This window comes from Falco punctatus, assembly GCF_963210335.1.
Source record: "Falco punctatus genome assembly, chromosome: 1".
Classification (NCBI taxonomy): Eukaryota; Metazoa; Chordata; class Aves; order Falconiformes; family Falconidae; genus Falco; species Falco punctatus.
In genome coordinates this window covers 105,202,004-105,657,671 of record NC_137580.1, presented here as the reverse complement: position 1 = coordinate 105,657,671, position 455,668 = coordinate 105,202,004, and the positions used below count along the sequence as shown (strand labels likewise).

The 455,668-nt window shown below is 46.5% G+C and overlaps 11 protein-coding genes and 3 long non-coding RNA genes across 32 annotated transcripts; 9 read left to right on the top strand and 5 right to left on the bottom strand.

The window, feature by feature from the left end:
* Positions 1-5,584: 5,584 nt before the first annotated feature.
* Positions 5,585-45,040, top strand: DTX2 (deltex E3 ubiquitin ligase 2). 2 transcript variants are annotated; one of them, XM_080367891.1, is made up of 11 exons: positions 5,585-5,697; positions 10,574-10,968; positions 15,646-16,231; positions 26,610-26,668; positions 33,731-33,862; positions 41,095-41,139; positions 42,121-42,191; positions 42,853-43,011; positions 43,099-43,260; positions 43,959-44,048; positions 44,684-45,040. In XM_080367891.1, the coding sequence occupies exons 2-11, from the start codon at positions 10,656-10,658 to the stop codon at positions 44,906-44,908; spliced, it is 1,842 nt and encodes a 613-aa protein (XP_080224017.1). In that variant the 5' UTR covers positions 5,585-5,697; positions 10,574-10,655; the 3' UTR covers positions 44,909-45,040. The 2 variants fall into 2 exon arrangements, with proteins under 2 accessions (XP_080224017.1, XP_080224018.1); XM_080367892.1 differs by lacking the exon at positions 41,095-41,139.
* Positions 45,041-45,171: 131 nt separating this feature from the next.
* On the top strand, positions 45,172-50,200 carry LOC308054788 (uroplakin-3b-like). Its single transcript, XM_080368129.1, has 6 exons — positions 45,172-47,419; positions 48,806-48,955; positions 49,052-49,271; positions 49,370-49,446; positions 49,653-49,773; positions 50,014-50,200. The coding sequence occupies exons 1-6, from the start codon at positions 47,218-47,220 to the stop codon at positions 50,195-50,197; spliced, it is 954 nt and encodes a 317-aa protein (XP_080224255.1). The 5' UTR covers positions 45,172-47,217; the 3' UTR covers positions 50,198-50,200.
* A 34-nt stretch (positions 50,201-50,234) lies between these two features.
* Positions 50,235-54,558, top strand: LOC308054847 (uroplakin-3b-like protein 1). Its single transcript, XM_080368224.1, has 7 exons — positions 50,235-50,756; positions 51,204-51,347; positions 51,455-51,686; positions 51,776-51,852; positions 52,357-52,483; positions 52,612-54,462; positions 54,540-54,558. The coding sequence occupies exons 1-6, from the start codon at positions 50,711-50,713 to the stop codon at positions 52,715-52,717; spliced, it is 732 nt and encodes a 243-aa protein (XP_080224350.1). The 5' UTR covers positions 50,235-50,710; the 3' UTR covers positions 52,718-54,462; positions 54,540-54,558.
* A 636-nt stretch (positions 54,559-55,194) lies between these two features.
* On the top strand, positions 55,195-65,220 carry LOC308054602 (ras GTPase-activating protein 4-like). 3 transcript variants are annotated; one of them, XM_080367693.1, is made up of 20 exons: positions 55,199-55,534; positions 59,504-59,560; positions 59,912-60,025; positions 60,374-60,435; positions 60,553-60,682; positions 60,979-61,060; positions 61,237-61,368; positions 61,449-61,540; positions 61,796-61,919; positions 62,017-62,170; positions 62,511-62,575; positions 62,909-63,021; positions 63,092-63,278; positions 63,563-63,700; positions 63,828-64,139; positions 64,223-64,360; positions 64,441-64,576; positions 64,658-64,778; positions 64,853-64,911; positions 65,037-65,220. In XM_080367693.1, exons 1-20 carry the CDS (start codon positions 55,413-55,415, stop codon positions 65,156-65,158), a joined length of 2,460 nt encoding a protein of 819 aa, XP_080223819.1. In that variant the 5' UTR covers positions 55,199-55,412; the 3' UTR covers positions 65,159-65,220. The 3 variants fall into 3 exon arrangements, 2 of the variants coding, with proteins under 2 accessions (XP_080223819.1, XP_080223820.1); XM_080367694.1 differs by lacking the exon at positions 55,199-55,534 and adding an exon at positions 55,565-58,853; XR_013924162.1 differs by lacking the exon at positions 65,037-65,220 and having other exon boundaries at positions 55,195-55,534; positions 64,223-64,325.
* A 662-nt stretch (positions 65,221-65,882) lies between these two features.
* Positions 65,883-68,526, top strand: LOC308054935 (DNA-directed RNA polymerase II subunit RPB11). The gene is made up of 4 exons (XM_080368407.1): positions 65,883-66,022; positions 66,218-66,307; positions 67,144-67,318; positions 68,002-68,526. The coding sequence occupies exons 1-4, from the start codon at positions 65,970-65,972 to the stop codon at positions 68,035-68,037; spliced, it is 354 nt and encodes a 117-aa protein (XP_080224533.1). The 5' UTR covers positions 65,883-65,969; the 3' UTR covers positions 68,038-68,526.
* On the bottom strand, positions 68,431-84,991 carry LRWD1 (leucine rich repeats and WD repeat domain containing 1). 2 transcript variants are annotated; one of them, XM_080367761.1, is made up of 16 exons: positions 84,854-84,991; positions 82,600-82,746; positions 80,254-80,488; positions 79,138-79,257; positions 77,796-77,948; positions 76,958-77,098; positions 76,047-76,388; positions 75,296-75,422; positions 74,939-75,048; positions 74,261-74,468; positions 72,595-72,667; positions 72,362-72,502; positions 71,562-71,659; positions 70,788-70,949; positions 69,669-69,793; positions 68,431-68,800 (listed from the first exon to the last, which is right to left on the bottom strand). In XM_080367761.1, the coding sequence occupies exons 2-16, from the start codon at positions 82,677-82,679 to the stop codon at positions 68,660-68,662; spliced, it is 2,256 nt and encodes a 751-aa protein (XP_080223887.1). In that variant the 5' UTR covers positions 82,680-82,746; positions 84,854-84,991; the 3' UTR covers positions 68,431-68,659. The 2 variants fall into 2 exon arrangements, with proteins under 2 accessions (XP_080223887.1, XP_080223888.1); XM_080367762.1 differs by lacking the exon at positions 84,854-84,991 and adding an exon at positions 84,318-84,603.
* LOC308054942 lies at positions 68,800-77,788 on the top strand. Of its 2 annotated transcripts, none has more exons than XR_013924314.1 (3): positions 68,800-69,259; positions 70,673-70,809; positions 77,633-77,788. It is a non-coding gene; the product is annotated as an uncharacterized lncRNA (long non-coding RNA). The 2 variants fall into 2 exon arrangements; XR_013924315.1 differs by lacking the exon at positions 77,633-77,788 and adding an exon at positions 71,113-71,555.
* ALKBH4 (alkB homolog 4, lysine demethylase) lies at positions 84,894-90,344 on the top strand. Its single transcript, XM_080368160.1, has 3 exons — positions 84,894-85,026; positions 85,856-86,053; positions 86,561-90,344. Exons 1-3 carry the CDS (start codon positions 84,925-84,927, stop codon positions 87,200-87,202), a joined length of 942 nt encoding a protein of 313 aa, XP_080224286.1. The 5' UTR covers positions 84,894-84,924; the 3' UTR covers positions 87,203-90,344.
* A 2,627-nt stretch (positions 90,345-92,971) lies between these two features.
* Positions 92,972-108,245, bottom strand: ORAI2 (ORAI calcium release-activated calcium modulator 2). Of its 6 annotated transcripts, XM_080368179.1 has the most exons (5): positions 106,050-108,245; positions 105,719-105,843; positions 103,386-103,431; positions 100,899-101,139; positions 93,770-95,483 (listed from the first exon to the last, which is right to left on the bottom strand). In XM_080368179.1, exons 4-5 carry the CDS (start codon positions 101,124-101,126, stop codon positions 94,938-94,940), a joined length of 774 nt encoding a protein of 257 aa, XP_080224305.1. In that variant the 5' UTR covers positions 101,127-101,139; positions 103,386-103,431; positions 105,719-105,843; positions 106,050-108,245; the 3' UTR covers positions 93,770-94,937. The 6 variants fall into 6 exon arrangements, with proteins under 6 accessions (XP_080224308.1, XP_080224305.1, XP_080224304.1 ...); XM_080368178.1 differs by lacking the exons at positions 105,719-105,843; positions 106,050-108,245 and adding an exon at positions 105,306-105,481; XM_080368180.1 differs by lacking the exons at positions 105,719-105,843; positions 106,050-108,245 and adding an exon at positions 103,812-104,774.
* A 127-nt stretch (positions 108,246-108,372) lies between these two features.
* On the bottom strand, positions 108,373-117,030 carry PRKRIP1 (PRKR interacting protein 1). Its single transcript, XM_080368257.1, has 6 exons — positions 116,872-117,030; positions 115,635-115,713; positions 114,132-114,232; positions 113,303-113,388; positions 111,573-111,640; positions 108,373-109,109 (listed from the first exon to the last, which is right to left on the bottom strand). The coding sequence occupies exons 1-6, from the start codon at positions 116,989-116,991 to the stop codon at positions 108,994-108,996; spliced, it is 570 nt and encodes a 189-aa protein (XP_080224383.1). The 5' UTR covers positions 116,992-117,030; the 3' UTR covers positions 108,373-108,993.
* Positions 117,031-120,590: 3,560 nt separating this feature from the next.
* Positions 120,591-146,617, bottom strand: SH2B2 (SH2B adaptor protein 2). Of its 3 annotated transcripts, XM_080367830.1 has the most exons (10): positions 146,489-146,617; positions 145,435-145,566; positions 134,887-135,774; positions 131,798-131,899; positions 127,788-127,879; positions 125,586-125,680; positions 124,863-125,045; positions 124,557-124,750; positions 123,663-123,834; positions 120,591-123,238 (listed from the first exon to the last, which is right to left on the bottom strand). In XM_080367830.1, exons 3-10 carry the CDS (start codon positions 135,745-135,747, stop codon positions 122,925-122,927), a joined length of 2,013 nt encoding a protein of 670 aa, XP_080223956.1. In that variant the 5' UTR covers positions 135,748-135,774; positions 145,435-145,566; positions 146,489-146,617; the 3' UTR covers positions 120,591-122,924. The 3 variants fall into 3 exon arrangements, with proteins under 3 accessions (XP_080223956.1, XP_080223957.1, XP_080223955.1); XM_080367831.1 differs by lacking the exons at positions 145,435-145,566; positions 146,489-146,617 and adding an exon at positions 142,627-144,486; XM_080367829.1 differs by lacking the exons at positions 145,435-145,566; positions 146,489-146,617 and adding an exon at positions 138,656-142,599.
* Positions 146,618-159,982: 13,365 nt separating this feature from the next.
* Positions 159,983-441,031, bottom strand: CUX1 (cut like homeobox 1). 7 transcript variants are annotated; one of them, XM_080393233.1, is made up of 24 exons: positions 440,874-441,031; positions 390,017-390,127; positions 329,489-329,536; positions 315,402-315,480; positions 301,506-301,643; positions 297,955-298,078; positions 295,914-295,990; positions 295,026-295,092; positions 262,603-262,651; positions 252,026-252,130; positions 249,079-249,267; positions 243,180-243,238; positions 237,315-237,363; positions 236,181-236,277; positions 234,371-235,042; positions 233,310-233,375; positions 231,847-231,948; positions 228,731-229,557; positions 227,078-227,243; positions 226,334-226,390; positions 208,522-208,824; positions 203,938-204,126; positions 198,852-199,116; positions 187,997-193,790 (listed from the first exon to the last, which is right to left on the bottom strand). In XM_080393233.1, exons 1-24 carry the CDS (start codon positions 440,934-440,936, stop codon positions 193,079-193,081), a joined length of 4,614 nt encoding a protein of 1,537 aa, XP_080249359.1. In that variant the 5' UTR covers positions 440,937-441,031; the 3' UTR covers positions 187,997-193,078. The 7 variants fall into 7 exon arrangements, with proteins under 7 accessions (XP_080249365.1, XP_080249359.1, XP_080249362.1 ...); XM_080393236.1 differs by having other exon boundaries at positions 234,371-234,736; positions 440,874-441,030; XM_080393239.1 differs by lacking the exons at positions 187,997-193,790; positions 198,852-199,116; positions 203,938-204,126; ... (5 more) ...; positions 233,310-233,375; positions 234,371-235,042 and adding exons at positions 159,983-161,787; positions 162,255-162,319; positions 164,159-164,239; ... (4 more) ...; positions 172,174-172,240; positions 172,728-172,864 and having other exon boundaries at positions 440,874-441,030.
* LOC308066257 lies at positions 347,815-385,002 on the top strand. Its single transcript, XR_013929089.1, has 2 exons — positions 347,815-359,436; positions 361,072-385,002. It is a non-coding gene; the product is annotated as an uncharacterized lncRNA (long non-coding RNA).
* Positions 409,620-429,282, top strand: LOC308066262. The gene is made up of 2 exons (XR_013929090.1): positions 409,620-415,551; positions 415,589-429,282. It is a non-coding gene; the product is annotated as an uncharacterized lncRNA (long non-coding RNA).
* Positions 441,032-455,668: the final 14,637 nt, after the last annotated feature.

Sequence of the window (455,668 nt, the reverse complement as noted above, 5' to 3'; positions counted from 1 at the left end):
TGAATCCCGAGCACTGCAGCAACCCCAGCACAGTTTGGGCAGCTTTCTGAGGGGCTGGGCTGTTCCCCAGAGCACGAGGCTAACCCTGGTAGCTTAACAGAGCCTCAGCCAACAGGTTTTATATACGTTAGTGTAGGTCCTTGAGTCCAAAACACGTGGGATGGAGCAGCCTCGGAGAAATTAATTCACCAGCCTTCCAGCCTCACTGCAAGAAAAGAAACGGGGAGAAAACAAATATTTGACTGGTTATGCTGCTTTGTGGATGGCTCAGGCAGAAGGTGATCCTGTGCTGGAGGACCTGCTGCTTTGCGGAGTGATTTGGAGAGCATGCAGAGAAGGTTGGTTCAGTGCATAAGTATGGGAAATAGGGGATCCAGCTGAAAAAAAGCATAAGGGATTGTGTTAAATCCTGTGGATTGTTAGCTTAAAAATCATATCAAATATTTTTGCAGGCAGTGAGGACTATGAGGTCTGCATCCCTATAAATAGTAAACAGGGTCCTTAGGGAGAGCTGGACACTGAGGTTCATGTTTCAAGCTCAGAGAGCATTGAGTATCTTTGCAGCCAAGGAAAGAGTTGAAGGAAATCCTGCAGCAGGGTCTGATGGGCTCAGCTGTTCGTCGTGCCCAGGATTCGTGTTGTATGTGGTGCCTTGGCTCTGCTAACCCCTTCCAGGGTTTTGGACCATCATGGCATACGGCTGTGGCTTTGACAAGTGAGGGAGAAGTATGAGAAAAGGGTGACTGAGGTCCAGCAAAGCACTTGTATCACTGAGATGAGAATCTGTGCCTCACAGAGCCTTCCGTGTACCCTGCTGCAAGATGTCCTACCAGATCAGCTCACGAATCCCTGCTCAAAAATAATTCATAAAATATGATAATAATAAGAAGAAGAAAAGAAATCCAACGCACTTCTCGACTCTTCCCACAGCTCAGCCACCACCTGGCTGGTGTTATCCCCATCGCACAGCCCTTACATCCTACAGAGGTTACACACAGTGCACCTCTGCTCTCCCATAACACAGCAGACTCCCTGCAGCCCTTACCTGTAACACCCTTCACACCCTGGAGCATCGTTCAAAGCCCTCGCCCAGCTTCCCTCATCAGCCAGGACTCCCTGCTCCTCACTTGCAGCGTCTCTTCATCTTCCAGCCATGCTGTGTAGTTCTGCCAGGCTCAATATAATCTATTCTTCACCATCCTCCATCCTCCCTGAAACCTTTTTCTATTTAGGATCAGAGGATATTTGATGCCTATCCACCTGTGCAAGCACATGGATCAGAATCTGCTCCCCCCACAGCTTTATAAAGCATAGCTATCTATTTTTCAGGCTTGTGTATATCGAGGTTGAAATGAAAAAAAACCTTTGCATTTCTGTTTGGTTCCTAATTACAGCCACAGGACAGGAATTCTAAGCACTGGAGCTGCAGAGCACGAATCTCCAGGCACTGGCCAGTTTTGCAGGAGCTGTGCCACTGGTAACAGTCCACAAAGGCCCCGTCCTCCTCCCAGGGAGCATCTCTGAAATTGAGATGTGTTTTGGGAGGCTTCCAGCGAGCACAGGGAGGCTGGAGCAGCCCTCACCCACCTGGTTCCCATCAGGGCTCCAGGCACCAAGCCTCGGAGCTAACTCTGCATCCCTCCTGTGAGCAGGGGAGCAGGGTGGGAAGTGGTATTTGCGGCAAAACTAGGGACCAGTTGGGATTTGACTCCTGGCAGCGGTTTTGTGCCAGCGAGAGCGGCGGTGGCTGGGGGTGGCCATGCCCTGGCATCTGAGCCGGGCTGGGCTGTCCATCCACAGAGCAGCCCCGCAGCCCCCCAGCACGGTGATGCTGCTGGGGCCATTGCAAAGCAAATCCCTGCCTGGAGCTGGCGGGCGATGCTCCACGGCTGCCTGCTTGGGGCTGCTGTCGGGGCTCTGGCCATGGGGCTCCGTGCCCCAGCCTGGCTCGTGGCCAGCGGGGTCCTTGCAGCAGCGGCAGGGTGGGTGTCGGGGGGCTTCGCACTCTGGCTGGTCCCCGGGGGCAGCCAAATGGAATCTGAAAGTCGCAGCCCCGTGGCTGGCGCTTCCCCTTTCTGCGGTTTCCTTGCCTTCTCCAGCTCAGCGAATCTGGGCGATCCGGACATAATTTCCCCGGTATGATGCGCTTATTTTCTTTCCTTGAAACCCTGCCCCTGCCCAGCGGCCAGGGATAAAAGGAGGGCATGGCCAGAGGGGCCAAGCATCATGCAGAGAAGAGCCCCGCAGCCCCCCAGCTCCAGCCCCGCTCGTGGCTCCCTCGGTCCCCGCAGCACCATGAAGGTCCCCGCAGCCACCCTGGTCGCCCTCCTCCTCGTGGCCACCTGCTCCCCGTCCCAGGCGCATCTCGGTGAGTCCGGCGTGGCCGCATCTCCCCGGGGCTGGGCCAGCCATTGCTCGGGGACCCCCGTGGGACTCAGGCATGGGGCCAGGGGTCTCTGGGGGTGCCACCGCCAGGGAATATGACACAAGGGGGGAGATGGGAGATGGCAAATCCTTGGGGAGCCTCAAGTGCTGGTGGGGCCAGAGCCTGTACTGCAGCCCGGGGTCTCACCATGGTGTCCCCACCACCTGCTGCTGCTACTGGTGATGCAGACAGAGGTGATGAGGCTCCACAGGACGGGTCATTGCTGGTAGATGAAGCTGGGGGTGATGTGAGCACCCACTGCTGAGGGGAGCTCGGGCGGCGGTGACAAGGGCAGTGCCCCAAGGGGGGTTGGGGACAAGGCTGGGGACACCCAGGTTGCTGCCAGCACGATCCGTTCCACTTATTTCAGTTAAATATTTATTGCTAAGAAAAAGGAAAATACAAAACTATTTTAAACTATATCCATATAATAATCAAAACCAAAAATAATTTCAGGTTGTTATATATATCTGGGCAGGGACTGGGAGAGCAGTTGGGTGTTGAGTTGCCCTTGGAGGATCTCAGCCTCTTCTTCCTCAGCCAAAGTACCCAGAGTCCTGCTCAAGGGTCCCTGCGCCAGGGGGGCTGGGGGCTGGGTCAGCTGCCACATCGAACACCGCAAGGAGCAGGGAGGTGATGAGCACAACAAGCCCATGCCACGCTCCCTCCCTCTGTGCATCACAGCACCTGTCCCCAGGGCCCCAATGGCTGTGCCTGTCCCCTGGGCTCCCTGTCCCCCCATTCACCCCTTGCCACTGCCCGTGCTGCTGTGGTTGCTGCACCCCCAGGACTCAGCACTGTTTGCCAGGATGGAGCAGCACTGGTGGGTCCCACGGGAGTTGTAAATGCGAAAATTATTGCTTAGACAGACACATTACAGGCAGGCTATCCATCACATTTGGCAATGATTAGTACTTTGTGAGTATTCTGAACTCAAGTATATGGCCGTTTCATCCTCCTGGAAGAGAATAATCCATAGGCATTTGCATACGAGGCTGAACTGTGGGGAGATGCAGCTCCAGAGGGTTTGTACTGCAGCTGCAATGGTTATGTGCTCAGCACCAGGCATTTTCTGTAAGCAGAAAACTGACCCTGTATCAGCTCTGTAAGGATGAGTCCTGTGTATTTAACCCAGGAAGCAGAGTTTTAGAATATCCCTCCACGCCCATGGCCTAAGGTGGTTATATACAGTATTTTTGCTATAATTATTCAGTCCAAGCATAATGTACTTTATTTTTGTAAGCCTTTTGGAGCACCTCCGGAGCAGGTGTATTGTGGCATGTTGCAGGTGAACCTGTGCTGCTGGGTGTAAAGTCCAGGGAAGTTTAAAAAGTCATTTGATAAGGACTGGTGAATGCTTCCTCATTCTGAAAGGTGTTGCAAGTGGTTTTGGCTTCTGCTGCTGAAGTACCCATGCAGGGAAGGACCCAGGTGGGGTCCGACCCACCTCTAACACAGTAGGAAGAGGAAATCCACCTGCCTGCAAGGTGTTCCAGAATTCATGCAATCTCTAAATAAACACGTAGGTCTTGCAAGGGGTCTGGCCAAGGTGAAGCAGGCAGCTAGAAGGGAGCTGCGCTCTATCGCCAGAGGTATCTGCCACACGCGTGTTTTATTTAATGATTCTCATCCTGTGCTCAAACATGGCAGTAATCTCCAGGGGGTTGTTTTTGATTTACGTGAGTGTAAGTGAAACCAAAAATAACTGTCCTCAAGGCTGTAGCTGAGCAGCTGATCAATCCCCGGGCGAATCCAGTTTGGGGGGTCGCAGCCCCCCAGCAGTCACACATCACCTCCACCAGGATGAGTCAGGGTGTAGAAAGCAGCTCCCCCAGACGACATCCAGAGGTGTTAAGCTTCATTAGAGGCTGCACCTCTAACGAGACGTAGGTGTCACAAGCCCTGATGAACCACGGGGATAGAAGTAACAATGCCGGGAGTGTACCTGTGTCCAATGTTTTTCGAAAAGGACCAAATTCTGTATCCTGGAGCCAAGATAGTGCAGAGCTGCAGGAGCAGACCCCAGTGCCACAGGTCCCAGGGAAACTCAGAGCCTGTGTTCCACGCTGGAGCGGGATACACGCTGCTCCCTGCTCTGCTCTGCCTTGCTGCACGCAAAAATCCAAAAGTCGCAGTGGAGCAGTGGTGTGAGAGAGAAACCCATGGGGGAGAGGGCATGGGGGAGAGAAGGGGCTGGGTGTCAAGCGCTGACCATCGGCACCAACACCTCCCTCGTTGTGTGAGCGATGTTTTAACAAAAGGCATCAAAATAAATCTGCAAAGCTGCAAAGGCAAGGAAGGGCAAGGCCACGCCAGCTCCTGCTCTTTGCTTCTAACCATGTACCGTCGCTGCCAAGCGCACGGCTTACATTGCCGGTATTTTCGGTGGAGACATGGCAGCCTCCCGGCGCTCGGCTCCGTTTGCAGACCTCTGGAAGCCAGAAAGCTCCTTCTCTCTTCATTTATCTCCTTGACAGTAAAAATAGATTTTAAAAAGTCCTTTAATCCAGCAGGCGATCTTCTTCTTCCGTGGCTTATCCCAGCCCTGCCCGGCCACCCGCGGGCATCGCCTCTGCAGCCAGGCTTCCCTGCTGGGCCCGGGGGGTGCCCGGGCTTTGTGGGGCTGAAGGGGGACACGGCAGCGATGGGCACCCGCGTGTCCCCCAGGTGCCTGGGTGACGGACTCCACGCCTGGCATGGCCCCAGGGTGGTGGGTGCCTGTGCTGCACAAGGGGTGACGCTGCCTCCAGGTGCCAGCAGCACCCTGGGACGTGGGGGAGCGCAGGGGGCATGGCTCTGCCCCCCACGCCGGGGGAAGCCTGGGGGGGACTCCAGGGGGGCACACGCAGCTCCGTGCCATCTCACACACTGGCTGCACACACTTAGAAGCGCGCACACACAGTCACACACACACACCACCACCCCGATGCCCCCTCCCCGGCACACTACAGTGGCGGTGTCCCCCGGTGCCCACCCCCTGGCACCCCACAGTGACGGTGCCCCCCCCCCGGCATCCCACAGTGACGGTCCTTCCCCCCCCAGGCACCCCACAGTGACGGTGTCCCCCCCCCGGCACACCACAGTGGCGGTGTCCCCCCCCGGCACCCCCCAGGGGCGGTGCCCCGCCCCCGCCCCGCGCAGCCGAGGCCCCGCCCCCGGCGCCGCCCGCCCCGCCCCCGCACTACATCCCCCAGGCGGCCGCGCGGGCGCACGCGCAGGGCCTCCCGCCGCCGCGGGCCGGGGAGCGGCAGCGCCGCCGCCGCCGGATTCGGGTGAGGGGCGCGCTGGGGCGGGGGGCGCGGGGCCGGGCTGGGCCGGGCCCCTTCCCTGTGGGGCGCGGGGCCCGGGCCGGCCGGCAGGGACCTTTCCCGGCTACGAGCGGCCGGTACCGACGCACGGCCGCCGGGCGCAGCCCGCCCTGCCCGGGCCGCTCCAGTCCGCTCGGGGCAGCGGACGAGGCGCGGGGGGCGCGGGCCGGCCCTTCCCTGCGGGCCGGGGGGGGCCGGTGCCGCCCGGACGAACCCCCCGGTGCCTGCAGAGCCCGTGGTGGCCCCGGGGAGGGCGCTGAAGGTGGGAGGGGGACGGCGGGGGGGACCTGGTGGGGCTGCGGGGCGCTCCGGGGCCGGGCTGACCCCCGCGGCCGGGTGGCCCCGGGCTTTGCCCTTCCCTCAGCCCGGCTGCAGGCGCGGGGGGCCCTCCTGGGGCGAGGCGAAGCCCTGGGGAGCCCCCCGGCCAGCCCCCCTCTAGCAAGGGGGCTTCTCGCAGCGCCCGGCCTGCGGCGGGGCCGGGGGCCTGGCCCGGGGGCGCCGCGGGCCGCTGGGGGGTCCCCTCCCCCCGCGCTGTGCTCTGCACCCGTGCCGGCCCCCAGCCCCTCCGCGGAGCTCCACCGGGCGCTTTGTTCCGCCTCGGCTGCCGCCCGGGCTGTCCCCTCCGAGGGGGTCCCACCCGAAGGCCGTCGCGGGTGGCAGGAGGCCGGGTTTGCAGCGCCTGGGCTTTATTTCTGCTTTTCTTTTGGCCGTCGAGGCAGCGTAGCCAGGGTGAGCAAAGGCTGGGAGAAGGCAGGAGTCTTCCCAGGGCAGATGGATCAGTGGGGTTGGGAGTTACTGCTGCCGCCTCTGTACTGCCCGGCTCTATCCTCCTCCCCACCCCCCCAGGTTGTTGCAGCCCCCGGTGCTGGGGGCTGGTGGACAGCACGATGCCTTTAGGTGCGAGTTACCTGGCCAGAGCATCGAACCCTGTTGCATCGCTGTGTTTGCAGCTGGGGTTGAGCTTGGCCCAGAGCTGCAGAGCAGATGATGATGATGGGGGGAGGGCCCTGGCTGGGTGGTTTGGGGTCAGGGTGGCACTGGGCACCTGTAATGCTGCTCCACTCGCATACCCTGCGTGGGGTCACAGGCTCGCTGTAGCCCCACCACCTCCCCGTGCTCTGTGTGCTCCCCTAATCCTGTGTAATCTTGTCTCCTGGGCTCTTTGCAGCCCTCCCTGTCCAGTCTCTCATGTGGTGTTAGTGGTGCTTAACAGATCCCTCCTGGGCACCTTCTTTTCTGAGCAACTTGCTAAAAAGACTTTGTTTTACCAGTTTAGTGACTTCTAATTTTTTTTAATGCAGCCCGGCTCAAGGGTTCCTGAGGCCTTTTCTTTTCCAGGTACAAGCTAGCATACCACATAAACTTCTATCAGCACTGGCAATTTCAGTTTAGAAACTTAAACAGGAACTTGGCATTTTTAGAAATCATCTCAGACCCATGAATTTTAAGATCCTGCATTTAAAGTGAAAGAAAATTCTGCTTTCTGAAAGTAGAACAGGTTTGAGAATTAAACATGTCTTTCAAATGCTTTAATTCCCACTTGCCCCTCCCCAGCTTTCTCACCATCGCTTGCTGGAGCTTGAGGAGCAGGGAGTGAATCTACTGGGAAACACAGCTGAAATGCACCCAGTTCTTTTCCTGCCCAAGTCCCCGATTAAAGCCACGTGAGCAAATGTTTGAGAGGTTCTGCTGAGGCATAAAGATCCAACCAAACAAATCCAAATTCAAGATCAGAGCCCGTGTTACAAATTTCCAGCCAACCACCCTCCACTTAGGAGGTATATTTCAGTTTGTACCTCAAGTAGTCAGGGTTTTGTTTTCATTTGGGGCAAGATGGCCCATAGGATTTCTAATTGGAGCCAGGACTGTTTGCTGAATAAACCTAACTTTTTAGGGCTTGGTATGACTTTTTAGCTTTTCAAGGCATTTTTAAAGCTCAAGGTGAAGTCCATGGGATTTTAGCAAAGACGTGTAGCCGCTCCTTCTGGTCTGCCAATCCTTTCAGGACAGAGCCAGTGTGAAGGAGCTAGTGCAGCTGAACTGCTGCTGCTAGCATCCAAAATGTAGTGCTGGAGAAGTGGGCTGTGTAAGGCAGCCCAAGCCGCAGCCAGCCCTCTCTATACAGCTCTGCTAGCTGCATTCCCAAACCCTTATTGCCTTGATGTAACACACACAGCAGCCCAAGGAGGGTAAGGCTGAAAACTGTATGAGCGGCTCTGCTATTGAATGTCTCAGCTTTTAATATTTGTGTGCTGTTGAATTCCTGGAGAGGGACTACAACTTCAGGCTTTTTCTTTCTCTTGTTTGCCTTAACTTGGGGGATTCGTGTAATTTTGGCTTACTGAAGCTCTCCTGCATTCCTCGCTTCCCAGTCCGTGCAAGCAGCTGCTGGCTCAAGCAGCGTTCAACAGCGAGAACTGGCAGGAGGCTGAAATACGCCCCTTGCTCCTCCTTTGGACTAGCAGTCCCAGCACAGGAAATATTTTTCCATTCTGATGGGGAAGTGAATGTTGGAGCACGCGACGCTCGCGTGCAGCCAGGCTGGGTACCTATGCGTGTGGTCCAGGACTCAAAGCATCGCTGCCATCCGAGGGGGTGAGCGATAGGCTTTGGTCACGCAGCTGTTCTAAGACACCATCCCAGTGCGTGCAAAGTGATATGTGAGGGAGGTGGCTTTTCCACTGGGATGTGCTTTTTTTTTTCCCATTTCCTGCTGCCGTGTTTCAAAAAGGAAGGAAAACAAATGCTAACTCCCTCCAGCAGCCTCCCTCTGCTCTGCTTATGGCTGTAGGATGTACAGATGAATATTTGGCAACAGCAGCTTTGGGGGGGAAAGGTGTTGGTTCTCTCTTTGGGGTTCAGGGCACCTTGTGCAGGTGGGTAGGACAGAAAACCCTGCAGCCCTGCTTTGACTCATGCTAGCCTGAGCTGAGCATGGTCATGCTGGTGGTCCCTGAGGTGTTGGTGTGAAATCTGCCATAAAAAGAACTGGCAGAGGCAGGTGTTGAGTTTGTCACCTCAGGTTTTAATTCACTGGTTTGAGCAGTAAAATAACTGTCCTTGGTGCGTCAGGGGAGAGAGAAGTGGGTGGAAAAGATTGGTTGCAGAGACCAGGGTCTTAGTGATCTGGAGCAGTTTGGCACCAACACTGGTTGATCTGGGGGTGTTCTGTAAAAATCTCAGAGCAGCTCATAAACTAATTTACAATGAATTCCTGGAGAAAGTGTTGCTTTCCTCTTATAAATGCAGACGTGTGGGCGTGTCTGTTCTTCGCTCGCTCTTTTTCTTTTTTTAAGCTAGCAAGCCACGCAAGCATGATGGATGGGATGCTCCATGGAGCGTGGGATCTTCCCCCATCCGGCAGGGATGTCATTCTCCGTCCAGATGGCATCCTCCAGTGGAAGCCGCCCACTGCTGCTCTGCCTCTTGGGAGACCTGAACTTTTCCATTTGATGGGAAGGAAGCTCATAGCTCCCTGCTGAGTGCTGGGAGTTAAGCGAGCAATCAATGATGCGAGACCTTAGGAAGGAGAAGGCAACTTTATTTTAAAACAAAATGAATTTCACTTGTTCACAGTCATACCCGCTTCTCTCATGAGCACCAACACGGGGATCTCCAAGTGGTTGTCCAGCATTCGGGCACCGAGGCACATGCGTCCAGATGGTCTGGACAGGTTTCCTTTAAATGACACAGCAGTGAAAGAATGCCAAATATCAGGCCTTTGGTGTCTTTGGGACAGCTTGGTGGCCACTTGATGGCTTTGGGTCTGCTTTTTGACATCCCTTGGGGGCTAAGAGTGGTGGCCTTTTGTCTCTGCATCCTGTCTCTGTGAGTAGTTAGGATTAAATTCACTGGCCTTTTTGTCTTTATGTGTATGTCTTAAGGCTCCTACCCCGTTCTCTGCTCTTCCCCAAATCATCTTTTAATGGCTTGAGTCTTTCTTGATGCAGATTATCCCTTGTTTCAAGATGTTCCTTGTTTTCCCACTTGAAAATATGCAGCTAGGTGTGCTGGGATCTTGAGGACCTGATAAATCGCTGCCCTTAGCACAGGCTGTTTATTCCACTCTGTGTTCCTCCTAGTGCTTCTGTACTCCTCATCCATTCTTCACTCAGACCACACTCAACGTCTGTATTACTGTGATGTGCAGACTGCCTAAAGAATTGTCTTTTGGCTTTGTGTGCATATATAACACTTCACAGGAGTCAAGGGACTGATCCTGGATCAAAACTGAATGGTCAGAAGCCTGAATGAAGCTGATAATGTAGCCCTGGAGCTCAGATCAGGGAGGAGTTCGGGACCCACATGTGTATGAAGTAATTTGTACAAGTGCTTGAGGAGCTCCAGCTCACAAGCTGGCAGCTCATAATGCTGCCAGGAGTGGCACTGAGTGTGGGTGGGGAGGGCTGCAGAGTGGCTGCTTGCCCTGGCACACTCCTGGCTAGTGAGCATCAGAACTCGGGTCAGGGCTTACTGATCTGCCTGGCGCAGATCAGCAGTGGCTCTGGCCTGGTTTTGTGTGGATCTGCAGCAACTCATGTGGTATTTGGTGCTGCAGACCATAGGAAGCAGAGTCTCTCAAAAGCATTTTTGCTCTAATTTAGCAAGAAAAGTTGCTAGCATTGGGAGGGAGTGGGTGGTGGTACCTCATTTGCCCTTGACCAGAGGGTTTTGAGGCCAGTCCACTTCTCTGTAGTCTCCTAAATGCATAGCAAGCATCTTCTGTGAAAGGCTGAGCTTGTTTCCCCCTCTTAAATGGCTCGTGTGATAGCGATGCAGGGTGGGGTGGATGTGGGGCATCGTTCTCAGCTCTGTATGCTCTCTTTGTTTCTTGCTGCAGGTCCCCCAGAAGAAAATGGTTTAAGGCCAGCCAGCGCAGCTGCTGCTTCCCATCGCGGCGTGCCCAGACCTCAGGGAGGAACATGGCAGCAGCTCAGGGAGCAGGAAGCAGTTCAGCTGGGCCATCCGGACTTCCCAGTTCTGCCCCAGGGCACAGCAGCAATTCCACTTCCACGGCAGTGGCAGTGTGGGAATGGCAGGATGAATTTGGCAGGTGGAGGCCATACCGAGGGAATGTCTGCAGCTACATTGAACAGGTTTTTCAGGCCTCTCAGCAGAAGGGCCGACGTTCGGGGTCGGGACTTGTCAGTAGCATCCCTTTGGGACATGCAGACCCTGTCTTGGCCCCCTACGTCATCGACATCCCAAGTTTGACACAGTTCCGGCAGGATACAGGTAAGGGAGCTTCCCTACCCGTGCTGGGGTTTTGATGGGGCTGCTTGTGTGCTTGGAGATAAGTGGGGCATTGTGCTGTGTCGGAGAGCTCTAGAAAGCTCTGTTGTCTGCTGCCACTGCTGGGCAGTTTTCTGAGGGGTGGCGTGTCTGCTTCTCTCCCAGGGCTGTCTGCTGCCCAGCATGTTGGCACGTGAGAAAATCTATGTTGGCTGGCGTGAATCTGTGGGGCTGGGTGCAGACGTGCGGCCGTGATCTCTTAGGAAGCCACATCGTAGGACCCCTGGAGCTCAGAGCTTGTGAGCCACAGCCCTCAGATCTGGGAAACTTTCTTCCTGCCCCCACCCACATCCATTCAAGACCATTCACGTAAAAAGGCCTTTTTACAATTTAAACCCTCCCGTTTGAATCCCTTGTTCCCTCTGCAACTGGAGTGCCAGCTGCTTTACCTTGGCATGCCGCCCTGCGCAAGCTGCTTTGCGAAAGCCTGCAGCCCCCACACAACGCCATAATGCTGCAGCAGAATATTCCCTGCACTTGTGCTATACAAGGCTGGCTTGCTTCCTCCCAGGGAGGAAGGGCGGGCTGGGTTTGATAGCAGGATTGAAACCCAATTTTCATTCTCATCTTGTCTCTCTTGGGGTCACTGAGGCTAGTAGCTCAGAATTTGCCGAGGTGACTCCTACCCTCTTTTACTCCAGATGTGCTCAGCAGCTGTAGCTAGAAAGGGGGCAAGAGTGGAATGCATGCTTTTATCCTCTGGAAAATCCAGGGAGATCCCAGTTACACACCCTGAATGAATAGCTGCTTTGGACAATTCGCCATGCATCTGTTTCTCCTTCAGCAACATCTCTCCCATCACCCCAGGACGCAGTCAAGCATCACCCCAAGCTTTAGAGATGGGCAGTGTGCTGGTTCTTGACAATCGAAGCAATAAGTGAGCAATATCTTGAATCAGCTGCAGGGTTGGGCAGTTCCTACAGGAAAAGAGAAGTGGTTGGAGCAAAAGCCAGTGGTCATCACAGCTGCATCCATGTTTTTATTCTGATTCAGTGACTTCAGGGTTAGTTTTTCTAGTGGTGTCCTGGCTGAGGAGCTTTCTTAGCCGAGTGCCTTGTCAGGTCTGCTCAGCATAACCTGTTTGAGCATCTGGAAGCCTTGCTGAGGTTGTGGCTTTGAGCAATACAGCATGGACCACCAGAGCTGGCACCAGTGGCCATTTTTTTCCTGTTTTCTTCACACCAAACTTCTAAAGGAGCCTTCCAGCCTCTTGCCTTGTGCTCCAACACATGGGCAGCAGCCCCAGGCTGTTCCTTCTCAGAAAATGACCCGATTTGGTGAGGGTGAGCAAAGTGCTTGTGGGAGGGTGAAAGATGTGTCCTAGTGTGAATGGGACATCCTCCTTCATGAGTGGAGCACCTCCCTTTGGAGGTCCTGTATCTCTTGTGAAAGATCTCAAAACACCTAGCTAATACAGTCCATCGCAGGGTGGTTCGGAGTGGGTTGTGTCTGGAGGACAGTCTGATACAATTTTGGAAAAGGTGTTGGCTGGCGTGATCTTATCTTCCCTTGGGTGAGATCTGTGGTTGAGTTGTCAATAACAAAAAGGCTGATTCCACTTCACAGCGCTCCTGCAGTGTTTCCCACTGATCCGGAGGGATGCTGATCACAGTGGCCAGGTCTGAACACCTCTCTCCACAAGTACCTGCGTGCTCTGCAACGTGACTATTGGAAACGCTCTCATATCCCCTTTTAATGGCCCAGTTCGAAGCAAAGCTTTTCCTCTCTGCAGGACTTTCCCTTGAATGTGAGCCTTTCTGAGCAAGCAGCCAGCTGACCTTTGTCATGTGCTAGAGAAAAGAATCTCTGCAGGAAACATCCCCATGAAAAATCTTTAAACAGAGCAAAAAATAGGCTGTTGTATTCTGCTCATTAGCTATTAGACAGACAAATAGGCTCTTCAAAGGAAGCCAGGGAGAATAACAGGAAGCCAGTGTTAACGGGACCAGTATCCCCACCAACGGGAATGACAGCTGTGCAGGGGAATTGTGGGGGCAGGATTAGCTGTGAGCTTCAGCTGCTGGTTCAAGCAGATTAGCTGCGAGTGAATGCAAGGGAGCAGCAGGAGCTGTCCTCTCACCACAGCTGTTTGCCCACCCTGGAGAGGAATGCCAGTTTCCCTGCCAGCCTGGGGGAATGGGGATGTTTTCCAAGTGCATGGCTTTGGTCTTGTTATTGACTTCTAAAAGCTCTTCTCCCTGCTGCTGTTTGGGGGTGTTAATGCTGTCTTTAAAAGACAGGTTGCTTGCAAACTGCTCAAGTCCTCTCTGTGCTGCTTGTAGCTTCTGACCTGCTGACGGAGCAGGGGCAGGCTTGCTCATCTCCCCTGAGACGTGTTCCGCTGGGTTTCATGACACCTTGCTTTAGCCGTGTGTTCCCTGTGTTCTTCTCTAAGTGTAGCGCATTTCTCACCATCTCACTTCCAGCTCAGTCTCGTACCTGCTCATCTGCTCAGGGGGTTACCCCTGATGTTGTCCACCTGCTGAGGCCATAGGTTTGTGTTTCTAAAACTTAGCAGGCACTGGATAGGAGCAGTCCATCACTAGAGTTTGCTTTTGGCTGTTTCATCTGCTTTCCCATGTAAGGTGTCGATTCCTGGCTGGGGAAGGTTGCTTTGGTTCTGCGGATACCTTCTGCCCTGACTTCTGCCAGAGGAAGGTCTTGTCCCACAGGAATCCCTGGGTTTTGTTGTTGAGTTTTCAGGGTTCAACCCCAGTTCTTAGAGGGGAGGTTGCTGTGTTTCCCTGGCTGCTAGTAGCTTCTTAGGTGTGCTGATGAGATGTCTGTTGGGTGGTGTCACTGGAGAGTGCCGCTCTGCAATAGGCAGACACTTACTTGGTGCTGCTCTGGCTGCTGGAGCAGCAGGTTGGGAGCAAATGCTGGACCTTTCCTGGCTGTTCATCCCCTGCAGATGAACAGTCCCTAGCAGAAACACAAGTCGTACCATTCCTGCCTTTGAGAGAGCCTCAGCCTTTGTCTGCTCCAGAGCTCAGGTCTGTCTTTACTGATGTAGTTTCTGCAGTGACACGCAGGATGTGTCTGCACCCCAGCACAGGGTCTCGTTATGGTCTGACCACCGAAGCGCTGTGCAGAAACTACCAGCACCATTTACAAAGAAAGAAGCCTGAGAGTGTGATAGGAGCGGAGATGTGACTTCTGTGCTGTCAAGCACTGAGGTGGCAGTTAATGCCCTTATGGTTTGAGTCAAGTCCTGGTAGTTTCTGCAAGCCCAGCGCTGAGGGCTAGAGATAACGGCAGTGTGAGGCAGAGCTACTTGAGCCAGCATTCAGCCAGCCAGAGCCTGAGCACAGGTAGCACAGCAATTGGGTTTTGGCAGCGTGGAGTCCCACGTGGGCTGTCCTCCCTCTACCTTGGTGTGTGCTTGTTGGTCATAAAGCTTGCTTGGATTGCCTGCCCCCCACGGAACCAACAGCAATATCCTGGGGAACTTCCCTGCAGGCTTTAGGTGTGGATACTTCTAAACACATGTGTTTTCACCTGGGGTCCTGGAGCATAGTGTCATAACTCTCATGACCTCTTTAGAGGCTTTGTTTTATCTTTTTCCTCCTGGTGCTGATCTTCTCTGAACAGCTCTGGTGTCATAATGACTTGCTGCACTCCTGTTCATCCCCACCTGCCTGCATCCCCAGACTTGTTTGCCCGGCAGCGTTTCCTCACTTCTCTTTCTCGGTGCAGAGTGAGTGTTGCTGAGGATTTTCCCAGCAGCAGCAGTTTTGAGCCTGCTGCAGGAACCTGTTTTTGCAGAGGCTGCACAGCTTCTGTCCTGTTGAGTGGCTTACCTCCCTCTCATTAGACTTTTTCTTTTTTAAAGAAAGGAATAAAGTAACCAGGAGCGAAGTCATCCTGGAGCGCCAGGCTTCCAGGGGGTTCTGAGCTCCTGCTGTTGAGTGGCCGTGCAGGAGTAAGTGTCTGCTTTCATGTCTCTTCCTTTGCCTGAACGGCCGCTCTCTCCAGTTTCCAAATTACTTTGTTGTCTTCTCCTCTCTAGTCAGTATTACTATGTCTCCCAGCAGTCAGGAGCCTGGAGAAGCTGGCCCTGTCTTGTCCCCTCTCCAAAGTCAAGTCACCTGGTCCTCCTAGAGCAAAATTGCCCAGCCCTTTGTGTAGCCAAGTGCATGTTCAACCCCTTAAGCTCTATGGCAAAGCGCTTCCCGATGGTGTCCTGTCTCTATAGTTACTCTTGTTGTCAAGGCTGTGGGAGTGGTGGGGTTTTTTTTACTTTTTTTTTTTTTTGTCAGGAAGGCATATGTGATTGCTGTGCCTTTGTGCTTGGGTGTGTCTGTCTCTGCATCTTCTCTCCTTCCCTCCTTTCCCACCCTTCCTCCCAGCAGCTTTTGAACCTGCTGCCAGCCCACAATCAGATTTGGCAGAGGGACAGGGATCTAGGGGGTATTGCATTTCTCTAAGCTTCATGAGCAAACCCAGCCCTGTCAGGAAGAGAAAGTCTGGTGGTGCCCCTGTTGAGGGAGAAGTGAGGAAGGCCACCCTGATGTAGACACGCCGTGTATCTGTGCAGAAACATGTCCCTGAGACAATGTGCCCCTCAATTCTTTGCTCACAAAATGATTTTATTTATTTCCCCTCCCTCTCCCCACATAGGGACGATGCGGGCTGTCCGCAGGCACCTCTTCCCCGGGGACTCTGCTGCCGGGCAGGGCATCATCTGGGAGTGGCAGAACGATGAAGGCGGGTGGTCCCCCTATGAGATGAACGTCTGCGTGTTCCTGGAGCAAGCCCGTGCCACGAATCACCAGCGAGTAGATCTCGGACCCTTGGGCTACAACTACGAAGTTGACTTCGTGGCTCAAGTCCAGACCAACAAGACCACGAGGTTCCGCCGCAGCGTTCAGAGGCGCTTGGACGCCCCGTACCCGGTGACGGCCTCCCCGGCACCCCTTCACACGGGGGTAGCTTGTTCTTGCCAGCAGTGCTGGCTAAACAGTGGGACTGGTCCCATCACCACACGCTACCGCCACTCCATGATAAACTTTCCCAACTCTTCCACTACTCACCAGGTTTCCAGTAGGACAGCGTCAGTCAGTTCTTCCAGCGTTGGCTTTGTGCCCTATAACAAACCGACTTTGTCTGGAGCAAGGTCAACACCGAGACTCAATGCACAGAGCACCTGGGCTTTGCCTCAAGCTGGGGGTGCCAGCACAGGACTGTCTGCATCTAATGGAGTCAGGTACAGACCCTAATTCATCTTTAATTACTATACATGTGTCCAAGAGACCTGCTGTGCTCAGGTCTTCATTATCTAGGAGCTTCTCTGTCCTGGAGGACTTCACAAGAGTCTTTTCTAGAAGGAGAGAGAAGCTTGTGCCTCTGTGTCCAGTACAGTGGATGAAAAGGCTTCTCCTCTGCTTCCCCTTCTTTGCTCCCACTTGAAATATAGTCCCTGTCTACTAGTCTCCCTGAACTACTGGAGAAAGGAATCAGGTTGAGATTTTGCAGGTCTGAGAAAATCAATAGTGATTGCTTTTATTTCAAGTTACACTTAAAACCAGCTTTGAGGGGGACCGAGTGAATGAAAAGGGGACTTAAGAACACCCTTATGTACTTCGAAGTATGCAGTAAACAGGGGAAAGCTGCTCTGTGTCAGAGCTCTTCCAGTTCAAGGAAGCACCACAGGACTCTGCTGCATGTGGCTGAGACCTCGTGAATTCTCTGACAAAGTCAGGAAGTCTATGATGGACGTTTTTAAGGTCAACGAGCAGAAAAAAATGCCGAAACCCAAAGATGTAGATCAAGGGTTTTTTAAATCCATTTTGAAGATGTTTAGAAAACCAAATCAGTAACTTACTTTTCCCTTCCTTTGATTCCTTCAACCATATTGATCCCTTTCTCTCTGAGATCAGTGGGGTGACACTGGCAATTTGAGTAGCGTCTAGACTATTTGTCAGGCTAAATGCTGGTGCAGAGTTGAGATGCCACTGGATAATCACGGAAGAGGTTCATTTTGCACATCCCGTGGGGCTTCGCAGTTGTGATGCTGGGGAACTGCAAGCATAAGTAGGACTGTAAGTGACAAGCCTTGCCTTGTGAGGGTTTTGCTATATCCTTTCCCTTAATCTTTTTTCAGTGACCTTCTCCTGAGCAGGTGCTCGGGCTGGGCTCTGGCTCTCTGCAGGGAGCTAGTTACTTTGAAGGAAGGACTGGCAGTTTTTGTGGTGCTAGCTGAGGTCTAGTGTTCCTCAGTTTTTTGAGCTGTCACCCTTCATGTGCTCCAGCTTGTATAGGTGGATCACCTGTGCTGGCTGCTGATTTGTTTTCACCGTGGCCCTTCTCCGACAGGGCTGAAACTGGGGTGCATCTTGCAGCCTAGGATTTCAGCTCTTGTCCGTGAGCGGCTGGAGATGGAGGGCTCTGTTTGCACCTTACTGGTGTGGGAGGAAGGCCTTCACTTCTCTTCAGGCCTCTTGGCTATTGCCAGCTAAATGAAAAGCAGAGACTTGTGGTCTGACAGCTCGGCTCCTCTGGGTGGTGTGAGCTGCTGGGCCAAGCAGTCATCCCCTGTGGGCTGGAGTAGGGGTTTGGGGGCTGGAGGAGGTCAGTGCAAAGTGGGGCACTCCCTTCTGCATCGCTGTGGGATGGCTTCTGTGAAGCCTGGACACCCAAACCAAGCCAGATAGCTCCCAATGGACTTTCAGGGTCTTAGCTCCTTCCGTGTGCAAGCCTTTGCTAGCCGAGGTCTTTGTGACCTGTCCGTAGTAATACTTGCACTGAGTATCTGCTGGCATTAAACTGAGGGCCAGGCAAGGGGGGGTCTGACTGCTCCTTCTGTTTCTAAACAGCTGGAAGTGTACAAAGCAGTATGCACATTTATAAACACATAAATAATATATATATAAAAAAAACCCAAAATGCTGAACCACTGTGTGAGCACCTGAGAAGCTGAAGGGGAACTTGCCAGCGTGGATTTACCTGTCCAAGATACCCTGAGTAACAACAGAGATAAGAAATACAGAAGGGTGTTGAAAGCACATTCTGCTAATTACATGAGGCACAGGGGTTTGAGGCTGATTTTAAATCTCGTTTGTATTTTAAACGAGATGGTAAATCTTGAGATATTTTCCTTAGTGTCATATCAGGACTTTCCCTCTTGAGAGTCATCTGAGTGAAATGACTTCTTGCATCCTGTTCTTCGTTCTCACAGTCTTTTTCTGGTGCTTTCTTTGCACCTGGTGATTTTTCATGGCATTTTAAGTATCTGCAGTACTTGGCTGTTCCAGTTGCCTTCTAATAGGGCTGCAAATCAGAGCTCAGTACTACCTGCAGGAGCCCCAAGTAAGGCTCTTGCTGTCTCTTGAAGAAGCTGCCAAATTCCCCCTCTCACAGGAGCTGCTGCTGGTCAGTGTGTGGGGCTGGCAGGCTGCCTCAAGCTCTTGTCCTTCCCTAGAGCCTCAGCGTGATTTGCAAAGTGACTCTCGGGGTGGGAAAACTTAAAAACAAAGAGCCAAATGCTGCAGCAGTTGCCCTCCAAGCCTGTCTGGGGCTGATCAGGATGTCGTAGGCTACTTTTGGGGGGGACAGGCTGTCCTGAGACAATAGGAGAGATGTTCAGGGAGGGGTGGCACAGGCTCCTTACTGTGAAATGAGCCCACAGCCCAGGTGATGCTGACTGGGAGGAGAGGGACAGCCAGGAGGAGACCTGGAGATGCCTAGCCAGGGTGCTGGGGAGGACATTGCTGTGGCAACGGCTGGGCTGGGTCCCAGGGGTGCCAGGACAGCTGTCTGCAGCTGGTTAACCCCTCCAACAGGCGAGTGCTGGCAGAGCTTGTGCTGGGTTAATGCAACAGCCCTCCGGGACTGGCATATGTCCCCACACTCCCCGCTCAGCTGCTCCAGCTCTGTCCCTTCTGGAGTACTGCTGAAGGTGTCTTTCGTGGCAGGAACATCTGGGCCCCTCCATGACAGCCAGCCTGGGGACGGCAGCAGAGGGCAGAGCCCCCCCGGAGCACCGGGACTGCTGCGGTACCGGTGGCAGCGTTGGCTGTGGATGAGCAATGCCATGGCTGGTCGAGGTCTGGCTGTTGCAACCTGTTTTGCAGCTGTTGGTGGTGTGCAAGGGGTGAGTGAGGTGGCTGGTATCTTGGCAATAATCCCTGGCTAAGCCAGCTTTTTTTTGGGGAGGATGCAAAAGGATCGTACGGTTAAATCTTTGCTGGGGACAGCAGAACATGCCACTTGGGGAAGGTGGCAGCTCTTGGGGCACTTGGAAATGAGTGTGCAAGTGCCGGCAGACTTGTGTGACAGACACACCCTCTGTGCAAACCCTGCCCCCCCCCCCTGTTGTGAGCCTTGCTCCTCAGTCTCCTGGCTCTGTCCTTGCTGGGGTGTAAGTGTGCCCGGAGCATGGGTACGCTGCCCGGGTTTGCCATGGTGAGTGTGATATGAACCCTTGGTGGAGCCCAAGCTTGGCCCAGATGGGGGGATGCTGCTGTGCAATTGCCTGGCTACAGGCTCGTTGGGGAGGTGATTTTGCAGGCAGGATGTTAGGAGCCATCTTCATCTCTACAACCCGCTTTCTGTTCATTAACACCAGTGTTTTCTACTAGATGTATCTGTCTGTCTCCCATACCCACCGCAGGAGCGTGCGCGGGTGGCAGATCCAGCCTGTGGCTGTGTGCTGAGCCCCGAGGGTGGCAGCAGCTGGGGGCTCACCCAAACGGACAAAGATGTGCATTGGTGGCTCTTCGGGGATGACGGACAATGTCTGGGTCTCCAGTCCTTTGGGATTAATTTTGCCAGGGGTGTTCTCCTTCCTCCCTGCCAGACAGACAAATGCATGTAATGGGGCAATCTGTCTCCCAGTACAGTGCTGGGACTTTTTCAGCACCAGCTGACAGCTTGAGATGGCTTTTCCCCTGTCACCCCTGTGCTGGGTTTGAGTCGGAAATGCCGCTGGGTTGGTGTAATTGCTCCTGGCTGGGGTTACAGTTTCAGCCTCGTGAAACCCATGTTCCAGCAGAAAATACTCTAATTTCTGTGAATTAGGGGAAACCTGAGTAGAAAACTCTAACAATGTGTTTCATTTAATTCCTAAGCCCAGAACATTCCTGCGTTATTTTACTCCCTAGGTTCCCCATCTTCCCCCTTAGCTGGACTTGGCATGGCATGGTGGTTCGTTCCCCTTCCCTTGCAGTCACTGCCCTCTCCCCTCCTGCATCTCCTCCTGCATCATCAAATAGTGTGGCTTTTGTGGAGATAAAGATGAAGCGCTAATTATCCTGCACTAATTATCCCACCAAGGGTTTCTGTCTGTGTCCAGCGGCCAGTATTGCTCGTTCATCTTAGCTGTGATATGCAATTCCTGTGCTGGCCCATGCTCAGAGACCAAAGGGAAGGGAGCAGTGGGCCACGGTGGATCCTCTGGTGTCTAATAAAGGTTGTGTTGTGTTCAACCCGCAGCCTTTGGCCCCAGAGCAGCCCTGGCAGATTACTTGCTTTTACAAAACTGCTTATCTTCACAAAGCTTGCAGGGATGGCCTGGTTCCGGCTGAGCTACAACTCAGAAGGGCTCAGAAGCTATTAGGGAGAGACTGAGAGACAGTGCCATTGCGTACACCCAGTTTCTTCAGGAAACACAGCTAAAAATGGCAGCACTGAAGCAAACGTCTCTCCTGCAGGGCTGAGAAAGAGGTGTAGTTCATCTGGGAAAGCTGCTGAGCTCCCTGTTGGGGTTGTGACGGTTATTTCTAATAGGCAGGCAGGAGTAGCCCCCAGTACAGGCTGTTGGTAGCACAGGCATGCCTGAGCTTTTGTGGCATTGGCGGTGATTAAAAACATTTCCTGCTTGCTGGAGGGTGGATGTTGGTGTGAGAGAGGGTGGAGCACTTCAAAATGCAGGATTAATTTCCCCATGCTCTAAAGAGGGTCAAAGTCGCTGGAAAACTCAGTGAGGAGCGCCAAGGCTTAAGCAGATGCTAATATCCTTGGCTGTGCTGCTAATGTATTAAATAGATGTGGGCAAGTTATTTTGCTGCTTCATGCATTAGCTTCCTCCCGTGTATTAAATGCAATTAATGAATCTGGCCTCTCACAGACAGCACTGAATTCTGCAGATGGAGCATGTCACATCAAGGGTTGTGTGCTTCTATCAGCGCTGTTAACTGGATCAGTGAGGCAGGGGTCAGCTCCCCAGACTCCCAGCCACCTCCTGGCATGATCCTCCCCACTCTGTATGGGAAAGCATCCATCCCTGGGGCAAGAGCTACCCCATTGTTCTGCTCCCCCCCCCCCCCCCCCCCTCCAGTGCTGGCTAATTACATAGAAGGACACTCCTAAAACACTGTAAGGAGTGCCCTGTTTGTAATATGAGCAAGTAAAGCTGCAGGAAGCAATCTTCTGGGGGATATATTAATTAGTGCCCCAGCCAGACAAATCCCTGCTGTACTATGCTGGCTCCTCTGAGCTTGTGCAGCTTTGGGTGCTGGTCTAGGTCGTGCTTACAACTAAGGCAGGCAGCTTGGGGAGGGGGGGAAGGATTTTGTTTAAAAGCATGGGGAGCGGGTCTTGGGAACTGAGGAAGGATGCTTACAGTATTGTGTTCCTAAGAAGGGTCTGGTGCTGCACCCCCATATCTCCCATGGGGAATGACCCGGTCAGTGCTTTGTAAGACCAGGAGGTATAACTGAGGGACCAGAACCTGTGTCACTGAAATCAGGAATAAGTGACACCTGGGCAGGCCCTTTCCTTTTTCTCTTGCCTCCTTTGCATCTTTCAGCTTTTGCCATAGATAGGCATACTCATGAGCTCCTTGGGGGGTGAGGAGGGGCACTGCTCTGTGCTGGTTCTGCTGGGCCCATTGTGACTTGTCCCACAGCCCTGTTAGCTGGCGTGGTTCTGCTGCTGGGCAATCTTCCTGAGTGGGAAGGAGGGAATCTCTTATGCTTGGTGCCAGGAGCAGAACCACAGATCCACGTGGCTGTGTGTGGTGCACCAGAAGATCCTCCTTTAGAGGGACTTGGTCTGGGTTTCGGCATCTTCTTGAGAAGAAAGGTAGGGAAGGAGCTGCTGTGTAGTCATTAGTGTCATTGTAAGCCCTGGGAGGGAGGTTAGACCTTTAGGTGTTGTGGTAGCACTTGGTGTTAATGTGAGGCAGGGCTGGATGCAGCCCTGATGTGGGAGGAGAAGCGTTGGCTATGGTCCAGAGGGCTACGAAGATGCCACAGTACAGGAGTATGTGGCCTGCTGGCTGGTGTACCGGGAGAGAGGAAGGAAGAAAGGGCTGTATCAGGTGGAAGGGGTGACTTGTTACAGAATTCCCCACTTCTGCTCCATTGGAATATTTTGTACGTGTGGTTTAGGTGATGTTCAGCTCAAACATGGCTGCCCAGTGTTTGGAGTGGCAGCAGCCGTGGATGCCATGCTTCCTCTCTGGTCTTGTGCTTTGCTGTCTCACTGGTGTTGCAGTATCATGAAATTCTGGAGAAGCAAGTGGTTCTGTCATGCTGAAATATCAGTCTGCCCTGTCTGCCCCCCCGTAGCAGATTGCCGGGAAGCTGGTGATGGGAAATCTTATCAGAATCTTCTTGCTGAATCTTTGAGGATAGCATCTTATTTTGTGTCCCTTTCGTCACAACCTGGTGAATGCTGTTGCACTCTGCAGCGTACAGAGCAGCGGGAGAGCAGGAGCTGCAGCAAATGGCAGGACAAAACTGGAACAGGGAGGAGAAACTGATACCAGGAAATGTTCAGAGAGTTTGGGCATTGACTTTCAGGTGTTGCAAGTGCAGCCTGAAAGTTTGGCTAGGAGTCAAAGGCACTGACTGGTTAGAAATTTTGTCTGTGGGCAGCAGGAGCAGTTGTCTCTGTGAATCCCTCTCATCTCTCTGCACTGCAGTGCTTGCTCTTGCACTGATGCTCTCCAGATCTCCCTTACTTGAGAGCCCCCACCCCCCGACCAGCCTGCCTGCATCAAGTTTTCTCCTAACTGAGCCCAGCTTGTGTAAATCCGCAGGACCTCACTCGCGCCTGGCTCCATGTCTCCCAAGAAGCCAGCACTGGTACGGCGACACTGGAGTAGTTTGAGTCTGAGCTGATGGACTAAATATGTCTGTTCATGCTGCTGGTGAGCCTGTGCTCGGAGTCGAGACACAGCCTGTGTTATACCACAACAGCAACATCCTTCCTTTTTACCTCTTCCCCTTCCTCCTCCAAAAAAAAAAAACCCTCTTCAGGCCCAGGGTAGGCTCTTGAGTAGTGTTTCTGCACCTTTTTTAGTGTGGCAACACTTCCTCCCATGCCCTGTGACTGCAAATCTACCCAGGCAGTGTGGTGGCAGAGGTACCTCAGAGCAGTGTGGATTTCCCTTGATTTCATCCGCCTTAGGTCTGGGCTTTCTGCAGATGTAAAAGGGATTGCATCTGTGCCGGTACACTCACGTGGTGTTGAGCGGATGGGTCAGCACATCCTACGACATTGTTAGCTGAAATGCTGCTAACTGAATGTGCGTGTGTGTAGCCCGTGTGAAATAAGAAATATTTGGTTTCTCCATCATCACATCAGTTGGCTTAAAGCCTCCAGCAGTCAAAGCTGACACACTTTGCCTTTACACCAGGAGTGCAGCTGATCAGTGACTGTTTCCTGGCTGATGGGTAGTAATTTATCTGCAGTGCACTCACAGCTTCCAAAACTTGATTGCTTGCAAGTGCCTCAATTGCTTATTCATTTTCCTCTGCAGATCTCAAGGGCTCTTCTCACTTCTGTCGTGGTTTAACCTGCCAGGCAGCTCGCCCTCCTCCCCTGCAGTGGGCTGGGGGAGAGAACTGGATGGAAAAAAAGTAAAATTTGTGGGTTGAGATAAAGACAGTTCAATAGGACAGAAAAGGGAAGGAAAATAATAAAAAATGAAATATACAAAACAAGCGATGCATAATGCAATTGCTGACCACCAGCTGACCAATGCCCAGCCAAGTTCCCAAGCAGCATTCTTCCTAGCTTATGTGCTGAGCATGATGTCATATGGTATGGAACATCCCTTGGGTCATTTGGGGTCAGCTGTCCCGGCTGTGTCCCCTCCCAGCTCCTTGTGTACCCCAGCCTGCTCGCTGGCGGGGTGCCGTGAGAAGCTGAAAAGTCCCTGATTTAGTGTAAACACTGCTTAGCAACAACTAAAACATCAGTGTGTTATCAACACTGTTCTCACCCTAAATCCAAAACGCAGCACTGCACCAACTACTGGGAAGAAAATTAAATCTATCCCAGTCAAAACCAGGACAACTTCGTAGAAGCTGTAGCTCTGGGGTGACTTGAACCTTGCAATGCAGAAGAGTGAAGAATTTCTCTGCTGGTCTTCTCAAAGCGTGGTTACCAATGATCCCCTTCCCAGGGCAGCTCCGAGTTTGGTTTCTTCAGCCTCAGGTTGTGACCCTGTGCTTGGCCTTTTGGAGGGATCCCCTGCTGCCCGTCTGTTTTCCTGGCAGAGCAGAAGGTTCAGCTTTTGTGCTTTGGTGTTCTTTTACCTTCCACAGGTACCCAAAGTAACAGCTGTGCTTCATGGTGTGATGAAGTCTCAGACACGTGCAGGGTCACAGACTGGGGTGGAAGGGGTGCCCAGGCACCCTGTTGTCTTGGCTGCTCAGTTGGAGGAGGTTGGGAGATGAGGTCCGATGCCTCTGAATTTTGGGAGCAGGTCTCTCCAGTTCCTTTTCATTATCTGGTCCTCAAATACCCTCCTTGTCTGCAGCTGGACAGGGAGCAGCCCCACTACTAGCCATCATCTGGAGAGGCTTGTAGGAGCAGATATGAAACAAAGGCATGAGATAGAGGAGGAGGGAAATACCTGAGGAAGAGCTGGTGACAAAGAGGCTAAATCAGGAAAGAGGAAAAGTCATAAAGAGGAGTCACTGCATCTGATTCAAAGCCTTTTGAAACGGAGAGGATTTCCACTGTATTTGGTGGGCTTGAATTGGGCTGTAGCGAGAACAAGCCGTTGCATCATTTGAAGACATTGCAAAATTGGGGGCAGCAGAGGGGAAAATACAGTCTTTGAAAGAGACAGAAGGGAAATCTCTGTGGTCTGGAGAGCTTTTTAAGTGCCTGGGAGAGCTGGTCTCACTTGGCCAGGCTGTCAGCACCACACCAAGGCCTGGGTTCTGCCCAGGGTGTTCTTCAGGGAGCTCAGCACCCATGTGGGAACCTATCTCAAACCACAGCAGGTAGGAGAGTAGGGAGGTGGGGATGCATCCCTGTTGTGAGGGTGGCAGATGGCCATGTGTCACTCTTTTTAGCTCTGGTCATTGTCATGGAAATGTGGACAAAGATTTTAGCAAGGCTGAAAGGAGGGACCTGTGTGTTGCTTTGTTTGGCACTTACCACCTTAGTCTCTGTGAATTCCTAAGAAGGTGGAGAGGTTTGATGTAATTTTGGAGAGCCCTTGGAGATGGTTGTCTGAATGCACTGTGTATTAACTGCAGCTGGTGTGCATGAGCCCGCATCCATCCCAGGCACGTGTGCCACCTGAGACGGAGTCTGTGGGTGGCTTCTCAGTGCCAGCATGTTGGATTTCAGATGTTCCTGTTCTGCTTGTGTGGATCCAGCTTGCTTTCCCTTCATTGGCTTTCATGCTGCCGCTCGCCCTTTCCATCCTAACTCCTTCCGTCAGCTAATTGCATGACCTAGGCTGCCCACGTATCCCAAACCAGCTTGAGGTGCAGCTCCCAGTGCTGGAAAACACTGCCAAAACAAGTAGGTTAGGAACCCAAAGGGGATGTTTGGTGTCCAAATCCTTTTGACTTGCAAAGGAAGGTGGGTGCTAAACTCTTCTAAGCCTCCCTCAGTCTTTCCTTCCTTGTTCCCACATCTTGCAGTAACTCCTTGGAGGCACAGGGAAAGTCAAGGCTTGATTCTGTTCAACCCAGGCCTGCAGGTGCTCGGGCGCTTTTCTCTGCCTCAGTGTCCCCATCTGGAAAGCAGCAGGGGATTGATAACGCTTGTTTCCTTCAATCCGTACAGCTGCAACTTCTCATCCAGCATGGGGGGGCTCACACCATTGTCAGTGGTGTTTTTCTGGCTGGAGGTGAAGTCACCTGGGATGTTTAAGATTAACTTTGCTGTATCCTGGCAGCTGCTGGCTCTGTGCTCATTGCCACAGACCTGCTGGTGCAACAGCATGTTGTAGCGTGGGTTGGAAGCTCTGCAGTAGAGGAGCTAGAGCACAGATGCATCACAGGGTCAGAGCAGGGGACTGGCAGCAGGGTCCAGCAACAGACCCCAACAAGGGGAAACAAATGAGCCAGACCCAGTATCCAGCTAGGAGGAGATGAGACTGGAGACAGCTACCTACAACATAGGTCTGAGGTCCACCTTGGAGATAAGTAAACCTACTAGATAGCTCTGGCAAGGACTGGACTCCTTAAATGTAGCTGCTGGAGCGGTGGGCAAAGGCTGCACAGGTGGGGGTCCCAGATGGGGCTTATCTGAGCAATTAATCCCTGTTAATGTATCCAGGGCCTTGGCACTCAGTAGGGAATAGCACACTCCTGAGTTGTCTCTCATTAATCAAAGTTAATGATTGATCTGTGCTGTTAAATGTGTCCCTTTCTCTTTTCTCTTCCCAGTGCCCCAAACGTGCCTGTAAAGATGCCCAAACCCAGCAAGGTGAACCAGGCCCTGGCAGGTAAGGATCCTGCTCTGCTGTACTGGCTCTGTCTCTAGGATTACGTGAGCAAGCCGTTCACCTTCCTGTGGCACTTAACGTTCCTTTGTTAGTTTTTAGGAAAAGTCTGAAATGATGCTGGCGTTTAGGGGTTTAGGCCCAAAGACTTTTCAGAAAGGTAAAGAGGACAAATGTGGGGGAGAATGGGGATGGTCAAACCCTGGTGACTGTTTTGCTCGTCAGCGCTGGTCCTAAGGCTCCCCAAATGAGTGGGTGTATTTGGGGGCTGGGTATTCATCTTCTGTAGACCTGGATGAGCAAGTAGCAAGGAGGGGTGCACACAGATCAAGCTCAGTGCCAGCTGTTACTTGCTGCTTTTTTTTTTTTTTTTATAAAGTCAAGGGCAAAGAGTGGTGTGGTAGTGTGAGGTGGTGTTTAATGTGGATTTTTTAAAATGTGGTTTTATTACAAAAGCTCAGGTGGTCTTTAGCTTAAAAAATGATTGTGATGCCTTGTCTTGGGGAAAGGAGGGGGCAGAAGTCAAATCAAACCTTGTCTCCTGTGGCAGCAGAATACAGGTTTGCTTGTTATAATCCAAACCTGTGAATACAATACTAAATATACCCGAGGAGTGTGTCTGGGAGGGATGAAAGTGCCAGTTTTCAATGCTGCTTTTCAAAGTAGATTTGCCTGTTAAATGTGAAATGGCGTTGCCTTGAAAACAACAACTCGTGCTTGCAGCTTTCAGTGGAAGCGTTTCCATGCCAAAACCCACCGCGTTTCCATGCCAGAAACCATCGGCGCGTTTACTCTGTTTCAGCTCAGCCAGCACCAAACTGTGGGACCCTGGTGTGGTGGTGCCTGGGGGTGCGGGGGTTCTGCTGAGAGCAGATGTCTTCTCTATGCCAAAATCGTATCGTAACATGGTAACCCAGGGGTAGAGAAGTGGAAAAAAATTGATGTATGATATTTTCTGGGGGTTTCTGTATCCATTGGAGACACTACAGAATATCTGTTAACCCTTTCCCTTCCTCTGGCTCTTGTCCATGCGTGGTCTGTTGAGGTTATTAGCTCCCTGGGTGCCAAACTTTGCTCCTGAGCAAGTGCAGACAGTTACATTCTCGTTCTTAAATAAAATGGTTACTGCTTTATTCCAGGAAAGGTGATGGGGATTGATCTCTACTTGAGTGTCAGGCTTTACCCTGCCTAAAAATGGTCCCCAGGATTGATGTTTCCAGTCATTTAATGTTAGCACCATCATGAAAACTGCCTTGCATGTCTCAGTGGCCAAGCGGGCACTGCATAGACTAATACTGGGTGTCGTTCGACAGCATGCAGCCCACCTGTCTCCCAGTTAGCAGATCTGTTGTTGTGGAAATTAGGTGTAAAGTCAAGCTCACACCTTGTCCAGGTGGGTGACTCAAGCAGAACTCCTTTTGCTTACAAAACCTCAGAATTTCATCCCCTTGCTATTAGCATTGCCTATGTAATTAGGTACTTAATCACATAAAGGTAAACACAGCAAAGAACTGAAGAGCCCTGGTGAATCCAGGCCGTGTTAATGTTGTTAATTGTGATCTCTGTCTATGTATAGAGGTCATCCACTGTTAATTTGGAAGAGGTGAATGTGTGTGGTCCATCTAAGCCTTGTGGTGCCACATTTAGATATAAAAGGCTGCAGGGGAGCTCAGGAGAATAAGCCGTTTACCGCCATTTAATAAAATAAAATGGTTAAGCTTGTAATTGATATCTCTGTTGTTGGAGGCTGGGGGTGCAAAAGAGGGAATAATTATTCATTTTGATAACCTTTAGCTCTCCGCAAGGCAGCTGGCAAGAGGCACGCTGAGTTGCAAGGGGAGTGCAGCTCTGCACGGGCTGGGCTGCATCTTCTTCAGGTCCAGCTTTGATCGATGCTGTGCTGCCTTCTGCCCAGTGTGACAGACCTCAGAGGGGCAAGGGAGGAGGAAAGGCTGAATTGGAGTCTGTCCTTAAAATCATGCAGAAGCAGAGGAAAGATCTGGACAAGTTAATTAGCAAGTGAAAGGAAAATAAATTTCTGGGAACATTTCTTGTAAAAAGCAAGCAGCGGAATTCTGGTAAAAAGGCCAAATTTTATTGAAACGGTAATTGGCTGCGTCTTTAGGGACACCTTCTTCCCCTCTAAGCTCTGCTCTCTGTTTCTAGAACCTCTTCTGGGAAGTGATATTTTGTTCATATTTAAAATCCTGCAGATGGTGTTTGAGTTACTTATTATTCAGGTTCTTCTCTAACACAGAGGCTGGGCCCCTTTGGTTCCTCTGGTCCCCACCGCACGACTGCTTCCTTCAGCATCGGTGGTGGAAGGGCTTTGTGATGGCATGAGGGCGAGGGCAGTCTGGGATGTGACCTGAAGGTGGCTTTATCCTGGGAAGCTTGTCCAGAAGTCTCGCAACCCTTGGTCTCCACCCAAGGAGCCTCTTGGCAGCTTTGGCTCTGGTCTGAAGCAGCAGAGACAAAATCCCTGAACTTTGTGGGTGATCTCAAGAAATGCTGCAGGTGCATCTCTTGGGTGCAGAGGGATCTTCTGGTGGATAAACAGGAGGTGGGGGGTCCTGGCGTCTGAATGAGAAGCTGGGTTTTGTTTGTGTGATGAGCACCTGGGGATCTGACAGGGATTGGTAACACTGTCAACCCCACGTCTTCTAAACACACCACTTGGGATCCCAGAAATCGTGAAGCTGACTTCAAAACCATGTTTTGCAGAAGAAAAATAAAGTAATTTATTCTTCCTCGATTTCTGCTACAAGGTGCATGTGGAAACATGTCTGTTAAGCTTTATCTTTCCCCAGGAGTATTTGGTTAGTATGGTGAAGTGCCAGGACAGAGGTCTAAGCAAACTGTTGGCACAGTGTTCATGTTTAAGGTTCAGCTGGACTAACATCCCGTGGCGATAATGGAGTTTCGCTGGTGTGCCTTGGGGCTGGGGGGTGGGCTAGGTTATATGAAGGCCCTTCTAATACTATTTTTAAGATGAAGACTGGAAATGAGCTTTTTGTTAAACGAAACCGAGTGTTTCTCACTTGCGTGATTCCTAGAGCTGGGGCATTTGGGGACATACTAACCATAATAATTTTGCTGGTGGATATAATCGTACAAATGAGCGATGCTTTTTCTGAGTTCTCATGTTATTTGAAGGTAGGCGCTGCCCTTTTCCCTCTACATGCTGAAATCCAGGACTGGAACCAAAGGCATACCAGTCTGAGGTCTGTGCAAATACAAATCAGCAGCCAGAGCCGGTGGCCAGAGGGGGATGCTGGGCTGGGTATGTGAGCAAGTGTGTGGTCAATGCTCATTACATTATGTAAGGGTGTTTTTTCCCATGCTCAGCTTCTGCGCAGGATATTATGAAAGTCCCTTATTTACACAGCAAACTGAGAAAAGCTGGTGGATGTTGTCCTAGCTCCAGTGAAAATAATTTTACCCCGAGGAGTCAGTAACGTACTTCTGGCCAAATAGATGCTTTGAGCAAGAGAAAAAAGGCGGTTCTCGGAGTGTGGTTGTTGCACTCATTCATACGATCAGATCAGGTGCCAAAGGATGCTTTGCAAGGCTTTTGGTATCTTCCCTCCTGCAGTCCTTGCAGGGAAGAAACCCAGTGGAAAGTGTGAATATTACTAATAATATTTTTCTAGCTCCTGGGGTAGCTAGTGAGAGGCAGGAACTCTTGCCGGAATGCCTGGGGGTCCAAAGCAGTCTTAATGTGGGCAAGTTTATCTTGTTTGAGCTTTCGTCTTGTGTGTTCAGGTGAGAATTTATTCAGGTCAAAGGCCACATCTGCTCCTGACATAACTCCGCAGATGCCTACAAGTTCTGATTTGAAATTGTGTCCCACAGGTCAGAATTGGAGAATCGATCTGCAGATGTGATGTGTGTCTGTGTATTGTTTTGGCATTTTGTATGAACACACACTCCCACGTAAGGCTTGGATCAGAGGAGATCCCTTACTGGGGACTCTTGTCGCCAAACCTGTGGGAGGATTGTTAGATGCTGAGATTTCCAGTATTGTATTAGAACTTTAAAGGAGGCATTGCTGCTGGGGTTTGAGATGAGCCAGAAGAGCAATGTAACACTAGAACACCGCATTTTTGAATGCTCTCTTGATTTGAATCTGCAGAAGATTATTCATTGTGTGTCTTTCCGAAGGCAGCAGAAGGTAAAAGTGGAAAATTACCTTTTCTTGGCTAGTTTTTGTCCGTGGGGGAACATTTGGTTGGGGTAATTCTCCTGGTCCCACGTTTGCCCTGCGCGGTGTGTGTCTGGGTGGAGTTGTAGATGCGTTTGCAGCTTGTGAAACGAAAGAGAAAGTTCCTGGAATAAATGTTTATTTTCTTTGTGATGATTCACGATGCTGGCAGGCAGTTTCGGACATGTTATTCCAGGTATGAGAGGGGCTGTGCTAGAGGGTGGCTGAGGTTCTGTGGCTCATGCTCTTCACTTGGTCTGATTATTGAAGGCAACATTTTGTCCTCTGACATTAAGAGTCTGAAGTCGATGCTTCAGCCTCTGCTTCTGTCATGTTCTTTTTTTAAAATGGGCTCTGCATGTTAATGCTAGCAAGGCAGTATTGATCTCTTCAGAAGAAAGCATTAATTTTGCATTTGCCTATCAGTCAGCTGTGCGTAGGTGGTGATAATCCCTGTTAGTCTTTGGACTTGCTTTTCAAATGTCAGTCTCTGCAGTCAGTGCTGTCGCGCTGCTTAGGAGCAGGGTTTTTTTGGAGACAACTTTACCGTTCCCTTTTCTGCACCAATCCTGGGGAATTGCATTTTTCAGCCTCAGTGGGTCAGGCTGTCTTAGATGATCTCCCCCAGCCGTGGGGAGGTCCAGCTTCTTGCCTGTTTCTCAAGAATATTGTTCCTCAAGGCTCTCTAATCGGTGTGAGTTGGTACTGCTCTTCTGGGGATACCTTTAACCTGCTGAGAGGGGAAAGTACCTGCCTGGTGCCCCTGCAAGTGGCAGCTTTGGTGCTGTCGCTGTGCTTCAGGTGTTCAGTTGTTGTGCTCATTCAAAAAACAAGTAGCTTTTGTTAGGGGAACGTTTAAACTCTTCCTTAAGGCTCCTTGGGAGTAGTGAAGGACTGCTGGCTTAGACCTGGGTTGAGAGCACGCAATAGTCTTGCGGTCTTTAGTTCAAGACTTAAAGGAAGTTATTTTGATTGTGAAATTTCTGGCTCCGATGTTCAGTTAGAGGGCTGCTGGCTTGTACCGACGTCAGGGACTCTCAGCTGTACCTGCTGGGAACAGCATGGTGCTGCTGGTAGGGTCGGGGGTACTAACTCAGTGTTTATCTGCTTTGAAGTCCTCTTTTGGCCCTGCACCTCCTGGGAATTGGGGGGCTACATCCCCGATCTAGATCAGCGATGATTGTACCTAACGAAGGTGATCCACGGCTGCCTGGTTTGGTGTTAACCTATTCCTATTTGGAAGCACGTGGCTTCACCACGCCTTGGGCAGCCTGCTCTTCTGACCAGCCCACCTCTGCCAAAGGTTCCTGGGTAACCCTGGGGAAAGTCCTTCACTCATCTGTGCCCCTCTCCCCATCCTGCAAAACCCCTTCTGTCTGTCTTTTGGTCCTTAGATGACAAAGTTTTACGAAAAGCATCCAACTTTGTGTATCAGGAAGGGACTTGAACAGGTTCTGGAATATCTGTTGTACTTGGACCTTACACGAAGGAGAAGCAGAATATGGTCGGCGCTGCATAGGGGTAGTTCTGCTTGTGGGGCATCGACACAAGCTTTGTGCAGGGGATTTCTAGTCATAAGGCGCAGGTTCTTGACTGGTTGAATATTTGAAGCAGAAAATAGTCTTGCCACTTGCACACAAATTTGGCTAATGCTTCCCGTCATAACTCGATTTTCAGTCATGTGTGGGCAAAGTACCTCATTTTTGTCCTGAACAAATGTGCTTTTATATCTTCCTTTCCCAACCCAGCTGAACAGAGGCTTCAAAAAAGAAAATCCTTAGAAATCTTAGCTTTGGCCATGTATTACTGTGCAGGATGCTGGCAAGAAATTCTATAGCATTAGGATGTGGTTTTACATAATCTACTGACAGAGGTAACTTTTGGGGAAACACTGGCTTTTAGGTTATCTGCTGTTGCTTTGCAACCATAAGTATTTCTTTTTTAGTTGTGGTGATGGCTGTTGCAGGTGGGAAATCACTTTTTGAGAAAGCAAAGGCAGGTGTTTTCTTGACTCTAAGTTTAAGAGCAATACACTACCTTGGAAATGTTATGACTTGTAACTGGCCTGTATTTCACAGGCAAACATCACATTAGATCAGCATGATCAGTCCTGTAGCTCTCTGTGTGCCAATTTTACCTTCAGGGAATGGCTGTCCTTTTTAATGATTCATTAGCTTTAACAAACTGCATCCCATGATTGCAGCTGGCTGGGTTGGGGGAGGGTGAGAATTGCATTGTAGCTGGGGGGGGTAGGGAAAACTGGAGTGCCAGGGAGGAGGTGGGGTGGGGTGAGCGGGGGGCTGCCACCGTGGGGCTCATGGGGCAGCTCCAGCCCGTGGTCAGCCCTGCACTGCTGTGATGTTTGAAGGCAGTTCAGCTGCACTCTGGGCATCAGTAGAAACATGTAGCTTTAGGGATGAGTAGCTGAGCAGGACCTCTAGCTAGGGGTTACAGGTGATGCCCCTCATCCTTCAGGCCCCCAGAGTCAGGGCTGCTCCCAGGGGTCTGGTGAGCAGCAGGTCTTTGCACCACAGCAGGCTTGTGCCTGAGAAGCCTTAAAGCCAAGGCAGAGAGGAAAGTCCTGTTCACACAGCAGCGCAGAGGGTCACGGGCGAGACTTGTGCCCATATTTCCCTGCTTTAATTTGCTGCCTGGGCTCCTCCCCCTGAAAGCCTCTGGATCTTCTCCTTGTGCTGACTCCAACCCCATTGCCTCTCAGATGTTTCATGTCCTCTGAATCAAGGGCTTGGGTTTTGCTTTATTTTATCTTTTTAAATTTTCTTTGAAAAGTTAAAGTTTTTTTTAATGAATGTATTTCCCCATTGTTTCCTTCCTGCATGTTGATCTCGTACCCACTGTAGGCATGACGGCTATTCTGATGTCAGCCGCTGGACTCCCCGTGCACCTCACCTGTGTGCCGCAAGCTGCCAGCACCCATAAAGGCACTAAAAAACACAGCTCAGTTAAGGAGGGGAGGAAAGTGTCCAAGAAAGGTAGTTCCTGCTCAAACTCTGATATTTGCTTCCATCTCCTTCTCTTTATCTCTCTGCACTTGTTCTGCCTCCCTCCTTTCCCTTTGTCTCTCCCCCTACCCTCCTGGCTCTTTTGATTTGACTAATGATGTGTGTCCCACCAAGGGCAGAAGCAGGACGCGTCTCCTCCGGCCTGCATGGTCTCTGACAGGTGGTCAAATAAGAAGATAAAGTAGACCCGGTCCTGTGGTAGCTCTCCTTGTTTCCATCCATCATTAAAGCTGGAGGAGCCCAGTTGTTCTCTGTGCATGTCAGACTCCTGCAGCCTCCCCTGTGGTCCCGCTACACCCTCTGGGGAGCCCTGGGCATCCACATACCAGGACCTTCTCTGACTCATTGGTGGGACAAGTCTGGGAGCTGAGGGACCGTCAAGCGTTTAATCCGTACGTGCTCTTAAGAGAAGGTTTGCTTGTGAGCTGTCACAGTTGAGTCATGGGATGAGAAGGATCTTCCAGACAAGCAGGTCCCTGAGTCATACAGGGCTTTCGAGGTCAAATCGCAGAGGATTTGTTCTCCCCGCTTCTGTCTGGGGTGGGAGTGGCGTGGAGCTCTCTCAGGTGGACATGCCCTGGCAGGAAAGGGCCAGGTTACCCCAGCTCTGCTGCTGAGCTGAGCCACCTCCAGGGTAGGGCCTTCATTTCATTTCTCCTCTTCATATCTCACTGGCGTCCCTCACCCTCGCAGAGTCAGTGGGCTCCGGGTTTAGAGCCTGGGTCCCATCTGCTTGTTAGCAGCCCTGGGACTCTGCGGGGGTAGGTGTGGATCCAGCCTGGTGTAGCCGTAGAGGTGGTTTGCCAACCCTGGCACAGGTGTCCTAGGGTGGTCAACCACCACCAAACCCAAGGTGCTTCCCCCTTCAGATAAGCAAAGGGTGGACTAGAGGTGGGGGTGTATTCAACATCGAGATGCTTGCGTTTAAGAAAGAGGGAAGATCCCTGAGGTGGAGGGAAAGAGGCACCTGGCTGTCTGGGGAGTTTATTGGTGCCAGTCTCTCTCCTTGGAGTCTGTGCTTGATGGGAAAATGAGGTCCAAACCCATCCGAAGGAGGCAGGAAGAGTGGTAGAAGGAAAATAGAAATTAAAAGTGGAGGGAGGTGTCTTGCGGAAACACATTATGGAGGGCACTGGGAGGAGGAGATGCAAGTGGAGAGAGGGAGGGAGAGAGCACATGTGGAGTAGGATGTGTGATAGAGGGGGAGGAGAAAGCAGGGGCTGCAGGAGAAGCAGCGAAGAACAGGAGGAGCAAAGGAAAATGGGAGGTGAAGGAGAGGAGCTGAGCGGAGGTGGATGGTGGAGGGGCTGGATGAGGATCTCGCTCGGCAGAGCCAGCTGGCAAGGCAGCAGGGTAATGCGGCTCCTGGCGCTTCGCTCCCGGCACGGGCAGCATCCGTGCAGCCCTCCGCAGGCAGGGATGAGGGCTGGGCCGTGGGCATGCCCTGCAAACAGTGCCGAAACTGAGCCGGGCAGAGGCCAGGCCCTTCTAAAGAGGCATTGCCTTGTCCCTGTGGCTGCTGGAGCCCGAAAAACAGAGGTGTTGGTCACTTGCTGCTGGTTAATGGCATGAAATTAGCTGTATTAGGGCAAGATATGGCCACAAACACACAGCCCTGCTCCTCTGCAGTCCCCCTACCCCGCAGTGTGGCTTCTCCTCCGTGGGGTCTGTCGGTACCGGGCTCTGCACCGCTCACAGCATCCAACCCCTCCCTGGCGCGGAGGAGATGTGGGTGCAAGCAACCCGGGTGCTTGCAAGGGTGTGATGTTAATAGGAGGGTACGTCTCGCGACTTCTGAGCAGGGTGGGCAGGGCAGTGATGCTGAGCATCAAACAGGGCAGGTGGGGAGGATGGGGCATGGGCTGGGGCGTGAGAGTAACACACACCGCATTAGGTACCTGCCAGGGGAGCAGAGGGGTGGGTGTAGCTGTGCCAGGTGCTGTGCACCCCGTCAGCAATGCTTCTTCCTCCGTGAGATGCTGGTTCCTCGGTGCTTGCTGCAGCACCTGGGGGCCCACACGTGTCGCCAGCCGGGGCTGCGGAGCTGCATGCACCTTGGCCACGGGCTGGGTGTGCTGGGGCAGCACTGGCACCAGCCTCGGCCCTGGGGGTGTCCAGGCAGCTGGCTCAGCCCCAGGGCTGTGCCCTCCCCCAGTCCCAGGGCCAGGCTGCCACCTCCCTGCCAGCGCACCAATGCCACCTGCTGGGGCCAGGACGCCTCTGCTCTAAGGGAGCGGGGAGGGGACACCAGCAGGAGCATGGGACACTGTCTAGGGAAGGGGCGCAGGCAGCTCCTTCTTCCATCTGGCATGGCAGGATTTGTCCCGGCCATCCTCGTCTGGCTCAGGATGTGCCAGCACTGCCCTTGTCCCTGCTGGCCCATGAGGAGTGCCTTTCTACATTTTACATTGCTGAAATCCCCCCCTCTCGTTTCAGAAAGCTGGATCCCCTTTGCTGGGGGCAGGGATGCCAGTCCTGCAGAGTGCGTGACGCCCGGCATGAAGAGGGTGCTCAGTCCCTCCTAGGAACAAGCTGTGTTCGTAATAACACCCCTCCAGGCTTGCAAACATTGTTCCGCAGCGAAAGTACTGAGCCTGGCTCTTGGCCAGACTCTTCTCTTTCCCTTTACAGACCCTGAAGCTGCCAACAGGCAGAGATGGGCCCCACTTTGTGCCCTGAATTTCTGCATCGCGTGCCCTTTCCCCTCCCACATCCCTCTAGGATTTTCCATCGTGGAGAGCACTAGTGAGAGCTGTGCATCCAGCAGCAGGCCCATCAGTGTGCTGACTACATCAGCTGGTGCCAAAACAGGGGGTGGTGGGTGCAGCGTACCCCGGCTGAGCCCCTTCTTGCTCCCTCCTGCTGCTGCAAACCCTGGTCCCACATGGGTTGAGGCAGCATTGATGGGAATTGCAGCCAGCGTGGTGAATAGCTGGGTTATGTTAAACAAAGGCGCTAATTAGTCAGGATTCGTTAACGTTGTTGCCGTTCTGGCAGCCGTGTCTCTGGCGCAGATGAGTGCTGCGCTGTGGGTGCTGCAGGTCTCGGGGAAGCCGTCGTCTCTGGGCAGGCACTGCCCTGCCAGTGCTGGCACACAGCCTGGCAGCGTCTGCCATCCTGATGGATCAGCGCTGCCTTCCCGCCGGCTGGCACGGTGCTGTGCTTCCCCGGGCTGGCGCAGCCGCTGACGGCGCTTGGGGCTGGCTGTCCAGGAGGGAGGCGAGCAGCTTGTCTGGCTCTCCAAGTACTGTGTGCTGCTCGGGCACGGAGCTGGCCATCCCGGGGCTCCCCTGCCTGCCCAGGGCCGTTGGGACCAAAGGGAGAAGACGTTGGTGTGGGTCGGGTGTGCTGATGGCTTGGAGGTTTCCGTGCGCATCCTCCCTGGGGTGGGCAGTCGCACGTGGAGTGCTGCGGTACGGAGGGAGAGGAGAGGGGCACGCTCGTCCTTCCCTGCCCAGCAGGACAGGATCTGGCTAGGTGAGGGGAGTAATTCCAGCTGACTTGGCATCCCCAGATGTCTGTCCATCTGCAGATCATGCCAGTGCCTATGGGATAGGGGGGACTGGGGGAGTCCCTCGGAGTCGGGGCAGCTCACTGGTCCCAGGGGGGTCCATCTGCTGAAGGAGACAGGCTACAGTAACAGGAATGCTCTGTGTCACGGCCAGAGCAGCCTGGTCGCTTAGTTATCCTGCTGAAATGCTAAATGTGGAGAAACCTATTTTTAACACCAAATTTCCTCTCGCCTTCCTGATCTCTGGACAGCCCTGTTGGGGGCTGAGGCCAGTAGGTCCAGCCTTTACAAGTCCAGGGCTGGGGGGGGCGCAGAGGTGATGAGATTTGGGTGACTGTCCGTGATGATAACTAGAAACAACCTGTGTCTGGCCTGCATGGGGTATCGAAAAGAGAGTCTGCTGCTAACCATATGGCTCCTTTTGGGATACAGAAGGAGGCATGTTACTGTTGCAACCATTTGGTTGCCGAGCAAGGATTCAAAACACATCTGTTAAATGTTGCCCACGGAAAGCCCTTGCTTCAGCAAGCAACTTATTATCTACAGGGAGGAAGGGGAAGCATTAAAAAAAAAAAATGTTATTCCTTTCTTTGTAAATGAAAGAATGGTAAACATTCCTTCACGTCCCAGATAAATCAATAGCACAGCATTAGGACAGCTGGTGATAAACAGCATCGGTCGATTCTGCTATTGCATTTTCAATCTGCTATTGAATCCAGAATACTCTGGGGACTGAACGGGCTTTGATGATCCCAAGGGATGCTAGAACAAAGATTTGGAGGCAAACACTTCTGGAGCAAATGGTCCAGTAAGGAAGCAATTCATGCACTGAAGCATATGTGGCGGGTGCTGTGCCTCCCAGCCTTCTTCTAGCTCCCCGGTGTGCTGCTGGGATGTGACCTGCCAGATGTGCTGGTCTGCCAAAGGAAGAGCCTCTCTTCTGAGGCAAGGGAAGCTGTGTGGGTTTCGCTGCCCTTGTTGAAACCAGGTTCTTGGCATCAGAAGGCTTCTTTGGAACTGGACGTTCAAATACTTGCAGCTGGGGACAGATTTTTCTAAAGCATCTGGGCTCCCCAGCCCTTTGTCTCTCTCTCCAGGCAACCTTGGTGGATCTAAATGCATCAGAGCATTATCCCAGCAAAGTGACAGGAACAGATCAGAGATACCACAATACAAACCCATCGGGCGTGGGTTTCCTAAGGACGGCTAAGGGCTACATCCCCCTCTTCTGCCTCTCTGGTTACCCCCAGCTCCATCCTAATGCCAGCTGGTGAGGTGGTGTAATGCTGTTTGCTTTGCCTGAAATCCCTGCTGTACCCCGCAGACTCTGCAAGAGCTTTCTTCTCACTCACTCACCCGGCTCTGCAGCAGGATTTTTGTCTCTTTTCATTGGTTTTATCTGAATGAGCCTGGCCAGTTCCTGAGCAAGTCATTCCTTCATTTCTCATGAGTTGCTACAGAGGAAGGAAAGTCAACAGCAGGAGAAATGTGCAGCAGGGGCTGCAGGAAAGGAGCATCCTCCGCCATCCTGAACATGAGGTGAATTGCTCTAAAGCTGGTCAGATCTGCTGTGCAGGTGGGAGCAGGTGAGCTGGGGCGTTCTGCCAAGTACTGGGCAGGCGTTGCTGCTGGTGTAACACACCCTTTGCTCACTTCCATCGCTGTCTTCACCGCCTTGTTTGTGCATCTTTTTGGCATTGCTTTTTCCAGCCTGTAGCCAGAGGAGACAAGAAGGTCACTTCAGAAGGAGCCGCCTGGAGAAAACACGGTTCAGGTGGACAAGGGCTTGGTGGTCAGTCTGGCAGGCAGCACGGGATCCTCAGGAATGAGAGCATAGTGGTCATCGTGATACGGTGCTCATGGAAGCAGATGGAGTTACAGTGGGTAGCATCTAGCCCTGCTTACACAGTCCTTTCCAAAACCTGCAGAGCAGAAGAAGCTGAAGCCTCCATCTCCCACGTGACCATGAAGGTCTCTTGCAGTTGCAAACCAGAGCAAGGTTCCAGCAGCCACATGTGGGAAGTGTCACCCTGTGTTTTCCAGCCAGGAGCAGGGACATCACAGAACAGTCGGCTGGGAGGACTACAGGCGCATAAGCGCCGAGCTGAGCTCTGACGGGAGCTCAGACAGTTCAGAGTGATTGCATCCCCTGGCTGGCAGCTCTTGATCTGCTGTGTGCCAGCAAGGTTCCAGCAAAGAGGATTCCTGGGCCCATATCTCTCCTTTGGAAAAGACTGGACAAGGAGCTGCATCCCCTGTGAGATCTGGTGATGAGGCCCTGAAGCAGCTCCTGGCACTGCTGAGCTCTTGGCCTGTGAGCTGGAAGGCTGAGGCTTGCCCAGAATCCTGTTTGTTTCCTTGTGACAGTTCTTGGAAATGCTTTTCCAGGGGATTTTGGCATGTCCCTGAAGTGGAAAACACCTGCTTCCGTGTTGCTCTTCGGCTTAATGCTTATTTTATCCTATTACCACCTTCCTGGCTAAGGGTCTCCAGAGGGTGATCCGCACAGGTCTGCGCTGCCTGAGATGTCAGGCATCACTCCTCCTGCCGGGCACTCGGAGGGAGCATCCCTTCACCTCCTGGGCTCCTTTTCTTGCTCTGTGTGCTCAGTCATCCCTTCCTCCTGCTACTTCTGCCATAAATCATGGGTTTTGAGATGGTCAGGAATCCCCTTCCGAAAATAACTCATCTTAATGACTGTGTTTTCGTTCAGGAGAGTCCAGCTCCCAGTTCATCAGTCTTCCTTAGCTAAATGTTTTTTCCACCCACGTTAGTGCTCTGCCTTGCTCTCCTCTGTCGCCCTGACCTAGCTTGTCTGCAGTGAAAAGTCATCTTTTCCCTGGTTGCACCTCACCCAGCTGTCTGTGCTGCAGGGTGACCTTGTGCTGTCTGTCGAGGTGCTCCCATAGCCCTAGCCACTTGCAGAGCTGGCATTCAAGGGAACGAGGGGCCCCTACGTGATGGGGGGGGTGTGCCATCCGCGTCCTTGCCTCTTTAATGACACCTGTAGCATGTGAGCAGTCCTTCCCTCCTGCTTCACCGTGTTTGCCTCTGTCATGACAAGTGGTTATCCAGAAAATAGCACCCACCCCTTTGTGCTGGTGACAGATGTTGCTTTCTTGGGGTGGCAGAGCAGCGCAGTGCTGGCTTCAGTGTGGCTGTCCCTTGTTGCACAGCTTTTTCAATCGCGGAGGCAATGCTTGTGAACCCTCCATCTTCCTTGAAAACACCAAAGTGGATGGGGAGAGCTGAAGACGCGTGCCATGCAGGTACACCCACAGCTCTGGTGCCTGGCTGTTGCACGTGGCAATGCAGTTCGGAGAAGCAGTGCTGTCTGTGCTAAAGCACAGGCTGTGTCCTACAGTGGCTTAGAAACAAGCTCGAGAGCCAAGCAGCTTGGGGCAGTGCTGGAGTACAGCTCCCTCGTGGGGCCATGGGGTGTCAGGCACAGATGCTTGTGGCCTGTCTGGCTGCTGATAGTGTTTTCTTTGCTGCCCGCTCTCCATCCCGGCTAGGATGGAGAACAGAGAAGGAAGAGCTGCACCTTTGCTAGCCTGTTCAGCACAGCATTGCTTTCCTGCAGTCTCCCCCAGAAGCAGATTCAGGAAGGAAGGGTAAAGTGACAGGTCTGTCTTTTGCCTCCTGCCAGGTGGAGTCATGATGTCACTTGTGTAAATGTTTCCTTTCCTAGGCTGGTGGAAGAGCCTGGCAGCCTCTGTGACGGGCCTGACGACCGGTAAGGAGCTCATCTCCTCTCGGCCAGGGCTGGGTGCCACGTGGAGGCATGCGATGCTCACTGGCTTAAGCCAAGCCTCACTGGGCAGCTCCAAAAGGATGGGCTAGGAGCTGAGGTGACTGCTGATACTCTCAGCAATAACTTGCTCCTGGTGTTGTGTTATGCCTGTGGCTTAATCCTGTAACGCCTCTGAGGGCACCAGGATGCTGGTGCTGGTGGGCTGCTCGGGTGCCCGTGCCTGGGTGGATGGGAACCAGGGACTATATTTAGGAAAAAACGAAGGTACCGGTGTCACGTGCTGCAAACAGGCAGTTCTACTGTTGGAAAGCTAATTTTTTTTTCTATACCCTATGACTTGCACTGTGTCTTGCTGGCTATGGGTATGTGGAAGCTCGAGAGAAAGGCCACTGGTTTGTGTTAAAGATGTGAGGCTTGTTCTGCCACACTTGGAACAGGACCTGAAGCTTAGTGTATTGCTGCGTCTCCCTGTCAGGTGCCATCTGGGGCAAAGTGGGAATGCCTTTTCCCCTTTAACCACGCAGATGATGTAATCCTCTGTCCCACTGAGACCGTAGCATCCTTGGGTTGAGTTTGACGCTAACTGGCCTCTGGTGTGCACAAGGAAAGTCCAGCTGGGACCTGGCTGGCATCGCTTGGGGTACGGGGGGAGAACTGGAGCACAACAGCTACAGGCAGACCCCTGGGTGTACGGCCCAGGGCACCAACATCTGCCAGTGGGTTCTCCCATGGGTAGCACTCACAGTCCTAGTGGTAGCCCTTTCTGATAGCAAAGCCTTTGCAGGGCTTGTAGGGACCAGCTGGAGCAGCCTCTTCTCCCCCTCTAACCCCAACCTTCCTCCTTGGCATCCTGGCCAGTGACTTGCTTGTGTCCCTTCTCTCTAGCTCACCCTGCACGTGCTTGTCATATCCCATGGCGTGTCTGATTTCTTCTCTCTTTTTCTCATCTCTCTCCTTGTGCAGCAACACCAACCGAGCCAGAAGCAGTGGTGAGGAAGTACCTGGAAGAGCTGAAGGGCGCTCCTGCCGATGAGGTGAGGACGACGAAGCAACTCCAGCTTGCCCAGTGGCCCATTCAGCGGAGTGCTGTGAAAACCACAGCGATGCCTGAGGACCATCCTTCCTTGGGTATCCTGCATGGTAGATCCTGCTGCTTGCAGTGGCACCGTTGGTGCTAGAGGGAGAGGCCTCAGCACTGCCCGAAGCCCACACGTGGTAACTGGTGACTTGTCCTTGTCAGAGGACGGAGAGTGTGACAGGGAAAACGTGGTGGGGGTTGAATAGCTAAACTGGTCAATGCTTCCCCGTTTCCCTTGGAGCTGGCTGCAGGGCCTGGGGTGGAGGAGGGAGTTTGGCTTTGGCCTCCTCCCAGTGCTCACAGAGGTCAAAACTACGGAGATCAAAACCCTTCACGGGAGCTGCTCTGTAGAGGAGCAAGACGCAACCATACTCAGTTCCCACTCATCCCCTCTGACTGATGGCAGCTCTCTTCTGTGCTGTCCAGGAGGTGGTGGAGTGATACCAGCCAGATAAGGCAACCTGTCTCTGTGTCCTTAAACCTCAAAGGGATGGATTAAAGTTGAAGGCAAATCTTCCTGAAGCATCTCCTTGATCGTTTCCTTGGTGGGTCAGTCCTTATGATCAGCCTGTGCTCGCCCTACATGGTGGTTTTCTCCTTGCTGTCTTGGCCTGCAGGACTGTATCATCTGCATGGAGAAGCTGTCCTCCCCCTCAGGTTACAGCGACACGTGCGAGTGCAGCACCATCAAGCCAGAGGCAGTCGGTCGTCTGACAAACTGCCAGCACTCCTTCCACATGCTCTGCATGCTGGCCATGTACTCCAACGGGAACAAGGTACCGAGCTGGCCCATTGCCACCAGATCCCCCGTGCCCAGGTGACTCGGCTGCGGAGCTCTGATGCCTGCTTCTCTCTCCTCACAGGATGGAAGTTTGCAGTGTCCCTCTTGTAAAACCATCTATGGAGAGAAAACCGGTACGCAGCCCAAAGGGAAGATGGAGGTCTCCACTTTCCCCCAGTCTCTCCCTGGCCACAGGGACTGCGGGACAATCCAGATTGTGTATCACATCAGCAGAGGCATTCAGGTGAGTGCCCAGCACACTCGCAGGAACGGCTGCTGAGGTGGTACGAGCTGTGAGAGCCTCCCAGGAAAGTGTTGGGATCCAGTACAGTAGCTGCTGGCAGCCCATCGCTGAGCAGCCTGAGGTGCCTGGAGCCAGAAGCTGCACTGACTGGTCCTCAATGTGCAGGTGACTTGGGTCCCCTCTGTGAGAGATCTTTTCTCGCTTTGAGTGGCTCCAGGGGCTACAACAGCCTTTCACCTGCAGTAAAGGCTCGTGTCTGTGTGAAGCAGGGAGGAGGCTTGGCCCATGCTCACAAGGTGGGAGAGATCCCGACATCTGGTTTCACAGCCCTTGCCTGAGGTGTCGGTGGTCGCAGTGAGCTTGCAGAGGTTTGGGCTGGGTGATCTTTTTAGGGTGTCATCAGACCACATGGAAAAAGCTGTGGTTTGGGGCTGTCTCCCATCAATAAGTAACTTGGTGGGATTTTTAAGTAATCTGAAGAGCTGACTTTTTGTATCCCAGTGTGAAGCCACTCTCTGGGGACCCGTAATACTCCCATGTCCCGTAACAAGTCAGGTACCTCATTATCAGCAATCCCTTGCTCCTTTTACATGGAGAGCTGGTTTGCCATGGGCCTACGTCAAATCCCGCTGCTGAGAGATTGTCCAACTCCTGTGAAGATGGACACATCCATGCCAAATACATCTTATCTGTTGCAGGGTCCTGAGCACCCCAACCCTGGGATGCCGTACACAGCAAGAGGCTTTCCTCGCTATTGTTATCTCCCAGACAACGAGAAGGGCAGGAAGGTAAGGTACCAGACCCTGATAACGTCACCCTTCTCAGGTTGTCTCTTGGCCCTGTGTTGGTGGATCGGCACAACAGGCTGGCTTTTGGGAGCTGTCCCCACGACACTAACCAGCTCTTCTTGGCAGTTGTCCGTGCTGTTTCTTCCTTACGTGGATCTGTAATCACTCTGCCCGTGAGGATCTTTGCTGCTGCTTCGCAGCTTTGACTGTGAAGACTTGTTCATCCCTTTACTAAACAAAATCCCGTCTGATCTTTTGGGAAGGCGCTCCTGGCCTGTGTTGGGCTATGCAGTTACAAGGGTTGGCACTGAGAACTGCCAAGCTCGGGAAGTCTGGCTGCTTGACCCTTCCCATCCCCATTTCCTGCGGGTGGGTGTGTTTGTCACAACTTGGACCGGGATTTTTCCAGGGATTTTTCAAGTCCTGGAAGACCAGTGTGTGTAGGGAATTGTCCTTCCCATCAGGGCCACCACATGGGTAACTAGGAGGGGAGGGAGATCCCTTCTGATGCTGGGATCTTATGTTTCCTCCTGCTACAGCAGGGATTTAGGTTGTCAAGCTTCTGGCAAACTGCTTTCATGGCTCAAGTCTCCTAGCTGCTGAAGGCCAGCTTTGTTGTTTTTTTCCTTCTCTAGGTTCTGGAGCTTTTGAGGGTGGCATGGAAGAGACGCCTGATTTTCACAGTGGGCACCTCCAGCACTACCGGCGAAAGCAACACGGTGGTGTGGAATGAGATCCACCACAAGACGGAGATGGACACAAATGTGAGTGGCCACGGCTACCCCGACCCCAACTACCTGGACAATGTGCTGGCGGAGCTGGCCGCGCAGGGCGTCACCGAGGACTGCCTGAGACAATGAGCTGGGGTGGGGGCCCGGCTGTGCCGTGCACGCGCTGGGGGGCCCACCTAGTGCACTTATTCCTGTTGCCTTAAGTTCCTGTGTCTGACCACCTGTCACACTGAGCAATAACACTGTACCGCGGGAGCCCTGCCTGCTCTTCACAGCCTCTTTTTTTTTTTTTTTGGGGGGGGGGGAGGGGTGTTCTTGTAGGAACTTGCGCTGGTGTCTCTGGGTGGGGTTGATGGTCACAGCCAGGACCGGCTGGGACAGTAGTCCTGTGGGGACAGATCCCCTTGTGAAGGCAAGACCTGGCCCTGGTAATGCTTGGGGATGGGATGGGGAGTGGGTCTCGCTCCCGCTAGACCCCCCTGGAAAGCAAGCCAGGGCCTCGCTCCAGCACACTGCAGCTCCCTGTCTCCGAGGCACCTCTTGCAGCACAGCCCCCTCCCTCCTGCCCCTCTGTCTCTGCTTGGTTGTGATCAACACTGCATTCCCACAGCAGGTCGCTGCTTTGCCTTCAAGCTGCCTGATGGCTTGGGGTGCCTCCCTGCTCGGTGGCCCTCTCCGGGGGACCAGCCTGCTCCAGGAGCTGGGGACACTCGATCCAGCCAGGAGAAGGAAGGGAAAGCTCAGCTCTGCCGGAGGAACACAAATCTCTGCAGGGGCAGGACGTGGGGCACTGGTCCTAGGGGTCAGGGGTTGCAGCCTGTCGGTGCTTTGCCTGCCAGAGCCTGGTGGTCTGCAGCCACAGTGCTGGCAGAGGTGACCCAGCAGTGTCCGTCCTGGGGGCAGTCACAGCCCTCTGCTCTTGCTGTGAGCTGCCATCCCTGCTCCTATCGTCCTGGAGCACTTCTAGCAAGACCTGCTCCTCTTCCCCCCTCCCTGGGTGAAATGGCAGCAGTTTGAGGCCATTTGTGCCTGATAAAGCCTCTGCGAGGAGGAGACTCTTGTATTTGTGCTGCTGGTGCTGCCCGGCGGTCAGCCGCCACCGTCCCCCCTGGCTTGCTGCCGGCTGGCCAGTGGTGGCCACCATGCAAGGTTGCTGGCAGAGCTCCTTGCGCCGTGAGCTCTGCTCATTAAAGTGCTAGCTCCTTGCAAAAGCCATGTTTCCCCAGTCCTGGTGGCCTTCCTGTGTGTTGTCACCTGGTAGCTGAAGCCTTTCTAAGAGCTGTTTCTAGCTGTTCCCCTCCCCGTGGCCACTGGCCCCCGCTGCAAGTCCCTGGAGCCCTGCCTGCTTCAAATCCCTTGGGCACAGCAGAGGCCCTGGTGCTATCTGCCATTTCACATCCTTCCCAGGAGATCCGGACGGGATGTGGCCGTGCTTCCCGGTAGCTCTGTCTTGGCATCCTCCTGGGATCAGCATGTCCTGGGCCAGCAGAGGGGCAATTATTCTCTTTCTGTCATGCCAATATAAAAATGAAGGGGTTTTTTGAGCTGTCAAGGGCTGGAGCTTTCCCAATATCCATCTTGTGTTTGCAGCCTCCTGGTTACCCTTTGCTGCATGCTTTAGGGAGAAAACCCTCAAACATCCAGCAAAATTTGGGGATGCTGCAAGAGTGGAAGCTGCTTGGGTGCGGTAGGTGTGTGTCTGTGTGTTGTTGAGCCCTATGCAGGTGGGCTGTGCCTGCTCCTCTCCTGCCCTAGTTACAAAAGGGAGAGGTTTCACGTTTAAGCTTCAGTTTTGTATGCACAGCTCATGTTCTTTCAGCAGTGAAAATAATGAATTGAAGCAAAAATTGAGCAGAGGTCACCCAACCCTGTACAAAGCAAGAATTTCCTGCTGAGCGTGGCCCAAGGCTCTTGTATGTGAATTGGCTGGAGCCTTCCCATGTCTGGGCTGGGCCGGGGCCAGCGTACTGAGGTGTGAGCTGGCCAGGCTCAGTGGCTCATCCCAGGCTGTCTCGTCTTCTGCCACGAGGACACAAAGCATCTCCTAAAATCCTTGCCACATCTGTGCAGGGCCTGAGACTGCTTGGCCCCCACGGTGGGGGGATGCAGGCAGCAAGGGGGCGGAAAGCAGCAGAGCTGGGCGCTCAGGCACCGCTGCGCAGGGAGACGCTTCGACGCCCGGGGCAGGGGTAGCAGCCAGCGGAGGGGGGAAGCTCCAGGGGTGAATCCGTGACCGCAGTGCTGTGGCTGGTTGGGGCCGGGAGGGGACAGAGCCCAAAATAAGTGCTTATAATGCTACCAGACAGGTCTGACCAAAAGACCTGGGTCCCCCTGGCCTGGGCTGGAGACCCCGGGGGGGAGGTTTCTCCCTTCCCCCTGCGGTGCTGGCTCATTTGCAGCAGGGTGGTTATTATTAGCCAAGCCTTGACCCTGCAGGTATGCTGGCCTCACGTCCCCATGTCCCCATAGCGGCAGCTGAAACTGTGACTCACTGTCCCCCTGCGTCAACCTGCCTCCCTCGCCCTGCCGCTGGCACCCTGCGGGGAGGCATGACGAAGGGGTCTGTGCTGGCAGATGGGGGGCTGGCATGTCCCCATGGGCAGCTGTTGCTGGTGGGGACCCCGAGGCAGCTATTGCTGGGTAGGAGCAGGGGGATAAGGGAGCAGCTGGAAGAGGGAGGAGGGATGGAGGCTGCAGCTGTGCCTGCTTTTTCCTTCCGCAGCCGGACTGTAATCTTTGAATGCCCCATTTCCACTTAATCTGGGGGCGCGGTCCCAGCCCTTCAGGAGGGGGGGCCGGAAAATCCCTTCCCACGCAGGAGTGAGCAGCCACTGCCCTTGACAAACAGCGCAGAAGGAGCACTCAAACCCCTCCGCGTGGAGAGCCACCCGGGGGGGGCGGTGGTGATGGGCTCCCGGGCTGTGGGGGAGCTCCCGTGCCAGGGTCACTGTGCCCATCCCCATCCCAAGGGCTCGGGGTGCCTCTCCCCAGGGAGGGGGGCCATGGCCCAGCCTTGCTGCCAGCGAGGAGGAGGGATGCTAGGGGCAGTGTCACCGTGGGGTGGCCCCACGGTTCAGGTGCTTCCACACCCCGGTGCTGGGTGGGACCGTTCACCTAGAACGCGTGGGGTTTGGATGAGGCCAGGGTGTGATGGCTCCGGAGCGCTTTCCTGCCCCCGGGGTGAGGCTGGCTGCACCCAAAACCAGCCCGGCCTCACCCCTCGCACTGGCTGGGGGGGCGGGTGGTACCAGGCACCCACAGGGAGCCACAGGTCTCGGTGGGGCAACTGGGCTGGTGGGACCACTTGCCCAGCTGCCCCCATAGCGCCAACAAAGGCTTTGACCTCTGCCAGCCTGTCTTGAACGCGGCTCCGGTGCCGCCTCTGTGCCTCAGTTTCCCCTTTCACATCGCAGGCTGGTGCCCTGCATCCTCGCAGCTCCCTCGGGTGCCTTGGCTTGGGGTCCCGCGGGAGGGCTCCCCGGGGGGGCTGGGACCAGCGGGTGACCTGGGAGGCGCAGCCGGCCCCCTTTGCCCGCAGGGTCTCACCGGGCCGGCAGAGCCGGTGCAGGAATGTGGGACTGGGAGGGTCTGGCCAGGCCAGGCCGTCCCCACTGCAGGGGCTCGTGGGGCGGTTTGTCCCCTCAGCAGTGGGACGGGGTGAGCGGAGCAGGGCGGCACATCCAGCCCCACCGGGACGACGCCATGGAGCTGCTGCGGGTGCTGCTGGTGCTGGCTGGGACGGGCGCAGCCACGGGCCTGGGTGACTCCCACGGGGGGACAGGGCAGAGGGGGACGGGGGCTTGGAGGGGCTGCAGTGTGTTTGTGCCCGGGAGGGTGTTATGGGGCCAGGCGTGGCTGGGGGGGCCCCACACCAGTGCTGTCCCTCTGGTGCTGGTGCCTGTGAGCCCTTGCTGTGCCAGCACCGGCGTTTGTGGACCCCGACGCGGATGGGGGCTGGGGTCAGGCATTTATTTGCTGAGCGGTGCAGAGCATGGGGTCCCCCCCGCTCACTGCCCACTTCCCCAGCCCTCCTGCCCTACGTGCCCCGCGTGCCCCCCGCGGCACTGCCAGGGAAGCTCACCGCCACCACCTTCGCTCTGGAGAGACCCTGCTGCGTCTTTGACCGTCACACCAACGCCTCCGATGCCGTTTGGCTGGTGGTGGCTTTTGCCAACGGTGAGCACCCGCTGCTCCAGCATATGCTCCCTGCTGTGGCAAGGGGACGTGGGGGACCCCCGTCGCAGCCGCTCACCCCCGGGCTGTGCCACGCAGCATCGGCCGCCTTCAGAAACCCCCCGTCGCAGGCTGATGTGCCCCTGTACGAGCAGCTGCCCACCGCCCACTCCTACATGACGCTGGAGACGGCAGCATCCACGTATGCCTGCTCAGCTCCGGGCTGGGCCCTCCTGCGGGTTGGGGGCGACACGGCGTGTGGGGGCCAGGGCAGCCAGGACCCCTGCAATGGCCCCCTGCCCTCCCCGGGGCCCTACAGGTGAGGCTGGCAGGATGGAACCCCCCAGATGCCAGCTGGGGTAATTCCCCATCCTGGCCATGCTCACCCCCCGTGTCACCTCCGTGCCAACCCTGCAGGGTGAAGTTCCTGGTGATGAGCTGCCATGGCCCCAAAGCTGAGACGAGGTGGTCTGAGCCCATCCTCCTGCCGAGAGGTACCGGTGGCACTGCCGTCCTGCGGGTCCCCACACCTGCCCCGCTGGGGTGCTGGCATGCGGCATGGCATCAGCCTTATGCCATCACCCCAAAACCCAGAGGGGAAAAGCGATCCCCAAACTCCCCTGGCCGCCCTCCCCTTTCCATCGCACCATCCCTGAACCCCCCGTGCCCCCCCCACATCCCTCATCCCACCTCCTTCCAGCCAGCCACCCCAGCACCATCGACCCCGCACCCACACGCCGTGGCAGCGACGTAGTCATCATCGCCTGCATCCTCACCAGCCTGGGGGCCGTGCTGGCCACCGCAGTGCTTGGCGCCGTGGGGTACGTGGGGTACATGGGCTGGGCTTGGGGGAGGGGGGTGCATCCACGGGGGCCCCGGGAGAACACCCCTTCCTCAGCAAAGGGATTAAGCAAAGATTTTTCTATGATTTAAAAAGCGTTTTTTTCCTTAAACTGGTGGTTTGACAAAGAGAAAGGGCCTCTTGGCGGTGGCCAGCACGAGGAGGGGCTGAGGGACCCCCACGGACCCCACTTGACGCCTCTGCTTCTCTCTCCCTGCAGCGCCGAGGTGTGGGGGTCCCTGCGCCGCTGGGATTCGGGGACCAGCGCCTTCGCCCACAGGTCCTACAGGACCCACCACATACCCCCGGCCCTGCCTGAGCCCCGGCCCCCTGGCTGCAGGTGTAGCCCCCCGGGGCTGGGCTGCTTTGCCCCCCCACCTCCCGGTCTGTGTCCTGCTAAGTAAATTCTCACTTGACATCTGCAGATGCCTCCTCCTTGCCCGGCCATGGGATGTTGCCCCCTGTGCCGGCCACCCGGCTCGCACGGCACCCAGCTTGGTGCCACCTTCACCAGGCCGTTGGCCATGTGGGGCTGTGGAGGATGGGGGCACCAGGCCCCCCCCAAACCACCCAGAGGCTCGGTTGTGTGGCACTTGGTGTTGGAGGGGGGCACATGGTGGCAGCGGTGGGGTGTGCAGGGAGCCACAGGTGGGCATCCCCTGGGGTGGCACTCTGTGCCCCATTGCCTGGGCGGGGGCTGCAGCCCACTCATGCGATGAGCGTGGCGGTTCTCAGCACGCCTCAGCGGTGGGCACTCGGACGTGACAAATGCTCCTCGGGGAAACGAGCTGGACCTGTTTGTGACGGGGCTGCGGCCAGCGCAGGAATGTGGGCGGTTGGCAGCCGCAGGTGGGTCCCATGGGGACGCAGAGCCCGGCTCTCTGCACTCCCACCCCAGGCACCCAGGCGCCCACACGATGCTCCCGCTGCTCCTCCTGCTCCTGGCAACAGCCCACGGCCTGGGTGAGTCCGCCAACACCATCGGGCTGAGCTGGGGGTCCCTGCCGTCCCCTGTTTGCAGGGGTCCCCTGTGCATGGGCATCAGGACCCTCCCTGGAGCCTGAGGTCTAGGGCAGCTGATGCCCCCCCTATGCTGGGTGCCACCCCTCCTGTCCCTGGTGTCACCTACCTGAGTCTGCCGGCACAGCGCGGGGTCCTCTGGGGGTCTCGCAGGGGTGTCCCTCCCCAGGTGGTGGCACGGGATTTCTTTGCTTTCCTCTTCATGTATCACGTGTCTGAGCCCAAAACCAAAAAACAGGAGGGGAGTGGGGGTCTCCAGGGCCAGCTCCCCCCTCTCCCTATCCCCACGCCGAGCCCCCAGCACCGGTGCAGCCGGTCAGAGCCACCGGTCAAGGGCTGCAGGGCGGGGGTCTGTGCCCTCCACTGCACCCCCTTGGTTTCTCACCGCAGAGACACTCGAGTACAGTCCGACCCTGGCCACACTGCCTCTGGGGGGCCTGAAGACCACCTCCACCTTCGTGCTGGAGCAGCCCCGCTGCGTCTTCAATGTGCGAGACGATGCCGTCATCTGGCTGGTGGTGGCCGTCCCCAAGGGTAGGTGGGCTGCAGCGAGGCCCCGGAGGAGCAGCCCAGGGCAGGGCTGTGCGCAGGGCTCCCCGCGCCCCCCTGCTCCCTCCTCACCCCCATCCCCATCCCTGCAGCCGTACCCGACTTCAACAACAGCGTGGAGCCAGGGACCCCCGAGAGGGCATTCCAGGGCTTCCCCACCACCGCCCCCGCCTACATGACCCTCAACAGCACCCTCCTGCACTACCCCTGCCCCAAAAGACCCGGGGACATCACGGTGCTGCGTGTGGGCAGCGAGACCAGCTGCACCAGGGCTGAGACCAGACCCACCTGCAACGGCCCCCTGCCCGGCCCTGGGCCATACCGGTGAGCCTGCTTATGGGGACGTGCCCCCCCCGGCCTGCTGGCAGCCCCCCAGCTTGCGGGACCATGGCCAACCTCCCTTCCCCTCCCAGGGTGAAGTTCCTCGCCCTGGAGGGCTCCGAGCCCGTGGCGGAGACAGCCTGGTCGGAACCCATCACCCTGAGGACAGGTATCGCTGCCAGGGGGCTCATCCTGCCCCTTGCCCCCATCCCACAGCCCCCAAGTGTGGACAGGGTGTGGGGTGGTCCCGGGGGGCTGCGCACCGAGCACCAGCGGCTGGGGGTGCAGCGCTCCTGTTGAGCGGCTGGGGAAACTGAGGCAGGGCACTGCTGCGGGTCCTGCCGGGGTGCGGTGGCACCGTGCGATGGCTCATGCTGTTTGCACAGTGCAATTGCACATGGCGTTCACACCGAGCTTTTGCACGGCGTGTTTGCACGCTACCACTGCATATGGCATTTGCACGGTGCAGTTGCACGGTGCAGTTGCACACTGGATTTGCACCATCCGTTTGAACGGTGGGGTTGCCCACAGTGTTTGCACGGTGCGATTGCACGCTGCATTTGCACGGTGCGATTGCACACTGCAATTGCACACAGACACCCCATGACCTGGCCGAGCCCCCTGCACTGCCCCCAGGTGCGTCCCACTTGCTCCCCTCCCGCTCTCTCCCCAGCCCAGTCACCCAGCAGCATCCCCACCACGGGCAGCGGGCACAGCGCCAGCATGATCGCCATCACCTCTATCCTCTCCATCCTCTTTGCCATCCTGCTGGCCAGCCTGCTGGCCATGCTGGTCTTGGGGTGAGTGCCGCCCCTGTGTCCCGCCGCACCTCCCAGGATGGGTGCTGGGCATATGGGACCGGTGTCAAAGGGTGACACCGGCACCCTGGGCCCCCACCCTCGCCCCTCACCCCCCCTTCCCTCCCCAGCTCAGACACCTGTGGCGGCAGCAGCACCTTCAGCAAGCCGGAGGCAGTGACGGTGCAGCGGTACAACACCCACCACGTCTACGACCAGCCGGCTGCACGGCTCTGAGCCCCCCCATGGCCCCCAATGTCCCCCCGCAGCCCCCCACCCCACCTCCCCACCTGCTCCCACCATCCCATGTGCCCTTGGGTGCCCTCGGGATGGCACCACCGGAGCGGGTGGCACAGTGCCCACCGCAGGGGCACCACCAGCACGTCCCTGAGGAGGGGGGGCCCTGGGGAGCTGCGAAGGAGCGGATTAAAGGCCTTTCCATGTGCTTTGTGCCCAGCCTCTGCCTCCCCTTGGTGACCCCCCCAGGAATGGCACCCACCGAAACCTTGCTGCCTTCCCAGCCCCTGGGAAAAGCCCCGTGGCCCCGTCCCTGTGCCCCCACACAGGGCTGTGAGCCCCGTCCCTGGGTGGGGGGTGGCTGCCTCCCGGGGTGGGATGCAGCCAGGGATGCTCTGGAGTGGGGGAAGCATTTTCCCCCCCAGCTGGGAGCTTGCGGTGCCACCTGTGCCCACTGTGAACAGAGGAAGGTCCCCTGGGGTGCCAGGCAGTGAGGGGAGCCAGACCCCCCAACAGCCCCAGGCCACAGAAATGCCCCCAGCAGGGGGCAGGGGGGGTCGGGGGAGTATAGGGGGGTGTTTCTCCCTGTTCCCCTTCACCCCACAGCAATTCCTCCCTGCCCCAAACCCAGAGGAGGGTCCCCCCCAGCCAGAGCTGGCCTGATCCTTCCCGGGTGCTGCTGATGTTCCCCCAATACCCACGAGATGGCAAGGGGGGACCGGCAGCCCAGGGCCTGATCCTGCACCGGAGGGGGGTCCCTGATCCTGTCTGGTGGGGAGTGGGCTGTGGTGGGCCTGATCCTGTGCCAGGGGCTGGGGCGGGGGGGCTGATACAGCATTCCCGATCCTGCACAGGGGTCGTGGTGCCCTGATCCCACAGCCTGGGCAGGATGAGACCCTGCTGGTGCCGAGAGCGCTGCAGGGTGGCCGTGCCCCCCTTTGGGTGGAGTCAGGGCAGTATGTATATACGTATATATGTCAGGGCAGTATGTATATACATATATGTCATAGGCATGTACATACATCAACACCCCCCCCCACCCCCCCGGTATTTTTCCGTGGGCGCTGTGCAAAGGGCAGCATCACATTTATACCGATCCCCGGTCACAGCGCCCTCACTGCAGCGTCCTTGTGCTGCTGGGGGCAGGGGGGGGGGGGGGGGATGAGTGGGTGGGAGTGGGGGGTAGCAACCTGCCCCCCCAGCTGCCCTGCCAGGAGCTGCCTCCCTGGAGCCCAGCCAAGGAAAACGGAGCAAATCCAGCCACCGATCCCTGCGGAGACCTGCTGGGGCCCAGCCAAGGGTCAGTTTCATCCATCCCACCCGTGTCCCCCCAGTGTCCCACCCCCCGTCCCCCAGAATGAAACACCCATCTCACCCCCAAAGTGGCTTCCAGCGGCCGGGGGGGCTTGTCCCCATCACATGGGTGCTGCTGGAGGTGGGACACGTGGCACCCCCAGCGTGCAGGGCAGGAGCTGCCACACGACGGTGACAGGGGACTGCGCCTTGTCCCCCTGTGCGGGGCAGGTGGAGAGGCAGCGTGTCCCCATGGGGTCCCCAGTGTGTCCCCAGCGTGTCCCTGTAGTGTCCCCAAGCATGTCCACAGGGTCCCCACAGGGTCCCCAGTGTGACTCCAGCATGTACCCAGTGTGTCACCACAGTGTCTCCATGGTGTCCCCAGCATGTCCGATAGTGTCCCCAAGCATGTACCCACAGTGCCCCCAATGTGTCCCCAGCGTGTCCCTAGTGTGTCCCTGCAGTGTTTCCAGTGTGTCCTCAAGCATGTCCCCACAGTGTCCCTCCAGGGTCCCCAGCGTGACCCAAGCTGTCCCCAGTGTGTCCCTGTAGTGTCCCCAAGCGTGTACCCACAGCGTCCCCAATGTGTCCCCATGGGGTCCCCAGCATGTCCCCAGTGTGTCCCTGCAGTGTCCCCAAACATGTCCCCAGCGTGACCCCAGCATGTCCCCAGTGTGTTGCCACAGTGTCCCCAGGGTGTCCCCGTGGCAGCCGGGCGCAAATGCCAAGGCCTGGGTTCCTGCTGGCACGGCCCTGAGCCCCAGCTCTGCGTGCTGGGGGAGTGCTCGGGCCGGGGGAGGTCCCGCAGGAGGGGGCGTCGTCCCCCCCATGTCTGTCCTCCTCCCCGTATTTACGGCCCAAGACCCCCAGAAATGCCACCGGTCCCTCCGGGGGTGCTGCAGCCGCGGGGTGCAGGGCTTTAAAACAAAAAATAATACGGGGTTAAAAAGCCAGAAAGGGGCTCCGGGGGCGCGGGGCGGGGGCAGCGCCCCCCAGGGTCGTGGGGGACAGCGAGGACCCACTGTGGGTCCGGTCCTTAACGGCCACCGCAGGCGGGGCGCCGGGCCGACCCCCGCCGGGGCTGCACCGCCCTGGGGCCGCGGCCAGTCCCCGGGGGCTGGGGGAGGCCCGGAGCGGAGGGGGGGGGGGGGGGGGCCGGCGGGACCCCCGGCAGCGTGGCGAGTCCCCGGCCCCACGGGACCCCGCCCCCGCCGTCTTAGCCACGCCTACTCCCACCCTACCCACGCCCATTGCCGCCTTAGCCACGCCCATTGCCACACAGGCTCCACCCCTTGGCAGGCAGCTGAATCTAATCACCCAATCACCACCGGAGAATGGCTTCTGGTCACGCCCCTTGCTCCGCCCCTAGCGCTGATTGGCGGCTGGCGGCGCCGGCCCGCACATGGGCGCGGAGCTGGGTGACGGCGGGTTCGAGGCTCGGCTCGGCCGCCCGCCCGCCATGGCCCGGCGGAGCGCGCTCTCCATCCGCATCGTGGAGGGCAGGAACCTGCCCGCCAAGGACATGTGAGTGCCCCCGGGGGGTCGGGAGGGGGTTGGGGGGGGCAGCTTCCGGAGGGAGCCCCCCTGCCCCGGGAGCGCTGCCAGAGGGACCCCCAACAGGTCCCTGTGCTTTGAGGACACCACCTCTGGGTTGGCTTGGGGGTGTCCCCCCAGCTCTGGGGGCTTGCCTGGAATGGCTTGGGGTTCTCCCACCAGTGCCTGTGCTTTGGGGGCTCCCCCCAGGATGGCTCTGGGGGGATCCCCCTTGCTTTGGGGTCCCCCTTGCTTTGAGGGTTCCCCCCCAGGATGGCTTTGGGTGGCTCCCTCAGGAGCTGTCGTATCCCCCCTGATCTGGGGACACCCTCTGGGATGGCTCTGAGGTTCCCAACCTGTGCTGTGTGGTGCCCCCAGCAGCGCTTTAGGGTACCCCAAGCAGTGTTCCCGTGTTGGGGGGCTCCCCCTGTGCTGCCCCCACCATGCACCGCACCCCACCTGGAGCTGGGTCCTTTGCAGGGACCCCTGGACACGAAGCAGGACCCCCGGTACAGCCATCCCGCAAAAGGAGCAGGGATGATCCCTGGGCTCTGACCCCTGGCCACCACTCCGTTCCCAGCACCTCCCTCAAGCCCACCCTGCTGTGGTCCGGGGGGCTCTGCTGGCAGCCCCCTGGGTCGGGCTTTCCCTCCTTGGCAGCTCCCTAAGGGCTGCCTGTGTGTCCCGGCGTTATCCCGGTCGCTCTGATCCTGGGGGGTGGGATGTGGGACAGTGTCGGGGTGGGACAGGAGGGCAGCATCGGGGTGGTCCCCAGCTCCTAGGGCACTGGGAGGCTGTTGAGGAGCACTCAGCAGCCAGGCAGGGTCAGGGCTGCCGGAAAACCGGTAAAACTCCCTGCAGCCATCATGGAAAAAGAGGATAAACAAGGAAAGAAACATGACTTTTTTTTTTTTTTTTTTTTTTTTTCCTTCTTCTTCTTTTTTTTAAATCCCATGTGTCAGGGCCTGATTTTTAAATCCCTTGGCATAACTCCATGCTGGGAGCTTGACCCAGTGCAGGCAGGCTCTGGATTTTCGGAAGCTCTGGTTTTCGGGCTCGGCCATGCGGTAACACCTTTTGCGGAGCTTTCCAGCCCGGTGGCTTTGGGACACGGTGGCTTTGGGCAGGGAGAGTGGCTGCCCCGGCAGGGAGGGAAACCCGAGCGCTGGATCCCGCTCCGCCGCCTGACCTTGGCCGTGGATGGCCGCCGTCCCCCTCTCTGGGGACAGGGGCTGCTGAGATCCCGTTCCCCTGTCTGCCCTGGCACAGCCTTTGGGATCGCTGCTGGTTTCCCTAAGGGAAATCCCTCTGTGGGGTGTCAGCGGTGGCCCTGGCTGTGTTTGTGGGTCAGATCCTGCTTGCAGCACCCATAGGCGATGTGGCACCCCCAAACCCCCGTGGGGTCCCCCAGCCCCTGCAGGATTCAGCACAGGGGGTTGCAGGAGCAGGATTTGGCCAATGTCACTGTGGTTTGGGACCCCTGGCGCTGCTGCTGGGCCACCGACAGCCCCCTCCTCTGCCCCGGCTGTAGCCCTGTGATATCGGTGGGGTTCAGGCTCGGTGCCAGGCTCCCGGCTCGCTGTGCCCACGGGATTCCCACCTCCTCCCGCTGCCGAAGAGCGGCTCTTTGCTTTTGCCTTCCAAGCCAGCGCCCGCCTAGCGCAGGGCTTGGCACAGTGCAGCCGTGCAATGCCCATAAAGAGGCAGGAAACCCGCTGCAGGTTTTCCCGGCCAGCACGTCACTGCCCAGCTCCGGGGCCAAAACACTGGGACTGCGGCAGCCGCTCCAGCTCAGCCCTGGGTGGGCTTCTGTCCCCCAGCCCAGGACACAGTGGGAACACGAACACCTTCCTAGCTGAGCGCTGCAAAATCCTCCCCTGCAGGAGGATTTCATTGCAGGAAAGCAAGGAAAATTATATACTTTATTTTATTTTATTGCTCCCACCCCCTGAGGGCTGGGCAAAGCGGTGCCACTCTCTATACCAGTTTTTAATTGCAAACTCCATGCCTCAGCCCACCCGGATGGGTGCCTGCAGCGAGTGCATGTTTATTCCCCGTCGTCCCCCCACCCCCACCCCCACCCCCGCCTAGTTTATACAACACTATCAATCTTTAAAGTTTCAGTCTTCATTTCCTCTTTTTAAAGCCTGACCTTCCCCTTTCTTAGCTCCTTCCCCGTGCCAGCCCCCCCGCCTTGCCTCCTGCAGTGGCCCGTGCCAGTGCGGGGGGGCCGGGGCAGGTGGCCAAAGCCAGCCGTGCTCTGCGGAGGCGTCAGCAGGATGCCCAGCGCCTGCCAAGAGCCTGCAAACCTCATCAGTCTCTTCCCCTGACATCTCCTGGGCACTGGTGAGCCTGCAGGGATGTCAACGCCAGGCAGACCGTGTCACCCAGTGAAACTTCCCTTTGGAGTGGGGGGTTCATCCCATGGGATGCGGATCGGGGGCTTCCTGCAGCCCGTGGACAGTTTTTGGCAGCCCTGCGCTTTAATCCCTGTGATACCCAGATACTGCAGGGCAGCTTTGGGGTACCCTGTGCCCCAGGGGACGTGAAGCAGCACGTGTGCTCAAAATGGGCCCATGTTGGGGACAAGGTTTTCCTGCTGGTGTGGAAGCAGCTCCCATCTGACGCCTGCCCCACGTTGCTGGGCACGGCTCGGGCAGGCAGATGTTCCCTTTCTGCCTGCCTGCTCCCTGCCCGCTTGATGGTTTGCATAAGGTAGGAAATGTCAGCAGCAGGCTCGTTAATGGTCCTTCATCCACTGCTCTCGTAAAAACCTCTCCAGAGTGTGGCTGGAGACGGGAGCAGGCAGGTAGAGAGCTGCTCTTAGCAACCCTCCTGCTGCCAGCACCACCTGTGGCCCAGAATGTGGCCCCCATCCTGCGCCTGGGGATGGGGATGCTAGCGCAGTGCCCGGGATGCACAGCCTGGAGAAACCCCCCACAGCCATGCTTTCCAGGGCAGGGGGGCACCCCAGACCCTTTGAATCCCCCCAGTGTCTGGCTCTCAGCCTCCCTGGTGCTGGGGTGGGGAAGTCACTCGGTGTTTGGGGTCCCCAGATCCCCACCTGTGTGCTCCCCCCTGCCCCGGGATGCTCGTGGCTGGCTGGGGGATGATGCCGGGGTGGTGTTGATGAGTAACCGTGCTCAGCGTGGGCTGCCCAGTGCCGGTTGCCTGCAGGACGGGAGCCACAACCTTTCCACCCTCTTGGCCAGCACCCGGGTCTTGCTGGCTCCTCTGCCTCCGGCCGGAGCCCCCACCCACTCCTGCCTGCAGCCGAGTCACCTCGTTTCTGATGAACTGGGGCAATAAGGTATAAAATGGTGATTTGGTTTTGGTTTGGTTTGGCGGCCGCAAGCAGGAGCCATCACTTGGGTCGTGTCTGGGGAGGAAGCGGGGGTCAGAGCATCGTGGGGGCTGCCTGCCCTTCACACCCTCTGCATCACTGGGGGTGTCTCCAGGGATGTCCCCGTCCCTATGGAGGTGTCGGGGCGCTGGGTGCACCCTGGGGCTGGAGGAAGCTGCTGTGGCCTCGTTGCTAGTGTGTGTGACAGGGCTGTCAGTGCCTGGAGCCACTTCGGGGAAAGGGTGGGTTTTGTTTGTTCTTCACCTTCCGATTTGGAAGAGGAAAGCCACTTGCAGCTGCCAGCGGGATGTGGTGGCCGGACACAGTCAGGGATGTGTTTCCCTGGGCTGGGAGCAAAGCTGGGGTCACCACGTGCCTGCAGCCTTGGCCAAATCCATCTGCTGAAGGCTCTGGCTTCTGGGGATGCCTCTGGACCCCAGCACCCCATAGCCTTGGTGTGTGTCCCACAAGGGGCACCTGCGAGGTCCCCCCTCTCCAGTGGGGCTCGCCAGGGCTGACGGCTTTGGCTGCCCACAACCACGCGAGCCCCCAGGGCTGGGGTAGGGGGCCAGGGCTGTGGCTGCTGGTGGTGACAGAGCTGTGCCGTGTCCTTCTAGCACGGGGAGCAGCGACCCGTACTGCATCGTGAAGATCGACGATGAGGCCATCATCAGGTGAGTGGCTCCATGTCCCTGGCTGGTCCCCAAACCTGCACACCTGGCTCCTGGCAGGTCCCTCCATCTACCCTGCAGCAGGTACAATATTATTTTTATTATTTATTATTATTCCCTGCTTTGGGCTGAGCCACTCCTCCAGATACAGGCTGTGATGTCTAACATCTTGTGGCCACCTCCAACATCTTGCCAGCCCAGAGCTACAAGACAGGGATGGAGACCCATCGCCTGCCCCAGCTGATGGTTCAAAACTGTAGCTGCTGCTCCAGCTGTGTGTCACAAAAAGCTGGGAAGCTCACAGGGCTGGGGAGTGCCCCATGTCCCCCATCACCGGTGCTCTCTGCCCCACAGGACTGCCACGGTGTGGAAAACGCTGTCCCCGTTCTGGGGGGAGGAATACGAGGTGCACCTCCAGCCCACCTTTCACAGCATCTCCATCTACGTCATGGACGAGGATGCGCTCAGGTACGGGCATGTCAGCTGTGGGGCGGTGGGGGCTCGGGGTGGGGAACTGGAGGCTGGTGGCTTTGGCTGCCTGCATGCTCAACCCCACTGTAGGCACCACAGAATCCACACCTGGCCGTGCTGGCTTGGGGTTTTGGGACACAAATGGGTGAAACTATTTCTTGAGGTTATTCTCCATCTGGCAGCAAAGGGTGGCTGATGCGCTCCATGGGGACAGACACACCGTGGTGGCCCCAGCCCAGGACACCCGGGCACCCTTTCTGCCCCCGACACGTGTCCTGCTGGGCCTGGCGCAGCAGGTGGGCTGCCATCCCACACCATGTCCTGCTCCCGGTTTTTGTTTTCCAGCCGCGATGATGTTATTGGGAAGGTCTGCATCACCCGGGACATGCTGGCGGAGCACCCCAAGGGTAGGGGGATGGGTGGCTGCGGGGATCCCGGTGGGGACCTGTCTCCCAGCCCATGAGGAGCCGGTCCCAAGGGCTCCCCCAGCGACCCCCCCATGAGGGTGTCCCCTTTTCCTACAGGCTACAGTGGCTGGGTGAGCCTCAGTGAGGTGGACCCTGACGAGGAGGTGCAGGGGGAGATCCACCTGCGGGTGGAGGTCCTGGGGAGCCAGGGCAGCCGGCGGCTGCGCTGCACTGTGCTGGAGGCCAGGTGAGGAGGGGACACGGGGCGTCACAGGGGTCTGCGTGTGCAGCTGGGACACCTATGGTGAGTCCTGGCTGCTCCGTGACTCAGTTTCCCCACTGTATCGGTTTTCTTAGCTATCCTCCCTTGGGGGCAGAGCATCCTCCCCGCCACCCAGCAGCTGACGGGGGTCCTGAGACAGGTTCCACCTCACCTGCCGGTCCTTAGGGCGTGAATCTCGACGTGCTGGGGAACCGATGAGGGGAGCAGGTGCCTGCAGGTATATTGGGAGGTTGCTGGCAAATTCCCCCTCCTCTTGGCAGGGATTTGGCCAGGAAGGACCGGAACGGCGCCTCCGACCCCTTCGTCCGCCTGCGCTACAACGGGAAGGCGCAGGAGAGCACCGTGAGTGTGACTTCAGTTTATCCTGATCCCCCAACGTGCTGCAAGTGAAATCATCCTCCTGGCAAGCCCAGACCTCGGCCAGGAGCCATCCCTGTCCCCCGGCGTGCCCAGCTTGGTGTCCCCAGGGGGGTGTCGGATCCACCCAGCGCGGGGGAATGAAGCCGTTGCCTTTGCAGGTGGTTAAGAAATCCTGCTACCCCCGCTGGAACGAGACCTTCGAGTTCGAGCTGGCGGAGCCCACCGGGGAGAAGCTGTGCGTGGAGGTGTGGGACTGGGACCTCGTCGGCAGGAATGACTTCCTGGGCAAGGTGAGCCCCCAGACCCCGCCGGCGCTGCCAGGGAGCCTGCCTGGCTGCCCACCCAGCACCCTCCTGCCTTCCCCTCCCAGGTGGTGTTCAGCATCCAGGGGCTGGAGGCGGCCGGGCAGGAGGAGGGCTGGTTCCGACTGCGGCCGGACAAGTCCAAGCCGAGGGAGGACGAGTGAGTGTCGGCACAGGGGTGTTGGGATGTGCCAGGGGTGGTCCCGGTGCCCACAGGGGCATTGGGGAGGGGGGTTATTCCCAGGAAGCATCTTCCCTTTGGAGGGGCAGCTCCTGGAAATGCCCTTGTCTGGGAGGAAGGGGCAAGTGCAGGGCTGCCCCACCTGCCTGCTCCGGCTTTCCCGGGCTGCTGGGCCACCTCCAGCTTGGTGAAGTATTTCTCCATCCCTCTCCCACCCGCGCTGTGCTCCTGCAGGGGCCGAGGCAGCCTGGGCTCGCTGCAGCTGCAGGTACGGCTGCGGGACGAGACGGTGCTGCCCTCCCACTGCTACCAGCCCCTGGTCCAGCTCCTGTGCCAGGAGGTGAAGTCGGGGCGCCAGGTGAGGGGTCCATGCTGGGGCACCCGCCTCCCTCTGGCTCTCTGCTGGGGCGTGGGTCTCCCTCGAGCCGTCACATCGCGGTGCCTTTCCCCACCAGGATGGCCAAGTGCACCTGGTCACTCTCCTGGATGAAACCACCACGGCCGAGTGCCGGCAGGAGGTCGCCGTCAACTTGGTCAAACTCTTCCTGGGCCAAGGGCTGGTCAAGGAGTTCCTGGACCTGCTCTTCGAGCTGGAGCTGGCCAAGCCCTGTAAGGCTGGAGCGGGATCAGAGCCAGAGGCTTCCAACCATCTCCTGGGGCTGCGAAACCTCCGAGACCTTGCGTGGTGATTTTTTTGGGGGGTGACAGTTCAGGTTCAACCATCATGCTGTGTTCCATGTGGGAATCTGTCGGGTTCACCCCAAGCAACTGGTGGGCTGATGCTGGCTGTGGTTGGTGGGGGAGCCAGTGCTTTGAGGTTAGGAAATCCCACGGAAATGGCTGGGATGGAGGGCGCAGCCCCTGTGAACGACCCCCACGACTGCAGCTGCCCCATGGGTGGGTGACCTGTGACTGTCCCCCAGGCCACAGACCCCCTCCTGTTTTGCAGGCGAGCCCAACACTTTGTTCCGGAGCAACTCACTGGCCTCAAAGTCAATGGAGTCCTTCCTCAAGGTGCCACACTGCCCGAAACCTGCTCTTCCCAGGTCACCCTCTCTCCGGGCTGTCCCTATGGGGTCCAGTTCCCAAGGGGACTACTGGGAGGGCTGGTGGGTCTGTATCTTCCTCTGGGGCTGATAGGTTGGAGAAAGTCACAGAAGGGTTTGGGTTGGAAGGGACCTTCAAGATCGTCTAGTTCTGACCCTCTGCCACAGGCAGGGACCCCTTCCACCAGCCCAGGCTGCTCAGAGTTCCTTGGGTGACCCCTGTCAGGGATTCCACGGGTGTCGGGGTGCCAAACCTGTGGCTGTGCCCCCCGTCACTGTTCCCTGCGCACTGCCTCGGCAGGTGACAGGGATGCCGTACCTGCACGCTGTCCTGGGACCCACCATCACCCGCGTGTTCGAGGAGAAGAAGCATGTGGAGCTCGACCCTGGCAAGGTGGAGATCAAAGACACCGGGTAAGGGGCACGCGGGGCGGTGGGGCACCGGGGTCCCCGGCCATGCGGCTGACGGTGCCGGTGCCCGCAGGTGCTCAGGGCTGCACCGGGTGCAGACGGAGGGGGAGGTGATCGAGCAGGGCCGCCAGCACCTCCAGTCCTACCTGGGTGAGCTGCTGGACGCCATCGACAAGTCGGTGCCGGCGTGTCCCCCTGTCATCCGTGCCGCTTTCCGGCAGCTCTTCCAGCGCGTCGAGGAGCGCTTCCCCCAGCACCAGGTTGGGATGCGACAGGGGATGGAGCGGGTGGGTCAAACTGGGATGTCCCCAGGGGACACTGGGTGCAGTCCCCAGTGTTGGTTGGTGGAGTCTCCTGTTGGGCATGGGGGCAGCCCCCCAGGGATGGGTCACAGGGGGACAGCGGGGCTGTGCTGCGCCCACACGGCAACGCTGGTGCTGGAAGCCAGCCCCCACGTCCCTGGCGCATCGATGTAGTGGTGCCCCGGGATGTCCCTTGTCGGGACAGACTCTCACGTGTCTCCCACCACCTCGGCTGGCCACAGCACACCAAGTTTGTGGCAGTCACCAGCTTCCTCTGCCTCCGCTTCTTCTCGCCGGCCATCATGACCCCCAAGCTCTTCCACCTGCGGGAGACACACGCCGACGCACGCACCAGCCGCACGCTGCTGCTGCTGGCCAAGGTGGGACAGGAGGGGGACACCAAGGGGGGTGCTGTCACCCAAGTGTGGTGTTCGAGGTGCCTGGCTGCTTCCCACTGGGGAGGGCTGGGTCTGCCGCCGGTGACACCACCATGCTGGGGGTCTCCAGGCCATCCAGATGGTGGGCAACATGGAGCCAGCGGCCGGGCGGGCCAAGGAGGTCTGGCTGGCCCCGCTGCTGCCCGCCCTGCAGCAGGGCATTGCCCAGATGAAGGACTTCATCACCCGGCTGGTGGAGATGGAGGAAGAGGAGGAAGGTGAGGGGCGGCCGCTGGACCCCCCCCGCACGGTGGTGAAGGAGGGGCCGCTCTTTGTCCACAAGACGCGGGGCAAGGGGCCACTGCTGCCCACTGCTGCCAAGAAGCTCCACTTCTGCCTCACCGGGGAGGCCCTCAGCTTTGGCAAGAGCCCCGGCGCGGAGGTAGGAGGGTGCTGAGGGGCTGGGTAGGGGGGCGAAGGGACGTCACTGACCCCCCTGTGTCATCCATCTCCCCCCCCCATTAGCGCAGCGGCACCATCGCCCTGGCCGACATCCTGGCGGCTGAGAAGGTGGAGGAGAAGAGCTTCGGGAGCTCCCACGTCATGCAGGTGGTCTACACGGGTGCAGGTGGGCAGCAGGAGACAGCCTACCTCCAGTGCAAGGTGGGACGGGGATGTGGGGGCACGCTGAGGGGACTCACAGCCCGGGACCCCCCCTCACCACACACCCCACACCACCCCAGTGCGTCAACGAGCTGAACCAGTGGCTGTCAGCCCTGCGCAAGGTGTGCGTCAACAACCCCCGTGTGCTCCGCGCCTACCACCCCGGCGTCTTCCGTGGGGACAAGTGGAGCTGCTGCCACCAGAAGGAGAGGACAGGTATGGGGTGGGGGTCTCGGGACCCCACAGGGGTGCTGGGGGTGTCTCCTCATGGCGTCAGCCTGCTGCCCCCCGCCCCAGGGCTGGGGTGCGACCGGACCCGGCATGGTGTCACCCTGCATGACTGGAGTGACCCCCTGGACCCCGCGGCTGAGGCGCAGCGGCTCTTCCATCATCTCCAGGGCCTCCAAGGGACCCTCAGGTGAGCCCCCCACACACCGGGGAGACCCCCTGCACCCCTCCCCAGCCAAAAGCCCACCCCTCTCCTCTCGCCAGGGAAAAGTACTGGGAGCTGCTGGAGCTGGAGGACGCCCAAAATGGCCCCCGGGATGAAGGTAGGTTTGGGGTGGGGGGCGTTTTGGGGACCCCCTGGGGGATGCTGTGGTTGGGACGGGTCCCCAGAACTGGCTGGGGGGGCTGCGGTGGTTGGGGGTCTCACTGGTGCTCCCTCCCACTGCAGACACCCCCCTGCCCGAGGGGCTGCGCCGGCTCTTCGGGGTGCTGGGGGACCTGGAGGGCTGTCACCGCCGGGCGCAGCCCCCCGCGCCCCCCGCACCCGCCCTGCTGCAGCTGCAGACATGAGGGGTCGGGGTCCCCACGCCTCGGGCGCCGCCACGGTGGCAATAAAGGCACTTTGTACCCTGCAGCCCTGTCCTGTCCCTCTCTGGGGGGGACGCTGGTGGCCACAGGGATGGGCACTGGTGGCTCGGGGCGGGTGGCACTGGGGGACAGGCCAAAGCACTGCTGGTGGCATCAGTGGCAGCACTGGTAGTGCTACTGGTGGTGACACTGGTGACAGCGCTGATGGCTCTGTGGGTGCCATTTCTGGTGACCGTGCTGGTGGTGGGTGGAATCACTGGTGGCTCTGCGGGCACCATTTCTGGTGGCTGTGCTGGTGGCAGTGGTGGCATCACTGGTGGCTCTGGGCACCATTTCTGGTGCCCTACCGGTGGCTCTGCAGGTGCCATTTCTGATGTCCTGCTGGTGGCAGTGGTGGCATCAATGGTGGCTCTGCAGGTGGCAGTGCTGGTGGTGGCAATGGTGGCATCACTAGTGGTGCTACTGGTTGTGGTACTGGGGACATCACTGACAGTCCTGCGGGTGCCATTTCTGGTGGCCGTGCTGGTGGTGGGTGGAATCACTGGTGGCCCTGTGGGTGCCGTTTCTGGTGTCCTGCTGGGGGCATCACTGGCGGTGGTGCTCCTCGTGGCGTCACCGCTGACCCCTCTCTGCTGTCACCCACGGTGACGTCACCCGGGGGGGCTGGGGCGGGGCCCTCCCGGCCGCCTGGTGGCGCTGCGGCCGCCGCGAGAGGGTGACGTAAAGCGGAAGTGACATAAGGCGGAAGTGACGTGGCGGGCGCCGTGGCAACGGCGGGGCGAGCGGCGGCGGGATGAACGCGCCTCCGGCCTTCGAGTCCTTCTTGCTCTTCGAGGGCGAGAAGAAGTGAGCGGCTGGGGGGGCGGCCTCGGGGGAGGGGGCCCAGCCGTCACCGGGAAGGAGGGGGGCGCACCCGGGGGCGGGGGGCGGCCCTCGGGGGGGGCGGCGGGGCCTGCCCGTCCCGGGCACCAGCCATTACCGGGAGGGGGGGGCGCGCCCGGTGGCGCTCCCCGCGTTACCGGCCCGTCTGTGGCCCCCCAGGATCACCATCAACAAGGACACGAAGGTGCCCAACGCCTGCCTGTTCACCATCAACAAGGAGGACCACACGCTGGGGAACATCATCAAGTCGTGAGTGAAGGCTGGGGGGGGCGTTGGGGGGTGTGTGTGTCTGTCTGCCTCTGTGTGTTGTGTCAGTGGGTAAATTTTGAGGGGACCAGCACTTTTCACCTGTTGAACAGCCTCCTGGACATTATCTCAGATCAAAATGCAATTACACACCCATTGGTTCTGTGTTACTTTGGAAAACTTTAGGTACATTCTCTCCTAAAAAGCCAGAATTGTCGTGCTGCAGTACATTAACAATTGGTTTAGACTGTCGAGTATCATAGAAATCTGAGAAAAGAGGTTTTAATCTTAATTAATTGGCTCTTAAAAGAATTTTGGTTGCTATGCTGGTATTACTAACATAAAAGACAAACTTTAATGGTCTTCATGGTGATCACATGTAGTAGCAGGACAAGGGGTGATGGCTTTAAGCTGAAAGAGGGGAGATTTAGATTAGATATCAGCAGGAAATTCTTCACTGTGTGGTGGCGAGGCGCTGGCCCAGGCTGCCCAGAGCAGCTGTGGGTGCCCCATCCCTGGCAGTGCCCAAGGCCAGGCTGGACGGGGCTGGGAGCAGCCTGGGCTGGTGGAAGGGGCCCCTGCCTGTGGCAGGGGGTGGCACTAGGTGGTCTTTAAGGTCCCTTCCAACCCAAACCCTTCCATGATTCTGTGTTGTCAGGTCTGTGCAAAGCAATTCTGCCTTTAAAGGGGAGGGAACAGCCTCCACAAACACATTTATATTGCCCTGTTTGAAAGTGCGTTGGGAAAGCTGATCAGAAATGTGACTTTTTAATCATTTTTTTATTGTAAAAATTATTTGTGTTTGTGCTGTGTTGTTCACTGCTGCTTTTCCATTCTAGGCAGTTACTGAAAGACCCCCAGGTGTTATTTGCAGGGTACAAGGTCCCGCACCCACTGGAACACAAAATTATCATCCGCGTCCAAACCACCCCTGATTACAGCCCCCAGGAAGCTTTCACCAATGCCATCACGGATTTGATCAGTGAGCTCTCCCTCCTGGAGGAGAGGTTCAGGGTAGGTTTGTTTCTTTGTTTTTTAAAGTATTTGAGCTTCTTGCAATTTAAAGTTACACTCCCCCACCCTTTGTTTATCTTAGGGCTGCTATTTTAGGTCAGTAAAGCCAGCGAAGCTGTGCAGCACCGCGCTACTCTGCTCTTGTCAAAGGATGCTGGAGCTTGGCTGCTCTTACAGGCTATTTGCATGCCCGACAAGGGTTCTGTGGCTGCTCTCTGATTCCATAGGTGGCTGGTACTGGTTTTCTTACAGCCTTATTAGTGTAGAAAATAATTTTCTGTTCTTCCAAGTGGTTTTCTTTTTTTTACATCTGCCAAAACTCAAGACAGGTGTTTGGTTTTGGACTGTTTCTCATTGCTTCTGCTCTTCTGTGCAACTGTATTTAGCCCCCAATTTTTGAGGCCTAAGCTGCCCAAAAGGTTATTCACACAGAACCAAGGAGGCTAGGAATAGGATACTGTCTGCGTGTAGTGCTGGTAAAAGGTAACAGTGCACCAATTTTGTAAATATGTTTTGATTTTCATTTTTCATGAAAAATGATTTCATTTATTTTTCTGGATGGTGTAGATTTCCACTGACTGTGGCTCTTACTGTGTTTCACAAACTTGTTATGTTGACCTAACCTCCTCCGGTCCAGGAACAGTTCTCATCCTAGTGTATGTATTTTTGTTTGTGTTTTACAGGTTGCCATTAAAGACAAACAAGAAGGAATTGAGTAAAATCACCCCATTTAGAGCAAACTGTACTTCTGAGGCAGTGATGTATCTCTCAGTTGAATGCTACATTTAAACCTTTCTTCATGGCAAATTATTTTCCCCCTTGTCCCACTTTATGTTTAATTTCTGACAGCAGCAGTGATACTTCGAGGTTTGGTTTTGTGGGGGTTTTTTATGCCAGACAGGCACTTTGCCAAGAGGATGTATGTCTTGTTTGACTTGATGGATAAGTCATTAAAATGATTTCTACTTTTCTAATTGGAGCCTTAAGGTGAACATTTGTACTGGGCTGCTGGTGAGTTTATTGTGAGTGTTCTTCCAGAATAAGAAGGTACTGAGTGATAGCAGTAGATGAACTTTCTGCTTTTCCTTTTCAAAAAGTCTAGGCACTGCCAATGGAACTGGTATTTTGTTTTATTATGTGTCATTTCTATAAAACAAATGCACACATTGTGAAAACTTACAGTAAAAGAAACCAGATGTTTACAATGATGTGGTGAGTTTAACAAACTTTTTTTTCCCCTTTTGCATGTGATAGCTGGTCTAGAAAACTTCATGGTTACATGGGTAACAGTCACTAATACTGCACTATTTCAAAGCACGGGAATGAAACTGTTACAAGAAACTATGACTTCTTCCAAATTGCTGTTATGTTCACACTAGTTAGAACAACAAGGTAAGTAAAAGTAGGATCTGATACCACATTGTTTATTAGGACTTCGTTCAGCTGCTCCCCATTCACTTGAAGCTCTGGCCACTTGAGAATCTACGAGAACACAGAGTTTGGGTAGGAAAGGAGCGGCGGTGGTGGGAGGTGCATTCCTTACTGCAAGGCCTGGTTTGGCACGTGGGGCTCTGAGGAATCTGCTTTGCTATGGCCTTGGGAAGTCTGAATAAAAGGCTCTTCCTCTTTCCCCATATAGGTGCACCTTTATGGTATTCCTCCTAAAGGACCAGGGTTTAGTGCCGAAGGACTTCATCAGAGGAAAAAGTGAAAGCAGCTGCCCCTTGGTCCTGGAGGAACTGACTGTTGGCTTGGGCAATACACTTCCCAAAAGTTTACAGAACACTGCGCCCCTTCATACCTAGATACAATGTAGCTCACGAGCAGGCTCTGCAGCGAGAACCTTTGAGCATGTGTGTGATTGTCCTTTCAGAGACTTCATCATGCAAGTGAACTGCAGTTGCCCAGAAAAGAACTCTCTGGAGGCCAAGGAAGTAACAGGTAGAAGGGTGCGTGAGCCTACAGGAGGAGCAAGCCCTTTCCTGCGTGCAGTTCTAGGGAACAGCCGCTCACCGTCAGGGAAATGGTGCCTGCGCACTTTGTGTTGTCAGGCTCTGCAGTTTAACCACCTATTTTTTTAGAGGGGGCCCCTCTGCTAGGGAAGTTGCCAAGCTGCAGGATGCAGGAGCAAACGAACTTGCTGTACAGCTCCCAAGTCCTGTCACAGTTGTGTTTGTGTGAGATTTGAAAGATGGCCTTGGTCATGCTCTGGAGATCGATTTAACTGCTTGTGAGGGTTAGGTATAGAACACACTAAGTGTGTTCTGGTGAAAATCTGCTCAGCAGACTCGGGTCAGCTGCAGCGGGGCAGAAGGGAGGCCCACAGCCTCGGAGGGTAAATGAGACTTACCTGTGTGGGAGGGATCCTCTTGTCTGAGTGCTTTCCCTTTGCAGAGCTCCACGCTGTGGTGTAGTTTGAGAGGTTGTACATCCATACATTCCCTCTCTCGTCACCGCAGAACACATAGTCTTTTGCTGTGAGACCAAAAGAAGAAGCTGGAAAACAAGTGTGGAACCAAGAGGCCACTGTGCTATAAAGCCAGAGCTCAAGACACTGCTGTAGGATCCCAGCAGAGGATGTCCTATTTCAGCAAAATTCTCTTGGCAGCACAAATACATTGATTTACCTTGCTCTGAAAAAAATAATTTCATTCAAAGATAAATTGGCTATAGAGAAAAACTAGTGATAAACATTTTGGGATTTCTTTTGTCTTTTTTTTAGACTTTTTGGTTTGGGAAAGTGACCAGCTCATATTAGTCTATTCCAGGGGTCCTCAAACATTTTAAACAGGGGGCTGGCACATGAATTAAGTGGCAGGAAGTCATCTGCGGCTGCTTGGTTTCCCCCCCCCAACCCCTGGCAGGGGGGGTGAGGGGTCTGTAAATACTGGGGGCTGGATTGAGGACCCTGGAGGACCATATCCAGCCCGCAGGCTGTAGTTTGAGGACCCCTGCTCTATTCCTTGTTAGTCTTAAAAGCCAGCTGCCCCTTGTGTGGCATTCCGACACCTCACTTTACACGTGCCAAGCATTAAAATGGCTCCAGAAAAGCTACAGGACCACATCCATCAGCTCTGCGTGCTCTGAAGACCTGCCCAAGGAAGACTGTGTTGATAATGAAAGGGGTCCACATAATGCTGTAAAGCCTCAGCTGTTCCCCCTTGTTTGGCAGATGGTATAGCTGTAATTATTTATTATATTATTCATATACAGCTGGTGGTGGCTGTTGCTGCACAGTGCTGGAGCTGCAGTGCAGTGAGGTGAGGGCTCTTGCTGCTTGCAGAGGGGAGACCAGACTCTCTCTGGTGAGGAAAAATCCAGGCCTCTGCCTCTAACTACGGGCTCTTCTGGCAGGTGGAAGCGGAGGCGCATGCAGCTCTGCAGATTAAACCTTGACCTGTGTGGCCATTTCTGCTACAGGGGGACTGGTACCGCCTCGCTGCTTGCCCCAAGGAAGGGCGCTGCCTACCTGGGCAGGTGCTGAGCATCAGGTAGGACAGGTCTGTCGTGGACCACTCGAGCTCAGCTAGAATAACTGCGGAGACGGTTCGCTGGCTCCCTTTCCCCTTTGTGTCAAAAGATCGACTCCAGCTCCACAAGTATATGCATCCTGGTTTAGAGCTCTTGGAAACTAGGGAAGAAAGAGGGGAGAGGTTGTGTCAGTGCCTGAGAAGCAAAATACCCAAAGACAATGGCTGGTGTGTGGTGAAGGTGGCCCACCCAGAACGTGGCTTTTAAGATGTGGGGCCTGATACCAGTAGTGACTCTTTCCACCTCCTTTACCTTAATTTCAGGATAAGTGGAGGCTGCAGAGGGATTTTTCAGTTCCTGAATTGTAGAGCAAGCATAAGCTATTCAGAAAGATCCAGCCGCTGCTTTAAGCGCTCTCCCAGATGTGGGAACCCCCAACTGCCCTGCAAAAAACCCTGCTGCCACCAGCCCTTGAGCAGGAAGCTCTCCTCCCTTTGCTTCGGCACTGCTGGGCCAAGTGTGCTCTCAAGGATGGGTCCATCTGATTTCCAGACCTGCTAACACATGGGTCTACACCTCTAGCCCACATTTTGGGGAAAGATAAAGCGATTCTGGGAGACATCTCCATCCTGTGTAGCCCCCAAAAATCTAAAGAAGAGGTAGAGGTAGTCACACCTCATGCAGTCCCTCTGCTCATCGTGCTGGCTTCAGCCTGCCACATGCTGAGATACCTGACTGTTGGTCTGGATTGGGCCATTGTGTTTATACTCACCAACAACATCATCATTCAGAAAAGCCAAACCGTCAACCCTGTGAGATGTTGTCATGTTTCCAACCTCATCAGGAAACTGGAATACGGCTTCAAAAGGCCTGGAGAAGGGGGAAAGAGTGAAACGAGTAAGTCCTGAATGGGCAGCAGTGGAAGAGCACTTGGGTACAAACCCAGGAGGAAAAACGTGGGAGGAAATTCACGTGCTACCGAGTCTTTTGCCAACCTCAAGATGAATTCCCACTTGAACTTACACTTTTAGCCACCTGGGTTTCTTAATATAGCAGAAGCCCATTTGCTTACGAAACTGCTGTTTTATTTCATCTGGTTTTGGAGGCATCTGGGTTAGTGTATGTCAGCAGGGCATGACTTCACTTACTTCTTTTTTGTAATTTTTCCTGTGCTCCCAGAAAGTGCCAGTCTCCAGGGTAACCCCGTGTTCCAGAAGCAGGGTAGGCCTTGCTGCAAGGCTGGAACTCGATCCAAGAATTTACACTCCATTACACTAGTTCAAAACAATACACCCTTAAGCTTTAGGGTGTTGGATTACACTCATGTCAGCTTTCCTGCTTTGAAAGCTAGATGGGAGCATCAACACAAGCTCAGGGCTGCTAGCTTTGAACATTCCTTTAACATTATGCTAGTATTTTTTCTTGCTGCTACGGGAAGGGGAGTTTCTTTTAAGTGTGGTAGGACATGCTGCTTTTCTTGCTCAGACGTCCTCGGTTAGAAATAAAGCCTTTGCCAGGGCTGCCTTTTCTTGTTACATAAAGCAAATGCATGCCCCAATTTTTGGTTCTCACCTGCTTTTTTGTTCCTTATCCAGTTTTATATTCCAGGCAAAGCAGCTGCCTTCACAGCCAGCCAGCAGGTACTGATCTGGGCAGGTGGGGACAAGGGCAATCCGTAAGGGAATAGAGAGTGCTTCCAGCACCAGCAGTTGGCTAAAAAGAAAAGAAAAAAAAAAGCAGTTAAGGTGGTGCTGTGATGTGATAAAGGTTCCTGGACTGGCCGCACCTGTTTTTTGAACCTTTACCTTGCTTTGAAATTGTAGTCACAGTCTGGAATCCCAATATCCCAGAGTGCAATTCGCTTGTCATAGGATGCAGCTGTGGGATACAGAAGAGAAGCAGGTAGTGACATAGCTGCTCATCTGCCTCTTCTCATGCTAGCTGGCAATTCTACCTGTGTCACAGGCTCTAACACTCTTAAGCCTGTGGCATCAGAGAGCTCATTAAAGGACAGCAGCAAGCACTGAGGCTCCTGGCTCAACACCACTTCACAGACAATGTCAAACATGCACGGTCAATAATCTGCATTCTTATCCTGTGCTCTAAGAAGAGCAGATAAACCAAAGTTTGTTTCCTGGTGTCCATTACTAAGCTGTGGCTTCACAACATCGTTAATTAGTGCCCCTTTGAGCTCATGTTTCTGGTCGTGGCTTCTAGTGAAATCTAAAATAGGAGCTCCAACCTCTACTCTGAGGCAGATGCCACTTTATTCCACATATCCACAGCTTACTGTGTTCACATCCACAGCAGCTCCCACCGGGAAAGTTAAGGCACTGACCTGAAGTGTGAGACACTTCATGGCTGTCTTTGTCACCAAGCTAATATACTGCTAGCGGAAACAATCCCAACAGATTACTCAGAGAAATCTGGATGCTAATCAGAAATCTCAGGCATCCCTCAGACTCAAAAGTTAATGGGTTAGTGTCCTGTCCCCAAACAGGCATACAAAGACTCTCACTTTATTACTAAAAATTCTTCTATGCAATAGAACGAGCCTTGCTGTCCACGCCACTGTTCGGCTATCAACCACCTTATCCCTCTACCTGGATCTCTGTACTCTTGAGCTTCTTCTTGAGAAGTATCCACTACAGATACCTGTGTTTGAAAAAAATTTTTCCACTTTTTAATGGTTCAGGGACCACTCTAACCACTCCAGGATGTGGGTAACTGTAGGCAAGAGAAACAATGTGCTGCAGGGTGCAGGTGTGGCCTGAATGGCTCTGTAACAGCTCACTTTACAGGCCTGACAATGCAGCTGCAATTTGTGCTGTGATGCTGGTTCATTGCCTACCAGCCTCTAAGCCTCCGTCTCTGCGGGCCTACTGTGGCAATACTCTCTTCTACACCTGAATAACATGAATAAAAATTTCTGATGAGGTGCACAACTCAAAAAAAAAACAACCAACACCAACCTTTCCATTTATGCAAAAGCAATTAAGCACATGGTTTTGCTGGTTGGAAAATATGAAAACCAACAGGCCATTATACGCTGCATTGCCACTGTTGCCATGCTCAATGAGAGCCCTGCCAGCTGACCGTTCGCTGCCTGGCCCCCAGCAGGCTGCCTTGGCTATTATTCTTCTTACTCATCCCTGTGGAACGGATCCACTGCTGGGCTTGTTTGTGGCTAATGTGTGCGTGACAGCCGTCCTGAGGGCTACTGAGAGAAACGGGAGCTGCTGCACCTCAGCTAAAGGGCCAGGCTCTGTGGCTGAACCCATCTGTGCCTTCTGTAGATTACTGCCATACGAGACTAACAATACTCTCTCCACAACATCTGTCCGTGCTTTTTGCATGTGTGTGCGGTCCCTACCCACACCTGCTTGCACTGGTGACAATTCCCCTTGTTAAGGAACCCTAGCCTTTTCTGCATTAGGTACTAAAGCTAGAGATTCTCAACCAGAGGCTTACTGAAAAGGTGAGTTTCTCGAGTTGGGCTGAAGCAGACAGTAGCAATAGGCTTTTTATGAGCCTTTATCTCTCCGTAGCAGAAGTCAGCCGCCACATGAATCAGCTTGACAATCCCTCTCCTCCCAGCAACCGCCAAGATATTATGAGATTTTTTGCAACTGTCGCTGATTACCATTGTGAGGGTTGTCCATGCAACACTGAAAAACTCCTAGGACAGAAAGAAACCAAGAACAGTATGAAAGAGAACAGCCAGCAGGATAGCTGTTAGCTCATAGATAAGACAACTATCATGAGAGCTATTCAGCTGAAATGACACGACTATTCAAGCCAGAGCGTTGAATTCCAAAACAACCCTCAGAAGAACACAAACTATCAAACCAGGATGTTTATTCCTCTGTGCTGTCAAGCAGTCTGAGCAGCCTGGACACACATCTGCATGCTTGTGCGAGAAGAGAGGCAGACTAATCTTTTGAACTAATAAAAACCTAAACCCAAACCAGGCTAAAAGGATAAGCAAGAAATGCTTGCTATCTATCTTCATCCTTTTAAGACCTGTCCATGCTAATGCCTGAAACCCTTTCAGAACTCTTTGTAATATATATTATGTATACATGTATGTATACACATATAGATTATGGTATTTCCATTCAATGCTTACTCCTCCCACTTGCAACCTACCTCTGTAGCCACCTTATACTTTTTTAGCACCGTCCCCGTCTCACAATCAATCAGACAGACAGATTCCCCTCCACATGTTGCCACGGTTCTGGAGGAGCTCACAATGGGATCTGAAAGATGAAAAGAACAGGTGAGAAGTTCCCAGGTTCATGGATAACGCATCAAAGACTGCAGCTTATCACTGCCTGGTGCTCTCCCAGTCTCCTGTTTCCAAAATCAAAGGAGAAGTATGTAAGCAAGTCTCTTCCTGACAATGGAGACTACAGCTTGAAGGAGCAGGGGTCTAATGCACGGAGTCCACTGGGATTCCAGAGCCGGGTGGTTCTGGGAATCCTGCAAACCTCTTTAAGAGCTCACCTTTCCTGGCTCCACAGTCTAGCAATGGCTCGAAGACACAGGACCACAGCTGCGTTTTAAAATCCTCACGGCTGTTGCCTTTACTGTGACACTGAAGAAAATGCAATGGCTCTGCACTGACATCCTCCTACAATAAACCATCCACATTTAGAAAATTCATTCCCCTGACAGCGGTTTGCCTGTGATTGCCTTGACAGAACCTTCTACTGAACACAGCAATCGGAGAAACTGAAGTGTTTTTCAGCCCTTCTGTGTTACAGAGAACAGGAGAGACTGAGGTACCACCAGTGCTCAAGACTGCCAAACCAGCAGGCAACTTTAGAAAGATGTGCCCGGCAGACCCCAGCTGTGAACCCTATTTTCTGCTGCAGAGAAATGTGAAAAACCCTTTAGATCCCCCCACTGGTCTGAGCTGAGGGGGAAACACCTTTCCCCGCGCAGCCATCAGTTTGACCCGAGAGCAAGATATGCCAGTCCCATTTCTAAGAACAGGCTTTCAGTGCACCACTTCAGAGCGCTGGTCCATCCATCCCCTGCGGGGGATTCACTGTCTCCAGGGGGGGGGCCTTCCCTGACGCCTCTGAGAGATTTAAAACAAAAAAAACAACACCCAAACCAAAATCCATAACTCACAATGTATCTGGCCAATTATGAGCTCCAAGCTGTGTAGAGCTCTGACGAAATCTGAATGCAGCTCCTCCCGCTAAACCAAGAGGCGGAAAGCCAGTCTCAAGCGGGCTGATGAACGTACCTTGCCCTTGGAGTTCTTCACCGGGATCAAGCTAATAACTCCGTTGTCCTGCTCCTGGCTTTTCTGTTCCCCTGTCAACTGGCTGGATCTTCTGTTGCTTTGCCCCTTTGGCAATGGCTCTTCATTCTTTCGTGTCCCTTCAGCTCCCTGCTCAGGGGCTGCCTCTCTGGCTGGCTGGTTCGATGTTCTTGGTTGATCAGGCGCTGGGTCATCCTGCACAGGACTGGACTTCCTGGTAGTAACTACAGCCTCCTCCTTGGTGTTTGCCCGGGACTTGGACCTCTTGTTTCCAGAGCCTTGTTTTGAATTGCTTCTTTTCCTCTTGCTGGGCATTACCGTGACCTACATAAGACATGTTGTCAGTTTCTGCAGAAGGTTTCTAACTTCCCCGAGATGTGCAGAGCATTTGTAAGTCAGAGACATTAATTATTCAAGTGCAAGTACCCTCCCACGGTTACAGACTGGGTTCCAAGAATCAGACAGCCCAGAGCTGCAGAGCACCTAGAGGCAGAAGCTAAGGAAAAATCACACAGCCAGCCTCATTTTCATCTCCCTTCCCTTGTCCTAGTTACTTGTGATTTACAGATGATGTGGAAAAACAAATCTGGTCCATGGAACGAGAGGTTCAGTCTGCAGCCATTTCAAGGGAGTCAGTAGGACTATACTCATGAAAATCTTTTGGGTCTCCTATGAGAATGGAAGCTCCCTCCTCTTGGAGAGCAACTCAGCCTTCACATGGCTGGGAAAGCTTCAATCTGGCCGAAAAGAACAAGTCTTGGCTGTTGAATACAGGCTGGAGCCTGAGACTGCCCCTATGGTTACCAAAGCGTAAAAAATGTAAACTGACAAGTGCTACTGAATTTGTAAGAAACAAAAAGGACATTGTTGATGTCGCTGGAGAGATCACCTACCTGACCCATGTCCTCTGCAGCTTCCCTGGGTTTTTCTGTACTTTCTTCCTCATTCTCATCCATATCTTCCTCTGATTCAGTATCTGTGTTTATCTCCAGACCCAGTGTGTATGCCAGAAACTCTTCTGCAATCATTTTCACCTTAGAAGTAAATATGTAGATATGTTAAAAAAAGACAAAAGCAACAGCAGTCAAACCCTGATGTGTAATGACAAGAGCTGTTTTGCTGAGTTTTCTATGTGAATTTCACAAGTGATGGAGGAATCCTTGGCTGACAGCCTGGTGGGTCAAGTCCTCCACTGACATTACATGACCAAAGAACTTCACTTTGTCACGTGCACCCAGGGTACACATTTGCAAAAACTACAGCACAGCAATGAGACAAGACAAAGGAGAGACAGAAGCCTCAATCACATGTGTGCACATATAATTAATATATGTTACAAACTAAATGGTATCTTTCCTGGGATGGGAGTAACTACAGTTCTGTCATTGTCTTTTATCCTTTCATATAGCTTCCACCAAGACTGAAGGTTGCTGTTACAGTTATTTGCAAATAATTAACTACTAAGGATACTGCAGTCTTGTTAATTAGTACAAGTATCATTATTGCTTATGAATTAGAAAACAACATTTAATGACAGTCATTGCAACTTTGTGCACATTTATTCCTAGTGCTTCAGTAAAACAGTGAAGAAAACCAGAAAGTGATACCACTTGTCTGCAAAAGCCCTGATACCCTGAACCCAAAGCCATAGAACATTTTAATCCAATCCTTCAGAATCAGGCTGCGGAGTCCTTGCCTGAAGAACAGAAGGCTAAGTGAAATGTAACCTACCCGCCAGCGGGTGAATTCACTGAGTGAGCTGGGTCCGTATACTACATTGGTCTGTACTGACTTCAGGAACTTTTTCTTGATGAACTTCACTTGCTCAGCTGTGTGTTTCTCAGGAAGTTGGTCACGGAAGAATTTTTCCCAGTGAGCAGTAACCTAGGCAGAAAGACTGAGTTTATTCAATGAAATACTACAGAAAACCAGAGCGGCAAAGCACATACTTGTGAAAGCATTCAAGAAGTTCCCAACCCTGAGGCTCTGCTAGCTACATGATGGCACTGCTTCCATTTATTTTATCAGTGTTCAAACTTCTGAACTATGGGGCACAATCATGCAGCTGCTCACCTATCAGCAGTTTCTGAGCTGAGAGTTTCTGGTGCATAATAATAACGCACCCATAAGCATTTGGACCCAACTGACATTTTACATTTAGACACAGCAGTAAGAACTGGGCAGCCAGGACCAAAGCAACACCATCAGGAGAAGGTATCTGGGGCACAGGTAACGGCGCAAAATGAACAGCATGGGGGGGGGGGGGGGGGGGGCATTTGGGGGTCTCATTAAACAGCCCACCATGCCCAGTTGCTTGCAGGATAAGAGGCTGAGCAGTGCTCACCAAGATCCTTTGAGGTACAAGGTATTACGCAGATAATACTTAGCATAATAAGCCACCCCAGTCTTCAGCATTTGATCTGTCCACCACTGCTACACAAAAGGAATTAACAAGATCAAGTAACCAGGATACAAATGGTAAGAGCAGCACTGCACAAAAAAAAAAAGCCCCTTTTTCTTAATAGAACAATAACTTTGCTCAAGATCACAACATGCTTGGCGAGGACAATCTGTCAGGAGCTAAACTGGGTATGTAAATGAGCAAAAACACAGTTCCAAACATGCACAGCTGAGGAAGAAAGAACAAATCCTTATTCCTGGTGTATGCTGGAAAAAGCAAGATTATCCTGAGCTTCCCTTTGTGCTTCCCATTCCTGGGGTCAGGACAGTAACGTAAATTAGATGGAGAGGTGTATGCAACTGTTATGTCAACACCAGGCTTCTCCCATTTTTGAAAGGTGATCAGAGTGACCTGAAAAACTAGCGGATCACACACAGACCTTGTTGACCCTGATCTGTGCTTCAAACTGAAGGCAGAAGTTGGCTACACAGAACAGGTAGAGCAAATGCAAGCAGCGGCCAAAGAAAGCAGCAGTAAGACATTTACTAGGCGGGCTGCACTCAGATCATACCAGAATTACTGTTAACCACTAGGTGTTTGCAACTCTGTCATTAAACTGCATTTGGTTACTTCTCAGGTGTTTAGAGATTAAGAAAATATCACACATCCTACCTTGCTGGTGAGCTTACGACTATTGACACGCCTCACATGATTAGCCAGTTTGGTTATATCCTTGCCATTGAGTAGCCGAAGATTTTGCAAAAGAAACATAACTTTATAGTCATCGTTGAGCTAGAAAGAGAAGACATCAGAATTAAAAAATTGTACACATAGTTTTTAGCTTTAGTCTTTTATTAAAATACAGCTAAGGACGAGAATAACATATTTAGTCAGGAAAAGCCATTTCATAAAATCTTCTCAGCACTTCCGACTTGAATATCACCTTTTTGTCATAAATTAAAGTTCTCCTGTTAGCTGGGATTTCCAACTGCAGACAAAAGACCTGCCTAGACTTATGCAGTACTAATATCCTACACAAGGTGGTGGCGGTGTAAACAGGCTCGTCTGCTCCTGTCCGAGTGCAATGCAGGGTATTCTGTTCACATCCTTCAACTCTGAGCATCTAGCAGAGGAAGCCCTGCCCTGCCTAAAGTAAACGAACACCAGCAGGGTGCCTTTGGGTCAGGTGCGTTTTAGGTCAGACCAGTTCCCCAGTCCGTTTTACCATACAGCCACACATACTTCTGCCAGCATGCAACAGCAAATAAGCATCTGGGGACAGGGATGGTGGCTGATGCCAGTTTACGCCAGAAACAGAATTACAGTTTTGGATACTTAAACTGTATAGTCAGCAGAGCCTCTTCGAGGAAGTCAAAAAACCTAAACTAGACGAATCACCAAGTTTAACCCCTCATCAGTGGGCCAAGTTTGTTCTTCCGGAGTACAAGGGGCACTAAAACTAACGTATAAGAAGGACATTTCTTCACAGTCATTACTGTATTTTGCACAAGCATGAGCATAAGATATCCTGCCTGATAAAGTGCCTAAGATGGAACTCTGGTCTGGAGAATCAGTTCAGGATACCCAGATTTTAATATCTGAGTAGTTTTGGGCAAGTCACCACTTCTGCAGATTGGAAAACAGTGGCAAACTGGTGAAGGGGTGCAAAAAGACTGACTGCTTTCTCAGATGCCCTAACACTTGCTAAGAACAGTATATAAGAACTAGGCATAAACCCCTCTTTGTTTCCCCCCTCTATTTAATGTGTAAGGATAGGAGGTAACTCACTGTCAAGTACACATTGTTCTCATAGGTTAGCTCCTCGAGCAGAGGGAACTGTTTCAGAGCAGTTACATCTTCCAGTTTGTTGTTGTTGCAGTTTAGGACACGCAGATCAGGCAGGGTTAGACTGTTGGGAAATTTGTCCAGTAAATTATCAGAGAGATCTAGTTTCTGCAGATGCCTCAGACGGGAAAACAAACGTGGGTCTAAGTCTCCAGTCTTTAACTGCAGCTTGGACAGGCTGAAAACAAAAGAGAACATGAACAATCTGCGGTTCTTTGGAAAAACAAGTGCTGACTTTGCCAGGATACAAGGTCCCACCTGGTGGCATCCCTCAGTCTGGCACAATTCACTGGGTAAATCTGACTAAACCTTTTTCTTGCCCACAGCATCCTGGATTGCAAGCACACAAACGTGGAAAAGATGCTCTGTCTGAGCTAACAGACACCACCAGAGACTCAAGTCTACCAAAGTATTTGCAGTACAATTAACCTGCAATCCAGATAAACCTCCTAAGGGTAACAGAGCTGGCTGTGAGTCACAAATCACCAGAAAAGTTCTTGTTCATAGAAAAATTACTACACCTCTAATAATTTTGGTATTTCTTTGCAATGTAAATTCAACAAAAAAAGCTGTGGCAATACAAGACACACCACCATAAATCTACCCTGTCCACAGAATTCACTAGATTCATTATTTCACTCATTTTTTAGAAAGCACCATCTCAAAACTGGTGTGAGTAATGTAAGACTATGGCGATTCCAAAAGGCTAGTCCTGCCCTCCTCCTCACTTCACACTGGCACTTGCACTCACACAACAATGTGTGGTAAATTATACCAGTTTACTGATCTGACTCAACTTCTTACACAGAGAAGAAAAGTTTTAAGCTCAGGTCAAGTGCAGAGTAGGTCCCCAAATCATTTGGCTGTTTTCAGAGAACTACCTTCATTAAAAAAGTAATTTTTCCATTTCTTTTACAGTGAATTTCGCTGCAAAAACTTCCAATGGCAAATACGCAAATCCACCTAACAATCCCAAGGCTGCCATCAAAACACAGGCATTCTGTCCTGAAAGAAGAAGTGGTAAATATTTGTGAGGGGGGAAAAAATACCCCTTCTCTGTAAGAAAATTAAACCTGCATATTATAAGAAGGGTCATTTAGATTTGATTAGATTGTTTAGCTGAGCTCCAAAGGGAGCTTCTAGTCCTGACAGCCAACATCTCTTGAGGACGCAAGCCTGAGTTCCTTTAACAAACACACACAATCTCCATCCCTAATCATCAGTAAAAAAAGGCCTTCTAAATATAAATGAAGCATGAATAAATGAGGTGAATAAAACTAGGAAGCAAGACCACTTCTTCCCTTGCCATCTCAGAAGCCTTACCAGCCAGTCCAAGCACCTAAGAAAGGCTGAACAGAATTCAGCTGGTTGCAAAGCTGAGTGTGACTCCTGTGTCATTTTGGGGAGAAACACAACAGTGTTCCCCAAATGGACTTTCTGAAATATAACCCTTCAAAATCATGGTATGAAGTTGCACGGAAGAAGCTACGCTCTAGAAATTCATTGCTTCACTGCAGCCTATACTCTTCGGATAAACTTTTGAATTTTTCTCTAAAAACAATTATTTTAGCACAAGACAAACTAAAATAAGTAACTTTAAAGAGTACATATGTAACCCAAACCTTTTATATCAGTAACAAAAACAACAAAGGCACCAGCCAGGAATTGCCCAGCTGAGTCACTTGGATTGACTAGCTCTGGAAATTCCACTGTATTAAACATTTGGAAAGACATGTATTTTCAATGACCTCTGTTAAGGATCTGAGCAACAGAACTGTTTTTAGTGGTTTCTAAGTGTGTCAGAGTTTCTCCTCCCTCTCCACAACATTTGAGGTACTAACCTAACTGGATTTAGAGGAGATGCAAAGTGACAGAGGGAGTGGAAAAAATGCCAAAACCATTTTTAAAACCCTCTAAAATCCAGGACAGAAGGGATTCTCTTATTCATATTAAGCAATTTCTAGCAAAGACAGAAGTGTTGTCGGGGGGTAGAGAGTATATCTTAGGGTTAGGAAATCAAGATCTAGCCTTAAGCAGTTTTAGAGAAAGAAGGTGGCTGCATATATACAATATAAATGGTGAAAAGAGGTGGTAACTGCTGATAACCTATGTAGTGAATGCAGTTCCACTAGTGCTCACTGATCGCGCATCAAGAATGCCACCTCCCGTTCTGTGCTTTGTAACTGTAACTATCTTTTTCCACTGAAAATGCTTTGGGGAAGAAAGACAAAAAAAAGATTGCCCAGGCTGAATTCAGCTGGAATTTTCCATGGGCCTGTCTGCACTTACTTCAGCGTCTCAATCTTTCGAAGCCTCGTAGATCTTGGAACCGCTCTTTCCAAAAGAAGTTCTGTAGTAATTTTTGACATTTTTAATCTCCACCCCTCTGCTGGAATCACTAATCAGTCCACTGTAGGATCTCTTCTCGTAACCTTCCTGGTAAAACAAACAGGAGTAAGAGGAAGACTTTTCAACTGATTCCAAAAGGGGGGAAAATAACGTTATGATGTTAGATGCTGATTTTGCTGCTGTGTTTGAAGTCGCCTTTTTTTACACAGTTGAAATGAAAATACCAGGGATTGTTATTACGCTGGGCACATGCTCCCAACACACTGACCCAACCCATCTCCAAAGCAACAGCGACACCTCCCTTGGCTATTAAAGCAACAGACCCTGTCGATGAAAGCTGTCCGTGGGGTGATGGCACTCGGGACCAGGACAATCTCACTGTTACCTGTCTGTACCCCTCCTGAGCAACAGGGCTCTCCTTCAAAAACTCCAACACGCTTTTGAACAAACAATAATAAATACATCTGTTGTGAATGTGCTCCTCCCAAGGAAGGCTCACTGGCCTGAAAAGATGGACAGACTCTTGGTTGATGACTTCTAAATTCCCTAAATATTTGAAAAACTAAATTAATTACCAGAAATTTGCCAATTTATTTGCCAATCAATAACATCATTTCCTCTTCAAGGAAAAAAATCAGCAGTATTCTCTATATTTTTGGTAGTTAACAGCTGTTTTCATGCATCCCAGTGGATAGGATAGTGCGCATACACACATGGATACACCGGTATTCAGAATAACAACACCGATAGGGCCAAAGCAACTTCACAAAATTACTGGTTTGTGGCTTACCACTCTTCCTGACACAGATTCCAAGTGGGAAATAAAAGAGAAAAGTGCTTCAAGGCCAGGCTCGCTACTGTCTTTTTGCATTAGCCTCACTGTTGCCTGAATGCCACTCCAGTAATCGTGAGGAACACGCGAGGCACTAAGCTGTCCTTAGGCTTGACTTCAGCACCGTAACATGCCTACAGCACCTGGACCATTGGGTTTGATGAGCAACAGTGCACTGCTTTGTTAACAACTGTAAGTAAGAACAATCCTTCCTGTACGGAATATTCTCTACCGACATGAAGAGCACTGAGCCTGAAAACCAGTTTGAACAGCAGCTGGGCAGGGCTCGATCCTTCCAGTGCCAGAGCTGTCACTAAAAACCAACCCACTGGATCAGGCCCTTACCTGCTGAGCCTAATAACCCTCCCAAAGCTCGGGTAGCTGTAAGAAAGATTTGACACCTCTGACTGGGGGTGTTCCCCTCACCCTCTTTTTGGCCACACTGACGCCTCAGACACAGCCGCATCACCTGTGACACTATGGAAAGGCCGCAACGTATCACAGCCCCAGCAACAAAACACGGGCAACACTGCGAAAGGCACGTTCAGTTACCCGGGGCCTGGAGAGCCCCGCAACCCACCCCCAGCCCGGTGAGCCCCAGAACCAGAGCCCGGTGAGCCCCAGAACCGGAGCCCGGTGAGCCCCACAACCTGCCCAGGGCCTGGCAAGCCCTGTAACCTGCCCAACCAGGAGCCGCCACCAGAAGCTGCCACCGACCCCCACCCGCCCCAGGGAAGCGCCCCTAGGCCCCCCTACGGTGGGGTGTCGGTTCAGGGCTGACAACAGCCTGAAATGAAGAAATTAAAATGAATTTAGTTATAACTACCAGGCCAGTGCTTCAGCCACGCCGTGGAGGGCCTGGCGTGACTGGCAGATGCCAGCAGCAGCGGTGCCTGCCCGGCCAGGGGTGGCTCCGGCGGTGCGAGGCGGCCCCTCAGGCCGCGGCAGCCGCGGGGGACCGTGCCCGGGCCGCGGGGTACCGGCTGCCGGGCGCAGGCCGCGGCGCCGCCCGCGGGCAAGGAGAGCGGCCCTGGCTTGGCGCCGAGGTGCGGTTGAGGGCCGCGGCCGCCGCCTCACGCCGCCCCGAGCCCGCGGTGAGGGCCGGCTGCGGCCCGCGGCCTGAGGCGCCCCCGCGGGGGGGTGGGGGTGTCTGTGTGCGCACACGTTGGGTGGCGGGACTGCAACTCCCAGCAGCCCCCGCGGCGCGGCCGGGCCCCGCACTGCTGTTCGGCGCCGCGGGGGCTGCTGGGAGAGCGAGTCCGCGCCCCCCCCCGGTGGCCACCGCTCACCCACCGCCCGGCCTGTACCGAGCCCGCCCGCCCCGCCTCGGCCCCGGCCCCGGCCCCTCCCCGCTCCCCTCACCTGGCAGCGGGCCGGGCCGCGGGAGGGGAGAGCGGAGCGGGGGCACCGTATCCTTGGCGCAGCCGGCAGGGATGGAGGCGGCAGGCGGCGGCGGAGGGCCGGGCTGCGGCTGCAAGGGGATCCGCTCCTGCCTGCTTTGCGAGGGGCCCGCGCAGGCCGCTCCGCCCCCGCAGGTACCGGGGAGGGGGCTGCGGGGCGGGACCGGCGGCGGGGCGGGGCCGGCGGCGGGAGCGGGGGCCGTGTGCCCCTCGGGGCGGGCCCGGGGGGCGAGGGCCGAGCCGGGGCGGGGATGTCACACTTGGGCCGCGTTCCCCTCAGGGCCGGGCCCGGGGTGGGGGCGACACACGGGCCGCGTTCCCCTCAGGGCCGGGCCCGGCCGGGCTCCCCCGTGGCGGCAGGGCCCGGGGGGTGCTGGGCCCCAGGGGGGTGCAGGCTGGGGACAAAGCGCAGTCCTCCGGCGGCCCCCCCGGGGGTATCTGTGGGGTGAGCCCCTGTAGTCGCCAAGCGCAGCGCTGCAGGCCCGCCCCCCCCCCCCCCCGCCTGCAGACCCCAGCAGACCCCACCTGGGGTTCGTACTTTAGGAGGAGGCGGGTTTGCCACAGCCGAGGCCTCTGGCCTGGGTGATTTTTAATCAACTCTCCTCATTCAACATTTATTAATATGACAAACCATATCTCTACAGCTGGTCTGAGAAATACCAACACTGATCTCCTTACACACTGGGTACCAGGGCTCATCTGTTCTTCCCCTGGCTTTTCAGGATAAAGACATCACTAGGAAAGAAAAGCGGCTTCAAGCAAGCAGCACTGTAATGCTGCAGCTGTAAAAAAAAAAAAAAAAAAAGCGGGGAAGAGTTGTTCCCCAAAAGCAGCTGAAAAATTTCTCATGTCTACAAGAATCCTGCACAGACAGTTTCCATCTGTAACTCCAAGGTTGCAGGAGTAAATCATTGTGATAAGTTTCTACCCAGTGCTTTTTTCTTCTCCATTGTTGTTTCCACAGGGAGAAGATAATTTCACTTACTGTCCAGCAACAGGCCTAGCTAAAGGAAATGAGTGCTCAGAATTTGCTGGCTGGGCATTTCCATTTCCAGGGGTGTTTCTGATGGAGGAGTTCATTAGCGAAAATGAAGAATCTGAGATAGTTGGACTGATGGATCAAGATGACTGGAAACCATCACAGTCTGGACGAAAGAAACAGGTTAGAAGTACATTTGATCTTAGATCCCTCTGGAAAAGGAAAGCTGTTTTCAGTTAAACCCGAAAATATTTAGATGCTTTATTAAGCTTTATTTTCCTTTAAAAGCTTTTCCTGAAATCAATTGCAAGAATTCCTTGTAATTAAACTCAGCTTCTTGCAAAAATACATGATAGTTGCAACAAACAGTATTTTATGGTGCATGTTCAGGCATTAAACTTCACACAATCTCCACGTGAAAGCAGTGGCAGTTTTGGCTTATTTTTACTTTACAAGTGAGAAATCTGATTGCATAGTGATTAACTTTACAGGTGAGAAATCTAATTCCATAGTGATTAATGTAGCTTCACTGGGTCCTTTTGCAACCTGCTGACCAGGTCACTGGAAGAGATGAGAACAGAACTCTCATGGCTTGACCGTGAGCCCTGGTAGGGATCACAGCCTCTCCAAAAAGCCCTCTCTGGGGTTTTTCCTTAACATTAGCTTTTTCCCCCTCTTCTTTTCCAACAGGACTATGGACCCAAAGTGAACTTCAAGAAACAGAGGCTGAAAGCTGGCAGCTTTACCGGTTTGCCAAGTTTTAGTGAAAAGATTGTGGCACAAATGAAAGCCTGCTCTGTACTAGGTGGTTTCTTACCTGTTGAGCAATGTAATCTGGACTACATGCCAGAAAGAGGTTCTGCCATCGACCCACATTTTGATGACTGGTGGCTTTGGGGAGAGCGTCTGGTTAGCTTAAACTTGCTCTCAAAAACCGTGCTATCCATGTCTTGTGATTCAGTGGACGATATCCAATTATTTCCCACTTTTAGTAAAGAAAATGGGGAATTAAGTCCCTCTGGATCTTTTTCACGGACATCAGCATGCAAAAATTCAGGCGAAGAGGGAATCGATTGCATTTTATCCCCAAGGCTTGTTCCAAGTAAAGAGGTGACTGTTGCCATTCACTTACCCCAAAGGTCTCTGGTGGTGCTGTACGGTGACGCACGGTACAAGTGGAAACACGCGATTTACCGCAAGCATATAGAGCATCGCCGAATCTGTGTCACATTCAGGGAGCTGTCTGCAGAGTTCAGCACTGGAGGAAGGCATGAGGAACTGGGTAAAGAACTGCTAGAAATAGCTCTTTCATTTCAAGGAAGACCAGTGTGATCAGCAAGAGGAAGCCAGAACTGCATTTTGTTAGGAAATTTGAAAAATAAGGTACAAGATTTGTAGAACTCTGTTTATTTCTGAAGTGTGTGTGAGAAACCAGGTGTGTATAGAGATAAGCTCAATCAAATGCAGATTTGACAAACAGAAATAAGAGAGTGCAAGGAAGGGGTGGGCTGCTGGTTTCTCCAAAGACTTGCCTGGGCAATGGGAGCTTTTAGGTGAAAGTCAGAAATGAGCCGTTGTATTCATTAGCCGTATTGTAACAAAATGCAAAAAGCAAATAGCTCGTTCTTAAACACTTACATTAAACCAAGAAAGAAACTTGGAATCATTAAACCGAATATCAAAAAGCCCTTGGCACAGATTCAGCCCAAGCCCTGCAGCAGATTTTTTATGGGCCTTTCCTGGCCCATACTGGATTCTGCCGAACTGCTTTTAGTGTTGCACTGTGCTGTAGGGACACAACTGGCTTCTCACCTGCTTCAGATAGGTCCTTTAGAGATCAGCTCTCCAGGGGAGGAGGGTAAGCAAGCACCTCTCCACAGATAGTACAACACGCTGAGAACTAATTAAAGTAATTATCTTTTGCTGAAGATTCGTGCTCTAACAGTGAGGATTAATCATAAATACCATTGGTCCCATAAGATACAGGTTACACAAAAGCAGCATTTGCAGAGGGCCGATGCCGACTGTTCTGCAGAGACAGCTTGGACAGAGTTCAGACCAAAGACTTGCACAGACTGTATTATTTTCTGATCGTTTGTCATCTCTGAATCCCGCTGTCAGTTCTCAGTAGCAAGAGTCTGATTTTGGGAATAAGCTGGGCAACAGACTGCAACATTGGCGGCTATCATTTTTTTTCTTGGCACCTCCAGCAGTCAGGTTTGAATCATGCTTCGTACCTAAGATTCAAGTAGTCGTTTGCAGCAGAAGCTGATCTGAGGCCATCTGTCTGCTCTGAACAAAACTTCTGTGCTCTTGAAAATGAAGTTGTGCCGTGGAAGAAGTGTGATCCTTTAATAAACACAGCTGTGTCATCAAAACCATTCAGCACAGTCATACCTACAGCAGTAAATCGACACTTTACAGTGCTGCCTGGGTTTAGTTGGTAAGGAAAGGGGACATATTTGTACATGGGATCTCAGCGTCCCTGCGCGGCTGTGTTCTGCCCTTGAAGTACTTCCTTGGCACAGTGCACAGGTTTTACTGGATAGTAATGCACTTGTGCTGCTGACGCTGCCCTCCACATCAGGCACTAAAGCTTTCCAGCCAACAAAACGATTACTAAAAATCAGTTGGGTGAATCGGGGTATTTTTTTATCAGTTTAAGCTAGCAGATAAAACTACAGTCCTTCGCAGCTGCAATGAAAGAGTTTCAGTTTAGCCCAGTATTTAAACAATTGTGGACACTGGCTAAGCGATAGTTCCAACAGAGATTCAGAGCAGGGCTCTCACGGGCAGTCCTAAACCCCAAACCTCCACTCAGACCAGCTGGCAAGCATCACCTATGTGCTCCAGCAGCAGTTTCAGCAGTCACGGCGTAGCCTGACAGAAACCCACCACTCCAAAGGCAGCCAGCCAACATGCAACAGGCGGGCCATGCTTGCCTACAGCGAAATTTTACCCCAGGAAATTTCTCGCAGGCTGCAACTTCTCCAGCTCACTCCCTAAAGCAGGGACTTGTGCTCTCCAAACAGTGGTTCCTAACCTTTTTCCAGCAGGCTGGTGTGATCAGCATCCTGCCGCTGGCATCCACAGGGCTCAGCAGCTGTAGAGAGCACTATGTCCCCAGGCCAGCACCTGGAGCTGCTGTCGGAGCAGAGGAAGCAGAGGACCTTTGGCCAAGCAGGAGGACAGGGCTGGCAGCCTGCTGGAGCTCAGCACAAAGCCACGCTACAGGAGGAAACCCAGGGCAGACACTCACAGATAAAGCAAGCGTTGAGCCCGTATCCTCACCCTTTCAGTACCGAGCCTCTGCAGCAATCTGCAGCAATCAAGTATTGCCATTAATGTTTGGCCCTCATTACCAATGCTCCCTTTTAGATTCATATTGTGCTCTCAGCCTGTTAAATACTCTCTGTGTGCATACCTGCTGTTCCATTCTCTCCACAGTGAAAGCAGATGATGGCTTCTGATGAATCAGAGTGCTACAATAACAAGATACATTAATATTCGATCATTTTGTGCTCTGCATTTGTTGGCTGGATTTTTCTGCCTCGATTGAGCTATACAGGAAGCTGCCGTTCTTGCCAGAAAATTCCAGCTCTTCCTAGCTGATACCTTAAATTTGAAGAAATGCAAATAATTAAACACCGAGCCAAAACCTGAGGGCTTTTGTCTAGATGTTTTTGAAGTCCAAAACTTACCTAATCACTACACATTCATTGCCATTACTATCTTCTGACATTTTTCATCTGTTGAACAGCCTCCTGGACATTATCTCAGATCAAAATGCAATTACACACCCATTGGTTCTGTGTTACTTTGGAAAACTTTAGGTACATTCTCTCCTAAAAAGCCAGAATTGTCGTGCTGCAGTACATTAACAATTGGTTTAGACTGTCGAGTATCATAGAAATCTGAGAAAAGAGGTTTTAATCTTAATTAATTGGCTCTTAAAAGAATTTTGGTTGCTGTGCTAGTATTATTAACATAAAAAACTTTAATGGTCTTCATGATGATCACATGTAGTGGCAGGACAAGTGGCTTTAAGCTGAAAGAGGGGAGATTTAGATTAGATATCAGCAGGAAATTCTTCACTGTGTGGTGGTGAGGCACTGGCCCAGGCTGCCCGGAGCAGCTGTGGGTGCCCCATCCCTGGCAGTGCCCAAGGCCAGGCTGGACGGGGCTGGGAGCAGCCTGGGCTGGTGGAAGGGGTCCCTGCCTGTGGCAGGGGGTGGCACTAGGTGGTCTTTAAGGTCCCTTCCAACCCAAACCACTTGGGTTCTATGTTACAGGAATTCCTAATCACAGCTGTTTATCTCCTTAACCAAGGTTAGCACTTGTAAAACACATAAAAAGACCCAGACCCTCATTAAAATAAAGTGCATCTAATGATTGTCTACTTTTGTATTTTAAAAGGAGAAGGATAGTATCTGACCAAGGTTATTTAAAAAAAAAAAAAAAAAAAAAAAAGAAAAAGGCAACCCCTAAGTTAACCCATAGAGGATGCTGGAGGACTTGAGCTGCCTTTCAAAAAATCAGTCTGAAATCAGCAAGAAGTGTAAAACTTAGCAAGTTTATCTGGTTTCTCTCACGCACCTGGACAATAACTGATACATATATTGTTCTACATTAAATATGGTTCATGCAGAGATAAAGAACAGGCAAAGCTAAAATACAGAGGGTTTGCTGGTTTGTTTTTTTTTTCTTCTAGCACTTGGCACTCGTTGTTGTTACAACCCTGGGCAGAAGGCAAGCTCCCAGTCGTACACACAGGTATTCATGGGAATGCTTTCCAAATTCAGCCGGTCAGTAATTACTGAAACCACTTTGAAAAGGATAAAAGGAGACAGCCTACAAGAAATTAATCATAACATAACCACACTGGCCCAGTTGTGCTGGGATCTGAATTTGAGGGTGCAGCTTGGGGGAGTTACTGAGGAATCTGTCTTAAAAGTGGATGCCACAAGATGTAGAAGGTAAAGCTATAGCAGCAGAGAAACTTGAAAGCTCTTTGTTTGTTTGTTTGAAGGCAGGGAAAGAAGAGAAAGGACATTATAAAATCCCACATAAAGCCATGGAAAGGCAAGAGGAGAATGTAAAGTGTGAGCAACCGGTCTGGCAGCCAGCTGGGCACCCAGCACTTCCATCCCTGAGTCCAGCACAGCCATTCCCAAGTCCCAGTGTCAGGGAACCGAAGGATGTTCACTCTGCAGCTGCACCTACCCCACCAGCTCTCTATAAGCACTTCCACATATCTGAGTGCTTCCCGCAGCGCGTGCTCCACCCTGGGGCTCTTGCACAGTATCATTTTCATCCATCAACTGAGTCAGGCCCAGACAGTCAAATCCAACATCTACTCCATCTCCTCTGGTCATAAAGCCTCCCAGAGAGTCACATATCCACCGAAACTACGGCAGCAGCTACCAGAGCCAGGCCTGCCCCAGGGCAATGTTAAAAATAGGGAGCTCCCAGAGGAATTGCTGCCACTAGGCACAGCAAAGGGAGAACCTGATACTGCTCTGGCTCCAACAGCTCCCTCCAGCCCGCATGCATGCCTGGTCTTGACTCCTTCTAATGACCGAAGGAGAGAGCTGAGCCACTCAACCAAGGCAGGTGCCTGGAACAAGACGAAGCAGGGCTGTACCCCTGTCCTTGACAGCTCCCTCCCCGCTTTAGGGTGGGCAGTCAGGGTCCCTCCAGCACTGGAAGTGTTCTTCTGCCAGGCAAAAAGTGTCCAAAAAAATCTGAAGGATGACTGGGGGACTCTGGAGTGCAATCGTGGCTGTCCCCTGCAGCAAGCCCCACTGCAGAAATTGCCCAAACAAAGCAATAACTGGTTCAGAAAGTCACAGCCCAAGGGAGCTGAGAATCAGGGCAACAGCCACGCCAACCTGCAGTGCCCCAGGGCCCGAGGCTGGTACAGACAGCTAACACGTCAGGGGAGATCCTCAGCGCACAGTCAGGGGAGATCCTCAGCACACAGCCCCAGCCCCAGCGTGGGACCCTTGGGAGAAGCATCTCTGTGCAGGCATTGCAGGGATGGAGCCACACAAAACCTGGGACACCCCAGGACCGACAGAGGTGACAGCACGAGACAGACATGGCCAGGCGCTGGCAGGCAAACCTGGATGTGACACAGCGTGCTGCCAGCCTGGCTGGGACACCAGTGATGGCGTGGAAAGGCAGGCATCTCCATGCTTGACACACAGGAATCCTGCCGACAGCCACGGGGGCAGCAGCAAAAGCAAGGAGGATTTTCTGGTGCTTTAGCATTGAAACACTTGTCTGGACAAGTACAACATCCCTACTCCTTTACGGATGAACTGCCGTGGCTGGTACCACAAGCAACCTTTCTGCAGCACGAGTCTGGATCCAGCAAAAAGTGTAAACAAGTTGGAGGAAGAGAGGCAGGAGCAAGAAAAGCAGATGATGTTGGGAAAGGAGTTACAGCCTGAAGGTGATGGGTAATGTAGAGAGAGGTCTTAGGCACCAGAGTCACAGACCAAAAGTACTCCCGTGGGCTTCTCACAGAAGGGAGAACTCAGTGCCCAGAGAAATACAAGAAACAAAGCTGCAAGCAGAGATGGGAAAGCACATTATTATTCTGTTTTAAGTGCATCCACCCTTGGGACATCATCTCAAACCGCACCTCTGACTCCCCGCTGGAGTAAGGTGATCCCACTCCAGTCACAGATGTGCTGCCTTGAGATTTACCTTCAATCCAGTCCCACCAAAGCCTCACCAAGTTATTCCACAAATTCAAAGCACGGTTTCTGCTGCATTTCTCCATTTGCTGAAGTGTATTATATTTGCAAAGAAGTGAATGATTTGGCTGTTTCCAAATGAGCTACATTGCTTTCACAGCACTGTATGCACACTGTGAAACTTTCTTTTTTTTTAATTGCAAAAATGGCTGAATGCTTTCGTCAACACCTCTCAAGCTCCACAGCACACAGAGCCCTATTATTACTGATATTAAAGGACAGTGCAAAGTACAGATTAGAGATTCATCCTATCTGGTCTGGCTCTGGGCTCACAATAGAAATTTTGTTGGTAGAAGAACCTACACGTGTAATACTTGGCTGAAAACTCAACTCTTGATTTTGTTGTATAAACCTTTAATTTTTATTATGGGTAAAAGAGAAGGGAGAGAGGGCAGACTCCTGGGGAGATTGTATGAATTTCACTATCACCCACTTCCTGGAGGACACTCCTTATTTTTTGCATACGCGCATAGGAACAGACTAGTCATTTAGCACACAAAGTCTATTTTCTTTGCTGCACATCAGCCAACACAGTACACGCCAACTGCGGCAAGAACAACAGATGAAAGCCACAGACACAGTGCTAAGCAACTTGTTCAGCAATGCTCAAACTCGCATGTAAACAAGAGAGATTATGGGTTCCCAAGGCCCTCGCCAGAGAGGAATACAGGGATAGTTTCACCCTGCTGCACTGGGATTTGCATATACTCTCCATTCTGAGAAGCTGACATGTAATACACTGCCATTAGATTTCTCAAATCCCTGTGGAATAAAGGACCAGGGTTAAATAGAACATTGCAAACATCCTTAATGATTTCAGAAACCTGTAAGGCCTAGGAGACTCTGAAACTGCAATTTCTGAGTGCAGAGCAGGAAATCAGCACAGGATCAGGGCCAAGAAAACATGCTTATGCTTCTTTCAGCCCTGTGTGGCAGAAAGCCTTACTTTCCCTTAGAAGAGCTAATGATTGCAAAATACTCTGTTCCTCTGTCTGTTATGTCCATAACTCATAAAATCATTTTTACAGAAGTTTTCACCCAAAAGGATGCTACAGAATTTGCAAGCTTCCCTTGCTAAGCAATACAGACGTGCAAGTGTCCTTTGCTGCTGAAAACAAAAAAAAGTCAGCTCAAATGAAATGTGATAGCTCTTTAATGGCACAGAGCTCTCCCGCTGGATCCAGCTCCAACAGACTCGCCAGTACAGCTCCAGGTTCCATCAGAGGAGTTGCCTGCTTTGGTGGAGGGAGAAGGAAGCATTCATTTTTGACAGACAAATGCTACAGCTGACAAAAAAAAGCCAAAACCAAAACAAACTACTGATGAAATACATAGGACTGGGGCTTGTTCTCTCTGGCAAACCAGGCAAAAAAACATCGCAACAATACATAAATGAAGGCAACATAGTGACAGATTTCTACAATATGCTATATGCTGTCACTTCTTAACTCCTTGAAACTTGCTTTTCTAGTCCTTCAAAGTTTTGTCTCATTAACTTCCCTGTCACTGTTCTGATTTAAGAATGTCCTTGTTAAAACTAAGACACCTGTAAGCCTTCCCTGGGCACTCTTGCCTCTTACTGGGAAAAACCACGTGATCTTGGCATTCATTCCATATAAAGTGACAGATGCTGCTGAAGAAAGTATGACAAAACTTCCCATCCTCCTGCAATTCAAAATTCCATCTCCCCAGCTGTAAAAATATAGTTAGGAATAGCAAGAAAAGAACACAAAAGCTAAGGCTGATTTCTTTCAGGTTATGTATTTATGGAATACTTGCTTTGGAACCGAGGTGATCACTGCTCACAGTTTCTATTGTGCTTTCCTGGATATCCTCAAGTCAGCTGCAGATACCACATTAACCAGCTCGGCTCTAGAAATGAGCTGCCAGTTAACTGCTGCTGCACTGACAGCCAGGGAGTTCTGACACATAAGACAGGTCCTACACACACAGGCTTTTTGGACAGCTGATGCAGTTTTACTTTTGGTAACAGAATATTGCGTTTGTAAAAAAATACAGATTTTTGGCTACCTGAACCAATGTTAAGGTAGATAAAGTTTTGATCTTTAACTCCACGGCAGTGTCAACTTAAGTATGCAAGTGTGTAGGACCAGAAACAGGCCAGAGACTCCAGCATCTGAAACAGCACTAGAACCCACAGCTATATATGGCAGGCAATTAGCATTTACATAGTTAAGCCTCAAGACAATCCATGGCTGGTGCGTCTCACCAACTAGCAAAACAGGTATTTTGCTCTTAGCCTTAGCTGAGCGGATTTGCTGGAAGCAACCTCTGCCTCTCTGTCACACTACCTGCATGCCTCTGTCATGCCCGTCTAACTGCACTTTCAGTTTGTGAAGCTCTTCGATCTCCCGGTTGTGGCGCTCTGTTTTGTGCCGCACCAAAGAGCGGTAGAAGTGAATGGTGAAGACAACAAAAATCAGACCCACTGGGACCATGATGATGGTGGAGACCAGTGCTGACTGCCAACCCGCGTGGCCGCTGGGCTTCTCGACGTTGGTGGTCTCATTTTTCAGGATGGAGCCCACAGGCAGGAATTTTATCCAGCACAGAAGCACGACTTCTGCAAGGAAAAGGAGGATCCCCAAGACGGTGGAGAAGCCCCACGCCAGCTCAATGTAGGGATGCATGCGCTCATGTGGGGACTCACTGATGGAGTTCAGGTTGTGGATGTTGCTCACTGCTTCCACGTTAGGCAGGATGCAGGTGCTGATGAGAAGGGCAAAGAGATGAACTGCAACCAGCACTGTTGTGCAGGCACTGAAAGCAATCAGCAGCATCTGGGGGTACTTGTACTGCACCTCCAGCTGCACCTCCACCATGGCAACCTGGGGAGAAAGGAACAAAAAGCTTGTCACCAGCTGTTAGTTCTCCTCTTTTCAAGGCTTTCATCCAGGAAAGCATCTTTATTCAGGAAGAGCACCTAAGGTCAAGTATACACTCAAGTGCTTTTTGGAATGGCAGCCTACATGGATCATTTCTGTTTCCCATGAAGCCGTACACGCAGTCTGCAGCTTGGCCTTCCTGAAGGCTCACGTGCATGGTTCTGCGCTGTAGTTTTCTGAAATAACGTATCTCTCCTTCCAACCATGAGCCATATGAACTGCATCAAACCAAACACACAACAGAAGGAACTCATTAGACAACAAATGGAGCTTGGAGGCAGCTGACAGCCTGCTAGCCCTCCTGCCCATCACACATTCTCCTTCCGCTCATTACTTGCAGCTGCGGTGCAGGAAGTTTCAACTTCAGGCGCATAAAGAAAAGCAAAAGCAAGCAGCTCTTCTGGCCAGCAGCCAGCAAGGTTTCACTACCCCTCCATGGGAAGCATGCAAGCTACTTCACAATTTAAGTTAGTCCATAGTTAAAACAGCTGCCTTCTATTCTCAGAACACTGTATGTTTGTTTTTATTACAAATATGCCCAGATACAAGTTATTTATATCCTCAAATTTCTCCCTTGAGAGCTAATAACCTACTGATACGCTCAGCAGAAGTGGACAGCTACTGACTTACGGGTTTGCTCAACAACTCAGATAGGAGTCTTTTCTCAAAACAAGATCTATTATAGAGTAAGTCTCTAAAGCTGTCTATTTCTTATTTAATCAAATAAAGCTTAACAAGCAGAGTAAGTGCAAGAGAGCAGGGAAGTCTTCTGAGATCAGAACTGGAGTCCTACTACAGGGCTGTTAACTGGTTTTGCAGTTAACTTGACCTACCTTGAAGTAAAATAGTATCTGCGTGTGGTGGCATCCCTGAAAGGACCGCAAAAACCTTTTGGTAAGAGAAGCCACAAAAAGAGCTGTCAAGACTATCAAACATTCCTCTCTAGCAGCTTGCTTGGCTCTGCAGCTGCACTTCACGATTTGCACAAATACTACCTTGCCTGGCAGATGGCAAAACCTCTGGTGATCCCAGACGACCGCCGCTCAGCTTGCCGAGGACGTGTTAAGGAGAGAAGCCGATGCCTGGACACCTGCCTCAGGGCAGTGCCTCTCAAGACCATCATGAGAAGGGCAAAGTCTGAACAAGTAGCTCGTTTCTAGGGGGCAGATGGATTTTGCAGAACAGACTCACGATTACTTTATCCAGACTTTGCATGAGACCACCACTAGGCAGCCGTTTCAGGTTCTATAATAATCTGCACCATTCACTCTGGTATTATTTGTTATTAATATTATTTAGGCACTGGAAGATCAGGGGTACGCTCATGCTGTCCCTTGGTGGTAGCCCTGAAAAGGATTAAAGGGGATGGAAACAAGTGCCTACGTTGGCATGACTGCTGCCTTACCTGCATTTACTTTGAAACCATCAGCAGCCTGAACAAGGGGATCACAGTCAAGCCTGAACACATTTAGCAGCAACCAAGATGTAATGCATGTGTTTGTGGTGGCATGTGGTCAACCTCTACAAATCCAGATTTTACACCTACCTCCCCTATTTAGGATACCACTATTTAGCAAAAATATTGTGACAGCCCCTGGATGTTCCCAGCCTTTTGTTCCTATTATGAACATGTGGGGTTCTTTTTTGTTTGTTTGTTTTTTAAAGGTTTCTGTTCGCAGTTTGCAGTAGTTCTTGTATAGCAGAGAAAATAACAATGCAGGAGTGGCTATCTATTGCAAGGTCAATTTAATTAAAGCACAATACACATTGCCTTGTATACGTTCTTTTTGCAATTCCTCTTATATTGATTCCAGGAGATCAGAATTATTCTCTGCTGCCCTTCTCTGTACAACAAATTTGTACAGTGCTGTGATTGTCAGTCACACCCTATCAGCCAGGAAAAGCTGCAGCTATATTGTTCATTATTGGGTGCTGTAACACCCAGAGACATAGTATTCAGCAAGCCGAATCGGAATTGTACCTGCATGTTCAATTTATAGCTTTATATTAAAGCTGAGAGCCTGGCTGATGTCAACATATCAATTTCTACTTGTTATTCTTCGCATGAGCAGCACTTTTCAGCTAATTGGATGTTTCCTCGCAGACTAACCTACTCCCTAGGGCTAGCTTCAGCTGTGCAATGTGATGAATTTTTAACACTGACTGATGGCTCAGTAAGAGGTATTTCAGGGAAAAACATCAACAATCCAGACAGGGAAGCAAGGCAGAAAAACAGTTCATTTAACCCGAACAAGTACTGGAAAGGTGAGTGAGCTGTTATCGTTTACCCTGTACACACTGTCATGTCATTCTCTGACCGGGATAAGAGAAAGAGGACAAGCTGACATAACCCATTTAAAAATCATTAAATATGCTGCTTAGTCTGTAAAACTATTAATATGTCATGTGTGATACAATTATACTTTTCCATGACACAGCCCCCTTTATCTTAACCTCTTCCAGAACCAAGGTGTCAAGGGCTTGGCTTTGCATGGCACTGAGCACTCTGCCAAGCCGCAGAGTATTCCAGCACAGGCTTAATTTTAAGCTTGAGAACCACTCTGTTGAACTCCACACTCACAGGTTTGCTAAAGGCCCAAGTACTCAGAAAATTTTAGAATTAAATTGCAATTAAATGACATGCAATTATGGCTTGGAGTTTTTTTAGACCAGTATAGCCCAGATTATCCACAACAAATGTGATGCTCATCTTGAGGAATTTAGACCAGGGTAGATGGTATCGGGCAAAAGGATGACAAATGGCTTAACCATGTTAAATTCACACAGATGGTTTGGCAGCCTGTAAAAACAATCACTCCAGTAGATCTGTTAGGCAGGGTTCTTATTTTTGGTTTGGTTTTGTTTTGTAAATCAAATACATATCCTACAGCAATTAGATGAGTATTGAGAAGACTTATCAGCGGTAATAGCTCTTACTTCCATCAGGAAAATTATTAAGGAGGTTTCCTAAGCTCCCTCAGTCTCCTTCACCTGCAGCCTCCCTGGGGCAAACGCAGTACCCCTACAGCCCACCTCCAAAGAGACCTGGCACTGGAAAGGACCCACATTCTCCTGATCTGCCCAATGCTCTGCCAGAAATACCAGAGACAGCACTGAGTAACGAGGAAGGTTCACATTATTCTGCAGCCTGTCCAGAAGGAGCTGGATCAAAGCCACTGCCTGTTGATTAAATATCCATCAGCTTGTAATAACCTTCAGCCAATCTGGAACTGGCTTGAATCAAACATACTGACAGGGAAGTAAATAAAGCAATAGCCAAGCGCTGTATGTCATTTGTTTATGTAGCGAAATCCACCCAGGGCTTCAGGGGAACTATTTAAGTAACTTCTCTACTTTCATCAATAGCCAAATAGATGCTCTTATTAGAGAGCAAACATCCATGTAACAAATCTCTGCGTGCCAAATTACCAGCAGAGAAATAACACAGTAGGAATAGATACCTCAGCTTTCACTGGAAGGTCCAGTACGATCAGCTGAGAAAAGCTTGCTATAAAAGAGAATTCTTTATTGCAAAAATTTCAGTTCCAACAACTACTGATTTATTATGTTAAGCTGCTGATTACAATTAACATTACTCATACCTATGTTTTTGCATTTTAAACGGTCTAAAGAGAATAGAAGTAAAATGGTTAATTTTGTGTGTTCACGAAGGACTTCCAGCAACTTTCTGTTGTGTGAGTTGAGAAGGCAGGCTTTGTTTTCAGATATGTGGTTCAGCCCTGCAGTGTGGGTGGGCCACAAGTGCCCCCTCCCCTCCACAGCCCCAAGTCCCAGTGGTGCCAGCAACAGCACACCCCGGCATGGGCACCTGCTTGTGTAACCACGCTGCCTGGGTGGATCAGTTCAGAGCAATACAAAATGTTAATTTAATATTCATGTTGAAGAGAACGGTCACAAATGCCTAACACAGGACTAAGGCAACCCAGAGGCACAAAGGGCAAGCACACGAGCAGCTTTTAGAGTAAGAAAGCTTCTGAGTGAAAGAAGTCTACAGGAGAGCAATCAATTTTCTCAAAATGAGGAGGTACCTTCTGCCATTTCAGCACACAAGCTTGGTTATAAACCAACATATGCTGTGTGAAAAGTCTGTACAAGCATCGCTTGCATGCAGTCAGCAAGCGGAGAGGAACTGCAAAGCGACCAAGCACCCTCTCTCCCCTGCAGCCTGCTCCCACTTAACTCCCCACTTGCATTTTTCCAGCTTCACTTTGGGTGACCAATTTTGTCATCCCAGACTGTTGTAATGTTACAGATGATTCATGTTCTTGGGGATTGGGGGAGGAAAAAGCAGTGGAAGAAGCTAAACCAAGGAAAGCTATCTGAAAAGTTCTTGAGATCTGTCTCCCCCCCAGTTTCTGAGCTGCAGGATGCAACATCACAACACATCACACTCACTCAGGTGCTGCCCTCTGCATTCAGCTGACAGACCTCAGGAACAACCAGACCTGCCCATTTCCCGAGCAGAAAACCCCCCAAACAGGTTTCAGTTCTCCATCCCAAAAAGCAAGAACTGGAGGGAAGATGAAGACACTCACACTGACACAGCACTGCCGTGTTTTGCGAACACCACAGCTCACACCAGACCACTGATTGCCTCTGTTTTGTTTATTTGCTCGCTCCCTGACATGGTTTTGACCTGTGCAAATAGCTTCCAGATAACACCCAAACGCTGCATAGAGGAAACCAGGTACTGGGGATTATGCCCAACAGGCAGCACTGACAAAAATATGCCAAGTTTGGCTCCCTACAGTCCTCTGACAGCAGCTCCAAGGCTGCAGGGCCTCTTCTCGCACCTCAGTGTATAACACTATCTCCCCAATCACGCTATGCAAACTTTGCTCTGGCAGACCGTGACCCAAACTCCACCTTATTTTAGACAGCATGACCTGAAAAAAACCCCACACAGGAATTAAGACAGTGTTCAGGACCACAGCAACCACAAGGGCCCAGAGGAGCTCCACGCCCAAGTGCAACCTCACACGATCACAGCCAGCAACAACGGCCTCGGAGAGCCCGGATCCTGTATTGTTTAGTACTGCTTACTCGTTGAGCAGTTAGGATCACTTGCAGGTAGGGGATTAGTATTTTTAAAGAGCTGACTTGGAAGTGTGCAGCTTGACTGCCAGGCAGCTCATGTATCCTTGCTGCCTTGAGAGAGCCAGCCTCAAACTTAGCAGCAGCAGCCAAAGAGAAGCCCCCAGGCAGATGCCTCCTGCCTCTTCAGAAAACAACAGTACATCCTGCTTCTCCTCTGGAGGAAAACACCAGTTAATAGATGATTTTTTAGAGAAACAAAACATTCATGATCCAGAAAGGGTTGCTACAAAATACACATACCATTGCAAATCCAGAGAGCAGAGCAGACGTTCTGCTGGAAGCTTTCAGTTTGGCTCGGCTCAGGTACAGTTTTCTCCATGAAAGGGCTTGAACAGAGTGGTGGTTTGACGTGACCAGCTCCAGATAGCTGCGCCGCACCCAGTCCCGATAATCCATGCCTTTTGTGCCAGGTTCAGAGCAGCAAGCAGGAGTGGAAGGATCCACCGGAACGTTTAATTCAGAACTCATGATGAGAGAAATGCTGAGGGAACAAAACAGTCACGTTGAAAAGGAGGCAGCAGGCAGGACAAGCATCAACCACTGCAAATGTTATGTTTAAACTAAGTTGCCTTCGGTCAGTAGAAAAATGATGGACCAAATACCATCACACTTGCAAGGCAAAGAACAGAGAAAGACCATCCGTAATTGCTAAAAATGACCATGAGAACTAGAAAAGATTACACAAGTAAACCCAGGAGCTACTCCAGCAGGAATACAGGAAGGCTGCACAGCATCTGGCTTTTCATTTCGAAGCTGGCATCTTAACTTTCCCCTCTAATTCCTCCTTGCTAATAAAAAATTTTACATAGACACTTTGGCAATAGGGCCCACATCTTACCTTTTGTTTTAAGCTGACAGTTAATTTCACAGCACATCATGGATTGGCTACAAATGCATCCCCTTAGAGCACTGAAGTAATGCCAGCTAGCATGTTCAGGGAGTCACTTTTTGCTTTTTCTTTGCAATTCTTTTTTTTTTTTTCCCAGTTAAACCATTGCTCATGATAGCTCAGTTTGGACGGGCACAGTTCTTCCCCAATAGTCAGAGCTGAATGCTGTACAGGGTTAACAAATTAACTTCCCAAGCTTCTGCAGTGGGAAGCTGAATTTCCTGAACCGATCACACTCCACTTATCAGCCACATCAGCCTGAGAATCCTGTTCCCTTGCTTCCACTGGTGGCTCTTAGCATGAGGAAAGGAAAAGACAATTCCAAGCGGAAAAGCAAGCTGCCTTCCAGGAAGTTTCAGCATCCTCAGATTCAAAAGATTACACTGAAAGATGTAAGAAAGCAGCAAGACTATTTCAGGTGGTGAGTGTCCCAGCCACCAGCAGAGGCAAATGCAAGGTTTGAACCTTACACCACAACGTAGCCAGGCTGCTGCCAAACAGCTCCAGTGATCTCCATGCCATCCACAGACACAGAACAGAATTCACCAAATGTTTTGAGCCAAAACTTCTCAACACTGACAAACACCTGAAACTAGATGTTTAAGTCAGCCTTCCAAAGAACAGAAGTCATGATTCTCTGATTAATCCCCACACTCACAATTCTGCCACCGACCACCACGACAGTGGCAGGTAGCAACACCAGAGCTGCACCACACAAGACCCTTCTGGCTCTAAGTACTTACCAGTTCCTAGGAGGAAATGCATGCCCAGAATCACACATGGTGTAGTACTAATTAGTCCCAGTGCCACACCTCAAGGTCACAAGCACCTTGCTGTTCGCTTGAAAGGAGCCCCAGCCCTGCCTGCATCCCCCCCCCAGCTCTCCACGTATGTGGACCACACAGTGACAGCTAATAAACCCACGTTCGCTGTGAGATTTGACAAAGTGGCAAAGATAAAAAGGACACCAGCTGCCCACAACACCACACGCTATTGCTAAAAAGGAACAAAGCTGCTGGGGGCACAGGAACAAAGATTAGAGTGCAGCAGCAAATAAAGCATTCCAGGTTGTCCATCCCTCCAGAGCATGGTGGGGTTTCAGAGCCCAGCCCCATCAGATATAATAAGAATGGCAGCAAGGGCACAACATGGTGACTTCTGGGCAGCTTTTGATCAGGCCACTAGTACAGCCCCTGAAGGGCTTCAGGATGGCTCCCAAATTGTTCTGGAGTTTTCAAATTATTAAAAAGAAAAGGAAATGAAAGCATAAAAGAACTGCCATGCAATCATAAAACCAAAACCAGAATAACAGGGACAAACCTACCTGCTTGCTCTGTGTTTCCAGCAAAGCCAAGAATCACCTACTTTACAGAAGAAAAAAATAATAAATCTCCCCAAGTCTCCTGGGAGGACTGGAGGCAGAAGCATTCTGTGAGCAGCAAAATTTCAAAGCTGTTTCCTGTGACAACATCCTGTGTGGATTCTGCAATGTATAGTGTGGGGTGAACTTACTAGCTTTGTCCTTAGCTGGGACACCAACAGCCTCTACCATGCTATTTATTTTCACAAAATACGTAGGAACTTTGGATGTAGGAAACTTGAACCCCTGGGACAAATTCCATTGAAAAGACAAATGAATTCAGAGGTTACAGAGGGAGAGCAAGAGTACCCAATCACATCTGCTTCTTTCCTTAGAAAAATAAGCTAAAAATACCACAAGGATGAATTTTCACTCTGGAGCTGCTTAAGAGATGTTCCCAAATAAGTAAACTACTTCAGAATAAAACCCATAAACACAAACACAGCCCAAACAGGCAGTAACAAGACAGCAAACTCACCTTGCTGGCTACAGACATGGAGGGACTGGGTGGAGGGCTCTGAGGGCTGAAACACAAGACCAAAAAAAGCATCATTTTACATGCACTGGATCTTCAGCAGTTTTACTCTGGAAATACTTTTCAGCCAGTTATCTGCATCAGGGGAAGAGTTATTCTGGCAATCTCATGTTCCTGCCTTGCAACGATAAAGGTTTAGGATGCTTGCTCTTAAAGAAGTAACTATCCTACAGGGTTTTACCACACAGAGCTGTTGAGTTTTGGATGGAGAGCCAAGACTTTCCCAGGAGACCTCTTCCTTAGCCTAACAGCCAGCTCTGGCGGAGTCCATCCCAGCTGTGTCTTTACTCACTTCCGTTGCAGCACCGATGCATTTGACCCTGCTTGGTTTCACACCGCTAAAGACAGAAAGCTCTCTGCCATTACTACCTCATATTGATCTGGTTAATCTGTCCAGTGCTGTCCTTTAGAGCAGCCAGCGTAGCAGGGAAAGCCTTCAGCGCGCCTTACATCTCAGCTGCCCCCGTGCAGTTGCAAGCACACGTGCGGGGATTTCTTCACAGCAAGGGAAGAAGCAGAAGCCGCCAGGGCTGAGATATGCAGATCCCCCCTCCCACTGCCGGCGTGCTCTGAAAATCGCCTGCAGAGCGCTGCCTCAGCAACACTGCCAGCTTCTCTGCCTGGCTTCAGGATGCCACCCCCCCACCCCCTCAGACCCAGGTTTCTGCTCCACACCCTGAGACTGACCTGTAGACCACGGCTAAGCTTAACCCCAGGCCCTACTACTCCCCCTTCTTCTGCCATTCTGGGCCCCCCAGGCTCATGCCCTCTTTGTTACGGGGAACCCCTTCCCATGTTGCAGCACCCCTGGGATGTCACACCACCCAGTCAGGATGTGAACGGCCCACGGCTGTGACCACCCTCATGGCAGCACACTGCAAGCAGGGCATCCCCTCCTGAGCAGGATGTGACCCCCTTGGCCCACCACCACCACAGCTAGGATCCCACTCACAGGGCACTGCCTGAACAGGGGGTTTCTCCTCCTGCTTCCCAGCTGCCCCCAGCACACCCCGGGCAGGATGGGACCCGACATAGCAAGGATCTCCCCTCCAACAGCACCCTCAGACAGGGTGTCAGTCCCTCAGGCCAGGATGAGACCCTCCCCTCCAAAGGCACCCTGAATAGAGGATCCTTCCTAGGCAGGATGTGACCTTTTACCACCGGATCCCTGTGCGGCAATCCCAAGGATCTGCCGCATCTCCTCAGGCAGGACGCGACCCACTCCCTCCCCACAGCTTGGATCCCCCCTTGCCACGGCACCCTGGGTCAGGGACTTCCCCACACCATAAACTGGAGAAGTCTCCCCTACAGCACCCCCAGCGAGAGGATCCCTTTGTCAGTGAGCTCCAAACCACTGCCAGGCAGGATGGGACCCCCCTTCTCCGCCCACAGCAGACCCTTCCCGCTCACCCCACCACCCCCAAAAGGGGACTACCCCCAGCTAGGCAGGATGGGGGTGCCTACCCCTACCCCATCCCCAGCAGGGATTCCCGCAAACTGGGCAAGATGAGGCACGTACCCCCCACCACCACCCCGGGCAGGGGAAGCCCCATCCAGGCAGGGTAAAACCAACTCTATCCCCCGCCCGCAGCACCCCGGGCACGGGATGCCTCTAGTTGGGCAGGATGAGACCCCTCTCCCCCCGGAGCACCCCAGGCAAGAGATGCTCCTATCTATGCAGGACGAGCCCCCCACCCCAGACACCGTGGGCCGGACGAAGCCCGCTACCCCAGAGCGCGGGAGCCGCCACCCCGGGCAGGATGAGACACCCCCACACACACACCTCCCAGCCCCCGGGGTAGGGCCCCCCCACCCGGGCAGGATGCGGCACCCCCGGGGCCGCGGGGGCGGGCCCTGGCTCACCGCGCTGGCTGGCCAGGGGCCGGGCCGGGTCGGGCGCGGCGCCCCGGGAGCGCCCGCCGCCGGCTGCCGAGTGCCGGAGCCGCCTCCGCCGCTGCCACGGCAACGCCGGGCCCCCGCCACGTGACCCGCAGGAAATGGGGGGGCGGGCCGCCGCCCCGCCCGCCGCACGTGACCGCCGCCTCATTGGGCCGTGGCGACGCCAAGCTCCGCCCCTTCGGCAGCGGGGCGGGGCCTGCGGGGGGGCACGGAGGGGGCCGGCTCCCCCGCCGCCTCCCGCTGCGGAGCGCCGGGCACTGGGGGGCCGGGGCTGCCCGCCCCCGGCCGGCCCCGCTGGGGGGAGCCGCGGCCTCCGCTCGCCCCCGCACCCCCGGAGGCGGTGGGGGGGCGGTGTGTTGCTACCCGGGGGAATGTACCTAGCGGTTACAGAGGAAGGACATCCCGAGCTGTCCCCAGCGCCTCCGGGGCCGCGGAGCCGTTCCAGCAGCGGGCTGGGATCCTGGGGGCCGCAGCCCTCGGAGCTCCCTCTGTGAACATGCATCTGTAGGAAAAAAAATCACGTCTGCGGCTCCCTAAATTCATGGTCGGGGTGACACCCCCCACCCCCCCCCTTTTCCGCTGGTAAAAACGTTACTCGGTCAGGACCTTGCATCTCTAAATCTTTCCACACAGAAGGTATTGGTGCCGTGGGATGTAAACGTGCTTTTATTACAGGCATTAATTATACAGCAAAAAGTCGCGACTTACATAAGTCAAAAGGCAGTGCCGACTTTGGCCTCCGCCGCCGAGCCGCAGCATCCTCTGGCTGAAGCACAGACAGGGCTCCCTGCGTAAAGGAGGGCGGTGGAAGCCAGACTGCCATCTCCCTGCATTCCTCCTCTATTGACTCAGCAGGAAATCCTGTATAAACCCATCAAAAGAGCAAGGATAGGGACAGACTTAAGTAAGGAGGAGGGAGTTCCTTCCCTGAAAATGAGATAAAGAAAATGCTGAAAGGCAGTACAACGGGTCAGCTTTATCACACAGTAAGCTTTATCACACGGTAATCCCATCTTCCTGAATTCCCTTCTGCCTGGGGGAGGGAAAAGACAGAGGAAAAGAATTCCTAAAAACTTATTAAAGAGACAAATACATTCGTTATCCCGAGTGTGCTTTTCACCTTCAAGATTATGAATACCTCTGCTTGGTTTCAGCACTAACGCTGCTGTGTTTCGGGCTCCCACACTTGCATGAACACATGTAGAAATGGAACAACAGCAAACTTTAGCCCCTGAAAGATTAGTCTCCATCAGAGAAAGGAGAGGGACTCCTCTAGAAAAGAATCTAGAGCAAGAATTTAAAATTTAACGTAAGCAGGTCAAACTCATTAGCAGTTTCAAGCCTCGTAAGTTATTACTGCTTTTTCAGTGCCATATTTGGAGCAGGAAGCAATTGTAGAGTTGTTCCTCATTTTACTACACATGGGAGCACATCTCTTTTGTTTTACTCCGTGGATGACGTGTTCCCCGTTTTGAGGTCACAGAGTGCTCGCATTTTGTCTTAACAAAGCAATATCCCTTTAAATGCTCACTCTGAAGTGCCTTTATATTCTCCAGACATAGCACCGACACAAACCACCACAACATGGCATAGTATTTTTCACAATTCATAGCAACACCTACCAAATACAGCTCCTACTGCTACATTCAGCCACCCCAACAAGAAAGACCGTAAGGCAGATACCACCTTCAGCAACACAGTCTCTTTGCTTTTTCTGGATTTCACCTACAAACTTAGCATTCCTAGAAAATGAAGAGTATAAATAATTCAGCATGCGTAACGATGGCGTCTTAAGGAGGCAGGATGAGGCCACACAACCTGAATTTGCTTAGTTCACCAAGATAAACTCAAGCCCATCATCCTCAAGACAGAGAATTGTGTCCTCATGCAGCAACATCTGCTCTACTTAATGCAAAACAGCACTTATTTATTCAGCTCAAAAGCCTGACAAGCTCAGAGGCAGAACAGTCTTTGTTTATTTGTGAGACTCTCACTTTTTGTCCGTCCACAAAAGTCAAGAAACATCACAATCTTTTTCTGGCTCACCCTACCACACAGACATATCAACAGGATTTACCTGCCCTAAGGGGCATTCAAGTGAAGCAATCCTCATAACTCACCTCTCCACAGGGAAAATGCCAACAACTGCAGAACATCCACTCTGCATCTTCAGCGGCAGAGAATGAAACACCCTCACAACGTACTCTTTAGACCAGCCTCCATGGAGATTAAGCAGAAAAATTCCATGCAGATCACCAATCTGGGGAGGGGGATACTGACCTTACAGCCCAGAAGTTATCCAGCTCTAAAGTCTTTGGGTATGTACAGGGTAACTAAACACAAATGTCACTTGCACTTGATCACATCTGCTTCCCTGCCGCCACGATAATACCACTGAGAAGCCATTACACAAAGCCAGCTCAGATAAAATGCAGGATTTCTGGCAGCACTGTTCAACAAAGGCTAAATCTAAAAAGAGATTCTCCCTTTTTATTGTTTTTGCTTTAAATAATTTGGCATAAACAAAGGCTTGAGAAAAAGTAGCACCGCGTTCTGGATGCCGAGGTCCTGGGATGAGCATGTCTGAATGATAGCAGGCACTTCTAATAAAGATACACTGAAAAGACAACAACCTAATTTACAAATTAAACAGCCACTGCATATGCTTTTCATTTAAGCACCAGTAAGTATATATACGGATGTTATGATTCCCACCAGGGAACCTGCAGTTCAAAGCAGAGAGCTCAAGCAGAGAGAAAGGCAGGTGTCATTACATGAAGCTGAACACAAGCAAAACCATTCCATTCCAAGCTTTTCTGCCACAGGATTTGGAGGCTTAACAGCCGTGGTCTTTTGGAAAAGATATTGTTCCAATCCAAAAGCAAAAATTAAATGAAATGCAGCTACCACCTTTCTCCATATTTGCATGTGTGCCACATCACTTGGTCTTTCTGTCCCTTCCTGCAGCACTGCAAGCATCTCTTTATTTGACTGAAATTCTCTTAAAAAAAAAAAAAGGAAGACAGAACAATCCAACACATCCCATTTATTAATTTAAAAAACATGGAAGAAAAGTAATAGGGAAAATTTTAGCAATAAAAAAGGGATCCTGCTTAAAAATCTATAGAACTTGTCTAGCAACATAAACTGATTCTTTGGGTTAGAGATGACCCCGTACAAAACCCCAAATTCAGAACACTCACAGTGCAGGAGAATCTGGCTACAGACCACTTTTCAACTTTAGGTTAAACTCTTCCCCTAAATTCATATATCCCACTGCTACCAGCTTTGACATAAGTAGAATATGTAGCCCTCACAGTAATATTTGCCTTAAATGGTAATGGATATATTTTAGCTTTCAGACAGAAAAACACTCTGGGCCATGTTAGAAAGAACTCTAGGGTCACAGAGACTTATGGCTGACTCTTTAGAGCAAACTTAGAGCAGACTGCACAGCAGTTATACAAGCAATTAAGAAAAAATCTCTTATTTGGCATTTCTCTATCACTATCTCTTGGGCCTGTGACGCGAAGGTCATTCACCGTTAAGCAGATACAACATACGCCAATGGGTTCTGCTTGGCTGAGATGAAGACTTTCATGCTCTTGAATATAAAGCAATGAACAGTGTTTCCAGCTGTCCCTGAAAGGCCTCATCCTCTTCCCATGACAAAACTTGGCTCTTCAGCATCATCTTCCTTCTCTTCCTCCTCCTTGCTATCCTCTTCATCATCTTCGCTGCTGACTTGCTCTTGAGATTGATCAGGTTCTAAAAATACAAACAGGATGAACAGATAACATACTCCCATATGTCTTCCTTGTTAAGTATTTCACAAGAAAACAGTCTCAGGTGCTAAGCAAATGTGTAGTAGGTGACACTAATTAGTACGGATGGGTAACATATTCCCATGTGTTTGCCTTGTTAAGTATCTCACAACAAAGCAGTCCCTACTAAGGAAACATGTATCAGGTTATATTAATTCTACCGAGCGATGTAGAGCTCAGAATATCAAGTTCTCCCTAGAAGGAATATTTCCTTACCTGCACCATTACCACTGTGACAAGACAATCGTTAAGCAACTCCACCTCCTATAGAACATTATTTCAGAGGTAGTAAAATGCTGAGGCAATAGGTTATCTCATTCCCAGTCTCACCTCTGCAAGTCAGCATGAACTTTCAAGTATCACAGAGTACTGTCAAAGAATGCAGGCACTGGGAAGCCATGGGCAAGACTCAGTTTATTTCTACACCTACCCAAGTTTACAGAAACTCCACAAGGCACCATGAACTTTTACAGACTGGTATACTGCAAGTACAGGAACTCTTAAGATACGTGTAAGATTAACAAGGGTCACAGAAAACTCATGAAGCTTGCTAGAAGACCAGAAAACACCTATTAGAAATTAAGTAACAGATAATGAAAATAGGTATGGCATAAAGCATGACCTAGCCATTCTTCTGCTCCCAGTGGCTCCTGCACCTTTGCTGTTTCTCAGGCCAAGTTCTGACCAGTGAGATGTAGGATTCAGCATCAGTGGTCTGATGCCACCACGTGGTTAAGTTCTGTACTTTCATTTTTTATTAGGGCTCTGAATAATAATGCACCTTCAACAGCTGACCTTACTCAGTGCCAACCTTTATTCTTAATGTTTTTACTACAACAAAGGTGAAAGCTGGCAACTCAGAGCTTTTATTTATTGATTCAAAAAGGAAGATAAATGCTTTCCTACCATATCCAACAAATACACTTCAATTACTTTCCAAAAACCTTCAGATCTCAATGCCAGGACACACAAACCTAGAAGACAAGCCTGTTCTCAGTAGACTAAAGATGGCTAGCAGGAGGCTTCTATCTCCACCATCCATGCAGGCCTTCTGGCATTTTTGCCTGACTTTGTCTTTGTTGGGATGCCTCGCTCCTGAGCATGGAGGAGGTGATCCTTGAATATTAACCAGCTTTCTTGGGCCCCTCTTCCCTCCAGGGCTTTATTCCCTACTACTTTACCAAGCAGATCCCTGAAGGCTGATTTTTTTTACTTTTATTATTTTAAATACAGAACCACAAACTGTAAAGAGCTAAGAACTGTTCTAAAGACAGGGGAGTTTGAATTCTAGCTTCCAGAAGATGACTTAGTTGTGCCAAACAAAACCACTCCAGCCCAGCAACGGTATATGGCAGTCCCATATCCAGCTACCCCTCTCCCTGTCACTCCCCTAAAGGGATGGGTGTTCTGTTTTGTTCACTCAAAATTAATAAAATTGTGTCAACGCATACTTAAAATTCTACTTCCAGTCACAATTTGTAAATGAGTAGCTTTAAAAAAATCAGAAACAAAACAGAACACCAAAAAAATCCACTCTACTACATTCACTTGCTGTCACAAGTAAAATTAACCTAATGATTAATTTGTCCTCCCATGTTTCTATGGGAGGCTGGCAATGGTTCAGTTGAAACAAATCCAGTTCTGAAAAAGCAAAGCAGAAATAAGGTAGAACTGTCAGACAAGTCACTCTTGCAGCAGAATTATCAGAAACTGCTGTAACTTTAAGAATTACTACAGAGTCAGTGTGCTAATCCACTATTTGAAAGACTAAGCTAAGATACACTCAGTGAAAGGAAGCAACGGGTATTCAAAAGTTTGAGCAGTTACGCTGACATTGCTGAACATTAATTTTCAAGACTGCAGGAGAACAGAGGCAGTCATGTTTTCCAAGTTTATTTCTATGCAAAATAAAATAGTTGTGTGGAACAGACGGCACAGAGATGGCTCAATTTTTTTTTTTACACACAGTCATAAATCAGTTTCTTGCTGTTCAAGCTGTGTGTTTTTTCCACCTGTTTTCCCATACACACTCAAAATATACTTGAAAAAAGAACAGCCTTTAACAATACTGCCTTTTTAAGCAGATGTTCTAAATCTGTAGTTTGTCAGAATAGCTGGGGCAAAATATCCACAATCAACAAACTCCGATTCCAATGTTTGCTGTCCAAAATTTCCCCTAATAAAGGGAAAATATTCACAAACAGCCAAGTTATTTGTAAGATTAAATCTCAACATAAATGGCTTTCAAAGAGGACTTTTGAAACATTAGCTAAAATAACAAGCTTAAGGCTCAGCCTTCCTTTCCATGTATTGAGAACACTTGGGGTGGGGGGTGGAACAAACCCTTCTAGGCTTCAATAAGCAAACAGAACTAAGGCTTGAGAAAAGAAGACTAAATTTCACTGACCTTTTTCCTGCTTCTTTTGTTCAAGTTTATTTTTCTTAGCTTGCAGTTTCTTCTCTTTTAACTTCTGGCTATAAAGAAAAGAAAAAAAGACTTCTGAAAATCCAACATCGTAAAGCTTCTGCATATTCATACACTGATAAGAACATATTGCAGACATCTTGGAAAAGCAGACTTCAGAAGAGAAGTTCAATTTAAATTTGGCCTCAACTGAAAACTCAGCGAGAGCAAACTTAGACATGGGATGAGCAGAAACTTTTCTATGCTGTTTCTAGTCTAATGGAATTTTTTTTTTTTTTTTAGAAGTCTTCCATGACGCCACTGCAACCAAAACCATATGATACGCAAGAATCTCCAAGAACACAGAAGGAACAAAAATAAAACTGCCCCTACATTTTAGCTACCTAGCCTAATAAAAAAGACAAAATAGTGTTGAAACCCAGACTGCTGGAAGTGAACACTGGGGAAAAAAAATAATTAAATCATCACCAGGAATACAGACTTTAACTGAAAAAAAAATAATGCCGTATGGTTTGACCTTTATTTTTGGCTGTACTTCATCAATATGTTAGGCCCTAGGTCAGGATGAAGAGAAAGGGTGGGGGGGGAATTTAGAGGGGCTCCTACAGGGCAAAGCCACTTGGTAACCTACACCACTAGACTATATAGACGGGGGACAAGGAGGTGTTAGTGTTTAGGCAGCGTCTGCTGTTTGAACAGCTGCTCTCCGTCTCAGCCAGGGAAAAGGCAACAGGCCAGATCTGACTTGCTGGCCATCTGTTGGACCACACTAAATTGAAGTAAAATGGCAACAGTGTTTGTGTTGTGCACTTCTGTGCTAATATGGCAGTGAGTCACTTTGCACAGACTCTTCAGCAGCAACTCTCAGCTACAAGATGTAAACTCCTCAAAGAAGCAAGAGAGAGGCTGCTCAGGGTCAGACCCTCTGAAAGAGCCAAGCCATGATACCCTGCTACTTCTGAAATGTATGGTGGACACAGACTGTGAAATTTAACTTCTTGTATCACTGCACTACAATGCTCAGTCTATTTCTTGAAAGTATCAACCTTGTAACCATTTCACTTCCTTCTAAAACTTAAGAGAAGGATGGATCTAATATTTTTTAATTTTTCCATCTAACTTACTAGACTTGACCTACCAGACATTTCAATGAGGTAGGTAGAAGCAGCTACTGATTTTAACAATACTGCACCCATCAGTGGCCTTTTCAGTAGTCACAGACTGAATCAGACTAGTCACACTGACAGTGTATGGAGGACAGCATCAGGCCCCACAACGCTCTGCTAGTCCGAATCCATATGTGTACCCATTAAGCAGCATCCGGTTTTGCACTTAAGCTGCTCGGTGTCAGCTGTTTCAGGTATTTATTTAATCCAGATGTACACACAGACCATTCCTGACATTGTTATAACAAATAATGCAGTAAGTCATGCTGCGGTCAACATCACAGGTCAGCAAAAGCTGCTCAACCAGTCAAAAGTTATCCTGCTAGTGATGACATGGAAAATTAACCATGCCAGCAAAGCCTGTCACATTTACAGCTACTTTTCGCAACCAAACAATGACATTGAAGTTAATTTCCACAGCCAGACTTCTCAGCTGATAGGTGTAGACACAGAATGATAGCATTTATCCAAAGCATGCAGCTACAGATGAGGCACGGGGCATGAGGGTTTTCCATGTCAAGCCTCCTGGGAACAATCTGCCCTTACCGCTTCCTTCTGCGTTTTGCTGTTTGTTCTTCTGCAATCATCTTATTCCTCTCCAGTTTCTTCTGGAATTCCTCATCTAGTCTTTGCTGTAATTGATCACAGGTCATACTTGGGTCACAATCTAAATTAAAATATTTCTTTTTAAAGTCATGTCCTTTTAGGGAGAAGTCTTTTAGCAAAATACAGAAGGGAGCTTTCCCAGATTTTGTCCGGCTTCTTTATACAAAAGTCATATTCTGTACAGACAGCATTTTTAACCTGCAGCCTGAGCCAAACATTGAAGCTTTTAGAGGGAGAAATCCTCACCAAAACAGATGAGGGAGGTTGGGCTTCTATCCTACAGAATGTTTCAGTAAAAACAAGAGAATAATTTGAGACACAAGCATTAATCAAAGGACTCACCTTGGCCAAGAGAGAGTATAACAATAATGCTCTCTGAAAGAGGTGCTATTTGACTCAGCCAAGACTTCAAAGGAATAGATCGAGCACAGGCACTTGCTTTGATTCTATCTGTGCAAGACCGTGATATTAGAGATTTCTAGTTTTTAAAGCATTTTCAAACCAATCTGAGAACACACACATTCACATGCGGTCTTACTGTGTGGTAGGACCCCAGTGAACAGAGAAGATGGAGCACGTCTGACACAAAGCACCAAATGTTTCAATACTGACAACACCACCACATATCACATACTCCTACAGTTTTCCTCTGATAAGGGGTGTTTCAGAACTGAATTATTCATACATGACTTTAAAAGAAAAACAAAGATTTGCAATGAACACCACATGGTTGAGGACGGGGAGGGGCATTACAGAGAGTCCTGCTGACCTTCTCAGCCATGGCATCCATGAAATCTTGCCTCTGGTACTCTCGCCGACGGAGATGCCGGTACACATGAAACTCCCCACTCCCAGCTCCAGCACTGGAACCTACAACAAAGAAGAATTAGTATACTAGAAAATAACATATACCAGGTGCTCACAAATGACTACAGCTAGATACTGAGGGACAGGACACGTGAAAGCTGAAAATCCAACTAACAGAGAGAGTGCCACCATTCTATGTAAGCTCAAATCACTCACAATCAAAAGCCAAAGCAAACTGCGAAACCATACACTTATGGGTCACAGTAGTTTCTACTGGTCAATTATTCCCCTAGGGAGAATCCAGTCTTAGCTGGACATTGAGGCAGTAAAAGAACTAGAGATCAAATGCACATCCCATTCTCTTATAGGCAGAGAGAGGTAAGCTAAAACATCCTACTGAGGCTGCTTCTGACTTTCAGCATCTCATACAAAAACCCAAAAGTCATCAGAAAGGTGCTAAACCCCATCATATTATACTTTCCCATGCAAGACAGATTTTGACTGGTTCTTCATAAATGAAATCCCTACAGCTCTCTCTTCCTGGCATCAGTCTGCGTATGGAAGTCTCACAGGAGCTTTCAACATCGCACTCCATTCTCTTCCCCTGTCTCCTGAGCCATTTTTCAATGCAAAGCACACAAATACATGCCTCAAAGAAGACACCTAGTAATTAAAACATGGCAGCTGGGACTGCAATAGGGGTGCTTTTGATACCAACAGAATCCCAGCACGTCAGGCGCTTCCAGAAAAACAAGACAGTTCAACACAAGCACACAGCAAAACTATTTGAAAAAGCCATGAGGGAATTACAATAAGCAGAACAGTTTATTCAGAAGCATATAAAAGCTTTAGTCCAAGATCAATTGTTCTGAAAAACAAGAACAAGTCTGCCTCTGGAAAGCATCATTAATAATGATGAAGGTCCCAAAGAAAGACAGAACTTCTACATGCAGATACAATTTATACCACAACTGCTACATTTAATCCCTGCAGGTGAAAGTAACATCTGGTTCGGGTTCCTTGCAGAGCTGCCAGCTTACCCGACCACGTACAGTCATAGCCACTGCTGCTTCTCACTGCCCAAGGTTCAGACTCAAAGCAGTCAAAAGAGGGACTTCATAATTATAAGCTTCCAGAGCACTCTCAGACCCGTGGAAAGGACAGATTTACTTATCATCTTTTACCATTTACTTGTCATCACCAGAGCAGAAGCTTATTTCATTGCATGCGGTCCACGTGCCAGAGTGCCACAGGCATTGTTCACTTTGCATTCTGACAACAAGCAGAAAGGTAGAACCCAAGAACCAAACAAAACTTGAAAAAGCGGCTCTCGAAGCACATTTCATACCTCTTTTCTCCAGCAAAATGAGCAACAACAGAAAACCGTCTCTGGCCTTCTCTGTTAAACACTTTTCTAAGTTTAATGTAGCTGACCCTAGAGTTATCTGAAGAATAATATCTTTACCCATCACATCTCTAACGAACTCCGGAGGAGGTCGTGGTGCCCATTCATTCAGTTTTTCAGGAATTGGTACAGTCTTTTCCTGCAAGAACAAACCAACCAGTCATCAGTATCTTCTAGGAGCAAAGTCTGCAATTTTAACACATTGTTGAAAGGTGGTATATGTCTGACAACAGCCTCTTCCATCAGCTGACAGATCTCAGAAGGAGCACAGCTGTAGTCATTTCTTCATGCATAGGGATCAGAAGCAGACAGAAAAGGAGGCTCAGAAGGTATCCTCTCTTTCCCTCACATTCAGGCCTGCAGGTCAACAAACCCCAGGAGGATTAGGAGTGTCTGTGCTTCTTTTCAGTATGCAAACTAGAAGGAAGCAAGTCAGCGCCTCCAAGCACTTGCAGAAACTGAGTATACTCCCATTACCAGTAGCCTGGGAAGTGATGAAAGGCATTTGTGCACCTTCCATGCCAGATCTACGGAGGACAGGGAAGAGGAGGGAAGGGAGAACACATGGTGCAAGGTCAGAGGAAGAGCACAGTGCAGGGACATCTCAGCCTCCTCCAGCGAACATGAAGGGTGAGACTCCACCTGGCAAACACCTCCTCCTCAGGGCAAGGATCAAAGCACCCAGTGAGAGGAACCAGGGTCATGCTCCCCCCCTTAAAAACAGCGGCCAGAGCACTGAGGGGCCAGCGCCCACCCTGCACCCCCAGAGAAGGATCTCTCTCCTCATGGACACCCAGGGCAGGGGGGAGCCGCCTCTGTCCCCTCACAGACCCAGGGAGGAGGGGGGGGGGGGGTGTCGGCCCCTCTCCCCTCCCGGACCCGGGAAGGAGAGGGATGGAGGTGGGTCCCTCTCCCCTCACAGAGCCCGCGGGTTTCGCTCCCTCTGCCCTCCAGGAGAGATGTCGGCCCTCTCCCCTCAAGGACCCGCGAAGGAGAAGGGGGGTCTGCCCCTCTCTCCTCACAGACCCCGCCGGAGGGGGTGTCGGTCCCTCTCCCCTCACGGACGCGGGGGGAGGGGGAAGGGGGTGCCGTGCCGGTCCCTCGCCCCTCAAGCACCCGGGGGAGGAGGAGGAAGCAGAAGGTCCGTCCATCTTCCCCACAGAACCGGAGGCGGGGGGTGTCGGCCCCGCTGCCCTCACGGAGCCCGCGGCGGGGGTGCGTCGGGGGGTGGGGTACCGCTCTCCCCTCGCGGACCCTCCGCCCCGCGCAGGGGCAGGGGCCCGGCGGGTGCCCTCACCGGGTTCCTCATGAGCCGCTCGAGGCGGAGGCGCTGCTCCTCGGCGGCGCTGCGCGGGATGACGAGCGGCTGCGGCTCCTTGCGGGGCCGGGGCGGCCGCGGGGCCGAGGGTGCCGCCATGCTCCAGCCGCCGCCGCGCCCCGCCCCGCCGCTACGTCACGGCGCGCGACGCGCCCGGCCTGCGGGGCTGCCGCGGCCTGTCATGGCGGCGGGGCCTGCCCGCGGGGGCCGGGCCCGGGCCGGGGCAGCGCCGCTGCGTGCCGGGCTCCGGCGGGGACGCGGCCCCCCGGAGCTGTGCTGCCTGGAGCTTCGGCATCCCCCGACCCCTCAGGCGCGTCCTCCAGCCCACAGCGAGTGCAGCCCGTTCCCCAGGCAGCTGTGGCTTCTGCCGCGCTCAGGGCCCAGCCCCTGACAGCAGGGCCCCGAGGAGGGCGAAAATGCTGCGCGTTCCGCCCTGGCACCTTCAGCCCTTCCAAATCCCTTCGCCGTGACGGTGAAATCGATATGAGACTTCCTAGTGCCTCCCCGGCAGGCTGCCTGCGCCATCTGTTCGTGTCACTTCGGTGATTAACCAGCGCTGCCCGTAGGCTTTGTCTGTTGACGGTGATGTACGGCAGCGCCATTCCCCACGGCACGGCCTTGCCAGGCGCTGGGAGGGGTGGGCAGGTGTCCAGGGGACACACCGCGCTCTCTGCGTTTGTATTCACAGCTGGGTTTTGCAGGAACGGGGCCTGGACCAGCTGAGGGCTTCTACACCCAGATCCATGCTTGCCTGATGGGGCCAGAGGAAGCCACGAGTGGGGAAGAGGAGCTGGAGCTGGCTGCGGTACAGGCTTCTTCTGCAAGCCAAATGTCTCGTCAAGCCGCTGTGGCCCCACAGAAATGGCATGGCATATGCTGAGGCTGCGCGTGCATCAGAGAATTAGCTAGTAAAGGTCAGCTGCAATGGAAGAGGGGCATAAGCCTTTGTGTAGTTTATGGAGATAAGCCGGAGCGGTGAAGTAGGGCTCTGGGTTGTAGACAGCTTCGTGCTATGCATGTGGAGAGGGTGACAGAAAGGGGAATGGAGAGGTTGGGAATTGCTCCTTCTGAGATTTATGGGGCATTTGTATGAATTTATTAAGCCCCTATGCTCTTCCCCCTTCCGTGAAGAAAATCAGAGCTGATCCTCAGGTTCAGCCCTGTGTTTACAAAAGACTTTTCAACCTCTATGGTTGCTATGGAAATCACACTAGTTTATGCCTCGTGTTTGTCTTACCAACCTGATTTGTAAAAGAATGGTGTGAATTTAGTGTTGGCTGAGTTCCCAGCTGGCTGTGCTGGCCCTGAAAGACATCCTTGCAGTTGCAGCCCTGGCTGGAGCAATGCAAACAGCTTCTTCCCCCATGCTGTCTGCCAGCTCACAAGCTCCTGTGCCCATGGCTCTCGCAGCCTTGGGTCCTTTTCAGCCCAACACGACAGAAACCAGGCAGTGCCAGCCTGCGCTCAGCTCCATTTGCAGGGGCTGGGGGGGCAGGTACATGCCCCTGTCTCCTCTCAGTGACTGCAAAACGGGTTTGAGAAGCAGAGCTGCTGTAGATCAGTTGAGTTTCCTCTCCCTTCTGCTCTGCCGAGTGCTGAGCACAACACAGACCAGTTTAGCTCCCTAGTTACCCCGTTTCTTCCTCCTTGCTGTCACGGCCACCTCTCCAAAACACAGCTTCCAAACATGGGGGTGTGAGTGATGAGCTGTCAGGTTTCAGCCCTCTCATGCCAGTCCCCACAGGAGGAAAGCAGAATAGCAGCCGTGCCTGCAGACATTGTGACAGCCCGAGGGCTGCAGGGAGCAGCTGGGCAGCTTGATTCTCTTGCTTGAAGTGTGGCTTGCGCCAGAGACAACTCACAGCCCTGGGAAACAGCAGGCAGTTGCCTGTTATTCAACAAAGCCCACGCAAACACCATGGGGAAAGAGACCTGGGAGCATTTCATTCTCAAACTACATTGGTGCAGACTCTTGATGTATTATGCACGTTATTACTTTTAAAACATACCTATCTTAGAGGACGGGGGACATGGATGGACAAGACTGTTACTTGGGTCATATAAAAATAGAAAGTATTTAATCACGCCGTTTAAAAACACAAAGCCCATGAAATCAGAGTGCTGGCCTGGGAACTGGGCTTACTGGGGACAAGGGATTTGCATTAGAACAGGAAAGTGTTTTCATAGTTCAGTGCAAACCAAAAATTCAGCTCCCTGATCCGTACCAAAGCAGCTCATTTGTGTTTCAGAGCAAAGGCAGCCTGAGCAGTTTTCCTAGCAAAGGGATCCTTCTGGAAGCACCGTAAGCCTTTGCTGAGAAAGACGCTGCATGTCAAGCAGAAGCAGCCACGGACAGCTCAAACATCAGCCAGTGTGAAACGTGGGAGGCTGTGCTGCTGAAATCCCTTTGCATTTTTGCCCTTTTCATACTATTTGCCAGGGTGCAGCTCAGAGCCAGCATCCTCACAGGCCAGTCCTGCTCTGTCCCCAAGGCAGAGGGCATCGCTGGCACGCGATCCAGCCCAGCCCACATGCTGAGGCTGCTTTCCCCTTGTTTCACTACTAGATCTCTGTGTTTGATGCAACGAGCTGTTGCATCCTGCCTCTGCCCTCCCAGGAACCCTGTGAAAGGAAAAGAAAGCATGTTTTCCAGCAAGACTAATGCTGTAATTAGTCGATTTGTTAATACGCTGAGGTGTGAACAGCTTATGGTGAGGCAGGAGGAGCGGCTGTCCTGCAGGCACAGCCCTCAGTGTCTGCCTTGCGGGCAACGAAGGAGGCCATACGGAGGGGCTGTCGCCTCCCCAGCTCCTGATGGATGAGCTCTCCAGGACCAGTGAACAGGCTCTGGAGACTTTTGGGGAGGGAATGTTTTTTGTGAATGGATCGTAACACAACCGTGGCCTGATTACAGAGCTGAGCAGCTTCCTCCACCCCCCCACCCCCCAAGCCATGTGTTAGCTGTGTCTGGAAGCCGTGTCTGTCACGCTGCTTAGCTGTGACAGTACAGTCTGGGACAACATACCGGTTTTCCCGGGGGATCCTCAGCAGAAGAGAAAACACTAGAAAGATACACAACAGGAGTGTGAGGCACCACCTCCCAGGAGAAATGAAGGCATAGGAGGGGGGAATGACATGCTACAGGGAACTAACTCGGCTGCTGGGAGATGCTAGCACAGGCCTTTGGCAAGAGAGGTCCATCTTCACACCCCAGGGCTGCCAATTCATTATTATCAGCGCTGCTTCAAGGATGGAGGCATTCCGACTTGCGCCACTGACAAACCAGACAAAGAAAATAGACCAGGAGGAGAAGAAACCCTGCCCTGCACAGCCTGGACCCATCATCCACCCCCCTCTGCTCAGCAGTGAGAAAAATACCCACTCCTCCATCCTCAGCACACTCCATGGGGCAGAGGCAGTTTGAGCCCAGCCCCAGCTGCCTCGAGAGAGCCATGAGGTCTACACCCATGCAACAGGACAGCATCTTCATTCTCTCCTTTTTCTTTCCACGCCCCCTGCCATGTTGTAAATCCACCAAAGCCCCAAGTTCATGTGCTTTCTTTTGCAAGTGATTTTATTTTAAAATTGTAACTCGAGTTCTCCATTTGTTTAACAAGTCCCTCCCCCTTTTAAATAAAATTAATTTATTCTACAGAACAGTAAACTCTTCCAGACTCTTCCCTATTTACAAATTAACATTTTTGCTTGCAGATCATTGCTTCCCCCTCCTTTTCCTATCCTGTGACACAGAAGGTGAAAAATCAGCCAACATCTGAAGGTTTGTAAGGCAGTGCTCCCATCCACAACCACCCGGCTTGCTGGGACCTCAGTGAAGAACAAGAGTGACGATGTCTGTGCTGCAACCAGAGGTACACCACCCCCCGCAAGCCCCCGCATTCATGAGTGTGAAGGCAGCGGGTCCATGTTCAGCACATCCAAGAGCATCTGGCCTCTCCCTGTTGCATGGGCTCCTCCATGTGCTGAACACAGCTCCTCCTGTGCTGAACAAGGAGAAATACTCCTGCCAGAGCAAACTGCTCCTCCTGCCCTCTGATGGGCCATGCATTTAGGGATAAGGCAGCATTTGCTGCAGGAATGAGATCCACCAGCCCTTGTCTCATGCACCCACGGGGCAGAAAGGCAGCTTTCACACAGCAGGAAGAGGCAAGGAGCCTTGGAGACACTTTCCCTGCCCTCTTGAAGTAGGAGAGACAAGTGACTCCAGCACTGGGGACATGCTTTGCTAGCTCAGGAAAGAAGGCACCCCCCAAAAAAGGAAAATAATAATTTGACTCAACTCAAAACTCCAGGCAAATTCAAGGGGTTTTGAGCTAGGTGGTAGCTTGGCTCATACCTCTCTGCACTAAGTGGTAACTTTTAGCTGGGTACCATAGAGTCTTCTCTACCTGGAGACCTATCCAGACACTTCAAAGCCACCTCACTCAGGTCCTGCTAGCACTCTCACCCAGGCCTGGCAGGCACCTGAGGAGCCAGAAGTCCTGGTGATGGGTAAGACAAGCTGCAACAAGGCGAACCAAGAGAGATGTGCAAGCACTCTGCAAGCAAAGCTGCCCCTTCAGGTCTCCAGCCGCACACGAGGCACACAACCCTGTAAGCAGCCTGGCCTGTAAAACCACCCTAAGGGCTTCAGTGACCTGGAGGAAAAGCATCGACAACATAGTGCGTACTTGGCCAACAGTGGGGTTCTGCTCTGTGCTCCCTTCCAGGGCTCACCTCCACCAGGGGAATCCTCTTTTCCTGCTATAGGTGCAGGTGGCTGCATCAGTCTGTCAGAAAGCCACCAAAGAGCAGTGACCACTGCCTGGTCCTTCCTGGCAGCAGTGCTGCTGCAGCCCTTGCTGGCAGGGTTCTGCATCTGCCGGGGGGGGGGGGGGGGAATTTCAGCCATCGGCAAGGGCACTCCTGCCTGCCTGCCCCTCCGCGGAGGCTGGCTGTTCACCTACCTGGCAGCAGCCCCGTTCCCTTTGCTCTGCCTGGGCATTTCTATTTCTCAAAGTAAAAAAAACCACCACCACCTTCAATAGCATCTACTGAAGATGCAGTGCTTTCATTCCCAGGAACCCAGCTGAGCACCTGCAGGGCAAGGCTGCCCCTCACCTCCAGACACAGCCCTTGGCCTCTACCTGACCCCCCACCCCCATCCCAATGACTAACGAACAACTGGTGCAAAGTGGGGGTGTTTTCATCTTTTTTTCAAGGTTTGCCTTGAGCAATGGAAAATATTGCCTAGGTGCAGCAGAGAGAAGGCAGAAGGCTGAGCAGATGCCCTTGCAGAGAGCTTAGGTTTTGAAGAAGCAAGGAAGAGAGGGAGGAAGAAAGGGGTTATTCAGGTACTCTCTAGGTACAGCAAGGAGAGAAAGAACAAAGGAACAGAAAAGGCAGGACAGTAGGAAAAAAAAACTTTCCTTAAATGCAATTCATTAAGCTTTGGAAAAAGCCTTCTCCTGGCAGAGGGTGGGAAATGCATGCCCCGAAGGGAGCCTGAAAAAAAGCCTCTGCACAGGGATCTGCTAGTTCCATGGTCATCCTGAAATGCCAGAGCCCCTCAGCAGCTGGTTTGTGGGGCAATGGTGCCAGAAGGGACGTTGGCCATGCTGGGCTCTAACCCCAGAGGGGACGTGCTGAGCTGCTTTGGCTGGAGGACGGAGCCTGTCACAGCTTCAGGCTGCCATCCCACAAGGGGCATCCCTGGGGAGGAGATGCAGGGAGCCTCGCTTGGCCCCCGGACAGATCCTGGTCCAGGAGGGAAGGAGAAGAGGCTGCAAGCTCCAAAATGGCACTGACGCTTTCAGCCTCCCAACCCCCCAGCAATGCCCCAGCCGTGGGGCTGGTGCTGGGTCCAGCTGGGACATCACCCGCTGCTGACACGGCTCCCAGAAGCAGCAGGGAATGAGAAGCACATCCCGGCTGGGTTGCTGGTGGTGGCAGGAGGAGGTGGCGAGGCTGGTGCAGTGGTGAGAGGCACAGGTGGCCTGCATACCCCCACCACCCAGCCCTCGGGCATGGGGGGCTCAGTAGAAAGAGTATTGGTTTTCCACCGCCCGGGTCCGGCTCCGGGCACTGTCAGCCTCATGGTAATCCTCGGCACTGGTGGCGGGGGGCTCCGGCCGGCGCTCGGCACTGTCGCTGCGGCTCCGGGGGCCCAGGGCACCCTCCAGGCGGTGGTAGGGTGCGGGGACGGTGACAGCAGGGGCCATGGCCACCCCCTCAGTGGGCGGCGGGGCTGGTGGACCGGTGGGTGCTGTGCTGCAGAAGTAGTGTGGAGGTGGCAGGTCAACCCGGCAGCCTGGTGGCTGGGACACAAGGGCTGGCGGGGGGCTGGCATCTGCAAGGGAGACAGAAGCTTGACTCCTCCAATGTTGCCGGGGGGCTTAGCCCCTGCCCCTCCCTTGCCAGCACCTTTCCGTGCCCACCCTCTCCATCCCTGACTGTGTCCTCCCGCAGTGCCCCTTGCCCACCCTCTCCCAGCAAACCAAGATGCTCCGAGCCCTGCAGACCCCTCTGCTCCTCTCCTGCCCAAGCCAGGGGGCTGACACCCACAGCCAGGGACATATGGGTCACCCCAGCACAGCCCTGCTGCTGCGTGGTCCTTCCCGCCCATCTCCAGCGGGGATAATGCCCACTTTGGTGGGTCTCCAGAGCCATGCACATTGGCACAGGCACAGCTTTAAGGGAGGGGGGATCCCAGGAATCAGTCCCTTTTAGGTCCACTCAAGATCCCTGCCCATCCCAACCCAACCTCCACCTACCAGGCAGCGGGCTCTGGGCCACCACGTAGCTGCGGAGGGTGATGTCGGCCGCGCCGCCCGACTCCAGGGGGATGGGGTGTGTGTGGAAATGGCGCAGCATGTCGAAGATGGTCTGGAACCAGAGGTGCTGCACATGGCACTGCCCGCTCTCGTTCAGTGACAGGCGGAGGTGCTGCAAATGCAGGGGGGCAGCAGGTGAGCTGGGGACTGCAAGGGTCACTCTTGCAATCAGCAGAAGGAGCCACCTCCGTCAGTCCAGGGAGGTTTGCTCCTAATGTAGGACTTTTTTTCCCCCTGCCTGGATGGGAGGGTTTCCTGCAAAATCCCACTCGCTGCAGCCCCAGAAGTTTGTCCCCTCCTGGTGAGGCACATCACAGACAAGAAGGGTGGGTGCAGCCCCCAATCCTGGTGACACACAGCCTAGGGAAGCCCACAGCCCACCTGAACTGCATCTTGCAGAACAGGTGCCAAGACCAGGCAGTTACATCTCAACCCCTCGCAGCATGTGCCCTCTGGTAGAAAAGGGACCAGCAGAAAACTACATATAGGTTGGGGTTTTTTTATAGTGCATCTACATACATCAGGACATGGAGCAGATACGAAGAGGGCAGGGGATGAAGTACCAGGCTACACTGGGCTTCTGTGGGGTATTGCCCAGAGGGCAAGCGCTGATCCAGCTAGGGAAGTGCTGGAGGGGCTGGGCAGGGTACCAAGGGCTCTTGGGAGACAGGGGTAGGTGGTCCCAAGGGATGCCCTGCCAGCGTGCAGCTCCCCACAGAGCTTTGGGGTCACTGCATGGTGCCTGCTTGCTCAGAGCCCCAGCTGGGCAGGAATGAGCCCGGGGTGCGGGGCAGGGTTGGCACTGATATTCAGGGAGAAGCAGAGGACACCCACCTTGGCTTTCCCCTGGAAGTTGAAGGTCAGCACATACTCCCCTGGCCGTGTTTCGCTCTGCCGGATGACGAACAAGCCGTGGCTCCGGGCACCCCCAAAGAGAACCAGCTGAGCCGCCTTGATCCGTGAGAGAGTCCCATGGAACCAGGGGAAGTCTGAGAGGTTGATCTCTGCCTCGGCCTCGCTGTCCTCCCCTGTCCGCAGGGACAGCAGGTTTTTAGGGAGCACCCGGACACTGCCCTCTCCCACCCCTTCCTCCTCTCCCTCCGTGCACCCCAAGAGCGAGCGCATCCTGCATCCCAGTACCTGCGAGGTGCCCGCCAGCAGTGGGGGAGGACTCCAGCGTCTGCAGGAAGCTCTCCAGCGGGACATGGGTGAGGAGCTCCCCCAGGGAGTCCCTGCCCCGGCCGTGGGGCGCAGGGATGGTGGTGGCCGTGCTGGTGTTGTGAGCACTGGGCAGGGCACATCTGTCTGGCAGCCTGGGCACATCTGGAAGGGAATTTGCAGAGGAATGGGCTCCTGGCTCAAGATCACACCCCATTGCTGGACAAGGCTGGGGCTGTCCTGCTCTGAAGGTGACAGCGTTGGAGCACCCTGGCTCTTGGGAGACATCTCAGGGCTAGGTTATGGCTCTGCCTACAGCTTGGGGGACTCCCTTTCAGCCTCTGCTGGGTTTCCTTCCCCTGGTGCAACCGGGATGGGAGGCACAGATGTGTCTTGGTTGTGCACAGAGGTGAGGGTGGGGCTGTGCAGGCAGAGGCTGCTTGCTGGGACCCACAGACCTCAGTACCTGCAGACAGGGACTTGATTTTCTGCACATACCAGGACGGACAGAAGCCACCTCCCTGGGGCCAGGGCAAGCAATGAGGAAGAGGAAGGCGATGGACAGAGGAAGATCCATCCCCACAGCACCTGCTCCAGGCTCCTTCCCTTTATCGCTGGCAGGATGTGGCCCCCTCCAAACCAGAGCTGGCACTCAGAGGCACCTACCCTCCCCGGTGGGTGTTTTTACCAGACTTTGGTCCTTACCATCAGCCAGGAACTCGCAGCTGCAGGAGGACACCCTGCCTGGCAGACAGGCTCCCTGCGTGCAGGACGCCAGCTCGATGTCATCCCCGCTGTCCCTGGGGGGTAGAGCGCAGAGCAGACTGTCACGCACCAGCTGCCACACTGCAGACACGTATGTGTGGCACTTCTGCTCACGGGCATGCAATGGGGACATAACCAAATGGAATTCCAGCTGCGAGCCAGCAGCCCACCCTGATGCTTCTCTCGGAGGGGCTGCCACTGACAGAAGCATCTGCAGCATCAGGAGGCAGCGTGGCTGGCAAGATAACATGGCTTTTGGGGCATGAGAAACCAGTGTGTGGGGGATTAAATCCTCAAAAGCCCTCACTACGTGGGTCATGCCGGTCGGTCCTAGCTGCAGTATTTTGCTGCAACCTTGCTGGTTTGGATGGAAATCTGTTACCTTGACTTTCAGTGCTTTGCAAGACATCTGTCTACACACACACTCCCACCACCGACCTTCACCCAAAAGCGCTTTTGCTTTTACCCTTTCCAAAGGAAATTACCAACCCACAGAAATTACATCCCTAAAAAGACACCAAAACCCCAAGCTGGGAAGCCCAGAACGTGACAGCGAGCGGGAACAGAGCAAGGGGGAGGCGCAGCAGTGCAGCCCCCACAGAGAGCATCCCTGCTGCCCAATGCCTGCTTGTGCACTTCAGCATCCTTCTTGCACAAGCCCCCTGACTTGCTCCACAGCCTATTTTTATCCAGGCTGCCTGGCACTGCCGGAGCTACCCCACATCACTCTGCTACTCTTGCTTAACGGCAGCCACGTGCACGCAGGCAGCGAGGAAGCGGCTGCGTTAGCGCTAAGGGCTCACGAGGGAGCTGCTGAATTATTTAGTGGCCAGTAAGTGAATCAGCCATTGGGAGTCATTCAGCTGCAGCCAGTTACAAACAAGAAGGGAGGAAGGAAACCAAAACCAACAGCGCTTTGCAGAAAAGCCGACAACGGGCGCTTGTACAGCGTCTCCAGCACGCAGCCCTTGGCAAAAGCATCGGGAGCTGATTGAAAATTCGTTCTTGGCACCAAGCGTGTGTGTCGGTGTATTAAACAGCTCATTATTATTTGCTTTACAGTCACATCCGGAGGCCAAAGCGGGGCTGTGCTGGGTGCTAAGCAAACATAAAAAGCTGGGAGGCTGCCAGTGGCAGAGCAAGGGGCTGACGGTGGCTTCTGCAGCGGCTTGAGGCGAGCATGGCTGCGGTGCTTGGCTCTGGCTGGAAAACCAGTACTGAAACATGCAGTGGGGAAAAAAAAGGGCCGTTTCCCAGCCTTGCCTCCATCAGCAGCCCAGCCTCAGCATCGCTTCTTGAATTATGCATTTAAAAACACACACGCCAGTGAAAGCACCACGGATCTGGAGTGCATTAGCGCATCCTCCCTGCGAGATGCAGCCTCCACGGTGACTGACCCTGCAGCACCCAAACTGTATCTCCAGCAGAAGGGGGCAAAGGCAGCCCAGGGGCAGCTGCAGCCTCTTTAAGCCCCTGTTCCAGGTTTGCTGGAGGCTTTCACCTCTGCAAGCTCGGGCACCTTGTTTTTCCAAAACTATGCCAAGAAGGGCAGTGCCAGGGTTTCCCCGGAGCCCCTGGGCTGAGCCTGCCTCAGCCAGCTGAATGGTGGCAGCACCAGGCACACGAACCTCCCTAACACATGATCTCCTGCACAGATCGATGAAAAAGGAGATGAGGAATTTTGGCCAAGTTGTTGTCACTCCAATGACAGAGATAATACCACCGTAATAGAAACATAAATAAATCTATTTAGCCAGCAGAATCTTAAATATACCACAGATGCTGGACCGGAGGAAACCAAGAAAAATAGTTCAAATATAAAGTATAAAAGCTTCAGAAGGTGAGTGTTAGGAGCTTCCCACACGGAGGGCTGCATTCCCTGGTCGCCTGCCTCTGCTGGGCTGTGGTGACGTGGAGCAGGAAAGGGTGAGGAAGCAGCCAGTGCTCCACGAGGCTGTACCTCTGACACACACAGGCTGCTAACTTTGCTTCCAGACTTCTGCTGGCGTGAGTCAGGGGCTTTCTGTAGCAATCCAGCTAGCAAAAATTGCATCAGGGGTAAAAACCCGTGCTCGGTGGCGAGGGCACCACAGCAGCAGCGAGCTCGGTTCCCACACAGCACCTTCCTCCAGCAAGCCTTACCCGGGGTCAATGCAGTCCTGGATATCTGCCACCCAGGAGTGCTTCTGCAGGGAGTCGATGGTCTCCAGGATGTACTCGGCCCCGTTCTCTACCTGCAGGCAATTTGGGACAGTGTCAGGCTGTGCCGGGGTCGTGCCACCCACCCCAAGGCAAAGCACACCCCATAACCCAGCCGGACCCCCACATTCACCTGCTGCTACTAAACAGCCCCTTGGCTGAGCAGGAGACAAGCGCCCCATCGCCTGCCAGTAAAGGGCTGCCGAGGGGTGACCTGGAGAGATGCTTTGGTACATCCAAGGGTGACCCCTGACCGAAGCTGGGGCTTGCAGGAAAACCCCCACCCTACCATTACCAACAAGCGTAGCACAAGGTTTTTACAGCCTCCGTCACAAACCGACACCTGGCTGGGGGCGTCAGGAGTGCATGGCACCAGCACAGACAGCATCCCCCGCTTCTGGGGTGCCTCAGTGTCTCCCAGAAACTAGTTCTGCACAGGCGGAGCAGAAGCCATGCTGCTCTCCGCCCCAAGATCCTGCCAGACCCCTAAGCCCAGGAGTTCAAAACATCTGTTATCTTTTCTGCCTACCGGTCCGTGAGGTTTCTGATCTCTTGATTGCAACAGGGTGGATGAGAAAGCCACTCCAAAAATATTAAAGAAAAAAAAAAAAAGAAAGAAAAAAAAAAATCAGGATGCAAAAAAGCCTCCAAAGTTGCAAGCCCAAAGGGGCTGGGCCTTTCTGGGGCCAGAGAGAGCCCAGAAGCCCCGTAACACCAACAGAGCAGTGGGTCTCAGAAGCCACACCGCGTGATGCTGTGTGCCTCTGGCACGTTTCCCTGCATCCCTCACGGACCCCTTACACATCATGTTCCCAAGCTGGCGAAGCAGCCCTGACTCTGGGAGGGTATCACATTGCCAGCTGAGACAACCTCCCAGCAAATTAAATTAATCACAAACAACTGAATCACTGTCCTGAAAATAAGTCGGGCATGCAGGGAGCTGGGGCTGAGCAGCAGCCTGCTCCCCTGCTGCAGCCCAGGGCTGTGCATGGGTGATCCTGCCCCGAGCAGAGGTGGAGGGGAGCAAAGACACCCCCTGGTTTTGTTTAACCAGAGCAAAGGAGCCTTTCTGGCTTTCTGAGGGCAATGCACATAGCCGGCGTGGGAGACGGGGCTGCTCTCTCATGCAGAGCATGACAGCAAGCGAAGCATGTGCAGGGCTTGGGTATTTTGCAAGTGCCTGCTTGTGCAATGGAAAAATTGTCTGTACTTTGTGTCTGATGGGCAGTGGGGATGTTCTGCCTGCTAATTTTTAGGCAATGTGGCAGAAACTGTTCCAGCATAGCCTCCCTGAACACGGCAGGGGCTTTTCCACCCATCGTAACCTGTCAGAGTGCAGCATGTCGCGTGTGAAGGTTGTGATCGGGCTCCACATCAGCCCTTTATGCAGGAAGGCAGCAGAGAAACCGTGGCACCCAGCTCCCTTTCTTACTCCTAATCTGTAACTCCAGCATCGAGGGGTGCTTCACCCCCTCTGCGAGCGCAGCCAGCAAAGGGGCAGTGGAAGAGAGCGGCAAGATGTCCTGGAAAGAAGGGCCAGGGCAGAAAATGAGCTACAAATAATAAAGGGTGTTGGTGACAGAGCAAAAGCATCCTGTGCTGACAGCTGGGAGGGGAGGGTTAAGGCTGGCTGGAGCAGCAGGAGAGGGGCTCACGTTTGCTGCCCCCACTCACTGAAGGATCGATTGCAATCAATTAACCCTGCAGCAGGGCAAGCGCCCTGGGCAGAACGGGGCAGGAGCAGGAGGGTACCTGGTAAATCAGGCATTTTCAGACCATCAGGGTTTGGAACATTCCCTGGGGTAATTAAAGAAACGGCTGAAGCAATCACAGAGTGGTGGGAGTGGAGAGAGCACATCTGACTCCAGAAGATGGGAAGAGGGCAAGCCCAGAGTCCTACTCCGGCAGCCGGAGAAGCCAACCCTCCACAGGCACCCAGGAAGAACCCTGGAGCCAACCCCCCCAGCAGGGATCTGCCATGACCAAACCCTGTCAAACCCCTCTGCTCATGTTCCTGACAGCCCCAGGGATGGGGAGCAGCAGTGTCACAGCCTTGGTGTTAGCCATGCTTCGGACACAGCTGTCACACTCCAGCAAGCAGGGCAGCAAGACACAGATGAGATGAGACTTGCAAGGGGATCTAGAAAACACGATCAGAAGTAGCTGACGAGCCATATTGGAGGAGCAGTTATCGATGGTTAATGGGTTATCGATGGCTCACTGTCAAAGCCCAGGGATATGCTCAGAAGAAGCTCCTTCACGTCAAAGCCTCTCCGTGAGTGCTGCTCTTCAGTGATGCCTGGGACAAAAGCAAAGTGAGGATGCCTAATCGAGCCATGGATGACACCACGGCACAAGTGTGTTGGAGGATGAGGCCAGAATTCAAATGAACTTGTTGAAGCTGAGAAATGCTCGGTGGGAGAACAAGCCAAGAGCAGCCTCCAGCTGAAGGGCACACGGGTGAGCTCTGGGCTCACACCGATCGCCGTGGGCGGGTGGGCTGGGGAACTGCGACTCTGGAGCAGTTCTGCAAACAGCAACAAGGGGTTACACCAGCCCACAAGCTGTGTATGAGTCAACATCACCATCGGGGTACGCAGCGAGCAACTGGATCAACTTGGGCTGGATAAAGAGGAAGAAGAAAGGAGAAGCAATCAAAGGAGAAGCAATCCTTCCCATCCACTCCTGGCCATGGCACCACATACGCTTTGGGGCATTCTCTCTCCAGAGCCCGCAAGGAAAGCAAGGAGGACCTTGGGCAAGTCAGTCTGGAGAAGGTGCATGAGGCTGGCCTTTGAGGCACAGAAGACAGCAGCTGCATTAGCCTCCATGTCCATGGTGGCCACCAGCAGCAGCTGAGGTTGAGGCTGAACGGCAGGAAGCCCTTGGGGCAGGGACGAAGCCCCAGAGGAGGCTGCCAGGAGAAGGTGTGAGACCTTTACAAGTAGCTTAGTTAGGTGGGAAGCGATTCCCCATGGGAACACGTGCCAGGGCCCAGCAGGCTACCAGGCGTGGGGGCTTTCGTGAAGCCAGGCTCCATTTTCCATTCTCCTCTGCTTTCACAGTTTTCTAAGCTTTTAAGCAGGCTCATTCAGCTGGGAAGCCCGGCCTCCCCATTCTGCCTTTGCCACACACTTTTAGGGAGAAGCATCAGGGAGAGAGGTGTTTTTTTAATAGAGGCAGAACACAGAATTCCTCAGAACGCTGGTGTTCCCCTACGTCCGCGTGCTACCCCCCAGCCAGGCACGTCCAACAGCCCTGATGGAAAGCACGAGTCCACCAGCACAAACGGAGAGGCACAGCCTCATTAGCTGGAGGGAAATGCCATCTCCAACATGCCCATCATCATGGTGGCATGTCGTGCCCAGAGCTAGCACCCTGCGAAATTCAGCCCCAGAGCCACAACAGGCTACTGCCTTCCAGCCCAGCAGGAGAGAGCCTTAAGCTAATTAATTGCATGATATGGAAAATTCTTTCTAGAGAGAAGCTTTCACTCTTTGCTCAGGCCCCCAGACTCGCATGGGGCGGCTGATGCCCAGGGCCTCGGTGGCCCTGCATAGCCATTCCCATCGCCCCATGGCAATGAAACGGCCACCACGTGCCACCGATCCAGGGCAGCAGCAGCCACAAAACCAAGGGCAGCCTTGAAAGTGCAAATGAGAATACTAATTTGACCCATCTCCTGGTGACACGGAGAAGCAAAACCCCAAGCCTGGCAAACAGCTTGATCCCAAAATACCTGGGCATCAGGTGGAGATGGTGTCGTTTTGGATGGGGAGCAGAACCAGGGAGGGGAGGCAGGGATCCTGGGGGGAGCATTAGTACTGTCAGCACAGCAGCTCCGAAAGCCAAGGCAACGGTCCCCTGGGGGACTGAGCATCCCTGCAGCGGGGCTGGATGCGGGTGCAGATGGGATTCCATTGGGATACACGCTGCTGCCTCCCTGCTCTCACCTTTAGGACGAAGGTGTTGTCTTTGTCGGGCATCTCCAACGGCATGGTGGTGCGGACCTCGATGATGGCTGACAGCGGGATGCTCACCTTGGGTTTGGAAGCCTGGGAGAAGAAGAAAAAAAAATGATTAAAAGAAATCGATAAATAAAAAAAGCCACTCAATTGAATCAAACTCTCCCGGGGGACGATGCAGCGTGGCTCTCAGAGGCAAGATCACAGCTCAGCCTGCATGGTTGTTACAGAGGGGGGAAAAAAAAGCAGCATTGATTTCCTTCATGTGCCTGATAACCCCACACTCTTCAAATTAAAGCAAGAGGTGGCCCGGTGGAAGATAGGGAGGTTAGTGCATTTAACTGCCAAACCTCTTCCTTGCTCCAGCGCAGGCTGATACGCCAGCTCTGCCAAAACCACTTATTTCTCTCCTTTTTAAACCCTCTCCCGATGTAGATACGCTGTGAGAGAATCGTGCTGTCTGACAGGGGATGCTGCCTCTGTGGAAAGCAGCCCAGGAAAACGCCCCGTTTATCCAGCGCAGGAGCAGCTTTTCAACCAAGAAGCTACAACACAGCCGCCTTAGCCATGCAGGGAATTTTAATTACATTAAAATAAAGAAAAACGAATTTCTCCCGGGGCCCCTGGCACCGCCAGAGCCTTGATGGGGGAGCAGGACCCGGTGCCTCCCACTCAAAATCTCTGCTGAGCAACAAATTCCCGAGATATTTGTTTTAATTGCGACAAATCCCCCCAAAGGAGCCTTCGGAGCTGCTTGCCAGAGCTGGTCCCCTCCAGGGCTCCAGGATTCGGAGCATCACAGCTGTGGGAAGCAGAGATGCGTTTTAGTCACCGTGTGCCTGGAGTGCATGGGGTGGTGATGAGTACTGGGCTGCAGGTTACCAATAACCGGTTCAGTTCCCATTTTGGAAAAAAAAATAAATAATAGAGCCAAGACAGAACAGAACTGCTTTTTTCCCTCCAGGATGGTTCAACCCCAGGCCCCAGCACTGCCTCCAGGCGCATCTTAGCCCTGCCCTGGGGAATTTTTCCATCTTGGTGTTTGCACAGGGGAAGGTCAGAAAGGAGGAGGCAGCTGCTTCAGAAGGAAAGAAGGTGAGCCAGAGAAGGGTCTTCTCCAGGAAGGCTCTGCCCTTTTACAGATACGACCACAGTTTTTGTAGGGCCCAGGCGAAAACAAAGCTGCGGGCTGCTGAAGCAAAATGCCGTTTTCCTCCAGCTGTGCCAGACTGGTGCCGCTTTTACAGCTGAATCATTTGCCAGATGGAAAGCAAGATGAGATGAGGGGAGAAAAATGTAAACCAAAGCAGGGTGTGATTATAACAGAAGAGCAGACAATGTCCGTAAAAGTTGCCATAAAATAATTTCAAAATGGATTTTGAGAGGCAAATCAAGATACAATAAAAAAAATATCCCTCCATGAGCACTCTCTTAAATGTTTTAAGAGCAGCAGTTGTTCCATTTTAACCTGAGTTTATTGCCCCTTTGGTGCAGCCTGCATGCACCGGGTTCACCGGAGCCTCCATGCAGCATGCCACGGACACGGTGTTCCTTCCAGCCGGGTCCTGAGCGCTCCCTGGGCCGAGGAAGCCCCCCAGGCCAGCTACCAGCGACACACACCATCCATACCAGCGCCGAGCCGCTCTCCACGGAGCGGTGCTGGAGTTTCAACTCATACTTTATATTTTTATCAGGAAAGATGCGACTGTTAGGTGAGAGGCACGGGCTAACACCAACAGTGTCGAGGCTCATTTTGGCCTCAGAAAAATAGAAAATGCTGTTTAAAAATATGAACTATCCTGCTGTCCCTAAGTATGGATCCATCCCTCTACAAAACTGAGGGTTTGCGTTGGCCCAGCTTTGCTACCAGGGACTGAAACACAAGCGGGAAGATCTTGGAGAAGATAAAGTAAATGAGATTTTTCTTCCCTAGGTATTTAAATAACTGGAGATTTCATTGCCAGCACATACAGCTAGTAAAGCCCCAGGGAACGGATTATTATTTGCCCTGTGCTCTTCGGAGAGATGCACGACCACGGCATTAGCACAGGTGAGGGTTTGGCAGTGCCACACATCCCTTTGCTCAGCCCAGGAGCGAAGGTGGTCCTGCAGTGAAAAGGGTACCGAAGGTCTCATAATCCAAATTTCTTGATCAAACCCCTCCACCACTCAGCTCTCCCCCAGGAAAACAGGGACAACACTTCCCTGCATCACAAGGAAGGGGGATGAGTGTGAGAAGGGGAGGGAGGACGTGCTGAGGACATGCCGCAATGAAAACCAGCTCCTGCTTTTGAAGCTTTCGCTGAAGTTGCAGAAGAACAGATACAGGCAAGGAAAAGTAATATTGTGGGTAATAATAATAATAATGATAATCAGCACTGTTCCTCTGCCTAGGAGGGTACGTAGCTGGGGCTGTCTAGGAGGAGAGCTACAAACCCCACCCTTGGTAGTGATGCTCCAGCCCTGGAGGGCATCACTGGTGTCTTCTGCCCCCGTCGCCAAAAGCTGCATTGGCAGGGGACAGGGCTTGCAGGTGCAAAATTATTCCAAATTAATTATATTAAAAATAAAAAAACCAAACAAACCCAAGCCTGCTTTCAGAAAGTGAACCAGCAAGCAACCCTCTGAGGTCTAAAGCACAAAGCCCAGGCAGCAATCCCAGACATACTGCTGCTGCACCAGTCAGCCACGTGTCTGCAGCACACTGGGAAGAGAAAAAACCCTCTGGATAGCCTGGACATTCCATGTCTTGGTGGAGGAATGACCTTTTCAACCAAGATTGCTGATACTTGTGGGCCAAAGGACCAGCAGAAGTTTCAGCATCTCTCTCAGGGGCTGTGGGGAAGGAGGGAGCTAAGCTCTGGTGAAGAGCAGCAGTTGGGGCTGGTACCTTGGATGGATTTTAACCATACTGTCCCATCCATTTGCATCTCAGCCACACGGCACCAACCCCCCCTCCAGACCAGAGATGGATTTCATCCCAGCTCAGCAGCAAAAATAAGAAAAACCTCAAGCAAAGCCCAACTGCTCCTTGAATTGCTCAGAAAAACAACAGCAGAAAAAAAGCCAGGACTTACCTTTGGAGGGACGTAAAACTCAAGGAGGAACCTCTCCCCTTCCACTTTCACCGCTTTCCGGAGCAGGAGGCGGCACTTCTGCCACTGTGAGCTCCCCACACAGTTTGTGTCATCGGCCACCATGTAGCGCAGCGTCCCCTCCCTCTGGATGTCCACCAGCTCCACCTTGGAGGAGGGCACCTTGGACAGGCGCAGCTTGTGGGTCCATTTCTCCCGTGGGTCGCCAGGCTCCTTGCCCCCAGCTGGCCACGGCTCCCTCTCACCTCTCCGGCCACCCGGAGCAGCCTCAGCACCCGGCTCTGGAGAGGACTTACGATGCCACATCTCCTTCATACCGTCCACCACACACAAGCTCATGTTCCTCAGGGAGAAGCCTTTCTTGAACTTGGGCTTGGTGGCAGCATGGATGGAGACGTCCTCTGAGCTGCGGGACTGGCCGTAGGAGGACACCTTGCGTGCCTGTACCTGCTGTGCCGGGCTCAGGTACCGTCCAGCACCCAACGGGGTGTCCATGCTGTCCAGGGACTCAGTGGATGTCTCCTCCTTCCTTGGGGTGACCTCCCGCCCGTAGGGGACGTGGCAGTTCTGCAGCCCCACGAAGGGCACGATGTTGTACTTGGTGGGGGAGTCCGACACGAACACCCGGCTGACCTCCAGGCTGAAGATGTCCAAGAAATTGGCAGCAAAATGGTGGGAGAAGGAGGTCTCTGCCCCGGGGGTGTCGTAGTGTGGGTTCTCCTTCAGGAACTGGCAGAACTTCTGGGCAAAGTCAACGGCGGCTGCCTGGGCGTGCAGCTCGCAGAACTCCCTCCAGTCAGGGAGCGGGGAGGAGGGCTCCTGGCACAGGGCATCGCCGTTCATGGCTGCCCCATTCCACCTGCCGGCGGGCTGCAGGGCAAGGGGACAGCATCAGCACGGGCACGAACAAGGACAAGGACACAGGCAACCCATCCTGTGTGGCTGTGCCCCCCACAAGGATGTAGGAGCAGGTTTACAGCCCCAGTGCAAAGAAAAAACACTGTGGGAAAGGGGTTTTGTGTCGTTTCCTCTCCACCTGGTACGCTGGGAAAAAAAAAAAAAATCTTGGCCCCGGCAGCAGCCATAAATTGTACTTATTTTACGATTATGACCATGCAAAAGCATTATTGATTTCTCATAAAACCGCTAAGGAGTCCCCAACCAGAGGAGCCCGGGGGGATTTGCCTCCAGGATTTCTCTCGCCTGTGCGTTCTGCCTGGGCATGGCAGCAGCTCTCCTGTGGGCGAGGGAGCACTGGGCATCCCAGCAGCGGTCCTCCCCTCATCCTCCATCCCAGAGGAGCATGGGCACATAGGGAAGCACACAGCAGCTGGTCCTCTCCTCCTCTTCCATCCATATTTCTGCCCTGATCCTTTGCCACATTTTTTTTTTTTTTTTTGTTTGTTGTTGTTGTTAAAGAGACTCATTAGAAGAGACACAGATCTTGCTCCTTGGGTTGGCTCTGCCGGAGCTGCTCATTCCCAGGCTTTATAGCCCAGACCCTCCTCGGCCAGGTGACATCTCAGCTGGGGTGGGCACTGCTCTTGTGTGTCCCTGCCATGGCCGAGCCCTCCCTGTCTGTTCACATCTCTGTCACTGTCAGGCCAAGCCGAGCTGCCTGGGAGCTCAGCCCCTGCCGCTCGCCCTCCCCACTGACCATCGGGCACCCAGGTGTGATGGTAATCCCGGGACAGGTCCTCAGCACAGGCCCACGAGTAGGTAGGGCACAAGGGAAAAAAAAAAAGCCAGAAGCTAAACCCAGGAGCCCACCAGAAGCTGAAGGGAGGTGAAGACCAGACCCGCACACCCATGGGAGAAGCGCCACTCTGCCCATCCTCCACACCGGTCCCTCTCCCAGCAGCCGGGGGACTCACAGCATGTGTACATCTCCAGCTTTGTGCTTACGCTCAAGTTTCTTTTCAAAAAATGTTTTCATTTTACTGGAAAAAACATTTCCCAAACCTCTACCTAGCTTTGGGCAGCATGAACCACCTCCCTGGGGAGGCCCGAGCAGCGATCGCATCTCAAAAATCATCTCCCAGCGCCGAGACTGCTTGTGCCTGCTGGTGATGGTGAGCCTTGTCCAGTGAGCAACTGGGGCACGGCTCAGCCCACGGCCCCAAACACTCAGTCTGTGTGTGCAGACACCCCCCCTTCCCCGAGGGCAGCAGTTTGGCTAATCCACCACAGCTGGCTTAAATACAGAGCCCAAGGGGTCTGCGGCTGCCATGCTCCAGGTGGGGACCATGCCTGGGGACCGTTCCCCTGGATTTTGCTGTTCCCCATTCACAGAGCAGCTCTTTTGCTGGTGAGGGATTACTCCTGCTAATAAATCACGCGCAGTAACCCGCCAGCAGCTTACATAGCCAATAATTAATTACCGCTTGGATGAACTGCACAAGCCACGGGATCGGGGCGGGCACTGGGGACTGGGTTAACCTGATCCTCGTCCTCCAGACCCCAGCCATGTCGGTCAGCAGACCCCGGTGGGACCGAGCCCTGAAGGCTGTGATCCAGAGCAGCAGCAGTGGCCAGGAGCCAGCTGCCATTTCCCCAGCACATCCCTATGGAGACGAGCCACTGCCAGACCCACCAGCATGAAACATCCGAGCTCTCAGGGGCACCTCCACCCTGGAAGTGGCTCTCAAACCCCTCACACAGGGAGAAACACACACAAGCAACAACAGTGCTTGATGGAAAGAGAAACCCCGAGCTGCTCAAGAGCCAGAAACGGGGGAGCTTAGCTTCTCCACCGTCTCATAAGGACCACACAGCTTTCCCCTCAGCAGCATCTCTGCCTTCCACATGTGGCATCTTCCCATCTTTGAGACAGGGAGACTGCTCAGCACCCCTGGCTGTGCCAGGGAGGCAGCCTGGACAGGGCACATACATCACATCAGGGACCTCCACTGGCCCCCCTCATCCCACAGTGCTGTCACCAGCCCCCAGCAGAGCTCTGGTCCCTGCAGAAATCCCTGGCGAGGCTCTCCCCAGCATGGCAGGGCTTTCCCCGAGACCTCAGTGGTCCTGCTCGCAAGGATCCAAGCCAGCTGGGAAAAAAACCCATCCCTGCAGTTTAGAAGCAGCGTCTAAATTTCCCCAAGGACAGTAGGAAAGCAACAGAAAATGCAAAGCTGTTTGTTACTCACCCAGCAAATGCAATTCCTACATACCCATTCATCACCAAGCAGAGTATTTAAAGACTCAGCTTGTGGCAGCAGTTACTGCCCTTTAGCTTTAAAATTCACAGCGCCAGCTCTGCACCTCCACCCCAGGAGCTGCCCGGCACCAAGCCACAGGCCAGGAACATTTGGGCTCAGGGAGAAAAGGGAGATGAAAAGGGGTCTCCTGCTGCCAATCCAAGCGGGCACGGCAAGAGCAAGGGATGGGAAAGGGTGCCAAGGGAAGACAGCAGAAAGGGGCTTAGAGGGGAAAGAGAAAGCCCCACTGCGGTGGCTTTAATTGCATCTGCCAGAAGGCAGCAGCTCAGCTCTGCCCTGCGTGTTGAGCCCCAGGGCTTTGCTGATGTCCCCCCCACCATGGATGGGGGGTGAATGCTTCTCCCTCTCCATGTCTCCAGGAGGGATTGGTGCCATGGAGCAGGGCCTGCCCAAAACTAAAGGGATGGCAAGCCCAGATGCAATGGGGCTCTAAGAGATCAAGGAACAAAACAAGACAAACAAAAAAAAAAAAAAAAAAGAAAAAAAAAGGCACTTCAAAAAGAGATAAAGCCCCAAACAAAAAGCCTCACCATCCAGGCACTGCAGCCAGGCTCTGGCTCGGAGACACGCACACAGAGGCATCACAGCATCTTCCTTTCATCTGCATGGGGATGACAGACTTTAAGAGGCCAATTTATAAAAATGAAGGCTAAAGGAGAGACATCTGGCAGGTCTGAGGCGGTGGCGGCGGGGATTACTACCCTCTGCGCTGTGTCTCCAGCCCTCCTGCCTGGAGTGGGGCGGCCACAAGCCCCCCAGCCAGAACCCATGAGCAGAGGTTGGGAGTAGGTGGATTGTCTGGGGGCAGCCCCTGGGACCACAGAGCCACCGCAGCCCTGGCACCCACCCTGGCACGTATGCACACACCCAATTTCTGTGGGAAGCAGGCTCCCAATTATCTGTGTAGATCTACCTTTAATCACAGTGCCTCTACTCCCCTCCATACCAACAGCACTGCCCCACTTCTTGAAATAACTTATCATGCCACAGACAGCATCCCTGAGCAGAGCGGTGGAAGGGAAGACGAAAATAAGCTCAAGATGAAAATAAGCAGCAAATCTGCAATTGGTTTTTGGAAAGCAAGGGCTGTCTGCTTCCAGCCCAGCTTACCGAGGGTTGCAGCATGCTCCCGGGCACCTTCCGAAGGGGCCAGATCCTTCTGCAGGTGCTGCCTGCCGACTCTGGAGCTGGCGCAGGAGCCACAGCCTCCAGTCCCTGGCCTGGGTTACACGAGCAGACGGACATACAAATATATAAAATGAGGAGGTTTGTCATCAAAGGGAAGCCACAAAGTGGCAACCAAGACATCAGGCTGGTGATGGGCTCCAAACCCACCTGCACAAGTTGCCAAACACCTCCCAGGGCAAAGCTGTGCCCTGCCGCCGCCGTCACTTGACAGAGCAAGCCAAGGTTTAAAAAGGAAGGAAAAAAATGAAGGATTTCTGGGGATCAGCCAAGGGGAAACCCAGGTTGCAGGCGGGAGCCAGCTGCTGGCAGTGACGTTAGGGCAGCCTCTTCCAGTAAGGAGCACGGATGCAGCCCCTGCACTGGGGATGCATGTCAGCACACACGAGTAGGAAGATCTGAAAGTTGAAGTAAGCTACTGACCTCAAGAAGAAATGAAATTTAAACTGTCAGCAGAAGTGCAAGACACCATAAAAAAAAAATATTCTGGTGAAGCGGGAGTCAGGGAGCAATGACAAAGCTGCTGGGATTTGTTGAACCAGAGACACGAGGCGGACCCGACATCTAATGAGGTGTTAATAACCCGAACGCGCAACACTGGTCATGGGACAGCCAGAACAGCCAGCCCAGCGCTGGCTCCGAGGGCTTTATTTAAGGAAACAACCTAACAGAGATGTTCCTCTTCCACCCGCTGCAGCACCGCCAGGGCCAAAGCGATCCAAAATTCAACAGGAAAAAAACCTGCCTGAAGCCTGCATCCCTCCATCCCTGCCTGCACAGGAGAGTTCCTGGGGCCAGGCCAGGGAAAAGTGGGAGAGGAAGGAAGAGCCCACACGGAGGGGTCTGCAGCAAAGCTCTGGCTCGTGGGGAAGGTGGTCCCCAGCTCGGTCCCAGCTGCCCCAGTCCAGCGGGCGGCTCGGTTTCCAGCAAGATCGATGCCATTCTAAGCCCCGGCTGGTGATCCCACAGGAACGGCGTGAGGAAATCCAGGCACCTGCTGCCCCAGAAAAGCACCTGACCTAAGCGTGCTGGGCCAGGGGAGATCCCCGAGTCACAAGCGGGTCCAAGAGCAAGGTGACACCTCCCCGGCCCCCCGGCAGCAGGCTGCGAGGTGACGCTCCTGGCAGGCAGGACGCTCCTGGCAAGCGGGCAGCCCCTCTGGCAGCCCACCAGGGAGCCTGACACTTGCCTGCCTGCCCCCAGGGCTCCGCCTGCCCCTGGCAGATAGGAAAATAGCGAAAACGGGGATGGGGGCTGCCCTGGGGGACCGCGGGGCAGTGAGCAGCACAGGGGGCTCAGAGCTGATGGCAGAAGGCAGGCAAGCACATCGTCTTTGCTCTCACTGTGCAAGCCCAAAAGGGATGCGGGATGCATCGGTCACAGAGCCGACACCCCCCACCCCCTTCCACAGCAGGCACCTGAAGCATGCAAAGACCAAGCGACCTCCTCCTAGGGGCTTCCTTTGCCACCTCTGGGAAGGAACCCAGCCCTCAAGACCCATCAGAGCTTTAACCACACGCAGAAGTTGAGCTAAGGAAGAGAAAGCCGTAGGCAAAAAAGTGAAAGTTATCTACCCATTACACATCCCTCCAGGCCTGCTTAGCACCCCCACTGCAGCCCTGGGGTGGGACAAGTTGACTGCTCTCTGCCTTCCTCGTGGCTCCATATACTATTTATACCCTATAGATCTTAAATCGGACCAGCTGTTTGAACCTGATAGAAATGGAAACAATCTTTGTTCCTCTTGTTTACTGTCCATCCCACTAAAATATTAATTGAACAGCATTTTTTCCCCTCAAATTTCATGGTCAAACCACCTTCCTTGAAGTGATGCCCCATTAAATGCACGCTTTGACTCCCTGCCCAGACGCACTACAGGGTCCTCCTGTCACCTGCAGCCTAGAAAACATTTCTCCGGAGTGAGAAGGCTTCTTGGATTTTTTTCCGCTGGAGGGATTCCTCCCACCGTGCTGTTAGCCAGACCAGCTCTGAAAACAGAGGCCCCAAAAGCACCCAGCAGCACGGGATGGCCATTTTCCAGGGCAGGCTTTTGGGGCACAGGTGTTGAAGGGGGACATCTTCAAAAGAGAAAACTGGCAAGACATGACCCTTTTTACCCCCTCTCGCACATAGGCCAGTCTCCCCACAGCCCTGCATGCAATCCCCCAGTTCTGCATCCCGACGCCAATCCCGCAGGAACAAATGCTCCTGCAAATAAACCAGGTTTTGGGGGCTGCAGCCCCAGCACAGCTCCAGCCCTGCCACCGACTTGCTGAGCAAGACCCCAGCCTGTGGCACTGCTCACCCTGTGCCAGGGGACCCGCTCCCAGCCGGGACCCCCGGGTGCTGGCACGGGGACAGAGACACCCTTCTTTCCCACGTGCAGCCAGTCTGCTAAATCCAGCTGGGCAGAGCTCAGGCCCACGACATTCCCCCAGCAAAACCTGAGACTTTCTCCATTTCCCACTCTTCTGACCACCTATATATCACAGGGTTGTTTCCCTCCCCCTCGAAAATCACCCCCAGTGCATATTTTACCTCCCCTGCTGACAGCTGCTGGAAAACAAAGACAAGTTAATAGACAATATCCACTGGATCTTAGATAATCTCTTCCTTGAGTAACTCCATCCAGCTTGCAGGGAGCCATGCTGCCAGCCCATGTGCGTGGCTGGAGCATCACCCAAGCCACTCAGCACACCGCTGATCCGGCTACGCCGGCGTGGGACCCGAGGGGTACCAAACTCACCCACAGGGAGGAGGTCCCCAGGGCACAGGGTTGTGATGCTGTGCAAACCATCGCTACAGCTAGGCATCACAAATGCAGCCTGGGGCTTAGAGGCAGCGTGCTGTGTCTGGAAATAAAGCAAAGATACCCCCCTCAAATGCCCCAAAAGAAATGCTATTTCTTTAGAAAAAAAAAATTATATATAAAAAAATAAAAATAGAGCTTTTGGTAAAGGAGATGGGAGGCTGTTGTCCCTTCCCAGGCACTTGGGTATCACCTCACCTGCCTGTCTCCGGCCGGCGAGCTTCCACAGAAAAGTAACCAGTCCAAAGTCTATTTTTAACCACCACAATAGCAGAGCCTCCCACCAGGAGCAGCCGAAGCCCTGTCCCCCACCAAGCAATCTCACATTTCCCTTGCTAAGCCGAGATTTCCTTCCGCCCCTTGGCCCACAACAAAACCCCCCTCCTCCTCTGCTTCCCACCCTTGTAAAACTATTTGCACATCCACCTCCAGGCTGGACGGCTGCTGGTGCCACACGGCCGCGGGCTGCACCGTGCCATGCACACACGTTATATATTAACTACTGACCTGGTACCTCGGGCAGACCCTTCCCAGACTCAGATGTGCCAAATTACAGGAGATTTAGCTGCTCACTGGCCACCCTTGGATGTACCTGAAATTCAGGCGATTTAAAGGAACACCCTGGCAACAGAAACCCAACGGCAGTTCCCAAAACAAGTGCAGACTCTTCTAAAGAGATTACTCTGCCCTTTAGATCACTCTGTCATGAAGTGACTCCTTGGGTGGTTTGGGGGATGGAGCTGTGTGGGTCAGCAGTGCAGGATGCCCAGCAAAGCGCATCCCGATGCGGTACCGCTGTCGCTGTGTGCCTCTGCCCTGGCTCACTGCTGGGGATCCCCCCTTCAGGAGGGTACACAATAAACATGGGATAAAGTTACATAGGTCTGTATGAAATTTTCTTATGTTTTTTTTTTTTATTATTTTGCAGATCTAATTCCCCAAACACATCACTGTCTCATACCCGCCTGCAAACAGCATTAAACTGCTGCCTAATGGTATCTGAGCTTAAGAAATTCAATTCTACCCAGCGCCTTACCCAGGACTGCGACAATCACTGCTAATTGCTTAAGTGGTGTATTAAGCAAAACACCTCATAAAAATTCCAGTGGGCTTTGAACCCCCCGCCCTCCCCCCCTCAACCAGATGATGCCAAAACACCCCGTTACGGATGCCATCCCTGGTTGGAGATTCAACCTCAAACATCCCTTCATGGTGCAGGGGAGCTCCTGGGCCGGCAGCGCTTCGTACCCAGTGTGGCAGCCACGACCACGCAGGAGGGATTTACAGGCTGTGTCCAGCTTCTCTGCTAGCCCCCCTTCCCTGGGGTCCCAGCCAGGGCACTGCCATCCCAGCCCTCTCCTGCCCTAGGGTCTAGTGCGCTGAACGCCGCCAGGACGTGGGGTAGCAGGGCACAAACCTGCTTCCACCTTCCCGGTGGGACCCTGGAGTGGAGATGCACACTGTTCCCCCCTCCAAAGCACAGCAAACATCTGAGGGCAGTGATGGATGCAGGATGCCAGCCGAGCCTTGCTCCAAGCCCAGACCCTGCTCCCCAGCCAGAAGATTCTCCAAGCCCTTCTGGGTTTTCCCTTTAACAGAAGTCAGGCCTGGGATGCAGTTTTCCCTTTAGGGATAACCTCTCCTCCTCTCTGCTGCGATAGAGCCAGCTGGGATTCAAACCTGTAATGCCTGGGACAGGGAGCACACCAGGCGCTTCCCCGCAGTGGCAGGATTCCCAGTTTCCCTCTGCCGGCCTCCACTCTCCACTCGCATGAGGAAGCGGAGCGCCGAGCCTGGCACAAGTCTCCAACCCTTATCCCACCACCTCGCTGGCATCCATGGGACGGGAAACCAGCCGAGGGCAAGCCAGGGCACCAACACGTGGGTGCGCCAGGAGGGGAGCGATGCCAGGAGCGGCTCCGCTGGCCTTTGGGCTGGAGAAGAGCAGGGAAGGCAACACTGCCCCGGGGCATCCCAGCCAGCCTGATTCAGCAAGACCAGCAGATGTGCAACCATCATCAGGTTTCTCTGCCTGCCCCAGGAAGAAGAAGGAGAAGAGGAGGAGGAGGAAGAGGAAGGGCATTAGCCAGCAACATCCTCATCTTGAAGAGATGGGTGATTTCTCTCCAAGGAGGAAGGATAAGTGGAGGTTGGACAAGATCACCCAGCCATGAGGGTGCATGAGGTGTGCTCACACCAGTCCAGGAGAAGAGGGGACAGACCTGACAGTCAGGAGGAGCAGCCAGAAGGGGTAACCCCACAGTCAAGGAACCACAGCACCCCTGTGCCAGCTGAGGGGCTCGCACGCAAGGAAGGAGGCAATTTGAACCCCAAAGCCTTCCCCTTCAGCAGGATGGGGGGGGGGCTCCATCCTGCAGACCCCAGGACTGACTTGTCCCACTCGATGGCACAAGGCGGATGGTCACCTTGTGCTGGGGAAACACCTGACACCAGCAGGCAAACCCCGCACCCTTCTCAAACGTGTGTCAACAGGCTGGAGCACCTCTGCAAGAATTACGCAACTTTCTTTAGAAATAAGTTATTCAACGGCCACCCTGGGCTGCACTGCAGTGTTACAGCAATGGAGAGACACTGTGAAGCAACGCTGAGACATGCAAGAGGGGAGGTCCAAGAACACTCGTGATCCCATCTAAGCACATCTGGCAGCACACAACCACCTGTCTGGCCAAGGGCCCCAGCGCTGAGCATCTCGGAGGAGCCTGGGTGTCCCTATTGAGAAGGGCAGCCCCAGATGCCCAGCATTGCAACCACAGTCCTTCCCCACACCCCTCCCAACAAACCAAGCCCAAAATCCCCATGACGGGGAGGTTTGAGTAACCATAGAATTGTTTAGGTTGGAAAAGACCTTTAAGATCATCCAGTCCAACCGTTAACCCAGCACTGCCAAACCGACCACTAAACCATGTCCATAAGCGCCACATCTACCCATCTTTTAAACACCTTCCAGGATGGTGACTCAACCACGTCCCTGGGCGGCCTGTTCCAGTGCTTGACAACCCTTTCGGTGAAGACATTTTTCCTAACATCCAGTCTAAACCTCTCCTGCTGCAATTGGAGGCCATTCCCTCTTGTTCTATCTTGGGAATGAGCTTATTACTTGGGAGAAGAGACCAACCCCCACCTCGCTACAACCTCCTTCCAGGTAGTTGTAGAGCCATAAGGTCCCCCCTGAACCTCCTTTTCTCCAGGTTAAACCACCCCAGCACCCTCAGCCTCCCCCATCCCCTCAAGGAAAGAGTGGCAGGACCCCCCAGGGACCCTGGGCAGGGTGCTGGGCAGGCAGAGCTGTCTTACCTCCTCTCCCGTTCCAGTTCACAGGGTTCCCGAGGTGCCAGCAGCGCGGTTCTTCTAGGTCAAGTGCATAACTTCTGGGGAAACTGATGGATTTCTACACCAGAACGAGGGACCAGACCAACTCGGAGGGGCCTGGAAAGCAAAGTTTGACACCGTCAAGCCCTGGAGCGAGCGCAACCGGCCGCAGACACTGTCATCCACCCCTGAGCTCCGGCTCTGTCGCACTTCAGCCTGACTGGCCGCTCAGCACAAGCTCGAAATAAGCCCTGCTGGGCCATAGAGAAAGTCCCTCTGCTTTCCAAAGGCCTTCACGTGATGGAAGCCGGCCCCGGCAGGGCTGGGGGAAGGCCAGGAGCCGCAGTTGCCCCACGGGTGTCCCCAGAGCCCCGTGGGACTCTGAGGCACCAGGCAGGACGGTGCTGCTCTGCCCCGGCCAGGGCCAGGCTGGCAGCGGGGGAAGCCCTCGCAAAGCCCCCCAGGCAGCCTGCAACCCTCACGGCAAAGCCCGAGCAAACAATAATAAAAATAAAAATAAATAAAGGGGGGGAAGGGGGAAGAGCATCCAGGCAGGGTCCTGCGCGCTGCCCGTGCCCCCGCCGGAGCATCCACCCCGGCAGCCAGCATCTGCCCCCGGAGCCGGGCCGGCCCCAGCACCGCCCCCCGCCGCCCCCCGGGGCTCGGGCCGGCCGGGGGAGCGGCGATGCTCCCCGGGAGGGGCAGGGAACCAGCCGGGGAGGCAGGCGGGGGGACGCGGCGGCAGCCCCCGGCCCGCCCGTGCACAGCCCCGGCCCGGCGGCCAGGGGAGGGGGCGGCCCGGGGCAGCCCCCCCAGCTCCGCCGCGGTGACACCCCCCCTCCCGGGGCGGGGGGAGGGCGGGGGCTCCGCGCTCCCGCTGCAAGCGGGGACCCTCCCCCGGGCCCGGAGGAGGGGGGGGGGGAGGTCCGCTCCTAAACGGAGCGGGGTGGGGGGGAGGGAATAACCAGGAAAACAAGAGACCTCCCCCCGCCCCGCCGCTAAGCACGGGGCCCCCCCGGCGCCGGGGGGATGCGCTCACCCGGCCGCGTCTCGGCGCTCCCGGCGCGGCTCCCGGCGCAGCTCCCGGCGGGCCAGCACTGCCCGGCCGCCCCCCGCGCCGCCCGGCGACGCCGCCTCCCGCCCCTCCCACCGCCCGCCGCTTTAAAGGGCCCCGCCCGGGCCCGCTGCCCCCCCCACCGCCCCCTCCCCCCCGCCCCCCCCGCCTCCCCCGCCCCCCGTCCCCTCCCCGCTGCCCCCCCCCCCCGGGCGGGCAGCCCGCGTCGTGGGGTCACCCATCCCCGGCGACCCCAGCGCTGGTGCTGGGGTGGGGTGTCTGCCAGGGCGCCCCAAATCCCCCGGGGGTACCCCGGATCGCCGGGGGGGCACACCGAGCCCCCCCCGAGTAAGCCCCGGGAGGACACCCCCACAGCCATAGGGAGAGCAGCCTGTTCTCGCCCCATCTATGAGCCCCAAAGCTCACCCCAGCGCTGTGAAGGAGATGGCGTTTGGGGTGACACGCCCCCCCCTCACCCCGGGGGGTTCTCAGGGCAGCGCTGCGTGGCCGGAGGGGGCTCGGGGTGCAGGTCTGGGGGTCACCCCCCGCACCCCCCTGCCTTGTCCTGCTGACATATGTATGGGGCCCATCTCCAAGCCCCTTCCTCTGCCAATGGGGGGCAGGACAAGCCACAGGGGAACTGAACCCCACAGGGGTGGAAGGGATTTATTCAGGGGTCACTTTATGGCCGGCTGCCCCCAGGACCCCACACGGCCCCCCCCGGACCCCACAGAGCCCCCCCACCCTCCCCACAGCATGTCCACCGGTGGATAAGGATGACTCACCAAAAAAAAAAAAAAAAAAAAAAAAAAAAAGAAAAAAAAAAGGATTTGCAGGAGGAACAAATCCTTTTTACTTCTGCAAAGCACCTGTAGGATTAAGACAATGCTGGTTATGTAAGGGGTGGAGGGGGGGGTGGTTTTTTATTACTATTGTTATTTATTTATTGTGCCTCCTTGCCATCCTCTTACCCTGCTAGGTGTAACCTGGGGAGATTTGGGAAGCGGCTGGTTTGGGGGTGCCCTGAGGGTGCGGGAAGGAGGAGGGAGGTGGGTTGCGGGGTTGTTGATGCACCATTTGCTTTTCCTTCCCCCAAACCACCGAGGCAGAGGAGCGCAGCATCTTCCTCAGCCGCTCCGTTAGCGTCGTAGGCATCAGCGTGGGACTGGGCAGGGGGATCTGCAGAAGCGGTGACAGGGAGGCACGGCCAGGTCATGGACTCTTGGCTTCACTCCTTGGTTCCATCATTGTTGGTTTTGTTGTGGTTTTGCTTTGCATGCCCACCCTCCTGCTTCTGGCTGCTCACGTTTTCCCTTCCCCGGGGTGTTTTGAGGATGAATTAACGCTCCCCGAGAGGCTGGAGCCCGCTGCTCCATGCAGGTTACCCTGGGCAGGTCACATCTACCCATCTCCTGCAGCGACTGATGGTTTCCTCTCACCCCTCTCCTTCCCCGGCCTCCCCTCCAAAAAGCCTCTTTCCCATTCATATACATTTTTAAAGAAAATACACAATCAATAGTCTCTTAGGCGGGAATTTCATTAAGGGTTTCATTGCATTCGCTATCGATCGCCGGCAGGGCTGGGAGCCGCATGGCGTGGCTCCGGTAGCCCTGGCCGATGCCCTGCCCGTGCCATGGAACCATCCAGAGCATCCTCTGCGGGAAGAGGCAGCGATGGCAAGGACAACCCCAGCTTTCACGCCCTCATTGCCGGCCAGGCGGAGGGTCCAGCTGGGTGGGCAAAGGGGCTGCAGGGTGCTGGGGCAGAGGCAGGGTGCTGGGCGCAGGGAGCCTGGCGGGGTGCCCTGTGCTCCCCCAGCTGATGGCAGCCACTTGCTTCAGACCCCGCTCTTCACCCCTCCTGGGTTCCAAGTGCCGTGCGAGCAGCAGAAAGCCCGGCATCCCAGATGATCCCCAACATCGCTCGAGAGCAAAACATGCCAGCGGCCCAGGGAAGGGCTGGAACGCTGGGTTTTCTCCCATGATCCAGGAAAAAAAGTTTTGTGATGGCAAAGACTTTGGTACGTAACAGGCCTTCTTCTGCCTTCCCTCTGTGGGTTGCTGCTTGTTTCAGGATGTGTAAAACAAGGTTGGAAAGCCCGGCCTTGCTTGCGATGAAACACCGGGTAACCTTGCAAGGCTGCAATTAAAAAAAACCCCAGGGATCCGTGTGGAAGTGCACAGTTTGCGCTGCTGCTGGTCAGTCACTTGAAAAATCCCAACCTTCAAAAGGATTTGAGGGCTAATTTTAGGTCTGTGCCTTGCCCAAAGAGACATACAATAATTGCCGAGGTGAAAAGTTTAACTTCTCTCGCGACTTTTCTCAGCAATCCCTGAGGAACTGTGTTCCGCTGTGCAAAAGAGCATCCCCGGTCCAGCTCCCCAAATTATCTTTTTAAGGCTTTATTTTTAAACTGGAGCCACAGGCTGCCTTCAATGGATGTAAATTCTTCACGAGTCCCAGCCTGCAGCCGGTGGGAGCTCCTGTAGATGCAGACGAGCTTCGGCTCAAATCCTTGGCCCCAGTTTCTGGTCCCGCTGTCCCTGTCCCTTCACCAGAGCACCGCTGGAGCTGGCCGGCACCGCTCCCCCCGCAGACACCACTGTCCCCATTCATCACTAAGCCCTTTTAATAGGAACCGCGATGCAAGCAAAGCAGAACATATTGCTTTGTAGGAACACGGCCTTTCTGCTATGCTCAATGATTTAAAACTGGTGGTGAATAAACCTAATATCTGCTCGCTTCTGCCAATTCTCATTATGCCGGGACTCCCTCGGAGCTATTAGCTGCCTTAAAAAATTGCTGGAAGGAGGCAAGAGAGCGGCACAGCCAGCACTGGGGAGGGCTGCTGGCAGCCGCCCGGCTGGAGCGTGACGTGCCCTTGAAATCCTGTGCCTGGAGGCATCCGGCAGCCCGGCCGTGCCAGCTCCGGCAGCGCACTCTCCGCCACCCGCACCTCCCGGCGAAGCCAGTTATTTTTAATTTCATCGCCTCCATCCTCGCCGCATCCTGGGGCAGGCAGGGGGTTATCCGGGGACCGTAATGCTCTTGCGGCTTTTTCTCGCAAAACCCTAATGCTGTGGGTTTGCAGAGCTGCAAAACCGTGGTGGGGACGGAGGAGAGGGCTGGGGGGAGGAAAGCAGGGGTGGGAGGTGAAGTGTTTGGTCCAGCATCCCAGGAACACCCTGGAAAGGAAGGTAGGAGACATCCATGGCCGTGGCATGGGGCAGCGCAGCCGTGAAACCATTTGGTGGTGCAGGCACAGCAAAAAGCCGGGTGCGTATGTGAGTTGTCAGCCAGGCAGACAGGCCCCAGGCAGCTCCTGGGTTGTCACAGCTGCAAATTGTCCAGGAACAGTCTCTAATGAGATGTAAGGGAAGGATTTACTGGAGGAAGATGTCACAGGGATGAAAGGAGAAAAGAGAAGAAACCAGGAGAAACAGCGGTTTGGTTTTATATTTATTTGTGCGGGAGAAGTTGCTTTAAAATGTCCTTTGGTGTGTTAGAGAAGGCAAACAGTCCATGACAGTCGGCCGCAGGGCTGGAGGCGCTTTCTCCGGGGGATCGTGCTGATGTGAAGACCTTGACGTGCAAATTCCCTTCTCCTCCTTACACCCTGACTCGGGACTTACCTGAGACAGGGAGAAAAGCCCTTTCCTTTCGGCACAAAGACCATGACTAGAATTTCCTCTGCAACCTGCGCTTTTCCTTCCCCCTGCCCAGGGATCCTGAGCAGTCCTGGCTGAGCGATGTTCTCCCAAGGTGACCCTCAAAGATGGACAAGCCCAACCGCAGACCAGCGCAAAGCCAGACCAGCTGAAATCCCCCGGAGGAAGATAGACAAACAGGAGGATGGACAAAGAGGACCAAACCCCATCCTCATCTCCCCCCAGGATGACCGATGGGGTTGGATGCAGACAGAGAGCATCGGCTGAGTGGAGGAGCCTTGCAGGAGAGCAGCTGGCCAGCTTGCAGCATCAACAATTCATCCTTCTTGTGTGTGCGCAGCCTGTCCCCCACCATGGCCCAGCTCTTTTGCGCTTCAAACATCTGTTCAGGATTGTGTTTAGCGACTGCTCAGTGTCCAGCCCAGCTGGGAAGGGAGCAATATTTGGGGCTAACGAGTGGGGAAGGAGTGCAATCTCCTGATAACACTGTCAGGTGCAGAGAGGGTTCAGGCTTGATCCTTCTGCATCCCTGGCAGCCCTGGGAGTGGTATTAGGAGCATAAAGGGCATGTCCAGCTTGGCATCAGCTGACATGATTCAAGACTTCCCATCCTAAAGTGTTTTATTTTGCCTGATCCTGATGCCTCCAAGAAGGAGAATCCTCTTCCGCTGCCTCCTGCTGGGATGGACCCTACCGAGACCCTCTGAATGCCCCAGCCCCACACCAGCAGGACAGTATTTGTGCTTACTCAGTGTCTCCAGGGAATGCGTTTGGAAGAGAGACAGCTGCATCCAGAAACGCAACATCTCCTATGAGGACACATCCCTGGCACGGGAGTCGGGCCACTGCAGGGGAGGCCACTGGAGCCCAGCGCTGGTGCTGCGGCTGCTCTTCTTCCTCCTGCTGATGCAAATGAAAAGCAATGCTTTTTCTGTGCTAAAACTTCCCCTCCGCACCCGCTGGCAGGGCGGCAGGTGGAGAGCTCGCCAAGCGTGCAAGCATTTGCAAGCAGATGCAGAGCACTGCGTCGGGACGAGCACCCCAACGCCAGTCTTTGTATTGTGGGGGGGGGGACGACGACGACCTTAGTGCATCCACACCTGGGGCTGCAGAGCTGAAACTAGCAAAAAAACCCAAACCAAACCCGCAGTGTGATTGCTCCTGCCCCCTCTCGCCCGAGGGCTCTGCTCCTTTGCTGCTCCCCATGGCCGTGCCTGCCCTGCCAGGGTGACCTGGTCCGCATCCCTCCCAGGGGGACAGGTACCTTTTGCACCTTGCCTTCCAAGCTGCCTTCTATTTCTGCTGGCGCAAGGTCAGAGGCTGTTAGCTACTCTCAGGTTGTCTCTTAAATATCCCTTTTCTTTGTGCTGTTCTGCTCTGCTGGAGCCACGCTTGAAAGGTGGTGTCAGAGCTTTGTTTTGCCTGGGCAGAGCACCGCGTAGGAACCAGCCACAGGAGGAAAAGGCTTCAAAAAGCCTTCCCACGCATCCTCCATGGCTGTGCTGTCCTGGACAGGGCTTTTTCCAGGAGCAAAGCCCTCCTCACTGCATCCCCCTTCAGTCACCTCCTGCAGCTGCATCTATTTGGTGGCATCTGCTTGGGGATGGGCTTGGGACGCCCACTTTGCTGGTCCTGACCCACAGCCAGGCTGTTCACCGAGAGGACCGCAGGATCTCATCCTCCATCCGGCACAGCTCTCCCACAGGGTCTGTCCCAGGTTGGATCCTTCTCTGCTTGCTCTCCCCGGCCATAACATGGGTTCCCTCCTCGATGCTGCTGCTCCATGCTCCCAGAGGTCCCTCTGCTCTGCACCCACAGCCTCCAGCCAGCAGGAGCCAAACCCCTGGAGATTTCAGGCACACAGAAAGGGCTTTCACCTTTCTCGCTTGCAAACACTCCAGCAACAGCTCCTTGTGCCTGGTGATGGAGGGGAAACCGTGCTGCTCCTGCCGGCACAGGGCTCATCTTTGCTGTGTGGGGTCCTCTCCCCGGCATTTCCCGCTGTGCTGGTCCAAGTGGCTCTTTCATTGAGGTTTCCCAGGGTTTTGCCTACAGGCTGGAGAATGCCCTTCTGGCAACCTTGGCTTTGAAGCAGTCCCACGCTGCTGGGTCAGGCTGGCCCTGGTGTTTCTGCAGTGCAAAGCTCTCCCTGCAGCAGCTCTGAATGCATGCTTGCACGTGTGTTCAAAAAAAAAGCAAGCATTAAATATTAAAGGCAAAACCATCTTTGCCTGAACTCAGAACAGCTCTTAAAATTCTTAGCTGCTCCAAAATCCCAGCCCTGCCTTAGCTTTGAAAGCTTCTTCCATCTTTTTAGCAGCCCGTGGTGGTTTAGAACCGGTGGGTGCGAGCAGCAGGGCTGGTGTGCTGGGTGCCCCCGAAGGAGTCCCCGGTGCCCACAGCGGCAGCCGGGAAAGTCCTAAACCCTGCCAGCTTGCAGGGACTGGTGCGTGGAGGGGAACTGGGAAAAAGCTCTGGAAAATCCCAGTTCTGGGCCAGGGTGTGGGAAGGTGGTAGTGAGGGCAGCCCTCTCCCCACCCCAGGGCAGGCTGTGTCGCCCCAGAGGAGTGTGACACCACACTGGGAAAGGACGGGTCCCACCCTGCCCGGGAGATGCACCGATTGCTGTGCAGCCCCAGCAGCATCTGCTTGTGGGGATGATGTCAGGGTCCCCTCCATCAGTGGGGACCCCAGGGGCTGGCACAGCCCGACCTGCCGCATCTCCCCCGCAGAAGAATGGCCGATGCCTTGCCTGCTCCCACGCCGGCTGCCACCCCCACCCCGAGCACCTCGCTGGGCAGTGGGATGCTCGATGGAAACAGGCTGCAGAAGGGACAGTGTTTGCAGAGCAAAGCAGGTTTTTTTAAGGCAAGGAGCCCTTTCTTGGCTGCTGAGGGGGCAGTGCTGGCTGCCTGCACTTGAGGAAGGGTCACTTTTGGGGACATCAGCAAGACCATTCATGTGGGTCCAGCCCAGAGCTCTCCTCTGTGCTAAACCTCTTCCCCAAGTCTCTAAAACCACCAAGAGGCTGTTAAAAACCCCCATTACTCCTTACAGAGCTCTTTCGTTCCCCAAGAGACCCTCACGGGGGGGGGTGGTGGGGTGGTGTCGGGGGGGTTCTGCTGATCCCGCTGTGGCTGGGACCTGCAGGACCACCTCCCCCAGCATCACCTTGCAGCATTGCAGCTCAGGGAAGGCAGCAGCGCAGGCAGGCTCAGCACTGTGAGAAGGGGTTTCCATAGCGACGGGTACCCGAAAGGCCCCAGATCCTGGATGTTCAGGGCAAGGATTTGGGGTGAAGGCTGGTGTGCCGAGAGGGTACCCCAGAGCCCACAGCTGCAGCTGCTTTGCTGCTGGGCTGCATCCCCCGGCTGGCTCAAGGCCCCCGTCATCCCTGGGACAGCTCCAGATCCCATAAAATCACACCTCGCGCCGCCTCCCTCGATGAGCCATGGTGTGTTTTGCAGGATGCCTGGGGAGGACCTGTCCTCCCTGGGGGGTCGCAGCGGGGTGCTCAGCCCCCACTGGGACCCCGGTGCTGCCAGCCCATCCCTGCCTCCCTTGGGGAGCTGGGAGCGTGGCCGAGCCCCTGCGGGATGTGTGGGTCCCCTCTGCCCCTGCTCCCTCCCCGGCTATTTTTGGCTGCGTACCTGGCAGGGCATGTGCCGGTGTCGTGTCCCCCTGTCCGTCCCCTCCCCCGCTGCTGCTGGGGGTGGTTATTTTGGGCAAGAGGAGGTGTAAGAGGAGGTTGTGCCAGGGCTGTGGTGCTGCCTTCAGCCCCAGCACCGCTCCTCTGAGGGTGCAAAAACTGGGCTTTGCTGCTGGGGGTCGCACCGGGGTTTTTTCACTTGTTTCACTTTACAAAGCTGAGCTGACAGGGGCAGCATCTGTGCAACAGGGGAAAACACCAGTGCAGGGGAGAAAGCACTAATGCAGCCGGGATAAAGCACCCTGCAATGTTGATGAAACACTAATGCAATAGAGGGAAAGCACTGCAATGGCGATGAAGCATTGATGCAACAGGAACAAAGCACCGTGCCAGGGGAACAAACCACCATGCCATGGGGACAAAGCCTGTGCAATGGTGATGAAGCACTAATGCAACAGAGGGAGAGCCCTGTGTGATGGTGATGAAGCACTAGCACTAATGCAATAGAGGGAGAGCCCTGTGCGATGGTGCTGAAGCACTGACGGAACAGGAATGAAGCACTGTGCCAGGGGGACAAAGCCCTGTACCATGGTGACGAAGCACTAATGCAACAGGAGCAAAGCACCATGCAAGGGGGACCAAGCTCCAAGCAATGAGGACAAAGCCCCCTCCAAGAGGGGCAAAGCTCCGTCGATGGGGACAAGGCACAGCCAGTGGCTCAGCACAGCACCCTTGGTCAGCAGCACTTCCCAGCCCCTTCCAGCTGTGGACAGATGCAAGAAAGGGGGCAAAACGGGTTAGAAGAAAGGAAAAGCGTGTTATTTCTGCCAGCTTGGGTGGGACCTGCTCCCCGTCTGACACTCACACTGTGCCCACAGTTGGGCCAAGATCCTGGCATGCCTGAGCCACCTGGATGCCCCGGCAAGAGTGGGTGCATCCCTCGGGCACCCATGGCTCTGCCTGGCACCAGCACCTGCCCAGCTGGAAACTCCCCCCGCGGCCAGGCACACCTTACCGGTGAAGCCAAAGGGAGTCATGCCTTTTGCCACTGGGAAGACCGCATCGGCAGCACGTGTCCCTGCATCCCTCCTGCCCCTTGTCTTAATTCCTGCATGATCTCTTACCCCTTCAGCTCACCGAGCTGTGCCAAAGGCTGGTAGAAGCTCCAACTCGCCCAGTGGCTCGTTGCCAGCTGGCAGCTCACCCTCGGCAGGGGCTGTTCCCAGCGGAGCTGCCGGGGCCAAGCGTGGCTCGCCGGCTTCCCCACGCAGGGCCGTGAGCCGCGGTTTTTCCCATTAAAAGGCTGCACACAGGTATCGGCTGAGCTTTCCCACACGGTGCAGATGGCTGGGCCAGGCTGGCAGGAGACAACTCATGGAGCCAGGAGCTGCTGGCTGTGCTGGCCAGGTTCCTGGTGTGACTTGGTGATCGATGGCTGGGGCATCATTCAGGGAAACGCAGCCAATTTCCTTCCTTTTTTTTTTTTCTTTTCTTTTTTTCTTTTTTCTTTTTCCCATTGCAATGCTGGTGCTGGTGGGAGACCTTCACACCAGCATGTTGGAGGGTTGGCACCTTGCGGGCATCTGTCCTGTGCTGGTCAATGTTAAAACCCCCATAATTAAGGAATAAAGGCAAAACCCAGGGGATTTTGGAGGTGCAACCTTTCCATGCCCACTTTGCAAACTGTTGGGCTGCCAAAGCAAAGCCTGGAGGTGGGCACTGCCCCAGGACCCCCACCCTGGGGCACCCCTAGGATGAAGCCATACCAGGAAGGGCTCTGCAAATCCCCATGGGGCTGCGGCTGCAACGGGGGCGGCGGGACACCGAAGTGTCCTTGTGCCACCCCCAGCGCCTCCCCCTGAAGGCAGGGTTGGAAAGTGAAGGGCTGGGTTTGGTGGAGCCCCTGGCACAGGCTAAGGTCCTTGCAGGGAGCAGGGACCCCTGGGGAGGGTCCTTGCCCATGGCCCCTTTGACATCCCCATCCCTGTCGCTCCCCTGGTGCTCGCCGTGGCAGCGCAGCATTTCCACCTTCTGTGTCTCGTTTACGTTTTCCTGCCTTAATGAGAACAGACTTGGGGGGGGGGGGGGGGGGGGGGAGCGAGGTAAATATTTTTCCGCTTCCACTCCGAGCTGGAAAAGCCTGTGAGGCCCATCTCCAGGGAGACTCTGTAAATAAGGCGGAGGGGGAGGACGGGGGGGCTGCTCCATATGCTGCACCAGCTTTCGGCCCTGGCTTGCCATCAGATGTCTAACACAACAGGAAGCAATAAAACAGTTATTACCAGCCGGCACCTTCCAGCACGGCCATGCGGAGGATCCTGCTTTGCTTTTGCCCTCCTTGCCCCACACCCGGCTTCATAACCCCGCTCCCCTATTAACAGGGTTCTCAGGGCTCCCATAGCATCATAGGGGCTCGCAGCAGTGATGCCCAGCTCTGCTGCGACACGGCACGGTGCCACCCCACTGCTGCCATTTCAGCATCGAGACAACCCCGCTGTGACTCCCACGTGCCCCCATGTCCCTCCACCGGCTGCCGTCACCTCTTGCACTGCACCGGCTGTCCCAGCCGGGGGTGGCCATGTGGGAAGAGCATCATGACCAACGCACCGTGGCCGAGGGAGTGCCCAGCAGTCAAACCCTGCTCGGGATTTTAAAACGAGCTGCCTAAACCCAGCAGCCCTGGCTGCTCCATCTATTCGGAAAGAAATGAGAGGGATGATGGCTCATCGCTCATAAAGCCGTGCTGTCCGCCCTGCGCCATGCGGGGGGCCATGTGCCCTTGGCCGATAATTCCTGCCGCGTGGCCGTAACTCCCGGCTGAACCAGAGCATGTCTTCCAGACAGATGTTCAGCCTTGATTTAAAGGCATCAGGCGGTGGAAAGCCACCACCATTTCCCTGCCTGCTTACAGAGGATAATTAGAGCCACTCTTCCAAAAATAAATACCAATCGATCCCTATGGCCAGGCTGGTCAGGCTCCTGCCTCCAGATAGCCAAACCCATTATATCTTATTTTCTATCTGGGCTGCCTCCATGCACTGACCCAGTGCGACAGACCCTGCGAGCTCCCAGCCCAGCGATCTGTTTATCTGCTGCATTTACTGGGTACACCCTGAACTTAAAATAACCCACAGCACCGGGCGCGTTTCTCCCGGCGCTGGCTCTGCGTGTGTTTGTGTTTGCAAAGCTCCTTTCCTGCTGGCAGGGGAGTCTCACTCGCATCCTGCGCGCCAGGCGCTGGCTCCGCTTCATTCAGCTCCGCTCAGACCCTATCGATCTCGCTTTTCCATTTGCAGAGCAGGAGCAAACACGTTTGCTGCCTGCTTGTTACTGGCTCCGGAGACCCGTTGCCAGCAGGATCCGGACTGGAGGGATGAGGTGCCTGGCCGGAGGCTTTTTGAAAAAAATGGTATTATTTTTTCTTCTAGCAGCCCAATAATTGCTGCTGTGGCTTGAGCTGCAAACACCGCCCATGGCCCCGCTCCTCCATGTGCTAACTGGGCTGCCGGGGCGTTCAGCATCCCCTGCACGGGGGGCACGGTGTGGGGCTGGGGCTGTGCTGGGCCCCCTGCCCAGGGCGCAGATGGGGTGTGCGCCGCAGCCGAGGATCAGGACAGATCGGCCGCATCCTGGCAGTGATTTCTCTCCTGTCTCCTTTGCCTGCGGCAAAAACTGAACTTGTGACCCAGATGTGAGCAGCCTGTTATCTCATTAGCCAGCCGGGCTTCCCCAGGAGCCTTTTACTACTATATAACCCACCATCACCCCCCGAAATTCAGCCTGGGTCTCAGATGGGATGGAAGATTCGCAGGTTAAATGGATATAAAAAGCACAGGTTTTCCCGTAATTATTTTTCTGAATATCTGTCAATACTAATTAAAATTGTTTCCCATAATCAAATTTAAAACAGCGAGGGAGAGCAAGGGGTCGCAGAAATCCTTTTCTTTCAAGTCACTCAGGGATAAAATGGGTTTTCAAATCAAATTAGCAAAAAATCCCTCCCCATCTCCCCTCCCTGCCTCTTAAAAGAGGCAGGAGCCCAGCAAGGACCAGGCTGCGGGTGCTTTGGGGCTGCCCTCCGAACCTGGCTGAAAGCGGGGCTCAGGGGGTGCTGGGGCTCAGGGTGGGTGCCTGACTCTATGGCTGTGTGTCTATAGGGCTGCAGGTCTATAGGCACATGCGTATGTAGCAGTGTGGGTCTATAGGTGTGCCCAGGGAGCTGCAGGGAAGCTGCTCGAGCACAGCAGCGGGGAGATGCGATGCAATACCTGCCCCCGCGCTGTGCACGAAGGAGCACCAAGGCCCGCGCAGAGGTGTCGGTGCATCCACCGCTGGCTGCTGCCATCGCGCCGCTGCCACGGTTGGACACCTCGTCCCTTCTCGTGCTGAATCAGCCCCAGCCTGCGCACGTGCTGCGGGGGCCACCACTGCAGCCGGGGGCTCCTGCACATGGGGCACGGCATTCCGGAACGGTGCGGGGGATGCTGCCCTGTCGCTGTTTCTCTCCTCGCCCAACCTTAAGGAGAACCGAGGGTGTCCCCAAAAGGTCGCCCAGCGCGGCCGGTGACACCCGAGTAACCGGCAGTGGGCCAGGCAGGGTGCGGTGTGGCACCCCGACCCCCGCACACCCCGGGACAGCAAGGACAGCCCTGCTCCTGCTCGCCGTCGGGCACAGGGCTGCTTCTCCTGCCCATGGCAAAGCACCTAACTGTAGCTCTTGCCTGAGTCTGGGGCTCCTGCTTCCTTTAATTGACCCCCCGCTTCGATTTTTGGAGTGGAAGGGGGTCTGGGCACTGGGTTGCCAGCAATGCTGTGCTGTGTCCTGTCTTGCCGAACTTGGCCAGAGGTGCCACGAGGTGTTGGGGGCCACAGGAGACATCTCCCTGTGCCCAGCCACCCAAGGACAGCCCTAGGGCATCTTCCTAGCCACCAAAATTGCAAATTTTTGTTTGGTGCTACACACGAGCATCTTGCTGGCTGTTCGAGCCCGCGCTGCTCTGCCCGGAGGGACGAGGCTCCCCCCAGAGCCCTGCAGCCCCCCAGCTCTGCCCCAGCCCTTTGCCTCCAGCACGTCTCTAGAAAGCGGCTCCGAAAACTTGGCCGAGGTGCCGGGCAGCCGCGGGCAGGCAGTGACCCCAGAGCCCTCCCCGGTTCGGGCTTTCCCTGCCTCCGGTCAGAGGGTTTTGGCAGCCGGAGCTGGACGCTCGGGAGCAGCAGTTGTCTGCTGTCTGGGACACCCAGGCGTCCCCTCGCTGCCCTGACATCGCCGGGGCTGGGACGAGCATTACCCCGAGCGCTGCTGGTGCTCACTGCGATGCCGGGGTGTGCGCAGCCCCTCGCCGGTGGCCGGTGCTGGGGGAAGGTGAGGAGATGCGGGTCCGTGCCATGGCCGTAGGGGTTACTGGAAGCCGCAAAACAGTGAGATTAGAAAACAGCCCCCTACATCTAACCCCTGCCCTTCTCAGGGGTGATTTGGGGACAAACCAGCACAGTTGTAATTTTTATTTTGCGTGGAAGGAGGTGACAGCTCTGCCCGAGGGACAAAACCTGGCAGCTCCAGGACCAGCAAGACCTGGGCATCCCCAGGGGCTGCAAAACCCCCACCCCAGCCCTCTGCCCTCCGGCCCCTTGCAGCGGGGGGGTGTGTGTCTTGGCTCTCCCCAGCCCCCCGGCACCTGCTGGGCTCGGCTGAAGGAAGCTGGGGCTAAACCCCAGGGTCAGAGCCCGCAAGGCAGCCCAGCCCTGCCAGCCAGGGGTGCTGGGGTCCCCTGGGGCTGGAGAAACAAGGAAACAGGGAGATGAAAAAGCAGGGGATCACGATCAGCTCCCCCCAAATTAGCCAGGGGATAGACAGAACAGCTCCGGGCTTGGAGGCTGCCTGGGCTCAAGCCCCTCTGCTCCCGTGGTCCCTCCTGTGCTGGGAGCGTTTCCCCTGGCCCATGGGATGCCAGCGCTCACCGGGAGCCGGGACAACGGCTCCAGCACACAGGGACAGAGGTCCTGCCTTTCCCGGCGCTGCGAGACATCACTGCCTGTAGCTGCTGTAATGGGTTTCTAAAATTAGCTGCACACACTGCCCTTGGACTCCAGCAGGACATTTCTCAGTTGTTTAATATCAAAAGTGAAAAAAAAAAAAAAAAAGCAAAGCACAAAAGCAACCCAGCCAATGCATGTCTAAGTTTATTTTATCGCTTGTCCTGCAGAACTCAACATCTATTTTAAGTCATTTATGAAGAGTACAAGTGTGAATAGCTGCAGAAGTTTTGCAATTCCAAGAACACCACATACAGCTTCTAAAAAAAGCAAATTTAACCTTCCCAACAAAGCCTCAACAAACGTCCCAGATCACGTTTCCGAGCTACTGATTTCGGACAGCAAAAGCTCATCTCCTCCACATCTGAAGTTGATTAGTTTATGAAGAGGTCCCCGGCATACGGCAGCATCCCCCCCCTTGCTGGCATCTCGCCCCGCGTGTGTCTCCTTTCCGGACGGGCTCAGTTTACCCCAAGCCAAGTGGGACAGGTGCAGGTCGGTCCCTCAGGCTTTATCCTTCCCCTCAGTTTACGAGTATTTTACATTTTGCCGCGGGCCACAGCTCCTATAAATAAACCTGGGCTGCCTGTGGCAGATGTGAAGCCTATCGCTGCCTGCATGCTCCATTAGAGGCCCCGGCTTCCCAGCAGCGTGAATGTGAATAGATCTGAATCTGCAATGAAATATTAATTGGAAGCAACACTATTCTCCTTTCTTTGGAGGGGAATTTTAATTGAGGACCACGCTAACAAGCTAATATCTTCCTGCACCATGTGGTCGCAGTGAGCTGAGGCAGGAATTGGGGGTGCTGGGATCTGCCCTTTTTAATCAGAGCCTCTTCTATCACCTCTGTCTCCCCCAATCAACCCAAATTAGCATCCCACTGTTCATTGCCCAGCAAACCCGTCACCGGCAATTGCTTGATTCGACTTGTGGTTTCCTACAAGGGTCAGAGGTTGAGCAGATCAGCTACAGGACAAGTAAAGCCCCATACGAGGCAGGTACCACCTGGGTTAGGTGAAACCGGTGCACCCAGAAGGGCAACCAAAGCTCAGCAGAAACATCTCAGCCAGGAGAGTCTGGAGCATCCTGACCTGCAACACTTCCCTTCATGCCCCTTAAGTCCTAACTAGCTGGGCTGTTTTCAAGCCAAGGGCTCCAGCTCATTACTGGAGATGCAGAAGAGCATCTGTGGTACCCAGCAGTGCAGTGAGAGATGCTGCTGAAGGTCCCAGGTCACCCACCCTTCAGGGGAAGCACAGGGCTGAGCAGCCGCTTCACTTGACTCAAGAGGCAGCGAGAGCAACCCCATCTTCGGGGATGACTGATTGTTACCTGCTGCTGCCTCGCTTGCTCTGTCAGAGCCCGGCAGGACTGCTTGCCTTCTGATAATTCAACAAACCGGAGCAAAATAGGAATTTTCAAATATCACGATGCTTGAAAATGTAAGTTCAGGAGATCGGGTTTTCCCCCTGTTCTTGGCTAAATTTAGTCCACCCAGTGTTGCACTGGACTTGGAACAGGACGGAAAGAGGTTGCATCCAAGAGAAGTACCTCTTATCCTGCTTTTTCCGTGTATTTTGGTAAAGACTGAACTCTCTGGGACGTCAGGACACGGACACTGCTGCAGCCTCCTCCGGGGAGGGAGGGAGGGCTGGAACACCGTGTCCTGCAAAATGACTCTCTGTTAGTTGAGGCTTCTGATTTCCAAGGGTGGGAGCGGGGAGGGGGGGGTGGGGTGATAACTGCCTCCATCCTACAAAGCAGAAAGCAAAGCTATAGTGAAGCAGCTGGCAGGGCATGAAGGGACAGAGGGACAGATCCTGCGGTGGGATGGAAGGGGAGCCGGTGCCAGCGGGGCTGCATCCAGCCGTCACTGCCACATGTCGCCCGCGTCCCCGTTCTCGTGGAACTTGTGGACGTGGTCGGCGTACCTGGGGAAAGAGCACAGGCACATTAATTTGCAGCAAGGTCTAAAGCGCTTCGATGGCTGAGCTGGATCCGCGCTGTTTCTGAGCGCTGGCTGCCATCGTTACCCCACACTTTCCTCCAGCCACGGGCAGCAGCGCCGGGGAGCTGCTCAGGGCAGCGGAGTCAAGGCATGGCTCATGCCTGGCTTTAGCAGGCTTCCTTGCCGGGCAAGAACTGCTCACGGGAAGGGATTTGGAAAACACCTGACTGAAGACAGGCAGTTGCCCTGCCCCATGCATTTTTTCTCCCTCCCATCCTCACCGGATTAAGGGTTTAAAACCCAAATAACCCCCCTCATTTTCCAGGACAGAGGTGCACCGAGCAGTGCCCAAAAATCTGCTGCAAACCACCACGCTCTGCCCACCAAACCCAGGCAGACGATGCTCCCGACCCCCGGGGCCAGGCTGCCCCAGCGCGCCCTCACACCCACTTCTTAGCGCAGTAGGCAGCACAGTCCCTCCCCACGCTCTCGCTCCAGGCCGTTTTGTAGAGCACCTGCAAAGTACGAAATACAGTCAGCCCTGCTTTCACCTGCCCACCTCTGCCTGCCCTCACTGCCTGTGTCACCGCTGGGCCATCCCGTGTCCCTGCCACCCCATCCCCACCGCCACCAGCAAAGTCTCTGCCGCAGCATCTTGCAAGTGCCTGTGGTTTTTGTGCGTCAAGCAGAGACCGAAAGCGATGCTCTGGGTAAAGCTGGGTTTGCAGCCTTGGATCACCAGCACGGAGAAACCCAGCCTGTGCTTCAGGGGGACACGGAGAAACCCAGCCTGTGCCCTGGGGACAGTCAGGGTGACCTTTTCCAGTGGGTTATTTTTCTGGGGCAGCGCTGCGGTGGTTTGGGGTAAGGTGGGTGCCCTCCAGGCTGCGCCGGGATGGAGATGTGGGTTTGGAACAGGCTGAAGGAAGGTCACTGCTTGGTTTGGTTCCTTTTTCCCTTCATGCCACCAGGTTTCCATGTGGTCCTGTGGTCCAAGGAGGCAGGGAGGCAGCGGTGGGTTTTGGAAAGAGGGTGCATTCAAGCCCTGGAGTTCTGTAAGCTGTTGTTATCACCAGGGCAATTACTCTTAACTCCACAAACACCCATCAGCTGGCCTCCAAATTAGGGTTAGGTTGAAATTACAACAGGCAGAAGGCAGCGGTCAGGGAGGGGTGAAGGCTGTGCTGTCTCCTGGGATTAGTGGCAAAGATGTTGCCCCCACCATGGGGATGGAGCCGGGTGTTTGTCCGTTCCCCCCTTGGACACGGTGCGTGCCCAGCCCAGGCAGCACTGGGTGCTGGATTTCAGGCCCTTTTGTGTCTAGATGAAATAAGATCATTCCAGCTATGTAATATTTATTAATTTTACTTTTTTTTTAGGTTAGAGCTTTAAAGTTTAATGATGTTTAACTTTTTATTTTCTTCACTCCTTTCCTCACCAAAATAACACAAAGTCAGTTTTACTTTGAGAAGATCAGGATAGAAATATTGTTCTGAATTGTCTTTCATCTTGTTTCATCATTTAATTATTGATGATTTGCTTGTTTGTTTTTTTTTTTTTTTTTCCCCTGAAGTGATAAATAAACTCCCAGAAACCACCCAAGGATACAGGAGGAGTTTGTACCACAACTGACTCCCAGGACATTTGAGCTGGCTCAAGCCTCTGTTCCTAACCAGACCTCCACTTCTTTACTTCCAACTCTAATGTGCAGTTGTGGAAATTTGAAAACTAGAGAAAATCAGAGCCACAGGGCAAGTAAGAAACATGGGCAGAACCAGAGCTCATCACCTGGAGAGGCAGCAAATGCTCCACCGTGCAGGAGGTTAAGGGATGTACCCAGAAATAGGGAGGTGGAATGCACACGATCTAGAAGCTGGCATTGTGGAGATGTATTTTATTCCTAAAATTGCTTACGGTATGAGCTTCATAATAATGAATCAAAATTTTGCTGCCTGATGAGCGGAGTGCTTCCTTACCTGTGTGCAGGGATGGCGAACCAGACCTGCATGCAAATGTGCTAAACCCTGTGTGAGCTCCCAGCACGGTGGCACCAGGGCCCCACGGCTGTTTCCAGGCATGCCATGAAGACACAGATGGCTTCCAGGTCTTGCCCTTGGGCAAGCCTGTGCCCACGTGAAGGTGGCCATTCCCACCCCTTGAAGCCCAGGGGGATATTTGCTGGCATGTACGTGTCCCTGCTGAGCCATGCTGCACCGTGCCTCCAGAGCCAGTGATACATCAGCTGTAACGCACTCGCTTGGGGCAATATCTTCAAAAAGCAAAAATTCCCCCTGGAGGGGATGCTTGCTGCCATTTTATTGGGGTGCCCACCCCCCCACGGCCCGTGTACTTACCAGGAAGACGAGGCAATGCAGGAACAGGGTGTAGAAGAAGGCAACAGTGCGAGCTGTCTTGTTGGACAGGATGAGCCGCCCCTGCAGCAAGAGCAGAACGGAAAAAAACCATTTTAATGTGGGTCAGTGGAAACCAGCCGTCCCCGTGCACAGGCTCGGAGACACCCCGGCCAAGACCGGGGCCCTGTTTCTGCTAGACCCTACATAAACATATAGGCAAGGAGAGATGCTTTGCCACCCATCCGTGCCCACTTCCGAGCGGCCGCTTTCCCTCAAGTGGCTGCCACAAGTGCCTGTACTCTCAGCCCAAAATTGCCCAAATCGAGGTGAATTCAGGGCTGTGAACAGTGGTATTTCCCCCCAAAAACTCTCTCGGGGGGTCATATTCGGCCACCTTTACCCCAGCTTTCTCCACCTGCTCTACCTGCTCCCGTGGCACCAGCCCTGACTCAGTGCTTGCCTGCAGCTCAGCGTCGCTCTGGAGAGAAACCCCGGCAGTAATTAAGTCTCTCGTATTTTTAACTCATGAGCTCAAAGAACTTGCGACTTGCAGCATCCCCTCGCCGCCTCCTCGGCAGGGCAGCCGAGCAAACGCTGTGCCGCTATTCCCGAAGGCTGGCCCCGGTGTGCAGCCCTGCCTGCACCCCAGCTCTGGTGCGGGACCCCAGGAGTGACTTCAGAGGGCGATTTTGTAGCCAGACCCACAGCGATGGGGCAGCTTCTCCAGTGCCCTGGCACGTTTTAGGGGTGACTGCTCTGCACCCTGGGGTTTGTACGTTCCTCCAGCCCCTGGCATCCCTGCGAACCTCCAGCCAGCTCAGCCTAAAGCCACCACGGTCCCGTGCCGTGGCTCTGGACCCACTGGCAGCAAAGAGCCGATAAAGTGGGATTAAAGGCTTGGTACAGCGTGGAGCCCCCAGCTCTGGCAGCGGCGAGGCTTTGTGCTGGCTGAGAGCCGTGCACACCCTCTGCCAGGCTGCACTGGTGGCTGAGCACCTTGGAAAATGTGAGCTCTCACGGCTGCTGGTCACTGCTGGGCTAGGATTTTAGGGGAGCTGTGTGCCAGACCACTAGCTGCTCTCCCCGCTAACAGGCTGGTGTGGTCCGGGCAGATCCCTGGGGTCCCACAGCTTGTCCTGCTGCCCTTCCTACTTGTCACTGTTAGGGAAGGTCTTCACCCCCCCTTGCTCAGCCATGAGTACAGCTCTCGGGCATGTGTGTGCTGCCTCCTTCTGCGGCCGGTCCCCAGCACGGCTGGGTACCACTGTGGGAGGCCACAAGGTAGAGGAGCATCAGTGGCCCTCGGGAAGGCACACAGCACTGCCAGGGCTAAAGCAAAGCAAAGTCCCAGAGTAGGGACTGCCAGGTGGACATTGCCCTGGGGGATTTTGGAGAGCAACCAGAAATGTGGACATTCCTTGGGTATCTTCGAAACCTCACTAAACCTGGTCTACAGGTTTACCCATTGGTTTACCCTCCACCTTTGCCAGCCTGCAGAGATGTCCAAGCTCCCCGGGGTCTAGAAACCCTGCGGGGCCGGGCAGGGTCATGCTCCAGCCCCTTGTTTTGGAGAGGCCACCACACAGCAGCCGGACTCTGGTGATGTCCGAGCTCTTCTGGCCCACGACACTGGGGTCCCAACGGGAAAACCTTCGTGTCCACCCCTTCAAAAGAGCCAGTCAGGAGTAACCACAGCCTAGAAAAGCAGCTTTATGAAGGACAGATCCTACCTTCCTACACAGCAACTTTTTATTCCCGCTGTAAAAGCTAGGGATTCATTATGGACATAAGCACATTCCCCAACCACCACGCGGGCTTTCCGAAGCTGGCATTAAAACCCACAGATCTCCCACCAAAGCAATCCTGGGCTGAAATCTTCTTTGCTATTCATGGCCACAGCGGAGGCTGCTGTAACAAACAAGATTATGTTCTTAAATATTCCCAAGGAATAACTCCCCTAAGTCAGTTTTTTTGTAAATGCCTTTCATTAATTCTCCGTGGTGCTGGCACGCCACCCAATCCATATTCATGTTGGCATTTGCTTGGTTTTTATGCAAATGACAACTTTGCCTTTATTACAAGATATTTCTGCATTCCGTGGCTGTTGTAGACCAGCGGTCCCACATTAACCTCTGTTGCGCTGGATAGCCGGGGGTTAACTCAGCCCAAACCTGCTCCTGATCCTGCTGCTAATGTCACAAATTCAAACAGAAGTCAGAGCTTCTCAATAATCACATTTTTAGCTCAAAAAGTAGCATTTGCTCCTAAGAGATGGCAGCCAAAACCCGCGGTGGCAGCAGCAGCCCACCCGCTCGCCGCGGCTCAGGTGAGGACCCTCTGCTGCTGCAGACATTGGCAGCTCCCCAGTATTTTCCCTGATGCTTTTTTGGAAGGAAGAACCAGAGCACCAAGGGTCAGGGCCTGGGAAGAGGTTTTCCTGGAAAACGTGATAAGGAACCACTGTGTGCCTGAGGATGCTGGGCTGTGTGAGGCAGAGCATCGCCCAGGAGCACGGGACCCTCTGCAGCCCGTCACACACCCACTCCCCAGCTGTGCAGGCTGCTGGGGCTCTCCGGGTGAGTCTCCTGTGAGGAGCCAGGCTGAGCTGACCCAAACTGCATGCTGTGTGCAACCTGGCTTCACCCCCAGGCCAGCCCTGGGCTGGGGGTGCAGTGCTGAGCCCCCCAGCCCTGTACAAATGAGAGGAGAGGTGCTTCCCGCAGCCCTTCGCATCCCGCTCCCAGCATTGCCCCGGGAAGCTGTGGGCACGGCCTGGGGGACACAGTGGTTCATGGCAATGCTCTGAGACACACACTGTCCCCGAGCTCCTGGGTCACACCCTGACACCGCAGTGGCCTGGGCTGTGGCATTGCTGGCTGGGTCACCCGCTCTGGCCAGGACCCCCTGGGAACACTGTGGGAGGGAGTCGGGGAATGGGGAAGGAAAAAGCAAGGGTGGAAAGTGGTTTCTCCTAAGCCAAGCCCCAGTACGGCCCCAGCATGGTCTGCCCCTCTGCCCGGGGGAGCAGGGATGGGGTCTGCCCCCCACCCGGGGCCAAGCCCGGCAGCAGCATCCCCTGCGTGGGCACTGGGCTATAGTCCTCTTGCCACCCACTCGGCATGGCGGGGGCAGCCCACTCACCATGCTCAGCGTGGCTTTATCCCAGGGACTGAGGCTCAGGTACTTGCGCTGGCGTTCCTGCAAGTAAACGGTACAAGAAGCTGATTTTGAGGCTCAAAGGGCTGATTTGGGGTTTGCAAATCAGGGAAGGAGCTCTGTGCCCTCAGATGCTCCCAATCCCCCGCACACACAGCCACAGGAGACATCGTGTGGGCAGAATGACTTTTTCTTTTAATTTTTTAAAGCGAATGGCATTTGAGTGCGCTTTGTTTTCTAGAGTGCTGTCCTCTGGATTTCATCCAGGCAATGAAATAATCTCCCTGAGAGGTTTCATTTTCTGGCTGCTCCTTCCCTTCAACACGCCTGGTCCACCTTGCTGCGAGCAAAACCAGAACTGAGCAAAACGACCTGCTCGGCGCCCGCGGCGCGTGGCAAAGCCTTTTTTGCTTCCTGAGCTGGGCAAAGCCATGCTCGGATGCCGAAGCAGTGCCGGCAGAGTCCCAGCCCGGCTGCAGGAGGTAGCGATCCCACGGCAGAAAGAGGGGCTGATGCACAGGGAGGGTGCTGGGGGCTTTTTGTACCTTCCTGCTGAAGGAGGAGAAGGGGTCCAGGCGCTCTTCGTACTGGGAGGAGTAGCGCTGCTCCGTGTCGTCCCTGCTGCCGCCCTGTGGGAGCAAAGGCAGGGTGAGACCCAGCGGGTGCTCGTGGAGCTGCCTGCACCTATCCTGCCTGCTGCAAGCGGTGTACGGACACCCAGCACAGGGCCAGAGCCCCACCCCCCCCCCCCACCCCGCCCCTGAGCTCCTCATTTGGAAGAATTGACCCCCAAAGTGTGGAGCAGCACAGCCCAGAGCTCCCCCACAGGACCGGCAGCATCTCTCCCCTTCACAAAGGAGCATCGCAACGGGACCATTTAACAAATTCCTTTCTTCCACGGGGACTCCACCTGTGTCTCCCTATTTTTCACCATTTCCATGAAATAATGGTCACCTGTGTCACCCCAGAGTGCTCACCTGGAACTGCTGGGGCTAGTGCAAACCCTACTCTGAATTCCTTTGCTGCTGGGCCAGCAGGTAGGAGGGACACGGTGGTTTAGGGGGAGGAAGTCGTTGTTTAATACAGCTGTTATGAGCTGGGCAAAGGACAAGGAAAATGAAAACTCCTTGACAGAAGTGAAAGATTTAGGTTGGCTCAGACAGGCTGGGTTTTAAACTTCTCCTGGGACAGAGGTTCCCCTTGCCCAGCCTCAGAGGAGGAACGGCAGCAGCAAGCCCCGAGGATGCTCCTGCAGCCTGCGCATCCCTGCTCCTTGTTCTGCTGACGCTACCTCTGCAGGTCATGAGAACTGCAGATTCCACACCGTTCCTACCCAAAACCAGCCTGGAAACGACACCAGGCATGGTCACAGTCTGGCACAAGCCCTGGCTCCCAGCTCCCCGGGCTGCACGTCCCTGCTCAGGGGCTCTGGTGCTAGCCCATCTCTCCCCCAGCACCGTGCGTTCTCCAGCACCGTGACGCTGACATTTACCAAGGTCTTTTTGGACCTGCTGCTGCTTGTCCTGCCTGGCATAACACGATGGCCGGTGGCTCTTTCACCACGGGTAAACCCCGCTGCACGCAGACCTTTAGCAAATATGCCCTTACGCACCGCAATACGATCCACAGGTCACCACGCAGTTAGAAGCCAGCGATGAGACCAGCTCCCAATTTAGGGGCGATGAATTCACTATAGCCTGGCCTTATTGAATGATCTTTGATGATTATTTTTAACGTGTCACATGCCTGATTAGGTGGTGAATTATGCAATCCCCCGTGCTGCTGTGTCGAAGGCTTTTGCTCTTTAGATCATGTGAATGGCATTCAGGGGTTGCCTTGTGGCAGCAGATAAACATGGATATGATCTTCCGCGGGAGAAACGGGCAAAAATGTCAGAGGGGCTGACCCAGCGTCATCACTGAGACATAAATAAAAGAACCAAATAAGGTCCTTCACGGCTGTAGGAGTTTCCCATCCCCAAATGCTATTAAAATACCCATTGATGAAATGGCCTCAGTCCAGCCAGTGCAGAAAGGCAGCAGCTTTGGGGGAGGGTGGCAGGGCAGGCAGCAGGCATGGTGAGGAGCTGGCATTTGAACCAACGTCCCACCCCCTGTTATTGTCATTTTTGCATTTCCAAGGAAAGCTGGAGGTCACGGTAGCCCAGCTCTGACCAAGGAGGTGGTTGCAGTCAAAAGCTCCCCGTGCAGCAGTCTGACACGCTTGCAAACCCGCCAGGGATTCCCAGGGATGAAACCCCTGAGGGGCACAGCATGAACCGAGCAGGTTATAGCAAAGTCTGCCCCCCCCTCCCCAGCCTCCTCTTGGCGTTACTGGGATGACTGGGGTGGTTTTGGGCTAGTTTCTGCTCTGCTGGGGACAGGCCCTGGCTGCCCAGGGCAGCGGGAAGCTGAGCAGCTCGCTCTGCTTGCCACAAGAAATCCAGGGTGGTGGGGAAGGAGCACAGGTATGACAGGATGAATTATTTCTCAGGCTCTAACTGCAGGAATTTATTGCAGGTCCTGATTTAACCTCTTGTTGCCCGGTCGGGCAGGAGCACCCATGACTTGCCTGCTGGAGCATCACGCTGCCAGAGTGAGCATCCAAGGGGTGTGTAGCAGCCCTTTTGGGGTGGGAATCTGGGCTTCTGGCATCGAAGTTATCGGACGCCCTTCAGCACATTTAAAAATTACCCTCCCAGCAGCGAGGCTGGGCAGTGGCCCCCCTAGACAGAGCACTGCAGCCTTTTTCACCCCCGTTAGCTCCCATTTTCTAACTTTCACGCAAGGTGCATGTGGGTACAATTTCCCCATCGCTTCTGTACACCCAGGGTAATGGTCTGTGTTGGGGGTCGGTCTGTCCGTGTGAGCCCAGCCCACCACTCACCCGGCCGGGGTAGCTCTGCAGGAACTTGATCTTCTCGTAGAGCTTGATGTTGTCGGCTCTCAGGTTGTCCAGCTCGCTCTGCAGGGCATGCACCGTGTGCTGCATCATGCGGGTCTCCTGCACGTGGGGAGCAAGGGGGCTGTTAGCAGCGAGGCCGGGGGGAGGACGGGATCTAACCGGGTGCGAGGCAGAAGCGGGGGTCAAGTTGGTGCAACCAGCCAGGGTTCACTCCTCTCTCAACTTTCAATCCCCCAGCTCTGAATTAAAATTGCTCCCAAATTAACATTGCCCCAGCTGCCTCTGAACAGGGCCCCCGGTCTGGAACCATTAACGAACCTGATCCCACCGTGGTTGAAGAAGGGTTGGGGCAGCCAAGGGGGCTGGGGGTGGCTTTTGCTGAGACTTGGCCACCACGGGACAATCCGTGCCCCTGACCTGGAGCACCACCGCTGGGCTGGGGGAGGCTTTGGTTCTGCTAACAGCAGAATATATTTTTTTCTTGCTTGCAGTGCCACTGCCTGCGTTGTGCTGCTAAGGAACTCCCTGGGGGTCATTAAAGCAGCCAGCCCCAGACTGCAGCCCCTGCAGCCCCCGCCAGCCGCCCTCCCCACCCGACGTACCCCCTCCAGCTCCTGGTTCCTGGCCCGGAAGCGTTCCCTCTGGCTGGAGATGATGGAGAGGAGCGAGTCCACCTGGCCCTCGGGGAATGAGGTGACAGGGGACGGCGGGTGACCTGCGGACAACACTTGGCATGAGAAATGACCTGGCAGATGCCCCCCACCCACTGCAGAGCGAGTGGGGCTTGCTCAAGGTGTCTCCTCCAGCGCTGCGGGACCTCAGGGGCACCCAGGCAGATACACTCCTGTGCACAGCTATTGCAACACCGACTAGGTTTTATGCTTTTTTTTTGTTATTTTGTTTAAATTTTGGGGGATTTGTGCTGGGAATGGAGAGGTTCACTCCCCAGGGAAAACCAACTGCATTATTTGGTGCAACCTGTTGCTGCCTTCCCATGACCCCAACCCTCCCAGCCCCTGCCAGACTCTTCCCCCGCCTGTCATTTCTGCAGCAGCTGTAGCCCTAAGAAAAGACCCAGTGCCACCACTGTCCCCTCCATCCACATCCCCTTCCCCTCCTTGCACCACAGTCACCTCCATTTCATACTTTCTCCTCTTTTAGCCAGCCCAGCAAAGCAGGGGCTGCTCGCCTGCAGCCATCACCAGCTTGCTGTGCCCGGGAGCCCCACTTTGTGGGTGTCCCCCGTGGCTGCCCCCCATGACAGGGCTCTGCAGGTGCCTGGGGTGTGTGTGCTGCGGCCATCCCTCCTAACTCTGCATCTCTGGCAGTGGGAGGCATCCACGACCAAGGAGAAATATGTCCCTGAGGCTGTGACTCAACGGGCTGCACAGAGGAGCTATTCATAGCGCGGGATGGGTGGCTGCAGGTTGTTTGGCTTGGTGGGACTGTTGCCGTGATACTGTTTATCGTGTGTTTTCAAACCCTTTCAAAACAAAAAACAAACCCCCCCCCCCCAAAAAAAAAAAAAGGAGAGGAAGTGGGTTTTCATTCAGAGGAGCCAAGCATCATTATTTGATTCATTTTCTCCTGCAGACCTTGGTGCAGCAAGCCAATGTCAAGGAAATGTTCAGCTCGCTGGCTCTGGAGGGGGTTTGGTGGGGCAAGAGCAGGAGTTAAAGCGCAGGGTGTTTGGTTCAGCCTGGTTTCACCAGCTCGGCACAGAGCCGGGCCTGGCATGTACCCGCTGCACCATCTTGGGAGCAGCTGGAGGACTGGCAAACTTGGCACAGATGGAAACCCATCACCGGCCCCAGTGAAGGACAAACGGAGCAGGTGATGTCTGTGCCTGCTTAGGAGCATCCTCATGCTGCCATCCCCGCCCATGGCACCAGGATGGCCCCGCCAGCACCTTGGCTCCCCGCACGGCTCCAGCTTCGCACCTGCCTCGCACCCACCGTAAAACAGCGCCGTGGCCTCCTTGATGGGCTCGGGGATCTTCTCCAGGCTGGGGATTGCCGCACCCTGGGCAGTGCAAGCAGAAGGGATTAAGCACTTCCCACCCACCCAAAGTCACCTGGTCAAAGCAAACCCCTCCTGGATCTTGCTACCACCCCAGCACCCATAGCCTCGTGGGAAGCGTCGTACAAAACAGGCACTCCACAAGGATCGAGGCTGAGACAACAGGGAGAGGCTGGTGGTGTTCAACCCTCAGATCACATCCTTTTCCTGGGAAGGAGAAGGGCTGGATGGGCCCTGGATGTCACCACTGCCACTCCCTCCCACACCAGCACTGTCCCAGTGCATGGGCACGATGTGACCCTGTGCTACGTGAGTCATGAGAAAGAAAGAAAAAGGCAAAAAGAAAAAAAAAAGGAAAGAAAATAAAAAAGAGGTGATAAAACAACTCCCATGCTTGCTGTTGACCCCCATCAGTGACAGTCAGCCCCCAGGGCCACGTTGAGTGGTCCCTGCCCACTGCTGGGAGCCGAGCGCCGTGGGTCGGGGTTACCTCTGCATCCGGGCGGTGCACGGCGGACAGGGCTTGGATGGTGCTGAGGTCGTGCTCCAGCTTGGCGATGAGCTCCTTTTGGCCAGCCAGCGTGGACACAGCCTCCGTCAGCTGGATCTGCAGCTCCGCACAGCGCACTGGAAAACAGAGCCAGGGCCATCACCCAGGGCTGGCCCAAACCCCCAGGTTTCACCAGGCGGACATGGAAAAGCTGAGCAACCCCCACCTGGAGCACCAAAGCCAAGCCAGAGGCAGCAGCCTCCTTTTCTCCTTATTTCTGGGGGCAGCAGGAAGAACCGCGCTGCTCTGCTCCCGGTGAAAGGGAGCAGGGGTCCAGCCCACCTTGGTGATGCCTCAGGGTGGGGTGCCGTCCCAGTGCAGGACCCGTGCCACGTCCCAGTGCCACAGGCAATTGCGAGCAGGCAGCTGCTTGCACCCGTGCGGCTGCTTCAAGTGCATCAGCAAGGTATTTTTGGTGCTGCAGGGGGTACCTGGCAGCACCCTAGCCGGGCATGGTGGGGGGACCTGGGGGGGAATGAGGGGAGCTGAGCCCACAAACTGGCTCCCAGGCCTGGTCTGCCCAGAAAAGGGGTGATGGAGGCGGCTCTGGGCAGCACGTCCCCAGCTGTGGGCACTGGGACAGGCATGTGCGGGGCAGATGGCTGCTGTGGGTGTTGGAGTGGGGTGAAGGACATCTCCCAGGAGGGGCTCAGGTGGGACCAATCCTGCCCCCAGGTGCTGGGTGAGGCTGTGCAGCCTCCAGCATCCCTGCTCGGCCAATTTTCAACAAACGAGCCCTCTTTCCAGTTGCTTCCCCCCCCCCCAAGTAAAACCCACGCCCTAAACCACAACAGGCGCTCGCTGGAATGCTCCAGGAGCAAAACAAAAGCCTCCCGTTCCCCTCGTATAACCCCAGCCCAGATGTGAAGCAACGGAGAGACACGTCAGGGCCAAAACACAGCTCCAGCGAGAGGCACAGGACCAGCACCGCAGGGCAAGCTCCTTGCTCCGTTTGCAAATCCACGCCGAAACACAGAGCATCAGCAAGCAGCAGCCCTGTCCCACAGCACAGATCTGCTTTTTCACCTTTCTCCCTTGTTGCCAGCAATGCCTGGGCCTCTGCCTGGCTGAAAAACCTGCTCAGATCAAGGTTCAGACCCTGTGTTTTGCACCACCAGCCTCCGCCGCAGGGATGCAGGATACATCCCTCTGCGCCTGGATTTCCAGGTGGGTGAAAGCTCAGGTCCCAGCTGTTCCAGTCCCTCCCTGATAATTCCCGTTGTAATTATTCCCCTAAATTCCAGACGGCTGGAAGGCAAAAAAAATTCCTCATTTATCAACAGCCAGGGAGCAAGAAATGCGAAGGCTGCCTGGGAAGCAGCCACGCTGGGGGAGAAGCGAGGACAGACTGTTGCACCCGCAGGGCCTCCTACCCTCTCTGAAGACTTCAGACGAGTGGTGCAACGGGTGCAGCTCAATTCCAGTCCTGCTGGGATGGGAGCTGCCCCGTGCACCCTGAAATTGGCTGCCATGGGGCGGGAGGGGGGATTCTTGCATGGGGCTGGATGCCCTGCAGAGTCTGGCTGGGAGGCTTGGGTTCAGAGCAGCAGCGATGGGGGCTCCAGTGAAGCCATGCCCAAAGCCAGCCCAGCTTTCCCGTGAAGCAGGAGCTTTGCCAAGGTGCAAATTTTCCCCATTTTTGTCAGAAGTGCAATTCCAGTGTTATTGATAAGGGACCAAGCCTGCCTGCAGGGACAGGGAGGCGACACATGCTTCAGACGCGACATGTGGATTGATATTTTTTCCTCCCCCCCTGTCTATTTGCATTTTATAGGTCCCAAATCAAAGGCTGAGGAGCCACCAGGAGCAGCTGTGATAAAGGTGCAGTCCCACTGGAGGTCAGTGTTTCTCAAGAAATGGGGATCGCTGCCTGCTCCCGAAACATGGGTGGCCTGCTGCAAAATACTTGCATTAACAAGATTTGGAAAGAAGAAAACCTCTTCCCTACGGTTAATTATTTAATTGGCTATCTCTTTAAATTGCATTAAAATGTAATTGGGAAGCTATTACTAGCCAAACATGGGTTGTGGGGCCCAATTCTGCACAAGGCAGCCCTGAGCATCGTGCGAAGGGCCTGATGCTGCTGCTGGGAGCTGATGCTGGGAGCAGAGCAGAGGGCTGGCTGGGGCAGGACATGTCCCCCTGCCCCCCACCCTGCCCAAAAATCCTCTGCAGCACTGAGCTTTGGCACCCTGCTGAAGGAGACCTGAGCCTCGGATACCAGCTCCTGAGTTTCTCTCTTAAATTTTTTTTTTTTTTTGCTTTGAAGTTACATGGACTGAGCTTTTCAGTTTGGTTAGGAGAGAAGGGTCACTGCAGAAACACGGCTCCCAGTTTTACAGAAAGCTGCATCCTTCCTTCCCTTGGGTTTCTGCATCCTTCCTTCCCTTGGATTTCTGCATCCTTCCTTCCCTTGAGTTTCACTGCCTCGGCACTGGCCAGGCTCCTACAAACCGTCCATGAAAACAGAAAAGACTGGAACTGTGTCTAACACTGAAAGCAACCAAAGTGCACGGAGCTTCTCTCTCATCTCCCCTTCAGCATCTCCTGTCACAGTTGCTTTGTGATGGGTTTGGTTTTTAATCATAGTTTTCTTTTTTCAAAGGGGCAGTGGCCACCCACCAGCTCATCACTTCTCTACCAGCACCTCTTCACCTCCAGCAGTGGGGGGACGCCTCTCCCAGGAAGGCAGGTCAGTTCAAGCATTGAGATGGAGCAAAAGAAAATCTGCCTTTGTCTTCTCTTAAGCTTCTGTGCTGGAAGGCCCTTGCTCTGACCCCTCAGATGTGCAAATGCCTCAAAAGCTGCAGAAGACCGAGAGGTACAGCAGAAGATAATGGGACAAAGAAGGTGAAGCCCTGGGGAAACTGGGATTTGAAACCACGTATCTTTAGCCTCAAACTCTGTCATCCCTGACTTTTGAGGCAATGGAGAAACTGGGCCTGACATTGCCATCACCTTGGGAAGAAACTGGGCAACCAAACGCCGGCAGGGGCCACCTGCCTTGCCTGGTGCCACGCTCCAGTGCTGCTCGGCACAGGCTGGTCTGGTTTTTCCTTGTCTGATACATGAAAAACAAGAGGCTGAGACTGGTGTTTTACTGAAAAAGATCTTCTGCTTTCCTGGGAGTCCTTGGGAAGGTGGCAGAGCAGATGGGAGCGGGACTGTAGGGCTTTGCATGGGGCACTAGTCAAGTCCCCAGATAGCAGCTGGTTGGTTGGGTGAGCTCTCCTTGTTCAGGGTTTGCTTAATTCAAATTCCCCATGACGCTGATCCTAAATACCTGAGCTGGCCATCGGTCATGGAAAAATGTTTCCAGGCTCCCAGGAGTTTGGTGGAAACCACCTGTGACAAACCCAGGGCAAGAAGCAAGTCCCCAGCACAGCCACCGACCTCTGGCTGCCAACCCCTGAACTTGGGTTAGTACCCTACCACCGCAACTCGATCCTCCCGGGGAATCCCGGGCTTGAAGAGAAGCACCTTTCAAGAAAACCATCAGCCACAAGCCTCTTCCCACACCCCCGATGTGCCCGACCAGATCTTCAAGTCTTTTCTGCATCATGGAGCACGTGGCCCGATGGAACGCGACGGGAGCAGGGAGGTGGATCAGGCCCTCTGCAAGGAACCAACCACTTTGCAAAAGACTGCTCATCCATCAGGAAGAATAATATTGGTAAGGCTCTTGAAAAACATCGCATCTTGCCCCAAACTGAAGGAGAGATTAGGAAAAGCCCCCGCGCGCGGAGTGTGCTGTACGGAGGCCGTCTGTCCTGGGAAGTCTAACGGTACCTCCAAGCCGCTGCCTGAGGAGCACAGCCCCAGGTGACATCGCCGTGGGATGCGTGTTTCTCCAAAAATGTGAGGTGTCTGTGCGGACAGGCCGTGTGGTGAGACACAAAGGTGTCTCACGCGGAGAGGAAACAAAACGGTCCTAATCTGAGAATAAAATATTCAGCGGAATCTCACACTTCTTTCACGGCGGATAGCCCCATCAGTCTTGCGCTGCTCCAAAGCTGCAAGTTCAAATCCTTTTAGTGACTATCAAGGGGAAAGAAGTCCCGGAGCCCCCAGCTCCCCAAGCATGTTCACAGGGAGCACCGAGCCCAGCAGATGCAGGGGCTCATCAGAAGCGCCTGTGAGCCAGCCAGCCCAGCACCGTCACAGAGCAACAGCAACTTTGACTCCTGTAACAAGCCCCAGCAACTGGACTCCCTTGGCAAATCATCCAAAATAAACAGCATCTGTTTTCACAGATGGAGAAAATTAAGACATACTAGCAACTTAGTTTGAAGTTACAAGGCCAGACATAAATAAATGAGAGGCAATCTTTCCATAAGATGGTGGCTTGATTACTGGGGATGCAGACAGATGAATAAATCACCTTGGGGTGAGATAGGCTGTAACTTGCTACACATCCATGAGACCGGAGTAACTGCTCATGTGCATCCTCTGAGCCTGAAGGAAATGAGAGGTAAGTGGAATTGCTGAAGGGATCTGCAGGGTAGGAGCACACACATGGGCAGTTACTGCAAATTAGCTGATGCTCTGCAAGTTCACACCCTGATTTGCCTGATGGTAACTTTTTAATCTCCCTCCATTACTGTCTGGCCTCCTTCAATTTACATAACTGTAAAATAATAAAACAAGCAGAGAGGTGATGTGGCACGCTAGGAGCTTTCTTTGAAAAACTATCCTCTCAGAAGTCAACTGAAGTGCATTGAAACCCACTACTTCAAAGGTTTTCAGTCTATTTTATTGACTGGAAGGAAGATGATGGTAAGATAACTAAAGCTGGGAGCACCTTGACATGAAGGCTGAGAAATCCAGGCACAGAGCTGGAGACTCATTCAACACAAACACTGGAGTCTGAATGTGCCAGGACGAGGAACGGGAGCCAAAGGAAGAAGCAGAAAACCGAGTCTGCCACGGGCCCTTTGATTTTTCCAGCTCGTTCACCCTTCCCCATGTTGGGTCACTCCAGTTAATGACTGGGTTGCTGCGGACAGTTACTTAAAAGCTGCAATCATTGTTCTTCACCATGCAGGAATAAGTGCTAAGGCACTCGCTGGCATCTCCCTCCCGTGGGCCTTCTCAAACCAACAAAGTCTTACCTCCGGTCCTACCTGATGCCAGAGCGCCCAGGTTTATACATAAACTAAGACTCTTGAAATACTTGGCATTTAGCTTTTAAGGAAGTCTGAAAAAGACAGTTCTGTTATTGCCCAAAGTCCTGCTCCCCTTCCAGGAGAATCAAAGGAGGTGACTTGACTCAGCGCTTTGTAGCTGGAGGAATGAGGGGGACACGGTCCATACGCTGCAGATTCAGTCCTGGATGAACCAGGTGATTTTCTCTGTCCTTTTCTTGGTCCACGAAGATGCCAAGGAAGAAAGATCTGAGCCAAAACCCTTCCCGCAACAGGAAGGCTGCCAAAGGCCTTTCAGTGTTGTACATCTCAAAGGTTCTGGTTCTGTCTTGACCCTTTTGTAGCGTGGGACAACATTTCTGCACGGTACAGAGTCACGTGGGAGTCATTCAATCTGACTCAACTTTTATGCAAAGGCTTTTCCTTGGGGCCACCACGGCTATGAGCTGTCGGTAGGCTGAGAAAGGGGACAAGGCAGGCAATGATTGAATATTTCTCTTCTACAAGGCATCAGAGCCCTGTCTCTCAAATTAAGCAGAGTCCTCCGAGGTGCAAATCTGTTCAGAAGTAAAGGCTGAAGCGCAGGTTGTAGCAGAAAAGCCCAACTGAGCCAGCTTCTGAGGTCCACCTCGCCTCACGTAAGGCAATGCAAAATCATCACCCGAAGGGTGTATATTCTTCCAAGAATCTCCCCAGAGTGAATAAAGATACTGGAGATCAAGTGTTCCAGAGATCCCACCAACACTGCAGAAGTCACACAAGAACTGGGCTTTTGGGACACTTTAAAACAACCTCTAGAAATCTCCAGGGAGGGAGGAAAGGTCAGTCAGCTCCAGGAGCACCCAAGCAGCTGAAATGCCTAGATAACGTTAATCTGGGAATCATCTCAGCCTGCGACTTTGCTCATGGGTAGCAATTAGGCTGCCCTTTCTCTAATTTCTGTACCTGCCACAAGATTATTCACTGATCAGGCCTTCTGGAAGCTTTCTGAAAGGGCAAAAAAAGCAAGCAGGTGATAAAAAGAATGACATCTCTAAAAGCCATCTGCAACTCCTAGCACAATCTACCTAGTCTTTAGCCACAGTTAGCTACCAGCCCTGAAAAAGCTCCAGGAATGAAGCGATGGGGTTGCTCTGCAGATACAGAACCTGTAAAAGAAGATGGGAACCTTCAGTGACATCCCCGAGGGACATATGTAGATGTGCAGTCTGAGACAGCAAGGGCTGGACTGGCACCAGTGAAGGCAGCAAGAACAACCCTTTGTATTTTTACTTTTGTGTGCTCTCAAGAAGACCAGAAAAAGTAGGGACAGTAGAAACCAGATCGCATCCAACACCCTGAGGACAAAATTTGAGACTTCATCTGCCCAAGTGACAAAGGGCTGGGAGCACGGGGAGAAAACCTCTCACCCTAGCTGCCACGCTCATTACGACACACAAGCATCCTTCTTTGAGTCCCCTGCAGCTTTTTTCACCAGCGCCTGTAGATGCATCTGGGAAAGCGGCCTTGGGGAAGAGCAAAAATGAGCTACACGACTGCAGCGAGCCGAGTGCCCGTGCTCAGCACATGGCTACCCAGCTCCCCGGGTGCCGGCTGCCGGCAGAGGAGGCGCAGGCAAGACTTTTGCTCCCTCCCCTTCTTTCCCCCCCATCTTTTCACATTTTGAGGGCCTGCTGGGAAGGAGAGGTTTGAAGGATTTGTCCTTCCCTTTCCTCCTGGCCCAGCCATTCCAAAATAAACAGCCCCCAGCAAAGAAACACAGTACTGCTTAATAAATTCACCCTGTAAGGATAGAGATTTCATAGAAGAATGGATTATTTCCAAGGGTACTAAGATAATTACATGGGTAACTAGGAAGAGTTCAAGAGAACAGTTTGAATTTTCTTATCAGTTTCCCATAGCTTGGAGCAAAAAGAAAATAAAATGCTCTACTGTAATCAAATCATGTTTTCTGAAGCCCTCTGTTGGCAAGTACACAGTTTCTTCACCACTTCCATTAAAACAGAAATACTTAGAAGAAAACAATAGTATTTCAAAATGGAAAGAAGTGGGGCCCAAAAGCACCACATCCGCTGCTCACAGCGAGTTCTTACCTGGTGGGACCACGATGCCCTGTGAAAAAACACCCCCCTTCCCACTGAAAGACAAACTGCCCCTGGCTGACTGCGGGGCAGGATCAGGCCCACGGCCAGTACCTGTGGCACCGAGGTGCTCAGCGGGTGCTAACTTATTCCTGCACCTAAGGATACAACAAAGAAGGATTTCTCCCATTAACTCGGCAAATGCCTGTAATATTTCCTACATAAAGCCTCACCCTTGCTACAGCATCTCACTCCAGAAGCAGCTGTTTTCCAGCAGGACCAGTGATGACATACAGGTAAGCCCCAGTGCTGACCAGTAAGGGTCTGTGGGAACAGAGAGTGTAGACCTCTTTGGAAAAGGAGATTTTAAAAATCCTTTTGAAGGGCTACCAATGAAGCTATCACGGAAGATCCAACGATCTCCAAGGAAGACTGTTAAGTATCTGCTCCTGATTTCTGAGATGCATCCTTGGGGTTTTGGCTTCCTTCCTAGTTTCCCAAAAAGAAACTTTTGAAGATTTAGACTTGAGAGGACAGCCTGGCTTTACCCTGCATGCATGCTTCTGAGCTACAATGAACCCTCTCCAGCTCCTTCTGCACCCAGCCTGCACTTCTACAAGTATCAGGCATCGTTCCCTTATGACCACGTGTGTGATTTTAGCAGCTCGGTGCCGGTATCACCGTACCTAAAGAAAAGTGCAGGTTATAAATACAGCAATTAACCAACTTGAGACATAGCACTTTAAAAGTGTAGCTGTTTAGTATCAGGCTTAAAATGATTAGGGCAAAAAGATAATGTCATTTACAGCAATCAATGGTTTGACCAGTTGTTAAAAAGCAGGGGGAAAAGAAATGTCACACCTAGAACCTTTACATCACGCGGCACAACCTGTCACAGACGTTTCAAAAGCGGAAAACACACATTTATAAAGCAATTAAGGCATGAAATAGCATTTTTGACACATTTGGAAGAGCACCACACCCACTCCTGCAGAATTAATCAAAGCTAAAGACACACACCGAATGCCACCGCTGCTGTGGGCAAAGCGCTGCGCTGCACCAGGGTGCCCGAGCTGGCAGCGCCAGATGGATCCTGGCCATGGCTGGGGGTGGGGGGGGAGCACGCTGGGAAGCCCAGCCCGACCCCTTGCTCTCAGCTAGACTTTCTGGGACAGAACTACAGCAAATTTCCAGCCCAGCCCTAGTCAACATCCTACAAGGAGGCACAGGACACAAGAGCTTACAGCCTGGTAGGAAAAAAGTGTAAGGTAGGTACCGCAGGGATGATGCGCATAAATAACCCCCCAAATAACCTCCAATTCACAATTCAAAACCCAGACACGAGCACGCCAGGTAAAGCAGCAGCACCCAGTCATCCACACACACGCTCTACCTGAAACTCAGAATACTCAAGCTAGAGATTTATTCTAGTTTTTAAAACAGAATTCACCGATGGATTACAACATCTGTTCCTTACCAAACCTCAGACTCTACACTCTGTAAATACTGAGCGTATATATATAGGAACATCATCTCATAAGGCACTAGAAAAGAAATTTATCTTTGTATAAAGTATCTGCAAAAATAGACAGTGAGCCAAATATCTGGGAAAATTCTTCTACATTTTCATTTTTGAATCTAAAGCATTTCTGACTTCAATGTCTTTAACTTTTAAAAATTAGCTAAGATATCATTACAGCGCTCAATACAATCCCCCTTGCAGTCTCAGACCCAAAATATGTCTTTCCCATCTATGAAGCCAGGTGTCCACCTCCCGCTGACCGCAGCAGGAATCATCACACTTGAACTTCCCTGAAAAAAGGATACGGTTTGGAAATCTAACACTTCAATATTTAAGGTATTGAAAACATTCCCCCCGCCTCCCAGAAATCAGAAAGTCCTCCTCCCCTGGCCAAATACCACCAAAGCCAACCCCTTCATCCCCCTGCCCATCACTGCAACAGAACCCCCAATGTAAATGTTTGCTGCTTGGACTCAGGTCTCACCTTAAGAAAAGACAGCCCACGCGTAATTGTGTTTGTATAAAAGATATTTACTTCAATTATCACACCTAGGGTGCTAGTGAATAATAATAATAATACATCGTGTGAGTTTCATACAGTGATATTGCTTCTCCATATCATATAGGGACCGTTGTACAGTGCTGAGAACAAACATTATATGGCTAACCAAACAAAGACAGAAGAAACAATGCCATTCTGCTGACGGAGGGAGCGCTGCCCTGCTACTGCCAGCCATATAAACTCTTACTTTTATGTTTAAACAAATACCAAGAAATAAAATGTTACAAAAGATGAGTCACAGCAACACAATGTGGGCTTCTCAAAGCTACTTGTACAAAAAAATGACACTTTTTTTTTTTTTTTTGGTCAATTGGGTCTTTGTGAGGATCTTTTTTTTTTTTTTTTAAATCTGTGATTGTGAATATAACAAACAAGCTCTAAAAACATCTAAGACTTAGTGCGTTACAGAAAAAATATAAAATACTGCTAAAAATGTAAGACACCACAATACACTGGGGTAAAAACTGAGCTTATTATTAAAAAAAAAAAAAAAGTTCTCAGGAAAAAGTACACCACTTTCTGTTTGAGTTCATCTTGTGCTGTGTTAGTAGTCGGGGCATTTCAAAGGTCTGCCCATTATCATGGCAAGTAGTTATTGCACAAATGCAAAGAGTTAATTTTTTAATACAAAAATGAAAAGGGACATGAAGGAAACAATTAAAAAAAAAAAAAACAAAACAAGAACATCCCCCCACCCCCTCCCCCCCAGCCTCCATCTGCTTTGGAATTAACGTCCAAATTCGTACATTTGACATTCTCGCAGCATTTCCTGCGAGTGGGACGCGCGGTGCCTGCTTTCAGAAAAGGAACGGTAGAAAATGCTTTTCAACACAGAAATGCATAGAGTGTTCTGACAGGAAAACCTTTATGTTTGGCTGAGGTGATCCAATAATTACCGTCGGGCTTTTTTTTTTTTTGCCTTTTTTTTTTTTTTCCTTTTCTCCTTTTTTTTTTTACTTTCAGACTATGCCAGAAGGAAAAGAACCTCGCGTGGGAAATTCATCTGATGGTTTTTAGTGGGACACCCTCGAAAGGCAAAGTGCAAATTTGCTTCCAAATCCACAGAAGTGGTGATGTGCCCTGCAACTAGCTCAGCATCTCCCATCTCCGCCCGGTGTTCTCCTGGGTGGTGCAGACCGGAGGCCCTTCGCATCGTCCCTCGTGCAGACACACGTTCCCCTGCGCCGAGCAAGGGGCAATTTCTAGCGCCAGAGTTTTCAGTTTGGCTTATGCAGCTTTTCTCTCGCTTGCTCGGGAAGCGTTACCTAGTCAGGGAAAGCCTGTCTGAACATGTTTCGACACTGCAAGAAAACTAAACTCCTCCGTGACAAAGATCAATTCACAATGTGTATTTCCAGAGTTCACACCAGGAAAAGTTGCTGCTGCACAAGGTAAACTTTTTTTTTTTTCTATTTTTTTTTTTTTTTCCTTGACCAACTTCGAATGAGAAGAAAAATCAGCTCTGAATTCAGGAATTCAAACATATGCCAACAAAGATGAACATCACAGGAAACCAGTCTCTCATTTTAAATTAACACTCTTGAGTAAATGGCAATGTACTTTGACAAAGGGGCACTGCATCTTCATGAAATTCTCAGTAGAGGCTCTAGGAGGCTAAGGGTATTTTCTCTCTCTGTATATTTTAAGTCTCTTCTCTCACAACTGAGGCTTCTTATTCTCAGTCCTAAATTATTTTAAAACTATTTAAATAATATTATTTATTAGGCATTTAGATAAAATACTTTTTTTTTTTTTAATGATTGCTCTAGAAAACACAACAGGGGCACAATGATATGGATACTACGACGAGCCGACACCACCACGCTCCATCGCTAGGACAGCCCAAACTTTCTCCAACGTCTGTTTAGGGGATATGTATACTCCTGTTGTGTTTATATCAAACAAAAACAAACCTCAAAAAAAAGAAACTGTTAAAATTAATCTCATAAATAGGAAATATTAGATTGTTTTCCTAATTACAAACCACCTTTATATATTTCACCTTATGATGCTGTAGAGAGAGCAAGCTTGAAAAATAACACAAGCGCTGGAAAGGGCTGAGGATGCCGGTGGGTGAAAGCCTGTTCTTTCCAAAACCAAATTAAGACTGGAATGACTTTACAGTGCCTCGCCATCCAGAGACAATGCGGCTCTGGGCATGGAAATGAAGACAGCACGTATTACTAATGGCACAAAAGGAGATGGTGGCGGTTAGCAATGGCTGAAGTCCACGAATGTTTCTTGAATGCTGACAGACCTACGAGTACGCCGGGTGAGACTGAGCTTTATGAGCATTAACGCTGCCGGGCGATGGTGGACTTTCTAACCCGAGACCCCACCGTGCTGCCGGAGCCAACCCAGAGGGATATATAATATTTTTTTTTTCCCCAGGAACCTGAATTCTCAACTAGAGCTCACGCTCGCCTGCATTTGACGGCTGAGACACGAACCTCCGAACACAGAACGCGAATTTCTATTGCACAAAGACTTAACGCACAGTGTTTGAAGTGCTCATTAGCAAAAGGGGCAACTCGTGTTGGGCATTTGCTCCTTGATCAGTGTTTGCTCCCCCCACCCCCCAAATGAAAAGCGGCCGTGAATGCTGCAATCTAGATCACTGTGCTTCAGATTATTCTCCATGAAGAGATTAGGAAATAAGGCACATAGCTTTCCAAGTATAGAAAGTTTGTTAAATAGGAAATTTCAGGAAAGTAGCAAAAACGAAAAACTTAACGGGAAATGCAGTAACAGACAGGATTTTGATGACACGCCTACTGAATGAAAAGAAAATAATTCCAAGCTAAACTAAAATCTTTCCCCCCCAGGAAAGAAACTGACCCATGATCTCCATCCCTCTAGAGGAGGCGAGAAGGAAATGGAAGCCCTGATCAAGGAAAAAGAAAAGACTGATACAGATGTGACCTTGCTTATGCCCCACACACCTCCTTTACAAACTAGATGCTCAAGTACTCCCTGTATAGCCTGTACTAGCATCCAGAGGTAACTAGGTACTTTGGAAACACTTTTAAAGCTAGTAATAATTTACCCACATATAAATTATACATCAAAATAGCACTAAGGGTCTAATGCAAGCTAACAAAAGCCAGAAAAGTCTGATTGAAAGACTGATTGTAGAAACTATTTTCTGTGGTTACTTGGAGGTAAGATTGTACTTCAGAGCAAGTCAAGTGCCAAGTTTTATTTCTACTCTTGAAAAGACAGATGCTTGCCTTTAAAAGGAACTGCATAACAGAGAATTTCTGTCTCATTCCTAAGAATACTTCAATTTTCAGCTCAGGGAGAGCAAGAACAAACTGCTTGTTTTAATTTAATACTTGGCATAATTTACTGATCAGCTGTTTTTGTGATTGTTTTTGATATGTCTTTGCTGTTTACCTTCCTGCTGTACACAGATATAGGAGAAAACATTTTACATGTGAAAATATCTGGCAAATTAACTTCCTGCAGGCTGTATCAAAGCAAAACCTACAGACAAGGTCTGACCCTTCCTTTCAAATTACTTGGCTTCTGCACATCTCAGACCCTTGGAATTATTTTTCTATATTCTGAACGTGATCTTCCCCCTCCTCGTTAGCTAAACCTGCATATCTCAAACAATCCAATCTCTCAGATGGCTAATCCCCTCTTTACAACAGGGAACTTAGCTGACAAGTGGGAAAATGGCATCCTCTATGCACTGAAATACATACTGGTTTGAAGCCCTCACTCACCCACGCCCCAAATGATTTCACGAATTTGGCTGTAGCAATTCTACTGCACTATTAGGACCAAGCATGCTAATACTACATATACAGAGGGGCTTTTCCATACCGGAATCATGTACATATACACATTTAACAACTCCTAAAAATGCATATTAATTACCCGCATAGACAGAAGAGGATAACGCAACTTAACGCCATTATTCTTGTTATCAATAGAGAGATTGCGCTGTTATGAACATTACCACAGAATTACACAGTAACTATGCGAAAAGCAGGTATGTCACCATAACAGCTGGAAATTCCTGGCGCGACTCTCCATTTCCAAGGATCTTTGGATGAAGATTGTACTACATAGTACAAACATCTCTAAAATTAAAACAAAAAGTCAAAAGAAACAACATCATGGGGACTTTAGGCATCCACGTTTGCTGTACTGGTTCCTGCACTATTTTGTTACGGTTAAGAATGCAGTCATTCTCTGTGCTTGGCTGGTTCAAATTACAAAGAAACTGAAATGATACCGTGAAACCAACAGTTTTAATAATAAGAAATCTACAGAACTGTGGCAAAAATCTATTAACATCACTGTGAGTAAAGCAAGCTTGAAAAACGGCAGCAATTGTCCTTCATAGAATAGCTGGACAAGGAAAAATACAATAATCTTATTAATTTTTTAAAAGGAGTCACTTCCTTTTAATGCACTTTAGTGCCAGAACATGTTTGTGAATAGCAATGAAAATCACACCCAGGAATCAGATCAGTTCTTTTCCATTCGCAGAACAGTTGTAGAAACGCAGACTTCACAGACAGCCGAGGGCTTTGGGTTTGAAACGGAGCGCCCAGGTTTTGGGAAAAGCAGGTGTGATGCCTCCATCAGTCCCTGACTGTACCAGAGGATGCTGGTGAGGAGGATCACCAATAAAGTTCAAGGAATGACTTTCTTCAGCTGGCAAATGACCTCACAGCTAATAACTTATATTAAATATGCCACAGTACCACTTGGCTGGGGGAGAAATCATCCCTGAAGAGAGGTGGCACCACTCACATACCTGTTTTTAAGGCTTTTTGAAAACTTAAGTGCACAGGCCTAACGCTAACCTTCTCCAAAAGGATAAACTTCACCTTCAGAGCATAAAACCTTTTTATCCTTGCATATTAATAGGGTAGGGTACAGTACATGACCTGGTCATGCAGGACAAATCGGTCCCTAGGCATAGCATAAAGGGCTTTTCTTGCTATAAAGTTCATTGTTAACTATATTTTATATATAACATAGTCAATATATCCCATAAAAGAGACAGGGAGGAAAGAACAAAATTGGTGAAATAGTATTTCTACATTTTAGAGTTCAAATACGTATGCAAAGGAGACAGGGACTGCTAAGTCACTTTTCAAACTAAGAAGCTTGAGCCAGAAGAGAAATTCAGAACTTGTGCTTTCCACGCCAGTGATTCTCCTTGCAATTTAAAGCCATCCGGCAGGATTTTAAACTGCTGGGACAAAAAAGCCTTTTTTTTATACAGAATTTTAGAATTCTCTTATTTTTCATAAAAAATAAGTTGATTGTATATGCAATGCAAAGGAAGAAAACATTGATGTTCCAACCGTGGGGCAGCAGAAAGTGCAAGGGGAACACAGCAGGCCAACAGATGAGCGAACTGAACACTGCTTTGCAGCTGTTTTATCTGTGTGAGTTCAATTTAGGAATATGAGGCTACAAGCAGCTTGTCTCACCAGGGCCAAAACTGCCACTCGCTCATGGGAAAGACCTGATTTGGTTTTAGTGAACGTGAAATCCCGCCCCCACCTAAGAACCAACTTTTCTTCTTCTCCTCCTGTTTCTGATAGTCCTCAAGAAGCACTCACAGCTCAGCCACACACTGTGGTGGCTTTAAGACAGAGAATATCCTAGGATACATACACTGGAGGAAGAAGAAAGAAGAGATCATTTAAGAAATTCACGCGTTAGAAAGAGACACAAATGAAGCAAAAATAGTGCCCTCCATCTGCATCTTAAAATGTCACCACATTGGGTTTGCAACAAATTGCTAAGATTACTGACCTCTTTGCAACCTTGCTAAAGGCACCGGTCCAGATTACTGCGACATTTCAGCTCAAATAAACTATTTTGGATTCAAGTGCAAAGAAGTGTCCAAAACCAATTACTCCCCCCCCCCCCCCCGTATTCTCATAATTTATATATGGTCAAAACGTTGGGATTTTTTCCTGTTTCTAACCTGCCCTGTTCTTTCTAGGAGCATTTTTATTTCATGTGAGCTTTAAGAATACTTTAAATTCAGAATTTTAAGATGGAGAATGACAAACTTCTGACGGCAGCTGTCCTAGTGGGGACTGCAATCACTGTTAGCATTTTCTGTTATTTTATTACATTATTTTGTCAGATTTCCCTCAATCCTATTTTAGGTGACTTTATCAGCTTTGTAGTCTCAATTGCCACCGAAATGATGCACTTCTCTTACTATTTCACCCATTAAAAGACTGAAAAATAGCAACTTTTAAGTAACTGGATCAGAGAATATTGCATAGAATTGTCGTGTTCATGAACCCCCTTGTCTAGACAATTCCCATATGAACAAGTTACATAAAAATAACGCAAAGATCTTTCACCTAATGAGAAAGGCACATACATCCTTTTCAACTGTAAGATAGATCTCTCCTATTACAGCAAGGAGTTTATTAGTAAAGGACTCACTAATTCATGATATGGGCAGACTGCACTGATACTGGTTCCTTTAAGGAGTGGCTCTATTTATAGGCATTTTACAGACAGATGAACAAATAACATGGTCAAATTTTATGGCATCAACAGCAATTGTAATTAAATGCATTTCTGCCAATAAACATGCACTTCTGTTGTCTGAAATCTGTATCCTCAAAAATGGAAGTGTATCGACAATCCTGCTGTATGACCCCTCTGCAAAGGGATACTCTTCCCTTGCTTTTAGCCAACAAAGTACCACACTGTTCTCCTTCCCTAACCATCCAGACAGAAAAATCGACAATTTTAACTGCAGTATAAAGACATTGCTGTTAAAATAGCCCAGGCCCTTCATCCACAGCTTTACTAAGAGCATGGAACTGGAAACAGAAGAAGAAAACAAAAATGCTTTTAAAGAACCGCAGGAAAAATCAAGACTCCTGGCATTTCTGAAAACTGCCTGTGCTTTTATCCATCAGGAAAAGAAACATCATCAGCCAGGGCTCTGTTGCCATGCTCTGTGCTCTACAAAACAACTGCCCTGTGAGATGAGCCCCACGCCACACGTGCCTGAATAACGCCTTTTCCTTTCCCAGGGATCAGTGACCCAAGAGGGTAAAAGCCACCGTGCCACTCTTTGGCATTTCTTCTCCTCCAATCTTTTTTGCCCTTTTAAATACGTTAAAAAAAAAAAAAAAAAAGTTATTCCAATACACATTTTCCTAAAAGCATTACTTCCGAACGCCACACTTGATCAAAAATACAGCTAAAATCTTTCAGTGTTGCTGAAGTTCAGTCTCTGAATGGGGGAGGTCTCTGCCAGTTTGGAAAGCCAGTAGGTAACTCATCTCCAACAAGAGAATCTCAGCAGTAGTTCCAAGCTAATCCATTTTACTTCCCACCGAAACAGAAAAGCAGCTGTGACCTTGGCTAAAAACCGGGAACAAACAGCTGGGAACATCACTTAAACTCTACGAGCTTGATCTGAGGGTGTTCATCTGCCTGTGCCCTTAAATAAGGTGGTCACTAAGGAACCCAAAGTGACTCCCGGCAGGACGGCCCAGGTCACCCCAATAGCATCTCAGCAGGCTAAACCACATTCAACGCAGATCATTAAATATGAAAGAACAAAAGGAGCTAAGCCATTAATAAAGTGCCAAAAATATAGGAAATACTGACAGCATTTTATTTGATTAATTTTATAATAGATACCAATGACAACCCTTGGCAGGATGGAGTGACTTCTGACTTATGAATGCTGTCTTTATCCAGCAAAATTACATGATTCAAATGTAATAATGGAGCTCAGAATTAACAGTTAGTGTTATAAAAGAAAGATTTCCTCTAGGGCAAGCTACAGATATGCTTTTTAAAAATCATTACAGCATTAAAAACTGGGCAGATGCTAAAGAATCCTAAAGAACTAGTGGAAACCAGAAAAGCAAAACAAAAATAAAATTTTTTTTTTAAAAAAAGATATAAGTTTCAAGGCACTTATGTATTGCTTATTAAGAAGAGAGATTGACCTTAAGTGCTGCATTTGCGTTCAACCTGTGAATACAGTTCTGTTCTCGTATAATGCAGCAAGAGCTCTCAGTAAGCATCATGGAATGCAATCATATAGACACAGGCACAAGAACAGTTTGGGGAATATTAATTTAAAAAAACTCGTCAAACAGAAAAAAACCTCACTATCGAGAAAGCTGAGAGTAACCACTTGACTGCATCAAGCACCTGGATCTCAAATCAGCAGACGAGGACAGTAGAAACAGACTGGCAAGTATATTGCCTAGAATTAATAAAAAAAACCCAACCTGAACCAAACAACAACAAAGAAAAACGAAATAAAAGAACGTAAGAAAATATCTGTGTCTTCTAGTCAGAAGTTTTGCTTCTTGGCTGAAGACGCATCTTGTTATGACTTGTATTAAGGTATGTGTATTTTTACCAGGATGTGCATTTATCGATGGAGCTGTGCTTTGTAAGTCAAACCAGGACACTGTACAGATACAGAGAGGTAACACTTGGCTTCCCCACGTTATTTCCCTTGCTGGCCATTCCCACAGACTAACTGCACTCCAGATAAGAAGCCGTAACCGCTTCCAGCACGTGCTGTCACATACTGGTGTCTGTTACTACAAATTGTCTCCTCAGCACATCACAGAAAGGGGCAGTTGCTCTCTCTGTTTCTCAATTTTACTTTTGCATCACAAGTCCCCAATTACCCAAGGAGGTATCCTGAAACAGCTAGCAGTAAAAATAGGAAATAAATCCCTGCCTTTCAGCCTCCTAGAGCCTTCTTTTCTTAATCATGAAAAGGATTGATTTTAGTGTACTGATTCTTAATTTGTGAAAACTTGCGCTAAGTGCTGCTGTTGCATGTTAAGAGACTGTAAATGAAATACATAAGTTCTAAAACATCATGCAAGAAATGTGGTTTCACATCTTACAGTCAAAAATCCTACTAATGAATTAATACAAGCACACTGAGGTGTAATATTGGGAACATACCTTTAAAGTCGGAACTCCTCTCCCCATCCCTCCCTCCCCCAAAATCAGAAAAGTAATATTAATTAAACTTAAGAAGTAATGAATGCACCATTAAAGTGTCATCAAAAAGATGCTGACCTAAGACAAAAGTTCAATGATACACAATACGGTCAAAAAGTCTTCAATCAATAATATACAGTATGACAACTACATCTTGTAAATTATACCCAATACTGCCGGCAGTCTATCCCTCTAAAGAATATTTGCCCCCTTTCATCCCTTCCTAACAATCAGATAATAAAATACAGCACCTATAAATAAGCAAAAAAAAATTATATATATATATATTTATATATATATATATATTCCGAAATCATCTATTGTTAGTTTTAAAGATATGGCAATAAAGGAGTCTAAATTAGCAAACTTGTAGAAGCCATAACTGATAAAACAGCTTATTGAAAAAAGGTGGCAGTAATGCACTCTATGTGTGCACAAGTACGTAAGAAAATACACAGACGTATAAAATTGCACGCACACACTCACGCACACACATCCTTCCACGCACCTCTATGCTCACGCATATACATATAGACAACAGGAGGAGTTAGAGACAAGTTAGAATTTGATTTGTACTTTGATCAGCCCTAACCTGTGCATAAAATAATGGAAAAAGGCTGTATTTCTGCAGGGCAGAATGGTCTAGACTGGGACTCGAGAGCATGAATGTTTTGGTTTGGAGTTTGGGCTATTTCCATCCCGGTAAGAGCCCGTCTGGTCATTGCCATGTACTCTTTATCCACGCAAAAATAAGCTTCCCACAACTAAAACGTATTTAAAATCAGTGCTTGCGGTGGGAAGAGATTCAGTAAATGGCCACCAACAGCAGGAAAAGGTCTCTGTCTGAGGCAGCTCCAGTCCCCTCTTAGTGGTGTGTGACAGCAATCGTACACGCGAACTGCATTTTCATTGATTCCAGGTAAGCTGAATATTTTGGGTTACAGAATACGTCCCCAAAGTAGCAGGCTGAAATGTTACTGGCCAACATTTTTTTGAGCGATCTGTCTTTACTGAAAGGAAATTCAGTACACTACGAACCAAGTGAAATGATCAAGTACATGCTGTTTCTAAGTTGTCTCCTAAACCTCCTAGATATGAGGTCTGATCAGCGTGCTCTGTGGTTAGAGGTTAAAAAGCAGATTATAAAATACCTAGATTCAGATTTTTTTTTTTTTGTCCTGATTTGGCCTAAAATGGAGTGTATTAAACAAATTCTGGTCTGCAAAAGACCAGAATCAGTTAAAGCTATGAAACAATGTGCACTACGTGTCAATATTCTATTTCACTTACAAGAAAACACTAAGTCAGCTACCACAAATTAAGATATTTTCCTGATGTGACTTTTTTTTTGTTTTGTTAAAAAATATGTGGAGTAAATGTGTTTTTTTTTCTTTTTAATTCAAAGTTTCAAACAACAAGATTCTTTTCTTTTCTTGAAAATATGTAGGAATCCAAACTAGTGTGTTTAGAGTCGGTTGACTGTGCAATCTCTTAGTGGCAACTGAACAGCTACAAAAAACTTTCTTTTTTTTTTCTTTTTTTTTGAAAAATCTCCCCTTTTTTCCTGGTTTAAGAAGATAATAGTGTATTATCGCTCTGTAGCCATTAGATGGCAGATAAAAAGCCCCCTTTTAATATGTGGGTTTGATTTTTTTTTTCTTTTTTTTCTGTTTTTCTTTTTTTAAAGCCCACACCAAAGAGGAGGGCACAAGGCAAAGCTGTATGAGTTATTCCAGAAATTGTGGAAATCACTTAGGGCAATAATAAAAACACTTCAGGGTACAAAAAAGCTTGACTACACATTTCAGTTTTCTTCCTCGAAAACACAAACATAAATTGGGCTTAACGCTCCTTTTTGTTTTCTATATGCACCTTGGCCTATGGCGTTTTTGCCCTGTGGCCCGCAGGGCGGTTAAGTGCGCAACACAATAAAACCAGTAGAGGTCCAGTTTCACTTCCCAGCTCTCCAGAGTTGGGCGAGTTTAATCTCAAAACTCCCACTCGACGGCCTCTTCTCGACTCGCGGCCTTCTCCAAGCGGTGGATGATGTTGTTCAAGTTTGCCGCTTTCTTTTTCCTCAAGGAGCTGTCTCGCGTGTTCCTGGAGCTCGCCGCCTCGGAGAAGCCGAACAAGCTCTGGAGAGAGTTGGCTTTCTGCGAGCCTGCGGCCGGCGTCGAGCTCGTACTTGGCACACTGGAGATTTTCTCTGAACTTTCTTTTGACTTGTAGGAGCTCTCCCCTGTAAGGACTGAGGTGGAGGCAGCTGAGGTAGAGGCATCCCCTTCCGTGGCAGAGTTTGGCAGTGTCTCCAGAGCTTCTCCCGGGCGCTGCGATGCTGGTGGAGAGCTCTGGCGCGGTGCTCTGAGCCTGCCCTCGTCGTCGGTGTCCTCCAGGCTCTCCGCCTGGAACGGCTCCGCTTTCTCCGAAGACCTGGCGCCTTGCAGTGCCTCCTCCCCCGCCTCGAACGCCGACTCCGCTGGCCCTCCCTGAGACTTTGTGGTTGCATTGCTGTACTCATCCGCCTCCGGGCCACTCGGCTTTCCTTCAGGTGGGCCTTCTGCGTCCACGCCATCGCAGCTGTCTCCCTCAGAGCTGTGAGCGGCCCTGCTGCTTCTGGCGGAAGGAGAGTCGCTCGACCCAGCCTGGCTCTGGCTCCCGGCCTGGATCTCCTCGATGAACAGCTCCCGGCGGATGCGAGACCTAGGAGACAGGGGAGAGGGATGGTGAGTCTGCTGGGGCTCACTCGGAATCACCCTGCTCTACAGACATGCCGTTCCAGGTGCCCTTCCCTGAGACGCCATTTTGTCTCAGCCACAGGGCTGTTTGACATGCCCTTCCCTGAGACGCCATTTTGTCTCAGTCACAGGGCCATTCGATGTGCCCTTCCCTGAGACGCCATTTTGTCTCAGCCACAGGGTGGCTGAACTGTGCCGGGTCAGCAGGAGCGCTCGCACACTTGAACCCAAAAGACTGCCTGAAAAGGCGTTTGGAAGAACATGAAATATTGTCTCGATGCCCTGAATTGCATTTTCCCCAGGCGGCTGCTGGCTGCGAAGCCCGCTGTGCTGGAAGGATGCAGGCTGCCGAGGCTGGGGTGCCCCGGGGGCTCCCCACAGCCTGGAGGGGGCCAGCAGGCCGAGGAGCCATCTCTGGTGGCTTCTGCAGTGCTTTGTGCCAAGATTGACCCCTCTGACCCAACCAGGATTCTGTGTATTTATCGTAAATCTGACATTGATGACCTCCCCTTCTAGTAGCCTCAGTGGGCATCATGGAATAAACCAGAAATACAAACTTTACGCAGATAATCAATTTGTACTAAAATGATCGGTGAAAACCAACGACAGCTCACCTGCCCTTTTTCTGCAAGTTTAAATTAACTTTGTAATTGTATGCTCGACTTTTACAGCCCTGGCTGTGGTTTAAGGGACAGAGACGAAAGGTCCTGCAGCCTCCCACCCCCACTACAAGTCTGACACCAGGTAGGTGAAACTCTACAATACACTGGACCAGAAAAGGGCGGATTTTAAAAATATGAAAACATTTTTAGTAGACCCAGAAAAAAAAAGGCTTGTAAATACAAACCAATCCAGATTTCCACTAGAAATGAGCCACAATTTGCCTAAACAAAAAACAAGGATAAAATCTGGACAACCTTCCTTGGCGTTCTGGATACCAAGGAGAAATGAAGATGAAACAAAGGCTGTTGTTCTGGAAGTGCTCTGGGGAAGCAAAGCCTTTTGACAGGTTGTCAGTCTATGAGTTAAGTCTGACTTCTGCCTCATTTTTTATTTAAAAAATCGATTTCAGAACATGAATAGTGACAAGGCAAGCAGTGCACTGCAAGGGAATTAATGCACTCCATGTGTGGTTAAAAATGCCTGGTGTGCCACCTTGTGCCTCCTATTACTTCAGGCGTGCAATAATACCCCGAACACGCCACCTTTGCCATTTAACTTGGTCCTTCCTCCCTCTTCCTTCTCTAGGAGCTCCCAAGATCCTCAGAAGTACAGAACAGTATGCAAAAATCTTAGGGTCTAGGCTAACTCATTCTCTGTAGCGCTCTGACAGGAGGAGAGGTTATGACCGCTGTTCAGGTCCTTATCAGCACCCAAGAGGGACCCCCAGTGACCTGCGGTCACAGATGAGACTACAGACACAGGGAGAGTTTAGCAAAACCGTCATCCTTCAGAGCAAAGGTAACACTTTCGGTTTTAGCCTGGGAGAACTGCTAAGGGTCTTGCAAATCACAAGCGAAATGCTGTCCCAACGCTGATGGATGTAAGAATCTTCCTTTTTTTTACTAAATGTGCTACAGAAGACAGCACACTGTGGAAAAAAATTAGGATAAATGCAGAACGCCATCTGAATACTGCTTTTGAAGCTAACGATATTATTGACTGACTTGAAATGCAACTGAGTATTTCCACAGTACTTGCTGACTCCACACTTTTCAAGGATTTAGGGGGTCTGTAATTTTCCCTAGGAGAATATTACTCACCTAATAGAAGACCACAGGTGCTAACATTAATTTTCTATTACCATTAATTGCATCCATCCTGCAACATCGATTATCAGGCTCTATTTATGCCTGTAATCTCCCTGCATGGACATTGATCCAGAACATGCTGCTTCTGCAACATTCGCCCAGTCAGGAGAGGAAACAGGTAAGGGCTTTGTGCCTGCATGGCATTAAAAATACCTCAGCTCCATCAAGATACCGAATGATGACATGCTCATTGATTATCTGACCACAGCCCTACAGAATACAGGTTTGATGTCTGGAAATCCCTGGAATTCACACTCAATATATTGCTTCTGGAATCTAGTCTGGCTCCTGATTAACACAGTAATTAAATCCCTACGGTAAAGAAGAACTAGTGACAGCAGCTCGGAAATTCCAGAGAGCATTCCTCTTGGTGGAAGGGGTTGGCCTCAGCATCAATACATCCTACTGGCATTCATCAGTGTAACTCAAAACATCAGCGATCTCCAGGGGTGTATGTTCAAGTTCCCTGTACATGCCTTCACACAACATCTGAACAAGCGCAACGCTACAGTTCATTGAAAAATATGCCCAGAGTAAAAGCAATGAAATTTAGGATCCAGGAGTGCTAGATTACAGTTCAAGAAAGTTTGGTTTATTTCCTTGTGCTTCTGCAGCATCATCTCTGTGACCTTACTGAGTTTATGCGCTAGTTTCCACATATGAAGCGGGACAGAAATCCCTACCTCCTGCTCTTTTGTACCATTCTTAAGACAACAGAGCCTCAAACTATGATGTGTCCTATATGTGCTTCACTAATGCAAAGTAAGGTGAATTTATTTTTAAGTTCTGAGAGCTATTTGATTGGTATGGATACAAAGCCACAGACTTGGATTAAGTTTGCAGACATGTCAAAATCCTTTATACCTACTTATATTCTGAACTGAATTATTTCTTTGCCTGCTACGGATTTTTTTTTTTTAAATTTCTTTTGCTGCAGAAAATAAACGTTAGTGCTGACTTCCCATCTGGTGGATAAAAAGGTAGATTCTGCTGTAGCAACAACCTTTGGAAAGTGAGGTTTGGGCCAAATCCCAAAGGAAAAGCATCACTGCAACAAGATTCCCAAGAGACAGGAAGACAAGCTTGTCCAAATCTGTACCTTGCCTTACCTGAAGTAACTTCAAAGAAAATTTTATATTAAATAATAACTATATGGTCTGAGATGTGGAACTGCTCATGTATGAAGACTTTGGTTTGGAAAAGAAATGGCTGAGGGAGAGTATAAAAGAGATAAATAAAGCTAAGTGTGGCCTGGAGAAGATGAAGAGGGGAAAGACTACCCATTTCTTATAATACATGAGCTACGGAACAGTCAGACCCTGTTCCCCTAGCAGAACATGTACCTCTTCTGCAATGTCCTGTAAATGATTTAAGAGTACTTCATGCACGAAAGCTAAGAAAATTATTGTACAGAGGAGAAGAACAGGCACGTGTTCCGATTTTTCAGTGGTGGCAACCGCTCAGAGCACCCAGGGCTCCAAACAGACTTGAAACATCTTTTGTAAAGTCCTGGAGACTCAGCAGCACATCTGGGAGCAGGTCCAGGTCACTCAGTGCTGGGAGGCTTGTACTACCCACGAGCCTCTAGCACCTTGTTTATACATTCTTTATTTTGTATACAACTGTCAGCACCTAGTCTACATTAATGTATAGCTTGGTGTGGCTAAACAGGCTGATCAATCATGACTTGTCACGCTTTCTCACAGCACGCCTAAACAGGAGATCTCATGATAATGAGGAAGATGACACATGCCACCAGTGCTCCTGCTCTCATCTGCGTAAGTGAGAACAGCACATTTTGCTGTCAGGCCGAAGGGAACATATTTTCATAGGCATTCCTCCAACTCGTGCATAATTGCCTAGAAGTGGGAATTGGAAGAGAGGCCTGCATTTGGAGAACTCTGAGCAGTGAAAGAGGCTGCATCTGTAGCGAATTCAAGTCAATGAAATTCAGTGTAAATATGATTACTCGTTGGTTATAATTTTTAAATTTTATATTGTTTACTATAAACATTATTTAACTATTGTGCATAATATTTCTGAGATATCTCATTAAACTGTGCTGCTTCTGCTTCAGCAACTTCCTTGTTCGTCATGGTTTAACCCAGCAGGCAGCTAAACACCACACAGCCGCTCTACCCCAGCGGAAACCAGGCCATTGCTAAAAGCTGAGGAGGGCCAAAGTGGAAAATACTCTTTAAATGTTAACAGTTTCCAAAACCAAACAGGTTTAGCTATCTGGACTAATTAGGAACATTACTGGCTCCAAGTGAAGGAGCAGAATAGTACTAAATCTGGTATCCTAACTGTACCTGTTCAATATTCATTACCACAGATTTCGTAGAGCAAAGCCTGCTGCACTAATTAAGATTCCCAATCCCGAGCACAGTTGAGAATATGCTTACTCAAATCCTTCTAATTCTTACATGCCATTCCAGCATTGTTCCTTTTTATCAGTCTCTAGGCCAAAACCTATTTCAATGGTTCAAATGTGGAGAAAGTTCCTTCTAATATGACAAAGGAACTAAACAGACCGACATCTTATTTCATTTCAGTGACTCCATGATTTCATCATAACAATGAAATAAACCTGCGATCACATCTGACTTCAGGGTTATCTGTTCTCTGTCCCTCATGACTGTGGAGCTTCCCAGAAATACAGCACACACAGTGTCTACTTGCAGAGCTCGGAGGCTCAAGACCTAAAACCAAATCCTCTTTTTGCAGGAAAATTATACGATGAAAGCAGTGCAATTCTGCTGTCACCCAGAAGAGGACACTTCCATGCACTCCCCGCCAAGGCATAACACACACAAAACGCACACCTATACATGCATGTCTATGTGTGCCACTATATGTCTGTGTGAGTGTGCATATGCAAGTAAGAAAGACCAGCCTTGCTTACTGCAATGGAATTTATAAATATTCAATAGTGGATATCTCTAAATCCACGCCCACCCCAAAAATGAGACTTTCTCTTTAAAAACACTACTTACATCAATATGTGAATATTGCTGTTCCTCAGGGATGACTTAAAATTAGTCTGGAGCATTAGCATTACTGTTAGTTAGAACCTCCCTGCTGTCGAAACTGTTCATTTTGTACAACCGCTCCGTGCTAGCGGAAGCAGACACAGTCTGCTGAAGCGGAGTAGCACCCTGCCAAAGCAAATAAAATAAATCCTTTATGAGTAGGGCTCCCGGGAGATCTCATACCTGTAATTGTGGAACCAGTTGATCACGGTGCTGGTTTTCAAGTTGAGCTGCGTAGCGAGTTCCTCAATGGTTTTTGGTGATGGGTATGGCTTTTGCTGGTAGGCTCGTTTCAGAGCTTCTTTCTCTTCTGGTGCCAGCACCACCCGGGGCTTCTTCAGCTGATGCTGCGGCTGCGGGCTGGCTCCCTGGCTGTAGTCTATTCCAGCGGATGAGGACTCACAAGACTGACTGTCGCTAACAGAGCTGTGTCGCCGTTTCATGTAGGCTGAAAGAGAAGTGCATCGGATCAGCCCCAGCTGAATACAAATGCAAAATCAATGAATATACGAGCCGTGGAATAAACGCGAAGATGACAGGTTGTACATGCACGGATGGGCTAGTCGAGAGAGAACAGAAAGGAAGAGGCATCATCAGTGATCAGAGGAAAGCAAATGTGGGGAGGATGCAAGAGGCAGAAAAAGAAGAAAAGAAAGTAAATCGACTGGAAACCTGCCAGTTTTCTGCTTTTTCAATGAATATGGGAAATTAATAACAGGGTTCAGTTAACATGACATATTCCAAATTCACTCTTTCAAGAGTGGCGAACTTCCACATAAGCACCTGATTAGGACAGCTGCACTTCATTTCAGCTGAAATGGTTTTGGCTGTTAAACACTTAAGGTGTACACTAAGGTCTCCCTGACACTTAAGGTCTCTAAATTAAAAATCTGACCGGGAAGCTGAAGGCAGCTGCACCTCCAACACACGATGGCGCCCGGAGCCCAGAGATCCTAGTGATGGGCTGAACAACCTGCCAGGGTTTGCTGCTTTTTCCTACAGATCTTCGCTATAGCGGTGACAGGTTATGAAAGAAAAACAGCCCACAGCATCCTCCTCCCCTACGCAAGGCTCTTTCAAAAATGAATGTACTTTCAAGAAAGCTCTTGCTGCCCTGATGGAGCTCAGCAAGGCTGATGGCAGAAGCCTGTGATACCACTGCTGACTCTCCTCCCTGATAGGGACTGAATTGCCCTGGCGAATTCTGCAAGCGAAGAGTCCCAGCAAACACTGTCACTGACTTGATTGATTTACACCAGGCAAAGAGAGGTGGGATTTAGTGCACCTGGCAGTATCATGCACAAGCATTGCTAATGAGGGGGCTGAAAATGGTAAATATAGATGAATCTTGTCAATAAAGTATTTAATGGCCTGTTAAATACCTTCTAGATATTTAAGAGTTTAGGTATTCAAGAGCTGCAATTTGATAACCTAGGCTATTAAGTTCCAGATTACACCAGCCTGACATCAATCTAGCAGGCACTAAATCTCCAACAGCCAGGAGCTCCAGTCAGAGCCAGGGACTGGTGGGGCACATCACACCAGTCAGCAACCAAATTCTTAAAAAAATGTATTTCTCTCTTCCTCCAGCTCTGCCTTTAGGTTGAGGGTGCACAAAGAATAAAAATTCAATGCAATCAAACTGAAATTTTCAAAGCCCTTCTCACACAAGTCAACTTCTGGCAGAGCTCCCTATGGGACTGGCTGGGCTTTCTGTCTCCAGTAGGTTTCAGCAACCTGTCCTCTACACAGTGGCACATCCAGTGGGATGTTTTTACACTGCGTCTTACTACCATCAAAGTGAAATTTGAACATATTCTGTAACCTTTTGGGGGTATCTGCATGGCCCTCATTTTGTTTTGCCTGAATATGACAGATTATCTGTGGATTGCCTACTGTGTAAGATCACCGATACGGAACAGAATGTGAGTTGCTCATGATCCATCACTCTGCCATGATACAGTCCTGCATGCATTTGAAATAACTATAAAAAGCAAAGTTACTTTTTAAAAAAATAAACTTAATTAAAAAAAAATCACCTACTGAAGTTGTTCTAGCTGGATGTAGAACTGCAAAGTGACTGCAGGTAAACACATTATTTCAAAGTGACCTACTGGCCTTATTTTTGCAGCCTTCAAGGAACTGTTACAACCTTCAACCACGGAATTAATCATTTCAGCAATATAATCTCACATTTATATAACGTCTTTACTCTCCAAGACCTCCTAGGTGTTAAGGTGTTATTTCAAACTTGCATTCACATGCAAACTATATACAAGGTTCCCTTATTGCCTTTGATGGCACAACCAGGAGGTCCGAAAGACAACATCTAACACTTCAGCAACATGCAGCAGCTTAAAGGAGGCCATGAGACAAACCAGAACCTCACATGGAAGATGTAAAAGGTGTTTAGGCTTATCTCTTAACTGGCATTTCTGGAATTTGGTCTGGCAACTGAGTTAACATGAGACACCCATGCATCAGGATGCTCTGAATCTCTGCTTTCTCTGCTCTCCAAAGGATGGCACTTCTGCCAGGTCAGAGCTCTCGCCTTTAGACTCCTGCGGACAGCATGGAGCTACGATAGCTTGGGAAACATTTCATGCCCTAATGCCTACCTCTGCTTTTGTAACTCGCACTGGGATCACAAAAGGTGCAATAGATGATCTGGGTCTCTCTCATGTGAAGGGAACAAATGATATAAATGCACGTATTTCCTTAACAGAAAAATAAAGAGGAGGATGTCCCACTGTTCTGTCATAAGCAATTGTTCCTCTGGAGGATAATACTTTAGTAGAACAAATTTCCACTGGGCCAAAGGCACAATCCTGGCCCTTCACCATGTGCTGAACTAGCACCTAAGCTTTAGGCTTTAATGACAGTCTCTGGAAACTTTAGATGACGTTTGTAAAAGCTTTTCCTTTTTAATTCTTATTTTAAACATATGTGCTGTGTGCAGACAACATAAGGAGATCGTTTAGCATATTTGCAGTGACAGCAAAGCTCAAACTGCAATCCAAGTCGCAAACACACTTGATTTTTGGAGAAGTTTGAGTTTTGTCTGTGCTCAGTCTCCGCTTCTCGGGAGACCTATGAAAAAATAACCCCTAAACATAATTTGGGCAAAGGTCTGGATGTGGGTCTGAGACCAAACTTGTCACGGCCAGCTCTATCCTCTGAGTTGTTCTACCTTTTTTCACCCCTGCTGTGGCCAGCCCAGCACCACCGTGTCCCTCTGGGAAGTCTCCCCAGCATGTGTTCAGCTACAGATGCAGCAGACGCTATTGCAGAACTAGCAGCTGCCCATTGAGGTAAACCAGAGCCCCTTTTAATATAGTTTTTATCTTACGCGGTATTGAATAAGATTATTAAAAAGTGAAATAATGGGGAAATAAAGGGAATTAAATTTTCTCCTGACAGCAGGCTTCAGTACTGTTCAGTGAGGAGTGTGACGTTACCAGCTGAACACGCACCGGGAGGTTATAAGGAAGAGGAATGAACTCTCCCAAGGCAGGAAAGGTGGTGCGGCGTGTCTGAGCCTAATGAGCGTGAACCCTCCCTTTCCTCCGAAGACACAGTTAATGTACACTGCAAATTTTCAGAACCTCTTAAAACGGACTTTAATAGCACAAACTTCAGACTGGCAGAACAGGAAAAAAAAAATATATATATGCAGCTCACCTTTATGATAATAATTAATTTACTACCTTAATAAAATGTGGCAAAGGAATAATTGATAGTAATGTTTCACTGGTAGCAGATACAGTTGCATTGTTCTTAAACTGACATTAGCTGAAGGGAAAGTTAAATTCTTAATGCGGCTCTAGAGCAATTTAAAAGGTTAAATCACAGGATCCTTACCTGCATGAAAGGATTTTGCAGAAAATACAGGGTTGGATTCACTTTAGAGTGCTGTGCTATGAGGACAGCACTTACACAGCCCAGGAGCTCAGTACAGAGTCTCTATGATTTATAGCCTTATCTCTATTCAGGTGCCATCTATAGAGCATATGTATTGTACAGTATTTGGTAAGAGTCCAGTTTAGAAAACAGTTTTGAAAGGATAGTCAGTACTACTTTTAAATTATTTTTATTTTATTTTCCTGCATTATGGGTGATATTCTCTGCGAGGCTATAAAAATCCAGCTAGTTGACAATTTTATTTCTGCCACGTTTCTAATACAGCAAAAACCATCATGGCTCCCTTTGGTTTACAGTTGTAAGTGGGAAACCCGCGTGGATTTTACTCCCCATGGAAGATCATACACGATTGCAGTAAGATACTGCACTGCATTATATTATACTGGTTACTATGACAAGGATTTGAATTTCTCCTTACAAGCATGCAAGACCATGATTTTCCCAGAAGCTCTCTCACTCAAATTTTTAATATAATCACCAGGTTCTTGATCAAATGTGTTAATGCTTTCAGGACATCAGTCAACAGCAGTGCTTTCAGCGCATACAATTAAAGCTGTCTGTACTAATATCACTGAGGGATAGCTTGAGAGATGCGTGTATCATTAATTAGTTAACTGCTGATAATGGCAGCCTATGAATCTCTCCTGTAAAATCACATGAAGGTACTAAAACCAAGGCTTTGAATAACCACTGTTTTTTAGCAATGAATTTAAAATACAGACAGTGGGATAAATTTTCAGGATATACTCCCTATTAAAACACCCAATAACAACTTGGGTTTCTCACAGGTGCATACTCATGACCTAGCCATTTTATGTGTGTATTAACACAATCACCTTCCCTCATCCTTAGAAAGGCTACAAATTTAATTATTCTCAAATACTCTTTTATAAAGACTGCATTTTCATTCCTCCTAGCGACTATCAGTGCAGGACTGGCAAGAAGCTCTCTCAGGAATCAATGCACATTTCTTCCAGGCCAACATCTGTGACCAGCTGCAGTGCTATTAACTAATAACCCACAGCCAGCTCCCAAACTCACATTTCTCATTTGGTAAGGCAAGTTATCAGTGATACACCAGGGCCTCAGTAATTAATCTATAGGAGAATATAGCAATGATTTCACGACAGCTGGTGAATATGCAGGGTTTGGGGTTGGTTTTTTGTTTGGCTTTTTTTGGAGATGGATCTGCTTGAGCTAGCATCAAATAAAGGACCATGAAGTCATTTTGCGTAACCTTCATAATACTGGATCAATGCTGCCCCTATACTATTTATGAAGAGTTATAAAAAACACAGTCATCTTTGAAATAACGGGAAACATGAGTCAGCAGTCTGCTCTAAGTTACCTTTTTTCTCCATTCGTTTCATATCCATCAGCTTCTCCACGTTGTTGGGATCGTTCAGCCACAGCTGCATGCGGACAAAGGGTTCCCGTCCCTTCAAACTCAGCTTGTGCCAGGGCTTCGGGCGAGCCAGAAGGTCTGAGACAGAGCCTTGTGTTAGCCCTAGGATTGTCTCCCCAAACAAACGCTGACCTAATACGAAATTGAAAATCGCATGAATTCATTCAGCTAAGAGATGAGGCTAACTAAAAAGACAGAACACATCTACAAGATCATTTGTCAATTATTCTTACTTCAGAATTGCTTGAAAACCCAAAAGAAACCTTTAGAAGAATAAAAGCTCTGCCCCCCGCCCCTAAAAGTGTAAATATCGAGCTTTAGTTTAATTCTTAGGATCTGACTGTGGCAAAGAGGGGAGCTCAACATGTTTGGGGACTGGGACCTTACAGTGAAACAGTGTGCAAAAAATAAAATTAATGAGATTAAAAATAAACTGAACTTTTAGCTAAGCAGGTAACTAGTGAGAGTAGTGAGGCTACTTAGCTCTTATGCAGAAGGGTAATGCAACGGCTTCGTTCCAACAGGGCAATCCAAACATTTCAAGCAATCAATGAACCAAGATCAATGTAACCCCCCCATTCATCAATGGTCATCTAAGTGTCCTCAAAGACACATGTACATATTTTCTGTGTTGTACTATCGGTGGTGTTCTAACTGTGTCTTACCAACTACAGATACTCACATTTTACAATACAACAGCCTTTTTTTTTTTTTTTTTACAGCCTCTACGATCCTTCTAGTTAAGATTTTAATTCTCTTTCAAAACCCTATTGTCTGACAGGGCAAAAACTGCATATGGTTTTCAGTGTGCAGAATTTGTATGTGCACTGGTAACGCTAGTTTTACGTGGTTAAGATCTAACTTCCAAAGGACTGTGGAAAATGCCTGTGCAGCTCAAACCCAACCATACAGCTGGTTTTCTAAACCTCTTCACTTCAGTGTTCTTCCTAAGCTAAACTGCCTCAATATGCAGCAGCTTTTGTTAAAAGACAGAGCCTGAAGTCATCCGAGTCACCGCCGGTGATTTCTGATACAAGCGCAGCTATAGTGTGTTTTCCAGGTAACCCAAAGATCTTTCCATGCTGACCAAGTTTAGGCCTCAGGGTCTTGTGTCTGATCTGTAGCTTTCGCATGCCCTCACTAACACAAAGCAGAACGCTCTTCCTGCGCTTCCTGGCAATGCCAGCACCCTTAGCGGCAACAAACAGATCCCTAAGGGACAATGCAGATATGTGGGAGCTTGTGCTCTTACAGCTCTCCAGGACATGTCTGCACTTGCAAAAGCACCATCAGCTCTTGCCTTCAAACAGGTCATGGAAAATATCTGTTCTACAGCCCTTTGCCTAACTCCATGAATGTCCTCCTCCTCTTTAGAAACATCCCAAGACTTTTGCCCTGGTGATTTGTTTGGGGTTGTTTTGTTTTTTTTTGGTTTTTCCCCCCCCCTGTATGGGGACAGGAGGGGATGTGGGACCAGTTAGAAGCTGCAGAACATCCCATTCAGATGCATAGGGCAGGTGGGTCTGCAAAGCTTTTGGAGGAAACAGCCGAGACAACGAAAGGCAGAAAGGGGAAACGAGGACAGGGCTAACATGACACAGTCTGCTAATAAGCTCTAAAACTAACCCCAAAAATGGTTCTTACAGACCTAACAGAAACCTAAATTCAGAATTCACTTAAGTACCTAAGTAAGAAGTGATTTTCCATTACCCTCAGTATCAAGAAAATCAGACAAAAGAAGTAACTCAGGGCCAATTTTAGATCATGCGTATTGCAGAGAGAACCTACTCCCTGTCGGTCTGTTTAAAAGCATCAGTAAGGCCTCACCCATTTACCTCTAAACCTGCCAGCTACTAGCAAGATGAGACAGCTACTTAAAAAAAATCTTTTAATTTGCCTTCGTAACTAACGTTCCCCCCCAGTTTCTAAGCCCGGGCTGTGCTCAGGCTGCAATGCCATGAGCATTTCTTCCTGCAGCTGCGGAGGCTCCAGCAGCTGCTGCGCAGGGCCAGCGTGGCCACTGCCACCGCCTGCTTGGCTGCACATTAAATCGGAGCAGGGAACCGATCTGAGTCAAACCAACCTACCTAGAATCAAACGGCCTCTTTTGACTCAGACCAACTGGGCCGGTTTATTGTGTGGCCACGTGAAGAGGAATGCCAGCACAAATTCGCAAAAGGGTCAGGAATAAGCACACCAGATCAGGTACTAGCAATGCTGCTAAAGCAAGCGAACTTCAAACTACAGCCTAAAAATTAAAAATGCAAATGCGGGAGAAGGTAACGTCATGTTCTCTTGGTGTTAAAAACAAAGCTAAAGATGTTTGTATCATTTATTTTATCCCAGGATGTGGCCTGACAGGATAAAACACCTGAAAGACTCCCAAGCTAAAGGGGAATGTGTTAGAAATCATTCTCAGGAGGTAGCAGGTATATCACACTCCATCAGAGTGCTATCAATAACTGCAATATTTTTAAGCACAGGTTTCCTAAAATTCCTGCTAATTCTCCCTATCTTTGGCCCCGCTATCCTTCATGCCTATTCCCACTGATGTTGCTTTCAGTAAATTATGTTGGTTTCATGGTTAGTCCTGGCCCTTTCTGCAAAATCCCCGCCGCTGCAATCCTTCAATAGCTCACTGCATTTGTTTCCCTCTCCAAGTTTTACGCTGCCCAACAGGGAATCACTGGACGTTCGGGACTAGGATTACCAGCAGCATCTCAACGTTAACGCTGCCGGCATTGTTTGTTAAAACAGTGACTGTTAAACGAATACTAAAAGGCATGGGAGCGAAGACCCGCCAAACATATCTTGAATGGTTTTGCACAACTTTGTTCTTTACTGGCCAGTGATAACGGAACAACTGAGCCACCACCAGTTGTCTGAGACTGGTTCACAAGGCTCTGAGGCCTAAGAGAGAGAAACCTGTGCACCGAGCCAATCTGGTGCACTAGCACACTGAGGGCACAAAAGGAGACATTGAAACTGGTTCCACACCTAATGCAGAGTTTGGGGCACATTTCCTGGCTCTTCTGCTGCTTTTTAGGCTTGTCAGCCACACTGTAGGAAAACAAAAATCATGGGAAATAAAAAAGACTAAGTAAAAATGGCATCAAAGCAAATGCAAACAAAAATACTTTTTCAAACCTCTCTGGAACACAGAGCAGGTACAGCACTCAACAGCATTTTGCCCAAAAACTAGGGGCTTGAACCTGCAAACCCTTACTGTGACTTGTGGCTTTACCTCTACATTACCTCCACTGAACAAGCAACCACAATCTGCTCGTGCCAATGTGCACGAGCGTGTAATTTTGCTGGGTTCAGTGGAACACCATCTCATGCAGGCTATGTCCATGATCAGGGCCATTTTCTTTTTTTTGCCCAGATTATGTTAAATTACAACTTGCAACCTCCCCCATCTCAGTAGTTTTCCACTTTAAAAAAAAATAATCTAAAATAATAACATGTTATTCTGTGTCTAGCCAAAAAAAGGCTTCCTTACATACTAAAATAAAGGAGTTTTTACTTATACAGTCATAATGTTCAGATGATATGGAATTCCTCTCATGTAAGTATCATCAGCAGTCTAAATCTAAACATCTTTTTGGTCCCTTTTGTAGTGAATGGAGAGAAATTGGTACCTCCGGAGAGTACCAGACATCTATTTTGATCAATGTGAGTGAGATGAATCCCATGCTAAGCCCCAGAAGCACGTGCAGGTAACACTGGGGCGACCCGTACTGCCTTCCCGCTACAGACTTCAAAGGTCTGCTAAAGGCTTCCCAATGCCTTGCGAGGGAGGCAAGTGTTAAACACATATGAAGAACTAGTGGTTTAGAGGCATAGTGGCAGTATTAAGCGTGGATCTCCCATTCTCAGATCCGGTTAATCCCTTGGACTACTCAAAATGTACAGCCGTGTAAGCGTTACACTTAATTTGACACCCAAAAACTTATTTGTAAGCAAAAGCAGCCTTAGCTTTGCACATCTCGTAAGTGAAATACCTGCATGGCCCCATATACTTATTGATAGGTCACCTAAACCTCAACAGAGTCTGAATTTAGCCTCCTAGCTCTACAGGTACCCTCCCCTAGCACTATGCTTTTGCTTGTGATGCACCTCCCTCTCCCATCGTGCTGGACACCTCTATTTCACCTATGCCTAAACCGCTGGGGCATGGGGAAACATGCATTTCTCCAGGGGAGATCTCCCTGGCTTTGAGGCTGGGTCTTCCTGACAGCCTGCTGGACTGTATTTAGGGAGGTGGGAGTAGTGTCTGGCTGGTCAGCCAGGAGCAGAGCATAAGAAGAGCAAGGATATGATGAGATTTTAAGGACAGTGTGACAATCTAAAAGGATTTTTCTACCGGTTTAAAAAAAAAAACAACTATCTTTTTTAGAAGCTTAAAGCATAGGTCAGAGTCAAACCCAAGTATTCTTGTAAACATCTACTGAAATATAGCTTAAAAATAAAAGCATGAACGCTTCCATTTTATTTCAGTCAAGAAATGAAAATAAAGGGATTTACCAAGATTGTTGTCCGTTAGCACTTCTTTGACCCTCTTTGTAATGCCATACGTATCCAGCTCAGGGGACATCGCAACCAGTTCTTGAATGCTGAGCGCCGAGTGGCCCGACAGCGGCAAAGGTGTTGTAGACTGGGATTCAGAAGCAGGTGGCTCATTAGATTCTTGGGATTTGCCATCCTTACTTGTCTCTATAGTGGGACAGGGTTGCTGCACCAATTCAGTCAGGCTTTTCACTGATTCACTGGAACTCATTGGAGACTCAGGAGCGGGACTGCAACTGGCAGAAGTCTTTGGAGTGCTTTCTGTAATTAAAAAAAAAAAGAAAGAAGTCCCCACTTTAGCATAATTGTAATGTTTTGATTGCAGGATATTTAACTTTCCTTCTCATTTATATTCTACCTACTTAAAGAAATGCCTAAGTATGCAAAATGCTACTTGTTATGACTCGCTAACTAAAACGCCTCTTTTTAAAAACAAAATTATTTTCTAATTTTATCTTGAGTCATCTCTGCTTTTTTATAAAGACAAGATGTACAAATAGAAATAAAAATCAGGAAAAAAAATGAAGTGAATAGTCTGTAAGTTTGCAAGAAACTTCCTTGGTCAGGAAATCTCTCAGTTTTGCTTTCTGCAACATTTTTGTATGCAGATGCTTTTAAATGTACCGTTACAGACTGGTTTAAGCCTCCTTCTGTGACTTGTAGGAAACTCACTCAGCTACTGCTTTGTAGTGTCAATGAGGGATTTTCTACAACTGATACAACTTTATATTTTGAGAGTGTTATTGATTCCATTTTATTTCTTACCACTTGCATCACATTTTCGCACTTCTCTTCGCCCAGAAGTAACAAGATTAAAGTACAGTTTGCAATTAAGTTGTTTTAATTAATGTGTTTGAGAATCCAACATAAAGATAGCTAGTGGATGAAGAGACACCCAAACCTGTTATCGTGACACCTTGTTTAAAAGAAAGCTTTCTGAATCTCTTAATTTGCCAACAACATTACGTTCTGTACAAAATGTTGGTCTCCCCTAATAAATTCACATTTATCTCTAATGAAATGTACCAACTGAACTGATGCTGACAATCCAGACATCTAACGGTAAAGTCTAAACGGTGTTAAAGACATGTAGACAATGGGGTTTAAAAGAGTAACTCCCTTGGAAAGATAAAGAGCACGTGATTCCTTCATTCACAGTTCCTTCCTGTTTTTTTGCGACTGCTTCTTCCTCCTTGCCGTCTCACATCTCATTACTTGACATGGTTAATCGCACGTATCTCAGATTCATCCATCAGTGGATTTGCCTTGAGATCTCTGGAGGAAGCTTACAATGCTCTCCATCGTACAAGGATGAGTCTACATCAAAAACTTAGTCCCTCTAACAGAATTGTGTTCTCCTGGGCGCTGCAACACTACTATGAGAGCGGTTCATTCTGCAGCATCAGGTCCTGTCACCACCATGGCGATGGCTAACAGCAAATGTCACTATTTTTCAGGTCTCTTTGTTAGCCAGAATATTGTCAAAGCATTACAGAACGCCCAGCTTGTGTAGCATGGGAACATCCCAAATACCAAAGGAAAATACTACCGAAGTAAAAGCAGGGTTCAAACGAAGCAGGGTGCACGGTCTAATTGTGTTGTTCAAGGAAACAGCTTTCCTGATGCTGCATTTAAGAGAGGTTCCCTGACATACTCACATAAAGTTGCTGTCTCAAACCAAGCAACTGGACTTTTCCCTTAGAGCTTTATGAGAGATGCAAAAGAGGCAGACATAAAAGGAAAGCAAGGTGCATATAAATCTTTAAGGTAATAGGGATCTTACAAATCTTATTTCTTTTCTCCGTTCACCCTAGGTCATCGTACAACTGAATATAAAACCCAGCAAATGTTATTTTTATATCAGGAGCAGCACAGGAATTGTACTGTAAATTTGCCCTGATTCACCCATGCGAGGGACCAATTTGGCAGATCATCCATCTTGTTCACTGTACACTGTCAGGGATGGCATGGATTCCCTACATGATAAACAGATTTCTTCTCAGGTCTGTGTCCTTTAACCCACAGCAAGGTCAAAATTATGGCTGCCTAGCTAATAAACTGCACGGCACTCGTTCAAGTTCCCTCTAATTTTGTCCCTTGTGCCAGCTTATACAAATCTTACTGAATAACTAGAGCAGCTGCAAATTTCCTATACAATTCCTCATCCGTGCACTGCAAACCACATGCACAGGGAGCGCAGAAAAAATAAAAAAAATCATAAAAAAAACCCCAACCCCAACCACACAGGACTAAACAAAAGCATTTACTAATGCTTCTTTCTCCCTCTCCTCTCCCTGCCCAGCCTAATTATGTAAACAACAAAGGTAATCTATATTATCATCTATCACTGCAATGCTCTATGTTGCTTGCACATTAGCTTATTTATTTTTTATATCGCATATCAAGAGCTTACTTGAATTTCATTTTTAAGGCCAATCTGCTGCTTATTTACTCAAAAAGGTAGGATTATCTGCACCTAATTTTGGAAGGCAGTACAGATGACAAACTGCTTGCTTTTCCCCCAGCGAAAGGGAAATGTACAGCGATTTCAGATGAGGCATTATGCGCATACACTACAAATAACTCCAAATATGTTCCCCGTTCATTTTTAGCATTTTTCCCTTATGCAAAAAACATTTTCAATATCACATAAATATTTAAGGAAAAGATCCATTATTTGGAAAAGTAAACTCAATAATGAAATAATGCAAACATTTCCTGTTAATCTACTTAAAAAATTAAATAGACATTTAGAGTACAAGTGACTGCTGACAGAACAAAGGGGAAAATTGAATGTATTCACTATTACAGATTTAACTGTCAATCCACAGCCATTTCGCATGTTTTATGAAATAATTTGTCTGTATTCATTTCTTTCAAGTTCCTCACAGGACAAAGAAACAAATTCAGGCCATCTGAAAAATACATATTAAGATTTCCAAAGTAGCAATTGAACATTTCCAATGAAAACAGTACATTGAAAGCTTGTTTCTTTAAAACGTGTTATGCTTTTTTAACCCCAGACTGTGCCAGAGAATAGCACTAACGTAAGAGCGATCCAGTTTCTTATAAGTGAATAGGTGATGTTCACCGAATGTTTACACATTTGTATTTAGTGAGGAAGAGATCACTTTGTCAATATAAACGTAAAACTGCATTATGGTAGGATGTACAAGCTGTGAACCCCACAGCCACCATTTATTGATGAAGTTATTTTGATAAACTCCAGAAAAACTTTGCTATATCAGAGGGGTGCTGCATTTTGCTTTCCAACAGCCTGTATCCAGTTTGAAACCTGAAGCAAAAGCCCCAAAGCTTCAAAAATAAGGGGCTAGAAGTAAAGAGCTGGAGAGGTGAAGAGTGACACCAGGAACGAGGTCACTACAGAACCTGGCATCTTTTTGAATCTCAGGTAGCCAAAGACATCAGCCATGGCCTGTGCTTTATAGAGGATGGGAGAAACAGGGTCTTCCCAAACGAAATTTGCTGGAAAGATGAGTGTCCAACAGGTCCCAAGCATGTGATGAAATCCTAGTTCAACATGGCAATTTTAAATGATCGGGAAACTGGTGTAACTTTTGCATAATTACAGGTTGATGTTGAAAAAAGTCATTAAAGATTCAAATAACACCATAAATGCATTTAAGTGATCCAAATCTTCTAAAGCTGCAAGTATAATGGAGTCACAAAAGGGCAGAGGCTCTACCATGCACTTTTTACATTATTACTTCAAAATATATGTCTAGGGTATATGGAAGTTAGGCACTTCCCACCAATTTTTAAAAGCACTTTCAAATATGCAGTGCAGAAAATAATAATAAAATGCAAATCAAGTACTAGGAAGTGATGCTTGCGTAAATGGGCCAGCAATCTGAAATATTTGGCAAGTGCAATTGGCCTCCATTCATAGCTAAAACACGAAGACAACTGAATGAGTATTTCACAGCTGATGAAAACAGCTAGGAGAGAGCTATGACCACACAGTGAAGGTGAGCATTCAAGTCTTTCAAGGCAAATATGTCTTCATAAAGACAAATACACGTGATGCAGCTTGCGAACGCCAGAGCACCGTACTTGGGAACGTGTCAGTCCTGGCAGCACGCATGGTCCTTATTCTTAAGTCAGGAAATTCTTCAGTTGTGGGTTTTTTTCCTACTACAGTATTAGAGAGGGATGCATAATCTAATATGAAGATACATAAACAAATGGGAACAGAGTCAACACTACACAAATAGCTTCTGTCTTCTTTTAAAATACTATTTTCCCAATATAGAATTTGCTGCTTGAATGACCATCTTACTACAACAAAACCCCAAACCATCACCACAGCTTGGCGATGTTGGAAACGGAGTTCCAGTCTCTACTCATTGGTTACGTCAGTTTTCCTGAACTTAAAATTAGTTTTTCTTATTCTTCTCCAGCTACAAGACTCCCCACCCTCAAGCTGGGGTCAGGTCCCCAGTACTGGATCCTGGGTCCCAAATTGCTTGAACACTGTCTGTAGAAGATTTTGGACTATAATTATCCCACCGGTGGCTTGCAAATTACCTGAAAACACCTCCCTCAACACAGTATCAGGCTGACACATTCCTCTACGAGGTCTGATCATGTTCAGCTATCGTGACATAACGAAATCCCTATAGGGTGTAATGAACCATAGGCTGCACAGGGCTCCCCTCCTGCAGCACTCAGTATCATCACTCAGCTGCACCAACTCGTTGGTCAGCGACATTTAATTATATTCTGCAAAACTGCAGGGCACTGGTCAAGAAGGACCATTTTTGTGATGCACAGGAACTCTTCCGACTGCAGGAAGAAATCCAACACGGTCCTCCCTACCAAAGCAGCAGTACAGCTCAGATCCACAGCACACTTGGGTGGGATGCTCCTTCTGAAGCTGCTCAGGACACCTCAGATGTAAAGACTTGCAGGTGATGCCTGTTACAACCTCCCCAGAAAATCGCAGACGTCTACGTGACCTGACAGCAGTCCCGGATGCATCCCCCTCAACAGAGGTATCTAGATGACGGAGCAGTGTGGAGACATGGATACAGTTTCATCAGTCCCAGAGGCATCCCGCTGCTGTCTGCCAGCACAGGCACGTTCCTCCGGTGGAACTTCTTGTACGCCTTTTGAGAGCTGCAGGTTTGCCACTTTTGCTCAGACCCTGCCGCAACTCCTACAGCAGTGCACTGACTTTACAGCCACTTGGACAGCAAAAGTTCAGAGCAAAGAGTTCACCGAGAGCATCTGAATTTGCAAGCACACCACACAAGCTGAACGCTCCGAGCCTCTCCTCCCCGCGTACTCACCCGGTTATAAAGAGCACCCTGCGCTTTTGCAGCTTGGGAATCGCTGGGAGAATAAACTGTCCAAGTGTTGTTGCTAACACAAACTTAGCTAATCAACGGCAAAAGGGCTCGTGGGGAACAAGGTACGAAAATGGCAAAGTTGGGGAAGACCATGCAAATCGCAGGAGGTATTCAGGGGCCTCTAAAAGGATTATGAAAAATATTATATTCTAAAGACAGCAGGCAGGCAACAGCTGCCTTAAGTTTCAGAGCGAAGTGGATTGAAAAAGCAGATCCACTATAATTTTCAGACACAAATCTCTGTAGTTTATCTGATCCACTATTTAAATTTCAATACACAGTCCTCTATCTGCAGTAATAATAACCTAAATTCCATTTAGTGTTCATTTGAGCAGTCAGGATAAAGTCATTTCTTATTATCTCCCCACTGTGTAAAAAACAGCTTGAAGGTAGGAAGTCAGCAAGCATTTTCACCAAAAAGTAATTATTGTAAGTGACATTTTTACTGCTGGCATGCCATAAGGCGAACTGCGCATTTGGAAGGACAAGTTGCTAAAACAAAATGACAGGGTACTCTGTGACATTCCGACAAGAACCCAAACATGATTTAACTGGCGCTTGGTTTGATGCACCACTTTTCGTAATGTCCAAAACTCGGGCTTCAGGTTTATGCCAAACTAGTCAAATTCAAAATTCCTGATCGAGGAGCAGTGAGAATCGCCACGTCCTGTGCACAGCGGAGCAGGGAGGCAACGAAGCATCCCACGCTCCGCTCATTCCCTTTACAGCAAATTAGAGGGGAAGACGAAAGCAGACAAATGCGGACAGGAGATTTCTCGGCAACCTCTTAAAAGAGCATTTGCTACTTCAGGGCCTGCGTTTACCTCCTCGTGCAGATGAGTTAATGGACAACAACAGACCTGGCAGGCTGCCTGAGACCAAAGTGGCTCACACTGGGACTGGATTAGTTTCTGGTTTCCCCTGATGATGAGGCTGCCCATTCTGTCCAATTCCCAGACCAAAAACCAGTGTGTGTGTTGCCCTGAGAAGCAGGACCTGATCACACAGCCGATCAACCGAAGCATCCGCAGGACAAGCGCGTTATTCTGTTTCCCAAGGTCTGAAAATTTCAGGGAGGGATTTTGTTCTCTTGACCTTCTATCTGATTTTACGTTCAGCAATGGCTGTCTTTGCAGGATTTTCTGAAGCACCATAGCAACTCTCCTCGCTAACAGTGGTGCGGTGCAAGTGCGAACTATGTAATAAATCTGATCAGCGTTTGCGGAACAGCACTGCAATACATCCCTCTTCTGACTAATTAAAAGAAATGACACGTGAAAGCGGAGCGCTTTCTCCCAGGTAGTGGTTTCGGTGGATCTGCTTTAAGTGAGTGAACCTTGCCTATTCACAATTTGCAAATTAATGTGGTTTATGAAAATGTGATCCTCCCTACGGTTATAAACTCCCACAGTTATATGTAGGGAGTATACAAACCTCCCTACAGTGTGCATATATAACGATGTAAAGTACATCAGTACATGCAGTTATAGTTGCAAGCACTCGCTATAGTTCCGATTATAGATTCCCACTATGACCGTGGAGATTTTGGTTGTTTGTTTATTTGACAAATGTTATAACTTTGGGGAAAATGTTATTTTGGGTCTTGGCTCAGAGGGAAATTTTATGTGGATGAGGGGAGGGATCAAAAGAAAACCCCTTTAGGAAAGTGTGCAGATGTATGCGCGTCTGCACTGAAAGGGGAGGAAACCAGCTCTGATTAACTCTGAAATTACTGGGGCAATACTAAAAAAAAAGTATATACATATACCCATTCTGCATATGAGTATATGTCAAGTGACAGGAGGACACAAAACTATCTGAATGATCAGGGTAAATGTTCGAAGTACTCGAAAAAACTGCTTCTGAGTATTGTTAAAGGATTACAAGGTATTGCCACAATTTTGTGTTGCATTTTCAGTAATTACGTTAGCTTTGCGCTTGTATTAAAAAAATGTGGGTTTGAGCCATTCTAGAAACCAGAAGGAGCTGGAGAAATCAGAGAAGTTCAGAATAGAGCAAGTAAGATGGGAACTTGCGACAGACTCATGAAGAGAGATTTACAGCTGGGCATTTAAAAGTACTCAGAGAAGTTGGGCAACCAATTCTCCTTTCAATGAATACACAACCACAAACGCCTCAGACAGTCTTGGAAATCCCACTATTGTGCCCAAACCTGCGACTTCTCACAGCCACGAACTGGCACCATACCAGTTTAAGGTACTCCTGCCCTAGCTCTAGCCTTTACTTCCATTTTTCGCCTGACACTGAACCACAATCGTGCTGCCCCACGGAGCTGGGGGAACCAAATCTGCAGTGAGGAATTAGGGCAGGGGACCGTCCTGCTCGGCTCACAGCCTCGATGGGTCAGATTTTCCTCCCTCTGCCTGCCTCTTACAAAGCCTTTGCCACGTGGAGTAGGTCAGTGCCGTCACTTGGGTCTCACCCCTCTTTCTCCGGCTGCTGCAGGAAGGTGTCCCCGAACGTCCTGGCTGGCGAACACGTGCAGCCCTTCAGACCCAGCTCTCGAGCACTTGTGCCAGCGAGCGCCCGAGCGCTCTCCGAGCCGTGTGTTGTACCCCACTGATGCCACATGCCTCAAGAGCTGGAAAATTCTGTTCTGCACAACCTAGGCACCACGCCGCGCCTGGACGGACGGAGGCAAAATCCAGGTACTCGGACAGGAGGAACGGCTCCGCAACATCAGAGAGCGGGACAGCCGTAAAGCTGGGTAAACTCAAACCATCCAGCTCCTTCTGAGTGAGGGGGACTCTGGTACTTGGTGCTCTGCTGTGGCATGGGTGGGCTCGGATGCGGGGTATGGAATGCTACAAAGGGCAGTCTGAACACCTAGGATGTCCAGAACCTTGTGCGGAAAGACACAACTGGAATTAAACGATTCAAATGAGAAGTTGCACTGGGATCTACTGGACTTCAAAATGGACGCACCAACCCCCAACACAACTGCACCACCTGATAAAACTCTCAAATAGAAGCATTAAGGAAAATTTTTTACATGGCTGACAGGGAAGCATGAGGCCTCTATATAGCCATATTTTTAAAGTGCTATTTTACAACAAATGAAGGGGGGGGGGGGGGGCGGGCGGGAAATAGGTACTTGAGAATTTTTTTAGCTGGATGTAGACACACAATGGGAAACATCAGAGCGATGCTCAGGTCAGGCCAACAGCCCCAAATCCTTGTCCAGGCTCGCTGCCCAACAGCGATGTCTATGGAACAGGTACACAACACAGCAAGCACACAGGGAGAATCTCCTCTAACGCCCCCCTGCTCACCCACGGCTTCTGGAGCCCAAAGTTGGGTCTCTGCATCGAAGAGTGCTGAATGGTAATTTTTTGTTTTTATGTATCACCTTTAAGCAATTAAAAAACTCTTTCTAAAAAAGAAATCAAATTAGATGATTAATGGCAAAATCATGGCTGCTTTCAAAGACACTGCTCTACTCTGCTAACCTTTATTTAACATTCAGATTTGTCTGTTTCTGTAACTTAGTCAGAAGTCGACATTTAGAAATAACTGCTGGAAAATATTTTCAATAACCTTATTATTAAAACAGCTTGTGTGCAGAAGCTTTATTAAGGACTTTCTGAATATTAAAACAAATATGTCATGAAAGCAATCAATCAAGATGCCACAACCCTACATCGTTATATTTTTAGTATAATCAAAATAAATGCATGCAGAATACCTTTTGGAAAATAGAGTCAGAGCTTTTATGCTGCACTTTATGGTGTCTTTGTCGACTTGCTGACCTTGTGATTAGACACTAACTTTAACACGTTATGCGTTTATGATTGTTTGCTGTCCTCTGTTGTAAGCCTGGGTGTGAAGGTATTTCTATATCCTCCTTCGAGATTTTAACCTCTTGGCTACTCCAGCCAAGAGCATGAAGCAGAACACATATGTGCACCGTGCATCACATTTAAACATATCTCCCCCGCTAAACAATGTGGACATTCATTTGCTACGGGCAAGATCCATAGGGGATGGACGGGAGGCTAATGACTGCTTTCCTTCCCCAACCGAGCATCCCATCTAACAGCCGCAGCGCAGTGGGTTGCTCTTCTTAGAAGCAAGCAGTCGAGGAGGAGTGACCCTGAACACTGCTACACTAAACGCACTCCTCTTCAGGAGGAGTACTGCCTAAAGTACTGAAACAAAATGACATTTACATTGTACGCAACAATATTATAAAAGCTATTAAGGTACATTATTTTACACATCCTCATAATCTCTCCATACTGCTTTACTTAATTTGTGATAAAATTGTTGAGAAAGGGTACTTAATGTAGGACAGTCAGTAAAAGTAATTTATCATCTTCCCGCTTCGGTGCTCACGTTATCAGCGAACTCATTTTCTGCATTCATCATGCAATCAGCCTATTATTTGCATATTAATCAGGCAGTGGACCATGAAAGAGCTGCATCCCAGCCAAATGCTGCACTATCTCAGGAGGAACACTCAGTAATTATCATACATCAGTGTTATGATGTGGTAATTGATTATAACATCTTTCTGTTGCCCCTGGGGAGTCCCACTGCTAACCCAGCTTCAGGCGTTCTGTGCAGATTTTTCTCTGAAAATTAGAGAAACCATTGCTGTCCTTTTATTAGAATTTTTTTTTTTTACCTTTACAATAGACAGCACTCTCAGCATTTCCAAGTTACTTTTCCTTTTTTTTTTTTTTTTTTTTTTTTTTTAAATGAAACCCTCTTTAGGGAAAGACCACCTGCCTCACATCAGAAAAAGTTTAAAAAAAAAAACAAACGAAAACCCAAAACTGAACAGTTGGGCTCATTCTTGCTCGTCCTCTCTCCTTCAAGGTCTGGTGGTTTTTTAGGTGCTGGTATTGCTTACATAATACCCTTCCCCATCAAACACAACAAAATGTTGCAACTTCAATAGACAGTAATTGCAAAGTTCGCATAAAGGCAGTTAAGTTGCTTTATTTAGGTGCCAAATGAGAGGCTAATTTTGGTCCTCTCGCAAAGGACAAATGAAACATCTGCCAGTTCAAACACACACTATTTTTAGGACCCAAGTTCCAGAGGGGTAAAAGAGAGAAACAAACCTAAAAGACAACTGTAGTTACACTGCAGCCCCCTCGCACCTCCTTCGTGCCTGCGGACCAGGCAGAGAGGAGCCGGAGGGGGCAGCCCCTGTCCCCGCATCCATCCCAGCCTTCCTTCAGCAAGCAAGAGTGAAAAGGGGGATGTCTCAGGAGAAGACGCCAGAAGGGAACATCTCACGCCGCGTGACAGAGAAGAGTGTTTCGGTCCAGCTCTGCAGCGGGGCCAGGCGACCCGCGAGGAGAGCTGGTGAGAACACCTCGCAAGGACAACGTCCCTCTCCAAAGCAGCTTTTTGTCCTGGGACAGTCTTGTCCGAGAGACCCCCAGCGCTGACAGCAACGTGGGGGTGTTTTGGCAAGCTCATGTTTTGCCAATAAATAGTCTCAAACAGTGCCTGAATTATTCTGGGCAACAATCACCCTTTTCAACCCCACTATAGGGCATCACAGACACAGCCAAAGGAACAAGTATCTTTTAAGTCGCTATCTTTGACAAGTATAAATATGGGCCATGTACTTCAGGCCTGTTTTACATTTCTTGTTGTCATTATATTTTCTCCTTACATTAGGCTTTTTAATTGGAGATTTCTCTATTTTCACTTTTATTTAAATTTGATCTCAAATCTGCTTTGCTGTGTTTTCAATGCAAGTTGTGTTTCTCATCAAGTTTAAAATAATCACTGGATTCTTTCATTTGCTGTTTCTCTGGATGGCTGCTGGCAAATTTAAAAACCTCCAATACCCATCAAATTAGGTAAGACAAATTCATCCATTTTTCTGGCACCCTAACGCAAAGGACAGGCTACAAGGTAACTTTGAAGATGTTAATTTTCTGGTAATTTTCTGGTTTTTCTTCTTGGGAATGATTTGCTATCAAGTAATATATACCTCTATGATCGGAACAGGATTTCATTGTTCGAGTCTAACAGGCTGTTTATTTCCCTGTTCCAGAGCTACTTGGTGGAGAAGGCAGCTGCCTCGTAGCTCCAGCCCCATTACCAGACGGGAATAACGAGCCGTGTGTTCGGTGCTGCGCACCTTTTCGCCAGTATTTTGGGAGGAAAATAGCCCATTATCTGTTCTTTGAATTGAAAGCAGGTAATTTTCATCCAGCGGAGGAGCATTTTGTAATTTGCTGAGCAGCGGCTGGGCTGTTGCCTGGGGATGGCCGAGGGCATGATGGCTACCTCCATCCCACCGGTGGTAGCCACGTGGCCACGGGGGCTGGACCTGCAGCCCCCTCCTTTTCCCACAAGCAACCAGAAGACCAACGTCAGCTTCTACCAGCTGCCAGAGCCTCCTATTACCAACAGAAAAATATCTGTTCCCTTCGGAGAAGAACCTTTCCAACCCCTTCTGCAGCTGCCAGCCCATGGGGGACAGAGCCTGGCCATCACCCTGGCTCCTGACCCCCCCTGGAGCTGCCTGGCCTTCCCGTGCTGTGGCATGACTGTGACGGCCTCGTTGGTGTTTCAGTGCTGCTCCAGTTATTTTTATATTTGGCTTTCTAATGTATCAGCTCATCATTTTCCACTCAGCTCTTCTGTGCTTAGAAGCTGGCAGGAGAAGCCCCCCGTGCCTGAAAGCAGGGAGGGGGGGTAATGTGGGCCCCCTCCCCAAAGGAGGCTGCTCATCTCCAAACGTGCAAGCGGAGGGACGAGAAAACACTGGTAATTAAATGATGAACAGTGAGGTTTACAGAGCTCTAATATTCAATGGCCATGGCTTCTTTTAAACAAATCCTGAAGAGTGCAAGAAAGTTACATGCTCAGACTGATGCTGAAGTTACAGTCAAAGCAACTACTCACAAGCTACATCCACTTTTTAGCAGCTACTATACTAACTGGTATTCCTACAGACTACCTGAGAAGTGTAGCAGCAATAACGGTCAGGAAAGTTTCTTTTTCTGTACAGCTTAAAAAAAAATATTCATAAATTAATTTCAATTTTTAAAAATGAAGACTTTGAGAACGAGGTATTAGCGTACCTGGCTAAATGCTACTGCTGAGCTGCACAGCAGCTCCTTGCTTGGAGATCTTTTCCTGCACACCAAAGGGGAGTGAGCAGAATAGACCCACGTTCCCAAATTAACCACAGAAATAAAGCAGCTGCAACTTGACTCGGTAACTTCTCCAAAACAAATGCTACGAACTCCTAACCACACTTCAGAGTGAATTACATTTGTCTTTAGAATCCAGCCTGAGTCTCCTCTTTGCCATATTAATATGAAAAGTGTGTTGGTGCTTTGTCACAGTAATTCAGCCGCAAGGAATATCTGCCTAGAAAACAGCGTTCACTCTATGATTATATATTTTACTTTAGCACTTTTATAACAATAAAGTTATGACCACAATGAGGATGGAGTCATCTTCTGCGAGTTTAATCCCTGGGTGGTTCAGTGGACAGAAAAGAACACAACTAGGACAGGAATTTCTTTACAAATACTGACTTATTTGCAAAGCATCACCGATGGTCAAAGGACTCCGGCCACGCAAGAGAGCCTGGGGAGGACAGACCCAGGCAAGAGGCAGAAATCGCCAGATGATGGCTACCAGTGATAGCCTGAACCTGAAGCACTGACTTCGTGCTGCATTCCCAGGTCCCAGTGAGGTGCCTTGACAGCGATTCTCCCAGCTTTATTGCTACCAGAAAGGCTGCCAGGAAGGTTTTCATGGTCCAAATGTCAGGGAAATGGCACAGAGTATGATCACACACATTACAGACAGACTACAACAGCTGCCCTTATGAGGAGCCAACTGATATCCTATGGTTTGAAATCCAGACAGTCACAGCCAACTGCTTCAGAGCCGCAATCTCAAGCCACACAGAAAGAATGTGGAAACTTCACCAAGACGTGCTGCTGTGCTTCAGGGTTAGCGTGAAGGTAACTACTTGGCTGATGTAGTTGTTCAGCTCTAAACTTGACAAATGTGTTTGCACCTAGCACAAAAGGAGACAACCTTCTCCACCAAATGCAAGGACTCAAAAACTCGTCAGCAAACATAAACCATCCATGCAAGGAACTCCAGCAGCCCAACTACTCAGCTATTAAAACCCACGTGACCTCCCTTCTCTTCCATTTTTATAGACTACGTTCACCACAAACATTTCATGTCATACAATTTTATTAACCCGGAATGCCAGCAAACGACTGCAAAACAGTCTCCCTCTCCTCTTTGATTCAACAACAAAAAATAGCTTCAAATTTGGCAAGATCTGTCAGCATCGCTGAACTGATCCCTTGGGTCATCTCAAGGTACTAAGGATTCAGCTCTCCGTGTGCTAATCCCTATTGTGCTCTGGAGCACCATCTCCGCCAGCTCTGCCCATCCAGAACAAAACAGTACAATGCAAGAAAGAATCATGAATCACAGAGAAATGGGGGGTGGGGTAAGAGCTTCTCCACTGTCACCATATGGCTAGCTAGCTCTTTCCAGAAGCGCATCAGGACACTAATCTGGAATACGGACTGCAAGCCTGACATATACTCTCCCCCCACCTTGTTCCTCCCAGAGCAGTCAGTGTGACAGCATCCTTCTGTCATCAGGTAACCAGGATGATCCACCCAGTACACACTTAACTACCTGGCTGTGCTCAGCAGCTTCTGTACTGAAAAATACTACTGAAATACGTATTACGTAAATAAAACCACCATGGATACCTGGGTTTGTCATCGTTCCACAATATGTCTGTTAATATCACAACTACAGTAAACCATAGATTGCGTTCTGATTTTTTTTCTTAGATTTTCTTTCCCAAGGGATGATAAGAAGTAATCTCCCTGTTGTTACAAATGTTTTATTTGGAAAATAAAGCTTTTATGCATATTTTAGTTGATCTAAATACAGTAGATCTTGGGTTTTTAAATCACCAGATAATACGCAATTATCTCAAGCTAGATTCTGATTTTGAAACAAGCTCTAATTAGCTCCCCATTTTATGCTGCTATAATCCTTTCTTCAACTCCCATGAGTGTTACTATTGCTAAGCAGCATGAGGTTAGGAATGATGGATGATACCCAGAAAGGAAGACAAACAAAAGGGAAATTCAAAATCCCCTGAGATCACCCGCAGCTGTATCGGCAAATGAAGATTTCCACATTAGGTCATAAGACGACCCTTACAGAAACACATACCAAAAAGGCACGTCTTTTTCCCACTGAGTATTTGCAAGTCTTTAATGTAGTATAGAGAGAGTACATGTCCTTCACAGAGGATAAATACAAAAGCGAATAAAAATCCGGCTTTCCTGGGAGTAGCTATGAAACCAACAGCACCAGAAAAGAAACTCTGTCTTAATGTCATATAGATGCTCAGTAAAGACACAAGACCCCAAAATAAAACAAACTAATAGAAGCTATATACAGTGCAAGTATTTAGAAAAAAATCCAAGCACATAAACCTTCTTCTGGCACATGGCTACTGTCCAAACCCAACCCAGCTCTGATCATCAGTAATGCAACTAAATAAGGGCCAAATTCATCACGAAAAAATGCTGATGCAGTTGGGTGACACTAATTCAACTTTTTTTTCCACGTGATTTGGTCCATGCTTTTGACACATAAATCATTAAAAAGGCAGATTTACCCAAGGGCATTAGAGCATTTAGGTGGAAGGAAATACACAGAAAAAAATGTTAGAAAAGGCACAGTGATACTATTTTTGACCACCTAGGGTACACACACCATTTTTGTGTAAAACATGTTCACTGAAACTCGCACAAGATCACCAAAGCCTTGATGAAAGGTCACAGGCAGAAAATACAGAGATATATATATCTTTGGCTGTAATTTTGATACGGACTGCATGTTTTCAAAATTTGTAAGTACAGCTTTCAAAGAAGAAACACAAGCCTGGCTTCTCTTTGCTATCTATCTATCTATCTATCTATCTATCTATCTATCTAATGCTTATCCATTTGTTCCCATATATAGAAGACTGATGGGTCCATCTGTCCACGTGTGACAATGGAAAATCACCAGACAAAAGAACAGATTTTCATGAATGAGGTGTTAATCAAAACCCTATGATCTAGAAGTGTAACTAACTGGGTCAGAAATCCAGAAAATCTTGCTAGTTTGATAGAATAGTGCCAAACAGTAATGAAAATACTCACAGCTAATAAAAGTTGGAGACTTTACTATGCATGTTGACACTCTGTACACTGAAGACCTTCTTGGCAAAGCACTCAGGAGCCACTGAATGTATTAGTTTAATTTCACTTCTTTCCCTTCATGCATTCAACAAGTTCCAAACCAATTATATTACATGGAAAAGGCTCCAGACCTTTTTCTCATTTCAAAATTGTTCTGATTAATTTCTGTTTTAAAATTACAAGTATGCAACCTTTTCTGCCTTGATTTTCCTGGGAAATGTCTCAGAAGACCAGAAAATTGGAGCTGTCTTTTTTTTTTTTCCTACCCTGGAGTGGAGGATCTTTCACAAATGCATAATTATTATTACCTTTTCCAAACTGTTTGCTGCGCTTTTAATTACAGAACAGCTGCTAATAAAAGAAAATTACCAAACTGCCCTTCCTTATTCAAATAACCTGGTTTTGCTCTTTTGTTCTGTGTGGTGGCACAACCTTCCTTTTCCCTTTATACGGAGAAAAGCACCAAGAAAAGGATGTCTTGTACAACAATTTTATTTTTTATCGCTGGAAAGGAGGAAGAAAAGGGCACGAGCCCATTTTCTCATTTGTAAGTCTGCTTTAAGGAAAGAAGGAGGGCGATCATCAATAATATGATTTTATTAGCTGATAGCAATGTGTCGCCTCACAAAATATTAGCTCAAGGGCAGGAACTGACAAACGAGATTGGGAGTGTGGGAGGGGAGCAAAATATCACAGCAGCAAAACTGAACTTCCTGAAGGAAATCACTTTCAGCTACCAGCGATCCTCATGGGAATCCAGAAGGTGGTCGGATTTTAATACTATGGGCTTGTCTTTCAATCTTTTATAATTACAGTTAGTCATAAATATGATGATTAGCAATAACAATGCAGCTTTTTCCCAGCTCCTCTGATTTCAAATTCCTCTTAAAATGGTTACAATTAATTACTCGCACTTTCCACGCTGTCTTAGGCGTTTATAACTGTAACAGTTACTCTTGCATAGTATTGATGCTACAAACAAGTAGTCAATGGCATGCTTTTAATGAACAGCAGTGTATAAAATATCGCGGGAAATTTCCATGTTCTCTAAATGCTTGGCTATCAATAACAATAGCCCTATGATTGCAAATGATTTTTTCCCATTTTGGTTTTGTTTTTGTGGCTTGTTTTTACCAGGGACATTTTTTTTTTCCCTTTTATCTATTTATTTTCAACTGTTCTCCTTAAGAAAAACGTGGACTGAATATCATCACGGATTTTCTTCTAGTAAAATCTTTTTAGAATGCAAAATAGTTTCCCCGTAGAGAGAAAAAGCAGTTTGGTTGGAATACTCAGACTAAAGCCAGCAAGCTCCAGAAAAAAAAAAAAAAAAAGTGTTTCAGAATGGCAGAAAAGTCGAAGAAGAGCACAACCCATCCTTCTCTGTATCCTGAAATGCAATAATTCTCCAGTATAGGGTACGGGCTGTAAGTACAGAGCAGGGCACAAGTCTTTTTCTAGACTAGAGAACAGCCAAGTGGTTTACGTCAGTTAAGCGTATCATTGGTAAAAAGTCTGTGTGGGTAGAGTTTGGTATCTAACAGCAGGAACACAGCTGTTCTGTTCCAGCCTCCCTCCTATACCGTGGCCATCTTACAAAACCTTTAGCAATTCACTTCTCCTTGACACTCATCTTTGCTGCATCTGCTTTTTTGCAAACGGAAAGGGGAGGGAGAAAAAAAAAGTCGGCTCGGAATATTTAACGGAGCTTGAAAAAGAAAGGCATACCGTGGTCTTTTCCCCACCTTCAAATTAACAAAGCAGATTTTGTGCAAAGGGAAGTGGGAAAAAAAAAATGCCAGCGAGTAAGGCAGCTGGAGTATGTAGATCACATTACAAACGAAAGGCTTGTTTTACAGCCATTGTCACATGTCAAGTTGATAAGCTGAACTATGGTAAAAAAAACCCTACAGAGCCAATGATCTCTAAGATCAGAGTCTTTTTACCTAATATATGCAGCTAAATATGTGTACTCCCTACATCTGCCATAGCAACAAGGAGAGAACGAGGAATTAACTGTGTTAATAAAAAAAACTGAAGGGACTCCTGTATGATACAACAAAACGCAAGAAACCTCTCGGCATCAAAGCAAAAGAAATGTAACAAAAGCACAGAGAATTATTTCAGAGCAAATCATTGAAACCAGCTGATTACCTGAGCTTGCACATCCCTGCTGTAGGGAATCCTGTAATGATGTCACAGAGTGAAGGACTAGATAAGAGAGGAGAGGAAAATCAGGGAACAATAAAAGGAGATGCCAAACCACAAACTAAACAGTAAGCAGGCTCAACAAATAGCAAACTGCTGACCTCAGCAAGGGCGTGCTGCTCGTTTAAGTCAGTGGCATTATCAGGGTACAACTGAGGCCAAACTCGAGTCTAGCCTTTCTGTATCAATAGGTATTAGGATAAGAGAAAGCCACATAAAAGCGTAATTGCAACACAGCATTCCCCCTTTAAAGCTTAGTTCTTCTAGCTCACCTCCTGAGAAAGCAATCGATACTCTCCTAGGAAAAATCAAAATCCCCTATGTAACCCTAGAAAACAGTGCACGAGATTTTCCAGCTCTGGGGCCAGAATTTTTTTGAATTATGTATCATATTCATGCCTAGATAATATCATCCTAATTAGGAACTTGGTAAGTGCTGCTTATCAATTACGCATAAACGAGTGCTTCGTTCGTAAACATTCCCAGTGTGTCCTCCTAGGGACCAGCTGGGCTGCAAGGGTGAACGCTGCCACTTCCAGTAATGCCTGGAGTAGCACCGGGTGCAAGGCTTGCTTACTGCAAATTTAACCAAAAAAAAAAAAAAAAGGAACAAAAAAAAAAAAAAAAAGAAGAAAAAAAAAAAAGATTTCCTCCTCCTCAACTCAAACAACATAGTGGAATTTTAATTACCTTGTCCTTGTTGCTGCCCTTGTGCAGGCAGGACACACTGTCCCAGCTCACCATTCAACCAGAGCTGCATACGAATAAATGGTTCTCGGCCTTTTTGGGTCAATTTACTCCATGGCTTTGGCCTGGAGAGCATGTCACTGACACTTCCTTGGGACAGCCCCAATACCTGAAGTGAAGCAACCAAGAACGGCACGTTAACACATTGGACGTGGAAGCAGGGGGGGTGTGTTGTAATTTAAGTCACTTTGGTTTCCTTTACTGCTACGGCGCTTGAATCGTTTTCATACGGACAATTAGTAAAACTGCAAAATGACATCTGTAGGTACTCAGATGGAAATGTTTTTCTCCTGCCGTGGTTTCCTTCTGGAGTGTGGTTTTTTTTTTTTGTTTTTTTTTGTTTTTTTTTTTTCCGGCAGGAACGGAGCGGCAGCACAAACGGCAGAAGGATGGTGCGAGATTTGCATGCTTTTCATATTTTGTGTCAAATAGTTTCATCGGTTTTAACAGGAAAAACACAGAGTCCAGGCACACACAGGCAGATAAAACAGGCAATGATTGGCATGTATTTTGTTCTCAAACAAAAATAATTGGGACTTTTGAGACTAGGCCTATATTTGGTTCATTTTTTTGGTATGAATTATAAAGATGTGTGTTTTCACCTGTAGCAGCGGCTGTTCCACGTAAGTAAATATTTAAGAATAGAGCCGACTGCAGCGAAGGGGGAATTTCAGACAGGCAGAATGCAATTATTTGCCTGGAATTCAGCGCAGGTACAGGAGTTAAAAATCATACTTAATGAAAGCTGCCATGGGATCTTTAATGACCCCAAGAGGTCAGCTTTTTCATTTTACATCTTAGTGAAAAGGCAATAGTGCGATGCCAGCTCCTATTATACTTTTATATTGATTCAATTCTTTATAGGAAGAAGAAACACCAGATGTCCACCACTTCTTACAGTGTGGGAGGTGTTTTCTGGTGGTCAGGGACCACCCCAAAATCCCACGTGTTCAATGCTTAGGGCCCACGGCATGAGAAATTCAGAAAACCTTATCGTGCATGGCGTATCTGTAATCAAACATTGCTTAAAAACGTCTCAAAGCACGCTAAGATAGCAATCACCAGGTGTAAGAAAGGACTGTGAATTCCTGACTTCAGACTAAGGAGAGGTAGGGGATTTTCTGCGTGTTTGTTTAAGCACCTTTGTGCACATTTCCAAATATTAAAAAAAAAAAAAAAAAAAAGAAGAAAAATGCTCTTGTGTCCATAATCTTCACTTCTAACAAATTTAAGACTCTCAAGTCATGACAATGGCACTACTCAAATATTCCATGAATTCATTACGTTAGGCATGAAATACTGAGTCTCAATAACATTTGCTTCAGCTTTCAACATTTCTAAACTCGGGGCCCCATTTCTAATTACAGCTGGCTGAAGCCAATCTTTGTACAAAAAACTAGGCGACTCACCAAATACAGGACAACTAATACTCTCCTTTGTGAGCTTATTTTGAAAATACTTAACATACGGAACAAAACATTTTTCCATCAGACATAGGTGCCTTATCCCCCGCCGTTAAACTGAGCTCCGTACCAACGTCACGAGCAAAACGCACATTCACAATACTGGTGTAACAAGAGAGAACCACTTCTTTACCTTTTCCCCAAAGATCCTTTGGCAGATGCCATTCTTTGCTAGCTTTTCTTTGACCTGCCGCGTTAGCTCTATCGTATCCACTTCCTGGTACATATAAATCTCATACTGCTCGGGTGTCAGTGGAGGAACTGAAGGTTTGGATGGTTTTGACAAAGACACGATAGGGGATGAAGGGAGTGGGCTATTTTGTGGTGTCTCACTGCGACTCGCCCCAGTCATGCTCAATTCAGAACTCTGCGAGTACGGTGATTCAGCGTTTGGCCACTCTTTCCAATACTCTGAAGAAGATGGTCCTTGGAGCTGGCTACGATCTGGCCTAGTCTGATTGCTGACCTTTTCTTTTCCACCACTGGCTTCCTCAACTTTTACATCTTCAGGAAGAGCTGTATTTCTTCTCTCATGCTGCACAGTATTCCACCAATGGTCCTTCCAAACACCACCACGTCCCAACTCATTTTTAACATGCCTCAACATACCCTGGGCAGAATCACTTATTCCATGAAGCTCTAGAACAGGTGCCTCCTGAGGCTCCTTTTTGAGCCCAGAGAGGTTCTGCAATGCAGAGATACTGGAATCAGTGACAGATGAATGTTTCTTCAGGGATATGGCCAAAGGAGAATAGCTGGAAACCGAAGACATTGCAGGTGTAGATACTAGTTTGGGGGACAGGATAGAAATGTCAGCTTGAGATAAAGGTGGTGTTTTTAAGGCAGGTTCAAGGGCAGCCTGCTGTGCCTCCATTTCACGTCGGGCTTGTTGCAGAATGGATCGAATAGCATCATCAGAATTGCCACTGCTAGATGCAGAAGGCGGCTGAGCCGGCTCAGCTATGAAAAACAACCAAAAGACTAAATGCAACAGAGGAATATGCTTTATATTCAACACGTGCTACTGTAACTATTTCCCAGTCAGAAAAAGGGATGCAATACATTTCTGGATGGGAGGGAGGAGTTTTCACTAAGCAAAGCTTTGTGCTTTTCAAAATAAGGTAAGATTTCCAAAGTTCTTCACTGGAAAATTTTTATAGTTGCCAAAGTGCTGGACGTTTGCACGCACAGACTCAACTGCAGAAGTCTAGTACTACTTGCACGTTTTCCACCATTGTAAAAATTTTCAAATAAATGCCTTTGAAAATCAAGCCTTCACTTCTTCCTCCCCTACCCCCAAGCGGTCAATAACATTTTATGGTTTTATTTACAAAGTTATTTAACCTTTTACTTCTCTCTGTCTCCACAAATGAAGCGTAACACACACTCAAGACTGAACACAGCTGCATTCACCTGGACTGACTATTAATACCCTCTTACAATATAGATCAGGTGAGTCCTTTTAACCCCAAAAACATGACACACAAATTACAACAGAGCAAGAACTTTAGAAAGAGACTTCATTATTTTGTTTGACAAGCTAAATATGCTCCTGCTTCCTGTTTCCTTGTTTCGTGGTCCCAACCACTGAAATAAACAGCTCTACAAAAATGAGGCAGATGCCTGCCCATCACTCTCCGCCTTATCTAAAGCCCTAGAATGGAGCCACGGGCACTTTTTCAGAAGAATTAACACCTAAATGCAGTATTACAGCGGTGAACCAGGACTCATGCGGCTGTGCTGCAGCCGTCGGGGATGAGCAGAGCCTGGAACATGGGGGTAGAACGATCTCTGCAGAGCCCCGAGGTTTTCGCAATGGCATCTGTTTCCATTTAAGTTAGCCTCCGCTGAGGTCCCTGCTGCTTGAAACCCAATTCCTCTGAAAGCTACTCTATAAAGAACGGGGAAAGTGAAGCACTAGATAGTAACAGGGAACCCATACACTGCAAGAAGTGGCCTCAAAGCGAAGTAAGATTTGAAACATGCTGCCTATTATTCTAGTAATATTATGCCTCATCTGAATACATTTCCGAATTTGCTTCCCTACGTTCCTTCCTGTCACTCACTATAAAATAGATGAAAAGCTAAGAAATGGGAAAAAAGACAGTGGGGCTCTCTCTTCTGTTTTATCTACTGGTTTCATAGGGATTTTTGAGGCTGAATTAATATTTGAAAGGAAGCCTGAGACTCGCAGATGAAACATGCTACTGAACAACGTACTTGCAGTTTCCTGCACACAGCCCATGTTTTTCTCTATGTCATCATTACTTGTATAAAGTAATTTTATTTAAATCGTATATTAACTACTCTTTTATAAAAATTCTGCCATGAGATTAGCTTAGTTTTCATTTAAAAGGCAACTACCCAAACCCCTCAATATTTACTTTAAAAAACAAAACTAAAGTCTTGCACAGTACTTTCTACTTCAGCATTAGTGCTTTAGCAGTACTGGAAACTTTTAGGAAGGGCTACGGAGTAGACAGAAATGTTAACTACATGACAGCACACAATGAGAATTAAACTTATCTCAGGCTAAGATGTAAAATTAATGATGTTTTCGGGAAAGGAAACGCTTTTTGGATTTGCCAGTTGATTCACTGAATACATTTTGTAACCAAAAATAAAGCTGTACAAAAGTCAGAACTGAGTTTGCCTATATTATAATTTCAGTACGTGATGTCCTCAGTACGATGGCACTATGTGACTGGTAGTCGCTGGCTAGATCGTGACCTTCACCCCGACAAATCCATGCAGTTCCCTCGCCCATGCAGTTGTGTCCCTAGGGCTTGAGTTAAAGAGAAGAGAAGAGAAAGCAGGAGCCATTCCCTTTCCAAGGAGCAAACTGGCAGAAGAAAGGATTTTGTAGGTTCCCCCTGCAGAGCGACTGCCCGCAGGTCTGGAGCAGCGTAAAGAAGGCAGAGAGCTCTGCATGTGGAAAAACGTGTTTAGAAATCTCACAGCGCTGCTCCCCCGGGAGCAGGGCAGAGCAGAGCAGGCAGAGCGCTGAGCAGGGACCCTGCCAAGCTGTGACATGTGTAACCTGAACTTGGGGTGTCTTATAGACAGAAACAACTCCGCTAAATAATACTACTAAAAAAAAAAACAAACCCAAAAGCAAAAAAAAAAAAAGCAGCTCTTCAAACCTACATTCAAGGTTTTAAGAATATAATTAACTGACCAGAAAGCTCATGGTAATTGTTTTAATTAAATTCTGAAATAAAAGGAGCAAGAGACAAAATGAGAGCGTACCTGTTTTCTGTACTTGCAGCTCCCTTTTGGCTTGTTCGAGAATGGATTTGATGGCTTCATCAGAGCCAGACTCTGTGGTTCGGATTCTTGTGGTTATATTACCTGAAGAGGAAAACAAAACTGATGACACTGGGAAAACTTCTATTGGTTTGGTTGTTTCTTTAACACAAAGACAGGCAGTACATACTGATATACGGCACGCATGACCGGGTGACAGTTCACATAGGAGCTTTACTTACATTTACAACACCAAGAACATACTTAACGTAGTAAAGTATCTTTGCTGTGCAAAAGCCTGCCTGCTAGCTGCACTGGACCGACGAGAACACTGACATCGTCAGAGAAAGAACTAGGTGGTCATATATTCCTTTTCCAGGATAATATATAGGTCTACTTTTTCCTTTTTTTTTTTTTTTTTTTCTGTTTTTTTTTTTTTTGGAGGGGGAGAGGAAACAGAAGGGAAAAGAACCAGAGGGGAAAGGAAGAAAGCTAAAACTGTAAGATCAGGAATAAACTTATAAATTGCATCAGCTGCTAGGCAAAGTAGGATGAGTATACATTCAGCCCAAAACAGAATTAAAAAGTAACTAGATAAAAATAATTTTTAACTTTCTAGAGGTTAATATATTAAGAAAAACAGTCATTTAAACACAGATACCATTTGAAGTACTCTCCAGCTAAGAGCTATTACTTGGTTGTTTCGGTTTTTTTAACCTCTAAAGGGAAGAAATGGAGGGAAAACTATGACTGTGAATGCTACTGCACTTAACTGCATTTTTCATTATGAGCTTATCATTTGTCAGTGAGCTAGATAATTTCTGACTGGAGTCAAAACAACTACAGTTTTGGGGTACCCATTTTTGTTTTTTCTTCTGCCTCTTGTCTTGCTAAAAGAACAAAATCTGCAACTAATCTATTGTGAAGGAAAATGTTCGTACTTCCTGCTCAGTGGTAATTTATTGATCTGATGTTCACGTGTCTTGCTGCCTTTTTCATACACCACAGTGAAGTAAGTATCACACTAATTTAACAGCGTATTATTTGTCAACGTAAGCCCCGTGAGAAGAAAGAAGTAAATCTAGAGCAGCAGTACGCGATTGATGTTGCAATTGTGCAACATTCTCCCTCCAAAATCACAAAAAACAGCAAAGAGAGCATTTCAACAGATCTGATGACTTTATAAAGCCACTTCTATCACTTATCTTTTTTTTTTTTTAATCTGCGTACGCAGTGAGGTTTGGAGTGGAAGAAGTATCCAAACAGGGTTACGTTAGTACAGCAGCAGCAGAATTAGAAAAAGCGAAGTGCTCATCTAACCCATGGTTTGTTTTATACTTACTGTCTGTTTTTCTATCAGATTCCAGGCCAGAATCAAACTGCACAGTTTTAAGGAAACACACAGCTAAAGCACACTCCACTTCCTAGGTATTGACTGCAAAGAAAAACACCTGCCTGTGACGTACCTTCAGACCCATTTCTTCGTTTCGGTACTTCCTGAAATAGTCTGTTCAGGTTCTGGCCTGGATTCTCTGTTGAAAAACAAGTTTGGTAAGAACAAAACAATCAGGGGATGGTTGCTCTGACATCATGGGCTGTGTGACATGAGAAGCTAGCAGCCTGTCTCTGACCGCCAGGGTTCAAGCTGTCCTCGCCCCCTCAAGCCTTTGTCTGAGCGCTGGAGGAGCTGGCTACTTTGGAAGAAGCAAGGCTGGCTGATTTGTTAATAAAGATTACAGCTACGTTCGGAAAGGAGATTAGACAGATATAAATAAATGTCTAGAGATACCAAAAATGAAGAGGTTAAAGATGGGCAGATAATCCCCTCAAGTACAATCATCAAAAGGAAGAACAGATTATAAATCTAACAGTGTGCACTTTCAATTAAACAAAATCTAGGAAAACCCTGCCTGCCTTTTCCAGTATTTCTTGACTGTAAACAACTTACTTTGCAGTTTCTCTAAATGTAAATCTCAGTCTTCACTTAAGATGAATCACAATGAAATGCATGTTATTTCTTAAAATCGCTGCCTTAAATATGCAAAGCTGCTTTAAATTAGGATTTTTTTTTAAGCTACTCGTCTCATGCATCACATGACATTTTGTCAAAACACTTTGGGGAAAAAATAAATCACACAAGACACAACAAAAGTCTGGTCTCAATAACCAAACCTAAATAAAAACCTTGAAGTATTTCTGAGGGCAGATACTCTCAGTAGCTACTGAACCTTTTCACTCTGTATTTAGCTCTGACACGGAGCTACTGGGAAGGGAGGGATGGAAGTGTCCCTGCTGCCTGCTCCTGCTGACAAACCCAAGTCAGCAGCTAAAAAAAGCAGAAGCAAAGATACTAACCTGCTTGAGTGCTGAACAGCAGAGTTAGAAGCTGTACTTTCTGTACCTGACCTCTGATTTTGGGTGAAACCAGCAGCAACACACAACTGGCCCCGTACAGGGAAGCTTTCAGCTTTTAATGTTTGTAACTAACAGGAAAACAGGGCGAGACCCTCAGCTGGCGAGCGCTTACCTCTTTGTCTACCCTGGATGCTGCGAAGAGCCAAGATGTTCTGCTCGTCCGAGAGGAACTGCTTCATCTTATGGAAGGGCTCCTTGCCTCTCACAGTCAGTTTATTCCATGGCTTTGGCCGGGCTAGTATCTCACTCACAGACCCTTGCGACAGTCCCAACACATAATGTCCAAATATCCGCTGTCCGATATTGTGCTTGATCAATTGCTCTTTCACCTGACGTGCAATTTCGGCTGTGTCTATCTCCTCGCCTTCAGAGATGCTCCCAGCACTTTCTGACTGGCTGGGAGATGGGGCCATGCCATTTACGTCCGGACTTTGTTGTAACGGACTTTGGGAAGATATGGAGTTTGTGCTGTAAGGACCTGTTGAAAAAATCATGCTTGTGCTTCCTGCTTCCTGCATTGCCTTGGAGTAGAAGGACTGCATTAGCTGTCGCTGGAGGAGAGAGTTTAGTGCAAATTTTCCTGTGGAGGCCAGGGGTAAGCTGGGGCTCGCCAGGGATGAGCTGAAAAAGTCTTGACTTAAACCCGTTGGTGAGAACTGGTGTGTACCATTAGTACTGGGAGCCTGCTCCCCCGCGTTGCGGAGCAACTGAGAAGGAGGGGAGGCCGGCAAGGTTGCAGGACGCTGACTCTCAGGCTGGTCTTTCCCTTTTCTCCTGGCTGACCCTACAAGGAAGGTCAAACATAATGCATTATGGGGGATCAAAGAGGGAAAAACCAAGATAAAAAAATGCAAAGTTTGCCCCGCAAAGGGAAAAAAAAAAAGTGCAGATTTCCAAGGGCCAATGAAGCGGTGGTGGGATTTTTGGTTTCGGTTTTGGTTTTGGTTTGTTTTCATTTGTTTGTTGTTGGTTTTTTTGTGTTTTTTTTTTTTTCTTCTTTTTTTCCATAATTGTAATTTTAATAAGCCAAACAAGGCCCCCAAAACAAACAACATGCATTTCATGTTTGCACCTTTCTTGTATGTTGCAGCCTGGAGAATCCCCCTTACAAACATTAAAACTAGAACAGTTACATGAAGCGCAGTTATACATTTAAAATAAAAGCAGTTACAGACAGCAAGTCTCTTTGTTGTCTCTCATTCAAGACATTACTCATTGGACCTGACTGAACCCAAATGCAGCAAACATTTACATTTTGGGACAAACCAATTTGAATAAAGGAATCACCGTTAGGTGGATGCACCAAGATCACTCAGTTAAAAGTCATAAAACGCTTCAGAATTCAGTAATCCCAGGGCCAGTGGCAACTTTTAACTTGCTTCCAGCTGCAAAAACCATAAGCATTCAAGTATCTGGAAATTCCATGACTTGCCATTTGAAAAATGTGCACGCAAGATGTAAAAAGCCCACATTACGAAAGCTCAACGGCAAACACACTTTGCTAAAAAGAAAGTATTTTGTTTTTCCAAGCTGACCTGCTGTGGTAGTATATCTAAGCGTATCAGACAGGAAGGTTACTGTGTTCTATATGCAAACATTCTGCATAACATTGTGTGTGGGGGAAGAGACTTCTGGTGCCACGGATGAATTTGTTCCCAAAACAGAAGATACCCTCAAATGCTACCACTTGGTACATCTCGTAATGCCTCTCTTCCCTAACCTTTAAAGACTCTCTGAGGTCTCCAAGTTTTATTTTATTATCCAGCCTATAAAACTGCAGAAATCAAACGTTATTCAGTGCTCTTGTTGCCTCTTAATCTTTCTGCCATGCATTAGCTCAGACATTCACCTCTCACTCAGCCCTCCCTCCCTTTACAAGACAGCAAACAAACCAGAATTAGCCAAAAATCGTGTCAACCTACCACTCAGGTCACTATTTGTGATACGCAGCGTGGCGTTCTCAGACTGCAAGGAGCGGTTCTTCTCCAGCAGCAGCACCTCCAGCGGTTTAGATGCATCCTAAAGAAAATCAAAGTGGGAGGTTTGTTTCTAAAAGCATTAAGAGTTTCACTCAGGCACTCAAAAGGATTTCAGAAGAAGAAAACAAGCGCTCATCTCCGTTATGCACACAGCTAGGGAATTCACCGTGCATGTATTTGCAGGAATCACTCAGTGCTCCTCCGTGAGCCATAGAAGAGATTCACTGTTTAATTTTCATTGTAAATCATTCATCAATTCTGCATTATTTCGAAATAAGTAACAGAACATTTTCTTAATCCTACTTATTTTGAAACGGTACTGGCACTCTTTCAATTTAAAAGCTGTAGACTTCTTTTAATCTGATTACAATAGGAGTTAAGATTATATTATTTCTTTTAGGTCAACTGACCCAAGTTAAGCATTTCCTTGAAATGCTGTGTTTCAGCATAAACAGTTTGTTCAAAAATAAAATCAGTCACAGAAACCTGCAATTTACCTTCCACTAAATACCTAACCCTTGATCATTAAAAAATATATTGAAAATTAATCCCAGTATATTAATATTCTGTTCAGATTTCAGAAGCAGGAATTTAATTCATAACCTTTAAACTTAAGTAAGATTAATTTGCTGGATGAGCAGAGCTTTGTCCTGCTTTCTCAGTACTCAAAGGTTTGTTTTCTTTCACAAACATTATTTTCAAGGCTAACGAAGACTTAAAAATGTTAAAGTTGTGGGGCTTAGCGTACTGTCAGTACAAGAAACATGCAAATATCAGCATAGCTGCACACCAACTCCAGCATCTTTACAAGACTCAACTGCAGAACATTACGGTTATCCACTCACTCCAGCACAGCTGAAAACGTCAGTCTTTGTCCTTGACCACTTAAAAGAAATCAACAGGCAAAAAATGTTCCGCTCAGCTTTTTACATAAAGAAACATCAGGAAAACAATGATCAACTCCTATGTCTCATCACCAACAGGAAACTGTCCAAGCCAACACCAGTGAATTGCAAGACAAAATCTTTGCTAATTAACTGAACTGCCGAAGTAAGAAAACAAAAGTAGGTTCAGTACCTGCGCACCAGAGCTTTCAGATGGTGCAAACTCCATGGATTTCAATATACTGCGGAAGGTAGAAAAAACAATTATTTTCTATTTCTTCTTTTCATAACGACTCCACTAATGAGCATTAACATTATCATTTCCTACTCTCCAGCAACACTACGAGTGATAACAACTTTCCTTGCAGTAACACAGTCTCGTAATGAATACAAAATAACTATTCAAACTAGTTACTGGATAAGAAAATTTTCTCAAGCGTCATCTAAATCATTCCATATGCAATCCCACCAGGCCATTTTAAAGCGTAAATTTAAAGGTTAATAAGGATATAACATTTTAAGCTGTCAGAAGCAATATAAATTTATCTGTGAAGCTTGAAGGGAATGAAAAAGTTGTAGCAAAGCAACAAAAAACAAGGGAATCACCAGCACAGTTACACTACTTTGTATAATATACACCAGCTCACACAGCAAGGAAAATATGCACAAATAATCTTCCCGACCAAGACACTACAGGCTAAAAGGCAGTTTTTCATTTTAATAACCTCCGAGTTCTGTGGCAAAGGGAAGACAAAATGGCACAATATTTCTTAAGAAATATGAAAGATCCAAATATTTATAAGTACATTAAGAGAAGAATCTGATAGTCTCATTGTCAATATTTTATATAAATACTGAGTGGTCAAAGGACGTCTCCCTTCAAAGTCTTCCAGTTAGAGTTGTATCGTCTGGCAAATGGAGAGTCTTACAGGAATAGAAACTTATTACTGTGCTTTGTCTTATAAATTTTTTTAAACAGACCTGCTGCAGGCAGGACGTTAACTTCCTCAGACTGAAGCGATAAATTATTTCAGCTTTTCGTTGTATAAAGACGACATTCATTTGTTGAAGAAAAATACATAAACAGATATAGATAGTGTTTATACAGCGTTCTTCATGTATAAAGCACCAGGAACTTTGAGAGGCAGGGAGAAAATGTTTAATCATGTATTAAATGTGGAAACTGAGTCAAAAAAGGCAGAAGGCCAGTGCTAAGACGTAGGGACTGGTTCTGGATGTCACCGGGAGTCAGCCAGGCACCCAGCACTCATTAACTGCTGCAGACCATGCGGCGTCCAGCTCCTCTGTAAATCTGCCCATGCATTAATCCAGAATCAGATGTCCATTAAGTGACATTCTGGAAATCAGCGGTCTCAGTGAGTCATTCAGGATCACTCAAAGTCATAGCAAATCCCAGGAAGGGAAGTCATTCTGTGACAGAAACCTCACGTATTTCGCATCTGCGCATACTCGCCGCACGCAGTCTTAATTCTGGCAGGCACTTCTACAAATACAATTCATAAAATCACAAACTTCTGGCCACCAGTTTCATCATCCAGCATCACTGGATGATACGTTTAGCCAGCAGAAATGGCTGCAGGGTAGAGCCATCACCCAATACACAAGTACATAAAGTAACGCTGTTAAGACTCTGCTTTACGTGGGCACACCAGCTCACCCACGTGTTTAAGTGCCTCTTTTCTGCTATTAACGGAGTCATGCCAGTCAAGGAGAGAAGTTGTGCATTAACGGCTCCATTTCTCAAGAGATCCTGACATTATATTGACATCACAGGCATGTTTACTCAGGTGGCTAACCACTGCTGAAAGCAAGCGTTCCTTGGGACACCTCTTTAGAGGCACAGCTCTATCTGCCAGACCCCCAAGGTGCTGGGGGAGATAAATACACAGAGACTCATCTAGGAAACCCCCAGTCTCTGGTAGGCAACTGTTTCCATCCTCCCATGGATTCTGCAGGATATGGCCTCTGAAAGGCCAGCAAGTAGCAACGTGTGTCCTCATGATCACCGAAGAAGGAGACCCATCTCAATTTAAAAAAAAAAAAACAATTTGTAACAGCAAATTATCCTGTGGCAAACTTCCCAGGTGCTTCTCCCATCTCAGTTCAGGTCATCACTACACTTGCAATGCAGCTCTCCCAGTAATCCCCACTTACCGCACTCCAGTTTGCCACGCAGAGCAGTCCTGGAGCATACCTACCGTGTTCCTTCTGGGTGAGAGTAAACCAAAAGAACCTGTCTGCTCTTGAAGGAGCAGACGTGATGTACTCAGACCACTACCATGCTGCCTACAGAAACAGACTGAAACCAGTTGGAAGCGTGAAGTAAGCTGTAGTGGGTTTGCACAGCATGGTTTTGGTAGTGGGGGGCTACAGGGGTGGCTTATGTGAGAAGATGCCAGAAGCTGCCCCTATGCCCAGTGGAGCCCATGCCAGCCGGCTCCTGGTTGGACACACCGCTGGCTGAGGCTGAGCCCAGCAGTGATGGTGGCAGCGCCTCGGGGACAGCATATCAAGACGGGGAAAAAAAACATCTGTGCCAGCAGGAGAGAGGAGTGAGACTATGTGAGAGCACAGCCCTGCAGCCCCCAGGCCAGGGCAGGGGGGGGCGGGGGGCTCCAGACCCCGGAGCAGACATTCCCCCCAGCCCGTGGGGAGCCCCCGGCCAGGCAGGCTGTGCCCCCGGCCCACGGAGCCCACGGGGGAGCAGATCCCCACCCCCCCCGCAGCCCAGGCAGGACCCCATGCCGGGGCAGGGGGTGCCTGAAGGAGCCGTGACCCACGGGCAGCCCGCGCTGGGACAGCTCCTGGCAGGGCCCACGGCCCGTGGCGGGGTCTGCTGTGCCCGTGGGACCACGCTGGAGCAATTCCTGGAGGACTGATGCCCATGGGAGGGACCCCACAGCAGAGCAGGGGAAGAGTGTGAGGTGGAAGGAGCGGCAGAGACAACATGCAATGAACTGACCGTAACCCCCCGCACCGTCCCCCTGCGCCACTGGTGGGGAGCAGGTAGAGAAATGGGGAATTAAGTTAAGCCCGGGGTGGGGAGAAGATTTTTTTCTGATTTGAATGGTAATAAATTAAACTAATTTCCCCAAGTCAAGTCTGTTTTGCCCGTGAGGGTAATTGCCGAGCAATTTCCCCATCCTTATCTCGACCCCACAGGCCTTTCATTGTATTTTCTCTCCCCTGCCTGGTTGAGGAGGAGACCGACAGAGCGGCTTGGGTGGGCACCCGGCCTCCAGCCAGGGCCAAACCACCACATCAACTTAAAACATATAGAGTGTATAGGTTCTAGGCACTCAAAGCCTGGCTTTAAAGCCCCGATCCTGTTGCGCTCTCCACTTGCACAGGCTGCTCCACCAAAGCATCATGGTTCCCAGCACCCGCAGCTAACTGGGACCTTCAGCAAGGAACCCAGACCCTGCAGCGGCTGCATGTCCCAGCGAGCCTGGAGCTGGCACGCGTATCCAGACTTCAGCTGGAAACTTACTGACCTCCGCCTGCTCGAAGGACCTCCGCCTACTTCGCTACCTGAAATAGCCTTCTAGCAATTTCACAGGTAATTTCCTAACGCTTAGAACCCAAAATATACTAAAAACCAGGTTGATGGTATCTCAAATTGCCCTTGGAGGAATATTCACTACAGCAGATTCATTTTTTTCAAGTAATGTAAAAGTTAAACGTGTCAAAAATTACTCTCCAAATGTGTCACAAGAGACATTTTCCTCAGGAATATGAAGAAGCAGAATGTTTCCCCTTTGGATTCTAGGAATATCTTTGCCCATGAGATCTCGACTCAATCTGTTGCTCAGGATCCCTTGTCTGATTTTTAAAGGAGTGATCCTGTGACTTGAAGCTGTACATCTTGCGATGACTTGAAAAATCTTACTCTAAAGCCAAGTGTGCATTGGGACAGCTCGACTTTCTGTTGGTAAGATCCTGACTTCAAAGGCAGGAGGGTTGGCACCATCGTATTACTCGAGAAGGAACTGAAAGGACACACACAGCTCTCAGATCTCAAAGATAGGCTTAAAAGCCATTTGGCACAAAAGCCAAAATCTTCCTACCCCAGATCTTGACGTGGAAGTAGGTAAGTTCCTCCAAGGCTAGAAGTTGGCTCATATGAGATCCTTCAGCCTAGAATGCCTCTAACATCCTTGGGAGGGTTAAGGAAAGCACATCAGTGCCAAAACAACTGAGAAGTTTATTCTCTTTCTTCCTTACTGACAAGATACCTTTTTTCTTGGTGTGTCTGCACCTTCTGAGCAGCTCATTTTTGTCAGTGTTTCAGGGCACAAAGGCAGGCATAGCAGGATACCTGAGGGATACCAGATGTACTGTCACTCTCAGGTGACATACATTTAGATTTTGGGACCAGATGGGAGCAGGGAGGGTGGCGTGAATGAGCTGCTGTGATGATGTAGCATTGCAAACATCTTCCGTGCTCTCACTGAGGGTCTTAACCATTCTGCATCCAGCAGGATGGTGTATGGACCCCAGGCCACCTACAAGCCAGCTGGCTGTCCCTCCAAAGTGAGCCCGCCCAGATAAAAACATGCTACCCACAAATGAGGGGATATAAAACCTGTAACAGCAGGAGAACGTACTTTTTTCCCCCCTAATTTATGGGCACCAAACAAGGGCCGCTTCCAGGAGGTTCTCCCATCTATTTCACTGCAGGCTCACCTTGAAATAACAAGAATAGGCGAAACACTGTATGAACACTCCCGTGTCATGGCTTCTGGACCACTTATCTGCCTTCTCATCCCTGCCCTCACATAAGTCAGTGTTGTAAAAAAGAAAAAAAGACACCAAAAAAAAAAAAAAAAGGCATTACTGCCAGGAACACAGGGTCCTAAATGAGTTTATATCTAAAGTAAAGGCATTAAACCAGGTAGGATTTAAAACTCATTTGCTGTTTTGGCACATTCATTAGAAGGTTGTGGCCTAATTACCATTCAATACGTTACATGCGGGCACAAACCCAGCTGAAATCTGAAGCTTAGTTTCCTTATCTTGGGAGAGAACATGGGTGTATTTACCTGTATTGCTAAAAATATGACTTTTTTTCAGGCCAGTTAATATTCAGGTGTAATGACCAACAAAATGGTCAATTCATTTAATTTGACTGAAACTATAGACCTACATCAGGGTGTGCTGCGGCTGGCAGTGAACCAGAACTGCAGCCAGCGTGGCTTCAATAGAATTAGCACCAGGGGCTGGGCACTCATTGGGCTTGCAAAACCAAACCTGCTTTCCATATTCTCCAGGGATGTGTAAACAAAAGCACATGACGACCAGCCTCATCTGAAATACCTCATTAAACAAGGTAACATTTTTTCAGTCTTCTTAAAATACACACAAAAATGCCACAATGATGAAAGAAGAGATGGAGGTTCTTGCAGTTATTTCAACCTTGACACTAAACATATTTCCAGTCAAAAAAGTTCTCTTCTGAACCTGACAGCTTATCTTGTTATAGTTTAAAATGAGGCTCTTTTAAGTCTCTCTAAAAAAAACCCTTGAAATAGGAAGAGGCTGTTTGTGGCTTTAGTTTAAAACCACAATATATTAGCAAAAAATATACAGTGAAACAAGCACAACATTGAAATGGTAAGTGCTGAACACTGGCTGGCAAAAGCACAGAAAAGATACTATGGCCAAAGGCCCTGCATTATATTCCTGGTCCACATTACATTCAGCTGTTGGCTGGGGATTTTTAAAGAGTGGTCCACCTGAAATACTACAGACTTTCAAACTTTTACCCTTGGTGGATAATAGTTTTAGCACCTTTTCTTCATGGACACTTCTATTATTTGCTATCCCAATACTCTGCTGCAACAACAAAAAGGAGTGCTCTCAGATACAGCAGTTGCACTGGCTCTGGATGCAATTTCTGCCAATATTCCCCATTTCCCCGTCTTTGTGGTTTTGACTGAATTCTTTATTGTTCCAAGAACACAGATTTGTGGCTTCATGTAACAAGCACTGTTAAACTAGAGTTGGTGAAAAAATTATGTAAGCATTTAACACTTACTTTAATTCTTTCTTAACCTCTTCATAATCAGCCTGTCCTTTCAGCTTTTCTTCCAGTTGCTTTAAAAGAAAGAACATGGATTTAATTATTTAGATTTTTTTTTTCTGCATCATCTTTTCAAAATCATCTTTAAATTATTCCATATATACAGCAGCGCACAAGTGAGGGTTAATGACTCATACCTAATTTACATATATTAGAAAACAAACTATAACCAATTCAACATAAACACAATTATACCTCCTTCCTTTGTTTACAGAGTGCCAAGCATTACAGAACTCAGTAGGTCCCAATTTGGCTGTTTGCAATGTCACTGTCATGTGTTCAATAAAGAGATTGGGGAAGAAGGTATTAAAAATAGGGCAGCTGAAATTTTTACGAAACTGCTAAATTGAGTAAACAAGCAGGATGCTTTGGCACATACTGTATTCGTAATACGACAGTTCTCGATAACCTTATCTACAGGGGGGAAAAAAAAAAAAAAAAAAAGACTGAAGAAGCTGTTGTTGACTGGAATGCCTTAGGCTTGTAAGACTTGTACAATGCCTCATGCCCAAACAAGACAGCTGCACCAAGTTGTTTTACAAGCGTTACTTATTGCAATAACTAATATGATTACACACCGGAGACGAAGCATTGAGACCAACGCAGCAGGTCTTTTTGCTCAGGTCTACCTGACCTGGGGCAGTCTCAATGGCTTCTCTTCGGTGTAAAGATGCCACAAATGTTGAAACAAACCTCCTAACACAATCCATAACGCAATGCCACACATTTGGACCTTACCCAGCTCCCAACAACTGTGCTCATCACTACAGGATAAATGCTTCAGGAGGCCTAAAACATAGTGATACATAATTGATGCCGTTACGTTGCTTGCAGAAGCCACATTAATTTCCCACTAATCGTTTCTTTGCTTAGTACAGGTGCACCTGATCTAAGCAAAGAAAGAACAGACCTTACTGGCTTGCAACTTCCATGGATAAGTTCAGGGTAGCTCTGCTTCACTTAATTTTTGGTGTTAAAATTGGCACAGAATCCCAAAGGTCACAGGAAATGGAAATAACACAAGGACAGACCAGCCTCAAAGACAGAGCACGTACTTTGAGAACGAAAGGAATATATGACATGAAAAAGAAAAATAGGGCTTTATGTCCAGGAGAGGCTGTCTTCAGTGGAGAAGTGAATTCAAGAAGATCCTACACCTAGTCCTGGGCTTCTCGTTGAATGCAGGAGGAAGGCAGGGAAAAGCTACTGTGAACTTGTATAATTTTAGCAAATCCGTTTAAAATGCAGCCCCATAAAGTTCTGCACCAGCACAGGGATGGGTATATGAATGGCAGGGCTGGGACAGACAAATAATTTGAAGTGGGAATGACGAAGTGGGGAAAGTCAGCCAGTGTGTAGGTATCGCTCAGCTCAAAGCTATCCAATGGGTATAAGCAGCAAACCCAACCACCGTGTCATACAGCACCCACGAACTGGTGAGCCCATCATCCTTGCCACCTCAGCAATTCACACGAGGCGTCTTCAGATGATGACAGCAGCATGATGGGGCTCTGTTGGACTTCAGGCTATTTTACCACCTTTTAAAGGATTTGCTATGATGCCCCTTCCAGCTTACGCACTGCTGACGCTTCTGCCTTGCCATTAGTACGTATATGAAAAAGCAGTGGCATAGTGGACATCAACGTTATCAATATACAGCCCTCAAATTCCTGTTCCTGCTTTTTGATACCACAACCCACAGTTCTTAGCCACTGCTGACAAGAGGCATCTCCTGGCGGTAATAGGTGGGCCCTGCTCTGGCAGCTGCTCGACAAGCAACTCTTAATGGACCACCAAAAGCGATTGTTGCAGGAAAGCAGGAATTGTTCTTAAGTGTGGAATTTGCACTCTATGGGACATTGACGAAATGAGCAGCCTCTTAAAAGGTCTTGTGTCCCAGCATCCTTACCCAACAGTAACACATGCAGTCATTCGGGTTGTGTTAAAAAGAAAATTACCCACACGCCTATTCCAGCTAAAACATTTTTTTTTTTCACCAGGGCAAGTTTAGTCATTTCTTCTGACACGTCCTGCCTTACCAAATTCCAGTTACTAACTGGGACTATGGGGAGTACCGACTTTGCTTCATATAGCAGACACAGCGCTACAGGTGTTGTGGCCCTGCTAAAACCCCCAATACTGACGGAACTAGGAAAATCCTGGTTGATGTGACCAGGGAAATCCTACAAATATCAAAGATGTTTGAGGTTTTGGAGATCTCCAACATCTGTTGAAATCTCATGCAAATGTAGTACACAATCCCAGGGTCCAAGGTGTCACTTCGGTTCTCTAAGTCTCCAGGAGGGCCAGCCACAACGTGCTGCAAGCCTAAATGGACTCATTTAGGTTGGAAAAGACTTTTGAGACCATCAAGTCCAACCATTGAAGTTCAAACAGCTGTTCAAGCTACAGCTCCACGCTGAGCAAAACAGAGTTACTTTAACAAGGAACCCAGCTAGATTTTTTAATACACCAGATCGGGTTCAGTAAGACTGGGGAGGGATCTTTAAATGAAACCAGTTAGCCAGAGAGCCCTGGGTACAGGGCAGGAGACTCAGCATCATGACCGACAGGTTTCAAACTTGATGCAGGCAATGTGAGCATCCTGCCAAACCCTACGCTGCATCTTTCAGCTCTTCCTGACCACGTCGCTCTGCTGCCCGCTTCTAGCTGCTTTTTGCTGCTCTGCAGCTTAAAGCAAAGATACACTACAGTTCTCCCCTTCCTTCACTCTGTGACTTGTAACATTTTGGGATCTAGAGCAGATGAGCTCTAGGATAGCTGGCTATTTACGCTAGTCCTCATATAAAAGGCTCTGGAATAAATTTAAAACAAACAATATCCTGGATTAGTATGTTAAATACTTATGCAAGGATATGCAAAGAAAAAGCCTTTTGTAGAAACAGATATAAAATACTAACATAAATAATACTAATAAAATACTAAGCTAATGATTCTCATTTTAATGTAATTATATTAAATGTAATTCTGTACATGGATATGCTATATGCTGAAAGTATTTCTGGAGATTTTAGGTACAAAACAGGAGTTAGAAAAAAGAAAAACAAAGCTGTTGAAAGAATAAAGCTGTTTTAGACTCTCAGGTACTTGTATGCTGTTATAGCAGTATGGCAACCAGCAATATTTTACTTTGAATTGTATAAAACCCACATACATCCATCATTCCCAAGTACCTAATATAGAGATTGTTGCCATGGAAAATCAGCACCTCAACGTATACTTTACTAAACAATATAAACTAACAACTGAGAACACAATGCCTGTATATAAGCAGACCATTTAGGCACTTGGCATCTTCCCAGTCAACGACTGTTTTAAAATGTATTAGTATGGTAATTGTCTCAAAGAACCCTGTAAAATGCACAGAACATGGTATAACAAAGGTTCAAGCTGTGAGACAATCTGGAGGAACTAATATCTTGCACTAAATATCAACCTGGTTAATTCAGACAAAATATATTCTAATGTCCTCCAACACAAAAAAATGCAGGGAGCCAGAGGACAGAAGGAACGGCTTGGTGGCATTTCTGCACACTAAATTTGCAAATATTCCACATTAAGGAATCTCTTGCATTGGTTGTATGAATGAACCCATGTCAGACCATGCACAGATTGGGTCCCCTCTTATGTTATTTAAAAAAGCCAACCAATCATTACCGTATTATTAAATAAAGTGTCTTAGGTAAATAGCATGGGCTGTATTAAGGGGCTTAAAACATTTTAAAAACCCCATTAGACTAATGCCATAGTTCAGTTCAGAGTGATAAACTAAAAAGCCCATATTTAATTAACCCAGGTTATTTGATGTATCTCTTTACTAACCGGCACTTTTACATTTTAACTGGGTAGCAGGGAAGCTCTTAACTCCCAGCAACAAAGGGTTAATATAATTATGGTTAGAAAAGTCTTGTTACTAGAGGATATGTTTTGATTATTAGATCAGATGAAGATAAAGAAGCAATAATTTTGAAAGTATTTCTGTATTGTTTCATTAAGTCATAGAGTATTAAAGAATTCCCCCAAGATATGGTCTGAGAACATTGCTTTAATTTGTGAAACCGTGATTCATTTTTTGTGGAGGCAACCATTACAATCTCAGTTATTTCAGAAGTAATTCCTCTATAATCAAACATGAGATCAACACATTGCCACTGAGATTTCGTTCTTTGTACAATGGATCTCAGACACAGGTTTTCCCAGCACTTTAGCTTAAAAGTATGTATTTTGCAATATTTTTATACTGCAACAAATAAGGTTAAGGAGGGTTGAAATGACTAAAACTTTATCAATAGTCACTGCATCAAACACTATCAACAGGAACCTAAATACAGAGTATTAGCCAGGCAAGCCTATGAGAAAATGGAAGGAGATTACTGAAATGAAAATCAAAGACTTGCTCTGTCATTTCTATGATCCTATTCCCTTTGAAGTTAATGGCTAAACTAATACTGACCTCACCAGGAACAAGAAAATCTGTCAAGTGCAAGGACTCAAGATATTTTCTATCAGGCTTTATGAAAAAATAAGAAAAGACCCGTAACACGGGTGTAGCCAGCAAAATGTGTCCCTCAAAACCAGGCCAGCCCCCTCCTCGCTCATTAATGAGTGGTGCCCACATGGTGACAGATGGGCAGAGACCGCTACTCTCAATGTAAGAACCTAATAGGTTTCCTTTGCTCTACTGAATTTTCATAAAAATTCTGCAAGGCTGTCTTAAAACATGCAGAAAGCATACTGAATGCAACACTTCGGCTTTCATCCCTAACAGACATTTCTCCACATAAATTACGCTACACCAGAGCAAAACTAGTAACTGTTAAAAAATGTCAGAATTAGAACAATTTGTAAGAGTTTCAATTGAACATTAAATCATTCCGATAGCGGAAAGCTACCCACGCCAGTCAGAGCTAAGTGGGTACTATCAGCCTCCCGATTTCAAAAAACTCTCAGACTATAAAACCTGCAAGACTATGAAGTCTTTCATGGAATAGATAAATTTATCTTGTTTACACTTTGAAGCTCATAGATGGTAGAACAATGGAAGAGACAGGAGTTACAGGAAACTGATTCATAACACATGTCAGGACACATTTCTCATGCTTACTGATAGATCAAAACTGTGTGGGCTAGCGCACAAAGAAAGTGAAGCTGCTGAAGCAGAAGGTAAAAGGGTCACTCACAAAATTGTTAGATGTTTCTTCTGGTTTTAGTGCAGTGCTAGTGGTATGCAAATGAGTGTAGGACTGGACCGCTAATTATAAATGGGAATTACTGGGCAGCAAATACACAGTTAAAAAAGATAAGTTATTAAGACCAAAAAGCCTTCTCTCCGTGTCTTGATTTTACTTGTCTTTATGTCCTAAATGATACACTTCCCTTTTCCAGTGGAGAGAACTGGAGGGGGTAGCAGGTAAATTCAAAGACAAGCCATAAACATTCCTGGCAATCTTCAGTACCAATCACTGCAATGGGAATTTAAAGTTTTGAAACCTAATAAGGATTTTCTGTGCCTTTTCAGTTCAGCTACTTCACTACATATCCATGGTAAATATATGCTGGGGTTTGTGGGTTGTAATTCTAAAGGTAGCCAAGTTTTGCCCCCCCCAGAATAATACAAAATTCAAAACAATGAGAACTAGGCGAATTCAATTTCAGCAAAACTGTGATCACTTAGAATAAAATGTCACAGTAACTACAATTCACCGGCATCCCGGAGAAATCAGCGGCTTTTACGGTGCCTCTCAGAACGACAGAAAAGTCAGGTCAGTAAAACCCAGTATGGGTACTCAGTGGAGGAGGTACAAAAGGTGCTGTGCAGGGAGCAGAGCCCTACCTTCAGTGTGCTGTTCTTGGCGGTCAGCTGCTGCTCCAGCTGTGAGATCTGGCTGCTGGAGTTCTCCCGCAGCTTGGTGAGGCTGCCCTGGAGTCTCTGGACATCTTCTACGAGCTGGGCGATTTCTCGCTCCTTCGCAGCCAGTTCTACTTCCAAGCTGGAGCGTGTTAGCACCTCGATGGCCTGCTCCTAATGGGAAAAAAAGTCTTAAGACCACAGAAAGAAAGAAAAGGCCACAAGGTTGAATTTGGGACAGTTAGGTAAGGACCAACCCAGCACCGGGTGGCATGAGAGACAGAAACAATTTCTAAATCAGGGACTCCCATCACTGACTGGGTGAATCTGGAAGATGAACCTTCCCACTCCCCAGGACAGCTCTTTGGTAAAACAGTGATAATGGAGAAAATAAATTTCCTTATTTCCTAAGTGCACTGGAAAGATGCAACCATGAAAGTCAAAGGATTCTATTTAGATCTATTTATTATTAATAGTCCAAATGCTTTGACAACTATGAAAATCTGTGCTCACAAAATACTAATCAGATAAAATATTCTGAAGTAATGGAGCAGAATTTCTTAATCAGGAACAGCAGAGTCATGTGCCTTTGGCTCTTTGCATGCACGCTGCATGTTTCAGGCAAAATTGTCAAAAATTGCCCCAAACTGCTACTTCCAGTGAACTTGCTCCTTGCATGAAAATTGTACGCTGTTAAAATTATTGCTAACAACTAAAGCCTCTCCTCCACGGGGATGAAGGCAGATGTGACAGCTGTAAAACAAGGCCATTCTCCCTTTGGTCTCCACTTTCAGAAATTCCCTTTCCAAAATCAGGATCTTTCTTTCTCCCGTTTCTCATGGCTGCAAAATCCATTCTGAAGTCTGAAAGTTCCTCACTAGACTGACTTCCCAGCAGGACAAGAAATAAAGAGAGGACAGAGGATGTTTAGAAGAAGGTAGATCTATTCAGAAAAGATAACACAGACTAATTGTACCATCTCTTTTGTCTCCTTTCGTGTTGAGAGATCAATAGCTATAATGCATTGGAGGGGTCTGAACCTCTCTTCCACAAAGACCATCAGGAAATCCTCGTACAGATCGGGGAGCACGAGGCAGCCCGACAATGAAGGCACGTTCCATTAAAAAGCCTGCAACGCGTCTTACGGAGGTTAACGGCTGCTCCTCAGAAAACACCAGTGAAGTAGGAAAGAATCCATTTACCAAGAGCGAGACAATGATCGTAAGCATTATAAACCAAAGATCCTATGGCGAAAAAGCTGAAAATTCAACCCACTGATGCTGTCACCCAGGCACTTTCCTTACAATTAAAGATGACATTGCAGCAGATTGAAATATACTCCTTACCTTGCTTTCTGGAAAACACAGGCACAACAAAATACCTTTCCCATATCTTGTAAACACTTAACTTGGTTCTCAGTGACTACATACTATTGTACCTCACGGAAAGCTACATGTACGAACAGCAGTTAACAACCGTCTCCCATTACACTGAATTATACTTTTAACTTGAAAAAGCCTCTAATTTGCTTGCATGAAACATCACAAGTTGTATAATCATCTGCTGCTTGTGCCTATTGAGACTAGAACGTAGAGTCTGAAATAAGATAGATAATGATCATTTTCATCCTGCAGTAGTTGTCATATTAAATATAAATGAAGTGCAGAAGTACTATTAAATACAAGAAAGACGTAATGTTAAAATAATGATAAGACTAGGACACGAGATAGGAAGAGGCCGGTAATTCAGAGTTACAAGTGATACTCAGGCTTTTTATTTTTCTGGGTTTTTGTGTTTTGTTTTTTGTTTTTTGTTTTTTTTTCTTTTGCAGCCTGCTTGTCTATCTTTTGACTTCTCTGAGAAAATACTGGGTTGTATTAATAGATGACTGAACAGATCTGGAGGACTTACAGTTTGTTACTCATTCTCTGCAAATGTATTTTAAAGGCAACCATGTGTTTCTCCGATATCAGTGTCAAGCATGTATATGGCTTGCAAGAAAAAAAGCAATATAAGCAGCATGATTTCTTTTATTTGTTAAATCTGCTGCTTAGAAGTAGACTAAATTTCACTTAATTGCATATTTACATTTAAATACTCCTATTTCTCCTTTGGCAAACAAAAATCAAAATAATCTGTCTGCTCATCTGTGATACCTGTTAACCCAGGACCAGCTGGAGTCCTGTAATAGCACTCTGTGCCCGCAAGGTCCGATCAGCAAAGCCAGCGCTACCAACCTCCCCAAACAGCAGCACTTGCTTTATTTAGAAACACGCAGAGAAGGCAACAAGCAGCAAAACATTTAGGAGTGCAGGATGTTTTCTGCATTTTCTAGGCTTCTTTTAGTGGCTTTATAGGTGTCATTCTCAGTTGAGATATATTCGGTCAAAACTGGAATGATACCGAATTTATTTCTAGTTCCGCTGACAGCCCATACACTAAGAATAACAAGACCCAGGCACGGGCAGGCAGCAGGTCCCGTAACGCAGCCAACGCTGGGCAAAGCTGGTCCGTTGGTCTGAAGCTCCACACCTCTGCTGTGCCCTCCAGGCAAGCACATGCTGATGGCCCACCAAGGCACTCTTCGTTACACCACATTGCTGCCTTTATTTTCCCTCTGCTGATGCTCTTACCAACGTGAGATAATTGCTGAGAGTTCTGCTATCCACCTGGACCAGCAGCCCTGGAGAGCTGTGGATCACGGTACCCGTCACCACGTAGCAAAGTGACCGACCTCTGTCCTTCCCGTGGTCTTCTGCAGCCACCAACCCCCTCAGAAGTTTAACCAAACCGCAATCCCAAAGGAACACAATTCCATTTCAGTTAAAATATGACTCCAAACAGATATTTTTATAGCTGCGAGCATAAATTGAAAGAGCTGTACTGCAGGAATGTCAGAAACCTGTAAGAGTCAGTAAATATTTTCTCTCACCACATCAGGTGCCTTCTGGATCTGCGTAGCAAGTTGGAGAGATTTGTTAGCTGACGAGAGCTGCTCCCTTAAGGTCTCTGCCTCTCTCTGAGCCACCTCTGCCCTCTGAAGGAAATGAAAAGGGGTGAAAAGAGAAAGTACATTCAGTTTAACAACTGACAATTATTACAAGAACATTCATCAATTCATGCCTGACTGAATATAATTGATTTTCCTAAACACTCAACCTAATAAATGTTAGAAAAAAAACATAGAATGTGATGGATTTTTATTTTAAACAGTACAAGGAAGAAATAATTGAGCGATTATGACAGTAATTTAACGCTAGGAGCAAGGAATCCCCTGCTGATACTAATGCTGCGGCCCACTGAATTTCCCAGACTGAATAAATACAAGTGGAAATGGAGTCTTTTTATTCAATTTCTTTCTATTCTCATAGACCAAGCAGATTTTATTGCAAGGTTCCTCCTGGGAATAATTCTCACGGGTAAATGCTGAATTAAAAGATATTCTGACCATTCTCTCTAACACACATACAATGTCGTGGGCTGTCTTTCTGGAGTAATTATTTCCCAAAACACAAATAGTTAGATTCTGTTCTTTCAGTAGGTCTATTTATTCAACAATATTTAACCCTAAAGTGACAATTTTGCACAGATCAGTTACCAACTGCTGAGGATTTACGCAATATCTGATAAGCCAGGGACTTGGCTACCAGACAAAATTCCAATATAAATATTGAATAATAATAGAAAGGAGAAAGGCAGAATTATCAGGAAAGATTGTCCGTGCAAGAGTCTGGGTAGAGACAGATGGATCAGTAATTTCAGGCAATAAATAGCAGCAAAGTCCTTTCTATAACTGTGTACAAGCTTCTGTTAAGAAAAGTGGAAAAAAACCTGGTTGTTTTACAGTATATACTCCCCCTGGCCAGACTTTCTTCTCTCTTTTTTTAAAAAAAACCTTATTTTATTGTTATAAAACTACACAGCTTACCTCCTTGAGGAATCGCTGCTTTTCACCTGGGCTACTCCATGCAAATCATGCTGCACTTTCAGCAGAAAATAGCTGAAATAATTTTCTATCTCCACTTGCAAGACATCACCAACTCTTCCAAACTCATGAGCTGCTGCCAATCAAGGCCAAAACTCTGCTTGACCAACCTTTACCCTTTATACCAATGGGTCCCTTCCTTTATTGAATAATAAATTCACACTGCCATTTTTAAGCTGCCAAAGCTGCTCTATTTCTAGATGCCAGACTCCCTGCTTTTTCAGCTGGTCCTTTTGAAAACCCAAGTCATCTAAAATAGTGAATATGAAACCTATATCCCTCTGTGTGTGCATGGTCTTTGACTTACTACTCAAAGCAGAGACTCTGTCTGCATGTTTAATCAATCAGTAAACTAACAGCAATCAAATACTAAACGCATCATCTGCGCTATTTGCTCACAACATTATATTAAATGATTCTGCATAGGTTCTACAGCTGTAATTAAAATGTAATTGTAAAAAGTACAGTAACAAGGTTTTAATAATCAGAGCACAGGACACAACCTATTGTGTGCTCGAAAAAAACAGCGGCAGCATTAAAAAAGGCACACAAAAGAGAAAGTTTACCTTGTTTATGGAGCTGGATAATAAATACTAGGGTAAAAAACTGAGCTAACAGTACACCTTGAGATAAATTATTTTCTTGCACTTTATTAGATATGGAGATACATGTATTGATCTAATAACTGCTAAACAACTCTGGCAAAGTGGGACAAGTTACTGCGCTGTGGCACTTGCATCTACTGCTGTATAAGTAATGGCTTTTGCAGCCTTAAGCAATTCTGCTGATGGCTTCCATTCACAGCAGCATTGTTTTGAGAATCTATTCAGCTTGCATGCGAGCAAACCACAGAGGATATTTCTAATAGATGTTACATCTGCATATACAGTAAGCTGTCAGCTGCCCTTTCTGCACAGCCTCCCCAGCCAATTCAGAACACCTGTTGTAATCCTGTGAATAATATTAGACAAGATTTCGTACTATGCATTGTTAAAAATACATTAACAGAAACTTTGGGCAATTCTGTTTGGGAAATACCAGTCAATTTTTCTCCCTTCCCCCCCCCCCCCCCCCCGGAATGGAAGCTTTTTAGAGCCAGAATTACAGATGTGCTCAGCGTCTGGAAAGCACTTTTGGGTGCTATTGCAATATAAATTATAAATGACACACAAAAACCTGTTAAAAGAACGGTAGTTTGAAAATTGAGCACTTAAAAGTTTTGAAAAGCCAACCCCAAGGCTGCAGGTATGGTTGGCCACCCCCTGTGCGCTGGGCTTTGGGAGGTGGGCTGGAACCGCATTGTAACATGCTACTGCTTTTTCCCGACGAGATCCCCTACTTCATTCAGCTCTCGGGATGAATATTGCTGGGTGAATGCGTATTTTGCTTTGTCCTCCTTGTTCCGTCTGTGACCTCTGCGGTTTATTTACTGCAAAGTAATCCCACCCTCCTCTGCAGATGGGATTAATCACTTCCTCACGGGCTGCGCTCTGGTTTCCACCCCTGAAGGATCTAAGTGCTTCAGAAACGTTAACGAATGCACTGGCACAACCCCCAGTTTGAGCTATCCGGGTTCCTCCGGCCCCCAGCACCTTGCCAGGTGGGTGCTGAGCACGGTGGTACCAAGCACAGCCTCTCTGCTTCACACCTGCCTGCACCCAACACCCCATCCAGCGGCTGCAGTGCCGCTCCCCTGCAAAACCCTCTGGGTTTTGCCTCTCTTGACTCCTACCCTTCTCTGCTTGTCACTTTGTCCCCTTCCTAATTGGTTTTGGCTGCTGGAAGCACCATTTCTGCCTCCTCGGAGCTTCACAGTGCCTTTAGCTTCAGGCAGCCAAAAGGAAACTTGTCTCTCACACGACTCAATGCGTACACACCAACTTCCAGCATCAGTCTTACCCCCCACCGATCTCCTCCTTCCCCTTTACCTTGTTGCTGCTGCTCCTCCAAACGTCCTCGCAGCAGCCCCGTCTGGGTCCTTCTCCTCCCTCTCTCCCCACCACGACCCTCCTCTCTCCACGTCCTGCTCTTCGTGCTCTCACGCTGATGCTGCCCGTCTCCCCGGGGCAGCAGGGGCAGCCTGGGGGAGCGCCTCCCCTCCCAGTGCTCCCAGTCAAACTGGCACTGAACCTTACATTACAACCAGGAGAAGCAAAACCTGGCTGGTTAATGTTCACCCAGCCGGCGCAGCGATCGACTGCAGTGTGCTTGGGACAGGCACGGACATCAAAGCCGACAAATTCAAACCAGATTCTGTTGAGTTTGTGTGAACTTTTTTTTTTTTTTTTAAAAGACGCTTCTAGGCTGGCCAAACTGGTGCTTTTTTGTTGTTTTTTTTTTTCCCCTTTTTTTTCCTACTTGAAGCAACAGAAGATACAACCCTGAGAAAAAGGCAAACCCTCCCTCATGAAGTGCCAAGCCCCTTCTCTTAAATATGGGCACAGCAGGCTCCTCATCAAAACAGCAAGAACAACTTGTAAAATGTGGGGAAAACTGGATTTTTTTCCCTAATCTTGTTCTTAGAAATGATTGAACAATTTTTCCTGAAATAAGAAAAGAGAGTGCAGCCAGAGACAGACGCCAGTATGGAAAATCGCTAAAACCTAGCAATCTTGCACAACTTGGTGACGCTGGAAAGTTCACGCAACCTTCTCTTTGTGTGAAATTATCCCACTTCGGCTAAAAAATATATACAGCCATGGTACAGTTGCTTTTCATCAGTCGGTGCTAAAACTCTTCGTTTCTTACTTCCAAATCTACTATGCACAGCCTAGAAAACCCATGGTGACTGCGACAGTCACACTACTGGCCTTGACGAGATCATGCAAATCCAGCATTGTCTAAAAATGCTATTTTTCTGGATAGTTCAGTCATACAATTCCTCCTAGTTTCTGTACTGCTGTTTTTCTAGCAGTGAGCTACCTCCCTGGTAACAAAATATATCAAAATACTTTCATTCTCCTTAATATAGCATGTAAATATTGTACTGTTCACAGCAGAGCCAGTAGGTCATGATCGTCGTGCTGCTGTGTAATTTCCAATTAATAAAAAAAAAAGAAGCCTTAAACAATATATCCAGTTTAAAATATTCTCATTGTTTCCTGACAAGATAATGAATAGCATGAACTGAGTGCTCTTCTCCTTACAGTAAAATGTTAATTTGATCAAAGACCAGTGGTGTGAATAGCAAAAATGAGATACTTACAAGCAAAAAGTATAACCTTTCCCTTAAAGTTCCACCAGCCACACTATATTTCCTTATTACATGCCAAATTCAGTGCTCTACGTGGCAAAGTCTTCCTGTGGGCTAGGAGTGTATATTATCACAAGTAATTCTGCTGAAGTTAATGAGCCCAGTTATGGCAGTAATCACCATGCTTGGTTTTAAGCGCTTGAAGCCGACATTCTTACTTGCAAGCTGCTGCAAAAAGCTATGTTTCTCAGAGTATGAGATCAATTAAAGCACAATGGTTCAATGTGCTTTAATTTTCTAACTTTTGAGATATAAAAATTTATTTTAAAACCTTTAAACGACCCTAGCTTTCCCAGAACAGCAGCAAGGTTAGCAGAAAATCTGTGACATGAAAGACTCTTCGGGGCTCTGGCACCTATTTGTTTCTAGCAATGGAGAATTACATGAAAGAAAAAAGAAAAAAAAAATCTCCAACAAACAGAAGAGGTTGGGTAGTCTTCCTTCTTGTCTCCAGGCTATTGTACTTTCCCTTGCGCACTGAAAGTCTGCCAGATAAATGTATTCCCAAGCATTTACAGGAAACTCTTGTGTTTGTACGAAAATGATATTAACCATATTTTGCCTTTATACAGCACTTTGCCGTGCAAGGATCCCAGTGCACTTTAGAAAGTAAATGTTACCATTCCCATTTTACAGACAGTGAAATCCCAGGATTAAGCGAATGACCTCATCTGCTATAAACCAGCGTAACTTCGCTGAATTCAGCACAGCGATGGCACATCACGACAGCAGAGGATCTAGTTCATCGCAAAGGGAGTCAGAAATAAAAAGCAAATAGTCTAGTGGCATTTGTGGGCAGTACCCGTGTTAGCCTTGATGCAGACGAAGGAGTCACGCCAAGATGAATACCCTTCTTCATGGAAACATAAGAACAAGGACTGCCTTATCACTAGTTTTGTTACCACTGGTGGGTCAGAGCAAAACCCTCCCAACACAGCACTTGCACTACCTATAGTGTGTTGCGTTTGTGTTGCCAAGTGAAAGAGGAGCATTTATTCCATCTGCTGCTCACAAACATACATATTTTATAGCCGTCTCACTTAGTGGGAATATCTTTTCAAACCATTTTCCAATGTGATTTGTTAGAGACGGGAAGGTACCATACCCAATGAAATAAAAAAAATAGTCTCGAGAACAGCGTTTCTGCTAAAATGCCCCGGTGAAGCTTGCTTTCCACTTCTATACAGACATTGCTTTATGTATTTTAGTGGTAGTTTGGTCCCAAAAACGCTTGAACTCACTAACCCGTATCTTAAAACCTCACACTACACTTATGTGGCATAAATAGTACTGATCCAGTCTCGATTCTTCAATAAATGGTTATATATTTTAGAAAGAGCAGTGTTTCTTGTTTTATTAATAACAGAAGTTTCTGTATTTGACTTGCTTTCCCCAGAAAAAGTAAGTAGATATCTGGGAGCACTATCAGCACTGTGAAGATGGGAAGAAAACCAATGGAAACATTTTGCTTTTCCAAAGGGATAACACCAGACAGACACTGAAGAAAAAACCCAAATTAATTCTTTTTCTATAGCTTTCATAATATAGTCCACCAAAAAAAAGTCCTATGTTCTTTTTCTGTTATTACTCTCAAAATCTAAGGATACCTCTATCTGAGTCCATTTTTCAAATCTATTTCCTCCTTCTCAAGGTTAAAATACAATAACCCAGGATCAACCAACCCTAACTGAAGTTTTCTCTTTTACTTTTAAAAGTAAAAAAGTGCCTTTTTTTTTTTTTCCAGGAAGCCCAAATTACCATGTTCATTAGACTTTTTTTTCTTCCTTTTTTTAAAAAAAAAACAACGTGAACTGAATGTATAAAGCCAGTAAACAGGTCTGGATACATCAATGACATGAAAACACAAACTCAGACTCAATATTAAAACCTTAAGATAAGCCTCTCTCTCTCTCTCTCTCTCTCTTTTTTCTTTTTTTTTTTTTAATTTAACACGCCAAAGTATTTCCATTTTCATAACATAGGAAGTATTCTTTTCAACAGTAACCTCAGTATTTCCCATGAACAACTAGGTGATTCCAGGTTGCTAGAGAAGTACAGAAACAGGATAATTTGCTTGAATAAATTTGTTGTCCCAAAGAATCGTGACTTAGTGCCGTAAACACTTACGAGAAAGGTGTAAACTTGAAAATGTACAGAAAAGTTCTAACCATAAATATTTGTGTAAAATATACATTCACACAACTGTAACTGTTGCAAATGCAGAAAAGTACACTGGCAATTCATTAACTTCACTGATTAGATATTATAATATTCTGGGAATCAAACAATAAAAAATTCAAAGATGCTATATCCCAAACTATGATAAATCATTTATTTTGACAAGTAAGTGTAGTTTAGTTTTAATTATTTATTATTATACTTCGTAGCATATCAGAAAATATGCAGTGATTTATTGTGCAAAATGAAATCTTAATAAAACCAGTCCCTTCCCCAAACTACAGGATTATTAAATCTTCATGGCAATGCGAGGTGAACTCTTGGGCTAGTTTTGTTATCGAGCCTGCAGGTTAGTAAAGTGAAAATAAGCCATTCCTATTGCATGTAGGTATATTTTGACTTCAGCTCTTTACAGACCCAAGCCATACCAGTCCTGCAACCTTGGGGATGAGGAGAGAATGGGAGAGGGAGGACAGATCCCCAGCGGCTGCTGCCCACAGCTCTGCTGCTGTCTTGCAGACAACGCGGTTGCATCTCACTGCTACAGCAAGCAGGGCTATTGCTTCAGACTTCACCCCCCTGCTAAAGCTACAGTCACAGAGCTAATGGCTCCTCTTGAGGCAGGCGTAGGCAAACCAGCCATTCTAATGTACCATTCCTGTTCTTTTTGTACCAGTTTAGAGCTCCTGGGACTTGAAAGTGGATGGGTTACTCCACAGGCAACCGCTGACACCCACCTCCCAGCCAGGACCGGCCTCACCCTAACAGCAGGTGTAAACTGGTGTACTTCAGTTCCTCTGCTTGAGCGTTGTCAGTCGGAACGAGACCAGCCCCGCCACAAAACCCCACTGGAGATCTTGGATTGACCACACCGAGTGCCTGGATTAGCAGCAGAGGAAGGGCTCTCATCCCAGCAGCTGCTGCTCCCTGCAAGCGAGGGATTTCTTTCTTTCATTGGCTAGGGTTATGGTTTGGGGGAAAATTCAGTTTATACCTTGCGTTAACGATACAATGGAGAGAAACCGAGCTTTGCCGGTCACTACCCCCTTTTTCCTTCTAAGCAGAAAATTGCAAAGCTCACTGGTATTTAAAGGTAATTATTTCTGTGAGCTAGTCATTTCTTCTGGGGATGATAGTAGCATGCAAACAAGCCCAGAAAGCTCCTGCATGAAACAATCTGAGGATCCAAATGAGGAGAAAACAGTGGGAGAAGAGAGGTGATGGACTCTGAAGGCTAAGAAGCATGACTCAGTGCTTCACCCAACACGTGAGGGTTGGAGTTGCATCATCAGCTCTGTCCCCGTGGTTTTCACCACCCAGAATACAGACAACTAGATCAACGTCAACGAGTACATCCACCCTCTTGTTACTGCACAACAGGAGAGGGAAATGGCACTCCTCACCTCTTAAGTCAGAGAGGAATCCCCACATAAAGCAAGGGAAGTTCAGAAATAACCAGCTCTGGATTTAAAAAGTGCAGTAACTCAGAAAGGGATTTCCAAGAAATCAAAAAATCCAATCCTTAAAAACTTACAGCAAATATTTTTCACATTTTCAGTGGAATCATTTTGCTGTTCTGTTAAAGTTCTGCTCCAAAGCCCAGTCGTTTGGGTCAGTGTTAATCCCAGAGCAGCAAAACATCACATCAAATTCAGCAAGGCAGTCTATTCTCAAAGTAGGAGTCATGCTGAGCACTACTCTTTAAAGGTAGCCTTAATAATGGGGAATAAGTACTTACTGAAATGATAAAAGGAAATGTTAATTTAACTATTAGATACATAATTATGTTAAGTACTTGTTTCTGCAATTGTAACACTTCAACCTGATGCAAACTCACTTTCTGTCCTGTGCAACGGATTTAATTTCTTCCAATTTTTTTTCCCCAACTATGAAGAGGTAAAATGCAGGAATCGCTGCTACAAAGATTACTTATAATTTATAAAAGTGGTTCATAAAGGTAAAGCATCACATGAGACAAGGACTACAGGCATGTTTCAGCAAATCAGCTGAGCTACGCCAGCAGCTCACAGCTCCTGCACTGGTGACATTCCCTTCCCTGTCTCCTCCGAGGCCACGTGCTCCCCTGGTGTCCTTCATCTCGGCGCTGCTGCTGCTTTTCCCATGTTTTATGGAGCTGCCTCAATTTGCTAAACCCACAGAGCACAAACCTGGCCCCTTTACCCCACATTCAGCCTTTTCTGCAGTTCCCGTGCTCAATGGACTCAATGAAGGGTCCCCCAGTTGCAAAGGCTGCTGTTAGGGAGGGGACAGGGCCACAGCAGCTGGCGGGGGGAAGCAGAGGGGGGGGGAGATGGGGATAGTGGGGAAAGGGCAGACAGAATCACCTCTTCTGGCTTTACAGCAGCTCAGATGAATTGCACCCTGATGTTTACATGCACGTTCAGTTTGCTGAATTAAAACCAAACGAAGGGGTTATGCACAGAAGCAGTTATAAATTTTGACCGATTCAAAAAGAACCCCAATAAAGTAAAAAAACCTAACACATGGCAGGTTTGTTCCAGTTAGACAGGAGAACGTCTTTAGCGTTTCTGTATTAATAGATATATTCCATTTTAGTATGGCAATGAGGAAATCAGAAATACCTATTCTTTGACTACAACCGCCTTTCTACCCTGAGAAAAGAAAAAACCCACTGCGTAAATCATTGCTCCAACTTTGCAATACGTACTGCCTTTGCAGAAATCACAAAATAATTCTACCAAAACATCTTGAACACCTACGTTATTTCTAAAAACGCTACAGATTTTCAAATAATTACTAGCACCTTCATAAATATTTAATGCTGTCTACAAAAGTTCTTTGACAGAACTAAAAACCCACTGTGCAAGCCCCAATTTTCTTTCACCGACTAAACAATCAACCCATCAACTTTCAAATCTGCCTTCTGCTTCGTTAGTATTTTTCCAATTTATAAAGAACTAACGTGAAGGGCAATACACTTGCTACAATTGTCAGCTGCACCAGGGGAGTGTGGGGGCTGAGAGCTGATCTAGCAAAAGGAAAAGGACGAAACAGAGCGGCAGCTGGAGGGGGGTTAGGTGGAATCAGGATGAGTGCCCTGGTCTGGCTCATGGTGCAGCTCCACCACCACGACTGACGGCACGAGGCGTGCGGCAGGGCTGCGTGGGGGGGGGAGGAGGTGCAGCTCCTCCTCCTGGAAGCGAGCTGTGCTTAGGTAAGCTTCAACGGGATTATAAAACCATAACCGGAGAGACTTAAGATCTGTAATCTCTGATCTTACCTGACAGAGGGATTAACGAAGCTCACTGATAAGCAAACGCCTGGTTGAGGTTTCCCCTCTGTGAAGCCATTGCTCGTTGCATACCTCACCTGTGAATCCTGCACGTCCATACCCACCTCCACCACCTCAAACAGTCACTCAAAGTACAGACTGGGCCAGAAAGGCACTTTGCTTGGGGGTGTTGGGTTTGCTTTTTAAAAAACTTTTGGTTTTAAAAAGTTCCATCTGATTGTGGCACTTTCTCAGGAGTGCGTGCACTGTGAGGGAACGCCGGAGACATTTCACAGCCTACCAAATTAGCATCTGCAGGAACAAATCACAATGTCTTTGTTCTCCTGCATGGCACACTCTGATCTAACCCTTGCTAAAAATTAATACGCCAATAAAACACATCAGAAAAGGAAAGAAAAAGAAATGTGCAGAGAAGCCCACAAAAGCTGGAGCTGCAGCAGAAGGTCAGGCTGCTGGCAGTCCTGCTCCTGCTGCAGGACAGAGATCCTTCAATTTGGGTAAACCAGTTACCTGCATGCCCCAGTAGGGGCCAACGTGATGGATTTAGAAACATAAACCCACAAATAACTATAGTGGGAAAGTTAAATTTAAATTATTGGAAGGTAAATATATGGCAAGTACTAATCTACTGTGCATACAATCCTTACAGAGCATCCCTGAAGAGCTGTATTTTTCTCTAAATTTGCATATTTTCTTGCTCTACACAGTTATGACTGCTAAGTGCATATAAAAGAACTGTCATGCAATCCAAAAGAGAAGGAAAAAAAAAAATCAAAAGTCACACTTAGAATTTTATGGGGGACTCATTTAAAATCCTACCTGATTTGCTCTTTCAAGGTCTGTCATGATCATCTCGATTTCATCAGCCCTGGGAGAAGAAGAGAGCAGAAGTCCTGTTATCACATGAAAAATGCCTGCTATATGAGTTCATGCACAGCACAATTGCAACACTCACACAAACAATACCAATTTTCCATATTTTTTTTAAAGGACACAGTAAGACCAATCAGCTAATCTTCTGACTGGTAAATCCTTTTAGGTTTCAGCTTGGTGGACTGGTTTGCAAATTTCCAATTCCTTTGCCTGTTTCCTTTTTGCAATGAAATAAGTGTATCGGTATCTGAGCACATTCATCAGATCTTACCCCCCAACCTTCTGCAGAAGGGCAGTGTCATCTTTCTTACACGTAAAGGTGCTTCACAAGTGTTAATTATGGAGAAGCCAAAGACTACAGTTCTTCAGTCAACTACTTGTATACACGTAAAGAAAAGTAGCCTGTTTACTCTTCCCTGTGCCTAGAAGTTTGGTTCTAAATTTGGCTAAAAATAATAAAACATGAGCTCAAAAAGACCAAGAAATTTAATTTTACATTATGCGGAAAAGAGGTTTTTTGACACACATTTATGAAACACTTCAATTCAGACTCAGGCTCTTAACGCACCTTACAAAGCTGAATAGGAAAGTCAGAGGGTTAAAAACTATACAAACAGTCAAGGAAAAATAGATCCTTCACACACGTGTGTTAGATGGCAGTTACCAGCCCTGACCCTTTAAAGAGCCCAGCATTTCTAAGGCTTCGCTCACATAAATGGATCCAATCCTGACGCAATCTATTTTTATCGCCACGCTGAATCATGGGCAAACAGTCACACTCATGCTCTCACCTGTGAAAGGTACCAGGAAAAGGGCCTACGGATGTAAAAGCATGTTCTGCATCAATACAGTAAGACATACTACTTCTCCCCAGACATTTTGCCTGTCTTGTATCTCCGGACCATATGGAAGCAATAAACACTATCCTCATCTCCTATGAACAGCAGCAAGTCCTTTTGCAATCTGCCAACACCATAATGTCTGTTTTTTTGTTTTTAATCTGTAGCAGATCATTATCAGTAAAAACTGTGAAATTCTGGAATTCCCTTCCTTTGCCAAGGCAGAAAAGTCAGGGTTTGTTTTTCTGCTGATCCCACAGAAGATACATTTTTCTATGCAGGTGTTTGTTGGGAAAGATGGTTAATTGAAGTACATCAGGGTAGCGGCACTCTCAACACGAGATCATTATATTGAATATTGACTTACCCTTCAACAGCATTTTAGGTTTCGGGGTGCACACTTAGGGAAATGCAGTAAAAGATCATAATAAGTAAATGTGTATGTATATGAATTAATGGAAAATTATTTTTAGTTACAGCCTTTAATGTTGTCGGGGCAACATGAACTGCCTTTTGAAAAAATCTTTTGGACAATAATGGAAAACAGATTAACATGTGTTTTCTTGTGCAGGAGAAGCTAATGTGCTCTTACATTGGAAAGAAATCATGTGCATGATGTTTTGAATTAATAATAAATAATAGACATTAGTTACTGAATTGAACAATCACTCCTTGGGCAAATAAAGATTCCAAGTGTGCAGGGAGTGCCAGAAGACTAACCCGGTCAGGTTACCATAAACCTACACCACCACTTTCCATCTCTTTAGCCTCGGTAGTTGTGAAACATCTTCAGTTTTAGACTCCATCCCCCAAATCCTTGTTAACCCACTTAGGGAAATTACAGTATTTCACATAGAAAAGATGTCTCTAAGGCCATGCAAGCGGCCACATTAAGTATCTGTAACAGAGATAAGAGGGAAGGGAGCATCCTAACGCACCCCTCCCCCTCCCCGCCCCCCCGTTTCCCAGCATTTTACAAATATTTTTAGCTAGGATAGTTTAAGGATCCTCTTTAAATAAGCTTATGCATTCAGGCTGAATTTATGTGTGAATGCCTCAGGTTATATGGAGCCAGTAAATGATGTCTGGATTATGTCACATGCCTCCCAGATCAGAGCTGGGAATGTCCCGTCCCAACACGCCGGCTACAGCAGAAGTGAACCCAGTTTCCACTCGCTTCTCCGTAGGGTTTGGAGAACAATTAAATTACTGCCTTTCCTCCCAAACAGGGGGTGCCAGGTATCAGCCAAAGGTCTGAAAAACTGCAGAACCTGCCAAGAACTTGGAAGCACAAAACCCTCGGACGGGGAGAGGAAGAGCACCCTACTATGCCAAGGGAATGCTGGTTCTTTTTGAGGGGACTCTGATGCAGAAGAGATGAGCGGCAAGGGGGGCTGGACTCATCAGAGGATCCTCAGCCACCTTTAAAGGTCACGGAGGCAAGCGAAGGAGCCAAGGGTAGAGAAACAGATGAAGACAGCAGAGCGGGAGAAGGAACAGAGGGATGTCTGAAGCCAAAGGGCCAAGGGGAGGTGGGACCAAAGAGCAGTAAGGCAGAAGAGCACCCCAGGCCAGCAGAAAGGCGTGTGGCTGCCAGTAAAACGGGCTGAAACACGGGACACTGCCTGAAAAACGAGGTGGAAGGACTCAGGACAATCCTGTATTTAAAATGGACAGAAGTATTAATACCAGTATTTGTATGCCATTTCAGTGGGGTCAGGATTTAAGAGCTCTATTACAGCAGTGGTATACGCAGCCAATTACAAAAAAAAAAGCAACCGAGGATATAGAACGCCATAAAAATGACATTTCTGCCCTTCAGCGCACACAGATAATTCTGACTGAATCCAGTAGAAGTGTCAAACTGTAGCCAAGGGCAAAATTGTCCCTTTGTCCTTGTATCCAGACACACCAGCTGACTGATCCTGAACTCCCCTTTCCCTCATACATTTTTTTACCTAGCTTCTCCGCACACAATCTGTCTCCACACACCTAATAAAAGGATGCAACATCTCCAAAAAAATTCAAGCAAAACATCTCCAGCCTAGCAGTCTGCACACCAATGGAGGTTAATGCTGCAACCATAAATGTTATCTTTAAGTAAAGTAATGAATTAATTTACTGTATATTCTTTCCTAGCCCAATGTCAACAGCATTCAGAAGAATCTTCAAAAGGAATTCAGTCTTTTCATTTTAAAAGCTCAACTACCACATCAGTAGCTGGCACTCAGCAGTCTAAAATCACTTATTTGAGAAAGTCTCTAATAGCTACATTCACTGTTTGCTCAGCAGAAGTATTTATTATAAAATAAATTACAGTTCTCTCACCTTTTATTCACTCATAGAAACAACCTGCATTGATTTATTGTTTACAAAGCACCATGTCGAATTCAAACCTGCAAGGTACGAGGAAACTCTGCTTTGGCTTACCGAATTAGTCCCACACAGGTCATTTTTGATGTATTCACCATCTGCCACATTTGCTCATTTTCAGCCCTTCCTATTTCAATATTCCTTTTTATTTCAGTGGAACTACTTGACGGGCAAAATACCATCCAGCTCAAGGCTGCTGGCATCTTGTCCTGCAGGTTTTCATTGAGAATCTGGTGGGAACCTTGAAGGGAACCGTGGCCAAGTTTAGCAAATCTGTGGTTATACTGACCCCTAAATTTCTGACTGAAGTCATCCCATGTGAACTAAACTCACTTACGTAAGAGACACAAACCTGATGATTTTGCTTTCAATTTCCTTCATTCCTGAAGCCACACACAACTTGGCCTCTTGTGAGTGCCTGGATTCCCCCATCACCCCAAGAGCTGAAGGCAAGGAGAAAAAGCCCAAAGTTCTGTGTGTCTTCAGGTAGACACACAGGATGAGGGCAATTAGTAAGAAGAAGAGCTTTTGCTAAAATACACTGATATTTACAGTGGTTTACAGCAGTTTTCTACATTACAACCCAACAATATTCAGGGTTTACCAAGGCTGATACTTTCTTAACATGAAAACAGTTCATGAGAAAAAGAGTGTATAAAAGCTGTTTTCAGGAACAAGTATTATCTACCCTGTGTTTTCCATTCCACAGATAGCATAAGCAGTTATCTGATCTATTTCCTTATAATCTCTGCGTTAGAGGAAAAGTAATCATGCAAGCAAGACAGTTCTTCTTCAGTCTGTATTACAGATAGCTTGTTCTAAGTTTCAGCGCTTTCAGGCTAAGGAATTTAGGAAATCAAATTTTAAGCCCAAGCATTTGGAGCTACAGAACAAGCATCACCAAGTAAAAAGAATCTGCAGTGTTGAAATGCCATGACCATGAAATATTCTTTAATTCCTTCTCTAGCTATTGCGTTTGAAGTGAAAAACAAAACGCATTAAAAGCTATAGATTTTACAAGGTATAAGCTTTTACCAGTCATGAAAGAGCCCTCAAAGCTAACACGCCATCTATTAAAAAAAAAAAAACAAACAAACAAAAAAAAACTTAAGGAGTGTAAAAAAAAAAACAGACACAACACCAAAACCTCCCCACTTTTCAATTCAATTGCTTATGGGAAATAAAAACCACAGAAAGGCTCAATTTTCTTTTTAAGATCAAGATAACCGATTAGGTTTGAACAGCATAACAAGCAAGCAAATTCAAGAATTGGTAACATGGAAGAAGCTCAGTTCCTTTTCTAAATAAAATTAAATCAGATGAAAACCATAAACACCATGAAGCTATTCACTTGCAAGCAAGAAGAATCTGGACTTTATGATTAAAATCCAGTTGATCCAACTCCTTCATTTAGATACTAGCTTAAAGAGGCAGAAACAATTCCTTTTTTATTAACATGACAAGTGAATGGTTTGCCAAATCTTGTGGCTACAGCCCCCTAAACATTCAAACTTACTGAACCTTGAAGGAAACTGCTGTTGGATTCTTTATACATGGAAGAACTGAAAAATACAGATGACACTTTTGAAATTGCAGTCAGTGGCATGGCCAAGAAACTTCACTAGCAGGGCAAATTAATATTTTGGTTTGGCAAAAAACAAACAACATTTTTTCCCACACATTTGTTTTCTTTAAAAACATGTATAAGTTTACTGGTCGGAGCAAACGGTGTATGGAGCCACTGGGGCTTGTTAAAATGTTCTAATTACTAAAACATTTATGCAGGCAATTTTGAACTAAAAGCATACATTATCAACTAATGTGCATTTATGTTTAATTAAGGAAAAAAGAAAAATCCTACTTGTAACACAGATCTATGATCATCACAGAGCTGATTTTGGCCAAATTAGGTAAACATCTTGGCCTCTTAAAATTAGAGGCAGGATAACCTAGTACTTTGCCAGCACAAGACAAAATGTGAAGAGTTAATTTGGGACATTTGAGAGAAGAAGAAAAGAAGAAGGGGCAGAGTGTTAAAAAGAAAAAGAGGGTATGTGTGTGGGAGCGAAAAAAAAAAGCGTGGTGTATTGATTTTTTTCAAATTTCAGTAGAATTTTTATCAGGGAAGGTTTCTGGGTCTAGGAAGTAATTTCGGATCACTAAACAACGTCAAAATTGCCTGCAGCCCAATGATCACGGCATTCACTCAGGGCACAAGAGCATTCCAGCATTTGAATATTCAGTTTTATTTTTTCTTTAAGCAAAAAAGAAGGATGACAAGTTTCCTACCCAAATTCATGATTCTTTCTAAGCTCTGCTGGTAGATGCCCTCATCTAATCCATGCACCACAGTGACCACGCCAAGGTGCCCTTGGTGCTGGCTTGCTTCATTTTTAGGAAAGAATCACAGAATGACAGAAGGGTTTGGGTTGGAAGGGATGTTAAAGATCACCTAGTTCCAACCCCTGCCACGGGCAAAGATACCTTCCACCAGCCCAGTCTGCTCCCAGCCCCATCCAGCCTGGAAACTGCCAGGGATGGGGCCAAACACTTTTCTGAAGCTCTTAGAAAGTTTCCGATAGAAAGTAATATAAAAACCCCACTAATTTTTCTTGCACCTTATGAGTATCGCTGTACACATACTTAAGGCATTCTTAGAATTCATAATGATTCTAATCCAACAAACATCCACATTAGATAAATCCATGTTTATTGCTCACACAACCTCGAAAAGTCATAGGTACAAGGGTTGTACAAGGGAAGGGAAAAAAATGTTATTTCAGCATAACCAGTATAGCATGTCAGAGGGCAAGAACTCACACACTTTTTACGACTAAGTTCTCAAATCTACTTTTCAAATTGCAAGAGCTATAGGTTAATATTTTCTTTCACAGCAACCCTCTAAGGATCTTCAGATCAGATAATCCTTTTTCCAATGTCATAATAAATCCAGGCCTCTTGTAAAAGAATTTCTCTGTTCAGGGATTCATAAATCCACCAACTTTAGTAATGAATTGGGTGTTTCCTTTCCTAGGAACTCAATTGAAGAAAAAATCCTCTCTCTGCTAAGCAGTGAAACAGTGAAGGCTTTAAATTGAGAGATCAAAGAAATGCTGGTTTCAGGTGCTCCAGCGATTACACTATACGTCATCTGGATTAATCTGAGGAATGGGTAAATGTCCACTGTACATTGTCCAGACCCCTCTCTGCAGTTACCCTATACTAAATCAAGTTCCTCCCCTAGCAAAAAAGGAGAGAAAGACTCAATGCTAACTTCTTCAGGGTTTTTTTTGGTTTTATTAGAATGAATTTTGCTCCCATTGCTCACCTTGTACCCAGGCAGTGCACTGCACACAGATTCAAGCTGAAAAAATAAACTAAATCTTGTGCAAAGATTTCTCATTAAGCACATCAGGTTAGTATTGTAAGTACCAGGATCAAGCAGTCGCAGCAGCTGCAGGTATGATCTTCAAATAAACTAGGTTCTAGTGCTTGAAAGATGTCAAGTGATCATCAAATATTGAAAAAGGTTAAAGAAACTGCTTGTAAAGCCCGGGATATTGAGCAATACCAGCCCGGGATATTGAGCAATACCTGGACAACACAAGACAAGAATCATCTTGATCATTAGAAGGAAAAGACTCTATAGAACAAAACATTTTTCAGTCTGTAGAAACACTGCTTTCCAAGAAAACATGCACAGCACTCTTGTTTTCTCTTTCATGACTGAAGTCAGAATTTCAAGGATAAGAAAATCATGTTTGCAATTAGAAAGTGTTAAACACAATAGAAATCAGCTTTATTCCAGTGATACACTAGGGAGCAGAGTTTCTGAAGATCAGCAGTGTTTTCTTAATCATTTCTACAGAGAGAAATTTATATGAGTGACACTAATTGATATGATCAATAAAATATAAAGAGAAAAAATAAGAATTATATATAACAGACAACATCAACTCAGAGAACCCCAGAGCTGTAATTCCCATAGTGTTACACACACATGACCTTGGCACACTTTGCAAACCAAAGAAGAATGCTTAACATATGCAGCTGGAATGAAGAAAAGGCGTATTGATTATATCAAAAAGTAGCCCGACACATGACTAGATGGTACAGCTTTTTTATTTGGTAACAATACTATTTCCTTACGTGGCGCATATTGACATGTATTGTACCACGGCCAATATGAACCTTAGCTCCCCATACTGCTCAATCCTCCATCCAAACACTCTCGCCTAACTTGCACTGTTCTGCTCTCCACAGGAACAGGTCGCTTGTGAACTACGTGTCCAGCCACATGCTGTTCGTTACAGGAGGAAAAAGAAATGCAATAAACCCTTTTTCTCCTAGTCTCATGAGCAAACGTCTCCTCCTTCACAATATATTTTTGCTTTACCCTGCAAAACCTTACGACGAGTGTCAAAACCAGTAATTAGAAGTGCCCTGATTTGGATCATTCTGGGTTTCCTCCTACTTCAGACCACTGGTGACAACCCTTTGGGCCGCAGAGAAGTTCAAAGGCTGTTGAAACATGAGATAGTTTTTACAGCAGAAATTTGCAGAAACAATTAACCTTGTTTCCATGGACCGAAAAATCAGTTTCCACTAACTTCTGAGGGAGCTGGGGAGAAGTCTGCAACCTCACAAGCTGTGGGCTCCTGCTCCTGCAGGTTGTAGTACTGGCAGGCGAAGAGAGGAGTCCCTGCAATTCAGTTCTGTCGTTATTTTGACCTGCCTTTAGAGACTATGGAGAAAAGGAGAAAGAACTTTCTGACGTTTAATTTTTCATGTATTTATGCCTGACTCCCATCTGCATTTATGCCCTGAGACTGAGACACCGCACCGGTATCAGTACAAACCCACCAGATTTGCAGGATCAAGTCCTCAGGGGGAGGAACACAATCTCCACGTTCAGGTTATGCTGAATATACATGCTCAGAGGAGCTGATTTAGACAAACAAACATTTCCAGCTGCCTTCCCGGCCACTGCCAACCTGCACCACGCTATGCTCTGGGCAGCAGGAGTCACTGCCTAATCCAATACTACACCTCTGAGGATTTTCTAACAATGCAAGATGACACAGATGCAGTGAACTCTCTGTTTCCTAGTGCCTCCTGTTACAAATTGAAAGAGCCTGCTGCAATTCCTCTCTCCCGACTTCAGTTGATTCAATCACGTACCAGAATTTAAACACAGACACCCTTCCCTCTCCCTCACTTGCACACAAAGCGTATCAAAAGCATGGAATTACTCCTGACTTGGCCTTGAGCAGCCAACATGATGTCAATTTTACATGTTTTATAAAGCAACAGCATGTAGAAAGCAACTCAAATGCAGGTCATATCAAGCATGTGACCCACAGAGCAATCAAAGACTGCCTGAAACTGTCATTCAAGGTTCAATCATCTTCTTGCAGGAAAAATGAAACATCTGTGGCCCAGAGAATTAAGTTATGTATTGCATAATTCATCTGGTGTCTGCCACAGCAGCCATTTTAATGCTCTAGTGATAAACATGTTTGATTATTTTTGTTTTGTTTCCTCTCGCCTCCATGGTATTTCCATTTATCTACCCATACTACGGCACATAATGGAGATAACAAATATACAAAGCAGTGTTAGAGTCGGCTGATAAGACGTGGGAAATCAGCAGTCTTATTAATCACATTAAGGCGGAATCATTATTAAACTTTATGTTCCCTGTAATTGTACTCATTTTGGATCTTCTGGGTACATGCTGTAGTTAGATTTGATGATGAAATGGTTCTTTCCCAAGGATCCAAACATGAGCTTTGGAGGTTTCTCTAACTGAAAGCTGCTCTCCTCATCTACAAAGCAAGTTTCTCACTGTTTCCTAGGTTTTCCATGCCCTCATTTCTTTTCGACCCTCTCTGTTCACTTATTCTATGGGTTTGTGGTCCACACTGTGAGTAACCCTAATCTAAAGCATCCTTTGCAAGTCATTTTGGGAAGTGATAGTTTTATTAATGGTGGCTTAGTTCAATTTACTCCCAAATTTGTCAGCCGTAACACTTTCTCACCTGCCATGAGCTTCACTGACTTTTGGAACATGTCCTTGCAGAGCAGGTGGGAATTTTAAAGCTCTGGGTCCGTGCCCTGCTGTCTGGGTGTTTAATCCTGTCCCAGGAGTTGACCATTTCTGCAGTCTGCTCACAGAGCTTTAGACATCAGTTAATTTGATACACGACTAAACAGAGCGGCTATCATTTGTGCAAAACTGAATAGACTTGGGTCGATATTGGCTTATTCCAAAAAGAAAACAAGCAACAGCCTCCAAAGTGGTGGAGTCAGGCACATTCTTACTCATTTTCATGACGTGGAGTCCATAGGATTCCCACCGTGAGCAAAACCCTCACTGTAAAGCAACAAGTGAGCACTATTACAGGACCTGATCTGGTAGGACCACAGTTTTACCCGCTACCCTGAAAGCTGTTTCCTGTGATGCTCTACATGGAGGTGAGTCAGTGGATAAAATAACACGCTCTCCCGTAAGCCCAAATACAAATAAAGCACCTTTTCCTGTTGCTTGTTCCTGTAACGTTGTTTAGACAGTATCTGTTGTAATAATATCAGCTGTCCCATCTGTCCTTTGTAGCTGCCCCCCATTGCTACTTCCTCCTGCAATATTTCTAGGTCACTCCCTCATCCCCTAAATGTCATCTCCTCGCCTCCCAGCCCGCAAAAAAATACAGATGAGGGATGCTTTCCAGCTACACATACATGGCTGAGCAGCCGGCAAGTGAAAAGGCAACTCCTGCTCTCCCAACCTGCAGCCCTCCACTCAAACGGGATTATCTGTCTTTCCTACCCATTCCCAATTCCTACAGATGCACCAGAGCTCCCCGTGCTGGGGACTTCTAATGCTCTTTAATTACCATTGAAGTCAATCACCAGCTTCCAAGTTAATTTAGGAGGGGAACTGCAAAGTGATCACCAAGCAGGCTGGCAGTGAAACAGACCCCAAGGTCAGGGAAGCTGCATCGCCTTGGGAAGCCGGGATAAAAGCTCTGGTCAGGCAGCACCACCGCTCCCCACGTGTGCACGGACACAGGGCAGGCTCTTCTGCTCCCACTCCACCAGCACAACCTGCCATTTTTATTTTACCTGACAAAAAAAATGTGTATCAAAGAATAAAATAAGAACTTCCTTAAAGACCAAGTCTTCACGGATTAACTTTGCTGCTCTACAACTTGCATAGGCCATTTTATAATTGTTTCTCCAAATAAATAATAATAATAGATAGTTTGGCATTTTGGAAATACAGCACCTGCAATAATTTACTTATTTTTACTGATGGAGTTAAAATAGATAATTTATCCCAAATTAGAAACCTTAATTGCAGGCATCTTAGGTGTCATTCTTTTTTATCGGAACGGCAATACTTTAAACTGTGAAAATCAGCAGGAAGAGCTTGTGCTTTGATTAAAGATCCTCTAAATATACACACAAGTGTTTTAAACTTACTCAATAATGTCAATGGAGTTACAATGTGTAAAACTGGTACAAGTATCTTGGCAGGGTCATGGGGTTTTCTTCTGGGTTTTTTGGGTGGGTTTTTTTTTGGTTTTGTTTGGTTTGTTTTTTTTAGAATTGCTGTGTCACACAAAGAATTACGTTAGGTTTTGAGTAGTTACAACCCTGAAATGAACCTCTTCCCTCATTTTCTACATCAATGCTAAAATCACATATTTCTGTATGTTTTGTTTTCTTTAAAACAAAAATAGCCTCAAAAATTGGACACTGCTCGCAATTTTTACTATAGCAACATACATATTCCAGGCTGATTCTTAGGAGTTTCTTTCCAGAGACACTCAGCCACCTCTTCTCCTTAAATACAGAAACAGCTGAGGAGCTTAGTAATTTGAAAAATCAAAGGATCTATTAATTTCACCCCTTACTTATTCTGTATCTGTTTCCATCACTGTAAGTACCTGTAAAATGCTTTTCTCTGACTTACCTCCGTCTATTCAGTGAAACAGATTTGAGTCAGCTTGAAAATAAAGTAGTACAGTAAGCAATTTTATGTACAGGTGTCACTCCACAGGCATGCATCAAGGGAAAATTACTGTTTACCACCACAGCAATGACAGACCATCAGCTCCTACCTCGTGGAGAACAGTAATTTTCCAGTGCCCTGAACATGTGTTAGGGTAAATATAACAGACCAAAGAAGAGAAATTCATACCTGTTTCAATCTTAGCTGAAAAGCTCAAGTTCTCTAAATTACCTGTCCCCTCTACCCAGCCTGATTTTCGTAACTGGTACTACGGAGTATAAGGCAACAGCCTACATGGCTTTTTGAAGGATTTACTGGTATGAAACAAGATAAATACACCCACTAGGCCAATGATCTCCAATTAACTATTTCTTAGCAAGCTGCTTACATATCCCTCCAAGCATATTTACTAACAGGCACCCAAGTGTGAGAACATCCTACTTCCCTACACTGATAAATGCACCTGTAGCATCTGGTCAGTAGTTTACAATGGACAGCAACAAGGCATTAGTTAGTGACAGAATCTGGATATCAACGCAACTTATGTTTACTGTTTGCCTTTATCTGTGTTAAGGATGCGCACTGTGCAAAAGAAAAGCTAACTGTTGATTCTGCAGTAACACAGTGTTCGAGTGGGAGATGTACTGGGGGAATGCTTTAGATGCTTTTGGCTTTAGAAGTGAATGTAGGTGATGTGCCTATTCTCTGCTAGCTACTCAAGCGAGCATTTCCTTCCGGCTATTGAAGAAAACAGCATTGCATGGTCTCTGATAAAAGCAACTTATGTCCTCCTATCCAATAAATGGACTGAAAATAACAAAAAGCATGATGGGAGACATGTTTACTGTACATTTTGAGTATGTTTTACCTTCCCCATGAGCTGTGCCGAAGGTTAATAACCAGGATGATTGCTGTCTTTATAATAATGTATCCAATTACCAATAAGGTTTTCTTTTTTCCCCAATTTGTTCCAGCTTTGCTCTGAACGGAAACACTACTCTGTCAAACTGCAATCATGTCACCATTTTACAGTTTCAGTTCATAGCTATCAATAGCACTAATCTTGCTGACCTGAGTGACAAAGCTGCAAAAAAAAAACAGGCAGAAAGAAACAAAAGGAGGGAAAGGGAGAACACAGAATAGGAAAAAACAAACTGGAGGAAGCAGAAAAGGCAGGTATTGCCTAGCTCTGCACAACATGCACCAGTTCATTATTACTTAATGGAGACCAACGCCCGAGATACAGAACGATCTCCCGGACCTCAGATGAAAGAGTTGCCTTCCTCTCTTTCCCTTCCCTCCTCCAGTTTTGCTCTCACTCCAGTGGGGCATCCTAAAAAGCAGACTCACTCTCCTGTTGCCCCCAGGACTTTTCCTTGGTCGAGGAGCTGGATGGAGTTGGCACCAATTAGATGCTGTGCTGGTGTGAATCAGCGCAGCTTCACTCAAGTTGCCTGCGCCACGCAGAGTATGCAGCATATTTTATTTTTACATCTTTGCTGAATATATAAAGCTGTTCAATTCTTTTCTAACTTAAGCCTCTAGTTGTACCGGATTATGAGAGATGCTCACTAATATGACTGACATATTGCCTGTTTACACAGAATCTAAACTAGATATATATATTAAGACAGCAAAATTACTTTAAATAATCCTTCATAGCAAAACCCAACAACACTAGGTACTATCGCAGGCCCTTGGAGGACAACAGTGCAGTATTTTCTAATTTAACCTTTTCCAATTTTATTCACTTAAACACTTTCCAAATTCTCTATTTCCCTTTCAACAGTTGTTTAGCCTTTAAAATACTGCTGAAGTAAAACAGCTTCAGGCTTGACTAATACTGTAGGCTCTGGTATGGAACTATTTGATTATTCTGTTTCAACAGTTAATAGAACAGGTTTAGTATTTCTACAGACGGGGAGTTCGAACTGGAAATAATAGTTTTCTGTGCTGACGACAACTCCTCAGCATTTCTGCTATACCCAAAAGATACGCTGATGTCAGAAGCCTCTTCAGTGGATGAAAACCATCCTTCCTAAATGTATCAAACAGCTGTAGCCGAAAAAGGAGGTAAGGTAATGCCGATCTACCTTTTGGATTTGCCTTTTTTTAAAATGCAATCTATTATCCAATGGGTCTTCCAACTATAAAACCATCATTTGCTTAGTGGGCAAGTTCACAGTCTTTAAGACCCTCAATGACCAAATGCCTTTCCTGGTTGTCCTCCGACCTTGGGAGCTATAAAGGTAAGCCTATAACCATTCCAAGTGTCACACCTACACCTCGCTCCCCTCTCCCTCCTGCTGCAGCACCCACATTTCTCCAGGTGTTACATCCTCTGCCTGGCTCTGTGGCCTCACCTATGAGACCTGATGAGCTGAGCTGATCCGTGAGCTGCTGAGCTGGACATGCTGGTGGGGTGCAGACCTACACACTGGACACCCCGGGAAGACACCCCGTTTGCAAAGATGCAGCTTTTCTGTCCTCAATTTATTGGGCTCAGTTGGGTACTTATCTGGAGCATGAACTTGTACACCTGCACAGCGGCAGAGCCGGGGAATTTCCCCTTCTTTTCCCCCAAGTGGACAGTTTGCACCATCAGTTCCTGCGCTGTATGTGTAACAGTTTTAAACTTTCCAAATAAAGCCTATCCAGTCTTCTGCTATTTTCTCTAGGCTTAGCTCCTTTTATGGCATTAAGTAGTAAACCAGTAATTCAGGGAACCTTACTTTGCTCCTGAAGTGTTATACAAACAGAGAGGATGGGGCCAGACTTGCTGGCCCCTCGAGCTGCAAAGCTCTGCCTCCTTCCCCCACTGCCTTGCCTTCCCTTGCAGGTTGTTGTAGCTGCATCATCTTCCCAAGTCACGGGCTGAAGCATGTAACAAAAGTTTATTTGATGTTATAACAGAAATAAGACCACCCTGCTGCCTCATACACAAAAAAGGTGCAGGAGGGGAGGGATTATATGGGCAGGATGCATGAATACGTTGTACAGCTCAAGAATTTAATCCAGGGACTTCTTTTTTCTTGTATTTTTTTCCCAGAAATGCTCAATAATGAAGCCTTCCACCAGCCCTGGCCACGTAGCTTATTTTAGGGTATTCGGTACACCTAACCTTACTACAGTACCAATGCTATGTAGGTAGAAGATACAAGGGAACAGGAATTAGCTAGGAAAAAAAAAAAAAAAGGAGTGCGTGTGTGGGAATGTTAAATAAAAAACGTTTAGCTAATACGAGACAGTACAGTCACCGAAAAACAGTAACAGAAAGTGTTAAGAAAAGGAACAAGGCTCATCTACCACACATTACAGAGAAAGACTGTTAAATATGGACCTGGTGAGAACCAGCGTACGCCTGGCATGTCGCACCGCTGCCAGCTAAGTGCCTGGCTCCACTCTGCGCGAACACGGCGCCACAGCATCACTGATGATGGGGTGGTGACAAAAATCAATCCAACAGGCAGCAAGACAAATATAAGTCATCTGTATCACAGCTAAAATATGTTTTTGATCAATAACAGAAAATTAACTTGTACTCCTTTGCCAAGAAAATAGATTATTTAATCAGAGTACAGACAGATAGAGATGTTACATAATCAACAATAGCTCACTCTGCTATATTTAGTGGCCAGTCTTTCAGCGAAGAGGGCAAAAGTACACCCATTATCAGTTACAAGCCCTGTACTGAAATGGTTTTCTGATGAGTTAAGCTGGTCCGACATACCTAACATCAAGATATTGTATATATAAAACTACAGCAACAACTATGACAGTATGAAGGCAATGAATAGGGAAAAGACAAGAAAGGCATTTTCTCCTATGGGCAGTTACTCAACAGAGTTAAGAGGATCAAGTACCAGCTAAAAATTATACACCAGGGGATCTACAATGGTGATTTCTAACGCTTCTAACTTTCAGGCTACCTGGAGTTTTCCATCAAAGGATGAAACATTAGTACAGCACATTTACAGTTTATGACTGGCTGCCTTTCACAGTTATTTCTGTGATCTCTTAGCAATAACCAGTGGAATTGCAGGAATTTGCAGAACACACAAAATCACTGATCTAGACCATCAACACAGAGCTCACTTAATACTACTGCAGCTTGACCAGCCACACTGTCTGTAGCCAAGAGCCTTTCACCAGTTCTGAGATCCACAGTATCTTAATTAGAAGCTCAAAGAAATGTCTGTCCACGGATAGTCCCCCAGATGTGAACACCACGACCATCAACGTGATCATCTTTCCTTCCCTCCAGCTTCCCCACCAAACAATAAACACTAGGGAAAAAAGTGCAATGAACGCTGAAGTCAAGCATCTCTCTATCTTTTATGGTTTCAGATATGGAAGAATTCAAGTAAGGCATCAACCTCCTGTTCCTAACTGGAACATACATGAAAACCTTGTTTAGTAGAATAGCCATGATTAATACTGCTACCTACCATTTCTTATATTGTTTTCAGTATCAAAACCAACAAGCAACTGTATCAACTGGTATTTGTGTCAGGTTTATAGAGCTGCTTCATGCAACATGGATGTCCAGCCACAGCAGCTCTCCGAGATACTGATGCAAAGTCCTGGCAGACGATGATTTTGCAGGGCCATGCCTTTACAGTCTATTTTTTCCCTGGGATGCCCATTTTAGACATTCAAGAAGAAAAAGAACCACTTCACGCTGACAAAAAATTCTTAGCAATCACAGTATTTTAGAAAGATAAGAAAACAAACAGTATAAACAGAAATGAAAGACCGCTGCTTCAGTGTAACAGATACCTTAAAGATCCCTCAAATGTTTAGAAAAGCTAGAGAGGAAAGAAAGCACTATGACCATTAAAAATAATAATAATAAAAGATAATTATAGCTGGCTCCAAATGTTAACAATTTAATAGTTACGGGATCTAAGTACTGTAAATGACTAATGCATGCAGCAAATGTATTTGCAACAGCGCACAAAACAAAGCCCTTAAAAGTAGATAGCTCTGGGAAAAAAAAGGATAAACTGTTTTATAACGTAAGCTCTGAAGCAAATGACATTGAGGAAGTCTGTTTATTATTGTCCCTTTGTGACTGGCAACAAGAACATCTCCTTGATTTGCCAGATGATGAAAGCCCAATAACGCACAATTTGGGAGCTCCAGATACCTGCATGATTAGAACAACAATGTTGTATCTTTAAAATTCTTGAAAGAATGAGACACTATGGGTGAATTTTTTCAATGTGCACAAAAAGTCACAATGTATTTTAAGGCAGTCATCCATATGTAAAGCCAAGGAAAAGCTGCTCATAAATTTAAGCGACTACAAACTGGAATAACTAACAAAACTGCTGATTATTTACTACGTGCCACTTTGTGTGCATATTTTTTGCCAGCAATATTCAAAAATGCAGCTTTAATCCCCACCCTCTTACTGTGACTACAGTTCTTTTAATAAACTATCAGCATTTCCTCCATGTAATTAATGAAAGAAATCAATCCATTCACCCGTGTCTTGTAAACAAATACTAATTTCTTGTTTATTTTACTCAACTGAAAGAAGCTTATGTACACTTAGCTGAGTAGCCACCAGTTACAGGTTCAAGTTGCTTGTTATAAAAGGACTTTTCTGCCTCAATCTGTGCATGATATGGCAAAGACCAGAGTGCAAGAGGGTGGGCCCCGCCGGCAGGACAGCTCGGCGTCCACGAGTGAGCGAGAACATGGAAACATTTCCTTCTCCAAACATGCCCACATGGAGACCATCACTTATCTTCCTAAACAAACAGCAGCCCAGGTCACTCCTTCCTGCCTCCGGGTAGGCACTTCCCACTGCTACGGGTTAATGAACAATGTCCTTAAGGCTCGGTGGCAGGGGCTGTGGACATCAATTTATCAAGCAGGGAACGAAAGGAGAAGTCACAGACAGCAGTAGCCTTCTGGCCCTCATTTCCTTCGTGGATGATCTGCTGTTGAGCTAAAACAGCAGCTCTGCTAGCTAAAACTTACAGTGGATTTTCTATTATCAAAGCCAGAAATTCTGTTGAGTAATGCTTTCATTCAATTTGCTCAAGATGTTCTCTGTTGATGAATGTATCTGATTTCATGTAAATGTGATTAAATAAATCAGACAATGCTAGGCTGTGTCAGTCTCAAGAGGTTCTAGTTCACAATGTGAAATACTTGCCCCAATAAGCACAACTTGAACTAAACCTTGTGTATCCTGGGTTATTACCTTCTTAAAAACCCCTCTGGTTGCCTCCTTATTTTTGTTAACAAGGGTGTAACATCAGAATTACAGATTTTGCATAAACTGCCACTGACTCAAAGACTTCCATAGTATATGAGGACTGACGAGGAAGGGATGGGAAATGAAAAGGAGAAATAAAGATGGAAAAATTCCTGCAAAGTATTTTGACTTATTAGGAGCTCACAGCTCTTGGCACACAAAGGGATCAGGTAACAGGAAAACATGTCCTGTGTCTGACATTTTCAGACAGCAGGAATCAAAAAGAACAACTCTGAAATCCAGGCTGTTTCTAAGTTGTCTACACTTGACGTTACAGGTCTGATCTTAAGAAGTCTAAGTGTTAAATCTTCATCTGCTGTGCAGAAGTTCACATGACGCCATTCTCTGTGAGAAAGAAAGGAGCATCAGCCAAAGAATACAGTGATCCCACGCCACATATTCCTTGTAAAATTAAAAGGACTTTTTAAAAGGATACAAGTTGAAAAGCAGCATGATTAAGAAAAGGAACTGTGTCTGCAAGTAGCGATGCCACCTTCCTCATTCCCCACCAAACTCTCACTCTGGAACTAGTAAAATGACTCCTGAAGATGCCAAGGTTATCATTGCCAGCACAACTATCCAACAAAAAAATTGTTTCTAGCTTCCAGGCACTAAGGGCATGATATATACACAAAGGACATGACTGTTTTTCCTGACAACCACTTACTCTCTATGAAATTCATTTCAGACAGACCACCAAGACCCCTGCTCCTCGTACAACAGATGATCAGCTGCTTTGTTGCCACGTTAGGTGAGCTTTCTGACAGGAGGCACAAATTTTATCATACCCTTTATCAACAGGCTCCCAGTCCTCTACTCCTACAGCCCTTTGGTAAAGGGGTGAAGGATCTCCCTGCCTAGGCATTTCTGGGATGAAACACATCTGGAACCGCAGGCCAGGGATGGAGCTCTTCCTTTCCCAGGAACAACTGCTGCCACCAAGGCAATGCTCAGTTTGTACTTAACTAATAGATTAAGGTTCATCCAGACCCTGAAAGGGGCTTCGTTGCAAACAAATTTTGCATATGAGATGGCAAACAATGCACTGGCTAAATGCTGAAACAGAGAAGCTCTTGGTATCTTCAGCAAGTTAGTGACAAAACTGAACAACTGGGCTTTAAGTAGAACATTATTTTCTCTGATATCGTACACGGAAGTTGCTGTTTAATTAAAACTAAGCTGCTTAAGCCATTAAACTGGCAAATGACTATACCAAACGATTTGTCAGTTGTTAGCATTCAAATAGCAGGAGTTGTTTGTTGTCACACTCAGATGGCAAGTTGCAATGCTAATGCACATTTCCCTACTGGCTCCACAAAACTAAACCAACCCTGGACTGTGAAGTTATTAAAAGTCCTTCTGTCTATTACTGAGGAATACTTTCTTACCATGATCTTCAAAGGCACTGACATCACACACTGCTGCAATTTAATTATTTCAACTTGTGCCCTAGAAATTTAAGCCACTCCAGTCATTTACTTGCATTTTTAAAAACAGAAATTATATTAATTCTGGCTTCAAGTCCCAAGTTTAAGCAAGTCCAGGTAACAGCCTCCTGATTCAAATCCTGCATATCTCAACGTCAAAATCTGTCATTAAAAAGCATCAACTTGCTACAGCAGCTACTTTATTCTGACCACATGCGATTAAAAAATAAATAAATAAATAAATAAAATAAATCAATGTTTTGTCTTGGGTCAGTAACAGGAAAAGATCATTCCAGCCATGCAGGCAAACTTCAAAGCCACAGAAGGTAAGCATCACTGGAAGTGCCTAAGCTGAGGTATTCTAGAAGACCCCCTGTTTGCTTATCACTAGGATTCGGCTCAAGACAGGATGCATCAGGCAGAGGCGTCTCTGGAATTCAGGTTGGGAGACTGCGCCTCTTGCTCCTCTGCAGCCTTCGCTGCCTCCCCCCAAATGGGAAGGAACTTGAAACAGTTAAACGGATTGACTTTGTTGTTTTTACTTCCTATGAGTCATGCTCCTCAACTCTACCACTATGCATATAAAAATCTGCTACAACTCATTAAATAAATATTTCCACTTTGGCTCAGTAAAAGCAGAGGACTCCCACATTAAAGCACCCCACAGGTAAAACAATGAAAAATGCTGTCATGATTAAAGCTGCCCGCTCCAGTGAGTCGTAATGCCCATGCTATGGGGCAGTCGGTGGTAATACAGCATTATTATTATGACAGATGCCGTATGCATCTTTTTTGCTTTGGTGTGGTCTCCAGGAAAGAAGAATATTTCCATTCATCACAGAATGACCTAATGGATGGCACTGTTCAAATGAATGGTCAGCAAATGCACTTTATGTGCTTCTATTTATGTACATTTATTTTTACAGGCTACAATGCAAGCATCAGAACAGCACTTCCACTTTTCTATCCAAGGACTGAAAGACTATCCACATTAATAAAGTCTTGCCTTACCCCGTGTGCCCTTTTTACATATGGCAAAACTGAGTCACCAGCCTTGTTTTAGGTAGCGTGCTTGACACAACAAAAATAAGATGTAGAGCTAATTACCAGTACAGTACATGAAAACAGGAGTGCCCTTTCCATAAAGACAAAGTTCCCTTTCCATAAGACAAAGTCTTAAACTGAATTTTCTACCAAAATACAGGGCTTTTTTTGAGAAGTAAAGTTAACAGATGCCTAGAACTACCCAATGAAACGTCAGAATCTATCTGCATTTAGTAACAAGCCCTGGAAACCTTCATTTCATGAGTCAGTAATAACAGTGGAGGAAGTAAAGACAATCCTGGGTCTATAATCAATAAGACAAACTGCTTAAAAGACCTCATCCGAAACAAATGTGTAAATGTCTCACCAAAGCAGAGACGCTGATTTATGATTAAAAAGTGTAAAATGTACTTCCACGGTATCAGTTAAGAACAACGTGCGTGCCTCACTCGCAAGGGCTCAAGGCGAGTGATTTAACATCACCGGACTACAAACTCCTCACTAAGTCTTTCTCCCAAATGCCATTAACACCTCTGCTGTTCTGTGTCTCGTCTAATTCTCTCTGGCTTACACCAGTCCTAGTTACAATTTAAATACATCAGCCTCCTTTTCCATTATCAAAGTTTAACTTACAAATGCTGCATTTTTCCTGCGACAAAATCCTACCAAGATCCCCGGCAAGGCCAGCCCTGGCTGTGACATGCTCTACTACCAAAAACAACCAGCTACGAAAAACCCAAAGACTACACAGACAGACTTTAAAGGATTTTGAGAGCAACATTCCTCCAGATAATACATTAGGACTGGTATTGTTTAATAAGTAAAGGGATGATTTAGAAAAGCCGATGAACGGCCCAGTGGCACTAACTGCAGTAAAGAAGAATTATTATTACCAAGACTGCAGAAGAGTAAAAAGTCCAGACACTAAAACAAGCCAGGTGAATAGGCAGCTTTACGACAGATGACAAACATGTGCTAAAGCCCTGAAGAGTAATAATTTGGACTAGTTACCTACACTGTGGGCCCTACGCTTCTCACTAGGTAAATAAGACGATGAACTAATAAGAACATCCACATCTAGTTAAGAGCCTATTCCAAACCCAGCAAAATCCCCTCAGATAAACTATCGCGATTCACAGCATAAACAACTAACAGATACAATCGGAAAGAACATGCCTATGGCAAATTAATCTACAATGATGCATTACAGAGCTAATTTAATTTTTCCCCTGTTTGGACAGCCAGGCTACCAGCATGGGTCATTATCAGAGATCAGACAGTGGACAAGATGGTGTCGCTGTATCCAGTGCAGAATGACTGCATCATTGTTGAGACCAGGAAAAGTAAACAGCCTTAAAAATTCGCATTAATAGCAAAAAAAGGGAAATATATCCCAGATAATTCTGGGAGTCAAATTCCAAGTTATTCTGATACTCTTCCAGTGCAGGAGTATCTAGAATCTTTCCTCCCACGTCTGTATTAATCTACAGGGAAATTAACTGCTACACAGTCGGTGATGTAGGGGTTAATTCTGACTGCTGTCGAATGCCCCAAGTCTGTGCTCTGTTCATCAGAGCATTAAATCTGAAAGCTCAAGAGAGTAGTGCAGCCGTGCTGCAAGGGCTATGTTATAAAGTTCTGCATTAAAAATTCATATCGTAGGCTTGCCACAGTACTCTGCTCTGGCTGAAAGGAGAGCTGGCGGGGAAATATTAGACACCCCACTGTCTTTCTGGCAATTGGAGACATTCCTCAACAAACAGCACCTCAGGAAGGGAATGAAAGGGCAAACAAACCGTGAAACAAATCAATGAGTTCAATTATCTCTCTCTCTCTCAGAAAGGAAACTTTTCATTTTTAAGGCTGTTTCATGAAATCTTTTAATGACGGCCCTGAACAAGGATGCTGGGCACTCGGGCTGCAAAACCGGCTGCTTGGCAGTGCTTTTTATTTGTTTTACACAAGACAGAGATTCCCAAACATACAGGGAGAAACACAGAGCAGGGTATAGGAACCTCTGCAGAACAACTCTACTTACCCCTTACATTGCTGTGACCACGTGGGATAACAGGCTGTAGAAATTGTTCCCACTTTCCCTGAAGTGTCTCCAGCGGAGAGTGAATTTAGATTTATTAAGATGGTTAGTTACTCCATGGTTAAGTTATGCGCTCCTCACTACTGGTTAAGGCTGCGTGCATTTCACAGCAATTTATGGCAACCCAACTGGTAGATGACACAGTTCACAATGATGGAAATGGGTGTTAGATTTTTATGAAAGCCATATGTGCCCTTCAGGTTATCTTTCTGATAGAACCACTGCACTTGGGCAGGTTAATAATCCACATACCACAAGTGGGGAAAATACACAGGAAACGAAACCTCGGTAAATACGATTACCTGAGGAAACTGTGCGCCAAAAAGTTACCCGTTTCTCAGTCCTTCCCTGCAACTCTGCTTAGCACCAACCGTAACAGAAAGTTCCACTTTTCCCAGTGCTGAGTTTTGCATTGAAGGGAAAAGAAGAAAATGTAAACCACTGGACAAAAGCTGCCACGGCACTCCCTCTGTATTTTATATATGTCTCTCTATATGAATACATATGCTTGTCAGTGTAGTTGGAAAGCAGACAGAGTTCAGCCCAGCGACCAAGGTTAGGAGCGGTTCAACCACGCGAGTTCATCCAGGAGGAGGTGCAGGAGGGCAGCTTTATCATCTGGCAGGCGCAGTCCGCAGGGAACTGAGGAGATTTATGCCTGGTAGCCAGCACAAAACAAATCAAGTCCAGACCAGCCTAAAACCCCTCACAAATAAAAAACTGTATAGGAGGGAGGAAAAAAATACACTATTTGGTTGAAAGTTCATTAGTTTGAGGGAACGAATGAACACAGGTTGTGTAGTTGGTGATCACAGGTAACCAATTATCTATTACAAGCCACTGAAAAACTGCTACAAAAGATTAGTAACCCTAAGGCAATGTTCAGTCAAATTTAATTTTTGTTCAAAATTTGTTACTAACAGACATTTAAAACTTGCAAGCAAGATTCCATCAGCTAGGGTCTGTTCTGGGCATCAAGAAGCTGTGCCTAAGCAAAATAAAGGAAGAAATAGTCCTTTCTTCTATCCAGTGATTTCATTTCTTACTTTTGATCCTTGCTGTAATACCAATTGCCTCCGTGTCCCTGACCAATCTCCCTGTGCCTCAGTTTCTCAACATGTTAAAAAAATGGGAGGCAAGGCTGTCACGGGCACAGAATCACTGATCTGCTCCTGCAGAAACACACTAGATAAACGTTAAGGGTTAATAATATCAGGCTTACAGGATTGTAAATGCATTTGTTTATTTAATGCTTTACATGAATGCTAATGAAGTTATTAACAGGCCTGCATGTTGTCTATTGTTTTTCTTGGGTTTAGCGTCTGCACCATCCTGCCTTATCCCTTCTGCTCCACGAGCTGGCCAACATCTTTCTCTTCCAAATCCCTGAATTAGTGCTTAATCCTGGTTTCTAGCTCCTTATGTCTACAATTCCCAGTTTCTTATTCAAAGATACTATTTTTAAAAACTTACTCTTTGCAACATATTTTTAAAAAAATTAATCAAGATAATGAGATTCCATTTCATCATACCAGATATCTTCTGTGACACAAAACTGCAATCCCACATGGCGTTACTGTCTTTTAATTGAGATCACAGGATATGTAAATGAGACAATATTTCTTAGGTCCCATTAAGTGGCGTCTCTGGGATGATCAGAAGGGGCTGAACCAGACAGGACATGCTCTTCTGACACCCGCACACAGCACAGCCGACCCACACGCTGACCTGCTCCAAGAGGCAACTGCTTCTCAGAGAAGTCTTTTATTTACTGGAAACGCCACCATTTCTGGACCACCATTTCACAGCTGTACCACTGCCAAAACTGCTAAAAGTCTGCTTAAATTTAAAAATCCCCTTTTCTCCTGCAACCAGGGCACAGGGCAAATGCAGAGGTGCAAGTGCTGGGGGTGACTGCTGCACATAATGCCAACATTATTATTATTACCTCCCCTCCCAGCTCTGCTTCTGCCACAGGCGTCGAGGAGAAACGTTAAAATGGAAGTCAAAGATATGCATGGGGGTGGGCAGGAGAAATAATTGCTAAAAGTTTTAAAGTCCTTGGAAAGGCAGCAGGGATGACCTGTACAGCAATGCAGGCGTAAGACTTCATTCTGCAACCTTTACCCTGAGTAATGGGAACACCCCAAAGTTCCCGATGTCAACAGTACTAACAGATAACACAAACCAGAAATACTTTCTATTTTAAAGCAACTCTGGAGAGGATAATGTCCCTGTTCCAGTAGTAAGATTATAGATAGATAGATCGAGCTGTGGTGTCAAAGCAACATTTTAAGGCAGGTATGGGATCAGACACACTTAGGTATGCATTCAATGAGATGCTGAAAAACCTGTCTAATGAGGAAACACCGTAGGGACACCTTCATCAAGGTTGTGTCAGATAGAGCCTCTGACAGTGATGCCACACACCTCCCTGTTCTTGAAAGAGGTGAACAAAAAAAAAAAATAATCAAATGAAAGCACTGGATGAATGTGAAAGCTGTCTGTATGAAGCAACGTGGTACATGGGAGAGCAGATCCGTCAGCTCTCACAGCGAATGCGTGGCTTTCCAAAGGGAAAGAAGATAAAGGCAGAAGAAAGAGACTGTCAGCACACAGTTTTAGTGCCTGGGATCTTACAAAGTTTCCTGAACTTCTATTCTTGTTCAGGACAACAATCTCTCCACTGAATGAGGAAGCACAACACACAACTACATGACTCATTTTTTTGCCTGCACTGTCGTCGTGTGGGAGTGGGAAAAGCAGCTGGAAACCATCTATGGAGCACAAGGAGAGTTTCAAGCGAATGCCAGTAAAGAAAGCCTCCACATTAAATGCGTGGCTAGGTAGAGACAGCTACTGCAGTAACTGCCAGATTAACTTAGAGGCGGATGGAGAGCTTTGCTTTGTGATTGGCAATAGGTAACCCTGCATACTATCCAGGGCAGGTCCTGATTGAAAACAGATGAACCATTTGTTTCCGATGATTCAGATTTGTCCCAACTGCCTTCCCCATGATCCCAGCCCAGCAGTAGCTGTGCTGGAGCAGCCACGGCAGAACCACGTGCCCTCCTCACTCTCACAGACAAGACCTCACAAGGAAGTGGTACTGCACCAAAGTAACTCTGTTGATTTGCTACTTTGCATTCAAAAAAATGAGAGTATTATAATTTGTGGACATACATGAAAGGGCTGCGTGAAAACCAAGCTCAGCTGACTGGGACATGGAGGCCCAAGGACCTTGTCCACGCTGGGGGGTTGCAAAAACGGTACTCCTTCCCTGTAATTTGCTCCTCTTCTTCCCCACCAAGCCCTCCCAGGCACTTCACAGAGTTCAGCTAGTACAGCTAAGATGATCTACCGTGGCAAGGTGGCTCAAAAACTGGACTGCCCTTTTATCAGACTTGCAGGGAAAGCCAATTCCTGCTGGCAGGCTGGGGCTGCAGGAACCTGCTCATGGTCCTTCTGCTCAGCAGACTAAGGCAGCTTGCAATAGCCTGAAGAGGTTTGGCTCCAGCAAGTGAGAAAAGACAGCACTGGGATGCTTCTGCCCCTTGTGATTTCACACAGACCCACGCGCCAGGGATGCTGCAGCCTCTTCCATGCAGTTTCATGCCCAGGAAGGAGCCGTGGTGGCAGCCATGGTCACGATGACCAACAGCATGGCTGGCACAGTAGCGTAAGACCCTTTGACACAGTACTTTCCGTTTATTTAAAGATTTCTATCTAAGGATCTCGTGTCAACCCAAGGTTATAGGTAACAGGGTGATGACTAGAATATGCTAGAATACCCTAAGGCTATTATTTTCTACTTTGGGCTGTTAAATAACACCAGCTTTCAGGCTATACCAGAAAAAGGAACTGAACAGTCTCACTTGAGGTTAAAAACCAACCAAAAAAAAACAACCCAGAAAGGACCTAGGGCGCTTCTGTGCTGTCAAAAAGTTACATTAACAAATTGCAAGCATTACAAGTCTAACAAACGAGACAAAAGAGCCCAGCTACAGCACTAACTCCTACAAATTCTAAATGTTCCATTTATATGGCATTCTCAGAAATGCACCCTTAGAAATAATAATAAAAAAAACCCAACAATTTTTTTGCCAGTTTGTGGTTTATGATTCTCATGTCTGCATATTTCTAGACTCCATCCAAGACCAGACTTGTTGGCTTTGAGCGTTATATTTACTCCTCATGCCTCAGTTTCCCTACCCCAAAATAAAGGCTAATGAACACATTTCAAAGCAAGCACTCAGTATTTCACAAAGACAAGTGTTTTATGGTAACACTGTAATTCACTCCCCACAGCATGCTATCTTGCAACTTTTCTGGTTTGACTGTAGGCTGAAACAGAAATTTGATTAAAAAGACTGGTTTGCACATGGACTTTCAAGCCCTATTTCACACAGAAGCTTTAGACCACAGTAAGAAGTAGTTCTCCAAAGTATTTTCATTCACCTTTAAGCAAAGTATTAATGTTACATAGTGACTTTCAGCCTGTAGAGTTTTGCATAAGGCACAGTTAAAACTTTTAACAAATACCTCAAATTCTAAAATGTAGACAGAGCTTTCTGTAAGATTGAAGATATTTAATTTTTCTTCCCTTTTTTTTTTTAAAAAAAATTATTAGTTCCTTGTAACATCTCCCCTGGTTTCTCACCCCAACTTTACCACTACTCCTGGGGTTGCATTGATGGCAGTACGAGTAGGAAATTTAAGAAGAGAAAAAACGGTTAGAGACATGGCCTGTGAAGTTCTCCCATCTCTTGTTTTTAGGGAAATCACTTTAAATACAGCAATAATTCCAGAGACGGAGCATTAGAAGTTAATGACTCATCAAAAGAACAGGAAATAGGAAACTTTAAGATCTTAAAGGCACAGCAAATAGAAGCTATTTCATGTCATGCACAACACAACCACCCTAACTACAGTATTTCATGCTCAATGGGGGAAGCAGCATCTGAGACCATCTATCACAGCAGTTATGTGCTGCTGGAGGGAGCATGACTTTATTTTTTTATTCAGTTTGACCCTGAGCACCATCAAAATGGAAGACTACAAACATCTGAGAAGTGATATACTGGTACCAGCCAGGACTTAAACAAGAAAGATTTGATAAAAAAAGTCCAAGTAAATAATTCATAGGCCAAATTAAATTCTCACTATATATTGGGAATTATTCCCCTAAAGTCCAAGTTAACTGAGATTTGCCCCAGTGTAACAGATTTCACATGAATACTTGAACTCCAATTCCATCACATCACTTCAGGCAGAAAAAATTCTTCATTAATTCTCTAAAGCTACTGGTCCTCTGTCTTCAAACCCAGTCCTACACTCCTTCTGCGCAGAAAGCCGTATCTTTAGAACTTTATTCTACATTGATGCCTGAAGAAGAGGTATGTTCTATAATGAGTAGGAAGAGGACCATCCTTCACTATAAATAGCCAAAAACCATAGGCATCCCCTTCTGTTACCATATTTTTGGCACATAATTCACGAAACCTCTTCCTTTCCCCACAACTGGAGACTGAAGTGCCTGGTGCCTGCGTGCAGGTAACAGGAGGAGGGGTTACCTTCCTGCTGTCCCCCCCGGCAGCCCTCCTGCTCGTCTGCCACCATCGCCTGCCTCTGCCCCAGCGCTCCCCATCTGTCACCCACCTTTGACTTTGGGCAGATTACTTCAGGATTTATTTTCAAGCAGGATAGAGGGATGAAAACAGGTGTTACTTTGTCCTCCCACTCCTGAGCTTCTACCTATTTGTTTCATTAACTTCTTTTATATCAGCGTGCCGTAAGCTCCTTAGGGCAGAGACGGCCTTTGTAAGAGATACATGCACAGTGCCCACCCCAGCACCCCCAGCCTCACTGACTGAGGTCTAGGACCACAGCAAGAAAAAGTGTATTAAATAATGACACTGAAATCCTGTGAGTCAAGTTTTCCTATTCAGGCCCTAAAACAATGAAAAACTCTCCTTTATTCTAAAGACGAGACTGCCAGCTCGCAGACCGCGCTTTCATCAACCACGCTCTGTTCATTTCCAGATTTAGTTTGCATTAAAATGCAGTCCAGGATTAAAGGAAGTCAGCTGGGTCTATATGGTGGGGTAACGTGCAATATTGCCCCAGCGCACAGTCTTAATGACACCACACCAGTGTGCCCTCCTGTGTCATCCTTAGCTGTGTTGCCAAAAAAACTAGTAATATATGAAAGGACAACCATTCTCTGCTTCGTATACTGGAAGGCAAAGTATTTTTCTACAAGTTATTGAAAGTAGTTGGTTTAGGATGACTACTTTGGTAAATATGCAAACCTCCTTTTCCACTGCATTTTCTACGTACACACTACTTTTAGAAGAACAAAAAACCTGCATCTTTCAGAAAAATCACATAGGTAACAAAACTGGGAGCAGAGCTGCTTTGACTGACAACCTAAACATTTTTTGCTCTGTGTTGTTTAGGAAGGCTTTTTATTGCAGAAAGGGGGGCTGCACCTAAAATCCTCACAAGACTACTTAACATTTCCTGGTGAAAATGTAGCATTTCAGTGAAATTCAATATTTTCTTTCATCAAAGGCAGGGAGCTTCAACCCACATGTTAACAGTAACTTAACAAGCCTACTGTATGTGCTACAAACGAAGATCCTTTTCCAATTAGAATTCATTTAGGCTGGGGGAGAGGAGGGGTCGGAGCAAAGAGGCGGCTCTGGAATTGATCTAAAACTGGAATTCAACAATTCTGGCTGGGAGCATTAACCACTCAGCTGGGAATCCCAAACACTTGGTCAGACTCTGCAGTGAACCAGAAGCGAAAGAGCAATGTTAGCAAGGAGAACAGTTTGTCCTCGGAAAACTAAGGAAATGCATACAGGAATGTTTCTTTTTCTACAGCGGAGAAAGAAAAAAACCTCTGTTGCACTAGGAAAAAAACCCCAAACCCCAACATCCTTTAATTTTCCTGAAACTCAAATCTGAGTTTTCTTTCTAGTTCCAGCTCCAATAGGATCTCCAGATCAAACTCATTAGCGTTGGTTAAATCCAGGTTTGCCGATAGAAACGTGTGGGACAGCAAACAAAATCAGTATCAGGCCTCGAGAGAGGATGTGCCTCTTTAATTGAAAAAGGCAGAGTAATCATTCATTTATTTAACCCAGAGATGATTATAATCTGAAAACCTTGAAATCCTCTTACACAACAACTGTTTTGGCAAGCCCCTCTGTGTTCCAACAAATATTAAACTGTGCTTGCCATTTGTCTAAGGAATCTTGTATTAATAAACATGAAGAAGAACACTTTTACCTCCCACACTCAATGACAGAAGAAAACAAAGACCAGCTGTATTCATCAATGGATCCTTGTTCTGCACATAAAGGCTAATTACATTTTACTTCAAGCCTACACATGGAAAACTTTGCTGCTGCCATCTTGTCAAATTCAGCTTCTGATACTCCAGCTGACAGACTGCAATGACTGCACATAATAAACTCCTTTTTGTCATTAACACCTTCAGCGCCCTGCGCGCAGCGTAGCTGTGGGATGCCGGCGCCAGGGGAAGGGGTGCAGGCGGCACCTCCACTCCCGCTGTACCCGCCCTACCTGCTCGCTGCCAAAGGGAACGGGGGATTTTTATAGCCTGGGATGACAGCAGCTAATTTGCCTTTTTTGATTTTAATTTCAGCAGCTGCTCTCATTTGAAGATGCATAAAATTCGGACGGTACCTCTGTACCTCACGTTGCACGCAGTACTGTGAATGGGGACATTTTGAAAAGATAAAACAAACAAGTTGACAGAAACGATTTCCAACTTTAAGATCACAACAACCAGTTGCTAGGACAAAATCCAGACTCCTTAATGCTGATACTGAAGACTTCTTACTGTGTATTCCTCTTGCTTCTTTTTGTTTGAAAGATTTTCAAAGTTACAAACAGTTGAAAGACAGCTTTATTCCAAAACTGAAAATCTTAAAAGCACTGTTAGCTTTAAAAAATTGACAATTATCTCTTTTTTCCTGAAGGCACTCCAATTCATCTGCATCAAATAAGCGTCTGTAAAACTAACAATTCTGGCCTAAGATAAAAATCACATGTTTTTAAAACATAAAATTAAAATTGGCAATACAAGTAGCTTTTCAGACTTAGATCAAAAGAGGGCTTCTTTTTAGAAAAGAATCAAACTGTCTTTCACCGTTTTTATTGGTGCTTTTTCAACATTTCTCCCAGCTTTTACAATTAAAATAGATGACTCAATTTCACTGTCTACATTCAGTTCCCTTTTAATGTTTTTCTAGATTTCCATATTGCAAAATGTGGGTTACAAACGCCACAGATGACTGTTGTTATGCAAGAACTATTCCTGCCATAAATATCCAAAACAATGATAAAATATTTCTGCTGTTATTAGCTCCTACAAGTTTGTTTTCACAGTACATTAGTCTGGGAGATAAAGTACATGCTTAATGTCTGCTTCAGGATTCAGCTCCATGATCACTATATTCTAGACCCAGCCTTCATAATTGTTCTGCTACAGAACACAATAAATTTCTACTTCCTGCAGATGCTACTAATTTTACGTAATTCTATATGTATTAGGTAAGAATCACATTCAAGATCATTTAAAATTATTTCCACATGAATATCTCTGAAAGAATGAAACACATTAGAAATGCAAACAAACATTTTAGACCGTCTTTTGCTCAGTATAAGATAAATTACAGTACTTAGGGAAATAGTATTAAAAAATGAAGCAAACACTGCAAATAAAAACATTAAAAAGGGTGAGGGGTTATTAGGTTCAGTGCCTACAACCACTGAGCCCTGATCTCTGACTGTTCCCACAGAAGCGACTGCGAGACAAGATAACAGCAACAGAGCTGTCAGCATCAGTTAAATGCAGAAAAAAAAAAAAAAAAGGCAATTTGCAGTAATTTAAGGCTCCATCAGATACTTTATTAGTATGCGTCTCTTCGAGAAGGATGAAATCAATGAGGGAACAAAAATACTTTTTGATCACCTTATAAGGAACTCAAAGGAAACCAGACTTACAGGGCAAACCCAAAACTGACCTAAAAGATTTTCTTGAATGACGTAAAAGGTGCTTCAACTGCAAGCGCTGATTCTTAACTACTATGAACTGGATTTTGTAAGCTCCAAGTTTCACGTGTTTTCACTGGGGCATCAGATCCTCACCGCTCGCAGAACCACACGCTAAGAAATTAAACCTAGTCACCAATTTGACCGGTTTTGAAAAACCTGTATTGTCTAGACTGCCATGAGCCCTACCAGAAAGCACTTACCTACAGCCAAAAACAAAACTATGTCACGGCTCCTGGCAAGCCTAAGCTATGGTTTCTCTTGCCCCAACACAGAGGCTGCCAGCAGCCTTCCCTTACCATTTCCCCCATACCAGAACGGGTGGCAAAGGCAGGAACAAGAGTTTTCCCTTCATTTACCCCATCACCTGCCTAGCGCAAGCACTGGGGCTCTGCTGTATGCAGGCAGTGGGCACAGGGATGCGATGTGCCATCTTCCAACCCTTGCTCTTCCAGCAGGCCAGGGCCATCCAGCTGAAATGGCTTCTTCTTTCCCATCCCATTTCCACACACAGAAATGACTCCTCGGGTTTAATACTGCTGAACACGGGAATTCCTTCTCATTACTAACTTTCCTTAAATATGAAGGGTTCAAAGAAAACCAGCAGAAGTCTGTCTCTTTTTTGTTGTTTCCTGCACTGATTGTTAATAAAACCAGGGGCTAATTGAAAACAGTAGTCATTAAGACAACAAGGACATATATTTTTGAGACTACCTTCACGTTCTACTTAGAAACAAGAAAAATCTGCAAAAAATGCTACTCTCTGTAATTTGGGGTGAATTTGACAAAGTGATGAGTGCTACTCCAAAAGCAGAAAGAACCAGGGTGCCTAAGAGTGAAACAGAAATCCTTTACCAAACTAAATTTTATTTTGACCAAGATTGGAAGATCACAGTAAATCTTATTTCTGAAAATTGCCCTATTTCTAAATAAAATAGAAGAGATACACAGTACAAGAGATACACAATAGATGCAGCACCTGAGAACGAAACCAGGAATGCAGCAGCATGTGTGCCAGGAAAAATGTCTTGTTGGGTGGAAGAAAATATGAAAACTAATAATGTCTCTATAGGAGGCCAAATTATGACCATGTTTTCCAACAAATTTGGACTCCTGAACCTCTTCCATCTCGTCTGTCTCCAACAGACAGATGCAAAACAAAAAAAAGCAGTGATACCCTGAAGGAAGACATAGAAAGAAAACAGTGAAATCTTACTTTGCAGTAGTTTCTTCATCATATTTTGTTTTCAGATCAAATAGTTCTGTTCTGGTTTTTTCCAAGGCTAAAAGGCATAAACATGAAGCATTACAGCACTGTAACAGCAGTGAAAAGCAAAAAGACTACTCCTTTTTCTTTTATTCAGACATAAATAAAGCTGTACACCTCCTGATGAAAAATTCTTTGCTTTATCTTTCTACCTAGGCAAACCATTATGACTTTAGAAAAAACACAGCTTCTGATTTTTCACATTTTCTTACGGTATTTCTTTTACAGGGTAAAAATTCCCAGTTTCTACTTAACAAAGCTAGACATTACTGTTTTCTATTTAAGCCGGCTAAACTGCCTATTAATTTGAAATATTTATTGCAGTAATTCAAAGAATAAAATTTCTTGTGTTCTTACAGCAAAAAACCCCAAATGTGTCCAGACCTGGAATCTGTAAGTATGCAGAGCTGAAAATTAATGGCAACCAAGTCGTAGGCAATAGGCCAGACACACTGGTAGACATTCTACTGGGTTCATACTGAACGCAGATCACTGCATGTATCTATCATAGTTCAGAAATGTGTGAAACCAGAGCAAAACACAACATGGATGACAAGCTCCATGACCCGCTTTAACTGCGGCGATGCTCTGTCGCTATACGCGCTTCATGCTTGGCCACGTCCGCTGTATTTACCAACAGACTGGCTGCAACACAAGCGTGTTCACTTAAGGTGTGGAGCCCAAAAGAAGCTCCGATTCACAAAGCACGTTCCAGCTCTGCTGGATCTCTCTGCACTTGCAAGAGCCGGTTCACACACAGTCCTGATACATTTAATGATCTCCATCCTCTCACCTCCAGCCTGATCATTGGTATAGGTCAGAATAGCGATGCCAAACCTGTTTGCAAAGCTTGAACTTTGTGTTCAGCTTCTTCCAGCTTCGAGGCTGTCGACATCTGTGTCTCCTGCAATCTTCTATAAAGGGAACAGAAGAGGTGAGAAGAGAGCTCATAATCATGTTAAACAACTTATCTGTATTTTGCAAATTTGGAAGATAGAGTGATTAAATGTTTCGAATGTAATCAGACAACTGACAACACCACACAGACTACAAGGTGCTTCAATGGGACCCATAAATCATGTCACACTGCAATACTGTTCATACTTTGCAGTCCCACTTATTAAAATTTTAACAGTGTAGCCACCTCATAACATAAGCTGTGAACATTATACAAGAGTTGACTGCTATATAAATGACAACTTTAGTGGAAGGTTTTCTTGAGCATAATTTGTTTTGGAAATGTCACACACATTAAGAAAATTGTCACTAAGCACCCTCTGTTGTACAAAGTTAGTACAAGAAGAATGATACATTTCCATTTTACTGTCATAACGAAAAAATTTGTTGCCATAACTGATATGGTGAATAGATGCGGCAGCTGTTTCATCATAGCTGTAATGGATGCCAAATGCAGTAATATTATTAGCTACTCTTTAAAAAAATACACATATTTCAAAACAAATCTCACATTGATATTTTCTATATAACATGAGCAAACATTTAATATGCTCACATTTCATATGTCCACAGGCACTATTTTCTTGTTTGTGTCAGTCATACACATTTTAACATCATTTTGCCATACAGTCACTACGCTCTTTGCTAAAGGCTAGACTACAGGAGTTATAAAACTCATCTTCGAAAGGGAGTTGCTCCGACATCTCCCAGGAGTTGCTGCTTTTTATGACATTGCTTTTAAGATATTCTGCAGATTTCAGAATCGTGAAACGGCTTATGAAACTACCAGCATCCTACATGCATGCCATAGGTGCAGAAATTTATTCTCCAACACTGCTGACCAGGTTAACAACTATTTATAGCAAGAAATGTGTGTCAGTTCCCTTCATACCAAATTATAGACTCGGAGAACTCAAAACCTCTCTTACACATGCTTTTATGTGCATTCCATGACCTCCCATTTTATTTTCTTTTTAAGCACATCTAAATTGAACTTGTTAAAGCCACTGCTTACATGCTACTTATCAAAAAGTAACCACAAATATTGATGGATTTAAAAAAGCTTTGCATTCACCCGCAAATTCTTCCCACTCAGACCTGAATTTAAACAAACAACTCACCAACTAAAAAAGCACATGTAAACAGAAGGGCTTCCACACTATGCGGAATGTATTATAGCTTTGGTGTTATTGCGGAGAAATAAATTCTCAAGGTAGGGAACGCAGCCTGAAAGAACTCCCTCTGAAGACCCTTGGTCTTGTCCTCCCTGATTTGTTTGCCCACTGACCTACAGGAATCAAACATGCCCTGCTCCTTTGCAAAAGACTAGGAATGCATTCAAGATGCTTCCAAATATCAATAATAAATATTTAAAATACTTCTTAATTTTGACATGTAGGAATACGCAAACCTTCTCAGGATAATTCAGGAACACATCCCCTCTCTTAGACATGACCGTAGGAGCAGGGGTGATGTATCTTTTACCCAGGCTCTTGGGTACAGTGTTTCATCTTAAACCAGCTCAGGGTTGTACAGATTGTACAACGGTACTGTGACACACAAAGCGGACACAGCAGACTGAATTACACTGTCGGCTAATGGAGAAAGATTAGTGTCACAAAGGACAATCCAGCTAGTGAAGAATAAAAGCAGGTTTGCACCCTTCTGAACACGACACCCCACATACAACACTACTGCAAAGAAACAATCTGTCCTCCTTTTACTTCCACACTTTCACGATTGTTTTTCTGTGTGAAGTTGAGTATCAAATGATTCCGTGTCAAACGCATAAATCGCCAGAATTGCTCAATATATGAGCTGTCTCAGAACGCTGAAGACAGAGCCCTGGGTGGGAAGATTAAACAGAAAAATACATCTCTCCTCCTCTACAATACCTACAGATGCGCACATGCACACTCACCTCTCCTTCTCCGCAAAATCATTTTGTAACTTTTGCTCTTTTTCAAGGGCTATATTCTCCGCTTGGTTCTTCAGGGTCTGTTCATATTCTCGGATTTTCTCTTTAAGTGCTTTTATTGTAACCTCTACAGAAAAACAATAAGGGAAGAATGAGTTTACACAGCTCCACGTGGTTCCACAACACAAGGCTTTCTTTACCCTGTAGGCTCAGTGTGTTTTAAACTTTAGCTCTTCAACTCTGACACAAAATCAATGGATATGAGTCCCTTTGGAGACCTTTTACTCCCTAAATGTTAAATTGAACTTTAAGTGTTTAGGTTGAGAAGGATCAATGGAGTTTGCTGAAAAGTGGAGCAAAGAAGGTTCCTCTAATATGACTTTTTTTAAAAAAAAAAAGAAGGAAAAAAAAATCAATTGTAAAATATAATATCACCTTATTGACTAGTCTCAAAATAGCTCACTGCTGAGTGGAGATTAATAAAGTCCCAGTGTAGGTTTAAGTATGCGTTTACACATAGGACAGTTAATTCATATAACTGTGCTCATGTAAAAAGAGGCAGTTTTACTATGGTTCATGCACAGATGCAGTCTAACACTAATTGAACACATATCTGGGGTACAGCTACGTTCTACTTCACAACTGATGAAAAATATGGCAGTTGAGATTTAACTGCTGTATTAACAGTAGATCAGAGTCAACAGACACTCTGGAGCCCTTCATATTCTAGTTGCTCTAACTGCCTTGTCATCGACACCGGGTTTTACACACAAGCATTAACTATTGTAACTTCCTGAGTGCACTTGCAGCCTTCCAGGGTATTCGCAGAAACCCTGCTCTCAGAAAAAGAAGTTATCTTGCATTTATTATGTCTGGTAATGGATGAGAGAAGACGCATAAACCCGCAGAGTTACGGCGCAGCTGTAACAGCCATAGGACAGCATCTTCTGGTGTGCCCTGCTCTGTTCCTACGTGAAAGCCCTTTGATCCCACCCACAGGGAAGGACTGAATCCTTATAGGGCTCCTAAGAGGAAAAGCAGGACACTCACCAGAGTATGCTTTGTAACAATAATGGAATTTGGAAAAAGCGTTAGACTGCCAGAAGACTCGCAGCTAGCAATACATTTCGATGTACTTACACAGAGATGCAGTGGTTTAAAGACATCAGCTTATTAACAGATGCTATTAACAACGCCTTAGGAAAAAGTACCTTTGGACATAAAAAGTTTCTCTTTCTGCAGAAACATCTGAAAGACAAACTCTGCTACAGAAAGCAAAGCCTACAGACTTGGGGGAAAAATATCTCAGTAAGATCACACAAACCCGTCCACAATCCTTTCAAAGCCTAGAGTTTTAAACTTGACTAGAGAACTGTAAAGCCAGACAGTAGAAAGCTAGTGACAAGGTCCACTGTCTGGGAATTACACCAAAGGCAGCTTGGGTCACTTTGACCACAAAAAAAGGGGAGAAGAGTGGTAACATGATTGCCAGCAAACCAGCTACTTTTGAATGAAGGCGCAGATTTTTGCTAGCCACACAAAAATCAGATGAGGCTCATTACTGAGTAATAGGACGTGAAAAGGACATGTAACTTAAAAAAAAAAAAAAAAAAAGGCAAAGGGAAATTCTTCTCTGAGATCTGGGAAGTAATACAAATTCCGAGCTTTTCCTGAATAAGTGAAGGATGCTTCTCCACACAGACAAAAGGATGCTCATTCATACGTACAAAGGATGTACTTTTTGTACTGGAGACACCTTTGCTCCAGGTATTTTTAGATATAAATCTACAAAAGCATTCAGGTATGTGGAGAAGCAGAAAGCAAAATAATCTCACAGAAATGCATACAGCTGCATCTTGACAAAGTTTGAACGTTTCATTTTAAAAGGAAAAATAACCCTCTGAAAATGAATACAAGAAGTGCACAAATACAGGGGGAAAAATACGACTTTTGTAACAAAATGTGGTTGTGTGTTTAGGAACCTAACAATAGATGTGCTGGACAAGCACAGCTTAATCCTCTACATAGCTTGAAGAACTAAGTGCCTTCTTCACTGTTCAGGTCAACTAAAGCTTGTTAGCCAATGCCATTTATACCAGTTTTGGAAGAAGTTCTTCCAGGCACCGTATAGCTTGCACACAGCCCTCCAAACAAAGAGATTAGCTGATCAAAGCACCCTTAGCTAACAACAGGCTTTTCCCTGGATATCTTATTAATCCCTGTTTGAAACAGAGTGTAAAACTATTGCACTGGAGTGAAAAACAACGCCAAGACTACAGTGGCAAAACAGAAATAAAGTTAGTGCACACCAGGGAAAATAAAAAATGCCAGTTTATGAGTGGTTACAGCAAAAAACTCTGGAAGTCAAGATTTCTTCCACTTTCTGGGATGAACCTCTGTGTCATGCCTGCACGTACAGGATGCACAGCCTGAGGAAAACTCTGCACAGTGAACTGCAATTATTGTGCATTTCCAACAAAAATACTGTCGGGCTTAAAGCATTACAGCTCCCACATGACATCTTCTGCAGTCCAGCCCGAATCCTTGCATGCTGATACCTGTCCTCTCCACAGGTCACACCCTCTACGTTAAAACAAAATATGTAATTGCATATACGCTCCTTCTGCTGAAAGTGAGATGTACCAGAACCAAATTAGTTGCAAATGCAGCTTTCAAGTGTTATCCACTTGGGCACAACAGTTACATGTTATTAAAAAAAATAAATAAATCTGTTTTCCCAAATGCCTAGATAATTTACCTTTCTACCATGCAGAACTGAGTGTTAAACATGGAAATGGAAAGTCCCATGTACAGGCAAGTAGGCGTACGTACAAGTGAGCAAATTTTGTTTCCTGGTGCAGGAAACTTTCTTCTGAAGCACAAAAAAAATTCAAGTCTTAAAGACAACAGGCTTTAAGTTTCACTGAGATTTTCATGTATTTTCATGTGCTCCAGTCTCATTAAAACTTACTTAAATAATTAAATGGTATTAGCTTGATTTACATTGTTCTATGGATAGTCTCTACAGTAAATATAAAGGATGTACGCTGAACGTACTCCAATAACACATTTTAGATTTAGATAAGGAAAAACACAGTACAGAAGAAGTTCCATTGTGTAGAGATTTGTATGTGTGTACAAAACACTGGATTTTTGTGTTTGTCTGTGTACAATGTATGTACTACAATTACCCACCACCACGCTCAGTTTGATACCAGTAGTAGCACCAACTCTCATAAAACGTCTACATATAACTTCATTCAGGGGTGTAATTTTCAGGTAGTGCTGAAGGCTACAACCAAATATTCAGAATACCAGCCCCGTTCTCTGACTTGGTGTTACAGAAGACAAAACTTTTACAGAACACCAGAGTCTACCCAAAATCGTATCTATACACATAAACACAAAGTAGCTATAATAGACTATTATACTTTCTTTACTGAATTTCCATGCTACTGTCAGACCTGCCTGTAAGAAACAAAACTGAATTTAATCCCTGTGTTCAAATTTCATTAAGTATTAAAAGCTGATAAAAGAATATGTTTACAACCTACCCTGATTTTTCACCTCGGCGAATTCTTTATTGTATTCCTCTAGAGTTTCCCTAAGTTTCTGGTTCTCTGTTTCAATATCGTGCATACGTTGAACCTTCAGCTGAAGCTGCTGTCCTAAGTCCAAGGCTGGAACTGGATCTGGTAAAGAAACAGTAAAATAAAATGTAAGACAACAGGAACACTTCTGCAACTGGAGCATTTCAGAGACCTTACAGCACCTTCCAGTACCTGCAGGGGCCGAGAGGAAAGCTGGAGAGGGGCTTTTTACAAGGGCATGTAGCGATAGGACAAGGGGTGATGGCTTTAAACTGAAAGAGGGCAGATTTAGATTAGATGTTAGGAAAAAATCTGTCACTGTGTGGGTGGCGAGGCGCTGGCCCAGGCTGCCCAGAGCAGCTGTGGGTGCCCCATCCCTGGCAGTGCCCAAGGCCAGGCTGGACGGGGCTGGGAGCAGCCTGGGCTGGTGGAAGGGGTCCCTGCCCATGGCAGGGGGTGGCACTAGGTGGTCTTTAAGGTCCCTTCCAATCCAAACCCTTCTGTGACTCTATAAAATTGGGGCATGCCGCCCTCATCCTGGCATTAATCCACAGGGCAGCATCCCTGGGTGCAGGCAGCCATGATAAGAAGGTGTGTGAGAGTCTTAAGTTCCAAGTTTTTGTTTGCAAAATGAGAATTTTTAGGTAAAAAGGAACTGAACTGCACGGCTCACTGACAGCTAGTGTCCCTCTGTCTGTGAGAGTGAATTTCTAAAGCAAATTGTGCCATCCTGCATAGCTGAGCCCAAACAGGTTATTTGATTATGGAGATCTGAGCTATAGTTTTCTAATAAGCAGATCAACAGTAACCAGAAATATTGTATGGATGTAATTAATACCTTGAACCTTGGGTTTTGTGACTCCTGTGCTCTCTTTCTCTTATACTACCGATCAAACAGGAACTAGAAATTATTTTGAAAGTCCTCTCGGTATCAATTCTGTGACGTTCGTCTCCTGCTAAAGACAGTCCTTAGCACACACCTGATGTGTGCACGTCTGATTTATTCTGGGACTTCTTTCCAGTCAGAATAGGAAAATGCTGGAGTCCGATGGACTTATAAAAGATTATTGAATACACTACTGTTATGGGCGCCAGCATCTCTTGTGAAATGGCTGCAAAGATTTAGTCTCCTGTTGAGGAATGCTAAACACCAAACTCAGTGGATCAACAACAGTATATATTAGGGAGTTCACTTAATTTTCAACCACCACAGTCATTAATTTTTCAGACCACCCTCAGTCTCTGGAAACACATAATAAGTCTATTGTACCTCTGTTAACACATTAAGCATAAGCCTGTGTGTGTTTTTTCAATATGCCAGCGTTGTTTCATAGTTTATAAAATAATAGTACTGGGTTATGTTGAGCTCAGAGACATTATAAGTAGCAGCCTGCTGCATTTTGTTACTTCGGTTCTTCAACAGCTTATGGCATTACCCTGTTCATAATACAAAATCTAGGTTGCTTGTCATCTGTTCTCTGTACATACATAGTTTATGACTACATAGCTTTTTCATTTATGCTTTTTAGGCCAAATACTTTTCGTTATTATTATCTGTATTAAAATATTTATAATAAATCAAACTTAAAATGTTATTGTGGCAGAGACAGGGGGTACAGGTAAGGAATTAAATATAAAGTTTAAGTCACAGCAGTAGCACGAGTTAAAGGCCCTGCAATATTTATGTATGGTCCAATTACAGTACGGGCTGTCACAACATCACCCTTCTCCCATGTAGGTCTGCCGACCTTTATCTGGAATGACCGTTTTGTCACACTTCTGCAGCTCAGCACTTCTCCAAAAGAGCTAGCCCCGGACACTCATCTGCTGAACATAAAGAAAGGCTGGATTGCCTCAATCTATCCGTGTCTTAAATTGTTACAGGAACCACAAAACATATCAGGCAGGGATCTTTAGCTTCAGCTATGATATTTCTATAAAATAGTGTTAAAATGCCACAATAAAAGATACTGAATTTTACAAAATTGTGGGCGCACTTTTTCCCCCTCCTTTTAACGTGCCCATTGTAAAAAGCTGGGACACCCACGAGAGGTATTTTGCTCCAAACACACAGGGCTTTTTATATTTAGGATCAGTAAAGAATTAAAAGACAAGAATAATTTGGACCTTATAAAGTGAATAATGACTAAACCTGTAGTCAAATTTGCAGTCCCTGAGAAGCTTTATGGACAAAATGAAAATGCTTGCAATCTCATAATTATTCATCAGGACATGTATATTTAATTTAGCTCTATTAAAGGTTAATGTTCAAGTAGCAAAACTGTGGCAGAACAAACAAAATGTAAAAACAGTCTCTGTGCATTAAACTTCAAACTTCACTAGAGCCTATCTGAAGGACGAATGGCCTGCAGCCACTAAATACTGCTTAAGGACAGGTAAAAAAACCCCATGGCTGAAGCACCTCTTTGACTTAATTTTTATAAACTGCATTAAAGAAAACTGATCATTGCATGACAATAAAATGACCGAGACATTTTGGGTGGAGAAATACTTCATTTCTCATGGCAAGCTCCAACATGCTCTTTAATCTCAAAAAAACTAAATTCCCTCAATTTCTGAAGTATTCATAAACACCAATGCAACTGAAACAAGTATAAAACTTATGCTTGGAATGACTTTTTTCTTACCTGAGTGGAGTGGATTTAAAAATAAATAAAAATACTCTCCTTTTCCCAACATATGCACGCATGAAAAAGCATACCTTTTTATATTAACCAGACTTACAAAGTATGTTTCATGTCATTTAACAGGAGGTCACTGAATTTTTAAACAAGCAATGGACCAAAACTCTCAATTCGTTACACAAACAACAGACGTACACATTTAAAAAAAAATCAAGTGGCACTAGCTTATGGAGAAAGGCAAAGAAGGAAATGCCCTTTCTAGAGTCTGTAAAAGACAAAAAAATCAAGTCACTTAACACTTAAATGTGAAAAGACTCATTACAAATTATTCTCTTGGTTTGAATCTTCTCTAGTTTGCAAGAGTTCAGAATCCCTGCTAGGCGCAAGATAAAAAAGAAATGAGAAAATTGGTAAAAGGAATCTGATCATCCAGAACTCGAAAAAGGGTTTTGCCGGATCATTGTCTAAGGCTAAACTGAGATGCCAATTTTTATACTATATGTGGTGGATTTCTTTCTGTTGCTGCTTCCTATTCTGTTCTACTTTCCTAATCCACTTGTTGCATCCCAGACCCACAAAGAAGCCCCTTTGCATCACATGTTTCTATGCAGCCCGGCACACCTGGATCTGATCCCTTATAATGCTTCCTCCATCTACACAGGAGAAACCGTTACCTACCGTATTTAAAACCAGTATCTGCAAAGCCTGCTCCTGCCTTTACTTCCCAACGAATTGCCTTTCAGTGCCGTTTCACAAGAAGCTCTGAGCACATCCCTGTGCTCGCTGCTGTGACATACCACACCGGTCCCCCCTTGCAGACGAGCTTTCATCCTCACAAAGGAGGTGGATGGACAGTTCTCGGTGAACGCAGACACAAAAAAAATTTAACGTAGCATATTTTTTTACAGCAGTTAATACTTCACATCAAACATGGTGGAGCAACACAGCTGCAGCAACACCTCTCAGACTGTTCTCGCACTATATACATGCCCTGATGATAAATCTTTTTTGAATAGCAGTGCAAGAGAACCACTTTTTTTTTTTTTGCTTCTGCTTATGCATGTGAACTATACCTTTTACGAACAATTTTAAAAGCAGTGCAAAGTGGGATTTCACCAAAAGGGTGCACTTGCATGAGCACCTCACCACCCGCAACCCCACGCTGCTCCGATGAAACCCAACCTCAACCCAAGAGCTCAAACCCAAGACTATCGATGACCGGCCAAATTTTCCAAAGTGAGTTGCCTTAAAAAAAAAAAAAAAACCAAACCCAACCAACAAAACAAACAAAACCCACCCATTCCTCCCTCATTCCACGAGCTGGAAAAAAGACACAGATCTTAATAATTCAATCTAAGTGTTTACACAAAGAGCACTGTGGGTACCATTGCCCTCCCCTGTCATTAGGCAGCGATGAATGCACCCCCTTGTGCGCTGCTCGCCCGATGACATCACGCTCCTGCCTGCGTTACTTTTCGCCAGGGCACTCTAGGCTAATGTAATCATACGATTACATAATTAACCCAGCTGTCTCATTAAGAAAATCAACTGGAATTCAGGGCATAATTAGTCATACAGCAATTAGCATGCTGATGAGCAACTGATGAAAAGCTGTCTCGATATAGAGTATGCTGGGACCACCCTCGTTATTGAGGGAGAAGGGGGATAAAGCTCACCTTGGCGGACAGGCTGGGGGGGGCTGTTAATGTTTGAAGCCCCTTGGCCGTTTGCTGGGAGAGGCGACCCACTGCCCCCCCACCCGCGGCGCTCCCTCCCGATGGAACCTGTTAACAGGGAGCTGGGGGGGGGGGGAGGAAAATTTGCCAAATGAAGTGGAAAAACTATGTCATTGTTTAAACGTACGATTTACAGAGCAGCGTGGCCAATTACCCGCTCCCTCCGTGTACGTGTGGGTATATATATACACAGCACATAGAAGTTTTTCAGAGCAGCGCCGCTCAGCCGGAGCCTCCCCGAGGGACGCACCTGGGAGCGCCCCGGCGCGGCCCGGCCGCAGCGACAGGCGCTGCCCCAGCCCCGGACCCCGCGGCGGGCACCGGCCCGGGGGGAGAGCGGCAAAGCGCGGCCTGGATCGCCCGGCCCGGAGCGGGAGGCAGCCCCGCAGCGGCGCCCGGCGGCGGCCGAGCCCAGCCCGAGCCCAGCCGAGCCCGCTCCCGCGCCGCCGCAGCCCTGCCCGCTACGGGGCGACGCTCAGGCCCGCGCCAGGTGCTGCAGCACGCCCCCCGCCCGGGTCGGCCGGCTCGCTCTTCGGCTTATTTTTACAAAAACGTGTTCATCTTAAAATGGAGCTCCTGGAGAGACTTTTCCAAAACAAAGGACTTTTCCTTAGTCCCCTCCTCCCTCTTTGTCACAGGCCTGAAACGTTAAGAAAGCGAGTTATGAAACAGCGCCAGAGCTACAGGGGCAATTAATATTTTATATCGCTGGAAATGTGTTTCCTAAGGTTTGGATCTAAAAATAATTCATCGGAGGCAATGCATTTCTTTCAACAAGCCTGTGTTTCTGTTGCCTAAACGCCACTGTAAGCAAAGCCGCCCCAGTGATCGCTCAAAAAATGCCCACACGAAATGATAAGGGGGGGGGGGGGGGGGAATCCTCCCTATCACAACTTCATTAATGCGATTGAACTTTTTACAAAGTTCAGCCCTGCTGTCACTGCAAAACACGAGAAGTTTTTGACTTTCTCAATGCAGACGGCCGGCTCTCCTGGAGAACCAGCTCTGGTCCAGGACGAGCAGGATGAAGCTCTATCAGCTCGGGACACACCGAGTGCTTGCTTGGGAGGCAGCGTATCTGAAAATAACCTGAAAGTATGTTTTAGAAAAAACTAATAATTACATTGTAGCTTTTGAATATTCAAACACCTCACAGCATAGTTAATTAATTCATTAATTATTCCCCAGAAATTTCAGGGGTAAATTGAAATAGCCTAGAGAGACTGAGACAAAGATTTCATGGAATAAATGATAGCTTTCCTCCTTTTCCCCTATGACTCTGGTAGCCCAGGGACAGAAGAGTTATAGCCGTAATCCCGTATGAAACAAAGCTCATCATCTCTCCAACTCCTCACTTCATAAAAAACATGAAAAGATTCTTTCTTCAATCACGAATTAAACATATTTTCTTACTCCCCCATCCTGCAGGACTGGGATCTCTCCCTTCCTTTTGTTTTTCCCTCCACTTTTTTTACAGCGTTCTCCTCACGCTCCTGCTGCCAGGGCATGTGCCCACAAGACGGTGAGGGATTGTAATTTTCCTTACCAGCAAAAAAGCAGAATCCCCAGTTCTGCTGACCTCTGAAAGCAGCAAAGCAATCCTGATGCGACCCCTCCGTATGGGGACGGGAGAAGTCGCAGCAAACCGGCGCCTCTCCTCCCCATTAATCACCACAGAAGTTCTCCGTGGCAGCACTCTCCAATGCTTGCAGGGTTAAGTGAAACGATGTGAGATGGTTTATAGTCAATCTGACCGCAATCATATAGATCCCTTTGCCAGAATGTGGTTCTTAGATCTTGTGGGCTATTATTTAAAAACATCCTTTATTTATCCACCAATTCTAGAATGGCTACCGCTGGAAAGATGCTCTGGCCCTGCCCCAGCTTATGAGATACATCTCTACCCTAGTATTCAAAAAAGTCATATAAGGCAGAGTAAATGATTGACTCCTTAATGAACTGCACTGCAGTTCCCTGTATTTTCAAGGGAGTTAGCAAAATAAATCATCAGAAAAGTTTTTAATATTAGAAGTGGGGTATGCATAATAGGTGATTCACTATTTTATGGCACTGTCAGCTGAAAAAGGACCTAATGAGTTACAAAAAAAGCCACTGCAAGTGAAAATGCTCCAATTTGATCATTAATATTCTAATAATGGCTGAAGACATTGGAATTTACTGCTTGCACACTGAGCTCAGTGCAAAGCAAAGGACAGTTACAGCAAATCATTTGTACTCTTAAGTTTCATTTCTCCTGCTTTGAGATTATGAAAAGAAAAAATGAACCTTCCACTATGTTTGAAAGCATTTCTGCCACAATCATCCCTTCTTTCTCCTAAAACCTTCTGAATAGACTTAGCACTAAACCCTCCAAAAGCTGGGGTTTATTCTAATTCCAGTTCACATTCCTGCAACCGAGAAAGGGAAAGGCCAATATTGCCCATCACAACCACAGTCTGCCCCTTTTGCTCCGAATCCGCAGCACTGCTCTGGTCATCAGCTTAGGGCTGCTCTAACTCCGTTCCCTGAAGCGACAGCTTTCAAAGGGTGCTGTGGTTACAGCCTCCAGGTGAACACAGCCAGCGCCCACAGGGATATCATCTCTCTTCTAGGGCACATTCTTCCTGCTTCTATTCATTGCATCCTTCCCCTTATCTGCACCTCCCCTCTTTCTTCCGTGCCTCCAGCCTACCAAGTAAAATAGGGCTTGACAACCACACAATAAATTTTTTAAAGTGTATGCTTTAGGGATATTTCTTCCTTTGAGTATTTATTCCAGCTTTTACAAAGGAATTTATCCAATTATTAATTCAACAAGAAAAAGGAAAGAAAAAAGTATGTGACCAGACAAGCCCAATTTCAAGCCACATATGCAGGTAACAGAGCTATTTTTAGTTATTTTGACATCAGTTTCAAAACATAAGGATAAAGTGAATGAATACTAAAGACGAGAATTGGCCAGGACTTGGTGCTTCATCTGAAAATAACTATGTAATGCTAACAGTATGCCCTACCAGCGTGCATTCATCCAGTACAGATCCAAAATTGTATTTTATGCTGTGCCTCTGAATTCAAACCCCAGAGGGAAGGAGGCTGAAGTGATTATGAGCTCCTTCTACATTCCTCAGTGCTGGACTACCCGAAGGCTGGAGCAGCATCCCATGCGATTCAGACCATTCTGGAAAATAAAACGGTAGCAGCTGCTGACCCTACCAAAACACCGCTCAGAATTTCCAGTTTGCAGCCTGGACTTTAAACTGTCCCTCTCACCCCCACCTCAGACATTTCTTTGTGCAAAGGTTTGCAGAACAGTTTGGGGAAAATCAGCGTCTGCAGTTCCTAATTTTTTACTGCACAGACTTCTCTTGCAGACCCAGCTTCCAGAACTGGGGCATTTTTCATATGTTTATGCAACTCTTTTTTTACCTGGTCTAAACATGCTGGTGAAGTATGGAGGATTTTGTCTTCAGATGGGATATAGTTGCAAGCTAAATTACTGCCTGCAGCCACGGGGGGTTATCACTTTTCATTCTTTCAAGTATTAACTATGCTCAATTTTCTGCCTGATTTTATCAGATTTTCAAGTGTGTTTAGAAAGATACCCTACTGCTCTGTTTGAGGGGGCGTCTGCGCTACTGCTGTTGTACATGAGCAAGTTCATTTTGCTTCCCAAGACTACTCACTGTAATATTGTTTTCTTTTCCCTCTAAGCTTGAGAAAAGGCACGTTATGAATATTCATTTCCCTTGTAAAGTTAGGGGCAGCAGAAATATAAGCCTTTTCGGTTTATGTATCTATCTTCAAATGTATTATTTAAATATACTGTATTTGGAAAGGGGCAACCATTCTGACACATATTATTAACAAACCAGGAACTGCTTAAAATTTTTCACATTGTAACAATACCGAACATTTCCTAAAAATTGTCAGTGCTGATGAGTCCTGATAGACCACAAACTCAAGATATACTATAACCTGATCTTGCTCTTTACACAGAGTTTCACCAATTAACGATTAGGCTAATGAAGAATGCTCTGAGTATTAACTTCTTCAAACTATGTTTTTAGTATTCTAGTTTGGGATACGAATAACAAAGTCCCTTGGTGTGAAAACCTCTTTTTCTTCTCTCCTCTTTGTATGTCCCCGAAATTTACATTCAGCCTCTTTGCCGGCATCTAAGGCTGGGTGTGCTTATGTTACAATTTAAGTACATCATGCAGATGACCAAGAACCATCATCGAGGTATGTAAAAGCCTTTACTTTTTTTTTTACTTTACTTTTACTAGACAGACCTTCTGCTGTCAGGGCTGCCATTAACCTTTTTGCTTTCTGCTTAATGTTACACTTTACAAAAAAAATCCAAACACATCCCATAACGTCTATAAAAACAACAACTTCATACACACTTATCACCTCCAACATAAGCAGCAGATAATTATTCTGGAAAAAAAAAACAAAACCAAAACAACAATCAAACCTGTTTTTCTCTTGAATCACCTTTAACCTTAGGACACTGATCAAATACACTTTGATGGAAGTCCTCCACTTCAATGGAAGTCTTCTGTTGGCCCAAACAGGAATACAAGTCTGGAGAGTGTTGCCAAGCTGTAAACAATCACAAGCCAACGGACAGCAGTAAGCACTGCATCTCACACTGCTGCTAGCATGGGCTCCGTGGTAAAGGAATGAAGTTCTTTACCGGGTGAGAAACAAATTTTCATTTCTGCTTTTAGAAGTAATTCCCTAACACTTACTTTGTGCTTTACTGATTATTTATTTCAAAAGAAATTTGTGTTTCCTCAGCTAAATCATTCCTTGGAAAAAGAAAGCCCCATGCAGCAAAGTTCGAATTTGCAAGGCTGAACTGTGGAAAACTCCCTTGGAACCAGCCTGCTCCTCCTTCAAACCCCTTAGTAAGCTACAGCCCCCATGGCGGGGCAATTCATCATCGCAAGGAGTATGGGAAAGATAAAATTTCCACTTCGGCCATCTTTCACTGTTATTGCTTTTAATTGTTTTGACAGGGCACACACACACAAAATTCTTCTCTTTACCCTCTCTGTTATTTCATACTTTCCTTAGATAGTGGGTCCTCTGAGCTAAAAACTACGTCGTGCTCATTATATAGTGCCAAAGTTACAGCAAATCTGATCACAACAGAGACCTGTGAAGAGTCTCCAGTAAAAACACACATACATCCCCTTTCATGCTGTAAGAGTAATTTAGTTTCTTGATGAGAAAATTCCCATTAAGCAAAAATGAATACCATTTATAGCTCAACTCCAGAAGGCTGCAGAGTCCCTACCAAACTGCGAGCAAGTATTTTGCATTAACCTACCCTGATTCTCCAACGTGTATATGCTGAAAAAGCACAACCCTTTTTCCTATTATATTCGTACCGGGTATAACTGTGATGCAATACCGTGCCTCAAGTGGAAAGGCGTTACGGAGGAGTGGGAGAGGGTTAGGACGATGTTTCAGCCAAGCGGCACGCAGGAGGGGAGGCAGCGGTGGTGAGCAGGGGGTGCACCAGCTGCCTGAGCACGGTCAGGGCTGGCACTGCTGTGCCCACAGCCTGGGCACACAAATTGTCCCCTGGAGTGGAGAGAGAAACGGGAAGGAGACAAGCTTTTCAGGTGCTCCCCTTTGGTGGCAAGCTCTCAGCGGTATTGCAGAAGAGACACAATCAGCTTCCATAGGAAAACAGCCGATGAACCCAAATCCGGTTTAATTGTTGCCACATCGAGATAGCGGATTTTCTGCTTAAAGATAGAATTGTTTCTTCCTTGCCTGCACAAGAGCCATGCCTAACAGGAGCAATACTGAAGACTGAGCAAATCCAACTGTGGCATTGTGCGGTAATTGCACAGTAATAAAAACACAGCATAAAGAGAAACTCTATTTAACCAGTTTACCCAGCCAGATACTGTTATCTGGCACTCAGTCTGGGTCTCCACATTTTAACTTTTACTTGAAAATTACGGTGAAGTTTTGTTAAAAAAAAATTAAGTAGTGAACACCCTTCATTTTTAATATAAAAATATTTAATTTTTAGTATTTTAATGTTTAATATTTTTATTTTAAAGGTTTAGAAAAACCAAATTATGAATATGCTGTTTCTGCAAAGCAACACTGCTCCTCCAAAGGCTTACACAACAGGGCTCCTATTTCACTTAAAGTGTTTGCAAGATTAAGACTCTAAAAGCCAACGGTACTAATGTAATACACTTATTTTATAAAACTAAAGAGAAAGAAATCTTGAACAGCTGGAAGAAAGCTTCCTCAAAATACAGACCCAACCTCCCTTTCCTTCAAAATAAATATATTCACATTATTTTTAAAGGTAAGTTGTGACAACCTTGTTGATTAGAGCAATTCATGTGGCAGCATTCACTTTTCTCTAGCTCTCTAATGCATACTGAAAATAAGGCAATTAAATGAGAAAATTAATTCCATTAATTAAAAATGTTCAGTCTCAGGCAAGACAGAATGATCTGAGTGAGAATTACAGCTGTATAAATGTACATAAACCAAAACGTTTTCCTTGACATGTACTTTCCTTTAGGAAGGATAAATTTTGGAGCACAAACCAATGATAATGCTATTTTAACAGTATCATAAAGCTGGAAAGAGATATGAAAAGGTCTCTGTTTTATCTTTTAAAGAGAAAACCACTGATGTATATAGGAAATTTTACAAGTAAAATACCACCCTTCCCACAAATTCCTTACTGGTGAGCCTGAGTGAAAACCCTGGTCAAGTCAGGAAAGAAAATCATTAAACTTTAGCTGAATCCATAAAGCACCATAGCTGCAGTTTCAACACAGATCATTTTATAGTAAAATTAAAATAGAAGCTCTTTTTAATTATATAAAGTGTGCACATTATTACTGAGGAAAGGAATACATGCTTTCCTCAAGAACCATAAAATTGGCTGCTGGGAATTAGACTTCAGCTGCAATTATTATATGGTCCTATAAAGGATATTGAAAGTCTGATAAAATTGCACCCTTGTCATGTAACAGCGATGCTTAATGCTAAATAACCACTCTGCAGCATTCCAGTCATAGCTTTCTCAAAACATCATAGCTCCCTTCTCGCACCAAAAAGAAAACAGCAGGATTTTGGAGCTAAAAGTATACCTAAATATTTGAAATACCGAATGGACAGGTCAAAAGATAATGTAAAGCCACATAAAGGCAAAACAACAGATGTGATAAATGAATCCTGACGGTCTTTTATAAAGGAAAGCCCTCCATGGATACATACCCAACGTAAAAGACTCCATCCGTTGAGAAGGAAATAAAAACCCCAAAACAATGAAGCAAGCCCCTTAACTGCATACGCCTAACTCAGCCCTACCACTTCATGATGAATACCAGTGCCATACACTCCCAATGGCTGTTTTCCTTTTCGTTGCAGTATGTGTTGTAAACAGTGAGTATTTGTTATGCCTGCATACAGCTACAGGAGGCTGGCCAGGCTTCTCCTTGAGAACCTGGAATTTTCTTTGAGCAGCATCAGTACGCTCCTCATGTGCCTCTCAGGCCTGCAGATAGAGCATGGGACTAAAACCTGTAGATATTTCTAATCCCACAGACTCCATTGCACTCACAGTTTAGCCAGACTGAAAATTTTTATATGCACGAAGAATATCAAAGAAATATTTCTCTGACACGTAACATAAGGCACACACAGGGAAAGGCTGGACAGCAGAGAGACTGTGGAGTATGGAAGAATGGGTGTAAATTTTGCTCTTGCAAATGAAGGAAAGGAGAAGATTCTTTCTCCTACAAACTGCTGGCAGAGTCCTTCACCATTTAGATCCTACAGAGTGAGTGGGAGATATATACCTTCTCCACAAAGCTTCAGTTGGACTCTGCTGTTCGATTTCCAACACCTGTGATAACGCCAGGCTTCAGACAAAAGCCTCTGCACGAGCATGCAAAGGATCCCACACAGCTCTTGTTTGACACGACTACTCAGTCGTGACAAAAACCAGACCATTAGACATCAAACCTACTCGCCTCCCAAATTATGGCAGGAAACAAGCACCCTGGGCTGCATTAGTGTGAGATGGAGGGACCACAGCTTCTCTCCTTAGCACTGAGTGGTTGGCTTGCAGGCTGCAGGGATGTTGGGTACGTTTTCACGGAGGGGTTTCCTTTACAAAACAGAGCTGTGAGAGCCTGTTCCATGCCTGTGCTGCTCATGCAAGTGCAAACTGCCCGCACCCTGTAAGCAACAGTCACGAGCCCCTCTGAGTTATCCGCCTCCTCCCACGGCACGACCAGAGGTGCAAAGGAAGCTGTTCACCTGTGGAACGTTACTAAGACTACAAGCAAGAAAGAAGTAAATGAAAACTCAGACATTGTTGATTAACCTAAAAAACAACATTTCTGAGGCAACTGTGATCCAGGATGAGCATGCTCAGTCCCTCCATCTCTCTACCTATGCTGCACTGAATACAGCAGGTACTGGCATGGGGCACTACTTGACTATAAATATGAAAGCATAAAAGATATATACGTTAGTTCTGACTGACCGTCTGAAAAACAGTGACCTTTTAACCAGTTAAGCTGTAAACAAAACATTAAAAAAATAATTTTTATTTGAAGTGTGCATGCAATGTGCTCCTTAAAAGGTAAAGCAAGTAAAGACTAGGGTGCACTTTGCAATGAGGCCTTAAAAGCCCTTACAAGTATTAATTTTACTTCAAAACCTCTCTTGAGGTAAGTATTTTGAATATTATATATAATGTCAACATTTTATAACAGTATAAAACCATATCACATGCTAACAGCTCAGTCAGGCCAAGATTTGGAAGTGGCAGACTTGGACTCTTAACTCCCTCTCATCTTTGGGTACTGTTGCAAAAAGAAAAATCTGTTCAGACAGTATTTATCTAGCATTGGGGAAAACAAAAACATCAACTCCCAAAATGTAAAAGGAAATTAACTGGAAACTTCTGATGCCAAACACAAAAGAAAGTTGAAAACACATTAAATAAAGGCCATTGAATAAAATTTATGATCACACTTACACTGAACAGAATTGAAATTTGGTAGTGATTAACTTTTCAGTAAGGCTTTTTTGGGTGGTTTTTCTTTTTTTTTTTGGAAGGCATGAAAAATCTTCTCAGTCCTTTAAAAGTACAGATATTGCTGCTTCTTGATGAAGCTTCAAGATGTATCTTTTTTGTTAAAAATGTCTGAACCCTCTAATAAAGATATTTCTGAGAATTGTAATAATATAAAATGATTCATACAAACATTAAAATGTAAATGCAATCAACAGTTTTAAAAGAAGTCATGAAATGTGTCTTATAGTTCTTTCCATTTGAAACAATACTGGAGCGTATCAGTTTCAGAATAAAACCATCGCTCATATTTACCTTATCAAAAGTAGAAAAAATGCCCAGTAGCATTCACACTAATGTAAACCATCAGTTTTTCAGAATAAGGAAATAATTTGCTTACCTGGAACATCAATTAATCTCTTATAAACATTCAAGAAGGCTGCCTCTGCTTCTTTGCTTCTTTTACCCAATGCATCAATCTAAAAGGGGTGATGAGAAAAGAAGGCTTTTAGACTTACTCCAATACAGCTCTTACAGCTATAAAAATAAATGAATATATAACTAGCTAATACACAAAAAGGGAACCCAAGTCTCCTGTGTACAGCTCCTACAGAAGCAGTGCTGTTAGACTATTTCTGGTATTTTTGTACTGAATATAATTTCAAGTTCTGTTTCAGTACAATAGCAAGCATCAGTATTTTTATGAACACTGCTGTCTACTGTGATTCTTTACTTTAGATCCTTACAAAAAGCATGGCATTTACTAGACAGGTTCTCTCCTCAACAACTGTTTTCCTTTAGCACTTAAGATCCAACACAACAAATGGGAACCGCGTGCACTTCTGATGTCACACTCTGCCTTTATTGTGGGAAATATATTTTTCTTTTATTTCCACTAAGCCGACGAGAGGACGAAATGATGTATTTGTTGGACACCCTGCGATACTTAACACTAAACAACTGTGCATCTTCTACACACAAATAAGTTTTCTAATAAAGCTCAGGAACAGACGTATAAAGTCTATACTGCCTTGAGCTCAAGCCAGGCTCCTCTGACTAGCTTCTCTTTGTATTTTATAATGCATGCAATACTGATCTGAGAGGCTGTCTGCCCAGGTGAGGGAAAATAATACCTCACACAATCTGGTTTTTTCCCCTAAATCTGTATTTTCATCTAAAACTTCATTTTACAAGGAAAGGCGGCTTTATGGCCCTGAGAATAAAATACTTATTCCACAGAAACTTTTTTTGGTAAATGTGTGTTTTCCTAATGTACTAGAAAAGAGAAGATTTGCAATTACTAAATATTAAAAAAAAACAACCACACCGACCTAGACCAGGTTGATTGAATTAATACTCCAAAGCAGAAAGAGACAGAAAGGGAAACAGGAAAGCCTGACACGGTTCTGCGGCAGCTTACTGAAATCAGGAAACTGAAAGTATGGAGATTATCGTTTCCATATTTTAATAAAAAGCAAGGAAGGATCTGAAGAACTACGGATAGAAAGGCCTGATACTATTCCTTCTGCGTATCTGAAAAGCAGTTAATATTATGAAATGATTTAAAGGTGTGTACGTCAACATGGACTAAAAAAAAGGAAGGTCCTGTCTGAAAAACGTCCTTGAATTCTTTCACGACGTTATTGATTTGGTAGATAAGGCAGAAACAATGGACAGAGTTTACTGTATCTGTATATTTCAGGGAAGTATCTGATATTTTGTTATATGGGAGGGAGATTTGCAGGCTAGGAGCCCGGCCAGCTGCAGGGGTTTGCAGTGGCTCTGGCACAGGATGCAGAGGGTGCCAGGGAAAGGAAGCGGCGCTGGGAGGAGGAGAGATAAGCAGGAGGGTGCTGCGGGGTCAGATTTGGTGCCACTTCTGTTTACTTTGTACTAAAATGACTTTGCGAAGGGAAGGATTTGGGGGGCGGGAATCCTACAATGCAGATGATTAAAATAATGGAGTCAGATGCAAAGTGCACAGGAGCAGAGTGCAGGAGCACCACGTGACTGGTATAGATTAGTCTTATGGCTGATAAGTGACTTGTAGAGATCATTACAGAGAGGATTAAGGCCAGAAAACCAAAGGACAAGGACAATTGTAGAAATTACACAGAAGCACAATGCACAACATAGAAACCGAGAAAAGACTCGAGGGGAGGGGTCAAGGAGGAAAATAAGGACACGGAAAACATCTGCACAGTGTTTGGCAGCAGCAATGAAATCTTGAGATACGGCAAGAGGTTGTAAAGAGACAAGTTATTGTAACACAAGGCAAGACTGCATTTGGAGAAACAAACCAAATTCCCATCTTGCTACATCCCCCCAAATCTGGAATCATTTATGTAACTTGGTGGAGGTGTAGCGTAACTGAATACTGACCTATTTGCCACTTACTCTTATGATTTTTTTTTTAAAAAAAAAAGGTATTGGGAAGATGATAAACAAGCAGCAAAGGCCAAATTGATGGAGGTTGTGGAGAGCAGATGTAAATTCTCAAGAAATGCTGGCCACACTTGACTTTTTGAGATTACCGAGCAAGAAAGGCTACAGAAAGGCACTGGAATCTCACAGGGCATATGACGTGCTGGAGAGCAAGGGATTGATGGTTGTGAATAACCCATTTATTAATTTGAATTCAAGCAATCACAGATGGACTGATGCTCATTAGGGAATGAGAACATAAGTAATTTGGTTAGAACATTTTCACACAAAGAGTATTTGAAATTAGAATATGGAACAAACTGCCAAAGGCAGAGAGGCACCGGGTAGTAAATCAATGCTTGGGAGTATCAGACACCGTTTGTGAAGAGGCAAGAAAGGAGGGGGCAGCCATCAGAAAGACTTTTGCAGTTGAGATATTTCATGGGTACATAAAGACAGACTTTGAAGGCCAAAGCACACCATATGTTAGACTTCTGGACTTTAACGTTCCCACATACAATTTTCTCTCACTGCTGCTCAGCAGAGTACAGCCAAATTTAAATTACTATTATTAAATACAATTAGCATTACAGAACTGATTCTGTACTGTATTTTGAAAAATTATTTTGTCCCTTTTACGAAAACCAAAGCATTTAAAATGCTTGCATTTCTGTGAAATAACAGGATAGATTTGTTTTCCTATTACAGTTTTTTCACATTTTAATAAAAAGCATTTGTAATTATATTCTCCCTTAGTATTACAAAAGGTATGGTTTATTCACTCCTTAACAGTTATATAGTGATCGAAATATAAAACAGAATTGAAACAACATCTTCCAAGGAGATCAGAGTCTTTCTGATGGAAGCAGTTTGTAAATCACAGGAACTTTCACCCCGTACCACCCTCCCAATATTCAGAACCAAAATTCCAAACAATCCCACCAGGCAGAAAGATATTTTTTTTTTTTAATGTTTTAATGGTTTTCAAAAAAACCGAACCTGTCTGGTTTAAAGTTCTACTAAAAATGAGCACCACAACTATTTTCTATCTTAAAATAAAATTTAGAAAAAGCACCATGACAACTTCAACTGAAAAAAAAAAATAATGAAGTATGCCAGCTTCCTGCTGTGTAAGGAAATACGTGACGAAAAAGACATCAAAAATAACAAAATATAAATGAAATTCAGAAACAGAGCACTGAAAACATGGAAGTAAGTATCTGGAAGTTCACTGAAAATTTTTCAAATCAAAGTAAAATTGGTTCGGGAGCCAACACAGATGAGCTGCAATTAGCTCACATTAAAACAGTTGAACTACATTATAAAACTCTTGCTGAGCATTTTTATGACTCTAAAAACTTCAGGGACCCTGAAAGAAGTCAACTTATAATTACACTAGTGTAGTCTTGACATGAGCTTAGCTCCAAGTCTTAATTTATCTAAACCAGGCCCCATTATGTCTTCTTTGACTAGAGAGAAACAACAGTGACCTCTGTATTCCCCACCACCCCCATAAACATATGTTCACTTTTAAGTTTTGGCATACTATTTGTCTTGATAATACCACTGGCGCTATACTGAGATAACAGAAATGAGACACGAGGAATCCTCCTGCCTTAGCACACTCTTCATCTTTAAAATATCACCGGAGCTATACGGAGGGAACCACAGCAAGACACCGGTTTGAAAGCAGTCCTCACTTTATCTGCCTTGTTTTTCCAGGTCAAGTGTTTTCATGAGCTGTTGCTCGGGGCACCAAGTTCACCCTGGAGGATGAATGACATCCTTCCCTTCCACAATCATCTCCCTCCAACTTGGCCCTGCAGACCTCCTTGGTCTGCTTCCATTCTCCACTGCCACAACAGCAGCTTCTTGCCCGATACTGCTGGCACGCTACTCCAGTAGCATGGACAGCCTACTTTAGAAATGCTTGATCACAGTCTAACGTCTACTACACTTGGCTAAAATCAAAACATAATCAATGAATCACCTTCACATTTAGGTAAGCACTATAAATCTGGCCACCTGTGTCAGGGAAGATGCTGATTATCTGAACACTGCTCTTCCTTTTTCAGCTCTGTCCAGTGTCACTTTCAGAAAGATAAAAGCAAAGTCTGTGGCTTTATTTTGGAATCTGTCATTCTTTATGCACCAAGAAATTTCAGCATTAATTAAAGTCTGATGTCTACTGCCCCACAAATCCCCTAGGATTCTGTATTCAGGTTTGCAGGAGTGGGATGCTCTTCTGTGCTGTACTGTACATGGTATTGTCGCATCGACCACGGTCAGACAGAAGGCTGCATGATTGTGTTTCTGAATTGAAAGATGGAACAGGAAGATAAAGCTATTTGCAAGGAAACTGGGACTGCCAGATGCCGGTGCATTTTGCATCAACACTTAAATTTTCTGAACTTACAGGTATCAGCACATCAACACATTTGCAGACCATGAGACCGGCACATGGCCACGATGTGTTGTTCCTGACAGATCAACTTGGATAATTTCAGCATTTTCTTTTGTTTTTAGAGAACCTGGCATCCCAAGGACAACTCCTTAGTAAAGGGATCACCTTGCTTTCTGTGTCTGTATGCTGTTACCGAAGTGTCAGTGACTTACTTGCAGTACAATTAACTGCATATCCAGTGTCTCAAACACATGCTAAATATGAATTTTGTAGTCTTAACTCTTCTACTTATCCTCATTGCTCTTCAGTTGTAATTGTCACTCTCATTAGCCACCTTAACATGAAAGATAGGTCTTTTACTGTCCTGCACCTGAACTGGAACTGACTTATCAAGTAGAAATAAATTACTTAAAACAGAAGTTATTTTTCTGTTTTGATTCTTCATAGATAGAAGCCTTAATGAGACACCCATCGCCCTTCATTTGCAAAGCTCTCTTACACATTTTTTGTCATATTGTTTTGCATCACAAAGTCTCTCCATTTGCCTCCAATTACTTCCAGCTACCAAAATGCCATTAACAATTGTAAGAAACATGTTAAACAAAGGGAAAAGCATGATAACAACTCATTAACACACCATATTTTAAGCTGTGCTATATTCTTGAATAGCTCCTTGGAATCAAATGCCAGGTCTAGCAAGCATTACTAATGTTATGCAATGGCATTGGTCTTTCTCTGAAGCCATTACAATAGAGTTTAGCTGCTCTCTCACATGGAACAGTACATCAGTTGCCAGGGTGGTGCACTGCAACAGCTCTACAAGACACTGGGTCTGTGTGGACTAGGAATCGTGCAGGGTTGGCTTGTTTCCCTTTCTTAACACCAACAGAGATCTATATTAATAAATTAATTAATAGAAGTATAACACTATAATTTTACAAAATAATAAAAATAAGTTCATCATCCCAGTTAATTTCTTTCGCAGCTGAGAAAAGAAAAAGGAAAAATACTATTTTTTATCTTTGCTGCAATTAAAGGAGTTTTGAAGCAAAGTTAAAAATAAATTATTCCTATACAGCTGCTTAAAGCATATGGCATACATTTCAGCTGTGCCATAAATTCTTTAACAAAAGTAAGGACTTCACAGTGGCTACAATACCGATCTGTTTAGCAAAGCTGCCTGGGTGCAGTGCATAGGTACGCTACCAGGAAAGAGCTTGGGAAGAGCATGCCTGCCTCACCAACTTGTTGGTTTCACCTCAAGTTAAAAGCTTTAAGAAGGACTCAAATCCTTCAACTTTTCAATTCTGCTTCCCTCCACTATGAAACAGCTGCAACCTTGAACCCTTGAAACCTCTTCCTTTCATGCCCAGATAAATCCTGATTTTCCCAGACAAACAATTCTGCCATCCCCTGAGGAAAGCTCAGCTCCCTCTTTCTCACAGGACAGCTTCTTGTTGCTTTTCCAATCTTTGATCTTCCTTCCCAGTAAAACAGCCCAGTCCAACATGTGCCTCGAGATATTGACTGCAGAGTATCAGCTTTGTTTAAATAGCTTTTATTACTTGCTACCCTGCCTTCAGATCACTGTGACGGTGGGTATGCCATCGTTGCTGAACTTCTCCTGGATCCTCTGAAAACCTGTGTGTCTGCCTCCTCACACCTCTCTGCATTTCTGAGCGATGTTTCACACTTGCTGCTCTCACTTGACTCCTAATCCATCCACTGGGCACCAAACGGAGCAGCCCTGTGACCTCCTCCTGCTTCAGGCCACAGGCTCCCACTTCTCTTGCATCAGATCTAGGGATTGCACTGGTGTAGCATGATTCAGCTCACTGACTCGATGAAAAACTAAGCAACGAAGGAGAGAAAGAATTTATTTTCCATCATGCCAGCAAACTAACTGACTCATCCTGTGCATTTGCTAGACTCAGCATCAGGGAGGAGGTGGGCACCCAGGGCTGGGGCAAGCAAGGACACTTGCCAGCCGGTGTCAGTCCCACACTGGCATCACTTAGGTATGGCATGAAACAAGAGCGACAACATACGGATGGGAAAAGGAGGGTCAAAGCATCAAATGTTCTGAAAATTCCCTTCCCTAACTATTCTATCAATGTCTTTATCATATGAAAATGCTGTTTACTTTGTTAATGCACATATTAGTTCACATTATGCGCTGTAATGTAATGAATTTTACTGGAGACTTAATAACAAAGTCTCAAAGTTCATGCTTAAGTAAAACAAACTAAAGGACAGCCTGGTCCTGGAAATAAGGACTTTGCCTCATGGAAGCTTAGAGCCGTCTGTGAAGGATAGAGGATACCCTTGGACAACAGAGATAATGCCAGCATCCTAGCCCCTCTGACACATTATTTAAACCTTTCTGGTGTCATAGATAACAAACTCTTAGCAAGACTGACTGCAGGGGTGTCTGGATCAATATACAAGCAGCAAGAATGCTGCAGAAATACAGGTGATTTGCAAAGTTTTACTCTGATTAGTAATCAGTAATGTGGGTGCTACTGATTAGTCAAATCACATTGTACCTCAGCGTTTGAAGGGAGGGTGTAAGAACCCCGTGTGAAACCACATTTGGAGTGCCCCACTTTGGCTGGGGCACCTCAGGCACATGAATAACTATTCACCCTTGTAATTTTATACCTTGCATCCTAACCTCTCTCCTTGGTTGGCACAGGCCAGTCATGAATTTGCATAACGCAAAAAAAGGTAAAACACAAACCCATAACAGGAAGTAAGAAGAGAATGACGTCCAAACAGGGAATGCATACTTCCCAAGAAACTGAAAGAACATTTTTCTAGACAACGAGTCTGCCAATTATTCTCTATGCCACTAACCAAGATGTCAGAGCTTGCCACATCGGATCCTTGAGGTTGTGCAAGACACAAGGTGGGATGGAGAACATCTCCTGCCATAGCCAGCCCAACCATGTTTGATGTGGCAAAGTGAGACAGGGGAGGAAGGAGAGAAATTGGTGCTCCTGCCAGGGCAGAGCAGCCTGTACTATTCGACATCCTCTCCAGCTTCCCAGCAGGAGAAGGAGCTAGCTGCACAGTAAAACGAGTGGGTGCTTTCACCTGCCTGTCAGCTTCTCCTCCTCTATCTGTCAACAGTGACCTAGAACCCACAATCGCTTTTCTGCCTTATGGATGAACCAAACTTTTGTTTATATATTTTAAAAAATCAGGGCAGAGGAATCCTTGCAAGAAAGAGCTCATTAACTGCCTTTATGCAAAATCCACCTGCACATAAATACCAAAATGTATCCTTTTGCTAATATTTTATACTGAGCTTACCCTTTTGCTTCTCTATTTTAAAAAAGCAAGACCAGACACCGGCTTGTATAGAGCCTCACAGCAATTTTGTAATAAACACAGAGATAATTCTGTATTTGAAGAAACAGGGACTGGATTATAATGACACTCAGCAGAATACCGCACCCAACACAGCCCTCCCATCCCCATTCCTTCCAGCACACTTCAAGCTCTGTTTTTTTAAAAGGATGAGAAGATACTCCTGACACTGCGAACTGAAACAGTGCTGCCTGTCTGCATTTTGCATAAATAGTTTCCCACCACTGTTATCATTTCATCCAAATGCATGGCAGCGGCATAGCGGGCCTTAATATAGACAGCCCACCAGCTGCCAACAGAAATTTCAGCACTTTGTCAATTATATAAAAATAAGAGGATTTGGGCTGATCCTCCCCAAAGTTACCCTAGTAGTAACTGCTGTCTCAGTACAACTTGCCTGTGCAGTGGATGGGATGGAGACAAACCTGCAAGAGCTTCAGAAAGGTGCATGGTGCCTATTGCTTTGCTTCTGGTGGTACATGTTAGGTTTGGGACCTTGCCTGTCACCCCCCTAGCTGGGGTCTGTCCCAGGAAGGTATCGATACGGGAAGGAAAAAGAGGCACATACAGCAGAGGCTCTGACTGTATTTGAGAGTTTCTACAGTTCTGCCCATCACTGCACTTAAGCGTCTCTTCTTTTGGGGACGTTTTCAACGCTGCAGCCCAGTGCTGGCAGCAGACACGCTACACACTCATCAGGGAGAGCACATCTGCCTTGGAGATGCTGAAGTATATTTAAATCACCTTCCTCAGGAAAGATGTTGTTTCAACTGCAATCAAGCCAGCCAAAAATAAATAAATAATCATTTACACACTTCTGTAAACAAAGAAATGAAAGGCTGCTGAGCGGCTGTTACCCCAAAAGCACGCTGTACGTCTCTCTCCCTTTCCTGCTAGCACTGGGAAACAGAATCGAGACGAAGCACAAAACCATGCCCGTGCTCCTGTTGTACAAAGGAAATTACCCACCACCCACGCCCCGTCAAGTGGACATTAAAATAAAACAATTACCCGCCAAAAATATTACATTTACTCCATTTTGTTACAAAGAGTGGTTTAATGGGACTTTCACTGAAAAGCAGGAAAGCTCTGGGCCTAAATCAGTGTGACGTGAGCTCTGAATTTTGATGTATGCTGTTGACTTCCCCAACACAGAGCAATTTGTAATAGCTTTGCCACGCTGTTGTTTTCAAAGCTCCTGCTACATCACAAGCATTTATTTCTGACCACAAAATTACATTTATTCAACAGAAAGCAGCTCAGGGTCTTTAAGAGGTTAACTTCTGGAGTGCTTGGCTGCTCTCCAGCCTCTGTACTAGAATCAGTGCTAACGCAACAGCACACAACAGCACCCAGGCTAGCCGTGATTAATAGAGTGCTGAATACGCTGCTTTCCACATACACACACTTTTCATTCCCTTGCTTCCATAGATCATGGACTTATCCTCAAAATATCTGACTGAAATTGAATTTGGCTTCTCTCTCAACCGTTCATTTCCTATGTTATGCAAGGTTATATCCTTTTCTGCATGAGCAGAACCAAACCAGCTGCAGCTTTTGAGAAGAAAATGTGTTTTCAATTATGAAGCTGGCCTGAATATTGAGCCACAGTTCTACTGCTACTCTAATTGAGCCATCATGGAGTGAACCTACAGGAAAGAAATTGCATTAATTAGGTTTGTAAATTTAACATAAGGAAATTAAAGGGGGTAAAAAAAAAATTAAAAAAAAAAAAAAGAGAGATTAGTATCAGCTCAGGAATACTCCTTCAAAATGCAGAAGGAAAGCAGGTCTGAAGTTGTTTAGGCACACACATTATTAGAGTAGCCCTTCAAAGGCATGATTAGTAGTTCCAGCACACCAAACTGTTTTCAGCTTCTGCCGTCTGCACATGGAAAATTATTAAATTACTCTACTGACCAAATTAATAGTTTAAAGAGCAATTCAGCTAAGTGGGGAGCCCAAGTGGTCTCATCAGAATGGCAATACCCTTAAAAGTACTTGCTTTGTGAGAAGAATATGAGAAATGGTTTCCACAGAAATAAAAGTCCAGTGTGTTGTTTTGGAGTATGTGCCTTAAAGGGTTCTCCAAATGAGGGATTACTGCATTACTGTTGGACAGTACTGTTATGCCACATGAAAAGAATGCTAATGACTTCAGGAAATCCTTTCCCAGCCTTAAAATATCTATTTGATGACTTCACAAATACGGATTCCAACACTAGATTTCCATACCACAACTTTAGTTCTGTAAATTAACATAGCCCAAGAACATAACTTTTTTTTTGGTTAAGATTTACAAATATCCATCCACTGATGTAAACATGGCAATGTACAATGACCTTACTCAGAACACAGCTTATTCAGATGGTTACTTGAAGGAGTGCCTTGCAAACGATACATAATAATTTTATGATTGAATGATAAAACTCTTTAGCATTTTCTGATTCTGTCCTGTATTTAGCCCAGCATATGATGAATAAACAATTACTAAGTTGCATCCTCAGGTTAATGATAACCAGAAAGAAAAAAAAAAATATAGAAAAGACAGGAACTATGCCCTCTTAATTTGATGACTTCTGTCTTGCTCACAATAGTCCATTTCCATTATCCAGATGTTAAATCTTCCAGGGAAGCTACAAAGGTTATCCACAAAAATAAAAAGAACAATACCATCAACTTTGAATAAGACACAACATTCTGTTAATCTAAAAAAAAAATCTGCATTCAAATTTCCATTAAAATCCTAAATAAGGAAAAAGTACTGTAATAAAATTATACTACAGCGATGAATTAATAGGGTCTCACATTGAACTAGGAATGCATTTTAAAATTTGTAGCATGCTAAATTCCATTTCATAATGCTTTTACTTTAACTGTCATCATAAAAAATCCAGTTACTTAAAGCACAGAGATCTATACAAAATAAGTTATTTCCAACTACTAATGGAAACTGCATATTTGATAACTGGAACAGTTTTCATCTGAGTGAACGAGATAAATATCTATGGAATGCAGAATGTTCTGGTTGGGGGGGCGTTTATAAATATTATACAAAGGCACAACATTGGGGGGGCAGGGACGGGGTGGAGGGATTATCAATATCCATGCTCAAACTGAAAAGAAAAACTGGCTAAAGTGACCTGTGGATTTATTTTAAAAAGTCAACTAGCCACAGGTTTACAAGCAGATGTCCCATAAAGCATGCTTGGGAGGATATTTAAATACACGAGCTTAAGTTAACCTCTCTCCAAATAACGTCAGGCTCACTGAGGGCACAGTTCAAGGACAGTTTAAGTCAACCTAAGCTGACACGTTTGCACTCCTCCTGCCCTTGGCTTTGCTTTCCTGGCCTCTGCCCTGCCCAGCAGACGCCTGCAGCAAGCTGTTCCACTGAACCAACCTGGCAGAAAAATAAGCCAGCAAAAAAGGGGGAAAAAAGAAAACTGTGTTTGCCATGGGAACACACTAGCCAAAGTGCTGAGGCAAGGAAGGAGGTGGGGAGCCAGTCCTTAGGTACGCACAACCCAGCAATATCCACATAAAGCTACTTAAATACTTTTGCTCGTTAGGGAGCTGTCTGTCCCTTCTGATCTTCCGGCCCTCCCTAGTGCCCAGAGCCCGGTGGAACGCAGTCATCCCACATGGGATTTGCAAAAGCCTGCTTCCCTTCTGAGGTGGAACTGGAATTTATTATTACCTGGACATGCAAAACCCACTTACTTAGTTCTGTCATTAGAGATCAAGAAAAGGGTGGGGCAACAGCAGTGGAGGCAGGAGTTCAGTGCAAAAACGTGGTGGAGACTCTCTGCATGGTAAGAAGAGAAGCTGCATCATGCAAGAACCCTTTTTCCTAGCTTCCATATGAGCGACAGATCAGAAGAAGGTGGTGCTCCAAAGTTCAGCGATAGCATCCACAATACTACAGAGGTGAACCAGAGCACTCCTACAGCATTCCCTACCCACGGCTCAAGGACACTCGCTTTCCAGCAGAAGAGACTCTAGAAAACATCTAGTTTCACTGCTTCTCCACTTACCTCAGTTTTACTTACTTACTTATTCCTGCTGGTTTTTTTTTAAAAAGTAAAATCCTAGTCTGGGGCTGAAAACTGAAGTCTATGTAGTAGAAGTAGGAAACCTCTTATGAGCAGATCACTCCCTATTCCTCCTTCCTCCTCCCTGCTCACATCCCAAAGTACACGTACTGTGCGACCAAGAGGTCCCTCTGCCACCTCCTCCCAAGACATTAAATACCACCTAACAACCAGGTAACGCTCATGCTACTGCAAAGCAATCTTACAGAGCTCCTGGATGGGTGTCCAGCCCCCAGCAACACTGCTTGCTGAGCCATCTCTGGCGAGAGCAAGTTGAGGCATCTCCAGTGGATCTGTGATGGAGAAGAGCCTATACACTTCACACTATTTGTTCCTGAGATACCTGGAGCATTCATCTCGTGATCTTTCAGAAAATCAGCCTTAACAATAAACAGACAGCAAATCTATATACTGAGCGCTAAAATATAACTCACCAGAACAGGCTAATATTCTTGGTGTTCTGATTTGTTACCGAAACAAGAGACAGTAATTACATCTATAATCAGATACTACAATTCACAGTTTAATGTTCTGCATTTATGTACTCAATCATGGTAAGTTCAGGTTTTTTAGGTTTCTAAACCCCTGTCTAGATCAGGGAGACTGGAATCACCAGCTCAGTGATTCAGCAGCACAATCTTGTAACGTATTCGTATTTCATTTACGTAAGAGGGGTTTTCTACCAACAGATTTGTGAGGTTGAATTTATACCAGCATAAACTTCACTTTTACATTAGTGAAGCAAAACTGCAGAAGAGGAGCGTGTATGAGCCATACCGAGGTAACAGTGAGCTGTCTCCCAACAGGCAAGATTTAATGGGAGAATCGTCCTTCACTGTAGCCAAATTTGGATTTATGATTGTTACTTGATCCTCAGACATTCTCTTCACTACAGAACAGTGCTGAAAGCACACATACACTTTTCAGAGCACTGCAAGCTTGAAACTAAAGTGAAAAGGTTTTAAGAGCACTGCAATCCACTTGGAGCAATTTTAAAGTGTAAATTTCCATTGGCAAACGGACTCACACAAGTCATTCTTTGTTCTCACAAATTACTTCTAGATATATCAAGGACAAAGTTGTCCTGTTTATTTACTTCTAGCAATACTTGGGAAACTGGGTCATAAAATAAAAAATATCATACTGCTTTTAAGATCAGGAATTATCACCTATTTGAGATACATATTTATCAGGATGTACAAGTAATCAGAAATGCAACCCTCATTACACATAACGGGAGCTGTGCACTTAATTCCTATGCAGACTTCTGAAAACACGCTCCTGAGTTTCTCCGTGCTCTGGTGGGAACTGCAACAATATAAAGTCAGCCAACAACTTACACATTGAGAAAGTAAGAAGTGTTGCTGCTTTAGCACAGCTAACTTTTAAGAGCAGGGCTCTACAACGTGTAACAGGGTGTGAGCTAGAACCTAAATCTACCACCCCACGCAGGCACTGATCTTTATAAGGAGAAATGTAATTTGCAAACTTCATACATGACATTTTCCTAGAGGCAGTACAACAGCTCCCATCTGGCCTAAGCACTCACGTGAAGCCAGCACTTCATGGCTGTCCCCAGCTAAAATGTAAAATTCTGTAATTGGCCCAGCTGCCTTTTCCTATAGAAATTCTTCAAAAAACCCAACAGTCAGCTTTTAACCTAGTGATCACTCAAATCACGTGTTTCTTAGCGGAGTGGTGTGAAGAGAAATCAAAGAGCCAGCACCAGCACTGTTAACATTTTCTGTTGGTTTTCCAACAAACACCTGCCAACTTAAGGTTTTCCATCAAACCCTCTACAATATGTTGTTTTACAGCTGAAAAGTTTTACAGTGAAAACAAATTGTAGTATCTTGTATTTTTGTAGACGTACAACACATTGCATTCATTAAGCGTTGAAACCATCAAGTCACTGAGGCATAGCGAGTTAGCATGTGCCACCTGAGTCACTGCAACGGTAAGCTTACGCTCAGGTATGCTGAATGCAAAGTGATTTGACCAGTTTAGCTTGTCCAGCACAAATCCAGCCTCTCACAGCCATACCCTGCACACAGCAAAACGCAGAAGGGCTGAACCCCTGCAATGCTCTCTGCTCAAGGGCTCCGTACCCACCCAGCCATGCTGAATGACTGCCAGCACACCACACTCATGTCAAGCAATATCGAAAGCACCATAAGAAGCATAAGCTCTTACCTCTCCCTGGAAACTCTTCAGTAATGGAGCTACCTGTTTGCGCAGGTCCTAGAAGACAGAAGCAAGGTATTTCATCAGAAAAATCTGAAAGGACAAGTCATTGTCAAGTTTTTCCTAACACGACTTTCAGTTCTGAAATACTACTTAAATTCTGATCACATTTTACAGGAGCTTTGATTAAAATAAAAGTATACCTAGAATTAATTTTGAACAAGTCTGCATTTCCAGTTTGACATATACCTGTATCTGTTGCAAACAGTATTAATTAACAAAACTAGTGATGTTGGGTAAGCACTGAACGCCTTCAATCTCGTAATTCAGCTGAAACACTAATGCGATTAGAAGAAGTAAATGCCTCTATCTACCTAAACAGCAGCTACACCTCTGAACTTATGCCAAAGAAATTTCCACAAATGGAAGCTAGGCTTAAAGGAAGACGACTTTGGACCATCATTTCAACTAAGAGTGTTGGTATTTTGTGAAAGGTCTATTTTATTTATTATTTTCTCAAGAGTGCTCTGACTTTAGCCATCAAAGAATTGGAAATCGCCACATTGAAGACGACAGTATTATTTGTTAGCTTCTGTATAACTAAAAATTCTTCCTCTGAATTAACGCCACAGCATTCATTAAAATACTGCCCATAGAACCACTGCAAAAGTTTATAGCATATTTTTACTTGGCAACCAAGATAATTTAGGACAACAAAGGTATATCTATCTTGCATAAAAATTCTCAGTGGCTCCACTTCTGAGCTGGTTTGGGTCTATTTCACTTACAAATTCTCAGAATTCTCATTATCTGCATGCCTGAAGAATAAAATCCTGTAGCTTTGCAGAGGACACTGTATTATTCATGCACAGCCAAGAAGCTGCACTCCTGTTTTTGCTATGGTATGCCACTGACGAGGTACAAGCAGCAACTTCATAGTACACTTACAGCTAGAAATAAATCTGTAAGAGGTATAAAACAGTAACATGATGCTGCATCACTGAGGAGAGCAGCACTGATGTGTGTTATCCAGGGAGAAGGTGGATATCCCATCCTTGGAGATTTCCAAGCCACAGCTGACCAGACCTTGTGTGGGTGCTACAGACCCATTTTTAGGGCATGAGATCTCATCAGCATCCAGACACCCCCTTCAGCCAAGAGTCCTATGATGATTTGAGAACACTGCTCACAACTGGCACAGTCACGAACTTCATAAGTAACCACAAAATCTTCCTAGCTTCACACAGGCCACAGACCCACAGCAACCCTGAACCTCATGCAAGAGGTCATAATGAGGTCTTTGAAGTATTTTCTCTAGATAAATGGGTTCAGTAAAGCCTTAGGCCTTTTAGAGAAGAAGATGACCTTAAAAAGTTGGGAAATTCTCTTTTCCAATGCATTTACTTTTACATCTAGAGTCATGCAACATATTGGGCATTAAACCACTCACCAAAACATCCTCAGCCCTGGATTTAATCTGATTTTCCTCAAGGAAAAGTAAGCTTTTGAGAGAAGTGATTTTTGTCATTTAAATGACAAGTCATGCAGAGAGTTGGAGTATCAGGAGCTCTCTCACTCCCTAAGAAATGGCTTAGGGGACCAAACGCAAATGAAGCTATCAAAGACAAATGATCAGCCAAATTTCACTTCTTACATGGTTATTGCACTAACAGACAGCTAATCCCCATCAAGTTAAGGATAATGTTGCAGCTTTATAAGCTCCCTCTTCAGCACCAAACCAAGGAATGCTTCTGTTCTTAGACCAAGTTAAGTCATCTAAACGTTTCCTGATATTTTCTGATGTCTGTTTTAGGACAGAAAAAGGTTAGATACTGTTCTTGCCTATCATAAACACCTACAAATTATGTCTGTACCAGAGCAGACTGGCAGGTTGAGCAGCTTTTCCCCGCTTCTGGCTACTCTGGGAGACCAGAGGGCTGTGCATGTTTTATAACATGTTTTCTTCGTAACCTGATGATGATGACATTGAAGAAAGTAACAATAACCACTGATGGCAAAATAAATGCCCACATTCAGGGCCAAAATCTGGCATGGTAGGTTTTAATGCACAGTGAAATTACAAACAGAGCCATTAGATTTACAGTCAGGACACTGGCACCCTTTATAAAATCAGGAAAAAATTATACCATCCAAGCAAAGCAACATTTCTCGAAATAAAAATTTCAGCTGGTAGGAAATCATTGGGTTTAGGGCTTCTGTCCTTTGTATTGCCACTGAATTTACTGACTAGTTTGGCGCCAGCCAGCAAACTGATGTCAAAACTGAATGCAGAAATACAGGAGATCTAATTCCAGACCAGCCCTGAGTCTCTTGCTTGCATGACTCTCAAGAGCAGGACATTATTCCCACTGCCTAAGGGCATGGTGTAAGCATCAGAAATCACCCTAGGTACATCAGCAGATGACAAAGCACCGCAAAGGAATTCAGTAAAATAAAGCACAGCCGCTCTGGAGGCAGGAGAACTTAAGCCCTGCTCTTTTCTCTGTGTGTGGCAAGCTCTAGCCAAAAGCCTGCTATTGAACTGCATCGTCTGACACATACTAACTTCTGAAAGACAGGATTCGCAGCACTTTTTATTTCATGATATAAACTATGTCAGAACTTTGCCTTCGTATTCATCTTTAATAATGAGAGATGTTGCTTGTTTATAGCAGAGAAGAGGGAGAAAAGCTGGGGGAAAAAAACAGGAATAGAAGGGGCATCCCAAAGCCAAGAAAACAGTTGGTCAAGCTGTCAAAACGGGAGAAAAGCTTTCAAGTACAAAATTTTATTCCCACACATCCTTCATTTAGCAAATTCAGGATGCTAAACACTCATCCCAGCAATCAAAACGTTACCAAGCAAAATTCATGCCATAATGGGAAAATGTGTTGTGCTTCATTTAGACAGCAGCTTTTGTTGTTGGTAAAACTGTTTTTAAAACATTTCATGATAGGGGAGAATGCAGCTCCAAGCGATTCAGTCCCACTGGCAAGCAATCAGTTATACAAGTGTAATCAATCTGAGGCAATCCTGGGACGCGCTGATCATTAGAGCACACAGTTTAACAGCGTAAAATGCTTTGACAACTTGAAGTCTTAGCAATAACTTGAAATCTGTTGCAGCTGAACAAGAGAGACAGAGCATCCCACTTCCATTACCTTCATGGAGCAAACGGCCTAAGAAGTGTAACTGAAAGGAATCTGCCCCAGTATTTTACATGCAGTCAAATATGCCATGCAGGTAAGTGGACAAATGGCACACATGATAACAAAAGGCATGAACAACTTCTTCACACCACTTTTTGTTTTCTCTCCATCTTGGAAGGAGTTTATAGACGGCTTTTATAATTCATTCCTTGGCTAAACAGCATCAAAACTTTAGACAACTCACAACAAAAGGGAAGTAAAAATAGAAGTCAGGAATACACACACTTCGAGTCACCAGCTAAAACCCTGCTGGTGGGATTTATTTTTGGCAGTTTGGAAAAATTCCCCATCAGACTTTGTCTCAAAAGTATTACACTAACATCAAATAGAATTCTACCTTCTTTGCACTAAACTGAACAGAAAGAAGGATGTTCAGTTCAGACCCAGGGGAATCTGCAATGTTGGTTAGCAAGGACACCATATGATTTATTATCTGTTTAAAGTGTAGTGGCCTTTACTGCCTGGGCTGTGATCAAAACAGGAAAAGCATCCAACTCCAGCACTCGCATACAGCTAGCAAATCACTGCGATCAAGCAGAACAGCTAAAAAGGGTACACACAACTGAATATTAAAACAAATGATAATTTATCTACACAAACGTATTGAAATATTTTGAGTACTCCTATACAATCACATTATTAGCCTATTTTTTCATGCCACCTAAACGTGCATGTTCTCTCTCTGGATGATTTATCAGGGTAGAGCAGTTTTCTGAAAAAAGGCTCTATCACAGACAAACTCAATATCTGAAGTAGAGACTATGAATTAGGATGCTGTATCATTATCTGAATCAAATCTGATAGCTGAAAGCTAATATAGCATTTTCCTTTTACATGAGTATAAACAACGAGTTTATATTTTGATCAAGTAGCTACACAATGAAATCTGAATCCAAATAATTTTTAACTCCCTTTCCATTCTCATTAAAAATAACTCCACGGAAAATAAATCTGTGTAAAAACTGCGGCAACAAATGCATCTTTCTGACAACTAAACTGTATTATTCATCTATTGCTATCTTAATACACTGTGTACAGTACAAAGGACATATGAATGGTCAGGGTGCTACACTGTATTTGTAATTTACTCGGGGTCTGAAGCTACACAAGCACCTTTTGATCTCCTTGCAGACTGCTCCATCTCATTTACCTCCAAAATGCTTATCTCTGAATGTCACAACAAAAGCCCTATGACTCTGGTTTGATAAAGTCGTCCAGCAAGGCTAAGCTTGACCTATACACCTTTATCATCTACAGAAGTATTGTGCTCTTGTAAAATAAAACAAAACAAAAAAATGGGCAAATGTTCTGTCATATGCCTCCCGCGCCACATTTCCTATGATTTGTTCTATATATTGTCTACTCGAGACGTGCATTGGCTGGTGAATGTCACTATGTCTGGCAGGGAAATCATAATGAGAAGCAGCCCACTTGTATCAGCATCGGTGACATCATTAGTTCAGCTGTCACAACCTATTTTTGAGCTGCCTTATCACAAGCGAGATGCTACGGCTTTCCTGGTGAATTACCCTTTCACATTTCCTTCCCTGTTAGCCCACATGTAATAAGGGACTAACAAGTGGCCCTGCACTCAAAATTGGCTGGGCTGAACATCATGACTCCAGATACTTTTTTAGAAGAATTTGCAAAGTTAAAAAAAAAAAGAAAAAAAAGAAAAAAAGAAAGAAAAAAACAACTCAGAACCAAACCCAAAACATACTGACTGTGCGGGAAGATAACTTGTCGGTTGTCAGTTCAATCAACAAAGTAGCAGGCACTCTGGTGTCAAAAACTGGTAGCCAGGTTTAAGCCCCTCTTTCAAGAGGCTGTGCTGGTATCGGGAATGTTTGTTTACTGCAGCTGGGAGGATGTTTATCTGTGTACCCTCACAGGCAGGGCTCCATACGCTTTGTCCAAACAGCTATTATCTCAGTAATTTTATTGAGCTTCTCTTTCATATAAATATAGTTGAAAGCGGGAGAGGTAAAAAGCAGCCAAGCATGAGGGATTTGGGAAGAACGCTGGCATCAACTTCCAAGGTGTGTTTGATTATTATATAATCAAGGACACAACTGGTCACTGCGGAACACTGAAATCAGCAAGTTAACTATAATTAGTCGTAAGCAATTCTGCTGGTTAATTAGAGAGCCAGCAAGCATATATGCTTCGCCCTGCTATGGTTAAATTGGTGAACAAGTTCGGATCACTCAATTTGACATTCCCCTACCATTACACAAGTCTTAAATATTATTTATTTGCACTCACAATTATGAAAAAATCCAAAACATGCAATTTTTCCACCAGAGATCCTGGGCGCATGTAATTGGAGGTGCACTAAGGGAAACATTTCAGTCTTTATGTTTAGTTAGTTTGAGCAAGCTCCACTTTGCTTTGCTCTAAAAGATACAAAACTGAAATTCCAGATAGTTGTTCAAACAGGTATTATACAGTAGCTTAGATGACTTACTCTATTCCTAAAATATAAGGCAAATTAAATCATATGAGCAAACAATTTATTGCTCAATTTACACTACGATTTAATGAGATAGAAAACCTCTTACTGCTTGAGGCTGCTGAAGTATTTACTTGAAATCTGATCATTAAAGAATGAATCATAATGTTATCCATTTTCTATGATATCTGTAGTTATTTTAATACACTAACATGCCAGTATTTTCTCTGTACAAAAAAAATATATCTTAACTTACACTTATATGTATGTTTCAACCTAGCACTACGATAAATAAAAAATCTTGATTTACAGTAGCAAAATGTACACCACAGTACTTTCTGAAATATTTGAGCTCACAGATCTTGTGCAAATTCCATTAGCTTTAATTATTTATTAGCAGTAGATTTAGATTACTGTTCTTGACCTATTTTTCAGTGTATGGACCCACCCAGCAAGAAGTGAAAAAATATTCCATTTGTGAAAGCCTGATTTAGTGAGAGCAGACCTTAGCTTAAAGTAGAACATTAAGCAAAAACACATGCATTGTAATTCAGGGGGAGAAGCTTGCACTTCAGAAAGGTTACGAAGCAGGGCATAACCAGCCTACAGAATAAACACTAAAAGAGATTCCTTGAAAAGAGACGTTATTTTTGCTGTTTAACCACCTCAGACCATTTTGAAAAATTGCAGCCACATGACAACCCCAGAAGGAAGTGAGCCTTGACAGCAGACATACAGAGACGTTTTGAGACTTTGTCAAAATACCGTTCTTTCTACCAAACCCTGTAGACCATGTGGGTCCTAATAAGCCATGGGGAAACAGGTCCAGAGTGAGCAAGCATTTTGGGGCTGGTCCTGTGGTTCCTTTCACCGGCGAGGAGGCAAACGGTGCTCTTTCTCGGCACGAGGAAAATGGAGCATCTGAGAAGGTGCCTACTTGCCTCGTTGCCCTGGGTTTGGGACTGACACCTCACTTTCAATGGAACGACTCACTTGTGTGAGTCTTAATAAAATCCTCTTACAGCTTCTTCCAAGTTAAAATAAACTAAAAGCTAACAAGTTTACTCTGTGCCTATGCAGCAACATATAAACAGACTGGGTACCTTCACAACTGTTTAAAAAAAATAATCAACTGTGTGAAAGAAGAACTGTTGCACCCATATATCTGTATGTAGATGTGTTTGTGTGTATATATATATATATACACATATACATTATATATATACACATATATAAAAAATAGATAACTAACTTTACAAATCAATTTGGTGAACTATGCTTTTTTAGACTCATGTTAAAACCTTACCATCATTTATAAAACAGCAAGTTAGCATTGGCTAGAAAAGACACTGAACAGAAATGATTCCAAACTTAAAAACTAGAGTTGCTAGGGAACAGAAAAATTAATTCAAACAAAAATTATTCAGGTAGAACTTTGGAAGGAGCTAATTCTAACAAAATGAAAACCTGGTCACTAAAATTCCAGTAGGGAAAAAAATAAAATGATGACTTATTTAACAGCTCACCAACACATGTAGAAAATCAAGCATAATTTTTAACAAACATTAATTTAAAAAGCTACATACTGGCTAATGGCCCCATGGAGATTTTTCTTCCAGCTAACAGTTTGTCCTGCTTTCTTTTAAACTCTGTAGTCCCTGTTGAAGGCTGCAGGTGATACCAAACATACCACAACAAACCCTTGTCGAGGGAAAACACACATGTCCGTATCATCCCAGGTCAGAAATAAATAAATAAGAACTACTTATTTATGTAATGAAAAACCATTTGATTAGCCAAATAAATACTTCAGAATCTTTGAAGTGCGCTGCTCTTGCCAGTGGGATAACTACGTGTCAGCAAAACCCAGGAATCGCTGTTCTTGGAGCTTAGGCCAGTATCTCTGCATATAGAAAAGATGATTACTTGGTACCAAGCTTTGTTAAGTACCTGCAGATTTTATTAGACGAGTACATCTGTCCAATAAAACTGAAAGCAAGCTGCTTAGTTGTGGAGCCCAATAAGCAGCCTCACCTATGCGTGTCAAGTTTTAACCAGAACTGCTCTGGCCCTCCAAAAACTCCACTGTCGTTCCACAAGCTCTCTGCCCCTGCAATGAGGTTTCCAGCAAAAAAGATCCTTAACACTCCTCCCAAATCACATCCTGCAGGATCTCCTTCTCTATCCACTACAGCGCTCTCATTTTCCACTTTGAAAGTCTATAGAGAAAGAGTTCACAATGCTTCCCTGATTATTCAGAATTACAGCCTGCAGAACAGAGTTTCTCTTCGGTGTAAAATGAGGAACTTCTGAAAAAAGGTAATTATTATGAGTCTTAAAAAATTAACGTGTCTAATGAGAAGCTAATGACATAGGCCATGACTCTGCAGAAAACGCACCTAAGTACTGTGGTCCAATTAACAACACCAGTTGAAACACAGACTAATGCTTCACATGGTGGATTTAAGAAGAAGAATATTTACTGTGAAACCATAATTGCGCCCGTAATTTTCCATATTCCCTCCACACAAGCAGAGCTGTGTCTGAATCAGTGCACCCTACTTCAGCACTTGGTCTCGCCTTCTTAGATGATGAAATCAGAAACCTGGGTGGTGTCTGGCAGCACTGCACTCATGAGATTTGGATTTCTCCTCAGTCTCAAAGAAAAGATGGGTAGGATCATTCAGAAATCATTAATTTCAACGTACAGTTTTATTTAGGAAAAGTCAGAAGATTAAAAAGCATTCACGTTTTAAAACCTGTTATTGGTCAAGTGGACAGGCTTCCAAAATACAAGCATTTTGTTTTAAAGTCAGGTTAAGTTCCCCAGAAGAATAACTCTATGTTAAATATAATAATAAGGAACAAGGCTTCATCCTCACAGATCCTTACAGACTATACATAAACAGGGGGGCAGTCTGTGCATTGCCGAGACATCAGATATTGCAAAATTGTTTTCCCTATTTTCCCTACTTATCTTTTAAATACAGGTTAAAAATACAGCTGTGAACAGACCTTGCATTAATCATACTCTGACATACCTGCATGTAAGAACACAGGTGTATTTACTGATTTATATCATTATAGTCAGTCTTTTTCTATTATTCCAATGCAAAAAAATCCAATACTAAGCAATCCTCTAATAATCTTTTTATAAGATTTGCTCGCTTCATCACGATCCTGACCATTCAGTTTTATTCAAAAGCCAGTTGCTCCTACAAAAAACAAGTTCTTTCATGAGAGTCCAAGTGAAAAGCCTGCTGTCCTGCAAATCCACGTCCTACATTGGCTAAAACTTGCACAACCGTCATCTTTGCTACCTTTATGTTCTTTGTGACCTCTTCTGTGCAGGGAGTCACTGGCTAGTGGCCTGCTGTGGCTCGTTTGTTACCATGCCTTCAGCAGGCATCACCCTTTAAATGCAGCTAAAGTGGTAACTTCAACTTCCTACTAAAATGAGAAATTTGAAGGAAAAAAATAATTGACAACCTCAGAAACATCAGGATATAAACTGCAGCTAAAGTGATAACTTCTGATTCCTACTAAGATGAGAAATTTGAAGGGAAAAAAAAAACCTGACAACATCAGAAACATCAGGCTATAGACCCAAAGGGTTTCCTACATCTAATTTAGCATACCTGGTAAAAACACCTCAAAATTAATGTAACTGTCATCCTCCTGACCTAAATAAAAAAAATACAGCACAGATCTTTTCACGTTGTTTTCTCTGAATTTTTTCACTTACTGAAACAAACTTTTGCCTTTACGCTTCCTGGCAAAATTCCTACTGAAACATGCTCAGGACTACAATACATCTGTTTGGTAGCACACAGTAGATATATAAATGGAATCATCAAGATGAGAGAAAGCAAAATCTCACTACAGACTTATTCAATACGTTTACTGTTTGTTAGTTGAACTTAAGAAATAAAAAAGCCACATAAAGCGCTTTTGAGCAGCAGCATCTTCTCACAACTCTAATATATCGTCTCAGCTGGGACTAATTCCCAAATTCGTGTGCTGAACTGTGAACGGTTCCAGTACGGGGCGGTGGGGGGAAGAAGAGATAAAAAAACTAGGAAAAGAAACCCAGAGGATGGAAGATTAAAGAAGGAGAGACAGAAAGACAGAGATAGAGGAAGCACAGTCTGTCATTCCTATGCACTTTTTTTTTTCCATCGTTAAAGGCATGTGAGCCTAGCACTAAAGCACAATGAACTCAATAACAGATTAAAATGAGACATACTTGTATAATAATAAATCAACAGGATTAATACAAGCTTATCTTCTACTAACTTAGAAGGGGGAGGTGACAAATTGCACTTAAGGAAAAATAGTTTTACTGTTGCTAGCATAAGCTGAGTGTCTATAGGAAACTGCTAAATTTAGAAAGGCAGCTTTTGATGATAGCAACGGAAATTAATTCAAGTTTTTTGTGTATGTGTTGGGTTTTGTTGTTTTTTGTTGTTTTTTTTAAAGACCTCTAGAATGTTACTCATCTTGAAACTCTTACCAAAAGTAGAGACTTCATAATGCACTATCCTCCCTGCCTACTCCCTCCTCCTACTCTTCCCCCTTAAAAAGGAAGAACTGCTCCTTTGGGCTACAGCAATTTGGGAACTTAATGCAGTTTTAACAAATTCCCTATCTCTTGGCTGAAGCAGTTTGGCTCTGACAGATGAATCAGTGAAGTCCATAAACGTCTGGAGGATTTGTGCAGACTTTTTCTTGTATGACTATATATGGCAACTACAGATCTAGTTATCTACAATCTTTTTAACCTAAGCTTCACATTTTTTACCTTACTCCTATCTTGTGGCAAACTTCCTTGATCTGCAATACTGCTAAATTAGACATGAACTGTCAACTATTTTTCTCAAAAGCATTTCCCCCACTCTGTACAAGACAGTAAAAATACTTGAATTAAGATACACTTAAGTAAAAATTAACTTTTGTTAACTGCTGCTTCTCAGAAATAACATTTCTATATACGAGTGAACCAGACGGAAATGCTGTGAAGCACACATTTTCATTTACACTATTCTACTATTACTGAAGACACACACCTCACCAGACAGCAGATGTCTTCCATTACTGCTTACCTGAAATACCAATTAACACCAAGTGTCACGAGAAGTCTAGCACAAACTGGTAAAAGAAGTGAAATCTGCACTCAAAGAAAAGAAGGGAATTCAAAACTGACTGATGTATGTGGGGACTTACAAAGGAATTCCAACAATGCCTGCAACACCCTTCAGTCCAGAAAAATACTCTTAACTTCTTGCTACCACCATCTTTTATACATATGATGATTTTTACAAGGTGCTTGAACGAATACATCAAAACCAGTAGTATGCGATACAATACTGAAGGCTTCTTTTAGCTGCATCCAAAAACTTCACAGTGCACCAAAAACAAAGGGTACACCAAGTTCAAGCAACTTCTTTTAAGCTAAATATTCTCAACACACTGCAAAATGGACATCAAGTGCCACTGAGAGCTCAGAATGGGTAAGATTACAGCTCCTCTAACCCAGGAATGAAACCTGGGTAAACGAACTTGAAAGACTGAAAGTAAATACTGAATTTTGTATGCACAAGGCAGTAACAGGAGAGTATGACAGACGTAGGAGATGGTAACATCTAGAGAAGCTCAAGTGAGGAGCCACGTGAAGAAACATTATTTAGAAACAGCCTTATTAAACAACTTCAAGTCTGTTATTAAGAAAGTACATGTACACAAAAGCATTTTCAGGAAAAAAAAATCCACCACTGACCTCCAAAAAAGCAAACCAACAGACAACACTGTCAAAGTGCAGCTGTATAGTACGCAGTGAGAAACCAAACAAAAAGCCCTGACAATTTTAGGGACATATCCAGAACAGCACAGAGCTGGTAACCACAGCTCTCTGCTCTCCCAGTAGTTACATAAAGAAGTAATATCACAAATGATAGCTTAGCTTATAGACATGGTTGTGTTTACTGTACTTGCTTCAGTTCAGGAACCGAAGCAAGTACAGTAAATACAACAATCAGATACGGTGTTTTATATAGATAACACCATAGCTGATTGCTAAGATTGTACAGCATATAAAACCCAAAAGGTGTTTCCCATGGAGAGATCTGGTCCTAACTCAGAAGATGGCATCCTCCTCTCCCTGAGATTCAAGATGCTATTACTGTTTTCTTTTACAATGCCTAGTAATCTACTGAGTCCCTGACCTTCATGTCTGAGTCACAGGAATGCAAGTGTTGCAAAGGAAGAAAAGATAAAAAAATAATCAAAAACCCAAACCAAGAAAACCCACCCAAAACACCAAACCCCAGACTTCAAACACTTTGAGGGTTTGGTGGTGTTTGTAGGCCAACTGACAGCACCTGAGTGAAGACTGCTCCCACAAAGTTAAAGCACTTCTAGTGAGCTGTTAAAACTCCACAATATTGCTTGCACTTTTTTGACTTTTTTTTTTTAATTTAAATTTAAATTTTAACTTTGCTGGAAGTTCTGAAATTCTCCCACTTTTCCTCTGGCTGGCTTACTACTGCCTGAAAAACATTAATAAGAAATAATCCTGATGCATAGCCCCCTTCCAAAATACCACAAGGGCTTCCTTTCTCCCTTTTAAACATCATTTAAAGCAAAGATCCACAGTCAGCCTCTTCCTGCACAAGACACATATGACATTTAATTGCCGTAATGACCATGAGCCATCTTGAACTTGAGCAGATGACCAACTGTAGCACAGCTACCACCTGATTACTACAAGCTGTGGGCCAGATTCACAGAGGATTGAAAGCTGCTGGCGCAAGACATGAGTACGGTCACACTTTATCCTGCAAAACGCTCTTAGGAAATGCAGATAACAAAAGAAAAAGCTACTGTTCAGAGGAGATTATATCTTGCCCAGCTTCTTAACACTGTGCAGTTAAAACATGTTATTTTAAATTTCTAAAGGAACACTGTATTTGGAAATGCAATATTTGAATAAGCACTCTCAAGACCCAAAGCATATCAAGTTTTCCCAGCTGGTTACAGCTTTATAAACTGACATTTCTGATCCACTGATCTCTTTCTTAGCTAGGTCAAGACAAACACTGAAGACCATCCTTTGGGGGAAAAAAAAAAGAGGTACAAGGGGCAAACTCAGCAAGTGACATTGTGGACTCTCACAATCAGTTGATTAAGCAACTTACTTGACTTCACAACTTCTACTTACTAGTTCCTTATCATCTGTGCTTATAAAAAATGTCACAGTTCATTTTTTAAATTTATTTTGAATTTTTACCTTAATAAGACTTAAGAAAAACATGTGTTTTAGTGTATTTTCCCTCATTTCACAAGGTTTCTCTGAGCTAACAGAGCTGCCTTTTTGTAGGTTACCTGCTCATCTGGAGAGAATTCTCTTCCTACTAGCAAATGAATGGACCACCTACAGAAGAACTGGAGGTGATCAAAAAGATGGGAAAATGAAATTGACTTTCCAATAGATTTAGATGAGAGGAAGGTCACTGTTCAGGAGATGCTGGGAACAGGAGCCCTGGTGTTAAAGGAAAAATTCACACAGATGTGGGTACCACCACCTCAGTGAGTGGCAGAGAACAAAGGGATACAGCACAGCTTATATACACTTATCAAATCATTAGTTAATGGTTTTTAGAAGTTTCCTTTGGTCTTGTCAGTTCTGCGAATCCATCACCTGACTCTGTCCCAGTTGATTCATCTATTCGGTTCCAGTCTCTGCATTGGTTCCAAGGTCCTCCTCGGATCACGATCTTCTTTCTGCCTGCTTTAACTCACACAATCCTTCAAGCACACTTAGTCTTGGAACAAGCAATTCCTATTCACATTTACTAGTTTTTCTACAAACACCCATGTTTTTGAAAGCACCTGTGTACACAAATTGGGTTTTTATTCTCCTACTGATTAACTTGACTGGATTAACCAGCCTTGGATTAGGACTATACAAGGGCTAAGGCCTGGTTCTGCCATTTAGCAGCTTCAGCACTTTAAATTTCTTAATTCAAAATATATTAACGCCTTGTGAGGAGCACCGCCGGCCCCCTTCCCGCCACAGAGACGCTGCAGGCCCACGCCACATGTGGTGACGACTGCCCGGCTCGCTCGGGGACCGCCTGTTGCCCCCTCCCCCATCGCTGGGTATCTTTCAGGCCCTTAAAACTTTTACATAAATTGGAATAACCCCCTTCGGCCCGTCTGCCAAGCACGCAGCGGCACAGGATGGCTGCAGGGCCCCCGCTGTCCTGCGCTGCCACCTTGCCTCACCAACGCCACCGGCCGAAGCACGGGGCACGTCCCGCTCTGACAGGCCCTTTCTAACGGACACATACAAAACATTGTCACCAAATCACACGTACGCAGGTGGTGAGAAACAGCCAGCTAACTTGCAAATTAGAGAACGGTGCTATTTTATTCTGATATGATTAACGCAGCGGAATTTCCTTGCTATGGATGTAACTGCAAGTTAGAAAAGCGAGTCCCATATCTGGGGGAAGAAATAAACACCTTTAGACCGTTGTAACTACACCCATATTCTTGCGTATAGTAAACTGGTAAACAACCAAAACCCCACATACCCTCCCACTGCTAGACAACGTTTATTTCCACACAACTTTTAGCGTAAACCAGCCTGGTTTATGCTCTTTTTCTGAAAGACAGGCTGCTTCTTCCGCCCACCCAGACCGCTCACGCCCCTCAGAGACCCCCCAGCACTCACTCGCCACCTCAAGCAGCTTTTCTGCTCAACACGGCAGGCAGGAGTCAGCACCTTGGTGGCCCGCATGGCTCGTGTGGGGCTGCGGTAATTCACCCCTGCCACAGATTCACCACAGCAAAGCGTGCCTGACGCCTGATTTTTGACACTGCTTTCAAAGTTGTTCTAAGAATGAGGAAAGGTTTCATGGCCATTATCAGATAATGGAAGCATAGGCAGCTGTTAGCTTCTGTTGGAAGAGAAAAGGTACCACTCATTTATATTCCATGTGCTTTTGGATAGTGCAGAACATAGGGAAAGGACTGCATGACACAAACAGGCACTGGAGGTAAGCGAGATGACTCCACAGACTAGCTCTCTGGATTGCAACCTGCTTTTTTCCAACCATGTCAGGCCTAGACCCCTGGCTTTTATGGCTCATCTTCCTTCTCTGCCCGATGAGCTCCCAGCACAGCGCAGCAGGCAGTGCACTGTCCGCAGCCACCGCCTCACCTTCCAGCGTGCTCCCTGCCAGCCTCCCAGCGGAGCAGGGATCTCTCAGGCAAGCTGGGCAACTCGGTACAACCCTTCTGTTCCCTGTCCCCCAAAACCCTCTCATGTTAAGCACCCTCCTTTTGACCACAAGTTCACTTTTTTGATAAGTACGCCATTAGTGTGATCCAAACCAGCCAGGGTTATTCCCCCATAAACAACTTGTCCAGTATTTCCTCAAGGACTTTGCTCCCTTCCATTTTTCTGCTCGGTTTTTTTGACAGCTCTAACTGACACTCTGGAGCTTTACCCATTAAAAACCATCACACTGAACTGTGTAATATTTTCATAAAACATAAATATTTGCCAGACTGTCATACAGAAATACTTCATTATCTTTTCAATAACTGGGTAAAATACAAAAACTTACATTGCAACAGCATGAAACACTCCTGAAAGTGTGAAAATTATTGCTCATTTTCATGTAAACTGCAGTATTAAAATATAAATCATACTGTTTACATTAACTAATCAGGAGAATTTCAGTTGATGCAAGTTGGAAGCTAGAATTATTAACAATTTTTTCTGAGCTAGGTCTGTTAGCTAATAGCTTTTTGCTCCTTATCAGCTGCACAAACAACAATGGATTTTAAATCAACTAAATGACCTGTGAACTTCTCCTAAATGGGGGGCATACAATTTAAGACAGCCAAGAAAGTTTCACAGGAGTCAAGAGGGCTCCTCACAAGGGGCACATGTGGAGAGAGTTAAAGCTTCAAGCCACTATTTTTTTTCCCCCTACTAAAGTGTCAGCTGTGATAAGCCAAAATTAACAACCCTACACTGTAACACTTCAAATGAAGGGGAAAAAATTTTCTTCTTGCTATTCTAGGTATTTTAAGTTGCACATGAGCATGGTAGCTAAATATAGACAGTGACAACAAGAGACAGCATTGTCCCTTTGGGCACATTGAATATTATCTCAGAATTCCCATCTTCCTGGGCTGAGCCTCGTGGTTTTGTTTCTTTCTTTTTTTTATTTTTTCCTTTTTTTTTTTCTTACTTAGCAAAGTATTAACTCCTACTTCATCTTCAATGAATCAGTTTAACAAAATGTGTATTTTATTAACAAAAAAATTAAAAAAGGAAATCCTGATTCCACAAAAGCACCACAAAGATTTCCAGTACTTTTCCCAGCTCTGTGTTACTGTCCAGTGCACAGAGAGCAGATGCCTTCTGCTGAGTGAACTGTCAGGCTGTTTTTAAAATGAGGGCATCAACATTAAGTTTTTACAGCTTACTAAACCGGAAAGCTAAGTTAATATTTTTAGATACAGGTATCTTTTTCTCCAGGAATCACACACTTCACTTTCATGTTTCAATCAGAAGTATAAGAAATAAAGTCAATAAATACCATTTTCAAAACACTTCCTAGGAGCACAGCTACATTATTTGGAATCCAGCAGACTCAGATGAGCCTTTAATATTGAACACAACCAGACTTTTGAATGACATGGTTGCTCCTGACTTTGGAAGTATTTAAAAACCTTGGAGTGAAGCACACATTTTCATTTAATGTACCTAATGCACCGAGAACATTGACAACACTTCATTTTTAAGCCGGCTTCTATATAAAGTTTAATTTTTAAAGCCATCTATAAATTATCAATGACATCTGTTCTGAAAAATGTCAATTCCTATCCTTAGGTTGGCAGAATCCATCTATTTTGTAACATCCTCTTCATAGTAAAGCAATTTTAAAGCCTTATTGACATATGGTTTTCAAGTGAGATACTGCTCTTCTAGGATTTCATTATTTAGACAAGTCTCATTCTAATGTAATGACGACAATAAGTACACACAACTATTTCTGGACTATATCCCATGGCTCTAACTACAAATGATGAAATGGTTAGATAAGTGATAGGCCCAGATACCCTACAAATGTCGTTGTGTATGGCACTCCTTCTAAGTCACACAAACCCACAGCACAGGATGTGAAGAGTAAGCAGCAGCTGGAGATACCATCTTGCACAAGCCATTTAATCCTACGATCGGTGAAGTAGGGTGGCACTCATCATCACTAATACTTACAACTCAGATGATCATTTATTATGACAATATACAAGCACGGGGCTGTCACCACATACCCATTCCATCAGCCAAAATCTGATTTTGGTTATTCTATTCTGTTGATCTAATTTTACCATACAGTCACAATTTAGCATGTCATTCTTAAATTCCTTCAGCTGTTGGTGCACTAACTCCGTGGCTTGTTAAAATGCAATTAGGAATGTTTTTTATGCCCTTATGATATTACAGAATGAGAGATTTCCAGAGTCATCTTCTGAACCCTGTACAATACATGCTACTTCAACTTTTTAAAGACTACACGGATTTAAAACATCTCATCTTTGTTTTCAAGTCTGATACACAGGGCGCGCTTTGCCTCTTTTCATTCTCTAACCAGTAAGTCACCAAGCTCACGTCTATACAGAGGCATCCTCTAAATTCAAAGCTAGCTTTCAAGAAAGTTTAATCTTGAAGAAACAATTGCAACAAGTGCTCTGGTTCTATATGAACATATCATAAACTGTCACCAAGCCTTCTTACCCAATTTGTCATGCAGCAGCAGAACAGACTCTGCCTGCCTCAGATTCTGTAATTGTGGAGCACTGTCTACTGGATGCTGAAATCCTGCTTTCTGGTCATGACAAACATAAATCAAAGAAAAAAAATCTGCTCTATTAAATCTGTTTGCTCTGGGAGAACAGGGATTTATCATCCTCTAGAACAAGTGGTCAATAAGATTCAGAAGTGCTTAGTAGAGATCTTGATGAATCGGGATGCCACAGGTGACGCTGTAATTGTGTTTGAAAGGAATCCATGAACAGAAAGGTGAAAGCTCTATTTATTTCAGCGTATCGACAGGCTGTGGATTAAATGCATCACAAACATAGTAGGATTTTCCCTCTGCATGCCCTCAGGGAGGATCCTTAACAGATTGTCCCAAGAGGCACAAGCAGAAAGACATCAGATAGGGCTGCTTTAAGAAGTAAATCTAAAACAGATACTTCTTATACAGCCATCACAGAAGATACGGCTTCTAGTAGTTTTTCAACACCTACAAACCTTGAGCAAGTGAAAAAAACAAGTTGTGGCAGTCAGGAGCAGTGGCAAGACTGGGTCAAGTCTAGGGGCCCTGCAAGGAACCCAGGACTCTGGTGGCAATTCACCCTGCAAGGAACCCAGGACTCTGATGGCAATTCACCAGCAGATACCCTTTAATGCCTCAGGAATGGCTGGGGCATAATCCTTGCCCCAAATCACACGATGATTCCCAACACAAAAGGGAGCATGGTTTCTCACCCAGGACAAAAATTTGATCCCAAAAAACAGAAAGGAGACTAAATATATAGGTATATCACACTAACTTTGGGAGTTATTAAATTAACCACAAACTAATCCCTCCCCCCCCCCCCCCCGTTTTTGAGCTGAGGAATCAAATTCTGCTGCTTTACATGTTTGAATTTTGTTCCAGCAAATTACACGGAATCAATGTCCTTTCACAATGCAACGGCCAGTTCTAGTGCAGCACACAAAATGCTTCCAAAATGATAAAAAAGCCTATCTTCTGTGGCCTTCAGCCAGCTAGAATCTTAACTTGGATGGCGAATCTGCATCTGGTTTCACTTTTAAATAACAAAACAAAAATCCCAGGCATCATTTATTATCTACAAGGCCCAACATGAAGGCTTTCAAATACACTTTAAGAACTAATTAAACGCTTATTTCAAACTGAATTGAATGTAAATACTAAACTGAAACTGAACTGATTAACTCGCAACATTCTGTGCCTGATTATCTTTCTGAAGAATGAGGTTTTGGCACTCTGGACGTTTGCGCTGGAGGATCAATTTCCTGTTCCCATCAAGACTGCTAAGGAAATCTTCCACACATTTGATTGAACTTATGTTTGAAGTGTCTGCATAGCCTTGGACACAGGACTAGACAAAGATAATGTTTTTGACTGGGTAAGATAATGTTTTGAATTTAGGGGCTAAACCGTATCAGTTTTGCCATGAGACTACAGCCCAAAATTCACGGATGCTCAAGGCAGTCTGGCCAAGATGCGTATAATCAGACCTCCCTTTGAACCAAGGACTTAGATGCTACAGAAACTCCTCATGTGAGTTCCATAACGTCTCATTTTGGTTTAAATTTTATTAATACAGCAACACACACTTGTTGTGTTGTGAGATACACTAATCATCTGCATTCGATATAGCTAAGGAGGGAAATGAGATTCATCCGGTATAGCCTTCATTCAGTTCCAAAATACTATCCTAGGAGATAAAATAAAAAAGACATAATTTGCTCCTACTATTGTTCCTTTTGATGATTCCTTATTACAGTCAGCCTTTCTTACACCTTTGAAGCTAGGAATTCAGGTTTTTAAGTCATATAACTATCTTTATATATTCTCTGCTTTCACTCAAAGGTATAAAGCATATTCCTAAATTTTATACACTTGTATTACAGCAATACAAACAAAAATCCAGACAAGCCTCAAGCTCATTCCATGCTGGCCTCTGCCCCAGTGAGGGTGCAGTCTTGTATCAGACAGGATATAAAAGAACAGACAAATATAGTCTGAGGGAGAGGTACTAACCAAATAGCATTCAAACAGAAAATAGGAGAGGCTGCTGCTTACAAGAGTCAGGAGACATTTTTATGCAGCATACTTCACTAGGAACATCACAGGACTTATTTATTTTTTAAAAATAAAAAAAGGTCTACTGCTTGCACTTCAATATATATCCAATATCAGTCTATGACAGAAGAGGCAGCACAACCAAAATCAACCAAAATTAAAAGCATTCCTAACAGAGACTGTTGCTCTTTTATTGTGATTGTTACAAGTCACATTAGTATAAATTTGTGAAGTGTTTTAACGCATTTTCATTTGAGCTTGATTAATTTTCATAGAGTTTGAGCTTAATTAATTTTCATAGAAGTTTGAGCTTAATTAATTTTCATAGAAGTTTGACAATTTTCTCATTTGTTGTTGAAATCGCAACATGAGTTTTCCATATGCAAGGCAAATATAATATCAGCTCACAAAGTCATTTTTGGACTTGTTTTTGTATTTCACAACCAAAAATACTTCCAATGTAAACTGTTAACTGAAGCTATGACAAGTTTTATTATAAATATTCCTAGCTTTAAAGGGAAATTTGAATATATTCACTTAGTGTATGTTCAAGACACAGTTTAGGTCTGACAGCTTCAGATTATGCCTCATTTATATGGAGCAGTGATCAAACTCGTTAATATGTGAAAGAACTAAAGGAGCAGAGGATTGTGAATCAAATAGCATGAGCAAAGTTGTCTAGTAACATGAATAGCTTATGAGGATTTACGTAAGGTGATAGTTTTCATGGTCCCTTGTGCCAAGGTTTCTAAAGTAGATGAATAAACAGGGAGCAGCTTTGAGCAGCACTTCTTACAAGAGGCTGAGGTTGTGTCATTAGCAGTCGCTGCAAAGCCAGCGAGGCATACAGCGCTGACACCGCCACCGAGCCTGCAACGTGCTCCATACGCACAGCTCCACTGCACTAAGTCAAGGAGGAAGCATCTGCCCGTAATTCACCCATATGTTAAACACAATAGGGCCCTTTCTACTCAGTCAAGGTGAGAGATTTGACAAGACAGGTAAGCTGGTTCAAAACTTTTCTCCTTTTGGCTTTCATACTGCCAAACGTTGTTTGCAGCGCAAGTGCAGTGGCTCAATAATTTAAGAAGCATTCTTGCAGAGGAAAATCAAATCTCACTGTGAAGCAGAGACTCCTGAAGATTCGTTTAATCTTCCGATAACACAAGCTGTGCACACACAATCACTGAAGATGATAATCTGCTACATGTAACACTAAGTCTGCTATTATTCCATTTATTAGAAAATGCTATAATAATGTTTTGTGCACACATGTACTAAACAGACAAGTGGATTAGGAGATGGAAATTCAGTGTACTTCTTTCTTACAACATAGGACTGCCTAATACCTCCAATTTATTATGTACAAACATGCGGCTTAGCATGTTTTGTTCAGTCTCCCTTACGTGAGAGCTCTGCCAACAGCAGCTTCTCCAGCAAGAGCTGGAGGCCCCCACACCTCAGACTTTTCGGGGAAGGATAACCTGCAAATCAAAGACATTAACTTGTTACTATTTGTGCTTTTTCCTAAGTAAATAAATCAGCAGGAGCGTAACTATCAGGAAAAAAGGGAGTGCTGATTTATTTGGCATAAACCCTTATGTTTCTGAAATAAAAATAACTGGTTACTGCTGTCCAACACATGCCACAAATTACTTAAAGTGACCAAACTTAATCTTTAAAAGATTTGGAGTGGTTTTGAACCAAAAGACAGAGGATTAAGAAATGTCTTCTCAATATTCTCCATTCGACCAGTTCTTAACAGCTGATATACACATTGCTGGTCAAGTCACAAGGAAGTACTAACTTAAAATGTAACTGTTCATCCAGAGACCTACAAAACGACTATGTGAAGTAAAGAAAATAAACATTACTAGGAACATGATATTTCTGTTTGCAATTTTCTATTCACACGCACTGCTTGGGACAGCTGCCAGGAAAGAAGCTGGAACTACTGCACATGTGCTGCGCACACAGTTTGAGAGTATGCAGCCAGCCTCACATGTTAAAGAGCCCGGCCGAGAATCCTGTTCACACTAAAACGACTTCACAGCAGATACACAAGACTTCCGTCAAGGAACAAACCCGTTTCGGCTCAGGGTGCATGCGCTACCGAGTTATCTGCACATGCGTGGTTAGGCTTTGCCTGGGGCTTCCTGCGCAGACCAGGGCACCGGACAGTCAGAAATGCTGGGCACTGAGCCAGCCTGCTCACATTCTGCCTGGGCAGGGGTGCCAGGGCGAAAGGGAGAGGAGAAGGAGAAAGAAAAGAGAAAGGAGAGAGAGAAAAGGAGAGAAAAGAAGAGAGAGCAAAGAAGAGAGAGAAAAGACAGAAAAGAAAAGAGAAAAAAGAAGAGAGAAAAGGAGAGAAAAGAAGAGAGAGAAAAGAAAAGAGAAAGAAAAAGAAAAAAAGAAAAAGCGCACATGGTTAGAGAATACCAGATTTATCTCAGCATTTCACATTACTGAAAATACCAGTTTAATTTTTCATGTAATTTATGTGAATTTCAAGGAAGCAAAGCTGTAGTTAAAGACAATACACACACAACTGCAAGTTATTTTTTGTTTTGTCTACAGGTACAGATCTCCTGATCCTCCCTCTATCTTCTCTCCCATTTTCCCCTCATCTGGAAGTCAAACCTAACTGCATTAGCACAGTATTCCTCAGGGCAGGAGCTAGTAAATAAAGTTTATTAATGTCCCTCAGCACTGATTTCAAAACACTACCGGGCTCTTGCTCACCTGCGGGCTGATCCCACTTCTAAGGCTGCTTAGGTAAAAAACTTCACCTAACCATTCTTTTGTACTAGAGAATTAATGACTATTATGCCTTGTAATTTTTAATCAAATGATACTTAGAAACTACTGACAAAAAAGACCACTTTTAAATTATTCTGACTGTAACTTTGTTACACAAGCTTTATTAAGCTGGTACCAGCAAGCTCTCTTTTAAATTATAACCCACACTACGGTTACCAGAGATCGGTTTTCTGTTGAATTTTCCTGCTTAAGCTCTGTATTGCGAACTGCTAGAAACTGGTTTCAGGTAACTTATTAAACAACATAGTTGATACATGTGAACTGCTTTTTCCAACCATCTTAACCTTTTCCGACCTTTGCTATCCTTGTCAATGACCACGCTTAATTCCAGCTCTGGACCCTGGGTGTTCTTAGTGCTTTATCTCTGTTAGCAGTAGTGCAGAGCCAGACAAATTGCAGCAATGTGCCATTTCCTGACATTAAGCCAAAAGGGGAAACCAGTAAAGGGCAGGGTTTCTGCTGCATTTCTTCGCTATTTTGAATAAAAACCATTAGCAGAACAACCAGAAGAATTAGGGTAAGTAACATTTAGTTAACCAAGTCTGATTATTAACATGGTATTTCATCCCAGAAACCTCACTGCTTTATAAAAATTATAGTTTACCATTGGTTTACAATCAAGGTACGCAATAACCATGTTCAGGTCCAAATCTTGTAGACATCCAAAAGTCTTAGGACACTGAGATTTAGTAAGTAGTGACGTCTCAGCCTCACAAGGAGAAAAGGATTCTGAAAGCAGTTTATTATCACTTCTTTGAATAAAAGTTCTTTTGAAAATTAGTACTAAAAATTTAATCCTACAATCTACGCAATTCAATTTTGAACAATTAACATCTCTTATGCAATAGCTGCTGTCTTCAAGTTGAAGCCTGGGTATTTTAAATGCATATCGATAACATGATTTATCATAGCAGTGTTTGTGAAAAGTAAAATATCCGCTGTGGAGGAGCAAGGCCTGGTGGCAATCTCTCCCTTTGCTTGTACCATTTCACCTCCCCTATTTTCTTCTTTCTCTTTTAGATGGAGCTTGAAGTGAGTCTTCATCCAAATATTACATGTAAATCTTAGTAGAGAACATTTAAAAGCGATAATTACTAACCATTTCCCTAGATAATTAGCTTATAAAGAGGTGTATTTTTAATGTGGATTGCCAAACTCTCCACTAATCATCTCACACCACTTCCCCACAGTAACAATTATTGAAGAACAGTTTTAAAATGCGTAAACAAGAGCATTTAGTGCTCATTTACTTTAAACCAAACCTCAATAAAACCTCAAGATGCTGTGAACTGGATGCATTCAGAAATTCTGCACGAAGCTACCACAAAGAAACTGGTGAAAAAATTCAGAAATTCTGCACTACACTGGGGCTGGACTCAAGTTGCCCATTTAATTTCAAACTTACTTGTTTGTTTCCCCACTGCTACCACTCTTTTTTACTTTTCCAAAACTTCCAACAGCATCGTAAAAGGAAGCCCACCTGCCAGAGCACACTGAAACGCCAGAGACTCAGCACGCATTTGCGACGCGGTGAATAGCCAAGAACTTTTGTGTTTGTACTACTTAGTTGTTCCTCCCGAGTTTCAACAGAGCTATTTCAGCAGCAGCTTTTGTATCTCAGTCGCACCTGAAAAAATAGGTCACGTTTGCTATGGCATTTACTCTGTCTTGTGGAGTCGGGAAGGCCTTTTGCAGAGGCACTCCAGCGCGCTCACTGCCTTCCGTTTCGGTCTGACGCAGTGGCTGCGCAGCGCTGAAGGTGAAAGGATCTGAAAGCCAGATCTATATACAGTATACACACAGCAATTTGTTACTCTGAAAAACCATCTGTTTCTCGGTATTACAATCCTCAGAGGGGAAATTATAGCTAGCGTTCAACATAAAACATCAATTTAAACCATCAACTATTCATAATTTCAATTCTTTATTGGAAACCAAGGACATAAATGTCAGGGAATAAAGCAATATTTCTTTTATTAACTGTTCCATTCATCTGGCTATTAAATAAAACCAGGACCTTAATAAATAGCATTAGCCTTTGTACTGACAGCCACCCCAACTAGCACCATAATTCTAAATAAAATGCATTATATTTCTAGTATCTTTTGGGTTTAAAATAAAAAGCAGGATTAAAAGTATTTAAAAACATAAGTATAAAGCATTTTTGCAATGTTGCTGCTCCTGTATAGTTAAATGTTTTAAGAAACAGTAAGGACCAAATAATCACCACCCCTCTATTTATATGCATTTCCAGTCAACCAACTACCACCTGATAATATTCTACCAACATTAGTACTACTGAGGAACACAAAGGATTCCACTACGGATGCCGCTTGTCTGTTGCCAGATGGAATTATTCTTTTAATCCCCTACTCCCAGATATGATGCCTGCTACAAAAAAATAACAACGATGATAATAATAATAATATTAAAAGGAGTGGGTGGAAGGAGAGTAGGAGAAAGGAAGAATGGCAGAGACGGGGAATGTGTTCTTCGTACAGCATGTCATCACCCATTACTAATGGCAAAAGTGTCTGTATTTGTGTTGACAGTTATAGAGGATTTCTGCAGTTTGGTATTTAAGAATTACACACAAAAATACTGAAGTCCAACTGACTGGGGCAGCGAACGCAGAGATCTGTTTGCAATTTGCCTGCATGACAAATCAAGACAGATCTCCATTTGCTGTTAAGCAAGGGCTTGATTGAGAACTGCAAATTTTAACTTTGTATGACTAGATAAGACTATTGGGGAGTTTCCCCGCATCTTTGAGGAAGAGGAAAAAAAAAAAAAAAAAAAAGCATTCTGTAAAAGCTGAGAACTCCTAACAAGTCCATAGATTCACTATTAATGTTCACATAATTGTCCATTATTCCTCCTTAAGAATAGCTCCCCTGCTCTTAGTACTACCAGCATGGGGTACTCAAGAACACCATTACAGGGGAAAGGAAGCACAACTGTAATCAAAACAATGATTACTATCACATTCATTTAAATGCAGAGTGAGAAATGAATACAAAAATATTCACTTGAAAGTGAAAGGTGAGAAATTAACTTTTTCCCCATGGACATCAGAAACCTAACCTCAAAACCAGGAATTACTTGTAAATTTTTTGCATCCCTTTGGAGCACACATTAGTTTCTCCTTCTGCATTTAAATGAATGTGATAGTAATCATTGTTTTGATTACAACTGTGTTTCCTTCCACCCAAAATGGTGTTCTTAAGGACCCCATGCTGGCAATTCTAAGAGCAGGAGAGCTGTTCTTAAGAAGTAGTAATGGACAATTATGCAAGTGTTAGCAGCGAATCCATGGACTCTATAGGGCTGCTCACCTACTTAATACAACATTTCTGTATGATTTCTTACAAATCCACATACAACAGAAACTATATGCCAACATTAAGAAAAAACGAGCATGATTAAAAACCAGTTGCCATTGTGGTTAACATAAACCCCACATTTTTGTGTTATGTTTATGAAGATGGAACCAGGAGTGTGTAAAGTCAAAATTGAAGCATAACAATGAAGATTATATACAGTTTTCATGTCTCGAGATAAATGCCCAAATTCACCTCAGATGCTAAATTCAGCATATATTCATTCTATTGTCTTCAGTCATTTCTACCAACTCTGAATTACCACCTACTCTCAGCCTTTTTCTGTCTCCTGCCACATGGCTACCACCTCTCCCCTTCTGCTTTCAGTTTTAACTACTCTCTTCTATTTCTAACTCCATGGTCTGAAGTCTCTCCCCATTTACTGTGCCTGGGCACCAGTACGGAGGAGCTACACCTTCTTTCCATGTGGAAAGTTGCCTTCCAAATACCCGCCTCTTGTTTTTCACTGCTCCCAAGCTGACACCAGCAGGACTGAGTTGTGGTGAGGATGGATTTCCAGCAATACCCTGGTTTGCAGGTGATGGCCAGAGCCAGGCTTAGAGCCTGCTTCCTCCATCGTCCTCGGCACCACCCGCCTTCCAGAACAACCTCCGCCGTCCTCGGCACCACCCGCCTTCGAACAACCGTGCAGCACCACTGGCTGAAGATAAACCTGTTGAGCTACTTTCCCTGACTACATTCCCAAACAGGCAGAAATTGAGCTACTGAGGAAAAGTAACAATTATGTTCAGGCATTAACATTGATCAACGTTAAGCATGTGCATCAATGATAGGGTTAAAGCAGAGTATTATAATCCAAGGAATTGCTGTGGTAGTGCAATGACAGCTGTGCACTGCTTGCGAGCTGGGGTTTTCCTCCAGATAACTACTCCTAGCTTTGAGATACTTGATACTGTTTATCAAATGTCTTATGAAGGTGCCTCCTAATGGCACCCTTACTGTAAGCATCGAGCAGCAAATGATATTTCAGGAATTGTCAGCATGTCTAGTTAACCAAGTTTAATAAGATGCTTAATTTCCTTACAGTATCTATTGCTACCATCCCCCAGAAAGTTATCAATTCTGCCCTCCCACCTCTTGTCTTCATCAATTATGATCAACGAGCTTCTGAATAAATGCATACATATACATACTCCAACTAGGTCTCCAACACATACAAGTCAGTATGTATTTACATCAGTGAATTCGGTAAATTCAATCACAGTGTCAGTACAAGGACCACAGACTTGACTCTGCACATTTTTAAGGAGTAAAAAAATCGGGGCAATCAACTTCTGTCACACCTTGTTACTGCTGCTTTCAGGTTTCAGACCATGTACTTGAGCATAACGCTGAACAGAGCGCGCCCTGGGATGCTGCTCAGAGAAGGATGCCTTGTGCAACACGCACAGCAAGATGGAGGCAGGGAGAAAAGGGGGCAAAAAAAAAAGGTAAGGATTGCTTCAGACATCAAGAATTCAAGTCATTTACCCCAAGATTCAGATACCTGTAGGAGAAAGATTAGCCAAAAGCCTCTGGTCAGGACCAAAAGCAGAAAACAAATACAGGAGCTTTTATACAGGGAATTTGTTCTTAAGTCTGAATGAGGAAAATGAGGTACACAAGAGGGTTTGTGAGACAAACCATTCAAGACAACAGAGTAACAGATTCACATAATGGGTAGATTAAGTGAGAGAGGACACAAACCTAAGGGGAACAGAAGTTAAGAAGAGCTTGGCAGGATCTTAAATAACTGCAGTTAAGGACATCGGTCCAAATCCCTCCCGAAGAAGGAGGAGTGTGAGAAGGGCCCAGTGGCGAAAGCACAAGCTCTTCACTGACCTCAAATGAAAGAAGAAAGCCTGAGGGATGAAAGATTTGGGTGAGACTGCCAAAGAGAAGTATAAACGTACAGCGTAAACATTTAGAAATAAAATCAGAAATGTTCCAACACAGGAGAAAACTAGAAGAAATTTAATAAGCACCAAGAAATACATTTTATAAATAAAGAAGCAGTGGAATGACAACCAAAGGGACTGCTGGCTTACCATGCAGTGGAAAAAGGACATCAGCAACAGCACAAGGGATGTCTTTTTACATCAGCTTTTACTCTAAGACCTGCCAGCAAATGGCTAACAGGAGGAGAAAAGAGAGGAGGTTTTAAAACTTTATCTGGAACAGATTACAAAGACTTCAATTAAAGGCTTTAGGTATTTTCGAACTGGCTTGGCTTCATAAACTTTGTTGTTATGTATAGTAAAAAACTTACAAATAATTCAAGACATTAGCTGTTACCTTAAAGAGGACCTAAAAAGGCCAAATATGCAGCACATTTTTAAAGCGGCAGAAAAAGGAACAGAAGACGGGGAGAAAAACTCTGTAACAATAACCACCTGCTTGTAAACACCTAAAAGAAAACTGATAGCTAGTTTGAAATCATCACAAAAAAGCTTTGGTAAAGCAACCTGATTTCCTTCTTTGAGATGCCTAGGAGCCTAAAGGACTGAGGAAAAAGCAGGAAATGTCACAATTTGGATTATGCTGGCTTCAAAGTCTCCCTTCGCACACTCTTCAGCTAGCTAAGGAAACCTGGTCTGCACCCACCTATCTAGGTTAGACATCAGCTGGGCTGGGTAGCTCCATCCACAAAGCGTCATCCAGAGAGAAGTTAACGGTAGTTGCTTATTAAAGCACACGGTGTTTAAAGAGAGCTTCCTCCAGTGTCTGACCTGGATCTGGCCCTACTCAACCGTCACCAATAACCTTGTGACAGATATGAGGATAAATTTATTTAACCTGCAAAAAACAGGAAGCTGGTGCGAACAGAAACAATGACAGATGACAGAATGGCAATTCAAAGTGAACTTTGCAAACAGAAAACATTACTCGGGGAAAGAAAGAAAAAAGAAAAGGGAAAAAAAAACCCCACAACCAAAAAAACCCAAACCCCAAGATTCAACAGAAATATGTTTGAAGTAAAAGATTACACTTGAGCAGGAACAACTGGGTAACTCAGTTACCAGGAAAAAAAAGAAAGAAAAAAAAGGAAGGATAATACTGGATCACAAGTTGAACATGACTCAACAGTGTCCTTCTGTGTCACAGGAGGAAGGTATTGTATGGAGAAAAGCAAACCTGTATGTATAGCAAATAGAGATATGAAATAATAATTCTGCTCTAGTTAAGTATTGGACAAAGTATTCCAGCTTTGGCCTTGCTGGCTTCGGGTTTTGCATTTCAAAAATTATATCGCTCAATTTGAGAACATCCAAAGCAGTGGAAATGATCAGAAGCCCAGGAACCATCATCTGCTGGAAAGCCAAGACACGAGGGCAGTTCAGCCTGTTCAGGAATCACTTCTCTGATGAACCCAGCGCCCCTGCTAAGGCATGAGCACAAGCCAGGGGAGGGAGCGACAGCAGGAGTTCTGCCATGAAGGAACTCGAAAACAAAGTATGTGGCTCCAAGATAATTGCTACTTAAAATGAATGAAAGAATTCCTGTTTCAGGGAAGAGGAGGTGATGGGGGAGATTGTATTTCAAAGTGTAAAACGTTGCTACAGAGAGGCCGATGGCAATGTGTCCTCCACGCTGCGGAGAGAATATGGAGAAATGAACTTAAAAATACAGCACCACTAAGGCTTTAACGTTAGAGCTACTCTGTAACGGAAAAAGCACACAAAACAACTGCCTGTGACCCTCCAACACACCGGGAATTAAAAGGAAGTTAAACAAACATGTCGGGTATAGCTGAGCTTGACAGGGCAGCTGATGGACCAGATAACCTCCTGAGTTTCTGTCCAGCACAACTTTTCTTCAAAAAAATAAAGCTTTAGGTAAGTCTCCATTTAACACATATGGTTAATTCAAAGCACTGACTCCCCCTCTGCTCCATACCAGAATGATGTTTTCTGTATACACTTCACATCACTAAGCAGATCATCCTACACTAACGATAAAACAAGCAGCGCAAAACCTGTAGAGAAGAGACAATTATTTTTATGTACTCTTAATAAGCTCTGCAGAAAAGTCCAACAGAAGTATAAATCTAACCTTGCTCTTTCCACAGAAACTGTAATGCTTAAACATCTAGAAGTATGGAGCCATGTCCTGTTTTCTCTACTTGATTACTACTGACTCACTATATTGGTGCTTCCAATTTCCACCACTAAAATGAAAGGTAATTCCTCAAGTGCAATATGAAGCTCATTTATTTTTTCCCAAACGCTCCTTTTTAAAGCATATCACACTGCTTGGAGGAAGGCTCTATATCCTAAAATTCATTACCATGATGATAGGGTTGCAATTTCTCATGCCTTGCTCAAACAGGAATGACTTCATTCTTTAATTGGAAGAAAAATGAATTTATTTGTTTTGAAAGCATTAGTGTTTCGAATCTGGCAGGAGAAACTCCCTGAACCTATTCGCTCTCAGCTAAGTAACAGATAATTTGAACTTGAACCTGCAGTCACATACAGGAAAGATGCAGTGGAAGAATGTGCATTTTTGGCAGGAAACAAGATCATCAAGGAGTGGGAAGCTTTATGCTTCTTTGATACTTTGTACCTTCTACATTTAATAAACCTGAATTAAAGTTGAAACACTTGCTTCAGTCACACAAGAAGAAAATCAAGAGCAACAGCATAATTTATAGATGCATAGCTTCTAGAATGCTCCACTCAGGGTAAAAAGTTTTTTTTTTAAAAAAAAAACAACAAAGTTCTATTGGGTGGTTGGGGGTTTTTACATAAAAAAGAAAAAAAATAATCTTATACACTACGCAAAACATGGTTTTCCACTCTGCCATGGGTAATGTATTTCCTCATAGAGTTTGTGGACATCCTAACAGCAAGAATCTCATTTTCCTTTGCTTCTAACCAAGACCTTTCCAGTAAGTGTACGTGTCTCCTGGGACCAGCATTAGGAACAACAATATTTGCACAAAGGTCTCCTTTGGTCACTTCTGTTTTCATTAGCACAATCTGACCTTAAGCTGCATAGTCAGAATTTACCTTGTGTCGTGCTTTGGTAAATCTGGGTGCCAAGCTATAAAGTTCTACTGTAGATAACTGTTATCATGTGGATGGAAAATTGAATAATTCTAGAGACAACCGAAGCGAAGCTTTTAGAGAAACAACATGTTCAGTACCAAAATGCATTTCAACATGATTTTATTGCACAATTGAAAACGCTTTGAAAAACTAAACAAGAAGCTGACTCATGCACCTGTATAATAAGAAGCAGAATCTCTTGTTTGATTTCTACATTTTGAGCCAAAGCATACGAAGCCATAAAAACAATGCAGTTCCTTGCAACAGTCTCATAGTGAATCTGGGACCGTCTTTCTTTTTTGACTTTGAAAAGCAGCTTTCATAATGAAGCATTTAGGATTCTGGCACAGAACTTGCTCCAAACTATAAAATTCTGAGCATGATTTAACATGAAAATCTGAGGGCATCATGCCTTTTGGAGGCTTCCTATATGAAGTTGTAATTTCCTGCTAGCGTCTTACTTGTAGGAAAAAGAAACAGAGGCTGTTATATTTATTACTGCTCTAGTTAAGCCGTGCATCGTGTAGCGTCTCTTAAAAGGAGGAATGGCCACATTACTGGTCTGTATATTAATTCTCTCCACTTCCCCTTCCTCTCTCCCCTGCTGCTGGTTATTGTCATGACTGACTGAGATAATACACAACGGCATTTTCAGGAACACAAAAATATTTATAAAATCTGCCCTAATTACGGTCTCCCAGCACTACCTGCTTTCCTTCCTTTCTCTCAAGACCTCTTGCTAACTGGGTTTTCTGCACTTCCAGGACCCTGTGTAGCACCTCCAGCGGTACTGCTAACACCACAATGGAGAAAACTGATTTACCAGATTTTTCCTTCCAAGAAAGAGACATTCAAGATGTTTTTAAATGCCACCATATCAACAACTGCTTTGTGAACTTAAAATGAGCATGAGATACACACATAGCTCATTGCTATTAAGCAGGAAAGAATACATACCTACAAACTAACCAGCAGGTTAAAAGACATGAATGTGAAGTTTTTGCTAACGTACTAGCTTTGATCCAGAAGAACAAAAAACTGGTTCAAAAACTGTTAAGATATGCATTTTGCATGTGTGTAGAGAAATGCTTTCCTTGCCAGTGTAACACACCAAACACTTCAACATCTTCAACTGCACATAGCAACTCAAATGGGTTTGGACCATGTAAAATGCTACATGCAAAAACTCTTTCAGGCAATTAATTAGTTGCCAAGAAGAGACACTGAAGACACTCATTCACTTGTACAATTCAAAGCAAAAGTCTACAAAGCAAAACCTCAAAAAAAAATTACAGTATCCCTTCTAACAGATCTAAATCTTAACCAACTGTAGCATCATCTATTTAACTGCTATTCACAGAAGGCCTTGAAAACTTGCATGGCTACAGGAGATCAGCACCTCTCCTGTTTTTTCATATTAAACCCCCCTCTAATAGATCAGTAACTACTGACGACATAATGAGTCTATCCCCAAAATCAGAAAAAAACGCTTCCTTTGAATTGCACAAATTTTTGTAGAGCTCCTTCAAAAAAATTAAACCTTCCCAATTTAGGAGCAACACATGATGGGATTGTAAAATGTTTCATCTGGTGCTTCAAAAGTAGAATACAGATACAATTTCTAAAAGGAGATAAGCTATTAATGAAATGAGTTGTGAGTGCTTTTAAAACTTTCATTCCCTCATTAATCAGTTATAAGAATAAGTTAAATCAGAAGCATAGTCGCTGCTTCAGGGAAGCCCCTACCACAGAAGAAAATTATTCCAGTATACACAGTTCAGAGAAAAACCTCACGTGACAACTCCAGGCAACTTCCTCTACCTCAGTCAGTCTTTTTATGAAAATAGTATTCATTTAACAGAGGAACAGAGCTACTGTTTCTGAACCAGACCGATTTCAAAATGAAAAATAACATATTAATCTTCTCATATGCATGTGGTAGTACCTGGGAGACACTTGGAAATCTTCCATGAACAAAAATGCTCTATAAATATAAAATATGTAATTGACATCTAAGTGACCCTATCACAATAAGCTAATGAGCAAACGTCTCTTCTTCAGCTGTATGCAAGCAGCTCCCCATCATGCTTTTTGGTACAGAAAAGAGAAGTTTTCATCATCATTGAAATTTATGTACTTTTGAGGTACATCAATTCAGAAATCTGCTTGACTACCTTTAGATTCTGATTATAATAGCCTTTTTGTAATTATTTGTTTATTTATTTATTTACTTATTTATATTGGAGTTTTTAAAATGCTGTTGCTAATGGGATGAACAGCAGCTAAGAATGAATGAAATCAATACAGCTGTCCACACAGGTAATCAGACTTAACTTTTTTTTTCATCCCTTTTTAAACTTCCAGGGGGGTTGGGTTTGGTTGGTTGGTTTTGCTTGTTTGTTTGTTCTTAACACTACGACTAGATAAAGTTTCTGTTCTAAGCTATGTAATGTCACAACATTTCTTTGATGGCGTATTTCAATATCAGATAACATAAAAGCACTTTATAAAACAGAACTGAAAAAGATACCAGAAAAATAATCAACCTCATTAAAAGGTCTTAGAAATGAGGCCTCTGGTGAACTGAAGCTAAGGAAGTCATGTTCCAACACAGGTTTCTTCAGTAATAACAAAATAATACTCAAGTAATTAGGATTTTGGTATTTATTGCTGCATGTCAGTATGTTAAGTACTATAAATGCTATCAAGATGACCAAAAAGATATTTTCCACAAATGAAACACATTTTTGAGCAAGTCTCACCATCCTTGCTAGTAAAACAAAAAATAATAAAAACATCTAGCTGGCACAAGCACTGGGATTATACAGAAGTAGGAAGCCTCCTACAAATTTTAACTGACAAAGAAACATGATTTTAATAAAAAGGGGATTTGCTTGATAAATTGCTCTTTTATCAGTAGTAAAAGTGCTATAATTTTAAGATGTTGCTCAATCATTTTAAGATTTTGAAAAAGTATTTGAAAGTACCCTCTAATAAAAATATAACCGATAATAGAAGGACGTTGTAGCAACTAAAAGGGTATTAAAATTGTGCTTTTGTTAGTTCTGATTTAAGGAACAATGGCAGGATTAGCAGGAAACTATTACGAAATTAATCTGATTAATGCCTTATAAATAATGAAGCTATACTTAAAAGGGTCCACAAGCTCCACCATGTCAGAACACGGATCTAATACATGATGCAAGACTAAAAAGCAGGATATTTTCCCTACTAATTAAATAGCAAAAACTGAATCCTCCCAAAAATCAAGTAAGAACAAACAGGGAAGGGAAAAAACCAGTACAACTTGTAAAAACACAATAAAATTAACTGCAGCGAACTCCACCCTCTTTATAATCAGTTTCAGAGGAAAGAGCAACACTTTATTCCTGTCGCGTTGCACACTATCATGATTTCTCCATAAACAAATATTTCTTCTGTATGATTTTTTTGTTAGCTGGCTGCAAAACCCTTCCCGATGGAGCAGGACGTGCGGCCAGGCAGGACGGGCAGTCCCTCCGAACGGGACCACTGCTCCTGCCGCAGCCTTCGTCCAGCTCCGTCCAAAGCAGCAACAGAGCCACCACCAAGTGGATAAAAGTCCATTTTAGTTATTTCAGGTTCATTTTATGTACCACTCAAAACCAATTAAAATCCGTTCATCTCTTCCTTGCTCAAACAAGTCTACAATCAGGGACAACCATTCAAACTCCAGATTAAACGAACTGGGATAACGTTGACCCACCAGTATCTAATGGTAATGCTGGTCCCAATACTGAGCGAGTTGGTGGTGTTATGGGGGCAGTTTGGCTTTGCCCATGAAAAAGCCACTTTTGGCCTGCAAAAACCCCCTTTCCTTTCTTAAAAAGTAAAGCAAGATTTGTTGTGGACTGTAAATCACATGTCTCCTGCTTGCAGGTGGGGGAAAGCTACATTACTTACTGCCGAAAATATCTTTTGCAATGTAAACGGTTTTCAGGATGCTGCAAAATAAAGACTGATTTTAATGACAGTCATAATAAATCTCAGTTACCCAAACTCCCTTTCTGAATAACCCACAATCAGGGAAGAGAAAACGATTTAAAAGTTCCCACCATCAAGCTGCTTTATGTGCAAAAGCTGTATTACTAATGCAATCGAAATACCAACTGCAGCTTCTCTCCGTGGCCGCCCACCCCCCCGCCACTAGTAACAACTATTGCTCCAGAAACTGCCACGCAGAGCCCTGGTCCTTGGGGAGACCCGACTGTTGTGCTCTCTACTTCCAAAAAAAACCCAGATTAAATCAAGCTGTCCTCGCACAGAGCCACAGCACACCTACAAAGGGTGGATCTATGCATCAGAGTCAGTATTAATCCCGTATTTCTAAATTCTGCTTGCTCACAGCTGATTGGCGTTCTGCAAACACCCCTGGGCTCCATCTCCTGCTGACTCACTGGCAGTTTTTACCTTTGTATTAATTTTCTGGAGCTATTCAGCCTCGGTACTGGTCCTCAGCTGATGTATCAGGCTGCTCAAATTGGGGCACGGGACAGAGAAACAAATCACGTTGGCTAACCTATAAACACAACTTTGTTTTAACAGTTCGAGCAGGAACGGCTTCACACCTTGCAATGATCCACCCCCCACAGAACATCCCTCAAATCTAACTGTGGCTTCAATCATTTAAAACATAAAGTTAAAAATAGGAGGGAAATCAAGCGCTGATCTGAACTGTCACCAAGCCACTGCCATGACCTCAGGCAGATCTTTTAACTTGCATGTAAATAATTTTATTTTTTTTCCAACAGGATATAACCATGATGGAGTTTAAAAGGATTGGGAAGGAAGGTAGCGTGAAGTACTGAATACAATCATCAGCGTGCCAAAATTATTCAAGAGATACTAAAATTGAAGAAAGATTATTCCTGCCCCCACTCAAATGTCATTTATCTACAGCACTCATTAATATCTGAGATTCCACCTCCTTCGATCTTAAAAACATCTCTGTATTTTATGTATACTTCCTCCTGTTTCTACAGTACGCCGTATTTCTACTGAAAAATCTCCCTTCGAATAAAAGCCATCCATTCTCAAACATCATTAAAACGAGGTCAAAAAGAAAACAGCAGAAAGAACCAGCGCTTTAAAAGTTATTTCACATTTTCAATCACGACCCTTTCAGCAGCCAGTCAGTATGAAATACCGCTACTTTATTTTACGAAGTGTGTGACATTCTTTGCTGTTCTCAGGACATCGCACAGCAGGGGAGCAGCGATACTCCGCTGCAGGAGCTCAATCACCGGTGTTCGAAGCTTTCAAACCAAATAAGCAAACGGTTTCCCTCACGGCAGCTGCCTGGGCAAAGCTGCAGTTGGGAAAAAATCATTTTCTCAATAGGTCATCTCAGGACCGCCCAGACTCACGAAGCTCAAAAGGCTAAAATACATCTATCAAAATACATATCTATTCTGGAAGTTTGATAATATCCTTCATGTTCCCTGCCTTAACATGTCAGTTATCAGTGAGAAAGATGAAGCTGAGCAGTGAGGACAGAATTATGAAGATATTGGTAAATTATATTCATAACAAAAGAGAAAGGCTCTTGGACAAAATACATTACTGCATTAAAAAGGACAGAAGACTGTGGAAATATTACTTCTGAATACTTACTGCAGAATAAACCTTCCTGGTCACCTCTACGATATTTTTGATGTTTTTTTCTACAATATCTTTCTACAAATCTACAATAATTTTAATTTAATACTTTGCTAATAAGGAAAACATCAATAGATGTACCAGTGGCCATGGCCAGCTTAGGCTAGCAAGTTAGTTTTATTGCAGCTAATCAACCCTGGCACTGTGATCTTTTTTAAAAACAGACCTTTGAACAGCACTGGTCTAAACGTGGTTGAAAGGAACTCGCACTTTACAACAAGAAGTTACTCTGAGTCAAGCAAGGCAAAAACTGCAGAATGCCACTTACCAGAAAAACATCTTGGATGCTACGCTACTGGCCATTTGGGCATGGCCCAAATGCAAAAAGGAACTGGTGTAAAGGGGGTGTATGGGTTTGGTTTTAAATATACATACATACACATCTATATATAATAATAAAGAAAGAAAGAAACAAACCTTTTTCTTTGTAACATATTGCTATTGCGCCAATCAAGAAAAGTGAAAATATTTAATTTTGGAAAGTTTTGCAGAGCAAGAAGTTTGCATTTCATGCCCACTCAATTCACTCTGTCATCAGCCAGAGTTGATGAAAAAAAGTGGTAGTTACAGTAGTCGTGGCAATTTCATTAATGGAAGTTATAATCAAAATACAAAATGTATTTTTTGCTGTTGGAACTAAACCAAAGTATTCCTCCTAAGGATGTTACCTAGGAATTCAAAGTAAAGCTACAACTACAAAGAACCATCACTGAACGTGTTTCAATGAACTACCAACGTCACCAATCTTCTTGTCAAACCCACTATCTACCACAGAACATGAAGCCACGGAATTAAAATCCTTCCTACCCAATGCCCTAGCCCTTAAGCGAATGTTTAGAGAGATAGAGGGGAACATATTAATTCAGTTCTCCATATCAGATGATTAACAGGTGACAAACCGGGAACTCATTATAAGAGTGAAAGAAGTCTGCAAAGAGATAATCACATTTATTGAATACTGAAGGATAAAAGCTGGATCAGATCGGTCTGGCGGGATCTTGGAAGCACAGATCACAGCAGGAACTAGCTCCTCCGTCGCAGCCACCAACCCACTCAAGGTGTCTCAGAGCACAGCCAACAACTACAGACTCCATCCTCCAGATGAGAAAAATGCCCGAGGTTACGGAAGGTTGTGCCTTGCCACCTGCACTACAAGCACTGAAACCCCAAAAATACTCTGAAATACGTTATTCTGTCACGTAGATCAAGCTAATGAGTTCTTGTCCCAGCTCCCTGTAACACTTGATGCTGGTCACGGGAAGTTTGAGAAAACCCATTCTAAAGAAGCCAAACCCCGAAATGAACTATTTAAATAAGAAACTAGGTACCAACAGGACAGCAAACACAACGGTCTGAAAGGTAGTGTATGCAAAGCACTGAAAAAGTCAGGTTTCCCAACATATTTTTAATTGCAGTACTGATTTAACTCCCGCAACAAGAATCTTCTTTTTAAGTGCAGACATAGCTGTGATCAACCCTCAATACCATCTGGTTTTTTTGCACCACTACCCCTTTAGTCTGCATTAAACTGTATCAAAAATAAGCTGTGTAATTCTGGATCCACCACATTTTTATTGTATCACTGCAATTATGAGAATTTTCCAAGATGATTTGTAACTCTCTTTACAACAGCAATTTAATGGAGTCAAAATAACAGAACGCGAAGCAGAAAATAGAAGAACAGTGCAAAAAATGGTAATTTCGCTATGGGAAGTTGGGACTTGCCATTTCAAATTAGCAGAAACGGTGAAGTGGGCACTACTGACAACGTGAATATAGTAATTGGGGTTGATTTCTTGGCATTTTGCCGAATCCTCTGACTAGTGCCTTGCAAGTTAATTATAGCTCTCTTCTCAGAGTGGGGACACTTGGCCGTGACGCAGAGATACAATGAGCACTTGGGCCTCCAGTGAAGCAACCTCGAAGCGTTACGTGAGGGGGCAAAAGAACTTTACTGCTCGGCCCATTAACGGAAATTCATACGGAAATGCACAGTTAAAAACGCAACAGGACGGTCAAGAATAACTAAATTGGCTTTTTACAAGGAAACAAAAAAAGAATCTGGTTCAACTGAAGGGTCATCATTTTATCCATTACAGCAAGTCACCTGTATCCAAAATTCAACAAGATTCTCATCACTAAACCTTTGATTTTAACTAGTAGTATTTAATTAATCTGGCAGAACTACGTAACTCCTTCCTGAGTGATAACTGGCTACCCTCTTGGGTTCCTTCTGTAATCATTTCCTTTGATTAACTTTACTGTATTTACTCAAATTAACACATCTATTTCATACATGTTACAACAAATTAGAACAGAAGAATTAAAAAGCTGCCTGCCAACTTAAAAACTGAACGAGTGGAACTTCTGAATTCAAGCAGACAGAGTTATTAGCTGATTATTACATGGAGAACGTTCAGAAGAAAGAACATGCCCTTTCCATTTTCATTTTGTATTACTAGTGATTACATGATATATCTTAAATTATAATTTGAGGTAAAACTATGATTAAAAATAATTTAAATATTGCACAACAAGTTAATTGCTCTGGAATTTCTTCATCTTTGTTCCTGTTCCTTGATTCAAAGATTCTCTGTGCAGGGTATCTGCTCCATGAGTCTCGCCCAAGGTGCAGGGGCTAGGATCTCCTCAAGGATGTCACCTCCCGGTCTTTACCAGGGAAGGCAGCGATGGGAAACCCCCAGGTACCACTCCTACGTGTCCCACATTTGCTGCAACGCATTACTGCATGCAACGAGACAGAGATGTGCGGCAGTTCTCCCTTCCCACAAAACCTGCCAGTATTGAAAAGGAAAAACGGAATAAAGGGAACAAGCAGCCCTCTCCCCAGCCACCCGAAACTCCGTGAAGTACGATGAAGGAGAGGTGGAAGCCATGTCACAAACTAAAAGTGACTGCCCTTATCACAAGTCCTTTTGTTTTCAGGATTAGACAGTCTTTCTGAAAAAGTCTTCACAACGTGAATTATACTTTAGGAGAACGAGCCGCTCCCCTTTAAAGCCACAACCTTTCTTTGCACTGCAAGTGGGAAAGCTCTCACGATAAAGTAACTCAGCAGACCAGTGTTAAATCATTCGCGGAGGGCTCAGAGGACTCTTGTTTAATTCCACAGGATCACTTAGGCGAAGGGATCCTGACCCGAATCCCCCAGCTACAGACAAGCACTCAGATCATCAACCCAGACCTCACCCTCACCTCATCTTCACCGCTGGATGAGCTGTCTGGGAGCAACCATTCTCAGTTAAACCTTTATCAAAACATCTTCCCATGAAAAGTCTAGTTTGATCAACTGGCACCTTCAAGACAATTCTTTTATGAGAAACATTCCCAAATACCTCTGCTTGGGGAACACGGCACTTCCAGCTGTGAGGCCAGCAACAGGCTTACACACGATAAGATGGAGCTAACCCAGAATCAGGCAGTGAGTGAGCTTGAAGAGTCCTGTTTGGACCTGCTCGCTGCAGTCAGTGAGAAAAGCAAGAACTTCAGGAAACTTGCTTCAGCTGGGGTCAAATTAGGGGAAAGGAGAAGCGGCGAGATTGTCTCATTTCAGTGCAACCACGAAGAACCAGTCTCCTTAGATGAAAAAAAAGACCAACTAGAAGACAGTGACTATGTCCTTGCTGCAAGGGGAGAAACCATACAGCGCAGGGACCCCGATCCACGTACTGCTGCTGAAGTTTTGCAGGGAATTCTATCCTGCGAGACCCCAGCCTTGAGAAACCTGTTACACAGGCACATGCAACTCACCCCACCTAAGGATTAGCGATTGGTTTGCCGGCCTTTAAATCACTAACTTTTAAGCCCAAAGAGAAAATTAGATCAATGTCCAAACTATCTTCAAGCAAGGGGATAAGAATACGCGGGCAGCGTGTGCCCAGACCATCTCCTTCAGCAGCACCGCAGCTGGATCTGCTTAAACCAGAGATTCTACCCAGAGGTTTCTTTTTCCAGTTTTGCCTCTCCTGTGTACTTCTACTTTGCTATTTTACATGGATTTAAGAGAACCAGCCAGAGTAAGTACAAGCTGGAGTAAATAAACTTCTTGTAAAAATAATCCACCAAAATTACTCAGATGACCAACCTGATGAAAACAATACTAAAACTTTAACCATCTCCATAGAAAGAAAACACCACCATCAATCTTGCCAATAACAAAAAAAATGCCTGAACCGCTAAATCTCTGCTAAGAGACAGGCTCATTAAAAGACTCACAAAGATGCTAATCTGATCAGTCATAATCATGACACCCAAAGAGGCTGAGGAACGAGACGGAGAAATGAAGAGAGATGTCGATGCAGTGCACGTGGGCTGGGGGAAGCGCTTCCCTTCCCTGCACAGCAGATTGGCTGCGTCCACTCGGTACTCCGAGCACTCCTCACCCTCACTTACAATTCCCAGGAGAGAAGGTATTATCTTGTCCTGCGAGCTACGGAAAATTACATGTCCTTGTATGTGAAATCTCTGCTTTTTAAAATCTTGTTGTTTTATATAGCATTCAATGCTATGACTTGATCGATAATGTACTGAGCTCCAATCTTTTTCAGGTGAAGGGTTAATTACCACTAAGAGATATCTTGATGGTCAGCAAATAAAATGAAACTTTTATCCTACAGGCATTTGCAGTATATATTTTCAATTACAGTGCTACTTGTAGACAGGTACTCGGAAAGTCAGGCTCGGCAATTCCTCCTCCTAAGCAACAACCACCACCCAAAAGAGCAAAACAAAAGGCATATCAAAAAAAGTTGGATTAAGAGCTACTACCTGTTTTTCCCAGTGCCAGATGCCAGAACTACAAATGTGAAATTCTCCTTTATAGTAAAGCTAATACTACAGTAAACACACAAAATAAATTCAAAATAATGTCAAACTATTTTGCTGCCAATTCTTGTTGCCATCTCCCCGGCCACAGAAGTGTCCTGGATGCGAACTCTCCCGCAGTTCGCTATCGATGATACTGCCATCTCATCCTCCCTGCTCAATAATCACGCTGCTAACTTCAGCTTCTGGTAAACATTTCTCTTTCACAGCTGAGAGGGAAGTTGTGGGGTTTTTTCTGGGAATTCCTGCAGCCTCTGGCTTGGCTTCCTATATTGGCAGGTCCAACCTAAGGGCCAGAATAAACACACAGTATTCGCAAAGTGTTAAGTAGTCCCAGGAGAAGAATCTGTCCTGAAAGTCCAAACAAGAATTTCATGATACAGATTCAGTGATTTCTTCCTCCAAAAGAAGGTGCCAAAGGACACAGGGTAGAAAGCGTTCTACTAACATCATGAAGAACAGATCTGAAAATAATCAAGGTAAGCAGCTAGTATCTAACATCCAGCATCCATGTAAAAAATGAACAGTAAATACAAAGCAAACAACAAACCAGCAAGTTTTGTACAACAACATACCAAATTTATACAACTAGGAAGTTTCCTCAAAGCAATTAAGATGCTTTTCACAATCAAAAGGATTTCTATACCTAGTATTTTTGGCAAATTCCAAACTCCATAAATTATCAATCTCTGGGATTTTGTTTTTAAGAAAGTAACTGATATTATGTGGAAAACAATCTCTGAAGAAAGTGATATAATGGGGAGAACGATCTGATTTTTAATGTTCTCATCAACTTACCATGAACTACCTCCTAATTAGCTCACACATGAGAAAAACAATAGAAAGGTACAGCTGAAATTTTAAAAGCATAAAGATTTACTGACAACAAGGACACAGATTCCCGACAATCTGTTCTATCTGAAAAGTGTTTATGTACAACACATTTTACAAATATTAAAGCCAACACAGCCTGCTACTTCTCCTTCACACAGACTATGTCACGTTGTACATAAAAATCTGGCATCTACCCACAACTTCGGCAGCATATATAACACTCTGCAAGAGCCATCCAGAAAAGTGAACTTACACAGAAAAATAGAAAGTTTTGTTAGGGGAGTATGTCACAAAAATGCAATTTTACACAGTCCAGCAATACAAAAAGGGAAATATTAGAAAAATACACACTTTTCCCCCAAAAAATTAAGCACGAGTTTTAAATTGATTTCCACTTTTTCCAGTCTCTCCTTACAGGTCAAGAGCTCGTGTTATACTGCACCTCATTTAATTTTCTGCTTCCTTCACTTCTCTTCCCCCGTTCTGCTCCTAAATACTAAAGAAATACTTCAAAGCATCCTACTGCACATCTACCACCGCGGTACAAGCAGAACACATCTCTCCCAATTAAAACAGCCACAATACTTGAGAATTCTGGGACACTATTGAAGATAATTTTAGAGTACTGATAAAGTGAATAATCTTTGGATTAAAGAATTCCAATTAAGGAGCAATTGTTTTCCTTTCTGGGAATTTGCTGGTACCAGCCTAGGAACTCCACCCAGCAGCTTTGGGAGTTGTCTTTTCTTACTTAGTCATCCAGCTTTGGAAAGCCTTCAACCAAAGAGCTCAACCTGCAAGACCCTGTTTTTAAAAAGATAAATGTCATGATTTTTATCCACTAAGCATCTTTTTTTTCTTATCCACCCACTGATATGAAGGTTAATATTTCCTTTTTATCTAAGAAAAGTCACTACAGTTCTCAGAAACAGCTCTGTTCTATAGATTTAAATACCTTTCTCTTATTTTGGCTCCAGAACATTAAACATAAAGTGACTGTACTGAAGACCAAACACCCAGGCTCTTTTTACTCAATGTTTTATTAAACAAATACCGTTCTGCTGTTGGCACAACTTGTAATTGTGTATCACTATATAAAATCCATACTACAAATACAAGATTTGTTCCTAAATAAGAGGGGGCGGGGGAAGGAGGAGCACCAGCACAGTAGCCACAAATATACCTACTTGCCATTTGGAAACCATGTTTCGCTGACATTTAGAGGCCAATCTTTCAGCTTTTAGAACTGTCAACACAAGAGAAAATGTGCAAGTTCTACTAATGGACACTTCCAATACTATTGTGTCCAAGGATCTTTTAAGTAACCGAATTAAAACCTAGCACATCTCTACTAGTTATCCCCTTATTATCTTCCATAGGCAGCAATCATAGCTGTTGAATGTTTTGGGTTTTAATTAATTCCAACATTAAATTCTGATTCCTAGCACAAATATTAAAAGATCAGATTGAAGAATATCTAAGTGTGGAACACACTAGGTTTTATACAATATATAAATTATGATGTATCTGACAACAGGTAAATCTTTCCATAAGACTGGGTAATTGGAATAGTAATTGCCAATTTTCCTACTCTGCGAGCAAGAAAAAGTCGGTACATTGGTAAAATTAAATTATTAGTTTCCATAAAAATATTTTATTTCTCAACAGCACGGATTTGGCAATAGAATTTTATATAACATCATTTACACCTGACTGTATTTCACTTTTTTTAGTCCTGCAAGGTAAAAAGCAAATACCTATGAAAGGGACATAAAACTCATGCCAAACTTTCAATTATAGACTTCCCTATCTGGCAGCAACAAGTCAGGACTTGTGAGCAATTTTCTCTTCCTTCAAATCATCGTGATAAAGGAAGAAAGAAACCTAGAGATGCTATTACCACTTAAGTATCTGTTTATCCTTAAATGCTACAGACAATGCCATACCTAAGCATTCAGCATCTCCTTGTATCGACAGGGGGGAAACCCCCACACTTTTCCACTCTCTTTTACTTGGAAAATAATACAAATAGAAGAACTATTACTGAGGACAGACAACTTCCAAGTTTTAAAGTTTTATCTTACATTTTTTCAAGTTCCTTGCTCCTCCACATTGTATAGGGACGTATGTACATGCATAAAGTAATGGCCCATGTAAAAAGGCTACATTCTAAAAAGACTGTGCAATTTTAAAGCAGTAAGAGCAAAAAGTAAAACAGCAGAAAACAGACAACGATACCCCCGAACCCCCCAAAATACCAACTCCCTCTATCAACTGTATTCTGAAGCATGCAGGTATTTTAAAAAAAGAAAGAAACTGAATGTGTCTAAGAACTTGGTACGTGTTCATAATCACAGTAATAGGGACTTTTGAAAGAGTTTTCACCCCAGGTCTGTGACATGAGAATCCCTTTTTTAAGGTCAGAAAAATGAACATATGATCAGATTTAACAAAAGATAACAAAACGCTCAAATCCACCCCAAAGCTGCTTTTGTTTCTGAACAGCAATTCAACAACATGCACTTTGCCCATTCGTCCCCACAAAATACTTCTAACATTTCAAAAGCACACATGCAAAACATGTTGCACCTTTCATAAAAAAAAAAAAAAAAGAATGCAGAAATCTTTTGTCTTTTCTCCAAAATTTCACTGATTTGGAAAACAGAACAGCAATATTTGATTTTGGATTAGCGACAGGTTTTAAGAGTTAAACAGCCTATAAATCACACCGGCTACACTCACCTATTTCACCGAGTTGCTGCTCATGTATAAAGTTCCTTATCAGACGCTATTTTCTACAACTCATTTAACATGTATTCACGCATCTAAGAACGTGCTAACACTATTGTTGAGGCACAGAATTTACTGGAAAAGCACGTCCATTGGAGAGATACTGTTGCACACTTGCTCTAAGACACCATCACCAGTTTAATCTATAAGCAGAACTACTTTTACGTGTGTACATATACATAAATATATATACGTGGATAAGCAGAGCATCTGGGTGCCTTTTCACTAGCTCACAGTTAAAGAATTTCAACAGAAGCTTAAGCCGTATGAATTCAGAGATTACCTTCTTCAACAAGTAAACTACTTGAAGGCTGGAGGGTTTTTGGGGAAAATTGTCACTTGTGGGAGATCAGCAAGTAGTATCCTCCAGAAAAGACAGTGGTGAGGAACCTTAGAGTAAAAGCCTAGAGAGATGCAGCTGAGTATCCAACAGCACGTAGCTTACACATGCAACTCTTTACACCTCGATGCCGACGAAGAACAAAGACAGCTCTAACGCCAGTGAGCTGCAACGGTAAGACACTCATTTTTTGGCAAGGACTATGACTGTCCAGTAGAGCTTGTCTTTATGTGCCACCATCCAGTGGGGAGGAAGCCCTCAAAGCATTCAGCTGGCTAATCTCCTGAGCAGAGGGAATTGCTATTAAAAATGCTATTTAGACAGACAGGCTTCTATGAAAGTCTGCTACACAGGCTCATCAAACTCATTAAAACTAGCTTTAAATCCCAGGCTTGGGAGCGTAATCCCTTTAAGAAACCTGCAGAGTAGGCTAAGAGAATAAAGATACGGTAGTTACTGAACTGAGAGATGTGTGAGCCCCGCAGGTCAGCGTGGGTGAAGAACACACCATAGGGCTGGTCTTCTCAGGCATCACCGTTAACGTGCCGCGGCACACCAGCACCTTCCAACACGGAACTCAAACGCAAGAGGGGAGTAATCTCTTTGCAAACTACAGACAGACTTTGTGTCTTTTAGTTCAACAGCAGAGAGGATGCTGAGCTGCAGCAACGTCAACCCTCCAGCCTCCACCCGATGTGGAAACACCTTCTCCTGGCATCTGGGCTATGCCAAGGTAGGAGCTCCTTTCAAGCCAGCATAGACAAAATTAGTGACCGTCCTTAACGAAGTAACAGAAGGTAACTTGAGTGTGCACCTCCCATCGGCAGAGGCAGCATTCGGAATGGGGAAGCGCGCTCTTGTGCTATGCCACATGGCGCAGCCTCATACAAAACCTCCAGCAGGAGCTATACGGTGCTGTGCCACAGGCATGCACTTGGACGGTCCCTCGAACTGACCTTCAACTTACACGCATCTACGTAAAGCAACTAGGAGAGCCAGTCCCCAGGTTTCTTCCTGCCTCCAAACCTGCGGTTGCGCATGGGGAGACTGAAAAAACCCCAAACACTAAGGCTGTGAGGAGACAACGTGTGAGGGCACAGGTGTGTCATCTACAGAGATAAAAAAGCAAAAGCCATAACCGGAGAAGGCTGCGAGATGGGAGAGTCACAGAAGGAGCCCTTGGCACGGGACAGCCTACGGCAGCCTGCCCTAAGGGGTTCTGCTCGGGAAGCCATGGCACTTCCATGAAGGATGGAAAAAGAAGGGATGTCTTCAGTCACTCCAGGTCCCGAACAGAGTGCTGGACCACAAACTGCTGGGCAAGTCGTATCCTCCAACTGGCCATCACCCCAAGGACTGCAGGAAAAAGCTGCAGCACTGCACCGTAGCCCTCTGATGCTCATTTTTTAGGTGAGCATCGAAGCCTATCTCTTCAAAAAGCCACCAGAAGGCTGGATACAAAGATTCCCAGTATAGCGACTAGACAAAATGTAAAAACATGAAATTAGAAGGTTCCCTGTGGGGTCAAAGCAGTAAAACCAATTCTGATTAAGTTGCGTTACCAGATAGAAGCAGGATCTCAATAATTTACAGCCAGAGACAGGATAAATGTCCATTAGCATTAGTGTCTATGGATGTAGGCTTTCTTTTTTTCCACATTTTTAAGGCCCCTGAGATCACGTCTGGGTCTCCATCTTTCCCTCTTCCTGGCTCTCAAAAACCATTGAAGTAAACCCCTCCCCTTCACGCAGGAGAGGAGCCTTCCTCTTTAGCATCCCCTGTGCACCCAAACGGTGGGGAAGGAAGAAGGCAGGATTATTCGATGCGAATCTGGACACAGTAAATGGTCTCTAATGGTATCTAGAACACGAAATTCAGGATAATTTTAAAAAGTTATGAGATTGGACATGATCCAAATTGCAGATGAACACATCACAGCAGGATGTTCTTCAGATGTGTATGTGGCTCTTAAGTTTAGGAACAAAGGAGCCTGATTTTTGGTTGGCTTTTTTTTTTTTTTTTAAATAGAGTTGCCTTTCAGCATCAGCTATCTTGAGAAAGTGCAAACTTGAAGCCAAACAAAAATGTAACATGAACTACTAATCGAAGGGAAAAAAAAAAACCAACTAGATCAATCATTACAAAAAACTGGTCTCATTATATTAATGGAGTCTAAACCTCCGCCAATGTGTTCTTGCCCTTTTTTCCTTCAGAGTGGCTCAATTCATTTGTGCCTCTTCCACTAATGAGCAGTACACATGCCACTTCAATGCCTCTTTTCTCCCAGAAATGATTACCTCAAGAGTTAGAACTAATGTGACAAAAATCTATTCGGCGTGATCATCCCCAGCTTCTGGAGGTTTAAAGAAACCTTTGCAACGCATTTACACACAGGTTAGAACTAGCTGTCCATCCAGCCTCCTCCAAAAACAGATGCATAAGAATATTTGGGGGGAGGTTTGGACTTGGGTGTTGTGGTTTTTTTTTAAATAACTGCTTTATACTCAAGGCACCCGCATCTTCACATGTATGTTTCTGAAAGGAGTGATGCAAAGTTACTCCTCTTGCTCCCCCCCAAAATTCCAGAGACTGGTATTATTCAGACTATGAGTACGCAGAAATAAAAAAAAATAATCACAAAACAAAACCAGCACTGGGGCTGCCAGGCCGTAGCGATGTTTTTTCTTTACTGTGCCCCCAGTTTTGGGGTTGACAGAACATCCCTGCCGCGGTTCTAGCTCCCATTTGTAGGAGATGAAGGCACCATTCCCTTGGGATGAAGTGGGATCATCTCCTCGTCTTTTACTTTTCCCCGATGCTTTTAAGTGAGCGAGGAAGGCAAGGGTAACGAGCTGCCAGGTGCTTCTCCAGCTGACTAGCACCAGCCACCCAAGAGGTGGTTGCACGATTTTGTATATATAAAGCTTGTAAAGCACTTCAGGAAGCTGCAGGATGAAAAGGACTATATAAACGTAAGATATTATTATTATTAAACCAGTGATCTGACAAGAAGAGACAGCTTTTCAAATCTGTACAACAGCTTGAGCTGCAGAGATCAGGGAGTCCAATTTGAAAAAATAATAATTTGAAACGAATTTGAGGATTAGAAGTGGCAGCTCTTTTGTGGATTCTCCATGGCAGGTAAATTTAGTAGGCTACTTTAATTTTGCATCGTTTTAACTCCTGGCAATGTCCTGTGCATTGAATCTGACAGAGAGACAGAGTGTTTGAAGCTGTCGTGGCTACATTTTAGTCTCCCAATTTTACAATCAGTGTTTGAATCTGCTACTACAACTCCAGGTACAGAGATCAGAGGCTTATCAAAGAGGCATCCATTTCAAAGACAAACAGCAGCTTTGACTTCATTCCTTCAATGCTTAAAATTCCTGAAAAAGCAGATGAGCATACCACAAAACAGGTCTGAAGGAAATCTCTCTATCGGCTGTAAACCTATTGCAGTATTAATTTTTTAAGGATCTATTTTGGTCTCATGTAAAATGAGTGTGTTTAGCAGAGATAATCCCCTCAACAGGTGAAATTAATATATGCCTTTTCCTGTTAACTGAAAGTACATTTTAAAATGGCTTATTGCTTTATCAAGCATTAATTGAAGAACTACTTCAACCGGTTACCTGATTTTTTTTTTTTTTTTTTTGACTAAGAGTATCTTCCCTTCCCTAACAAAGCAGCAGTTCATTTATTTATTGCTGCCCTTATTTTAACTGCATGGATGAACCAGGTGCACCGTAGGCAGTAATAGGTGGTGTGCGCAGAAAGAACCCACGGTTTAAAGGTGTATCATACTCAGGGAGTGCTGCACAGCTGCAGTGTGCTGTTGTCCACATTCAGCTCTTGATTTTAAGCCGAGTTTCAGCATTCACACGATTGCTAATGTTGCTCATCTCACCAGCATCCCCTCCCATCAAGCCCGTGGTCAGGCTGGTGATGGACACTGGCTTCTGGGGACTGCGGCGTGTCCCCACCACAGCACAGCCTGACCAAGGACCCAACAGCGAGGACACAAATTGTGCCAAAGCATGATTAATTTTTTGCTGTTGTCAATTCTTCCTTTCAAGCTAGAAATCTGGTTTGTCTCAATATGAAAGAGAAATGCATTTAGAAACTCTAAGTGTTCTGCTCCCTTCCCCCCTTGCACACAGGGTGAGGTGTACCGCCCGTCACTGAGACCTTTGCCCACACGCAGGAACCAACTGCTCCGTCGATTTTTGCTAGAAAGCGAAGAGTGGATCGCTACGCCGTGCCAAAGGGATGGGCAAACCGGACCCAGTTCCTCCAGCCCAGGAAGGCTCCCCGCCAGGCTCGTACAGGGAGCGATGGGCAGCCCGGGCTGTACGTGCCAAGCGATCCAGGCGTCCCGCCGGGCACCGCGGTGCTGCCAGCTAGGCTAACCTGCCTCCTGCCACAGCGGGGTGTGACCGCAGCCCCAAGCCCACCTCTAGCCCCTCGTCATCACTGCAAACCCGGTGCTGCTTGCCCACTCCACTTCTTCAGCTGCCCACCAGCAGGAGTTAGAGGCAAAGGGGATAATCAGGAACAGGTTAATTTGTCTGATTAAGCCTTCGGTGATCTGGCATTTCGAAGCTGCAGTGCAGCAGGGTCCCCGAAAGCTGTGCTCAGCCAGCAAGCTTGAAAAGAAGCCGCACGCTCCTGACAGCCACGGGGAGCAGCCAGGGAACACATTAAGCCACATTTGAAAGCCACGGTCATACCAGCAGCCTCAGCAAAGCTACGCTGCAGGTGGAGACATGCCCTAAAGTGCACTGGAAGCGTGGAAGGGTTCAGCTCCTCGGCGCTCAAATCACTTCTGACAAACAGGACTGAGAAGTCTGAACACATTTGAGCATTTTGAAAAAGCACTCCCAGCACTCTCTCGCACTAAATGAAAGCTTCGGCTTCAAATGAGTTTTTAAAATTCTGAAATGTTTACAAGTCCCTCTTCTCACCGAGCAGCTCATTTATCAGCATTCAGCCTATACGGGAGAAATTCTTTTGTGATACCCTGCCCGTGAACAGGTCCCCGATGCCCACCTTGTGCTCAGACAAACCAACTGACGGACCTGACGTACACTTCAGAATACCTGACAGCATCCTGACTTACACCTAGTAGGAAACAAACAAACAAACAAACAAACAACATACAGAAAACCACAGCAGAAGTTTTTCCAAGATGCACTGATGCTAGATCTACGTTAACCAACCCAACAAAGTGGACTGCTTTTATTTATGAGCTGATACAGGTGATATTTTTCCTGGCTTCCCAAATTTCAGAGAAATACCAGAAAAGACACGAAAGCATTTTCAAGCAGATGGGCACGTGCTCAGGCTGGTCCTTACTGGCTTTAATAACCGATGAACTGGTCCCCCAAGCACAGATCTGTACAATGTGCTATAGGAACTGGCACATGCGTAACTCCTGTGTTACAGTGAGCACCGAGGACCAGCAAAGCACATGCGTGAAGTAATTTCCAACTTTTTCAACAATTTCAATAATTTCCAAGCGCTCAGCCCCATTCCCACTGCCCAGCCCTGGTCTAGCACCGCTGCTTCCGACAAAAACTTTCTTTTTTAAAAAAGTCATTGCGTGTTCAACAGATAAGCAACCACCTCTCTACTTAAAAAAATGCGGCAAGATAGCCATAAATAAGCATTAGTGCTTCAGAAACTGTGAAACCACAGTTTTATGGTTTTAAACAGAGACAAGGTGGAATCATGAATGGTAGCAACGTATTTCAGATGAAAGCTTTCAAGCAGATGAGAAATAGTTACAGGAGCTGGAACCTGAGTAACTGCAGTTGCATTAAATTATTCCATCTGCAAGTCCATTAAAAATTGTTAATGGTTTTGTATGGCTTTTATATTTATTGGGTGGGTTTACTCCTATGTGAGTCATACATATTTATTACCAGGGTCCAGATAATGGTTATTAATAAAACTTCTTTTATTTGCATACTGTCTTGATGCTGGCTTAAATATTTACAACTTGACTATAAAATAAAAGAAGCCTCAAAAATTACAAATAGCATGAAGGATGCATCACAACTTTACTTTTTGGTTTTGTTTATTCAAAAGTGGGGAAAAAACCCAGCCTGGTAAACCCATTTCTTTTTTCAAGTCTAAAAAGCACTAATTCTTTCAAAGCTTTAAAGCACAATTTGTGTTGAGGAATTAAGAGGGGACCTAAAGCTAAAGAAAGCTAGTTTTTATAATTAAGAAAATACACATATTTCTACACATAATTATGAATAGTAACAAAAGCTCAGTTTTAAAAGAGGTCCACTGAACCCCTGGAATTGTGCCTGCCAACTAAAACACCTACTATGAATTTAGTAATGGGTTATGCAAACATAAATTACAAGGCCAGACATTTTAAAAGGAAAAAAAGTTGATTTATTGTCACATTGGAGACACAGCAGGATAGGAGCACAATTTTATTTTTCCATATATTCATCAACACTGCAGATGTGTTAATGCTAAAAGAATTCTAAAATAAAAATGACTCTCAAACTGCCCTGATTCTTGTATGTCATTTACTTAAAAATCGTTACCAGGAATCTTGGTTGGTTTTTTTTTTCGTTTGGTTTGTTTGAAGCAAACAAAACATACTAAAAAATTTGGGAAGAAAATAGGTTTTAAGAACATTTTACAAACATTTCTCCTCCTAAAAATTTCCCTCAAGACACCATCCAAAATTGACCATAAAAGAGAGGTCCTGCAGAAAGCTGGGGTGCCTGGTTCGGGGGGTTTTTGTTTTTTGTTTTTTTTTTTTTTTAATAGACAAGTTTACAACTCTAATCTGTACCCTGGGCACTTGTTTGTGAGCATTTCCACTCAACGTATTCATCGTTTCTGCCCTTGTTTCAAGTAGATCCAACTCTTCGCTTACCCACTGTCAAAGCAATGAAAAGAATCTCTCCTAACTGGCAACTATTATTAAAAGAGTTATTCATGGCAACATAATCATTTCAATGAGAACACCACGTTCCTTTAATTACACCTGAGTGACTTTGAGGTGGTCCAGCACACGAACTCAAGGAGGTTTACAGCATGTTTGGTCACCAAGGAAAAAGGAAAAACTACCTGAAACTGTTTAGTTATTTCTTCTTTTGATAAATACACACAGAAAGCAGGAGCAGGTATCTTGCTTGCCTGCTATTTTTGTAAGTTGAACCTTGAAAATAAGTCAAACTATTGTTCAAATGGCTCAAAGCAAATTTGGGAACCGAACTTCAGGCTTGCTTGGAGTACTCAGCTTTACCTTTGTGTGATCTAGATATAAATTCCTAGTTTTACACTTACCTTTACAAGTAACATAGAACGTAAGAACAGCTGATAATTGGCGGCACCACCAAGAGAAAAATCTCAGCCATCTCAGCTAAATAAATGGAAAGATTTTCCCTTAAAAACCAGCCAATGATGCATTGGGTAAATCCTGTTACTAGTCTTAATGCCCACTTCCACCAACTCCAAACATTCTTCAGGAGGAAGGATGGCAAATGCCCTGTAAGATCAAGTTTTTTCCTTCAAGTTCTGACCTTGAACACATTCTCCCCCGTCAGACCTCCAGTGCCTGACCTTTCCCCTGCCCGGTTGCTCGCTCTGGCCGGCTTCCAAATGGGTCAGCGCCGAGAAGTTCAAGCCAAGGCAAGCACAACTCGTGAAAAACAAACTATTTGCTTTGCATTGGTTCCTTCTCAGTGACAGGAGAAATTCACAGTGGCATCAAACCTTTAACAAGAGAGATTGATCTGTAAATACTTGCTTACAAGTAGGTCCCTTCGTACACCGCGGCAATACCAGAAACGTCCCCTGCTCTCCTTTTCCACCATGGAAAATGCAGCACCCTTGACATCCCTGCAATCCAATACCTGCAACTGAAGTTGCTAGAAGAAAAAAAGCATTCTTCAACTGCCAAGCCGTGTTTAACCAGAAAAATGCTTAAATAAATCAAATCTAAATGACTAAGGGCAAGTGACTTCAGAGTAATTAATTTCAACTACTGTAACGTGTTCAATTGAATCAGATGTGTCTCCCACTTGAATATTTTTGGAACTCTTGAATAAAGTAATCACCCGTATATTTTCAGATTTATAAAAAGACTTTTGAGGTAGATGTGTTGCAGAAAATTGATTTAAGGCTATTTTTAAAGCAAACAGAGACAGTAACTCAAGAGTGTCTGAGATCATGTGGCTCTAGAAAATGCTTCAAATCGAACTCCTCTGCCCAGTAACATGCGATGCACGACCGTTACTTCTGCAGGTCAAGGGAATTATTTTCCTAGACGAGAGACCTTTACAAATGTTGTACAGCTAGCTACACAGCTCTCCGTGAAATCCGACATACCAATAATCCCCAAACGATGGGCTCATTTTGTAAAAAGACTTACTCAAGCCCTGGTATCTCAAAATAAATTCTACAGATTCTGCAACCCAGCAGCCTGCTGCCCACCTACAGCCTTTGCTGCCACCTTTTCCCTGCTGAGAAAAGCAGGGATGCTTGCTTTGGGAAAGGAAAAACAAAATAAAAACCATCACAATTTTTCCAAACCCGCATTGCCAGTTCAAGCAACAAACTGACCCAGTGTTTGGGGGGCGGAGGGCTAAGAGGAATATTCACAATTATATCACAACACAGAAAAATGAGGTGGGTACAGGCTTACACATGGAAAAAGGTTTGCTCCGGGCTTGGATCTGCTGCTCCTCAACACACTGAGATACAGCAAGAACCACTGTGAGCGTGGGGTGATGTGCGTGCAGCAAATAGCAGGGGAGATGCCATCTGCCAGAGAGTCTGGTTTAGCTTTTTGTGGGTGATAAAGGCAATTTTTTAAAAGAAATTTAATAATGTCTAGTAATTACAGTGGTGAGAATGGTAAATGTGTTGAAAAATGGAGGTCTGTTTTATGAGAATCCTAGAAAAATACAGTTGTGAATTATAATCCCTCTATTGTTCCCTCACTTCCAATAAAGTGAAGAGGCAGCAAGAGATTGTGGTATAGAAAAGCATGGTAGACACGCTGGTGGTCTTCCTATTAACTATTAGAATATGCTAACGGCAAATATGTATTAAATAATGACAACAAAATTATTGAGAACTCATGAATAAGCGATCTCCCAGATAAGGTTAGGTCTGATTTCACCAACGTGACTCCACAAAACCGGTTTTTAGATCACATTTTAAGGCATGGAGCTGTATTATATTACTTTTCTGCAAAAAGTCACATAACAATAATATACTCTTCATTTAGCTGTTGAAAGAAGCAGCTCAGGTACTACAAATTATCATCAGCATCAACCTTGCAATCAGAACCTCTCCAGAAAATGGTAATATTCACTGAAAACACTGAAAGGGAGGAGATGGCACCTAAACATCGTTATCCTAAAGAAGTATTCAACTTGGCTCCAAACCCACAAGGTAAGGCGGACTTCTCTGTTCTTCTCATTTTGGCTTTTACAGAGGGAAATAAATGGTGATGTTTTAACTCCGTAAGGAGTATTCTCTGTATTTAACATTCCACTACTGTCCTACATACATGAACGAGCCTAAAATTACAAAACAATTTTATAATATGATTAAATATTGATAATTGCATTTGAGTCATAAAAATGAACAGAAAATATGATTTTTTTAACAGACTGCTTTGCTGCAAATTCATTTATTCTTAACCAAAAAAACCCTCTTAAACTCTCCTTTTCAAAGTCATGGGAGAAGAGAAAGAAAGGAGAACTCCAGCAGCATTTTTCTTCCTAATTTTTTTCCTGAAATAATTTTTAACTAACAAGTCAGGGAATACATAGAAAGGTGGTAATTTTTTTTTCCCCTACCATGCACTGAAACATTTACTGTTTACAAATTGCATTAACTGCATTTAGTTGTATTAAGCTAGCTAATTTTTACATTAAAACGCCATGTATGTTTTTCTGTACTCAAGCCCCAACATTAACAGGATTCCTTTATGTTCCTGGCAAAATGCTGGGGAAGAGGAAGAAGGAACATCCACACACTGTGTACTCTCAGGAACATAGGAAAAGGAACGGGGAAAAAAAAACCAACAAAAAAAGAAAGAAAAAAGAAAAGAAAAAAATAAAGAAAAAGAAAAGGAAAGGAAAAAGAAAAAGAAAAAAAAAAAAAAGGGAAAGAAAAAAAAAGAAAAAAGAAAAAAGGAATAGAACAACCCAGCTCTAGATGGCAGCAAATCAATATTCACCCCCACGTACACAGACACTGAAGGCATCAACTATTTTCAAACCAGACTGTATACATTCACTAGTTTTTAAAGGCGTGTTATTATTTTCACTTTGTTACACAGGCTGGACAAAGGTGCCTGTCCGAAGCCATTAGGAATCCAGCACAATTCCCTACCGACAACTAGAAAGATACTCCTCTCATTTCAAGGACTAATTCAACCAGCAGAATTCAGATTTTTTTTTAAAGCTTACTTTGAGTACCTTTTGCTGTAGAGACTGGATAATTCAATAGAATGATCCAGAAACACTGGAGACTATAAAAACTTAAGAATTTTAAATCTAAAAAAACTAAGCCCTCGCGTAGCAACCATGTTCATTTCCTCTAGTCAGGCATGACTTGCAATTACAACGTTATTTTTGTAAAAAACCCCCATAGATCTTAAAAAACATGCAATGTCATGATTAAATTATTACTTTTGTAAGGAAAGATCCCACAGACTCATCTTTCTCTCCCCTTTGCGGCAGCTGCACCGCCGCACCGTCACCGCGCAGGATGAGGCAGGTGGCGACGGCTCAGGGAACAGGGGAACGATGACAGCCAGGTTTGATGTAGGAAAAGAACAACCCAGAACAAGGAGACAGGTGCAGGTACATGGGGGAGTGCTGTACCCGCGTTACCCCCGTGGGAGCAGACGGGACCGCGCCGCGGTGCTCAGCTGCCCCGCTGCAGGGCTGGTGTGCATCTATAGCAGCGCTTGAGGCTGCCACCTCTACCCAGGCAGCGTTAAGATACACTGTTCATACATTCATTCATTTTGTTTTCTTCCAATATTCCCTTTCCTGAGGCATTTTATAGCTATTTATTTGAGAACATACTTATGCTGTCTACATCTAAAGGCTCTACCGCATCCTTCTGTAGCTCGGCTGATCCAACCTCTCGCCTGCTGCACCGAACGCAGATGTCAGTTTGAGCAGCCAAAGGTAATCTTGACTTTCAAAATCTCACCAAAACGGTACATCTGCAACCTCGAAACAGTGAAGGGCAGCAGCAGCAGCGACGAACCATCAGTTCAATTCCCAACAGGGGGAAAAACCCCTGTGACCAAAGCAGCAAGCTCACAGGGTGAGCCCCTGTACCCAACTACATGCTTTATGCAGGCGCCTCGTGTCTGCCTGATTTTTTTTAGAGCTCATGCTCTTCCATGACAAAACTCACATCTTATTTTATCTCCCCAGAGCAGCTGGTCCAGGCCTCTCAGGCTGGTCTTTTGCCTTGTGCCCAGTTTAATGACCCCGGTCTCAGGTGAGTCCAGTAATGACCAGTGCAGCTCCACATTATCTAGTTTATGTGGCTGAATCACAAAGGGAAGCAATGGAGAGCTACAGGTTAAACAGGTGTAAGTTGTACTGTCTTCCCTCTCCCTGAGTACTTAACAATTACTTACTTATAAAGCCTGGGCTTACTCACTTACTTATTTTCTGCTATTTTTCACTATTTTTGTTGACTGGCTTAAAAGCCTGCACCACTGGAAGTATTAGCCCAGCTTTTCAATGTTTAAAACACAAACATGTAAGCAAAAAAAGTAATTACTCAGCTAGGAATCTGGGTAGAAATGAAGGCAAAGTTATCATTAGCAAGTATCTTCACTACGTGGCAAAAATATCCTGTGCAACTGAAATTTAGAGATTACAAAAAAAAAAATCTCTAAGACAATCATTCAAACATTTGGTATATGAGGACATGATGAATTAGACCATGAATTTCACAGAGGTTAAAATACCCCAAAAAGTATCACAGTTAGTCATAATAATTCAGGAATTATCACCATAAGAAAATAATGATCTGATACAGGGTGGCAATTCACATGATATATTTTGAGATGTCTTCCAAGTAACAGTCACGTAAAATTGATGTTTCAAGTAAACTCCTGACCAGTCTCTGGCTGCTCAGGACGAAACAAAATTGAGACTGAAAATACCACAAAACACCTATGAGCTCTTCAAAGGTGTGAGGAGGTAAAAAGTATTGTTGCAATAACAGGAATTAAGAACCCTTCCCAAAAGTTTCTGCATGTAAAAACCACCACCAAAGTTTCTGTCCTCATAAGGTTCCCAAACCCAAGACACTTCTTCCACAGTCGTCTCCCAGCATGCCAAGTCAGAAATAGTATTTTAACATTTTTAAATACCAAAAGCCCTAGAGGCATTCCTATAAACATGAAAATACCGTATTTCTTTTGCAGCAACTGGATAATTTGCAAGGAAGGCACAAATGACCCAAACAGATCTGCCACATTTTTTTAACCTAAAAAGAAACAGCAGTACCCTCAGTTGCATTAGTAATTTTTCAAATCCTTTCCTGCTACGCAGGAGATGGTTTTCAAGCAGACATTATGGAAAGTCTAGAGGACATCCCAGACAGCAATGGACAGGAAAGTCAAGGCCATCACCACTCGTGTCCTGATTTATGGTGAGACTGGCCACAGCAGAGGGAAAGAGATGCTGGCGCAGGCGAAACTGCTGCTGCACTGACGGGGATGCATGCGAATGAAAAAGAAAACGGGAAGTTTTAAAACAAATCGTTGCATTTAACAATTCCACCTTTGCCAGTTTGGGTGGGTTTACTACTAAAAGTTGTGACTTCGTTGTCGAAATTTAAACTAAGCTGTACGCTGGGTTATTTATTTATCTGAGAACGGTTCCACTTGCAAGCTTGTTTTCTACTACCAAACTCTTTTTCCCTATTATTAGCAAGAGCATTTTGATGCTTACAGAGCCACGGCTACCACTCGCCCCCGGGACGGGAGAGGTTGCCCCCATCAAACCTTCCAGACCTGAGCTACTCCCTCCACGCCTCCGGAACCCACCAGTCTGTTGCAGCTGGCTACCATTATAGTTCCAATACTTTCTTCTAATTTGATCCCATTTTCATTTTCATCCATTCATTTCATCCCATTTCAGAGGAAAGAGGGGTTAGACGGTGCTGCCGTCCAGAAACAAAGCTGCAGAAGGAGCATCACAGGAGAGAAGGCAAAGACAGGCTATAAAAGACATCCGTGCAAGCTTATAAAGCTATGCTGTTTGACAGGAGCCCCAGGACAAAAGATGAGGATGTAGAATTTCCCCGCATCTCCCCCTGAACATCAGGGCTGCTCAGAGCCCCTGTTGCGAACCCAGTCCCTGAACGAATAAAACACCTTCCGTGTAATATTCTGGAAGAGAACAGAGGCTACAGAATTATGTTTTGTAAAATTATATTTAAAACCTTACCATGATTTAACTTCCCTATCTTGCTTACTGGAAAGAGCTAATTGCGTATTGTTTTCCCACTGTCTCTCTTGAAGTAACTACGCAGAGTATGTAATTTTCCTCTGCGCATCCAACTCCCACCGAGTTACCAAGGCCCTCGCACAATGCACTTTAAAAGTGCAGTGTGGGTTGGTTTGTGTTTTGTTTCTCCCCACAGTAACCTTCTGCTCCATAAAAATAAAATTAGCCTGAAGAAATCATCCTGAAACACATCTGTAAACAAGCTATGGGCTAGGAGCTGGCAGCCAGGGCCGTATTCTGAAGAATCCATCGTTTCCCTCCAGGAAAACGAGGAAAGCAGCAGGGAACTCAGGTGAAGCCCTTGCAGAATGAACTTCAGCTTCTAGCAAACAAGTTGAAAAACGGGGGCCCAGAAGTTTATTTGGATTTTTCGTATAATTTCCTACACTCTGTATTTTCTCACTTCGCTCCTTCCTCTTCTTCCCAACACTCTGCTCTCTCCTGCAAAGGGAATCAACTCATCCCTCCACCCTCTCGGAGCTACTGCAGTCACTCCCCATATTCTTCTGCTCCTTTCTGTTCCTTCAAAGCCGCAGCCTCCAGATTTGCTCTCCTCCAAAGGGAGCTGATTTCTGCCCCACAGAACCTCCTCAGGGGGTCAGTTAAACACCCCCCCTTCCCCAGAACTCCCTCCCGATGGTCCCTTTGCCCTCTCCAGGTCGGACCCTCCAGCATCGCTCCCTCTGTGCCAAGAGGAAGCAAAGCAGCATCTGCTACTCGAGAGGCGGCGATAAAGGTTAGAAGTGCTGCCTGCTCCCTCTCTCCCAGGAAGATACTTGGAAGGAACCAATACTTGCGTGTCAGTTATCTGGAATGAGCTTTGAAACCCTAGAACATTCCTGGATGAACAGATTGCTGGCAATCATCGGGGGGAAGAAAAAAAAAAAACAAAAACAAAAACAAACACCACAAAACAAACAAGCAAGCAACTCTACACATTGCTACGCATTCATTAGTTTACAACACAGGTTAATATGTATTTTTGATGTAACTGTGCGTACACACACATAGACAGGCACACTGCACACACGCTAACTTGAGCATGGAAGAGTTGAAATACTCCCAGCTTCCTCCACGCAATATTCACCTTTCCGAGGTTTGCCTGCCATCAGTCCTGACACCTTTTCCACACCACCTGCTGTGTGCGATGCACATCCTCCGAGGGGAGTTTCCTAAAGAGCTCAGCCCTGACCTTGTTGTATTTCCAGTGAAATCAACAGCAAAACTTCATTTGATTTTTCATGGAAAAATGAGCATCTTTGAAGTTACGCCCTTGATATAGACTTATTTAGGCAGCAAAATGTCGCTTTCTACATCCAAGTGCTAAGAGTTTGGATTACTTAAGAATATTTTTTTTTGCAATTCTCCAGGTTTTCTATTATTACAAAATGTAGAGCAAGCCCGTTTGAAAGTTAATGGTCATACTTCCTCCAAAAAATGTCAATTCATATTTCATTTTTTACAGAATGCAAGATCTGCCTGATTAGAAAGCCATCAAAGATAAGCAGTCTTGAGTTAAGATGGTGAACTTAGCAATACGTACAAGAAAATTATAGAAACAAGTCATTAAAAAAAAAAAAAAAAATGAACCCCCAAACCACTTACACAGACCTCGTACCACGTATTAATGTCAGAAACTCAACAGACGTGAACAGCTTTTCTCCTTACCTCTGGAGTGTTTTTCTTGAACTCGCGACTTTGCTCAATAAGTTTTTTCCTAGACTGCTCACTTTCATCTTGCCGGTTAGCCAATATTGTTGCTGTGGCATCAAGCTCTCTCTGTCAAGAAAAACAAAACAACAACAAAAAAAAGGAATTAGAAGGAGAACTCCGTTTCTCACCGAAATCAAACCAAAAGCTCGTACAGAACATCACATCACTTGGAATTCCAAGGCGGCTGGACTACAGAGCAGTACAGAACGAGCATGAAGCCTCCAGAAACTCAACCCCTTGATTAACATCAAATGAAGTTCCACAACCTTTCTGATTCTGTCTTGCAGCCAAACCACCACCGTTTTTCTCAAAAGCATTCATGGTTTTAGCACAACGTCACACAGGATAGCAGCGGTGCCAGGCATACACACCTCCCAGTAACTTCCCAAATCCCATGAAGATTACGGATCTTGCACGTGTTCAAGCACGTGTTTCATCTGCCTGCTTTTTAAAGATACTGGATTTTCCCTTCTTGAGCTAGTCTTCGAAAAATTATTATGATTAACTCAAATATTAGTTAACCTTACACTTCAGCCTAGATTGGTCATGCTTCAATCACTCTTAATTTCAAATTACATACTGTATATGATTCTATGCTGCTGCAATGCTCTTTTTCCATTTAAGCCTTTCCTTATTTGAATACAAAATTACCTTTTCCTACTATTGGAGTCTATCACTCCAATATTATTAGCAAGTATCTCCATTTCCTCCCCAAAATGCATCTTTTTTTGGATCACCTGATGAATGCCAGATTGTCTTCCAACAGCTTCTACCAGGCTCAGCCTACAGACCATTGCCCGACTCCGTCCACGTGCATTATCCCACTCACAGTTTACTCAGTGCTGTGCTTCCAAATGTCACCATAATAGATTGAATGGGTCACTTATCAGTGCATAAACCAACAACACTAAATCTTCCGTGGCAGTTTATTCATTTTCTGCAGTATTTCCATGTAACATGAAAATATATGAAGGCTGAACCCCTCCACTCAGCTATGTACATCATTCCCCAAGTCACGCAGTTATAACCAAGGAGTCATGTAAGGAACTGGGCACTGGTTTCCCTCCCTTATTAATTCAAAAGGAGAAAAACCTGGCTGTGAGGAAGAAGTCCACGAAAAGCAAGAAGATGCTAGAGCAAGACATCAGGTCTCCTCCGCGGCTATCTTTATCGCATCACTCTGCCAACACGCCTCCAACCTGCGTGCAAAAACCTCACCATCCTCCACCAAAATGCCTGCCCCATCACTGGCGTTTGTTCGTAACTCAACAACCTGTCCAGACCAGATGGAACAACCAAGCCTGGGAGCTCCTGGCGGCTCTCAGGCCACGTCCCCACCAGTCAGGTCCTCTCCCGGTACCACCACACACTAACATCACAGCACGAGAGAAGGGGATTTGGTTACGACAAGACGGTTAGCATTAAAACCTTACCGTGCACGGGGTCATACTTACTTCCCAGTGGAACTAGGCACCCAGTATGGGGAACAAAATGGGAAAACAAAACATCTGCCTCTTCCTTTTTTGCAGAGGTGTTAGAAATAGTAACAGACAGAAGGTACCTACAGGACACGTGCTAAGCCCCTGTTCTGCAAGTTTAAAAAAAATAACTAGCAGGTAGATACTAGATACTCTCTGATAAAGAAGCCTAATTCCAAATTCTTAGTTATATTTCCTTATGGGTAAATCCTGTAACTTTGAATGATGGGATGGGTGTACTCTTGCTTTACGTGACTCCACAGTTTGACTTCTGGAAGGAAAAAAAAAAAAAAAAGAAATGCCTTCTGCAGTTCCCCACTCAAAAGGATCAATACTTTTTTACCCCCTTTAGGTTTATTACCATGAAACTAAGAGACTTTGGGGTTTTTTTGTGATAACTATATGGACCATAGTTACCTTAATCCTTGGAAATAAGCTAAATATGACAAATGGATTTGAAGCTAAGCAGCATGCTGGAGCCAGTGACCTAATTATTGTCACTGTAAAGCTTCAAAAACCCTCTATTTCTGACTTTGAGGAAAAAAACAGGGCAATATGTCCACCAGATCTTGGTTTGGAATTCTGTAACATATGTGAAATCTATTGCAGAAAAGTGGGAAATACTTAACAGTTGGATAAACCACATTTGAAATTCATCCCAGCTAAGTTTATGCAAGAAAAAAGAGCAACAGAAACCAATGTGGTTAAGCAGTACTATAAAGAGCAATATAACGGCTAAGCAGAAGGCTTTTAAAAAATATAAACAATCTGGTACGGCCAGCAACTTGGAAAACTATATTTAAAAAGGAAGCACACATTTAAAGCAAAGCAAAGAAAACACAAATCGTGAAGCATGACGGAATTTCAGTAGACCAAGGAATCAAACGCTTTGTTTTATGATATACAGCGCTAGCAAGTAACTTCACAAATAGCAAATTAGACTTTTGGAAACCTGTACTTCCAAGTTTAGCTACAAGAAAAAGAGCTGATTAAAAACTAAACCCTATTTCATATTTTGTGCCATTATGAAGAGAAGAGTCAGGCAGCAAATGAAGAGTAACTTCACACCCTCGCTGCCCGATTGATACCGGTGCCACAACGCACTTACTATGGGCACCTTCCCATTACTTACAGCATTCCTTCAGGGACAGGTCTGATCATTTCTCACCACAAAACATTTCCTTATGTGACCCCCCCAGGGCCAGACAACGCCGAGGAGAGGTGCCAGCACCCAACTACACTGAACTGTTCGATGCCGTGGGCTGAAGCCCACACGCTCAAGCTCTTGCCCTGCATTTATGAACAACCGATGCACTGATGCAGTTCCAGCTGAGGAGCTGTAGGTATCTAGCCCCGTATACAAGATCTGATGTAAAATGAGACACTAAGTCTTCAAGCTCTGTCACAGTTAATAAGCCCCAAATCAAAACTATTTGAAAAATTGCTGATTTTTTTCTTCCGTACTTGATTTCAATCGCGTACAAAGTTTCATCTGTTCAAACCCAGTAATAGATACAGGATTACAACCCACAGTTTTTCATACTTCTGTGAGTTAACCTCATGAGATACCCCAATTTTTGTAAAAATTCAATGTGGCAAATGCATTATTTCTGCAAGCAAGGACGTATCAAGGAGTAAGTAGTAATAACTTTGAGATTTCAAACCTGGGTACTGTAGGGCACTCAAAGGCATGCATGCTCCCCAAGCCTTGCAACCACCCTCTAAGTAGCGATCAAGTAACAGGAGGTGCAAGACTGCACAGAGGTCTATCAGCGAGTCCTTTGGAGTGTTACAAAAATAGGAGACCGCCTCTCAGTATCATTCTCCACACCTTTGAGATCAAAAAGGTTCCAATGAAAAGCTAACACAAATCAGGGCTCAAAGGTGTTGCAGCGGTGACCTGCCTACAGAAAGGATTCAAAGCCTGGAAGCTTTAGTTCCACTGATTCAACACCGGCTAATAAACTTTCTGGTCAAAAATAGCCACCATTCAATCGCCCCTGCAAAAAGTGAGCACATTTTGAGAGAGAAGCAGCCAGACCATCATCCCTTCCCCTTGCCCTAAAGTCCCATCGATTTAGGGCAGGCACAGCTCATGCTGCTTACGCCACAGATAACCAAAGAACTCTCTCCAGGGTTTCTGCTCTGACCCATTTCATCAAATTTATTGGGGGTGGGAAGGGAGGAGCCGAGAAAGTCTTACGCTCCTAGTGCAGGAGTCATTAAAAGCAATCCTCAGAAAACAACCATTAAAAGGTTTCTCTCATGCAGTAGAGAAAAATCCTAAAACTAGGAGGGTCAATCTGCTACCCACAACAACAAACTTGGAGTGAATTCGTCTTGCTTTAAGGCAAGTACTTCCAGGCTCCTCCAGGCTGCCCAGGAGCCACCCCTGCTCACCCTGCCCCATCACCCCCGTGCCGTCACGGCTGCGCAGGGGGTCAGCAGGAAAGCCAGCCTGCTGGAAGCACATCCCACCTCTCCCCTCCCAACCTTGGTTCCACTGAAGAATTCCCTGTCCAGGCCCCTCCGACAGCTCTGCCGCGTGGTACCATCACAAAAGGGAGGTGGGAAAGCACCGCTGGAGCCAGGGGGCTGGTGGAGTCCCCCTTTCCCAGCACCAGCCTGCAATGAGGTTGACCCCAAGTAATTACAAAACTCCAGCCTGGCTGCAGGCAGGTTTCAAGGTTGTTTTCCTTTACGGCTGACATGCCTTGCCCTACAAGATGCATACCTTGATAATCACCCAGCCAGCAGCTCCAGCAACAGCCAGGCTACATCCTCCTGCCACCACCTCCCCAAGCCCAGTCCCGTGGGCTCCCCAAGAACTACTCCCTCAGGAGAACGATTCTAGAAAGCAACTGGGGGTTCTGACTATTTATGGTGTCCATTCCGTTATCCAAAGGGTGGAAGAAAATGAAACCGTGCAAGCAGAGAGAACCCCACGGTGCCACTTGCCCCTGCCCTGCTCCGCTTATGTGAGCAAAACTGGACCAAAAAGATGAATTTTGTGAAAAGCAAAGCTGGGGCAAGGAGAGCACCCTCCGCTTTATGGGCACTGCGGAAGGGAACAGGGGATACCCAGAAAGGATATATAGGGAATGCGAATTCGGGAGCGTGACGGTGGGAAAGGTGCATGTGCCTGCAATGCAGCTCTCCCAGCAGGAGCAAAGAGGTGACAGCAACACTGGACTCATCACCTCTGGTCTGCAAAGGCATGGCGGAAGCAGAGACCATGCCGGTCCCCCGGCAAAGCTGCCCAAACACCGCACCACCATCACCTATCATTACCATTAGTCAGTCTCTGTTCAGAAGCACTATTCCTACATTTCACATAGGGAAAGTTACAAAACCCAGCAATAATCATCCACAAGTACTGCAATGTAACTGTATCCCAAAATTATGTTATTCTCTCATTTTAAAACGCTTACCCCTTCCTGCGTTTACCACAAACCTCTTACACTGGCGCAAGAAACACAGCACAACTTTAAGAGAGACTGATTTTTTTCCTGGTAGACTTCTAGTCGTGGACACAAGGCTTCGAAAGCCTTAAGCAAGGCTGCAGATGTTAACAGCACATTTTCACCATAAGGATAGACACAACTCACAACTGCACGTACATTAGGAACCTTCTACCAGTAAACCTAGCAGTAACCATTTCCCTTGAAATCTTGTTTCTGTGTATTTAAGGTATTTCCCTTTATCATCCATTCCAACAGTTACCCAGTCTACATGATTATCTGCTACTGAAAGTTTTCAGTAGTCTCATTTTTGTTTTCATCCTCTCTCAGGATTGCATTTGTCAGATCTATCAAAGCTCTCAGTGTAGTTTTTTGCAATTTTTAATTTCCTGTTAAAGGAAAATTTCTACGATGACACCAACGTAGAAGCGTCTGGCACAGCTCTGCATACGCACAGCCTACTTGTCTCTGGGAAATTTTACATTTCTCCAACATAGCTTAGGCAATCTACCCTTCAATCTTAAAAACCCCATAGTTTTCACCTGTCCAGAACCCTACATACCCATGACATAAGTATTTCAGAAATAATTCTGAAATGATAGCCTGCTTTGTGAGCTTGATGTGTTCCTTTGGTGAAAAACCGAACAGGCAAGCTCACTTGATAAAGCTCTAGATTACGGCAAGGGAAGCAGCCACAAAGTCGACATCGGGAATTTTTGTTCGTGTCTATCTTGACTGTAAAAAGCAGGCACGGATTCCAATCTGAAAGCACTCAGAAAGGGAAAATGTACGGTAAGAATGCAACAGTGGTAGAAGTTTATTCTCCGTAAAATGAATTTGCGCCTGCCTTGCTGCAAAGCCCCTTTTTTAACACAAGCAAAAGGGAACATCAGGGAGTTCAATGAGAGCGCAACACCTCAAGGACCACCCTTCCCCTGCCTTACAAATCAGCACTGAATGACGAACAAATAATAAGCAAAGACCAGAATAGCTGTTTTACACTCCTGGAGAAAAAAAAAAAATCAAAACCCACAAACATTAAACAAAACATGTTTCTCAAGAAGCATTTTGCCATTTGGCAAACTGATGCAACCACCTTTCACACACAGAATTAGTTAGGAAATTTCAATAAACACATTTTATTTCCATGTACTGAAGTAATTTGACTCCAAGGATGTTTTTAGACAAGCTTTAACTGGAACAAATTTTGTGCTCTATGCAATGCTTTTGGACAGCGAGTCAACGTGTGTGGTGGCCACCGCATAAAGCAAAGGCAGAACAAAAGTGAAGGTGCTGATGTAGCTATCAGTGAGATACCTTAACTAAGAGGCTCTTATAAAACGAAAGGAAAATGTAAAAAAAAAAAATTGTTGTGGCTTTGTTCACAATAACACCAGCCAGTACCACAAACAGGGAAAGCCTATCAAAAAATCTTGCAAGAGGAGAAAGCTAGTACCGGCTTTTCAAAAGGAGCTACTATCAGCATAAACCAGCCGCATAAATATCTACGCCAGCAACAAATGCACTAACAAGGGAAAAGATTGCCAGTGCCAGAGCCAACACCATTATGCCTGTCTTTTTTTCTACACCTTGAATTCAAAACTTTTTAGAAAACGCAAGGAAGGGGAGCCTGTCCAGAGCTAAGATGACTTTAATGGCAAAGGTCTGCACTCAAGACGCTTTTCCTCTCACGCAGCAAAGTAAGAAAACATTGCCTGTTTGTTCCTAAAGGTAGTTTTCACCTCCTGGCATTACTTATTCCCCCTTCCCACCCTCCTCAAAATGATGTGGAGGATGGGGCTGGAGGATGCCTTCACAAGCCCCAGGTCTGACGTTGGCTGTGGCCACTGGGCTGGCGCTGCGCTCCCACTTCTCTCCAGAAAGGAGGTTCTGGTTTCACTCTCAGCACCCTCAAACCCTAATACTAAAAGCTGCTCTCCTCCTCCTCGTGTTCCTCAGCTTCTACACCAGATGGTTAGTCATCTTCTGTCTTTGATCCCACCAGGTCTATCCTCACCTCGACGCGACCGTGCAGCTGAACTCAGCTGGAAGGTGCCACCCAGACCCCAGCAGCACTGGCTGCTCTCCGCATCCCGAAGCCTGCTCCTCTCCAAGCCTCCTTTGGAGGTGCTCACACAGGTGCTCTGCTACCCACAGCGCTGCGAAACCACCAGCTTCCATGACCTTACCCAAGAAGAACTTGCAGCTCGAATACCTGGCCAAAAAAACCCAAAGCAACCTGTCAGCAAACTTACTCCATCAGCTACTTAACACTCTGCTAGGTTTTGCGTTTCAGTTCATCACACTTTTAGATTCCTAAAATTCCTAAAAAATAAACACAAGTGTTAGCTGGGGGGAGGGCTGCCTTGTTTTTGCAAAGGCAGCATCTTCCAGCCCGGCCGGGTACCGCTTACAGCTTCAGACTTCCCACACATTCCTTTTCACACTCTTCCACTTAAAAAGTGGAAGTTCAAACTAGTTGCTTCAATAGCTACAACAGGAAAGGCCAAAAAGTAATGAATTAATTTAAACGTCGCTGCAGTTGGGCTCCCCAGAAGGTAGGATTTCAGGCAGCTAGCAAGGGTACAGCACGCAGCCACAAGCGTTGCTCCAACGCAGAGCAATCTGCTCACCCCTCGTCTTCTGGCCACGCAGTAAGTCACACTACAACCGCGTGAACCCCTGCCCCCTGCTCTATGCCGCTGAGGGCTTTTGACGTGATAAAATTAAGTTAGTTGATCATGCAGACGCCGGTTAATGACTAAAAAAAAAAAAAAATCTAAAAAAAAAAAGCCTCAGCTTAATATTTGTGACTTGCATAGCAGCTAAAGGGTGGTGGAGAATCAAGCTACATCTTCTGTCAAATAAAAGTAATTATGGGAAACAAAAGGAAACCCATGGTTGCTTGCAAGGATTCAGCCTAAGCAAGTCACAAAGTAAAACCCATCTGCTATCTGCTTGCCCTCCCACCTGGTGGGCTGATCAGAAGCTGCCCAAGAAGCAATGCCATGCTCACCATAGCTCTCACCACACCACAGCAGGCAACTTACCCTTTTAAGTGGCAACTGGGGCCACGCTATCAAGGTCCCAGCCAGGCCATGCTGCCCTTCCCGCTGCTGCTGGGGCAGGGCGGGTCTCCCTGGTCCCCACAGACCCCAACAGCTGCACGTGGGAAGGAGGGAGGAAAACAGAACAGCCCAAACCCCTTCTGATATCAGCAAATCATCAGGTTTTACCGTGCCCCAGAAAACACATGGGTTTAGACAGTTTTTAAAAGAGCTTTGACCCTTTAAAAAAAAAAAAAAAAAAAAAAAAGAGGGGGGTGATTAACTGATGAGTAATTACAAACTACTTAATGCACTATTCTTACCACTTGTTTCCAGGAGAGGAACGCAGCGGCGGTGTCGAGGTGGAAAGGGATTACGCTGCCATTTTGTAATCAAACACTAATGTCTTACTTCCAACTACGATCAGCTTCATGAGTTACATTAAATAATTCTTTTGACCGCAGATCAAAGCGAAATGTAGTCTTAAAAGAGGGGTTTAAATAACAAAAAGTTCAACCCTTTACCTAAGCTCTGTTACATCATTTAAAGTATTTAGTTACTCCCCTTTACAGCCCCAGCTTTGCTAGTAAATGAAGCATGACTGTGCTTGAAGGAAGACGCATACTGTAACACAGACCAGGATTTATAACTTGTTATACAGGTTGCCACCAATAAATCAATAATATATACAGATATACAGTCTTGTTTCAGTGCTAGTTCTGGGAACTTACCATTCGAAAAAAAAATAAACTCAAACTTTTTTTGCTTTGTTGTTATTCTAAATGAAAACAAACTCATTGCTCACATTTAACTTCACCCAAATCCCAACTACGCTAAGTGCCATTTAGAACAAAACTTCACAACTATTTTTCCTTTGACGACACTTTCATTTTATTTTTAGATTTATTTTTTTTTAACCACGATTAACCATTCCAGCCAGACCACCTGTCCACCCTCGAGTCCATCACAACCACCACTCAATAATCCTTCGGTCTTCAAACGCCAGCACCAATCTGAAAGCTACTTAAGCCGTTTCCTAACATTCAGACATAAAATATTTACCAACAAAAGTATAAATACACACTAAAAGAGCAACCTAAAAATACTTCTAAAACCACATTCCAACGATGTAATTCCTTGAGGGATGGGAAAAAATTACTATGGACTTGAACTAACACAACACCTCGTTTCGCTCCCTTCTCATGTTCCTGGGCATGGCAGAAGTGGTATAATAGCAGAATAAACTATCCCACTGTGGCAAACATGGTTTGGAAAGATGGGGCTAGTCTTAACTCGGAATTTCTTGTTGTTATTAGTTTAAAATCCTTACCAAGAGGCACATGCACTAGGGGAAATCCTACAAAATGCATCTTGAAAAGAGGCGACCCCCCTCTAGCAGGCTTCGTTTCACCTGCCCCTATTGCTGCCGATGAAGGGATGCGTCTCGGTACCAAGATACTCCCCCACCGATGGCTTGTGACTGTCACGATGCTGTCCCCACTGGGAGCAGCACCCTGGCCCCGCGGCACCGACAGGCACCACAGCACTCTACAGAGGAAGCTGGATGGGGAACTCGTGCTAAGAAATCAGTAGGAACAAAAACAAGATCAGAAGAAAATTACTGGCAAATGACACTGCAGTTTGATAAACAGTTTAGGCAGGAAAAGTATCTGGCAGAGCGTTTCCAGAGAGCGGTCCTTGACTCCAGACTAACAGGCTTCCTCCCTTGGTCCGGGTTTGTTGACTTTCTGGGCATGCTGTAAGGTTTATGCATTTTCCCATGATGGGAAAAATACAGCTTTTTTGAGAAGTCGCCTGTGAATGCAATGGGTGAATGTTTTCTGAAAAATTATAAATAGGAAACAAGCAAGCAACATTTTCTTTATTTAGGTTTTCGCTACTACTGAAGTCCCATTTCAGCCTCTCGGTGTTCTCTTGGATCTAAATCCCAAATAATGACTCCGCTTGGCACGACAACACACAAGGGTATAAATGTATGCCTGGCATTTAATACCAACAGCAAGCGTTACATATTTTGGACAATTAAACAGAATCCCAGATTTTGAAGCCTTTCTGCAAAATTTTTATAGGCTTTCATATTTCATCTGGATGATTACCGTTCAGCATGAGCATCACACTTCACATGGAAGTGAAACCGAGAGGCAGGGGCGGTGGAAAGCAGAATGCCTTTCCTAGCTAGGTGTTTCCCAACAACATACTGCAATACTTAGTTAAGCTCATTTTCTGTGACATGAAAACAGCAGAATTGACTCATGAAGCAAAAGTAGCTGATGTACAGTCACAAGGAGGCAGGCTCGGAGGTGATAGCATGCGTAACTGCATGTAACAAAACCCAATGCTCTCAATGTTAATAACATTGCAAGCTAGTTTAAAACCAGGAGTATTATTCTCTATACAGTCTGTTTTTAACACACTGTCTGTTGTTTTGGGTTTTTTTAAAATCAACATTTCTGGTAGCATACCCTAAATGGTATATTGGGAATTTTTATAAAAGTCTTCTAGAAACCATGCGTTAGCAATGGCAGACATAAAATATATTTAAAATACTACAAATCTGGCATTTCGAATCAGCAGACGGCATGAGCACCGAATCACGGACAGCCAATGTCTGCCTGCTCCACGAACACACCTAAGGTAGAGAGTACAGCTGAAATACTTTTTTAACCATAAAAAACTTCTTTAGTGATAATTTATAGAATTCCCCCACTATCCACTGTGACAAATCACACTAAAATGAAAACAACAGATTTAGCTGCAGTGGCACTGTCAACCTTGCTATGATACACTGTCACTAAAAAACCCTTAATTTTGGCTATCAAATACAATTTCAATTTCTTGCACTTTAGAGCAGTAAAAACAATTCTGCAAAGACTCTGTGTTTACAGTCCCTCAGTAAAGAATGCAGCTGTCTCAATCAATGCTGATTGTCTGTTAATTAGTTCAGTTTTTACAAGCTGATGGAACAGATTACTTCATTCCCTCCTGCACCCAGAAACTCTACAAATACAGTTATCTACGATACAGTAATATTTGCTTCCTGGCAATTTAGGGAGGTAGATGATGTGCTAGGGACTCAAGTGATCTCTTTACCCAGAAATCATTGAGGTTTGTACCTTTCCAGGCACTCCGTCATACAGCAATCTTCAGTCCCTACATATACATCTCTCTCTCCTATATGAAAACTGAAATAAAGAGCAACACTTCCCAGCACAGCGGGACTGCCGCCTCTCTTTTTTGCTGTGGCTGAAACCAAGTCCAGTTATCTAAAGTCCTTTAGGAACAAAAGTCAGGTTCTGGTGAATAATTTCCTACCTGTATCTTGTATCTCATCAGAATCGCATCTCTGAACCAAAACCATGTTCCAATTGGTGACCGACAGCAGCAAGCTAAAGGTTTTTAGCGAGTGGTTTGAAGTTGCTATCGCCATTCCCCATCCCCATGCGCTTTTCAGACAAACCAGAAATAAGTTGCTGGATCACCTCCGAGCTACTCAGTCTCAGATTCACTGCTCTACCATCTCCATCCTTTTAAGAAAAGCCAAATTTAGCTTTCGTGTACGCACAGGGGAGCGTTGGACACCCTCATCCAAATGCCAGAAAGCACTTCTGCTGAGAAAACTGACGGAATACTATGAAGCCCTAGGTCCAGCAATAGGAAAGTTTGATCCAAAAATGCCTCTTTTGAGATGACACAACATGCTACACATTATATAAAACAACAATTTTCACTCTGAGACCTTTTTTTTTCTCTCTCAGCTTAGATCCTTCACGATTAGGAAAAAAAAAAAGAAGAAAAAAAAGAGTTCTAGATAAAGAGCATTTAAGTATTTAAAAGAAAACACATTTCTGGTATGAGCTGAATATGTAACTACTAAACTTATTGCAGATGCAGCAATTGGACAGATATGAAGCCCCACAAAACCGTGTATGAGACCACCAGAAATGGGTTTTGGCAGTGTATCTGGCTGATAAGTACAAAAGATAATCTAAATAAAACAGTAATTCTTCCACACAGAGACATCTACAGACATCTGCTTCCAGAGCAGCATCACAGAGAGTCTAAAACCGCTTAATGCTTTTCAGAGTTCAGTATACAAAAAAATATGAGAGTTTAATTTTTGCATTATGAAGACACTCATCCAAAGCAGATCATTGAAAATTCCTTGTAGAAAATTCTCTGGATCCACAGAAACAGCACTGGGGGAGAAAAAGTTTGAAATGCAGCGGTCACCTTGCATTAGAAATGTTAACCTGAGCAATAAGGGAACCAAGATCAACAACCATTCAGCTGGAGCCCGATAATTATTTTCAGCTACTGTTTTTCTTTAACTTCAGTTAAATCATATTTCCACAGTCCTATTGGCAAAGGTCAGACTCTGCTTAAACCCACCACAGGTTTATTCTGCTTTCCTGCTTCTCCCCTTCTTTCACATCACCCAGGAAAAAGAGACTTAGAATATAATCCTGGCTTTCCAAAGTTCTTATGGAGACTGGAGTAAAAATGGGAGGGGGCTGTATGTTGTTTATCAGGGGCCTTTATTGCTCTTTAAAAAAAAAAAAAAAGTGTTATCCTGATACTTCTTTGGGATTTTTCGTTGCCTGTCCCATTCTGCAAGCTGCCTTATCCACCCAGTTTTGAGGACAACGGGTTGGCTTCACCGTCTGCACAACAAACAAGCCACCACCGCTAAACATGCTGCATCAAATGCTGCATTTACTAACACGGGCTTGACTATTACTGCTATGGCACTCAGACGCTTTCTGGGCTTTCATGTGGAGGGCACAGCCGGTTACAACCCTGGGAAGTTTCACCAAAATTCCTCCTTGAACTGGTGCCACACACTTGGCTGCCCGACGTTGCAACATCCAAGCTGCATGTTTTCCCACGCAGGGCCGAGGCAGCGCAGAGCAGGAGCCTGCATCCCTGCAATGCCCTACGCCTGCCGCGGCCGGAGGCAGCGCTGGGGCTCCTGTGCGAGCCATCCCGGCACCCACAGCTACATCGGATTCCTATTAGGAGAGAATAATTTGGAAAAATTTGGGCTAGATGCTGTTTGATGTACCGCTGCAAATTACACGTTATCAGTAAGCACTCAGAATAGTTTCCCGCAATGCCTTGGGTTATATTAGTGACGTGACTATAAATCAATCTTTAATTCTTGTGCTTCACATGCAGCAATATGAGGGGTTCTGCAGTTGCAGACAAAAAAAAAAAAATCTCAAAAGGATTTGCCAACATTTCTTTGATCTCTATTGGTACTCAGTGGGAAACATGCTTTAAAGTTTAACTTGTGCAGGTTTGCTGTGGGATGAACTCTTAAAATGAGAAATGTTTGGGAAAAAGCAACGCATGTTATGTCACTTTTTCAGGGCACCACCATTAAAGAAGTTACAAGGTAAAACAACCACCCACATACACTTTCTTATTTTTGTGTAAAATCTCACTTGATTTGTTCCTGTATCTTTCATGCTTTGTACTTTATACATTTCTAGACAGATGGATTATGCTTGAGAAAATTGTCTAGGATAGAAGGGAAGAGGGATTTATGCTATGAAGTCAGGAATTACGCTTTGAAAGCACAATTCCTTCCGCGTTTCTGCCCAAGCAATAACAGGGACAGGAGAAACCACCAACAATTAAACCAGAGAGATACCCAGAACACAGACTCCTCCTTGCCCATCGATTCACGGGGTCTGCAGCAGTCCTGCACCGCCCTGTCCTGTGCCCTTTGTTACCACGTGTGGAAGCTGGTTGGAGAAACGATAGACACGATGCAGAATGCCTTTTCTTCTTCTGATACTCCTGCAGCACACCCTAACGTTGTGCTTTAACCCAGTCCTTTGTAGGTAAGGAGTAAGGCTACTTCTGCATTTTAACACCAACTATACGCACAGTCCAAGTTCAGCTCCAAAAACACCTTTCTACCAAGTGCCCTAAATATTCAGCCAAGAAAGAATGACAAAATGACACCTTGGATGTCATGGTGTGCTTTCCTTTACCATACATCTAAGGTAAGCAGAATGCTATCTACATAATGGATTCAGCCCTGGAGTAAGTCTGGACTGCCGAGGCTGGTGAACCTGAGGTAACATTCCATCACTTATTTACTGCATCTCTAAAGCATTTCAAATTCTAAGCTGAATATATATTTCACACAGTACCAAAACTTTTAAATATCCACAGGAAGATTTCATTTTTATAGGCAATAAACATTAAATCTAAAGGACTGGAACATAAAAAGTGTTTTAATACCATATAAATCACCTTTCCCTAGACAGAATAAATCTCTGAAGGTTTTAAGGACTGCAATATAAATTTTTATGGCAAATTATCTACATAGGAATTACTTGCATGAGATGCACTTTCACTTCTCTTTCTCATTTGCATAGTGCTGACAATCTTTTCAATCACAACGTTCAATCCAATTTGGAAAGTCCAGAACACAATGCACAGAAACACCGGGCGAAACGCTGGGTGGTTCCTCCTCCTCTTCATCAAGATGCTTCTCACCGCTGCTCCCTCTATCAAACACAGAATCTGGTTTCACTGAGGTAACAACACTAATATATAAAAATTAAGGCTCAGATGAATAGCTACAACCTCTTTGGAAAGCATGTGTTGGCTTTTCTAACAGAGAAGCCCTGCTACTAGCCCTGGCAGCTGAGAGGAGCTCACTTCACGCTGGGAGCAAAAGTCCTCTAAAGCAAAGAGTGACGACCAACTAATTGGGAAGGTCCAGGTGGAGACGCAACAGCCAGATTGTTCTGTGAGATGCTCAGATGGGACATGTAAAGGTAGTGATGGGGGGGGGGGGGGTGTCTCCATCCAATGCTCTGCTAGGACGATGCCCAAGCAGAGCTGACCTAGTTCGGGGGATTGTCGCTTTCCAGGCAGGACCTCAAGCTAGAGATGTTCTGGAGATCCCTGCCATCCCACATGCCTACAACGCCTGGACCTTTCATTTCGATGCCTCCAAAGGAGACCAACTGTAATGAGACAGCACCCTCAGCCAGGTTTCTAAAAGGCTCTGACTTCCACCTAAACAGTTAATAACCGCAGAAGGTGAGAGGCCAGTTATTATCTGTGGTGAAACAGTAAGTGATGGCTCCTGAAAGCTTCTGTCCCAGCCTGTCAGCCTAAATACTTCCTCATAACTACAGCAGAAACACGCACAAGATGTGTAATTCCCAGGTCTCTGAAGCACAGCTATCCTCAAAGGACAGGCACCGCAGAGGTGTGGTGTACCACTGTTACCAAAAATACTTGGGTTTGTTCACCATTTCATTACAGCAAAAACGTGCTGACAAGGATTCTCATCGAAAAGGGCCGGAATCGGTTCTTGGAAAACCTTCTGTCACCTCAGAGTCAGGTCTGAAAGGTGCTCCGTACTTCACCGAATCTTACCCTCGAGGGAAATCTGGGTAAAAACAAAGTTAAAGCACCTGAAGAACAGCAAAGTCCCAAGAAAAAAATAATAAAATAATTTTAAAAAAATTACAAAAATAGGAAGTTCGCAGCAAGAGCTAAGAATAGCACCGCATCATTTCCAATGTATATTTCCCCTGGAAAATATTTTCAGGACTCCGGTACTACCAATCAAATTAAGATAACACAGCAGAGGAAGAAACACAAGTTGGTTCCCAGACGGTTTCCTACGCTTCAAAGGTATTTACTTAATAAGTACCATGTATGGATAAAATGAGATCATCAACCTAGTCATAAGACAGTTCTCCACATTTTTAATGAAATCTCGCAGCATATGATTTAAAGAGTGATCGCTTGTGCACACCGACTGCAGGCCGCGTGTGCAGCGAGCCCAGCTGCCAGAACGCCCCGAGACGTCAGAGGCTGAGACCGCTGCCCCAGCAGGGGAGGGAGCCATCCGCTGAAAGGAGCCAACCTCGGTGAATCTCAAAATAAAAAATTACAGGGTCATTTCCAAGACAGAGAGTTTTGGCCAACGAAATGAGGTATTGGCTTTCTATCTGATGAAGGAGTGAAGTGACATAAAGCTTTCTTCCATATGATTTCACAAGCTTTTATTACCTTCCTGAATTATCTTTGAATCTGGAGGATGGAATATTATTTTCTTTTGAAATACCAGGTTGTTGCTAGTCTTCCCACTTGTACAATCCACAAAACCTATTAACATTTTCAGTAATTAATGCTAATACTTGAGAAAAAACGCCATTGTGTTAAGAAATGCTTTAACAAGATCAAGAAAGAAAACAAGTGCTTCTCAGACTGTACATAATTTCTTTCGCTACATGATTTTTTTTTCTTCCCCCGTAGAAAACAAAGTTGGGACTATATCGCTGTGTTCTAGCACCCACCTTCACCCACAATACTGTGCAAATTTTACAAAAATATTTCCTCAAACTGAACACTTCCATAGACCACCTCCTCTCCAAACGTCTCTTTTTTTTGGGAAAAAAATAAAATAGAGGGTGGGGGGAACTTTTGAGCTTTCCTCTGCCCACAGCCTTAAGCAGTTTGGTAGACAGGAGGAGCTACTCTGGATTTTTCTTTCCAATACTTTGAATCAAGGTCTATTTTTAATGAATTGGGCCCCTGCAAAAGATGAGTTTCAGATGCTTCAGGATCACGTATCTCACTGCTGGAGACCCACGACGACCCAGCTGTGCAAGGGGGCTATCGAGGCTGGTACACCCAGCTCTCCGCACAGTGTAAGGGCACCCACCCAGAGGGGTCCCATGGACCAGGGCTCCCCTTTAACCCAGGCTGATGAACTTCAGAGCCCTGGCACCAAGACATACCCAACTGGAAAGTCTGAGTCAAGCTGAGGCTGTTTTCCCAAACAGATCATGAAAGAATATTCAGACCTAAATTCAGAGCAGCCTAACTATGTGTTTTATAGGATATTTATCTATGAATCAGCAGATCACAGACTCGGAAGGCCAGACATTCTTCCCACTCCAGCCTTTAGTCATTCGAGCAGGAGAGCCAAGAAAGAACTCGCTGAGGAAGTTTTCACCAGTACTTTTCAGGAAAAAAAGCAAAGGTTTAAAAAAATAATTTGAAAACAGCAACCCTGAAGCTACCAAACAGAGACATTCCACCAGGAAGAAGCAGGGAACTGAAATGCCAAGGCAAAAAGCACACTTGCTGCTTTGGGGTGGAGGGCATCTTCAACATAACTACCTTTTAAGCAGTTTGAGCTTATAGTCAAACACACCACCATCAACCCCTGGTCTAATGCATCCAACCAAATGGTAGATAAATTCCTCGGAAAAAAGAGTAGTTTCGAAGATGAAATAGAAGTTGAGGAAATGTTTGGTACATGGGTCAAAACGGGCCCTTCAAGGCCGCCACGTTCAGAAGAACCGCCAAGTGTGAGCTGCACCTGTGGCTCTGTTCTCCCAGCCCCTCTCCTTGCATAAACCCACGCCAACGTCCTCCAGCGCAGCGAACCCACCTGGGAAAACCATCTAATCCAGGAAAAGGCACCAAAACCTAGAGAGCACTGCACACCCTGCTCTATCTCGGTGACAGAAGCAAGCACGGCCTGGCTCAGCACCTTGGGAAATAAATCATTACCCTTTACGAAATTCCAATTTTTCTATTTTAAGTTACAGGCCTTTGAACTTGAAATATTACCAAAAAATAATGCAACCCTACGCCTGCCCATGGCACCGGCCAGGAGCTGGGAGCTGGCTCCCGGGTTTGCCAGTGGATGGGGGGGGAGTGGGGGGACCAGGGCTGGGACCCCAGTTTGCTCCACACGCTTTGGTGCAAAGTGGTCCCCAGCAAGTACCATCACCAGAGCAGGGGGACCAGACTGGGCAATATGGGCACAGAAGGCAACCCTAGAACTCTGAACGCTGACACCTTCTTCAATTACCCCAAAATAATGTGGTTCTTTGTGGAAAACTGTAATCCAAAGCCTAAACCACAAGGCCTTTTCTGGATGGTACTAACAAGACCGTAGCATCTGCTGTCAAGTTTAATGAGTTCCCCCAAAGCTACACACAAACCTCAGATAAATCTGTGAAACAAAATCTTTTCCTTCTGGGTACAGGTCAGTTCGAGAGTTAATTGACTTCTTCACACCTTGCTCCTAAGGGATGCCTCAGCCATAGAACAGAACGGAGGTCTGTGGTGCATATATATATATTTTAATTTTTTTAATATATTTATATATAGTTATATGAATGATCTGTGGCATATATATATATGTGTGTGTGTTGTTAGAGGATGCTGCAATTCAGAACTTCAAGCATGTTGCCCCAGAGAAGATCAAATTTTTTACTTCAAACACTACCACCACCCCAAAAAAAAAAAAAAAAAAAAAGAAGAAGGGAAAAAAAGAAAGGTTTTCAATGACATCAAGACCCAGACAGGATACCTAGTTACTTCTGGGCAACTGATCTGGCTTGGGCAGGTTTCCTCAACCATACGATCCAACTGCATTATTCCCCTTCAAATACACGCAGCAGCTTTTCCTTGAGCAGATGTTCTCCTGCAAGGTTCCAAGGAGCAACCCAAAGCCTTCATCACCTCCGGACCAGAAGCTTCCTCACGTTAACACCAGAGACCCAGCAAAAACACCCCGTGCGGCTGCTGGCACAGGTACGTGTTTTTGATAACATCAGGATTAAAGGTTCTCGGTAAGATTCAGGGTGTACTGTTCCGTACTTTTAAAATACCTATTATCGTGTAAAGAAAACTGTATTTCTGTAAAAGCAACCATAGGCTGTGCCCTGGGAACCCTCAGGATGAAAATGGCCAGGCTCAGCCCCAGATGGCACTGCCTATTGCTCCCCCGCACCTCTCGGCTACAGGAACGGTGCCAACGGATGCCACCAGCGAAGGCACACGTGGAACCCCCCCGCCAGCCCACCCTCCAGGGACCCCATCCCATTTACGCATCCCAGCACCTTCCCGACTGGGTCAGGGTAGGAGCAGGGGTAGCCCCTCGTCACCCACCAGCGCCCAGGGATCTGTGGTCACTGCCTTGAGACGAAAACGGCAGTGGGAACGTCCTGCTCGACGGGGCCGATGGACAAACTCCCAAACCGTTTCATTAATTCACTGAAAAAGAACACCACCGCACAAAAAACCAAACACACACACACACTCCCGAAACCTATGGCATTAGAGACACCCCAAAACACTGCTCTGTTCTGTACAGCAGAAGGCACTGGGTGGGATTTTTTTTTAATTTTTTTTTTTTAATTTTTACTTAAATACAAGCTGGAACGATCATATCTAAATCACCAACAAAGACTTAAACAAGATTTGATCACGGTTATTTGCAGAATATCCCATGACTGGCTGCTGCTGTTCAGGTAACACAGTCACAGCCTCCACATTAATCCCGCCATTCCCACCCCCCTTTTTTATATATATATATATATTAAAAAAGAAAAAATTGTTCGCATTTCTACAGAAGCAATGGATTTTATGATTTCAGGACAGACTCCAGGGTTCTCATTATTTTCTACAGGACACCCCGAAGCAGGAACTGACGAGCCCCCTCCCATGGCTGCCCTGGTGGGAGGTGGGCTCCAGCACCCACCCCCCCCCCTTTAACTCCGAGCAGCCTACAGCATCTCAAGGCACCGCCTGAGAAGAGGGAGAATCTGTCCTTCTCCCCTCACATGCAAAAATTAAGAGAAGGAATTTATCACTACGCTTTTTATAACCTGCTGTGTTGTTAAACTGCCACGCATTATTAGAATTTCAGAGAGATTCGATAATAGTTTTGACATAAAAACCCAGGTACTTTTTTGTTTTCGGGAGACTTGGAATGACAAATCAACCCCGCTGTCAGCTCAGCCTTGCCTATCTACTCTGATTTATTTACGTATTTCTGCTGTCAGCCAGCCAAGACCCGGGGAGCAATACCTGTGAGGGTGACCCAGCTGGCACCTTGCTGGAACGCGAGTCAGGAACGCTCTCCTCATCTCCTGTACCCATCCTTCCCTCCGCGCTTCCACATCATCCACGACTAAGAGCAAAAGAAACCGGTAAAGAAAACACACTGGTTTCTAAACCAGGTTTTACATACCGGAACGTTCATAAGGGACAGGTTTAGTGGTCACATTGGAGAGAGAATCCAAAGTTTTGTTTTGCACAAAGCCACCGGTCCTTTTAAAGCTGTTGTACCTCCAGGTGTGCTAAAGACCACCAGCAAGGAGTTAAAACAGCGATCAATGAGTTAAAACAGCGATCAGATTTGGCAGGGAAGTGTTATCAAGGTTGGTAATCGACATGTGTAAGAACCGGAGAATGATGGCAAAACCTAAACAAGTTGATCTCATTCTTCTCCAGGAGAACATAAAGTGGTCAAAGTCCTCCCAGAGCGCAAGGGTGCATTCACAACTGCATCAATAATCCTGTTCCTCGGAAAAACTAATTAAAAGACAAACTGGCACTAGTGAACTCTGGGGAGAGGTTTAATGATCCAACTTGAAGTATCTGGTTAAAGGAGATATTTTGTTCACAGCAACATCCCAGGTTTTGTGATCTTTAAGAATCTCAAACCTACATTCAAACATGGTATGATCCCCCTTCGTAATTAACTCCGGAGTGACTAAGAGTTTACTCAGTACAAAGCAGGAGCTATTTTTTAAACACTGTTTACAGGAAAGGTCATCAGGTTTATCTCGGTATATGGTTGCCCAAGTGACCCATACCCTTCCACTACTACTTAGTAACCGTTGCCCAAATATAAATGGAAAGGATGCCAGAACGTGGAGTATCTCCTGCTCCTTGTATCTGAACCAAGGAGTACAGTAAAGCCGAGCAGCAAAGGACAAGTTTTCAACTCGACTAGAAGGAGCACTGACAAAAAAAGGCGTCTTTTGTTTTAAAGAAAGAAAAAAAAAAATGGCACTAGATACACAGCACCTTGCAGGAAATCCTGCCAGATAGCATCTGCTATATAAAACTGGGATTTTTCACTGCAGTGACACAATTTGCATAAGTTGTCTTGAAAAAAAAAAAAAAGAATCTTTGAAAAAAAAAAAAAAAGTTATTCTACCTGGCCCAATGCACTGCATTTTGCTGGGCAAAGAAAAAAAAAAAGGATTGCCATGACAATTAAAAAAAAAACAAAACAAAAAAAACAACAAAAAGAAGGTGGCTTGGTTGTTGTGTTGTTTTTTTTATATACCTAATGCTTCATATTCCAGTGTAAGAATGCATTCAGTTTAAACTACAGAAGATAAAGAGAAGTTGGGAAACCTGTTTACATTTTTGTCTTTGCACAATCCTGTGCATTAGCAGGCCAGCAATAGTAACGAAAGTAACTCGTCACAAACAGTTCAAGCCTGCCAGCAACAAAAATTAATGGGAAGGCAAGGATTTTCTTTTGATGTTGGAAAGGCTCCAGTAAAAACTGGTTTGTACATGGGAACATGGTGTCAGACTAGAAGAGAATCAGCTTGTCTGACTTGTGGTTTTCTTGACAACATTCATCTTCTCTTGGCCTGATAGAGAGCAATTAGTGCTTGTCAGTTGAATCATGTGTTATTAAGATCATTCAGGCATTTTTTAATTATGATTACCTAAACAGACAGCAAAAAAAAAATTCTCAAGCAACTTTAACAATCCACTTCCTTTTCAGATGTTTCCAAGTCTTTTCTCCTTTAATGTTTTAAAAGGTGTAGTATTTTACCTGCAAAAACCTTAGTACCTTTTCCATTTTAAAACACATTAAAAAAAAAAAAAGACTGTAGCCTAAAATCTATGCACTATCACTTTATCGGATGCTGCCTCAGCAATGGTATTTTTTTTTCCAGTTAAAAAGCAGATCAGTCTTCTATAAACCTAGGAAGCTGCTCTATATGCCAAGACTTGTTTTAAAAGCTCTAAAACAATGCCCAATAGGTTTATAATGATACAGCATTCCTAATACATACTTCTTTCTTTCACCATCGCAGATTTAGAATCAGGATATGAACACTGTCAGGCATGACATCATCTTTGGGTGGTGTTTAAAACTCCTCCCCAATAAAATGGTTCCTTATCACTGACTTGGACAGTTTTTCCCACTGAAAAGAAAGCAAAAAGCAAGACAAGACTAGACATACCATTTCTAGTTATTTAAATTCCAGCTATCAGAGTAATTGGATTTTATAGACCTCGCACGGATGATGAGATCAGGAGAACTTTAGTTTTATGTCGGGGCTTAGAATACCGCTTCTAGAGCAATGCTTTTGTTTCTTCCCTTTGGCATTTCTCCCTTCTCTTTATCAGGGGATTTTTCAAGTTTCTATATTGACATTTCCTTTTTTTTTTTTTTTTTTGTTTAATCTTTTCCCCTCCTGCTCGCTGTAAACCTTGGCCCGCAGAATTTGCAAGCTCTTCTTGCTATACCATCTGCTCCTGTACAAGGCCAGCACAGCATCCATCAGGAACTGGGAAATTAAGGTCCCATTCAGTGGAAACAGCAATATCCCTGGAAGCCTATGAACCAGTCACTCTCAGTGCCTCCGTGAGTGGTGCATTTACAGCACAGATGCAAAAGAAGGGGGTTTAAAAGGAATACACATTTCCAAACAAACAGAGTAAATATTGAGCGTGCACATTGATTTTAATAGGCATCAAAATCTCGCTCCTAAAATGAATGATATTCAAGTATCTATTACCAATTCCCAGGAGTACATCTAATGAAGGATCCTTGAGGATTTTTCTTTTTGGAAAGATTCTTCACGTTCGTTTGCAGCAACAGCAGGAAAACAGAACAGTCACAAGATGTCTTTGCCTACCATCAATACTGTATTCAATACCATATTTAAGGGGGGGAAGTCTCATACAGGGAACAGCAAGTATTTTAGGAAGAAAACAGACGATAACAGCCAATTTCCTGGACTGGAACAGATGCGAGTTAATGGCACGCTTTCTAATAAACACCTAAAACCTTATTAAAATGGCAACCGGGCAGATGAAGGATGAAGGGACTACTTCGTGCATGCAGAAAAGCAAAAAAGGAATTCTTAGGATTATTTCAATTTAGATTTGGCTCTCTTATGGGCTCTGGTTCCAGGATATTATGTGTCTCATTCTTCCATTGGGAAGAATCTTGCAGACTAGTTCCAAAGTACCGTGGAGAAAAAAAGGAAATTACTCATTTTTGGCTGAGCTCTGAGCAGAACATTATTTGCAGGTTTATGAACTATTACGGAAATATAAAGGGTGAAAAAGGTAAAGCTGACCAAAAGAGTTAAATCTCCACATACTATTGCTGATCCCTGAGAAAGTAGGCAGAAGAGTGAAGCGACATCCAAGACTCTATCATCTTCTTAGGAAATAGTTTGCTGGCCAAGTTTATAAAAAGAAACCAGAGTTCGGCTTCCTAAATCAAAAATCTGAGTGAATCCTTTTGCTGCAACAGCTGATCTTTATCCAAAGCAACTACCATCATCAACATCAGATTGGATATATTCAAAGCATAATTAAACAGGTCTGAAAAAAGTCTCAGAAATGAGAAGAAACAAGAGTCCTTTTATCTTAGATCCAGCATCCCTTAGTAACAGGCTATTCTAAGGAATCTGATGTCCCCATTTCATTACTCAGTCTATGCCTACCTTTAATAACTTTTCTTACTCATGGGTGATACAGTATTTTTATACAAGGTTTGTCTTTTGTAGAACTTGAAAAATTTATATGTTTAAAAAAAAGATCATAGGAATAGGAATTTCTTGCAAGATGCTGCTTTAAGGTTTAAATAATTTAGGCCTATGATAAATACAGCTAGAAACACTGCACATGAAAGTTACAAAATTTTTTTTTTTTTTATTATTTAGGAAGAAACTAATGTTGGAATCATGCCTTCTACCAAAAAGTCATCAAAAACACGTATTCAGAACACTTGAGTCATTTAAGCACCAAGGATACTAGTGGGTATGAAAAGCAAGCCAACAACTTAGCTCCTGTAGATAGCTTCTAGATCAGAATGACTTCTCATTTTTGGTTCAGGCTCTTCTGCTTTCTACAAGAGGCCACACACACACCACGTTAAGATTTTTTTCCCATCTTTCTTACAGAAATTACCAACAGGATGTCAAGTACAAAAAAAAACAACCCAAAAAACCAAAACCTGTAAATCCTACAGTCTGTAATACTGCCACTTTCCCGTTCATTACCCGCCTTCAGTTAGTTGTTTAGTGTATTACTCATTCTTGTTTCTAATACTCCTCCTCCTCCTGCAGATAATCCACTGATGTTGCTGTAATCCACAAATACCATCAGTCACATCAGTTTGCGCTGCTGCTTTGAACGCTACTGCAAAAAACTCCAGTGTGCCACTTGGATTAGACCGCGACGTTCAGGCGATGACTTCGGGGCAGCCACCTCACTGCTCGTTTAGGAGAGGAAAATGCAAGCCCCATTAGCAGGTTTCTGACCAATTTATTAGACTTGCTCTCAGGGTATCTGAATACAGAAGAACTGGCAGCTCCCCCACTCCTGGAGTATCGACAGAGGTTAACGCTCACTTCTGATTATTTTAAATACACAAAAAGTAAACTCTGATTTTAATTCTGCAAAATCTGTAAAACTGCGCCCAGGTCAAAAATATCTATAATAAAAGAGCACTCTAAGAACAATTAATTTGATATTACGTGCTGATTTACCTGGAACAGAAAAGGACCTTAGCGTACAGATAAATATTTTAATTTACAAGTGAGGGGGAACAAAAAAAATCGCCATGAAGCTTCAAGCACTATTTCTATGATTTTCATTAGATTCACTTGGCAGCAGCATGTTCTTACCGTGGAAACCAACCCCCAAAAAAGTGAGGTAAGCAGAGATAACGGAAAAAGATAAGAGACATTTTTCTCCTCTTAGCTTACACACTCCGACCATAGAGGAGCTACCGCACATGCACGGCTCCCTTACTTAAAACTCCTCTGTACCACAACAGTGAGGAGAGATGCATTTAAGAAAATGTAATTATAAGACCACAAAGAACAAAAGAACTGACTAGAAGGCAAAGCTCTTACACCCGGTAATGCCTGTATTCGTGAAACAAAGGTTTCTGCGGGGCTCTCAAGTCAGGGCAGAACTGAACGTACAGTAAAAGCTGCACTGATGGAGCCATAACCACCACCAGCACACATACTCCCTGCAAAACGTGCACCAGCATCCAATAATTCCACGTCGATTAAAAAAATACATTAAAATGACTCAAAACTGTGAGCAGCTGTTTGTCACGCATTTTATTTTGAAACAGTGTTTTGTGAAGGTCCAGGCAGATTCTTTTTATTAGTCACTATGTGTCATTAAAAAGGAGAATTATTCTAGCAGTCCTCAAGAATTTTGCTGATTTTGAAGTATAGTTTCATTTAAAAAAAAAAAAAAAAAAAAAAAAAAGAAGAAATCTATATAAGCAAACTTCTCAGAAAGTACTGAAATAGATTTCAGAAGGTTTTTCCCTTCCTTCCTCTTTGTAGAGGACAGAAAGGAGAATCTGTGTATTGGGTTTGTCTGAAAATTTGAAACCCAATTTGCAAAAGGTATTCCTGTGAAAATTTGAAACCCAATTTGCAAAAGGTACTCCTGTTCAAATTCACCTGTTAACCAGCTGCAGCAGCTGGATGAACACATCTAGAAGCACTGCCCCAATTTGAAAACTACTGCCTTCAAAATAATTTGCTTACATATATAATTTATTTGCAGTGCCGTCAAGAGCAGCTCCAGTTCAGGCAGGCAGGCATACCTCGCTTTGCAGCCTTCTGGTAGGTATAATTTAGCAGTTTGAAGGGAGTCCTCTAACTAATTTTGAAATGTTAAGCACAACCTCTTGAAATCTAAAGGAAACAGTGAAGCAAAGATAATCAACACAAGTATTTCTTCCACAGCTGAGAATCATCCAACTCTAAATCAGCCCCACAAGAAAACTCTACTGCATTTTTACAGGAAAACTAGAAATTCAAGCACTCTAGAACAAATGGTCTGACTCTCTAAAAAGAATGACACTCTAAAGACACCCGACCAGCTAAAAATACAGTAAGTCTTCTGAAAATAGATGCCAGGCATCTTCACAGCACCCTGCCCTCCACCCTAACCCTACCCCCCCTCCTCCCATGTTACTGTAAAAATTTAGGCGGTTTTTAGGGGCTGAGACTCTCACTGACTTCATTAGGATCCACAGATGTTCTTAAAATCTGTTACAAAAAAGAAAATCAAGTAATTAAAATATCTGAGTCTGTGTTTCGGTAACAAATGCTTCTACTGAAAACTAAATTAATTCTAAGGATGACTAAAAGCCCTAAAAATTAAGAGCATGAAGCCTGTCACTTTACTGTATTTATATTAAAGACTGAATCACCAAAATTAAAAGATTACTGAGAGTTTACGGGAAGAAGCCATTACTTACTCTCACCTAGAAAATATCACCTAACAAAACCAAGCCTCCCGCTGTCAAAGAACAACCATCCATTGATTGGAAGCATCGTTTTATTCATTCCAAGATGCTACCATTTGAAAACATTTATTCCTGCATTACAAAACACAGAACTTAACTCACTCATCACTTGATAAAACCATTTAAATCTTTTTTAAAAGGGCTCTATATTAAAAAAAAAAAGAATTTCTAATCACGCGGCCAGATGAACAGTAAGAACAGGCATGAAGGGTTAGCAATTCTATTCACCGGTATGGGAGGATTCACTAACAGTTGGGCAGATATACAACAGTCAGATCAGCTCTACAGTTTATTTTTATAAAGAAAAAAAAAGCAAGGTAGAGGGGAAAAAAAAAAAAAAAAAGTTTCAGGGATTTGCTCCAGAAACAGCAAAGAGCAAGACCGAGGAAGTAGAAAGCCTGGCAGGGAGAACATGCCAGGTGGCAGAACATGCAGCGCAGGAGACACAGGGACATTAAAGGACCTCAGCAGCAAACCCCATTTTTCTAGCAGGTAGAGGGACAGCAGGAAAAAACAACTGTCATTTCCAGCCATAGGAAAAATGGGTAAAAAATACGCCACTGTGCTCTGAACAGGGTGAGCTTAATCTTAATGCACAGTTCCCATGAAAATTACAGATTTTCAGAAGGACAGGTTACTTTTACATAAAAAAAGCGGCTAATACAAAAGCCTAAATTGACCTGCATCACCATTACTCATTTCCACTGGCGGAAACTGTATTTTCCTTACTCAAGGAGGGAGGGGATTTAAAAAAAAAAAAAAAAAAAAAGACACTGAAGTTATTCTTTTCCTTTTCCCTGAGAAAAAAAGAGCAACTCTTGTTCTAAATAAGTATTATTAGAAAACAGATAAGCACTGAAGTGAATTACAGTTTGACTGGATAAGCAAAGAACACCTTTAAAAGACTGCACAGCATCAGAACACTATAAACAATTAATGAAAAAGAAATAGTTGATTTCTGGGAGAAAAAAAAAAAAGGGCACTTGTTCTCACTAGCAGACTTTCTATTTTCTTTTTCAGTTCCTAGGTATGGCTTACATCACACAAACTCCCAGATTATCCAATATTTCTTTCAAAAGTGGTTTGCTGCAAGAATCACTCATCTTCGTAATTAACACTATTCCCGTATTACAAGAAAAACAACGGGCAGATGCTTCAAAATAAGGCAGGTGGAAATGGAAAAACTGGGGCGGGGGGGGGGGGGGGGCGGGGATAGAACAGGGCAGGTACCTGTTGAATGTGCTGCAAATCTGCTGAGCCTTTTTTAAGTTTAAAACCAGAGGAGGCTCCCAGGCAGCTGTAGCATCGCATGGCACCTGCGGCGACGTGCCGCGAGAAACGGCCACGCCATTGCGAAGGTACCCGAGAAGCCTCTTCTACTTAGTGTAATCGATTCACAGGCATTAGGGCAGCGACAGCGTCCACTTCTCTGCAGTTCAAACGCGTCATTATACAAGATACAAAAAAATTGGATGGATCAAAGAAGAGGCAGGCAGAGCCCTCCTTCCCTAAGCTGGCTCACCGGCTTTGTAAACTGTCTTTTTGTGGTCAAGTTGAGGGTAAAAGCTCCACCATGTGGGAGAAGCTCAGCACTAGCCCAGGTGAACGCAGGGTTTACTCTGTGGTGGATCCACAGAGCATCGCCCTCGCCAGCACCACGCAACAGCCCAACCGCCGCGGCATCATAGCCAAGGCATTCCGGCCACGCGGAGACCTGGAGAAGGCTCCTGCGGCTCAAAAGCTACGAACACCCCATGCTATTTGTTCATTAAAACACAGTGGCACTGCAGTGGGTACCCCCGCAGCATTAATACCTGTCAATTACGAGAAGGAGGTAGCTCAGAGTACCTCCTATGCCTTTGTGTTGTGAAAGAGTAACTTTTTCCAGGACCATGAATAATACTTGGTGCTCTATGACTGAAAACAGTGAATAATCGCAAAAAAAAAAAAAAAAAAAAGGAACTGTTCCATGTTACAGCGAAGGGACAGCCTGCCAAAACAAACATATTATGGCTGCAAAGGAAAGTAATGTGTCTGTAATTTTAAACTCTGTCCACTTTAGTAGTTCAACAAGTTTTTCTCTCAGCCAAACAACCCAAGCGGTAACATACAGCACAAAAACTGCACGGACCGACCGGTAACATGTATGTGTGCAGTGGTGGGGAGCAGCAGACAAGTCAAATAAAAAAATTCCCATCAAATCCCATGATAAATCTATCTTCAAAGCCCAATACAGTTATGCTAAACAATATGCAATTAAATATATATATATATCTTAACAGGAATACTATCAAGTCTTTTATTCTGACAAGTAGTCCCATAATTCATCAGCAAGCCAAAAAAAGGAAAAGAAAATACATTGACTGAGCACAATATTACAAATAATATTACAAAACACTGACAAGGTCTCAGGATGGCATTTACACCAACAAGAGGGAGGAAGCATCAGAGCCTGCCTCAGAGCAACCCATTTTGAAAGCGTACCTTGCAAGAAAATAATTGGGGAAAATATCTTTCCTTTCAGAATTTAAACATATTCACGACAAGTTTTTTTAAAAACAAGAGCCTAATCAGCATACAGGGACTGGGGTTTCAGCAGCGACTACTGATTTTGCAGGTGCTTTTCAGTAGCCCTGTTTGAGCAGCCACTCTGTTTATCTAGTTGATTAAGCACGTGTGGGGAAAAACAGGCAGCGCTGGCTGCCAGGGTGTGCATTCGGCAGCCGTGCATTCCGCAGCCGTGCATTCGGCAGCCGTGCATTCCGAACACGCTGCCTCACGTTGCCCAGCTCCAGGCAACTGGGAACTGACTCAAACCGCAGGCTGACCACCTCCCACCCTTGCTCCTTCAGCACACACGCGGGACCATCAGGTGGGAGCCCAAGGGCCGCTGTGGGCAGCAAAAGCCATGAGACAGCACAACACAGAACGGTAATTCCTAAAAGGACACACTTGCCCTCCGCCAGCAACCCCACGAACACAGCACAACGAAGCGGTGCGCGTGATCTGTTTTTAAGAAGGTGGCTAACAAAGATGTGGTAGATTGCACCCTGAAGGGGACAGCCAGGAGGAAGGCACCCGAGACCCCTGCCCAGGCCCCCCAGCCCCAGCCTGGGGCACGCAGCAGGTCACCCCCAGCTCCACGGCACAGCCCCCGCCTGGCGCTTGGTGCCACCATGTCCCCCAGGCCAGGGCTGCCACCCAGGGAGCGCTGCCAAGCCACAGCGGGCAGGCGGGGGTGACTCCCCAGCCCAGGGTGGGATACAACCCCCCACCCAGTGTGGGATACAACCCCGAGACCTGCTTGGCTCGATCCAGACACCAGCACCCAGTGCTTGCTCCCCCACCGCACGTGGGGCTCTCCAGGCTGCCAGCAGGTTGCCCGCGGACGATGGGACCCAGCTGTGAACAAGCCACCAAGAGTCGGTCACATGTGGCCAAGGGGTTGGCAGCCAAAAAGCCCTGCTCGGCGTGCGGAGCCACTGAGGTTCCCGGGCAGATCGGGACAGATTCAGAACGTTTGGAGAAGCCGACGAGAGTTTTCAACGCTGACATGACAAGCTGGCCAGGTGCCACCAACAGCAACGGCGGCTGGGGGATCGCACGGCACGGGCGAGCTGGGGGTGCGGAGGGGAGGCAGCCCAGCACCACACCACCGCTGAGCCCCCCCCAAGCCCCCCGACATGCCGCGTGGTGGTCGGCTACCCCTGCACAAAGCCACCCCAAACCAGCCCTCCCTTTCAAACCTTGTTCCTAGAGCCTGACCCAGGCGCTAAGTAGGTTGATTTCCAAGTTTTTCACATCCAGTTGGATATTCAGCAGCCTGGGTGGGAAGACGGGGAGGAGGGATAAAAATCAGCCTCTGTCATCGCTACCGAGAGCCAACTGGTGTACCCACGTAGCCAGTTGGCACTAGCCAGCCATATCTCCATTAATCTGAATTTATGCTAATTCTGTCACTCATCATTACCCGTCAGTCACTGCTGAACCAGCTCTCTGGGAAACACCCCAGTTAAGCTCTATCCTTACCGAGGAAGGATGAAAATAAATTTTAAGGACTCTTTTTTTTCTTAAATAAGGCTGAAACAGAACTTAAGTTCTTGAGGCGGGTAGAAAAGCACTGTATGAATGAACGTATCATGCGAGCACCAGCTCTTCCAGGGACAAGCCATCTTTTCAACACTAAGTCAAATATTTTTAAATGCCCATAAGCTAGGGCTGATTTTACCAAACATATTGCTCCCAACCTGCCTGTTGCAAGACTCGCCTACTCCTAGTGTCAAGCCACCTCAGCTGACCAAACCAGGACCAATGTTAATTTTGAGCTGGGTCGCACTCCCAGCTCAAATCAGCTAGTGGCACTGCATCATCCACGTACGCTTTAGGTGTCTTTGTTTTCAAAGTGCAAAAGATCATTTGACAAAAGCTTTCACAAAGTCACACTCAATTTTAGATTCCCTTTAACCTCCACATGCCTCCCGTGAGTTCCTTCAAGGCATGAGTGCCCAACTGCCCCCACCGTAACACGTCGCCTTCCACAACATCCCACCCACCCTTAACACTTTTTACCTGACCAACAAGGAACAGTTATGTACCACTTTACTCTTGGTGTGCTTACAAACATGGAGAGTCAACAACTCATCAACAAAGGCAGAACTACCCTGCTCCAAAGCTGCTGACAAATGGGCCAGACCTCTCGTGACCAGCAGAAAGGCCTTCTCCTGCCTCATTCCAGAGCTGGTGGTGATGGACCTGCTTCATCGTAAGGGTACTACTCGTCAGACTTTCCTTCCCATTTAGTAAAACCTGAACTCCTCTGTGTTAAAAATATAAATTTTATCAAGAACGTTAACTGAAGCATTGATGAAACTTATGGGGAAAAAGCCTGCAAAACATAAACCATTTACATGTACAAAAAACCTGTGCGACTATTTGGATAAAATGCTAATGCCTCCATGCAAATGGACTAGGAAGCATTCAGAGATGCATAAATCTGTTTTATGTCTCATCTCAGGAATTATCATTATGTCAGTATCTGCAGTGGAGCTGAAATGAACTCAAGAGACGCACAATGTGTCGAAGTCACCGGCAGTACTTCCTATCGCAGTGAAATATTCGTTTCAGGTTTGACATCTAAATACTGACTTACACTGATCACGCATAACTGTCAGATGTCTGATGATCCCAGAACAAGGCAATATATCCATAATCCTTCATGTCAGCGGCCCATAAGTTTTGGATTCAAAATACCAAGTGCTAGGGCATATTTTATTTATATGCTCAATGGCTATAGCGCATAATCTTGTCATTGTTCAAACTGCTTAATCCGTCTCAGCATTTAAAATTAAGTTGAAAAGAACCACTAGTGCTTTTAACTGTCCTTAAATTACATTAATTGCGTTGTTAAGCACTTTAACAACCTTATGAAGGAACCTAACTAAATCACTGCTCAAAAGTAAGTCTATAACTTCCACGCACAGAACGGAGCTGTTGATATCCCCCGACTGCAGAACGAGGATCTCCCACACACTGGCGGATCAGAAGCAAATCACAGCAGAGGCTACTTTCACTATTTGCCCAGGCAATGAGCTATGTCAACACCAGCCACTCTAGCACCAACATACTGTATGCATGGAGAAGCACGGAGAGCACCGAAGTTATGCTGTCATGATTCTATTTACGCCCTGTCCTACGAGCAAGCAACTGATGTCATACGCCTGCATACAACAGAAACAAATTCACAACCTAGAAATTTCTGCTGGCGAGGGATCAACAGGCTGTAATGAGTACTGAAAACAAACTAGCCAGCCTTTAGCCAGAGCTCACTCATCTCTGCTTGAACTATTACACTCGGCTGAAACTTCACCGCTTCAGCTGCAAAGATGTCATTGCCAGCGTCAGCAGCAAACCCCTGCAAAGCCAGGGTCGGTGACCAGTATCTTCAGATTTTTAGACCTACAAATTCCCTTTCTGGCATCTGCTTTCCACATCTCGTGTAACTGAAGAATACGTACAGGTGTGGTGGTCAAACAGCTTGACAGAAATATTCTTGTGCATTATAAATAAGCATGCCTGTACCGACATGCAGAACACTCGAACTTGAACAAAACGGCAGCATTTTGCTGACAATCCTTATAGCAACAACAGGCAGAAGTTGAACTAAATACAGTTCAGATCATTTTAAGAATAGCAGTTATACATCCAGAGATACCTGATATACCCAGAAGAAACAATGGAACGAAATAAAGAAATGTGAAGGTTTCAAGCCATCTGTATATATCTGTACCGGGTATCAAACCATCTGCATTATATTCTTAGATCAGCTAAAGCAAACCACTGGCACCAGTGCCAAGCTTGGCAACAGAGATGATTTGGACCGCCACCAACGAGGATGAGCTACCATGCCTTTTAGAATAAATTTTGTAGCAAACACCAAAAGGGTTGATCAACACAGATTATCACAGCTACAACAAGCCAACTAGTTTAAAAAACAGTATCTGCCATCCCACAGGATTTGATTTTATACTTGCACGGTAACACTCTACGCCTAAAAAAAGAAATTAAAACTTCTTGCTATCCCTGTCCCACAGGGAAATGGCTCAAACCGCTCCCAAGGGTTTTGTACAGCGGGACGAAGCTCCTGCACGTGGTGCCACCGAGCCCAGTGCCTCGCACCAGCTTGTGCATCCAGGTGGACCAAAACGCAGCAGCGCACGGGTGACGTGGGCAGCCAGGCGACCAACTGAAGCCTCAGTAGCATTTTGTGAGGCACACGTGCCTCCTGGGAAGGTCTCCCAGTCTGCTGTGGGACAAGGCTTGGCTTCGTTCATCTCCGGCACAGAAGAGGCCAGCAGCACCAGGCGACCCACGCTCCTTTACTCTGCTCTGACTCCAGCCTCCATCATTCCGCAGCACCCTGCTTCTCCCGGGAAATTCCATCTATCCTTTGAAGTCTAGCCTAAATTTCAAAGGCAAAAATACCAAAATATCCTTGAGGATAAAGGTGCTGATGTAAAGAACATTGACTAACCCCAGTAATTTTATTTTCATATTTTAAAAGGGCCCAAAAATAACTATTCACCACCTTTTCCTCTGCTTGAGATTCTGAGAACAACCCGCCTACCAAAAAGTCTTATTCTCTTAGCGCTAAGGATTTTGCATGGGTGGAACTCTTTAGCTAAAAGTGATGATAAATAACACCTCCTCAATCCTGCAATCTCCAGAAACAGTTTACAAGAATTAATATACTAAGTTGATTTGCAAAGTCGAACGAGAACGCCCCAGCCCTCTGAGGTCCACCTGAACTAGGCCAGGTGAGGCATCGAGATGGAGGTAGCACAACACAAACCTCAACTCTCTCACTTATCTTCTATCCTCTGTACCTTCGCTGTCACAAAGAGTGCATATCCCCTCCATACGTTTTATGCCTGCAGAATTCCCAAACGTAGCGTAACGTCACCACAACAGAACGTACTGGCAAGTCACCCATCACCCATCACCCCCCCGACAGCTTCGCAGGACCCTCCACGATCCTGGGAAGTACAAGATCAGCCCCAAGTTGAAGGTACAAACCTCTGATGCCAGATTTTTTTTTTCCAGTATTCACACAGCACTTAGGTGTTAAATCAGCAACATTAAGAGCGTTTGTTCAACCTTTTGTACGGTTTATACACAAACCATGTGAACTGATAAAAAACAGTGTCTAGAAGCAGCAAGAACTTGCGTGCACGTTCTTCCCCACTATAAACCTGCCATACCAAGAAGAGGCCCCCACACACCTCCCATCTGTGAAATAGGTAGAACATAATTTATTTTCAAAAACTTATGCACTTAATGCAGAGCACCTTCTGAAGTCTCAAATTAAAGGTATTGAAAAACAGCAGAATAATCTCCTTTCCCCAATAAAACATATTCGCACTTTAAACTATGCATATTGTTTAACTCTGTTAGGAATCCTATTATGAGAAACTTATTTTATGAGTCTGCCAAAAAGGATGGTTACCAGAAGCGTAATCACAGTAAGCAATAAAGGCTGACATGGAGTATATTTCTAAGCAATTATAGCAGGTGTTTTAAAGGCATAAAGCTACAGAGTTATAAATCTATTTAGACTCACAGACATGGAAAAAGTAAAAGGCTACCAGAAGGTTCAAACCCTCACAGCAGCTGAATATTGTTCCCCTTCCCCTGCAGACTGCAGCAGCTACGCAGCCATCCCCTATCAATTTCTGCAAGTCAAAAGAATACAATATTAAGCACTGAGGTACAACGACTGTTGAAAAATGAATGAGGAGCCTTCAAAGGAGGATGCAGCACAGATAGATATATATATGTGTATATATATGCTACAGAGTTCAGAAAAATACTGCCACTTCAGGATTGCTAGAACTGTTTCAAAAATACCCTTTTCAATCTAATGAAGTCGAGTCGCATGTAATATCTCAGACTGGATGAAGACATTTTAAATCAAGAGTCCGATATAGGGGAGCGTCTACCAAAAGTAAAGCGCTCTGGAAGTACAGCACTGTGGATGTGACAAGTCCTGTTCAGCCCTTACAAAAACTTGTACACGAAACCTCTCTGCAACGCAGAACTGGTGGAAGAAATTCAGGGAGAGCTGACTTGCCAATGTAACACGTAACTTTACAGAACAATTGCCGGTTATCAAAATTGCATAAGCCAAGAGACAACACCAGCTATAAATATGACTACCAGCTATTCCACACAACCCAAAAGCGTCCTGCCAAGCCCTCCTTCATGTTCTCTCTCACACAGACAAAGGCCTCAAAGCCATGGGACATCTGCCAGGGAAACAAATGAAGTTAAAAAACCAGAAGAACATGAACATGTACTAACCTAAACTTGCGTGTTCTTTCTTCCCAATTCCTCCCCCAACACCTCCCCCTACAAAGAAGTCGTCTCAGTTTACAGTACTCTTTTTCCTTCTCCCAACCAGTCTTAACTCTTGGACCCATGTTTTAAAGTTTCCCTACCTTTGAAAAAATAATGTTCAGCTCTTAAATGTTTTGCCAGATCTGGACCACACCCTGCCCTCTCCCAAAATCTTGGTTGTTTGTCTCCTATTGCACATAATCAATTATAGCACTTTCAGGTTTGTATTTTGCATGGTGGGAGCTGATCCAGAAAGGAGATTGTGCTTGTGTGAGCTTGTGTGTTTACACAAACATACACACACTCACACACCTTTAGAGCATTGTTTTGTTTCTACTGAACTTTAAGGGATTTTCCTGAAACCGAGTTTTTCACTCGTAAGCAGATAGCACTCGATAGAACAAAAGTATCTGAAAAATTTCCACTTACCGGGTCATGCTAATCACTTAAAACATGAAAAGAAAAAGCAAAATCTCTGTCATTCTATCACCATAAGAACTGGGTATCAATCGTAAGCGGTAACTACGGAAAAACGCAGACACCCAGCAGGAATCTTCAGTTCCACTATACGTTTCGCTCGCCCCGTTCTGATACCCGGATTCAGTGTCAGCCACCAGCTCTGACGTTTGACAAAAAAGGGACACGGCAGATTGCCCACCAGCCGCATCATGTGCTGCCAAGTGAGAAATACAAGCTTGGAAACAGTCTCGAGATTCCAGCCAGGACAGCGAGGCTGGAAGCATCACACAAGTGACATAACGAAGCATGGTGGGGAGAGGCTGCAGGGGACGTGGGAAGTTATTGCATGAAATAACTCCGTCGGGCATGCAAAGGAGCTGTTTTCAGTACCGAGCAAGACAACTTCATCATTTAGGATTACCAAGAAATAACTGCAGTTTTCTTCCTTCTGATTTTTCCTTTTTTTTTCCACTAAGCCTGACTGCAAAATCCCCTGAACTACCTGAACCTGAGTTTTCCAACATTGTTTTACTTTCCTGTGAGAGTCCTGCTCCCAATTTTTCTTTATTAGCTACTGCAAAGCAACAGCCATCAGCTCTCACTCAGGATCACCCTGAGCCTAGTTCACTACTTAGGACTCCTACAACACTTAAAAAGAAAGTTTACATCCTATGAAAGACCAGAATCATCTTGTTAATTTGTTTGTTAGCTAGCATAACAGTGTGAACACCACATGTAGACAACTAGTCCATTTATCTTCAGTTTTCAGAAGACAGACATTTTATCAGCACATCTGTTAACACCTCCCTTCAGAAAATACATTTCATCTGCCAGCAAACAAACAGCAAAATAATGTGTCATATCTGGAAAACGAGGGAAAGAGAGAATCAGGATTAGCTTCAGAGTGCTGTAATAAAATAACAATCATCAAATGCTGGAACAGGCGATGCTTCAGCCCTGCGCCCGCAATCTTGTGCTTACTTTTGTTACTCTGCAATACCTACGCGCGCCGTCATGTTACACGGAGATTCTCCCCAGTGCTGCTGTTGAATAACCAAAGAAACATGGTGGTGACAAACCCGGCTTGCGAGGGGGATGGCTGGTGGGAAAGAAGGCATCTCACACAGGCTGTGCTACAGCCGGATGATCCCAAAAGGCAAGTCAGCTACAAGGTGGGAAAGGAAACCAGAGCACCCAGCGGAGGTGGCGCTCCTTGTCCAAACCCTTCTCGAGTCAAGCAGCACCCCTGCAACCGACTTTACCCGCTCATGTAAATGACAAGGAAAAAAAATGCAACATTCTGTTATCTTTCTGTTTAACTTTACATTGCAGCTGCTAGGCGGGTTCTCCGTTTCAAATGCAGGAGCACAGGAGAAGGAACTTTGACCAGCAAACTACACAGGAGCACTTTGGAGTGAGGCTTCCAAGATGCTGAAAACATTTTTAGTAAAGTCCATAAACTGTAGTTCTAATTAAGGATTAAATTTGGAGACTAAACACCTCTTTATTTGAGGGCAGGGAGGCTTAAATCTTTTTGTATTAATGCTAAGCTATATCATCCGATATTTTTGCTATGACCAACCTATAAAACCTGTCAGCTTCACTCAGTTTACACAGGGCTCTAATTATGTTTAACTAGAATCTGAATGATCTAATTACTTAACATCTTACAGCACAAACTACTGAGGACATCTGGTTGAGCAACTGGCAAAGGAGTCAGAGAAATAAATGACTGTTCTGTACCCTGCTCAGGACCCCTGCAAACAGCTCTCCCACCAGACAGGCTCATTTTTCCACCCCACCTGAAGGTTCTGCCAACGGGAAAGCAGCACTGGGAGAACAAATCATCCACCGGTTCAAAGAGAGTAGCTGGGTGAAGAAAAACTCTGAGGGCCACAGGTAGGATGCCGGGACTTTGAAGAAGTTTTTCATCTGGCTTTGTTCTTCGTCGGGTGGAAACCCAGATTGTTCTCTTGCATCTCTGGGGTCTTTCTCCCAGGGTTCTTTAGAAGCTGAGAAACGGAGGATCGTCACAAGCTCTGAAATGCTAAAACTGATGTTCAGGTTGGCTACATCGGTGCCAGAAGGATGCCCCTGCACCTGCAAGCCTTGAAAGATTTTAAAACTTTTTAACCATTGCAATGGTGTAAGGGAGCAGATTTTAGCCAAACCAGGGAAAACCACTGGGGCACCGTTAGGTCAGTCATACTGGGAGCACTAAGGTTAAACTGGAAAGAAGCTGTGTGAGCTGAAGGATGGGGCTTGGCCATGCAGCACTTGGCTTAAATGGTTTCCGTAAGGTCAGTCTTGGTCAGCCTTTCCCCCGGCCTGGCTGTGGGCCAGGGTTGAACCGTGCTACACACCCAAGGGCTCTTCAAAGAAAAAGGTGCCCGAAACACTGGGAACTGCTGCCGTGCCCCGTACCATGTGGCCGTGCCCCCCTTTGATCTCCTCTCCCTGCACCCACCACACGCCATACCCAACAGCTTACCCTGATACGGTCAAAGGAGAAATGAAACCTAAAGGTTCGGGTTAAAAACCCAGTTAAAGCTGCCGTTTTCCGTCTCTCTTCTTCCTTCCCGAACAGATGGAAACCAGCAATAACCATCTGCGTAAAGCGGCAGTAACTGTAAAGCACAGTAATTCCACAAAAATACACTAACGAGGTCAGTTAAGTGTTTCTCTTAATTGTCTATTGCCCGTGACCTTTTTCAAAGATTGCAGATGAAAAACAAAACCAAAACAACTTGTGAAAGATCCTTTGGCACCTTCGACAGCGGCAGGGTTTGATCCTGCATGGTGGGGAAATGCCAGTTTGGGAATAACGTTCTGCCTTCCCAGATTGCCCCCCCCCCCCCCCCCCCCCCCGTGCTGGAGCGCCCCTCGCTCCCCTGGGCAGAACGAGGTAGACCATCCAGCCGTCCTCTTCCACCCCAAAACGTGGTTCAAGCCCTGAACCAGCAGTAAAACTAAACCATTCCGGTACATGCGATGCAGCAAATGTTTTGGAATCCTTCATGATCAAAGCTACTCTATTAATAAACTTATATTTTTATATTCCTTGCAGCTGAAAAATCCAATTAAAACATTACAGTGACCTTTTAGCAGGGAACTAACTACTGTCACCGGGAGGATGAAGTATCAGAAGACACCCTAACCAGGGTTCCAGCAAAAATGGCACAGATACTGAAAGATACTGTTACAGTTGTTGTACTTCAGTCACTGGGGTGGTAAAGGATGGCCTAATTCAATAGGAAGATCTGAGAAGCTTTTATTAGGTCTCCAAACTAGTGTAACTGACAGTTAAACAAACAAAGTGTCATGCCTTAAGTCAGCATTTAGAAGGTAAATTTATAATGAAGAGCTGACAATCAAGAAGCCGTACAAAGAGGCTGCTGCCAACCGACAACCTTAACAAAAAAAAAAAAAAAAAAAGAACAAACCCTAGCTGTAGAATGAAAATTTCTTACCACTGAAATTAACTTCACAATTGGTTGGTAAAATTATTATAGCAAATAAATAGGGCGTAAAAACACCGTGATATATGACTACATTTTGCTGTGACATATCTAGAAGCAAACAAGATAAAGAGCAGTGAATGCCCAAAAACAATAGAAGTAGGTGTGTTTTTTTTTCAAACCAGGCATGCCTACTAGCTTACCAGCTTCCACTTAATCTGTCTGTACAAAACCAAAGTTCACTTTGAAAATGAAAAATAACACATGTACCCAACATTTCCTGACACCGGGAGCTTACACATTTGTTCAGGCACTCCAGAAGAAAGCCTGCAGCGCCAAACGCCTGCCTGCCATCACCTTTCACCAGCAAGGGTCCCGAACGGTATCGGGAGCTGCAGGACTGTGGGACCGGAGCACAGACAGCACCTTTTAGGACATCAGGAGAACTTGCACTGCCATGAGCAAGCAGCGCCCAGCGCCTGCTGTACCCCCAAACTAACTTTTTAGCTCTCGCAGTAAAGTTAATTTTCAAAAAGGTGGCACGTATGTATGCTCTGGAGCATAGCGACCACTTTCTAAGATCCTGAAAACAATCTGAACTACTACATTCTTCTTCTAATCCTAGTTAAAGTAGGTTTTCACAGTTCCAATTTTAGCCTTCAAGTTCTATTTACAGGTCAGAAAATCCCAGATAGTGACATTAATCAAGTTTTACTTAGCTTGGCACATTAAAGAAGGAACTATTCTCAGGATATGCCAGGATGTCTCAGATACTAACGGATTTTTATTTGCTATCTAAAACAAGCTGATCACGGCACAGTGTGTGCACCCTTTTAATCATCCGTGCTGTATTTAAAATACCACCCCAAGAAAAAAAAAATAAAAAATAAAAACCAAACCCCACACAGTTCTAGTATCACAAGTTGATGGCATGGAGCACAGCAAAGGGCTCAGGAAGAGAGAAACGGGTATCAGAAGTGGCACAGGAGCCAGCAGCTTTGCAGTACAGCTTTCCCATCATGGGACTGACCAAGGCTCTGCCTGCACATCCCTAAAAAGCCTGAAACTAGCTCCTCCTCGCGAGCACAGAAACGGCGAACGAGGTTCTACACATAAAACCCAGAGCATGGCTTTGTAAGACAATTTGACTTGATTCAAATCCTGATCTTAAAAAAAAAAAAAAAAAAAAGGGGAAACAATCTCCAGTCCTGCAGGGGTTAAGGACTGTCAGTAACACAGCACCCACAGGGTCTCGCAGGATCAGAAAACTTTCTTGGTTAGGAAAACACAGAAAATAAATTCTCACAGCCCGATTCTTCCCTCCTGACTGTCGCACCTAACACTTCTTGCCTCCTGTGCAGCAAGAGCACAGCAGCCCCCCGAGTTTACCCCACCAAGCCGCACGTATCAACTCACTTTTGAAAGGAATGAAAAAACCATATTCTGTGTTCAAGCAGTAACTGTGAGTATGAAGTACATTTACTTGAGAATATGGGGGGCAGGGTGTTGTGAACGGCAGTGGAGAGGTGAGCTGAAGACACAACATTTAGCACACTGCCCTTGTCCAAAGAATTTCGATAGCACGACTCCATGCCAAAGAAAACGTGCAGAAACCTATAAGCAAAAGAAAACTAGAGCTCCTGAAACAGACAGGACAGAGCTGGAAGAAGGGAAGGGAGGACCGACTGGTGTAGTCACAACTTTTTTCTTTTCTATTTTTTAAGTCTATGAAACACTTCTTGCACTCACAGAAAAAAAATTCAGGTTACAATGGCGTTAAGCAACTCGGCACGGAGGTCCCTCCACAGAAAATCAGTTGCAAGACTTCAGTGGCTCCTTGTTTGTAAATGTTTAATATTATCCCATCTCCACAATTAATATTAGAAAAGCAGCTATGCTCATACCAGACATACCAAACCAAAGTTAAGTACTATCAAAATTAACGCATGCAGCAGAAAAATAGATATGTAGTTTGCTGACAAAATTAACATTATCATATTTCAGCTCATAGACAAAGGGTACGTTTTATTTATGCCTGAAAATGAAGCAGACATCCTTAAGTGATAAGATGATACAAATTTACTTTGACATGCACATGCAATAAAATGTGTAAATGCCCAATAAAAATAAGATGAAAAATAATTACAGACAAAACACAAGTATAAATGTTATTGAGCTATTCTGACAACATTTGTATTAGACATCAATGAAACAACAAGAAAAAGAATTAAGTTGATTAGAAACATGAGATAAAGGAAGAAACTGAGAAGCCGCTGGACTAGCACGCAGAGATTCATCTCTATTCATAACTTAACCGTGAGCCGGGTTAGAAAAGGCAGCTCCTTCCCACCCAAGCTCAGAAGACTACGACTACGCATGTGTTGAAAATTAAGCACATGCAATAATGCTTACTGGGTCAGGGCCCTTGTGTTGTGCTAAACAGGGATAAAGCTTATTCACCTTTGCAAAGTTCACCGAGCTGAGCACACCAGACCTGCTCACAGCGCTGGTGGGCAGGAGCGGTGACGGAGCAGCACCTCTCCAGCCTCATAGCTATTCAGGAGGCAAACCCATGCAGAATGAGTAGGCGATCAATATTTCTGATGGCGCAAGTAGACATCTAAATCATAACCTCTAACCCCGCTGACAGTTTTAGCAGGCTATCGATGCTTAAGACTAAAAAACTTGAAGAATTTGAATGGAAGCTGCTGTACGAAAAAGTTTCAAGCCACACCATCATATATCTTGGGTGAATAAAGAACCTCAGCCTGCAGGTCTAACACCTTACATCAAATCTGCACTGAACATATGCCTCTCCTTCGCCATTCGGGGGGCTTGCACGCTGCCATGCACAGTCCTTACAGCCTGGATAAAAGCCCTGCTGGCCACTGAGGATCCTCCTCCACCTGGAGCGCAGAGGCCAGCCTGTCCTGAAGCAGGGAGCTGGTTCAAACCTACCGCTGCAGCTAGCTCAGGACTACGATGCAACCACAAACTGCTGAGTATGCAATCCAACATTCCTATCGCTGGGTGCCTATAATGTAAATGGGAAGCAGCCTTTAATGTACAGAGAAATCCGAAGGGAAACCTGATAAATCGCACGTCTTGCCTTCAAACAGTGCCCCACGGAGGTATATTTTAAAAGAGTGTGTGCATGTACGAGTAACCCCAGACCATAACTTTTTCACCATTTGCAGGGAACTTTTTCTGCCAGTGATGTGGTACCAACCATCACCAGGACACCCAACCGCTCAGCTCTTCTCCCATGTTCATTTCTGTGGACATGGCTTCCAGCAACAAGCCTGAAAAATACCTACAAATCAACAGTAGCATATCCTCCACTTAATCCATTTAAAAATAAAGCTAACAAAGGTGTAGAAAATGGAGCAACTAAGTCTTATTTATCCACCATACAGAGCTAAGTAGTAGCAAAAAGGAACAGTAAGTGCTAACTCACAATCTTGTATCTCAAAGTGCTCTCAAAGAGGGGTTGGAAGCGCTATCAGTGTTTCCCAGATGGAGAAGCAAACCAGCAGAGGCCAAGCAGACCCATGGCAGAGCTGAGAACAGGCATGCTTCAACTGCTAACCACACAACTCAAACTCCCGACTTACTTCGAAGTTACTACTACCTAGCCACTGTCACTCAAACTGCATCCGAACCAATGAAAGGCTCCTTACACCTGTTCCAGTCCCCCTCAGCATGACTGCCCCAAGTACGGGCTCACAATACATATGGATTTTTGATGGGCTGATGCATACCAGCTGAAGCTTACCATTTGGGAAAGAGAAACCTTTTGTTTTCCTTAAAATAGTGGATCAGCAACTCCATGCAACCTCAAATACCTAGTAGAGATACCAGAGGGAGCAGGAGGCGTAAGACCTAACCCATCAAACCTCCACTGCATGTCACCATCTGCAGCATTACCTTTTAGGTTTGCAGTTTAGTTTCTATAGGAATAAGCCAGGGCATTCCCATGCAAAACATACAACCCCTTTGCACCTAAGATGTATCTAGTCTGAGCCTTTGGGAAGCCTTTGAAGGAAGACAAAAGCTATTAAATTGCCTTGACCAACACCTCCTTTTTTTAAAGTAAGAACCACGAGAATGCTTCTACTACTCATAATACCTGAAAATACGATCCCAGTGGTTAAAAGGCTAAGAGGGACATAAACCCTATTTGTCACAGGGCAACATTACAAATCCATCAGCATACTCTGAAGTCATACCATCACCCCAGTATCTCACGTGCAAATCTTACCAGGATGCTTCCACATGAACAGCTGGGTGATAAACCCCAGGCTAGCCTTTCATAGGGTCAGTGAGCGCAGGTGAGCTGGACCTGACTGCAATGCTACAGCCAGGCATTTACTGGGAGACCCTCCGTACTGCCCAGCTGCACTGCCGAGTATTTATATAAATTCTAAAATAAGCTCTCCTCTTCTCCCAACTGCACTAAGAGTTTCATTTCCAAGTCCTGGGCTTATGCTCACTTCTTAACTCCTTCCTTTCTTCACCACTTCCCCCTCACCCACCCAGTGCTTTAAACAGCATCATTTCCCCTACTCCACTTTTCTTTTTTTTTTAATTTTACTTCCCCGCAACGTTACTGCCCGCAGCTTGTCACATGTGAGTCTCAGACAGAAACTGCCAGTTTGCAGCGAGGAGAGACCGCTACAACGTAGGCATCACAAAAGATTCAGGTGCCCTGTATGCACGCACCCCCAAACCCGTAAAAGCAATCCCACAGCGACATGGTAACGCAGCAGCACAGGAGCATCATGTCTCCATAGCCCAAGGGATCCTACAGAACGCGAGCAGGAGTTAGACCACTAACGTTTGTCTCACCGACACACTCATGTGCAATGGCTCACCCGACCACCGGCCAAACACAACATCCCTGCATCCAGCAAAACCAGGGCTCTGGCCCCGCTGGCCACCGTCCAGCTGTTCACCAAGGCTTTAGCCTAAATTCCCACACTATTCACAGAAATCTCACCCTGGCACGGCCAGATGCTGCCACCTCCAAGCTTGCCTACCCACTAAAGGTACGGTTCCACACCCATGATAGGAACAACATAGGAACAACAGGATCTGCTCAGCTCTAATGTTATGGACTCCTCTGAAAAAGCCTTGGAGACACGGCCTTCATCCTCACACGTCGCTAAAACCTCGCAGCCAGGAACACAAAGATACGAGGGGAGTTTAAAGGCATCTCAATACAGCAGCTTAAGCATTTCTGTGCACCTGCTTCGGAGCTTGTCAGAGGAAGGGTGAGCTCTACCTCTGCTCTCCCCGGGCAGGTCAAGCACCACCCCAGCTCCGGCTCCCCTCCTTCCCCCATGTGAAACGCCAGCCCGGCTCCAGCCCTGGCAGAAACTTCCTTATTACCCCAACTGCCGACAAAAGGCATTAAATTATCACAAGGCAAGAAAGCGAGCGAACCGCCAGCAAGGCAAAAAGCTGTTAGATAAAACGTGAGTCTGAAAGGCTCCAACTTCAACCCTACGGCTGCGCAGAGCCATCCCCCGGCTTCAGCACCCTCCTGGCAAAAAATGCCTTTACTCATGCTATACTAAAGGCACATAGCTAAATGCTAAGGCACAGAAGTGACCAAGTAACAGCGTAGTAAGAACTGCTCTACCTTGCTAGAGTCAAAACAGAAGCATGATCAGGGAACCACGGTCAATCAAACAAATTCCTTACTGCCTTCCTGGGAATGCCAGCACTGCTTGACAATGGGGGAGAGCACTGCTACACCCCACCAACCTACACCCAACGTCTGCACGCTCCGTGTCTGATCTTAATAAAACCCTTCTGCTGTTAACATTCAGCTATCTGTCTGGATTTCCATGTTCTCTGCAACCCGAACAATGTAATATACTGTATCTTCTTCATTATAACTAACAATAAAAGCAGAAATTACTTCTTTGCCTTGTCAAACCAGAAACAACCAGGCTAAGAACATATATGTCACAAAAGGAGTAAGATTCACCTTATCTTTACTAATTTAAGAACATTAACTATTCTGATCATGCAGTTCTATCTTTCCTGGTAAATCCAACATCACACCTACAATCTCACATTTGAGCACTCTTGTACAAATCTCTTTGCCCTAGACTCCCTGCCCTCTGCTATCGATCCCGTCTCAGCTTTCCCCCCCCTTGGCTTCACATCTGCCCCCCTACTCCTTCATGCAATGCTGGAACACCATCACTGTATTCTCTGCGCAGAAAACATCGTATTTTCAACACCTCACCCCTGAAGGACATAGGCAACAGCCAAACACAAAGATAAGCAAAGAGTAAAACGTAAAGAACACGTGCAAGAGAAACCTGAATGTAAAAGGTGGGAACTTATTACCCTGCTCATATAAGAAGGGCCACAAGTCCATGGGCGCTGCCTGCCTGGCGAGTTAAAAAATACTAAGCATCTATATATGTTATCTGTTCTTTATTCAATAAATAAACTGCCTTTATTTTCAGCCTCAATGTGATCAAACTGAAACTCTGGATTATGCATTTTTCTACATCCACTTTCTGCATTACAAATCAGCTTGCAAATAAAGAGTAATTGTTCACATGGAATTTTAGATTGCATGTAATTTCTTCTATAGCAAACGTTTTACCCATTACTTACTTGGTATTGTTACATGCAGCCAAGCAGTGCAATCTTTTTTCAAAAAAAACCCAACCATTACCATTTTCCAAATCCTCACTACTGCATTTCTCAATGCATTATCCAATTAACCACAAACTTGGCATAAAAGTAGAGTGATTGAAACACGCACTAATTCTGCCATGTTCAGATGGGCGTTACTTCATTTACGGAAAGAGGGCTAGAAATGTTTTCAGAAATCTCTTTCCAAGGAACAGGAGGACTCAAGGAACAAGATTCAAGGAATCCTGTGAAAGCCAAATTCTCCACCCATCAAGGGCCCTTCTAGGTCACGCGTGTTGGACGTTCAGGGCCACCACAAACAGCCAAAGCCTTCCTGCAGCAGGGAAGCACAGCTCCCACAGTATATTGGCAGCGGTGCCCTGGCTTTCACATCCCTCTCAGCTCTCCGCATTGCATCTTCCTGCAGAACTACCGAGCTGCTTTTACTACACGTCTCTGCTCAGGTGGGGGGCAGCAGGAACATATTTAGAGTAGCTAGAGACTCTTTTCTTGATATACATTTAACTACCATGATAAATAGTAAAGCACTGCCTACTTTTAGGCAGAAACTACAAGTTCTACAGTAACCTGCAAAGATAAACAGAATTAAACACTAAGATGTGATGGCTAATTCATTTCTGGTGAAGCATGTTACCTCCCTCACTTAAAGCACATCAACTGGTGTTCTGGTACAATCAGATCCAACTAGAAGATGCCAACAACTCCACCTGTTTCTAATTCAATAATAGAAGCGCTTCCGTATTCAAATGCTGCTCGTTACTACTTATTTTTTCCAGATTTTGTTACAAATTTTGTAATGTTTTAAGATCAATGGTTTACCTTAAACGATTAGTCACAGCATGCACAGAACTAATACTCCATGCTTACTTTAATCCCATATGATGCAATACCAGGACGAGATTTTTAAAAAAACAGAAACGCGTGAGCAAGATTTGGCTTGAGATTTTCATCCCCCAGCTCGACAGTAACAAGTTACACCGCTCTGCTCAAAGTAAGAAACAGTACTTTTTACCAGTGCATCTGCCTGTCCTAAAAAGCTACAACGACATTTTGAGACTTTCGTTTACTGTCAAAATTCTTCAATAGTTTGTGAAGTTTCCAAATGGTATTATAACCTCTTCCACTCACCCTGCAGATTCGACCTAGACTCCAGACTCAAGCTAAACTTACTCATGCGACACTGCTGGGCAAAAAGGTACGGCAGGACAAACTGCCTCCTCTGACACGGATACATACACACACACCCCCAGGAACATTAAGCAAGATCCTAAAGAGAACTGCATGCCATCCCCACGGGAACGTGCCGCCCATTTTCCTGCTCTCCAGCAGAGGGTTGGTTTGTGATGGAGGTGATGATGACACCAAAAGAACGACAAACTCAAAAGGGGCCGGCAGCAGCAGGTTACCTTGACGCTGCTGCACGCCAACCTGATTCAGATCACCCAACTGCTTCCAAACAGGAGACGCAGCAGCTCTAACTCGAGGGCAACAACATTTCTCCAGTGATTTAATTTGCATTTATCGCCACAATATTCACCATTTGCAAAGATCTGTTTTCTCCGCGCACTGCAACTCCCTCGCCATCAGTTACTAGACGTGGGTCCGTCTTCAACCACGTGGCCAACCGATGCAGAAACACCACGCTAATTCCACCGTTTCTTTAGGAAACGTAACTAAGAGAAAAGGGTTAAGTTTTCGTCTGCGTGCCTTTCAGGGACAGTCTCAAGTGAAGATCCACGTTTGATACCTGCAGGAAACTGCCATTTTTGCATCTCGTATTCCATTTGTGAACAGACCTTTTTGTTCTTTAATCCGAGTTCTGAATTATTTAATTTCTGCCTCCAACTCTTGAAATCTCTCTTCCTATAAACAAGAGGTTATTTAGTGAGAGGAAATAAATAATTTAAGGAGTCAGACCCTAAAGTGTTTCTGGCTCTGTTTTTAATTAATATTGATACAAACTTGAGAAACCTCCCGCTTAATATGACAAGGCAGGTCGGAGCTCATCAACAGTTAAATGTCTTCTTCTAACAGAACATAGAAGAGGAAGTTGCGAGCAGACAGGGCGCATGTCGCTCGCTGCGGGGCTGCACAGCCTCAGCTCCTTACAACTTTCTGGTGCAGGAAAACTTCAGCTTTAAAGGCATCGAGACCCAGAGCTACGGGAGTGGGAGTTTACAGGGCACAGATGCAACAGCGTTAAGCATAAATCCCTCAGGTTTTTGTCCTGGAATAGGGTTAAAGGAAGCGCAAGCGAAAGCATTTTTATTTTCTGGAATTCCACGCTCGAAATACGTTAGTACAAATGACAGGGGAAGGAGGGAGGTATGGACAGTTCTGTAAGACTGAACTTCATACTCACTAAGGATAGTTTTTATAGCATATTGCTTCATCTGCAAGTGGGAGTAAATATTACACTACCTCTTCATGCAGATGGGTGGATTAAAAAAAATAAAAAGCTAATTTGAAACAAATTAACTATTCTGCATATGGATGAAGGTACTCTCTACCTCTCTGGTCACTCCAGGACTCTGCACAAACCGTGTGCACAGTTAATAAACTCTGCGCTGCGTACAGATCGCCCAGTGAACCTGCCAAAAGGTGAACAGCCTCAATCCGCAACATGTATAAATAATTGCAAGTCCTCAAAAGCAGGTAATGAATATTGTTCAAACAGCTCTAAGCTAGCGTTACCAGAATGCTTCAAAGGAGAACCTACAAGCTGTTCAAGTCTGACTGTCACATTCAGTCTGCAAAAACGAGATTAAGGTTTGCACAGCGATACTCCACAACAGGTTTTACAGTATGCACAGAAATTAAATTATGATAAAAGTGAGCTATTTTTTACTAAAAACAGAATAGAACGATCTATCAAAATGCCATTTGGCTGCGTTCATTACATTTTAGAATTTAATTTACATGATAGATACTTTAACGTAATATGTTTTAATCAATAAGCATTTCTGAAGGCTTTATTTTTACAGGTAATATTTCGCCTTCTTTACCATTAAATGTAACGCCACGGCAGTGACGTTGGGAACGTTTATTTTCCTATGCTAAGCAAGCACAACCACACAGCCACAGAGGCAAAAGCAAAAGTCCCCAATTAAAGATGTCAGACCTTGTTTAACTACATCTTAATTTAATCCCTTTTATTTTATACAATGCTACATCTGGATCTCATTTTCCGTATTCCTGTAGGTATTCTGGGTCACTATTAAGAACCCTTTCAAGTTAGCAAAGTTCAGCCAAGTCTACCTTAATCCAAAGCCTTTAAGAGAAACAATAAAACACGAGGAGGGGGGTGGAAAGAGGGAAAAGCCTGAACCAAAACGCTACTTTACCCCACCTCCCACCGCACCTGAAAGTCAGAAGGGACCAGCCTCCTACTACAGGTCCTACGTAGCTCTTCCCCTTTCGGGGGCTGCGGGGCTGGGGTTTTTTGTTGGGTTTTCGGATGTCGGTTTTGCAGCAGCGCTCCCGCTAGCTCAGCCCCGCCGAGGGGAGGGTCCCCCGGGTCCCGCTCCCCGGCTCTGTGTGTGTCGTCCCCCCCCCGCGCCCGCCCTCACCTCCAGCGGGGCTGCGGCTCTGCCCAGCATCGGCGCGCCGTGCCCGCCGCCGAGGGGGCCGGGGTGGGCAGCCGCCGGCTTTCGAGCCAATTTATTTAAACGGGAGGCACCGGAGGGTTCGGAGAGGCAGGGCAGCGCCTTCCTGCACCAATCAACTGGGAGAAACACGCGTGTTGCAATCCCATTCAGCGGCGGGAGCAGCACCAATTCATCGTTTGACAGACACCCCCCCCACCCCCGACCCCGATCTATACCCCGGCAATTCTGTTAAGCAGCGGCCCCGCTCCGCGCACGCACCCCAGGGCCGAGGGGGAGCCGGGGGGCGCTGGCTGCCGGGCGCTTTCCCTCGGGGGACGCGGCACTCGCGGGCGGTTGGGAGCCAGCGCAGCATCAACGTTCCGCGCATCTGTCAGACCGGGCGGCGGGAGGCTGCAGCCCGCGGTTATGTAAGCGCGCCCCGCCGCCGCGGGGGTGCCCCGCCGCCCGCCCGCCCTGCCCCGCCGCCCCCCGGCCCGCGCCCCCGCTGCCCTCCGCGCCCCCCACCCCCGCGCCGGCCGCTCGCCCCCTTCCCGCCCCGCGGGACCCCGCCGCGGCCCCGTCCCTCGCCCCCCCCCCCCCCCCAGCGCGGCGCTGTGCCGGCGGGCCGCGGCGCTCGGAGGGCGGCGGGCCGGAGCCCCCTGCCCGGCGGCGGCGGAGGGCCGGCACCCCGCGGCGAGGCGAGGCGGCGGCGGCGGCCGGGCAGCGGCGGGGGAAGCGCCCGCCTGGCCGGCACCACAGCGCCCCCAGCCCCCGCCGCTCCGCGCCTGCACGCCGAGCCCGGCCGGCTCCCTGCGCCCCCACACAAAGTCCCAGCACTCGGTAAACTTTCCCCGGCTCCCGGCGAGAAAAGGCGGCGGGGAAGCGGCGGCGGCGCGAAGGGGCAGGCGGGGGGGAGGCGGCGGGCGGGCGGGGGAAGAGGAGCGGCCGCCGGCAGCCCCGCCGCCGCCCGCCGCCCCGCCGCCCCGCACGGCCCCGGCCGCCGGGGGGGAACGGGAAGCGGGGAAGAGAGCAGCCCGGGACGGAGCGGGCGAAGCGGCAACGGCCCCGGCAGCGCCGGCTCCGGCGCCATCTTGGGCTGATCGATGAATTGAACAAAGAGGATCAATTTCCGATGGGGCCGGTGATCAGTGGCGGGGGGGGGGCGGAGGGAGCGGAGCGCCGCGGCCGGGCGGAGCGGGGGGTTCCCTTTAGGCGGCGCGGGCCGGCAGCGGGAGGAGGAGGGGGAGGCCGGGCCCGAGGGAAGGCGGAGAAGGGAAGGGGGGGGGGGGTCCGGCGGCGCGGCCCGGCCGGTGCGGCGAGCGGGGGAGCCTGACCTGCAGCTGCTGTAAATCAAAGCGCTTCCAATATTGAAACATCGATCCCACATTGGCCGCCATCTTGAGACATATTGAGACAGAGTGAGCGGCTGATAGAGAGAGAGGGGCTGGAGTTCAGGAGCCGGGAGGGAGGGGGAGGGAGGGAGGGAGGGAGGGAGGGAGCCAGCCGGGAGGGGGGAGGAGGGGCGGGGGGGCAAGGCGGAGGGAGGCGGGCGGGGAGCGCCCAAATCCCGGCCTGGAGCCCGCGCCCGCCCGGAACACGGACTCAACCCGGCCGCTCGCGGGGGGGCGGGGGGGGGGCGCCGCGCCCGCGCGTTCACAGGGTGGTCGCCCACCCCCCCCCCCCCTCCGCCACGCACCCACGCACACACACACACCCCGCACCCCGCGCTGCCGCCCGGGGGGCCCGCGGGGGGACCTGCCAGCGGGGCGGGGCGGCCAGCGCGGGGTCCGACCGAGCCTGGCGGCGCCAGGCAACGCGGCGGCGGGGGGGGGTGGCTCCGGGGGGCTCCGCGGGGCAGCGCGGCGGCGGGAGGGGGGGCTCCGCGGGGATGCGCGGTGGCGCGGGGGGGGCTCCGAGGGGCTCCGCGTGGCAGCGCGGGGGGGGGGCGGCTCCGCGGCGATGCGCGACGGCGGGGGGGGGCTCCGCGGGGACGCGCGGCGGCGGGGGGAGGGCTCCGCGGGCCAGCACGGCGGCGGCGGCACTGCGCGCGGTCGGAGCCCCCGGCGTGGGGCACGGATGCCCCCGGCGCGGAGCGCGGAGCCCCCCCCGCGCTGGCCGCGGCCCCCCCAAGCGGTGCACGGAGCTCCCCCACCCCCCCACCCCCCCGCCGTCGGTGCGCGGAGCCCCGCGGTGCGGCGCGGTTAATGGCAGGCTGTCACCCTGGGGGAGCCGGCGGTCTGAAATGAGTTTGGGGGAACAACAATGAGCAAGTTCACCGGGGGCTGCCCGCGCCCCGGCCCGGGCGGGTCCGGCTGCAGCGAGGGCCGGTGTGAGTGTGGCCGGGCACTTACTCACAGGGCAGTGCCGCTGCCTCCGAGGGGCCGGCTGGCACCAAGGTTGGGAAATCAGCTCATAGCTCCGCGCAGGATATCCATAGAAACGGAGATTAAAAGGATGAAATAAACTTATCTTGTTCTAAACAATAATGTTGCTATAAATACGAGCATTTTTCCTTGTTCCCTTCCTGAAAAGCACAGAACATTTTACCCGGCTCATCTCTTAACAAAACAAACCACACCAGCGCTCTGCAGATAGGTTACCCCCCCCCCCCCCCCCCCCCCCGCCCCGAAAGCATTCCTTGTTTTCCCTGGGAAATAGGCAAAACCACGGTCCGTACTTGTCCCCTTTGAAATCAATAAGCTGCGCGGTATTTTTCCAAATACGGCTGCTTTTCACTGTTTTGCACTTCATCTGTAAAAGGGAAATAAATCTTCCTCCGGGTAAGTGAGTGAGTGTAGATTTTTTTTGCCTCAAATTGTATTCGATCATCAAGTGAATTTAGTGCTCGCTCAAGTCAGCGGGTTGACTACTTGAAAATGGCTCTGTCTATTTTTTGAGAAGTTACAGCAGAGACGGCGGCGGAGCAATTGCTACAGATTATTTCCCAATCTGCTGCTGTCCTCGTTTGGAGGAGCACTATCATTTCAGCCTCCATTTCCACTTTTTGCTGAGGCTGCTGCTTACAAAGATACTAATTGCGATGGCGGGTTTTATGTTAATGGATTCCACCTCACGATCAGCCCGACAACTACAGACCTTCAAATTGTTAGCTGGCCGTACTGGGAACAAAACCAATGGCACCGGGTTATGAAAATGTCGGGCCTCCACCTGGGGAGCTGGACTGGGCGCTCGGCGAGGTTGAAATCCCAGTGCCTCTGCGCCGTGGCACATGGGGCTGGACCCAGGGGTGCCGTTTGGGAAGGACACCCCTTTTCCTCCAGCAGTGCCATGCTCCCAGGGAGGGTGACTTTGCCGGGATGCTGGCTGCGTGGCGGTGGCTGGGATGACAGTGGGGAGGTGTGGGGTGCGCGGCCGGGGTCCCCCCTGCTCCGGTGAGAGGGTGCTGCTGAGTGACAGCCGTCTGCAGGGATGGAGCTGCGCGAGCCTCCAAATTCTGACTAACAACGTAACCGGTTTGGTAGCTCTAAAATAGGATTTTAATCCTGGGAAGCATCATTTCACATTCCAGTGATCTAATCAAAATCCTTTCCTCTAATCTCTCCATGGTCCCCCCTTTCTAGATGAAAGAGGCTGGAGTTCCTGTCTTCAACCTTTCTCCGCTGCCTCCCTGTTCTACCAGTCTGTTCTGTGTCCAGGCAACTGCAAAAAGACATTTCAAAGACTCCTGCCGTGCCATGTAGATGTTTTCTCTTGTTAGTTTGGACTGCAGGTGTGTAAGCCTTGAGGATGAAGTATCATGGTGCTGTTTTAGGTTCGAGGCGTACAGTCATAGCACAATAAATCACATAGTAATGCTCCGCTTTGAACGCGTGCACACAGAAAAAGGAAAAGAAAAAAGCATCTGACCTGAATCATTTTCTGGAAACACATCTGGTTAAAATCCAAAGTTTTAAATTGAGTAATATTTTAAAATACATTTGGTAGGTATTAAATTACAGTGTTCTATCTGGTAATATTTATGATACTAATGTGTTAAGCGGAGGTTTATATCTGTCAAGAAGTATGAATGATTGTCATATGGGGTAACAAATGTATCCTGATATAAATAATATTTTACGATATTTTTAACATTATTGTAGTCTTTTTTGCGGGAGTTACATCTTTTTACATTATTGCCAATTGCCTAGCTCTGTGGCTAGGTACCAGAGCTTTTAGCAATATGATTTGGAATAAGTATAAATACGACGGCTGATTTTAGGAAGTACTGAGAAACCTTAACTCTGCCGGGAGAAAAACACTGAGCACCTATAATTCCTATTGTCTTCGTGTAGGATCAAGTCCCTTATTTGCCATTTTGTGTGGCAGCAAGCCCAAGGAAATCTTGCTTGACAGCTCTTTTTTCTCAAAGTGCTGTATTTCTTCGGGCTGGATTCTGCAAAGATCCTGCAGGGTACAGAGTTCCTTGGAGCAAGCAATGATTTGCTTTGTGTTCCTGCTGAAACGTACCTATGTAAGATGGAAGAAGGATCTTGGAAGGTTTGGCGCACCCTGGCAAGAAGACGGTTAGAATGAAGTTTCCTTGGATTATTACGTTTTGAGAAATCAGTCTTATCTGTTCATTTGAGGAAGGTTTTCTTAAGGTTAGATTTGATCTGTGTAAATGCTAACTTCTTTCAACATGCACTAATAGAGTACTGAAAAAGTAAGGACTGTGTATTTGAAGTTTAAATTTAAAATGATGGCACTAACTAATAGTGCTTCAGTAGTGCTTGCTACATCCCAAATATTTGTAAGGATGTTACGGATTGCTTTTTCATTTTCTCCCAGGTATAGTCATACAGGCACTGTTTTAGGAATTGGGCAAATACCTGACTAAAATTTGTTTCCTATTAATGTCTCTGTGTCATAAAATGTCACTAATACAGATACTTAATTAACACAGTTGCACATTGGGCCATCAGTGGCAATCGGTCTTGCGATGCTTCACATGTTGTCGTCCAGAATACTGACAAAAATGGACCTTTATTCCAAGGGTCCCAAACTTGTCAGAAACCATACATTGTCACAGCTGCTCCTCTGGGCAGCAGTCTGCATCCACTAAGATATTTTGGACCATGAGTCCAATTTTAAATCACTGGACTTAGGGTTCTATTTGCCTTAGTGAATCTAGGAATTATTTCCTTGGCCAGGACACTGAAAGGTGAGGTGCTGCTTTTCCCAGCAAGGCTGTAACTTTGCGCCTCTTCCCCATGGATTCTTGTTTTTTTCTTCTCCTCTCTTTCACTTCAACTGACCTCCAAATATCTATCAGCTTCTATAAAAGAGTTCCTCTAGAGCCTTATCTGTACCCCATTTGCTCCTTGCCCAGACCGTTCCCTTGCTTTCATGTCTCTCGTCTTCACATCTTCTTCTACTGGTTCTTGTCCCTGGCTGCCTGGCTCCACGTGTCTGTGCCCACTGAAAAGGAGTGCCTCCTTCCAAAATCCCATCCCTCTCCGCTGTGAATGTGTCTTTCTGTTCACTCTGAAATGGGATTTGAGAGCAAAGCAAGCTGGGCTCCATCTAGCCTTACTATGCCATGCCATTGCATAGTGAGGCTCCGCAGGGATGGCAGAGAATAGAGACAGCCAAACAGATAATTCATGTTGCTGGGAAATGTAGCCCAAATTAAAATCAAAATTCATATATGTCCTCCAAATCACTGATGATCCCCCCCCCCCCTTATTGTCAGTGACTCCAGTTTTTCTTGATTTATATCTGTTGTAGTAGCCAGAGGGTTTGCAGCATATAAATCACCAAATGTTTTGCAGCATATAAATTGCCAGAGGATTCGGCCAGTGGTGAGGACACAATGATGTGTACAAGTTCAGGAAACCCCTCAAACAGAAAATAGATGGAAACTGGGAGAGTACCAGGGAGAAGCATCACCTGTGCTTGCCCACTCTTCCCAGGGTGTTGACTTGCGGACACCAGCAGAGACAGGAGGCTCAGCTGGGTGGACCCTTGTTCTGAACCAACAAGGCGATTCCCACATTTTTTGGTAATTTATGAAAGTTTTAGCACAAATCATGTAGATGGTGGCATACATGATCTACGCATGAAATCCTAGGACTGCTGTGTAGCCACAGATACGCGCTGGTAGGTGGAAAAGAAGCAAGCAGTTCTCACAGAGGGCAGGGAAAACAGCCACAATTAAAAGCAAAGTAAATTTGGGTGGTGTGGTTACTTGCTGTTTAACTCTGAAGACATAAGTATCCAGCATAACCCACAACAGATCTTCTTTGAGGATTTGTGGATTAACCCATACCAACAAAACCATGTGATGACATTATAGCAGTATTCTCTGCCATGTACAGCAGAAGTTATTGAAGACCCCAAAAGCACGAACATATCACTGTGCCTAATGAATTGAGTCAGTCTTCCCACGCTGAATATGTTTGCAACATTTCTGTCAAATAGCTGCTTTTCTTACGGTATTTTCTATCCAGATGCATGGTCATGTTTTGGCCAACAAAAGTAATAACAATACCCATAGGCAATCAAGGGAATTAGAGAAGAAACAACCTATCAGATTATCCACTCCCTGTAGCTGGCAGGGAATAACAGTTTCATACCAAAAATGTATTTAGGTGTATGGTTCATACCGGTTTTAATTTGTAAGCAGTGTCCTTGCCTCATTGTCTGTTACCCCATGTGCAGGACGATAGCGGAGTGAGCGTTCCGCTGGACGGGAGGCACCTGGAGTCCTTCCTTGTCTGGGCAGGGCTCACGCTCCCTCTAGCACTCTTCTCTCCAATTTGCGCTGTTGTGTTGAGTTAGGCATTTATCTTCCCTGTCCTTCCAAGGGGTTAGGAGACAAGTTAGTGGGTTATGTTCCTAGGCAAAATTCCCACCTTTTTTCTCGCTTGGAACCTTTCACTTATTTTTCACCTATTGCTGGCTTCTGTTAGGGTTTTGGTTTCTGCTTTTTGCACATCCTTTTTTTGTGGTATTTAACTCTTGCTATTCCTACCATGAATCTTCTCAGCCACATAATGCGGCTGCTTCCTCACTTCACGTTCTTGCTCTTCCCATGACTCCCTCCGGCTCGGTTGGGGATCCATTTTGGCTGCGCTTTCCCCTCCACTAACTCTGTCCCAGCTAGGCATTTTTCCCAGTTTCTGCAGAACGTTCAGGTGCAATGTTGCCCATATTACTTAAGAATAAGAAACTGAGACCAGCATTATTAATTTAAATCCCTTTTTGGTTTCTGAGCCTCAGCTGAGATGAGTCTATTCTGTTCCCCCCATGGCAGGAGAGCTGGTTTATGAAGGTGGTTGGGGATGGGAGCTGTGTTCAGCTGCTGTCACAGGGCTCTTCATGACGTGAAACCATTCACTGAACCTTCCCTCAGTTTCTCCCTTCTGTAAAATGCTAGTGGTCACCGGGAGATAAAAATCTCGTGGTGACTGTCGGGCACTTGCATCTCGTGGGTTGCGGAACAGGGAAACGGCAAGAAGGAGATGGAAGGAAATACATAAATAAAGCGGCTGGAAGACTGCTCCCTCACCCACCAGCTTCCCTTTCGTTCACTTCCAGGTAGGGCCCATAAAGCGGGCAAGTGCGGAGCTGACACTATTTTGGAAAAGGAAAGAGAAAAAAAAGGTTTTCTTTCACTTCCCAAACACTTAGTGTGGGGAGGGAAGAAGGGAATATCCCTCTGCGCCTTACCTCCAGCTGGGCTTCTTGGTCCCCTTGCCCTGCCCTGTCACCACACCACAGGGGTCGCACCCCTCGCGGCTCGGCCCTGTATCCCGCATCGGGTGCCAAGGGGAGAGGCATCCGCGCCTGGGCCCTGTTGCAACACGCAGAGCCGGGAGAGGAGAGGCAGACGGGTGTACGGGGACGGAGAGACAGGTGTGTGCGGAGATGGGGAGATAACGAGGCAGACTGACTCGCCTGCTTCTTGCACCGCTGTAAAACAAACCCCTGAGCACAGGGCTGCAGCGCTTGCTGGGGCTATCGGGGCACCTGGGAAGCTGGCTTTATTCTTGTATGTGATGTTTAGGATGTTTGAGGTGGTTTTTCTTCCAATAATGAGGGTGAGATTTCATTTTGGGAAGCACATCTTTTCTTAGAAACACAACTGTGACTGACTTAGCACAACTGTGATTTTCTGAAAACACAACTGTGTTTGGGGTTGTTGCATTTGAATGCTAGGGTAGGAGAAACAGTAATTCTGGATTAATGCAGAAAGGGAGAAAACAGACATCCTTAGAGGAAGCTATAAGTTCACTGCAGCTGTCATATACTGGCAAAACTGATGCTGTGTCCCACAGGAAACATTTTAGTGTGGAGAACCTCCTTTTTAAAGAGAGACAATGTCTATCATGACACACACAAGTGAACCAAAGTGCTTGGGATAGCATAGTAATCCAGTATTTCTTTTGTAACATGTATGAAATAAATTGATTTTTTCCCCCCTTGGCATTGCATCATTTCCTATTTAGTGTTCGGGTGGTAACAGATTACCAAATAGAGGGGAAAAAAATCCATATATTTTTTATATCTAAACATTACCTTATCCTTTGGAATAAAGAGATTCAGTCTTATTCTGGCCATGATCCTCCACACTTATATGCTGGCCCTTGTTTGCATCTGCTTGGCATTATCCTGGATTGGGGCTTTAACCTGATATGAATACAAAGAAATTGTAGGAGAATTGATGGGATCACTATGAATTTCCAGGGGTGTAGGCTAGTGCAGACCATAGGCTATTAATCTTGTTGTGTTCTTTCTGTAAATAACAAGCTGGATTTGGCCCAACAAGAGTAAAACAAATTGAAAGCATTCATAAAGAGAAGTAAATGGGTTTACGATGTAAGAATAACGTATTGGTGGGTTGTCTCCAAGTATCCAGTTTTTAAAAGTGCCAAAGCATGTACAAAACTTTAGTTTAACATGTTTTTAAATGCCCTGCTGCGTGGGGCTGGCTGCTGAAGCAGGGCCTTTGTGCATAAGACCTGCTTTTGTGAAAGGATCACATAAAAAAAATCAAAAACTGCAAGAAAGAGAAAAATGTTCAATTGTAGGCAACCTGGAGGAAACAAATATAATTTAGTTATGTGGAGTGTTTATAAATGCAATTTATGAACACGTATAAAAGAGTAATTTTTTACTTTTCAGACTGCAACTGTCACATAGAAAAGAAACAATTGCTAATTTGTCTTTTTCAAGGATTTTTAGAGAATACATTGCAGTTCGGATATTTATTTTGACCTGCTTTTTCCTTTTTAATAGCTTGTTATTTTGATTATTATTTCAGATTGGCTTATTTTGTGTGTGCTGTCCTTCGTTCATGATTGATAGAGAAGTATTTATGTGGTTTATCCAAAAGTGGGAATTTATTTTAAATTTTGTTGAAAAATTCAGATTTTTTCTTCACAAACGTGGGTTACCAAATTGGACCTATAAACCTCACTTTTTATTTCTCTTACATCATCAGAACAAATGTGAAATGACACAGAGTGCCTGGAATTGCAGTAATGCACTGTAACAGAACTGAATATCAAGCTTTATATATAGATTAGATTAATACATAAATCTAATTTGATATTTTACATTACTGGTCTAATATTTTACAGATGTAATGCCAAGTTGTTAAGTAAATGAAAATCACGGAGAGTCCAATTCTGAAAAGATTACTCAGGAAAAAATCCCTGAAGTCAAAGGGAGTATTGCCTGAACGAAGTCTGCAAAATTAGAACTAGAGCCATATTCCCAAAACAGACAAGCAGATTTATCTTTGAGATCTGCCCATGAGTTGAATTCTTGTAACAATGAAAGATATATAGGGGAAACGAACAAGTAGGTAACCTGAAATATAAGGAGAGACTGATAAGATCACACCAACCCTGAGCAAGCACTTGTGTGGTTGGTGATGTCAACAGGAGCCCAAGCTCTTTTAATAAACTTGTTCGTAGTTGTCCTATACTGTGTTTTATATTCTGAAGTACATAGATCACGTAAGAGTTTAACAAGGAGAGGATTCATATTAAATTTGCACATAAAATACCTCCATGAAATATGTGAAATGCTTTTCTTTTTTATATGATTCCAATAAAACATCGATCATAAAACTCTGCCCTCCTGCTTCTTTATATTCAGTTTCAGCTGTTGCTTTGTGTTTAAAGTTTGAATTCATGGCACGCGGCAGATATAATTGTGGGGCAGTTTTAATTGGTGAAGAAAGACCATTGCTCTGCTGGCTCACTCAGGGGGTATAAATCAGGAGGAACCCCGCCAGAATTGGTGAAATGTTGCATCTGTATAAGAAGATGTTGGGCCAAATGGCATAAACGGTTGCAGCTCCTATGAAATACGTAGTATTGTGTCTGTTTATAGCTGCTCAGGATCTGGCCCACTGACTTCGATGGAGCTAAGCCAGGGATGATCCCTGCCCTTTATCGTGAGTTTGCTCAGTGTTTTGCACGGGAAATTCTCCTGACTCTTGCTGCCAAACTCCACTCTCTTCCTCGCAGTTTCATACTCTGAGTGTGAACTGATACTGGTGGAAATCCAAGGGTAAAAAAGTGGTGAGCGTAAAGCACGAATCTGTAGCCTGGATGGGAGAGGAACAGCTTGACCACAGAGGAAGTTATTTGCACAAAAAGTATTCAAACAGATATGCACGGTTTACATGTGTTTAGTAAATCTTGTCTGAAAACTAGAACCAGCTGTATAGTATATGGAGGCCCTGATCCCCAGCTCCTTCTGAGCAGCATTTCGTACACTTGGATGCTACGTTTCAAGTCACTTTTTCCATCTTTTAATTTGGGGGCTGAAATATGAGGAGTGTGATTTCCATTTCAGTTCGGAGTGGTTGTCAGCATCCTCAGGTAGCTGCTCACAGCTTTCCTGCGAGTGGGGATGTTCCTGCCGCAAGCCCTCGCCCCCACCTGCGGCCTAGAGGCAGCAGCACAGCACCCAGGCCCCATGGTAGTGCAGGGCCATGAAAGGAGCCTTCCAGGGCATTAGGGCAACAAGCAAAGACTAGCTGAACCCTTAAAGCACAATTATCCCACAGCATTTGCCCTACGTGATGACAGCGACATCGACTGAGCCGCTCTTGGTTTGCGAGAGAAGAACCGGGCCTTGAAAGCTGAATTTGCATGTGAGATTAAGAAAGTTGTAGATGCAAGCAAGATCTTTTTACTTTTTTTTTTTCCCCTTCTTTTTGTGTGTGTGTGTGTCTAACTATGCAACAAATTTTGTAGCTCAAATTTACATACTTCTTGATTCATGAAATTATGAGCAGCTGCTATTTTGCTACATTCTTAAATTGAAAAGGCAGCGAAGAAAAGAACAGACACATTAAGCAAACTCCATCTGCCCCTCATGTCTATCACTTTCCTTCACTCTCTCCTTTGCCAAACAGGATACAATGGCATAATCAGATGTCTTGGTTTGCCTGGGAGAGTCCCCAAATTTATATAGCTGTCGTCTTAGACGGGATTTTTGTTTTTAAGACAACTTCTTAACACGGTCTCTTGTTCCCTCCCCCTCCCCGCTTCCCCAAAACGTGTATATATATTTTCAGAGGAAACCACAGAACACAAAAGATCTTCAGGAAGAGAATAACCTTCAGAATGGCTTACAGGTTTCTGGAGGCTCCTGGAAGTCTTCAGACATCTATTTTTAGGGATCTTAGAATCACTCCGATTTAAGAGGCTTTCCTATTTTTATTTTTTTGCTTCCATCTTTCTGTTCAAATGACAGAAGTGGAAAGACTTGGGGTGAGAGGGTAAAATACAGGATTCAGAATTAGGACAGACTGGTTTTGTTTCTAGCTTTTGCAATGAATCTCTGAACAATTCCAAGCTACAGGTAGTTTCCGTGCTTGGAGAAAAGGGTTATTTAAGCTCTTTGGAGAGAACTTCTACCTCTGACAGAGCTAAAACCAGTCTGGCCCTTTCTTTGTACTAAGCACCGTGATACAAATAATAACACTACATTTCATCATGGTGTAAATGTTTTAATTTTCCATTTCTGAGTTAAAAGATGGAAGCTCAGAATTTTAGACCTATTTAACACCTGGTTAAACACTTAACAAACTAGTAACAGCTGAGTGCATCCCTGTTAAGTGGAGTTTTTTTCTTTTTGTTGCCCCACTTAAGAAACAGTCATTGTCATTCAGTCTCATTAACATAAATAGGTTCCCTAGGAGATGTCCCATTAAAGTGGCCATCCCTATTAAGCATGTCCCAATTAAGTAGTGTTTATTGTATGGCAGGTTCCAGACCTCAAAGCAGAATAATTTTCAGTTCCTAGAGGGGAAAAAAATAAGTCAAAGAAATTACATATTTAAAAAAGGCTTAAATTGATACAAACTGATAAGAGCCCAAAAATGAAAAATAAGGGCTGACACTTTATCCTTTTGTTTACCCTGTAATGCTGCTTTTCTGGTTTTGAGTTAAGAATGTAGCCTACACCCTAACTATGAATTTCTTGGCTTTGATTTGATTGTGTCATAACTTAATGTTTTATGACTTACAATCACATTAGTCATAGGAGTCACTCAAGTTTAGAGATGATGGAAAAGACATAGGGGATAGACAAATCCATACTCAGAAAGACTAATGCTCTTGTGATTGAAACAGTGGACTGGGACCCAGGAGATCCAAGTTCAGTGTCCAGGCCTGCGCCAAATGTTTCTGCAAACACCAAGGCTCTAGTCACAATCTTATTTAGATACCTGAACAGACATTTACATATATTTTTGTATGCTTCTGTGCATACATAATCTATTTTGCTCTTTTCTCAATCAAGGTGGATTTAAGTCGGGGGCTTATTCAAGGTGCTAAGAGACAAGCTCTGGAAAATCTTCCTATGTTGGCTGAAGATGATACAACTCTCAGTTGTCTGCTGCCAAAGGCTACCCCTTATCCCCCAGATTATATTAGTGTCAGCCACTTGAGCGTAAAAACTGGGTCTTTAGCACAAACCTACCTTCAAAGAGCTGAAATTACTTGCCTTGATTATGTCTCAAAGTGGCGGAGATGCAGGCAGGTATCTCCTGCCTATTATGCTTCTGTGGGAGGTAACCTCCAGCACAGAGACTGAGCAGAGGAGGAGTAGGAGTAATGCCATCTTCACAACTGAAGGAAGTTCAGCATGTTTACACTTTCAGCCAGGGCATTTGCACCTCAGTGTTTACCCTGCAGAACCAAGACATCCCTTGTGTAGTTTTACCCTAAATTAGAAAACCTGTTCTTCCTGTGAAGGAGAAGCTTGTACCTGGGTGGAGTTCAATAAATATATGAAAAATATTCACATTCCAGGGCCACAAACTGCAATCTCTTTGTGGCAGGAACTCCAGAAGTTTCCTCAGTACAGGTAAAAATGGAAATACAATAGATTTAAACCTTATCAGTAAACAGAATTTTGATTCATATACAGTGATGTCTTCTTTGTATCACTATTTCTGGTGTTTCTGACCAAGACAGTTTGAGTCATCCCAACTTATTGTCTTTATTTCATAGAATCATTTAGGATGGAAAAGACCCTTAAGACTGAGTCCAACTGTAAACCTAACTCTGCCAAGTCCGCCACTAAACCATGTCCCTAAGCACCAAGCCTGGAAGCTTCTATGCAAGCTTCCCTGAAAAGCAATGTACCTGTGTTAAATACTTTTACTTAGTCTCAATGATCACTTTTTTTGGGAAAAGGAATTATCCCTGGAGTCCAGTTTCATATCAAAAGCTGTGATTTGTACAATGGTGCACAAGTGGTTCATGCATTTAATACATAGCTCGTGCTCTGAAGAACCTTAAGATTCCTTGCTTTCACAAGAGGCATAGTACTTCAAAATGAGGCTTTGTGGGTGTGTGTAAGTTTTCTTCTGGGTCAGTAAGTAGCAACTGGGTGCTTTGAAAGCATCTCCTAGGAGCCAGGTAATCCGTGGTTGAGAGATGCAGATGTCCTACTGTGGTCAAATCAGAAAGAAAGACTTTTATCCTTAAGGCAGTAAAGTAATTACACCTGGTAACCTCATATCTTACTTCCAGTAAATAGGTGTAGAACAATGTGGCTTTGTAGTGCCCATTAATAATATTAGTAGTTGGCAGCAAGAGCCTCTGAGAGTCTTTATACAGTTACTGAAACACTACATCACCAGGTGCAGGAGAAATGGTTAATATTCAGAGTAATCAGGGGTTCACCTCAGAACCAAAATACCTGGCTTTGTATAAACCTTGTAAATTTGTACAACTAGGATGTGAATCTCAGCAGAGGAAGCTTGTTCTTGTTTCTTAGTGTCTCTTGTTTGAAGATAGAGATTATGCTTACAACTATACCAGCCTGCATGTCTGTAGAAAGTGCAAAACCAAAGCCCCAGCTCCCAAGGGCTGCTGTCTTTAAGAGAATTTCAAATCTGGATCCAGATTTGGGCTTGATGTTTGAGATCTCCAATTAATCTGTTCTTTGTTAAATAGCAATACCGTACCAGCACTTGCTTAGGCTCCAAGTAGACACGTCAGCATTTCTGGTGTGAAACCATTTGTCTCGGGTTTCGAATTTGTCCAGGACTTCCAAAAGCAGGTGTCCACAGCAGCCTGCGAAGACTCAAACAGGTCCCAGTTCAGAAAGCAGAGCACAGCAACATACCTGCATTGAGGCTTGAGTATATTCTTTCAGTTCTGACACAAATCAACTGCAGGGCACTTTGACACATCCCAACCTTTCAGAGTGAATTTTTTGAGCTCTGCTCATTATCTGAGCCTCCATTCAGATGCTCTCAGCACAGATGCCTTCCTCATCAGCTCCGCACTAAAACATACAGTAAGTGAAATTCTGCCATATGTTAATACATATGTTTCAGTTTCAATAAGCATTTGATGCAGGGCTGTTTTTATTTTTTTTTTTTCCCAGGCAATAGAAATTACAGAGTTTATACTATTACCTTCACTCTCTATTTAAATATACTAGCGAGTTTAAATAAACTACTCACATTAAGATTAGCTATGTGCAACATAACCTGTCACAATGGTGGAAACATGTATCGATTCTTAATGGTTCAGCATTTATCTGCTTGGTCCAAAGCAGCTGGGGATGACAGAGTCAAACTGTCTGAGACTCTCTCTGATGTTGTAAAATGATGGAGAGGCAGATAGCCTGGAGAAAAGGTGTAACCAGGATTTTCACTTCATCCCCACCTCAAATTTTCCCATCTGGCATATCACAACATAATGATGTGAATGATGTCATCAAACTGGGAAAGAGGATCTGAATAGGGCAGTTTTCTCCTTTACTAAACTTTGTAAGCTGGCCACAAATTGTAATTAGCAAGTGTCTACGGTTTATTGCTGGCGGAGGCTCAGTCCATTTTCCACAGGCTGGAATCAGTCTTGTTCAGCCACGATGATTCTTTATTGCTGGCGGAGGCTCAGTCCATTTTCCACAGGCTGGAATCAGTCTTGTTCAGCCACGATGATTCTTTTTGTTTGTTTGTTTGCAAATAAACTCTTGGAAAGATACTGGGCACATTATGAGATTTACAGATCAGTTGCTATGCACGAGTATGCTGCTTTTACAGCAGCGCAATACCTCTGAGTAATGCTTTTGATTTAAATAGAGCTACCCTAGATTTGCACCATTGTATGAGCCAGATTAGGCCCCATAACTCCTGTACACAGGCTCAAAAGCATCCAAGCAGTTATGAATGAGAGCAGCATTTGAAAGACAGAACAAAGAAAAAGAAGCCAAAAAAAAAATATCCAACTTACATCAGCTTTGCCTACTGGATTCTTTGCTTTACAACTAGAGAAATATCTAGGCAGACCCTCAGCTAGCAGAAGCTGGCACAGCTTTGTTAAAAATCAGTGGAGCTTTGCTGATTTATATCAGCTGAGAATCACTATCTGCCCCAATGACAAAATGAGCCATTGAAACATAGTGGGAAGGCAATAGGGTTTATCTATGGTTACAGCATTAAAACAGCATCATAAGATAAACTAATTCTCATCCAAAGCTTTCAAAAAAGAAGGTGTCTATGAGAATACAGTGCTGACTCTGCTTTCCCAGTGTTGGCTTCTGATCACTGTGCCAAGACTGGCATCTTCCCTTCCCTTAACAAATCAGCATGGCTCCTGCAAACTCTTCATTGACTGCCAATGCTGTGCTACCAATAATT

What these genes read in the sequence shown, in the direction of transcription:
- ORAI2 (XM_080368182.1), bottom strand. Translation starts at nt 101,126, where the DNA reads ATGAGTTCTGAATTAAACGTTCCGGTGGATCCTTCCACTCCTGCTTGC. An exon ending in TGCTCTCTGGATTTGCAATG is followed by an intron (nt 95,484 to 100,898) that starts GTATGTGTATTT and finishes CTTTCTCCCCAG; the next exon opens with GTTGCCATGGTGGAGGTGCA. An exon ending in ATGACAGAGGCATGCAGGTA is followed by an intron (nt 93,867 to 94,943) that starts GTGTGACAGAGA and finishes CCACCAAAGCAG; the next exon opens with GCAACTCCTCTGATGGAACC.
- SH2B2 (XM_080367829.1), bottom strand. An exon ending in CAGGACTGCATTGACCCCGG is followed by an intron (nt 125,681 to 127,787) that starts GTAAGGCTTGCT and finishes TCTACCCCCCAG; the next exon opens with GGACAGCGGGGATGACATCG. An exon ending in TGCTGGCGGGCACCTCGCAG is followed by an intron (nt 124,751 to 124,862) that starts GTACTGGGATGC and finishes CCCTGCGGACAG; the next exon opens with GGGAGGACAGCGAGGCCGAG.
- LOC308054847 (XM_080368224.1), top strand. Translation starts at nt 50,711, where the DNA reads ATGCTCCCGCTGCTCCTCCTGCTCCTGGCAACAGCCCACGGCCTGG. An exon ending in GGTGGTGGCCGTCCCCAAGG is followed by an intron (nt 51,348 to 51,454) that starts GTAGGTGGGCTG and finishes CCATCCCTGCAG; the next exon opens with CCGTACCCGACTTCAACAAC. An exon ending in ACCCATCACCCTGAGGACAG is followed by an intron (nt 51,853 to 52,356) that starts GTATCGCTGCCA and finishes CTCTCTCCCCAG; the next exon opens with CCCAGTCACCCAGCAGCATC.
- ALKBH4 (XM_080368160.1), top strand. Translation starts at nt 84,925, where the DNA reads ATGGAGGCGGCAGGCGGCGGCGGAGGGCCGGGCTGCGGCTGCAAGGGG. An exon ending in AGGCCGCTCCGCCCCCGCAG is followed by an intron (nt 85,027 to 85,855) that starts GTACCGGGGAGG and finishes TTGTTTCCACAG; the next exon opens with GGAGAAGATAATTTCACTTA. An exon ending in AGTCTGGACGAAAGAAACAG is followed by an intron (nt 86,054 to 86,560) that starts GTTAGAAGTACA and finishes CTTTTCCAACAG; the next exon opens with GACTATGGACCCAAAGTGAA.
- CUX1 (XM_080393233.1), bottom strand. Translation starts at nt 440,936, where the DNA reads ATGGCGGCCAATGTGGGATCGATGTTTCAATATTGGAAGCGCTTTGAT. An exon ending in TCCAGAAGGCACCTGATGTG is followed by an intron (nt 249,268 to 252,025) that starts GTGAGAGAAAAT and finishes TTTTCCCATTAG; the next exon opens with GAGCAGGCCATCGAGGTGCT. An exon ending in GAGGTTAAGAAAGAATTAAA is followed by an intron (nt 237,364 to 243,179) that starts GTAAGTGTTAAA and finishes TACCTTCCGCAG; the next exon opens with TATATTGAAATCCATGGAGT.
- LOC308054935 (XM_080368407.1), top strand. Translation starts at nt 65,970, where the DNA reads ATGAACGCGCCTCCGGCCTTCGAGTCCTTCTTGCTCTTCGAGGGCGAG. An exon ending in CTCTTCGAGGGCGAGAAGAA is followed by an intron (nt 66,023 to 66,217) that starts GTGAGCGGCTGG and finishes GTGGCCCCCCAG; the next exon opens with GATCACCATCAACAAGGACA. An exon ending in CTGGGGAACATCATCAAGTC is followed by an intron (nt 66,308 to 67,143) that starts GTGAGTGAAGGC and finishes TTTCCATTCTAG; the next exon opens with GCAGTTACTGAAAGACCCCC.
- PRKRIP1 (XM_080368257.1), bottom strand. Translation starts at nt 116,991, where the DNA reads ATGGCGGCACCCTCGGCCCCGCGGCCGCCCCGGCCCCGCAAGGAGCCG. An exon ending in AGCGGCTCATGAGGAACCCG is followed by an intron (nt 115,714 to 116,871) that starts GTGAGGGCACCC and finishes TTGTTCTTGCAG; the next exon opens with GAAAAGACTGTACCAATTCC. An exon ending in ACAAAAGAAGCAGGAAAAAG is followed by an intron (nt 109,110 to 111,572) that starts GTCAGTGAAATT and finishes TTGTATTTTTAG; the next exon opens with AACCTGATCAATCTCAAGAG.
- LRWD1 (XM_080367761.1), bottom strand. Translation starts at nt 82,679, where the DNA reads ATGTCAAAAATTACTACAGAACTTCTTTTGGAAAGAGCGGTTCCAAGA. An exon ending in GTCGTAAGCTCACCAGCAAG is followed by an intron (nt 77,949 to 79,137) that starts GTAGGATGTGTG and finishes CTTTCTGCCTAG; the next exon opens with GTTACTGCTCACTGGGAAAA. An exon ending in AGTATAAGGTGGCTACAGAG is followed by an intron (nt 74,469 to 74,938) that starts GTAGGTTGCAAG and finishes TTTCTGTCCTAG; the next exon opens with GAGTTTTTCAGTGTTGCATG.
- LOC308054788 (XM_080368129.1), top strand. Translation starts at nt 47,218, where the DNA reads ATGCTGGCCTCACGTCCCCATGTCCCCATAGCGGCAGCTGAAACTGTG. An exon ending in CCCTCCCCGGGGCCCTACAG is followed by an intron (nt 49,272 to 49,369) that starts GTGAGGCTGGCA and finishes CCAACCCTGCAG; the next exon opens with GGTGAAGTTCCTGGTGATGA. An exon ending in GCAGTGCTTGGCGCCGTGGG is followed by an intron (nt 49,774 to 50,013) that starts GTACGTGGGGTA and finishes CTCTCCCTGCAG; the next exon opens with CGCCGAGGTGTGGGGGTCCC.
- LOC308054602 (XM_080367693.1), top strand. Translation starts at nt 55,413, where the DNA reads ATGGGCGCGGAGCTGGGTGACGGCGGGTTCGAGGCTCGGCTCGGCCGC. An exon ending in CCACCAGAAGGAGAGGACAG is followed by an intron (nt 64,577 to 64,657) that starts GTATGGGGTGGG and finishes CCCCCGCCCCAG; the next exon opens with GGCTGGGGTGCGACCGGACC. An exon ending in GGCCTCCAAGGGACCCTCAG is followed by an intron (nt 64,779 to 64,852) that starts GTGAGCCCCCCA and finishes TCCTCTCGCCAG; the next exon opens with GGAAAAGTACTGGGAGCTGC.
- DTX2 (XM_080367891.1), top strand. Translation starts at nt 10,656, where the DNA reads ATGGCAGCAGCTCAGGGAGCAGGAAGCAGTTCAGCTGGGCCATCCGGA. An exon ending in TCTGCATCTAATGGAGTCAG is followed by an intron (nt 16,232 to 26,609) that starts GTACAGACCCTA and finishes TTCTCTTCCCAG; the next exon opens with TGCCCCAAACGTGCCTGTAA. An exon ending in TGTGACGGGCCTGACGACCG is followed by an intron (nt 41,140 to 42,120) that starts GTAAGGAGCTCA and finishes CTCCTTGTGCAG; the next exon opens with CAACACCAACCGAGCCAGAA.